The sequence below is a fragment of the Eretmochelys imbricata genome, chromosome 1, assembly GCF_965152235.1.
Source record: "Eretmochelys imbricata isolate rEreImb1 chromosome 1, rEreImb1.hap1, whole genome shotgun sequence".
Classification (NCBI taxonomy): domain Eukaryota; kingdom Metazoa; phylum Chordata; order Testudines; family Cheloniidae; genus Eretmochelys; species Eretmochelys imbricata.
In genome coordinates this window covers 264,071,434-264,648,149 of record NC_135572.1, presented here as the reverse complement: position 1 = coordinate 264,648,149, position 576,716 = coordinate 264,071,434, and the positions used below count along the sequence as shown (strand labels likewise).

At 45.4% G+C, this 576,716-nt stretch overlaps 5 protein-coding genes and 1 long non-coding RNA gene across 7 annotated transcripts; 3 read left to right on the top strand and 3 right to left on the bottom strand.

Annotated features, from left to right (window-relative positions):
* The first annotated feature begins 18,250 nt into the window (after positions 1-18,250).
* MYH9 (myosin heavy chain 9) lies at positions 18,251-116,088 on the top strand. The gene is made up of 41 exons (XM_077829301.1): positions 18,251-18,398; positions 37,195-37,547; positions 45,108-45,264; positions 59,655-59,682; positions 60,558-60,651; positions 66,960-67,052; positions 67,813-67,876; positions 68,574-68,672; positions 70,459-70,602; positions 72,631-72,726; positions 75,138-75,256; positions 76,839-76,991; positions 79,873-80,046; positions 80,655-80,828; positions 81,400-81,514; positions 84,557-84,750; positions 85,252-85,373; positions 85,869-85,938; positions 87,199-87,359; positions 88,231-88,339; positions 89,230-89,361; positions 89,978-90,184; positions 90,794-90,931; positions 92,022-92,145; positions 92,986-93,157; positions 93,745-93,957; positions 94,355-94,499; positions 95,088-95,294; positions 102,272-102,376; positions 104,315-104,467; positions 105,952-106,200; positions 106,695-106,907; positions 107,856-108,068; positions 108,456-108,617; positions 108,942-109,070; positions 109,387-109,475; positions 109,670-109,793; positions 112,655-112,863; positions 113,361-113,469; positions 114,176-114,348; positions 114,563-116,088. The coding sequence occupies exons 2-41, from the start codon at positions 37,215-37,217 to the stop codon at positions 114,678-114,680; spliced, it is 5,883 nt and encodes a 1,960-aa protein (XP_077685427.1). The 5' UTR covers positions 18,251-18,398; positions 37,195-37,214; the 3' UTR covers positions 114,681-116,088.
* Positions 116,089-152,929: 36,841 nt separating this feature from the next.
* Positions 152,930-402,417, top strand: RBFOX2 (RNA binding fox-1 homolog 2). 2 transcript variants are annotated; one of them, XM_077829280.1, is made up of 14 exons: positions 152,930-153,285; positions 199,942-199,992; positions 328,237-328,461; positions 339,410-339,556; positions 365,426-365,479; positions 375,752-375,844; positions 378,508-378,568; positions 380,966-381,019; positions 381,142-381,234; positions 382,346-382,478; positions 388,086-388,125; positions 396,110-396,198; positions 397,551-397,623; positions 400,275-402,417. In XM_077829280.1, exons 1-14 carry the CDS (start codon positions 153,109-153,111, stop codon positions 400,317-400,319), a joined length of 1,335 nt encoding a protein of 444 aa, XP_077685406.1. In that variant the 5' UTR covers positions 152,930-153,108; the 3' UTR covers positions 400,320-402,417. The 2 variants fall into 2 exon arrangements, with proteins under 2 accessions (XP_077685406.1, XP_077685415.1); XM_077829289.1 differs by lacking the exons at positions 397,551-397,623; positions 400,275-402,417 and adding an exon at positions 390,862-390,904 and having other exon boundaries at positions 396,110-396,172.
* Positions 402,418-422,320: 19,903 nt separating this feature from the next.
* LOC144259350 (uncharacterized) lies at positions 422,321-428,610 on the bottom strand. The gene is made up of 3 exons (XR_013344838.1): positions 428,509-428,610; positions 426,576-426,699; positions 422,321-423,952 (listed from the first exon to the last, which is right to left on the bottom strand). It is a non-coding gene; the product is annotated as an uncharacterized LOC144259350 (long non-coding RNA).
* A 3,125-nt stretch (positions 428,611-431,735) lies between these two features.
* LOC144259349 (apolipoprotein L6-like) lies at positions 431,736-480,145 on the bottom strand. Its single transcript, XM_077807559.1, has 6 exons — positions 480,029-480,145; positions 479,127-479,185; positions 443,095-443,167; positions 435,362-435,488; positions 435,083-435,233; positions 431,736-433,150 (listed from the first exon to the last, which is right to left on the bottom strand). The coding sequence occupies exons 4-6, from the start codon at positions 435,390-435,392 to the stop codon at positions 432,259-432,261; spliced, it is 1,074 nt and encodes a 357-aa protein (XP_077663685.1). The 5' UTR covers positions 435,393-435,488; positions 443,095-443,167; positions 479,127-479,185; positions 480,029-480,145; the 3' UTR covers positions 431,736-432,258.
* MB (myoglobin) lies at positions 458,913-469,978 on the top strand. Its single transcript, XM_077807558.1, has 5 exons — positions 458,913-459,068; positions 461,624-461,746; positions 462,850-462,956; positions 467,785-468,007; positions 468,951-469,978. The coding sequence occupies exons 3-5, from the start codon at positions 462,862-462,864 to the stop codon at positions 469,095-469,097; spliced, it is 465 nt and encodes a 154-aa protein (XP_077663684.1). The 5' UTR covers positions 458,913-459,068; positions 461,624-461,746; positions 462,850-462,861; the 3' UTR covers positions 469,098-469,978.
* A 28,796-nt stretch (positions 480,146-508,941) lies between the features above and the next one.
* Positions 508,942-511,822, bottom strand: RASD2 (RASD family member 2). The gene is made up of 2 exons (XM_077807557.1): positions 511,552-511,822; positions 508,942-509,825 (listed from the first exon to the last, which is right to left on the bottom strand). The coding sequence occupies exons 1-2, from the start codon at positions 511,820-511,822 to the stop codon at positions 509,296-509,298; spliced, it is 801 nt and encodes a 266-aa protein (XP_077663683.1). The 3' UTR covers positions 508,942-509,295.
* Positions 511,823-576,716: the final 64,894 nt, after the last annotated feature.

The window sequence follows — 576,716 nt, the reverse complement described above, 5'->3', positions numbered from 1 at the left end:
AGACATGGGACAGCGTGGGCGTTTGGAGCTAGGAATTCCTTCTATGCCCACACTGTTGCTAGTTAAAGGGTTCTTGGTGTGGGGCATATGGCCACTGTGCCAGGGTTCAGGTTTGGCGTTTCACACCTGAACTGTGTTGTTACCCCCTCCCTCTCCACCCAAGCTGAGCTGCCAAAAATTCAGCGGCCAGTGTTTCTAACATGTCCGGATCAGACTAGAATGAAGCTGTTTGCCTGCACCCTGAAGAACTTCCCTGTGTCACTTGTAAAACCAGTGCCATGTGACTTTGCTTTATTGCACTATTGTTTTTCTTCTATAGAAGCTTCCTATCAGTTCTTTTCAGTCTTTTCCCTGGTCTGAAATGGCCAAGAGCCTGACATGCCCTGCCTTGCGCTTCCTAGAACTGTGTCCCTGCATCCTTACAGAGGCCAGTTTAACCTTGTTCTCATTTTTAAACAGTCTCCAGCTTCTGCTTGGCTCTGAGCTCCAGGTAACCTCTCTACCCCAGGACCCTCTATTCCTACAATCCCCCAGCCCTTTGGTATGAGTTTGCTCTGATTCCGAACTCCACATATTCTGAGACCTATAAGTCCCTGTAGTCTCCCTGCCGCTGTCCAGTCTCTCCCAACCTGGAGGGACGATCTGTGGCATCTGTCTAGTTCTATGCCACATCCATCCCCATAGTATCTAACAACCTACAATCCCCACTCTGCATTCCCTTTGTCCTTCTCACCCTGTGCTTCCCTTGCCCTGAGTTCCAGCTCTGAGCTCTTCTCAGCCTTCCCAGTTCCTCACTTTGTCCTCTCTTGCCCAGAACCTTGACCCCAAGCCTTTCTTCACTGAACCCACAACCTTTCCCTCCCCCTGAGCTCTTTTCACTAACCCCACGTCCCTCCCATTTTTAGCTTCCCTGGGGTCAAATTGCCTAGGATTCTGCTAGAGAAATGAGAGAAAAATCTTTATGATGACTTTGTAAGTGTTTGCTTTTCAGACAGTGATCAGTAGTAGTTCATTCTCTGTGCTGCTGGGACCAGGACATCACAGGAAACACAACTGCTTTGCATTTATTTAACCCACAGCCTCCCCGCCCCGTGAGTTAGAACCTGGGACAAGTTTTGGATTCTTTCTTTTAAAATAATGGCATTGAAATTATTAGTTACTCCATGAATCATTTGTGTGTCCTCTATGACATCACAGCAGTGATGTGTCACTCTCTGGTGACGCCATGCAGGGAAGACTGTTCTCCCGTGGCCCCCCCCAGCCACAGTATGGCATGCGCTGTCTCTCTGAGCTTCAGGGTTGTTGGAACATAGTAATAACTGGCAGGTGAGTAATTGAGAAGTTACTTGACTAGATTTGAACCTGCATGGAAACATGTCCACAGGTAACAAAAGAAAACCGGATCTCTGTGTGTTCAGCTGCAGAACAGCCTGAAAAGAGAGAACATGCACAGACATTCATATATGCACATACTGAAATACCGAATGCATTCACAGCATCCATAGGGTCAACGCCTCAGATGGTATAAACAGGCACACCTCCACCGACTTCAATGGAGCTGTGCCCTTTTTACAGCTGCTGAAGATCTGGCCCGAGATTTACAGTGTATCCACAAGCACAGACTCCTACTATATCAAGACAGACGCCTGTGTAATGTATACACATAAAGAAACACATGTACATACACACATACAAATACCGTGTGTGCACACACTCAAACATATTCACAAAGCCACTCTCGTGCACATATACAGACACATATGTTGTTAGGCGAGAGGAGATGTATACCAAAAATTATTTACGCCACTTCTCTCATTTTCTCTTCTCTCAGAATGGTCCTTATATTTATCTAGCCCTATCTGTCTGGCATTAGGCTTTCCTTAATTCAGATATGGGTCTCAAACACTTTTCCACTCCAGAGTCACAGCCGTGTTAGTCTGTATTCGCAAAAAGAACAGGAGGACTTGTGGCACCTTAGAGACTAACCAATTGATTTGAGCATAGGCTTTCGTGAGCTACAGCTCACTTCATCGGATGCATTCAGTGGAAAAATCTCCTCACTGTATTTTCCACTGAATGCATCTGATGAAGTGAGCTGTAGCTCACAAAAGCTTATGCTCAAATAAATTGGTTAGTCTCTAAGGTGCCACAAGTCCTCCTTTTCTTTTTCCACTCCAGTGCTTCCATGAACTGCTGTGTGGAGCTACAATCCACATTTCCACCTACAGAATTTGACTCTGTCTATCATCATTAGTGACAGCACTGTTTGAAGGAATTTACACATGATGCCTCTGGAAGGCATGCTACCGTAGTGTACCCACTGCTGGTGCCTCTTAGCCTTTATTTGTTAGCCTACGCAGGAGAACATTTGAAGCGCAGATTTATTGGTTTAAATTTAAACCAATCCAGGCTCTCTGCAACCATGGTGTGTAAACCTGGGTATCCATTAAAGGCTACAGCCTGTATCATAAGAGCAAGTCCTGGACAGCTGTAGTGTTGTAGTAGCTAGAAGAGAAGTCTATGATAGCACTTTTATAATACGCTTCTTCTACTCTGTGCTTCTGCAACATGGGTGCTGAGGATCAATGAATATTTGTAAAGCACTTTGGCTGGACCTGTAACTCCGTCCTCCTGCTGGCCCTCCCCTACCCCCTTTACCAAACTATCCTCACCAAACATACTAGATCGCCCTCAGGCTCCCCTTTTGCACAAGCTTTCCACCACTTCCTACACATTTTGTTGCGGGTGTTTGGTATACTAGTGTGTTCTGCTGGGAGAGGGTTGTTTGGTACAGGAAGTGCTAGGGGGCTGAGTTAATGCTGCAGTGTGTGGTTTATAGCATACACTAGTTATGGTAGGTGTGTGCCTGTGGGTGTAGGAGTAGAGAGTATGTACCGTTGAGGTGGTTTAACTTTTCAGTCTTTGCTTTTATGGGTTTGTGCCAGGTATAGGGTTGCCAACATTGTATTTCAAAAATAAGGGACTGTTTCTATAGTACCCCCACCCCACACCGCCTCCTGATATTATATTATATTATTATTATTTTATGATTGATAATAATAATGGACAGTGTGTAATGGAGGTGCGGGGTAGCTAAGCCTCTGCAAACCTCGCACCGCTGTGGGCAGGGCCATGGCAGATTATCACACGGGCCCGGTCAATGTGGGGGTCCCAGAAAAATCTCCTCCCACCACAGCCCTGGGGCTGGAGGAACTCTCACACTGAGCTTTTCCAATCTCAGGGCCGCAGCGAGGAGGGCCCTCAAGGGAGTGCGGGGGCGGAGGGGCGGTGGAATGGGGGCAGGGCCACAGGGGAAGGGGTGGAACAGGGCAGGGCCATGGGCAGAACTAGGGCTGAGCCGCAGGGAAGGGGCAGAACGGGGGGAGGGGCCCCAAGCTTGAAGCTCCGCTGCTGCGGCCCCCTGGCCTGGGTGAAGGGCTCCGCCACCCATAATAATAATGATTAATTAATTAATTAATAAGCAGCACTCACCTATATTTGTCTTGCTGATTTTTGTAGCACTGAGCAACTGCAGACTTGGAGTTCTGGCCGGGGTTGAGAGCTCCACTGTGATCCTGGCTGGGGCTCAGAGCTTGATCCCAGCCAGGGCAGAGCTCTCAGCCCCCCCGCCTCTGTGGCCCCGACCCCCCCAGCCAGGGCCTGCCAGTGTGCGGGGGGGGGGGGGAACGACTCTCAGCCCTTCCCCACATGGCCTTGATCAAAGAGGCAGGTCAGGGGGCTAATCTCCCCAAAGGAAGCTTCACCCGCCACCCATGATAATAATAATAATTAATAAGCAGTACTCACCTACATTTGCAGGGGTATGTCTTTCTGCAGCACTCAGCAACTCCTGATCTTGTTGGACCGAGATTAAAAAATAAAGGACGTCCCTTGTAATGGGGGACTGCTGGCAACCCTAGTCAGGCATGTTCTGTGTGTAGCAACAGTACCTGCTTCACTATGACTGTTAAAAGAAAAGGAGGACTTGTGGCACCTTAGAGACTAACATTTATTTGAGCATAAGCTTTCGTGAGCTACAGCTCACTTCATCGGATGCATTCAGTGGAAAATACAGTGGGGAGATTTATATACATAGAGAACATGAAACAATGGGTGTTACCATACACACTGTAACCAGAGTGATCACTTAAGGTGAGCTATTACCAGCAGGAGGGTGGGGAGACCTTCTGTAGTGATAATCAAGGTGGGCCATTTCCAGCAGTTGACAAGAATGTCTGAGGAACAGTGGGGGATAAATATGGGGAAATAGTTTTACTTTGTGTAATGACCCATCCACTCCCAGTCTCTATTCAAGCCTAAGTTAATTGTATCCAGTTTGAAAATTAATTCCAATTCAGCAGTCTCTAGTTGGAGTCTGTTTCTGAAGTTTTTTTGTTGAACTATTGCCACTTTTAGGTCTGTAATCAAGTGACCAGAGAGATTGAAGTGTTCTCCAACTGGTTTTTGAATGTTATAATTCTTGACGTCTGATTTGTGTCCATTTATTCTTTTATGGAGAGACTGTCCAGTTTGACCAATGTACATGGCAGAGGGGCATTGCTGGCACATGATGGCATATCTCACATTGGTAAATGTGCAGGTGAACGAGCCTCTGATATTGTGGCTGATGTGATTAGGCCCTATGATGGTGTCCCCTGAATAGATATGTGGACACAGTTGGCAACAGGCTTTGTTGCAAGGATAGGTTCCTGGGTTAGTGGTTCTGTTGTATGGTGTGTGGTTGCTACTCTGAAAACTATGACTGTTGTCTTTGTATTTATTTGTAACTCGTCTCTAGCACAGTTTGGTCGGCCAGCAGGAACAGGGTCAAAGTGTGCATAATGGCAGATGTGCCCAGGGAGATCAGGAGGACTCTGCAGGCATGTGCCAGGAGGGGTGGATCAGCTAGGATGTGGGTGTGTGTGTCAGCTTGCCAGCTGTAGCCCTGCACTGGGTCGCAAGTGTCTGAAGAGAAAAGTTTTCCTTGTGATTGTTAACCCAGGATCACGACCAGATGAGAATTGGTTTCCGATCTCTGATGCTGGGTGCTCTCCAGCCCACTTCCCCAGATACTGTGGAGGTCACAGATGAGGTCGTTTTGCTGCGATGTAGCTGCAGTCTGCCGGAGGTATGCGGGGGAAGAAGTGGGGGAAGTAGGGGTGGGTGGTTTCTTTGTACTTTCAGAGATTTGAACAGCTGGATTCAGTGAGGGTTCCCAGGGATTTTCCCAGGAAAGAGGTCAGTGGGCTTCTCAAACATGTAGCATGGGAGCAACATGTTCAAATAGTGGCCCTTGAGGCTCCGCCTCTGCTGAGCTCTGTGAAAGTCTCCCTTGCCCATATAAGGCTACAGTTGTCACAAAGAACCATAAATAGTTGTAAGAAAAGGAGTACTTGTGGCACCTTAGAGACTAACGAATTTATTTGAGCATGAGCTTTCGTGAGCTACAGCTCACTTCATCAGATGCATACCGTGGAAACTGCAGCAGACTCTATAGAGTCTGCTGCAGTTTCCACGGTATGCATCTGATGAAGTGAGCTGTAGCTCACGAAAGCTCATGCTCAAATAAATTCGTTAGTCTCTAAGGTGCCACAAGTACTCCTTTTCTTTCTGCGAATACAGACTAACACGGCTGTTACTCTGAAACCTGTCATAAATAGTTGTGTTGTCATTACCTGCCTCCTCATGAGTATGAACTAACTAGGGCACCTTTCCAAGTGCGGTCCTGCTTCCTGTCTGGAGTGACCTACTCTCCTCTCCCCACCCATGCTCCATGAAGACAGTATTTTCCAAAATAGCATGTCTATATGTGCATGTACACACACAGAGCCTGATTCTCTGTGCCCTTTGCCTTGTGCAATCATTACACACACACACACACACACACACACACACAGAGCCTGATTCTCTGTGCCCTTTGCCTTGTGCAATCATTACACACACACACACACACACACACACACACAGAGCCTGATTCTCTGTGCCCTTTGCCTTGTGTAATCATTACACACACACACACACACACACACACACACAGAGCCTGATTCTCTGTGCCCTTTGCCTTGTGCAATCATTACACACACACACACACACACACACACACACACACACAGAGCCTGATTCTCTGTGCCCTTTGCCTTGTGCAATCATTACACACACACACACACACACACACACACACACACAGAGCCTGATTCTCTGTGCCCTTTGCCTTGTGCAATCATTACACACACACACACACACACACACACACACACAGAGCCTGATTCTCTGTGCCCTTTGCCTTGTGTAATCATTACACACACACACACACACACACACACACAGAGCCTGATTCTCTGTGCCCTTTGCCTTGTGCAATCATTACACACACACACACACACACACACACACACAGAGCCTGATTCTCTGTGCCCTTTGCCTTGTGCAATCATTACACACACACACACACACACACACACACAGCCTGATTCTCTGTGCCCTTTGCCTTGTGTAATCATTACACACACACACACACACACACACACACACACAGAGCCTGATTCTCTGTGCCCTTTGCCTTGTGCAATCATTTCACACACACACACACACACACACACACACACACAGAGCCTGATTCTCTGTGCCCTTTGCCTTGTGCAATCATTACACACACACACACACACACACAGAGCCTGATTCTCTGTGCCCTTTGCCTTGTGCAATCATTTCACACACACACACACACACAGAGCCTGATTCTCTGTGCCCTTTGCCTTGTGTAATCATTACACACACACAGCCTTATTCTCTGTTCTTTTTGCCTTGTGCAATCATTTCACACACACACACACACACAGAGCCTGATTCTCTGTGCCGTTTGCCTTGTGCAATCATTACACACACACACATATCCTGATTCTCTGTTCTCTTTGCTGGGGTCAATACCTCAACAATAGTAACTCTCTCACATGGTTACTGTGTTTTTATTCAGCGGCTGTGGTGCCTGTTGCCCTTTCGCCACTGGCAAGGATGGCGCTTTTGTTCTTTAAGTGAGCTGTTTTACTTGTGGGGGAGGGGACAGGAAGAGAAAGGAAAAAGCTCAGCAGGCACAAAATTGGACAGCAGAGAAGAGAGAGAGAGAGAGAGAGAGAGAGAGAGAGAGAGAGAAAGAGAATAACAAGTCCTTAAGTCCTGCAAAGGAAAATATGCTCCCCAAAGGCTTATCCCTCTTTTGAAGATGCAGTGTGTTCCTGGTAGGGGTGACCAAGTATAGAGGAGACCTCCTGTATGCATGGAAGGACACACTCCAATAAAGAAGGATGGTCCAGTGATTAATGCAGTAGCCTTGGGCCTGGGAAACTGTCCAAATCCCTGCTGTACCACAGATGTCGTGTGTAACCTTGGGCAAGTCACTTATCCTCAGTTGTCCATTTATAAAATGGGCTAATAGCACTGCCCTACCTCCCCAGGGTGTTGTGAGGAGACAGGCACTAAAGATTGTGAGGCACTTGGATGCTATGGTAGCAGTGGCCAGATAAGTGCCAGATGCAGATAACAAAAAGGCAGTGTAGTCTGAGAACAATGTGGTTTAGTGGACAGGGCACTGGACTGGGAGTCAGGAGACCTGGTGGGCCAACTCACTGGCCAATATGTCAAATATAGTTCCCAAGAGCACCAGAACTTCTGTCCTCTTCTTTGGGGTTTCTTTCTGTAACAAAACAGTGTCAGCACATCTCAAAACAAATCTTTCCTAGACTCTCTAATTTCTCCTTGATAGTCAGGGCCCGCTGCCTGATCTTCCCAAAAGTCTCTTCCGGATCCTTACCCCAGCCCTGCATCTCCCTGCCACCAAGCTGTCATGTGACCCCTGGTTACCTCACTCAGCCAGTCAGTCAGAGCATTGACCAGGCCGCTGGGTCACATGCATGTGTCCCAGGACCAGGGCACTGTTACACCTGGGTGGTATTCCCAGCTCCACTTGTACCTTGCTGTGTGACCGAAGGCAAGTCACTTCCACTCTTTGTGCCTCTGTTTCTCCTCACACCCTTTATCTGTCTTGTCTATTTAGACTGTAGATTCGTTGGGGAAGGACTGTTCCCTTATTTATGTTTGTACAGCACCAAGCATAATGTGGCCCTGAACTTTGCTGGAGGGTCTCCAGATGCTAGTGTAATACATATAATCATACAAGCAGGGACAGAAGTGCTCATGTCATAGGTGCCCTAATACAAGGAGGAATGGGAATGCTCCTGATAGGGGGAGGCAGTGGGTCGACCTTCTGCTCAGGGAAAGGCAGGGGTGTTTACAATGGGACACACCCTAACTAGAGGGAAGAATAAGAATGCTCCTACTTGGGAGTTCTGATGTTGTGAATAATGGGTTTGCCCTAAGCTTAAATAATAATCCTTTCCATATCCTCTTGCAGTCCAGAAGCCATAGATCCTATTATGACCCAGTGGCCTTAACCAGGCTGAAGGCCCTATTGTGCTGAATGTTGTGTACACACACTTTCTCTCTCTCTCTCTCACTCACTCCTCCCCTGCTTTTTGGGCAGCTGAATGGATGCAAAGGGAACTTTTTGAGCCCAAAAGCTCAGATGTGGGCGCGTTGCATCTACTTGTGCTGTTTGGGGCACCCACATACAGGAGTCTTTGGAAACGTGTCCTTAGAGAAGTTGGGAACCAGGGTGTGGTGCTACACATCCTCTCTTCCTGACTGAATCATGAAGCGGCTCCCTCATGATCCTGGGTCAAAGGGCATCGCTCCGCCTTTTCCCATAAACCAAGGTTGGAATACACCTAGCATTAGGACCTGGCAGCTTTCATCCAGGTTTCCTGGCTTTGGAGTCACTGCAGCAGGGCACTGCTTTCAGGTGAGGGGAGGAAAAATCCCCTTTGAGCCCACAGGTAGCCCCACCCTCTGCACCACTGTGAGCCCAGTTCCTCGCTTGGAGGGAGGGGGGTGCTAATGTGCATGTGCCTGGCCCCTCGCTCCTTAGACGGTCTGGTGCCAAACGGTGAGGTAATCGTTCGTTATCAGGATTAAGCTTAGTTTGCAGGGGGAAGGCAGAGGCCGCGCCTTTCCCTGCTGGAGCTCTGTGCTGCTGTGTGCCTGAAGGCATGCTGAGCAGCCACTCAGGGAGCAGGGAAGATGAAAGGAATACACTGGGCGCCAAGCAGGGCACTCTGCCTTAAAAGCCCAATTAATGGAGAGTGATGGGAGGGGTCACAGCTCTCAGCCACCCTTAGTTTTCTGCCTCTCCTCCCAGGGGGCTGCACCCAGAGTCCATCCCAGGCGCACAGAAATCTAGTGCAGGTTCTTCCCTTCCTCACAGAGTCCATCCCAGGAAACACAAAATCAGGATTCTCTTTTGAAAGGAGACTTTTAAAGGTGGCCTGCAAAGATCCTGAATCCTTTTGTGCATCTTTATGTTGTAAAAGGGAATTTTGAAATTTTCCTGTCCTTTCTTTTTCTGCTTGATTTTTACATTACACGTCCCTGTCTTGTCTGCCTTTGGAGACTCTATGGTGCATGGAGGACTAGTAGCATAATGACATCACAAGAAAGTGAAAGTTAAGCTATTAAGAGGAGAAAGGATACTCTTTAAGAGTCTATGTCTATTTGTTAATTCCAGTGCCTAATGAACACGCCACAAGGAAGTCTTTGTTAGAGGTTCCACACCCCACCTGAACATGCTCTGAAATATCCAAGAGATCATCTAGCACAATGGTTTTCAATCTGTGGGCCACAGACCATTGGGGGGCCACAGACTATGTCTAAGGTTTCAAAAGGGGTCTGCACCTCCATTTGATATTTTAAGGAGTCCGCAAATGAAAAAAGGTTGAAAACCACTGCTCTAACAAAACCAGATCACAGCCTCGGCATTCCTAATATACCTAAGGTAAAAAAATAAGTGGAACCCACACACCATTTTTGTTTGGTTGGTTGGTTGGTTTGGTTTGTTTTTTTTGCAGGGGAGGAAGAATCCTTTTAGACCTTTGTTTTCTTAAGCACAAAATAGCACAACCCCAATGTTTGAAATGTCTCTTGCGGGGCCCGTTTAACACTAGGCTCATTCTCTGTGATGTGTAGGACCTCACACAGTGGTTGTGGTGTGGGGGGTGCTGTAGATGGTTTTCTGGATTGTGGTATTTGGTAGGAGACTCTTTGTGGGAAAGTTGAATCCCTTGTTTTAATCTTTCTACTTCTTCCCTCCCACATCTAAAGGAGTAGTTTTTTGAAATTCAGAAGCTGTGCAGCAAGACAATAGGTCTTTATACATCTACATTTATTTATAAAGACTCAAAGAGCAGTATAGGCCTTTGTGAAACTAACAAACCATGCAGGTACTTAGACTTCATGGTTGTCAAACTGCATCTATAGGAAGCAGAGCAGCAGAATAACAAGTGGTTTCAGCATGCATTACATACGTGTAAGTTATGAATAAACAGACAATGGAAAAAGGGAGTGGACAAGAATATTTCCTGACTTAGGTTTATTGATTCACTGGGTGGAGGGGAATTGGCTTATCTTTTTATTTCATGTTTTGCATTTTCACCACATTTTCCTTAGCTCCAAGAATAATCTCCCCAAACACCTTTATCATTCTAACAAACCAGAGTAGAAAGTAGCAGACCTTGGTCCCGGCAGGAGTCCATTCACCTGCTTCCCCCACTTCAAGTTGTGGAATGTCCCAAGCCCAACAAAAGGCCCCGACTCCATCTTGTCTGTGGCCTTGGTTCATCCAACACTCTCATACTTCCTGATATCTGAGAAATACACGTGGAATTGGTGCCAGCCCAGGGGCCAATGGGTTCCTCACTACTCTTTACTGGGGCTGTGTGTTTATTAAAACACTCAGGATGCTTTCTTCATTCTAGGCTTATCGCTGGAAATGGAAGCCACAGGTGCTTTGATGAATGGAATTAAAAGATCAGGTGGTTTAATGGGAGCTTCTGTCAGCCGCTCTGCTGAAAGATAACTTCCTGCAGGGGAAGACACCTCTGTGTATCTCCATCAATATCACCCACCTCCTAAAGTGATAACTCCTTCGTGGGTCTCCAGAGCTACCTTTCCACCTCGCACAGTGCTAATGCCTCTGCCTCGGATGGGAATACTGTCAGTTCAACCACCTGTTGTCCCCAGGCTGCCTCTGCCCATCTGACAGCACACATGAGTTAAAGAGAACAAGGAACAGGGGCCGCAGCTCAGCTGTACTCAGCTCTCCACTCTGGCCATGTGTTTCAGAAGGAAGGCAGGGCGAGGAATAGATGGCTGGGCAGTACAGAATGGTCCAAGCTGATAGTGGGAGTCAGGAGAAGCTGGCAATGTAGTAGGAGATTCGAGGAGGCTTGCTAGAGAGCAGAAGAAAAGTCCCAAATGTGGGAGGGAATCTTGGCAGAGAAGCAGGTGGGATACTTGAACAAAGCATGTAGTGACTCCAAATGCATAAAGCTTGCAATGTGTGATATCAAGGGTTGGTGGGTGTGTTTATAAGACCTGCAGCATAAGCAGTTGAGCTGCATGCATAAAGTATGTAGCATCCCTGATAAACAAAGAATGCAGCTTAAATAATTCCCATAGATGAGGGTGAATACTTACTGGGAAGGGATATTGAACCACCTCTCCACACACCAACACTCATTGGTTACCAGAGCTGTAGCTCCACCTTTGGTACTATATCCAAAGCCAAAAAGAATGGCTTTGATTGGACCAATTTGATCGCTGGCAGCCAGACGCAGTCTCTTTAATTGAGGATAGCTATAAGCTAGCAAGGTTGTGATCCGCAGCATGACAGCAAAGTCATGATAAGACTCAAAATGACTCCTACAGTATTGGAAAATTCCTCACTCCTGGGACCTTTGGGAAACAATAGAATATTTCAGGCTAGTGTCATTTTGTCCCCAGTCAATAGGGTAGAATGAAAACCACAGAGCCATTTTAATGTGAGCAAATATTTGGTCTTAATTACCACTGAAGGTTAAGCCCAAGGCAAACACCAAACCTAATGTTAACTGGGAAGGCAGTGTCAACAGAACAAATGGTCATATGGCAACCTAAGAAAGGAGAGGTGCCATACCAAATCTGGGGGCACCCTTCCTTCCACTCCACTGAATCCCAGGACTAACTTCTTTTCCTCTGCTCCCACTGTTTGAACCTTGGGAAGAAAGAAAAGAGATTTAAAAAAAAACCAACAGTCTCCAATTAGATTCCTTACTTAGCCTTTCAGTCAGAGGCCCATAGAAAATAACTGAGACTTAAAAGCACCAAAACAATGTAAGAAATAGTTAAACACCATTCATGTTACTGGGTTGTTGGACTAGAAAGAGCACAGTTATATCTGCCAAATGGCACCACTTTAACCAATTCTCTGAGTCTCCCAGTCTAGTGACTGGACTCATTCTGCTGCATTTTACCTCACCCAAGACTCAGCCTGGATCCCTAGAAAGGAAGGTAGTGTCTCTGACAGAAATCTCCACATAGCTCAACAAGGCAGAAGCGAGAGAAGCAGCACTTAGCTGGATCTTACAATTACTTTAAGAGTCTGTCATTTTTCTCAGTGTCCTGTGTAGGCAGGCAAGTTTGTTTGCCATCCCAGTTCCATGAACATGATGGCTGGGTGGCAGGAGGGTTGGGGGTTGGGAAGGATATTATTCTGCTCTTCTCAGCTTTATCCCTTTGCTGAGTAAGAAGAATGCCCCCACGTCCTTCTAAACTCAGGAATCTGAAGCATTTCTTACTTCCTCCAAGAAAGGGGAGGAGGAAGAGGAGGTGTCTGAGATGCTGAGAAAGGTCCTGAAACAATTGTAAAGCCACAGAAGCGTGAGACAGCAGTGGTGAGATGAGGATATGACGTATAGGCCTAAGATTAGAGTGTTTCTCACTGGCCAATTTGCTATTAAAATAAGTATTAAGAAGTAAAGAGTCACTATTCTTGTCTTTTCAGAGTAGCAGCCGTGTTAGTCTGTATTCGCAAAAAGAAAAGGAGTACTAGTGGCACCATAGAGACTAACCAAATAAATTGTATAGTCTCTAAGGTGCCACTAGTACTCCTTTTATTCTTGTCTTATGTAGGCAACAGGATGTGTTCTAGAGATGTTCTGGTGAGGTCTGGGTGAACCGGAGAGAGGTAGACAGCTCACAGGTCTAGTCTTTGGCGCATAGATACCTTTGCGGAGTGATCCTCACCTCTGTTGGCCCTTTTGTGCAGTTTCACTGGATGACAGCCTTGCACGAGATTGAAAGCCAGGTAGCAAATGCTGAACAGGAAGAAAATGGGGCAAGAGGAGCTGGAAATGAGAAGGAGGGGGACAAACTGAGGTAAAAAACAAGCACTGTGCATGCTCTTAAAAATTACAATAATGGGCACATTAGAAATTTGTAGAGTAGTTCAGATTGTAAGCATGCTCTGAGACATCCTTGTGAGTGTATTAGGTCAGGAATGTGGTCTCTCCAGCTTCACATCATGCAGTTATAATCCCAACACAGCATTTGGAGGAAATCATAAACTCCAAGAACAGAGCTCAGGTCATCAGACCTGACAAGATTGTCCTCTGCCTGAGATGGGAATACAGCCTTCATTTAGATACATTTCTGGAGAAGATAAAACTATGTTTCAGTTGTGTCAAGGTACAACTGTGCTGTAACATTATCCCCCAAAATGGTAGTTTCTACACTGCAGTATCTGTGTCATTTGCTGGGGAGGACTGCTGGGGTGCAAGGGAAACACTCTAGACATGTAACAACGAGGTTCTCCTGTTAATTGCATCCCACTCAACTGAGAGCAGAGATGTTGCCTGCATGTGATATTCTGCTGTGGATTTTGCCACGAATGTGTTAAGAAAATGACCACAGTTTTCTTCTTTGTTAAAGCAGAAGCAGGAACTGTGGTGATGGGGTAGGAGTTTAGCAGGTTATGAAGAATCTTTCTATTCATTCACTTAGTGCAAGAGTGAGTGGATTGCGGGGGCACGTTTGATAGGATTTTACCATAGACTGGCATGAAGCAGCTGTATTTTATAGGCAGTATACTGCATTAAAACTGCAGCGCATCATGCACATTCCCTCTGGCCTCAAGAGTGACACACTAGGACAAGCCATTGAGCCCACAACTTCTGCACAGCTTTGCAGAGTGCTCTTGGGCCCCTGCCATAACTCAAGTGAGCAGAACCAAAACTCAAGCTCAGGTGACCTAGGTCATCTAAAGCTCTAACCTCTAGGACATGGAACCAGTCTTGTTTCTTGTTTTTAAGTTCATGGTTCTCCTCCGCCAATGATCAAAGAGCTGAAATCTGGTTCTTGTACTGAAGAGGAGTGGAGAGGCATGGGCATATATAGGAAAGGGAAGTTTTGTGCTCTCTAACAAGTGATGACTATTTCCCAAAAAGATTTGGCACTGAATAGATACAGTTCAGGGCACAGAGGGAAAGAGGGAGTAAACGAAGAAGTCCATAATGCATGTTGTTCCATTCTCCCAGGCATCTGCCTCCAAACTGCTGTCTCCTTTTGTTATGGTGTGTGAACTCAAGCTATAAGCTGCACCAATAGCAGCCACCAGCACTTGCTACAGCTTTATAAAGCCAATACTGAGCATTCTTGAGGGACCTTAATTTTGGACTTTCAGTGAAGCTCCCTTTGTTGGTATTTCAGATGCCACAGAGCTCTTACCAATACTACGTTGTGACATTCTGTAGTTCTGTGCACATGTGGTTTCTTAACAAAGTCCCTGTGGTTAGCATTTAGCAATACGCCTTCTCTGAGGTAAACAACTTTACTCCCTTGTCTCTCTTCTTCTTTTATTCTATTAAATTTTGGCTAGAAACACGGCAAAATACAAGCAGAGATTTTATCTGCAAAACATTAGGAAAGTGTTTTCATTATTAAAGTGTACTTAGTTGCTGGCCAAAGATGCTGGCCTATTTGACAGGTGTGGAGACTGATTCCCCTGTTTATCTCAGGAATGGTACAGCTTGGGCAAGAGAAGTGCAAGTTTACACACACATGAGTGCCTTGCCAATGAGCCTCAAACCTGAGCTATCCTAGATTAGCCTAAGAAAAACTGTTGCACTTAAAATATTGGGCCCAGTGCCTTACATGCCTGTCACAGCACATTAAAGCCATCGAGATATCTGACCTGGTGCAGGATATGCACAGAGCATGTCTGGTGGCCTGCCTCATTACATGCACTGAGCACACCTGGTCTAGAGCATAGTCACCGACTTCCAGAGAACAATCAAGTGATTGCCGAGCAAAACACCCCCAGAACAGTGTGCTTCTAGAGCTGGATCAGTCACCATGGTGCCAAATCCATTAAAGCAAAATGAAGGGCAAGCTTAAAGAGAAATCAGAGTTGGGCAGGATTTGTGTCTGTAAGGGAAGGAAAAAGGGTATTTCCATTTTCTATGCAGAGCAATACTTCAGTTGAAAAAAGAATGACCATGGAGTACCCCCTGACAGTCAATATGTATGGAAGATTACATTCACCACATTAGACAGGAAATCTTGCATAGATGATGTGATTGCATTTCAAAATGTACAGGGTTGGCACTATGTGGGAGACCTGGGTTTGATTCCTGAACACAGGTGAGAGGAGACAATGTTTTGAACAATTCACAATCCCTGATAGTTTGGAATGCCCTGGAAGCTGATTGGTTGGTGAGGAGACAATTGTAACTCTGGGTGCTAATTGCCTAGGAGAAGATGTGCTTCCGAATTCTAGAACCTGGAATTCTAGAACCTCTTTCTTGACTAGGAAAGAGGTGTTTCCTGACACTGGGTAATTCTAGATACTACTGGTTAGTTGTTGAGGAGGTGAGGACTTAGAATTCAGATAAAGACAGTGGCAGATTTGTTCTTCCAAATGGAAGCTGTTTGCACATATTGTCCATCAATAAACGTTATAATTGGAACTGGTCAGAAGGATCAAATAAAACTCTCATGAGCTTTTAGGACATAACAGGTGCACCTCAACCTTCATGGCTTCACAGGAAAACTTTCTGATTACACTTTCATATGTATGCCTCCTTTTCAGGGTGACTGCTGCCACCACAAAACAAACGCCTCTGTACAGTGTAACTGGCATCTGGTGCAAACAAATAATCAAGCAAAGGAAACTAGCCATTTCAAATCTGAATCACCTTACACACAGAAATATTAGCATTAGAGAACAATTAAGAGTGTTCTAAAGAATTTAGACATTTTTCCAGGAGGGAAAAGAGGGCGCAAAAGTGCAGTAACTGTGGTCCTAACTACCCTCCCCTCTCTAATCTTTTCCTTTCTCAGCCAAGTGGCTGAGAAGGCAGCTTCCTCTCATTCTTTAATAGCCTATTGCACATTAGTATCTTTGACCATTTTCAATCTCAGTTTCACTCCAGCCACAAAATTTAAACTACTCTCCAGAAGTAAACAGCCTTTTTTATGCTGCTACTGATGGCTCTTTCTCTTTCCTACATGTATCCTTGGACATAATGGACATCATCTTGGGCCACATGAATACTGTTGATTATGGATATGTCCCTGGTTCCCTCTTGTCCTACCTCTCTTGCATTCTCTGTCTCTGCTGGTAGCTCTTTTTCTGCACCAATACCTGTCCTGTATGAGGTCCCACAGAGTTAAATTTTCAGCCCTCCTATTCTTTTCCACCAGCATTCTTCTCTCTCATTCTGTATCTTTAACAATACCACTTTTATATCTGTTACTTAGCTGTACATATCTTTCACCACCTTTACTGACTTCTCCCACTCCACCTTTTGTGTCTTGATCAAGTAAACTTGTAGCTTTGTTCCAACTTCCTTCAGATAAATCTAAGAGAGAAGTGCTTCTCTTGGGCAAGAAATGCTTGCTCAAACACATCTTCATTTCTTCTACTTCTTTTTTCAGTTGAAGCCTCTCTCATTTGCCTCTTCTGTAGATAAGCTTAGATGACCCTTGACCTTTCTTTATTTTGCATTGCCTATGCCTGTGAATCTTCCTACCACACAGGGCTGTTGTGACAAGCTCCGTATGGGTGGTACCTTGTATTTGTATTTACCTATAAAGTGCCTGACACATATATAGTAACCCCAACCCTAATAATTAATAGCTAAGTATTCCTATCAATACTTCTGCAATATTGTTCTTGGTTCACTGCTACTGTCTTCTGAAAGCCTTAGCCATTCTTTCTCGCCTCTCATCTTGGCTATTACATCCCCCTCTTCTGTGGCCTCCCTGTATCCCAGCTCTCTACATTTCAGCAAGTGAAGGGTGTTGTTGTCTATGTTCTTGCATGCACAAGAAAGCACAGTCACATCACCGCCATCCTTCCAGAGCTCTGTTTCCCCATTCATTTCTTAATCCCTTTCAAGGTTCCTTATTTTTAAAGACTTAATTGTAAAACAAAAAACATATATCTGTGCCCTTTCCTGCTCCTTAATAATGGGTAAAAAATATCTGATATATAAAGCCAGTTATTTTCACATTAGAAGTATTAGGTTCTGCTTTCTATCTTTTTCCTAGACAACTTTGGAGGATCAGGAATATACCCCATCAGAGGAGGCTGAAACCTGGGCTGTAATTCTCTCAGCCCCCAAGTGACAAAGAAGGAAGGAGATATTGAGGCATACACAGCATAAGAAAGGGAAGGCACTGGAAACCACCCAGTGAAAGAAAGGGTCTGTTTCGGCTGGCACTGGCCAGTGGGTCGTAGTTTTTAAAGCGACTGGCAGAGAGCTGTGATTTATACAGATGAAGAATTCCAGGATGGGCCCAGTAGCACCTGGCCCGGGGATCTCCCAGGTGGCCCTGGTGGAGGAGATGCCAGAGGGAAGGCAGGTGGAGTGAAGGGCCATGGGAGGGGCCTGGCACTGCCCACCAAGGGGTTGTGTGGGATGGTGAAGGGGATTGTGGGAGTGTGGCTGTGGTAACTGTGGGCACGGATGGGAGGTTACTCTCTGCCCCTCCCGCCCCGTACAGTTGCCCCGCCTAACAGCTCCTCTGATCTTCCCCGAGCCAACAGGACACTCTCGGCTGGCCTACTCTTGTTCTCATTGGCTGGACTAGTTGTCAATCTGCGCTCCTCCTTGACTGAGCGCCCACTGGCTGGGCCCTTCACTCTCGAGCGTTAGCGAAGAACGCTACGCCCTCTTCCTAGAGGCGCCGCTCTCCTCCTCGACCGCTGTTGGTTATGGTCGGAGTCAATCAGGAGCAGCCCGTGTTTCTATTGGTGGGCTGTATGGAAAAGGGGAGGAGCTGCTCCTTGGCCGCGGCCGCTCCGCCCGGCTTGAAACCTCGCAGTGCCGGGGAGTTAGAGGTGTTAAAGCCGGAGTAGCGCGGTGGGTGAGCGCTGAGTCTGTGCAAGGAACCGGCCCTGAGGACCAGTCTCTCACCGCAAGGAGTAGGCGCCGCCGCCGCGGCTCTTCCCAGGCTTTGGCCGGACTCAGGTGAGGTGCGGGCGGGGACGAGGAACGCAGCGCTCGCGCTTGGTTCTTAGGGTGGCGCTGGCGGCTTTGAGAGTGGGCTGGGTCGGGCGGGTCTGCTCCGGTGCCTGGCAGCCGCTTGCGTCGCCCGCGGACTGGGGCCCGGGCCATGGGTTTGCCCGGCCTGGCAACAGAGCCGTTACCTGCCGCCTCTTCCCGTCGGCCGGGGAGCGGATAGGGGGCATCCGTGGGGGCACGGAGGTCGCCCCCGCCCCGTGCAGGGCAACCGCGGCGGCAGCCCTGCCCACAGGGCCAGCCCTGGCCCGGGGCAGCGAAGCACGTGCCCGCGCGCCTCTCGGCGGGGGTGGCGGAGGGGTGGCGCTGGGCCGCCCCTGCCCGGCGGTGGGGGAGTGCCGCTCGCGCGGGGTAACTTTTCTCTCCCCCCCCCCCCCCCGCCCTTGCCCCCTAGCCCGCCCGCCCGCCAGCCAGCGCGAGTAACGGGCGGGCGAAGGGAGCGTTTGGCAGCTGTCAGGGCTCCCGCCTGAGTCACGGGCTGACAGTCCCGCTGCAGACATTGCAATGGGCTTGGCTTCCGCCCTCCGAGCCAGACTTCCTCATTCGCCTCGCTCCGGCTGCTCCCGCCGCGGAGAGGGAGGGACAGGGGCAAGATGAAGCTTGCAGCCTGCAAAGGCTTGGAGAGCGCGGCGCTTTCCTAGCTCATTCCAGCGCACCGGGGGGGAACCCTCCCGCATTGTCACCCACCTGCCTCCGCTAGGCGTAGAAAGAAATCAGCTCCCCAGCCCTTGTGGGTGAAACCTATACGTACCCAGTGGGTTTAATCAGGAGTGCTCCTGTCCTGATCTGCCTCGACGCGGTGTGAAATGAGCCTTGCAGCGGTATCTTGTTCTGCCGAATACACAGTGTAGTTTCGTGGTAACAAGGTGCGCTGGTCAGGTTAAGGAGGCTGTTCTCACAATGGCTATTGGTACCCTCTTCCAGCCCCGTCCTCCCGCTGAATCACCTTGGTGCTTATCTGCATTGCTTTCTTCTTGTTTGTCTTTCTGGCCTTGCCGCACCCAGAGTGGGCTAAGAATCTAGTTTTTTGTGGGAGAGACTCTTTATCAGAAAAAAAAGGAGTACTTGTGGCACCTTGGAGACTAACCAATTTATTTGAGCAGACTAACACGGCTGTTACTCTGAAAACTGTTTATCAGGTCTCTCTTATCTAAACTGATGTGCTAAGTAACGCATGATAGGTTTGAACTTCGAAGCTGAACGGATGTTATCCTAGAAAAAGTCCAAACCAGCAAGCCCTGGTGCCCTGCCCTTCTCTGTAAAGAAGGTGCAGAGTAATTTGCATTGAGGTGTGGAGCTTGAGGAACCATGGTGTTCTAAGATTAAAACACACATCCGTAATTCTTAAAATACAATTTCTTCCTTATGCATAGGTGTGATGCTGTTTGAGTTACTTTTAAGTTAAAAGTAAAAGCCCTGTAATCAGTTTCTGCCTGTGTAAAGATACTTTCTAACTTAGTCTCCAGGGAACAATGTGACTAAGTTAATTTATCTGTGGCACTCCATTGAAAGCTGCAAACCTTGATGCAGCATTGTATTGATTCATATACTCACTTTCTGGAGTTGTAGCACTCAAAATCTTATGCTTCGCTGAGATGAGATAAACAGATGTTTCTGCTACATGGGGTATTGAGAGGTAATATTTGGAGGAAAAGACACTTAATAAAAGTAAGTGGGGCTACTTTGGTTATTAAGTACTTCGAAGTTGTGCAGGATAATGCTAACAGTCGTAGATAGGCACATGATACTACTGGGCTGGATATTCTGGCCATGTGAAATTGCCTCTGAAGCTACAAGTTTACTACAGAAGTCATGGAAGCTTCACATCAAGAGAGGCTAGTTAGAGTGGATTGTTTCTCCTGAGCAGCTTGGGTTATTTCAACAGATATGTATAGTCTGCAGGCAGACACTACCAAAAAATCAGTTGTCTAAGATTTTCAGTAGTTTTGTTGGAATCAGTGTAGACTCATGAATGGTACCAGATAAATAGCTGTGAAATGTCTGGACCTTTTAAACTGGATATGACTAACAAGGTTGAATTTTTTGTGTAGTGTCCTCTCTCTCAATGTTTAACTTGTCTTGCCAAGAAATGATATTGTAAGTTTTCAGGAGAAGGTACTGACCTTGTCCTCAGGCTTGCATGGCCATATAGTGCACATCTGTTCCTATATAAATAATAGGATGACTGATACTTGTATTAGGTTTTTTTGCTGATTACTCTTATTCCAGAGGAAACTTTCCAGGTCATTGATACTAGGAGTATGGTTCTGCTTACCTCATGTTTGGTTCAAGTTAAACCTTCAGTAAAGTAGTTAGACCCTTGTCAGCTTGACATCTTTATCCTAGGAGAGGCGGGGGTTGTGGCTGTTGAGAATACATAATTTTTCTCATCCTTTCTAGATGTATTCTGATTGGCTGCCTTAGAATGGGCTAAGGAAAACAAGTCGATGTATTGTCACAACTAAGCCTACATTGTAAAGCAGTTCGTAAATAATGAGAAGGCCAGGAAACTGTTTATCTACTATGTAGCATTAGGGAAGGCACTGTACATATACCTTCAATTTGGAGACATCAGTCATCTATGGGTATGTCCACACTGCAATTAAAAACCTGAGCTGTCATAAATATAAAGGGAAGGGTAAACACCTTTAAATCCCTCCTGGCCAGAGGAAAAACCCTATCCCCTGTAAAGGGTTAAGAAGCTAGGATAACCTCGCTGGCACCTGACCAAAATGACCAATGAGGAGACAAGATACTTTCAAAGCTGGAGGGGGGGGAGAAACAAAGGTTCTCTCTTTCTGTGTGTTGTTTTTTTTTTTTTTTTTTTTTTTTTTTTTTTTGAAGCAGAAAAGGAATGGAATCTTAGAACTTAGTAAGTAATCTAGATAGATATGTGTTAGATTCTGTTTTGTTTAAATGACTGATAAAATAAGTTGTGCTGAAAGGAATGTATATTCCTGTTTTTGTGCCTTTTTTGTAACTTAAGGTTTTAAGGGATTCTCTATGTTTTGAATCTGATTACCCTGTAAGGTATTTACCATCCTGATGTTACAGAGGGGATTCTTTTACTTTTTCTTCAATTAAAATTCTTCTTTTAAGAACCTGATTGCTTTTTCATTGTTCTTAAGATCCAAGGGTTTTGGGTCTGTGTTCACCTATGCAAATTGGTGAGGATTTTTATCAAGCCTTACCGAGGAAAGGGGGTGTAAGGTTTGGGGAGGATTTTGGGGGGGAAAGACTTTTTTCCAAAGGGCTCTTTCCCTGTTATATATTTGTTAGACGCTTGGTGGTGGCAGCAATAAAGTCCAAGGGCAAAAGGTAAAATAGTTGGTACCTTGGGGAAGTTTTAACCTAAGTTGGTAAAAATAAGCTTAGGGTTTTTTTCATGCAGGTCCACACATCTGTACCATAGAGTTCAGAGTGGGGAAGGAACCTTGACATGAACTCTAGGACCTTGCAAGGTGGGAGGGTTCCAGAGCCTGTACTGCAGCCCAGTGTCTGCACTGCACTTAAACAGCCCCTTAGCCTGAGTCCTGTGACCCCATACCTGTGAGGCATGAGTTTTTAATTGCAGTGTAAACCTATCCCATATGTCCTCCTAAGCATTTGTTTCCCTGGTATGAAAAATGCCAGGGGACTGAAGGTCTGGTGTTAAAACTCTGTAGTAAATGGTAACTAGTACTTCTCTTAAGTTGTAAGTTTTTCTGGTGTTCTCTGTGTAGTCAAAAGCTGCAGGTGTTCAAAGCAGTCAAGCGTACTGATAATGCAAATGCTCCTAGTCTGACTGCTGAGGCCTAGTATTAGTACTGTAACAGGCAGTATGAAAGCACAAAGCATTATTTTATTGGTCTTGCTTTAAAAATGCCATATTAAATGATGCAATAAATCCCATTTCATAGGATAATTCTCTTCCAAACTGTCTCCATGAAGGTGAGAACATGAGTGTACATGCCTGCATGGCTTGCTGTTTGAAAATGTGAGAGAGAAAGCTGCTATAGTGTCTAAAATATTTCAGACACTGATTGGACACCAGTCTGTGGGAGGTGTCAGTCTCATGACCTTCTCAATATACTAAATTGCTGGGAGATGAACGGTGTGACTAGTTTCTTCTGAGTTTTGCTACCTCTAACCTTCTAATTAGGCTGGAATGACTTTAAGACTCTTGAGTATGAGTAGCCTTCTGAATCTTTCTCTTGCCCAGGATTATGTAACTTTTAGGAATCTGTATGACTTTACCATGGTGAGATCATAAAATGGACCTGCTGGAGGTACAGGAACACTCCTATGGTTAATCTAGGACTTAATGCCTCTTTAAATAAGAGTTATGGTGCAAAAATCTTTCTATAGTAGGTCTACATTCTTACAGGCAGCTTAAGGTTGTCTTAGAGGAGAGGCTCTCTAACAGCTAAACTTCAAGGTCCAGAAACTGATGTGAACCTCTTCTGAAAGATGTCTGAATCCTCCAGACTGAATGTAAAATTGAACATGGTCTTGTTCATTGTAAGTGCAGTGCTTAATCTGAAGGGTGCTAGATGGCACTGAGGGTTCCTCCTGACTTCTAATGTGGATATCTTGTTAACCCACTTGCCTGATGTTTATTTGCAATTTAAAGCATATATGCAAACAGCAGCATAAACTTGGATTTAAACTTGGAGAGTGGTCAGTTTGGATGAGCTATTGCCAGCAGGAGAGTGTGTGTGTGTGTGTGTGTTCCCAGGGGGTGAGAGAGCCTGGATTTGTGCTGGAAATGGCCCACCTTGATTACCATGCACATTGTAGGGAGAGTGGTCACTTTGGATGAGCTATTACCAGCAGGAGAGTGAGTTTGTGTGTGTGGTTTTTGGAGGGGGATGAGGGAGTGAGAGAACCTGGATTTATGCAGGAAATGGCCCACCTTGATTATCATACACATTGTGAAGAGAGTGGTCACTTTGGATGGGCTATTACCAGCAGGAGAGTGAGTTTGTGTGTGTGTGTGGGGGGGGGGGGGGGGTGAGAACCTGGATTTGTGCTGGAAATGGCCCAACTTGATGATCACTTTAGATAAGCTATTACCAGCAGGACGGTGGGGTGGGAGGAGGTATTGTTTCATGGTCTCTGGGTGTATATAATGTCTTCTGCAGTTTCCACGGTATGCATCCGATGAAGTGAGCTGTAGCTCACGAAAGCTCATGCTCAAATAAATTGGTTAGTCTCTAAGGTGCCACAAGTACTCCTTTTCTTTTTGCATAATAAGTGTTAGAGAATTTTTCCTTGTGTTCATTTTCAGTAATTCCTGTGGGCTGGGATAAAGCTGTAATAGTATTGCATTGCCTGCAGCAGCATTGTTTTTGCTGGCAATCAATCTAGTTGTGTGCTGGCTTGAGGTGACCTTGCATCCTCAGTTTCTTTTTGGTCTGAGCACGCTGTCCGGTAGGACTAATTCAGTCTTCTGGTGCAAAAGGATGTGGAAACTAACAACCTATCTTGGAGTGGTATCCAATAACACCAACTATATGTAGTCACCTGCAAATGCAATGTCTACCCTGGAAGTTATTACTGATGGGTGTGTCCTAGTAAATTAGGAGTACGTTAACACAAACCTGTAGTTAATCTCTATGCCCACATTTAATTATGGTTTATCTTTCATGCACACTTTCCCTTTTAAGTCACTTTTAGTGGCTGTAGGAAGTTGTACTGAGTTCCCAAAATGTTCATCTTCTCAACACTGATTTCTGTTATCCAAGAGTACTGCAGTGGCATAGCAACCTCTGATCTGATACCAAACCAGATTCCCTCCACAGCATACACCATATACCTGCTTTCAGTCATTGCCTCTTGACTCTTACTGTCCCAGGCAGCATGCTTCTTTTTCCCTGAGCTTCCTAAAGAAGACCAAAGAGGTAGTGGAGTTTGCAATTTTCCATTAATGAAACTCTGAACAATTTCATTGCCAGTTACTTTAGAAACTAGTTCTTTTGCTCTTGCATTATGTATTGCTTATGTCAATGTCACCTGTGTGTCTAAGCACAACAAAATTGTAACTATAGAACTCCCTGGCATATGTATCTGAAATAAGTTTCCCATATGTGAGGAATAGCTTTGTATCGTTCAAAAGCTTGTACCTTCCACAAACCAGTGTTGGTCCAATAAAAGATGTTACCTCACTACCTTGTCTCTCTCGTACCCTGGGACCAACATGGTTACAACAACACTGCATACAGTAGCAGGAAACACAGGCAATAGATATGCATTATGTTGGATGAGGAAAGGTGGTATGAGCAGGGTATGCAAAGGCATATTTCATAACTCCTATGGGGTTTGTGTTGCTGGAGCTCTGTGCTCGGGGTTGAGGTTTCATCTTCCTTCAAAAAGAAAACTAGTATCTAGTTAAAATGTACACAAGCAGCTTATTTAGGCACTTTAGTAAAGACTAGACTCTAGAGCCAGGTGGATGGGTGACCAGCAACAATCCGTAACAAATGAATAGTAGTATATGTTGAGAGAAATTTAACAGTTTAGAAACGTTTGTCACGATCAAGATCGGAATGAATCTGTTGCTCATCAAAAGCTACAGTTTTACTGATCAATCTCAGCAAGAAATCCATATGATCTAGGTTAAGACACAAGAACTACAATTCTCATTTGAATGCATGCAAAGCGGATGTAAGGCAGATTCTATTTTTGATAGAAAAATCTTTGGTGTAGGCAAAGCTTACAACTTTGGTTTCTTGTATTCAGATAGGAACTGCTTTTTTTGTCAGATAGTCAAGATTGCAATTTCCTGTTTATTCTTAAGTAAAACATATTCTTGTAGTTTACTTCTCTGTAATTGGGTTTAGTGATACAACACAATTTAAGACAATAACTTCCTTAAATGTGCCTTGAGTTTTCACCTGTTTACTTGAGTTTATGCTATCTCTTGACCAACCTGGATGTCTAGGATATGCAGGTGGCTTTACTGTTAGAATGCTGGCTCTTTTCCTCTTAAGAGGATGGCTGCTCTTGCGTCTGAGTGGTTTTAGTGGCATACTTGGTGCTGCTTTGAGTAGAAGTGAACTGGAGTCACTGATCTGATATTACAGCAACACTGTAATAGTCATGGTGATGGTTTAATCTTGTACTCTGAAATGTAACAAAAACAGTTATTTAATCCCCCCTTCCCCAAAATGTAGCTGGTAACTGACTATAAAATGGTATGGTTTCCCAAGTGAACTTTAGGATGAAATAGTGAGGGCTTTTTGGCTGTAAACTCTGTTGGGCAGGGACTGTCATGCTGTATCTGTAGAATGCCTTGCAAAATGGGGTGCCAAACTGGTTATTGCCTTAGGTGCTATTGCAGTATGAATGTTAATACTAGAACATCATAAAAGTTTAAACTTTCTATTGCATGCTAAAATGTTCTTTATCTGCTTTATTTTAACTTCCTGACACAAGTCTTGTACAGAAGAATTTGAGCTTGCAGTTTAAGACATTGTATGGCAGGCAACGTGAAATGCGTGTACACACACGTAATATTGACACTTGTGTGTGGTTATGATTCAGCCACCTAAAAGTGGAATTCGCAAATAACTTCATTAAGACTTAATATGTGATTTTTAATAACGTTACATTGATATATGGAGATATGTATTGCATTGTAAATATTAAATCTGGAAATATGTAGTTGTATCAACCATCTCTCTCCTCCCCCCCCCCGCCCCCACTGGTAATTGCCATGTAAAATACTTCACATTTTCCTTTATGGACCTCTGATTATGACAGTATGGACTATGATTCTTCGATATAGGCCAAAAAGGCAGTATCTGAAACTGATATTGGTAGAATATGGTGGGGTGATGTCTCTACTCTGTATTTGTAAGGTAGATGCAGTAATTGTCAGTCTCTTGCTTGTTTGGGTACTGGGAGTATTAATCGTGTAGACTTTAGCCTCTCCACCATAAGCATTGTGGATGGGGTAAGTTTATTGTGGCCCATGTGGGAAGGCTATTACTCCTTGATTATGAGGAGTGAGAATGCTCTCATACTTGTCACTGAAACTTGGTCTGGTACATTATATTTTCCAAATTATTGCCCCTACAGGAAGGGGAACATGTTTCCTGTAAGCATGAGTTAGCTACTTCCTGGTGCTGGAGTTGAATCCCTCCCCATGTTGTTGTACTTGGAGACCATTACTTATGAGCAGCACTAGCACTTCAGACTAGTAAAAACAAGTTTCCTGCTCTGAGTTTCCAGAGTAAAGGAGACATAAGAGGGGTGACAAAGTGGGAAAAGCACTCAAATATTTACAGTGATAAGTGCCCTAGAGCAGTGGTTCTCAACTTTTCCAGACTATTGTACCCCTTTCAGGGGGTCTGATTTGTCTTGTGTACCCCAAGTTTCATCTCACTTAAACTACTTGCTTACAAAATCGGACATAAAAGTAAAAGGGGCACAGCACACTATTACTGAAAGTGCTTGCTTTCTCATTTTCATCATATGATTACAATATTTATATTCCAATCGATTTATTTTATGCTTACATTTCAGCATGATACTTGTGAGCCTTGTCTGAAGTCAGAGCCCTGGGCGGTGGGGTTGAAGCCTGAGACCTGCCACCACCCAGAACTGAAGCATGAAACTTAGCTTTGCAGGGCCCCCTCTGGCATGGGCCCCCTGGGCAATTGCTCTGCTTACCACCACGATACCACATGGACTGCACTTGCGACACCTTCCCCCCCCCCCAAAATACGTCCCATGACCCCCGTGGGGATTGCAACTCCCATGGTTGAGAAACACTGATCTAGATACATTGAGTACCCTCTGGAAGACCTGTGTACCACCAGGGATATGTGCACCCCTGGTTGAGAGCCACTGCTCTAAAACATTTAAGAGGAGGGTTTGGGAGGACAGGTTCTAAACCAGTAAAAGATCAAGAGGCTTATTGTATGCACAGCTAGGCTCCTTATTAAAATTGAATACTTTCCTCTTTGGAAGGAGGGAAAAGGTAAAGGTCAGGGCTGGAAGACTAACCAGAAGAAGCAAGTTAGCTTAAGGTCATGGCAGGGGAAAGCTCAATATAGCAGAAACAAGTGGAAATAGCGAAGTGTGGGGTGCACACAGGGTTCAGCTAGATAAATATGCAGGGGTGGAGCAGTGCAAAGCCTTGCAGGTGTTAGATATGTCTTCAGAGTGTGAGGGCAAGTCTATATTACAAAATTAAGTTGACCTAAATTACATGGACATACAGCCACTGCAGTAACTGAACGGGTTCTAAACCTCCACACTACACGCCTTGTGTCAGCCCCACCAGGATTTAACTGCCAGTGACGGGCATTGTGGGACTGTTTCTGAAAGGGAGCAACAGTCGATGTAAGCAGTGCAGTATCTATGCTGACACTGTGTGTTGACCTGACTACATCAACCTAAGAACTACACCTCTCATGGAGGTGGAGTTAAGTTGGTGTAGTGGGCGAGTTATGTCAGTGGGAGCTATATTTTAGTGTAGACTCTTACAGAGCTGGTTGACCTAATATGCCTTACATCAGCCTAACTCTGTAGTGTAGACCAGGCCTCAGTATTTATAGGTGCTGAAGTTGTTTTCACTTGGCCCCTACATACCTGTTGAGCCTCAAGGCTGCTTGGTATTTTCTATTAAAGTATCTTGGCTGTTTTCCTGGCCAGAAGATACTTAATGAGTCCTTTTTGGAGCTCACCTCTGCTTCCAAGGGAGGGTCTCCCAATCCCTGCCTGAATGGGGAGTGATGTTGAGAATCAAACTTGGATCTTGTAAGCCTGAGCTATGTTAGGCTTTTCTGTCCAACATTTCCACAGTCGCTATCAATGGTGGAGCTGAGCCATTTGAAACAGAGGTGGGCAACTTTTGGTACAAAGGTCCAGTATATAGACTGTCATAGTGTAGTAGAACCAACTAGCAAGCTGGCCATAGTGTTTCTGGTGAGACGTAGACTCTGTTTCCATTGTAGAAATCACATTTGAACATGGCTGCCAAACAACTTCAAGTTTTCATTCTATATGGATAGGGAAAAATTAAAATATTTATTTGAAATATTATTGGTATGGATGGTAAAAACAAGTTCTCTGACATGCTGTTGCATTCAATTTCTGTACCTACAGGCCAGGATGATAAGGCTGTACCAATATTTTCATTGGTAAGACCTTGTGCCCTATAGCTTCACAAAAAGTAGCCAACCTTATTTTTCTTCACTGTCTTCAAACTAGATGTAATTAACTTAATCCCTGCCGCCCGCCCTGCCCTGTGACAAGCAAATGTGTGTATTTACTACGATAATGTGAGCAGCTGGAGGGTTCTCAGGCTTAAAGCATCTGACTAAACTTTTTTGAGCACCAAAGACTCTCATTAGGCCTAATGCAAAGTATTAGAGAAGGGAGAAAAGTGACCCAGAGATAACAAGGGGCTAAAACTGTCTGAAAGTCCTTACACCCTCTAATGCAGTATTCCTGAGGAATTCTACACGTCTGGTCAAAGTTCTTGCTGTTTGTTCTGACTTTCGAGGCAACAATCCCACAGCAAAACCATTTGAACAGCAGGGATGGGCTGCAGTTTTCTAAACTACTGCTGTCTCTGTAAGTGGGATTACTCTGTCCAGTGGTCATGAAGTATGTGTTCTCCTTCTGGAATGTTTTTTTCCTTGTGGGTATTCTGTCTCTGGGAGTGGGATTCTGTCCTTTGCTGAGAAGGCATGTACAGTATATCACTAATAAGAAACAGTTGCAGAAAGCACATCATGCACGATAGTGATCTTGGAATATTTATTTCAAGTGAACAGTGTTGGGTGGCAGCCAGCCTAGATTTGCTGGATTTAGGACTGATCTTGAAGTTAAGACAAGGCCACTCCCTATGAGCAGCAGTTGGTATTCAAACCCCAGCGTGTGCTTTGTAAGCCCTATTTAGCTTTGACTCAACCATAAAGTGTAATATGACTTAGTTTGAACTGTGTTGCGTGGGGTGGGAAATGTGACTGACCATTGCCATCACCCAGATAAGTTGTGATGGTAGTGTCTTACTATTATATGACTTGTGTATTTTGGGAATTCCTACTTAAAACCTTTGTCCCAAAGCAACCCTCCTGTGACAAGGACTATTCTAGAGTGAGGAAATGCTGCTTGATGCACTTACCAGATAGTGCTTGAGATCAAATTAAGAGAATTCTAAAGGTGGTCATCCAAAAGCATGTATCCCATAGTCATCATTCTGAAAATACCTGCTGGAGACCTTTCAAGTGAACCTGTAAGACACACACTAATTCTTGTCTTTCTATCTCATGATTGACCTTGACAATCAACTAGTTCAGATTTACATATCCGAGAAATTCCTTGTTGTGTGGTAGAGAGAAGGTAGAAAGAAGTCTCTTTTCTGGACATGACTATTCACTTCCAGAATCCAGTTTGCCATTCACTACCTAAACATTGTATAAATCAGGTAGTGCACATATGAAATGAACTAATTTTCCAGCTGGGTAGGAGTGGTTCAGTGTCTTGAAGTTGCCATATTTGGACCCAAGAACTTAAAATTTCTCATCGGTGTTTAACCCTCTCCTCCAGTTAATCCAACTCCTTTTAACCTGTTGTCACTAAGATTCTTGATACCTCACATATTTATTGCCCCATCCTCCCATACTCTATCCAGCTGAATATGTGATGCCAAAATGCCCTCAAAGTTTCTGGATTATTTTTTCTCATGGGCAGAGGGGAACATATTAATGCTGTGCCTTGCACTTAATGTGCAGTAGTACAAATAACATAATGAAGAACCTCTTAAATTCTAAGGAGGCTGTGTAGTAGAGGCAAGATGGAGTTCCTGCCCCCACCCCCACTGTGGTCTACAGCATTAGACAGTTGACTGAGTGCACTGTGATTTTTGGCTTTATCTGTAGCATCAGGCTATATATGTTATCGAGCATACTGGATTTGATGGGCTAGTAGTTGGATCCAGAAAATTGTTCTCCTAGGAACAGACATGAAATACTAAATGTAGCTTCTTCAGTGATAACTGAGGTTTCAAGCTAAAATCCTACCTACAAACTTGGGTATAACCTTGTTTTTGCTCTTCCCTTGTTCATCTTTCCACTCACTTAGCCATTGGGTCCTCTGTGCCTTTACTAATCAGTCCTAAGGATCTGAGGCCAAACAGTTCCTCAGCAAATTCAGAGGAACATTCACAATGAATAGTAGACGCTGCAGTCTTGCAAGAAGCTGCTTTCAGTTCATAGTCACATGATGCATTTTAACACTCTCACCACTTGCTTAACCTACATACTGCACTTTCCAGTTCGGCACCATCTGGTATATAATTAGATCTCTTAAATATGGTTATCTTTTAGTGATTGGTTTTGACAAACTATGCTCAGATGGCTGGGGACGGAGAAATAGTTCTATCAGCAGAACCGAGGCAAGAACAGACTGCTCAGATCATGCATTTGAATGGGACTCCTATCATGTCTATTGATGAATGTTTCAGATCAGCCAGGCTATTCAAGGTCAGATTCTTTAAACATTCTACATTAGGAAAGAGTATCCAAGTTCTCCCATTGGGAAGAGATTTTTAGCTGTGGTTGAATTGATCTTCATCAGCCGGTAAAACTAGTTCTCTAATGACAGAGTCTTGTCATGCCAACAAGACATGGAGTTTTGCCCTTCTTGATAGAAGGTCCTAAGCTGATGTATTTAGTGGGTTGTAACTACAGAGTAGTTTGTAGGCCAATTCAACTAAGAACTGATGACTTGCATTTGTGAACTTTGTTCAAATATATGAACAACTTAAAAATGTGAACTGCATACACAAAGGGAGTCTGTTTATCAGACAGTGACACTTACCTAAAACAAGCTAATCTTTGTTTTCCCCTCTTTCTAATCTTGTCTCTACAATGCTGGCATAAAGGTCACTAAACACACCTGTCAGGATAATTTCCCATTAAATTTTGAGTCATCTAGTAAGACACTATTAAATTTATCAAAAGGTAAGCTTCCAGACAAATCATTCCTCCATGTAGAAAGGGAAGTACAAGCTCCAATCATGAGCATGTACATTGATGATCTGTTACAGTGAGCTGTTTCAGACACTACACTACTTCTACCTAGGTATTCTGTGGCCCCATACCAGCGCACCTCACAAACATCAATGAAGTTATCCTGATAAGGCTCTAAAGTAGGAAAGTAGTATTCCCATTTTACAGATAAAGAGCTGATGTACATGTGACCTTCCTAAGGCCACACAGGAGATCTGTGACAAATCCAGGAACTGGTCCCAGTCCAAGACTTACACTGCAAGACCAACCTCTTTCCCTTTATTTGCTATTCTCCAATAAGAAAGGAGACAAATCTGCCTCACCATGGTAAATCCTTTTCCCTAGAAATTCTGTTTTAGCACCTGTGGGGCTGGTCTGGAAATCTCCAGTTAGTGAAAGCTTTGGAAGACTCAAACCAGAAGTCTCCTGGTTTAATACTAGCTGTTTAACCAGCACTCCAAGTACTACAGTAAATCTGATGCAAAACTCCTGTTAGTGCTCTTTGATTATTTTCAGTCTAATTTACTTCTGCTTTTACCTAGATAGTTCAGTGTAGTCCAAGCCCATCTTGGTGAGCAATAGCTCAATCCCAAAAATAACAATTCTGTGGCTGCTGACAAAGTAAACACTGGGGGAGTGGGGGTAATGCAAATAGTTCTGGAAGATTAAATTACAAACAGATAATGCTGGCTTCTTTGAAAGGTCTCGAAACAGTTCTTAGTTCTGAAACTTAGAGGCAATGGCTTTCAGCAAGGGGGCAACTTTTAGATTTTTTTTCAGGTTGGCCAAGGTGAGTTTCAATTTGTAGAATTGCTTTATTGGCACCTGATAGTCCTACTGGAGTAAAGGGCTGTGGGGAAGAGAACCTCCTTAACTCTCAAACCCTAAAGCTGCAAATCCATGGGAAGACTAAACCTATGGCAACACTACAGAGCTTACTGCACCGCTGTAGCACCACTAGTGCAGATGCACTAAGCCAGTGGGGGAGAGCTCTCCTGTCAGCTTAATTACTTTAGCCCCCGTGGGTAGCAATAGCTCTCCTGCCAAGCGCTGGTGTGGACAACATTGTTAGGTCAGTGCAACTTACTTTGCTCCAGGGGTGGCTTGTTCACACCCCAAGCCATGTAAGTTGTACCACGGTAAGTGGTAATGTGTATAGAGCCTAAAGCAAACTTCAGTATGTGTGATTCCCGTGTAGACCAAAGTGTTTAAGAGACAAATGCGTTTCCTCCTAGTTCCTAAGGGGGACAGATAGCGTCTTAACTAAAAAGCAATGTTTGGTTCAGTCAGCTCAGAACAGGATAACCAGATGTCCCGATTTTATAGGGACAGTCCCTATTTTGGGGTCTTTTTCTTATAGGCTGCTGTTACGCCCTGCCCCCATAGCAATTTTTCACATTTGCTGTCTAGTCACCCTAGCTCAAAAGAATCTGGACGGAAGTACATAAATACAGGGTTCTCATACTTTTGTTTCATAGTATGGACTACCCTCATATCTTGTGGGCATCTCCCCTCCCTTCATGACTGTGGAGACCACTTCTCCTCCGCTTGAAATTGCACCATATCCTCGTGGTGATCACACAACTACTTACATGACAAGAATGTGTTTGTAACTTTCTTTCAATGTGATTTGGCACCTGGATAAAAGAAAGCAAACAACACTTGACTAACCTGCTCTCCAGACTACTATGGACCACTGTTTGGGAACTACTGTGTTAATAGAGCTGTACTATTTCTGAAAACACTAGGAAGGAGAATTTTAAACTCCAAAAAAATAAAAAAATCTTGATCATGACACTTTGTGCTGTTGTCTATAGGCTGTATTGCAACAAACAATAATCCCCTCTATCGCCCAATATACATGTATAGATAAATGTCAATGCCTCACACAATCATGTCAACACCCAAAACAAATTACTGAGCAAACAAACCACTTGCAGAGCAACACTACTAGCTGGTGTCTTTCCCACAACCATTAATTGTTTGGCTCTTAAACCTGACTGCCTGTGTTGATGCTCTAGCTCTAATTACTAGATCAGCTTCTGTTGCAAAGAGGATTCAGAACGTGGAAATCAGCCTATAGTCACAGCAGAGTGTTGTGATAGCCATGCTCATGAATATATAAAGTTTCTTATGTCATACTCAGCCATGTATAGGATTTCTTAGTATTGAAGTTCATTGGGTACTTGTACATAGCTGGCCTCAATAATTACATCCCTCTCTGAACTAGGATCTTCTGCTGGTGTCAGACTTGCAGACACTTGGGTAACTATGAATTTTTTTGGCCAATGGCCTCACCACTGCAAAGAATTTGGGAGCTTAAGGCTCCCAGGGAATAACCACTTGCCCAGGGGACCTCTGCATTATCACAGGCTATGTCTACACTACAGCAGGGATTGATGCTCTGAGATCAATCCACCTATGGTCAATTTAGCAGGTCTATTGAAGACCTGCCAAATTGACAGCAGATCACTCTCCAGTTGACCCCTATACTCTACCCCCGATGGGAAGAGTAAGGTAAGTCGACCCCATGGTAACTCAACCTAAGGTGTGTCGACTCCCAACTACATTATTCACATAGCTGGAGTTGCGTCGCATAGGTCGACTTACCGCGGTAGTGTAGACGTAGTCACAGAGGTCCCAGGTGCAGGAGATACTGTGGTGCTTGTCAGAAGCCGGCTGGAGCTGTGAAGGATTGGATGGGGGCAGTAGGTGATGTGACTCGGGCAGTCCTTTGTCTAGGCAATTCCCTCCTCCTGTGAGCCCCATAGTTGTGGTAGGAAGCACAAGGTAGGGCAGTGCTAAGGGTTGCCCTGGAATTAGAGGTGTAAACAGCCTCCTCTTAGTCCTGGCGTTAGTGTTAACACCAGCACAGGAATGGATTTGCTCCTAGTTTGGCCATCAGATTAATTTCTGTATTGTGTGAGTAATATGGCTATTCCAGGAGGCCTAATTTTTCTACATGCCCCTCCTGCACAATGCACAATCTGGAATGACTGATGGAGGCAGAAGTGTACTGTACATGCTGAAGCCATGGGCTAGGAGGGCTAGTTATCAAATGGTATTGTACACTCTAACCATCTCTCACTGCTGAAGAGTGTAGTCTTACTGTGTGTGGGATGGAGGAGGAGAAACCCTGAAATAAGGATTTTGACCAGTCTCCTTAATGTGGCTATCCTCTTCATTGGGTGTGAAAGGGTCCATACCTGGGTGAGGTGTCTTTTGACCTGTGGTCCTATTTCCTAGCCAAAAGGTGTTAATCTCTACCTCAAAATGTGAGGCAGAAAAATCTCCAGACTGTAGCAATTGTATCTTCTGCGTGAAAAGGGAGTCAGGAATATGTATTTTAGGCTGAATGTAGAGCTCTTCAGATAGTTTAATTACATTCAGTTTAATCATTTCCTGGGGAATCCTAATTTAGCTGAAGCACTCAGCCTCTGGTGTCCTGCTTGATTATAGCCAAAAAAGGAAACTGGTTAAATTCTTGGGAGTTACATTTGCAGGAAGCTGTGTAATGGAGGTTAGAATACATCTGTTGCCTTGCCAAACCTGATACGATCATGAACACAATGAACGTTTTAGTTCCTTTTTTCTCTCTTTAACCCTTTGGCTGGCCTACAGTCTGTAGCAAGTATCCAAGGTCACCTGAGATTTGCAAGATCTCATGCTGAATCACCAACCCATTCTTCAAAGATCCTGGACTTCCTTTCCCCTTCCTGTGTATTCGCTCAGGCCAGATGTCCTGGAGTGTGGTGTAGTTCTAGAATGGAATGACAACTTGCTCTCATTTTAGTGGTGGCCTCATTTACAGGTGTGCACTGTCCAAGCACTGTAGGATTGCAAACACTGTTACTCTACCTTTGCTCCTGCTGCTATCTAGCCAACAGTGGATGTAATGGGATGTCTCTTTGGTGCACCTACTGCAGGTTGTACCTGTCTTGCTGCAGAAATAAACCTAAAATACTATCAAATCACAAGGGCCCTGCTTGTGTCTTAGTCTTCTAGACTCAAGTGTATTCCTTGCATTCATGGTCTAAGATGTAGATTTTAAATCAGAGTTCAAGTGATATTGCTATATGTGGACTACTTGAACCTTGTTGATGGCTACAAAACTTGCAGAGCAGGAACAAGTACAGCATTCAGTACAAAGCAAGAGTGCAGTTATCCATTTGATAAAAGGAATTTCCCTGCATGCATGCACATTGCTGGATTGGGTCTCAGTGCCGATCTGTACCATAGTTGGCATTTTTCCAGACTTTTCTTGCTGTTACATGTGCTTAATGCTGGGATGCTATGCTTTAAGCTGATCCCAATGCATGTTGGGGCCAGATTGCTCCTGCAGTGAAGCTCTTAATTCCTGTTGTCTTTTTGGGAAACTCTTGCTGTGCCGGAATGCTGCCTAGTTGGCTTTGCAAGCTTTGTTTATATACTTGAAGAGGAACTGTTGTAACAGTATTTGACAGCCTCCTATTGCATGCACAGACCATCCTGCCTCTTCTCCTTTTTGTCTTCTCTTTTCTGGCTAACTGAAAATTTCTGACAAAGTTGCATAAAATCAGAGTGAGTTAAGTGACTGACAAGTTGGTGAGCACCGATTCTAGGGGGTAAGGCTTTTGGTGTTTTTGTGAAGTGTCTGGCTTTCTTTGGTTTAATGAGCCCTGGTGCATGAAGTGCACCAGCATCTTGATTCACCAACCAAATGGTGCCTTACATAAATCCCATTTTAGGAACCGAAAACCTCTTGGCAGAAGCATTTCTGATAGTTCTGATGAAAGATTAAATCCCAATTACTTTGTTTTATACACACTCCTAGAAATCCCCAACGTTCTCCCTGATGCAATGTCAGTGATCTCTCCATCACTAGGCCTCAGTTATGTCACTGCTACAAAAACACGATCTTTAAACAAAGTAGTGACCATAATGTTTCTTAACCCAGAAAGGTTCTGTACCCTGATAACTAACATCTTCAACAGTTTCCTGTAAGGATGACCTACAGAGCACAGATAAACTGAGTTAAGCCCAGATTTGTGTTGGGTATGTACCATAATCTGGCTATGGGGAGTACTTGGTGTATTCTTAATCCGCCTTTTAAATTCTCTTCTTCTTAAAATGTATCTTGGGACACTTAGGGATATCTTCAGGGAATAAAGGGTAACTGACAGCTCAACCCAGGCAATCCATGGCATTTGTAAATGCTGAAGTACATCAAATATCACGTTTTCAGTGAACCAGGAAATACCAAAAAGACTTCACTCCCCCTCCATTTTGAGGAGAGAGCTAAAAAGTTTGGTTAAAACTATTCTGCAGTGAATTGTCAACAGCCTAGATAGTGGTGATATTAGTCAAGAAATCTGATCTTAACTGCAATGCGAAACAAGTAGTTATCTAGGTGTTAGTCAGTAAGTTACTATAGGGATTGTTGCTTCCGAATTGTCTAACATGTTTACAAGCTTAATTTCAGTTTAACTTGTTTTTTGCTAGGGAATAGAAAATACATATTTTCCAAATGCTAAATACTCACAATGTTTGAACAGTCTGTTCTTTTCCTGTCATTTTAGGAAGAGAAACCCTGACCTTGTGTGTAATTCCCGCAAACCACCTGTGATTACTGAAATAAACTTAAGGTGGGGGAGGCCCTGATAGCCAGGGACCTAAGCCAGCGTAGAGTCCATTTGCCTCTAAGAGTTCATAATGCTGCTTAAATTCTAAAAACTTGAGTTCTTTTTTTGTTCCGGCAGGTCCCTCGTTATAAATCACCATGGCTCAAAAAGACGTTGATAAGTACCTTTACGTGGACAAAAACCTCATCAACAACCCTCTGGCTCAGGCTGACTGGGCAGCCAAGAAACTGGTGTGGGTCCCATCGGAGAAGAATGGATTTGAGGCGGCCAGTCTGAAGGAGGAAGTGGGAGATGAGGCCATTGTGGAGCTGGCAGAAAATGGAAAGAAAGTGAGAATAAACAAAGATGACATCCAGAAGATGAATCCACCCAAATTCTCTAAAGTGGAAGATATGGCAGAGCTGACCTGCCTGAATGAGGCTTCTGTGCTGCACAACTTGAAGGAGAGATACTACTCAGGGCTCATCTATGTAAGTAACAATCTTCTGTATTTGGGAGGAGGGCGGGGAAGGCTTTTATGGGGATTCCATGTAAACTTGCTGCAACCAACTTCTCCCAGACATTTATAGTTAACCTTACACTGCCCCGTATGAAAGTCTTATGTGACACCGCTGCTTCTTCAGCCCCACAACTCTCCCCTGGGTAGAATGGATCTCAGGGAATGCTGTGGTGAAATGGTTGGACTTTGGCATTTGAGTGTCGTTGTTTGGAGTATGTTTTGAATATCATTAACTTGTTTTTGGCTAGAAAAAAGAGACTTTGGAAAGCAGGAAGCCTGATTAAAACAGTACTAAATAATAACAAACCCCATTTTGGATGTATACCTAACATCTGGCTTGCTTTTCCCACATCTGGAACCTCAATGGAAGGGAATGCTAATGCCAAGCTGGCTCTAATCTCCCTCCGAGATTCAGGTTTTTAGCACATGTGCCCTCTCCAGTAACAAACAGACACTGTTCTGGGGTACAGGATATCTGAACTACCAGGTTCTAGTCTCTTCCCTCCCACCAAAATTTACAAGAACAGCATAATTCTTTTACTGGGTTGTTGCCATGGAAATGACAGTCATGCACAATCATAAGGAATAAGGTACAAGAGCCCAAAGGGGGCATGCTAGAGGATAAGGATTTGGAATCTGCATTGGTTCTGTAGTTCCTGTTCAAATGTCACTGTTAACGTGACTTGCATCAAACAGCACACAAGTCTATTCCTTAAGTCCCTGTTAAAGCAGAGGCTGTCAAGGGGCACAGGATGAACTAGGCTCAGTGGTAATGTACTTTTTAATTCACTGGCTGATTACCTCTGGAGAAATTTTGTTCCTATTTTGTTTGGTCCTAGTCTAGTCCTTATTTGACAATACAGAATGATAGCAGAATGGTCAGAGCTGGAGATGGAGATATTAAGTCCTGATGTTCAGTGTCTCTAGGCAATGTGAAGTAGATTCTTTAGTGTGTTATGTCTGCTGCCCGATGACCTATTGAGGATGCTAATGTTACTGTAGTTCTAAGGAAAATCTAGATTACTGTTTTTTTCTGAACACTAGTAACATTCATACCTCTTATGTACTTTGTCTGATCTCTCCAAATGTCAGAGCATGTTTCTAACAATAAGTCTCCCATAGTCTCTCTCAGATACCTGCTACTTAGTCATCCAAAGAGGCCTAGTCCTCTTCCTCGCCTCTTCTGTGGCAAGACAAAGAGGGTCTCTGTAGCCATTAGCAGAGATAAGCAATCTAATCTAGGGCAGCAAATGGTGCATCTTCATTCCCACCATGTACCTCTGTAAGAACTCCTTTGAACTGCCAACTTCGAGGTCAGTGGTTTTCAGCCTGTGGTCCTCAGACCCCAGGGCATCCACAGACTGTCTCAGATTTCCACAGGAGTCTGCACCTCCATTTGAAATTGTTTAGAGATCCGCAAATTGAGAGTCTGAAAACCACTGATCTAGGTAATACGATCCTAACCTAGAGTCTTTGGTTCCACTTCTGGCTGATGTTGTGGCCACTTCACAGGGGACATAGGCAGCTGCTACAGAATACCATTTTTGGAGTGGGGGTTCTTCAAGGTATAGAACTGGTGTAAAAGCTCCATGCCAGCCTTCTCCCTGCCTGATGTCAGGGGGCATGATGAGGAGGTGTTGGCTGGAGCTCAGTACATTTCGTTATTCTAGGTTGCTGAATAGCTGATTGGTAATTGTGTGTAACCACAGCTGCCTCGACCTCCCGAGGCTGTGACTTCTGAGCCATGCAGCTCAGAATCAAAGCGGTACTTGTGCCTTGTACTGTTGAGAAATGGGTATATTTTCCCTTCCTAATAAAGCTATTAAATTTTAAAATAAAGTGTAAATGGATCATATGTATCCTAGGTAATATTTCCCTCCTAAATTAAATTAACAAATCTTAAAACTAGTGGTAGGTAGTCAAGTGAGTTAAATATTTCACTTGCCTTGCAATAGGCTGCCATTTCACAGGTGTTGAGATTTCCCCTCAGTGATGCGTCAGACAGGTGGTCACATGATCCATAGGTGTAACAAATTGAAATATAACCAGTTTCATAAAGGATATTTGTGGAAGTGAGATTTTCTTCTTAAACCTAACTAGTAATGCGTTATGCAAGAGCGAAACTTGGTCCTACCAATCTATCCAAAAACATGAGTCTGCCCATTAGTGAAGTGAGCTGATCAGATTGGCCAGCAGCTCTCCCCAGTGAGTCAGGAGATTAAGGTGAAGAGCTAAAATCTTTCCACTGGACAGCAGCTGGGCACTAATCTTCTTGACGGGAAGAGAGCAAACACAAACTATCTCTGGTATAAAGATCTCTGGAAAGGTCATAAACATAACAGTGTTGTTCTTGGCTTCTGCCTCTTCCTGCAGGTGGGGGCTCTGTTTCTGAGAAGTTGTCGGGGGGAGGGGGTGTTTCCCCTATCCTTCCTCTGAAGGGGGATGGGAAAGCTTGAGACTAAGTTTACAGTGGGGACTCTGAGGCTGTGTCTGCATTGCCACTTTCAGCGCTAAAACTTTAGTTGTTCAGGGGTGTGAAAAAACACACCCCAGCGACAAAAGTTTTAGTGCTGAAAAGTGCCAGTATAGACGACGCTTTAACACTGGGAGCCACACTCCTGGCGATAAAGCTATTAAATTTTAAAATTATTTAAACCCCTCATTTGTTTTTTTTTTCTTAATCGCTGCGGTCGCGCTGTAACGTGGGCAGCGTAGGTATATCCTAAGATGTTTGTTCAGGGAGTGGCAGACCTTTCAGGAACTTGGAAACAGCAAATCAGTGTCACAGACTGAAGAGATTTGTTTCTACAATGATGATTGGTTTTAGATGACTTTGCTGATGGTTGTGATTATCTGCTTTCATTCTCTGAACTGAGCTTGACTTTAACCCTTTCTGACTAAGCATGTTCTCTGGCTCATCTTGGTAACTCACTGCTCACCTTAAGTGTGTGTCCTGGATCCAGAGCAGAATGTAAATCCAGAACCTTACAAGTATTCCAGTCCAGCAACCACATCAGCAGAGGCTAGAACCTGGGAAAAACTTTTTTCCTTCCTAAACTCTTCTTGTCTTCTGAGTCAAACATGCTTACACTATCTCTGCAAGGCTGACAGGAGTAGATTAACTGCTAAAGAGTAAACCTGATTCTAGTCTGCCCTGTGCATCAACCAAAACACCAGTGAGGTTTAAGTCCAAAACTATAATATTGGGCAGTGATGTCTGAAGCAAAGCAGAGCTGCAGTGGAGACAACTTGTTAGGTGTCACCTTTGTGCATTAGCCTTTAATCTCTGGAAACTTGGGTTCAGTTCCTAGACTGGGGCACAAATGAAAATTTAAATTGACATTCCCAAAACGACTAAGATGACTTTTGAACTCCTTGGTAAGGCTGGCAGACTCAGAGTGGAGTAGCAAAGTGAGTGAGATCACTGTGTTGGGGCTGCAGATTAGGAGGGGTGTGCATTGGTAGAGCTGTGTAATAAGTATCTCTCTTCCATGAACCTCAGATACTTAAAAGGATAAATTTCAGAGTAACAGCCGTGTTAGTCTGTATTCGCAAAAAGAAAAGGAGGACTTGTGGCACCTTAGAGACTAACCAATTGATTTGAGCATGAGCTTTCGTGAGCTACAGCTCACTTCATCGGATGCATACCGTGGAAACTGCAGCCGACTTTATATATACACAGAGAATATGAAACAATACCTCCTCCCACCCCACTGTCCTGCTGGTAATAGCTTATCTAAAGTGATCATCAGGTTAGGCCATTTCCAGCACAAATCCAGGTTTTCTCACCCTCCACCCCCCCGCACAAATTCACTCTCCTGCTGGTGATAGGGAGAGTGAATTTGTGCAGGGGGGTGGAGGGTGAGAAAACCTGGATTTGTGCTGGAAATGGCCTAACCTGATGATCACTTTAGATAAGCTATTACCAGCAGGACAGTGGGGTGGGAGGAGGTATTGTTTCATATTCTCTGTGTATATATAAAGTCTGCTGCAGTTTCCACGGTATGCATCCGATGAAGTGAGCTGTAGCTCACGAAAGCTCATGCTCAAATCAATTGGTTAGTCTCTAAGGTGCCACAAGTCCTCCTTTTCTTTTTGTGAATACAGACTAACACTGCTGTTACTCTGAAACCTGCTCTGCAAAAGACTGCCCTTAGGTGTGTCTCTCTCCTCCCCCCCACCCCCAATCCCAGTTGGTAGTGGTGATGGAAGGAGAAGACGACAAGCTTCTCCTTGCTGCATGGCTTTATTGGTCTGATAGCGTTAATGTTCTTTTTGTTGCTAACTGCTGCTCTTCCTGTGCTGCAGACTGCTTCCATCCAGCTTCAGACCTCCAGGCTATTCTTGCTTGGAATATGGGCAGTCCTACTTCACCAGCTTACACTCCTCCGTAGGAAGCTGTACTCATACAGACACAAGCAGACTCTAAATCCATAGCTGAATCTTTCAGCATTACTTGCTGCCACTTATTCACATTTTTTCTTTACCCCTTTCCGCAATAAAACAAAACAAACTATTAAATCGCTGCCTCCCTAACTTATTAGTACCTCTTCCAAACAGTCTGGAAAGTTTGTCTCCAGAAGTATGTTGTTTCCTTATTGGGGGAGACTAACAGGCATATTCTCTTCTAATCTATTTCTGTTCACAATAGCCATATAGTGGCTATAAGCAACAATGAATGTTCACAAGAAAAGCAGCAGCATAGTTTACAATATAACATCTCTTTGAACTCCAGCAAAACAACTGTGCAAGTTCCAGTTAGACTATAACTTGTCCCTTAACAGCATGGTTGCTTGCTGCATCAGCCACACCTGGTATTAGGGGAAAAGAAAAGGTGTGCCGGGGGGCATTCTGTGGGCAGGTGTGGTGGAACAGAGCTTCACTGCGTCTGATCCACCATTGGTGTAAGGTATGCAACAGACCTTACACCACTGGAGGAAATTAGAGCATAATGGGGCCTATTATCTTCCACTTGCACCTGGGAGCCATGCCAGCTCTCTATAGTCTCTGTCCAAACGCTATATTGGACATCGCAGAGAATCAGCACCAATGTCTGCTGGTATTACTGTGGCAGAGCAACCCACTTAGCTAAGTCAGCTCACTAAAATTCAGTGAACCTATCTAAGCATGGAAATGATTGCCCATTTGTCAGTTTTCTCTTGGTCTCGCTTATATACCTGTTAACATTGAGCTACTAACCCATCAGGTAGCTAAATTTATCTAACTCCTTTGGTAGGATCCCATCTTGGAGAGATGCTTCAATAATATTGGTCTTCTCTTGCACACTATTTAAAGAATAGTTTCCAAAAGTTGTCTAGTGTCCTCCAATGCAAGACTAATTCTGAAACCACCTCCATACACACAGGAGAACTTGGTTGGCATACTTTCCTTGGGTGCGGGGCAGGGTGTCTAATTGGTGCACAGACTTCCATTATAGCCATGTGAAAATGGATGTGGATGCCCATTGATGGGGTGTGGGATTAAAATCACATGCCTGAACACCTTTGTCCTGAGTCTGACACACAGGTAGGGCTAATTATTAAAAATGAAAGCAACATCCAGTAAATCAGGATTATGACCATAAACTGTGTAACCGATGCTATCTCCACCCTTCTAATTGCCAGTAGTCTAATCTTTACTGTGATCCATCTGAAGAGACTAAATCTGATCAAATGCCTCTTGTGCTTAGAGTAAAGGACTCTTTACTACACCAAAACAGTTTTCTTTGAGAAAGTGGGGGAAGTGTAAGATGTAGAATGTGCCAGATGCGCCCTATTCTTGTAGCATTTAAGATAGGATGAGAGTGTGGCCTTATGAATCAAACACATGCCAATAAAATCTATATGCTCTTTGAGCAACTACAAACCTCAGGAGAAAAGTTTGGATTCTTAAAATATCTAAGAAGACATTCTTCCTTCTGTCCAAAATACCCTTTCCAATTAAAAAGGGCATTCTGAGACGTGGGTACTAACAAACCTATAACACTTTCTCTCTTCCTCTTGTCTTGACACCTGTCTTTCTCAGGTAGGTCTCTTAAAATTGCAGTAAAAGTGTCTGGACATTTGTCTTGCCTCAGAACTCTGCAGGATTAAAGCCAGTTGAAACTAAATTCCAAAATTTGGGTTTGGTGTGATGGATGCTAGTGAAGGTGGCAAGTATTTCCTTATTGTTAAAATGGGAGACTCCAAAACAGTTTTACATGTTGATCAATTCCAAGCTACATTGGACTTGTGATTCTCTTGTTTTAAATGCAGCCCCAGACAAGTTTGTGTCTTATATGTGAATGAACTAAAGTGGCTCCTCAAAATATTTCCTCTCAGAAACCAATTTTGCCTCGACCTCTGAATCAAAGTCTCTTGTTTTGAATGAAGGGGTCAGGAGGAAGTATCAGCTGTCCACCAAATAATCCAAAGAATAGTTTACTGGGCACTCCTTCAAGGATTTAGTGTGGAGGGCCTCTCCCCATCTCCTACCCCTTCCCTTTCTCCTATCTAGGGAAGTGTACTGCCTGTCAATTTTTTACAGCAACTTTAATAGGGAGAAACTGCTGAAAGTAAATCCTTGGTGACTCCCATACTGGGAATTCTTCTGGAAATGAGCAACTTTGTAGGATCCTAACCAAGCAGTGGCAATAGATTCTAAAGCCAGAAAGGACCATTATGATAGTCTAGTCTGACCTCTTGTATAATATAGGTCATAGAACATCCTCAAAATTCCTAGAACAGATCTCTTTTTAAAAAAAAAAAATATCTAATCTTGATTTAAAATTGTCAATGATGGAGAATTTACCATGATCCTGGGTAAATTGTTTCAATGATTAATTACTCAATGTTAAAAATGTATGCCTTCTTTCCAGCTGAACATCAGTTTGATAGCATGACTTCTGTACTTCACGCTTCTTGGCAAAGGATAGCTCTACTTAAGAACTGATGCATATGAACAGGGGGGATCATATGCATTTTAATGGGTGTCCTGTGATATATTAAGAAAAATGCTTACCTCCCTGCCCATGGTGCTTAATGCAACACATTACTTCTTGTCCCTACATCAGCTTATGTTCCCTTGTGTAGCTGATCACAGGGGTCTCAGTTATACTCTGGACAACTATAGTAAGCAGGCTTTACAAATATGAGCTAGCGCACAATAAAATGTGCTCCCAGGCTTCTGGGAGAAGTTTTCTACAGTCAAGTGTAGACTTGGTTTAAACTTCAGATCTCTGAAAGCCAGGGAAACTAGTTTTGATGGACCCTGCAGTTAACTGGAATGAGCTAGCCAGTATAGATCAGTTGCTGCCCAACAGCATCCTGATAGCATGGAGTATCTAGTAGGGTAGTTTGAAGGAGGTAATGTGCCATACTGGTAAACTTGGTATTAGCTGTTGCCCAGTTTCCAGTATTGACTTGTGCCTACCTGTCTCTCTTCACTGCCCCAGTAGAACCTCTCAAAGGGGGACTGCCTCCAAGCAAGAAACCTTAAACGAACAAAGATTTGTCTGACTCTAACTACTATTAACTGATGTCTTTTCTCGCAGACCTACTCAGGCCTTTTCTGTGTGGTTATAAATCCCTACAAGAACCTGCCCATATATTCCGAGGAGATTGTGGAGATGTATAAAGGCAAAAAGAGGCATGAGATGCCTCCTCACATATATGCAATCACGGACACTGCCTACAGGAGTATGATGCAAGGTGAGTGCTAACTATGGGACAGTGACTTTCTTAGTGAGATCTTGAAGTCAAAATGGTATTCAAGACCTAGTGGAAGGAATTACTGTAAAAGACCGCAAACCTCTCTGAGGATGTGTTGTGTAGAGGAGTCACTAGGCAGTGTAACTTCCTGTCCCCCTTCTAAGAAGGGGCAGGTGTATGTGTACACTTATAATAAAACTATTGAAATTCACTGAGGACAAACCTAGAGCTATTTTTGGTGCTGGGAGCAGAGTGTGGTCTGAAACCTTGATGTAGAGTACTGATCAACACTGGTTTTTCATTGCATGAAAGCTCAATCAAGTTCTATCCTGTCAAGGAGGATAAACACGTATTTGCTAGTACTACACAGTGTATTGGCTGGTCATAAATTTAAAAATAAATACATTGACCAGAATAGTTTCCTGATTATATTTAGCAGAATGCCTACATAGTGTCATCAGATATAAAGAATTTAATGCAAAACCAGGTGTGGTTTATGGGTTCCTGGTAAACTGCCAGTGGATTTCTTGGTGTCACTTGGGGATCCTTTATGTAAAGCTCTGAAGATCCTGTATGCATCCCACCTCTCAGTAAGGTGATCTCCTTTTAGAGAATCAAAGCTTACAGTTGGGGGATCCTGTAAAATGCCCAGATGTATATAGAGTTAGCTCTATTCTGTCTCTTCCTGTCTTGGTATCTGGATTATGGATGCAGAAGTAGCAAAGCTACAAGAAGTGCCTAAGGCAGATGGTGGACAGTCTGAAATAATGACACTTTGGGACAAGACAGCATGGTAGGGTTGAGACTGAAACTCCCCTATCTCATAAGCAACTGTTCACTATTAAAAATCTGGAATTCTGTCACTTCCCCTAGAGGGGCAGAACTTATATCTCCTTCTGTTTTTGAAGAAAATTCTGTTTGGTCAGTTTCCAGTTATCTGGCCTTATGTATAGGGCCCTCCCAAATTCTCAGTCCATTTTGATCAATTTCACGATCAGAGGATTTTAAAAATTGTAAATTTAATTATTTCAGACATTTAAATCTGAAATTTCATGGTTTTGTAACTGTAGGGGTCCTGACCCAGAAGCGAGTTGTGACGGGGTGGGGGGGGAAGTCATAAGGTTGTTGGGGTGGGGGTGGGGGGTCGAAGTATTGCCTCCCTTACTTGTGCACTGCTGCCGGAGGCAGCGCTTGCCTTCAGAGATGGGCAGCCAAAAAGTGGTGGCTGCTGGCCGGGAGCCCAGCTGTGAAGGCAGCGCCGCCTCCAGCAGCAGGGCAGAAGGATGGTCTAATATGGTATCGCCACCCTGACTTCTGTGCTGCTGCTGGAGGGGCACTGCCTTCTTAGCTGGGTGCCCGGGAAACAGCTGCTACTCTCCAGCCATTCACCTCTGTAGGCAGCGCAGGAGTAAGGCTGGCAATACCATGACCCCCCCCAATAACCTTGTGACCCCCATTTGGGTTGGGACCCCCAGTTTGAGAAACTCTGTTCTCCCCTGTGAAATCTGTATAGTATGTGGTAAAGGTATACAAAAGACCAGATTTCATGGTCCGTGACATGGTTTTCACGACTGTGAATTTGGTAGGGCCTTACTTGCGTAGCTTGACAGTTAATGACCTCCATTTCTCAAACTCTCCAGCATAGTGGAGCTATAACAGTGGGATAGTGTGGGGGGGGGAAAGGGAACAGGAAGAAACTGCTTCCTTGTGCCCAGATCAGTGACTCAACAAAACTTATAGGTGGAGGGAGGAATGCCAACAAAGGCTGCTGGAGTACAGCCCCACAGGAGATTTGGCATGACAGATAACTCAAGGTGAAGTGGAAAACTGCTTTCTGGAAGAGTGTAGGCAGGTCATAGAGTAGTGGAAGCAGGGTGGCAATGACTTCCAGGAGTTAGGAAAGCAGTGCTTCTTGTTAAAGAGCATGATTCCCTGCTGAGAAATACAAATACCTTTCCTAGCTGTCACTCTAAAATGGCTTTGCTGCATCCAGAGAACACTGCCTGGAACATGTCCTTTAAGGAACCTCATTTCCTCTTTTAAACAAAGGAATTTCTAAACTCTTTGCACAAATAACAGGACAAATGTGCCTTCTGTTCACTACATAGTAGCATGACTGCCCATAAACTTCTTATCTCCAGTTCACTTCCTCTATTGCTTCCTTCTCTTCCCTGCCTACTTCTTGTCAGCAACAGTGCCAACAACTGTTTTCTTTAAACAAGCTACTGACTTGTCCTAGCAGAGTTTCCAGTTTGTGGGAAGCACCTCCACTTCTATGCAACAATGGAGGCAATTCCTTTGATGCTATTGTAACATGATTCTGGAAGACAAGAGGCTTCCTCTGATAACTAACAGCGAAACCACTTGAAGGATGTAGAGCAAGCATCCTGTATGGAATCTCTGCCAGTTACACAAGTTAGTTCTGTGGAGAGCCGCACAGTTGTGGCTTAGAAGTGATAAGTGAAGTTCCCTTGCATGTGGTGGTTTGTAACCAAAGGTCACTAGTATTTCTCCTCATCTTTCTTCCTGACTTTGATAGAGCGTTAACTGTCTGAAACCCAGAAATCTCAGACTTGCATTGTTGATTCACTGCACAAAGCTAAAGGATGATCATCTGTCTATTTTCTTAGCACTGGGAGGGGGGTGTTGAGTTCTGCTTAAGTATTTACCTTGCCTGGCTGTAAGGGAAGAGGTAACAGGTGGAGGAAAGAGGGTTACGGTCCTGCCCTGAGGCAAAGAGCTCTCAGCTGTTGCCCCTTTCCCACAATAAATCTAACATGATGAATATGGCAGTCTTGTCCAACCAGCTGATTGCTCCAGGTCCTCTTTATCTAGTCCAGAATAACTGTGGCCTATAACCACCTTCCTCTATGCACTTACTGGGCTTGGAAATCATTCCCAACTGATGGGCTAGCTGGCTGTGACCACACTATCTATTTAACAAGGTTTTAGTGGGCTCTGAGTGTGGGTTTCGGTGTCTTGTAAAGTGTATGTATTGGCAGCAAAGTAACTCTAAAGCAACAGTCTCCTTCAGATATCCCAAATGGCAGAAACACTAAATTGTAGGGATGACACTGGGGTTTTGCTATTGGGGGTGAGGATGGAGGGCTGTTGTAAAGTTTCTGGTCCCAGCCAGCCTCCTGGGCAATGGAAAACATTCCTGTTTGGCTTTCTCCCATTTTGATTAGCTTGTGGGGGAGGTTTGATGCAGCAGCCAGTGGTATGGGAGGAATCTGCACTGAGAACAGAAGATGAAAGAGCCCAGTGCTCTGCAAGGACTGGAGGCATTTAGAATTAATGGTTGTGCCCCTTTCTCCTTTCAGAGCCCAATATGCAGGGAATCCTTCATGGTATGAATGCTTTTAGAGAAAGATAGCAAGCTGTTAACTCTCAAGAGGTAACTGTACTCCATTCAGCTGATAAAGCAGAAATGCCTACGTGTAAATTTGTTTGGATTCTGGATTTTTTTGGTTTCATTGAGTTTATGGTATCTTAATAAGCAGCCTGTTCAGATTTAGGGGTTGGGATAGGATTGCTTTTATTCTGATTTAAACTAATCCAGAAATTGTTTAACCCTTTGTTTTGTGTTCAAGCTGATGCACTACCTTTCAGAACTGGGCATTCTGGCAGGCTGCTGTCGAGGCCCCCTTACCAAAGGTGCACCAGTGCCTATATGTTCAATAAGTTTCCCACAAGCAACTTAATCCTAATCCAGGGCACTGCTGTGACCTAGAGGCATTGTGGAAAATTTGCCATATTTAAAGTAGTGCTGTTTTTATCTCCAATCTGCTCTGTTATGGGGCCTAGAGGGGACCTCAGAATTCTGCTCTTGTGGACAAACTTTGGAAATCCTCTGTAATAGTTACCATATTTGTGTGTGGGAGTGAAATACCCAGGGTGCCTAAGTGCTGTAATTCTCCTGGTGTCTGGCACCTTGAGTACCTAAGGGTCTGAATTTTTTCAGAGGGGTAGCTGTGTTAGTCTGGATCTGAAAGAGCGGCAAAGAGTCCTATGGCACCTTATAGACTAAACAGACATATTAGAGCATAAGCTTTCGTGGGTGAATGCCCACTTCATCTGATGCATCCGACGAAGTGGGCATTCACCCACGAAAGCTTATGCTCTAATATGTCTGTTTAGTCTATAAGGTGCCATAGGACTCTTTGCCGCTCTTTCAGAGAAAGTGGCTTTATTGCAGTGAAGAGCTGAAGGATAATGGTTTTATATGGAGAGGTCGTAAGCATGCATAGCATTACTCTAATGCAGCAGATGTGCATAAAAGGGAGTGTATGTGTGTGTGTGTAGAAATTTAAGGCAGATAAAAGAATTTATAAACAATTGAGTGTAGCATCTGCAGTAGATCTATTTGGAAAAGGCATTTCAGAGCTGTTGGAATGGAGTCTGTTCAAGCTAGTGGAAAGCATTGTTCACCTGCTCAAGATGCTGGTGAAGAATCTTCTCTGTGAAATACTGACATAGGGCCAGACTGTCCAGACATGACACCAATGTCTAAAGAACCACACAAAATGGCTGTTGAAATGTCACACTAAACCTTGGCAACATTTGGGCTCAACAGGGAGTACAATTAGTCCCTAATAGCTTCTTCAAAACTTCTCCCTAGAAGAGTGTTGCTGCTTTTTGCTCCTAATGCACCTCTCAGGTCTGGATCTGTCTATTCCCTCCCTGCCAGCTTGTCTCACTTCAGCAGGCAGAACAAGTAGCAGGGAGAGACAGTTTCCCACACGTCTCAGCGGTCATTTGGGTTTTTAGCAGTGGATTGGACAAGAGTCTTAAAAATATGGGGCATATTAAACACTCCTTGATTTCCATAGATTAGCCCCCAGTGATTTTTAAATAGCCAGTTTACTGCTGGTAGTCACTTGGGAGCTAGCCAATCTAAGGGCTAAAGGGACTGGAATATCCAAGGGTACATCTGCACTGCATTAAAAAACCAAACCCACAGCAATGAGTATTAGAGCCTGGGTCAACTGATTCAGGCTTTTGCAATGGGGCTAAAAATAGCAATGTAGATGTTCCTGCTTGGGCTCTGAGAGCCATCCCCTTCCCTGGGTCTCAGAGCCCAAATGGGAACATCTACATTGCTATTTATTTATTTTTTATTTTGCCCGGTAGTATGAACAAGAGTCAGTTGATGTTCACTGTCGTGGACATGTTTTGCAGTGTAAATGTTCCCTGAAGTACTGAAGCTTCGGATACAAATAATGAAATTTTACCTTAAGGGGAGGAATTCCCCTAGATAGTCTAAACTAGAACCTAAAGTTGTCCTAGTGCAGAAGTATATGTAACCTCTTTAGATTCTATAGGGAGTCTTATCAGAGCTGTGCAGAAGCTTCCTTTTAAAGAGGACACTGTTGCATGTGGCTCACTAAGAGGCACAAAGTGGGTGGGAAAAATAGCCTGTCAAACTGGATTGTAGGAGAGCTAAACTGATCAAGTAATAAGAAAAGGAGTACTTGTGGCACCTTAGAGACTAACCAATTTATTTGAGCATGAGCTTTCGTGAGCCACAGCTCACTTCATCAGATGCATACTGTGGAAACTGCAGCAGACTTTATATATACACAGAGAATATGAAACAATACCTCCTCCCACCCCACTGTCCTGCTGGTAATAGCTTATCTAAAGTAATCGTCAGGTTAGGCCATTTCCAGCACAAATCCAGGTTTTCTCACCCTCCACCCCCCCACACAAATTCACTCTCCTGCTGGTGATAGCCCATCCAAAGTGACAACTCTTTACACAATGTGCATGATAATGAAGTTAGGCCATTTCCTGCACAAATCCAGGTTCTCTCACTCCCTCACCCCCCTCCAAAAACCACCCCCATACACACACAGACTCACTCTCCTGCTGGTAATAGCTCATCCAAACTGACCACTCTCCAAGTTTAAATCCAAGTTAAACCAGAACATCGGGGGGAGGGGGGGGAGGGGTAGGAAAAAACAAGAGGAAATAGGCTACCTTGCATAATGACTTAGCCATTCCCAGTCTCTATTTAAGCCTAAATTAATAGTATCCAATTTGCAAATGAATTCCAATTCAGCAGTTTCTCGCTGGAGTCTGGATTTGAAGTTTTTTTGTTTTAAGATAGCGACCTTCATGTCTGTGATTGCGTGACCAGAGAGATTGAAGTGTTCTCCGACTGGTTTATGAACGTTATAATTCTTGACATCTGATTTGTGTCCATTTATTCTTTTACGTAGAGACTGTCCAGTTTGACCAATGTACATGGCAGAGGGGCATTGCTGGCACATGATGGCATAAATCACATTGGTGGATGTGCAGGTGAACGAGCCTCTGATAGTGTGGCTGATGTTATTAGGCCCTGTGATGGTGTCCCCTGAATAGATATGTGGGCACAATTGGCAACGGGCTTTGTTGCAAGGATAAGTTCCTGGTTTAGTGGTTCTGTTGTGTGGTATGTGGTTGTTGGTGAGTATTTGCTTCAGGTTGCGGGGCTGTCTGTAGGATCAAGTAATGTCACTCTTACGTTACATGTGGCACTTCTAGAGTTTAAGACCAAGAAAATACTGTAGTGGCCGTTCCACGGATTTGAATAAATGGATGATTAATTGAATCACAAGTGTTTAAACTCAATACACCGGACCCTCGCTAGAACGCATGTCTGTATAGCGTGAATTTGCATATAATGCGGTCGCGGCCATGGATCCCAAATTTTAATTAGTTTAATTTCAATTCATTTTAATGCGGTCCCCATGTTAATGCAGTACCACACATGGATCACAAATCCCGTGTTCTAGTGAGGGTCCGGTGTATTAACACCCTTATCGCCCTCTGGGAAGGGAGATGGATGCTCTTCAGAGGCCCTTCCCCAGTTGCCACATTTCATAGGAAATATCAAGTCCCCTTGGTCTGATACTGTAGAGTTTGAGCATGAATTACAGACTCCAACGAGAGACTGCTGAATTGGAATTAATTTGCAAACTGGACACCATTAAATTAGGCTTGAATAGAGACTGGGAGTGGATGGGTCATTACACAAAGTAAAATTATTTCCCCATGCTTCCCCCCCCCCCCCCCCCGCACTGTTACTCACATCTTCTTATCAACTGTTGGAAATGGGCCATCCTGATTTTCACTACAAAAGGTTTTTTCCTCCTGCTGATAATAGCTCACCTCTCTGATCTCACCTGGTTTCAGAGTAACAGCCCTGTTAGTCTGTATTTGCAAAAAGAAAGAGTACTTGTGACACCTTAGATTAACCAATTTATTTGTTTTTATTTTTTTTTATTTTTTATTTTATTATTTTTATTTATTTATTCGTTATAGTGTGTATGGCAACATCCGTTTTTTCATGTTCTGTGTGTGTAATCTTCTTACTTAATTTCCACTGCATGCATCCGATGAAGTGGGTTTTAGCCCACAAAAGCTTATGCTCAAATTTGTTAGCCTCTAAGGTGCCACAAGTACTCCTGTTCTTTTTACTTAGTTTATAACTCTCAGGTGTTTTCATATTTCCTAAATTTTGAGTAAACAGGACACTTCTGGCTTTGCTTAGTTTGACTGGACTGACCCAACCAGCATTTCATCTTCTTGTCAAACTTGTATGTGTGGAACTGTCTGCTCCCCTAAGAGAGCTCTTCCCCCTGTATGTCCCTGGATGCTTAACGCTTGGCGACTGCTATGCAGTAAATATCTGAACTGGTTCTCCACCAGCTACATAGCCGTTCAGTTGCTAGAGGTGGCAGCAGAACTGTGGGTTATGGGAGACTGAGTGTGGGTTTTAGTTGTTGTTGTGTGTGGGTTTGGTTTTTTAACAGCATGGAAGGGTCCAGTTAAATTCCCACTAAAATGGAAGGAAAACTACTAGTGATTTCTTTAGCAATTTGTGCATGGCTCTACAATAATCCAAAGCAAGAGGCATGGTTAAGTTTTTGCTTGCTTGTCATACAGAATGTTTCTTTTCAGTGGTGTCTACATGTGAATTGGGTGATAAGGCTAATGTAGCTTTTGATTTCCATAGTTTAATGTTTTTTTTTTATAGGGGGTTGTCTTCTCTCAGATTGCACTCAGGAGTCATAACCAATTTGGAAGTGTCTTTTTTTGCTTTGAAACACCATTTCTATTCAAGCAAAGAACATAGAAAATTCTTTACCCATTTGCTTTGTGCTGCTTACTACGCACCTTTTGGTTGGTTCTTATAAACCAAAGCTGAAGTATTTTAGCCAGTTTATCTGGCACTTTAGCCCAGACTGTCAGCCCCTCTGCTAAATATGGTATTGGCACCATGAGCACAGGAGCATGCATACAATTTTTTTCCTTTCAGAACTCCCCAAACATTTGTGTAACCTAAAATTTCAGGTAGACACCTTTTTATTTTCCCATTTTGCTGTTTCCAGATTCAGGTCTGGAATGCTGGAGGAGGGGATCTGGGATCTGGCCCAAGAATGTCTTGGGGAAATAAGCTTAGATGTTTCCATCAATATATAGAACAACTTGTGTATATTTAACTTTTTCGTACAAATCTTTCAGCTTCAGATAGCATGAAGCTGAGACTTAACTTCAGCTGATTCTTCCCTTGTCCATTCTTCCCTAGAAGTTCTGTTGCAATCCCTGTCCAGGGTCACCTTCGTATTAATTCTGGTTTTGGATCTTGGATTTTGACTTTGTCTACACGAACATTTTACTTCCAAATTTTTTTCCCAGTTGGAGTGATAAGAGAGACTGTCTGCTGGCTTTTTAATCACAGTGCTTCTAACCCTGCTTGCAACATGGCTAGATGGCATGCTTGTTCAAATACCACTGGTCGGGCTTTGCTACACTCACACCAATGGAGTGGCTGTGGGGAGAAACTTGAAATAAAATGCAAGTGTAGATAAGGCCACTGGGAAGAGCCTAAAGGAGCCTGCTCTGTGTGTGTGTGGGGGGGGGTAGGCTGTAATAAGATTACATGGTAAAATCAGGTGTGTGTGAAGAGGGTGCAGGACTGAAGTGCTTCATGGATCAAACCTTTTCATTTAAGGCTAAATCAGTCTTGCACTCTCACTTCAGCTCAATCCCCTCATTTGGTCAGCCTGTCAGTTGCTTAAATTGGACTGCATGCACTAGCAGCAGTGTCAGAGGAGCATTTAGTAACGGAAACGAAGACGACTAGGCATTTTCTCTGGCCTGTCTTCTGCCAGACGTTATGTTCAGTGGTTAGGAGGTGGGTGGTACCATCTAGCAATGGTTAAGCTTTTTGCCTTAATGAGTCAGCTATAGGCTGGGGATTGCAAGCCAAGCCATTGCCTTTCAGATACACTTCCTCTTAGCTGGAAAGATGATGTCACCATTGTGTGAAAGCTATATTACTTCTCCTTTTATGGAGATGTACAGGCTCAAAATCGGAGTTGCTCATGCAGAGGAAGTGGGTGATAAAGGCCTTTTAGGATGTTCTGTAACTAAAATGTTTAGCATAAACTGAATGTTCTGTTCTAGCCTTCTAATTTCTCTTCCTCCACACCCCCAAATCCTCCAAAACAAAACCACCTGAGCAGAGGTTAACAAATTTATTTGAGCATAAGCTTTCGTGAGCTACAGCTCACTTCATCGGATGAAGCTGAGTGTAGCTCACGAAAGCTTATGCTCAGATAAATTTGTTAGTCTCTAAGGTGCCACAAGTACCCCTTTTCTTTTTGCGAATACAGACTAACATGGCTGCTGCTCTGAGAGCTGAGGTTGTAGCCACTTGCCCATTGTACTAGCATATGCAAAAGCAGTCCCAGAACTCACAGTCCATTTGCTATCTCACAGTACAATGTTTCATTGAGGATTTTTACATACATCTCTTGTAAAAATCAACTTTTGGCTTAATGATATATTTTTGTGCGAATGCTTTCAGATCCTGGAACCAACCTAAACGCACTCTGATATCTGGGGACTACAGAGGTTAAGAATGGTTCTTTTTTTGCATAGGCAAAAAAAGAAATGTATGTAATATGCACTTAGAGTATTACTGTACACCTTGAATTTGAAGACTGTACTTTCTGGATCCTTGAGATTACTTTGTAAGTACTCTGATACTGTGGTAATAAGAACTAAATAAAGCTTAGATAGAAATATTTCTTTGCCAGCTGGTCTAAAGTACAGAATTGTTGCTGCAATTAGACTAATGGTTTACTTATTAAATATGTAATTCAGAGGAGTGACTTTGAAAAGAATCTGCTTTTCAGGCAATTACCCTATAGTAAGCAATGGAAGTTGTTACCCAGTATGAGTAACTTGCATGTGCCACCAGTTTTGGAGATGTGGGAGGTGGGCCTCCAAGAAAATGGATGCTTCTAGTTCTGGCAACTGAAGTTTGACTTTGGCCGTGGTTATGCAAGAAAAATGAGAGGGTTGTATGGAATATGTAACATCCTGGAATTTAGAGTAAGTGCCTCTTAAAGTGGAAAAACTTCTAAGAGCTGCTGCTTTTGTAGCAATTTAACAACTCTTTTTGGCCTTCTGCTGGGGTCCTACTTTTTGTGGTTCAGCACAGCATTTGAGTCTTCTGTCCGTACACAATTAGAAGAATTCCAGCTATCCCAGTGATGGCTGTTTTGCAGTGCTGGGAAGGAATTTCTCCTTAGATTCCAAACTGGAATGTTTCCTTTTATGGTAGTGTCTGCATACTGCTGTGACTTGCCTGCACTCGCAGGTACATTCCTAGTGGCTTAAAGCGGAGGTGACTCACAGCTGCTGCTGGTCATGGGGAAAGCAAATGGGAGGGGGTAACATAGCACTGAAAGGGTTCACCCTTACTGTCTAGGGTTTTTCCTGGATGGTCACCAACTGGTATGTCTATTTCTATAGTAAGGTGTGAAAAGGAGAAACTCTAGTTAACATCCACCTGTGGAGGATATTAACTAGACTGCTGCTGTGTCACCACCGCCCTCCCTCATATGAGATTCTAAAACATTCTTCTAGACCAGCAGTTTTCAAACTTCATTGCACCACAACCCCTTTCTGACAACAAAAATTACTACATGACCCCGGGGCGGGGGGAGAGTCTGAGCCCCACTGCCCAGAGCTAAAGCACTCGGGCTTCGGCTTCAGCCCTGGGTCCCAGTGAGTCTAATGCTGGCCTTGGCAACCCCATTAAAATGGGGTCATGACCTACTTTGGGGTCCCAACCCACAGTCTGAGAACAGCTGCTCCAGACAAAGTGTCTGCCAGGGCATTTGGTTTGTGTAAGTTTGATTCTAGTGTCCATCAACTCTGTTCTATTTGACATCTGGCTTATGTGGCTGTTTGCCACTGTTTTATCATGAAGGATATGGATATTACCTTTTTGTCTCAAACAGGCTTCCTACATGAGCCCCCGAATAAGCTCTTCCAGCAAATGAGCTGCTCATCACTTAATCAAGTTTTCAAAAGGCCATAGCTACATATGAATGTGCTGCAAAACCAGCCAGGTGTCTGTCCTACTGAATACAACACCTGGGGCTATGTGCAGATTAGTCATTAGTTATTCACCGATGAACCCTCCAAGTGCCCAGTCATGCAGAATCCTGGTGCATACCTTGGTGATCCATTGACCGCCTGGAGACCTTAATGGGTGTGGCCTTCTGAACTGCTTAGAGGTCTGTCCTTATACCTGTCATTCAGCTGTGGCTTTCTTAAAGAAGTACATTGAACATACCTTAAGTCTTCAGTGACTGAAGTCTGCCACTTCGTTATAGGTTTCAGAATAGCAGCTGTGTTAGTCAGTATTCGCAAAAAGCAAAGGAGTACTTGTGGCACCTTAGAGACTAACAAATTTATTTGAGCATAAGCTTTTGTGTAGCTCACGAAAGCTTATGCTCAAATAAATTAGTTAGTCTCTAAGGTGCCACAAGTACTCCTTTTCTTTTCACTTCATTATAAGTAGTTATACCTATAGTTAAGGTTGCCAGATGCTTAATTTCAAGACCCTATTTTCTTTTTTGTTATGATTTTGCCAGACTTAAACCCTTTAGGCTGAGACTTTCCATGCCCAATGTCTGCCTTGCACTAAATATTTTTGGCAAGTTTCAGTAAAATGGTTCAGTCACGTCTGAAGACAAAATCGGGGAAAATACATTTTTTTGACTAGTTTAAAAAACAAAAACCCCTCTTGCCACAGTTTTAATTAAGAAGTCCTACCATGTCCATGTTTTAAAGCAGGGACCTGAAATTTGCCTGGGGTGAGTGTCCTGGTGTCTGATATGCCTTTTGCCGTTGGGTGACTTTTTACAGGAAGGGGCTAGATCCTTGGATATATAAACAGGAGTAGGAAGGTGATTTTTTTGTTCTTTGGTTTTGTTTTTAAACCTCTGTGTATGGCATTGGTGAGACTGGTACTGGAATACAGACCAGAGTGCTGGTGTCAGAATTTTTAAAAGGATATTGAAAAACTGGAGAGGGTGCAGTAAAGAGCTACAAACTAACTATTTGAAGGCTGGAGAAAATGCCTTACAGTGAAACTTAGAGCTCAGTCTGTTTATCTTGCAAAACGAAAATTGAGAGATGACTTGATTACAGTGTACAAGGGGAGAAAATACTAGGTACTGCAGAGCACTTTAGTTTGCTTGAGGAAAGGCATAACAAGAACAAATGTCTGGAAGCCGAAGCCAGACAAATTAGAAATAAAGGCACAAATTTAACAGGTTGTTTAACCATTGGAACATATATCAGACTCCACAAATTTCCCTCCATTTCTTGATATCTTCAAATCAAGACTGGATGTCTTTCTGGAAGTTTTAGTCAAAAAGTTATTGGGCTAAATATATGGGTAACAGGGTGAAACAGAATGGCCTGTAATACAAAGGTAAGACTAGATCTAATAATCCCTTCTGCTTTTGACCTCTGTGAACTCTGATAAATTCAGAGCATCTGAAAGTCTCAGCACATCCTGCTCAGACTTGGTTGGCAGCTAAATTTTTGAAGATTCTGTCTGCACAGAGCATACTACATCCCCATAGCTCCCATGCGAAACCAGACTTCACAGTAGCAGTGCTGTCCCCACAGTAACTGAGCATCTTCCATTCCTGGGTTAGGACTCTCCCTGCAATTGCTGCTGCTGGCTACTAGGAGCCAGCATAGCACTGGACTCCAACTGAGCATGGAAACCCTCTGTCCTGTGCTCTGTCTCCCCCTACTGATACCCAGCCAGCATGGAGGAGGAAGCTACCTAAATGAGGAACAGGGGAGGGGAAGTGATTAAATACTGGGTAGTGGAGGGGAAAAAGAAAGCATAGGAGCTGGGGGAGGGGGGGAGGGAGAGGGGGCAGGGTGGGTGGAGACAGGAATGGGGGTGGAGAGGGAAGATAATAATAGGAAGTGGATATGGGGACAAGAATGGTAGGAGCCATGTAAGGGGAGGATAGGACTGGTAGGGATGCAGGGGGAACCTTGAACAGGAGCCAGGGAAGGAAGGTGGAAACTGGGGGTGGGGGAGAGGAAAGGGAAGAGGCTGGGACATAGGGGTGTTTGTGAAGATAAATTCACTAATGTTCTTAAAAATCTAAGATGTTATGACAACACCATAGTAAAGCCTATGCAGAAACTAATAGTTGTGTATTCGATGCAGGGTTTGGATGGTGCGCAGTAAATTATACATGCGGCCACATATTGAAGTGTTAAATAGTTACCCATTCAGTGAGCACCATCCATTCTGCACTGAATGAGGGTTTGTGTGTGTGTTGGTGGGATGGAGAGGGAGAGATGGGAGGATGGTGTTTGTTCATGTAATTGAATACTCCCAGTACATATACACAAGGGATCCAAATTTGGGTTTATGGTCAACCTTAATTCTGGTACTTCCTGTATTTGACATTGCAACCTTAATGTTCTTTTAATGCAGTGGGTTTTTGTGTAAGTACAGTGCCTCAGTCCTGAACTTGCCACATAAGAAATGGCTAAAGCAAAAACCTTGAGCCACATTTTTTTCACCCTAGCATCCCCATCACAGCTAAAGCTGTAGTCAATGCTTAGGCCTCCCTTGCTTTAAAGGATAGGTCAATGTCCGTAATCGCCTTGTGGCAGGATTGGAGTTGCAGGGCCTATTCTGCATTTGGAAGCAAATAGTTCAGGAGGCACAGGAACAAATCAGGAGTAGGGGTTCTTTTCACACCCTGGAAAAAGCAAAATAACAATTACCTTGTTTTGTGCTGAACTACAGATACATCTGGACAGGTAAAACTAAAATGATGGTGCTACCTTTAGGACTTTAGGGAGAGGGGAGGAACTATGCCAAGATTTAGAGGTGACTGGTCATACTTCTGAAGATGCTTGCATGAGGATGCTTAGTGGCTTCTGCTCTCCATGTTTTGGGGAGTGCCAGCATACCCTCTGAATTTAATAGCTTTTGTAGTGGAGGCAGAAGTGAGTTTTGGCCTCTCTGATTCTGTGTGTTTCTTTTATTTCAGATCGAGAGGATCAGTCCATTCTGTGCACGTGAGTATTTACATTCTTCAGCTTGTCTTGCTGTCAGCTCTTGTTAAAATCCTGCTGGAGGGCTTAATTGGGGGTTTACTGGAGTCAGTATGTCACATGATACTGTAGAGGCTAGGGAACATTTTGCCTGTTTAAATCCTACCATTAGCATCCCTTCCCTGCCCACATCTCACCTCTTTCTGCACAAGGATTGTCTCTGGCATGAAGGAGCAGGAAACAGGTGATCTTAAGGTGACTGCTTAGTGGAGATGTTACTTTATTGATGCTTGGAAAGGACTTTGGAAGAACTGGGGTAGCAGTGGTGTATATACAGTCAACAGCCATGTGCTCTCATTCATGCTATCTAGGCTGAGGTTGTAGGGAATAATGTGCCTATTTAACACTGCAGTTTCCTCTGTTGAGCCTAAAAGTAAGACTGATCCCCCAAACCCTGTTAATTTCTGGTTCTGAAGGAGTTAACTACAGCTCTTTTGCTTAGGGAAATTCCTTTTAAGTAATTCACTTAATTGCCTTTGTGTCCTGTCCCGTGGTTCTCTTCTCCCCCCTCCTCCCCTGCCCCCATTATTCCTCAACCACTTGCATGTGAAGGCTGCCAAGTGACTGGAAAATTACCTTTATTCTTTCCTTCCCCGCCCCTCCTACCCCCAAAGTCACGAGAAACTGGCTGAGCAATAGGACTAGAGCACAATACTGGTTGCTCTACTCTTCACTTAATGTGTTCAGGTTCTCTGTTAGGGCAGGTATCTCAAAGCAATGTTTAATGGCAAGAATGCAACTAAAAGCACTGATCAGCTGACAAGCATTTTAGGTTTAAAAAGGTGAATGCATTTTTCCCCATCTTGTTCTTGAATAAATCCCAGGCTCTGTCTTTGCAGAGGTGAATCAGGAGCTGGTAAGACAGAGAACACCAAGAAGGTCATTCAGTATTTGGCTCATGTTGCTTCCTCACACAAGAGTAAAAAAGACCAGGTAAGTGCCTGTGTTCCCTACAAGGATGCTGCACTGTCATGCCGAGCACCTACAAGCTATGGTACGCTAGGAGATACCTTGGTTAATACTGGCTGAATAAAACACTAGGTACCAACTTGTGCATAGGGGAGTGAGGAGACCATGAACTATGGAGCCATGACAATTTTGTGTGTAGCTTTAAAAACCTCACAAGTCAGGGGCCGCCATTCTCCCTCATAATTCCATTGACTTCAGTGGAGATACAGCAGTTTTTTTCAGAGCGTTTTGGTTTCATAGGTGGTTGTGTTTAGGGGCACAGTTTACAAACCATCACGTATTGGTCTTCTGACTCGTTCATATAATTTGTGACCAATCCAAGCAACTTAAGTGACCCACTCCCTGGAGATGTGGTCTCCTTTATTCTACTCCCCTGTATCTTGGGGCTGGTTGTGAAATCTGTTCTATAAGCAGTCTCTCCAATTTGGAGAGGTTCATAGATATGAGCTGAAGACTTGACTGAAACTATAACAACTTTTAAATGGGTGAAAAGTATCTAAATACATTAGAACAAGGGGTCTTTGCAGTTGTCTCACTTATATTTTTTTCCCCTCCCTCTCCCCTTGATGGATTATGACCGAACTCATCAGTTGTATCCTCTTAGGTGAGCTGCACGTTTACTGCACGTTCTGCACCAGGAATGCATTTTGTCCCATTGTGTGACTTGAGCACCTTTTCACTTCACACCAGTGTCACTTTCTGCAGCTAGAACAGTCCCATAGACAACTCACAGTTCTGATTTTATGATGCACAATAACCTTTTGTGAGATGCTGTCAATTAGAGATTGCAGTTATGTCAAGTTCACTCATCTAGTCTGCACTCAAGGTCTCTTGTAGAACTTCCCAAGTACACTGTAGAGAAACTGTTCCTGTATAGTGAAGGGGAGTTGAACTGAACCTGGCTTTCCTAGAACTGCATATAGAGCCTCTGGTGTGCATGGTGTTCCTAACCAGATGGAGTTGACTGGCTGTCTAGCCTTTCACCACAGCAAGTTAGCTGTGGGTGCAGTTGCTGGGAAAGGTCAGGAAGCTGCTGCCCTGAGTGTACTGGATGTTCCAACACAATGAGCTTGTTAGCCAGAGTTACACACATGGGAAATGCAGTTAACTTCTGAGCTTTATAACAAAACCCAGATGCCAAGTGCATCTTCAATATCTTTATGTAGAAACCTCTTCTTAGAAACTTAACAATAGCCAATGCTGTGTCTGTATATAGGGTATATGAAAAGGATACTCTCTGCATGCAGATGTGTATGTTTGTGTAAGCACACTGTTCTAATGAGTGGCTTCTGGAATCAAAACAAAAACATAGCTTCCATGTGCCAGACTTTGAGATATACAAAAGCTTTTGCCATGGCCTGTCAGTAGCTGTATTTAGAAACATTTTGCTTTTATATTTTTTTCTTGGAATGTGTATGTTTGCGGGGGGAGGGGGGGGGGAGTGAAGTGAAAGGATCATGGGACTGGGAGTTGAGCATTCTTCTGCTGCTTATTCTCAAGTGAAACTTCAGTCATCTAAGCAGACCAAGGATCTGGTTACGGTATAAACCAGCCTTTAGCTGGGCTTAACACATGAGTTCTCTGAGTTCAAGCTCCATTTGGAAGATTCTCTTAAGGAATCCTGCAGCTCACTTTTAACTCTGGTGGCTCCATGTTGGTTACCAGCCTTACCAATGAGGATTAGAACTATTCAGGTTCCTTAATGTTAGATGGTAATGAGACCTCTCTGCAGCCCTGCTGACCTTCACACTCCCTAGGCCTGACTCCAGATTCCAACTCAGTTTGTCTACAGATTAGTATAGTAACTTTTGAGACATCTGTTCACCTATCACGGGGTGGGCAAATTTTTGGCCTGAGGGCCACATCTGGGTAGGGAAATTGTATGGTGGGCCATGCATGCTCACAAAATTGGGGTTGAGGGCTTTGGTTGGGGAGGGGTGATCTCTGGGGTGGGGCCAGAAATGTGGAGTTCAGGGTGCAGGAGGGGACTCCGGGCTGGGGCAGGGGGTTGGGGTGAGGGCTCGGGTTGGGGGTGCAGGCTTTGGAGTGGGGCTGGGGATGAGGGGATTGGGGTGTAGGAGGGTGTTATGGACTGGGATCAAGGGGGTGGGAGGGGGATCAGGACTGGGGCAGGGGCTTGGGGCGCAGGCTCTAGGCAGCGCTTACCTGAAGCAGCCGCATGTACCTCCTCTGGCTTCTACATGGCAGTGCGGCCAGGTGCCTCTGCACGCTGCCCCATTTGCTGTTGCCACCCCTGCAGGTCCCATTGGCCGCAGTTCCCAGCCAGTGGGAGCTGCGGGGGCAGCGCTTGGCCTGGGGGCCGTGCGTGGAGCCCCCTGGCTGCCCCTAAATGTAGGAGCCAGAAGGGGGACGTGCCACTGCTTCTGGGAACTGTGTGGTGCGACGCTACACACGTGCCAAGTGGCCCCCAGTCCCGCTCCTCAACTGGAACATCAGAGTGGGGCAAGCCCCAGACTCCACTCTCCAGCAGGAGCTTGAGGGATCGATTAAATCTGCTGGCAGTCTGGATGTGGGCCGTAGTTTGCCCACCCTGACGTATCACTACCCAAGGGAACAAGTCTACAGCCTCTGCTTGTGCTAGCCCCCAAGGCTACTAGATTAGGCCCTGCTGCTGGCACCATTAGATTGAGGATGTAGCATGAATCTTTATCTCCTGCATGGGCAGTGCAATACAATAATGGGGTGACATTTGGTAGCCTAGAGCCTTTTGCATTTAGTATCTTTTGGTCAAGAGATTAAATTTACAACTCAAGTCTCTGCTTTCCTACTTTTTCAAACAAAAACAGCTTTTCTGAAGCCCTTCTCTCAGCTGCAGTGGTGGGGACGGACCCTTTCCTCCAATTTCTATTGAGCTGCAAAGATTCTAAAGCAATGATTAATGTTTTAGGTGATTCCCCCCCCGCCTTAAAAAAAAAAAAAAAAAAAGAAAAGAAAAAGAAAATCACTGCATTTATGGTGGTAAGTACTACTAGGCAGGGTGATGCTGCATTTAGGGCATACAGCATTCCATTAAAATCCCTGTTTTCACTTACTCAAATTGTGTATTGGGGAATGGGGCAGTTGAGTTGTGGTTGAAGCATTCCATGTTTGCTGTCTACCTTGCTTCACCTGTTTCAAATCATAGGAGAGGAGAGTACTATTTTCAAAAGTAAAGTTTATAACTTCTTTGCAATCAGAAATGCAAATGCCATGTTGCAACTCTGGCAGTTTTTTATCATGAGTGATGTGGTGCCTGGTGCTTTAAAGCTCCAGCTGCTGGAATCATGTTTCTTGAGAATCCTTTTTTTCCCCCTATTTTTAAAGGAAGCTTGTAGCTCTCATGGCTGTAGAGAAAAGCTTGCCGTTGTGAGCCGTAAAGGCTCAAAAACCAGAAAGAAAATAAGAAACCAAAACTTTTTTAAATTGAATGATTTTTAAGTTAATCTCCTGACTTTCTGGGTCTTTCCTCATGACTTTTATTTTTAAACAGGGGGCTGGCAAGGTTCCTATTTTTTGCATATGGCTCCTCCTCTGGAAAGAATCTCTTTGACGTTGGGAGCATATGAGGAGGAATTCTGAGTTTTCAGTGGGCATCAAAGACATAAACTGATATGCAGTCATGGAGAGAGGGGGTGCTAAGGACCCAGCTGCACATTCCCACTGTGAGCTAGCAGACCTAGAAGCTGGTACTGCAACAGTTTGCATGGGAGGAAGGGGGATGTTGTATCCATCTCAAATGCACACAGAATCTTTTTTTAAAATTCTTTAAAAATCAGCTCAGGACCTGCAGCTGTAGGTACAGAAAGGTTGGCAGTGTCTTAACTACAGGATCTCAGCAGTTCCTGCTGAATTCTGCACATTGTAAGGTTTCGTAGTTTAGAAAAGTTTATTTTCGTATTGGAAAGATAGTCCTAAGTATGCGGCTGCTTCTACCTTGCTAATGAGCCATGCAAAAAGTCTTCAGTCAAACAATGGCTGCAGAGGTGTGAATGCTCCCTCCTATGAGGTATGACCTGAAACCCTACATGGGCTACTTAAATACCAACATCACAAGCATGCTTTTTTCTGCTTAAAACTAATGCTAAGTCAATGTTCAGGTTACATATTTAAACGTCAGTGAGGAAAGGAGCTAATGCTTTCTTGGTAACATTAACCTTGTAATCAGATGCGGCATTATAGTAGCATACTGAGACTGTGCTTCTGCAAAGGATTTGGTATTCCTTCTGCACTGCAACACTCTACTGAGCTGGTTCCCATGATCCATCTCTGATTTGATTAACTTTAGCCTTTCCCCTCTTCCTCTCACCCTGTGCACCCCCCCAACCCCCACTTACCATTGTGACCTTCTACATGCCTTCTACTACTGTGGGTCTTCTTACCCACTAGATCATGCTATCCTAACCCTCCCCTTCTACTTGCTTCTGGCTCCACCAACTTCCATGTGTCACTAATTGCACCCTTCATTCCTGAGGTTAAAAAACATGAAGGAATTAACTTGCCCACAATACACATGTTGCTGTGAGACTCTTAACTGTCACTTTCCAGTTCTTGTGTAGCTAAATTTGGCCTTGCCAGTTTGATATTTTTATCTGAATAATTAAATATATTTAATGCCAAAGTCTAAGTGCTGTTTTTCTTCTAAATAGTCTTTTGATCTTTCCTTAGTCCTGCAGTGAAGTTGTAATGTTAAAATTGTGACATCATTCATTTCCATAGCAACAGATTGCAGTCTTAAACAGGATTAGGACTGCACTGCAGGATCACTCAGACAGGATGGGAACTGTTGGAGAGTAGGCGTGGGTGTTGCAGCTCACACATGTCAGAATAGCAGGAGAAATGCAAAATTACTGACAGACTTTTTATAGCAAGTTTGAGGTTTTCTTGTCCGCACAGCCAAGTGTGACCTTATGGGACGGATGGCTGCTATCCCAGCCTGTTCCTTCCTGAAATTAAAAATCATCTTATATGCACTTGTGACAAAGTGAATAAAAACTTAGTTGTGGCTGTGTCTTCTGTGTGTAACTCTGCAGACTAATAGAAATGGTTGACTCCGTACTTTAGGCTTGTAAAGGAGTGTTGTAACCTGAACGCAGCAATAAGAAGTAGAAATGCCAGGGTTCTAATTCCAGGTTTTAACCTTGGGCAAGTCACTTCATAGCTCTGCCTCATTTTTACCATCATTAATGGGGCTAATATTTATTTTATCCACTGCTAGAGGCAACATGAGGCTTGACTAATGTTTGTAAATGCACTTTGAGAATTAAAGGAGCTGTAAAAGTACTTTGTCATGTAAACACACCCTCTGCAATCTGATTTCTGGGATTGGCATTCATGGGCAAAAATGTTGGGCTCTATTCCCATGCATCAGGAAGTCCTGAAGACTTAGTCTCCACTACTAAAAGGAGAAACCTTAACCCAGTTGTCAATTTTGATATCTGGGATGGAGAGTTTTTTGCCTATGGCTAATTTTGAAATACCTAGGACTCCCTACTTCCAGCACAGAGAAGGGACAGTCAGTTCAAGTAACCACCTACAGACTTTTGGAAAATGTGTGTATGCTCCAGAGATTGAGTACTTAGTAGGGACAGCAATTCTGGCTGGTCTCTCCACCCCAAAACTCTGTTGCCTATGGAGAGGAGGAGTGTGTGGAAGTGGAAGACAGTGGATAAAACAGTTTGACTCAAATACCAGTAGTTGCCTTTTGTTGCATCCCCACAGAGAAGGCTTTTGCTGGTCTGTGTAGAGATGAGAGCCCCAGTGCAAGCAGAGATTATTGTCCCCAAAATGATTTGTGATTCTGATCATCTATTACTGGTGAGCTCATCCTGTGCAGAATCCAGGGCTCCCTCCCAACTGAAAGCCAGGTTTGTTTTATTCTTCCACCTGGGAAGTAGGATGCTGCTGGGATGTGGATGTGATCTGGGGGAAGAACTTTCCATTCTCATTGCTCCCAGAAAGCCTGTGGGATGTGCCTTAGGCAAGACACTTAAACAGGACTGCCTACTGGTAACTGAAATCCAGCACCAGAAGCGGGGAATATTGCACTGATGCTGACTGGCTGGGGAGGAGAAAATATTTCTACATACTGAAATGAACTCAGTCTTGCCAAAAGAAGAATCCGTGGCACCCTAAAATGTTTGTTTAGGGGAATATCGCCAAAGATCTAATGTGGCTTCTTTACATAGATGCTAAGCTGATGAGATGAAACGTGGACCCTCTAGGTGAAGGTGTTAAAAGCTGCTGTCTTCATCCACTTTTGGTTTTCTGTCTAGGGAGAGCTTGAGAGGCAGTTGCTTCAGGCTAACCCTATCCTGGAGGCTTTTGGAAATGCCAAGACAGTGAAGAATGACAACTCCTCGAGATTTGTGAGTATTATCCTGCATGAGTTCTGGTGTCCCCAGTGTTCCAGAGGGAGAAGCCACTAGTTGAATGAGTTGTGGGAGTCTTGCTTTACTTTCGTGCCTGATATGCAGTCTTGGGATGTACTTTTCTGTAACTGGCTTCCCTTGAGTGAAACTGGGACACAGTTTTCACTTGTCAGTGAATTATCCATAAAGTACTGATGGGATTGAGTACCTGGTCTGCAAGATATTGAACCTTTGCCAGGACTCCCTGTGCCATTGTCTGTCTGTCAAATTCATTTTTCTCCCAAGGAGAGATTAGTGTCCCGTCTTGGATTAATTCTGGAGGGCAGCAGAAAGCTTCTAAGGGCCAGGGAAGCTACACTAGAAACCAAATTGAAGTGTAAATGGTTGAAGAGGGGCTGAGCTGTGGTGGTGGTCAATCTAGAATGCAGTCTCTGCTTATGGCACCTGGAACTGAGGTGGAGGGGATCCACTTCAGAATGAAACTTAACATGTTTCCTGATGCCTAGGCAATCTGAAATTCGATCTAATTTGATGGCCCTTTGACTCTCATAAGAGTAATTTATGGTGTCAAGGATGTTAAACTGCTCCATGATCAGTGAGTGTTTTGAGCTGGCTGGGCTTGTGGTCTGTTTAAAACTTGTCTTAGCTGGTAATTATGTTGTTTGGAGCAGAAAGGCCTATACTGGGACCTTTACCATTTTGCTCTAGCTGTGATAGCATAAGATAACACTAATATTTCTGCTAACCTCTTTCTCAGGGCAAGTTCATAAGAATCAACTTTGATGTCAATGGCTACATTGTTGGAGCCAATATTGAGACTTGTATCCTTTCCACGGAGCCACTTAATGGAAATAAATTATGGGGAGTGGTAACATGCATACCTAACTATCTACCTATATACAGCCAAATAGTGTCTGCTACCTTACAGCAATGAAGTCAGAGGGATCCATAGACTTCTGTCAACACCTGTCATCTTAGGCTAAAGAGATCCATGTTAAGATCTCTAGTTTCGTCTGCAAGTAAAAAGGGAATCTTATTTAAATGGTACAGCATTTCAGAACCTATGCTGGGGTTATAGCAAGAATCCCTTCTGGATGAAATAATTCTAATGTTATGGGATAGAAGTGGCGTTTTAAGCTGTGATACGCTGAGTAGACTTGGGAATCCATGACCCTTTCATCTTTTAACCAGGGGAAATGAGGACTGTGGCAAGTGTCTTTCCCCCCTATTTATTCACAACTCAATCTTGCATACTGGTCCTACCCTTGGAATGAGGATTAACTCAGGAGTCCAGAAGTACATCTTAAACTTAATCAGCCACTGAGGTTGTTGAAGGGTGGGTTGCTGTCAGCCTATGGCACTACCCAAAACTTTGAAAGGGCAATGCAGAGCACTAAGCTGCCTGTCACGCCAACCAATTTAAAGGGCACTGACACCAAATAGAACCTCCTTTCCTCAGATGAGAGTGGAATGGGAAGTTACTTGTTAGTCTCTCTGTTGTTCCTTTACTCTGTAAAGATCTCTTGGAGAAATCACGTGCAATCCGTCAAGCCAAAGACGAGCGAACCTTCCATATCTTCTACTATCTATTGTCTGGAGCAGGGGAGCACCTGAAAAGTGAGTACCTTGTGCTGTAACTAGAGTCCCTTTCCCCTAACTGCCAGATTGTTCCACACACTTGCAGTCTAGGCCCTATTATTTCCCCTCTTCCAAAGCCTGGAACTGCCTCCCACTGTTTTCTGACCAGGACCTCTCTTTTCAATCATCTCCTTAAAACTTTTTTTTCCTTCCTGAATTGGTACCCCTGCCAGTGATGTCTCCACACCCTTCCTTATCTGAACTATTGTCCCATGTTTAGTCTGCTCTAATAGAGTGCAGGTTCTTCAGGGCAGGAACAATCTTCTTATAAACTTGGCAATTAACAAAATACAGAATAACATTTGGCACCTATGCAGCACTAGGTGTGCCTGTGCTCTGTTAGCATAACACCTCAAGATCTCAATCTAACCTTCCTGTTAAGAAAGCAGTTTAAACTCACACCGTGGGAGAGGGCAGACAGACTGGAGAGGTGGGGGGCAGGGAGAGAACTCACTCCATAACCATCTGCACAGCGTTAATGGCAGAACATACTGTTCCCAGAGCTGGGTGGTGAACTCCATAACTGATTTGAAACAACAGGATACCTGAAAGTGGATGCACTTGCAGGACAGTCTCTTCTTCTAATGGAAGCAGGATCCAAGAACTGCTGGGGCTGCTTTGGCAGTGTGCCAGGGCGGGGGGGTGGGATGGAGGAAAGAGAAAAGTCTGGGCAGAAGAGCGTTCTGAGCTGTAACTACAGAAATGCTGCTACAAGAAAAACGTAAGACAACTGATCTAAACCTAAACCCTGGTTCACTCAGCAAGACTGTTTTCACTTGCTGGGGACAGGAAAAGAACTGAGGGACAGATCTTTAAAGGTAATCAGGCACCTAACCTGCTTAGGTGCTTTTGAAAAATCTCACTAGGCATCTATATGCATCTTTAGGCTCCTGAATACCTCTGAAAATCTGACCCTGAGGCTTTAGTGCAGAGGTCCCCAAAGTATAGGGTGTGCCCCCCTAGAGGGGCATGGAGGAACATTATGGGGGCGGGGATACAGTGAGGCCCAGGCCAGCCCTGCCCCCCACCAGGGTGGGGAGGGAATGCCACCCATCCCCTCCCTGCCCCAACTCTGCTCCGGTCCTGCCTGCAGTGACATCCCCGGCTCCCAGCCCTGCACCTGGCTCCATCCCCAGCCTCAGCACTGCTTCGTTCCTGGCCCTGCGCCAGCCCTGGCCACTGACTATGGCTACATTCCTGGACTTGGGCCAAGGCTGGGGGAAAGGCCCCCAGCTGCTGGCCCTTCCACCCCAGTCTTGACCCCTGGCCATGGCCCCCTTCTTGGCCCCAGACCCACCCCCAGATGCAGCTCCAGCCTCAGCCCCCTTACCCCTGCCTGTTCCCCTCTCTTCCGTCTCCTCCCCCAAGCCACGGCCCAGTGGCAGGAGGGGCATGCACATGGGTAAGGGGGGCATGGCCCGCCAAAGTTTGGGGACTGCTGCTTTAGTGAAAGAGGCCAGAAAAACAAAAGCTGTCTTGTCTTTGTCTCTGCTGGATATTTTTGACTTCCATGCTGATGGTTTGGCGGGGGTGGGAGGGGAGATGTTTGGGAGTGTTTTTTAAAGAAGCTGAAACTGGCAAATGTCGTCGTGAAAATCAAGACGGCAGGTGGTTATAACTGACTTTCTTAGAAGCGTGTACAAAGGAGGTAATTCATTTTTTGGTAGATTTGGGAAAGCATACATTCTTAACTGCCTAAAATAATGCTAGCTTGTTCTCTATAATGAAGGCTACAATCATTCCTTGTCTGTTCCTCCCCCTTAAGCTGATCTGCTGTTGGAGCCTTACAACAAGTACAGATTCCTTTCAAATGGGCATGTTACGATCCCGGGTCAGCAAGACAAGGATATGTTTCAGGAGACCCTGGAGGCAATGAAAATCATGAGCATCCCAGATGAGGAGCAGATAGGTATGGATCCGGTGAAGGGCTTGGAAATGCATGGGAAAGGGTTAAAAAGAATGGAACAGTCTGGTCCTATTCAAAACACATGAGGGGAAGGCAGCCTCTAGTATACCAATTACACAAGTCAATTAGTGATATCTGAGAAGCAAGCTGGCTGCTGGTGGTATGGGAGTGGTCCATCTCAAAATTCACGAGCATAACTTCAGCTAGTGCAGAATGCAGCAGGTCACTACACAAACTGCCATGTCCCATGCTTGTCCCAATCTGTTGGAGTGCTATACATAGTGCTTATCTGTAAAACCCTCATTGAGTTATCAAATGGGTGCCTATCATGGTGTTATCTCTAGCATTTGCTCTTCTCTGCGGTCTGCCAGAGGCAAGACTTGGCCTTCTATGGGATGTACTGCAAGATGTTCATTCACTCTAGATTTCTCAATATGTGACTTGGGCCCATCACCATAGGGGTATCTACTCCACCAATGGTTGGAGTCACTTAGTTGTGAACAGTGGCACAAAGCAGTGTACCTCTCTCCAGCTTACTGCATAGCTTGCTAACCAGAAAGTAATATTGTCCAACATCTAGATACCATAGTGATTGCCTTTTCTAAGGCACTTTCTGAAAGTGTTTTTTCCTCCATCTACTTTCTAAAGACTGGCCAAATCTCCGTTATTTTGTCTTCTCTCTAGAGTTTCAAACGTCTCAATTTAGTATCCTTTGTTCATCTTAGACTAAGTCCTCCTCCAGTTCCTAAATCTGTCAAGGAGGCTGGAACCAATGTGTGGGTGAAAAGACAACTCTGCACTGAGGTCTAGTTAGGGATTTGGCTACCTAATGTATGGCCAAAGAGATCTGATGTCCACTTCATAAGTTATGCTGTAGGGCACATCTTTACTGGCAAATGAAAGTGGTTCCATTAGCTCATTTGCAGAGGTGCATGGAATGCCATTTCCTCTCTGTTCCGGGTGTGAGATATGCTAAATGTTCTTTTAGGCTTATGAGAAACATACATATGGCAGCTGGTTGAACAGTACATTTGGTTTGAATGCAAAGTCTAAACACACTAACCATATTTTTAGTTGAGACAATATAAAAATAAGCTTTCTCTTTGAGTGCCAGGTCTCCAGATTCAGTCACTGGGCTGTCAGATTTCATGTCATGTCAATGGGAGCATGTGTGCTACTTTACAGATATTATTTCAGGACTGGCAGGAGAGGCTTTAGAGTAGCAGCCGTGTTAGTCTGTATTCGCAAAAAGAAAAGGTGTGTTTGTGGCACCTTTAGAGACTAACCAATTTATTTGAGCATAAGCTTTCGTGAGCTACATGCATCCGATGAAGTGAGCTGTAGCTCACGAAAGCTTATGTTCAAATACATTTGTTAGTCTAAGGTGCCACAAGTACTCCTTTTCTTTTTGTAGAGGCTTTGTTCACTGTGGATGTGTTTACAGACATGCTGTAAACTACCTAGTGCTATAGTAGGTAGAGAGGGAGACCACTTGAAGAGGAAGTAGTGACCAGTTAGTAGCTAACTATTTAGTACCACTAACAAACTTACTGTCAGTGAGTCTTGAGATGAAGATGGCATCAGATCAACACTTTTCTCAGTATTCCGTATTGAAAATTCTCCCTCTGTTCTAGCATCTGACGCTGATTCTTTGAAGGGCTAAGGGGGTGCTTCAGTATGTTGTCCACAGTGGTACAGGTACTTCAGTGGACATCAGGATACCTGCAGTCTGCCACGCTATGTATGTTCCAACAAATGGAGACGTTATAGCACTTGGGCTAGGGAGGTGAAAGTGTGCTGGATGAAAAGAACAAAGACCTGCCCAACCTTAACTGGCTCACACCCTAATATAGGCATGGCTTTGCCCTTTCAATGATTACTGTTACACAGTGGAAATTTTCATCCTCTTAATCTGATGCCTGAGGTGATCAGGGAAAAAGTCAGTGCATGCTGCTCATACCTGCCTTACACGTGTTGCTAATATGCAATTTTAATTCTTTCTAAATTTGACCTTTCTTTGCTCTATAAAAGGTCTGCTGAGAGTGATCTCGGGTGTTCTTCAGCTTGGCAACATAGTCTTCAAGAAAGAGCGCAACACAGACCAAGCCTCTATGCCAGACAATACAGGTAACCACACCCACAAAAACCACCAATACTTCTCCCTACAAGAGCTTCTTATCACACATGTAGGGGATAAGGGATCACCTTTGGAAAGTACAGAACTTTATAAAATGAGCCCAAGTTCTTTAACAAAACATAAATGTACAAATCATTTTATTCAGTGCCTAACTGCAGCCACCTTTGGGCAGGAATGTGGCAGTGTTCTTGTGCTGTTGGACAGGAAGTGAACATGGCAACTAGTTGAAACTGTGTTATGCTATTGCCATGTGATCTGAGTATTCACCTGTGGTCAGATGTATCAGAACACCTATAAAACCTATTCTCCACCAAAATTATGCCCCTTGCTCAAAGGATTTAAGGAAATATCCCTTCACAGTCTGTTTCAGTTAAAATTCTGCTTGATAAGGCTTGAATGGGCAGATTGGTGATGGGTAAATAATACATGTACCTTAGCTACAGGGTTCTCTCTGTAAATAGCTGTAATTAGCACCTTGTTAGTGCATGCTTGGGAGACTTCTCTCCATTGCTCCATTTAAAAAGGGTAAATGGGATGAGGGATGACCTGGGTAATTATAGGCCTCTCAGCCTGACATCAGTCCTGGGCAAGATCATGGAGCAATTTGATTAATATGTGACTCTATTAATAAAGAATTAAAAGAGGGTAATATAATTAATGCCAATCATCATGGGTTTATGGAAAATAGATCCTGTCAAACTAACTTGATATCTTTTTGTGATGAGACTACAAGTTTTGGTAATGGTGTTGATGTAATATTGTTAGATTTCTGTAAGGCATTTGACTTGGTACTGCATGACATTTTGATTAAAAAAATTAGAACTATATAAAATTGACATGGCGCACATTAAATGGATGAAAACCTGGTAGGTCTGAATGTAATTGTAAAAAGAGAATCATCAAGTGGGTGTGTTTTCTAGTGGTGCCCCACAGGGATCTGTTCTTGACTCTACAGTAATTGACACCTTTTGTCAATGACTTAGAAAAAAACACAAAATCATCACTGATAGTTTGCATGTGTCCCAAAAATTAAGGGAGTGGTAAATAATGCAGACATTTCACTGATAGAGCAATCTGGATTGTTTGGTAAACTGGGCATGAGCAAACAATTTGCACTGTAGTATGGCTACATGTAAACATATACATTTAGGAACAAAGAATACAGGATGGTGGGGGCTCTATCCTGGGGAAACGGTGACTTTGAACAAGTTTTGGGGCTCGTAGTGGATAATCAGCTGAACATGAGTTCCCAGTGTGATGCCACTGCCAAAAGGGCTTATGTGATCCTAGGATGCATAAATGGGAATCTAGAGTAGAAGGGAGGTTATTTTACCTCTGTGTTTGCAACCACTCCTGGAATACTCTGTCCATTTCTGATCCTTACAGTTCAAGAAGGATGTTGATAAATTGGAGAGGGTTCAGAGAAGAGCCAGGAGAATTATTAAAGGATTAGAAAACATGCATTAGAGCGATAGATTCAAGGAGCTCAATCTATTTAGCTTAACAAAGAGAAGGTTAAGGGGTGACTTGATTAGTCTATAAGTAACTACATGGTGAATAAATATTTAATAATGGGCTCTTCTAGCTAGCAAGAATGGTACAATATAATCCAATGGCTGAAGGCTGAAGCTAGACAAATTCAGACTTGAAATAAGGCATAAATGTAATAGAGTAATTAACCATTTGAACAATTTAACAAGGGTTATGGTGGATTCTCCATCACTGACTACTTTTAAATCAAGATGGGATGTTTCTTTAATAAAAAGAGTAGGAATTATTTGGGGAAGTTCTATGGCCTATGTTATGTAGAATGTCAGACTAGATGATCATAGTTCTGGACTTGGAATCGATGAATTATAGTAAGAGGCCAGTACACAGGAGGCTGCTGAGGACCTTTAAAATATAGACTTTGGATTATACCTTCAACCATTCTGTCATAATTTAGCAAATTCACTTCAAATGGTTTCCCTCCAGAGAGGAGAGAGGACCTTCTCACACCAGATGAAACATTCTTACACTGATTACAGTTGCCTGAAGAGGCCATTCAGCCGGTGTAGATAGGCTTATTAGCTGGGATTCCTTTTATATATTTCAGCTACTTGAATGCATCCTCAAAGTGGGTGCAGGCAGTTAACTTGATGGTGCCACTAGGCCAGTGGTCCTGTAATATCACCTAAAATTTACCCTTGTGTTTCCTGAAGCAATTTAACACGCTCCAGTGTTTTTAGGTCTCTTCTTTGATTGTCTCGTTAACCTGTTCAGTTAAGAGCTATTCCATGCTGGTATTTGACTCTCTCTAAGGGATAAATTGCTAGGAATATCTTTCTCCTTTTGTCATTTCCCTGTGAAGCAAAAGGAGCATTAAGGTGAACATCTCTTTGCTTCCTCTTCTCCTTTCTAGCTGCTCAGAAAGTATCCCACCTTTTGGGTATCAATGTGACAGACTTCACCAGGGGAATCTTAAGCCCTCGTATCAAGGTGGGACGAGACTATGTCCAGAAAGCTCAGACTAAAGAGCAGGTATGTGTTCTGCAGAAGTAAGTGAGCCCTTGTAATAACATGGTACTAAGATTATTGTATGCACTAAAGACTTCCATAGCCTCAGATAGCATCTTAATTGACTCAGATATGTAAGCAATTGAGTGTGGAAACTGCTTTAGTTTTTGCTCCTGTGATCTACAATATATAGAAGGTTGTGGTGGTGGTGCAGCAGAGTGAGGTAGCTCTTATTTCCCATGTATATTGACTGTGCGGCCTGTGATAAGGAAATATGAAAATGGCTCCCTGTCTCTAGGGAGTGAATTCCCTTTGGGGCTCTCAACGTCTTATCCAAAGCTGGCACATGGCAGTCAGCCTCTGTGGTAACTCCTTGTGGCCTGCCATGGCACTGTTCGCTCTGCCCCAGTTTCCCCGGGAAACTCCCTGGCAGTTGTCTCTCTGCATCACCTGGCAAGGCACCGGTAACCCATTTAGGTGATAGTCCCAAGTGCAACATAAACAAAAAGGGTCTTGTCTTGTGCCCTCCTGGGCTCGGTTCTTTCCCATTCTCCTGCAGAGCTCTGGTGCTCAGGGCTTGCTCCCTCTTCCAGGGCCAGTTACAAGAGCAAGCCAGCTTTCCTGTTGCAACTATCCCCAGTCCCCCCTCTAGGCTGTCTGTTTGAGAGTTATCCTTTTCTAGAGCCTACTAGAGAAGTCAGCTACCCTTCTGCACCTTGTCTCTCCCAGATGAGTTCTCTCGGGCCTTCATAGAAGCACCTAGCTGGGATGGGGCCAATGGGTAACAATTAAATGGAGCCATCTGTTCCCTAGCCCAGTAAAGGGCCAGTCAGCTTGTAACATGGCATTTCCTACACATTAGGTGCAAAGATAGTGATACTCATACTCACCCTCAGTGTTGACAATTGCCCTGTGGCTTCTCTGAGTACAGAAATTTAGTTGTAAAATGGAGCAGACCATGCTAGGCCTTTACCTTGGCTATATGTGGCAATTGACCTAGAAACTGGCTGCCTCTGCCGAAGGGCTATCAGGCCTGCACTCTGTGTAGTATCACTTCTCAACTTGCCCTGTGATGAACACTTCAGTGTGGTCTCTGTGTGCTATAAAAATGTCCTCTTTAGAAGTGAGGTGATGGGAAGGAAGGATACCAATCAGATTCTATAAATCATCTTTGAGGTGCCCTCCCATTTCAATATACAACTCTCTGCCTCTGATGTGGGAATTTGACCTTCCAGGAAGAGGGGCATTGAGAAAACAAGCTCCAGACTCAACAAATACCTATGGTTCCCTTATGGAACCCTGAAAAGTCACCATGGTAGTCATTGACCTTTATGAGAGGACTAGACAGAATTTCCCCTTTGGAGTACCTGGTATTGGCTCCTGCCAGAGGCAAGATGTTGGAATTGGGATTTGGACTCTGATCCAGTATGGCAAGTCCTCCATTCATTATTGAGTCCCTCCTGTTCATCTGGAAGAGTCTGCAAAATGACTGACTCATTCACTAAGCCAGTCAGGTCACTGACTTCAACCTGAGTCTCCAGTGTGCCAGATTACTGAGCTATTCAGTTTTGGATTACAATATAACTCTTGTTTCCTTCCTACTCAGGCTGACTTTGCCATCGAGGCACTGGCCAAAGCCACTTATGAGCGTATGTTCCGTTGGCTGGTGATGCGCATCAACAAGGCCCTGGATAAGACCAAAAGGCAGGGAGCATCCTTCATAGGAATCCTTGACATTGCCGGCTTTGAGATTTTTGAAGTAAGGAGGTATTCTATTCCTGCATACAGTGCAACATGTTCCTGTGCCCTTGCTCCTTGGCAGAATATCACTGAGGTCTGGGGAAAACAAGTCCAGTTCAGTCTTGAAAAGGGTCTAATCTTTCTTAGTGGGGAACCTCACTGCCCCACTAATTGGCTAGTTTCTAGGTGTTATTTCAAAAGGTTAAATTCTTTAGTATTTCAAATTTGTTGCAAATATTTAAATTACCTATAATATGTTCTGAGGCTCTCCTCGTTTCTGGATTGGGCATTGTGGATACCACGGTAACCATCTGTATGGTTCTGTATCTCTTGATTTCCTCCTATAGATCAGAGTCCAAATGTATGTTAGCTTTAGGCTGAAGTTTAATGACTTTTGGTGTCTCTTGCAATGTGGAATTTAAGGGCCACTGTCAACTTGAATGTTTTGAAATTGACTAAAAATGTTTCAGAACACTAAAGGATGATCTGTTGAAGTTTTTCCAAAAGATGTGCTTTAGGAATTTTAGGAAAGTTCTATGGTCTGTTATGCAGGAGGTCAGACTGGATGATTACAATGATGGAATGAGAATAATCAGTTGGACACAGTAGTACCAGGATACAAAATGTATCGGAAGCACAGAACAGGTTATGCTGGTGTGGAAGTGGCACTATGTGAAAGAAAGCGTAGAATCAAATGGAGTAAAAATCTTAAATGAACCAAACTGTGCCATAGAATCTCTATTGATAATTCCATGCTTGACTGCTAAAAATATAGCAATAGGGATATACTATCAACCACCTGACTAGGATGGTGATAGTGACTGAAATGCTCAGGGAGTTTAGAGAGGCTATAAAAATAAACTCAATAATAATGAGGGATTTCAACTATCCCCATGTTGACTGCGTACGTGGCACCTCAGGATGGGATACAGAGAGAGTTTCTTGACACCTTAAATGACTGCTTCTTGGAGAAGCTAATGCTGGAACCCATAAGAGGAGAGGCAATTCTTGATTTAGTCTCAAGTAGAGCACAGGATCTGGTCCAAGAGGTGAATATAGCTGAATCGCTTGGTTATCAGTTAGTGACCAAAACAAAATTTAACATCCCGGGGCGGGGGACACCAAAGCAGGTCACCATGGTAGCATTTAATTTCAGAAAGGGAACTACACAAAAATGAGGAAGTTAGTTAAATAGAAATTAAAAGGTACAGTGTCAAAAGTGAAATCCCTGCAAGCTGCATGGGAACTTTTTCAAGACACCATAATAGCTGCTCAATTTAAATGTACACCCCACATTAAAAAACACAGTAAGAGGACCAATGGCAAAATTGCAGACGATACAAAACTCCTCAAGATAAGTCCAAAGCAGACTGTGAAGAGTTACAAAGCTGGGTGACTGGGCAACAAAATGGCAGATGAAATTCAGTGTTGATAAATGTAAAGTAATGCATGTTGGAAAACATAATCCCTACTATACATATAAAATGATGGTGTCTAAATTGGCTATTACCACCCAAGAGAGGGATCTTGGAGTCATTGGGGATAGCTCTCTGAAAACATCATCTCAGTGTGCAGTGGCAGTCAAAAAAGCAAACAATGTTGGGAATCATTAGTAAAGGGATAGATAAGACAGAAAATATCATACTGCCTCTATATAAATCCATGGTATGCCCACATCTTGCATGCTGCATGCAGATCTAGTCACCCCATCGCAAAGAGGATATGTTGGAATTGGAAAAGGTACAGAAAAGGGCAACAAAAATAATTAGGGGTATGGAACAGCTTCCTTATGAAGAGAGATTAATAAGACTTGGATTTTTCAGCATGGAAAAGAGATGATGGGGTTTTGGGGGGGAATATGATAGGTCTATAAAATCATGACTGGTGTAGAGAAGGTAAATAAGGACATGTTTTACTTCTCATAACACAAGAACTAGTGGTCATCAAATGAAATGAATAGGCAGTGGGTTTAAATCAAACAAAAGGAAGTATTTCTTCACATAATGCGCAATCAACCTGTGGAACTCTACCAGAGGATGTTGTGAAGGCCAAGATTATAACAGGGCTCAAGAAAACTAGATAAGTTCATGAAAGATAGGTCCATCAGTGGCTCTTAGCCAGCATGGGCAGGGATGGTGTCTCTGGCTTCTGTGTGCCAGAAGCTGGGAATGGGCAACAGAGGATGGATGGTTTGATTGCCTGTTCTATCCGTTCCCTCTGAAACGCCTGGCATTGGGCACTGTCAGAAGACAGGATACTGGGTTAGATGGTCTGACCCAGTATTGCCATTCTTATGTCACTTCTGGTCTTGGATTCTATGAAGTGCTGCTAAAAATATTCTTAGAAGCAAGGGAGAGTGGATCAGATGCAAACATCAGACATTTTGTAGCCTATGTGCATTCCTGCCTGTCAGCCTGTTCAGCAACATGCGGGTAAGGCATCCCAGCTCCAGAACTCCTTCCTAGGACCTGCAGAAGTCTCTAGAGAGTGAAGAATACCCTCTCCCATGTGACCCCAGGTTCCCATTGCTCCGTGAGCAAAAACTTGGTGGGGAGGGTCAGGAGAAGAGGGAAGGGTCTAGGTTCCCATTGCTCCCCAGATCTATTAAGGGAGCTCCCAACTTTGAGGTTGTGGGAAAAGGGGAGACCTTGCTGGTCCCAGATTGCTGCAGTTTCTCAACTCTTCTGCTGTATTGTAGAGTGTATAAGTGATGCTCTTGTATAACTGAGCTATTGACATGGTGCTACCGGATGTACAGCGTACACAGAACATTTTTTGTCAAATTAATTTCTTATAGAAGTGATCCTAAATGGTAATAGAAAAATAGTAAGTAAATCTTCTAACAAAGGTGACCATTCAAGTGGTGTCCCTCTAACTTCTCCCCTTTTTCTCCCTGTTAGCTGAACTCATTTGAACAGCTGTGTATTAACTACACAAATGAGAAGTTGCAGCAACTCTTCAATCATACCATGTTCATTCTGGAACAAGAGGAGTACCAGCGGGAGGGCATAGAATGGAACTTCATTGACTTTGGCCTGGACCTACAGCCCTGCATCGAGCTCATAGAGAAGCCGGTAAAAATACAATGTGCACACCCTTTCTGAGCAGCAAGGAGAGGCTGCATTACATGCTTTTTTTGCCTTCTGTGCTATCATGCATACAGCCTCTTGGACAGTTTGGGGACTGGCCTTCCAGTTCCTGCAATCCTTTAAGTGATTTTACTTAGATGTGAACATGGGCACTTATTTCCATCTTACTTCCAAATAATATACTGCTGATCAGATATACCAGTACCCATTCCTAAATTAATGTGCTTTGTGCAATCTCCTGCAATGACCTTCTGTATTTTAATGCCCTTTGTCTACACTTGTAAGGAGAGTGGCCAAGTAGCTTTTCTCCTTCCATTACAAAAGCATTCTGTCACCTAAGGCTCCCTAGACAATCCTAGTCTTGTATGGGGGCCTTACTAGTGAAAGGGACACTCCAGAATCCAGGGGAAATAACAGAATCTGGGGAGTTACAGGTGATATTCTGTGATTAGCCATTTCTGTATTATTGGGGATCTGGTTTTAATACAGCTGCTTTTGGTGGCTGGGTATTTTTTTCTGAAGTGTTTTAATGTTGGCAGTAGGGCTGATTTGTGTCTTTTTTTTGAGATGTTCTGGTATATCCCTTGTGTTAGGCGGGGCCCCCTGGTATATTGGCTTTGCTGGATGAAGAGTGCTGGTTCCCAAAAGCGACTGACAGAAGCTTTGTGGAAAAGGTGGTGCAGGAACAAGGCAACCACCCCAAATTCCAGAAGCCAAAACAGCTGAAAGACAAAGCTGACTTCTGCATTATTCACTATGCTGGCAAGGTAAGACTCATGGAGGCTGCTGTGTGGAGTGAATCCAGAACATACTGCTGGACTCTTCCACAAATCTAACTAGAATTCTGATGCTTCACACACCAATGAAAGAAGTTTCTATAATTTCTCAGGTATCTGACCAAGGTGACCCTACCAAATGCATCCTCCTTGTGGGCTAGGAGGACTTGCCTACAAAATAGTAGGTGTAAACATTGCTAGACTCAAACTCCAAACTGAGACTAGGATGACCTACCTCGAATATTTGTTCACCAAGAGTCAACAAGTTGAGTGATGCTCCACTTCTGTTGAGTGACGCTCCCAAGGTGGTGCATACTGGTATTGCAGCCTCACTCCTAGCTCTTAACAGCACATACTATAGCAATTCAACTGGATTCTGCAGATGTGCTCACTAGGTACCTCAGAGCAGGCAGAGTGGGGGGTAGAGGGTCAGACCCACAAACACTGTCTATTAACCACATCCTTAATGTTGGGTTTTAGACTTGTGCAGGATCCTACTAGATCCTGCATTCTTAGAAACCCTCAGTCAATTTCTTGGTGACTGACATGATTCTTTCCTTAGGTGGATTACAAAGCAGATGAGTGGCTGATGAAGAACATGGATCCTCTGAATGATAACGTTGCTACTCTTCTCCACCAGTCCTCGGACAAGTTTGTGTCTGAGCTGTGGAAAGATGGTATGTGATTAAACCTCTTTCCTGTTAGCAGTTTTTACTAGAAGAATTGACCTTTAACATCATTTGATATCTGATAAAACTCTACAACAAGATGTGCTGCTTTTCCCCCTTAGAATGAGAACAGAGATCAGCATGATCTGGAATTGAGCCCTGCGTGGGACTATTTTTTTTAATTCTGACGCGCAAAACTCACTCCCATCTGCTCCTGCAGTGTTTCTTGCATTTTTATCCTGTTCCTACCTGCAAAAACCTTAGATCCTGCAAGAGAGACAGATTTCCCCCATGCTACTAAAAACAAAACAAGAAATTGGTTGTTATAGATAATAGAATTCAGAGTTTTTAACCACTAAGAGTAAAACTTCTTGCTTAAACCCCGTAAAAATACTTTTAACTCCTTTTATAATTGACATCAAATCTTTCTATCCATTGCTTAAAAAACATTTTAATACTTAAACTTTAAAAAAAGAAACTTGCTGTACATTGCTGAAATTCTATTTGACACACTGACTAGAGATTTAGTATTTACTGTAATCTTGTAGTTTTTGTTTTTGGGGTGGGAGTATATTTTTGTCCCATCCAATCCCGCCTACAACAAAGTATGTTTTACTTGCTCCCACTGTTATGGCAGCGGGACCCAAGGGATCTCAGTCCCACTGCAGGGCTCTAATCTGGAACTTGCTATCTGCTTGCTTTGCTTAGGCAACAATACTGCACAAGAGAAATATCCCCTCCAGCTGAAATGAGGGGTTGCCATTCATTGGCGTATAGTCTGGTGCATGCACTGCAGCTACTTCTCTAACCAAGGAATCCCAGGCTAAAATCTGAATCTGCCAACATGTAGCCGGTAGCTACAACCTTCAAAGATGACATCTCAGAGGGTGAAACAATATAGTTAATTCTGTCACTAGTGTGTTCTTGCTGCAGTGTCATTAGGTATTTTACTCTTTCCTCTTTGGATGTGTTTGTTGCTTTTGACTCTTACTGTTACTATCGCTTTTTTTTCCCTTGGGTTTTCTTTGACGTCTCTGTCTGTTGCAGAGATGCAGAACGTTCAGAGAGCCTATTTCTATCAACACTTTCCTATTCTTCATCTAGAACCAGGTGACTGAGAAACCCGGCTGTCGTGTCGTGTGTAACGCATCCTAGAGCCATGCAAGAAATGCTTCCGTTAATTCTTCTGTCCCTTTGCCACTCCTGCTTCTCTCTTTGTTCAGTTCCTTTGCTTCATGCTAGTAACCCCTCTTGGGCTTGAAAAACAAAAGCAAAGCTCATCTTGCAGTGAGATACTTGAAAATGCAGGCACATCCATGTGCTATCCATGCACTCCTCAGACCTGCATAGGAACAGTTAGAAAGGAAACCTAGGAATAGCCAAAAAGCAAACATTTCCATCACCTGTTTGAATACAGACACAGTGATGCAGCATTTCAGTGCAGGATTTTGAGGGATGGTTTCTGAGATGGTACCTATAAAAACAGAACTTCAGCTGAATAGTACTCTGGCGGAATGATTTGACTTCAGCTGCTAACCATTTGAGAATTACTTCGAGACCAAGTCTCATGTGACTTGTTCTGCATGGAAAATGGCCTGTCTAGTGAATGCTGTACTGCATCAGGCTTGCAGAATTCATTAAATGACAGAATGCAGCTGAGCAGTCCCCATGTACTGTTCCTAGCTGAAGCTTCTGTCTTAAATGATTGTCATTTTTACTGTTTTCATGTAGACTGTAGGGATCAAGAGTTTAAGAGGATTGTTCCAGCTAGAATCTGGGATACTGTAGGGATCAAGAGTTTAAGAGGATTGTTCCAGCTAGAATCTGGGATACTGTTATGATGTCATCCAGAAACATAGCCTTTTTCTCCCTAATTAGAAATACTTGACCCTATTTTTAGCAGCTGTTGTAGGGGTGGCAGATTGTAACGTTGCCTTTGCTGAATAGCAGAGCCTGCCTCTTTGTGGGGTGTCTCATCTTACCAACAAGTTTTTTTTTACCCCAAAGCAAGGTTGTACTCAAATTAAATATATCTTCTTGGAGTGATTTTTCCCTGCCCATTGACATGGTAATAGCTGTTACCTGGCATCTAAACTTGGGATTCTAAGATCAGAGAAGCAATGATGCTACCAAGCCACTGTGATTAGGAGCTTAGGGAATTTGTTTGTCTTAGTTTTGCAGGCTAGTAGAAATTGGGTAGGAAAGTTGGGAAGATAAGTGCTATAGCTTCTCCTGGCCTCTTCCCCCAAAGTTTGGCCAGTGTCTATTGATAAAATAACCCAGTTCAAAAATGGAGAAACTCTGTTAATCTGTGTCTAATGTCTTCTTCAATTCCTTGGAGCACAGTGTTTGTGGTACAAAAGGGAGCTGTTAAGATCTCTAACAACTTTTTCCCCCAAGGCTGTTGGAAGTGTAGCGCACTCTCGTATCTAATGTACAGTATACTTGTCCTCTGAAAAGTGACTCAAATAATGGTATTTTGGGGCTCCAGGTATGTGGTGATTCCATTCCAGGTTTGCCCAGTTTACCGTTTAAGAATGTGGCTTTTCTAACTGCCAGCCCTGCAAGGTCAAGCAGAGTTCTTGCTGTGCAAGTAACTGGCTGAACTTGTAGCTCCATTTGTGTCAGGGTTGCTGGTCTTTGTGTAGGAAGGAAAGACCTCAGGCTGAATCTGTTAGAAGTGTCATCTTTTTACTTGGAAACTAACCAAGCCTGGTGTGGAATCTGAGGTAGTAAACACAAAATCCATTATGCCACTTTTTGTTTGCTCTTCAGAATACAACTGCTCTTTTAAACTGCCAGTTGGGTCCATCTCACACAACAATTCATCACTCTGAGACCCAGTAGTGAGCTGCTGCTTTCTTTCCTTCCTGCCCCATTCCTGCACAAGTCTTGGACAGGACTTCTACGTCTGTGTAGAGAAGAAGCAAAAAGGATCCTGCAGCTCCTCTCTTATCCTGCTCTGCCCAAATGTTCTTTGCACACATTCACCTCATTCACGCATACCAGACTCTAGTGGAAGTTCTAACTCTCTCCCTGTGTTTTGTTTAGTTGATCGTATAGTTGGGCTGGATCAGGTGGCTGGTATGTCAGATACAGCATTGCCAGGAGCCTTTAAAACCAGGAAGGGTATGTTCCGAACAGTGGGACAGCTCTACAAAGAACAGCTATCCAAGCTGATGGCTACCCTGAGGAACACCAACCCCAACTTTGTCCGCTGCATCATCCCCAATCATGAGAAGAAGGTGAAGGACGATCTCTGGCTGGGCTAGCAAAATAATGGCAGTGTCTTGAGAGTGAGGGGATGACTGGTAAACGTGCTTGTTGCAAGGGACACAACTATGGGCTTCAGTCACTTGCAAGGCTTTGTAGAGGGGTATGAAGAGTTTCCTTCCCTGGTGACTGCATTTGTTGCACAGCAAAGTAACAGAGTAACCTCTCTCTGTTACCCTTAGATCTCTGATGTCATTTTAGTTATAGTCCACTTCTAACACCTCCCTGAAGCTCACAGATATATGATTTTTAATTAAATAGTAGCCAGTCTGTTTTAGAGCACTAAGAATGAATCCTATAACTCCCTTAACTTTGGAGGTGGATCTCTGTTTGCCTCTAAAGTAAGAAGGCATAAGGGCCTTCCTTATGACTTCCCCTGAAAAGGGTACTTTGAGCTCAGTGAGCAGAGTAGGAGTCTCTCTTTACAGCTCTTGTAAAGTTCTTTAACATTGCTAAATACCTTCCCTCATTAGGCTGGCAAACTGGACCCCCATTTAGTCCTGGATCAGCTCCGCTGTAATGGAGTGCTGGAGGGAATCCGTATCTGCCGACAGGGCTTTCCCAATAGAGTCGTCTTCCAGGAGTTCAGACAAAGGTAAAGTTCTGATCAGAGCATAAAAGCAGCCTCTTAATCATACCAGTTTAAATGCATGGTCAGTACATAAGAGCTGCTTTGTTTTAATCATAATTTGATTGCCCCTGCTTCTAAATGGCAGGGGACTTAAATAGCAAAGGCAGTGATGTAGGAGTTCGCCACTTGTTGTTATGGCAGCAAGGTCTCTAGAGGTTGTAGTAATCTGTTGGATCTGGGCTGCTTTGCTTCTCTCACAACAGCAGCTGTGACTTACGTGGTAAACCTGTAGTTGACATGATGGGTAGAAGACCTCAGCCAAGACTGGCTTTATCATCTAATACCAAAGGGCATAAACACTGTATTCTGTAATCCACTAGAGGTACAAACTATACAAATTCATAGTTCCATAGGAATATGTTACAGGTGGTATTCTCTCCCAGATTTCTTCATTGGAGTGTCTAGTGCAACTTGTATGAGATCTGTCAAACTGGTCTAACACACAGATTGTCCCTACAGATATGAGATCCTGACTCCAAATTCAATTCCCAAAGGATTCATGGATGGAAAGCAGGCCTGTGTGCTGATGGTAAGCCACATCCTAAACCTTACATGTGTGCATTAAGGCTGGAGAGGAGATGAGGAAGGTCTAAATCAGACCGACCTTCCTTTTCTAGGTGTATTACAAAATACATCCATTGTGCTCACGGACCTGAATTCTCCAACTGGAATGTGTGGTCCATTATGAGGGAGAGTAGCAGAGGACTATAGAAAGTAAAAGCCCCTATGACTAATGCTTCTGGACCTTCTGCTAACCAAATGATATATTGGGATTTTTCATGCTGGTGAGCTGAGACTCAAACACATGGCACCGTGTAAGATGGCAGTGGTTCTGGTCTGCGTGGATTGTTCACTGGCCGTAAAATTGTTCTTGATGCATAGTTGAACATGTACTTCAAGACAAATTTCTTTGAATGGCCTGTAGCGATAGTAGTGCAGGGTCCAAGTGGCTAGTGCAGGAATGTCTGTCGCAAAGTGGCTATTGAGCATTCAGACTGAAACTGAACTAGTGTGTAATGGATGCCATATCCACTCTGTCACATGCAGAATGTGGCTGATTTTTTTCCCCAGCTGTTAAATGCTTAATGCTAAGCAGTTCCTAGGGGAAGAGGAAACTAGGTGGAGCACTTCTTCTGGCAAGGGTAAAGAAGCTGAAAGAGTTGTATCATTTATGGGAGGGTTCAACAAGTCTGTGCTGTTTAGGAAGGGAAGAGGAAGGTTAAGCACAGTATATATTTAAATATACTGGGTTAATCTCAAATCCGACTACAACCTCTAGCAGGGGGTGGGAGCACAATATTATCATTGTAGCTTCTTAAACTGGCTAGTAAGATGTCTTTTTTATGCACAAGTGGTCAGGCCTGGACATGTTCCCTAAAGCACTCTTGTAGACTTAAATGCTCTAGTGTGGTGTACTGAACCTGACTGCATGTTTCCTCTCTGCTCCTCCATCCCATCCTGTGCATCCAGCTGAGGATAAGACTTCCTCTAGAGCTGTGGTTTTCAACCTTTTTTCATTTGTGGACTCCTAGAAAATTTCAGATGGAAGTGTGTGGGCCCCTTTGGAGATCTTAGACCTAGTCTGTGGACCCCCAGTGCTCCGCAGACCAGAGGTTATAAACCACTGCTCTAGAGCCAGCTGTCAACTGGCCAGATGATCTCAGTGCAGGGGAGGAATGTCTTCTAGCATTGTAAATGGTCATTTCTTGTGACAATCACTCAGAGCAGTCCCAGTGCAGCTCCAATAAGATGTTTTCCTATTTCTAACGGGTGCATCTTCCCTCTTTAGATCAAAGCATTGGAGCTGGATCCAAACCTGTACCGAATTGGACAGAGTAAAGTTTTTTTCAGAGCTGGAGTCCTCGCTCACCTTGAGGAGGAAAGAGACCTGAAGATCACAGATGTCATTATTGAGTTCCAAGCATGCTGCAGAGGATACCTAGCCAGAAAGTAAGGACCATGCTCCATGATGTACATGTGTCAAATGCATACTCATCCTTGCTGGGTCAAGCTTATATTCTACGAAGCCAGCTAAAAATGATTCCCTTCAGAAAGGACTAACTCTTATCTGATGATTCAGTCTCAAAACACAACAGCTTATGTTTAAGGCATTTATAAAACTCAAGTACAGCTTGTATAAACTTGACCCAGAGTGAAATTGCAATGCATTGGCTAAATCCTGGTAAAGACTTCTGCAACGAAGTGTTTGAGCTAGTATCCTACATCCTCCTTGGTTTTTATAGGCTGTAAGGCGTACTCTTGTCTATAGGTACTTCAGGCAATGGGGAAGCCTCTTGCTAGAGCAGTTGCAACTACAAACGGCAGATGTGAGAATTTGAAAAGGGTTTCTGCCATCAACATGGAGACCGTGTAGTGCAATACAAATGTTTTGTGTGTATCTGCCTCTCAAAACTCTAGAGTTGTGACTGTGGAGAGAACTGTGTAAACTACAGCACACTTCTGTAAGCATACAAATGGTATGGTGAGCAAACAGACATCAAACCAATAGTGAAGGGAGACGTGGGAAAGGGAACAAAGATCTCTTGATGGTGAGTAATGAGTCACTGAGGCAGGGAGGATTGTTCCTCATGGCAGAAGTTGGAGAGAAGGTGCTTCCTCACTGGTGAGGAAAATGAATGAAGGGACAGACAGCCCATGTATACTCAACAGCATAGTCAAGGTCTGAAATAAAGAAAGCTCATGAAAGGTTTAAAAAGGACAATCTGGAAATGAAAGTTGGAAGTGGCTGAGGATTGACTTGATGTAGATGTCTGTGTGGCACCTGTGGCTTGTTGGTTGTCTGACCACTCTTATTTTTCAGGGCCTTTGCCAAACGTCAACAGCAACTAACTGCAATGAAGGTGCTTCAGAGGAATTGTGCTGCGTACTTGAAGCTGCGTAATTGGCAGTGGTGGAGGCTGTTCACCAAGGTACATCTTCTCACCTGGCTATTTGGCAAAGGGTTAATAGCTGAAACTGGAGCTTTCCATGCTCAGCAAGACAAAAACTTCTCCGTACAGAGTCTCTGCTCCATGTTGCAGCTGGATAATGCCAGCTGAGCTGTCCCCAGTGTAGTTATGCAGGATATCTGCATGCCTCAGGTGCACTGTTGCATAGGAATCTAGTAACACTGTGGAAAAGGCAAAAGTAATCTTCCAAGTCCTCCAAACCCAGAAGAGTCTTGTCCTTTGCACCCTTCCAAGAGGCGGGCCGTTCGTTGTATAGCTGATCTGTGCTGTTGCTGGAGTTGTTTAGAGTTGAGGGGTTCCCCATCCCTCCCCAGAGCAGTAGAAGAAGAGGGGGCGTGCCTGAGGTTCTGATCTTCTACCAATAGACTCCATCATTTTCTGGCCTATAACTGAATCATCAGCAGGAACGAGGCTCTTGAGCTGAGTAAATCTTCAATTTTCCCTACTGTGAAATGAGATTTCTGATTGACCTTTCTGTGAATTATCCCTCACCAACATGCAGAGGGATTTGCACTCTTGCTCTTCTCTCCTGCTGTCTTTCCTGGCTCAGCACCAGGTTCTCCATTCACCTAGATGTTACTTACCTCTTCCTGCTGTATCCTGGCCTGAAGAAAGGGGTGGATAGGTATTGAGAGTTAGTGGCAGGATAGATTATACGGAGTCTCCAGTGATTCTGCCTCCCAGCAGCACCTCTCCTACCATGGCATTCTCTAGTGTCCCCAACAAAACCCTGGCAATTGACCAGTCCTTTAGACTTAAAAGAAACCTTATCCAAGCTTGTGTTGGGACTGGCCTGTTGTTTTTCTTGCTGTTGACTCTCTCTCTACGTTCCATTAATTTTCTCCTTGCAGGTGAAACCCCTGCTGCAGGTAAGCAGGCAGGAAGAGGAGATGATGGCCAAGGAAGAAGAGCTGGTGAAGGTCAAGGAGAGGCAGTTGGCTGCAGAAAACAGACTGACTGAGATGGAGACCCTCCAAACACAGGTGAATCTCCCTCACAGAACTCCAGTTAGTCAAACTACTATATGGCTGTTCTTTCACATAGCTGGTCCATGATCTACAAGCTGCAGGATTCCTGCTTAAGTGTATAGATTAGTTCTCTCTGGCTTAAGCACCCCAGCACTCTTCTCTTAGTTCTGCAACAGTGAACAGCTGTTGCTCCGCTACAGCCATCATTTGGATTAAAATCTCCATTGACTGAGTATTGTGGAGAGTCACAGAAACAGGATGAGGTCACTAATGGTCTCTGGCTTGGAGTAGAGAAGGATTTTTTTTTTTGTTTAGGGATAACGTGTGTGTTCTTTATGAGGGAGGAGGAAATCTCACTCACTCAAGAAAGGCAGTCCCCAGACATCTCAAGGGTTGATGTAACATGATTGCACTATACAAGCTTATGCAAAAGGATAAAACTTAAAACGTGACATGACTACTTTGGCTTGTGACTAGCATCAGGAGACTCCTGGTCCTGCACTGAGAAGAGTCCATGTAAAAGGAAGAGCATATCTGCAAAATCTAAGGAAGAGGTTTAAACCTGGGGTTTAGCACAAAAGTAAAGTCAGTGATTTGGAACTTAAAGATCCTGGGTTTCTCTCTTGTGTAGCTAATAGCAGAGAAACTGCAGCTTCAGGAGCAGCTGCAGGCAGAGACTGAGCTCTGTGCTGAGGCTGAGGAGATAAGGGCCCGTCTAACAGCGAAGAAACAAGAGTTGGAGGAAATCTGTCATGACCTGGAGGCCAGGGTGGAGGAAGAGGAGGAACGGTGTCAACACCTGCAGGTTGAGAAGAAGAAAATGCAGCAGAACATTCAGGTAACATCCTGGGAATGGCACCAGTGTGTGTGTGAATGAGGTGGCAAGTGAGTATCAGAGTAGTGGTACTCTCTCAGTGGGAAAGATAACAGAACAGGAGGCAAAAAATAATGGTATGGAAGAGGGGGTCTGAACTACACTTTAAATTGTTAGGGTCTGTTATCTCACTCGTGCCTTCAGGAAGTTGGCACAGACTGTTGACTGAGGAGACCGCAATAGGACTGTTCTAGTTCTGGGGTCAGCTAGGCCTAATAAGCATATAGTTATCTGAGATAATTTCCCCAGTTCTTAGGTGATGGTTGAATCTGAGGTTGCTCTTAGGTGGTTGGGTGGATCCTTGGTTAAAGTGGTAGTCCGGAGACTACATATCCGCTCTAGCAGAAGCAGCAGTGCCACTTTGCATATGAGTTTATGTACTTGATTATATGTATAGCTGGGAATGCAGTGTGCTACATCCAACTAGTGGCTACAGAATTCTGATATATTGGGGATTGCTTGGAGGATGGGGAGACCCTCATTTTGAGGGTCAGTTTGTAATTTGAGAGTTGTATTAATACTATAGTGATGACACGTGAGCAGTATGAATAACATGTCATGGGCCTTATTCAGGAACTAGAGGAGCAGCTGGAGGAAGAAGAAAGTGCAAGGCAGAAGCTGCAGCTGGAGAAGGTGACCACAGAGGCCAAGCTGAAGAAGCTGGAGGAAGATCTGATAGTTCTGGAAGACCAGAATCTCAAACTGGGCAAGGTAAAGTGCACAGAACAGCATTGGGGTGCCCAGCTGGTCTGGTGGGTACAGGAAGTCAGCTGTAGCCACTCCTGGTATGTTGTCGGGGGGGGGCTAAACTGGGTCTTCAGTGACTTTGCTGACTTCCTGAACTGAACACATTCCTGAAATTAGCTGCCAGTTAACAGGTCAATATGCAGAGACTGGTACTGTGCTCAAGCAGTCTTGAGTGGCCTGATCTGTCTGATTATATTGCCTACGATGAGCAGCACGTAGCCTAAAGAGGTCTCTTCACTTTTGAAGGGCTATCAAATACTAATCAGCTATTTTAAAAATAGCTAGTATTTGGAATCTACACTGAATCCTGAAGTCTCCATTATCACCAACTTTTATCTCTCTTTGGTCAGTGTAAAATTCCTTCCAGGGAATGGTCCTGTAAACCTGGAGATCAGTCTCCACTCCCACTCTGTCAGTGAACTTCCCTCTGAAGCCAGTGAGCACCCATTCCTTGTGTCCTGCAGAAGTATGGTTGCTAGAGAGCCCAGAGGACTCCTGCCCCCACCCATGCTTGGATTCCAAGAAAAGAGTGCTTCAAGTCCAAGAAGCTGGGAAAACGAACTGGGGTTATATGACTAGTTCCAGGTGTGGTGGGGGGGATGGGGGCAGGAGGGTGTCAGACTTCCTTTACTTCTAATCAGGTATACATGAAACAGTTGGACTTGATACAGTCATTTAAGCATTGTCAACCTAGAATGAGTTGTGCAGCCCAGTGAAAAAGCCATGGAACATTCTTGGCCTAAATTTAAACAGTATCCTAATTCTTAATCCAGGAAACTAAAGTGTAAGGGTTACACTGTCCCCATATCCAACCCCTTGTGCTGTAGCCTCAGAAGATCGTTGGTCATAGGATGATGCTATATATAGGATTTGGGAAACCCAGGAAGTGTGGGTCAGCCACCACTTTCTCTAGCCAGATCCAAGATTGGGGTTTGGGGTTTGTTTCTGTGGCAGGAGTTGGCACATATGAACAGATTATAGCCTATTCAATCTATACAAATGAGTTCATCCAAATTCTAGCACCAGATTTGACACTGGCTTTTAAATCCTGCAGGAGAAGAAACTGTTGGAAGACAGAATATCTGAGTTCACAACCAATCTAACTGAGGAAGAGGAGAAGTCAAAGAGTCTGGCTAAACTCAAGAACAAACATGAGGCCATGATTACAGATCTGGAAGGTAGAGAGGGGGCGTAGGAAGAACTTGCTTATTTAGTATTAATCTTCCTGTCAGTCAGGATTCCCTGAATCTCAGACTGATTCTAGGTCTATGGCCTCATTGGGATTCCAGTTACCAAAGGGTTAATATTCTGGGGCAGTAGCGGGGATGCTATTGATCAGTCTGATGGAACCATTCAGCGGCTGGCTGGCTGAAGGTTATATGCCTTGTCAGCTGAGCTTTGGTCTAAATAAAATCCTCTAAACCAGCAGACTAATGGCAAAGAAAGACTGGTTTGATTTCTTTTCATGCTGTGGAAGTGTCTCTGCTCTTCTGCTTCCAGTGGTACCTGTACACGGGGGTTAGTGCTGCTGCTGATCCAGAGTGTCTCCTTGTTAGTGCCGTTCAGGGTGCAGATTTAAAGATTTTACTCACCTCTGACTGGTCTCTGTGGAAAAACTGCTGGGAGAAACACATCCTGGAGCAGCCCATTCCCTTTCTGTGCAGGGAGGGGAGCCATTGCTAAGCATCACTTTGTAGCTACATGTGCAGTGAGATGTAGGTTGGGAGGAGCATGGCACCGTCTTCCCTGGCAAAGGTATCCTCTTGATGGAGGAGAATAAGGGAAGCTGGCTGTAAAGTAAGAACCTGAAACATCTTCCAGATCTCACTCCTAATAGGAGTGCAAGATTGGGGGCGGACGCTACAGGTCATTGGAAGAACATACAGTATCCAGCAGGGTGGTGATTAGATGCCATGTTAGAAAAGATTCAGTCACTCAGTTTTTGCTCTCTTGCTGATACATCATGCAGTGTCCTAAGAATAAATATCTTCATTTATGCTATTGTCTGTCTCCTTCAGAACGTCTGCGTCGCGAAGAGAAGCAGCGGCAGGAGTTGGAGAAGACTCGCAGGAAGCTTGAGGGAGACTCCACTGATCTGCATGACCAGATTGCTGAGCTGCAGGCTCAGATTGCAGAACTCAAAATGCAGCTGGCCAAGAAGGAAGAAGAACTACAAGCAGCCTTGGCTAGGTGAGGCCTCACCACCTGATCACAGACAAAAAATTTCTTGTCTTGTGTTGCTTATTGGAGTAGGAACTGAATGGAACAGGCAGCTCTTGTAAACTAGCTTATTTGACTGTAAAATCAATGCATTTAACACTGTAGCTTTTTGACTGCTGATTCCTGCCACAGACTCGTGTGCAGCAGTAGAATATGAACATGCTGTGAAATGCCCATGCTTCCCAGGGACAGCAATACATCAAAGGGGGCTGACATGGGCAGCAGCAGGGGCAGCTTAGTTTACTGAACAGGTACAAAAATCAACCTTGAAAAGTCAACGTTTAAGTTGCGTTCTATATTACAAATTAACATACAGTACGTGGCCCCTTCTCTTCTGTCTTCTCCCACCATGTCAACATTCCTCTGTCCTCCAGTTTGAACTAGATAATCTCCTCTAAATCAGTGGCAGATGGAACTGGAACCTTAACTGGAGGGAATAAGACCAGAAACTGGGACCTTGGCCTCACAGACCAATGCAGAGCACTAACCTTTCTCTTGGTCACAATTTTGTTACGACTTTTCACGTGGCTAGAACTGTATTGCTGTGTCTTATGCAGGATGGAGGAGGAGGCAGCCCAGAAGAACATGGCTTTGAAAAAGATCCGGGAGCTGGAATCTCAGATCACTGAACTGCAGGAAGACCTGGAGTCTGAGCGGGCAGCTAGGAACAAAGCAGAAAAACAGAAGCGGGATCTGGGAGAGGAGCTGGAGGCACTGAAAACTGAGCTAGAGGATACGCTAGATTCAACTGCTGCACAGCAGGAACTCAGGTAACTGCAATACTCAAAAACAGTGGTGCTTGGTGAGGTAAACCAGGTGCTAGCATCCTCACCATGGGAGGAGAAGACTGAGTACTTCAGCAGCTGCAGAGACTTAGAGGCTAGAGTGAAATGTCTGGTTAAGACTGCAGTCTCTCACAAGATTTGTGAAAGCTGATATTTTCCTGCAGCCAATGGGCAAAACAGACTCTCCATGCTTTGTTCTGAGCTTAGATTCACAAAATTTAGAGGTGGGTAAGGCTGGACTCTGATAACTCAAGGATTGTTTTATCTTTTCATAGCTTGAGTCTCTTAACCAGTACCTGGTTATTTCTGTCAAAGATGCCAAGCTACAGGGGAATGCATGTTCCTTGGTCTTGTCCATTAAAAACGTCTGTGGTTTTTGCAGGTCAAAACGGGAACAGGAAGTGACTCTTCTGAAGAAGACCCTAGATGATGAAGCAAAGACCCATGAGGCACAAATCCAGGAGATAAGGCAGAAACATTCACAGGCATTGGAGGAGCTGGCAGAGCAGCTGGAACAAACCAAGCGGGTATGTAAGAGAACGGGAGTCATAGTGCCGCGTCAGACAATCTCTCTGGAACAGTAGCTGGTGTACAACAGGGGCCAATATTTAAAGCTTCAGAGGACTACGGAAATACACCTGGTCAGTTATAGAATGGTAACTAATTTGTCTCCTGTTTTTCTCTCTCCCCCCTCTTGCTGGTGCCCTTCACCCCCAGTAGATCAGCATATACCCTGAAGCATTATAGTTACCCTTAATATGTTGCACTCAGTGCTCCCTCCCTCCCCCAATATAACTGTACTGTACAGCTGTGACACTCTCTAGTTCCTTTCAGTGATGGTACTTGCTGATCTCTGGTCCCTGCTCTTACTGTGGTAATCTGAACTACAAGACTGTCCTCAGTTTTAGCTTCTCCCCATGACTGTTACTACTTTGAGTAGGTAAATGTCTGCAGCTTTTCAGTGACTGGGTGCTGAATTCTAACTATGGGATCTGCTTATTTGAAAAAGCAGACAGGGCCTAACTGTGAAACACTTACTATTTGTTGGCTATCAGAATAAACACCTCAGTGAAACTAAAGTCCACTACATCTAAAATTTGCTCTTTCTCCTTCAGGTGAAAACAAATCTTGAGAAGGCAAAGCAGTCTCTGGAGAGTGAGCGTGCTGAGCTGTCCAATGAGGTGAAGGTGCTTCTGCAAGGCAAAGGGGACTCTGAGAACAAGCGAAAGAAAGTAGAGGCCCAGCTCCAAGAACTACAGGTGAAATTTACAGATGGTGAGAGAGTGCGGACAGAGCTGGCCGAGAAAGTCACCAAACTCCAGGTAAGGGTCCGTGAGTTTTCCTTCGCTTCTGTGTCTGCACAGAGCTGGGGGCAGGTAGGAGGCTAGTGGAACTTCTGTCTGTATGGGGCAGTGGGTTGCCACATCTGCTTTTCCTAGCTGATGGCCAGATAGTAAATATTGTCCTACAGGAGCCATACCTCCTCCTGGGCAGTGCAAACTCCACAACTATTGGAAGGAGGGTTACAAGGAGCAGACGTACATCCATTTGGGGTGAAGTGACTCAATAATTGAATAATCATTTCTGAGGGTCTGAAAACTCTGGATTCTTCAAGTGCTTCCTCACGTCCTTCCATATTAGGTGTGTGTGCTTGCCACATGCACCAGTGCTGGAAGTTTTTCCCTCAGCAATATCCGTAAGGGACTGGCTCTGGCACCCTCTAGAGTGGCGCCTGCATGGCACTGTATAAGGAGCGCCGCCGGCTCCCCACCACCCTCTGTTCCTCCTTGCTGCCGGTGATGGTGCTGGAACATCTGCTGCTTTGGCTAGTGTGATTTCGTTCTCTGTTCTTGCAAACTTTGAAAACCTGTAATATAGTCACCCTTAGTAGTAGTTCTTGAACTCTTCATTAGTCCCGAATGGGACTCAGCTGGGGGATCAGGCATGCCCCAGTCTCTAGGCTTTAAGCCCTGTGGTCACTGCAAACAGCCTATGCCCATCAGTAATCCACATGCCAGCTGCCTAAGGTGCTTAGGAAAAGGGCACATAAGTGACAAGTGCCGTATCTGCGAGTTCTTCAAACCTAGGATGAAGAAAGAGCGCAATATCCGTCTGAGTGCGCCTAATGGAGTCGTCACTCACTCTGGCACTGGAGCAGTGGTCCGACTCTGCACTGAGCACCGTGGCCTCCGTGCGCAGGGCTATGCCAGCCCTGTCCATGAACTGGCACCGGCCTCCCTGCACGGCTCCGGTCAAGAAGCCGAAAAAGACTGAGGGGAAGATCCCCTACCTCCTGTAAGGGAAAGGAGAGGGCTTGGGGGGGAACCAAGACCTGTGTCGGGCAGCTTAATGTCTCCTTCGGGAAGTCAGGCCCCAGCTCAAGTCAAGCAGTGCAGCCCATCCCATCCTTTGCCTGTGACTCCGGATGATGGTGTAGGCCCCATCCAGTGTCGGGTGCTGTCAATACCTGAAGCCTTTCAAGCAGCTCAGGAGATCCTTTGGCTCCCAGTGGCACCCTCGCTGGCTCTGGCAGTACCCTGGTCTTGGGGAAAACCCACGTTGGAACTTCTGCATGTATCCCCACCTCAGCAGTATCGAGCATCGAGAGGGACTTTGCTCCAGCATTCACCTGTGTGGAGCCCTCTTCGGTCCCTGCATCAGGGGCACCAATCAAAGGACTCGAGGCGTACTTCGGTGGTAGATTGGCACAGACCCTCTGAGGCACACGCCACCCAGCAAGAATTCTGGGACCGGCCCCAGCCGTCTTCAAGGGCCTGATACTGATCAGACACCACAGAATACCGATCACCGGGCTGTCATCGCCCGTCTCCAAAAGGAAGGTTGCCCTAATCAGGACGATCCTCCTGGCAACCGGCCCATAGTAGCTCCTGGTCCCATTCGATGTCCCAGTACTGGTTGAGTAGCATGAGGCACGGATTGCCGGGTATCCAACGCAGATCTGCCGAATGCCTTTGGTCCCCAAGAGCATGACCAAGACAGTCTCACTCAGACCGGTAGGCTTCGGGACGCAGTGACTGGCACCAGTCGGACGAGAGCCACCGCTCAGCCTGATCCTGGTCACCCAGTACCAACTGCTCTTCTGGTAGCTCCGGTATGGAGCGAGGTTCCCTAACTGTGGGACAAGCCCCAGTACCAGCGGTGCTGACGACATTATCTGCACTGAAACCTGTCCCATGGCCCCAAGCACAGTGGCCGGCACCATGGTACCTGTGGAATCCCGGGGGTTCACCCAACCTTCCCAGGTTGGCCAATCGGTGTCTGGAGCCTCAGAGGCCAGCAGCCTCAGTGGCCAGCAGCCTCAGTATCCCGTCCCCCTCCGGTGCTGGAGACTTTGGGGGATAAGACCCCGCAGGTCCAGGAGGACCCAGAGGAGCAAGCTGCTGGACCACCAATGGACGTGGATGTTCCCGTGGCACTGGCATCATCCTAGTCGCCAGACGAAGCTATCATGGGGTCCCCTCACCCAGTTCCTCAGGATGACGCCAAGGTGCACCAGAAACTTTTGAAGAGTTGCTTCTAGCTTCAGGGAGAGGAATTGGAGGAGCCCTCTGACTCTGACGTCGTCTGCTCCTCAGCTTCTACCCTTCATGAAGGGGTTTCCAAGATCACTAATGCCCTGTGGCAGACCCCCTCTTCTCTGGCCCCTATCTCTGAAAGGGCCGAATGCAAGTACTTCATGCCAGCCAAAGGGCATGAGTACTTATATTCCAACCCAGCCCCTAGTTCCCTTGTGGTTGAGGTGGTTAACCACAAGTAGAGGCAGGGACAACGCAGGGCCACCCCCAAAAGTAGACTCCAGGAGGCTGGATCTTTTCGGGCGTAAGGTTATTCATCTTCCAGCCTTCAGCTGAGAGTAGCTAACCACCAAGCCCTCCTTGGCCGGTATGACTTCAACATGTGGCAAGCCAGGGCCAAATTTGAAGGGTCGCTCCCTGCAGCTTCCAAGAAACAGTTCCGAGCGATCCTCAATAAGGGCACGACTGCGGCCAGGGTGGCCTTCCAGGCGGCGTCACACTGGTGATGCTCCTGCCTGCACCATGGCATCCGCTATCTCCATGTGGTGAGCCTCATGGCTGCTCCTGGGTTGTTCACTGAGGCCCAGCAGTCATTGCAGGACCTGCCCTTGAACAAACAGGCCCTATTTGCAGAGCAAACAGACAGCAAATTGTATGGTCTCAAGGACTCCCACACCACCTTGAAGACCCTGGGTCTCTACGTGCCAGCCTTGGCACATAAGTGTTTCAAACCCAGCAGCAGCCGCAGAGCCAGCCTTGGCAGGAGCAGCCCCATAAACGAGCCAATGGCTACAAGCTCCATCCAAGCCACCCACCTTCATCCTCTGCCCAGGAAACTTTTTTGCCAGACAAGACATTATATGCATATACAGTAAAAGTTTTAAACAATTGATTATTATACTCACCAAAGATGATTGTGAAGTTTGGTTGAGGTGGTGGGGTAAGAGGGTAGGCTATTTCCCAGCGAATGCCTTGCTGCTAAATGATGAACTAGCACTCGGCTGAGCCTTCAAGGGTTAACATGTTGTTGTTGTAGCCTCATGCTCTACAAGGCAGCACCGAGGGAGGCAGGAGGGAGGAAACACAATAGACATAGGGCAGTGGCTGCAAACACTTCCCTGTGGAAACTGAACATGATGATGAACTCTCACTATCCCGCTGGAGCTCACCACTCCCTCCTCCGGACAGCCCATGCATGGCTGCACAGGCGCTGACTTTCCAAAGTGCCGGGGTGCATATGTGTGTGTGTGTGTGTGTGTGTGTGTGACAGACACACATATTGCCCCTTTAAGTATGCTGCCCTTTGAAGTAGATCAGCAAGTTCAGACACAGCAGCAGCTTCCAGCAAGCTCCCTCTGTCCTGAGACCTGTGTTTCTGAGCCTTGTTGTTTCCCCTCCCTTCCCCCCCGTGGAGATGGGATACAGGAGCGGGGGGAGGGGGGACCCCCTGACATCAGCACCGCTCTCCTCCTCCTTCTCCTGTGTGTCGTGTCCTGTCGTGAGTCTGTCCGTCCCCCTGCCCCGGCCACACGGCAAGCAGGAGGCTCCTAGGAGCAGCTCCAAGGCTTAGGTCAGGAGCAGCACACGGCAGTGGGGGGAGGGACACCTGAACTGTGGCAATTGATAGCCTGCTGGTTGGCAGCCCAGCCCCACACCTACTTACAGGGAGCTGAGAGGAGGGCTGCTGGCCAACCCTGGTTCCAAGCCCCCATGAGGATGGGCTGCTCTTCCAGAGAATCCTGCAAGCAGTGGACAAAGCAGGCGGCCAAATAACGTTATAAGGGAGCATTGCACAACTTTAAATGAGCTTGTTCTCTAATAGATCAGCGATGTGACAACGTTAACCAGGATGATGTTAAGTGAGGAGTTACTGTACTTACCTCACTGCTGCGGTGGGCCGACTGCAGAAGTCCTTGAAGGGGTTCCATTCGACAATCCTTCATACTCTATCGAATTGGTGTAAGACGCCTCGGACTTTGGCTGGGGGCACATATCGGCATCCTCCGGACTCGGAGGATGTGGTTCCTGGATGAAGCGTGCTTGCACATGAACGTCAGAGAGCTCCAAGCAGTCTGGCGTGGCGTGCGGAGGACTGTTTGGGCAAGGTGGTACAAGTCCTGACGGACAACACAGCCTTGATGATCCATATCAACAGGCAAGGGGAAGCACACTCGTTGGCTCTGTCAGGAGGCGCTCTGTCTATGGGACTTCTGAATCAGCAATGAGATCCACCTGGAAGCTTGTCACCTTCCTGGTGTCAGGAATATGCTGGCGGACCAGCTCACCAGGAACTTCTCACCACGAGTGGTCACTCAATCCAGAGGTAGACTGCATGATCTTCCAAAGGTGGGGAATTCCCGTGGGGACCTGTTCACTACCAGACAGAAAAGGAAATGCCACTGGTTTTGCTCTCAGCAAGGTCTGAGCAAAGGCTCCCTCTCTGATGCCTTCCTCCTGTTGTGGTCAGGGAGCCTGATGTATGCACTCCCTCATTCCGTTAATCAGCAGGGTCCTGGCAAAGGTCAAGAGCGACAAGGTGCAGGTCGTCATGATCGCCCAGACATGGCCTCACTAGCACTGGTTCAGCACACTCATGAAACGGTCAGCGGCCTCTCTCTGGCCCTTGCCCAACCGACCGGACCTGCTGTCACAGGACCACGGTCGACTCTTACACCTCAACCTCAGGTCCCTCCACCTTTTGGACAGTGAAGGGGTGTCCAACAGGTCCTCCTGGAAAGCAGGAAGCCCTCAACTAGACTGATTTAACTGGCCAAGTGGATGAGGTTTTCCTGCTGGGGATCTGAACGGGGCATCTCTCCCTCGTGTTCCTCCATACAGGCTGTCCTGGACTACCTGCTCCATTTGAGGAACCAGGGCCTGGCACACTCTTCCATTAGAGTGCCTCTCACGGCCATCTCCACTTTTTACCCACCGATCCAAGGACAGTGTTTTCCCATGACATGACGGTCAGATTACTGAGGGGGCTCGAGAGAGATTTCCCACAGGTACAGGCCCCTGTCCCATAGTAGGATCTTAACTTGGTCCTCTCTAGGCCCACCAGCCCGCCCTTTGAGCTGCTGGGTTCCTGCTCCCTTTCCCACCTGTCATGGAAGGTCACGTTCCTGGTGGCAGTGATGTCAGCGAGATGGATCTCTGAAATTAAAGCCTTGACCTCAAAAGCTCCATACACAGTCTTCTACAAAGACATGGTTCAGCTGCGGCCCCACCTGGCCTTCCTGCCGAAGGTGGTCTCCACCTTCCATATGAATCAGGACATCTTCCTCCCGGTTTTTTTGTCCCAAACCGCACAAGACCAGTGAAGAGAGGCGTCTTCATGCCCTAGACATTCGGAGGGCCTTGGCTTTCTATTTAGAACGTACCAAGCCTTTCCATAAATTGACTCAACTCTTCATTGCTACAGCCGATAGGATGAAGGGTCAGCCGGTTCCATCTCAGAGGGTTTCCAATTGGATTACCTCGTGCATAAGCACCTGCTACAACCTGGCGGAGGTTCCACCGCCCCCGATTGTCAGAGCCCACTCAACGAGAGTGCAGGCATCTTCGGTGGCCTTCCTGGCGCACATCTCTATCCAGGACATCTGTAGAGCTGTAATGTGGTCCTCTGTTCACACGTTTACCACTCCTCATGCCATCACTCAACAGGCCAGGGATGGCGCTGGATTCAGCAGAGCTGTGTTGCAATCAACATGTCCGTGAACTCCTACCCGCCTCCAGGGGTACTGCTTTGGAGTCGCCTAATATGGAATGGACATGAGCAAGCGCTCGAAAAGACAGTTACCTTTTCTGTAACTGGTGTTCTTTGAGAGGTTGCTCGTGTCCATTCCATGACCGGCCCTCCTTCCCCACTGTCGGAATTTCCGGCAGGAAGGAACTGAGGGTGGGGGGAGCCAGCGGCACCCCTTGTATCGTGCCATGTGGGCACCAGAGCCAGTCCCGTATGGACACTGCTGAGTGAAAAATTTTCGGTGCGTGTGGTGAGTGCACACGCCTCATATGGAACAGACATGAGCAACACATCTCAAAGAACACCAGTTATGGAAAAGGTAACTGTTTTTTGTGTGTCCTTGTTAATTCCACTCCTAACATGAAGCTTTTTTACGCTGGGGTTCCATTACTTACGGCTCTGAATGTGGGCGTTGTGGGGGTGGTGGTGTCACAACTCCCTTTCTATGTGGCGAATTAGGAGATGGCGGGCCCAAAAAGTTTATAATATGGGGGTATATTATGGGAAAGGTGGAAAATGACTGCTTAAACTATTGCTGCTGACTCCATAAGGGAGAGGTAAACCTTTCCCTCCCTCCCACTCAAAGTGGACACTGCCTCATGGTGCCTTCATCATGTAGGGATACCTAGTGAAAATATGAGTGCAATGGGTGGAAGGCATACTGTGATTCAAGAAAGAGCAGAGACGTGGTGCTGAGGAACTGGCATCTCTAGTCTTGGGGCAGGTGGGTGTAAGAAAGCAAAATATCAACAATTCCTTTCTGTAACCTTGAGTAATTGTGTAAAATCTCCCATGGGCTGCAGCAGAATGGATAGCCAGTGCAGGCCTTCACAGATGGGGAGATTTGAATTGAGGTTCCATTAGTGTAGTCTTCATCCTTGGCGCTCTTAGATATCGAACACATCCTGTTTGCAGCAAAGAAGGTGGCTTTTTCGCAAGTCAAAAGCTGCGCATCTACTCCTAGTTTGTTCGTTTGTGGTTCTATTTGATAACTGGCATGCTCTAACTTCTCTTGCAGGTCGAGCTGGACAACATCACAGGCCTTCTGAATCAGTCTGACAGCAAGTCAATCAAATTAGCGAAAGACTTCTCTGCTCTGGAGTCACAGCTTCAGGATACCCAGGTGAGGAGTGGGAGTTGCAGCATCCTTATGTACTGTATTCATCATACTTGCCACAGTAGTAGAGCACAGAGCAGATCTCGGCACTAAATGCCCATGGACTTCTGCTCATCAGGTGTTTCTGGCTGATGTGATATGCTGAGTGGGTCCCCTCAGGAATGATCCCTCTGTCTTCTACCTGCTCCACCAGTAGATGGAACAAACTTAACTTCCCTTACCCCAGGATTAGAACCATTCCCATCACTTTTCCACTTGAGTGCTGTGTGCTGCCAATGCAATGTTCTCACTTTAACATCATGGTGCATACTTGGTGCATACTTCGTTTTTCAACTACTTTCCATTTGTAGTTTCCTGTGAACTCCATAGTGACTGGCACAAAGTAGACTTATTTGGAAGTGAAGATAAAAGCAGTACATCAAATACACTTGAATGTTTCAGAAAATCTTACTCTGTTAAAATGGGCTTGGATATAAGTGCCATTTTAAGTATATGGGCCTGCAGCCAAAGGGTTGAGTTCTGGGGATACCCTACAGAATGATGAAGGTGGTCAGACTGGATCCAGTATTCATCTGGCAGAGTAAACAGTGTGTAGATGAAATATAAGTATACTAAACTGGAAGGCACTGAACAACAGGGAGGATGCATCATAATCCAGAAAGGATTAATTGGGAAGGGGCAAATTAGAAAATAGTCTTAGTACTTGTTGCTTCTGGCCTTAGACTATAAATTCTTCACAACAGGGATTCTCTTATTTGTACAGCACCTTGCACAATGGTTCCAATCTTGCTTGTGACTTAGGTGCTACTATAATACAGATAGCTTATCCAAAGTTACTGTTGAAAAGGTTGATATGGACCTCTGATTAGAACAGAATGAATGGCAGCAAAAGGCCAGTGTAGTTTGGGGCTTTGTATGCAGATGCAGCATATCTCTGTCACCTCCCTGTTCTGTGATATGCTTCTGATGCAGCCATGCTTAGACTATTGCATTCGGCTCTGGGCATCTCTTTACCAGAAAGATTGACCAATTAAAGACTGCTCAGAAGAGTAACTGATTAAGGGGCTGGATGGGATGTCTTATGCAGAACTTGCCTAAGTGGGGAGTGTGATGAGCCTACAAATTTGGGGGTGTAAATGCTAAGGAGAGGAGAAGAATTATTTAGTGGTCAATGGTCTGATGACATTGAGGGGAAAAGCTTAAGTTGAATATTTGGGGGCTGGCTGTAAGACCCGTCAGTTTTTGAAATAAGCTCCATCTGTTGTTGACACCTGTGTTCTTGGAACACGTAAAAGTAAAGTAGACCCAATATTAATACACCACAGAACAATTGTGCATTGGCAGGGAGATTGAAGAGATCAATATCTTTAGGTCAACTAGTCCAAGTAGTGGCAGCATGATTTTGTCAATGTGGGTACTACCCTAGGACAGTTTGTAGATCACAATCACTTCTCTGAGCAGGCGTGTGAAAGGCACCAGCTGCTTAAGAGTGAATTAACATAGTTAACCTGTTCTGATTTTCAGTATTAAAGTCCATCATGAAACGGGGATGGCAGAATACAGCTAACTGCCCAGCATGAACTGTTGAAGGCGTTGAAAAGCTTTGTGTGCTGTTTGCAGAGAACCCTGGGGAAAGGATTATGGGGTGGCTGAGCTGGGAGGCAGATGCTAGCACTTGTGCATCTCAGCTGTACATAGTAAAAGAGTGCCCTTCGATGTTTTAGAGTAGGACTGGAAATAGGAGTTGTGGGTGTTCTCCCTGGCTGTACACTGACTTGCTGAATGACATTAAGCAGTTATTTAAACCCTATTGTTTTCTCTTTGAAAGTAGGATTCTTCAGCTGAATCTCCTGAGTTGACATCTGTGTTGGGTGGTTGGGGCTTGTAAAGTTCCTTGGCTTCCTTAAACGAAAGGCTCTACATTTCAATGTCTTTGCTGTGTAGGAGCTTCTGCAGGAGGAGACTCGCCAGAAGCTGAGCCTCAGCACCAAACTGAAGAAGGTGGAGGATGAGAAGAACAGCTTCAAAGAGCAGCTGGAGGAAGAAGAGGAGGCAAAGAGGAACCTGGAGAAACAGATCTCTGCCCTTCAGCTGCAGGTACAGAACCTGCATCTCCTAGAACAGGGGTCGGCAACCTTTCAGAAGTGGTGTGCAGAGTCTTCATTTATTCACTTTAATTTAAGGTTTCGCATGCCAGTAATACATTTTAATGTTTTTTAGAAGGTCTCGCTCTATAAGTCTATATATTATATAACTAAACTATTGTCATATGTAAACAAGGTTTTCAAAATGTTTAAGAAGCTTCATTTCAAATTAAATTTAAAATGCTGATCTTACGCCGCTGGCCTGCTCAGCCCGTTGCTGGCCTGGGGTTCCGTTCACCTAAGCCGGCACCGGGCTGAGCGGGGCCTGCGGCCAGGACCCCAGACTGGCAGTGGGCTGAGCGGGGCCAGTGGCTGGGACCCCAGACTGGCAGTGGGCTGAGCGGCTCAGCCTGCTGCCGGTCTGGAGTCCTGGCCCTGTCCACATAGAGTAGGTACTTACCTATTTCCCTGGTTCTAGCCATTCTGTTCCTCTCTGCACTGAGATGAGGCTGGTAGTGTGCTGAAACAGGGCTGGGGGTGAAGGAGCAGGTTGGGGTACAGGGTCTGGCCAGGAGCTAGAATGAGGGAGGGGGCAGGAGGTTTGGCTGTGGAGTGCTTACCTGGGCAGCTCACATATGGTGCGAGGGGTGCAGGTGGAAATGGGGGTGGGTGTGTGTGCAGGAGCTCCTGTTTGGTGCTCAGGGTGGGGGTGGGGATGTGGGGGGTGCAGGAGTCAGGGCAGGGGGCTGGGGGTGTGTGAGGAGGGGTCGTGGGGGTGTTCCCATCCCCCTGCCCTGAGCGGCTCACGGCAGGGGGCTGGAGGGGATATGCCCTGATTCCACCCCCTTCCCCAAGGTCCCTGCGGTTCCACTTTTCCCTCTCCTCCTCCGTGGCAGGGAGGGAGAGAAGGAGGGGCAGGAACCCTGCATGCTGGGGGAAGAGGCCGGGGGGGAGGGAGAAGCTTGCCTGCCCTGCAAGGAGAGAGCAGTGGGCGGGGAAAAAAGCAGGCCGGGCAGGATTTTTAGTGGCACGCTGCTGTCTGCCTGGGTCCGGCAGACAGCAGTGTGCCACTAAAAATTTGCTTGTGTGCCATGTTTGGCATGCGTGCCATAGATTGCTGACCCCTGTCCTAGAACAAACCTTCGTACTGGGGGGCGGGAGGGGAATAACGAGCACAAAGCTGATTCCTAGGAAATCTAGTTCAGATGGAGAATGCTGGTGCAATCTGGATTTGTTAGCAAAGGAAACTATCCTAAGGAAGCAGTGACCTTGCAGGGGTCAGGCAACTGAAACATTTAGTAATGAATCAGAGAGAATCGTCCCTAGAAACATCTCTTTAGCTATTTGAGGAGAAGGGGGACTCTTCATCCCACACACCTCGTAAGTCTGACTAACACGATCACTTCAATTCTAAGGGAACAATTTCTTACCTCCCCCCACCCACACTAGAGGTCTCTGTGGTTTGGCTTAATCTCTGTTCTCTTCCCCCTCCCCCAGGTAGCAGACACGAAGAAAAAAATGGATGATGGCCTGGGCTGCCTGGAGGCAGTGGAGGAAGCCAAGAAGAAGCTGCAGAAGGACTTGGAGGCCATGAGCCAGCGTTATGAGGAGAAGGCAGCTGCTTATGACAAGTTGGAAAAAACAAAGACTCGGCTGCAGCAAGAATTGGATGACCTCATTGTGGACCTTGATCACCAGCGGCAGATAGTCTCCAACCTGGAGAAGAAGCAGAAGAAGTTTGATCAGGTAGTGTCAATCATGGGATATACAATGGGAGGATCTTCCTTCCCAATACTGCCTGCCACAATGTAGACATCTGTTTAGGGAATGCATATTCCTTTCTGAACCATAATGGGGGTGGGGAGGAGGAAGCTGGCACTGGTGAAAATTCATGTTCCTTGCATGTGAATTCTAGTGTCACCTCTTGTCCAGGGGGACTGAAATTTTGAGCCTCATCTAACTTGTATAAGTGTTTGGGAGCAGACCCAGGTCATGGGCAATGGCAGCTGTCTCTTTTTGGACTTGCATATAAGTAGTGACTGTGACTACTATAGAAGTCTATAGTCAGTAGGGTTCTAGTCCCAGCCCTGCCAGTCAACTTGGGAGCCAAATGCTTGGCTCTCAAGACCCGTGTTCTCTGCATTGCCCTTTCCGCCCAAATCTGAGACACTGTCTGGAATGGCACTTAGAGATAAGCCTAGCTCAGGAAACCTCATAGCAGTCATTCTCTCTTCCTTCAGCTGTTGGCAGAGGAGAAGAACATCTCCGCCAAGTATGCAGAGGAGAGGGACCGAGCTGAGGCAGAAGCCCGCGAGAAGGAGACCAAATCCCTGTCCATGGCCAGAGCCCTGGAAGAAGCCATGGAGCAGAAGGCAGAGCTGGAGCGGCTCAATAAGCAGTTCCGCACAGAGATGGAGGACCTGATGAGTTCCAAGGATGATGTTGGCAAGAGTGTAAATATACAGTTAAAACATCTCCCTGTCAGTGTGACACCTGCATGCCAGCCTGTTAAGCAGATTCGTTGAGAAACTTGCAATATAGGAGCTTCTGTAAAGGAATGCAACTGGGAAAACTGAACACATGTCGTGGGTTTAGGAGTAGGAATAGATTGTTTTGTTTTTATTGAGTGTGAGTGAAAGGCAGGAAGGAGAGATTAAAGGCGCAAGCTGGGCATTGGCTAAGAGAAGCCCACTACCCATTGTGGAGAGACGAGAGGGTGCCAGGTGAGCCTGGCATTTGAAATATAGGGAGCTAGCCAGAGAATGGGAGATTGACCCAGATCTGAAGATGCTAAAGATTCGTGCTAACGCAGGGGGAGGCTTGAAAGGGAGTTTGAAGCACTTCCACATCTCCGGCAACATGACACGAGGGTGTTTCATGCTGCAGTGAGATCAGGACTGGCCTAACACATGCTTCTCCTTTAAATTTTCCCAGGATGCCTGATCAGAGGGAACAGGAACATGCAATAGAATCATAAAATATCAGGGTTGGAAGGGACCTCAGGAGATCATCTAGTCCAACCCCCTGCTCAAAGCAGGACCAATCCCCAATTTTTGCCCCAGATCCCTAAATGGCCCCCTCAAGGATTGAACTCACAACCCTGGGTTTAGCAGGCCAATGCTCAAACCACTGAGCTATCCCTCCCCCTGAGCTGAGGTCAAGGTTCAGATTAAAGGCTCTCAAGTATGCGAGCAACTTTCTTTAGCCTTAATAAGGGGGCATCATGGTGCTAGTACAAGGAAACTGAGGGTGATGTGGCAGGAAGGGCAGCAGGGTCTTTGCATCGTTTCCTCAGTGAGCTGCTGCCCTATTGATGCATCTGGATGCCTCTCTGCTTTTGGGGTGGGTGAAGTTGGTGGCTGTGTTATTTGGGTGATCTGATGTATGTGTTCATGCTACAGGTTCATGAGCTGGAGAAATCTAAGCGAGCTCTGGAGCAGCAGGTGGAGGAGATGAAGACCCAGCTGGAAGAGTTAGAGGATGAGTTGCAGGCCACAGAGGATGCCAAGCTGCGGCTGGAAGTGAACCAGCAAGCCATGAAGGCACAGTTTGAGCGTGACCTCCAGGGCCGGGATGAGCAGAATGAGGAGAAGAGGAAACAACTGATCAGACAGGTCAGCATCACTCCACAAATCCTGGAAGTTGTCTGCTCAAAGGGAACTGCTTCTCCATCTGCCCTAGGACAGCTGGACAGTGCCTTTCCAGATCTAGCCAGTGCCATTCCAGGAATTCCTGTTATCATTGGGAGGCATTGCTAGAGCTCCAAATCACTCCCTGGTGTGTGCCCCTCATGTACCATTGTCACAGCACTTGCACTGTCTGTCAATCCAAGAAACCAGAATAGTGCTTTCTTGCTGAGGGAACACTGTCTTAACTCTCTCTCCCTTGTTTCCTTCCGTCCCCACCAGGAGAGAGAATGACCTCTGGTTATCTTTTTGTGGGAGATGAAAGGTTCATGCTGGCTTGTTTGGTTTCCATTGATGCCTTGTTTGTCCCACCAGGTACGAGAGATGGAGGTGGAGCTGGAAGATGAGAGGAAGCAGCGCTCCATGGCTGTGGCTGCCAGAAAGAAGTTGGAGATGGACCTGAAGGATCTGGAAGTCCAGATAGACTCTGCCAACAAGAATCGTGATGAAGCCATCAAACAGCTCCGCAAACTGCAGGTGGGGGATTTCAGTCCTGTGCCTGCTGCCTATGTGGGGGGCATGGGGTGGAGACTTGGTTTTCCCTGTCAGATTCATGCATTTTCATCACCCAAGCGGTGTGGCACAGCATTAGAAGCTTGATGTATGCAACAGTTCAGTTGGAAAGGTTCAGCAGCAATTCAGATGTCTCTCTAACCCCGATCTGTGTCAGTCCATTAATTTATTCCCCTATTGGTGTTGCAAAACCAGAGCAAATTTTCCTTACTTTTTACCACTGCTTGTGTAATGTAATGGGAGGAATGAAGGATGTTCTCTGAAGTCACCGTTTTGTTATCTCTGCAGGCCCAAATGAAGGATTATATGCGGGAGCTGGATGATGCACGCACCTCCAGAGAAGAGATTTTGGTCCAAGCCAAAGAGAATGAGAAAAAGATGAAGAACATGGAGGCTGAGATGATGCAAATGCAGGAGGTAATGGAGCCTGCATTCAGGCAGGAGGGCCTATTCACTTACTTTAGCCAAGGAGTAGGCCACTGTGCAGCTCCACAAGCCATCTCTGAGCACAGCAGTAACCCTCCACAGTACTAGGCTCAGTTTCCTCCACATGCTCGGCCCTTTCTTGTTAGTTGAATAAGAGTGACTCAAACACAGGAAGTCCATGTGGAAGTACAGAACACTAGTCCTCTTACTTCTTGGAATTTGCTCACTACTAGTAGCTGTTTGTCCTCTGAGCTGCATTAATTGCTAATTTCACATTGCATCACTGACCGTCTCATTTTCATTCCAGGAACTTGCAGCTGCTGAACGTGCCAAGCGCCAGGCCCAGCAAGAGAGGGATGAGTTGGCTGATGAGATAGCCAACAGCAGTGGCAAAGGGTGAGTAATAGCTCCCTTTGCTGGGGAGGAGAAGCTGATTTGGGGAGGTGCCCTACATAAGCATATACTCTAGCCTGTATTGTAATAATCTGTTAGATGCTTACTATTTTGAAAGGCTATAACTGGTAAGCTTTCTCTAGGGAGTGCACTGCATCACCACCGCCCAGAGACTTAATTCTTATTGTCCTCATTAGAGCCCTGGCCTTGGAGGAAAAGCGACGTCTAGAGGCCCGGATAGCTCAGCTGGAGGAGGAGTTAGAGGAGGAGCAGAGCAACACAGAGATGGTCAATGACCGGCTCAAGAAAGCAAACCTTCAGGTACCTGCTTAGTCTTCCCACCAGCTGGCTCTGGAAACTCCCAAACTGAGTTCTGGATGAACTTCCTCCCGTCTTCCAAACAGTACAGATTCCCAAAGTGCTTTACACAGCAGTGTCTGTGCACTGCTGAAGATAAAATGGGATAGTCATTCAGTGCTCACTGATGGCTCATACTGACCCTGGGATGTTAAAACCTCTTTGTAAGAGAAGGAAAGTAGCTGGGAGTGTCCCCCAAACTCTTAAGAGTCCTGTCCGGTCACCCTTTGTAATAAGGGGTGACTGATAGTTCCCTATCAACATTAAATATTTTGCTTCTTATCCATCTCTGTAATATATTGGAACAGTCCCACTCTATAGAAAATCACTTTTCACTGCATGCTCCAAAATGATTAACCTTACCAAGTGCATCAGTCCATTGTAGTGTCTTTAAATCAAGACCTTAATCTGAATATTCTTGGCATATATTTGATTGTAAGATTTTTGGGGCAGGGACTATTGTTCTGTTTGTACAATGTCTAGCACAATGGGGCCCTGGTCCATGACTAGGACTCCTGGTTGCTACTGCAATACAAATGATATATATTGTCCACCTTACCTAGAGGGTTAAAATAACCTGCCTGATTGCAAAAGTGAGTGAGATTAGTAGTTTCGCTAGAGGCAGATCTGCAGGTTCATTCCTAAATGGGAGCGGGGAGAGAGGCACACCGGTGAGAAGGGAGAACATGACCAGTCATAGGAGGAAGGGAGATGACAAGGGAGTGGATGCTAGGGCATGCTCAGAACCTAAAAAAGGAGCAGTTGAGCTGGCCATTACACAGCTACTGTGGGAAGAGGGCAGCCACACTTCCCTGGTCAGCTTCCAGTACATGTCGAGGGGGCAAAGAAGCGGGGGGAGGAAGTGGGGGTACAGAAGCCAAATCCTAGAATTCTGAAGCACTTAGAGGAGAGGAAAGTGATAAGGAACAGTCAGCATGGATTCACCAAGGGCAAGTTATGCCTGACTAATCTAATTGCCTTCTATGACGAGATAACTGGCTCTGTGGATGAAGGGAAAGCGGTGGACATGTTGTTCCTTGACTTTAGCAAAGCTTTTGACAGTCTCCCACAGTATTCTTGCCAGCAAGTTAAAGAAGTATGGGCTGGATGAATGGACTATAAGATGGATAGAAAGCAGGGTAGTGATCAATGGCTCCATGTCTAGTTGGCAGCCAGTATCAAGTGGAGTGCCCCAAGGGTCGGTCCTGGGGCCGGTTTTGTTCAATATCTTCATAAATGATCCGGAGGATGGTGTGGATTGCACCCTCAGCAAGTTTGCAGATGACACTAAACTGTGAGGAGAGGTAGATACGCTGGAGGGTAGGGATAGGATACAGAGGGACCTAGACAAATTGGAGGATTGGGCCAAAAGAAATCTGATGAGGTTCAACAAGGACAAGTGCAGAGTCCTGCACTTGGGACGGAAGAATCCCATGCACCGCTACAGACTAGCGACCGAATGGCTTGGCAGCAGTTCTGCAGAAAAGGACCTATGGGTTACAGTGGAAGAGAAGCTGGATATGAGTCAACAGTGTGCCCTCGTTGCCAAGAAGGCCAATGGCATTTTGGGATGTATAAGTAGGGGCATTGCCAGCAGATCGAGGGACGTGATCGTTCCCCTCTATTTGACATTGGTGAGGCCTCATCTGGAGTACTGTATCCAGTTTTGGGTCCCACACTACAAGAAGGATGTGGAAAAACTGGAAAGAGTCCAGCGGAGGGCAACAAAAATGATTAGGAGACTGGAACACATGGGTTATGAGGGGAGGCTGAGGAAACTGGGGGTGTTTAGTCTACGGAAGAGAAGAATGAGGGGGGATTTGATAGCTGCTTTCAACTACCTGAAAGGGCGTTCCAAAGAGGGTGGCTCTAGACTGTTCTCAGTGGTAGCAGATGACAGAACAAGGAGTAATGGTCTCAAGTCGCAGTGGGGGAGGTTTAGGTTGGATATTAGGAAAAACTTTTTCACTAGGAGGGTGGTGGAAACACTGGAATGAGTTACCTAGGGAGGTGGTGGAATCTCCTTCCTTAGAAGTTTTTAAGGTCAAGCTTGACAAAGCCCTGGCTGGGATGATTTAATTGGGGATCGGCCCTGCTTTGAGCAGGGGGTTGGACTAGATGACCTCCTGAGGTCCCTTCCCACCCTGATATTCTATGATTAATTCTGTCTGGTTCTTGGCCCAGTAGCTAGTGAAAGCTGAATTTTGGTATATCTTTCACTTCAGTGGACTGATGATGTAAAGGAGTGTCTGATCTTCAGAGGCAGTCCCCACTATGCCATGCAGTCAGCACTGACTATATATCAGGCAGAGGTCTGGGCTGGAGGTGGCTTCAGTTTCTGTTACTGTTCCCTTGAAAACAAAATGTCTCCAGGGTGCTCCTGGGTAGCTGAAATGTGAGTCTGTCCTAAGCATGTGGCTCTGGCACTTGATTTCTGGCAGACCTTTCTTATGGGGGCAGCTGGATGCTACATTGCAGGGCAGACCATCACTGCTGTGGCACATGGCCTATGGCTGAGTTTGGCTAGCAAAACCAGCCCCAGAGAAGGGGACCTAGCAGACTTAACTCTCAATCCGTTCAGCCCTGGGCTTTTCTTGGATGAAAACTTGAGCAAACCAAAACAGGCTTCTGGGAGAGTTTGTCCTTTTGTGACCATGGAGAGCGTTGTGCTACATGGTGCAGAGTTAGTCAAGCTTGACTTGTACAATGTAAGCTTTTCTGCTCACGCTAGAGGTCCTTCCTGACAAGCGTCCATTGGCGAGTAGAAATAAATCAGTCTTCCAGCCCAGAACCCTCTTGGCATGCTGAGTCTCTTCTCTCCCCAGATCGATCAGATAAATACTGACTTGAATGCCGAGCGCAGCAATGCCCAGAAGAACGAAAATGCTCGCCAGCAGATGGAGCGTCAGAACAAGGAGCTTAAGGCCAAGCTGCAGGAGATGGAGAGTGCAGTGAAGTCCAAGTACAAGGCTTCTATCACTGCCTTGGAGGCAAAGATAGCACAGCTGGAAGAGCAGCTGGACTCAGAGACCAAGTAGGTTCTAGCAGAACCTCCTGTCATGTTAAAGGCCACTGGCCCCTCTGATGTACTGGCACAGAGCAAAATCCTACTCTTGAGTGCTGTGTGCCAGCCTCTTGCAATGAGTGCTCCATCTGGTTATCAGGAAAGAGTAGCTCCACTGACCTCCCCTGTTCTCGCAGCAAACACCCCTAATTCCTAGCCTACCAAGCTTTGCCATTCCAGGAACTGTAGCTCTAATTCAGTGACCCCTTAGCATCCCCCTCAAACTCTGGCAAAGAGATCAGACTGACTAGCTAGTGCCCCCTGGGCATCTCCAGGAAACCTGACTTCTGTCCCTTTTGCTTTGCCAACATCCTGAGTGGAGCTCTGTCTCCTTTCATTCCCCTGAGGTGCAATGACTAGTGAAGTCTTGTTCCTAACCCACATACATGAGTACTTTCTGTCGGGGATGGTGCCCAGAGGGTCACCAGAGATAATCTGCTACCTGAGCTGACTCTGTTTCTGCACAGGGAGCGCCAGGCTGCAGGCAAACAGGTGCGCCGTGCTGAGAAGAAGCTGAAGGATGTCTTGCTGCAGGTGGATGATGAGAGACGTAATACTGAGCAGTACAAAGATCAGGTATGCGCAAATTACACAGCGTAGCGGTCTGTAGTTTTGGCTTGTAGCTGGTGGATTTCTCCTACCTAAAGACACATCTGCTTCATCAGTTACAGAATAGTGGCGTTATTTTCTCTGTAGACTTTCCACTCGCTGTTACACTGAGGATATGGCTGCCCATGGTCTTAGCTCTGTCCCATTTAATGGCCGGTACAGCTGAAAGGGTGATGCTTTAAGAACAGCCTCTCCCCTTCAGTAACTTCTACAGTTCATCTGTGTAGCATAAGTTGGAACGATGTTCTGTAACTGAGTCAGCTCAGCCTGGCATCTTAAAAATCCAAATTCTGTTCCTCCGCTTCAAATCCCAGAGGCAGATTCCTGTGTGGTCTCCTCTGTATGGTGGAAGGAGAGTGGTGGCAGGTGGTGCCGGCTGTTGGCCTACTGAGTGAGCCCAAGCTGAAACATCTGACCCTGTTGTATGAAAGAGGCAGTGTGTGGAACACTTCCTGCACTACAAGCTGAAGAACAAGAAGAAGCAGAAGGAAAAGCTTAAAACTAAAATAAATCCCAAGTCCAGGCATCTAACCTCAGGGAGCAAAGAGTAAGAGTAGGTGCCATTAAGGACTCGGCTTCCTTCTGGTGTAACTCCCTGCTGCAGCGCTAGAGCCCCCACGAAGGGCTAGGAGTGAGCTTTCTGAAAGGCTGACTTCTCCTTTCTGCTCGGCAGGTAGATAAGGCGAACGTGCGCTTGAAGCAGCTGAAGCGCCAGCTTGAGGAAGCAGAGGAAGAGGCCCAGCGAGCCAATGCATCCCGCAGAAAGCTGCAGCGTGAGCTAGAGGATGCCACTGAAACAGCTGATGCAATGAATAGAGAGGTCAGCTCCCTCAAGAGCAAACTCAGGTAAGGGAAATCAATCATGCTTGAGAAATGGGCTCCCACCCCAGCAAGCTTCTGTCTTAGCCAAAAGCAGAGACTTCAGTGACCAGATGTGCATCTTCTCCAAGGAAGCAGTGCGGCAGGTCCTTCTTTGCCCCCCCTCCCTCCCCCAGAGCATAATGTCTGACAGACAGTAAATGAATTCTGTTGCCTTGATGTGCTGTTCATCCCTCTCTAGGCGTGGGGACCTGCCATTTGTCGTGCCGCGCCGGATCGCCAGAAAGGGCACAGGAGAATGCTCCGATGAGGAAGCAGACAGCAAGGCAGATGCTGGTGATGCCAAAGCTACTGAATAAGTCTTCTCATCTGACCCAGGTTACACCTGACGGAGTGACCTACCCACCCCTCCTCCAGTGGTCTTCCTGCAAACCACCTCCTGGGGAACACAGAGCCCATCCAACAAGTGTGTTGTGTATCTGGAGCCATTGGGCAGCTGTGTTCCTCATTTCCTCCTCTTCCCAGCTTCCAAGTTCTCTTTGTATTTAATGCCAAAGAGTTGGGACTCTAAAATCTGACCAGCAGAGTTTCATGACGACATGCACCTGTAGAACTGTCCATGCCATGGCTGCTGGTGAATCTTTACACTTGGAAGGAGAGGGGTTAGGGAAAGATTTTTATTTTATTTTATTTTTTGCTGTAAATCTACTTTTTCTTCAGATCCTAGTTTGATAGATGCAGAGAGAGCCCCTTCCTCTACTCTTTTCCCCCACCCCTCCCTCTTTGTTTGCTTTTTGGCAATCATGTTCAGTGACCTCAGACTTCTGCCTCTTTAATCTGCCCACCCAGATGGTTTGGAAGCAGTTTCAGGAATAACGGGGTGCTTTGGCCATGGCAATTCACCCTTTCTTCTTTCTAGAGCCCACAGTTCACAGGCAGGGGTGAAGGAGGGAAGCATCTTTCAGGATCACCCACCTGCGGGACTTGCCAAAGACTTTTTCTTTCTTGTTCTTACTGTCTGGCCAGATCTCGGAAGTGCAATGATGTCCTGGTAGTGTCTCTGCTTCTGTCTGATTGGCTTTTTAGCTAAGGTAGCGTGGACCAGTAGCTGGTGACAGGGACAGAGAAAGCAGAAGAATCTCTGTGTGCTTGTCTGAGAATCTCTTGAGGACCAAATATATTGAATGGTAATAGACAGAATCTAGTGGAATTTAATGGGTGTCGGTGGGAGGGGAGGAGAATCCCTCTTTTTATTGACATGTCCAAGCCTCTTGTGTATCTGCTCTGTAACCAGGGGATGGGGTTAGTTATTCTGCACCATTGACTAAGAGTATATTAAAAACCCTTTAATCTGCACAGATATACGTAAAGGGCCTTTGTGTCTCTTGTAATAAGTAATTAAGAAAAAAATAAAGGTCTTTATCACTGCCTTTCTATTGGGACCTTGGTTATATAGAGATGGTCTTTACTTTTCTACATCGTACACTGGTTGCTGGATTTACCTGTATTCTTAACCATATTGTATATGCTGCATTTAGACTTACTTATGAGCAAAGAAAAATAATTAAAAATATGAAGCTCCGATACTGTATGCCTGAAAGCGCTCCAAATTCAGGCACCACATCCCCATCGCGGTCACACCGGATTTAAAACCTTTTTTATATAAAAGTGCCTTAGCATGTGCCTCAGCTGTGTCCCCACTACAGTCAGTGATGGTTTACTGGTGCTCCACTGATGTTACCAATAAAGATGATCCATGCGCTGCAATCCGTGTGCTTGTGTTGCTGTTCCACCTTTCCTGAACGCAGTGGAGGAAGCCTGTGGAGCTGCCAAAGGAAGCAGCCCTATGGAATCAAATCGTCGGTCTATCCTGTCAGTATCACCTCAGGAGCACGTAGGCACCAGGTGACTCTTCTTAGCCCACCTTCCTATCAAGTACGAATTGGCATTACGGTACCCCAAGAGACTTCTGGGCTGGGAGCCTTTCTCCAGCAGTGGCCGGAGGAGGACATAACACCTTAACTATGCAAGACTAGATCCAGGTGGGGGAATGTGTGAAATTCTACCTGACCCAACTGGCTGTGTTCATGGCCTGCAGAATGAGGATGTAATTGTAGAAATGCTATGTCCAAGCTTTGAAATAATGTATGTATGTTACCTACCTCCCCACTTCTCCTACAGGGTTGCGGGGTGATAGGAAGGTCAATTCAGCAGAGGAGTAATGGAGAGGGATAGAAAAACCTTACTAGTGTGACGAGTGTGCTCTGTAGAGTCCCCACTTTCCTTTAACTTTCTCTTTCCTCCCCTTCCCATCCACCCTGCCTCCCAAAGAACCTATTCCGAACAGCAGCTCCAAAGGAGATACACCTTTACACCCCTTCCCCAGGGAAGGGCTTCAGCACTTGTGGCTACTGTTTTTTCTCCTCCCACACCCTTCCAGTTGCCCTGGCTGTTCAGATATGGATGGATGGATGTGATACAAGAACCTGGAGGATGGAGTCAGTGTCCAGGCTACAATGAGCTGCCTTCTCCTTTTGGGTTGTATTGAACGTTGAATATTTCTGCAGGTTGGGTGGGGGTGTGTGTGTGTGTCTTTACTGATGGACATGGTACATCCAGGTGTGCAAAGGGAAAAGCTACCCTACAGCGGGGCACAGGGACAGAAAATAACATCGAGGACGACGGGTCTCCATGCGCCTAGGTACTAGGTATGCATGATGTCTGGAGGAGTGACTCTAAAGTCACTGTTAGTACAACTGGCACTTCAGAATTCTGATCATACTAATCACTGCTGTGTTGTCCTATTAAATGCCAAAGGGTTCAGCCTAGATAAAAAAAAAAAACCTGCAGCTGGATGCTGCTCTTAAAAGGTGGGCTTACATCCTGAACTGAAATGTACAGTGGTGGCTGCAAGATCCAGGGGACATGCCTTATGTTAACCAGCAGATGGCGTTTTGAAATTGCCAGCTGCTGCTGCAAAGAGGGGGAAGTGAGTGACCAAAGTGTGGCTAGGACAAACAGGAGGGAGGAAGCAGCTGTAGCTCAGTGGAGCACAGGAGACTAGAGCCCAAGGGCAGGAGGGGGGATTCTTGTCGACACAAGTAGTGAAAAGTAGGGGGTTGATCCTCCTGGAAAGAGCAGAGGCAACCACTGGAAGAGGTGATAGGTTTAAAGCAGGGGCAGGCAAATTTTTGGTCTGAGGGCTACATCGGGTTTCTGAAATTGTATGGAGGGCTGGTTAGGGGAGGCTGTGCCTCCCCAAACAGCCAGGTATGGCCTGCCCCGGCCCCCTATCGGACCCCTGCTGCTTCTTGCCCCCATGCAGCCCCCCTGACTGCCCCTGGAATCCCTGCCCCTGACTGCCCCCTGCTGCCCCACCCAACCCCTCCTCTCATTCCTGACTGCCCTACGGGACCCCTGCCCCATCCAATCACCCTTCTCCCTGACTGCCCCCAGAACCCTTGCCTCTTGCTGCCCCATCCAACCCCCTCTCCTTCCTGACTGCCCCCCTGGGATCCCTGCCCTCTGACAGCCCTGACCCCTACCCACACCCCTGTGCCCTGACCACCTCGAACTCCCCTGCCCTTTATCCAGCCCCCTTGCTCCCTGCTCCCTTACTGTGCTGTCTGGAGCACCAGTGGCTGGTAGCGTTACAGCCGCGCTGCCCAGAGCACCAGGACAGGCAGCCATGCCACCCAGCTGGAGCCAGCCACGCCACCGTGCAGCGCAGAGCACCAGGTCAGGCCCTGGCTGTGCAGCTGCGCTGCCCGGCAAGAGCTCACAGCCCTGCTGCCCAGAGCATTGCGCTGGCAGTGCAGTGAGCTGAGGCTGCGGGGGAGGGGGAACAGTGGGGGAGGAGCTGGAGGCAAGCCTCCTGGGCCAGGAGTTCAGGGGCTGGGCAGGACGGTCCTGTGGGCTGGATGTGGCCTATGGACTGTAGTTTGCCCACCTCTGTTCTAAAGCAACACATCTGCCACTACAGAAGTGGGGCCCAATCCCACAAATCAATACTGATTGTAAACTAGATTCTATACAATTTAATGGGGGTTGCAAACTTAAACTTGAAAGCATTACATGTAATGCTTGTATTTTGGATGAGAAGTTCCTTTGTTTGTGAAAACCAGTTAAAAGCATCCTTCATGCTTGTATTATTGGAGCCTCGTATGAGAGAAGACAAGTCACGTAGGAGACCACTCTTTAGCAATGCGCTTACTGCCACTGCATTGCTCAAACACATGGCTGATCAGATTTTACAAATACAATGAATACTTACTAAGCATGAGCAGGAATTCCCCATGAGAGTGCCTAGAGCAAAGGGGGCACAACAGTGCAAACGCTGCATGAAATACAAGCTTTGCTGTCTGTGAAAGACTTGCCCAGGAGACATTAGCAAATCAGCATTAAAACCAAGACTTCACTCACTTTGCATAATACAATCAGGGAATTTACTGGTTCAAATATGTAGCTGTTGCCTTCACCAAACTTAAACTGCTCACTGCCAAACCAGATATGTTCATAGCTGTGTATCAATGCTTCGACTGGGAAGAACTAGGGCAGCAGCCAGCTGTACTCCGAGGCACTGACTCTGTGGGTGCTCTGGGGCTGGAGCATCCACAGGGGAAAATTTAGTGGGTGCTCTGCACCTACCAGCAGTCAAGCTCCCCTCCCCACTCCACCTCCGCCTCCTCCCCTGACTGTGCGTGTCCCCGCTTCTCCGCCTACCTCCCAGCGCTTGCTGCCACAAAACAGCTGTTTTGTGGTATAACAAGCTCTGGGAGGGAGAGGGGAGGAATGGGAATGCGGCATGCTCAGCTGAGGAGGCAGGGAAGAGGCGAGGCCAGGGCAGGGATTTGGAGAAGGGGTTGGAATGGGGGCAGGGCAAGGGTGGAGTCAGGGCGGGGGCAGAGGTGGGTCGAGCACCCATCGGCACCAGCAGAAGTCAGCACCTATGGCTCTAATCAAGGAAAGCTGATGCAGTGGGGATAGTGACATGCTCCTAGCTTTCAGAGTAGCAGCCATGTTAGTCTGTATTCGCAAAAAGATAAGGTGTACTTGTGGCACCTTAGCGACTAACCAATTTATTTGAGCATAAGCTTTCATGGGCTACAGCCCACTTCATTGGTGCATAGAATGGAACATATAGTAAGAAGAAATATATATACATACAGATAAGTTGGAAGTTGCCATACAAACTGTGAGAGGCTAATTAGTTAAGGTGAGCTATTATCAGCCGGAGGAAAAAAAACTTTTGCAGTGATAATCAAGATGGCCCCTTTAGACAGTTGACAAGAAGGTGTGAGGATACTTAACACAGGGAAATAGATTCAATATGTGTAATGTCCCAGCCACTCCCAGTCTCTGTTCAAACCCACAGTTATGGTATCTAGTTCGCATATTAATTCAAACTCAGCAGTTTCTCATTGGAGTCTCAGAGTAGCAGCCGTGTTAGTCTGTATTCGCAAAAAGAAAAGGAGGACTTGTGGCACCTTAGAGACTAACAGATTTATTTGAGCATAAGCTTTTGTGAGCTACAGCTCACTTCATCAGATGCATTCGATGAAGTGAGCTGTAGCTCACGAAAGCTTATGCTCAAATAAATTTGTTAGTTTAAGGTGCCACAAGTTCTCCTTTTCTCATTGGAGTCTGTTTTTGAAGCTTTTCTGTTGCAAAATTGCCACCCTTAAATATTTTACTGAGTGGCTAAATAGGTTGAAGTGTTCTCCTACTGGTTTTTGAATGTTATGATTCCTGATATCAGATTTGTGTCCATTTATTCTTTTGTGTAGAGACTGTCTGCTTTGGCTAATGTACATGGCAGAGGGGCATTGCTGGCATATGATGGCATATCTCACAGTGGTAGATGTGCAGCATGACTGTACAGGCTGGCTTCGGGTAGGCTACCTGACTGGGAACATGGAGAGTCGCTGTCAGCCAGTACTGGCTGCTGCCAGCAATATATGTGCATGCAAGCCAGGCTGGAGCCTATCCACCTCCTCCAGGTGCTCTTGTGTAGCACAAGCTGCCTGCCCTGGCAACACAACTGCCTCCTACACCTTTTCCCCTATTTGTACACAAGCCCACAGAGGGGTGGGGTTTAACCCTTAGCATGCAATTTTCCTATCCTGGCTATTGAATCTTGTAGAGTGCAACCTTGATCTACCAAACTCCCCCTTTGCTGCTGGTTGGTCACAGTCCCTCAGCCTGCACATGCTGGAGTTCACTACCCTGTGGATCTCCTGGAACCCTTTGACAGCCCATCAGTCCAGCTTTCCCAGGGCTCGGCGTGTTTGTGTTTGAAGGGAGGATCTCTTTGCTCTTCCCTGTGGAAAATACATTGAACAGTCCCTAACGGCCTATGTGATAGACCCAGGTCAGTTGGGTACAGCAGAGTAGCCCCACTGCTAAAGGATCCCCTCCCAGCCTAAGGGCGGGGGGGGGTCCACAGGACCTGGAAAACCAAGTAATTACAGGGGACAACTAATGAACAACAGGGACAGGAGTCAGACAAAGGGTCAAACCAAGGGAACCGGACGGGGACACTGAGCAGAGGACCCCAGACAGCGCCCACTGCTCCTCAAAGGTGTCAAGGGAGTCAGTGGACGCTGCCCAGAGGAACTGTGCCCGGAGGCGTGAACGGACAGAGGATCGGAAATAGGCCTCACAGTCGCAGGAGACCCCATCAGCTAACCTCCTCACCCTGGTTTTATAGATGGCCACTTTAGCCAGAGCCAGGGCCAGGAGGAGGCTGACGAGGAGGTCCCACGGCTTAGCAGGGCCACGGACAGGGAGGGTATAGATAATGAGGTGAGGGAAAAAGTGAAACCAAAATAATAAAATATTCGTGAGGAGCCGGAATAGGGGCTCCAGCCTGGCGCACTCCAGGTATATGTGCGCCAGGGTTTCCCTCACGCCGCAAAAGGGGCAGGTGTCCGGGATTGGGGTGAACCACGCCAAGTACATGCCTGTGCTCACGGCCCCATGAAGGAACCGCCAACTGATATCCCTGGCAGGCCTTGGGATTAAGGTGGAATATAGGCTGGCCCACCAGGGCTCCTCACCCTCTAGAGGTGGCAGGAGGTCCCGCCACTTTGTGTCAGGGCGGGACGCGAGGGTGAGGACATGAAGGGTGTGGAGCATGAGCATGTAGAGATGTTTCCTTGGCGCGGTCTGGAACCGGACCGGCTGCAGTTCGCGTAGCCGGCTCACGGTGAAGGGGTGGGGCGGAGGGGGTGTCGGTCGGGTCCACGGGAAAGGGGTCCGATGAAAAGGTCTGGAGGGCCTGGGGTGGAGGGTGGGTGGGGCGCGCCCTCTCGCAGGACCCGGTCGAGGTAAATCCGAGCAGCGGGCAGCAAAGCGGCCCTCACCTCCTGAAGTACGCGCAGGGGAGTACGAGGTCTGGAGAGCCCCATGTGCTGAGCGAGCGTCAGGGGATTTAGCCAGTCTCCCCGGTTGTAGTCCAGGAGGTCTCTGACTCTGGTAACTTCTGCCAGGACCAACCTCTGGTGCACCGAGGGGGACTCCGCCACCTGCACACAGAGCTGGGGGTTGTGTAGCCGGGGCTCCGCGAGGAGATCTTCCCCCACGGAGGCTACCACGGACCTGATCGCTGTGAACAGTTTCCAGGTCCGGAGGAGGTCCTGGAAGAAGACCGGCAGCCCGGAGAGGTCTCGCGGAAGACCCCTTGGATGGGGATAAAGGAGCTGCCGGTCGTATTGGAGCCCTCGGAAGCGGCGCAGGAAGGCGTGCGCCAGTATGCTCCACGCCGGACTACCTGCACCATAAAGGAGCCTCTGCAGGGCCTGGAGGCGGAAGACATGGACCTGAGTGCGGAGACACTTCAGGCCCTGCCCTCCCTCCTCCAGGGGTAGATGGAGAACCCCTGCAGAGACCCAGTGCAGTCCTGACCAGAAGAACTCCAGAATCAATGTCCGGAGGTTGGCCAGGAAATCCGGGGCCGGAACCAGGGTGTTGAGCCAGTACCAGAGCATGGACAGGACTAGTTGGTTGAGCACCAGTGCCCGCCCTCGAAGGGACAGACACCGGAATAGTCCTGTCCATCTCCGGAGCCGCTCTACCACCCTGCCCTCTAAACCCTGCCAGTTCTCTGGCGGAGATGGATGCGTGGCAGAAAGGTAAACGCCAAGATAGAACAACGGACCCGTGCTCCACCGGATGGCTTGCAGCACGGGTGGGAGGGAGCTCGTCTGCTTCCAGTCCCCTACCACCAAGCCAGAGCTCTTGACCCAGTTGACCCGGGCGGAGGAGACTGCCAAGTAAACGGCCTGGCAAGCCTCCATCCGTGCCAAATCGCCTGGGTCCTGGACCACGAGGAGCACATTGTTGGCGTATGCTGAAAGGACCAGCCGCAGCTCCGGCTCCCGTAGCGCCAACCCCATCAACCTCCTGCGGAGGAGACAGAGGAAGGGCTCGATCACCAGAGCGTACAGCTGGCCCGAGAGGGGGCACCTCTGCCTTACTCCTCACCTGAAGCTGACTGGTTTGGTTAGGGTCCAGTTGAGCCTGACCAGAAACTCTGTGGAGGCGTACAGCACGTGGAGAAAACCCACAAACCGGGGTCCGAAGCCAAACGCTCGCAGAGCGCTCAGGAGATACCCGTGATCTACCCTGTCGAACACCTTCGACTGACCCAGGGACAGGAGGGCGAACGACAGACCATCCCTACACCCAAGTTCCAAGAGGTCCCGGACCAGATACAGGTTGTTGAAGATGGTGCGGCCCGGGACGGTGTAGGTCTGGTCTGGGTGGATCATGTCCACCAGCACGGACCCTAGCCGCAGCGAGATGGCTTTTGATATGACCTTGTAGTCCGTACTGAGGAGCGAGACGGGATGCCAATTTCGTAAATTGCAGAGGTCCCCCTTCTTTGGCAATAAGGCGAGCATGGTTCGCCTGCACGAAAGAGGGAGGACCCTGCTCTGCAAAGACTCGGCCCAGACGGTGACTAGGTCTGGGCCGAGGACGTCACAGAACACGCGGTGGAACTCCACGGTCAGCCCGTCCATGCCCGGAAATTTATTGGTGGGCATGCGACGGAGGGCTTCCGAGAACTCTGCCAGAGTGAGAGGCAGCTCAAGCCAGTCTCGGTCGCCCGTGCTGACCGTTGGGAGTTCGTCCCAGAGCACTCTGCAAGCGTTAGGATCGGTCGGATCTGGGGAGAAAAGGCCTGCGTAGAAGGCCCTGGCCCTCCCGCACATCTCCACTGGATCCGTGAGGGGGGTGCCATCCTCTGCGAGGAGGCAGGTGATGTGCTTCTTGGCCCCCCTCTTTTTCTCCAGGGCATAGAAGAAGCGGGAGCCGCGATCCATCTCCCAAAGGATGCGGATGCGGGATCGAACAAAGGCACCCCGGGGCCCGATGGTCCTCGAGGGCCCGGAGCTCCTCCCGCTTCTCCTGGCACGCCCCGCAGAGGGATGGATCCTCGGGGCTGGTGGCCAGACGCCTCTCCGGCTCCAAGACCTCCCATTCCAACTGCCCTATCGCCGCATCCCTCCGTCGGCTGGTGCCCCGGCTGTAGTCACGGCAGAAGAGCTGGGCATGCACCTTCCCCAGGTCCCACCACTGCCGTGACGAGGGAAAGGCACGCCGCTGCCCTCGCCAGGCCAGCCAGAACTCCCGGAAGGACGCCACGAAGCCCACCTCCTCCAACAAGCTGTTGTTAAAATGCCAATAGGCTGGCCCCGGCCTCTCTGCGCAGAGAGAGACCGTCACGGTGGCCAAGTGATGATCGGAGAATGGTGCCAGCTGGATGCTGGAGGAGTGGGCCTGTGAAAGATGGAAGTGTGATAAATAGATGCAGTCCAACCGGGAGTGGCGCAACCAATGGGCCTCCACCCAGACAAAAGTGAACGTCGAGACGTCGTCCGGGTGGTGGTTGCGCCAGACGTCCACCAGGGCGTGATGGTCAACTATCTCCTGGAGGATGTCCGCGGCGGCCAGGCACTGCTCGGTCCCCGAGCGGTCCCGCTCCTCGAGGGTAGTATTAAAGTCCCTGCCCAAGACGAGGCACTCGCGAGGATCCAAGGTGCCGAGGAAGGTGGACGCCTGCTGAAAGAAACGCAGCCGCTCCGGGCCCCATGTCGGGGCATAAACGTTAACAAGATTGACCATGAGCCCCTCCATACAGACCCGGAGGTGCAGCAGGCGGCCTGGCACAGCCTCGGCGACCCTCAGCACCTCAGGCTGTAGTTCGGGGGAGAACAGGGTCGCCACTCCAGCCATACGAACTGTGAGATGGCTAAAGTAGACCCTGTCCCCCCATTCCAGCCACCAGCTATCTTCGGCCGCCGGATCCGTATGGGTCTCCTGCAGGAAAACCACAGAGTATCCCCCTCCCGAAGGAAGGAGAGCACCTGGTACCTGCGGAGACCCATCCTACAGCCCTGGGTGTTTAATGTTGTGATGGTGAGAGGTGCCATGAGGAGGGCTGGGGGGGATCCTCGCCGGCAGGGAGGCTCACAGTTCCCAACGGGCCACGCAGCAATCCGTGACCTACCCCGTAGGTAAGTAGGGAGTCAGGGAAGAGGTGGACCTGCTGGTAGGCCGCGGCGGCCTGCTTCCCGGTCCTTTTACCCTCCCCCATGAGGGCCCTCAAGGCCCGGAGGATTTGACGGAAGTCCCCCCCTCGCTGCAGGGCGAGCTGCACCTTGTTACGGGAGCCCCGAACGTCCTCAAGGAACTCCCGCAGCTCCTCTCGCAGTGTATCGGGGGCCAGGATCAGTAGCCCCCGGCTTTCCTCTGGAGGGACCACTGACACAGCCCCATGGCCCACCGAAACAGGCAGGCAAGGACCCCCGACGTGGCGCCCGGTGGGCTGGCGCCACACACTCCCCCTCAAACCCCAGCTTGATTGGGGGCGGCGGAGGGAAGATAGCAGCCCCTGGTGAGTCGGGACTGGGAATAACAGAGGTCGCTCCCTGGGGGTTATCCTCTAGGAGCGAGGAGATGACAGCCCCAGGGGGCGGCAATGATATGGCGGGAGATGGAGGGGACAGGGACGAGGTTGACATCAGGGGCAGGGTAGGGATCCAGAGTAGGGGCAAGGCAGGGGTCGGGTGCAGAGTCAGGGAGAGGGGCAAAAGCAGGATCCTGGGCCCCAGTAGCCAGGCCGTTGGGAAATGGCCCCTCTCAGTCAGGCTCTGGGAGCGGGGCAGGGGGCCCTCCGTGATGCTGGGCTCCGGAACCACGGCCGGCATAGTAGCCACAGCACCTTCAGTGGGGTCCCCGCCCAGGAAAGAGGTCGATCGCCCTACGCCCACAAGGGACAGCCCATGGGGCTCGGGTCCCAGCCGCACAGCACCGGCGGTCGCCTCAGTGGGCTCGGCGGCCAACGGGAGGGTGCCACCTGTGGCCGGGCAGATGGAGGAGCCCGGGGAACACTCGGAGGCGGGAGCAGAAACAGCGGTTGGGGCAGGGAACATGGAGAAGGCAGCGCCGGGGTGAGGTCGCTCAGATCGAGGCCCGCTAGCAGAGGGTTGTCCTCCCCCTGCGTGACTGGGGTCAGACCCAGGGCCTCGATCTCCTTATAAATGGAGGGGAGCTCTCCTTCCACCACCCTGGAGGTCTCCCCGCCAGTTCCCGAAGCGACGCTCGCCCCGGGGCTCACGGGGGTTCCAGATGGTAAGGGGGCAGGTGGGGCTCCATCAGGGGCCTTGGGAAGGGACTCCAATGGAGGGACGGTACTGCCTTCCCGTGCTGCCACGTTTTCCCCAGCCGGCACCAGGGGATGGCACGTGCCCGCGGGCAAGGCAGAGGGCTTGGCATCGGCGCCCCCCTTTCTGGTCTTCTGGGGGGCTTCTGCATCGGTGGAAAGGAGTGGAGCTCGAGCCCTCCGCTTGCCCTGGACTAGGGCCCAGCCCTCCATGGCATCATCGGGGGGCTGGCTAACAGGGGTCAGGTCGGGGGGCAAGGACGATGGCTCAGGAACCGTGGGAGGCAGCGGTGGGGCAGAATGAGAGAGGGAAGATTCCCCCTGGGCCCGGCCCTCTCCCATGTTCAGCGGTATCCCTGCTGCACCCTCCTCTAGGGGCCCTGCCAGATCGTAGGCAGCAGAGGCGGGGCTCTCCTGCTCGTCTGGGCGTGCTGTGGGGAGCGCCCCTTGGGCCCGAGCGGGAGCAGTGATGGACTGAGTAGGAGGAGGGGCGGCTTCGGCCACCGGGCAGCCAGGGGCGCCGGCGATGATGGGGCCGGTGCCCCGCCGGGGCTTGGAGGTCCCGGATGCCTCTCCATGCCGGGCCAAGGGGCAGTCCCTCCGGACGTGCCCCATCGCCCGGCAGAGGTAGCACCGGGCCTCCCCCGTGGAATAATGCACCCGGTAATGGGCCCCCTGGTAGGGGATCCAAAAGGACCCCTCAAGCGCCTCTCTGTCACGCGCCGCCGGCGGCAGTTGCAGCTGCACTTGCCGGCAGAACGAGAGGACGTGACGGAGGGCGGGGTCCTTGCAGCCCAGTGACAGAGGGCTCAGAACAGAGATGGGCTTCCCCAGGGTAGAGAGGGCAGGTAACAGGGCGGCATTGGGAAGGAAGGGAGGGACGGAAGTCAGGACCACGTGGACGCCCAGGTCGTCCAGCGGCTCCAGGGGGACGAACACGCCCCCCCACCGCCAGGCCCTTCTCCACCGCCTCCTGGGCAGCGGCCTCCGATGCCAGGAAGAAGACCACCTTCCCGTACATTCTAGAGGCCACCACAATGGCCGTGGGCCCCAACGCCCGCACGTACGTCTCCCCGTGGGGCAAGGCGGGCACCAGGAGGCAACGGACGCCATGCTTCCTGATCATGGTGGGGAAGGGGCCCCGGCCGCTATAGCTGGTAGCAGAAGCAGTGGGCGGGAGAGATGACGTAGTGCAGGCGGGGGGGCTGCCGCTACCTGGGCGTACGCCCTGGGGGCCGGGGGAGGGACACAGAGTCTACAGAGTCCCTGTGCGCTCCCCCAGCAGCAGATGGCCTCGTCCCCTCCGCCTTCGGGGTCCAGCAGCTCTCAGGCAGCAAAGGCAGCAGCGGCAGCAGCAGCCCCAGGCAGCAGCCCGGTGGCCAGGTAGGCAGAGAGGACCCCTCACAGATGGTGGTGGTGTCGTCATCCACAGCAGCAGTAGCAAGGACAGGGGGTAGGGGTCCCTCACTCCCCCCCTCTCGTGAGCAGGCCAGCAGCCCCCCTGCAAAGGGGCTGTAGTTGGAGCAGTAACAGCAGCACCCAAGGGTGGGTGGGTGGGGGAGTCCAGCAGCTAGCCAGCAACCAGGTAGCAGAGAAGGGGGGTGGGTGATGTCCGGCCCAGCCAGGGGAGCAGCAGGGGCAGTGGCAGCAAGGGCCCAAGGCCCAGTAGCAGTAATCTCCCTCCTCCCTCCAGGCCAGTTGGGTACAGTAGAGGAGCAGAAAGCCGATCTACTGGCCACTGAATTAACAGTTTTCTGTTCCCTGACTGACCAGGGCAGGGGTGGCTCCAGGCAGATGAGAACACCTGACTCCAATTAACCTGCAAAGAGTCAGGTGAGGCCATTAAGCTAATGTGACCGCCTGACTCTACTTAAGGCCCCTCTGATCATATAAAAGAGGAAAGGAAGTGCGGCTGAAGGGCTGGTTAACAAAGACACCTTCAAGTCATTAGTAAGGGAGCCCTAAGGTAAGGGCGAAGAAGAGAAGCAGAACTGTGGGGAAGTAGCCCAGGGAAATGTAGCAACTCTACCAGTAAAAGGTTAGCTGCCAACAGCTGCTACCATTAGGGTCCCTGGGCCGCAACCCAGAGTAGAGGGCGGGCCCGGGTTCCCCCCAGTCCACCACTACAGAAACCCCTCCTGGGAGGAGAAAACAGGCCCCTGTCAGGACAGGAGGCTAAACTGTTTTGGCATGAGGCCATAGGAGCAACAGAGACACTGGGAATTCTTTCACCAACCTCCACTGCTGGCTTATGATGAAAAGAGATCGGTAGACTGAGTCCCTGGCCCTAGAGAGAAGGGCTCCGTGAAGCTAGCATAAACCGCCTGGAAGTGTGGGATCTACGGGGTCAAGGAGCTCTGCCACACCTATTTCACCCATTGGTTGATATCCCTCTTGGGTAGTGCAGTGGTGGCTTCTTGCTGACAGGAGAAGTGTGGAGGGGTGATGTTCAGTGCCACACCCCTGCCCAAACTCTTTCCTACTAAGTGAAGCTCTGATCTTATCAAGGTAAAGGGGCCCTTTGGGGCTCAGAAGAAGCCTTAACATTCCTACCCTTAGACTAGCTGGGCCTATAAGAGCAGGGCTCTGGAGTGGGGCATAGTTCACCCCTCCTTGGATTCTGAAGGAAAGCAGTCAACGTAAGTAGCCCTTGGTACCCTTAACTCCATTAAGAACATGACTAGGGTTGTCTCAGCAGTGTGGCGGGTCTCCCAACAGCAGGCCCAGAGGCAGGGGTGCCGGAACAATTTGTAGAGTGGGGGGGTGCTGAGAGCCACTGAACCAAACTGTAAACCCTGGATAGGATGGAAACCACTTCAAGCCTGGGGTATGGCTGCACCCCTAGTTACAGAGGGAGTTTTGCATGTATTTAGGGGTGACTTTTTCTTTAAATGTGTCCAGCCTGGGATACATTCTGGTGGTTATATGGGGAATAATGGTAACCTGGTTCACTAAAGCCCCAAAAATACAGCCCCAGGGGCCTGTCTCTCTCCTCCCTCAGGCCTGCAGGGCTCAAGTGATGGGGCTGTTTCAGTGCTGTGCAGACTTCTGGGATGGGCTGGGCATCTACACAGCAGTGAAACAGCCCGGCCCCAGGAGCCCAAGTTGCCTGGTATAGGCCAGCTGCAGGTGTCTAGACCTGTGCAGACATATGCTAAAGCTGCCATTCATCTTCAACGGATGAATGGTTACCAGTGACTTCATTGCTTTATTACAGCACTAAGCAGGAGTTGCAGCACAATGAAATGCACGAGACTTGGCTCAGCTATTGTAGAAGGACTAGCCCTCGAAACAGCAGGACACTCTCCATGATGAGTGGCTTAGCCTACTTCTCTGTCTGCACTGGGAAATATTAGAGAAAGTTCCTGCCATTGCAACCACCAGCTCAACTGCATTGGTAGGAGGCCCAGCCCAGACAAGGCTCTGCCATTGTGCTACCCTATAAGGCTGAACTTGAGACTATCAGAGCCTCATCTGTGCTAGGGCTTCCGGGGGGGCAGTTTAACTGGGGGTAGCACTAGGGGTTTAAGGTCCTTAGACAACCTTAATGAGTTGGTAAAGGGATTTAGGTGAGGAATTTGAACAACCTCCATCCCCCCCCACCCCCCATTGATTCAAAAGGCGATATTGCTTTGGGATGTACTAGGTTACAAATGGTTCCCCTTTGCCTGAACTATAAATATAGATGAAGTGGCTCCAGTCTGTCTGACTTCTGGCTGCCATGTATAATGGGGAGGGGGAAGGAGAATGGGTGATATTTGACTGAAAACCTCAACACAAGATACTACGTGTCGGAGGGGAGGGGAGGGCTGAGCCAAAGTGGGGTCTAGACGTGAGCTGTGAAGCAGAGCTCCTGGTTGGACTCAAACACACGCTGCTACTCAGCTCAAGTTCTGTAAGTGACGTTGCCGGGGCATGTTAGAATTGATAAGCTGTTTGCTTTTGCCAGCTAACAGTGCTGTTCAGGCATCTGCTTTCTCTCAGGCAGGCTCACTGCACCTACCACTGGGTTTTCCCTTCTCTCTGTGGTTGTCCAACCCTGTTGAACCCATCCCAGTTCAATTTGTCTCCTAGCCACGGGAATAGCTGTATTCCACCCATCCTTCTCTCCCTGAGCTCTGTTTGTTTTGTAGGTGTGGCCAGGGGCACCCCCAGTCCAGATTGGGGCCCCACTGGGGTGGGCGCTGTACGGCATGGTTGACAAAGCATAGGGAATCAGCCAGAAGTGCTGAATGATACTTGTCCTAGAGGCAAATTTCTGAGCTCTTCTCAGATTAAAGGGAGTTTGCTGCATGGTGGGCAGCAGCTGCTCTTCCCCCATCTCCAGCACAGGATGAGAACTGACAGTCTCACGTGCAGCTCCTTGCAGCTTTGCTAGCCAGAGGAATAAGGTAACTTTTGCCCTCAGGAGCAGTCTCTCTGCACTCCAGCTTCCAGCCTCTCACTTACTGCACTTTGGCATTGAGCCTTGCCAGGGTCAAGCTCTGGCCCTGCTTCAGCTTCGCTTATGCTGCTGCTAGGGCTACCAGAAGTGGACGGAGGTACCAGGGGCCTAGAAGGGAACCCTTGGCTACAGCTTTGCAGACAGCATCCCAACTTCTGAGCCGTGGGAGGGCCACACAGCTCTATTGACTCTAGCTCTGGTAGGACCACAGCATCAGAGAGAGAGATACCAACAAGGCTGTACCCTACAGGCCGTGGACCAATGCCACGGCCCCTTATGGAAGATTAATGGGCCTTTTCCTGCCTCTGTGGCCTTCATCTCAGCAGCTGCACGAGCCACCTCCACTAGCCACCAGTGCTGCTTAGCAGCTGGGAGTAAGTTCTCCCCCCAGCATGCATTGCAGTGGTCTCTAGGCAGCAGCGGGTGGTCCTTTTTCTCAGCTTCCCTAGCGACCACCCTCTCTCCTCACTGGGGAGCCGCTCAGAAACTATGCTTGAGCCAGGCTGCCCTAGCAAACAGGGCCTGAAGCCCAGGTGAGGCTCTCACGCCAGGAGTCCAAGGTGGCTCAGAAGTGGGGCCTGTCCTGCCCCGTTCCACAAGGAGTGCTAATGTTGTCATTATCAACTGCCTCAGGCTTTGAAGCAGACCAGCCAAAAAGGGTGGAAACAAGAGAAACCAATTAGCTGGGTGGGTTTGGATCCTTTCTGCTAGGGCTCTAAGTGTATGCTATCAGAAGCATTGTGCACCTTGCTGTGGAAGTCAGACTGTTTCCCTGTGTGTGAGGGACGTGATCGGCCATTTAACCACGTTGTACTTGGAAGAGTAGCTCACTGTTTCTCCTGTAGCCGGGAATCTGGGGAATTTCTGGGGACCTGATTAAAGAATATTCCCTATGCCCGTAGTGGTCTGTGCTCGTAAATTCTGCAGTGGGACTCCATATCAGAGTAGAAGGAGACCTACAGGGCGGCTATCGCAACAGGATTAACAAATGTATGTCCTGCTGAGCCAAATGCCCCCAGGGTTCAATTATGCCCTATATATCTGATGTAGGAGTTAAAGCAGCCATGGACCCTTCATCGGTGAGTTGCCTGACCTTGGTGCATTGACTCGCTCTTGCTGGTGGGCTTATGTGAGTTTCTTACATCGAAGTTCCTTTGTAAGAGAGATGTGCAGCCTTCCAGGAGGGGTGAGTGGTTGTCTCCAGGAAGGACAGGCGAGTCAGAGCAGCTGTTCCTGAGAGGGGGATGGCACATTCACATCACATTTTGCCCACCTCTGATTTCAGTAACACTTTCACAAAACCACACCCTTGGTGTGGAGGTGGGAAAACGGGGGATGGTTCAAGAGCAAGATTGCCACAACTGGTGGGGCCCTTTTCAGATCCAGCATGCGAGTCCTAATCTGAGGTCAGGTACTACAGACCCAACTAGCTAGGCACATTCACACTGAGCTCTGGCTGACAAAATCACCATCAAAACAGTAGAACACTAAACCAACATAGGCTTCCACAATGGCAAATGGTGCAGCCTCTTCTCATTTACTGTGTGCGCCTAGGGTGACCACCTGTCCCAAATAGGGTGGGACAGTCCCAAAATGCAGAGTTCAAGATACGGTCCCAGGCTGAATGACTCTGGGACAGCATTTGTCCCAGATTCCCTGTGGTGCTGCTCCGTGCCTGCCTGAGGCTCAGGGGCAGCACCAGCCTCTTCCTGGTGGTGGAGGCTGAGGTGAGCCTTAGTCCTTCCTCCCCACGAGGCCCCAACCCCTTTCCAGGCTAGAAGCCGGAGCTGGGCAGAGAGCTTGGGCCGCTGTGGGGAGCCCCAGACCCTCCATCTGCCCTGGGGGCTGGGGCCTTGGGATGAAGAGGAGCAGGGATGGGAGGCTTGGGGGAACAAGAGGGGCAGGGCCATAGAGAGTGGCGGGGCTCCTGCATGTGTCCTGCTTTGCCTTTTAAAAAGTTGGTCATCCTATGTGCACCCCATCTCACATATGATAGTGCAGAATTACAGGGGGTTCAAAGAATGATCAAGGGCTTGGAACCGCTCTCATAGGAAGAGAAGAGTTGTATAAGAGGGACACATGATAGGAATATATCAAATAATGACTAGCCAGACAAGGTAGATCAGGAGCTTCTGTTCTCCCTGGCTCAGCACCCAAGAAAAAGGGGCCATTAAATTAAATTAAAGGTGGGAAATTCAAAATGAATCAAAGGAAATGCTTTTTAATACAGCATGTAACTAGACTGTGGAATTCTCTGCCACAGGATGTCACTGAATCCAGGACTTTAATGACAGTCAAAAAGGGATCGGCCATGTATATAGAAGATAATATCCAGAGCTGTTATAATTTGATGATAAAAATGTTGGCAGAGGTATAAAACCTCCTGCTTCAGGGCTTAAACCACTCTCTAACTATTAGCACTCAGAATATGACCTAATGTAGGTAGAAGATTATCCCAAATCTGCCTACTGCAGGGTACTTACACCTTCCTTTGAAGCATCTGGTCCTGGCCGCTGTCAGAGACATGATAATGGGCTAGATGGGCCTTGTGTCTAATTCAGCAGTTCTCAAACCGTGGGTCGGGACCCCAAAGTGGGTTGCAACCCTGTTTTAATGGGGTTGCCAGGGTTGGCTTACATTTGCTGAGTCTTGAGGCTGAAGCTGAAGCCCGAGCCCTACCATCTGGGCTCATAGCCGAAGCCTGAGCCCCACCAGCTGGGGCCGAAGCCTGAGGGCTTCAGCGCTGGGTGGCGGGACTCAGATTTACAGGCTCCCTGCCTGAGACTGAAGCTCTGGGGCTTCTGCTTTGGCTCCCTGGCTGCGGGGCTCAGGCTTCAGTCCCCTCTCCTGGGGTCGTGTAGTAATTTTTGTTGTCAGAAGGGGGTCTCGGTGCAATGAAGTTTGAAAATCCCTGGGCTAATCCAGTGTGCTACTTCCTGTGTTCCTAGAACCATCCCTGGCCATGTTTCTGTGGGAAAAACAATCTGTGACTTAGCCCTGGTCTACACTATGAGTTTAGGTCAAATTTAGCAGCGTTAGGTTGATTTAACCCTGCACCCATCCACACGACCAAGCCAGTTTTGTCAACTTAAAGGGCTCTTAAAATCGATTTCTGTACTTCTCCCCGGCGAGGGGTTTAGCGCTAAAAATTGACCTTGCTGGGTCGAATTTGGGGTAGTGTGGATACAATTCGACAGTATCGGTCTCCGGGAGCTATCCCAGAGTGCTCCATTGTGACCGCTCTGGACAGCACTCTCAACTCAGATGCACTGGCCAGGTAGACAGGAAAAGCCCCAGGAACTTTTGAATTTCATTTCCTGTTTGGCCAGCGTGGAGAGCTGATCAGCAGAGGTGACCATGCAATCCCAGAATAGCAAAAGAGCTCCAGCATGGACCAAACAGGAGGTATTGGATCTGTCTGCTGTATGGGGAGATGAATCCGTGCAGGCAGAACTCCGTTCCAAAAGACGAAATGCCAGTATATTTGCCAAAATCTCCAAGGGCATGATGGACAGAGGCTACAACAGGGACACATAGCAGTGCCGTGTGAAAATTAAGGAGCTCAGGCAAGCCTATCAAAAAACAAAGGAGACAATCGGCTGCTCCGGGTCAGAGCCCCAGACATGCTGCTTCTATGATGAGCTGCATGCAATTCTAGGGAGCGCCCCTACCACTACCCCACCACTGTCCGTGGACACCTGCAAGGGGAGAGTCTCACGCAACAGGGATGAGGATTTTGTGGATGAGGAAGATGAGGAGGTTGAGGATAGTGCACAGCAGGCAAGCAGAGAATCCCTTCTCCCCGGCAGCCAGGAACTGTTCATCACCCTGGAGCCAATACCCTCCCAAGGCGGGCTCCCGGACCATGAAGCCAGAGAAGGCACCTCTGGTGAGTGTACCTTTGTAAATATAATACAGAGTTTAAAAGCAAGCATGTTTAATGAGTAATTTGCCCTGAAGACTTGGGATGCATTCGTGGCCAGTATAGCTATTGGAAAAGTCTGTTAACGTGTCTGGGGATGGAGTGGAAATCCTCCAGGGACATCCCCATGAAGCTCTCCTGGAGGTACTCTAAAAGCCTTTGCAGAAGGCTTCTGGGGAGGGCAGCCTTATTCCATCCTCCATGGTAGAACATTTTACCACACCAAGGGGATATTCAGAGGTGCCCATTCCTGCTGGGCTGTTTGCCTTTGGCTGAAAAGAAATAATTCCTGCTGTTAGCCATGCGGTGTGGGGAAGCCGATTCATGCTGAGCTGTTCGTGTTTGGCTGACAGGGATCTTTCCTGATACTAGCCATGGGGGGGGGGGGGCGGGGGTGAAGCGATCATCCCAAAGAATTGGGGGTGGGGGTTGGGTTGTGCTGCACATTCACCCTAAAACCACAGCCCCTCCTTTGAAATGGCCAACGCAACGGGCTTTGCTTGGTATGGGAAAGGAGGGCACTGCTGTTTGAAACCAGTCCCACATGTTATGAAGTTTGAAGAAGCCAAAACCCTTTGCCTTACTATGGCTGCCTGCAAGCCGAATTCTGTTGCCCAGCCGAGCATGTGTGATGTCTCACAACAAACCGGCAGGCACTCAATATAAGAGACAAAATGTAATGTGAATCGCTTGATTCAGTGTGAAATAGTCTTCCCTTTGTTCTCTAAAATGTATCTTTTTAAATACTACTCTCCCTTTTTTTTCCTCCCGCAGCTGCAAATGTTTCTACGCCCCCCACTATCATCTCCATCCCAGAGGCTAGTGCAGATTAGAAGGCGAAAAAAACGCACTTGCGATGACATGTTCTCAGAGCTCATGCAGTCCTCCTGCACTGAAAGAGCTCAGCAGAATGCGTGGAGGCAAACAATGGCAGAGTCCAGGAAAGTGTTAAATGAACACAATGAGAGGAGGGAGGATGCAATGCTGAGGCTAATGGGGGAGCAAACTGACATGCTCAGGCATCTAGTGGAGCTGCAGGAAAGGCAGCAGGAGCACAGACCGCCACTGCAGCCCCTGTATAACCACTTGCCCTCCTCCCCAAGTTCCATATCCTCCTCACTCACCCCTCCTGGGCTACCTAGTGAGTTTTCTCGCTATTTGTGTGATGAATTAATAAAGAACGCATGATTCTGAAACAATAATGACTTTATTGCCTCTGAAAGCAGTGATCGAAGGTGGAGGTCGGTTGGCTTACAGGGAAGTAGAGTCAACCAAAGGGGCAGGTTTTCATGAAGGAGAAACCCACAGAACTGTCACAACGTAGCCTGGCCAGTCATGAAACTGGTTTTCAAAGCTTCTCTGATGTGCAGGGCGTCCAGCTGTGCTCTTCTAATTTCCCTGGTGTCTGGCTGTGCGTAATCGGCCACCAGGAGATTTGCCTCAACCTCCCATCCCACCATAAATGTCTCCCCCTTATTCTCACAGATATTATAGAGCACACAGCAAGCAGCAATAACAATGGGAATATTGGTTTCGCTGAGGTCTGACCGAGTCAGTAAACTGCGCCAGCGAGCTTTTAAACGTCCAAATGCACATTCTACCACCATTCTGCACTTGCTCAGTCTATAGTTGAACTGCTCCTTTCTACTGTCCAGGGTGCCTGTGTATGGCTTCATGAGCAATGGCATTAAGGGGTAGTCTGGGTCCCCAAGGATAACTATGGACATTTCAACATCCCCAACAGTTATTTTCTGGTCTGGGAAGTAAGTTCCCTCCTGCAGCTTTTCAAACAGACCAGAGTTCCTGAAGATGCGAGGGTCATGTACCTTTTCCAGCCATCCCACGTTGACGTCGGTGAAATGTCCCTTGTGATCCACCAATGCTTGCAGCACCACTGAAAAGTACCCCTTGCAGTTTATGTACTGGCTGCCAAGGTGGTCTGGTCCCAAGATAGGGATATGCATTCTGTCTATCGCTCCACAACAGTTAGGGAACCCCATTGCAGCAAAGCCATCCACTATGACCTGCACATTTCCCAGAGTCACTACCCTTGATAGCAGCAGCTCAGTGATTGTGTTGGCTACTTGGCTTATGTTGGCTTACCCACTCCAAATTGATTCCTGACTGACTGGTAGCTGTCTGGCATTGCAAGCTTCCAGAGGGCTATCGCCACTCACTTCTCAACTGCGAGGGCTGCTCTCATCTTGGTATTCTAGTGCTTCAGGGCAGGGGAAAGCAAGTCACAAAGTTCCATGAAAGTGCCCTTACGCATGCGAAAGTTTCGCAGCCACTGGGAATCATCCCAGACCTGCAACACTATGCAGTCCCACCAGTCTGTGCTCGTTTCCCAGGCCCAGAATCAGCGTTCCATGGCAGGAACCTGCCCCATTGCCACCATGATGTCCAAATTGCCAGGGCCCATGCTTTGAGAGAAGTCTGCGTCCATGTCCTCATCACTATCGCGATCGTGCTGTCGTCACCTCCTCGCCTGCTTTTGCAGGTTCTGCACATACTGCAGAATAATGCGTGAGGTGTTTACAATGCTCACAATAGCAGCGGTGAGCTGAGTGAGCTCCATGCTTGCCATGGTATGGCATCTGCAGGAGAGCAGGAAAGCAGAGTTGCAGCGGAAGCGGTGGATGACAATGGATGCCACAAGAATAAATATTTATACAGAACGATGAGAGGACCTGTGGGGTGGATTCATGGCAGCAGGAGAGCAGAGTTGCAGCGGATGATGACGGTTAGCAGTCCTACTGCACCGTCTGCTGACAGAAGCACCCAGGACACAACAGCAGCAGTGACGGTGAGCTGAGCTGAGCGGGCTCCATGCTTGCCGTGGTATGGTGTCTCCATGGAAAAAAGGCATGAAACAATTGTCTGCAGTTGCTTTCATGGAGGGAGGGGCTACTGACGACATGTACCCAAAACCACCCGCGACAATGTTTTTGCCCCATCAGGCATTGGAAGCTTAACCCAGAATTCCAGTGGGCGGTGGAGACTGCAGGAACTGTGGGATAGCTACCCACAGTGCACCGCTCCGTAAGTCGACGCTAGCCACGGTAGTGAGGATGCAGTCAGCCAACTTAATGCGCTTAGTGGGGACATACGCAATTGACTGTATAAAATCCATTTCTAAAAATCGACCTCTATGAAATTGAGGTAATTTCATAGTGTAGACATACCCTTAGATGTGCACAAAACCAGAAAGAGACAGAGCACCTTCCTAGCACTGAGGATAAACAAATTGGGGCCAGCAGCACCAGCATGTGCTCAGATTCCGGCACCTATGGAACAGGGAGCAAACCTGCTTGAATGCCTGACTTTCACGACAATGGAGGTTCCTTGTTTGCTTGGAGCTTAAGGCCAGAAGGGACCTTTAGATCCGTGGTTCTCAACCTTTCCGGACTACTGTACCCCTGAAGCCTGAGCCCTGCCGCCCAGGTCTGAAGCATGTAATTTAGCTTCGCGGGGCCCTCTGTGGCATGGGGACCAGGCAATTGTCCTGTTTGCAACCCCTAATGCCAGCCCTGCATGTGGAACCCCCACTAAACCTGTTCTGTGACACCCCCCCCGGAGGGTCGCAACCCCCAGATTGAGAAACTGATCTAGATGAGTTGAAGACCCCTGGAAGACCTCTGTGTACCACCAGGGATACATGTATCCCTAGTTGAGAACCACCGCAGTAGATCGTCTAATCTGACCTCCTGTATAACACAGGCCCTAGACCCACACCCAGCAACTGCTTGCCCCTTGCCCAATAACTTGTGGGTGGAACTTAGAGAATATCTTTCAGAAAGCCACCCAGTCTTGTTGTAAAGGCTTTAAGCCAGGAGCATCCACCGCATGGCTAGACAAGCTGCGCTAATGACTATGGCTGGTGGGAAAAACGTTGACGAATCATTCTTTCATCAGAATTTGCCGATTCATCAAAATCAAAAGAGACCGTGGAACCAATCAAAATCAAAATGTTCTGTGGGACCAAACTGCAACAAAACCAAATCTGGCATCTCTATTAATCCTCCACAGAACAGAATTACCATTTTCCACCCACTTCTACTAATGACAGATGACTCCACTTTCCACAAACTATCACTTCACAAAGCGAACGAACCTCTTCTAAATCTTAATGACCCCGCATACTCACCCATCCACCCTGTGGCACATGTACCAAGCTTACATCTGTGAGTTTAGAACAGCCCAGACTTCTGAAATTAAGAGGGATTCCCTTCAAAATCAGCTAGTGAAAGAATAGCAAGAAAACTGTATTTACTTAAATTGCCATTTCTTTGGTCTTTTTGGTCTGTTTTTGTATGACACCTAGCACAATGGGGTCCTAGTCTGGGACGAGCGCTTCTAGCATTACGGTCATACAAATAAATAACAATCATATATTTGATCTCTGACCCTAAAATCTTACAATGGGAAACTCCTGCTAACACTATGTGGACTTTCTAGCTTCTAAAACAGCTAATAAATATTTGTACAAAAGAGAAGTGCTTTGGAGTTGGGAACAAACAGACCAATTTTAACAAGAGGTTCCCCAAACCAGGTCCCTTTTTGCCAGTGGCAAGCTCTGTGTACCAGCAGTATGGCTACTGTGGGGAGGGACTGAGGAAGGGACTCATATTTTCCCCATTTACACTGAAAATCTCTCATTACAATAGGTAGGGAGGAGCAAATAGCCCTTGGCAAGCACATATACATTAAGTGCCTTTGCTGGAAATGCTTATGCTTTGTTCCTGAAAAAAATGACAGTGTTAGAGCTGACTGCCCTGCTTGTGTTATTTGAATGGAGAGGGGGATGAAGAGAGATGTTTAGAAAATCTCTTCCATTTGGTGCAATCTAGGCCATTCCGAAGACCAGAAACTGCTCTCTTCTTTAGCAGTCTCCTCATGGGATGCATGCAAATCAGAAGCACAGAAGTCACCATAAGAACGGCCATAGTGGGTCAGACTAAAGGTCCATTTGGCCCGGTATCCTGGCTTCTGACAGTGGCCAGTGCCAGGTGCCCCACAGGGAATAAACTGAGCAGGGCAATTATTGAGTAATCCATCCCCTGTAGTCAACATCCCTGCCCTCCTGCGCGCAGTTTGGTGGTGAACTGCCCTTCTAACCCCTGTGAAGGCAGCTTCCAGGAGCCTTTAGAATCCTTCCAGGTTCCAGCACATCACTGGCTACCTCAACAGCTGCAGCTATTTAAAGCACCTGATGCTTGCAAATGTCATGTATAAATCATTAAATAATTGTGGTAACCACTGCCCTCTTGAGACCTCTTGTTGTAACTGCATACAAGGGATGGAAAAATGCACAAGTCTTACCCTCCCAAACAAAGGCATTAGGCCTGGTCTGTACTTGGAGTGAGCCTCGATTAAAGCCACCTGGGTAGTCCACCAGTGCAAATTACTGCTTCCCTTGTCTGCACTTGGGGTTTGCACTGGTGCAGCTGTGCCAATGGCTGAAATTGGGGCTAATTCCAAGTGCAAAGAGGGCCTAACAGCACTTAAATATCCAGTTGTGGCTGAAACAGGCAGCAGGGCTGAGCAATGTTATAAGCAGATTCAACCAACAAAATCATGCATTAACTGAGGCCTTTCTTCAGCCTGGTTGTCATTAATGTGCTCTCTTCTTTTTGTTCTAGTTATAACAGGTTTAGGCCCTGTCCCCACAGGTTGTACCAGGCTGAGTTATGATCTAGTTTGGTCACAAGGAAGGTTAACAACCATTGTTTTGGCTGAGAGGTGAGTATATAAATGGCTAGTCATTTTTATTGTGTTACCAACATCTAAACATATCAGGGAGGTACATAAGAATGGCCATACTGGGTCACATCTCGCCCAGCAGGCCAGGGCCATAATCAGGTTGGGGCGATCAGGGCAGAGGTCCAGGATGTAAAGCTGCAGGGGTGGAAAAATGGTGTGGTGTGAAGGGGACATATGGGGTCATGTACCTCCCCCAGATTTCTGCCTTCCATTTAGCACAGAGGTTTTCGAACTGTGAGGCGCCCCACAGTTTGAAAACCATTGCCTCCTACCAGGAGCTGGTGCATTGGAAGCTGGTGGGAGCCACTCTGCCTGCTTGGGCCCCTGACTCTCTGTGCTGTGGGAGCCCTCTGCACGGCCAGGCGCTCCATAGGCAGGGCGGATGGCAGAGCTCTGAGCTGTGCCCCTGATGTGTTCTTGCCTCTCCCCTCCAAGAACCAGGTGCAGTTTGAAAACCTCTGTGCTAAATGGAAGTCAGAAATCTGGGGGGAGGGGGAGAGGGCACGTGACCTCACATGCCCCCCATGCATTGCCTCTGGGGGCACAAATATGCTTACTCGCCCCTGGCACTAAAATGCCTACTTATGGCTCTGCGGTAGCTTGTCTCCCAACAGCTGCTGATGCCATATGCTTCAGAGGGAATGAAGAGAAGAGGGCAATTATTGACTGATTCATCCTCTGTCATTCAGTCCCAGATTCTGGAAGTCAGAGGTTTAGGGAAATGCAGAGCATGGGGTTGCACCCTTGACTATCTTGGCTAATAGCCCTTGATGGACCTATTCTCCATGAATTTATCTAGTTCTTTTTTTAACCCAGTAATACTTTTGGCCCCACCTTCATAATATCCCATGGCAGTTCCACAAGTTGGCTGTGTGTTGTGTGAAGAAATACTTCCTTATGTTTGTTTTAAACCTGCTGCCCATTCATTTCATTGGTTGACCTCCTAGTTCTTGTGTTCTTTGAGGGGTAAATAACACTTCCTTAGTCACTTTTTCCACACTATTCAGGATTTTATAGACCTCTATCATATCCCCCCTTAGCCTTCTCTTTTCTAACCTGAACAGTCCCAATTCTTTTGTGCTCTCTTCATATGGAAACTGTTCCATACCCCTAATCATTTTTGTTGCCTTTCTCTGTACTTTTTCCAATTCTAATATATCTTTTTCGAGATGGGGGGGATGACCAGAAATGCACGCAGTCAGTATTCAAGGTGTGGGCGTACCATGGCTTTGTACAAGGGCATTATGATATTTTCTGTCTTATTTTCTATCCCTTTCCTAATGGGTCCTAACATTCTGTTCACTTTTTTGACTGCCACTGCATATTGAGCGGATGTTTTCAGAGAACTCTCCACAATGACTCTAAGATCTTTCTTGAGTGGTAACCGCTTATTTAGACCCCATCATTTTATATGTATAGCTGGGATTATATTTTCCAATGTGCATTACTTTGCATTGATCAACGTTGACTTTCAACTGTAATTTTGGTGCCTGTTAACCAGTCTTGTGAGATCCCTTTGTAATGCTTTGCCCCATAATTCTAACTTCTGTCCCATATAAAATAATGGAATAAATATTAGGAGGAAAAACTACACTAAATATGAAAGAGAACACCATTACCTCTGTCTGGCTTAGGTTTATAAAACTTGTCACAGGGGCGTAGACACCTTTTTTATTTGGAGAGGCTAGAGTTAAAAATAATACAGTAGTAGCTGTTGAATATCACTTTGAGTAGTTTTGTACCATGACTAAATGTGTCCACGTTTAACGAAGTGAGAAATGCATTTCAGTCCCAAATTTAGTGTTTCCATTAGTTATTAAGGAAATCCCTATAAAATCTTTGGGGGAGGGGATACAGCCCCTCCCTGTTCCCAGCTGTCTACGCCCAAGTGTCAGACAATGTTTTTGGTGAGCTTTGTTTGCTAAATTACAATTTTCGAGGACAAAGAGAAAGTTATAGATGGAATATTTGGATCTAAGTGAAGAATCTTAGTGTTGTTCAAAAACTTTTAAATTAATTACAGTTGGTTCTAACGGCAACAATGTCCTGTGGAATGAAAACTGGCAGAAGGGGATAACTGTCTACTGATAAATAACTATGTATCAAGATGGGAGGGGCCATGTGGTCTAGTAGAGTATCACATTTTCTGGGTCACACCCAAGTAAGGCACAGCCTTACCTCTGACCATGGCTAGATTATGATGTATTCTCTTGAAACATGTGCACTGATAATGCGAATGTATTAGCTGCATGGGGAAAGCTAGGAGGTTGGAGTTAAGGCTGTGTGATTGCCTCTGATGAAGAGGAATAGGATTATACATTATATGTTGGAAGTGCAAGGGAGCTTGTTGTGGATGTGAGAAGCCTGTGTGTGTGCTTGGGCAAGGATTGTTAAGGTGTGTCAATGAAGATTGCCTTAGCTGGTGATTTCCTTGCTTTTCAGTGATTGTTGTGTGGGATTTGCATTCTACCTACCTTATATCCAAGCTAACTAACTTCTTTGTTTTGCGGGGACTAGACTGTGAAGAGAGAGCCTCTTAAATCTGGAGTCTACTTTAGAGCATTTGATCAGGAAAGATGGCACGTGTGCGCCTCTTTTTCTGGCAGTGTGCTCAGCCCCAGGAAGCGTGCCCTGAAATAGGTTGAAAACTCCTTGCAGCAAGAAATGCTCAAGTCAAATGACATTGCAGTAGCCTCACTTCATGGTTCATCGTTTCTAATGTATTTCAGAGCACTGAAAGAGCCAGCCCTCAGGATCTGTGTGGGCTGGAGGCATGCAGGGCTAAAATGAGAGACGTTTCTCCCATTGAGAGGGAAGTAGGGGCCAGGGTGTGTGTTTATGAACAGCCTGACTTGCTGCCAGAGATCACGAGTGAGTCAGTAGTAGTAACGTGAGCTGGCAGGGGAAGGCGGGAGAGTTTGTGCTTTGTAATAATCCCTTTTGTGGAAGGTGAGGGTCAATTGTAGAATCCTTGAAAGGGCAGAACCCGGGCAGGGAGCCCCAGGTGGCTCCTGATGGTTCTGGGAGATTCTAAAAGGCACTGGCAGTTGAGGAGTAAATCGGTGCCCAGGTGGCTCTTACTGCTGTGAGCACCTGTGACTGGCCTCTTATTTCTCCTCGTCCTAAGGGGCCTTGCAGTGGCTCCCCTGGAAACACCGATTGTAATATCAATAGGGACGGGGAGGAAACAAAGATAAAGCGATGGCAAGCTAAATGCAGCAGGAGGAGCCATGCCTGGGAGGAACCAGGCTGCCAAGAAGCCGAGGCTGAGGGAGGGGCTCCCTGGGCAGAGGAGACCCCATGTGACAGGTCAGGGAGCCAGAGACTGGTGATGACATGGAGAAGAGGAGGGATTTTGCCAGCGAAGAGTCTGCCAGGCTAACCACAAAACCACAGAGGACCTCACAGCAACCAGTCTCTGACAAGCCCCTTAGGAGCAGGGAGAGGCCCTCGGTCATGGATGGCAGCTCAGGGAGAAGGCCAAGGAGCCCCTCTCTTGGCAGAGGTGCCTATAGACTGGGAAGGGGACTCTGCCATTGCTATGGGGATGAGGAACAGGCCCCAAGTGGGCCGTAGGGCAGTTGGCCCCATCCAGAGAGAAGAGTCTCTGGGAGAGGGGAGCAGCAAGAAACCACCAGGTGCCAGGAGCAGAGATGAGCCACAGTGAGTGAAGTGAGCAGGTCTCCAGGGTTTTTTTTGTATCTCTTCGTATTTGTATGGGTTTATGTTATACGTGAAATTGGCACAATTTAGGGGGAAATACATTGTAGAGCTGTTGTCATTATGCCCTGAACCATGCATTACAAACCCAGGAAATTCAGTGTTAAGGTTCAACTTAAACCTAACCCCATTAAAGTAAGAAATACACTATTAAGTGCTCAAACAACCTTAACTCTGACCTGTAGTGACAACACAATGGGAGGACATTTGAAAATTGATTGTGCTTTTAAAAATCAGTTTAGCTGAATCCTGAGAACACAAACACTAAAATGCCTCAGTCTCAATCACATGGTTATTCTATCTGATCACTCCAGGGCAGAGTTATTTTTATCACTAAATCACATATTTAAATTTCTTACAAGTTTACCCTGCATGGTGAATTTCCTGGGTTTATAATGCTTGTTTGAGGGATTATTGCAACATCCCCATAATGTATTTTACCTTAAATTACTGATATGTCGACTTCATCTTAACTCCACTTGAGCATAGTTTTTGTTTTGGAATAAAAGAAATAACAATGTGTGAGGCAAGTCCCTGGCTGGACTCGGGTGTACATAGCAGTAATAATCATGAGTCAGAGAAAAGATATCTGGTACACTTGGCCCATAACCTCAGAAGGCATGTGTCCCAATTCCATGTCAGTCAGAGATTCCACTACAGTTTTGTCAGCAGCTCCACAGACCTGAGATATCTTCTTTTGATTTCTGATAACGTTTTGATTTTGGTTTGGATATGGAGCTGTGATCTGCTTCCAGATGGCTGTTCAGCATGAAGAAATGAGAGGAGAAGGGGCTGGAAAACATGACTAAATATGACTGGGTTTCCGATTGCTACAGACTGTTAGTTTAGCTGCCCCTCCCTGCCAGCAGCCACAGCTGGAGATCCCAAGGTTTGAAGAGAACCATGAAGAGCTGCAGGCAGGTCCCGCCTCCCCCACTTTTTTTTTTTCTGTGGGGAAATCTGCAACACATTATTGGGGCTAGAAAGCCTGGCATGTTTGAAGTGTCTTTAAAATTTCATTAGCCTTTCATATTTCCTACAGGGGATTATGTAGTGTCTGGAGTTTCAATAAATTCAGGGAGAACGGTAGTTACAGACTTTTGTGGTGGGGATTGTAAATTGCATTTGAAATAATCTCATTCTGTTGGAGATAAGAGAGCACTGATGATCAGCAGAGACGACCACATATTCCAAGACAGATGCGTGCAATTTTGCATGCCTGCCATCTGTGTACAAACACTATGACTGCGCACACAAATCACGGACCTGATTCAGCAAAGTATTCAAGCACATGCCTAACTTTAAGCATGTGAATAATCCCATTGACTTCAGTTCAACTACTTATGTGCTTAAAGTTAGGCAAATGCTTAAGTACCTTGCTGAATTGGCAGCCAAAGGATTTCTGCATACACTTTGCCAGCTACATCCCTAGCTCGCTGTGTGTTCATGCAAACATCCAATTTTCATGTGCATTCATAGTATTTATGTAAATAAATTAGGCATGTGTGATTGTGTACATAGAATGGAGTTTTCTCATCTTTGAAAACCTTGCCCAGAATATCTTTGACTTGTACATGAATTGTTGTTGGGGGTTTTGCTCCTGTTCTTCAGCATATGTTTGGGTGAGGGGCGGGTGTGACTGTGTATAGAGTGGAGAGAGCTGTTTAAAAATGTGTGTAATTATTTAAAACTTGCAAATAGCTTGAAATACGTTTTGTACAAGCGACCTATCAACTTGTGAATGGATAAGATCGCATCTCTAGTACTTCTTGGTGCCTTCCATCCCCGGCTTCTAATAACATTTCTTCTGCAGCATTATAAATGCACAGGGCACTTTCAGTGTAAACGATGACTGATATCCTGCCACAGAGAGCCTACAATCTAAGGGCCCGATCTTGCAAACAGGTAGACACAGGAGTCAAGTTTCTCATGTGAGTAGTTGCATTGAGTGATTGCTGGACTGCTAAATAGCCAACAGGTGAAATCATTATAATGCATACAGCATGGTCTGGAATGTTGAATAGGTTTCAGAGGAGTATGTGAAGAGTAAATGGAAATGTGTGAGAGTGTGGAGCAGATTAAGACTCAGAACCTCTCAGGCAGCTGAGGAGGGTTTAGCATAGCTGAGGAGGGGCATGGAAAGATGGCTTTAAGCTGCTTTTGCACTGCCCCGCTACCGGGGCTACTTCATGCTAATCTGATCCCCAGGCACAAATTGTATGCCTGTAACCTGCAACGGTTGCCTACCACCTGAAGGGGCTTTTGTGGCAGCTAGAATCCTCAGGCTGCAGGGATGCCCCAGCCAGACCACCTCCCTTGGTCATGTTCCTGCACTGGCCGCAGAGAGGGAAGGAACTGCTGAGGACAACCCCGTCAAGAGAAATTTGGGGACCTGGTACATAATGGTTGTTGAGGCCTCATCCCCTTTCATTTCACTTTATTTACACAAACTTTACAGTTTGTTTGGTTTTTTTTTTTGCGGGGGGGGCCCAGAACAACTGTCCCCTCTTTCCTCCCTTCTTGTCAGCTCTGGCTGTGGCAGCTCTACACCACCCAAGGAAATCCATGCTGTTCTGTAGCTAGTTAAGTCAGCTTTAGGACAGAGAGATCTGAACAACATTGTATGTATATTGGTGCACTTTAAGACCCTGTTCAGTAAACCAAATGGTAAAAACATACTAGTTCAAGAAATAGGCCAATTAATAATAGAGGCGAGGTTGATTTGCAATTAGCGAGTGTGTGGAGGTCTTAAATCATACAAAAATTATATGATCAAATACGTTCTGTTATAACTTGGCCGACCATCATCTTGACCATCTTACTTGTATATTGTACCCTTCCTTTTGCTTGATTGTTGGATCATAGCGTGTAAGCTCTGCACATACCTGCCTTTATTTATGCAGTGCCTACCGCATTGTGGGCATTATTGGAAACAGACAATAACTAATACGGATCAGTGTTTGGTTTGTGTATTCCTGGAAGTCCATGTAAACAGAAGCTCTGCACACTGCAACAAACCAGCCACTATAAACTTTGGAATGTCAGGCAAAAGGTGTTTCATCTTAAAGGCACTGCAGAGAAATAAGAATGTAAACATAATTGGTTTACATATTTAGGCAGAGGAAGTGGGTTGGACCAAACTAGAAAAGTATTGCCTCAATATTGGTAACTACCAACCCCTCAAAACAGACCCCAAACCCCAGGACCTTCCGTTACAGGTTTGACAAGCTGTTGTGAGGAAAAATCAGGTAGTCTATTGTGCACTGTTCCCTGGCACCCTGAATGGGAAAGGGTTCAATTTATGCCAACTAGTGCACCAGTTGTGGCATCTACATGGCTAGCTACCACAGTCTTTCCTGATACCTTTTGCTTTGAACTCAAGTGCATGCGATCTGGTCAACTCCATTTCCTCTAGCCTGAGGATCTTTCATTTCCCAGGAGTGGTCTACGCACGCTTTTTGTACTGGTATAACTATTTTGGGTGTGTATGTATGTGAGATGGATTACTAAGACAGTTATACCGATACAGCCCCTAGCGTGGATGCAGTCAGTATAAAGGTCCCTTACGCAAGTATAGCTTATTCCCCTTCCATTACAGAAATAAGCAATACTGGTGCAAGGAACCATTGTACTGATATAACTGCATCTACACTGTGGGGGGAGGAGTTATAATGAAAGAGGGATAGCTCAGTGGTTTGAGCATTGGCCAGCTAAACCCAAGATTGTGAGTTCAATCCCTGAGGGGGCCATTCAAGGGGTTCTGGGGCAAAATTGGGGATTGGTCCTGCTTTGAGCAGGGGGTTGGACTAGATGACCTCCTGAGGTCCCTTCCAACTCTGATATTCTATGAATCTATGAAAGCAGTACACCAGTATAGTTGAAGTGGTACAATTTATAAGCCTCCAGGGATGTCCAGGCCAATCAGCAATCAAATGCCAAGTATGGGTGCATTTAACCAACAGGTAAGAAAGATGTAAGAATCATAGTTAAAGTAAGAAAGAAAAAGCATTTATTCATATGCTTAGCTAAGGGAAGCTGCACTGGCACAGATTGGGATATTTCAGTTACAAAGGTCAAAGCATGGGTATAAAGTGCACCTCAGCTGGCCCAGCATTGCTTGAGAACCCTGTAGCAGTTACTGCTGCCACAGGGAGAGACATCAGGCTCCAAACCCCCAGATCCTCAAAGTTATTTAGGTCTCCATTGAATTCAACGGGAGTTAGGTGCCAAAATAACTTTTGAGGATCTGGGCCCAAGAGCTGTCCATCCTCCACTTTCTAATTGACCTGCAGGATAGAAATTGCAGCAACAAGCAGGGTGGTTCAAAGCACTACTTCCCTACCGGTCTTCTGAGGAGAGCGACAGAACCACTAAGAACTTGGGAATGAGGAGAGAGACAATGCCACCAGGGACTGAGATAGGAGATTGAGGAAAGGGTGGGCTGAATTAGGAGACACATCTTGTGTGGTGACAAAAGTAGCACAGGAAAAAGGACATTTCAGTGTTGTGGTGGTGGAGGGGAAAGGCTCGCTTTGAACTATTGCCTGATGATCTCCACACTTGGGATCAAAGACTGATCACTGAATTTGCATTTGCTATTAGCAGCGTCTCAGTTCAGGACTGTTTCTTAGAGCTCCCAAAAGTCAGTGTCCCCACTCCCATCCTCCAAGCAGTGTATGGTGGAGTTCAGGTTTTTGTCCTTTCCACAGATTGTGCTCCCCTCCCCCGCCACTCCCCACTGGTGTCTTGGTGCTGTCTAATCTCTGATACATGTCTGGTAGAATCCCAGAATTTATTCCTTCTAGCCCTTTCTTGTGGAGCCTTCCAGCATAGAAAAGCTACATGATAGCAAACCTATACAAGGTACTGGATATGTTCAGGCAGAGGAGTTTTTTCACACCAGCCTGCCATGAGCCCTTTGCAGGTGTAATGATTTACTTACAAGTGACCTGCTCATTTCTTGAAGGCAAAGTTGTGGTGATTGAGCATTTTACATGTTGGACAGGGGCATTTCTGTTGTCTCCTATGATGCAAGTGCAGTAGTGAAAGTACTGGGGGAAGAGGAAGTATTGGTAAGTCTCACATGTTACCTACAATAAATAGGAGATTGAATTGTGTGACAGAGAGTCAACCGATCTGGGTTATGGTCTTAGCTCTGCCACAGACTTCCTGAGTGACTTGGGGGAATGTCACTTAACTGAAGGAGAAATTGAAGCACCATGGGGTTAAGTGGCAATGGTACCTTCCCCACAGGCACGCTGTGATGGTTAATTCATGGGTTTTGAAATTATGGGATGGAAAGTGCTATAGAAATATTATTAACAGCAGAGGGTGTCCTTTAGTGGTAGCTCTGTGGCAGTTTTTTAGATAGAGCACAGTAACTTGCCTTAGCTCTGCATGTGCTCATTAACTGAGGGCACTTTGGAAAGTTCCCCTCAGTGCCATCCAGTGGCTGATAGGCTGTTCAATTAAGTCCTGCAGCTGCTGCTACTTCAGAGCTCCCTGGTGGAACGTCCTTACATGGATTCTTCATCGGGAAGATCTCTTTAAAATTGGTTGTGAATGGTGCATAAAAGTAGGATGAAGGTAGAGTTTGTGTGTTTTTCTCTGAATGGGGTAGTGGGCCACTGATTAGAGTCTCCATTCCTGGCCTATATCAGAAGGCTTTTATCGAACACTTTAGTTGAATCTTCCTCGACATGCCTTTTCATGTGGAATCTAATCAAGACCACTGGGCCAAGCAGTTACCCTTGGCATGCTGGCAGCCAGAAACTGCATCTAAGATTCCTTTGGGTACACGCTATTCCATGTAGGTTTACTGCTATTGAATACAGAGACTACCATGTCCTCACAAACTGGGACATCACAACAAAAATATATTAGTTGAAATTATTGTTTAACTTGACCTTGAAAACAATTTCTGGATCAGGGAAAGTGTTGCGCATGGGAGGGCTGGAGTCAAGTGTTGGAATTCAGAAGCCAATGGCTGGATAATTTCATGAAGATCAATAGTAACAGTTGTAGAGAGATGCTGAGATAGGATAATCAATTCTCAGGCTTCAGGGCATAAACTGATATCTGGGGAGTCAAGAAAGACTTCTTCTCAAACCCACGTGCACTCTTGGCTAGGTCCATTATAGGGTTTTTTTTTTTCCCCCTTCCTCTGAAGCATCAGTGAGTGGTCACTGTCAGAGGTGGGATGCCCAGCCAGATGAACCAATGACCTATTCCAGTACCAAAACTATACATTCCTCTGCAACAAATTCAGATACTGAAACAAAAGAAAGGGTAAATAATTCCATGGTTTCCACTGGTATCAATCTGACAATTTATCAAATAGCATATAGAATGGGTGGGAAGCTCTGGCCTCACCCAGTTTTTAAAAAAACAACCCACTCTCATGTAGACAAGGCCTATGGACTAATCCACACTGGAAAGTTATACGGGTAAACGCTAAAATGAGATTTAAAACCAATACACAAAAAAGAAAAGGAGGACTTGTGGCACCTTAGAGACAAACCAATGTATCTGAGCATAAGCTTTCATGAGCTACAGCTCACTTCATCGGATGCATGTAGCTCACGAAAGCTTATGCTCAGATACATTGGTTAGTCTCTAAGGTGCCACAAGTCCTCCTTTTCTTTTTGCGAATACAGACTAACATGGCTGCTACTCTAAAACCAATACAGTTATTCTAGTATAAATCCCTGTATGGACACGCTTATTCCAGTGTAAGGATATGCCTATAGTATAGATGTAGTTAATGTATATAGTACATTAAGGAGTAGTATAGTATAGATGTATAGTAGTATAGATGTAGTTAATGCATCTCTCTGGGAGTTGGGAGCTACGTTGACGGAAGAATTCAAGCTGCATCTACAATGAACATTTGGTTGTCCTGACTACATTGCACGGGGCATGAAATTTGTCACAGTCCTGAGCTATGTACTGTAGCTAGATTGATAGAAGTTTTAAGTGTAGACCAGGCCTAACAGTGCCTTTTTTCCAATTTAGCTTATGTCATTTTAGAAAGGGTTTTAAGATAAACCAGAAAAAGCCACTCTCAAACTGGAATAAGAGTGTCCACACATGGAGTTGTGCTGGTATAATTATACTGATATAAGTGTACTGGTAAAATTATACCAATATAACTGATAAAACTTTCCTGTGTCAACAAGCCTGAAGCAACAGCTAACAGAGTAGAAAAAAATGGTCAGTTTTCAAGATGACGAATGATTAACACTGGTACACGTTTAGATTTCTTTCTAGGTTCAATGTTTGTTAATTATCTGGAAAAGGAGATGAACAGTGAGGTGGCAAATGTTGCACCTGATTGTAAAATTATTTATTCAGGACTACCTAGTCAAGACTAGATAAGAATAACAAACTCCAGATGTACCTAACAAAGACAGGTGAGTGGGAGCCCAGTGGTAAATGAAATTAAATGTTAAGAAATGCCAGGAGAAGCAAATTTGAAGGAATGATTTGAATTACTCATACACGTTGCTGGGTTTTAAGTCAACTGTTAAATCACATGGGAAGATGATCTGGTCATTATGAATAGTCAGCAAAAACCTCTTCATAATGTGTTGCAGTGGACAGAAAAACAAGTAAAGTCGTATCATATAAAGAACAGGCCTGAAAATATTTCAATTAGGGCTGTCAAACAATTAAAAGAATAATCACAATTAATTGTGAGGTTAAAAAAGTCACTATTGATCACAGTTTTAATTACACAGTTAAACAATAATATCAAATTTAATTTGATATTCTTTTTGATTTTTTTTTTTACATTTTCAAATATATTGATTTGATTTCAGGTGATAATGGTGTCTGCTTCTTATTTACAATATCTGCCGTAAATGTAAACAAACTTGTTTGGCTTAGTGATTGGCTGAACAAGAAGTAGGACTGAGTGGACTTGTAAGCGCTAAAGTTTTACACTGTTTTGTTTCTGAGTGCAGTTATGTAAAAAATATTTCTACATTTGTAAATTGCACTTTCACGATAGAGATTGCACTCCTTCCAGTACCTGTATGAGGTGAATTGAAATACAATTTTTTCTTTTTTACAGTGTAAATATTTATAATAAAACTATAAATATAAGGAGCACTGTACACTTTTATCCTGTGTTGTAACTGAAATCAGTAGATATAAGAAGGTAGAAAAACCTGAAATATTTATAATAAATGCAAATTGGTATTCTATTATTGTTTAACAGTGCAATTAAAACTGTGATTAATTGCAACTTTTAAAAATCTAGTTAATTTGTTTCACTTCAGATAACGGTGGTTAATTTACAGCCCCAATTTTCATGCTATTATGTAAATTGAGAGTTTGCCCTCACCTAAGGTGCTGTGTTCACTTTTGGTCATCCTACTTCAAACAGATGTAGCAGAAAGGGAGATATTTCCGAGCCAGGCAGTGAAAATGAGTAGAGACCTGGACAGATTTATGTATGAAGAGAGACTGAAAAGATGGGGACTCTGTAGTCCAGCCAGGAGACAAACAATGGGGGATACACATATGAGTGAATAATAAGCTAGGCCCATGTGGGGGGCTCCTGTTTCTCATAACCTGAGAGCATGCACACATGCCAGGAGGTTAAAAGGCAACACACCTTGAAAACTACCCCCAGGCAGGCAGGCACGGACCCCCCTCCGCCCTCCCGGGCCCAAGAGCTGAGTGGGGTGCAGGGAGCATGACACAAAGCAGCGGCGGAGCGCGCCGGTGCTGGACTGGAGCCAGGCAACCTAATGGGGCAGAGAAGACCCCGCCCCTGGGGCCACAGAGCTGGCCCAGGTTCCCACTGCCCCGCCCCGCCCTCTAGGCAGCCGGGCTCGAAGTACCCCCTGCCCCGTGTGTGGCCCCGCCCCCATTCCCGAAGGTTGCCGAGGCCCCGCCCCTCCCTTCCCGAAGGTTGCCGAGCGGGGGTCGTGTCGCCTCGGCTCCCGAGCCGGCGTTTCCGGAGAGAGCCGAGGGGCTCCGGCCCCTCCCCTCCCCGGCTGCTGCTCCCGCCGCCGCCGCCGCCGCCCCCGCCCCCTCCCCAGTGGCTGGCCCGAGTCAGTGCCTGAGTAGCTCGGCAGAGCGGCTGCCGCGGGACGGACCCCGCTGCTCCTGAGCGCCCGGAGCCCGTTGCCTGACCCTTGCCCCGGCTGCGCCGGGCCCGCAGCGCCACCGGGCTAGCGCGACAAGCGGGGACCCTATCGCCCGTGCGCGGCTGCGGCGGCTCCCGCAGGGGACGCGGGGCGGCCGGGGGGTCCGGCTCGGATGGCGGAGGGGACCCAGGCCCAGCAGCAGCAGCAGCTTCTCCCCGGCGGCGGAGCCCCCCGGGGCGTGAAGCGGGAGCCGGAGCTGGAGCAGCCCATGCCCGGAGGGGACGGCGCCGAGACCGGCCTCTGCAAGCGGCTGAGGACAGAGGCGGAGGCGGGCGGCGGCGGCATGCAGGTAGCGGGGCCCGGGCAGGCTGCGCTGGGGGGCCGGCAGGCGGAGCCGGAGCGGGAGGAGGGTTGGTGCAGGCTCCGGGGGGCGCCCGCCAGCTCGGGGACCCGTAACTGGGTTGTGTGGGTCAGCGAGACCCTTGCATCGGAGGAGTGGCGGGATCGGGACCAGATCCTGTGGGGGCAGCCGGCCAGGCCGATGGCCGCGGGGAGCGGCTCGGGAGAGCTGGGGGAAAGCAGCCAGCCAGGTAGGCTGCGGGAAGGAGGAAGCCGGTGCTGGAGGAGCAGGGCGCCGGCCTGGGCAGGGATGGGACGCTCTCCGGAGCAGGGGGCCATGGGGTGGCCCTGGGCAGGTAGGGGAATGAGATTGACGGGGGATGTGGGATTGATTTGGGTCGTGGGATTGATTTGGGTCGTGGGTCAATTCCCCACCCGCAGCTTCATGGCCCCTACAGCAGAAATGAAGCCAGTTTTCCGAGAGGGGTTTTCGCCCTTCCTTGTCCCAGTGCCGAACAGAATCCAAAAAGTTACTGTTTCTAATGGAGAATAATACAGTGCTGGTTCTGGAGTGTGGCCCTAAGGATTTCAGTGTTTCGATTAAAGGGACACTTACTTTTCAAACTGTTGTTTTTGCTAGTGCTCTCTTAAATAAATGGACTTATTTTTTTTAAATTCCTTTTAAAAACAAATTATACAGTTTTTTGTTTGGTTGGTTGTTTCCCCCGGTTCCGTTGATGTTTGTAAGGGTCTCCTCAACAATGAAGAAACTGAGGGGGCTATACAAGAGAAATTGTGAAACTGACTAGATGCAAAGTGATTTCAAATGCACAATGTAAACAAAATAGATACATATTTTTGTTAATCTATTTATTAAATAATACCTCAGATTATTATTATAACAAGAGAATGTATAGGGTTTTCAGACCTGATATTTTCAAGTTGATCTCTTTTACTGTTCCAGATGCCTATTTATTAAAAAAATAACACAACCTTAAAAATATGCCATTCCGTCCCATAGTTTGATTTTTAAGTACTGACTTTTCCTATGTTAAAGGTGTAGTAATATCTAAAACTGCAAAGAACGTTGTAGAATTGTTGGCATCCAGTGTGGGGGCTGCCCTCCTTTAACATATTTTCTTTTGCCAAATCACTATGTTTGTTGCACTGAGTCACTGGATGCTTGTTTCTATCTTGGGTGCCTCAGATTGGTGACAGCTGCTGATTGTGGACTTCATTTACTACTTTTGTTGTTGTTGCTGTTTGTTCTGCTTTTTCCAGTTTTTAATGAATGGGAGAATATAGAAAATAAGAGTTCAGTGCTAGTTTACAGGATTGGAAGAGGGATTTTGGGGTTGGAGTATTCAGTGTATGGTGCAGAGGTGTCTTGGATAACATGAAGGAACAAGGAGGATCTGGTCTGTAATCTTAGAGCCTGTTCTCCATAGATATAGGTGGGCATGAGTTTATGAATTCACATGGGCACGTCATCACAATGAACTATTTTAATTTATCAAGGGTACATTTCTCCTGGGGACAGTCTTGTTGCTGTTTGTTCTTCACTGGACCTTTCGTTCCCACATGGCTGGATATCTCCCTCTGACTGTAGCTTCTGTATACTGTGTAATGGCAGCGCTGCCCTGGGAGATGCTACAGACAGGAGTGGCAAAGGCAAATGGTTCTGCCATCGTGCATGTGTATTTCTAATAATCAATGACACTTAGTCATATCTTGCTCTTATGTGTTTGTAAATAATGACTAATTGGAGGTGCAGCTGATAAACAAAAGACCATCCTATGTGGGTTGTTCCCAAGATTGGCAAAAGGAGCGCTACCTCTTATTATTAGAGTTTGAAGGCAGACATGTCAGCACATGAAAGATTCTTCTATCTTCTTGCCCCTTTTTGTTTTGATTATCATTAATGAAATGTTCTCTCCTTTTTCAGATGTATTTGTTTGGAGTTTCAGAGTAACAGCCATGTTAGTCTGTATTCGCAAAAAGAAAAGTAGTACTTGTGGTACCTTAGAGACTAACCAATTTATTTGAGTATAAGCTTTGGTTAGTCTCTAAGGTGCCACAAGTACTCCTTTTCTTTTTGTTTGGAGTGTTTTTATTTTCTCTCTGGAGATATTTTACACAATGCGTTTCTGCTAGAGAAGTAAGCGGGTGGTCTCAGTGCTTCTTGCTGCTGTTTCTTGCACTGGATGTGTTGGAGCTCTTTGAAAACAACCTGATTTATTCATCATATTTTTTTCTGCTCTCATTCCTGCTTGGGTTTGTGGTTTTTGTTAATAGTCTCTGAAGGGAGATAACATGTTTCTCTCCTGAGCACTTCCCAAGTGCCAATACAGGTTTTTCTTCACTTTTATTTTATGGTTATTTCCAGATTGGATGCTGGAGGCTTTTTTTTTTTTTTTTTTAAACTACCTTGCAGCAGGAAGTATTTGTTTGGAGATCTCCTGTGTGTCTGGCCCTACCCTCGTTATCTCTCTCTGTCTCGTCATTCACACCCCCTGTTTTCCCTCATATCCCTCCTTTCTTACACCATTATATCAACTGAACTTGATTTGGAACATCACACATTCAATTTGAAATGCCCCCTGCTCCTCCAGGGGCTGCCAGGAAGCACACACTTACCTCTTTCTCCCTGGTTGCAATGATATTTTACCTGGTATAGAGGTCTTGAAGGGTGAACACTATGCGTGAGTGCACTAGAAAAGCTGCTCAGAATAGAAGGGAACCTTGTATGTTGCATGTAGCTTGGTAATTATGAATGAATACGTGAACAGTCTGATATGAACTTCTTCTAGCTTTTAGGAGTTGAAAGCCAGGGCATATGTCATTGGTCTCGTGTACATATATGAGATGCACTGGTTTGGTTAAATAATGGTGGCTAATTTGGTTTACAGTTAGTTTACCAATATGTTTGTTCACACAGGAGTTTGCTCTGATTAACTAAATTAAATAAACTCAGGTTTTAAATTGAACTGGTGCAACTTTTGTGTAGAAAAAGACCCACTTAAATTTGTGCAGGGAATGTATTTTTGTTGTGTGTGTACAGTGCCTATTGTAATAGGACCTTATTCCCTTATTGAGGCCTTTAAGTGCTACCACAATAAAAATATTAAATAATAATAGATATGAATGTTTTCCATACTGGTAATGTAGGCAGACATACAATTCTAGCAACACAGGAAAAAAATTACAGTTAAAGTCCCCTTGGTCTGAAGTTTCACATGGTTATTTTTAGGCCAGAGGAGAGTGGTTTGTTTATTTTTTGGAAGGTTTTTTTGGTAGTTGGGACTGGGCCAGTAGAAAGTTTGAGGCTAATCAGACAAGTAAGTTTTGCGTTATTGTTTTTAGAAAAATTGATGGTTCTTAATGTTTTGGAAATTTATCCTTATAACTACAATGCCTTAATATAAAAACTTAATACTTGATTTTCCATCATGAGAAAGAGTGCCCAGACACTTTTAATCTTTGAAATCACTAATTTTTTAGCAAATCCTCCATGTATAAATTAGGTATGATGCTTGCAGAAATTATGAATTGTGAATTGCACATATATCGGATCTGTAAGTATCAGAGGTTTTATGGAAGCTATAATCTGAAGCCAGTGACCTTATGTTGTGGCTCCTGCGGGTCTTTTACATTCTCTAGTTAATATTCGAGAGGTACTAAGCTTAGCAGCTGCTGTCTTCAAAACGTTGAGACTCTGTGCCTGTAGAGCTTGTGAAGGTTGTGAAGGAGTCCTGAACTGTCATATCTATCAGTTTCCTTTATGCTAGAGCATTATGTATTAATGTCACCATTAGGTAGACAGTGAATAAGGAAGAAGAACGTAATGTTGTAATAAATCAACTCCCAATTACTGAAAAATCTTAACTCTTCCATAAACTTAACGATGCTTTTTTGTCTGTGTATATAGAATTGAAAAACTAGGTCACAAAGAGAGACTCAAGATAGTAACTGGATATTGAGAGGCTAATACTGGGGACAAAGTGTGCATTAGGTGCTAATGTAACCCCTAAGTATGTTGAGTTTCTTATTCTTCACTCTCTTTCAACCCTGGCACTAGCAGACCGCTTATACAGTTAGGGTTTCATTATCTAATCCATCTCTGATCAGCCTGGATAAGCCCTGTTTGGCCGGTGCTGATCTTGTTAGTAGGGTGGTGTAAAGCTGCTTGAGCTGGGATTGGGACAAATCGGATCATAGCTGGTATCTGAATCTGGGACATATTTCTGTTAATCAGGCTGTGGGAGGGGGAAAGAATTAGCCACAGCAGAAGGTCCAACATAAGCTACTTCTGTCAAACTCCCTGTGGCCTGTAAGTGGCAAATCTGCTATACTGGACCAGTAATGTGTTCTGGGAGGGCTTGGATGCGTTTGCAAACTTTTTAAACAGAGTCCCAAGTGCATTGTTGCATCGTCTATTAACCATTTAAATACTGTGGTATAAGAATGTAACTCTTTTTCTGGGGCTTTTGCCGTTCTGAAGAAGTGATTCATTGATTCACTTGAGTACCAGTCCCTCTGAAGTTGCCTTTGAAACACCTTGGTCCACTACTTTTCCAAGAGGTTGCCTGTTGTTCTGATGGAAGGAAGAGTGCCACTGAGACAAGCACATCTTTTACTTTTGTGCTGGGGTGGAGGAGAGAAATGGGGCATTGAACTGGGAAGTGTGCACTCTTTCTCCTTCTCTAGGAGAAAATGTGGGGAGAAGAATGGAATTGAAAAACATCATTAGCATGGAAAACATTGGGTTGGACATGTCCTCCATGCCCTCTTCATTGTGGCATTAAAGGGATGCCAGCTGAGTGGGATGCATAGGTTCTTGGCCACCGCTGGAGAAAATGTCCAAGTGCTTCTCTTCTGATTGGCCTGTGAAGGGGCTGAATTACTCACCCATGCCACCCTTTTGTGTTTTCCAATTAATCTGGGGGAAACTTTCTATCTGGACATGCCTTGTTTTGTGAATTAAAATATTTTTGCTTCTGTGGGTGAGGAACCTGGTACCGGTGGGGGTACTATGAATCTGTTACTAAAGTCTGGCTGGAGACTTTATTTTACAGCACATTTCTTTTGGAAACGACCCATATGTCACGTGCATTCTGTATCTCTCTGCGGCACGTGAAAGGAATTGCCTCTTGTCAGCTATAAATCTAACTGGGCGTTAATGGATCTTTAAGTAAGGTGTGTGCTAAGCAGGCCACTGATATTTTCAATGCTAATGATGCTTTTTCTCCTTCTTGCCATTCTTGCATCTCTGGTAACAAATTTCCAAAGACTGGGTTGGATTCTGAAGGAGAAAAGTTGACTGGGACTGTAATAGGTAGGAAGAGTCAGGTTGATCCACCCTTTTATGGTATGGGTTCATTCCTGGGAAACTGGCTGGTTACCAGGTCCTCTTAACTCCTACAAAGAGGAGCAGATGGTTTAAGGAGATGCTATAGAAGGTGCACACTGGGGTTGGACTTTCCTCCTTTTTGTCACTTAGTCAGTGGCCATCTCTGTATGAGGAATACCAGGAATGTAGAATATTCTACGATAGAACTGAGTTTCATTTTCTGTAAAAAGAAAAGGAGTACTTGTGGCACCTTAGAGACTAACCAGTTTATTTGAGCATGAGCTTTCGTGAGCTACAGCTCAATTCATCAGATACATCTGATGAAGTGAGCTGTAGCTCACGAAAGCTCATGCTCAAATAAACTGGTTAGTCTCTAAGGTGCCACAAGTACTCCTTTTCTTTTTGCGAATACAGACTAACACGGCTGTTACTCTGAAACCTGTCATTTTCTGTAATAACCCCTGTCTGAGATTCAATGAGGGATGTCGAGGGAGTTTAACTGGGAGACTGTGGGTTTGCAGAAGGTTTTGGATGTGGACAGTCATATTCATGCTGATGTGGAGGTGCATAATAATTCCTCTGGTTCATAATTATTTCTCTGTTGACTTTTGTTCTCTGGGTTTTTTTAGAATCTCTGTATGGATGTTACAGTTTCATAGATTCATAGATATTAAGGTCAGAAGGGATCATTATGATCATCTAGTCTGACCTCCTGCACAATGCAGGCCACAGAATCTCTACCCACCCACTTCTGCAATCAACCTCTCACCTATGTCTGAGCTATTGAAGTCCTCAAATCATGGTTTAAAGACTTCAAGGTGCAGAGAATCCTCCAGCAAGTTACCCGTGCCCCATGCTACAGAGGAAGGCGAAAAACCCCCAGGGCTTCTTCCAATCTGCCCTGGAGGAAAATTTCTTTCCGACCCCAAATATGGTGATCAGCTGAACTCTGAGCATATGGGCAAGATTCACCAGCCAGATACCAAGGAAAGAATTCTCTGTAGTAACTCGGATCCCACCCCATCTAACATCCTATTACAGGTCATTGGGCCTATTTCCCATGAATAGTTAAAGATCAATTAATTGCCAAAATCATGTTATCCCATCATACCATCTCCTCCATAAACTTATCGAGTTTAATCTTGAAGCCAGATAGGTCTTTTTCTCCCACTGCTTTCCTTGGAAGGCTGTTCTAGAACTTCACTCCTCTGATGGTTAGAAATCTTCTAATTTCAAGTCTGAACTTCCCGATGGCTGGTTTATATCCATTTGTTCTTGTGTCCACTTTGGTATGAGCTTAAATAGTTGCCTCATAGGTGAAACCTGGGACGGTTTTATATATTCTTCCCCAAGTTTAAAGGGAACCTTTGGGAATAGACTGAAGGCTGTGACCAGTAGAGAAGCCGGGAGCTCTTTATAGCTGGCTCTTTCCCTCCTCATTCAGGAAGATAGGAAATTCCCACCCCCACAAATCAGATTGATGCAGTAGAACACCAAGAGAGTATGTCATTATTTATCTGGATTTTAGAGGTGTATGTTTAAAGGTGATAGCTGGAATTGCAAGTCTAGAAGCTAAATCAAGGTCTGGTTCTTCTGGGGGCTGTTTTCTTTCCATATATGGTTGGGTGCTCTATGAACAATTAGTTTATAATATTTCCAATTAGAAACAGCTGGATGTTTGCATTTTATAGAAATCCTGGGATCACTGTGGTCATTTTGAAAACTTTATTGCCCACTTAGCCAATGAGGTTCATAACCAGGGTAGCACAATGCGACCAGGATGCTGGCCTTCCAGGCTTCCCCTGTGAGTGCTACTCTGTTATTTCCAGTGGTTTCATTTGCAGAATCTCCATTTCACAATATACTTGAGTTCACAGTTTTTATAGTTGTTGTTGAGAAGGAGGCACTAGTCTAGGGGTTGGCAAACTTTTTGGCCCGAGGGCCACATCTGGGAATAGAAATTATATGGTGGGCCATGAATGCTCACAGAATTGGGGTTGGGGTGTGGGAGGGTATGAGGGCTCTGGTTGGGGGTGTGGGCTCTGGGGTGGGGCCAGAAATGAGTTCAGGGTGTGATGGGGGGGGCCCTCCGGTGCTGGGGGAGGGGAGGGAGGGCTCTGGCTGGAGGTGCGGGGTCTGTGGTGGGACTGGGTATGAGGGGTTCGGAGAGCGGGAGGGAAATCAGGGCTGGGGCAGGGAGTTGGGGCGTGGGGAGAGGCTCAGGGGTGCAGGCTTCAGACAGCGTTTACCTCAAGTGGCTCCCAGAAGCAGCAGCATGTCCCTTCTCCATTGGAGCGTCAGAGTGGGCCACTGGAGTGCATAGGAGCCAGAGGGTGGCCATGCCATGGCTTCCAGGAGCCGCATGGAGCGGCCCCTGACCCTGCTCCCCAGCTGGAGTGCCGGAGGGGGGCCATGCTGCAGCTTCTGGGAACCGTGTAGAGCGGCCACCGAACCTGCTCCCTGGCTGGAGCGCCAGAGCAGGGCAAGTCCCAGATCCTGCCCAGCGGGAGCTCGAGGGCCAGCTTAAAATGGCTGGCAGGCCGAATCTGGCCCGTGGGCTGTAGTTTGTCCACCCCTGCGCTAGTCACTTGAGGATTGTAAGAAGCCAGAGTGACATGCTGGCTTCCTGCCTTACTCCAATCTCTATCTGTGGCTGTATTTACATGGAGGATTTTCCCATTGTTGGTCTAGCATTATAGTGAAAACATTAGTGTACATGTGGTGCAGATGACACAGCTGAAAAAATGCAAATGCCTAGTATACACTAGTGATTCCACTGTTGCTAGTACTGCTGGGATCAAACTGGGGCTGGACTAACGGTGGGAGAAGTGCTGAAAATTCTCAGTATAGGCAAGACTTTGTCATTCAGTCAACTGGTGAGTCTGATAAAGTTTGAGCTGTCCTGTATAACTGGGTGTAAAAGTAAGAGAGCAAAAGGTCTGGGAGGAGATTAGCAAGTACTTTGGGTGGCATGGCAACCTAATATTTAATTTCCCCATATGAAATATTAATTGACTGCATTTATGTGTGTGTAAAAAGCCTCTTCTGAGATATTTCAGCTAAGGGATTAAAAGAGCATCCCAAAGTAAAGTGAGAGAGGCAATTAGAGCTAACCAGTTCCAGTTCAGTGAAGCATTCTGTTGATCTACATTTTGCAGTGGTATTGAGGTGACTCTGGAGTGTAGCTGTCATGAGATAATCCCACAGTTTAGGGATTAAAGCCGTTTGGCTGAGTTTTGGGCATTAACGCCCTCTGCTCTCCAGTGAATTTCATTTTGACCACAGTCACTTCTGAATTCAAGAAAAATGCTCTGTTGAAAGATGTGCATCAGCTGTATGTGTGTATGCATTTTCTCAAAACACTTCCCCCCCACTCTTTGTATCAGTTTTGCAGATACACACACATTTCTATACTTATGGCTATGTTGACTCAACCTATCGCAACCCTTGTATGCACTAGGCTTTACTTAAAAAGAGTCTGTCTGATCATTTTGTAATGTGGATTCTCACTTGTGGGCTGTCTCCATATTTTTAGGCAGAAGCTTGTGAACGATCCCAGTACCATCGTCATCTGCCTTGTCGTGCAGACCTATGGTACCTAGTGAACGCTACCAGAGTGGCTCTGTTGTTGGACTGGACTGGAATGGGAGAGTAGCTGTATGGGAAAGATATGATATGCTCAAGTGGCTTAACATTGTGTTAAGGCAGCAGGAGTTGCGGAAGATGCTCCTAGTTTATTTTGTGAGGAATGGTATCCAGATTTGAAGGTGGGCCTCCTATAGGGCAGTGCAAAGAAAGCTCTTGAAGCTTCTGCTGGCTCAGTCACTGAGAGACTGGGACCCTATCAAGTTTACTAGCACCTCCTGGTAATCTGGGGTATGTGGGAACAGGATGTTTCCAGTCTGTGTGACTTAGGAAGTGTGGGACTCAGACTTCTGCTTGGATGAGTCTCCTCTACAGCAGACTAACCACCCCACCCCCGCCCCTTGCTTACCAGTGTGATTGATTGTGTGTGTCCCTGTTGCCTCTGCCAAGGGAGAATTCTTTGCACAGGATAATTGGGATGCTTTTTTCCAGGGACATAGGTTAGACGAGTACTGTTTATTTTCCTTTATGGCTTTGTTGGTTTGCCTGATCATAATTGCCTCAACTGGAATAAAAATACTGTTTAGTGCAAAGATGGGACAAACCCATACTACTAAAAAGCAGAGGAGGGGGATGGTTTTGAAACCTCTCCCTTCCCTCTATTTTTGGCTAAAATCCTAACAGAAAAGCTAAAGAAATGATCTTATATCGCATTTCTGTGTTGTGAATATCAAATTATCCCCCCTAGAGGCGCTTGAGATTCTGGGATCTGGATCTAGATCAGGCTCCTCCCAGGGCCTGGAATGCATTCTGTTAGCTGAGGCTTTCTGCAAGGCTTTTCCTGTTCTGTTATTTTAGAAGAATTTTGCAGACATCTGGGGTAATTGCCACCATCAGGGGTGATGCCCAGGAGTGAAGTTCCACCAAGGCCTCACTTAAGTCTTAATTTAGTATTGAGTATAATAGCAAAAGGCAGTAACTGGGACCACAGGTACATAATTTGTCTGTGGTTGCAGTTTCCTCTCTGAGGGGGGTGGGAATGGAGCTTTAATCTAGAATATGCTGCATCTACCATACAAAAGCAAAACCAAACTCAAGATTTATCAGAGCTGTGTACTTTCAACATTACTTTAGAGTGCAGAATGCGGGGGAATGACAAAGTATGACATGTCCAAACTATCTTCATTCCATACAACCTGTCTCAGAAAAATCCTCCGTATCTTTTGGCCCAGAACAATCTGAAACCAAGATCTATTGACACAGTGCAGTCAAGAGAATATGAGCACCATCATTGCCAGGAGGCGCTGGAGACGGATTGGCCATGTGCTTCGGATGGAAACTGATTCCAACGCCAGAGTAGCAATAAGATGGACACCTAAAGGCAAGCGAAAATGAGGCCGACCGAAAACAACATGGTGAAGAGCTGTGGAAGCCGAGCTGAAAAACCTGGGGCGCAGCTGGGGAACCATTGAACGACTTGCCAGAAACAGACAGGAGTGGAGGAGCTTCGTCGCCGCCCTAAACATCAGAGGCGTAATGGGAACATGATGATGAAGATGATGACCATAGACTACTGAGGGTTCAGTACTGCCCTCTAGATCAGTGGCTCTCAACCTTTCCAGACTACTGTATCCCTGCCAGGAGTTTGATTTGTCTTGTGTACCTTCAGGTTACACCTCACTTTAAAAACTGCTTGTTTACAAAATCAGACATAAAAATACAAAAGTGTCACAACCACTATTACTGAAAAATTGCTTATGTTCTCGTTTACCATATAATTGTAAAATCAATTGGAATATAAATATTGTACTTACATTTCAGTGTGTGTGTATGTAGTACGTAGAGCAGTATAATCAAGTTGTATGAAATTTTAGTTTGTACTGACTTTGCTAGTGATTGTTATGTAGCCTGTTGTAAAACTAGGCAAATACCTAGATGAATTCATGTATCTCCTGGAAGACCTCTGTGTACCTCCAGGGGGTACGCCTACCCCTGGTTGAGAACCAGTGCTCTAGATCAGTCTTATCCCAGAAAAGGTACTGGTGATGAGGTCTCCCCCTCCCAAGTCAGCCTGTGTATGGATTCTCCAATTTCCTCTGCTGCCTTTTTACTTCTGAGTGAAAGCCTCATGCTCATTGGCATGGAGGATGTTGCATAGGCACCTTTCCGTTCTTGTGAGTATTGGGGGATTCTCAGGAAACTGTCTCTTTCTGTGGCACTCCCCCAGGATTCTGGGCTCAGAGTGAAGACTTGCTTGTTAACTTTCACAACAAGCACTTGCAGCTTCTGCTAGTCTAGTCAGTGAGGGGCTGGGATTCTAACATGAGTGCTCAAACCCTTGGGTGATCTGGGATGTTTGAGAACACTCTATTTCCAGTCCATGTTGGTCCAGGAAATGTGGAACTGGAGCTTGAACTTGGGTCTCCTATATAGAATGCCAGAACTCCCACTAGTCCAGACCTGAAAACTTGTAGGAACTTGAGGAAATCTCCGTTATCATAACACACTGGCTCCAGCAGTGAGAGATTGTGTGAAGTAAGTAGCAAGATGATGCATTTGTTTTGAAACTATTGTAATGGAGCACAGATGCATACACACATGTGTTTATGGCTTGGCTGCTAACTGAATCCCATGAATGTCTTACTAAAGAAAAGCATGATTTTGGAACTCTGCCATTGTAACATAGTGTTTTTGTATGCAATATGTGAACAAAAGTTAAAATTGCAAAGTCAAGCACTAAGAAGTTAGGAAATGCAAGAATGGAGGTTGCCTTTGCAATCTTAATTCCGCTCCCTTGTGTGTATGCATTATGGTACACTTTTAATTACATGATCACATATTATTTGGACAGTGTTCACTGGGGCCACTGAAATCAGTGGGAGATGTGACACTGACTAAAATGGGTGCAGGATCAGATCTTGAAGGGGTAGCTATTCAATATTGCTTTTTATTGTCATCATCCATTGTGTGGCCCTATGTATTATTTATTGCACACCATCCAAACCCTGCACTGAATACAAAATTTATTTCCTCATGGGCTTTTCTATAGAAGTATTCACCATAGTGTCTAAATATTTCACAGATATTAATGATCTTATCTTCACAGCAACTCCTGTGCCATAGGGAGGTATTATCCCTACTTTACAGATGGCGAATTGAGGCACAAAGAGATTGTCAAAAGTGTGAACTAAATTTGGGTGTCTGCTTCGGGACATCTAAGGCCTGATTTTTTCAGAGTACTTAGAATTTTTTATGTTCAATGCACAGCTCTAATCAGCTTCACTTGCAGTTGTGTTCTGCGCTTCTGCAAATCAGATCCTCTGTCTCAAATTGGTCACCTAAAAAATGAGGAACACACAATTAGTGACCACCTGTGAAAAGTTTGGTTTGAGTGACTTGCTCAGCATTACACAGAAACTTTGTGTCATAGGCAGGGATAGAATCTATTTCTCCAGGGCAGTATTTGCATACCTAAACCACAAAGTCATCTTTTCTTTTCCTGCAATCCCCTGCCTCATTCACCACTTGCCTTCCAACTTCTGCAACAAACTAGAGTCTTATGGATGCTGGCCTCATATACGTACACAGCCATGATTCATTGTCAAAGCACCGTCCATCGTGTGCACTGAATGAGGCAGGGATATTGTGCAAAAAGTAGTATGTGATCATGTAATTAACGATTTTATCATACATATGCATAAGGGGGCTCCTGAATTGAGGTTGCATGGACCACATTAATTCTGGCATTTTCTTAACTTCTGAATTCTTGACTTTGCAACTTAAGATTTTGCTAATGCAGCATTTTTGGATGTAATTTCATAACTTTTTTTTAAAAAAAGAAGATTGGAAAAACAATTTCTGTCATGTGGAATCATACTGGACTTTCCCTATCTCCAATGCTGGGAGCTTTAGATCAGCAGCAAAGACCTCTGCCACTTGAGCTAACAGAGTAAGTAACTGGTAGCCTCTGTGTGGACCAGAGCCACTAGAGGGGAAGAAGAGAGACAGGTTGCCAGTAGGTTTTACGATTATTTGCTCACAATAGAAGAATGTTGACACTCAGGAATCCTGGATCTTGTTTCAGGTTCTGGAACGGGTGGTCTCTGGTCGTTACAGACTCTTCTGTCCCTGTCCCCAGCATGTACCAATTACAGCCTGAGTGTCACTATCTCCTTTCTGCTTCTCACCCCCTGCAATTACTGCCAAGTTACTTCCTCTTTCTCCTCCTCACTGCCTAGGCGCAACACTGAGAGAACAGGAGAGAGAGACTCCTTGGTCTCATTCCTTGGGCCCAGCACCAGAAGCAGTTGCAGGGAGAGTTTTGCTTAGCCCCTACACCCCTGGGCTGCATGCTTAATACAGATGGAGTCTTTGGAGAAGTTAGTTGCCAAAAGCTACCAAGTATCTACTGAACTCAGATTTTCTGGAGGCTTGTAATTTAGCCAAATTTAGGTGGATTTTTATGAGATGGCAAAATACACATCCCTGAAACAAGGGCAAGCCCCTGCCAAATTTCAAGACTGCTCCAAAGCATGGAGGCTTTACTGCTTTTCAAAAAAAGTCTATGGATTTTTTTAACATGGACAAAACTACATATTTTCCTCAAATTTAATCCTAGAAAATGATTGAACCATTTTTGCTGAAATTTAAAAATTCTGAAGCAGACATCTAGCATGGAAAATTTCAGTCTGAACAGTTACATTTTGAGAAAGCCATAAACAACTGAAAATAGGATCTTATAATTAGGTTTGGCAGAATTTGATTTTTTTGGGTAATTTTTCTGGATAATATCAATGTTTGTTTCTAAGCATTTTATTTTTTTGTTGATTTTAAATTTTCACAGTTGTGGGAAATTGTGGTGGTGAGAGATAATAAAGGGGTCAGACAATAATTATTTAATGACAGTAGATGTTGCGATTCAAAATGGTAAAGCTTTATATCGATTAACACAAATTGGCAACATCACGTGTCAAAATATACAAAGTAAATATCTTTAAATCAAACTCTGAGTTCTCAAGCAACATTTTTCTTGTTTTGTCAATCTGTAAATTTCAAGTATAATTGATGGGAAATATTTTTCGTTGGGGGGTGGGTGTGTGTACAGTGAAATCAATTTTTACTGACCTTTACTGATACAAATCTAATCCTTCCAAGTCTAATTATAATGGAATGTGTTACGCAACCTTAACTATAGGCATCCCTATCAACTCTGCCTACAATAATAAACACACACATGAGTGTATAAACTGAATGTTTTCCTAACGTGTATTCTGCACTCATCCTTTGTCCTCTGGATTAGTTTAAAATAGTCATTATCCTACATCAGTTCCCCCTTTCCACTTATTTTGAGAAGACTATTTCTGGATTCCTGTGTTTCTTGAATTCCTGAGCAGAGTTCAGAGGTTCAGAGTGTTACTTGGTTTGTCTTTCTATTAGAATATTTTACTTGCACTGTGAGGCAGGATTTTAAGGCCCAGGCCTAAATTCCTGGTTTCTTCCTTTCAGCAAGAGTGGCTAGGGGCATTGCTGCTGTTGGGGGGCAGTGTGTGAATTCAGACCTTGGTAAGGTTTTCTGCATAAGTGGGCACACAGGGTGTGGTTTTGGTGAGCTTTGCAGTTGAACTGTAAATCAACGAACTTGCTGAAGGGATGTGTTTTAGATCTATGGACGATTCTTAGTTAGGAATCCTTCCCTCTTGCCTGGGTTCTCTTCTAATGCAGGGGCTAGTCTATCTTGGGGCTAGGGACCTCAGTCTTTTTGCAGGCTCTGTTGTGTAAAGCTTTACAGCATAGTATGTTATATAGTTTGTCATTTAATCACGGAGGCAACTATCACTGTCAAGATACTGCAAAAGAATACAATTGATTGTGAATAGCCTGGATGAGAACTGCTGGTTTATGGGACTGGAGAGCTCACAGGATTACGAATAAGATATGGCACCTTTCATCTCTTGGTTGCTACTTTCCAATTGAACGCCAGGTCAGGTAGTGCAGCTTGCTCAGGGGATAGAACTCAGAGTCCAGAGACTTTCACCTCGAGGTGCCAATTAAGATTAGGCCTAGATTAGTAGTCATTGAAAGTCATCATTGTCTGATGGCAGTTCAGTCCACTATGTGAAATTACTTGGTAGGGCTTAAAAATTGACTTGCATCCTTAAATCCCTCAGAATTTAAACTTGAATGAAAAAGGAAGTCTCTAGCTACTATGTTTGTGAAGATAACCCACAAAATATGAATCTATACAGTATGGTCTTGTTAAGTCTGCTGCTAGACACCTCCATTGCTTCTGTTCTTGTTTACAGCTTGCCCATGTAGCAGAATTAAATTAACAAAACTGGTCAATTCATTGCTGCAGTTGAGAACCCTCTGGGCAGCAGTGAATCTGACAATAATTGCATGACACTCATACTGCTGTGGGTAAAGCAGAGGGACAGCAGTAAAGGGAGGCCCTTGTGTAACCATTCAAGAGAGAGGATGATAATCCAAAAATGGATGCAGGGGGAACAGTAAAGTAGAGGAGGTCCTCTGAATTCCTTTTCCTTTATCAGCTTCTAAAGGAGTTGAGGCTTTGGGGCAGGAGACAGTTCTCTCCTCTGTCAGGTACCTACTAGCCAGAGGTTGAAGGAGCCTTTGAGCATGGTTAAGGGACAGCCGCACAGTAGGAATCCCAGTACCGTCCCTTTTCCTTGCAGGCTTCTTTCTTCTTCTTAGTAGGATTAATCCTCTATTTAGTAAAATTTTCAACCCCAGTGAGTTGGTTGTTCTGGTCCACTTTTTGGTTAGCCATTGTCCATATTACAAAAACTGTAACACTTTAGATCCCTCTAATCCAGGGGTGGCCAAACCACGGCTTGTGAGCCACATGCAGCTCTTTTACAGTTAAAGTGCAGCTCACGGACCGCTTCCCTCCAAGGCTCCCCTCCCACCCCCCACCAATTCTCCATCTACCAGACTTGGGGAGGGGGAGAGGAGAAGAGCTCAGAGCTTCTGCCTTGCAGCGGGCTGGTGGGGCTAGGGGCTTCTGCCAGAGACAACTGGTGCTTGCTTGGGGGGGCCCCAATTTAAAGGTTTATGCTCCCCCCAATAGCTTGTGTGATGCCCCAACAGGCACGCTCCCCCTCTTACCCTCAGTGGCACCTCCCTGCAACTCCCAGGTATTAGTTCTGGGGGGAGAGGCAGCAACAAAAGCAGCAGCTATCCTTGCAGCTCCTAGCTGTTTGCCCCTGCCTCTCCCCATGGCCACAGTTCCCAGCTTGCCGGCTCCAGCAGCTGCCCTGCAGGGAGGGGGCCTGGCGACACCATGTGACTGAGTGGGGCCAGCAAATCCTGGCAAAAATGTGTGTGTGTGGGGGCACATGACCCCACATGTCTCTCTCTCCCCCCTCCCCCGTGTCACCTCTGGCTTCTGCCCAGTGGGGAGGGAGGGCTTGGGACTTCAGCCCCATAGGGCATGTCTGTTGGGGCTTCAGCGGGAGCAGGACTGAAGCCGGGAGCCTGGGCAGGCACCTCCCATGGGGCTGAAGCCCTGAGACCTGCCTCCCTGCAGGGCTAAAGCCCTGAGCCCTGGCAGGCACACCCCAGCTCTTGAACTTCTGAAGTTTGTTGTATGCGACTTGGAGGCTGAGTAAGTTTGGCTACCCCCTGCTCTAATCCATGGTAGTTGCCTGGTCCCCATTACCGTAGTATCTAGCAGCTCACAGTCTTGATGTATTTATCCTTACAATGCCCTTGTGAGGTAGGGAGGTACTGTTGTCCCTGTTTTATGGATGGGGAAGAGAAGCACAGAGCGTCTAAGTGATTTACCTAACTCCATTCACGCATCTGGGCAGAGTTCCTCTGGGTGGCATCCACTGGCTCCCTTGATGCCTTTGAGGAGCAGTGGGCGCTGTCCAGGGTTCTCTGCTCAGTGTCCGCATCAGGTTCCCTTCGTTTGACCCTTTGACCGCGCTCCTGTCTCTGTTATTTCATTAGTCCCCTGGAATTATTTGGTTTCCAGGTCCTGTGGATCCTCCCCTTAGGCCGAGTGGGGGTCCTTTAGCAGTGGGCGGGCTCTGCCCGTCCACTTCCTGGATCGCAATAGAATCACCTAGGAAGTCAGTGATGGAGCACGGAATTGAAGCCAGGTCTCCAGAGTCCTAGGCTGGATCTTAAACACTGGGCCAGCCTTTCTTCTTAACGTGCGCTAATGACGCCTTTGACTGTCTGCAGAAACGGAAAGGTGAGTAGCCCCTTTTGCTCTTAGAGGTGATTTTTCAGTGATGGATGACACAGTGGAGGAGGATGCTGTGTGCTTGCACTGTTGCTGCCTGTGTTGTACCTGTCCAGGGCATAAATAGCAGACTCTTTTCTCCAGGGGCTACAAATCCAGCAACTCTTGCCAGCACCAAATTCACTTAAAACTAAATACATATAATGGAACTGCTCCCTATCCCTAGAGATTGCTTGTTTCATCTCTCTAACCTGGTAACTAATTAAAAGAATGCAGTGTGTATAGACTTTCTCCATTTCTCTTCCAAGTGAAAAATGGATGGTGAGATGGAGAAGGTTGTACCATTTCCTCCTTGCTCTCTGCCAGAGTATTCTGCATAGGAAAGCTGTTCAGGTTGTAAGAGATTGGAGCAATTGCCCAACCCCATGGCTGATTTACAGGTGTACTTTCCCCACTTTATTCCAGTTCCATGTTTACTCCTCTTCCATTTCTAGCCCCTAGACTTTCAGACATTAGTGGCAACTTGAACAGCAGAAAATGGCCCTCTATAGCAGCTGACAGATGGGCTGGCAAAAGCTCCAGAAGGCTCTATCTTTCAAAAATGTCTCCCCATAGTTAATGTCATATCAACACATGGGCATTAGCAATGTCAAGGTTTCTAGTGTAGGACGGTCTACTGGCTGCTGATGACATTTTCAGGATTGATAATGTGGCTAATATGGTGGTGGCAGTCAGTGGGCTGTCTACACTAGCGCTCCTAACATTGCTGATGCTGTTTTGGAAAACATCCCTAGTGTAGACCAAGCTTTAATGGAGGCTTGTCCTTGAGCATTCACACACTAGTGCTAGGAACACTGACCACAGAAGCCGTGCTATGTCTCTGAGGCTGAAGCAAGCTGAAAGAACTCAGTCTGGAGTACCTAAAGTGATGGTCAACAAAGAGTAAATATGTGTGTGTGTCCTGTCTCTCCCCCGTCCTCCCGCCCCCCAAGTGAACTGGCTGTAGCAGAGGATTGGATGGAAGGAGAGGGTGCAGCATACCTGTATTTTTGAAAGGCAACATGAGCCAACGGGTGGGGGGATGGGGCAGGAGGTAGAGAGGCGGCAGCAATATATTTCAGGCCTGTGCAGTGACAGTCTGCCCTTGCCTCTGTGATCTTAACAAGTAAGTGCATGTTGGACTTCAGAAACCCAGCAGTATTGGGGAGTGAAAGGAGAGACTCTCTTGTAGTGTTACGTAAGGAGAGGCCATTGAAGAATTTGTATCTCTACTACCCAGGTGGCCGCTGCTGTTCCTCACAAAGAGAGGCTGTTCTGCCAAAAGTGCTTAAAGTTCCTGTTTCTTGGTGGTGTTTGGAGAACCGGTATCTACACTTACTCTGTGGGTGTGGGTGTGTGTGTACACTCAGCACAGCTGAATACTGGTTTTAGCCTCAGTGCAGAACAATGGAGGTGGGGCATCGCTCTTGTAGGCAGAGGCTCCTCGCTCACTCGGCATTGGTATTCCTCTGCTCACCTTTATATTTAAAAAAAAATGTTATTTGGACTCTCTTCTTCCCTCTGTGGAAAAAGAGGAGAAAATATTTGTTTTGGTGGCTGCCCTGATTGCCTTTGAGTTTTAAACTCTGACCTTCCAGCTGATGACAGGCTCCCCTCCCCCTCAGCGCATGTCTGCAATGCTCTTGTCCGCCGGCACGCGCGTGCTGCCCTTGAAAACAGACTGGACTTATTAAAATCACTGCTAGTTGCCATGGCAGCCGTTGTCGCTGTGGGCTAATAGGAAAGGCAATTACTGCTGCATGTCGGAGGAGCATACTGATGGGGGAGGGAGAGAGAGTATCCCATACTGATTAGCTGTGTGACTGATAGACTGGCTGTCATAGAGAACAAGCCATGTGGGGGAGAGAGGCTGGCGATATCTTCTAATAAGGTTTGGCTAAGTGTGTTATATTTTCCAGCTCAAGCGCTAATCCAAATGGAAAGATTCACACCCCTCTCATTAAGAGGGGACATCTCTCATTTTAGATTCAGATTTACTTCCGTCCAGTGCAGATCTGCTCATCTGACTCTGTTACTAAACCATCATCAAAAACTGAGTCTTGAAAACTTTGTACATGTTGAAGAAATGAACCTGGCCTCTTTCCAGCCATCTCCTCTTCTCCATAAATATCCCTCTTCTCTTCTTTTGCTGTGCCCAACAGGCTGAAGGTTATAATGAAAATTAATTCCTATTTTCTTATTATGGAAACAGTGGCGTGTGAGAACTGGGAATAGAAGAGTGTTTCAGGCAGCTCGCCTTGTCCCCAGTAGCAGCCTGTTCTAGCCCTGTTAGACTTTTGATATGGTATCGTGTGTGTGAAGGCTGAAACACCTTCACTGCTGACTGTAGTCCTCTGTCTCTCCACAGATCACATGTGGTCATAAAGGCAACCAATATCTATTTTTTCCTGATGCTTTTGATAGTAAACTCTCCTTCTTTCTGACTTTAAGAGAATATACAGAAGCAGAATCGGAGCCATGTGCTGGACAGCTTTAAACTATAAAGAATCAATAGTTCCCTAAAATGTGAGTGTGTGTGTGTGTGTGTGTGTGTGTGTGTGTGGAAACTCAGCTTCCTATCCCAGAATTGTAATATACAGGAAGTAGTTTATTCACACTTGTCAAAGCCCTGCTCCTCAAGATATCAAAACACTGGCTTTCCCTCACCTCTCTGAAGGTTATTCCTTCCTTCTCTTCTGGGAAACTGATGCCATTTCATGACTCGGAGACACTTGGAGGAGGTCTCCTCTGATTGGCAGAAGGCCCATCGTGTGAGAGTTTCTTTTGGGATCAGAAATTCATCATGGTGTCAGCTCTGATGGTTTTGTTCCACTTGACGGTTTTGTTCCGCTTGGATGAGGAAACAATCCTGGGGATTGTGGAAGGGATATCTTTCTGCCAAAGCAAGAAAATAATACAGCCCTCTCAGAATGGGCAAAATTGGACCTTAAATTCATGTTTCTGTTTCAGATATCTCCCTTTTTCTCCACTCCCCATTTCAGTTGTTCTCACAACAGCTGTTTCCAGCTGCCCTCTGGATCTTACCCTTCTGGGATGGCTGTAATGACTCACTCAGTTGGGATGACTTCCACAGTAGGTCTAATTCTTGCTTCTTAGAGATGAGTACATCAGGAAGAGGAGGAAGATTTTTGGTGTCCTGTTTTAAATCTCTTAGTTAGGATTGCTCTAACTTTTTGAAAAAGTACTTTCCTCTCTACGTTTAGGTTTTTATCTCCCGGATCTGATCTGGTAGCAAATATGGATGATGAGCTTAGTGAATAATAATTCAGGAGGCAGTGGTGCAAAGGTCAGGGGTGGGGATAGTTCCATATGAGTAAGCTTCCTTGTTTCCCTCAGCAAGTCTGTTCTTTCTTTTCTTTAGGAACATTCAACATGCCATTTGAGAAACTGCTGGATGTAGTGATGCAGTAATTCCTGTTAATTAAAAGGGGGGTGTGGGTGTGTTCCAAAGTAGAAGTTAGCTTTGTGTTCCTCTCCCATTCCTTTCTCTTCCCCCTCCTTTACAATTCAAGAGTTAACGTAATAGGCTGGCTGCTGTTCTTGCAGTAGAATCTAAATTTTCAAACTGTTTGATCTAAATGTGCAAATTATCAATTTTATGTTCAGTTTTTACAAAGGTAATTTTAGTGCTTTCAGTCTTACATGGACTTGGCTGTTTCCCAAAGATCCTGTGAAGATCTATACAACTCTTCATGGGCCATAGCCCTGGAAAACTAGAATAACAATCAACAGAGGGAATACTTAGGATTCCAGAGAGAGCTTCCTTATCTTTCTTATTTTAGAGAGAGTTATTTGTGGATTCGAGATCAGGTTGGGATTTCTTTTGTCCAGTGAACTGCAACCCAGCTCCTTTCAGGCCCCAGAGGAATCTTCACAACCGGATGGACATCTGTGCTCAAACTGCAGTGCATTGTCAGTCTGCTGTTTGTGGAGGGATGAAGGTGGAGAATGAGCTTTTCTCTAGAGCTTCCAGCAAGTACAATGGACCCCATCCACTTTCACCTGCCCGTTCAGCAGCACTTCTCTGGTACCAATTCACTTTCCGGACAGAGGCTAGAGTAGGAGTCTGTGTTTGTGTATACAGAAGAGTGATTGTTCCTGTACTGTGTCAGGGATGGAAATGGAGAAGTATAGGTCACTGACACAAGCCTGGTGCCACCGTGGTTTAAACTACTCATTCACAAACAATTTAATAGAAGAGTCATTGTGGGCATAAGATATGTAAACAATTATTTCCAGCCAAGACCAACTTGAGGCTATCGGTTCAGCACCTGGTGAGGAGGCACTACCTTTTGCCTTTAGCTGCTATAACTGCTACTTGTGCGCATCGTCTCACCAAATGAGGGTTGCTGGTTCATGTTGCTGTAGTAACGTGGGATATGTAAAAGCATGGCAACCAGAGTGGGCTAAGAAGGACTTAGCTCATGAAATCCTTGAGGCACTTTTGTTATGTAGCCAGGGGTGAAAGTAACTTAAAGGACTTACTGGTATGCTGGAGTCCTGAGCAGGGGGGCGGGGCCTCAACCGGAAAGGGGCGGGGCTTCAACGCGAAGAAGCGGGGCCGTTAAATCCTCTGGCCCTTTAAATTGAGATTTAAAGGGCCTGGGGCTCTGGCTGTGGTAGCGGCAGCTGGGAGCCCCAGGCCCTTTAAATCACCTCCGGAGCTACCAGCTGCGGAGGTGGCCTGGAGCCCCAGGGCTCGGTTGGCGATTTAAAGGGCCTGGGGCTCCGGCCACTGCTGGGAGCCCCAGACCCTTTAAATTGCCGGCCTGGGGAAGCCGGTATGGTCAGCGGTGTACTGGACCGCACTGGCTTGCTTTCACCTCTGCAAGTAGCAGATGTGGCAGGGTGTGCTGAGTTGAATAGACACTAAAGGTGGGAGTGCCTGGAAACTTGGAACTGTCTAAACTTTTCTGGGTTTAAGAATCCAGACCTTTGGGAATATTTCCAGATGTGGGTCCATTGCAGAGGGGAGAGGGAGAGAAGAAGAGAGTTCTAGAGACATCATAACATTTGCTGACCACTTCTGAATGTCCTCGCATCCTTACCAGTGAGGCAGAATTACAACTAATTCCATTAGTTAAGGTATCTGGGATGTGCTGGGGTCTGGGCAGTCACCCTCTTTAAGCCTGACTACCTGAGTGGAGAGGGCAGAGTACCCAGGCTGGAGTCTCTTGCATCCCAAACTTGTATGCAGTCATGTTCACTTAGATATAACTGCTCCACAACTGGGGGGCCATTCTGAATCTTGCCCTCTGGTGTCACACCATAGTTCTGCAGGTGTTCTCCCCTTGGCTTTCTCAGGGTTCATGTGCCAGAATACTTAAAGTAGGATCCCCCTTGTGGAGTCTTATTTATTAAGTCTTATTAGAATATAGACCCTTTGGCTCCTTAGTCCCTAACCTTGTTCCTTCTTAAGTGAGGAATCCCACAGCCCTCCTTGGGGCCTGTGCTATGATCAAGGCAAAGGTTCTCTTCCTTGGGTCAAGAGTCTTACAGCTCCCCTTCTGGGGCCTGTGTCGGCAACTCCGGCTGGCTGCAGCCCTTGATCAGTTTCTTTGAGCTGGCCCCGCTGACATCTGTCCTTTCCTCCTAGGCAGGCAGGCTTCTGTTTGTCTGCTCATTCTTTCCTCCTTTGGCTCTCTGGAAACTTCTCTTTTATCCCTAGGCCTGGGACTGATTTAGCCACAGGGCCTACTAGTCATGTGACTGCGATGCGATAACTTTCCACAGAACCGCATAAAAGGGCCAGTCCCCCTGTGACTGCCCAATGTGGTGATTGTGCCTCTTTTCTAGAAACTCAATTCCCTTTGCAGGATAGTGCCATATTCAGGTAATAACTATATCTGAGGTTGAAATTTGGAAACTGTTTTCCCCTTTCTCTGTCCTTTGAACCTTTCCCTCCCTCACCTTCTCCCTTCCAGTCACAGTTTTTTTTTTCTGATTTTCCCATATTTACTGGAGCGGCAGAGTAGCTGTGTTTTCCACATGGAAGGGCTGTAGGTTGCAGAGGGAGAATGACTAGGAATAGTCTGTTTTCTGTGTAAAGCTCTAGAGACTGGGCTGTACAGGAACACGTGATTTAGTCTCTTTCCCCTTGCAGTAAGCCCCAGGAAGCTATGTGCAGAGGGAACAACCAGCTGTATGTAATTAGCAGGGACTCTGATGCTGTTATAGTAGAGTAGGCAGTCGGGGTTGCTGGTTTCTGTAAGTGCATTGGTTCAGAACACATTGGCTGGCAGGACTGTCACGCTTAGTTCCTCTCCTGGAAAGTGGAGTGTTTCTTTGGCTTGTTGGGCTCCCTGCAGTGAAATGAAACAAGTACTCCATTTGAAATTTGTGTCCCCACACTTCAGGTTTCAACCCCTACCTGCAAATTATTATGGGGTAGCTGACATTAATTTACGTTGGTTTTATCTTGCCTTGACAGCCTCTTGTAAGTGCATCGGGATGTCTGAATAATTCACTCCTTTTTGTCCTGCTGTTCATATTGAATTCCCGCTGTGGCTCTGGGGCGTCTTGCCAGGCCCTAGGGTGATTGATTCCATTGCTTTGTGTGCTGTGTAGGCACAGTGCTCTGTGTATATGAGCTTTGGGGAGGGGGAGAATGATGGTGGGTCATTTGATTGTACATGTGAGTATGCAACTTGAGGTTCAACTATACGTCAAAAAAGATCTGATATCCTTTTAATCTCTTGATCTGTGTAAAGAGGCTGGTGGATAAAGGTGCACTTTCCTCTTTAGCAAGGACCACATGTCTGGTTTTTGTTCTGAAGGCCAACTGGATTCCTGAGGCATGCTCTTCACTCCTTCCTACCATAATTCCCCACTTTCTGTACTCTCACTCGACACGACACCCTATGTTGCAGGTATTTTATCCTTGAAGCAAAGTCTATCCTGTAAAGCCTATCCTTGTCATTCCTTAATTGCAACTTGAGATGATGCATCTCTTGCACATATCCCCTGTTTTCAAGGGCCAGTGTGCTACAAAGCAGCCTCGGTCGTTACCCATCTCTGATCTGGTGGGAGAGTTTCCCCTGCTGGTGAAATGGAAACAGTTTCCCATCAGTTGTAATGCTGGTTTTAGCAGTCTGAAAAAATTTACTGTTAAATGTTTCCTCTTTAAAGTTCTTATTCTGTCCGCTAATTGTCCGGTGATCACAGCACAAAAGGGCTATAGCGTTCCCAGCTACTTTCACAGGGGTGCAGTTTATAGTTTGTGATGAGTATCACTTTTCTTGCTGGGAACTTCCAGACTGATGCACTTAGCCATTGGGGAAACAAAGAGAAAAGGATTCAGAGTAGCAGCCGTGTTAGGAGTCATCTTTGTCACTCAGTGGTCCCTATTTTGCCTTGTCCCTCTGACTGTTATCAATAATGTTCAGATGGCTGCAAAATATTCCTGGAGAAGCCATCTGTGACCTGAATTTGTTCTCAGATGTTGGCTAATGCTAGCAGAGGGAGAGGGAACTCCAGGCCCCTCCCTCTGCTCAGATAAAGTAGTGCGTAATGTAACTCAACCCTTCCTTTGTGTATGCCTCATCCTCTTTGTCCAGAGCCTCCCTTTAGCTGTGCTGTTAGAGGGCTCATCATGTAGACATTGAATTGATATATTATCAGTCTTGCCAGTGTGGAATTTAGAGTCTATGGTATTTCTGACAAGAATAAAACAGGAATAACCCCCAGGGTTACAGCCAATATTCCCTCTCAGTAAAACAGATTCTAATATTTGAGATGATGTGTGAATGATCTCTGAGCACAGAACGGCTGATGCATTAGTCTGTGCAGCTGCTGCACTGCTGAGCTCTTACTCAGTGATTTGTAAAGTGCTTTGGGGACCCCAGGGTATGAAAAGTGCTAGAGAAAATGGAAGTCTATCCTAGAGAGGAATCCAAACCGTTCACATCAAAGCAAATACAGAATGGAAATTAAACAAACTTTTTTGGGAGTAAGTTGGCCATTCTTGATAAGCGTACTCTTCTGCTGGTTGGTGAGAGGTTTCCTGGTGCATGGGGCCCCGTTGGCAACGATAAAATTGATCAGAATTGTAAACAGGGGCGACAGAGACTAGATTCAGTCTCCTGCTGCTATTTGGAATCCAGAGGGAGGTGGTGGGGAAAGAGATATTTCTCCTTTTTCTTCCTTCCCCACTCCTGTCCCTAGACCACTGGAGGATGCTGTTGCTTTTGAAAAAATCATGTTAGTGTCACTTTGCTATGATAGTCTGTAGCAAACAGCAGAGGAGGCTAGATATGATTCTGTGTGAAGGGTAACAAAGCACAAGCCAGAAAAAGGAGTGGAAGGTAAGATATATCTACAGAGAAGAGACTGCTGAAGAAAGAGCCAAATAAGCAGGAGAATGGGGAGTGGTTCTCCCTGTACGCTTTCTAACAACCAGGAGTTGAGAGGAGGGTGGAGAGAAACATCATTTCTTTTCCAACTATATAGAGGGAAGGGGGACCTCCAAACACAGGAAAACTACTGCTCTCTGAGACCAGTTAAGCACAACCCTTCCCTCCCACCCAACAGAAAAAAGTTGGGAGAGTGGAAAGGGGCACAGCAGGTTGTAGAAACAGTATTCTGGGAAATCCACAATGCTGCCATCCTCACAACAGCCAAGAGAAATGGGTGGGGATCTGGTTGCCTATTATCTATCAGGACTTAACAGATGTATTAGACACTTAACATATAAAAGTACTAGTCCTAGCCAAAAGTAAATGCAAAAGATGGTGGGGGGAAAGGGCCGTGCACTAGCAAGGTCTAGGTGCAATACCCTGGTGAGAAGCTTAGTCTCTTTATCATTCAGGTTCTAGGAAGTAGGAGAGTGCTGGGACTGCTACTAGGATGCTGTCCCTGGACTTTACTTGCTCCGTTTTTTGTACATGTTCTAGCTGTAGGTGTCTGATTAAATTTTGACAGGTTTCAGAGTAGCAGCCGTGTTAGTCTGTATTCTCAAAAAGAAAAGGAGTACTTGTGACACCTTAGAGACTAACCAATTTATTTGAGCATAAGCTTTCGTGCGCTACAGCTCACTTCATCGGATGCATTTGATGAAGTGAGCTGTAGCTCACGAAAACTTATGCTCAGATAAATTTGTTAGTCTCCAAGGTGCCACAAGTACTCCTTTTCTTTTTGATTAAATTTTGAAGCTCCTCCCTCCCTCCCCGCTTTAACTGGAAGAAAGGAAGAACTTGTTCTTCCTCCTTCCCTCCTCTGTCTCCATGAGTTTCCTGACTAAAGCCAGGAAGGAGCAGATCTCCTACTCCCTCCCCCCCCACATACTTCTAGATGCTTCAAGGGTGATGGGAATGAGGAGCAGTCTGCCTCAGTCTGTATTTTGCATGGGTTGAGTCCCTTTTCATCCTGAATAATTCCAGTCTTTCTCAGCAGTAGCATCAGTGTAAAATGTATTTGATTCATGGCAGTTTTATTGCTACCCATAGAATTCTGAACAGCTGTAATAAAATTGTCAGCTGACTAGCATCTTTTAAATTTCACTCTGTTGCTGCTGTGCAAAGTGTGACCATCCTGCCAGGGACTGGAGCTGTCTTTCAGTAGATTCAATCTGATGCAGTGCTCTCTTTCTATTTGGTTGGTGTTTGGGAGATTTTTTTCAATCTGAAGGACTAGAACCTTACTTTTTAATGTGAACCTTTAAATGCTGCGAATGCAGGAGTTGATAGCTTAAGCCGTGACCATTTACTAGGGGGAAAAAAAACTCTCTCTCCATGAGTTAGTGGATTTTCTGAACCGTTCCCATCAAATCAGTGCTACCGATCCCTGCTCAAGCTTGGGGAGCCATTTATCCTGTTAGCTGCTGGCTAGAAACTTCAGTGCTTTGGCTAGTACTCTAGGTGCTTGGTAAACAAGCCATAATACTATCATAATCATGAAGAAGCAAAAGGCAGGAAATCTGTGTGTATGTGTGAAATCCAGTGCAGAACTGGCAGCCTCAGTTTCCCCTGGACCCTTGCTGATTGGTGAGCTGGAAATAAACTCCCAAGTGTCGATGGATTTAATTGATAGAAATGCCCATTTCCTCCTGATGCTCAAGGCTCTGTCAATAATTGAGCACAACAGAGCTTGGTTCCTGGCACCCAGCTGAGGTCAGAGATACTGCTGACATCATTCCCTTCCATTCATGAGAGTTCACTCAGTTTGAGCACCTCCACTCCTTGATAGAGCTGCATTATATTGTATCCAGCTGTCCCCTGCTTATGGTGAGGGGGGAAGGAGCAGTATGAGCAGATATGTTTCTCACATGGTGGTTCTGTACAGTACGGGTTGGATTGGGAGTGTCTTGGCACAGGGAGGGAAGCCAAGAAATGTGACTGGAGGGAAGTAGATTCCTTTTTTTCTTTGCCTGAGATGAAAGATGATGTCACATGGAATGAATGAATTGCAGAAGAGCACAGAGTCCTTGATCTTAACCTGAAGCAGTTTTAGGGGCCCAGTGGAAATTGTTCTGAAATGCATGGTAAGGGTAGATAGATTCCTCCAAGAAGGAGGTTTAGTGGTTGGTACTCCACACCACCAGGTGGCTGACCTAACATTGAGTCCCAGTATCTTGCTCCCTGGGCTGAACATCTTTTACCAGCCATGCAGAAGAAAGAGCAAGTAAGCTGAATGTACATGACTGCAACTGTCTAGGGCTTTGAATAAAAACCTTGGCTATGTTTACAAAACTGTTTTTTAAAAAGCAATGATGCTCTGTTGTGGCCTGAAGTTTAGATTGGCTCCATCAACTGCTATTTGCCATGGTGCCTTGTGGCTGCTCCAGTTCTGGAGTCTGCTGTCCTGCCAAATTCTCTGTACCTAATTTAAGATGTTTGTGTATGTATCAAGAGGGCCAGCTCCCTTTTCTGTCTCCTCCAGATAAACTTGCCACATTCTAGGAGGAAATACGATGCTTTAATTTCAGGAGCCTAGTGTATTCAGAACTCTTCTCTCTTGTGTTTCATCTGTATGTTCAGGGAGGGGATTTAACCTCTTGATGCAAATAAATCTCCAGGGATTTTAGAAGATTTTTTTTTTTTGCCTTCTCCCGGAGGGAGATGCAAAATAATATTGAAGCTTTTCTGCAGTACAGTACTTGCAGGAATTTGGAGTCTGGGGTTTTTAAATCTCTTCTCTTTTCTGGTGTGTTTAAAGTTAGGCGAGTGGAACTTGGACCAAGTATGGAAATCCATTTATTAATGAGGAGATTAGTCAAATCTTAGGGCTAGTAAAAAAAGAACGCTTGATAGTACTGACATGTGATGCAAGCAGGAACCGTACAAAATTTGTCTGCTGGTTGCACCTCAGTCCTGACCTATGGCACTCCTTACTACTTCTGTTCTGAGCCTTCACGCAGTTCTGTCGGTGCAGCTGCTTGGCATTCCAGTCCTGGGTTAACCGTGGAGGTCCTCTTAATGCCTATCTGGCCATCACTACCCTTTGCTTTTCCCATCCTGATATGTTCCAAAGACCAGAATTTGTGCCAAACAGCATAATTTTGTGAAGAATTCTCTAACTAGGTTTAGTTTTGCCTTTTTTTTTTTTTTTAATTCTTGCAGTCTACAGGGTTTGAACTAGAGGTGTGAGGAGAGTACACTACCTCCCCTGTGCCACTGGTAGTCTCTTATCTCCTTCTCCAGTCTCTTTGTCACCTCTGAATCAAACTCTTGGGCTTTCTCCTGGGAATTTCTAGCAGCAGCTGTTCTTCCCTTAAAAGCAAGACTAGCACTCCTGTGCAGATCAAACATGAGAAAAGTCCTGCTTTGGTTGGCTGGATAGTTACCTGGTGGATACTTTTCTCCACTTGTAATATAGTTTCTCTTAGGGCTTGTCTACACTGCTAAAAAGCTTGGTGTTTTTACCTTGTGGTAACTAATGTGCATGAGCTATCCCAAGGTGTAAAAACAGTGAAAACCAGGCACTTTAGTTTTACTGCAAAGTAAATTCTCTAAGGGCAACAGCAGGCAGGGGTATAGGGTTGATGAGTTTACCTCACAGTAAAACTGAAGTGCCTTTTTTGTTAACCTTGAGAGAGCTCATGCATGTAGTTATCACAAGGCTTAAACCTCCCCGCCCCCCCCCCCTTTTTTTTTTTTAAAGCAGTGAAGACAAGATTCTAGGTCTCAGGCTGTTGGCACCCTGCAAACTCTCCTTATAGTGGCCTGTCTTGCTTCCTTGAGGCACTTCTTCCCTGTAGCAGGCTTTATTCGAATTCTTCCCTGCTCCCAGCACTCCCTTTCTGCTTTGCGTGCAGTCTCCCGTGAATGAAGCTTTGGTCTTGTTTTCCTCCTTTGAATTTTATGCTTTGTTCTTCAGTTTGATTGAAACAATTCTGGGGAGGTGGTGTTTTTCCTATGGGAGTGGGGGAGACAGCCATAATATTGTTGGTGGCTTTTCCTGCTTTTAACTCTGTAGTGGCTGCAGCTGTCATATGCTCTGTGGTGACTCAGTCCTGCCCTTTGCATAAAGACCTAGTTAGTCTCAGCGAGGGGCAATTACTAGATTTAATGGGTTATTGACTATAACCTGCCATAATGGACAATCTATTTATGGCTGGTGTTTTTCATTCATGACCTATTCAGTGGGGACATGCCCCCCCCCTCCCCCCCCCCCCCCCCCGCTCTTCCAGTATAGGGATCTAAGGGCAGAGGAGCTAATTGTGTTTAGCAGCAGCCAGTCTTGTAAAGGAGGAAGAGGTCGGAAAGACAGAAGTGTGCCCAAAAGAATTCTGGGGGCGTGTTTGAAAACGTTTTTACATAGCACAGTTGGTATATATGGCCTGGTGCCTTTATAAAAACAGTAAGACGTGGGGTCTGGCACAAGCCACTTACAATCCAGATGGCACCAAATCTGAGGCTGGACATAAGGGGAAGGCAAAGATTACTCTGTAGAATGTTGTGATGTTAGTTATGTTAGTTTCTGTTTGCAGTTGGTTTGGTATCTAAACAGGTGGTAGGTTTTGTTTTTTGCTTTATTTTTGTTTAGCTATGTTTTTGAAAAAAATTCTTACATTAAACTAGCAATTTAGCAATAAGGGTCAGCTCTGGAAAGTTAATTGAAAAAAGTTGATCTGGAGGAGGGAGTTGAATGAAAATGGGGCAGATTGCAAGGCATGTGTTTCTTTGTTCTGGAACTAGTAAACTGTTACAAACTTGTAAGACGGAATTACCTCTCTGAGTATATCAATGCATAACAGCTTGTTGGCTGGGTAAAATGCCACAGTCACTAGCTATTCCTCTACATGTTACAAATTAATACATGTGAATGTAGTATTAGTGAAAGGTGCAATATTAACAGTCCTGGAGATTGAAGTCATCTGTTTATCCACAGAGCGGATATAAAAGGATTAGCAGTTACAAGCAGCTTTGCACCCACACCACTTCCTGCCAGCATATCCCAGCCCTGATTGGGAGGAACCTTTCGAAGGGTAAGAAGGGGTAGTTCACTCTCCATGGACCCTTTCAGTCCTTGGTACTGCTGTTGAGACTGCCAGTTTAGTGCTAATTGTAATGGGTGGGTGCGTGTGTGTGTCTGCGGTTTTATATGATCATCCATTCCATAAAGAACTGAACTGAGACTCTGTTTTATGCAGATACTGCAGAATATTCCTTTATGTTCAGCTAAGTGGATTTTCTCATATCTGCATGCCAATTTGGCACTGGCCCGGAGCTTTCAAAAGAGCAAGTAGCAGTGTGAGAGGTCTTCTGGGTGTTTCATTCCTTTTTAGGGCTGCTGTATCCACTGACAGACAGTTGGGATTGGCGTCCAAGTTCTCTCTTTATCTTTTTATAAGTGATTAGTGCACTGGACACTTTGTTACTAATGTTACTTTTGAAGAAGTGATTCTTACAGATGACTGATGGTTGATCTGAGAAATAACCCATTCTGCCTTAATGATTTGTCTATCTTTGCTCCTTCCCCTTGTGTTGCAATCTCGTGATGACTCCTGTGAGCTGAGAGGGCCCTTGCACTGTGTGAGCCTCACTTGAGGGGTTTCATTCTCTCATATAGATGCCCTTTTGTTTGCTGCAGCCACAGGGAGAGGAGGTTTCCAGGAGGGGAATGAAGAGGGCCAGGCTCAGTGGTTTTAAAAGAGGGAATGATTTTTTTAGGGCGAGCCTGGGAGCTGCTTGGTTCTGACTGATTCCAGATGGTGCTGCTGGAACACAAAGATTTCCAGTGTGTTTGGGGTGGTGCTGACTGAGGGCCCCCTGAGCGCTTCCTGTGTGGCTCCACGATCATACGAGCTTAATCAGAACCAGCCTTGCCGCTGGAACTCACATAAGCCTCTCTTTTCTTTATCCAACCTTCTGAGCTCCATGTTTTCTCCCACCCCTTTTAGCCCTTTACCATTTCAATTCTGGCCTTGCGGCCCTCCTCAGATCTAACCTGTTAACTGTAGCTGGTTAGGTATCCAACAGATGAAATTCAGGTTGTATAGAGCAGAGGTTCTCAACCTTTTTTTTTTTCTGAGTGCTCCCTCACAGCCCTCCAACATGCTATAAGAACTCCACGCCCCACCTGTGCCACAATAATAGGTTTTCTGCTTATAAAAGCCCGGGCTGGTGTTATTGCCTAGCGCCCCACAAAGCTAAGTTGCTCAGGCTTCGGCTTCAGCCCCAGGTGGCTGAAGCCTAGGGTTCAGCCTCATGCGGCGGGGCTTCGGCTTTCTGCCCTGGGCCCCAGCAAGTTGAACACTGGCCCTGCTCGGCGGACCCCTTGAAACCTGCTCGCGGCCCCATTGTGGGCCCTGGACCCCTGGTTGCGAACCACTGGTATAGAGTATTTGGAAAGGAGATCGCTGTTTCTGGGGGAGAAGTTAGTGTGTAAAATGAAGCGGTGAAAATGACACCCCAGTTATTTATGGCAATCTAATTCCGTCAGCTCAGAATATCCTGGGCTTGGAAAATTCCCTGACACCTAGATAAGTTCATGAAGGATAGGTCCATCAGTGGCTATTAGCCAGGATAGGCAGGGATGCAAAACCATGCTCTGAAGTGCCCCTAGCCACTGTTTACTAGAAGCTGGGAATGGGAGATGGGATGATGATTGCCTGTTCTGTTCATTCCCTCTGAAGCACCTGGCATTGGCCACTGTCGGAAGACAGGATGCTGGGCTAGATGGACGTTTGGTCTGACCCAGTCTGGCCGTTCTTATGACAAACCTACTAGTCTTGTTGAAAAAAGTCTGTGCTACGTCTCTCCCCCACCCCCCAAAAGAAAACCCACTCTAAAACAAAGCCTTGCTTGCTTAATTTATATTGTCCCATCTTCATTTCCCACCAATAAATCAATTCATCTCTCTCACACACAGCACACTATGAATTAATTCTGCCCTGCTTCTTTGTAGGACTGCCACTCTCCTGATCATGCAGGAAGTCCTTGTGCTCCTGGCCACCCCCCTGCAAGTAGGGCTTCTGTTCCCCATTCCCCTTTTCCTCTCCCCTCAATCTTCTGAGAAAATGAACAGTAACGCTTGATCTGTTCTGCTGCCTTTCCACCTTCTTCCTCCCCACATTCTCCAAGGAAGGAGTTAGTAGTTCCCTGGTCTTGCTTGCTAGGCCAAAATTTCTAGTTGCTGTGGATGAGCAAGCACATGGAGTTTTGAAACCCAGCGAGTGTCACTGCAGCTGGGGGATGTAATTCCCAGTTCGAGCTAGTGCACTAAAAATAGCAGTGTGGTTGCAGCGTCATGGGCAGCAGCTCAGGCTTGGTGCCTCAGTGCAATCCCATCCTAGGTACGTGTGTTGGGCCACTGCGGCCACACTGCTGTACTGTTGCACACTAGATTGAGCAGACCTAGTGCGTAGTATGTCTACCCGAGCTGGGAATTACACCTCCTAGCTGCAGTGTAGGTGTATCCACTCTGACAGGTAGATTACAGTGCAAATAAAATGCAAGATGCTTCATCATCAACCCTATGTGATCTTGGTATCAAAAGGTGATTTCAACATTGGATTTTAAAGTCTGTGTAGGACCCTTAGATGTTTCCTGATGAGTAGAAATAAAAGTGAAGAAAAGACGTACTTCTAAAACGCCATTGTCTACCAAAAATTCAAAATTCGGTGCTGCTAACTTTTGTGCCTACATCATGTCCTTGTATCTGCTGGTATATAGCTGTCACATTGCACATAGTAGTCTCAGGGGCTTGATAATGCAAACGTAGTTCATGTAGGACCAGAAGCAGGCCATAGGCCCTTGAGGTCTGAAATACATTGAAAATACTGCCATCTCTAGCCTATATAACTTCTAACAAAATTCAGATTTAAAGTTGCTTTAAATAAATTGAATTTTTTTTAGTCTCTTTGTTCCAGAAGGCCAAAATGTCCTAAAGCAAAAATCTCCATAGCCGAACTGGGGAGAGAAAAGCACAATTAGCAGAAGATTCCTTCCTGACCTCCAGAAAACATAGATGGCTACTTCTCAAGCACAAAACTGACTAATACACCTTTTAATGTATTAGAGTCCATATAGCCATCTAGATTTTGTTTAAATACATTGGCTCATTCCACTGACAGATTCTCACCATCTGTCTAATAAGACAAACATACTTTCAAAGTGGATGCATATATAATGGATGTCATACATCCTTTCCTGTCTGAGCAAGTTGTACTGACCATGGGGCTCTAAGCCAATTAGCTGTTTAAATATTGTGCATAAGTAAGATGGCTATCCCGTGTGTTTGAGAGCAATGATCTTTATCTTTACATTTTATGATGGTAATTGAACGCAAGTATTTCAGCTAAAGATGAGCTGTGGCCAATCTTATAAAGAAATTCTGCTTTCAATGGTTTTTTTACTATATAAATTTAAACCCCTTACACTTTCTAAATTGAAAAAAATATTCCGCAGAAATGTACGTTTCTTTAACAATTCTAAAAATACGTTGAAAAAGAAACAGATTAAATCCATTTAGTTGAATTTTATTTTTTTTTATAAAATCTATTTAGAGAGGTTTTTGTAATAGAAGCATTTATATTGGGTGATGTTTTCACTTTGACACGTATGAATCATGATCTGCTCAATGTCTTGCCTCCAAAAAAAAAAAAAAAAATTCTGATGTTCCTTTGGTTGTGGTTTTCTTTTCTGGCAAAAATTTTCCAATCTTGTGAACAAGATCTGTGATAGCAGCATAATGACTGCTTAAGAAACACATCTTAAACTGAATAAAAACTTTTTAAAAGGAAAAAAAACAACAAAAAACGATTCTAGGGTGTCACTCTGAAGCCTAGAATGTCTACAAGCTAGAGCCCTGCAGTGGGACTGGGGTCCCATGGGTCCCACAGGACCCGCTGCCATAATAGCAAGAGTGGGTAAAATGTACTTTGTTGTGTGGGCGGGATTTAGTGGGGAAAAAAATACAGACTGTGGTAATTTGTGGGGAAACACTAAATTAGTTTACCAAGAATATCTTATTTGAATATCTTATTTGAGAAATTGCTAATTACTTTGTCTAAGCTTCTTTTTCCTATACATGTTTATCTTCCTTGCTCCGAATCTGGTGTAGTACACTGGCTCAAGTCAGGTCAGAGAATCTCACTAATTGATTTTATTGTTCTGTGATGTCACATATGCGCAGACTGTCACTGTTGTATCAGCTTGCTGTCAGTGCCGCGAGCAGTTTTCTGGTAAATGTTTTTCAAAAAGCAATAATTCTGACATATAAATAATTTGAATGGTATGTTTGAAAGTTCCGAAAATGGTGCTTAAGCAGTTTAAAAAATTCCTGGTTTTTTAAACAACTTCCTTTTTATAATCATTAAAAAAATCTGCACCTTTTAAGGCAAAATTGTGGTGCAGTTTGTTTTGACAACTGTGATATACACGACAGCAGTTTGTTTCAATGTTTCAAATTCAAAGTTTCAGCAATGTAAAGCAAATTTTTCTTTTTTTTAAATAATGGTATTAATACTTAAATTTAAGTGAGGGATAGAATTATTTGCTATCTATTATAACAGGACTTAAAATATTTTTTTTACCCGGTTTAAGAAAGATTTGTTATGATTTTTACCATTAAATAAATAAATAAATTAAATAAATAAATTATATATATAACTGACCGTTTTTGTTTTAGTAGCATGGGGGAATCAGTCTCTTTTGCATGATCTAAGGTTTTTGTGGGTGGGATCAGGATTCAAAAAAATAGTTTTATGCAGGGCTCTACTACAAGGATTGCTGAGAGCTCTTTGTTTAGAATGTCAAGCAGTTCTATCCTCACTGCAATCTGACGTCTTTTACCATCCGGTTTTTACATTCTCATCCATTTTTTTTTTTTTTTTTTTTACACTTTATGAATTACAACCATATGACGGCATGGCTTTCACATGGTTCTCTCTGTAAAGTTATATTTCTCATTCTTTTTCCATGTATGTTTATTTTAAAGGGACACTTTCAGTTTAAAACCTGTGCTTATGTTTAAAACTTTACCTTCTGTTACTATTAACACTTGAGATTACTAGTAGAATTGAAAGATTAGAGATGTTCTTTTTTGGTCTTTTTTTCTGTTTGTTTACGTAGTGTATTTGGTGGCACTGTAGTCAGTGTCACTGTTTCTGCTGTACAGTCAATTAATTCCCTTCTAGTTTGTGAGATTTTCCACAGTGGCCAGGGAATAGGGATTGGAGTTGAAGATAAATATTGAGATAAACACTTTTTAAAAATAGAAAAACGTGATTGTAAAACCATACAAAATTCAGAGGGACTAAGGGGCAAGTTAAGTGCCTCAAACCACTTTTAATTCTTCTAAAACTTAGATTTCAAGATGATGATCTCCATTTGATAAACTTTCTTCCTTTATTTGTGATCTATTTGTGGTAGATATCAGCATGACAAACTGGGAGTTAAGGGAACACATCAAGGAATGTGCAGGTAGGGCAGGGAATTGTGAAGATGTGACACCTGTTCTTTCGGGCCAGGAAACCACACCAAAAAGTTTGGGGCCAATGAACTCCAGCTAGCTTTGTCTGATTTCAGTACTGCTTTACCTGACAGTAGTAAAGCTCCCTATGGATGCTTGCATGCCTTGTTTTATGGCTGCCTTGTTTAATGGCTCCTGGCTGCCTTGCATGTTTTGTCTGGCTAACTGCTCCAGATTATTGACATTCTGATTAGGGCTGAAGGCTATTTTGATTAATCTTACATCACTTCCACTTCTTGTCTTTTGCAGCCTTTCCTATCTCCCTGGATAGTAAAACATACTTGAACTGGGACTCTGCCCTGCATACTGAAAATATATCTCTCTGGGGTGTGTCTGTCTTTAGTGTACTCTTTCTGTTCTGTAAGGCTCTGACCAGTTCGGGGGCATTTCTTACTTGGTTATAATTGGTGCCTTGTCCATTAATGGTAGCATAGAACAGAACCACTTGACTGAGTAGTGAGTAACAGGTTGTATTGGGCTATAGAATATTGCATTATTACTATAAAGATGCACGTTTTGCTTATGACAGGGAAATAAATGACTGCACTGAAAGTCAGGGTCCATAGTGTGGGCTGGCGTTTGAGGGAGGAGGGGAACGTGGCAGTCTCACTGTTGTAGTTTTACCAGGCAATATGTATATGTGTCTCCAACACTTTATATGAACTGCTTCTCAGTAGGTAGATATATTTCCTTGCTCCCTGGGAACTAAATAAAACTCTAATCTCATTGTACTACTCAAGGAAATCTGTATTTCTGGGTGGGGAAGTGCAGGACATAATTCCTTACGAAATTTAAAAAATACTACTTTCCTCCATATGTTCAAGTAAGCCCTGAAGCGTGCTGGGAATTAGGTGACATTCAGAATTCAGGTGGCCAGTGTCCTGGTGTTGTGTTTTTTTGTTTTTTTTTTTTTGTCCCATGCAATTATTTATCTTATTCAAGAAAGGATGAGGTGAATTTTCCATTTTGTGTTCAGGGCTGATATTTATGGCAATCCCAGTTGTTTACATTCCATAGACACTGCCCATTTCGTCTGAATTCTGAGGGGAGGAGGGAAATATGGAGCTGTTTCCTTAATTTCAAGACTCCATATCCCAAATGTCTAAATTTAGCTCTGCTTCTTGTTGAAAGCATCATTTTTTTTGAGGTGAACGGGAAACCTTGTATCCTGCTCTGTGAGGCCACTAAAGAAGCAGGAGGAGGTGAGGGTTACCATGGAGATGATAGTTGTGTGCAAGGGGAGAACAGCATGGTTTAGAATTCCAGGAAGGAAGAGGAAGTGATGTCATCATATTTCATGCACCAGCCCAGGCACCACTGTGGTGATTGTGGGTGTGCGTATTTTTTTCAGGAACATCAAGGATGTGCAGTCGGTCATGCAGAAAGGCCCCAGATGTTTCATTTGGAAACATCACCTTGAATTTGTTTATAAATGCTTGTCAGGTCAATACCCTGAGTGCTTTTGAATGTGTATTGTGTGTGTGTATATACACTGTATTTTATAAAAAGAAAAGGAGTACATGTGGTACCGTAGAGACTAACCAATTTATTTGAGCATAAGCTTTCGTGAGCTACAGCCCACTTCATCGGATGCATACTGTGGAAAATACAGAAGATGTTTTTATACACACAAACCATGAAAAAATGGGTGTTTATCACTACAAAAGGAGAGTGATCACTTTAGATAAGCTATTACCAGCAGGAGAGTAGGGTGTGGGGAGAGAAAACCTTTTGTAGTGATAAATACCCATTTTTTCATGGTTTGTGTGTATAAAAACATCTTCTGTATTTTCCACAGTATGCATCCGATGAAGTGAGCTGTAGCTCACAAAAGCTTATGGTCAAATAAATTGGTTAGTCTCTAAGGTGCCACAAGTACTCCTTTTCTTTTGCGAATACAGACTAACACGGCTGTTACTCTGAAACCTGTATTTTATAAAGCATTATCTTCTGGTTAAAAAGAAAAAAAGGGTGATGTAACAATCCATGACTGTATCTATTCACGGAAAATGTGATTGTCAGCTCACCACGTATTCATGCCTCTGTGGAATAGAATATATGGCCTTTGACTGCATTTCTGGACATCTCTTCCTGGTGAACTAAAGAAACAGCTCCACTAACTTAACCAAATGGGAAAACTTATATACATATGGGCAGGAGTATATATCGTGGGCAATAGAGGACAGTGGTGCACAGTATAGTTAATATCAAAGAGTGATACCTCTGACCAAAATTACCTTTTTACATTCAAAATACGGCCTGTAAAAATAATGATGGGATTGGGAGGAAGTGGTGTAATTCTCAATAGCCTACAACTCTGTATGTAGAGATGTTCATGCTAGTGCACTAATGAGGCGGCAATTAAATGGAAAGTCTTCTAGTAAACAAATGATGTTTGTAGGATTGTTGATGGGCCAAAGCCCAGAACCAAATGAAACTGGAAGAGGGAAGACAGCCAGAGGGAGGCTTACTGCTCTATACATGATGTTATTGGAGCTTAATAGCAGGAGGTTATAAAGAGCCATACATCAAATTGGGGTAAGTATCCAGTTGAGGTGCCATAGAGATCAGTTTCAAAACCAGTTTAATTCAGTTTTTCATGAGTAATCTGGTAGTTGAGCCTTAGACACTACTTTTACATTAGTTGTATTCACAGGCGATTCTAGATCAGGAGGTGTTGCAAACAGCAGTGAAGACAGACCTAATGTATTGGGTGCATCCACGCTAGGAAAAAACGGGTTTTCTTACCATGTTAGCTAATACATGGTAACTAAGACGAAATAAAATTCTAGGGAAGACAAGGCAGTTTGTAGTTTCCAAATGTGTTCAACCTGCTAATTGGTGGTAAAACTAAAACTGTCTTGTCTTAGTGTTTTACTTCAGTTAGCTAACATGGTAAGAAAATACCTTTTCCTCATCCAGCATATTACATCTCTATCTTCAGGACAGTTTTGCCTTTTTTCCTGCTGAAGACAGGGCCACTAATATGAAAGATTGGAGGTTAAAACAGTGGGAGAGGTGCAACAGTGAGGTAAAAGGACAGTGCATCCGCCAGCTTCTGGTAAGGAGGATGATATTGGGATTCTTACCGAGTTAAGTACCCATGATGTATTTGCAGTCCCCAAGCTGCAGGCTGAAGGTCAAGAAACAGTTGCTACAGAAGTCTGTTAGACCATTGAACAGTCAAAAGGGAAATGGTTGGCCACCCCATCACTTGCTTCCTTTTACAACTAAACTGCCAGGGAACTATCCTGTGTTGACCATAGTGGTGGACAAAGGAAAACTAAGATCTTTTCAATCTCCAATTTCTTTGTTTTATAGAGAAAAATTAAGGGAACTATGGGCCTTTCAGTATGTGTGAGGACTACGGTATTTCCTATCTTGGATGCTGATTGTATGTTTGTGCAGAGAGCGGAAAGCGGGCGGCAGCTTGCCCTGAGCTGAGTCCTTCTTCTATGTGGCTCCCACACATGGACGTTGTTTACTGTATCAAACGTATGAGTAAATTGACTTCATTAGAGGAGCTGATGTAGAGTTTGTTCCCTCAGTTATGTTTAAATCTTGTCTTGTCTAGAGACCTCTCTTTAAAATTTCCATCATTGCTAACTCAGGTTCACCTTCATCAGTGTTAGTAAGGTTCAGTTCCACAGTGTGGGTGGTCTGACCGCCAACATCATTTTCAGCACCGTCTCAATTAGACTTGCTCCCAGTTGGGTTAGATGACGTGGATGCTGGAAATGGCGTTGGGAGTTTGTGAGCTGTCTGCACCAGAGCTCTTAGTTTGCTAATGTTGGTGGAAGTGAACTTGTTCTAGCAAGACTGGGAAATATAAACAAAACCAAAAAACAACAAAACCAAAACCCTCTGATGTAAGCAGGGTGTAAAAGTCTAGCATGGACTTCATGGGAGCAGTTGTGGGGGTAAGTCACAGGGCTGGCATATGTATTGTAACTATTACTTCTGTGCTGTAGTTGCAAACACTGTGGGAGTGAGGGAGTCATGGGTGAGAGATTAGTAGACAGTCAAAAAAAAGTGAGATGCCTGTGACAATCAGAAATCTAATGCCCGTGTGCTCCCCTCTCTTCACCTTGTTCTCCCCACTTTAAAGCAGTTCTTGAGCACCCAGGAAGTGCCTTTCAGCAGTAAACAAAATGATGAAATGCCCCATGGCAGTTTGATTTGATTTCACTGGCTAGCACATCCTAACTAAATCTCTCTGGAAATGGGGAGAGAAAACTAATTTGGTGTTGGTAGGAGGGAGTCGTTAGGGAACTGGAATAAGCTGGGGTTGTCCGGTCTCACTAGGCTGTGTTGCTCTTACTGGAAGGCAGACGCTTTCTTCTTCCTCCCTGAGGAGGGGTGTATGTGAGGTTTTTTTAATTAAACCTCCCTTTCTCCACAGTCTTTTTTGGAATGAGTTTTGTTGGGTGTAGGCAGTACGGCATATTTTGCTCTGCATTTAGTCTTTGCTTCCCCTTCTCCTTTGGATCTGCTATTGGGATTTTCTCTCCACTTGGTTTAACTGGATTGTTCTGTTCCAATCATAGGAGTTTAACCCATTCTAACCTTTTCACTCCCTGCTCCTTATCGTCTTCAACGATAGCAAACTCTGTACAGAATAATCATGCAGCAAGGCCCTTCCTAGATTCACAATTAGTGACCTGTAAAATTGGCAGCACCAGTGACTATTGGCAGGAGCCAGCTTTCCCCAGGCGCTTCCCCACTCCCCCTGGAGAGTTAAGTTCAATTAGAGCTACAACATGCACAGCAGGGAATTTGCAAACAGTACAGTGCCACATGGCACCATTTCTGCATGGAAGTCAGAAAGGTATCTTTGACCCTTCTGTGACCTTGATGCTCTAGCTGCTGCCCACTCTCTAACCTCCTTTTTCAGCAGATTGCTTAAGAAAGTAGCTTTTTCTCATTTCTTCAGTCACTTCTTGTACAACAATATCCTTGACTGTGTTCAGTCTGTGTGGGTTCCCCCACTTCGGACATAGAGTGGAAACTTCCCACCATATAGTTAACCTTTTTGTTGCATGGGTTTCCTTGACTTCAGTGCAGTCTTGAATCCTGGACCAGCCGCATAACTCTCAAGCCATCTCTGACTGACTTCCTTCTCTCTTGATGTAGCTCCTACTGTCCAACCACTCTGTTTCTGGAGATGACTCTTCTGCATCAAAATCCTTTCACTTACAAGTCCCAAAAAGCTTAATTTTGGCTCTCTTCCGTGTCCCTGCCAAACGAATCTATGTTCACTTTGGGTTACTTTCTCTCAAACGCTTTTTTATTTTGGTCATATGCAGTGCATACCAAGCTCTCATTTTCTATAACAAGTGGTCTCTGTTTACCCTTTCTGCCTCTTGTCCAAGTAATTCCTCTAGTTAATGTCTGATGTGAACAAGTGCATCCTTCAAATGACTTTGTCCCCCTCTTTCCTTGATTTGTGCATCCCATTTGCCTCCACTGCCTATCACATTGGAGTTGTCTATGATCCTGCCCTTTCCTTCCTTCCCACATCTTCTGTCTGCCAATCTTTCTACTTTCAAGGGTGCTTTGAGAATGTAGTCAATATTTCTAACACCCTTTGAAGATGAAGAGCTATAAAAATGCAACACATCTGCAACATTGACTCTACTGCTGCATTCATGTCTCTTGCCTTGACAGCAGCAAATATCTTCTCTCTGGCTTCCACAAGTGTCATGATGATATTCTGAATGTCCTCAGCTATTGATATGACTCTGCCTATAACCATAACAATTAAATACAGCAATCCTTGATCATTTTGTTTAGTTGCACCTACTTTCTTCAAAAGCAGCCTCTTCATGAGTTTTTACTAATATTTAATAATATGGGGAGTTCGAAGAGTCTATTATTCCATTATTAATCATAGCATACTAGAATTGTAGAGCTGGAAGGAACTTTGAGAGGTCATCTAGTCCAGTGTTCCTCAACGACCAATCTGTCAGCTGGTGCTGGTCCCAGAGATCTCCCTGGCACAGTTTAGGAAGGCAGCAAGTCAGTCGCTGGTACCAAAGGTTAGAAATACTGACCTAGTCCGCCTCCCTCATGCTGAGGCAAGGCCAAATAAACTGAGACCATCTCTCATAGGTGTTTGTCTTATCTGTTCTTGCATTCCTCCAGTAATGGAGATTCTACAACCTGCCTTGGTAACCAATTCCAGTACTTAACTATCCTTTTAGTTAGAAAATTTTTCTAATATCTCACCTAAATCTCCCTGGCAGCAATTAAACCAATAATTTCTTGCCCAACCTGCTGTGGGCATGGAGAACAATTCATCGTTGTCTTCTTTCTATAACAGTCCTTAACGTATTTGAAGACTGTTAGCAGGTGTCTCTGTCTTCTTTTCTCAAGACTAAACATGCACAGCTTTTGTAATCTTTCTTCATGGGTCAGGTTTTCTAAATCTTTTATCATTTTTTGTTGCTCTCCTCTGGACTCTCTCCAATTTGTCCACATCTTTCCTAAAGTGTGGCACCCAGAAGTGGACACAGTACTCCAGCTGAGGCCTCACCAGTGCCCAGTAGAGTGGGACATTTACCTCCCGTGTATTACATACACCCCAGATTGGTATTTGCTGTTTTCACAACTACATCACATGTTGACTCGAGTGTAGGCTCGGCAGGATTCAATTTGAATGGTAAATGTCGATTTCAGCTGACACATTGAAACTGATGAAAAAAGTAGCCAGCTGTAACAGCGGGAGTGCAGCCCCCACCCCATTGTGCCTGCAGGGATCTAGTGTTACTGGCCCTGTCGCAGTGCAGGGAGCCCTCTGCAGCCTGTTTTCGTGGACCTGCTCCCTCATTCCTGTGATAGTAGGGCTGCAGAGGGCTCCGTGTACTGTCACAGGGCTGGTGACACCCAACCCCTGCAGGTGCACGGGTTGGGGAAGGCTGTGGCCAGGGCCAGCAGGAGAAGGACAAGCCCCCAGCTGTGAGGGGAGGCCACCTAGCTCCTGAATGGCTCGTCGTTGTCCTTTTGACAGCCCTGCCAGTGGGTCTCTGCTCTGTCCTATCAGGACTGCAGTCTTCCCCATACCTTGCACCTGCAGGGATGAGGTGCTACTGGCCCCACAGCTGTGCAAGGAACCCTCTACAGCTCTGCTGTCACAGCCCTGCTCACCAGCTGGGAGTGTGGGAGCTGTCCCTGGCCAGGAACTATTGAACCCCTGGCCACAGAGTACTGCTGGTCCTCCTCCTTGCAGTCCTGGCTTAAGGCGGGGCGTTCTTTACTCTTCTGGGCTAGGACCGCATCCTTCCCTGCACCTTGCACCCCTATGTCTTGGGCCCTTCAGTTGTGCAGAGAGCCTCCCAGAGCCCTCTGCAGTCCTGCTGTCAGTGCTGTTCTAACCCAACTCCTGCTCCTTAATTTCCAGCAACTGTAAAAATAAAAATCAGTAAACATTGAAGAAAATTCTCAAATAAAATTAGGGCTGTCAATTAATTACAGTTAACTCATGCGATTAACTCAAAAAATTAACTGTGATTAAAAAAATTAATCGCGATTAATTGCACTTATAACTATAGAATACCAATTGAAATTTTATTAAATATTTTTGGATGTTTTTCTACATTTTCAATATTGATTTCAATTACAACACCGAATACAAAGTGCACAGTGCTCACTTTATTTTATTATTTTTGATTACAAATATATGCACTGTAAAAATGATAAGGGAAATAGTATTTTTCAGTTCACCTCATACAAATACTGAAGTGCAATCTCTTTATCATGAAAGTGTAACTTATGAATGGAGATTTTTTTTTTGGTTACATAACTGCACTCAAAAACAAAACCATGTAAAACTTGAGAGCCTACAAGTCCACTCAGTCCTACTTCTTATTTTGCCAATCGCTAAGACAAACAAGTTTGTTTATGTTGACGGGAGATACTGCTGCCTTATTCTTATTTACAATGTCACCTGAAAGTGAGAATGGACATTCACATGGTGCTTTTGTAGCCAGCATTGCAAGGTATTTACATGCCAGATATGCTAAACGATCGTATGCCCCTTCATGCTTCGGCCACCATTCCAGAGGACATGCTTCATTGCTGATGATGCTCGTTAAAAAATAATGCGTTAATTAAATTTGTGACTGTATTCCTTGGGGGGAGAATTGTATGTCTCCTGCTCTGTTTTACCCGCATTCTGTATATATTTCATGTTATAGTAGTCTCGGATGATGATCCAGCACATGTTTGTTTTTAAGAACACTTTCACAGCAGATTTGACAAAACGCAAAGAAGGTACCGATATGAGATTTCTAAAAATAGCTACAGCACTCGATCCAAGGTTTAAGAATCTGAAGTGCTATCCAAAATGTGAGAGGGACGAGGTGTGGAGCATGCTTTTAGAAGTCTTAAAAGAGCAACACTCTGATGCGGAAACTACAGAACCCAAACCACCAAGAAAGAAAATCAACCTTCTGCCAGTGACATCTGACTCAGATGATGAAAATGAACATGCATCAGTCCGCACTGCTTTGGATCATTATCAAGCAGAACCCATTGTCAACATGGATGCATGTCCTCTGGAATGGTGGTTGAAGCATGAAGGGACATAAGAATCTTTAGCGCATCTGGCATGTAAATATCTTGCAACGACAGATACAACAGTGCCATGCGAATGCCTGTTCTCGCTTTCAGATGACATTTATAAACGAGAAGCAGGCTGAATTATCTCCTGCAAGTTGTAACCAACCTTGTTTGAGTGATTGGCTGACCAAGAAGTAGGACTGAGTGGACTTGTAGGCTCTAAAGTTTTATATTGTTTTGTTTTTGATTGCAGTTTTTTTGTACATAATTCTACATTTGTAAGTTCAACTTTCATGATAAAGAGATTGCACTACGGTACTTGTATGAGGTGAATTGAAAATCGCAGTTTTGTTTTTTACAGTGCAAATATTTGTAATCAAAAATAAGTATAAAGTGAGCACTGTACACTTCGTATTCTGTGTTGTAATTAAAATTAAAATATTTGAAAATGTAGTAAACATCCAAAAATATTTAAAATAAATGGTATTCTATTGTCGTTTAAGAGCGTGATTATTTATTTAAAATAGTAATGATAGTCATGATGTGTGATGGAAGTAATCGAGCACCTTTTGCCACGAAGCATTTGTCTTAACAAGCACTGTGGTCCTGGAGTTCAGTCTCTGGACAGAGACTATATAATCTTTTTGACTCCAAGAGATCATTGTGAGAACATAGCCTCAACCTCATGCTCTCTGTAGGACAGAGGCCAGTTTGCGCTGAATACTCCAGCATCAGTCAAGGTCTACAAAGTCTCTCTATCTAACTTCCAGCTGTTTCCCACAATGCAACTACTGGCAGAAACAGCAGTCCTGGCATAGGTTTGCTTTTAACAAATTTGGTCTGGTCAGCTTTGCCTAGTTTTTCCTCTAGGAACAAACAGCTGGGATAACATGCAGGGCTTGTTAAGACTCCAGAACACCCCCTTGCCAAACAATACCTACTGCTGTGTGTAGCAACAGTTTAAAAACAAACTCTATGCAGGAGTGTGGGATTGCTACTTTCTTTATGGCCAGCATTTTATAACTTTTGCATACAACTACTTCCCCCGTCTGCCCTGGAGGGAGCAGCAGGAGCAGCAGCAGCAGAATGAAACTGAAGCAATCCTATTCACTTTTACTCACTCCCTACCCTAACCTTGTCAAAGAAAAGAGGTGTGTGTAAGGTGAAACTGCCTAATTTCTCCCCCAATTTGAATTTGCAAGTGTAGGAGAGATTCTCTTCCTATCTCCAGGAAGAGTAAAAATAAAGTATTGATATGTTCACCGCATCTCTGCTGTAGTTGCTAGAATAGGGGAGAGGCTGGGAAATTATAAGAAATTCCAAGGATGAATAGGACGTAGAAAACTCACATATCCTTCCAGTCAAGGCAGTGTGACAGAATTGCTGATGTAGGAAATAGGATGAGCAATTTGGGGGTGAGAGAAGAGAAGCTAGAACATTGGTTCTTTTTGGGAGTGTGTGTGATATTTCGCCCAAGTTTAGTAAGGTTATAATTTAAACTGTAACTAACATTATGTTCACATGTCACAGTGTAGCACGGTTTTCAGGAAAGAGTTCACACCTTTGCTGCCATTGTTTAGATGGAGAGAGTTTTCTCCAAGACTGGGTTAACTGGGCAGCAGCACATAGACGTTTACACTATAATTGTTCTATCTCCACAATGGAAAAAGAGACGTTTTAAAAAAAAAATCCTGTGAAAAATAGCAAAAACTATAGACACTTCTCACAGGAAATGGAGTAGGAATAGTTTGATTATTTCATGCCTGTATTTTCTTCTTCCATGCACTCTGGAATATGTAGTTTCAAACTAGTCTGTATTTAGATGCATTGACTCACACAGAAAATAGGACATCAGTAGGAAATTTTAATGTTACCATCCTCTTTCCCCAAATCATTGCAGCTTCTTGTGTCCACCTGGACTCAGGTAGACTTATAACCCCTTGTTTCTATTCCTTACAGTCGTTGCATTCACCTTTTCTGTTCTCTTGTAGAATGAGCCTCTGACCTCAGGTTATCATGGATACCCTGCGAGGGATAATCAAGTAAGAGTCCGATTACAGTAAACTGTGTGTGTGTCTGTCTGCTTGTGGATGTTCTGGCAGATGGCTTCCTGACACTGTTTGTTTTGGAATGGGGACTGTTTTATTTCACTGGTTGAACGCTTACGGAGGTATACAGTAAATTAAATACATTTTTTGGCCATGCCACATGTGGAATGTGGCTGCATGCATGATGGGTTAAATGTGATCCCTCTGGTTCTCATTAAAGAATTTCCTGACCCTTGGCTATTCTTAAAACCGGACTTCAGATCTACATCCCAAATACCTATTCGGTCTCCTCAGTTTTGCTCAGTATAGACGTTCAGTCCGTGAACTCTTCGCTCTGTTTTGTTCTTACTGCTGTAACTCTAGCAGCTGAGGATAGATGAGAAACAGTTTTTGTCTGAGAAGTCTCTTCCCTTGCAGTGCTGCTGGAGCAGAGAACAGCGTGGCCCAGGATGGGTTGCTTCTAGCTCTTGTGAATTTGCCTTGGTGCTTTTTGAGTCCTGCAGGGTCCATGCCCCATCCACCAGTTGAGGATGTTTTAATTTTATAGTAGTAAAGATGGTACGGTTTGGTCCATTGCAGCCATCTCAACATCCTCTTCCCACTCCACAGAAGGTGGGAAACGCCAGCTGATGAGTCTGTGTAGAGCAGGGAAGGAGAGGGCCATCATAAATTCTTTCTACCTTTCCATTGTGAGGATATTTGTCACCCTTTGTCCCTTGTAAGCTGCAAGTCAACATTGTCCAGGAAGAAGTCCTGAAGCTTGTCTGAAACCTTTATTCTAACTCTGGAATTGAATTTTATGGAGATTTTTGAAGGTCCTAAGCAAGGAGTATGGGCACATGCACAGTAGAAGTACAGCTATGTTTTATGTATTCAGTGTGTCACATGCTCTGATTTTGTTTCAACAAACACAGTTGTGTTGCACTGAACCTCCCCCGCACGCACCCAAACAAACAGAAAAACACCACATTCATGTGTTAGCTGAGTTTGTATCCATGCTTGCCATGCTGCTGAACTGTTTGTATCTATGCATTCCCGGGGAATTTGGTAAATTATCCTACAGTGGTTCCATGGGAGTGTGGGGATTGGGTTGGGTGACCAGAGCAAGTGCATATAGAGTGGCACACCAGAGCCTGTGGTGTAGCGTAGTCTGTGATCTCCTACTGCACAAAGTTCTGGAAAAAACATGTGGACCAGTCATACCAGCTAAGGGATTCCCAGCTACATCGCAAAAAGAAAAGCCTTGTCTGTGCTACAGTATTTTGGCATTGCAGCCACCTGTATGCCTTATTTTAACTCTCAAGACCCTTGCTGAGAGAAAGTACAATTACAAGTCTTGCCACCATTGAATCCTACACTGGGTTTCTCTACATTGTTGTAGAGAAATAAACAGAAAATATAAGTGTTATAGCTACAGTGGTTGAGTTAGTTCTGCCAGTGCAGTGTTACAATGCTCCTGGCCCCATCATTCAGTAGTAGATTTGACCGTTCAGAATACTGGCTCTGTCCTCTCTCGTGCAACTCTTCTTTTGGCTGCATGTGGGTCTGAGAACACATGCATAGGTACTCATCCGCTCTCAGCTATGCTCCGTCCTGTCTTCCAACTCCTGCCATTCAGGGCCATCCTGACAGCACCTGGGACGCTATATGAACAGTCTTGAATGTTCTCTCTCAGTCTGCACCCAAACTCTGCACTCTGCACCCTGGGACAGCAATGGGAGACACACAAAATAAAACACTAAACTACATCTTTTGTAACCTGAACATGTTTAAACCTCATGAGGATTTGCCTGAAAAACAAAGGACAAAAATCAATTGCTGTTCAGCAGCCAATCTAGGCATGCACATGCCCTATTGTACGTACTTTCCTGATGGCAATCAAATCCATCTCTTAACTGCATTATTCTTTTATTTATGAGACAGTAGCTCCCAGATGCCCCAGTCAAGATGGAGATCCAGTGTGCTAGGCACTGTACGAATGTAGAATGAATGCTTCTGCTCCAACATGCTTACAATCTAAATAAGGTCAAGGTGTGAAGGTGGGTATTGAATGCAAGGGAGGGGGGGAAAGGGAGAAGACAAGGGTAATAGCTAAATGTAGTAGGTTTCATGGTGGCTGGGTTTTTTCTTTTAAGGTGAGTGACACACCAACCAAACAAGAACAGAAAATCAATCATGCAACAAATTAAAATGAGTTATTGAATAAATAATCAGACTCAAATCAAAGAACTTCCTCAAGAACGGTTACCGAAAGGAGGTAGTGTTTATCGTAGCTTGGGCCCAGAGTAAATCTGGCAGCAGCTTGGGGGAGAGGTTGGTGAGACTATACCATGAGCTTGGCAACTGTGAAACTAATCCTTGGCCCTCATGAGGCATGTGCAAATCCCCATACGGGACAGAATTATTCAGAGGATCCATTGGGACAAACAAAAAATGTGAACCAGGTGCAAATACCATATAGCCTGTGAGGCCATGGACACTGGTCACAATTTCAGCTTGTACATAAACAGCATCAGTTAATCATAGGGCCTGCTATGGCAGCTGTACCCTGATAGATCACGAGGACACTGCAGGTGGGCACAGGAGCCAATGGATCAGCCAGTGTGTGTGCTGGCAACTCTACACAGTCCAGTCATGGCCTCTCCATGAAGGTGCGCACAGGTGTCAACATATTAGCCAAAACGTGTATAGGCATTTCAGATGGCAATTTACTTCATGGAGGTTTCCTGGCAAGCCAGGCAACCTCACTTTTTAACGGTCACGTTTTCACTTTAGTAAATCTCTCTGTAAAATGATTTTCCTTCCATATTTGCTCCTCGTTATTTCTTGATCTATTAGGGTTTTTTCCTAGTCTCGCTTTTGGCTCTGAGGCAGATGAAATTCAGACCTGGCTTTCAAACTAATGAGATTTCAAGCTTTTAGCTAATCTGATTGGGAGCCTCTAATCTGATAGCAGTAGAAAGCAAAGTCCTCTGTAGCCACAGGCTGGGTCTGGTGTTGTAGAGACGGCGGTGTGCAACCTATCACCTGGTTCTTTGCAGCGCAGGGCAAAGGAGGTTAGGTTTAGTAATTCAGGCTCCATGCTAAAGTAATTGAAATGCAGAAGCAGCAATTTGGTCTGTTGAATGAGATTTCTCCCCGCACTCTGACTGGGAGCTGGATTTGAATTGGTGGTTTCGGTTCAGAGCCACAGAGGGATTTAGGTATTGCAATGCTGAACTTTTACTTCAAAAATGTAGGTGCAAAAGAGTTTAGGTGCCTACAAAAACAACGAGGAGTCCGGTGGCACCTTAAAGATGAACAGATTTATTTGGGCATAAGCTTTCGTGGTACAGGGTTCAGTGACAGCCAGGCAGGAGTTTTGTAGATCGTAGTGGAGCATAAGTCTCGGAGTTAGGTGCCTAAATACCTTTATGTATCCGGGCCTTAGTGTTTAAAAGCTGCATAGCTAACTCTTTTCTGAGATGTCACATTTATTTCTCTTTAAGAACTGTGCTGATTTCTTACCAAGTCATTTTTTATCAGAAATGGCAAAACTGAATTTTACTTTCTGGATAAAAGTGCTCAGGGATAACTCAACCTTTCTTCCATTTCTTCCTGTATGCCTTTTTTACACCTTTGAACTGTAAGTGCCATTAATTGACATCTGTAAACCTTTCACTGTGTTGTCCTTACACCATCTAGTGGATAAACCTTATCCATACATTCTTGACTGTTTCAGTTTTGTCACTTTCCTTCTTCCTCCCTTCCAGGTAACTGTTCAAGGCCAGGGGATTAGGGTTCAGGAGGGGGTGCGGGGTCTGGGAGGGAGTTTGGTGCAGGAGGGGGATTGTGATCTGGGGCAGGTGGTTGGGGTGGAGGAGGGGGTGCGAGGTGCAGGCTCTGGCTGGGAGGCACTTACCACAGGCAGCTCCCGGCCAGCGGTGCAGCAGGGCTCAGGCAGGCTGCCTTCATGCCGTGGCCACATGCCGCTCCCGGAAGCGGCTGGCTACTGGCACATTTCTGCGGCCCCCAGCTGGAATGGGACAGCATGTATCTGTGCGCTGCCTGCGCCTGCAAGCACTGCCCCCGTAGCTCCTATTGGCTGGGAATCGGCCAATGAGAACTGCGGGGACAGTGCTGGGGGTGGGGGTAGTTCACAGACCTGCCTCCTCCCCACACCAGGAGTCAGAGAAACATGCCAGCAGCCAGCCACTTCTGGGAGCGGCATGGGGCCACGGCATGCAGGCACCCTGCCTGAGCACCCTTTTTAGTGGCCCAGAGATCGTTGCCTGTGATTTATTTTTGCAGGGGCCCCCTTGAGCTGGGGCCCTGGGCTGCAGCTCCTAAAGCCCCTGCCCTAATCAGTCTCTGCCTTAATCCGGCCCTGCTCGCGGACCCCAGTTTGAGAACTGCTGCTCTCTGTGCTGTTCAGCCCTTGCCCCTCTGCTGAGTCTGCCAACAAAGGGACCAATTGTGGTGGTTTCTGTGATATAAATACTTGCCCCTTAGGCACTGAACTGAAACTTCCAGAGCGCATTTCATGTTTCCTGCTAAATGTCTCTTAGATACTATAGGCATGTCAACACAAGGAAATTGACCTTCATTGCTATAGTGGAATAACTCCCCCATGTGGACACTCTGTTCTGGAATAAATGTGACTTTATTCCAGAATAATTACTCCAAATTACTCCACTTACTTCCAAATAGTTATTCTGTTGTGACTCTGCCAGTCAGTTTCCCTGCTTTGTATTTTTCTAGTGCTTTTCATGCCAAAGTGCTTTGTAAACAATATCTAGAATTTGCGTCAGCCACTTCTGGGGCGAAGTATGCCCTTTCCCCAGTGTCAATTGAATATGGTACTCTTCCTCATTTTGTTCCAGACTGCTGAGTAGCATAGCTATGTGCCATATTCTACAGGCAGAATGTAATTGCACAAATTGGAACTGGGCCACAAAAGTGATCTTCAGCTACCATAAAGAGCTAGGGTTTAGAATGTTAGTTTGAAGCCTCATTTAAAAGATTGCACCTCCAGGAATACAGAGTTGTAACATCATACTAATTTGGAGGGGAAAGTGCCATCTATCTTATCACAACGGCTACTTCATGCAGTAGAACAATTTCCCTTGCTGGTTTCCCGTCCAAGTACTTGCCAGGGCTGACCTTACTCTTCTTATGAGTACAGATGAGAATATAGTCCAAGGTAGTATGGCTGCATATGGTAACTGCTAGAAACAACTTTCAGTCACTGCCCCTTTGAGCTGGCTTCAACCTCGGGGTAAAATTTATCTAACCCAGGGGTTCCCAAACATTTTTCATCCTTTTTTCTCTTTGGTATCTGACTAAATGTCTCTCGTTTCTGGTATTACTGGAAAGCCACCGCCAGAGTGGGAGTACCGTTGCCAGCTTGACCTCTCGTGCTTGGAATGTGCAAGGTCACGCTGTGCAGAGGACGTTATTTTGAGAACAAAATGGTGCCCTCCAGACAGCAAAAGTTCTTGAACAGTGTTTCGACACGTTTCAGCCTTGTTTCAAGGGACAGACCCTGCATGATCCATGACAGGGGTCCAGGAACCACTGATCTAATCCATTTCCAACTGAGCCACTGACCTCTTGCATTCTTATTCACTTATTGTTTTAAAATGTATATTCAGTTTCCTGAGCAACTTAGCCAAAAAGATTTGTGTGTTCGCTCCTACTAATGGTTATGAACTGGTTTGGATGAGACATGCATCACTGGCAGAAGCGTTGAAAACAGGCAGTCTTTTGTGCTGCTTGATCCCTTTCTGGCAACTGGAAAATTCACAGATCTGTGCCTGGTTCTTATAGGCTCAGCACAGCCCTTCCGCCTCCTCCCATTCCCTTGTGATGTGTGGAATTCGGCAAGAAGGCTCTTAGTGAGGAAATCGAGTGAGTTTGCTGCCTCTCCCAGGGGAAGTGCACTGCAGAGCAGCCAAGCTTCCTGGTGTAATCTCCTCACAGATACTTTACCTGTCGAGGGGAGTGGGGGAGTCTCTGCTGTGTACAGCATCTTCATGCCTTCTTCATTTGGGAGATGGGGCAGCTAGCATGGTCTCCCCATTGCTCTCTGACTGGTTTGGTGTGGGTCTGTTTCCTGTACCTTGGTTGTCCTGTTCACTTTTGGGAAGGGGGGAAGTGTAGCAATATGAGTTGGGATTCCACATTGGGTGTTAGCCTTTTTTAAGACAATACTGGGGCAGGAAAATATCTGAGATTCAAAGGGAGTGGGGGAATAGTTCAGCCTTATCTGTCTTGTCTATCATGGTAGTGCCTAGGAGCCCCAGTCATAGTTTAGGACCCTATTGTGCTAGGCTCTGTACAAACACAGAGCAAAGAGGTTACATTCTTAGGGCTTGTCTACACAGGGAGTTATTCTGGGATAGCTATTCCTGACTAACTCCATGTGTGCATGTAGTTATTCTGCAATAAAATCCTCCCCTGCACATAAGATCAGATGTGTTGAGGTTAGAGTTGTTAAACCTTCTACTTCACTACTTTTCCAGCTTTTTGTCAGCAAAGAGTAAAATGTTCGTACTCTGTACTAGACAGGCCCGGTAACGTGGTCTGTTGTTGACCTAACGTGCAACTTCTTGCAGAAAATAGAGATTCCGTTTAGAAAACGGCAAGATAAATATGTGGGCAAAAATAATCTGAAAGAGAAATTTAAAGGAAGGGAGAAATCTGGGAAGCAGTGGTGGTGAAAGATATTGAGGAGTGATATTGACTGATGTGGTAGACATGAGATTAAAATGTAGCATGGTCGTAACAACAAACCAGTGTAACTTAAGAGTGCGTACATAAAGCCTTTTAACAGAGTCGGAAGGGAAGAGACCTTCTTGAGACATCTCTCATACACAAACGCGGCTTAATATGTCCAGGTCTGTGCACCTCCGTGTCGGAAAGATAGTGACAGATTGGAAGGCGTTAAAAGCAACGTAAATTATGAAGCTATGGAAGAAGAGTAAGAGTCAAATATTCCTTAAGGAAAGAATTTATAGGGGAGAGCCAGGAGGAGGCTGAAGCTGGTATAGCACATGCTGAGGCACTTTAAGCAGGTGCAGCCGCCTGGGTGAGGGCAGAAGGGGAAGAGGAAAGATGGGACCCACCTGGGCCTACCTCTTCGCCTCCAGTGCCACCTACTCTCAGACCCAGAACTGTGCAGAGGAGATCCCTCTGGGGATACTAGGAGGACCCATGTAAAATCCAAACCCTTACTCCAGCCGTTGGACCATCCAGCCCATTTCCCTGCCAACGCAGGAGTGTTCCCTCCAGTGCTAGTGCTCTGAGTCTAGCCTTTCATGTCCCAAACAATGGGACAACCACGATTTCTATTGAGAAACTAGACGAATAGAGCTCACTGTCAGAAAGCGAGTATTCAGCCTAGATTTCCCTGTTCTCAGTCTGAGCTCATGCTCCTAGTTAGACCCCCTTGTAAACACCAAGGAAGGTGAGGAACAGGGGGGTCTGACTAGGAGTACTGAGCTCAAATTGAGAACAGGGAAATCTAGGCTGACAGAAGGTGATCAGTCTGAGGCTCATGGGGTCAGAACTAAAAATGTGCAAACTTAATGTCTGTCTTGTGTAGGGATATTTTTTCTTAAGAATATTTAGAGTGATAGTGCGGGGAGCAAAACCCCATGGGAGATGGGAAGTTGTCAGCTCCCTGTGTATCTGTAGTTATCCTATCATTTGATATCTTTTGAACTGGAAAGAAAATCACTTAAATACCTTACATTTATTTAACATTTTTGATTCTGAAAGATCCCAAGACACTTTACAGACTTCCTCTCTGGATCTCTATAAATATCTGCACACATCACAGCAACAACCACATAGCTGACTGCAACGTTTTTTTAAACTGGATGCTGCAACACCACACAGCAGTAGATCATTTGTTTTTAGTTCTGAAGTCCCAGTTCTGACGTGAGCCGCACAGCAGTCGGCACAAAGAAAAGGAGTTTTCGGGAGGAGGCACCTCTGGCTGTATATGGGATTGATGTCATTACATTATTAGGAAAACTGTTACTGAACAGAACCAATAAAGGGCCTGCTGTGTGCCACGTGGGAGGAGATAGCTGATCCGTGTGGCTGTATCTGTGTTTTGCCAGAAGAGGGCACCCAGTGCACAGTAAGTGCCAAATGTAAAAGTGGAAACAATTCAAGACTCCAGAGCTGGATCTGTCTACAGAATGGATGTATAGAAAAGCCAAGAGTAGGAGCGCAAAGATTCCTCCTTCCTCTCCTGAAAGCCATTCTCATTTTCTAAGTGAGTCTTTTAGACTCTTCTGTCACTACAAATTTGTTGTGTGCAGTATTGTTGTAGTGTGTCAGTCCCAGGATATTAGAGACACAGTATGAGTAGGTAATCTCTTTAATTGGACCAATTTCTGTTGGTGAAAGAGACAAGCTCTCGAGCTTACATGGAACTCTTCTTCAGGTCTGGGAAATGTACTCAGAGTGTCAACAAAAATTTGTAACTACTGCTGTGGAACAGGAATGTTGTAAGATTTGGGGAGAAGATGGAAAGTAGAGGGTAGAAGCTGACTGGTTGTGTGAAGGAGTTAGTGACTAGGAAGTGGGAAAAGGCATGATAAAGTAAGTGTACTAACATCTAGTAAGCATTTAGTTACTGCTTCTCTCTGTGGATGTGTAGGAGGCAAATCTTGACAAGATAAATCTTATTTTTGGAGGTGGGAAGAAAATGCTATGACCAATTCCGCACAGAGCCAGGAGAACCCAATGCAGGCTTCTGCGTGTGCATTGGTTGATAATGGGTCTGTTATCCCCAAATACAATCTGCTTTGGAATAGGACAGAGACTTAATCTGAGGAGCTGTGAGCGCTTTTGCTGGCAAGGTATGTAAGAAAAGGTTTTAATCATGGAACAGTCTCTATCTGGTTGCCGAATACCTATATGTCCAAGGTGGTGGACAAAGGGGAAAATACAAGAGGATCTTGCTGAGAAATGTTGGGAATAGACAACTGACCCTTTTGTGGGAAAGAGGCTGGTTGGGCACCAGGGCTGTTCTGAACTTACCATGCTGTTGGTTTTGAGCCTGCATTATCATTATGAACATTTGAGCGTGCTGTCAAGCATCATTCCTACTCAGTGTTTTATATATAATGAGAGAGTCACTGATCTGATCTAGGTACATCCCCCTTCAGGCCCCTAACCGCCCTAGTTTCCCTAGAGACCACTCTGTAGGGAACACCTACTTTCTCCACTGCAATCAGCCTACCATAATCTATAACACCATTTATAGGAATAGAAGAGGGAACAGGACTCCCACTCCTCAACCCCTTCTCCAGTGGTATGAAAACAGGTGTCTCCATCTATATCATAACAGCCATGACAGATTGAAGGCTAAGGCCCTTCTGTCTGGGTTATTAATTGTAATACTGGAGGTCTCCTGTGGCTGACATATGATGTGTCCATCCAGGTGCCAGGCAGCTGGGTGGGTCGTTTCTTTGAGACCTCTGTCCCACAGCTTTCTGTGTTTTCCTTGCCTGACTTAATACCTGAGGGCTGAAGGAAGCTCTGGACTCCATTTACAGGCCTTTCTTCTGCCTGGCATGGATAAGCTGGGCCAGGCTGTGAACCCCAGAAACCAGCTCAGTTGTACGACTCCCCCATACGGTTCAGTGGCCAGAATTTAATCTCTTTAGCTCACTTGAAGAGGGATTCCTCCCTCTCACCATATGTAGTCTTGCCCCCATCTCCTGTTACACAAATCAAATTGGACCAACAACCTTCAGCATCAGTATTTCCTCACTCCAGGGAGGTCTGTTGCTTGCTTTTACCCATGTGCTATTGGGAACTGCCAGAGGTGGACACCATGTTACCCCCAGTATAGTTATTGCTCTATGCCTGTTCCTTTCCCTCTTGCACCTCATGCTGCTGTACTACCCTGAGAATGAAATGAATGGGAATTTCCTAACTACAGCTATTCTGCTTACTTTTCCTGCTTGGTAAACAAGCAACTCTGCATTTGCTGGTGCAAGATGGTGCATTTAAGAATCCGGTCTCCTGTCACTAAACAGATGCTTCTTAAGAAAGAACAGTGGATGGAGGATATTCATGCCCTTTCTAAAAGAGAGGGTTGCTCTCAGCATAGAGTTAGGGTCTAGGATAACACTGCTTGGAGCAGGCATTTACCAGATGGATTCTGCTCCCCAGAGACTTCTGGATGTACAGGAACTCCTCACTTAGTCGTCCCGGTTGACATTGTTTCGTTGTGACCTTGCGGATCAAGTAGGGAACATGCTCGTTTAAAGTTGCACAACGCTCCCTTATAACGTCGTTTGGCAGCCGCCTGCTTTGTCCGCTGCTTGCAGGAAGAGCAGCCGGTTGCAGCTAGCAGGTGGGGGCTTGGAACCAGGGTGGACTTGCAGCTCCCGTATCAGCTCCCTGCTCCCCTAAGTTCTCTGTGCGGCAGCCGCCCAGCGGGCTACCAATTGCCGGCAGTTCAGCTGTCCCTCCCCCCACTGCCATGTGCTGCTCCTGCCCTCTGCCTTGGAGCTGCTCCGTGAGCCTCCTGCTTGCTGTGCAGGGGAGGGGGGAAGAGGGGGGCTAATGTCAGGGTGTCCCCCTCCCCCCTACTCCTGCCCCCCCCTTACCCCTTCTCCATATAGAGCAGGATGGGGACAGGACAGGGCTCCTGAGAGCTTGCTGGCCCTAGCTGCTGTCTCAACTTCTTGATTTTTTTTAAAGGCAATGTACTTAAAATGGGATCAGCGTACTTAAAGGGGCAATGCACATCTCTCTCTCTCCCCAACACACAGGGTGTGTGTGTGTGTCTCTGTCTGCCATGCTGCTTCCCCTCCCTCCATTCATGCTGCCTTGTAAAGTGTGAGGCTACATTAACAACAATGTGTTAACCCTTGAGGGCTCAGCTGAATGCTAGTTCATCGTTTGGCAGTAAGGCATTCCCTGGGAAATATCCCACCCTCTTCCACTCTCTAACTTCACCACCTCAACCAAGCTTCACAATCATCATTGCGGTGTACGGTATTACATTGTTGGTTTAAAACTTATATGCGCGCTGTGTGTGTGTGTGTGTATATAAATAGTTTTTTGTCTGGTGAAAAAAATTTCCCTGGAACTTAGTCCCCCCTATTTACATTAATTCTTATGGGGAAATTGGATTTGCTTAAAGTCGCATTTTTCAGGAACATAACTACAATGTTAAGCAAGGAGTTACTCTGTGTGTGTGTGTGTGTGTGTGTGTGTGGTGGGGGAAGTGCTGTAGACACTATTTTGATTCATTCCATTAGTGGATTAATCGGCAATGTCCTGGCTTAACTCTCCTACATTTCCCAATGGATCTCAGGAGGTGCTGGCACAAGCAACAATGTCTTTGTGGGATGGCAGGCGGGAGGAAAGAAGTTGAAAGGCAACGTCTTTGAAAACAGTCCAGTTAAGTGTTGTCAGTAGGAGTGACGTGGCAGGTGAAAGTGTGCTTTGATTCTGCTGCCATTTTGCTGGGGTGTGTGTGTACATTTAATGTCCTTGGAGTGTGGTCTGCTGTGCTAATTTGATATAGAAAAAAACTATTTCTCTATTTTGCATTAATTGCCGGCTGGATTATGTTTTTCAAGAAGTCTGTAATTAGAGGACAAGGGTTCTCTTTCTAACAAAGGTCAGAGGCTGCTATCTCCTGAGACTTGCGGTAAAATGAACAGAACTGTCTGGCAGATTTTAGCTGAAAATTTGAGCAGATGCCATGTAGTTGTTTACTGGGCGGGGGGACCCATCTCTTCTTCCACCCCCCCTTTTTACTAGGCCAGCCAATCATTGGGGAGTGGATTTAGCTGCTGCTGCCACCACCCACACAGGAGCCGGGCTTGTAGCTCTTGGCGGTTTTAGCAGGAATTTGACTTTTTAACTCTTCGGTGGCTTTGAATGGTGATGAGCTGCACTGTTGATTGTGTGGGGCTGAGCTGCATTTGCTCTCTGTCTAATGCAGATTTTCTGAATGATTTGTTGCTGATGAGTCCAGTTGAAAATCCCACAAGGATGATAATGAGGAGAAGCTTAAGTAACTGCTCTGTAATACGTCCTAACCTCTTGGGCTTCATCATCACTCCCCTGTTACAGCCTGGATGCCTGGGTTACACATTTTTACATGTCAACAAAGCAGCCATGGGAAACGCCTATTACTTTTCATGATTGTCATCTGTATTTACGAGGCACCTAACACCCTGGCACCTAAGCATACTTGATATAGGTTTAAAATAGTACTAAACAATTTCACGTGATAGGGGAACGTGTCTTTTCCAACCCTGTGTAGCAACCAACTCTGATCCTTTGCAAGGATCTGAGAAGATGGCTAGCAGCCAGAAGAGTAAATGTCATGGGATTCAAAAGCTTTCTGTTGAAAGCTTGGATGAAGGAGATGTCTTATATGTTGTGGTGTATGGGGCCAGGTTTGGGCTGTCGTGTTTCCTGCTGATTGGCATTTCAGAGCTGACTGCTGTGAGCTTCATCCTAAGGACAAATAGCTGATGCACTCTCTCTGAGAGCGGTGGTTGTGGTTGGGCACAGAAGGAGTGCTGGTCTCTGAGATACAGTCCAAATTATTTTGGGCTCTGTAGATAGTAGCCAACACTTTGATTTTTCACTCAAAAGTTAATCTAATTACTTCACAATACGCAACACAGGTGTAATGTATTCTTAGTGGTCAATGCTACATAAAGGGCAAACAACTGCATTTAGCATAATTTGGAGCTTTTAACTGTCCTTCAGATTTAGCATTAGGGCAGACCTAATGTTCTCATCTTTCTTGCCACTTTCCTGTTTGGGGTTGGTGGCTTTTTATAGCCGCCTTCTAAAACTCATCATTGTGCACCAGGCTGTTGTGCCGATTGGTGTCTCTGAGCTATGCTGATACATGTACCGAGTCTTTGGTCTCCCCCTTGGTCATCTGTCCCCTTGAGTCAACCTATCTGTGCATGTGTCTGCCTTCAAATTTGCCCCCACCCAGTGTAAGCAACCCACTACAGCAACACAGTAAAATCACCTCCCTGAATGGTGTAGAGCAATGGCCAACCTATTTAAGTCATTGCAGTGCTAGTGTAGACATTGAATGACCTGAGTTGACCCTAACAGTCCTCCAGCAGCTGGCCCACTTCCTGCGACAGCGATTGCTCTGGTCACAATTTTAAACTCCACTGCACAGGGGTCATGAGACTGGAAGCCCCATTTTCTCCCCCCCACAGTGTTTTGGAAATGCCTTTTCCTGATTGCCCTCCTTGGCAAGCCCACCTAGAAGCTCACCCTTGTTGTGTGCAACTATCCATGCTGGCTTCTTTCACAGAGAGGGGTACTAAATGCACTCCTGCCTGGAGTAGAAGGGGAAGTACTGGGGATCCTGGGCCTGTTGAGGGGGAGGAGGCTGTGCAAGCCTGTGACATTCCCCTCGTACAATGTGAACAGATGAGCAGCTGTGTCCCCTCAAATCTCCAGCCTCAGGTGCCTTTTAAACTGCTTCACTGTGAGAACAACCATTCCTGGCCTGCTCACACACAGCCTCCAGCATGTAAATTGCTCCCAGTTATATTGTATGAGCTTTCTAGCTAACCACTCATGAATTACATTACATGGCAACACCAGCAAATCCCCAGTCCCAGACCTTCCCCCGGAATTGTGCATCTTGTACTGCTCAGCTCTCTCCTTCTGGACAATACAAGCTCATAGAAAGTCCGTCATTTCATTAATAGAAAATGATATGCACAAGCAGTTACCTCAAGTGGAGGTTCCCAAACACTTTAATCAAAACATACTGGCTTAGATAAAACAATAAAACAAGTTTATTAACTACAGAAAGAAAGATTTTAAGTAATTACAAGTAATGAACCATAAAAGTAAGAATTAGTTACAAAGAAAATAAAAGGTAAAACACAAACTAATCCAAAATTTAGCAAATTAAATGAATTCAGAGCACAGGTTTTTCTCACCACAAGCTTTTTGCAATCTTACTGGCTGGAGATTGCATTCCATCCCAACCAGGACCACTCTCCCAGTTTAATGTTCCTTTAGGCGTAGTTGCTGCCATGAGGAGAGAGGAATGGAAGAGAGAGGTAATTTATATTGTGTCCTCTATTCTTAATCCTCCAAGAGGAGAGAAAGCTATATCTCCAGCTGGGGTACAGGTGACAGCCAGTCTGTTACACGGGAACTCCCAGCTGTTCCATTGCCAAAAGGTAAATTTCTCGCTCACACCTTTCTTTCTGCCAATGAATGGCCATTTACTCAGGAGATCTGATTATGCTGACACATCGCTGAGGTGCTGACTCACTTTTTGTCTCCGAGAAACTGGTTTGGGCTGTTTCCCTAGATATGGAATATGCTTTGCTAAAATCATACAGTAAAACCGTATACATTTACATACTGTATTGCCACACATTTTACTAATACGATAATGTTCAGCAGATTATGAGTTTTCAAATGGTACCTCACAAGGCATACTTTGTACAAAATGTATCATAGTCTTGTAAAAGTGGTGAACATTGGGTACTGTCTGTGTCACAAAGCCCAGCAACGGACCAGCTATAGAAATGTGGACATCTTCAAGCAGATTGCATGAGGGAATGCAGGCAAAGGATTACGACAGGGATCAGCAGCAATTCCACGTGAAAGCGAAGGAACTCTGTCAGGGATACCACAAGGCCAGAGAATGCAACAATAGATCGGATGCTGCACCTGCAGACCTGTTGTTTTTATAAGAAACTGCTTGCCTTACTTGGCAGAGACACTGCTAGCACCCCACAGACTACTCGGAGGAGCCTGAGACAGAGGTCCCTGCTGTGAACAACGAGGAGGAGGAGGAGGGAGACATGGCAGGAGACCCTAGCCATGCTGCAAGCCAGGTCCTGTTTGAGACTCTGTCACAATCTAGCCAATTTTCCTGAGCAAGCATAGATGATCCTGAAAAAGCGGACGGGAACTCTGGTAAGTGTGTGTGTGTTTTCCCTTACAGTGTTTAATTTTAAAGATGATGCCAGCCCATCCTCCAGTTAACAAGACAAAGGTACTGAATTTTCATTGTTTTACTTGTAGGAGAAGAGGTATTGGTACAACAGACAGAATGAAAGTTGGCGTCTGCTTTCATTCACCTGTTGGGTTAGGTGGGAGGGGATACATGGAGCAGTTTGTTTATGTGCATAGGGATGTCGCTTTTATTCTCCTGAGAGATCTCAATGAAACGTTCAAGGAGATAGCAGAGGACTGCAGACTGAAGGTTTCTAGGGATGGCTGCCTTATTTCCTTCTCCACAGTAGGCCACTTCCACACGCTGCTCTGCGATGAGTTTGGCTGGCACCATTGCAGTAAACGGGCTAGCAGCATCTGGGCCTGGGGGTCTTCTGGGTGCCAGTAGCAGCTGTGCTCTCTGTGGGTCTGCAGCCCTCAGGAGTGAGATATCTGCTAAACTAGTGCCAGTGTTCAATGCCATTGCCCTGTGCTCCTACCCATGGAATAGGGAACAGAATTTTATATCGTCATGCAACAGAAAATCCTCCCCCCCCACACCCTTGCCATACTTACCACAGGTAGATCTGGAGAGCAGTGTTGTGCTGAGGTACTCCAAAGCTCCGGCGTGTCAATAAGCATTTCTTAAGTGTTTATGGGAATCGGGGAAGGGAATTTTGAAACTTATCTTTCCCTGTCCCCTTGTGACTGTAAATCCAGAGGCACATCTGTTTTTATCAGGAGCTTCTAGTGTGGTAGCCTTTTGGGGGGGGTCCCCCTCCCCACCAACAGAACACCTGACCCTGATGAAGATGAGAAAGAAGAGGACTAGGGAGGACATGTTCTGTGAGATCCTTCAAGCCCTTTCTGGATCAGACCATAAACAAAGGGCTTGGGTGGGGAATATGACCAAAAGCATGGAAAAAGACAGAGAACAGGACATAGGCCCAGGAGTTCCATCAGGGACAAGGAGTGGGAAGTGCACTAGGAAGTAATGGGTCTTCTCAGGTAGCAAATCCAAATGCTCCAGACCCTGGTTGATCTACAGGACAGGTCCAAAAATCCTGGACTCTCCGCCCTTTGCAGTCCTCTGAGAACTCCATCGTCACTGCTCCCTACACCTCCATCAGAACATGTGGCATCCCAGGGTGGTCATTACCCCAACCACTTCACACTGGGGGGCAGCAAGGAAAACCGCCACTTCACATGCGCTGACTAGTGAGAACCACGGCTGGTGTATGTATAGCCCTAAAGGACAACATTTGTGCATTCAAATGGATGTAAATGTTTATTTCCTTTCTAATTTTAATTTTTCGCATTGTTAATTTGTTAAAATTTGTATATCATTGCCTGTGGTTTTATTAGCATGTTGGTTTTTCTGACCTGTTTTTTCCTACTCAATAAAGTTCTATTTTTCAAGACTCAAATTGTTTATTAGTGTACAAGAAATCCTGTAGAATGCATAGTGCTAGGCAAAGGAAACAGTACTTGTAAATGCACACTAAGCACCACAGAACCAGCTTCAGGAAAATACCCAGTCATATTTCTAAATGTATAGCAAGCACTACATGGTCTCAGCAGCACTCAAAGCTCCAGGCCAGGGGACACTCGAGCACAGAACGCCACTATGGCTGACCACTAAAGTACTCTTTCAAAGCCGTCCTCAACTGCATAGCTCCATGCTGTGCTCTAGTAATAGCCCTTGTGTTCACAGTCAGCAGACAACTGCTCCCCCTCCACCCAGGTGGCTGCTTTCCCCCTTTGCCTCACAAACATTATACAGGACCCATCAGGCAGTTATAATCACTGGGATATTTTTCTTACTGAGATGCAACATTGTAAGTAAACACCACCAGTATCCCTTCAAACTACCAAAAACACATTCAGCAGTCATTTTGTACCTGCTGAGCTGGTAATCGAATCTTTCCTTGGTGCTCTTGAGGTAGCCAGCATATGACATCAGGAGCAAGAGGTAGGTTGGGTCACCTAGAATCGTTATTGCCCTTTCGGTATTGGCAGTGGTAATGCACCAGCTGGGAAAGAATGTCCCTGCCTGCAGCTTTCGGAACAGTCCTGTGTTCTTAAAGATGTGAATTCGTACACCACCTCTGACCAGCTCACACTGAATATCAGTGATGTGTCCCTGGTGATCCACCAATGCTTGCATAGCTGTAGAAAAGTAGCCCTTTCTGTTGATGTATTCTGTGGCAAGGTGGAGTGGTGCCAGTGTAAGGATCTGTATTGGCCCACCACAATTCAGGAACCCCATTGCTGCAAATCCATTCACTGTTTCCTGCATTTTGCTGAGAGTCACAGTCCTGCATAGCAGGAGACGATTAATGGCCCTGCATACTTGGATGACAGTGGCCTGCACTATGGATTTTCTAACCCCAACTTATGGTCCACTGACCAATGGCAATCCAGTATGGAAAGCTTCCAGAGTGCAATTGACATTCTCTTCTCTGTCAGTGAAGCTCTCGTTCTGGCATTTGTGTGTTGGAGTACTGGGGTGAGTTCGATATACAGATGCAGGAATGTGGCCTGGTGCAGCCGAAAGTTGGCAGCAAATGCGCATCGTTCCAAACCTGCGTTACAATGAGACACTCCCCCCCACGCGCCCAGTCCGTGCTCGTTTCTCAGGCCCAGAAGTGGTGCTCCACTGTGTTCCCACCAACAACCTTGAGTTGTTTTTCCGGTGTCCCACAGCAAACTATCCTCAAAGAAAGCATCATGTCCCCTGTGAGTCTGCAAATACAGAAGAACTGTGCATCCTGTATTTGCCATGCGCATGAGACCCATGCAGAGTGGTGTGTGCTTCTGTCAGAGATGCGGGTTTGTGGGATTTTTAAAAAGAGATGCAAAAATTGATGAGATATGGATGGCATTATGGGATGGAGAAAGTTGTATGCTGGGAATTTGACCCCTAGCACACAAGAATCCCCGGGTGAGTCATTTCTATCCCACAACACACTATGAAAATTTCCCAAAAGGCACTATGCTGGACGGTGACATGGGGCACACTGGGAGACCAACCCTAGTGCTCTGTATTTTGCATCAACACACGCACTCCTGGTGAGTATGCACAGTGCTGACGCAAGTAGCCAAGTATGTACACACCCCAGCGGTATACCAACTTTGGCTGCTGTACACCAACATAGCTTGTGTCGACTACAGTTTGTAGTGTAGGTATGGTTTGGGACATATCCCACTTTGGTCCTTCTGTATGTGGTTTGAGAGCTGTGGATACACATGTCACAAACTTTTAGTTCTATAAATGGCAGGCTCCCCTTGATTTTTCTCTACTCCAATGCTCTACAGGTATCAGCTTTCCCTTAAATCTGTATATGGTTTTCTTCCTCCTTCCCCTACTTACAATATAATTGTTACTAAGCTTCACAGAAGTCTTTTAGCAATTGTTTTAATTTCAGCCTTCCTTCTGGGGATTCCCTTCAGACCCCACTAGTGTTGCCCCTTAATTAACTGGAGGAGTCATAGAATCATAGAATATCAGGGTTTGAAAGGACCTCAGGAGGTCATCTAGTCCAACCCCCTGCTCAAAGCAGGACCAATCCCCAGCTAAATCATCCCAGCCAGGGCTTTGTCAAGCCTGACCTTAAAAACCTCAAAGGAAGGAGATTCCACCACCTCCCTAAGTAACGCATTCCAGTGCTTCACCACCCTCCTATTGAAAAAGTTTTTCCTAATATCCAACCTAAACCTCTCCCAGTGCAACTTGAGACCATTAGTCCTTGTTCTGTCATCTGCTACCACTGAGAACAGTCTAGATCCATCCTCTTTGGAACCCCCTTTCAGGTAGTTGAAAGCAGCTACCAAATCCCCCCTCATTCTTCTCTTCCACAGACTAAACAATCCCAGTTTTCTCAGCCTCTCCTCATAACTCATGTGGTCCAGTCCCCTAATCATTTTTGTTGCCCTCCGCTGGATGCTTTCCAATTTTTTCACATCCTTCTTGTAGTGTGGGGCCCAAAACTGGACACACTACTCCAGATGAGGCCTCACCAATGTCGAATAGAGGGGAACGATCACGTCCCTCGATCTGCTGGCAATGCCCCTACTTATACATCCTAAAATGCCGTTGGCCTTCTTGGCAACAAGGGCACACTGTTGACTCATATCCAGCTTCTCGTCCACTGTAACCCCTAAGTCCTTTTCTGCAGAACTGCTGCCTAGCCATTCAGTCCCTAGTCTGTAGCGGTGCATGGGATTCTTCCGTCCTAAGTGCAGGAGTCTGCACTTGTCCTTGTCGAACCCCATCAGATCTCTTTTGGCCCAGTCCTCTAATTTGTCTAGGTCCCTCTGTATCTTATCCCTACCCTCCAGCGTATCTACCACACCTCCCAGTTTAGTGTCATTTGCAGACTTGCTGAGGGTGCAGTCCACGCCATCCTCCAGATCATTAATGAAGATATTGAACAAAACCGGCCCCAGGACCGACCCTTGGGGCACTCCGCTTGATACCGGCTGCCAACTAGACATGGAGCCATTGATCACTACCCGTTGAACCCAACGATCTAGCCAGCTTTCTGTCCACCTTCTAGTCCATTCATCCAGCCCATACTTCTTTAACTTGATGTCAAGAATACTATGGGTAACCGTATCAAAAGCTTTGCTTAAGTCGAGGAATAACACGGCCACTGCTTTCCCCTCATCCCCAGAGCCAGTTATCTCGTCATAGAAGGCAATTAGATTAGTCAGGCATGACTTGCCCTTGGTGAATCCATGCTGACTGTTCCTGATCACATTCCTCTCCTACCTGTGAATTATGTACTCGTGTATTGGTCTCTCCAGGATCCCTTCTCACACCAAAACCATGTAACTGGCATGCTGTTGGCAAAAACGAGCTGACAATCCAGACAACTTGTCTTGCTTTAGGTACATAAAGTGTTTGTATAACCTTATTGAATTTTTTCTTTTATAGGGGATCACCACAAAGAAGATAATTAGTTTATAAGAAAAGAACACAGAGAAAAATTAAAGGAACCATGACATAGGATGCAGCTAGCCAATCATGAGTCTGTATAATGCAGAATTTGAAAAATAGTTGGGCTTCTGTGCTGTTTTAGGTGTATTTTTAAATTTACTCAATGTGATTTATTAATCTTTGGATCTTCTTGGAAGAGAGAAATCATTGCACACTGTTAAAGGGAGTGTTCAGAATCTGTTCAGCTGCTCAAGGGGCTCTTATAATTACAGAATAAAATTCTTGTCTCCAGTTACATCCATATCCCAGGGCTTGTAAACTGCTTTACATAATATTGAATTAGATCTCAGCAGTATGGGGCTGGCACAGGTAAACGTAATAGCTAACAAGCGTCAGTACTGTCATATTGCCTGGAAAATTAGGATCTCTTTTATTGAAAAAGAATTTGGCCTGGACAAGAGAGCATCTCCTACTTTTTGATTAATGCCCTAGTATCTTTAGGTTTCTCCCACAGAGGAGAAGAAAGAAATTCCTTTAGCTTCTGTAAAGGACGGCATTTTCCCTAGGTTCTGTCCTGAGGTGTCAACATGGGGTATAAGCCAAAATTCTGTAGTGGAATTTTAACATGACTTCCTGGAGCAGAGGGGAGAACTCGGCTGCCCTCTTTCCCACACATACTGCTGTAATATCGCTCCACATACAGCTGATCTGAATTCAGTGGATGGTCTGTGTGTGCACGCTCATGAGTTGCTAATGTTAAGATAGCCTGCAGTAGTGGGAGATGGAGGCAAAAAAATTGATTCCTGATTCAAAACCAATGAAAAAAACCTCAGCTGTTAGTGGTTCAGAACAGCAGCAGCTTCCCTTCTTCCTCACCCAAACCACCTATGCCTCAAGCAAGGCAACACCCCTGACATTGCCTGTCTGACCTGCATGTGGCCACAGTTATGCAACACTGGTGACCATTCTGTCATTGAGGTTGCCCCTGAGTTTCCATTTTATAAGCCCTATTTGTGCCCTGTCTAAAATCCACAAACAAATGTGTACCAGCCTCAGCACTGATACATTAAATCGGGGGGAGGGGTAATTTTTCTACCCATTTTCATTTAAATCTGATATGGGGTTCCTGATTTGACACACTAAAAATAGAACAGCATTTGAACTCTGGAGAACGTTTAATGCTTTTTGCTGCTTTATAGGGACAACGGGGGAAAGAATTCCAACTTAATTTTCTGGACTCCCCCAGTCAAAATAATGAGCATAGGATTAAAGTTTAGTTGATTAAACTCTAACTTCAAAAATTATGAAAATTTTGAAATATCCGTGCCTCATGCCAGTCCTAGCAACCCCCTCCCGTGCAGCTCCAAATGTACTAACTTTTTGTGGCCCTTAGTAGGTCTTCCAGTTATGGCATGATGGTGGGGAGGGAATGGATCTTGGGTTGAAGCAGTGAAAAGGAGAATTTAGGGATGATGGTGGTGGGGAGATTCCACCTATACTCCAGACCCTAGGCTTGGTTGGCTCTTCATTCTCCCCTAAAACTTTGTTAGCACCCCCTCGCCCCACTACAAGACTTAATAGGTTCATTGGGGTTCTTGCAACCATCCCACATTCCCTGGAAGCCTAATTAGGTCTGCAGGTGCTGAGAAGTCTTTGTAGGTCCATTGGGAGCTACAGAGGTTTGTCGCGGAACTGACAATCCTATTTAGGGTCATTATGGACAGTTGAATTTCCTAAGGGTTACGAGGGAAGTATCAGGACTTGGGTCTGAAGTATGTGTTAATGTTTGCAATGAGGGTGGATGTTTGTGGGATTCCTACTGCTCTTCTACATCTCCTAACACTCATGGGGGTGGGGATTTTCCACTGAGCCTCCTAAGCCTTGGGCAATGAGGGGGACTAGAGCCGCAAAAGTGTTTCAGAATTTGGGGGGCAGTGGATTCATACTGACTTCCTAAGGCTCCTGATAGTGAGTGCGAGCCTCCTATAGCCTTCGTGTGGGAGTGGAATAGCGTGGCCTGGGGCAGCTCTCATTGAAAATGCCAAGGTCAGGGCAGGCTGCAAAAAGGAGAGCAGATTTTCCCAAAACTGGTGGTTAACACTGAAGTTAAACTCACCAATCAGTCAAAAATTGTGCTCCTGATTCCCCACAGTGGTTATCAAGAAACTAAAAAAGAAATCATATATCCCCCTTATTGCATTCCAGTTTTCTGGCTCCCAATCAGCACACAGGTCCACTATAGTGAGAAGTTATTTAAAATTCTGCTCACTATACAAAATGTTCTTCTGACCCCAAAGGGCCAGCTGCTTTGTCAAGTCAATATTAGTTTGGATCTTACCCAAAATACTATGCTGCTAGCCAATTCTTTAGTATCTAAAACTAAAGGTTTAGTATAAAGAAAAAAGAACAACGAGAGTGTTAAATGGTAAAGTAATCAGATACATACAGAGACTTCAGAGTCCATATATCAGGTTCTTAGCAGTATTGGTGAATTTGCTGGCTTGAAAGGCCTTATGGAACACATCCACAGCTTGGATGGGTCATTCAGTCCTTTTTTCAGATCTTCAGTTTATAGAGAAGTTACTGCCTTTTAAATTCTTTTGCCATGTGGCTTGTACTTCCTGTGTCTCAAATACAAGCTTCACAGAACATGGCATGGAAAAGCCTCAGAGTTCTCTGTTCACTGGCCTGCCCCTACAAGTCTTGCTGACTCATAAGGTGTATCCCCTGGCACCTTTCTATGGGTTCATTGTACCGCTGACGACCATTGATGGGCCACTGAACAGGCTAGGCAGTGCTGATGCCAATCTGTCTAGGGGTGTCACCCAGAAACACAGCACACATTTGGAAATACAGATATACCCTACATATCTGTAACTCATAATACAAAGGTGGTACAAACATATAATCAGGATGATTTGCCAAGTATAAAACATTTTCACAGATACCTTTCATGGCATATCTAGCACGATTCATTGCAATTTTATAATACTGGTATTAATAATAATATAAAGTGTGTCTCGATTCCATACAGTGTCACAAATAGGGTGAGGTTTTTTTTTTTAACAAATCCCAAGGCCTTTCAGGAAGTGGGTTTTGGGGGTGTCTCTGACAAACCTCATAAGGCTCACCAGAAGGTTGATGCACTCAGGTAAAGTCCTACTTCCGTGAGCCTCTTAAATTAAAAGCATGGAGATTCACAGTTAAGGCACCCAGACTAATTTACCTGTGTCCTGGCAGGACACCATCCTTGGCAGATTGAATACCAAAAAAGCATCACAGAACATTAGCTATCTGGTGTGTGACTGTATTTCAAAATGTTTGCATTTCTTGCAACATTATCCTTAACTCTGAATTTCTTGAGTTTTAAATTTTGGTTTTGCTAACACTATGTGCTCTCTCAATCTTAACCTCACTTTAACAAATAACTTTGGGAATAACTACGAAGACTGCCTTGCTGGCTTTATATTCACCCTTCTTAAACTACTAATTTGTGAGTGACAGCTAAAAAATGACAGGTTTCAGAGTAACAGCTGTGTTAGTCTGTATTCGCAAAAAGAAAAGGAGTACTTGTGGCACCTTAGAAACTAACCAATTTATTTGAGCATAAGCTTTCGTGAGCTACAGCTCACTTCATCGGATGCTGTGGATGTACTTTCCACAGCTAAAAGATATTTCTCAATACTTGGTTCCTTTGTCCTTGCTATGGACTTCACTTTCCTTGGCTGCAGGTTTGGACAGTAAGGCTGTGAGCTGAGATCTTTTGAAGTATTTATTACCATTGTACAAGGTACTGGTGAAACCTCATCTGGAATACTGTGTGCCGTTCTGGTTTCCCATGTTTAAGAAAGATGAATTTAAATTGGAACAGGTGCAGAGAAGGGCTACTAGGATGATCAGAGGAATGGAGAACCTGGTTTACGAGAGGAGATTTAAGAAGCTTGGCTTGTTTAGCCTAACCAAATGAAGGCTGAAAGGAAATATGATTGCTCTTTATAAATACATCAGAGGGATAAATACCAGGGAGGGAGAGGAGTTATTTAAGTTAAGGACCAATGTGGTCACAAGAACAAATGGATAGAAGCTGGCCATCAACTAGTTTAGGCTTGAAATTAGATGAAGGTTTCTAACCATCAGAGGAGTGAAGTTCTGAAACAGCCTTCCAGGGGGAGCGGTGGGGGCAAAAACCCTAACTGGTTTCACAGGTGAGCTTGATAAGTTTATGGAGGGGTTGGTATGCTGAGATTGCCTACAATGGCATGTGGCCCATCTGTGATTGCTAGTAGCAGATATCCCCAACAGCCAGAGATGGGACACTATATGGGGAGGGCTCTGAGTACTACAGTGATTTCTTTCCGAGGTGTCTGGCTGGTGGGTCTGACTGACATGTTCAGGGTCTAACTGATTGCCATATTTGGGATCAGGAAGGAATTTTCTCCTAGGTCAGACTGGCAAAGACCCTAGAGGGTTTTTGCCTTCCCCTGCAGTGTGAGTCATGGGTCACTTGTTGGTTTGAACTAGAGTAAATGGTGGATTCTCTGTAACTTGAAATCTTTTTAAATCATAGTTTGAGGACTTCAGTAACTCAGCCAGAGGTTATGGGTCTATTACAGGAGTGGGTGGGTGAGGTTCTGTGGCCTGCAATGTGCGGGAGGTCAGATTTGATTATCACGATGGTCCTTTCTGGCCTGAATCTACATGAAGTATATTTTAAGGCCAGAAAATTAATTCCTGTGTGGCCAGTGGTGGACATCTCCAGCAATGTTCCTGGAAATAGTTTGTTCCATCCACATGTTGGGATATCCTTGCTGTTTGGATTGACGCATTCCCTTTATCAGGAGGTACTCTCATCCTAAGCAAAAAGAAAAGGAGTACTTGTGGCACCTTAGAGACTAACAAATTTATTTGAGCATAAGCTTTCGTGAGCTGCAGCTCACTTCATCGGTTGCATTCCTGCATCCAGTGAAGTGAGCTGGAGCTCACGAAAGCTTATGCTCAAATAAATTGGTTAGTCTCTAAGGTGCCACAAGTACTCCTTTTCTTTTTGCGAATACAGACTAACATGACTGCTACTCTAAAACCTGTCATCCTAAGCAGTTTGCCTCCACAGAGTAATCCCTTTCAGAAGCCTGCTTCATGTGGTAATGTATAGCTGAGCTGTACCTACCAGAGGAAGAACAGGCAATCCTGTTTTCCAGTGTCTCCTTTGCACTGTAACAAAATGGGTTTTCTCTTGAAACATGCCAGTGTTTTGCTTACTTGTTTGATAAGACATTCTAAAGGACCCTTGGGACCTTTCTGGGAGGCTTAGAACACTTTGTATTCTCCTAACTTTTTCCACAAGCAGGCTGGTGCAGAAAGAAACATTTCCAGGTGCCTTGGACACTGAGATGAGACTTACCTTGTGACTTCAGACATTCTGATACCTGTAGATAATGCAGGACTCCTGGGAAGAGAGGTTCAGAGTGAATATGTACTCTTTTTTATAAGGTTAGAGTCTCTAGCAGCACCCAAAGGAGTAAACCAGCCTCAAAGAAGATCAGCGTACCTTCACAGGAACTGCAGGTGTGCCCAGAGACTTTTGTGTCCCTCCCCAGATAGTTCCCATCCCATTAATCAATCTTTCTTTCTTTCTTTCTTTATTTATTTACTTTTTAAAAAAAAAGAAGCAAAACTGAGAGACTCTGATTTACAAATTCTCTTGCTGGGACGTTCTGACAGAGTCAGATAAGCCCCAGAACACAGCCATTTAGTCATAGAAATTTCCCTTTGACAATTGCAAAGCACGTTTCCCTTCCCATCTCCACTCAGACCTTTGTAGATAGTCCTTGAAGTATTTATCGTGGTGGGACAATGAACGAGTCTCCATCCTTGATCAGTATACTGTTTCTGCATAAATTGTGGCATCCTGTGTCGGACTTTTGGCTTAGAAAATAGTCAGTTTCCCCAGTTTGAAATGAAATTCTCCCTTTCCTTACCCCTCAAAGACATACACACCTTTCCTCCCACTTCTTGGCCCTAGGAATACAACACAGTGTAGGAACACCAGTACATTTAGTAACATTTACTAACCATAATAGGACATGGTCATCCTTATTTAATTTTTAATCCTATCTTACAGGAGAGGGTTCAGACAAGTCTTATTTGCTAACAAAAGCAGATACATCCCTGACCAGAATTTTCCATCCCAAGAATGATTGTGCATTAGCAGCATCTCTCTGGGACAGCAATTTATTTTTGTTTCCCTCCCTTATGCCTTCCACTGCATCTTTGTTCCCTTTACCTTCTTTCATCTGATTGGCCCACCTTCATTTCTTCTCTCCTTTGGCCTGCAACGTTAGAGCGTTGGGCTGGGTTACGTTCCTAGGTGCTGTAGAAAGTGGTATTGGTGATTGTCAATGGTAGTATTTTCCTCACTCAGTTCTGAACCAGTGCCCTGAGGTGTCCCTATGGGGCTGCTGATGGAGATGTCTTAATTTGGCAAAGACTTAGCCCCTGTCCGAGATACAAAAAAAATAACCGCATCAGGGAGCCTGGCTACAACATGGTGGAACTTTTTGACCTGGCTATGTTATAGTTAAAATTTTGTAGTGTAGATAGGGATTATGGTTGTTGTAAACAGGTCATGTAATTCGGCTAAAACCTTAGACGTGTCCATGGGCCTCCACCTGGATGTAGTCAAATCTTTAACGTGATTAAATAATCTGTGTATATACATTGTGGTTAGGTCCCTTCTATTCTACAGATTTTACCTAGATTAGAGGACAACAATATTGTATCTTGGCACCCTGATGTGGTTATGTTTGTTGCGCAAACAGGGCCTTTCAACACAAAGGCTGACTGCTTCTCCTGATTAAGTATCCCATAACATTTTTTACAAGAATAAGGGTGGCAACTCTGTCCACTTCCTGGCCATATTCCCATTTGGGTCATTACATTCTGCCAACCTAAATATCAAATAAAATATGATCTGCTTTGTGTCCTGTTGTAAAATGTTGAGTGGGGTTCATGTGTGGTGTTAAAACAGCTGCTGGGATTCAGAGGCAATGGAAGCTCCCTAAAAGGGGGGGAGGGGCGCACTGGTGCCAGAACTGTGGCCCTTTCCCTAGCACTTCCTCTCCCTTTCTTTCCGAGGCTCTGCCCTTGTGCCACCCATTCCCCTGAGGCCCCACCTCTGCACTTCTCCCTCCCCCCAGATCCTGCCTCCTGTTTGCTCCCCTCCGCCGTGCCTCCCCCACCTTTGCTTGCCCTTATGACCAGTAAAAAGTGATAAGGCCATGGCCCTCCCTGCTGGAATTTACCCCAAGGATGGCTGCATTTCACAGCCAGAGAATGTGAAACTTTGGCTTTGAAATCCTTTGGAATCCTTCAGGACAGAAGATGCTATACGAATATAAAATATTTATTTGTTTAATCCTCTTTATATTCTTCCCTCATTTTTCTTATTAATCTTTCAATTTCTCTCTTGTATTGGGGTGGGAGAGGCTGTCAAATAATTAGGTAGTGTGGTTTAGTGAGTAGAGCCTGGGACTGGGAATAGACCTTGGATTCTCTTCCTTACTGTCGCTGTCTTGTTGTGTGATCTTCGGTAAGTCACTTATTTCTCATATGTACTGCAAATATAACCATGTTAGGGGGTCTGTGAGGGAAACATCTTTGAGGCAGGCAGTGGAAACTGTCGGGTCTTGCGTCTAGCGAGCAGTGGTATAGCTTAGTTTCTGGCCAGTGAAGTCATAAATGCAATCACAGCCATTTAGACACAATCCTATCAGTCACAGCATTGTAAAAGAAAATGGGGTGGAGACACCATGCCTACAGATTTTGAGACACATAGGAGTTTAGCTGTAAGGAATAAAATTCTCACATTAGGAGGGAGTGACGTGCCCTGGTAAACTGTGATGATCCAACACCATACTTAAGAGCCATCCATCATACAGGAGCCTGATTCCACTGTGGATGACCCTTGTTAACCTGGCATACTCAGTGCCATGAGTAGATGAGTAACGTGAGTGGCACAGAGAAACCTCAAGTATCCCACCACTTGAGTAAGTTTTGATCCCATGACTCCCTGATCCAGAGACCATTCATGAGTATTTGTAATGGGGCAACTCCGTCAATCTGCAGTCACTCTCCCTCCCTCCCTGGTAGGTACTTCGTAATCAAGAATATCGTGTGGAACATGCACACGCCGCCATTGTAGGCAGGCCACAATGACAGCCAACCTTTTTGTGACAACATGGAGTGCTGCCACCACCCCAAAAGGCAAAACAGGAAACGGTAGTGGTGTTGTGCTGTGGAAAATCTGACACACTTCTGTTGCTTAAGAATTATCTTTGTGCGCATGGTCCAGAGCACGTAATAATTGGTCATCTTCTTCTAAAAGAAGCATATCTCCCAGGGTGATGGTCTTGAATTGTCCTTGAGTAAATAGTGATTTAGGTACCTGAGATCCACGATGGGCTGGAGCCCTCCTGTTTGTTTGGCTACCAGGAAGTATCCCTCTTGGGTCTAGTTCCAGGGGTGTCTTTGTTGCCAGGAGGGTCTGGATTTCTTACATCATCTTTTCCTGATAAGGTGTCAGATAGTATTCATGGAAAGTGGGTAGTGAAACCTGATTTTGTAGCCCCACTAAACAATGGTGAGGCCCTACGAGGCCTTGGTGACAAGGGGCCAACTGGCCATAAAAAAACCTCCCAGTTTGCCTCCAGTGGAGAGGTTCTGACTGAGTACTGCTGGTGGCAGGATGATTCTTTATTTGATAGTTGTGGAAAAAGGGGTTTAAGACGAGTTCCAGATGTTGCTTTGGAAGCTGAATGTGCTCTGTGCAGCAGTGGAGTTATGGAGCTGCCTTGAAACCAGCCATCAAATTGAAATCCAGCTTTCAAGGCACAGGCTTTCCCTTACCTTCCCTGTCTTGTGAAACGGACCTAAGGGGTGAGACAGGCTGAGAAAATGCAGGGTAGCTTTTTGCCTTAGAGAGCTATTGGGTATTCAGGACTTTTGAAAATCAGGTCACCTATTTAGGAGTTTAATTTTAGGCACTCGTCTTTTAAAATCTCTCCTAAAAATACATTTTTGTATGGAGCTTGAATTTCCCTGGGTTGTGCTGGGTCAGTGAACTGCTTTGTGTTTTTTGAGGCTGTGCTATTGTATTCCAGAATCTCCAGCTTTCATTTAAAAAAATTGTAAGTCTCTAGCCGTCATGGTTGTGAATAAAATCTTGAAAATGTGACCCACGTGCAAACCAGTGGAGGGATGCCCTCCTGAATCTGCAGACAGCCTGAATAATATCTCCCAGAGGTGTAAATGTGTCCCATTCATGTCAGTGAAATGTTAACTGAGATGCCCAGTGATGTTAATATGAGCATTTTTAACTATTTCACTGCTATTCAGTGCATACAAGAAAGAAGCAGAAGGGTCATAGTGCAGATTATAATATCTTCTTCTGAGAGTGACAGCTCAGTTTGGTGCCATGACTGGGTGGTGATTGGAGGGGGGAAAAAGGTGGTATTCTCCCATCTGATCTATGGAGTCACAAGGCCCAAGGGATTATTTTAGCCACACCAATGGGGAGCCAACTGTGCACAGCCCAGTGGGGCATACAAGCCTACCTGGGCCAACCCTGTGCACCTTCTCCACAAAGTGTGTTCCAGTAGTGAGTATTGGGCCAGGTGGCTTCCTCCCTGGCTTTAGTGGCTGCTGAGAAATCATTGCATTTGTTCCATCCCGGTCACACTGTCGGGCTTTTCTTTGCAGCCATGAGGGTCAGAAACAAAATGCTCTACTCCTCTGAGGTTTTGATATTATTTTTTATCTCTGTCTGTCTGTCTATGATTTTGGGAGAAAGGGCCCTAGGCACGTGCCTGTTGTGCCTTTACCTTAATCCAGCCTAGTCCGTGGTGTATCTCAACCCTGTTGAGGGGGAGTCAAGTGTGAGGAGCCCAGGAGAGCATATGTGAGCATACTTTGAACATTTTCACAAATTGCTCTGGTGACATCTCATTTTGTCACCCTAGATAGGTGGCTCTTGTGGGAGTGGAGTTGGGAGAGTACCGCTGCTGTTTCCACTTTGAGCCCTATTTATGTATATAATTTATATGTAAGGATAAGGAGCAGAGGTGGTGTGAGATTTCTATTCCTTCTGCTGAGACAAAAATATTTGTTCCAAACACACATTTCCAAGGAGAACATTGCCTCTGCCTCTTGACCTCATTCAGTTAAAATACAGGCTCTCGCATTAGAAGAGAGGCCAAGTAAGGTTTATCATTTGTGGCCTAGTGAATCGAGGAAATTTTGCATCCTGAGACGGGGAGGTAAACCCATTTTCCTAGTTTGGAACAGCAGTTTTAACAGGTTAGCTAGATGAGAAGTGACACTTGTCCTATGAGCATGGGGGATGGGATGGAGGTATTGTGTGGAGGGGAAGGACTTGTTGGCTCATGTCTTTTCAGACCTGTGCTGGGAGCTCAAGAAGAGGGTCTTTTGTGCCATGCACCTCTGCCGGGGCTGGCTGCTGATTGATGGGGTTTGTAAAACTGAAATTGAGGATGGGGGATCTGAATGCAGTAAGCAAGAGGATGCTCACCTCAGCTAATCTCAGCTCACCCTCACTTCAGCAGGGCCCCTAGGTAGTGGGAACTCATAGTCTCCATGAATCAGGAGCCAAGCCAGCTGCTTTTTTCCCTTTAGTGATATCAGAGATTGTAAAATATTCATGTAGAAAGCCACCTGCAAAAGATTTTTAAACCCTTTTATCTTTTGATTCTCTCCCCTTCTGATCCCACCCTGATCTTCTCTCTCTCTCTCTCTCTCTCTCTCTCTCTGTTGATAACTTTGGGGTGCCCGGTACACTGTATACACCATCTTCTGAGCTTCAGGGTTCCCAAGATTTGTTCTCTGCCTTGGTCCCTGCAAGTGGCATACTATAAATACATATAGCTACTGAATTATGACTAAGCTTTGTACGTTGACTAACGTTGGCTAATGGTTGCAGACGAAGATGTTGCAGGAATAGGGCTCTGCACAGTTTCTAGGTTTATGGATGACTTCTGGAGCGGGAACTAAGGGAAGGGAGTTGTAGAGAGGGGAGGACTTGCTCTCACCCTCCTTGACCTTGAAGAGTAGTTCTCTGCTTCATTCATGTTTAAAGAACCCATTTCTAAAGTAAGCACACTCTGGTATTAGGAGTTGGTCTGCATTTATTACTAACCCCACCCATCCCTGCCTTTTGCAAGAATCTTGTGAGGCCCTGATTGTGTTTTTAGAAGCGGAATGACAGAGAGAAATTCCCTGGAGGCAAATGCAGAGTGTGTGCTCTGCACGCCAGTACAGACACACAAGGCTGGGAACTCCCAGAGAGATTGAGTGAGAGAGAGAGAGAGAGAAAGCACAGAACAGCCAAACAGTGTTGGAGGAGGAGGGGGGAGGAAGAGGCGAGACACTTTTTAATCCTTAAACTGAGCAATTTGGATTTTTTTTTTAAACCCTTTGTCTCTACTTTTTATTGAGGAGCCTTTTGCGTTCCCGGATCACCTCCCTGCTGGGTTTGAACAGCTCAGGCTGACATGATGTACCTCTGGGTGAGTAGAGGGCTGTGTGTGAGGGCTTACACGCTTTGCACATATAAGGAGTGGAAAGCTGAGGGATTCTGTACTAGCATGAGCGGCCTTCCCCTTAGGGCTCAGCTCTCTGCAGCCCCTACACACAGTAGGCTTTAGCTTCCATTTAAAAAATTCTTAAAAAAATTATATTGGTAACTGAATTTTAAACAGACTTTTCCTGCAGCAAGATCCCTTTGAGCTTGCATGTTTTTCAGCAGGTGCCTCAGAGAGAGAATTCTTTGTGGAATTATCCTCATTTTCTAGCACCTGTAGGACCTGTGCTGTTCCTGGACTTCTTCCTATGCTTTGTGGAATTTTGGTATGACTGAGGGGCAACCTGGCGATGTACGGGGTAGAAATAAGTTTGATCCTCAAATGCCAGGAGTAGAGAATATGATCAGGGAGAATTAGCATTGTAATTGGGGAGTATGTGGCCAGATGCAAGGATGCTTTTATCAGAGGTGCCAGGATTACAGGAATTTCTAGTGGATTATGGGATATAGTGACAGGAGAAATGCATGTGAGATGATAAATATCTAGCTAGCTTTATAAAATACACATAAATTTTCATCCTCTGAACAAATTCTTAAATTTTCTCTGGAGTAGTCCGCTGTTAGGCTGCTCGGCTAGGATGTGTAATTCTCTCTGCTCCTTGGTACCCTTGAAATCTGTCGTTTTGTCCTTGGATCTGTTACCCATATGCCCAAGATTGCAGGCTCCTGCATTTGATTTAAGGATAATCAGGTCAAAAGTTTAATATATTCATTACTGGGGAAGTTGTGGGATTCTGTCACTGTCATTTTTTAACTCCCATCCCCCCTTCCCCAGCCCTTCCCTCCAGTTTATTTAGAAAACAAAGGAAGCCTTGGAACACAGAGGCGTTTTGCTGCTTTTTACTTTTTTCCATTGTGCACACACTCTAGCTTTGTAATCATAGGGTAACTTACATATGCTGGGCAATGCACACTTGCTTGTTTTTATAGGATTGGCCCTGTTAGCAGATGGATTTCAACTTTTAAATCCCCTTTCTTCTCCAACCACATATTCTGGGCCTTGAATATGGCCACCATTTTTGCCAAGGAGGGCTAGATAGGCCTTCTCTTGCGGATCAGATAAGACTGCTGCTAAATCTGCTGGATGTGGTGAAGTGAGAAGCTATTCATTGGTGCTAGTACTGATTTTAGCTAAGAAGTGACAATGGTGTGATAGTTCCCCACTGACTATGGGTGTTCCTACACTGGACCTGTAATTTCCAGCTCAGGTAGATGTATAGTACCCATGCTAGCTTTGATCAACTGAGTGTGCTAAAAGTACCAGCATAGCCCCAGTGGTGCAGGCAGCAGGATAGCTAGCCAGCTCCAGTACAATTGTTTCCAGCACCCTGGATTGGTACTTGGATGGCTAGCCCCTTCTGCAGCTCATGCTGCTGCAGCTACACTGCTGTTTTTAGCACGTTAGCTGGATCAAAACTAGTACATGTGTATCTGGAAATTACACCTCCAGCTCCAGTGTAAATTGGCTAAAGTGTGGGAGCGGACATCAGTAGCCCTGCTCTCCTTCCTGTGTGTGTGTGTGTGTGTGTGTGTGTGTGTAACAGTTCTAGGTGTAAGGGATATGGCCTGCCAATGTGTCAGCCAAGAGAGACTCATACTAGCGGTGTGCTTCATTTTTTAACAGGAGTGATTGTGAATTGCCGCTCTTGTGGATCCTGGGAGAAGGTTTAGTTTTGGCCAGTTTCCCAGCAGACTGAAGAACAGTATCCTCCTTTATGCTGTATGTACTACTCTTCCTCCCAATTCCACCCCAAACTCCCAGATCCACTGTTGCTTTAGTAGGATTATAGTTAAACTGAGGTGTTGAAAGGGTTTTAACTGCTGTTAACCAGTGCTAAGGGCTCCTTCCAGCACCAAGTATGTTAATTCAAAAATGGGTAACTGGTAACATTCTTTTCTCTTTCCGGCACAAAATGTGGGGAATTTTCTGCGACCCTGGTTCTTTGGGGAAGGTGTCTCTCTCTCCCACTCCCCAGAAGCCTTTGCCTCCCAGTGCATCCTACGTTCCCTCTTATGCTTTTGTCTCTCACTGACTTACCGTGTAGCCTTCAGTGGCAAAAACTAGGAACCCAGAGTTGCCTGTCTGCTTTGACTCTGGGTCGGCTGTGCCACATCCATACTGTAATTGGGCTCTGGTTTCTTGCTTCAGTGCTTGTGGTCACAGCTCTTTCTGTTCCCTGTGCTGTATTTTCTCTGTTCAGTGTTTTTTGTCCATAGAACATTGGAACTGCTGTAGATCCATGGAGTTTTGTACTGAGTCATTCCTTAATTTAGTGTATAAAGCTACATTAATACAATGTTAAATTTGAGGTTTTAAATGTGCAAGCCAGGAAATCCAGAGTTATGGTTGCTGCGGGAACCTTAACATTGTCCCTTGTGCGTGCACATTACAGTATGATCTTTTCTTAAGTGATCCTGCAACACTGGATATTGCCACATACTATTTGGTAAATAATGCAATGAAATAAAATACAAAGGAACTGCACTTTTCTCTAACTGTGGGTGCAGAGAAGAATCCAGCCCAGAATGGTACAGTAGCCAGAACGCAATAGCTTGGGGGTTATAACTGCCGCCTCCTTTGAATGAGCCATCATATTCCACATTCAAATTAAATTTCCTGCTTGCTGATCTGTACTCTCTAGCGTGTAATGTGTCACAGGATATTTTAAATAAAGCCTTTGTAAGATACAGTGCATTCTGGGCTGTAAGAGATCCAGAGAGTGGGAAATTTAAAATCTGATGTGATGACCTAATCTGTGGGGAACAGCTGGCTATGGTGTCGGAAGCTGAGAAGGCAGGCTAACAGTGGAACTGCACAGTTATAGTAGTAAGAAATACCGTTTACCTTAGCAGTGTTACAGTGTGGGGTATGCAGTTGTACGAAGTCTGCTGTGAGGCTCCGGCAGTAGGGGCAGGCTACTGCCCGGATCAAAATACAGGAAAAGATGCCTACTGTCGTTTTCAGTATTTGAACTGAAAATCTTTTAACTTTAATGTTCCTAAACACGTAATGGTCAAACTCAGAAAGGACTAGCCATGGGTGAAGTCTGATGGGAGCCCCTGCGGCTGCAGTCCACAGGAGGTTTGTGGTGGGGGAGGGGAAAGACGTGCTGGTGGCCCCGACATCTCAGCCTTTTCCTTCTGCGCCCTTGAGCCGAAATAAGAAGCGGTGTGAATTAAACCAGACTTAGTTTGGTGTGAGTCCCTGTCTGGATACTTGGGTATTTTAGAACAAAAATGGCTAGGGTCAATCTAGCTAAGGCTGCTTTGTGCTACTGACTGTAGCATTGGGGCTCAGATCCACCTGTTGTGTGCCAGAATACCACACCAGCCCCTATGTCTTGCTGCTGCCTTCTTTGCCTGAATTTAAGCTTTCACTTGAAGTGCAACTAAGAGCTTCTCTGCCCTTGAAAATTTACCAAAATAGCTATTCTGGAATAGTTATTTTAGTATAAGCCGCTGTATGGACACTCATTCTGGAATAAGTGTGACCACACGGGGCTTATAATGAAATAACTATTCTGGAATCGCTATTTTGTTAAATTTCCAAGTGTAGACAAGTCCCAAGTGTCTAGCTGTTATGGTTATTGAGGTATACTTGGCTCAGATTTTTGAGGCTAACTAATGCAGTGATGTCTACCTGTATTTTCGATCTGAAATGATAACTCTGAAAGCCATTAACTGCCCCATTCATCTCAGTGGGGGCTAACTGAGGTACCCAGTGATATTTTGCCATTGAAAGTGTTAACTACTGAACTGCTCATCAAAGCAAGTAAGAAAGGAAAGGGAAGATCATATTAACAAGATCTGCGAGTGACAGCTCATGTTTGAACCATGAACATGTCAGTTTGGAGACAGCACACTTTGTCCTACACACTGATTGAGAGTGAGCTAAACCCAAGGAGCAGGACATCTGAGGCCTTCCAAAGTGTGTGGGAGGGTCCAGTACAAAAAGCCCAATGGGTGTGTCCTTACCAATGGGAAGTCAAGCCCAAGGAGCACAGCAAAGTCCATGGGTTTCTTTGTACCCAAAGGAGCACAAAGAACATGCAAAATCATATTCTGAATTTCTGTACAGTCTATTTTGAGCAGTCTCTCACGTGGAGGTAGCTTATTCTGTGGGCTGAGTTTGGAAGAGTGTATCATATTTTTTTCTCAATCTGACCCATGTTTAGTTCAATCAAATTTTATTCCACAATAAGTGTCAACACAGGCTTGCACCAAAACAAAGAGATTTTTGGAAATTAACGTAGTTAAACCAATACAAGTTTATGTGTAGACCAGCCCTTAGTTGCCTTTTAAATAGAAAAGCCTTACCCTCGCATTAGATGTCAGAGGTATGGCCCCTAACCCTTTGTATACAATGAATCACGTGGTACAAATGTAGGCTCACTTTATTTTGAGGAGTGCTTTATAAATTGCAGGATGTAGACTCAAGAGTTACACAGATGCTGCCTTGCTGAATGTATGTTGGAATATGAAAGGTTAGAAGAAGGAGCAGCAACCCCAGCAAGCAATTTGATCAATCTACCCTTCCTTCCATTCTCTGAGAGGGCTGAAGCCATCAAAGACAGGAGGGACTAATGGAGCGAAGGTCCATGTTGTTGCTAGGCTCCTGATAGGAAAGCACTGGATTCAAAGCTCTGATCTCTAAGGGATTATAGTGTCTCTAGATAATTTCCTCGGTTCTCCCAGCTGTGCACAGGGTACATGCTGAGTGTTTGTGAGAGGACTGGCTTCCCAGTGCAGTTAGAATGATTTCTTTCACCCGAGCTTTGTGGAAATGAATCCCTTCCTCAGACCTCTAATGACTATTTGCTTTACAAGCAGGAATGGTGCCAGGTAGCTTACCAAGTTATTTGTAATATTTCTGCCTTTGTCTCCTTTTTCTTTTTGATTTGCCTTTCATTTGCCTTGCCTTCACTGCAAGGGGAGCTTGCTGTAGAGTCTCTCTTTGGATTGCATAGAATCATTTTTCTTTTCCCTCTCTCTAGGCGTTGAGCTCATCAGCTTTACCACCCTAGGGACTAGAAACCCAACTCTGCTGCCAGCTCTGGGCCTTAGCAACATACTCCTGCTCATGCCATGTCTTTCTTTCATTTCAACCTCTTGCATGAGGTTGGTTAGAGCCAGTGCATACTATGATCAGCACAGGATGTTTTTCACAGGACGCAATATATATACAGTCACATAGCAAGTGACCATCCCTGCTTCTGAACTTTTCACATACTGTGCTAGGGGCTGGATCTCTGTAAATATTGGAACTTCATGAGGCTTTGTTAAATGTGTAAATGCTGATCTATAAAACACATTGTATTATAGTTCTATTTATTCTCTTTGAGTAGTGAACTAAGGGCAGAAGAAGTGTTTCTCAAAATAACCAATTAAATGAGATCTTTGAAAGTGGGGCATAGATCAGATATTTCTTAGACCTTGTCTTCTCTAATGTAAACTCTGTATGCGTGCGCATAAATATTTTACAGAAAGCTACATTAATAGAACTTTGTTGTGAAGTTGGGTACCCCAAAGTTAGGAAATTCCAGAATTTGAACCTTAATTTGAGCCATATGCATTATGATAGTCTTTAATTACATGATCACATTTAATTACATGATCACATGATCCACAGAACCCCATTCTCATTCAGTTTCTGAGCAGCTATTCAATATTTTGTTTTATCCTCATTGTTCATTAATTTCCTTATGGGCTTTTTTGTGGTGTTCCTTAATGTAGTATCTGAGTGCATCACAGTCATTCGATTTTTCACTACACCCTTGTGAAGTGCAGGAGGTATTATTATTTCCATTACTTAGTATTATGTAGCACTTAATATGTTCAAAGCACAGCTCTTATTGATTTCAGTTACAGCTCAGCACTTCTACAAATCAGACCCTAGGGTGTCAGTTTGGGCACCCAGAAAATGAGGAACCCACAATCCGTTATCACCTGTGAAAAGTTTGGTTAAAGTGACTTGTCCAACATCACACAGAAACTGTGTGTCAGATGCAGGGATAGAATCCAGTTCTCCAGGGCAGCATTGAACTGCCTTGACCATGAGACCCTTCTTTCTCTTCCTGCAGTCCCATGCCTTATTCACTACACACCTTCCAGCTTCTGCAACAAATGAGCTAAGGGTTCTACAGGCAACAGCTTCCTTTGCTACACAGACCTGATTCATCTCCAGAGCAGGTCCATCTTGTGCATAGGCGCTGACTCTGTGGGTACTCCCACCAGTGGGCCCCGCTGATCAGCTCCTCCTCCTGTTCAGCAGTGGGCAGGAGGCCTGGGGGGGGGGGGAGGAGGAGCAGGGGCAGAAAGAGGCGGGGCGCGTTTGGGGGAGGGGTCAGAATGAGGCGGGAAGAGGCAGGGAGGGGGCGGAGCAGGGGCGGGAAGAGGCGTGGTGGGGTGGAGTCTTCGGGGAAGGGGTGGGGTAGGGGTGCTTGGGGCGGAGCGGGGGTTGAGCACCCCTGGGGAAATCAGAAAGTCTGCCTGTGATTTTGTGTGCTGAACGAGACAAAGGTCCTCTGGGGAAAAAACTCTGTGATCATGTACTGTATCATAATGCATGTGCACAAGGGGGCTGAATTAGGGTTGCACAGGCAGCCTGCATTCTGATATTTCCTGACTTTCGAGTCCTTGACATTGCAACACCTCAGTAACTTTTTAACATCATTTTTATATGTAATTTCCTAGGTTTTTTTCTTCTTTTTTTTAAAAAGAAAACTTTAAAAAAAAAGTTCCATCCTGTAGAATCTTATTGACACCCATGTGGTTCATCGGCAGGGTTGGAATCTATAGAGCCAGAGCACAGACCTCTGCCACTTGAGCTACTCTGCCACTTGGTGTAACTGATAGCAGAACACGATTGTGACAAGCACTAGAAAGGGGATGAGACGTATGCTTGGCCAGATGATTTCACGGATCTATGCTGACAATAAAGGAATGGTGAGACTTTAGGCTCCTTTCCAGGCTTAAGAGATGAGTGTGCCCTAGTGCAGGGGTTCTCAACCTTTTTCTTTCTGAGGCCCCCCCAACATGCTATAAAAACTCCACAGCCCACCTGTTCCACAATAACAGGTTTAGTGCATATAAAAGACAGGGCTGGCTTTAGGTGGTATCAAACAGGCCAATTGTCTGGGGAGCCTCATGCCACAGGAGCCCCTGCAAAGCTACATTACTCAGGCTTCGGTTTCGGCCTCGGGTGGCAGGGCTCAGGGCCTGGGCTTCAACCCCATGCGGCAGGGTTTTGGCTTTCTGCCCTGGGCCCCAGTGAGTCTAATGCTGGCCCTGCTTGGTGGTCCCCCTGAAACCTGCTCAAGGCCTCTTAGGGGGCCTCTGACCCCTGGTTGAGAACCACTGCCCTAGTGGGCACAGACTCTGGTGCCTGTACCTCCCAAACTTGACCCCTTCTGTCCCAGCCCTTTGTCCCCAGCCCAGTCTCTTCCTACTCCAGTTCCTTATGCCAGGCTCATTCTCCTTCTGTCTACCTAGTCTCAGTCTCTCCTCACCAGACTTCTTATAGCAGTGTCTTTTCCCAATCCTAGTCTCCCCTTCCGGATTCATTGTCGGAGTCCCAATTTCCTCCTCACCACTCCGTATCCTTGCTCAGTTAGTTTCAATTCCCTCTTTCCCATCCCGGCTCTTTGTCCCAGTCCCAGTTCTGTTCCCCCATGGCCCCGGCGCTTCAATTCCTTGTCAGCTCGATCTGCCCTCTCCTTGCCACATTCCCCTCACATATAGGTTCCTAGTCCCAGCCTCCTTGTACAGCCAAGCTAAGTTTCCCCCCAAGTCCCAACTTCTTGTCTGATCTCTGCATGTGTCCCTCCCCCCAACTGGCTCCCAGTCCCCACACTTCCATCACCAGCCTCCTCTCCCTCCACCTCCCAGTCCCAGCCACCTTGTCCAGCCAGTCGCAGTCTGTTTCTCTTTCCCCCAGACTCCCACTCGAGTCTTAGTCTCACCAGACTTCTTGTCCCACACCTCCTCCTTTCTCTGTCCACTTGTCTGACTTCTGTTCCCTGTGCATTCAGATCAGGCACTCTCCTTCTGCATGCTGCCAGGGTGCCAGCAGAGGAATAGCTGAGAGTGCAGCTGAGCCAGATTCCGTGCTTTCAGTTTGGGTGGCCAGTCCTACCCCAGCCTGGAACAGCTATTACAGGGAAAGTCCAGCTTTGCCCTTGTGGCACTGGGCTGGAGCATGCTCCGCTATTCTGTGTGGATGGCATGTGCAAGGCCTGGTCATCCCTAGTTGCTGAGAGTGGCTGTAACATGCTCAGTGAGAACAGAATCATTGGAGGTTTTAGCTGGTAAGAAGTCTCTGCTGAGCATGTGGGAACTATGGTTCTTCAAAAGCCTATAACGTTGTCAAATTTGGGTGAATTTTCACAAGGATGACAAAAGGTATAGGCCTGACACATAGTCCACCCCCTGCCAAATTTCTAGGCCCTGCTCCAAAGCATGAGGGTGCTATTCCATTTCAAAGAAAAAGTAGCCAATGTTTTAACATGGGCAAATCAGCACATTTTTCTCTAGGCTCTTCCTCAGAAACAGTGGAACAGTTTGACCTGAAGTGGTGTCGTGTCCCCCCCCCCAACATAATAAAAATAAAGAAAAGTCAGCCTGAGGCAGACACCCGACATGGAAAATTTGAGCCCAAACAATAGCTTGGCGAAGCTGTAAGCAACTGACAAGGTGTTATAATGGGAGGTGTTGGGCAACCTTAATAATAGGTGATAGTACCAGCCCCATTTATAAAATAATAATAAAAATATCCACAGTACCATGCTCCTCCCGTAGGGAGAGGATGAGAGAACAAACATGTAACTGATGTTAGGCATGTTGTTTAATGCACTGCTGGAAGGCATTCAGATACTATGGTGATGAACGCAGTATAAGAACGTATATAGAACTGAGTGTTAGGGAGTACTGTGTCTTAAGAGATAAGAAGTGCCTTGTCTCATCTGAGCCTACATGTATGAAACCATGAAGGGGAAAACTCTAATTCTGGGGTTTACATTGTGATGAGTCACAATGCTCACCCAGTCAGTGTTCCTCTGTTCCCCTCCCCCAGCATGGTCTTGTGCCATTTTCTGAAGATATATTTGTTGAACCTCTTCTCTCTCCCTAGCTCCTTAACCCCCCAAGCAAATTGCAGGAACAAAAAACTATATTTTTCCATTGTGCCATTGGCCAGGAAGTGTACTGCTGTTAATAATTATTGCAGCAGCTGTTAGGAGTGGGGCTATATAGTCTAACAATTTGCATTATTTGATGTCCAAAATATACAACGTTTTAATAAACATTGCCTGTTTTTGCTGGTTTTAAATGGCTTCTGCTTGTTCCTTTTTAAAGGATCCCGTCCTGTTTCTGTTTTATTCCTTAAAGTGGCAAGAGAAGAATAGCTTTACAATAGTTGAGAGGGGAAATTTGAACACTTATTGGTTGGTGGTAAGCTAGTTATTTGGGAACTGTGATAGGGAGAGGTGGGAAAGAAATCTGCTAGCCAAGTTCAGGTGGGAGCATTTCAATTCTAGGAGATTACTTTTGAATGGTTTTGGTTGAAGGTCAGTTTAGTAAATGTCATCGTGTCATCCTCCTGTTCAACGTATGTGTAAAGCCACTTGGAAGAGAGAGGATGAGATGTTTCGTATCATTATCATCTTCTTGTGAAATCCCAAAGGGACATAGTCTTCTTGGAGATCGAGCACCACCCGGATCAATCCCTAGCTAGGTCCGTAAGGCAGTCTTTGATGAGCTTATCAGGCCACCAAAGCTTTTGGCGCCCACCCTTTGGCACCATCCCTTGGTAAATGCAGAGTGGTTACCATGCTGATGCTACTCATTTGTCATCTTTTCATTGAACCCAGATTTTGTTTATTTGTTGTTGACGTCTTGAAATCCCAATCAAGGATCAGGGCCCCATTGTGCTAGACACTATTAAGATATATAACAAAAAGACAGCGCTGTCCCCAAAGGGATCTGGTCTTATTACATTACTAGTATATGATAGAAGTTGGGATCTGAAGGAAAACAACACGGCTGTGATTTAACTTGGGTAAAATAGAAGTGGTGGTGTTACCAGGACAAGAAGTGTTGAGAGAGATGGAAGGAGGAGGTATCTGTATCAAAATAAACATGTTTTCAGGGTGTTTGTACACCTTTTGCTCAGTTAGTTCACAACCTCGAAGTCCAACTGGCTTCATTGCTGTTCTGGGATTTTCAGAAAACAGCAGTGCCTGACACGTTTTGTTGTTTTTTAAATCTGCTACTAGCCAAGAATTTACATCTTACCATAGTAACCCACATTTTTTTTCTTTGATATTCTGTGCCAGTCCAGACACATGGGTATAGTTCTTCCCAGCCAACAGATGGCGACAGAACTGGGTCTTTTGATATAGTTCCCCTCTCCATGTAGGTGCTTTACTGGCTTTCAGACCTTGGTGGTTTCTGTTTCCAACAAGTAGAGCACATCATTGAGGCCTGAACAAAGGTGAGACTAGCCTAGGTTTCAGAGCCTAATAGGAGCTTTGTCAAGGTTCCTTCCCCACTCTGAACGCTTGGGTACAGATGTGGGGACCTGCATGAAAAACCTCCTAAGCTTATCTTTACCAGCTTAGGTCAAAACTTCCCCAAGGTACAAAATATTCCACCCTTTGTCCTTGGATTGGCCGCTACCACCACCAAACAAATACTGGTTACTGGGGAAGAGCTGTTTGGAAACGTCTTTCCCCCCAAAATACTTCCCAAAACCTTGCACCCCACTTCCTGGACAAGGTTTGGTAAAAAGCCTCACCAATTTGTCTAGGTGACTACAGACCCAGACCCTTGGATCTTAAGAACAATGAACAATCCTCCCAACACTTGCACCCCCCCTTTCCTGGGAAATGTTGGATAAAAAGCCTCACCAATTTGCATAGGTGACCACAGATCTAAACCCTTGGATCTGAGAACAATGAAAAAAGCATTCAGTTTTCTTACAAGAAGACTTTTAATAGAAATAGAAGTAAATAGAAGTAAAGAAATCACCTCCGTAAAATCAGGATGGTAGATACCTTAGAGGGTAATTAGATTCAAAACATAGAGAATCCCTCTAGGCAAAAACTTAAATTACAAAAAAGATACACAGACAGAAATAGTTATTCTATTCAGCACAATTCTTTTCTCAGCCATTTAAAGAAATCATAATCTAACACGTACCTAGCTAGATTACCTACTAAAAGTTCTAAGACTCCATTCCTGGTCTATCCCCGGCAGAAACAGCATATAGACAGACAGAGACCCTTTGTTTCTCTCCCTCCTCCCAGCTTTTGAAAGTATCTTGTCTCCTCATTGGTCATTTTGGTCAGGTGCCAGCGAGGTTACCTTTAGCTTCTTAACCCTTTACAGGTGAGAGGAGCTTTCCCCTGGCCAGGAGGGATTTCAAGGTGGTTTACCCTTCCCTTTATATTTATGACAAGCTTTATCTACATATTGGTGTGAATCTGCCTTTTTTGGGCTCATGATCCTTTAGGTCAATTCATCAACTCTCTCGGTATAGCTTGGCTGATTTGTGCAGTTACAGTTCCAGGAAAGTGTCAGAGGACAGGAAGATGGAAGCTTTCTGAGGAGAGCAGCTTCAAGACTTTCTGTGTAAGCTTCACTCTATAAACTGGTTCATTAGCAGCCATTAGCAGGCTCCAGAAACTGAGGAAATCTCCTGTGCCAGAGATGAAGTAAGACCTGGTCAAGACTTTGCCCTACCTTGATTTGACCTTATCTACATTGTGATGTCATGTGGCTCTATGGCTTTGTCAGTCATCACTGTGGCCAAAGCAGTGATCCACTGGCCACTCCTTAAAAGATAATTTATCTCTCTTCTTTCACAGCATATTCCTGGTGGGGGAGGAGCTTGAAAAGTTTCAGTAGTTGCTAGTGCATATGAAGACTCAGTGTTTCTCTCCTTAGAGGGCCTTACATGATTCCTAAAGTAAGGCTCTAACTCGTCCAGGAACAGACTCAGAGAAACCAAAGTTATTACCCAGAGACCACAATCCCAGTTCAATAGGAGAGGTCATTTCAAATGAAGCAACACTGTGTTCAAAGAAGCAGGGGATTGGGGATCAGGGTGATCCCTCATATGGAGGCCAGTGCACAGAATACCATTGTAGTCAGAAGAAATAAAGATTCTTCTTCGAGTGCTGTCCCTATGGGTGCTCCACTTCAGGTATTGGTGCATCCCGGCGCCATCGATCAGAGATTTACGGTAGCAGTGTCTGCTCCGTAGGTGTCTCGCGGTGCTGTTGGTGCCGCATTTAGCATGTGCACGACCCAAGTCCTCCAGTTCCTTCTCAACTGTCCTCTGGCGAAGATGGAGCTCTGGGGCAGTGTTCGTCACTCTTGCCAAATCTTTAGAAATAGCAGTAAGTAGCTAGTTAGTCATTTGAAAGTTATAATTAGTTTTAGTAATAGTAATAGTTTTAGTTTAGTTTAAAAAAAAAAGTTTATTTTTCTCAGTTTTACCCTCCCTGTAGTTTTCCTGCACCGGGGTCTATTAACTGTTTGGATGCCTGGCTCTCCAGGTTTTAAGGAATGCAGCTCTTGCTGCGAAGCAATGCCCATTTTGGATGGGCACTCTTTGTGTGTCTGATGTCTCAGTGAGGTGCATATCCCACAAAAATACGCCCACTGTAGTAATTTGAAAGTGAGAGCCCGGCGTGACCAGGATCTCTGCTTGAAAATGATACTAATGGAGAAATCTCTTCAACCAGAGCCTGACCAATAGACCTCCTTTCCGGGCACCCGCCCCCTTCAGGGACCGGAGACATGCCTTCCTCTAAAAGACTGAGGAAGAGGGTGCAGACGTCTCCGCAAAGAGCACCGCAGAAACATAGGCGGTCTTCTGCCAGGTCGCTACCCCTGATGCCGACACATGCTCAGGTGAACACCTTTGATGCTCCAGGCACCTCCGGCACCGCCGAGTCCTGAGTGAAGGAGACGGAGTCAAGGCACAGACACAGACATGCCTTCTCCATGGCACTAAATTCACCTGTAAGGGACTCCGGTGTTGAGTGTCTCCTCAGGCACCTTGCCTCCGCCCCCAGCACCGACATTGCGGTTGGTACCGGTTGAGAAAACTAAGTTGACACAGACCGCGCCGACTGAACCGCCCCAACATCTGATGGCACCGGCATTGTCACCGATGAGAGCGCCCCCATTAGAACCAATTGTACCGACATCAGAACTGATACAGACTGTGTTGTAACAGTCCCCACTACTTGCTGCAGAGGGCACTCCTGTATGTTATAGAGGAGATCCCCATACCTCTCATGACACTGTACACTCATCCAGTGAAGACGATGATGATGCGCAGGAACCATCCATTTTCTCGCTACACCACTCATCACCAAAAGGATGCCAATCAAATACCCTTACAACCAGACAGCTCAACCATGTTATGGACTGCCATGGATGTATCCACCAGTGGCCTTCCCAATTCAATGGGCACATTGGGAACCCTGGGCAACTTATCGGGGCCCCCACTCCAGGCCACCCATGGCTCATAAAGGCGAGTTGAGGTCTAATCCCACATCCCCCACCCTGCAGCCAACGGAAGCTCAGGATGCTGGGGATGACACAGAAACAGGCACAGATCAGGAAGCTGCATCTCCTGCTCACAATTCTTCCTCTTCCACAGATGAGGCAATCGTGTCACTGCTGTCCACCTCAGCGGATGACTTCAAGCAGTTCCAGGAACTGTTTAAGCGGGTCGCCCAAAGCCAGGACATCCCGTTGGAGGAAGTGCAGACAAACCAGCACGAGTTGGTACAAATTCTTCAACCTTCATCTACTTCCAAAATCACTCTGCCCATCAGCGATGCCATTTTGGAACCAGCAGACAGAGTCTGGCAGACACCGGCCTCAATTTTGTCGACATGCAAAAAGGCGGATAGGAAGTATTACGTCCCTGCCAAAGGGGTAGACTTCCTCTTCTCACCCCCGCCTCCCAACTCTTCGGTGGTCAACGCTGCTAATAAGCATGGCAAACAACAACAGTTTAGATCGACCCCACAAAATAAGGAACACAAGAGGCTTGACATCTTTGATGAAAAATTTACTCCTCAGCGACATTACAATTCCGCGTCGCCAACCGTTCAACCTTGTTGGTTAAATACGGTTATGATTCTTATGGGAAACTTAGCTTGTTCACAGTGGAGCTTCCCAAGGAAAAAAATCACAATTTCAGATGATTGTAAATGACGGTCAACTCATCGCTAAAACAACCCTCCAAGCGTCTTTGGACGTCACGGACACAGCTGCCAGAACACGGCCATGACCACAGTGATGCACCGGGCATCCTGGTTGCAGTCCTTAGGCATCCCTAAAGAACTTCAAATGAAAGTCGAAGACCTACCTTTTGACCGAGAAAAGCTGTTCTTGAATAAGACAGATGAAGTGCTCCACTCGATGAAAGACTCTCGAGCCACTTCTGTGGATTTACATCCCACCTGCAAAGAGACAGGTGGGATGTAACCTTATCAGAGATCCAGAGATTCCTCTTCTAACTGACAACAGCAACGACCATACGAGAACCAAAGACAGCGTCAATGTTCGCAGCGATGGAGAGCACCTCAATCTCAACCGTTGAGTTCTCAATCGGCTCCGCCCAAGACACAATTTTGAAGTTTTGGTCGAGGGTCTGGACAACCTCCCTCACCAGGCAGCGTTTACACCCGATCCATCCCCATGCTTTGGTCATCGTCTTCACCCATTCTATTTTATCTGAGTGTCAATAACCATGGACCAATGGGTGTTAGAGATCGTACGATCGGGATATACCATCCCCTTTACCTCCCAACCACCGACCCTACTTCCCTCCCTTCCCTCTTCAGGGATCCTTCCCACGAGCACCTGTTACAACAAGAAATCAATCATCTTCTACAGCTAGGTGCCATGGAACAAGTGCCTTTGCAATACAGAGGCAAGGGGTTTTACTCCCACTACTTCTTGACGCAGAAGAAGAATGGGGGATGGAGACTTATCTCAGGAAGCTCAACAAGTTCGTATGCTCTCAAAAGTTCAAGATGGGCACACTGGGCATGATACTTCTAGCGCTGCAAAAGGGGGACTGGTTTTTAGCCCTCAACCTCCAAGATGCTTATTTTCATATTACCATATACCTTGCCCACAGGAAATTCCTGCGATTCACAATAGGACATGAATACTTCCAGTAGAGAGTACTACCATTTTGCCTATCCACTGAACCAAGAGTTTTCTCCAAAACCCTAGCGGTAGTAGCGGCACATCTACGCAAACAGGGAATAATGATCTTCCCTTACCTGGACGATTGCCTTCTCAAAGGCCCTACTCAACGAGAAGCACGGGACACTGTCCAGATGGCGATCACACTGATATCAAGGGCTACAGATAAATGAACAAAAATCCACTTTAGTCCCTGTTCAACAACTGGACTTCATCAGGGCACATCTTGATTCCATAGAAGCCAAGGCATCCCTGTCCCTGAATAAAGTCACAATGCTGACAAACCTCGTCTCAGAGGAAAGAGTCAGCCCCCAAATACTGGCTCATACTGTCTTGCAACTGTTAGGACACATGGCAGCCACAACATGGCAGACACGCAAGACTACATATGCACTGCCTACAGGGTTGGTTGAGCTTAGTATACATACCTAGCAAACACGGCCTGCACAAACAACTTACAGTACCACCCCGCGTCCTGGACTCTCTATACTGGTGGACAAGACCAGAAAATGTATGCTTGGGTATTCCAGTCCAACAGGATCCCCCATCAATAGTAATCACAACAGACTTGTCACTGATAGGCTGGGGCGCCCACATGTATCAGCACACAGTCTCTTGCAGAGACTCAGTTACACATCCATCTACTAGAGATACGCGCAGTCCGCAACACTAACAGACACTTCCTATGTCACATAAAGAACAAATCAATTTGCATATTGACCGACAACATTGCTTGCATGTTTTACACCAGTCGCCAAGGGGGCGCTCGATCTCACTTGCTATGCACCAAAGCCATGCAACTGTGGAACTGGTGTATACACCTCAATGTAAAAATTTCAGCTGTCGGAATGTGACGGTGGACATGCTAAGCAGATACTTCTCTCGAGACCACAAATGGGAAATGAACAAGGGAGTACTGCTATCGACATTCTGCCAGTGGGGCACTCCCCTCATTGCTCGCTTCCCCAATGAACCACAAATGCACCATGTTCTGCTTGAGAGTGGGAATAGGACCGCGATCATTGGGGGATGCCTTTCTCATGGGATGCACAACTCATGCACACGTTCCTTCTGATTCCCTGATATCACAAATGATACACAAGATATGACTAGACAAAGCCAAGGTCATCCTCATAGTCCTGACATAGCCCAGGCAAGCATGGTACGCTTACCTGATGCGCATGGCAATATATTCCCCTCAAGTTCTCCCTCGCCGTCCGGACCTGCTGTCTCGGAACAATGGTTGCTCTGTTCACCCCAGTCCGGAGAAACTCCATATTCAAGCGTGGCTTCTGCATGGTTCCATTATGGTGAACTAGCCTGCTTGGAACAAGTTAAACACCTGTTACTAAACAGCAGGAAAGTGACCACGCATGATACTTACCTTTAAAAATGGAAGAGATTCTCCTCATGGTGTCATTAAAAACATGTGATGGACTCCCCATCACTGCTATCATTAGTGTTGGAATACCTACCGGAACTGAAACATTCCAGGGTTTTGCAATGAGCTCGATCAAAGTCCATCTCGCGGCCATTACTGCATTCCATCATGAAATTGACAGGACCTTGATCTTTGCGCACCCCATTACTAAACGGTTCCTCGCGTGCCTCCAGAACATTTACCCAGAGGTTCGCCAACCTACTCCGGCCTGGGACCTCATTCTGATATTGAAATACCTCACCAGACCGCCATTTGAACCCCTACCCACCTGTTCCCTCCTACATTTATCCATAAAAGTGGCCTTTTTGGTCACTATTACTTCCGCCAGACGGGTGAGTGAGATAGGGGCTCTCATGGCCGATCTTCCCTACACTGTATTCTTCAAGGACAAGGGCACGCTACGTCTGCACCCAAAATTTCAACTGAAGGTGACATCATCCTTTCATATTAACCAGCCAATCCATCTTCCTATGTTCTATTCCAAGCCTCGTGGGTCTCCAACAGAGACTGTCTTGCATACATTGGATGTCAAGTATGCGCTAGCATTTTACCTAGAAAGGACCAAACCTTTCCAGAAATCTCCTAGACTTTTCATTTCTACTACTGAGCATTTGAAAGGCTGTGCAATATCCACTCAGAGACTGACTAAATGGATCTTCACATGCATTCAACATTGCTATAGTATTCGGAACACGGATCCTCCTATGCACATCAGAGTGTATTCCACACGATCTGTTTCTATCTCGATAGTGTTCCTTAACAATGTTCCGATATTAGAGATTTGTAGGGCAGCCACTTGGGCCTCTGCCCACATATTCACTGAGCACTATGCAATAACTGAAGACTCCAGGGCTGACGCCATAGTTGGCCTAACCATACTTACCTCTATGATTCAAATGAACCTGAAGTCCCTGCTGCCTTCTGAGGGGCACTGCTCTACAGTCGCCTGAAATGGACCTCCCATAGGGACAGGACTCGAAGAAGAAGAAAAGGTTACTCACCTTGTGCAGTAACTGAGGTTCTTTGAGATGTGTGTCCCTGTGGGTGCTCCACTACCCACCCTCCTCCCCTCTACTTTGGAGTTTGCAGTAAGGATTCTGCGGTAGAGAAGGAATGGGAGGGCTCAGGTCGTGCACGCGCTAGACACGGCACCAATGGCACCGCAAGATGCCTACTGTGCATGCGTGATCCGCGCAAACACTGCTACCGTAAATCTCTGATTGTTGGTGCCAGGATGTATCAACACCTGAAGTGGAGCACCCACAGGGACACGCATCTCAAAGAACCTCAGTTACACTGCTACCGTAAATCTCTTATTGTTGGTGCCAGGATGTACCAACCCCTGAAGTGGAGCACCCACAGGGACACGCATCTCAAAGAACCTCAGTTACTGCACAAGTTGAGTAACGTTCTCATTTGTTTCCTGAATGAGCCTAAATAAAAGAATACCAGGGTCCTGGATGGTAGATTCTAGCTACTGAACATACTATAGAGTTCAGTGTGAGTTCTTCCTGCAACTCTTCTGCTGAGTTGCTCTGCATCAACTTGTCGAGAAGGCAGGGAGTGCAGGAAACCTTTAATCTATTGTAAACAGAAACTGTTCTTCCAGTCTTGGAGGACGAGAGAGGACCAAGGGCCCACTCAACTTTAGTTTGTGCAGAACAGCAGGCAGCCCAGTCACAGACTTGGAATTGAAGAGAGTAAACTTTTGTTAGGGTTCACAGAATCTCTGAAGTAGATTATAGAGTTGAGAGATTAGTGCAGGCAGCTGGTGAATCACAGTGAAAGTCAAGATCTCCCTTTTTTGCTGGCAGAAAAGAAATAAACCAACAAAGGATGCCCTCTAGAGCCCACAGATTGGAGGATCCTAACAAACGCTAACATTGCTATGGCCATCGATCAAGTGTGTCCAAGTTTCTCAAATCTGCGAAGAAACTAAAACTGGTAATTAGGCCGCCTCCTGTCCCTCCCTTAAATCTGGTTTTCATTGTTCTCTCACAGCCCTTTAGGAAAATCTTCATTTGTATACCTTCTGTATCCTATTTCTGATGGCTAAGGTTCTGTCTGCAAGATATGATTTTCCACCAGGTTGATGTTATTCTTGGGCCTTTAGTTGAATTCAGGCCAAAGACAGTTTCCATGTTTCATATGAGCTAGGAGGCAGCCTGTCCCCTACCCCTTTGTCCTAATTCATGCCTAGACATCAAGACAATTATTTGAATTTGTCCTGACCAAATGATGAACTTCAGCTACTCTGTAAGAGATTAATCATCTTGCTGTAAGGCTCTACTGTAGGATGATGCTAAAGGCGGTTTTCTGATGCATGATGGACAACAGTGAGATTCTTCTGAACATTTTCACAACTTCGGAAGTACCAAGAGTACAAACAAATTTAAATGCAGGAAAACAATGTAAAAATTTAAATTACTGCATATGTCTTGAAATTGACAAATGAGCATGCTCTGGTCTATTATATTTCTTTTTTTCTCTCATTTCTGTTGCAGTAGCCTCCCCTTCCAGGAGAACCATGTCAGCTTGAGCCTTCCTGGAAATTTCATGGGTGAAGTGGCCTGTTAAGGATGGTCTCAGCCTCCTTCAGGAAGGAGAGATTTCACTGCAATATTTGAGGCAGCAGGAGTTAGCTGAGTTTCTGCCTTCTGTATACCCACAGAACGAGGATTTTGGGGGTGTTTGATTCCAGTAGCCCTGTCTCCTAATAGCACTCAGGGGTGTCTGCTGTAACAGTCCCAGCGCTCCAGTGATATATGTGATTCCAAACTCTCGGAGCTGTTTGAGATTGGGAGATTGACTGACTGTTCAGTGCAGAGGTGTGGCAAAGGGGAGGGATAACTAGGATTAGTCCTTGCTTTGTCCATTTCAGCTAGTGGGACAGATGGTGCAGGGTAGGTGAGATTGGTGATGGTGGCACCTTGTGAGAAATGGCAGGTAACTGAATTGTGAAATTGGGTGTTTTGCTGGAGCATGATGCCTTGAAGGAACTGGAGAAGAGAATGGGGTTGGGTAAATGTTATTAACTGCACTTGAATGCTTTAATGTAGTGTTGTTTTTGTGTCTATAAATATAGAGTGTTTGTATAATTTCTGTTTTTAAAGTTGTTTGGGATTTTTCAGGATAAAAAGTGCAGTAGAAAATGCAAGATGATATAATGCCTTCTTCTGGTGTCTCAGGTGTAGATCCCCTGTGCAGCTGCTTAGTTGTTGTGAATAGCTGTGCTCTGTGACAGTTGAGCAGGGTAGGTGTGACAGTTTAAAATTTTTTTTTCAGCTTGTGCAAAAAAAAAAAAAAGGCTTTAAAAATTCTGGGTATGTTATATGAATGTCTAGAGAGAACTGGGTGCCTTGTCTTCTTTCCCTCTCCACAATATCCATTCAAATTACCAGCACAAGTGCTGGAAACTTTAAAGACCATTGGAATGGAGGAGCAGCTGGCCTGCATGTGCTACCCCACAGTAATGCCAGTGACATGTTTTTGAGACAGGCTTTTCTTTCTTTTGTGATTCTTGGGTTCTGTTGTACAATGGGGATATGCAACAATTTTTCTTAAATGTGTGTTTGCTGATATGTCCCTTCTAGTATACTGCTCTCTTTGTTCCTGATGGTCAATGGACACCTTCAAAAGCTGACTGCCGATCTGCAGCATGTCTGGGTACAGCTGAGGCATTTCCACTTTAGCCTTTCTCTTTCATCAGTCATGGGGCAACCCAATCAAATTCACTATAGCAAGATTTATGGCTGGCCCCAGGACACTGCTTTGGTAAACTTCAGAGTGTCTTCCGTGCTCAGGCAGCTTATTATGTCGTCCCTTTGCTTTCTGTGAAGAGCAATGTCTGTTCTGTGGTTTTTCTACAGTTACAGGATTGAACTTGGTAGTGCTCTGTCATCCTTCCCACAAATCCTGTAGTGGTATTGCAACCTCTCTGCTATTTAATTGGAGTGGCGGCAGTAAAGGCGCTGTGGTTTAGATATAAAAATAAAAGCTGCTATTGATTTAATCCCATTACGTAGTGTTGATCTCACGACCACTGGACTATTAGTAGGATTCCAGTTTTAATCCTGCAAGGATCAATCTAGCCTGTTGCTCTCTCTGTCCTGATCCTAAATCCCCCTTTAATCTTGTTAATTACACCAGGCCTTTTTCCTGTGGACCAGCATAGCCACATTATGCCTTCATGCTGCGTTCTTTGACCTGGGATTTTCCCTTTATTTTTGGAGAGCTGAATTACTATTTGTTCCTGAAGACTGATTTCACCAGTACAGTAGCACTGTATCAACCCACCATGGCCTCAGATTCACTTTCTCAGATGCTTGTGCTACAGGTGGTATCTGTGCTAGAACTATGTCAGGGTGCTCTGCTTCATCCCTCCTAGCTTCTTCCTGGAAAGTTTTTTTCCCCCTCTGTCATATGATAGGGTATCCTCTGAAGGAAGAAGTGCTTCCAGAACACCTGGGCCCTCTGAGAGGGAAATAGGAATCTGATGGGAAGAGGCTCTTCTAAAATGGCTAGGAATGGGGAATGCCAGAGATGGGATCAAGGATTTCTGTGGGGGAAGGGAATCTCATGGGATACAGGAGGATTCTCTGGGTGTAGTGATGTCTCCTGCTGAGGCTCTGACTACAGGGATCCCTGGACCGGAGATAGGCACTCCCATGGTAAAAAGATCCCAGGATGACATATTCCAAAGGCCAGGCAGAAATCCAATTGCTTAAATCAGCTTTTTTATCTTGACATATATTCTGTGGCTTAAGGTAACCCCGGGAGAAGAGAGAAATAACGTGCATTCAGACTTAAGGCTCTTTATCTTCAAGTTGCACAGTCTGTAGGCTGCAAACTCCTGTGCTGCTTTTTCTGTATAATGCACAAAGCGAGTTTCTCTCTGTGACAATCTGCTCTTAGCACTTGCAATAATAGAAACTAGCTGGGTTTAATGTATTCATTTTTAGTATATTTTATACTGTAAAGAAAAAAAGCAAACCAGAAAATCCCCCTTTGTTCTAATTTCATGAAGAACTGACAGATTTTTTTTTTTTCTAGAACAGGTCTGTACAGGGATTCTGGTAGCTGTTCCATATCCAACTCCTTCATCTGGCTGGAGCCCTGCTAGTCCAGTCTTCCCCTCCCCTTTCTTTCTCTTTTGTCAGTGCTCCTCCCTCCTGACAAACAATCTCCTGCTATTCCAGTCCAACAACCAGGCCCCCATCTCCCAGAATTTTGCCAGTACACCTCAGTCTTGATATACTTCCTCACCAAGAATAAAGTCTGCAATGACAGCCTGCAAAACCAAATAAAGGGAAAACCCTTTTGGCTCATGGAGGATGGGTTTTCTGGCTGCCTCTCTCTCTCCTAATTAAAGGGTCCCTGATACTTAGTTTTTTGGGAGGAAGGATTTAAAGCTGTGATAAAAGGCGATCGTTTTAAGCAAATGCTGACATGATCCCAGCACTTCTAGGGTTAAAGAAATCACACTGAGGGGTGATATGGTGACTGTGTTCCATATTTTTTGTGTGTTGCCAGTAGTGAGAAGGGGGAAACTTTGATTTCTAATCCGCTTTGGAGGAAACTCTGTATCAGGGCTGCACAGAAACATCCAGTCAAGCAGTTCCTTTATCATAAAGGGGATTTTAATTAAAACTGTTCTTGCATCATGAGCGGAATGAGCGTCAGCGCCAGCCAGCCCCGTACCAGGCATTTATCTCCTTCAAACCACATTACCAGTAATTGCTACATTAAATCAAAGTCGGGGGAGATTACAGGTCTGAATTGGGCAGGCGACTGGTGCCAATGCAGGGAGCTCTATGCTGCTGAGTGGCTGATATGGGGACCCCTCCTTCTTCCAAGTGAGGGTCAAGGGTTGAAGGACGGCTGGTTTCCAACGATCCTTCCCTGTTGATAGGGCAGGATTCTTCCTCATAATCTAGGAGGAGTGGCAGGCTGCATGCTTCAAACAACCCAAGCTACTGGTGTGTTCTCTTATTATTTTCCTTTTTCTTAATTTCCATATGTAGCAGGAATCCTCCCCTTTCCCCGTATCACACCGCGAGATACGTTAGAGACACTCCATCCCTTTCATCCAGTAATCCTTGCCCCACTCCTTGAATGCAAGAAGAAAGCTCTCCCCTTCTCTCTTGATTTGTGCCGTCTCTCCCTGCCCAGAACCATGAATGAAACAGGGAACTTCTAGCTTGGTCAATCTTTCTGCCTTCCCCTGGGTGCAGGAGAGAATCTTTCCTTCCATCTGTGACTTCCCTGCCTATGCTTCCCCTTCTGCCAAGTGCAGCTCATTAACTCTGTGCATTATTTCTAAACATTAACCACACAACTATTTTTAATTATAGACCTGGATGTTCCCCTTTTTGTTCCTTTGTCTTGACCCTGTCTACAAGCCTCCCAGACCATCTGATCTTCATACTGTAAGTTCTAACATTGGAAGTATCGCCTGGTGAGATTTAGGAGTGCCTCATCCCCCTGAGACCTTTGGTCTGGAGACTGACTGGGGGCTTAAAAGTACTTGCAGGCAATTGGAGAACTACTGAAATGTGACAGCTGGGTTTGCAAGGTCACCATTAGAACTGTCTCTTAGTACTAACAAGGATGGGTGAGTCGCAGTCTTTGCAGAAAGCTCCCTTTCCATTTTAGTTTTCATTCTCTCTGCTTTCATCTTGATGTGAACTGCACTTCTGAGAACTTCAGTTTCATTGCAGCTAGTTAGGGGCAGTCTGGTGGCAACCCCTCTTCTCTTCCTCTCCCCCAATATATCCCTTTGGCAGTGTGTCACTTCCAGAGGTACACTTCCCAAGGAGTTTCTCGGTCTGCCACTTCCCTCATCCCCAGCAGAAGGTCTCATTGTCAAATCTGTACATAGGACCTGGGTAATTGGTATGTGAGAACAATACAGCCAGGTCTGTCTGCTGAAGAAATTAATAGACATCTAGCAATTTAAATTCTCAAGGCTCAAATGAGCTTCCTGGAAGTGGTGTAATGCGGAGGCATCACAACATGTGTGCAAGTTAGGCTCTTTAAAATGGGGAGCTATAGCGTTTGCTTCACTGAAGTGTTAGCTTGAGGTATGACTCAAGTGTTGCCCCATACCGGACTCCCATCCCCACACACACACACATTTCTAGTTTGAGTTAGGTGGTGCTTTAAACTCCAGCTTGCTGGTCTATCAGGGGTGTGGGTCGAAGCTTGAGTGCTGCATCTCAAGCTGCTAATGCAGTGGGAACACAGCTACTCTGTACTGCTAATACAGTCAGTCTACAGCTCAAGTATTGTTTTGCAGTGTGGCCATTATTAACTTGAGCCAGGCTAACTCAAGAGGTATGTTCTAGGAATTGTTTTGGGGAAGTTCTCTGGCCTGCATTATGCAGGAGGTCAGGCTAGATGATCACAAGGGTCCCTTCTGGCCTTGGAATCTTTGAATCTACGAGAGGGGGTAACTCAAGCTAACTGCAGTGAAGACACATCCATCGTCATAGAGCACATCAGCATGTGACCTACAGAAAACCAGGTATAAGGCTGTATGAAAGTTCAGTCGATGAAAGTTACGTCTGTGCACAGCCGCTGACTTTTGTATATAGCTCGGGCATGTGCACACTTGGGTACTTGCATCGTTTTAAAATGTGGTGTAGCACAGGTAGGTAGCCCAGTGTGCCCCTCACTGCCTGATGAGTCGGTGCCTTGTAGGACATTTGCACTTTTGTGGGATACAAGTGATTCTAGTATCACCCAGGGTTTTCTAGGAGCTAGGGGTCAAGTTCCTGCTATGCCACTTTCCCCATCCCATAACTCTTTCCCCACCCCATAAATTTTGTGCTGTTTTTTAAAACTCCCACAGTCCCACACACTGCTTTTTGTCCTCTGCCATCTCTCTGATAGAAGCATGGACCCTACTCTGCACAGCTCAGCATAGTTCTTATGAGCATTGCTAATAGAGGACGCATGATTCTCCTGTGTTTGCAGGACTTGAATGAGTACTACTGCAACCAGGAGTATGATATGGAAGAGATGGAGATGTTCAAGCACAATAACTGGATGCTGATGGATGCAATGAAAAAAAAAAAGCCAGGTTGCTGTTAGCATTCATGGAGCTGCTCCACTTGGTAGATTGCCTCTTCTGGGCCTGAGAGACAAGCACTGATGGGTGGGATTGCATCCTAATACAGTCTGACATCATGAGCAGTGGCTGCAGAACTTTTGGATGCAAAAAGCCACATTCCTGGATTTTGTGCCCAAGCTCACCCCAGACCTCCAGTGTACTGAAATCAGAGCTGTATTGACAGTGGAGAAGTGAGTGGCAGTCGTGCTCTGAAAGCTTGCAATGTTGGATTGCTGTCCATCAGTGGGCAGTCAATGTGGAGTTGGAAAAGCCACAGTGGTGGGCATTGTCATCCAAGTGCGTAAGACCATTAAGAGTCTCCTGCTACAAAGGACTGTCTCTCTCAGTAATGTGCAGGAAATAGTGGATTGATTTGCAGCAATGGGGTTCCCGAATTGCGGTGGAGCGATAGAGGGCATCTCTATTGCGGCACTAACCCACCTTGCCAGTGAGTACGCCAACAGAAAGGGCTACTTTTCCATGGTTACGTGAGCACTTGTGAATCATCAGGGATGCTTCACCTTTGTCAGTGTGGGCTCGACAGGGAAGGTGCATGATGCTCGCATCTTTAAGAGCACAGGACTGTTCAAAAAGCTGCAGTCAGGGGTATTCTTCCCCAACTGGCGCATTACCACTGGTGATGTTGAATGCCAGTAGTGATTCTGAGTGACCCAGCCTATCCCTTGCTCTCTGGCTCATGAAGCTGTATGTTGGCCGCCTCGACAGCACCAAAGAAAAATTCGACTACCGGTCCAGCAGGTGCAGAAGTTGAATGTGCTTTTGGTAGATTGAAGGGACACTGGCACTGTTTTCTTGCTCACTTGAATCTCAGGGAGGCAAACATCCCCATTATTATAAGTGCATGTCATATACTGCATAATATGTGAGGCAAAGGGGGAAAAACTACTGGCAGGGAGGCAGAGTGAGGTGGACCAGCTGTCTGCTGATTTTCAACAGCCAGATACAAGGGCTATTGGAAGAGCCAACCATGGAGCTATATGGCTTAAGGAGGCCGTAAAAGTCCATTTTAACAGTCAGTCACAATGATGTCTGATGCTTTTATTAATTAATGTCTGTGGTGTGTATGGAGATCAAATATGGATGGGTTATTGCCTCTCGCTATGAATTCTGTAATGCTTGGTGTAAAGATACTTTGAGTTTCCAAAAATAGAACTTCATTGTGTGCAAAGCAGCAGGGAACAAAATTAAAGTGCAGACACAATGCAAAAACTGTTTAGCAACACTGTAACAGGGTGAACCATACTTTAAAATACCAAGTGAAAATGGAGATAAACAGTGAATATTTGGGTTCATGTATGTAAAACTTGACTACAGAGTATTGTGTCAGATCCTGTGGTTTTCACGTGGGTGGATGTGTAGCTGTTTTTCAAAGATTGGAAAGGTAGATGAGTCTGGGGTCTTTAGGCATGTGGGTCAGTAATGCTCTGCAATATCTGAGTTTGTTGCCTGAGCAAACTGATGATGTCCTTGCACATTTTCTGATGAGTCTCTAAGTTCTTTTTCCTCTCTTGCATCAATCGCTCCCTCCATTGCTGATCCTTCTCTAGGGTCGAGGTCATATGACCCCTCTGTGCTCACGGTCTGGTGCTATAAAGAATTCAAGGCTCTCACAGAACATATCCTCCCTAGTCTGCTTCTTTCTTCTGATCCTGGTCAGATGTTCAGCAGGCATGAAGGGGCCACCTCTCAAGGCCACCATCCCAGAGGCTGGTGATTAAAAAGACAGCTACATCATTAAATTTACAGTCATAACAGAAAAGGAACGATAAGTCTCAACTCCCTTTAAACATTATTCCCATAAATACCATGAGAAATGCTAATTGACACTTCTGCTTTGGAAAACCTCGCTACAGCACCACTTTGCAGGTCAAACCATAGTATGTCTGCTCTAGCAGGAAGGAAGGGGATTGTTCTGCAGAGTGGGTACCCCAGAGTTTGGGTATAGGGCAAGTGCATTTAATATTGGCAGTATTTTCTCAGGCAATGGTGCTCTTGGCTGATACCTCACTCCTGAGGGTGACAAAGTCAGAGACTCCAGCTGTTACTGGTGTCCCAAAGCCGCCTGAGCCCGCATGCTGCTAGCATGTTTGCATTCAGTTCCTCTGGCAGCACTGCAGTAGAGTGGTGTAGGAAAGTCTCCTATCTTCGGGAAAGAAACAAGGTTGCCTTTCCTTGAAATGTCGGGACAGGATTGCAGAGGATCTACATGAAAGTTTCATACATATTTCTCGGTAGGATAAAAGGGACATCCCTATTAAGATAGGCAAAGTACTCCACAAGTGCCCCACCGCCAGTGCAACAAATCAAAGAATTTAAAGTGGATTCCAACTCTACCCATGTTTGTTCTACCTCTACTCAAGCACAGGACCCTGATCTTGGTGTGGTTTATGTAATCAAACTGTCATACTACTTTTTTTTTTAAATTTATTATCGAACATTCGATTTTTTCAAACATTATACTAGTAAAGTAAGCAATTGGAAGTCAATGCCTTTGTTCCCTATACATGCAGATAGGACGGGTGCCATTTTTCAGCGGGGAAGAAAGGCAAAAGGGAGGAGAGAGATGAGGTTTCAGGAAACAAAAAGGAAAAAAATGATTATAAGGAATAATGTGCATACAGACTTACCTGAGCTCCCTTCCCCTTCATCACCTGTGCTTGCCCAGTGGGACTGGGTAGACTGCAGTGGAGTTTCAAACAGCTCCTGGTTCATGGCATGGTCTGAGTCCCCTGCTCCCCCCTCTATGCCTGATCATGACAGGAGTGGCTCCTGCAAAGTGTCCACAGTCAAATGGAGGGTGTTGGCGAGATGACTGCTAATATGGTATACACTTTGTGGTAAAAGCAGCAGGTCTTCACAGCAGCACCAGATTTCTTGTTGCCCTCCCTTGCTTGCTGTTATCCCGGAAAAGTCCCTTTGCTTTCATGTGGCACTGCTGCTCATCCCGGTTGTGTCCCAGTTTCAGCATCGCCTGTGCAATTTGCGCATAGACGTCAATTTTTGTATAGGTGTTCCTTAGCTGTGCTTGGGCAGCCTCTTCTTTGCACAGGCCAAGGAGATCCAAGACTTCTTGCCTGCTCCAGGCATGAGCATGTCTAGTTGTGCTCTGTGCATGTGGAACGAGCATGGACAGATGCATGCAACAAAGGTGAGCTGGAGGTGTGCTTGCCAAGGTGGACAATCAGGAAAAGGCATATAAAAACACACAAGTGGTTTTAGAGGGGGGACAGGCTTCCAGGTCTCTGTGACCTCTAGCTGAGTTCAGAATTGTGACCAGAGAGGCTTCTGTTGTGGGGACAGGGGCATTGTGGGACAGCTACTGGAGGACTGTTAGGGCTGACACATAAGAACGGCCATACTGGGTCAGACCAATATTCCATCTAGCCCAATATCCTGTCTTCCACTAGTGACCAGTGCCAGATGCTTCAGAGAGAATGAGCAAAACGGGGCAACTATCAAGTGATCCATCCCTTGTTGTCCAGTCCCAGCTTCTGGCAGTCAGAGGTTTGGAGACACTCAGAGCATGGTGTTGTGTCCCTGTCTGTCTTGGCTATTAGCCATTGATGGACCTATCCTCCATGAATGTATTTAATTATTTTTTAACCCATTTATACCTTTTGGCCTTCACAACATCCCCTGGCAACGAGTTCTAGAGGATGACTATGCACTGTGAAGTACTTCCTTATGTTTGCTTTAAACTTGCTGCCTCTTAATTCATTGGGTGACCCCTGGTTCCTGTGTTCTGAGAAGCAGTAAATAACACTTCCCTATTCACTTTCTCTACACCAGTCATGATTTTATAGACCTCTATCATAACCCCACTTAGTCGTCTCTTTTCCAAGCTGAAAAATCCCAGTCTTTTCAATATCTCCTCATATGAAGGCTATTCTATATCCCTAATAATTTTTGTTGCCTTTCTCTGTACTTTTTCCAATGCTAGTCTTTTTTTGAGATGGGTGGGGTGGGGGAAAACCAGAACTGCACGCAGTGTTCAAAGTGTGGGCATACCGTGGATTTATATAGTGGTATTATGATACTTTTTCTTCTTTTCTATCCCTTTGCTAATGGTTCCTAACATGCTGTTAACTTTTTTCACTGCTGGCTCACATTGAGCAGATGTTTTCAGAGAACTATCCATGATGACTCCAAGTTCTTTCTTGAGTGGTAACAGCCAATTTAGGCTCCATCATTTTTTATGTATAATTGGATTGTTTACCAATGTGCATTACTTTGCATTTATCAACTGAATTTCATCTGCCATTTTGTAGCCCAGTCACCCAGTTTTGTGAAATCTTTGCAACCTTTCATAGTCAACTTTGGACTTAACTATTTTGGATAATTTAGTATCTTCTGCAGACTTTGCTGCCTCACTGTTTACCCCTTTTTCCAGATCATTTATGAATATGCTGAACAACACTGGTCCCAGTACAGAACCTTGGGGGACACCACTATTTACCTCTCTCCACTGTGAAAACTGACCATTTATTTCTATCCTTTATTTCCTATCTTTTAACCAGTTACTGATCCATGAGAGACCTTCTCTCTTATACCATGACAGCTTACTTTAAGAGCCTTTGGTGAGGAACCTTGTAAAAGGCTTTCTGAAAGTTCAGGTACACTATATCCACTGGATTACCCTTGTCCACATGCTTGTTAATTCCCTCAAAGATTTCTAATAGATTGGTGAGGCACAGGTAATACAGTGGCTACGCTTGCACTGCGTCAACCTAAGTAGGTCAGCCGTGGCTCTGTGTTGCTCAAGGAGGTAGTGTTATTGTGTCATCATAACTGGGCACTTCATAGATTCCAAGACCAGAAGGGACCATTGTGATCGTGTAGTCTGATCTTCTGTGTAACACAGGCCACAGAACGCCCCCAAAATAATTCCTAGACCATGTCTTTTAGAAAAACATCCAATCTTGATTTAAAAATGATCAGTGATGGAGAATCCATCACGACCCTTGTTAAATTGTCCAAATCGTCAATTATAGAGTGATTGGATTGTGTTGTACCTTTTTCCACTAGACTGAAGTGACCATTATTAAATATTTGTTCCCCATGTAGATACATATAGACTGTAATCAAGTCACCTATTAATCTTTCTTAAACTAAATAGATTGTGCTCCTTAAATCTTTCACTACAAGGCATGTTTTCTAATCCTTTTAATCATTCTCGTGTCTCTTCTCCAAACCCTCTCCAATTTATCAACATCCTTCCTGAATTGTGGGCACCAGAACTGGACACAGTATTCCATCAGCAGTCACATCTGCGTCAAATATAGAGGTAAAATAACCTCCCTATTCCCACTTGAGATTCCCCTGTTTATGCTGCCCAGGATTGCATTAGCCTTTTTTGGCCACAGCATCACACTGGGAGCTCATGTTCAGCTGATTATCCAGCATGACCCCCAAATCTTTTTCAGAATCACTGCTTCCCAAGATAGAGTCCCTCATCCTGTAAGTATGACCTGCATTCTTTGTTCCTAGATGTATACATTTACATTTAAATGTATTAAAACACACATTGTTTGCTTGTGCCCAGTTTACCAAGTGATCCAGATTGCTGTGAATCAGTGATCTGTCCTCTTCATTACTTAATACTCCCCCAATTTGGGTCATCTGCAAACTTTATCAGTGATGATTTTGTGTTTTCCTCTAGGTCACTAATAAAAATATTAACTAGTGTAGGGCCAAGAACTGATCCCAGCAGGACACCTCTGAAGACACATCCGCTCGATGATGATTCCCTGTTTACAGTTACATTTGAGGCAGTTTTTAATCCATTTAATGTGTGCCATGTTTATTTTATATTGTTTTAGTTTTTTAATCAGAATGATGTGTTGTACCAAGTCAAATGCCTTACAGAAGTCTAACTATGTTACAGCAATGCTATTCTCTTTATCCATCAAATTTTGTAATTTAATCCAAAAAAGCATCAGGTTAGTTTGACAGGATCTGTTTTCCATAAACTAATGTTAATTTACATTAATCCCATTACCCTCCTTTAATTCTTTATTAATAGAGTCCCATATCATCTACTCTCTTATCTTACACTGGATTGATGTCAGGCTGACAGGCCTATAATTACCCAGGCCATCCTGTTTACCCTTTTTCAGTATTGGCACATTAGCTTCTTCCAGTCTTCTGGAACTACCCCAGTGCTCCAAGATTTAGTGACCTGTTGATTTAAAAATGTCTAACTTAGTAGCTTCTGTTTAACACCTTCCAGAGATACTAGTGGAATGGAAAGTGTTATCATCACCATAGGATGAGCCTATATTCTGTTTTTTCCCCAAATACAGAACAGAAATATTTATTGAACACTTTTGCCTTTTCTTCATTATTATTGATAACTCTACCATTCCCATCTAGTAATGGATCAATACCATTGTCAGGATTCTTTTTGTTCCTAATATATTTTAAAAACTCCATATTGTCTTTAACTCTGGCCATAGAGATCTCCTTGTGTTCTTTTGTTTCCCTTATCAATTTTCCACAATTCCTAAACAATACTCATGTCAGTGGGAGACAAATTTTGGTGTAGATGCATCACAACCAGGTTGACACATGTTCACTTAGGTTGATCTAACTCAGAGGTTCTCAAACTTTTGTACTGGTGACGCTTTTCACATAACAAGCCTCTGAGTGCGACTCCCCTTATAAATTAAAAACACTTTTTAATATATTTAACACCATTATAAATGCTGGATTCAAAGCGAGGTTTCAGGTGGAGGCTGACAGCTCACGACCCCCCCCCCCCATGTAATAAACTTGCAACCCCCTGAGGGGTCCCTACCCCCAGTTTGAGAACCCCGACCTAACTTTATAGTCTAGACCAGGCCTAATGCTTTCTGCCTCTGGCGCAGGGACAGCAGATAGGGGAGACTCAGGGTCAGGGAAGCTGTAGTGTGAGTCTCTTCATAGTGGCCAAGGAGGCTGCTAAAGGGGTAGAGTGTGGTCCTTTCACCTCCCAGCTTGTGGAAGCTGGGAAAACGTTGGGTGGTTAATATCCAGTGTTTTGATTTTATTTGCTCTTGTTTTAAAACTGTTACTTGAAAATAAAGCTAGCCCTGCGGGAAGGGTCTTGGACTGAACAGTTGTTGGGAGCTTTATTCTACCTTCTCTGGCCTGTCTGTTTGCCCACCAGCCTTGAGTCAGTAGAGGAATGTTGTGCCATTTTGTGCCCTATTTCATGGGGTTTTGTGAAAATGCAAATATTTCAGTTTCTTGGTTTGCTGATAGTGGATCCCTGCACCTGTCTGCCTCAGGGTGAGAGCAATCCCCTTCTTCCACACACACACACCCTCTCCGAATACACATGCTGCATTTATTTGTAGGTCTCACTGACTTTTTCTGGCTGTTTTCATCTGCTCCCTTTTCCCCTTTCTCTTAGTATGAGGCAGAAACTGACCTGAAGACTACTTTTGGTGGGTTGGCAAACTGACTGTACAGTCTGGATGAAGCTCCTCTAATCTACACAGGCACACCCTATGTCCGAGAAAAACGCAAGAACGTGTGCAGAACATCCACAGCAATAACTAGTGTATTCCCCCCTCATCCCCCCAAGAAAAGTAGTCCCTGGGGTCACGCCCTGCATTAAAGCATGACTTGCTGCTGTCACCATTCATTTAGCAAGTCTGACTTTCTTCTTTCAGGGTAAACCTTTTCATTCTTGCCAAACATTTCTGCAATCTATTTCTGAATCCTTTCCACACAACTAAGCAAATTCACCTCATTCTTAACATGCAGCACTTCTGGTATTCTGCTCCTGAGCCTCTCCTTAGTAGACTAGCAGGCTGAGTTTGTTTTGTTTGTTTTATGGGTATAGAGTGAAACAAGATTGATGGTCTGAAGTTTAGAACCTAAGTCAAATTTAAACCTGGATCTCTAGAGATTTAAGGACATGTATAGCTTTCCCTCCTGAAATTGCCTCTGCTGATTTTGACTTTACCTGTCACATGCTATATTTTGCAGACCAAGAACCATTGCAAAAGCAATCTAAGTATTGTGAGGTGTGCACCAATATATTTCAGCTGTAGTTATAAAGGTCCCCCTTGTACAACATTCCCTGGTTTCTCTATTTCCATTGTCAGTGTAGTGTCAGAACCAGTTCCCTCACTTTGACTGTGCTGTTTATTTAGCTTAAATTTCCAGTTAAGAGGTTAGTTTATGTAACATGTGTTTGCTCGCCTACTTATAACCTGCAGTTCTTTTTTGAGTCATTGTGCATGTGCTTTGCACTCTTGGTGTTGGTGTGCCCTGTGCAAAGCCATCAGAAACTTTTTCCCTCAGCGATACCTGCTAGGTAGCTGGAGCTCCCCTTGCTGCTGTGTGCCACTGCACAGAGGTATAAAGGGCACCCTCAGTTCCTTCTTACCTGCCACGATGATCGTTGGAACTCTGTTCAATACCAAACAGGTCTTTCTCTCAGCCGTTGTACATAGGTTGTGGAGTGTAGGTAATCTAGTCTTCAGTGTAGTTAGTAAGTTTTAGTTGTGCTGTTTTAATAAATAAATAAATAAATAAAGGTCTACGTCAGTGAGTGCCCTGCACAATAGCTGTCTGAAGTGCTTGGGGGGAAGAACACATAAAGGACCAGCGCCAGATTTGCAGGGGGTTCAAAGCTAAGACAAAGAAGGATAGGGAGGCTAGGCTGACATTCCTGCTGAGGGAGGTGGAGTTCAGGCCACCGTTGGAGCCATCCTGGTCTGACTCAATGCTGAGTGCTGCAGATTCAGTGAGAAGCATGCCTGCAGCTTTCACGGAATCCAGGCTCTCTTCTCTTTCACCCGTACTATGGAAGAAATACAAAACTTCTAGAGAAGCCCTGGCCAGGGGAAAGTCTCCATCCTCTCAAGTCTGGTAAAAGGAGCAAGAAGGAGTTCAGTAGAGTGCACTTAAAACCTAAGCACTCTTCCTCCAAACTTGAGTCTAAGTTGGCTCCGGAGCTGCAAGGAGCACCATCAAGCCCAGTGCCAGAAGTGGCACAGTGATCCACAGCAGCTAATGAGAGAGTGCGACAGGGCACTGGGCTGCCACCCCAAATCAAAAGATGTTAAGAGACTAGACTTATTCATCACAAAGATTTATTCGACCGCATATTTGCAACTGCATATTGCTAACCAGCAGGCTCTGTTGGGGCTGTATGATTTTTATTGTGGTGCTCCATGGAAAAGTTCAGAGAATTACTCCTTGAGAACTCTTGTTCTGCCCTGGTCAATGAGGGCAGACTAGTCACAAGAACTTTGCTGCAGGCGGAGCTGGATGCAGCAGACTCAGCAGCTAGAACCGTGGCTTCCACCGTTGCAATGCATAGATCATCCTGGTTGTAGTCTTCTGGTCTTCCCTATGAAATACTGAGCACTATCCAGGACTTGCCATTTGAGGGTCCTTCTCTGTTCTTGGTCCAGATGGACAGCAAACTCCATGGACTTAAGAACTCTAGAGCCACCTTGAAGTCTTTAGGTCTGTACACAGCTGGCCCGGTCGGGAAGCACTATCAGCCCCAGCAAATGCATTGATCATAGGATCATAGAATCATAGAATATCAGGGTTGGAAGGGACCTCAGGAGGTCATCTAGTCCAACCCCCTGCTCAAAGCAGGACCAATCCCCATTTTTTGCCCCAGGTCCCTAAATGGCCCCCTCAAGGATTGAACTCACAACCCTGGGTTTAGCAGGCCAATGCTCAAACCACTGAGTTATCCCTCCCCCTATTCCGCTCCTCAATAGAGCTTGTCAAAAAAAAGAGTTCCTGGGGTTATAGACCTATGCCTCCCCCTCCTGCAGGTTCAGCTCCGCTTCCACACTCTTCAAGACATCCAGGAAGTGCAAAGCCATCATTTTGATGGGTCGGTCAAGGTCAACTTACCAGTCTCCATCTTTTCAGACCCAAACTCCCTCACCTTTGTAAAACATGTGTCCCTCTTCCACAGTGCTTGGTCCCGTGTTACTTCAGACCAATTGGTCTTGAGCATTGTGGAAGTGGGATATACTCTCAAGTTTGCTTTTACCCCTTCCTCCTCATCCCTCTTCAGGGACCACTCTCACAACAAACTCCTTATCCAGGAAGTACAACCACTCCTTTGCTTGGGAGCCATAGAGGAGGTTCCAAATGGTCTGAGAGGGGAAGGGGTTTTATTCCTGATATTTCCAAATCCCAAAAGTGAAGGGGGGGCGTGGGGGTGGCCAATTTTAGACTTCTCAATTCAACAAATTCTTTAAAAAGATAGGTTTCAGAGTGGTAGCCTGTATCAGCAAAAACGAGGAGTCCTTATGGCACCTTAGAGACTGCCCAAATAAATTTGTTAGTTTCTAAGGTGCCACAAGGACTCATGTTTTTTTTTAAAGAATTTTGCATGGTCACCCTAGCTTCTGTTGTTCCTTTCCTGGATGCTGGGGACTGGTATGCTGCCCTTGACTGAAAAGATGCCTACTTCCATGTGATGATCAGGCTCACAGGAAGTACCTTTGATTTCTGGTAAAATGATTACCAGTTCATTGTACAGCCCTTGGCCTCTCAGCAGCTCCCAGGTCTTTACAATAGTCATGGTAGTAGTAGTAGCTAAATTCCTCTGAAGATCAGGAGTTCTGGTTTATCCCTATGTGGATGACTGGCTGTTCAGGGGTTGGTCCAAATTGCAAGTACAGAACAGTGTTGCCCCTGATCCAGTCAATATTCAATGCTCTGGGACCGTTAAGCAACACAGAAAAAATCTCTCCTCTCCTTGGTTCAGAGGATAGAGCTTATAGGGGCTATACTGGACTCATCTCAAGCCAGGGCCTTTCTTCTGGACTCCAGGTTCCAGGCAATTTGATCAATTGTTACCGGTTTGAAGGCTTACCCGGTCACAACAGCACAAAACTGTGTGAGTTTTTTGGGTCACATGCCCTCTTGCACATACATAGTTCAATATGTCAGCCTGCATCTCAGAACTCTGTAGGGCTGCTGGTATCCGTTTACTCACCAAGGTACCATCAGTTAGATGTAGTGGTGAGGGTGTCTTCCCATGTCCTCACCTCCCTAGACAAATCTAGCCAATGTATGTGTCAGTGTTCTGTTTGCCTGCCCACAGCTGACTCTCATGCTAGTGACAGATGCTTCTGCTCACCTGGCTTCTCTACAGACACAGAGTTTTTGGTCCTCAGAGGACTTAGCTTTACACATCACTGTCAAAGAACTGAAAGCAGTCAGATTGGCATGCCAAGTATTTCTGTTGCAGATCCAGGGAAGCGGCCTGTTAGTTCTCACAGACAACACAGCAGCAATGTTCTACCTCATAATCTGAGGTAGCCTACTCTTCTCCACTCTGTCAAGAAGTGACTCTATTCTGGGAGCTCTGTATTGACAATTTGATAGATATAGAAGCATCTTACCTGCCAGGAGGACAGAATGACCTAGTAGATCACTTGAGCAGATTGTTTACAAGTCACAACGAGTGATTTCTTCCCCCAGATGTGGCCCGATACATCTTCCAGCAGTGGAGATTTCCCCACATAGATCTATCTGTGACAAAGTCCATCAGAAAGTGCTAGCAGCTCTGTTTCCTAAAATGTCACAGATCAGGTTCCGTAACAGATACCTTTTTACTGACATCAGGCAGGCATCTTTGTGTGTTTCTACCAGTCCTGTTCATTCACAGGGTATTACTAAAGATAAGAGTGGCCAGAGTCATACTTATAGCTCCAGTATGGGCCCGTCAGCTCTGGTTCTGTGCTCTCCTGGCACTGGGTCAGTGAAACCTCCAATTTAATTTCCATTACACTTGGACCTAATCTCTCAGGATTATGGTTACCTACTCTACTCGAGCCTACAATCCTATCACCTAACTGCATGGATGCTCCATGGTTAGACACTAGAGACAGACATTCTAGAGATCCTGCTAAATAGTAGAAAGCCATCTACAAGAGCTACTTACCTCTCTAAATGGAAGCATTTTTCTGTCTGGTCTTGCCAGTTTTGAGTGTCACTGACCAATTCTTCAGTTCTACATATTCTGGAGTACTACTTATACTGGAAACACCAAGGTTTGGTGGTTAATTCAGTTAATATCTGGCAACTGTCTCCATGTTCTACCCTAAAGTGGACAATTGCTCTGTTTTCTCCAGTGACATGTCCGTACGGTTTTTAAAAGGCTTCCTCAAATTATACTCTCAGGTACAAAACCTAGTTCCCTTGTGGGAGCTAAACTCAGTGTTGTCAAGACTTATGGGTTCCCTGTTTGAGCTGTTGGCTCCCTGCTCTCTGCTGCTTCTGTCAATGAAGTTGTCATTATAGGTGGTCGTTACCTTGGCCAGAAAAGTAGGGGAGCTATGGGCATTAATGTCAGGGCTTCCATATATGATCTTTTTAAGGACAAGGTTTACCTGCGTCCTTATCCAAAGTTCATCCCAAAGGTGGTTTCTTCTTCCCATATCAACCAACTCACTTATTTGTCCATTTTAACCCAAAGCCACATATAAGCAGGGAGGAACAGCATTTGCATACCTTAGATGTAAGGAGAGCCTTAGTGTTTTACCTGGACAAACACTTTCGTAAAGCCTCCTAGGTGTTAATAGCTGTGGTGTACAGAATAAGAGATCAATCAGTCTCCACCCAGAGAATTTCTCCCTGGATCATGTCCTGTATATGCCTGTGCTGTGACTTGGCTAATGTTGCTCCACCTGACAGAGTCAGAACTCATTCAACAAGGTCACAATTGGCCTTGACAACCTTTTTAGCACAAGTTCCAATTGCACACAGCTGTAGAGTGGTAGCGTAGTACTAGTTCCACCTGTTTGCCTTCCACTATGCTGTGGCTCAAGACTCCAGAGATGACGCTCGATTTGGATGAGTTGTTCTCCAGTCTTTATTGAAATAGACTCTGATTTCACCTCCTGTTCCTACAGCTTGTGAGTTACCACAGGAGGAATGTGCATGTGCAATCACCTGAAGAAAAAAAGGTTACTAGCCTGTTCCATAACTGTTGCTCTTCAAGAGGTGTTGTGCATGTCCATTCCATGACCCGTCCTCCTACCCCTCTACTTTGGAGTTGTGGCAAGAAGGACCTGAAGGAGCTTGGGGGAGTTCTGCTCTTTATCCCTGCACACAGTGGGAACTTGAGCCAACCAATGGGTACAGCTGAGGGAAAAAGTTTCCGACAGCTGGGCGTACTGACACCAGGAGTGGAATGGACATGTGCAACACAGCTCTAAGAACAACAGTTACCAAACAGGTTAGTAACCATTTTACAGCTGCTCTGAACCGAAGAAATTTTTCCAGTCCAAGAAGTTGAAGCAATAAATAGCTTTACTCCTGTATAAAAAGAACTACATCACAGCTAACACAGTATTTCTCTGAAGCTCTAAGGGGTTGTCTACACAGGAAAGTTATACCAATATAAAGTAGGGTATGAATTTAAACCAATGTAGTTGCATTGGTACATCTCCCAATGGGGGTGCGCTTAGTCCAGTACAAGAGTGCCTTTTTCTGGTTTAGCACATGTCATTTGGAAGAGACTTAAAATAAGCCTCCCCCATCAACCAAAAGGAGCCACTTTTCTTCCCAAATAAGAGTCTCCAGATAGAGACGTTAAATTGGTATAAGTATAGTGGTTAACTATGCTGGTATAACTGGAAAAATCTCCCATGTAGACAAGCCCTACTTTACTATTCATTCAATTAAAAAGATTTTGTTAGAGTATCTCTGATAGTGCCGCCTGGTGACTTCCAGTAATATTACAATGTATTCTTAGGTAGTTATTTAAATAAGGATTTAAGATTAGTTTTAATAGGATTAGCGTGGAATCCAGTTCAGGTGGATTTGGAGAAATGCACAGGCTTCAGGTTCTGTATTTCATGTGAGAATAATGTTCCTGTCTTGAAACTGAACGTTAGGAGCTCAAAACACCTTTGAGAGAGTCACTCCCCTTGAGGATACTCACGTTGTGCAGCCGTTAGTCTCAGAGTGAGAATGAAATGGGAGTACAGAGTTACGAACACCAGAGTTGCGAACTGATGGATCAACTACACGCTTCATTTAGAACCGGAAGTACACAATCAGGCAGCAGCAGAAACGAGAAGAAAAGCAAATACAGTACAGTACCGTGTTAAATGTAAACTACTAAAAAAAAAAAAAGGGAGGGGGGGAGTTAAAAAAATAAAATAAAAAGATTTGACAATGTAAGGAAATTGTTTCTGTGCTTGTTTCATTTAAATTAAGATGGTTAAAAGCAGCATGTTTCTTGTGCAGAGTAAAGTTTCAAAGCTATATTGTCAGAGTTCAGTTGTAAACATTTGAAAGAACAACCATAGCATTTTGTTCAGAGTTACAAACATTTCAGAGTTATGAACAACCTCCATTCCTGAGGTGTACGTAACTCTGAGGTTCTACTATATTGGAGGAAGACATGCCCACTTTGCCTTCTGTATTTAAGGGTCCACAGAAGTGTGAAAGGAAGCTGCTAGATCTATCACAAACAAAGGGAAAAAATCTTTTGGTCTATTTCAGAGCCGTTGTTGCTGCTGTCATATTCTCTTAAAAAGAAATGCTAAAAGGCAACATGGCTATCATGAATGTCTAAACCAATGATACTCGAGACTGAGGCTCACGAGCTACAAGTGGCTCTTTAATGTGTCTCTCTGCAGCACATGATATTAAAACACTGTGATTTAATTGGTTAATAACTTAGGTTGGTTAATCAAGTTGTTTTTACTTTATTAACCAGTGGTAGTTGATAAAATAATATTTGATCAGTCATTTTGTGTGTGTGTGTGTATTTCCCCTGTCATATTGTTTAATATTTAGTACTATGGTAAATGAAACAATGAATTGACACTACTGTGGCTCTTCTGGGTAATGTTCATCACTAATTTGGCTCCTGAACCACTGAGGTATGACTATCATTGGTCTAAACCATGAAAAAGGAAGTTCATTCTTTTCTCCTCTGTAGTGATCTGGTGAAATAATGTAGCCAGAAGGCTCCTTTTGCTCTTCACATGGCAGGCCAGCCGAATTCTGTATGGACAGCTAGAACTGCCAAGATCAAATCAAACACCAGTGCTATGTTATGAACACATTTGTCCCCAAGTGGTGTAACCCAAAAGGCTTGTTTTCTTTCTGAGGCAATGCCAAGTGCTCAAAATTTTGTTTTGAGGAGATCCAGCTCACTTGGAGAAGAAAAGTTCTCCTTCACTGGAGTCTGGAGCTTCTGTGTACATTTTTCTCCCTTTCCTATTGATATCTTGTATCTTATGGAAAATAAAACAGGACAGAGCTGCTGTGGAATTGGAAGTTCCGAAAGGTTGGCCAGATTATGGTACTCAGGTATGCTGGCATTATCTCAAGATAACTTAATTAAAGATGGTATCATAATATGTACACAAGTGGAGAAGAGTTAGTTATGTGTGCAACATACACCCTGGCATTTCCTGACTTATGCTTCATTTTGCAACTTTAACCTTTTAAATGAATTTTAAAATTTTTTCCATTAAAATTGTCTTCCTGGGAGTTATCTGTTTAGGTAGGACGATGAGTAGAATCCAAGCTTTGGTAGCAGATTCTCCTGATGCAGTATTTCACAAAGTTAAGATAATGCAGTGTGTCCATCTGAAATTTCTCCTCATGGCAATGTCTGAATTTCACCTGAACCAAACCTATATCCCAGTCCTTCAGCTGACTCTGTTCGAGCAGACCACGTGCTGTGAGGAGTTCCATTTACTTTAGCTGAGGTCTGTCTTCACTGATCTCATTGCAGAATCAGGACTCCCTGTTCTTCCACTTTTTTTCTCCCAAAGTCTCACAATGTGCCTGGGAAAGCTAGACTGCATAGATGGGGTGGGCAAAGAGCTTTGTTGTTGTTTGGAAAGGATCCAAGCCCTTTCAGATTTATTGGTGCGTTTAAGGAATTAATTTCTGCCCACCTTGATAAATACATACCAAACCTACTATAGGCAGGAGTTCCCAGTCCATTGGTATCTGCTCCATTGGAGGAAGATTACTATTATCATTTATGGTAGAGCCCTGGGTTTGGAGGCACAGTCCATAATCTAAAAAGAAAGTCTCCTCCTAGGTCTTCTATGTTACATGCATATTGATGACTTATAAGGCCACAACTTGGAGTTCAATTCACACTTTTTCTTAGAAGTACTCTCTCTACTTTAGAGCCTATTTACAGTTTAATTATTCTTTTTATACTACCCAAAGTGGGCTAGGTGCTTTCCTAATAATTAAATAAAACACTAGGTCCCTGTGTTGAAGAACTTGCAATGCCCTTAACCAAACTGGATGCTTATGCTCAGAGATCAGTCCTTCAACCATTAGTTAAAACTCCCATTAACTTTCCTACCTGATTGCTGTTGTCTGCCAGTTTCCTATGGTACAGAGGCAATTCCATGTGATAGCGAAGGTTGCTCTCCAGTGACCTGAGTGTCTTGGAACGTATTGCCTTTGCACATCCACACTGATTCTCCCTCCTCCCACCTCTTCTATTAAAATTTGTCGAGAGTAGGAAAATATGTCGTTTGAGACTTATCCATTTTAAACCCAACTTGGACTGCCTACCTTACCTTCATAGTTGTGTTTTAAAATTGTGGTGTTGTACACACTTTCACACACCATTTATTTTCCTAGTTTAGACAAATCACTGGTGTATTATAATTAAGTGTAGATGAAACAGTGAGGAACTGTGGACAGTAATGGGAGCAGGGTATCCTGTAACTACAGTTTAAGCCTAGCGGTTAAGCCACATTACATTGGTTCCAGCATTACTCAGTTTGGCTTAGAATTCTTTAGAGTGGCAGAGGCAGCATATGGGAAGAGCTCCATTCATTGTAAGCACCCTTTGACGGGCCTCCATGCCTAGACCCTGCATTTGACCAGTAGTCGTTTGTAACAAGGACATTGAAATCTCCTGAGCTGTCTGACCTGTGTGCTGATGCCCAGACAAGAGAGATGCTTACTGGTCGTGGGCGCAGAAGTGCACGTATTTTTTCTCATGTGCCAGGATAGAAATGAGTGCATCTCTGAGCAATTTTGAAGATGATTTACAGAGCTAGGTGACAGTAACATTTCATACATCTCAGAAATGGCTTCATTCCCATTAGTCCCAAAAGCTGCCTCATCACTTCTTTCCCGGTAAAGCAGTGATCCCCAGGGAGTCTGCCATAGCTGTGCTGGGAAGACCTGAGCTCGCTACTGGTCACTGGCTGAGTGCAGAACTTTTTTTTTGGAGATGACAGCAGAAAGTGGTTACCTATTGAGGGCGCTAGAGCTTAGTGTCACTGCCTGTTACTGGTGCCCATTCACTTGTGTCAGCGATGTCACTTCTTGTGGGGATGCACACTTGGATGCTTCTCTCATTTGCAATATGTCTACACTGCAATCATGGGGTGTGATTACAGCTCTCACAGACATATCTGAGCTAGCTTAAATCTAGCTACCTTGAATGCTGGAGAAGAGAAGCCATGGGAGCATGGGCTAGCCACTCTAGTCATTAACCAGGAGTCTGGTTGGGCTTATACAGATATCTCTGTGTTGCCACAACTTCACTGCTCTAGTACCAGAGCTAGCTAGATTAAAGCTAGTACAGGCATGTTTCCGTGAGCTGCAATCATACTGCCTGATTGCAGTATAGACATACCCTTGCTGTCACCAATTCTTACAATATTTGTCTCTAAATTTCAGAATTGCTCTTTGAATATTTCTGTCTTGTGCTTTTAAAATCTGGTTTGAGGTTCGAGTGATGTGGAATGCTAATGTGCTTAACAAACCCAGAAGTAGGTATTAGACTGTAAAGACTTACTGTTAAAGAGATGAGTATATGGCAAGTTGAACATAATAGTTTTACAGTCATTGTCTTGGAAACCCAGATAAACTGAGCAAAATGGCAGAAGAAGATCAAATAGGAGGAATCTCCAGCCTCTTCTGAGAAGGAAAGGGAATATATAGTAACAATTTTTGAGTTTCCATTTCTTTAAATAATTCTGTTTCAATATCAAACCCATTAACATCCTCCTGATATCTTGGATCACATCCATGAAAGCCAGGATGGATAACAACTGAGGTCCCTTATTAGTGTTGTTTCAGGGACTCTAGCCCTAATAACTTTTCAAATGTCTTGAGTGTATTAAGGCTTGTGAACATTGAGGTATCAGTAGCATTGGCTAGTCAGTCATAGCTCAGGCCAGGTAGGTACTATGCAAGCTTCTCCCTTATAGTTCTGCTAGTATACCTGATTCCTGACATGCTCATCATGCCAAATTATGTGGTGGTTTTGTGCAACAGATAAACTGTCCACTATGCGCTTTGTTGAGACTGCCAAATCTTCTTGCTCTTGTGACCAAAGGAGATATCTAACATTTCTAGATCTCTAGAGGTGAAAAAAAGCTTATACCCTAATACACTTTATTCCCTCATAGAGCACTCAGCATTGAGCTCTGTGCCCTGCACTGTACTACAGAGCACCTCCTGATGTATGCTGTAATTCAGTTGATATCCTCTCCACTTTAGTGTATGATGATCCCAAGGGCCAGATACAGTCAGGCTTACCTTAATTGCTCCAGTTTTTAGTGGATACTAAAGCTGGCTAGGAGATTTTCATCAAAAAGAGTTTTTGACAAAATTGGGAGGAGAAAAATTCATAACAATTTTTGAGAAAATGTTTTTCCTTTTCCCACCCAGCAGTCTAGTGAGTATGTTGCTAGCCCAGGAGATGGAGCCCTGCACTACAAATGAGGTGTAGTCCTGGTATGAGTTCACTAAGTCACCTTCTGGCCTAGCAAAAGCCACCTTCATGCACAGGCCATATAATTTGCATTGATACGGAATGGCACGTACAATGTCTAAATAAGGTGCTATCTGGAAATGTTATTCCCAGTCAGTTTGTCTAACACTTGTAAGAGCTGACTAGGCCCCTTGGTCTATTTAGCTGCTGTGGAAATGGGTACATACCACACCAGAAAATGCATCCCTGCTTGCTAGCTTGTTTCTTACCTTGCCCTAGTCTTTAAAAAGCATAAACATATCCCGAGCTCCTCACTGGAGCTCTCATGACCCAGTTTAGCAGGTGCAGCAATTGTGTAGTTATTAAAGATGCCAGTTTGGGTGGGTGTGAGCAAGTGCACCAGCCAGTCCTCCTGGGATGAAGGGAACATGAACATAGTTAGAATATGTGGAGGGGAGAGTGTCAGTAGTGGGAATACAAGATGAGCCTAAGGATTATTCTGCTCTCTCCAGAGGAAAGAATTTAGCATAAGACATAAGATTAAATTCTGTTTACTGTGAAACAGTTGGTGTGTTGATGTAATTTACTAAGTAAAGATCAGTACGGAGTGATCATTGTGCAACACAGAAAAAACCCCAGATGCTGTATGCAGTCTGTCTCTCTGGCCATGTCTATGCAGTGTTAGGAAGCTGTTTTAAAAACTTCTGTAGGAAATGATTTCAGCTACTATGATTGTGCCAGAAGCGTTGATACAGTAATAACTAACTTATACTGGTTTGTACTTTTGAGTTAGCATGCTTTCCGTAGCCAGTGCTGAAAACAGTTTGGCCATGCTGACTCCAGCAGCCCAGTTTTGGGGAAGGGGAGAGATCTGATTTGACTGTGTATCAGAAAATGACCTATTGTTGACCAGTGTAGAGAGGGCCCTGGTCTCACAGTTTCTAAAAATAGTCTGCAGTCCTGAAAGCACTTACACCTGTGAGTAACCCATAGGAAGTACTCATCATCTTAGTTACTCCCTTACAAAGAGTTTGCAGGATCAGGGCCAGGGTAGTTACTACCCACACCAGTGTCATGAATCATGTTAACGGAATTTTTAAAACTTTCTCTCTCTCTCTCTCATTTCCTAGCGTGTCACATGGTAATGTAGTTGGAGCCTCTGTCTCTTCTCAAAGTGTAATTTTTGGTATTAGGAGGGACAACATTTAACAAACTCCCTGTGCCATCTCCCCCAGTAAAGGTCTGTGCAACTGGCCCAGTGCTCACAAGCAACTCTACAATAACAAGCCAGCCATGAAGAATAGCCCTATAATAACAGCATTTTCTAGAATGGGAGTCCATGTAGCTTGATACTGGTCAATAAACAGTGCATATTTTTACTTTTTTGTGCATGAGAATAGTGGCTTGGTGCAGTGATCTGAAAATAGGTTTGTAATTTAACTGTACTTTTCTGAGGGTGGAGGGGAACCGCTTCATCACTGAAGTGAATTAATGCTAGCAAGCTTACGTGCATAAAAAGATATCAACTTTAAAACATTGCACTTCTGTCTGGAGTTATTTACCTATTATAGTTCAAGTAATACTGAAGATTAGAGAAAAAAATGTTTCCTCTATTTTTTCATTTTTGTTTTCTTTCTCCATTTCACAGCATTTCATGGATAGTAAGTTTCACTGTTTCCCCGTGTAAAACCAGCTGGTTTCTCTGTTGTTATGTAGGTCTTTTCACACAGCAATTATGGGGATAGAAACATTTTTTAAAAGTAGGAAAATGTGATCATATAACCACCAGAATTTGTGGAGTGGGGCACTCGGGGGCAGGTGTAATACCTGAAACTGCTTTTAACTCATTTTAAAAATGGATTTTTATTTTATTTTATTGTGGGTTCTGTTCCTTTTCCTGACCCATGTCGTAAGTTTCTGGGGGCAAGGATGGTCTCTTACGCTGTATGATGCCTAGCACAATGGGGCCTCTATAGGCTAATGGAATATAAATAATGATGATAATGTCGATGTCATCCCTTCAGCACTAAAATACTTTAAGGTTATGCTTTTGGTGAAATTCTTAAATGTAGTGTAGCCTAGGTCTTTTTTTAGTTTAAAAAAAAAAATGACCCACTATTGCTACCACTAGTTCAGCTCCATTGGTGGTAGCAGCAGTGGGAGCACAAGTGTAGAAGAGGCTGCCACTATTTTAAGCGCTGTGTCGTGTAGAAGTTCTGTGTGTGGTTTAGGCAACATGAGGCTTAAAATGCCAGTAGCTGCAGAAGCTGTGTCAGCCCCAGCACCACCATCAGGGGAGCTGCACTTGCGGTAGCAACAGTGGGAAACTGACAAAAAGATATAGTGTAAATAAGTCCCCTGTGCTTTAAAGCTGAAGCACTTCTCAAATGTGTGAGGGCACCCATCGTTCTATGGCACTTTCAGATTAAGGTGCACTTAAATACTGAATGAAAAATGTTTTTCTGCATAGATATGTTCAAAGTATCCAGTTTATAAAGCACCATGCACATAAATTGTGCTGTATAAATCAGGTATTTTAAACCTTCATAACTTTCAAAGTAATAAGTCAATTTTCTTCAAACTTAGCTTGATTTTTGCTTTGCAAGAAGGGTTATTGATATGCTAGATACAAAGTTTATAGCTTCATCTGTTGAATTGAGTTTTTTGCGGGTAAATTAAGATACTTGAAACACAGGGTAGGACGGGGGATAAAGCGATGGATTCTAATCCTTAACTATAGTGGTCACTACTTTGAATACTATCATGCAGAAATCGTTTCACTGATCACGGAAATGCAGCCACCTTAGAGGTAGGACATAGCAGTTATTTAACAGTGCACAGAAACACTTCATAAAAGTTCAAGATCAGAAGTGTAGAAAAAAATCCATAGCCAGTTAAAACAGTAGGGGGAATTGAGATAGACACTGCTTTTGATCACCACAGCTTTCTCATTTTTTTGAAACTCCAAGGTGAGGGATACTGTTACTGGCCTCTCAGGCTGAGGGTTCATGGTGTCAAAGAGGAGTTTGGAATTGTTCACTAATTTCTAAGTGTTAAACAAATGTTTGAACCATTGGGTTCATGTGTGAAATTGAGATTAGTTGCTTTGGAGTAGAACCCAGTGACATTTCATGTGTTTTGTTGCTGGAGTTGTACCCTTCTCTCTCTCTCTCTCGCCCTCCCCACTCCCTTTCAGGCCATGTTCTGTCTTCTAAATCACTGGTCAGTTCTCCGGTTACAGATAACACATATGGCATCCAGGGCTCTAAAAGGAACTTCTGAACCTGCTGGCCTTTGTCAGATTAACTCCGCATCTGTCCATGTCAGTTACACATCCAGTATCCTTTTGTAGGAATGTGTGCGCGTTTGGAAAAAGTACAAGGGAGTTTCCTAAAACGGGAAGAGCAACTGGGTTTCCAGACCTAGCTGCCTTCCCCACCCCTCACTATCCCCTTTGCTGACAGCCAGAGTTAATCCTCCTAAGTTTGATTGGAACAGCTGAGAGCGTGCATCCGGCATGTTTCAAGGCCTCTCAGTGGATTCATGTTGCCCCAGAGCTGGGGCCCCATTCCCTTCACACACGCCCCACCCCAGTGCTGGTTCCGGCAGCTGTCTCTGCCTGGGTTAATGCAGAGAGAGAGGTGTTAAACGATACAAGCATGTATTCTGCCATGAAAGAAATCCCTTCACTGCAGATATCAATGTGGCTTCTCTCTTCTACCCCCTTCTGCATCACCAAAGAGTTTTTCTGTGCTAATCCCAGCACCTGTCCCTGCCTAGGACACTAAGAAGGATCTCTGAATAGGGGGAGAAACAGTCCCATATGCTTTTCCCTGTCCTGGATTGGGAGTTTTCCTTCTGACGCACCTAAAGCCCAGAACTTATGCCCTTTCCTAAATACTGCTTGCTTCCTCCCATCTCTGTCTGTTGCTGCGAAGTGCCTATGTTCCCCTCTTGAGTTGCAGGAGAGGTGTCAGCTGAGGATTCAGTTTTCAGTTCAGGAATCCCAATTTAGTAGCCTCCTCTCTACCCCGTGCACTTTGGCTCTGCAGTGCTGGATACCACTGGAGAGGGGAGAAGGGGGGCTGATCTGAACTGAATCAGGCAGCTCCTTTTCATTTTCAGCTGAGCCAGTATCAACCTGAGTAGACCCAGAGTCCTGAGCCAGGCATTGCACAGTGCTGCCAGAGTCCTTTGCATAAGACTGTAAGACGGAGACGCAGATTTGGAGCTTCCAGTTCTCTGCCTAGCTGGTCTTTAATTGGAGAATCTTTGGCTATGTATGGTGTGTATTGTATGGATTATCAATACCCAGTTGTCCAGGTAAGCAAAGGAACAGTTGCAAATTAATAGCCTCGTCGTCATTTCCATTTATTCCTAAAATATGCTTAGGTGTATGTTTTATGGAAGGGTGATAGCCTTCTAAGCTCTGCTCCTTCACGTGATGCTGATCAGGCCTCAGCTTTCCAGGGACTCTACACTGAGCTTTGCTGTAGCAGGAACTGTGAGCTTTACTGCTTGGGGGCCCTGTTGAGGGGTTTAGCATTAAACTTTGGAGATTCAGTTGTTCCAGATGCAGTTTCCTGGATTATTATTTTTTCAAGAAGGGTGGGAAATGGTTTTGAATTGATAAAACCTTCATGCTCTGTGAACTGAATCTCTTTCTTATTGGGTGACTCATTGCATCATCTGGGGGCAGTCCATTTCAGAGATGGCAAGCAGCGGAGGGAGCTGCTTCTCCCGCCCCTCACTTGTAACTAACTAGATTTTGTTAGGTTTTGTGGAGCATTTGCCTTTCACTTCTGAAGATCTGTCTTAAAGTCTGCATTAGGCTGTAGGTGTGATGACTTGATGGCTTCAGGCTAGTAGTTAGTGGACATTTGTCCACTTTAAAACAGGCTTGCTGGCCTGTGTTCAGAGGAGAGCCTGGGCCCGGAATATCAATGAGTACTCATACCTGTGGTGTGCCTGAAGAGGTCTGAAGCAACAGGTCAGAACTGAGGTGCTTCTGGCACAGCTATGTGGAGAATGGTATACTCTGCACCATGCCTATCTAGCCAGCTCCAGCAGCCCTTCATTTTCACAAGCACTAAACTCGTCCACAAAATTTAACAAACAAACAAAATAAAGAAACATTGGGTGAAGATTCTGTGCCCTGAGAATGCCCAAATGGCCACTGAATAGTCAGTGTTTTGTTAGGTTATTTTGCATTGGGGTTCTTATTACGCTACGTGAAAAGAATCCGCCACCAGAAGTGTGTCTCTTGGTTGTTAAGATTTGTCCCTGATAAATGTGGTTCTTTGCACTTGAAACTTTTTATCTGGCTCTGGTCCAGCTGGCAGGTTTGTTCCATCTCAGTTTGAGCCAGCACAGAAATGTACATAATGGGATGTTAAAATCGAAGAGTGTGCTCTCTTTCCACTCCACCAAGGGAGAATTACAGGGATAGCAAAGCAAAATTAAAACTAACCCTGGGGGCACTTGAAGTAAAGAAATGGGGAGTGAAAGGAGAGCAGCAGTTGATTCTATCTGCCCATGGTGTATTAGCCTTTCAACCACGGTGGCTAATTTAACTGCAAACCAGTTATCCAAACCAAAGGTTAGCCCTTGCTTTATTTGTTCAATGTTAATATTGTAATTTCAATGCCCGCCTTCACCTTTGTCACCTGCAGTTGAATCATTCTCCTCCCAGCCTCTCTTTCCCTTGGAATTGAATGACATGGGCTGATGGAAGTCATCAAGTGCATTGAGGTTATAAAGGAATTTAAGGATGGGCGGAAATGCCCAGGTGTGATGCGGGGCCCTGTAGGACAACAAAGCATGTCTGTTTAGCCACTCTGTGAGACAGACAGGTTAAATTTCCCCATGGTTACTTTAGAATGCTGTTTATCCAACACCAAAATGAAATTCTGCATGCATACTTGCACCAAGATGCACACAAGATGATGAGAACTTGTAAGTACCGGTATCCAGTTATGTTTTGTTTCGGTTTTTAAATTTTTAATAAATTTGGTGACTAGGAAAAAAGGACCTGATCATACAGAGCTGGGTGTAGGGTAGGGAAGTGCTATGTAAGGTTCCCACACAGCTCTGCTTGTGCACCTCTATCACATCTAGCAGCATCCCCAGTAGTTTCAACCTGGGGCTTTTCCTAAGTAGAGATGACTGCCAATTATGCTAAATTATGTTGTCTTTCTGTGGTGTGCTCAAATGAGATGCTAGGTGGAGGCCCAACAATCTTACTTCACTTGACTACAAGGCAGTATTTGAACCTAGGCCCCCAGAGTGAATGGACGAAACCGACTTATCCCATGGATCTTGTTCATCTTACACAAAGTTCTCCCTTGCTGGTTCCAGAAGAGCACAATGAAGAAATGACTTATGTTAGCATGCCTGATCCTCACCTCCACGGCTTTCTCGAAGCTTTTGAAATTCTATACTAGATTCTTATTTGACATGTTGTTTTTGTTTGTATTGGTCAAAACCCCTAAAGAGAACCTTCCTTTCTTGCCACACCAGAGAGTGCATTGGCCCTTGGGTGGCATTCCTCTTCGGTCAGAGCGGAGCAGAGATGGTGGATAAGGTGGGATGTATGCCAAACAAGGGAATTAGAGTTTCTATCTTGTGAAGAGTTCATTTGGGTAAGAGGTGAAGGCAGCAGTTGGGCACCACTATGGGTGTGCCCCTTGTTCTGGCGCATGTGTAAAGCGGTTGTACCAAGGAAGTGACAGGATGCAGAGTGCTTGAACAGCATGGTTATGAGCAGTTGCTTTGTTTTCAGAGGTTGGTTTTGTTAGCGAACATCTCTAGGAATTTGTAAGGTGAAAATCTAAATGGATCAAAGGCATGACACTGCCCCAGTGATTGGGGCTGTCACCCCTTTGTGTTAATGGCTCCACAACATGAACGTTTGTCTCTGAGTTGACTGTAAAAATGACCATCACCTTACTTGTTCGATACATGTGATTTATCTATTGCAGTGTACTACAAGATATCATGGGTTTATGAGTTACAGCAGGGTAAATGCATGAGTCAAGCTGGCTATTGGGCTTGGGAGGCTGACTATACTTTGTGGGGCAGGGTTTGTTCTCTAGGTTTTCTGGGTAGTATTCTGGACTGATGTATGGTGAATTGTGATACACACAGGACTGTACACAGGAAACCAAGTACTCTTAATATTTGTAGGAGGTCGATTTGGATTCGTTTCTATTCCTGTCAGGGGTGTCTGCCCCTATTCCCTTTGTAGAATTTGCGGTGGCAGTGATTCTCTGGAAATGTCCTTATCTCTAGCATGTTGAATGTAACAGTTTCTCTCAGACATGGCTGTGGCTGAATAATCCATGTTTTTGTGACCTCCAGTTTGCAATATGGTTCATGGGACTACTGTTCAGAAGCACTTTGAAACTGTAGCTTGTGCTGAATATGCCTTTTTGCTTATTTAGCAGATATTGCCATAGGCAGCATATTATATCAGTGCTCCACAGACTGCATTGGCTTCTTATTCACTTCTAGGTTCAATTCAGTGTGTTGATACTGACCCTTAAATCCCTATGTGTTTCGAGGCCTGGTTAACCAAGAAATCACCTTACTCTCTCTGTCCCTTCACAATATTTTAAATCAGCTAAGTGCCTAGGTTAACATTTTTTAAATGTTGGGGGCTGACAGCAAGGTGCTTTCAGTAGAGGACTTTTGATTTTGGAGTATACTTTTTTTATTGATTCAGTAGAGCCCATTTTAAGCCAATCTGTTCTCTCAAGCTTCTGCCTGAGGTGGAGAACTTGGGGAATATTTGAATACTGAAATGTTAAATTCTGAGGCTGAGTTTCTAATTTTAGTTAAAATTGTCTGGTTAGAGATAACTGCCAAAGTTGTGCTTCACAATCTGAGCTTTCTTTTAAAGAAAGTCTGTTTCTAGCCTTTACAGTTTCAGAGAGAACTTTGGAAATCCAAACAAAATAGAAACCAGTGTAATGTGCTATGCTTGAGTCTGCAGACATCCTGAAACAATAGCTTTGAGAGGCGTGAATTGCCCTATTCACCTCAGTCAGGGCCCTGAGACTCAAGAGTTCCGCAGCCATGGAGTTTGGCTCTTTTCCAAGATGTCATAGAATTCACCATTTTCCTGCAACTACCCCACCTGACATTTTGTTTTCTGCCTCCCTGCCCTGCCAGGATGTGCCTGCCAACAACTGCCTCTTGCTCTCCAACTTTATTTCTGAGAGGGAGGTAATTGGATTACAGTGCATGCTTCAGGCACTGTTCCACTCAAGCAAGCAGTAGATGGTGAGGAAGCCAGAGCACCCAGAAGTAGTGTAGGCTGGTGAGCTAGGCAGCTTGAAGAACAGTGCAGCAGCAGCAACCTAGAAAGCCAAGGAGACAGGTCAGTTTACAGATATTCTCCCCCCTCTCCCTCCCCCCCCCGTGCCCGCTTTCACTGGTAAACTTGAAGATGGTTCTGAATTTGGGCTCCAGGATAGCATTGTATGAGCCAAGGTCAGGGGAATGGAGCCAGGCCACATATAGGAAATAACAGTGACAAAAGCAAAATCCCCTCAAATAATTATAGATGACATTTACTCCAATAAGTATTTCCCATGATAAACATGATATGGTAGTGACTATCTATGGGTGATTTTTCTGCAAAGGCTGGAAGCAACAATGATGGGTTGAATAAAGTTATGGGCAAGTGCAGCAGGGGTTTGGACATGAACCAAAATGGTGAACGATTAATGGAAATCTACAGTGTGAATAACTAGTGGTAGATGGAACAATATTTCCTCATGAAGAAATCCGTGGAGTGACATGGAACTCCCCAGATGGTACTACAAAGAACCAGATAGATCATTTCTGCATTTTAGGAAAGTTTTGCAGCTCTTTGGTCAATGTAGTTACTTTATATTGCTAAATTGAAGATCAATTTAGAGGATGAAGAAAGTTAAAAGAAGACCATGCATCAACAGTGCACAGTTAAAAGATTCAAATGCAACAAGTGCCTTTAAGCTTGAGGTGAAGAACAGGTTCAGTGTTCTAATGGAATCAACTGATGAAAACGAAGTAATTGATACTCTGTGGGAAAACTTCAGTTTGTGCTATCTAGAAAGTGCAAAGATAACTCTAGTGACAATGAAATCTAAAGGTGAAGAATGGATTAGCAATGCTACATGGGCAGCAGTGGAAAAGAAAAGTAATACAAAGCAAAAACACACGCATGCTAAGATATGTGAAGAGACAAGGAAATAGTGCTCCCGGGGGAATTCTGTGCTACTGCGTGTGTGCATAATTAATAAGCTGTACATATCTTTAATTTTTTGTGCAGAAAAAAGCTTCTGCTGAAATGTTGCTGTAGGTCCATCTTGTGACCACCGGAGGGCGCTGTGGCACAAGAACAGCAGCAGCTCCCAGCAGAAAATAACTTCTGCAGTTCCGCCTTTTGCCTACCAGAAGGTGCTGTGGTGATAGAACAAAGCAGCAACTCCCGGCCAGCTAGGGAAGAGAGAGAGTCAGTCTTCTTCGCAGCACCTGTCAGGTCAGGTCGGGAGACAGGGGCTGTGGGGAGGCAGACAGCGTGCGGTGCTGGGGATGACGGTCAGACAGGGGCTCATAAGGGCTAGTGGGAGAGGACAGACTGGGGCAGGGCCTGAATGGGAGTGGAGGCACAGGGCCACAGAGGGGAGGGAGGTACAGGGCCACATGGTGATGGGGGAGAGGGTGCAGAGCTAATAGGGATGGGGTGGCTAAGTGGGGGTACAGAGACACATGGGGACAGGGGAGTGGCTGAGTGGGGACACAGACGTGGGGATGGGGGGAGTGGGTGTCTGAGTGGAGGAGGAGGGACACATGTGAACAGGGGGTCCAAGGACACATGGGGGTGCAGGAATACATGGGAACAGGGGCAGATGTGCCTGACTGAATGGGAGAGGCTAGGAGTCAGCCAGGATCTGCATGGGGGAAGCTCCCTAATAATCCCTCCCCACCACCAAAATTCTGTTCCATACTTTTCCCCACCCATACCTAACATCTCTCCAAGTTCACACCCAGGCTCCTTCCCAGCAATTTACTTCCCTCTCCTTCAGCTCCTCCATTACCCCTGACTCCCCCAAGCCTTTGCACTGCTTCTGAGGGGTGTGGGAAATATGGTTCTATATTGTAGTTTAAATGAATTATTACTCAGAGTTCTGTATTAATACACGTAAGGAATCTATTTGTCAATAAACAGTTCCTGAATCTTTTTTTGTTGTCTGTATTGTTACAGATATTTGCTGACAGGTATTTTGAAATAAATGACCAAAAATAATTGAAACTGGTGTGATTATATTGTGTTGTTTTTGACACAATATGCAGAATTTTAAAATATTGTGCACAGAATTTTTAATTTTTTGTTGCAGAATTCCCCCAGGAGTAAAATAGCAAGAATACAGAATTCTAGATGAGAGACAGAAAGGAGAGCCAGGAGGGATACAGGGCATGTACTGATAGAAAATATTGAGAGGCTGAAGATACTAGCCAAAGAGGTGGCCGTATTACCTTGTATAAGACAATCAAACAGCTAACAGGAAAATTTAGCAATACTGGAGGCCCTATGAAAGACGCAAATAGGTAGACTCTTAGTACAGAAGAACAACAAAGGAAAAGATAGTCACAATATTTTCAGGTTGTTTTAAACAGACGAAGACCAAGCGAACTACTAGAAATATGTGATGAAGATTTACCACTGGAGCTTGATATTGATTTAGGTGATATTAAAATGGAAGACATTAGAAAAGTCATAAGTAAACTCAAAAATGGGAAAGCAGCTGGAGAAGACACATAACAATACTGGAAGAGAGATGTTTAAAGCAAGTGATGAAACAACCCTCCAGACTTGTGGTTTTGGCTAGAATATGGAATGAAGAAAAGACCCCAATTCAGGGGAAGAGAGGCCTCAGAGTAAAATTGCCATAGAAGGGTGATCTACCTAATGGCAATATCTGGACAGGAATCACATTACTTTCAATGCCTGGGAAAAATCACATGCCACATCATCCTTCAATGTTTCAAGGAACAAATAGATCTCCAATTTATAGAGGAACAAGCAGGTTTTAGACCATTGAGATCATGTACAGACCATATTGTTTTCAGGCATATTATAAAACTAAGTGTGGAGCAGCAAGCATCTCTTAAGATCAATTTTATAGATTTCCAGAAGGCCTTTGACAGTGTACACTTCAATTCTTCAGTGTCTGAAGAATTATGGCATATTAGGGAACACCAGCAAAAATAATTGGAATAATCAGTTATCTATATGATGATGCCGAATGTACAGTCAGAGATGGTAACATTAGTCAGTGGTTTGCAGTGACACCTGGAATAAAGCAAGGGTGTATTTTGTTAACGCTGTTTGCACTAGTCATTGACTATGTCATGAGGAAAGTAACAACAGAAGGCAAATGAAGAACTTTATAGACAAGTGATAAAGCACAATTGGATTACCTCATTTTGCTGATGATAGTGTCCTGCTTAGTTCAACACATTGCTTAATGGAAGAGAAGACCCAGCTTTTGGTAGGCATAGCAAAACAGGTTGGTTTGTTTATCAACTGGAAGATTGTGTGTATGTACACACAATATATATAATAGCTATTAGTGTCCCAAAAGCAGCCCTCAGAATAGACTGAGAGACACTAGAAGAGGTAAAATGACTGCCTTATCTAGGGAGTGAGATGTACAATGATGGTGACCCAAAGTTATATATCAACATATCTCAAAAGCAGCAAACAACTTTCATAAACTTGAAAAGATTTGGAAAAGTAGCATAATGGGCGCTGATACGAATTTTAAATACTGGCATCATGTCTGTCCTCCATATGGAGCAGAGTCATGGAAATCTACAACAGAGAGAAGATAAGATGATCAACTCATTCTAAGTAAATGCCTGCAGAAGATCTTCAGAGGACAATGGAAAAGAATTTCTGATGTTGCAAGCAACTCAAGTAGATCAAACCAACCTAAAGCATCAAACTTGGTAATAAGATGATGATAGACATATTTAGGACATGATTTATGGATGCCACTGAGATGACTTCCACATCAAGTGATGATTTAGGTACTGCCTGGAAGGAGGAAAAAAGTGATCTAAAGAAACATGCAGAACAATAGAGAGAGAAGCCAAATGCATCACCATGACACTCAGAAGTCCAAACAGACCAGCAGAAGACCAAAATAAATGGCGGAAGCTGGTGGATGCCCTATACACCTGAGAGTGTAGGAGGATAAAGAAAGAAGTATTTTCCAACCGTAAGCCATAATTGTGTGTGTTAGCATGAACGTGAATGGATGGGGATGAAAGAATGAACAAATGTTGTTGCAGGATTTAGACGTTGTTTCGGTGGAATTTGCTCCCATTTTACCACAGAGTGCATGGGGTCTTGGGTATAAGATATTTTGTTTGAAGGAGTGGCTTGCACAAGCACTGACTTTCCACCCCCATGCCACCCCTTCCCCCAAGGCCCCACCCCTGCCCTGCGTCTTCCCACTCCGCCCCTCCCCCAAGCACGCTGTGTCCTTGCTCCTCCCCTCTCCCTCCCAGCCTCCCTCCATGCTGCCAAACAGCTGTTTGCGGCGGGTGGGAGGAAGGGGGGAGGTGCTGATCTGTGGGGCCCACCAGCTGGTGGGAGGCACTGGAGGTGTGGAAGGGAGCTGATGGGGAGGCTGCTGGTGTGTGCTCAGCACCCACCATTTTTTCCACATGGGTGCTCCAGGGCTGGAGCACCCGTGGAGTCGGTGCCTGTGGTGGCTTGGAAGGGATTTGGTGCCCTGTTGGTTTTATTCTTGAGGAGAGGTGAAAGTGGTACAATGATAAGGAAGGATGGTTCAGTGGTTGACACTAATCTGGGATTTGGGAGACCTAGGTTCAATTCTTGGTTTGCTGCAGACTCCCTATGTGACTTGGGCAAATCAATTGCTCTCTGCCTCTGGTCCCTTTCTGTAAAATGAGGATTATGGTATCTCACATGAGGTGTTGGAAGGATTAATATGTTAAAAATTATGGGGCACTCAGCTACTGTGGCTAAGGGGGCCAAATAAACACCTAAGATAGATGACGAAGCCTGGGAAATAATTCAGTGATGTCCATAGTATGAAGGAAATACTATTAATGCAGACTTTTTCTTTGGCATTGCATCCAGTTTCATGTGTAATCTCTAATCCAGTCACTTTAATTTCTGTGATGGGAGGTCTGTGTAAAAGTATCAGACTGTCAAACAATAGCTTTTCAGACGTGATCTCACGTTGCCAAGCTGTGTTTGATCCAGGACTCAGGTTGGCTTGGTAAAATAGAAGTGGTAGTTCCCTGGCCTAACATGGAACTGTTTGAAATCATGGGTACAAGTGATTTAGTTGGGGATTTGTCCTGCTTTGAGCAGGGGGTTGGACTAGATGACCTCCTGAGGTCCCTTCCTACCCTGATATTCTATGATTCTATGATATACAATATTTTAGTTTCACTTTCATGGGTCACATTTTGTCATATTGGAAAAAAAGATTTGTTTTGTTCTGTACGATACTGTTTGTTTCCATACTGCTAGATTTTTCTCTCTTCTTCCAGATGTGCCCATTGTTTAAGGATCAGATAGTTTTCAGTGCCACCTCTACCCTATTTGTTTATGGGGATTCTGCAGGCCTTACAGGGGACACACCTCAGGAAGTGTGTGTATTGGCAGTTGTGCCTTGGTTATTGTGGGGAATCCTTGCCACTTAAATACCAACTTCTAGGCACATTAGAAATATGAGACAACATTGTAGGCCTGTGCTTACTGTAAATAAATATTTCATATGGCCAGCTGCAACATTTGTAACCTTCAGGGCAGTGGGCTCTTCACTGTGAGAGAAATTGTACTTGAGGGGAAAACCACCCTGTGCAGTTCTCAGGCTCGTTCTGTTTCAGTGATTAGCCTACCTTCCTGGTGCATCTCCGCTTGCCTACATGGGCACCCGCCCAATAGCTGAGCGCACACATGCCCATATACACCCCCCCCCTTTCCCCCAGCCCCACACACAGAGCGCGCACACTAGCTTCCAGAGGCGCAGCCTCCAAAAGGCCTCTCTGTGTCTCTGAGTTGGATGTGTCAGCAGGCCAGGCGGGGATGGAGGAGGAGGCGGGACCCTGCTCTGATTAATTACCTTAGGCATTCGGGGGTGGGGCTTCCATCAGCCATCTGGCTGAGATATGGGAGGGAGCTTGGGGGGGGGGGGGGAGAGAGAGAGAGGGAGAGGCAGCCAGAGAGGAAGAGAAAAGAAAGGAAGAAACACCAGAGAAGAAAGGGAGGAAAACGGGCGAAAGGGAAAACCCCACAAGCTCGTAAGAGCCACACGAGGGCAGGGTGAAAAGCAAAGAGCCAAGGAGGTTCTACCGCATCCGGCTCGAACGTTTTTTTCCTCCCACTTGTCTCTACTCCGGTTTGGTTTATGGAGAAAAAGAAAATGGTAACTCAGGTAAGGTTTGTGTTCCCTGCTGCTGTCTACTCTGTCTCCCCCTGCAACTCTGAATAGCGGGGAATTAAGAGTCTTCCTGCAGAGCTCTCGCCTGCTGGAAAAAGCAGCTTTTAGTGTGCTGAGCTGCAGGACGATTGAGCTGCATGTGTGTGTGTAGCTACCCCCTCAACCCCTGCTCCATAGCAGATTCCTGTTTCCTGTGCTGTGCAGCTGCAGCTCAGGAAAGACCCTGTGGGGATTTGTCTACCTCTTTGTCTTGATGTTGAGAGGGAGGGAGAGGGACTGCAGAGGTACGGAGGGATTCTCACAGAACTGCCATGGAACGAGGGGTTTCGCTTTCCAGGTTCACAGGAGATTTTGCATGAGTAGGTTACTAGGAGGCTGGACCTCACTCCCTTTTACCGCTCCTATTTTGGCTTGGGAGCTGGAATTTAACTCCTTCACTAAATGGCTGGGGTGTCTTGTGGAGAGCAATTCATTTTTTGGCTCTGTTGGCAGCACAGGCCCCAGCAGATGGGGGTCCTCTGCATATTTACGGGGCAGGGGATTTGAAGCCCCTTGTCTTCAACAACTAATTTAGCTTTTTAGTGCCCTCTAGAGAGCAGAGTGCATGGGGAGGGGGGGCATATGTATATCTTCTTTCAAGCTAGGCTAAACCTGCATTTTAATGGCTTGTTTCTGACAAGCAGAAAGGTAAACATCCCCCTCCCACCATGTCGTCAGGTGGCTCTGCTGGTTACCCTCCAAGCGATGGACCCTTCTTTAAGGGATGTAAAAATGGGAATGGGACGGATTACAGTTTAGGAAGGAGAACGTGCTTGTGTTGAGGGCAACTGACATTTGTGAGGGAATTTACCCAGGGTCTGGAGCCATCATCTTTCTCCCACCCTGTGAGGGGATTTAATCAGACAGTGCCCACCTTTTAAGGCCGCTACTTGTTTTAGGATTTTTTGGCATGGAATCACCAAGTCGCCGCCGTAGGGAGAGGGTAAGGAGAAGAGGAGGGAGGGAGGAAGTGGCATCGCAGGAGCTGGAATCCTTTACCGTTTGACATTATATAATGCCCTGCAGTGCCATGCAGAGCCGGAAACCTTTGGGGGATATTCCCAACGGGAGTGGGGGTGGAGGAGAGGTCTAGCGGAGGGAACTTTTCATCAGATCTGGGGTTGGTGAATACCGTTTTTCTTTGGAGCTTTGCATTATTTGGAAAACATTCCAATTTCACATATACACATCCATTCTTTGCTCCCCTTAGCTCTAACTGGATACATGTTTGTTATGAACATTGCTGAGACTGTGTCTGTCCCAACGCAAGGGGACATTTCATAGATATTTGGCTTAGTATGGGACAGCCACAAGAAGTGGTGATACCAGCTTTGACCCCTTCATTCTCTCTCGCCTTGCATTGACTGTCAATGGCTAAAAGATAGGAAGGTCTCTGTCCACTCTAAGGCATTTTTGAAGGCTCCCAGTCCTCTCTTCTGCTTTCACTGTCATAGTCTGCATCTCCATCAGTGTGCCCTTTCATTCAGACCAGGGTTTCCAGTGATCTCCTGAGACTTTCTGCCTCGGTATAGTTACTGAATGGTCCTAAAACCGTGCCTCAACAGTCAGTGTCCAGTTGTGTGTAGCTGTGGTGTGCCTGTAGAATGTGCAGTTATTGTACAGTTGTATGTACATAGCCTGTGTTCCTCCGTGTATGTGTGGGGAGAGGGGATACCATGTTTGTGTGTATGTGATGTGTCCTTATTATGTGTAGTTATTGTGCACATAGTCTGTGTCTATATTGTGTGTGTGTATGTACAGTTGTGCATGTGTGCCCCCAATTACAAGTGTGTACAGTAAGTGTGTGCATATGACCAGAAAACCGGAGACGGAACGTAGGCATAGAGATATGCAGAAGCTTGGAAGGATAGGATTCTTGTTATACAATGTTAAACAGAAAAATTATAAACCTATCAACGGGTTCTGGGGACACCCTAATAAACCAGATGAGGGAAGTCTGGCCTATTGCTTTTCCCAAAGAACCATTAATTCACAGGCGTGTGGGAGAAGATGTCAAACTCATGAATTACTAGTCTTGGTTGACCTTGAATTACAATGTCTTAAGTGTGTGTAATTTCAAGGATACATTTGCTGGGTGTAAGTTGCATGTTTACATTCTGATATGAGAGAAATCCAAATTAAAATAACCAGAAGGGTCTGAAAGCTCAGGCTTCATCTTTCTCTGAGGGTCTCTGAATGATTGGTATCGATTTACTGAAATGTAGGAACAGTGGGGTAAGTTTGTCCATTAAGTACTGCCATATTTTAGGGAGACTGCATGGGTTGCTTAAAATCTGGCCCTATATGTTACTTTGCTGCAGGTTTGGGGAGTTACATGGTCTAGAATGACAGGTTTCAGAGTAGCAGCCGTGTTAGTCTGTATCTGCAAAAAGAAAAGGAGTACTTGTGGCACCTTAGAGACTAACAAATTTATTTGAGCATAAGCTTTCGTGAGCTGCAGCTCACTGAGTCCGATGAAGTGAGCTGTAGCTCACGAAAGCTTATGCTCAAATAAATTTATTAGTCTCTAAGGTGCCACAAGTACTCCTTTTCTTTTTATGGTCTAGAATAACCTGGCATACAGAACAACATCCTCGCCCACATTATTCTTACTGGGTTGTCAGGTTCTGTGTATTGCAGTGACCCTGTTCAAAGCCTGTGAGTGAAAGCCCTGTTTATTCCAGTGGGACTTTGAACCTTTATGTATGAAAAGCAAGTGATTTGTGTTAAACTTATAGCAGTCTCTTTGTGTAGAGCTGTCATATTCACACACACTATCTGCTGCACACCCGCTTTTTGGAACATCTCAAAACAGTGTAGTGTGGTTTGCTATATTTTAGGGAACAAGCTCCCCAATCTCCCTGGAAGTGCGAGAATGAGATTTGATGTATGAAGGGCCATTTAAAAAAACAAAAATGGGAGGAGATCAGGGCTAGAAATAGTGATGGGTAGAAACAGGAGATTCTAGTATGCTTTTAAAATAGGAAATCAAGATTGCTAATGAGAATTTAAGCTCCAGTTCATTAGCAGAATGTGCCCTGATTCCCTTAATCCTTAATCAGTGAAAATGAGTATAAACCAGGCCCAGTATGTCATGTGCTAATTGCAGATGAAAGGGAAAGTCTTGGGTGGAGAGGAAAAGATTATATGTTAAAGGGCTTTTCTCTCTGCAGTGCATGGTAAGATTGCTAGCTTCTGTGAAACACAAAGCCCTCCCTTTCTTGGACAGCCCTGTGCCGTGCTGGCGTTTTCCTTAGAATCTGTTTCCCATCAGGGCTGAGAGAGGGGGAAGGTGTTGAACATCTGGGAAAAGAGTAAAGGGGGCTGCTGTCCCTTTAAGGAGTTCGGCAAGCCCATGTGGCAGCAGGCAATTCTGGAGTGTATTCCTTTGTAATGAATCACCCGTTCCATTGTTTGCTCCCCCCCCCTCCCCTGTAGCTTGGAGGGATGGAGCCTTTCACCTGGGCTGCTGCTTGCTCACGGTTTGTGTTCCTAGGTGGGGGGAGGGGATGTTTGCTGTAATTAAAGCCAGACACAAGAGAGCTGCTTTCTTCGAACTTCAGTGCCCCCTTTTCTCTCTCAACATGTCATGGGGTAGGGGGTGGCAGCTCTGCATTTTGTGGCGAGCATAGGCAGTAGCATCTGAGGGTCTGGCATTCTTTTTCGTGTGAGTCCTGGATCTCCTTGTAGGATTACTAGTCTCCATTTTGTGACACCATCAGAAGTGACTTCACTCCATTCTCTGCCAGCATGCCCCCTCCCCCCCCCAGCACCCCTCTGAGACTCCAGCTAGCACCGTTTATCTTGGCACGGGCTTGACTTACTGCGCTCTGTCCAGGACTCAGAGAGATGGTGGGGTTTGTGGGTTTGAGACTAATTTATGTTCCTGTTAAAACGGACTAGCAGCGGCCTCATTTTTTCCAGAGATTGTTCCTTCCCTTCCCCCTTCTATAACCCTTTCCTGTCCAGGCCCGCGCCACGCCAGTCTGAGACACAGCCCTCTGCAGCCAGAAGTTGCTCACCCAGTCTCTGCTTTTTTTGAAAACAATTCCAGAGCTCCTTAAATGGATATCGTATTTGAATCTGAGCAGCTTTCTGACTCATTAAAGGCCTCTCTCTGTGTGCCCATCTCATTCCTTTGCCTCAATCTCTCTTCCTATCTTTCCCAACCCACCCTTACAGTAATGACCAGATAAAATGGACCTCCTTTGTCTGAACTGTCGTAAGGAAGACTCAGCCCTAGGACAACTCTACTTTCTCTTACACTGTGTGGTGAGATCCCCCCCCGCCCCCAGTTGTAAGCTGCCAAATCCCTCTTTCCCCCCTTTAAACACCTCTTCTCCCCCCTCTTGTATGGTGAATGGCTTTAAATTCTCCCTGTTCCTTCACAAGCGCCCCTCCCTAGATGATATTACTGCTCTCCTCTAGCCTACCCGCACCCTTTTTGCTGTATGGCGTGGGCGTCTCCATCTCCCCTGGGCAAGCTCTCTTCTCTGCTGTTCAGTTTGGGGTCTCTTTCACCATGTGCACAGACTATCTGAAAGCCTTTGTACTTCTCTTGTCTCTAGGGCTCACGTTCATGGTTTTCTTTCTGTCCTGAAAACGGTCCCCGTTGAAATATACACTGCTTTTGTGCCTGTGGCATTTCCTTGTCTCTCCTCATTTTCCCTGGTTTGTCCTAGGACTTTTTTCAAATGCTGCAGAGACAATGTTGGCAGTGGAGGGATGTGTATGTGCGCGCCCCGCGCACACGTGTGAGTGAGAATAGGAGTTCTAGCAGGTCATTTTTCCAACAGAACGTCCCAAAGAGGAATCTAGTAATGAGTCTTCAGCTCACTTTCCTGGTGTAGGGTCCGACTTGCTGGGTATATGGACCTTTGGTTTGTTTCCTTAGGTGTAGGAATATTTTATAGAGTGTTTATTGCATTTAGAGGAAGAACTTAAAAATCAGTGGGGCCTATAGGAACCTAGAGAGTGCATTGAAAGACCTATTCTCTGCACCACCCAGTTGAGGACTTTCAGGCACATTTGAGCAGAGTGCAAACTGCTCCAGGCACTCACTTAGCAGCCTCAGGATGGCAGACGCTGCATTTAATCATCCCTAAGCAGTGAGGTGGTGGGAAGAGGAATTTGATACAGCCATACCATTTGCTCAATTCCTGGTCTCAGGAATTAACTATTTCATTTAGCACGTTTCTACTTTGGAAGACAAAGGTGACTTAGTGGTTGGTGCCCAGGATAGCGAATTAGGAGAGTGGGGTTCTTAGGCTCATGGTGAAACACATTGTTATCAGATTAAAAGTGCTATGTAAATGCAAAGTATTGTTTTTTGTTATTACTTCAAGAAGTGGTCCCAACATGAAAGATCCAAATGTATTGCTTATTGGGCTGTGGTGAGTTAGCAAGAGCCATTTGAGGATAGGGACCCTTTGGTGCCTTCTGTATGTCTTTTGGCCATGTGAACAAAACATGAGCTCTTTGTGACGAGTGGAATTTCAGTGAATTAGTATTGGACATCTACTTACTGCAAAGCAGGACCTACTGCTGCCAGAGGGAAATAATGAGAAGGCAGAATGTCCTGGCTAACAGACATTTGTGTGAGGATGAACTCCATTTTCAAACTAGCTTTTACAGGTAAAGTGATAGAGCTCATGCGTCAGATTCTGGAGACAATTTCAGTGGGAGATGCATCTGTTCATTTGTGGATTTGTAGAACAAAGTAGTATACTCTATTCTCCTTTCTTTCCTCTTACCCTCACTGTTACCATTTACTAGTTGGCTTCTTAGGTCACAGAATTCAGGTTTCAGTACAGGGAGTAGAAGCAATCAAATGGCTTCATGATGGGGCACACAGATGGAAGAAGTTTGCTTGTTAAAAAAACCTCATAGATTTAAAAGGAATGTAGTCAGGTGCTCTCCCTATCTCATTTTTTCTGGAACCTGAAAACAAATCTTACCTTCGTACTACATCTGTTTTCCATCTACATTATGTGAAACTGCTCTGATTTGTTGTTGTAGGGTTATCTATGATCTCTGTGCTGTGCAGATTTTTTTTTTTTTTTTGGCTTGCTAGTGAATGTTGGTTTGTGGTTTGTGAGAGCGGGAGTTGCATATATTGTTTCTGTAGGGTTGTTCTCAGATACGAGAGCTACTAATGCTGACTTGTTTTCTTCTAGAAAAAAGAGCATTGAAACTTTTTGAAAAATAAAGAATTGAATGGACTTTGCAAATAAATGGAAAAGAAATCAGTTGGGACAATATCAGGCCTGTTCAGTGACAGTATGCTTTTTCAAAATGTCTGATTTCTTTTCGCCTTACCAAATTCAGTCTGTTTATGTAATTCATATTAATATTTCACTCAAAAACAATGTTAAAAGAGCAATATTAAGGTTGCAAAGTCAAGCACTCAAAAATCACGACATACCAGAGTTAAGTTTGTTTGTGCAAACTTAATTTGGCCCCCTTGTACAGTATGCATTATGAAACAGTCTTTAGCTACGTGATCTCATACAATTTTTTCCACAGAAAAGAGAAAGAAGGTTTTAAAAAGACCAACAAAATTCCATCATGTGGGATCATATTGATGCAAAAATGGATCACATTGGAACCTTTAGATCTACCATCCAGACCTCTGCCACTTGAGCTAAGGGAGTAACTGATACCAGTAGTAGGTGGACCCATCCTAGAGGGAAATGAGACACAGGCTTTGCCAGTGGGTTTCATAGCTATTTGCTGACAGCACAGGAATGGTGGACTCAGGAATCTTGGATTCTGTTTCACGCTCTGGAGGGGTGGGGGCTCTAGCGGGCGCAGATTCTACTGCTTATTTCCTCAACCATGACCCCTTCTACCTTGTCCCCTCCAGCCTGTCCACATCCAAGTCCTGTCTCTGCCCCACCCTTGGCTACTAATCCCAATCCCTGCTGCCCAGCCAGTCCCAGTTCCCCTCCTCCTGGCTCCTTGATCCAATCTCTCTCTCCTCCACCCCGCTTCCAGTCACCAGGGGCTCTCTTCCCCACCAGCCCACATTCCCCATTCCCACTGGTTTCCAGTCCCATTCTCCTTCTCTGGGTCCCTTGTCCAATTTCAGAATGTCTCCCCTCTTCTCCGGCTCCTAGTCTCCTTGGCTGACTCCCAGCCCCAGTCTCTCATTGTGACTCCTGTCCTAGTCTGTTTGCTCAGCCAGTTTCGGTCTTCCCCCGCAACTCTGTCTGCCATCCCCCGGTTCCTTGTACCAATCTACTCTCACTCCCTTGTTCTCCCCCAGCAGATCTGGCTCTTGCCCCCTCTGCATTCTAATCAGGCAGCTTCCTTCTCCACTCTGCCTGGGCCCAGTAGAAGGGTCAAGGAGAACACAGGAACGAGGGTCTCCCCTGCTATCTCTTCAGGTGCCGAGAGCTGGACTCAGACCCAGCATATGGCCTGCAACAGTTGAGAGCTGCAATCGCAGTGAAGGTCCTGCTCTGCTCCAGGCTGGAGCATGCCTATTGCAGATGGAATCTTCCTGGAATTTAGTTGCTAAAATCTAAGAATTCTCAAACCAGCATGTGCCAACTGTGATTCCTCCCCCCGGACTATAATTTGGCCAAGATTGGATGGATTTTCAAAGGAATGGAATAGACTTTCAAAAATATTCAGCCTGAGGCAGACATGTGGCATGGAAAACTTCAAATAGTTAATTTGGCAAAGTTATAAGTAACTGAAGACAGGGCCTGATAATGGGAAGTGCTGGGCAGCCTTAATGATAGGCACTAGTACTAGCCTTGCCTATAATTGGCTTGGCAAAATTCAATTTTTATTTTTTAAATAATTTTGATGGATAATAGTTTACTTTTAATTTTTTTTTCCTATTTTTATCTTTTTACATTTTCAGTTGTGCAAAAATATGTGTGTTAAGCATTTCCCCAAGTTGATCCATATAAATGTTCACAGTTGTGGGAAATTTTGGGGGGTGTCAAACAGTAATTATTTAGTGACAGTAGGCATGGATTCAAAAAGTTAAAGCTTTAGAACTGTTAAAAACACAAATTATCAACATCACATGTCAAAACAAACACAAATATCCTTAAAGAAAACTCTAAGTTCTCAAGCAGATTTTTCTTACTTTGCCTATTTGTAAATTTTGATTATTGATGGAAATATATTTTCATTGGTTTGTGTGTACAGGGAAATTGACATTTATCAACATTTACCAATACAAATCTAATGTTTTCAAGACCGTCTATAATTACTTTTACCTCAAATGCAGTAGAACCTCAGAGTTTCAAACACCTCAGGAATGGAGGTTGTACATAACTCTGAAACGTTTGTAATGCTGAACAAAACGTTATGTTCTTTGTAAAGTTTACAACTGAACATTGACTTAATACAGCTTTGAAACTTTACTATGCAGAAGAAAAATGCTGCTTTCCCTTAATTGTTTTAGTACTTTGTTTAACACAGTACTGTACTGTATTTGCTTTTTGTGAGGGGTGTGTCTACTGCTGCCTGATTGTGTACTTCTGGTTCTAAATGAGGTGTGTGGTTGACTGGTCAGTTTTAACTCTGAGGTCCTACTATAGTCCCAGAGTACTGTATATAGCCTGTAAAGTACAATACAGTTATCTGAGAGTGCAAGGGGACACTACAACTTTAGGGCAATTGGGAGGGCAGCCTAGCTAGCAACCTTTAAGGACTACACTTAGGTTGAGGAACCCTGAGTGCAGTTAGAGCCATTCTGCTTCCTTAAGGTTCATAGATTTTGAAGTTCTGGTCCTGCAGACTTTAGAAGTTGTGCATGGTGAGGCCCTGGTCCCACAAAGCTTCCAAATTTTGGAGAGCAAATTTGACTTCCAGATAACTGTTTTTGATTGATCGAGTTTTAGACATCAGAGTTTGACTTAAGCAGTACATACAATACCACTCAGATTCACCTTTGAGTTTATCTTCTCCTTGTATAAAAGCCTATCTCACCCTCCAATCCCTAAATCGTTGCTAGGCTTAAAATATTTGCAAGAAGTATGAGAGGCTCACCTAAGACTGGGCTCACGTTTTTTTGGACAGCATCAATCCTCTATGGTGCACATATCCCTAAAATTTATGTTGTCTTTAATTTGTTTTGTTGTCCTTCTCTGGATCTTTTCTTGTTTTTGTTGTGTCCTATGTAACATTTGAAGTGCGATGACCAAAACAGAACACACTACTCAAAGTGAGCACAGTTAAGGAGAGTGGGAAAGGCATTTGTTTTTCAACCAGCCCCCTTTTTGAGAAAGATCTGTCTCTGTAGCGCTAATTTGGAAAGTGTAGTACAGACAGGAACAAAAGTCAGCCATTTAAATAGGCTGAATTTGATATCCATAGTTTCCTACAAGGAACTTCTTCCAGACTGACTAGATTAGACAATAGAAGAGGGGAAGGTGGCTCTTGAGGGATCCAGGAACTTGTTGACTCCCTGTGAACTGGTGAGATTTTGTGGAACATTAGCTTTGTTTAGTGTTTAACTGTCCGTATTTAATTCACACTATGTTGGTGTAAGTTTTCCTCGTTTTTCTTTCTGTGGGTCTTTAAACACCATCTTTCGCCTTGCTGTATTTACCAAATGCAACTTTGTGAGGCTCATTTTCTGTTAAGCTGAAGCCCCTCAATGTCATCATGGTAGTGTAAAGGGACAGAACTTTACTCTGGGGAATTCCCTCCATGTAAGGGGGCTACACAAGTGTATTCCCTAGAGTAGAGGACAGGGAGAAAAGGGGGCTGATCAGAGTTGAGGAGGGGGCATGGTGGGAAGCACACTATGCTTTGGCTGTTCTCTGCTTCCCATGTAGGGCTGTCAACTTTCTAAAACTGAACACCATAGCCCTGCCCCTTCCCAGAGGCCTGGCCCACTGCCCCACCCCTTCCTTGGGGTCCCGCTCCCACTCACTATATTTGCCCTCCCTCTTCCCCACCCTCACTCACTTTCACTGGGCTGGGGCAGGGGGTTGGGGTGTGGGAGGGGGTGAGGGCTCTAACTGGGGGCGGGGGCTCCGGGCCAGAAATGAGGGGTTCAGAGTGTGGGAGGGGGCTCCGGATTTGGGGGGGGCCTCAGGCCTGGGGCAGGGGGTTGGGGCGCGGGCTTACCTCAGGTGGCTCCCGGTTAGCGGCTCAGCAGGGCTAAGGCACGCTCCCTGCTTGTCCTGGCTCTGCGCTGCGCCGCGGAAGTGGCCAGCGGGTCCGGCTCCTAGGCGGGGGGCCAGGAGGCTCCGTGCAATGCTCTTGCAGGCATGGCATTGCCCCCACAGCTCCTATTGGGAGCTTGGGGGTTGGTGCCTGCAGGCGGGGACAGTGCGCAGAGCCCTGTGGCCCTCCCACCGCCTAGGAGCCAGGTCTGCTGGCTGTTTCTGGGACGCAGTGTGGTGCCAGGACAGGTAGGGGCTTTCATGCCTTAGACCCTCAGCACCACTGACCAGACTTTTGATGGCCAGGTCGGCAGTGTTGACCGGAGCCGCCAGGGTCCCTTTTCGACCAGGCATTCCAATAGAAAACCGAACACCTGGCAACCCTATCCCCATGGCCTTTATGAGGACATGGGAAATGGAGTGTAAGTTAGAGCAGCAATAAAGATACCCTCATGCCAGGGCCCAGTCAGTTTCTCAAATGGCTCAAGAATATAGTGAGTGCAAAGGTAGTTTAAAGCTATTTTTCAATCCCATGCCCTGCCCAGTATTCACTGTGTCACTGTGCTCAGAATTGACCCCTGTGTGTGGAACAGTTTAGATCCCCATTTTCTGTAGTAACCCCAGAACTTCCAAGATATTGCAGGTTGGCGTGCCATAAGTGTTGAGAGGGCAGGATTACCCAATAGGAAGCATATTAGATAGACAAATGCAGACCAAACTACAGAGGTCTTAGGCGTTCTGAAGGCCTGGTTTTACCAAATTAAGCTAAATCTAAATAAACTAGGTTTAAAGATGAGATCTGAGAAGGAGACTCTTAATTAGCTTGGAAATTGAGCGGCCTCTTGCAATGGTTATTGAAGGTCTGAGAAAGGAAGCAGGGAGAAAGATGAACCAGAAGTTTGAGACTCCAGATTCATTGTCAGGAATTTAGGCAGTCCATTGGCCCCAAAAAAACTGTTTGATGTGAGGCCAGAAGTCCTCTCCAGCAACTGAATCCCATCAGGAATTCTGTATCCCTCAGCCAAACCTCTGACCAAAGCTGAAGTAGCCAAAGAAGCCTAGTGAGTGAATGTGTGTGTGTGTGTGTGTGTGTGTTGGGGGGGGAGGGAACTCTGGGAAATTAACAAAGGAAAAGAAATATCTAATGATTAAATAAGTAATGGAGAACTTCAAATATTTGTGGGGGCTGTAAAGGGAGATGGCTTTTATTGATTCAGACAGATCATAGAAGGCAGCAGTGACTTCAAAATTTGAAATGTTCCCCAAGGTTAGCCAGGAGGATACTGTACATTGCCATACAACTGTGCCAAGTTACTATCTGGCAGAAGCCTGGGGGGAAAGAGTCTGATGGCAGAGAAAGCTGGTTTAGGGTAACATAGTAAATGCATAACTGTGATAGTCTCCATGCTAACATTTTGGTAATTTTGGCAGATGAGTGATAGTATACAAGGAATCATGAGACAAGGCAGGTGGTTTGCCATGATTCCTGAAAATGCTTAAACTCGCTGGCAATGAACTAGAGGAAGATATAAAAGCAGTGTATTATGTCATTCCATCTTATCTTAAGTGTATTTGGAGAATCACACATTTAAATAAATGTCAATATTTAATTCCTGGATTGAAAGTAGATCTTCCACAAGCAGGGTGGATTGATTTAAATAATCAATTTTAGTCTTGTTTTACATTTGTACTTTTAAATTATTTTCCTAAATAGAGGTTGATTTCTCGTTACTTGATAACCATTAAAACATGTTGATTTGTAATTAAATATAGCTTTACAACAAAATTGATACTACTTTTTGCTAACCAGGAGGATCTAGTGTATCTAGCAATACACATTTATTTAAGCAGCTGTATGGCTTACTGTACATTTATTCAGATTCTGAATTTTTACACATTTATTATGTTAGAAAATGGTGAAAGATGCATTTCTTATTTAGATTAATTTTTAGTCATTTGTGTTAATGCTTTATTTGGATTGAAATTGGAATTCAATTAAAATGCCCAAAAACAGCATTTTAAATTTTTTTTATTACTTAAATGAAAGTACCTTAAATACACTGAATACATTTAAAAAAAAAAAAAGTTTATCAATGCATGTTTTGCTTTTAAAATTAACTGATTATTTTAAAAAAAGGATTCTGGCCATGATTAAGGCTCCTAGGTGCTACAATAATACAAAACAATAATAATAATAATAAATATAATCTGTAGTTAATGAACTCAATAGCTTGTTTCTGGTTGTCCTGTCCTTTAAGATTTTAGAACTAATAGATCTCATCCTCTTGCACCTCGTTTTTATTCAGACTGGAAGAGGAAAACAAGCTTTCCTTCTTTTTCACTCTCAATGAGTTCTTAACGTGGAATGAACTATGCATTGAACTGAACTAGCTGAATAAACTGAAATGAAGAAAATATTCTCTCTGAACTTGCAGAAAAGCCTATTGCTGTCAAATGCAGGTTTTAGCACTTCAACAAATTGTGGTTCCAGTTGTGTAGCCAGAGACTTCCACCAATTCAATGGTTTGACTTTCTTTAAAACTTTGGCAGCAAACATATATATTCTGTTTAATAGTATTTTTAATTAAATGATTGTAATAGATGATAGTAAGTTTAGACCTTAACATAGGTTGTCATAATTTTAAATTTAATTTAAAAGTTTTATATTTCAAAAGAAAAAAGTATTTAATTTAAATTTAAATTGTTTTTAACTAAAAAAAAAAAATTGATTTTTTTTATCCACCATGACCACAAGTACTTACCTTCTTGTAAGCCTCTTCTTCTTGTAAGCCTGCTATTCTACATTGGCCTCTGGAAAGGATTGGAATAGCAAGGGTATGGCAGGTTAGACTAAGGTATGCTGGCAGAGCTGTACTTTTAACAATCTGCGGCCATTTTGGGAGTATTAAAATTCAGTAAACTCATCCCACAATTTTGGGGAAAGAAAGTAAAGCTTAGTTCCTCAAAAGTGCCACCAGTCTGGATGCATGGAGTTGGAAGGAACTACACACAGTAGAAAATGGATTTTGCAGGACTAATGCAATCTTGTTCTAGCACCTGGCCAGAATTCAAGCAAAGAGAAGCAGTCCAGCCCAAATCCCTTTATTCTAAAAAAAATAAGTTAAAACAAACTGCCCAGGGCTCTGTACTGTGGAAGGTTTCTGGAGTTTGACAATGATAAAGTGTGTCTTGTGAGCTGTGCTGGCCCATCTGGGGGAGGCTTGTATGGAACCTATCCAGCAATCTGGGGCTTCTGCTTCTAAAGCAATGAATGTGTTCAGTTGCAAAGTGCCATCTGCTTCAAAGGAACATGTCTGTAGGATGGAGAAAACTATCTTTCTCTGTGTTCTGTATGGGACTTTCAGTGAGCGAAGAGTAAATTGCATTTTCCAGTGTCCCCACTATATGTCAGAAAAATTTTGGTGCTAGCACTGAGACAGTCTCACCTTTGCTTCCCTTTGTGCTTCTGGCTCCTTTAACATTCTGTGAAATTCTGTTCCTCCTACAATACTTACTTGAACACATGTGCTCACACACGACAGTATCTCTGCTCTCCTTTCCTGTCTTCCATTAGTATTTAATTTGCTTTTTCGTATCCCATCTTTCAAGCATCTTTCAAATCTTCTTGTTCAAGATGCTCATGACAGGTTCTGCTGCAATCATGTGGATTTTGGGATGAATTGGTAGTGAAATTAGTATACTCCATGAGGAATATCACCAGTATTGGCTGCAGCATGACCTTCCTGCCACTAGGGCTGCAGTTATCCAAAATTAAAGTTTGTCATCCGCTTATCTCCATTAATTGGAAATAAATCTATCCTTAGAAAATACAGAATAAAATTTTCTTTTATTTCTTTATTGTATTTCTCCTTTTCCATTTGGTAAACATTTAACTTCTAATTTGGTTTTCTGTCATCCTGGATCAGATTAATATGACCCTCCCCCCACCACTGCCTTTTTTGTGCACTAGTGTACATATGCACAGTTCCAGGAATAGTATTAAACTACTACCTAGCAAGCAGAGGGAGCTCTCACTAGTTTTGATGTGTCCTGCAAAATGGTGGCAACTACTTTAAATTTCTCAATGAAGGGGTAGATATATTTTTTTTAATTGTGGACTCATGATCCCCACTGAGTCTCCATAAGCCTCCTTTATATATCTTTGAGTGTTCGCAAGGCCTGTTAGGAGGACTGAAAGGTGCAAGTCATTCTTCTTCGTCAGATCAGGTGTTTGATTTTTTAATGGGGTTCCCCAGATCCTTTCGCCCTCCTTAGTGAGGGGTCTGTCAATACTAAAGGTGACTGCAGTGAGAGATGGGAGTGGGAATGTAAAATCCAAGCTCTCAACAAGGGTAAAATAAATTGCTGCTGCCCTTGGAACCACTTTGCTATAGTACTTACAATGTTGATGTAAACAGGATCTCTTCCCTTGCCCCCTGGCCATAGTCAAAAGTAGTGGCTGCTGCAAACCCTCCTGGAGCCTCAGTTCTGCAGGGACAGAGGGAGGCAGCAAGTGATCGATCTAACAATTCAATACACAGCTTCACTTCCCTGAAATTCTATATGGGGAGAGAGGTTTTGCCATTTGACAGCTCAATATTTCATATGGGAGCCAATTCATGCCATGGAGTGGGAGGGAAGGAGAGGATGTTTCATTAATATGGAACTGGCCATCCAGAGCAGACCAAGTAGCATTCAGACATTTTAGTCAAGAAAAAAAAAGAGCTAATGGCATATTGTAAAGCCCCACTTGCATTAAAAGGGTTCCTGGGAGATATAAGTCCCCTTGTCTGTGGAAACTTCGACCTTTCATTTTCTGTTGTTGCTGATTTGTTTGATAAGATTAGGCTTTCAGAGGGATAGCTTCAAGTTGCACCTTCTCTTTGGTTCTTATCCTCCAGGAAGCAAAAGACCAAGACCCAACACGTTCTTCTCTCCCCCAGGATCAGTTATCCTGGCATTTAGGGAAAAAAACACTAAACAGGGGGCAAAAATAAGGAATAGGAAGCAAAATTTATCCTTTAGATTTCTGAAACTTGTCAGGACAGTCGTACCAGCTGGAACTACTCTATTCCTGTGTGAGTGTGACTTGTAACATAGAATTCTCCCATATACCTGAAAATACTGTTGAGGAGTAGAAAGATGCATTTCTGCAGTAAGATTGGGGTATCCCCTTTGATTTAATCAGCAGGAGACTAATCAAATCCGTGCTTGTGCAGAGTGGGTATGGGGATGAGATAGGGGAAGCCTATGACCATCCTGCTGCAAGGCAGTTGGTGGAGTAAATTTCTGTCACTAGTGTTGTCAGCGAGATGGCTCAAAGAACCACTCACTCCAATGGGCTTCAAATTCCCTCTTCCTAAAATCCCCTCTGAAAGCATTGTTTCTTTTCTCCCCTCACCCTCTAACAGAGGGCAGGTGTCTACACTCCATCACTTTTGTTTTATCTTTAGTCTGCAGTCATGATGGCTCATCCTGTATTTTAGATCATTTGGAGATGGGAATCATACTGCTTTTCTCAGACTTTTTATTTATTAAATTGGTAACATTCAGGCAGGCCTCCAGAAGGAGGGTTTGTTTTAATCTAACTGGTATTCCGCTGATTTCCTTTCACTCAATGTAAGACTAAATGGCATCCTGAATGGCTTTTCCTAATATTGTATACCTGTTTAGAATTTTAAATGGGATCTTTCATGACCTGGTGAATAAGTGGTGGTCGCTGATATATGACCCCTTCTGTAAGGAGACCATGAATTCCACATCCTCTTCCTGTAATCTAAGCATATGAAAGTCAATGATGATGTAAATGCAGGTATGCCCCATCCCCAAAATATGCCTTCTGCTTTCTTAGCATTCTCAGAGGAGCTTCGGGTTATCCATCTTGAATTTTAGAAGCAGCCAACGTTTTGTGGGAAACCTATCAGGCCCAAGGCTGATATCTATGGCCGTGAATATGGCCCTTAGCTGGTGTTCTATACATTTGCTTCAGAATTTACTGAGGACTGTAGCCTCCAGTACAGGAAAACCCCTTTAAAAAGGAACTTGGTCTCCAAGGAACCAAACCCTGGAAGTATAATCAAGGCCTTGGACAGGAAAGACTTCTAGTTCTGAAAATTAAAATCCAGTACATGAAGAAGGTATGCAGAAGATGAACTCATTAAACAAATGTATTTTCTGTAGTATTCTAAAATTTGTTTTCTATCCATTCTTATTCATGTTTCATGTTTTATCAGAAATTGCAAAGTTCTGTGCAACTGTTACATCCCACAGAGGGCTAAGAGCAGGGAGAGGAGTTGCTAGCAATAGAAAAAGCACCAGAGTAAACTCAACAGTTAAACTAAGGAGAGGGGTTGCAGCTGAACCTGGCTGACCTGGCACTGAGCTTGGCCCTCAACATGTCTTACTGTTTCAGGATGTACTGTGGAAGAGTAGAGTCTAAGAAAGCTTTGAGGGGACTTAAAGCAATTATTTTCCCCCAGAACAAGATAATATCACCTAAAGTTTGCATCTCTCCAGAAGCTGGTGATGATTTTGAGGTCCCATCCTCCTGGGATATGGGACACACCTCTCTTTCCTCCTTTGTGGTGGCTTTTGCTGTTTGGAAAGTAACTGAAACTATGCTCATTAATCTTTGAAGTTCTCAGGTGCCTAGTGGAGGCTTCGGGAAGGAGGGGGGAACAGGACAAGGAGTGGCCATGGCCCTGCAGTATTTATGTCTTCTCTTTTATCCTAATAGACTTCTCGTCAGGATGAATGTGTTCTGAAATATTTATTGCCCTGTTTAAATATTCATTGCTCCAAAGGCAGTACAGCATCATGGCAGCACTGGTGCCTTAGGAGACGGGTAGGCTACAATGCTCCTTGGCAATTCCTTTCAGAAATAAGATAAAAATGGAGTAAATTTAAGGCATTCCCCAACTGCAAGATTCATACTAGCATTCGGGCTTACATCTTGGTGTTTCCTCTGAGTACCAGAGGCTTGCATTTGTTCTTAGGTGCATATCCTAGAGTCTCTCTCTCTTGGCTGCCCGATGCTCATTCCTACTGCCAGGCCTATATCCTAGGGTGTGTTGCCTTGTTTAGCCTGGCATTTATATGTAGGACCCGTTGGCAGAAATGGTTTGAGTTTGATGTGACTCAGCCTCTTGTATTTCTGGTATGGTGGCAGACTAATGGAAAGAGGAAAAATTGTATCTGTTCATCCCTTAGTACACTGCTGTGGGTGGCAGAAATCTGTTGGGATTCACTGAGGTGCAATCTTTGGGAGTCTGAAGATACTCACAGAAGCCCTGACATCAGTTTAGCTGACAGAAGGATTTAAACCAGTTAAAAGTAGGTCTGCAAATTAGGAGTTTGCACCAGTTTAACAAGATCAGTTTTTAAATTGGTCTCTTTAAACTGGTGCACTTTTCTAGTATAGACAAGACTTTAGTGGGGTGAGAATAGGAATGAGCATCTTGCCTTTGGAAAGCTTGGGGGGCTGTTCCATCTGAAGGCATCAAGGCCGAAGTTTACTGAGACCTCACTGAGAGAGTGGAAGTGTAGAGAAGATGTCGCTAGATGGGCTGCATCTCTGAGCAATATCTGTGGGTGATATAGAGCAGAATTTAGTGCAGACTTGTGGGTTACAAACTGGTATATGATAAATTGAGGTTTCTCCTCCCCCAGGTCTACAAAGAGATTCCGCAATAAGGTAGAAATTTCTTACAAGTATGTCAGACATTCATAGAGGTTTAAGCCCAGAAGGAACCGTTAGATCATCTAGTCTGACCACCTGTATATTACAAGCCATTAATCTTCACCTAGTTACCCCTGTACTGGGCCCAGTAACTTGTATCTGTCTAAAGCATAATTTATGTTTAACTAAAGCATGTATTCTAGAAAGGCATCCACTCTTGAGCTGAAGATCTCAAGAGGTGAAGAATCCACCATTTCCCTTAGGAGCTTGTGGCAGTGACTAATCCCTCTCATTGTTAAAAATTTGTGCCTAATTTCTAATTTGAATTTGTCTGGCTTCAGCTTTCAGCCATTGGTTCTTTTTATGCTTTTCTCTGCTAGATTAAAGAGCCTTTAATACCTGATATTGTCTCCCCATGAAGGAATTTATACACTGTAATCAAATCACCTCTCAATCTTTTTGATAAATTAAGTAGATAGAGCACTTGAGGTTTCTCACTGTATAGCATTTTCTCCAGCTCCAAAATCATTTTTGTGGATCTTTTCTGTAACCCCTCCAGTTTTTCAACATCCTTTTAAAAACTATACTTGGTATTCCAGTATCAGTCGCAGCAATGCTGTGTAAAGAGGTAAAATCATCTCACTACTTCCCTGCTTGCACATCCAAGGATCACATTAGCCCTTTTTACCACAGTATTGCACTGAGAGCTTATGTTGAGTTGCTTTTTCACTGAGCCCTAAATCCTTTGCACAGTCAGTGCTTTCCAGAATACAGAATGAAACCTTCCTTTAGGATGGAAATTTGGTCTTGGAAAAAATGAATAACAAGGCAAGAGGAAACTATATTAGCTAGAGGAGCCAATGTGGGAGCCAATCTGGATTCCTGAGCCACCAAACTCCTTAAAAATAACATGCCAAGTCAATCACAGATCTCCTTTGCCACTTCTCTCCTCCATCCACACCCCCATGGCAGATTGTTACAGTATTGTTGCTTTGCTATTGAGACCTGGCATTTAAAACACAGAGGAGTCTGGTTTGCCTTGGCTAGGATTGTGCGCATCTGAGCCAGTCTGGTTGCTGTTGAATTCTCTCCATGCACAGGACGAATTCATATGGACCCGTGGTATGTGTAGTCTGCAGTGAAAGTGGTATGAGCCTGACAACTTTAGCTGCTTATATAATGAAGAATCTCAAGAGGAGTTGTGCTTTATATATAAATACTCTCTATGCATTCCCCCACATCTCATCTCCAAAGTCGTGTCTGTACATTCAGCTCGTAACTGTGTTTTCTGCCAGCTCTGCAGTTCCTTCCAAGGCATTCAAAACCCTACCAATTGATTCCAGATGTTTTTCCCTTTCCCAGCATTCCCTCCTTTCCCCTCCCCCTCCCCATCCGGCTGGCACACTGCTGCTCTGTCCTTGGTTTTCATCCTGAGGTGCTGGATTTGAGGAAAGGAGGTGCAGGCAAGGGGGTAGATTTTGCTAGCCACTGGAACAGGGGAATCAGAGTGGATTTTGTTATGTAAGTGAAATTAGATGTTTGACTGGGCTGTGACGTAGTCCTTAATGTTTATGTGCATCCTTCTACCATCAAAATCATGATGTAGGCAGTTACTTTGCACAGTTCGGTACCACCCTACTTTCCTCTTTCAACTGTGGAGAAAGAGAAAAGGAAGCCTGGCTTCTGGTTGCAAAGGGATCTCCACAATTCTTTCCAGAGAAGCACCAGTTTGAGAGAGCTGCATGTGACTCCCATTGCAGGCAGACACATGCAATAGGCAAGGCTTTGAAAAATCCACTTGCCTACAATGAGTAGGAATTTTTCTGGGTGCGGGGCATCAGCTTCTCTAGGATTTAAGCTGTAATTTAAAAAAAAAAATTCTAGTTTTTATTGTGATGTCTTCCTAAATCTGCAGAACTAGCTCCAGTGCCATTTTTGGGGATTCTGGTTACTACCACTGTGAAGTAGCTGGGATGGAGTGCCCCAGTCACTATTTGTAGGAGTATGGTGCCCTGTGTAGGGCTGTCATCCTCCCTACCCCTTGGAGCAGAGGCATCTGGAATGGGTGGCACTTCTTAGAGCAGGAGATCCAGCTTGTGTGGGCAGTGGCCCCTGCCAGCACTATCATATCATTCAACCAAAGATTTTGCTTTCCCCACTCCATTCCCCCACACAGAAAACTTTGTTTTGTGGTGTGATATTGGGGAAACAGTGGACTGAGGGTCAGGAAGTCAGTCTGAAAGCCACTGATGGCATGCCCTCTATCTGCCTCTCTAGTAGTGGGCTCATGTATAGGAACCCCTTATCCTGAGTCTGCTGCTCCCTTGTGTTGGGTGATTTAGGTTCTAATCCGGAAGCGAAGCCTCAGCTTCCAACCATCCCAGCAGAGGACTCTGCTTCTGTATGGGGACCCTCCTACCACTTCAGCAGAGGCCAACATAGAATGATTGGAGATCACTAACCAGCATTAATTTATTTCTAGGGTGTGTCAATGACGATAGATTTTTATGGTGAGGCAGTTGATGCAGAGTTCAGCAGCAGCAGACCCAGTGTTTTGGAGTCCAGCAGTGGAGAGTACCAATCCACTGGGAGACTGGGCAGAAGGTGGTATGGCTCAGAGCAAGGGTGTATTTTCAGCCAGGTGATTAGGCTTAATTCTTGGCTAAGTTGTTGTCCATTTCAGCACAGAGAGCTTGAATTTGTGCACAGGAATAGAGTGAAGGTTAACTGGTGTTAGGAACAATGATTGTCAGGGGGTGTATGCTGTCTTTCAGGTGCTTGAAAGTAAAGATCTCTCTTTTCTTCCTTTCCCACAGCAGCGGGGTTTGGCTTCCTTCTATATGATGTGTTTAAAAAGAAGTCCGGGGGTAAATTTCGTGTCTCAGATTTCTTTTTCCTGTCTCCATTAGAATTTTTCAGACCTATAATTCTCATGGTGTTCTGAAAAACCAGTGCTAGAACCAGTGGATTCTGTGGGCTAGACAAGGCTCAGGTGAGCTCAAGCACTTTCACCACATTGTTATTCACCATTTGATGATAGTGATAAAAATGCTTGAATACATAGGAGGCTTCTGAGAAATACAGCTTCCATGAATGCTCTCATGAGTGGAACTGCACCTACTGTGAATTACAGGCCTGAAAAATTCCACCGTAAACAAAGCTGCCATGATGGGAAGAATAAATGTCCGCGCCTTCAGACAAAAGAATCTATAATATTACAGTGGTAGTAATACCTACCTGTTGCACAGTGCTTTACAAAGGAGGTCAGTATATCCACATTTTACATATTGGGAAACTGAGGCACAGAGGTGAAGTGACTTGCCCAAGATCACCCAGTAGGCCAGTGGCAGAGCCAAGAATAGAACCCACATCTCCTGTGTACTAGGTCAGTACTCTGTCCTGTCTCTTTTTATCCACTGCAGTTTTAGTGCTGGTGAAAGGTGCTAGAGGGACAGCCTTGGGTGCTGAAGACCTCTGTTTATGGAACAGATATGGTAGCAATGCAAGCTTTCCATACCCTCCATCTAACTCTCACTGGTGTTCAGTCTCCATGTTTTATTCAGTGCTTGCCCTGTGTTGGCAGTGTTAGCAAGGAAGCAGTTGTGGTTGCATTTTTGTGTTGTGGATACCAGCCAACTAAGAACAGAACTGAAAGTTAATTTTGGCAACACTTGTATACATTGTCATTCCAGCTGCGTTATTAAAAGCTGATTTCAGGCCCCTTGCGTGCCCCCATCCCTTTGCACCTACCCCACTGAATAGCTGTTGGATGGTGATAGATTTTGATCGCTTCCAACAAGAGCCATTTGGAAATAGTGAAATAGAGACAAAAGGCTTTGTATCTCATTTCCAGTCCTTTGAACCCATCCAGTTTCCCCAATATGGGGCTGTGGTATGTATGTCGAATTCCACTCTTCAGGGCAACTAGGATATGAGGCTGGCTCCAGGTGGGGCTGGAGTTATGCTCTCACTATGTACATGTAAATGGTCAATACTGCTTCTTGACTTTGAATCCTATATTAGTGAGATATTTGAAAGGCCTCTCTTTGGAGTTTCAAATGTGGGTAGGTGATGCTGCTTGAATTACCTTTTTCCATCATGACATCTGAAACCTACTCAGAAGAGACTTCCATTTCTCTGTGAAGTACTGAAGGCTGGAGTCTCCTGTCCAAAGCAGTTTCATCAGTTTGTCTTATGGGTTTCTTGAGAACAGTGTTAGAGCTACATAAGAACTTCCTGTATATACAGAGACAAGTTCCCATTTCTGCTCACTGTCTCATTTCCCAGTTGGCCACCAAGCTGCTTTCTAGATCTTGGGAGATCAACAGTGTTTGAGCAATACTGTAACACCTTGGATTTTGAGTGGTAGGGCTGCAGGCAGCCATGGGATTTCTTTGTTTGTTAGTTCCTGTCATTTCCACAGAGAAGAGGAGAAGGAAACAGGACACAGTCCCCAGAAAGGAGAAGTGTCTGATCCTGAGCTGATATGATGGATATTTGAGGACTTATCCTGGGGAGAAGGGAGATACATAATTCAGGCTAGATCTCCTGTGTTATTTTATCAGATACCAGAGACCTATAAAAGCACTGCTAAATAAGGCATTCTTTCACAATTATCATGACGGTGTTCTTGTTCAAGTGCAAAATACCTTTGTCAATGAGGATGATGGGAAAGTGAAATTTTATTTTCCTTACCCATCCAAAAAAAAATGGCTTATCTGAGGCAAATGGGAAAGTAGAATATTGCAAGACTGAAATAATGTGTAAGAATATGCAAGTGATTCTTTATGCTCCTTTTCCTTGACTTCTCTATTCTTGTGAGCTTCCCTGAACCTTGGAGTCCATGCAAAAATTCACAGGCTCACGCTTGTATTATGGTTGAGTTTGAATAGTACAGTATTTATAGGAAGGTATATTGCATTTTGAATGTGAATCCCTGTTTTACATATCTGGCATTAGGAGGCAGTGCCAAATCTTCTCTCTATATAGATTTGCACTAGATTAACTAAAGGTGTGTTTTTAAACAGATTTAGTTAAACGAGTAAATAAGTTTGTGCATAGATGCTTTCTTTTTTTCATTTTAAGAGTGTCTTATTTTGGTTTAGCTTAATCCAAATTTAAAAATGAACCGGATAAACTAGCCTCAAACCGAAACAAGAATGTCTACACACAAATTGTACCCATTTAACTAAATTGGTTCAAACCCACACCTTTAGTTAAACTTCTGCAAGACTGTGTATAGACAAGGCCAGGGGTAGTCAATAATTTTTTGTCAAGGCCCAAATTTCTTGGTCAAGATAAAGTCAAGGTCTGGATGCCAGAGAAACATTTTTCACACCACAAGTGCCCTGGTTCAGTGAACACATACAATGCTGTGCAATATACCCAGGGCCTATATTGCATATATTTTTACTGCATTAAATGAAAAATAAAATCAAACCACTGTATAACCTAAAAATAACCTCCAAGAAAGAAGTAATTTATCTGAGACTTTGAGAATTACTTGGATAAAATGTCAAACAGATGCAAATATTTGTGGTCAAAATCCATGTGCTTCATTGTTTGATGTTCCCATTTTTAACAACAGCCACAGTCTCTGTCCAAATTAAACATACTGGTTGACCCTTTGGGTGTTGTGGCAAAATAAAACAATCAGCATCGGTCCACTCGTCTTTAAATGAATGGTTTTCAGTGTTGATTTTCTTCCTTGTTTTTTTTCCCTGACATTTTTAAACACATGCCATTAAATGTCGAAAGCACTGGAGGTGGGACTACCTTGGCTCACCTTTGCTCTTCCTGCAGTTCTTGGGGCTCTTCACTGCTCTGAAGCTCTGAGTACTGGCATGATTCCCGGTGGGGCTGAAGGGGTGCGGGGGGAAGAGGAGAAGAGGGAGAGGCACAAGAGCCCTCTCCTTGTCCCAAAAGTAGACGGAAGGGAAGAACAGAGCCACCACAAGCCATTGAACTCTTTCCTCTTTCTTGTAAAAATGGCTCCTGCTGAGGGGCAGGGGCAAAGACCACTGCCTTCTTCGAGTGCTGTCCCTGTGGGTGCTCCACTCTAGGTGTCGGTGTGTCCCAGCACTGTTGATCGGAGATTTTCGATAGCAGAGCCTGGTCAGGACACAGGTGTTCAGTTGGTATCTCTCGCCTTGTTGGAATCTTCCTGAGCGCCTGTGTCCTGCATCCCCCTCAGTTCCTTCTCAACCGACCCTGGCTGAAGACGGGACTCGGGGCAGTGCTACTTCTCTTCCCTGGTCTCAGTAGGAAAAAAAGTATCAAAGACTATAGAAATAGTTATTAGTTACATCCCAGTTGTTTCCCTTCCTTTAGTGTAGTTACATAGTTAGTTACTTAGTTTAAAAAAAAAAACAAAAACACCTTTTCGCTTCAGGCTTGTCTCCTGCAGAGACACTCTCCCCTGCCATTTCTAGTTCAGAATGCCAGGGGCTTCAGGATTCAAAAAGTGTGTTTCCTGTCAGGACTCCATGCCACAGTCTGATGGGCACTCACATTGTGTGAAGTGCCTCAGGGAAACCCACATTCCCGCAAAGTGCCTCCACTGTACAAGCCTCAAGTCAAGGGCTCGGCGCGACAGGGACCTGCGACTTAAAATGCGTCTGATGGAAAAATCCCTGCAGCCGCTTTCGGAGATGGGGAAAGTTAAACCGGCTCCTACATGCTCCCCGGCCGGATCTGAACCAGTGGGGAGCGTTGCGTCACCCTCTTTGGAGCAGAGGCAAGAAGCACAGCAGTCTCCTGGGAGAGACTCCGACAAGGGTAAAGGGTCTCCCGCAAGATCCTTACCCTCTGTGCTGACAGCGCCTCAGCCCTTTCTAAAGCCTCAGCCGTGGCTCCCGCAGAGGCAGGAACCCTACTTCCCGTACCGGGAAGGTTTCCGTGGCACCGAGCGCCTCAGCACTAAAAATATCCATGGTGCCTACTGAACGCTCTGCCCCGGTGCCTGGAAGAATGTCGGCACCAAGCCTGCGTCCTGTTCCAGCACCTGCAGCAGACCCCCTTCAGGGCACCTCCAACAGACCCGCGGCACTGCTGACACTTCCTCTTTCAGTTGCTAATGCGCTAGAGCACAGTCCAGGCTCAGGGCGGAGCAGGAGTAGCAGTTCCTCACTGAATGTGACCTATCAGTGCCACCTAAGCCTAACTCCCCGCTCCTGGATACAAAGGGCTCACTCTTCGAACAGCCACTCTCACCACCTGAACTGGCTACCTTCACTGACAGCGAACCCGATCTACAGCAGCAGACGGAGTTCCCCCCACCTACCTCTCCTCCTCCACTGGACCCTCTTCCACTTCAGGCTATAGTCCTCAGCCACCAGCCTCAGTTTCCCTATTTTGCCTCCCCATGGATGGCACCTGGGTTCTCCTACCCTATGCCTGGGCCCCAGTGGTACCCTTGGCCACATCCTCCCACCACTCATCCTCAGACCTCTTCCACGAAACCATTACTTGCTTCTGTTCCTCGATCTGCAGCTCTGTCCACTTCTAGAGTACCTGAACCCCCTCCTGAGAACGTGAGCTACGAACCATATCCTGACTCACCGACCCCTAATTCCATCTGTTCCAGACAGAGCCCTCTCCCCCCCCGCTTCCACAGAACGTGGTCAACTGTAAACAATTTCAAGAGCTTTTCAAGAGGGTGGCACTCAGTCAAGACATCCCCCTAGAAGAGGTTAAGGAGACACAACACAAACTGCTCAGGATCCTTCAACCCTCTGCACCCTCAAAGATCGCGCTCCCTATAAATGAAGCTCTCCTGGAACCAGCTGACACTCTGGCAAACTCCAGCTTCTTTATTACCTACCTGCAGAATGGCCGAACATAAATACTATGTTCCTGCTAAGGATGCTGACTTCCTATTTTCTCACCCACAAATGAACTCTCTCGTCATGGATGCGGTCGCACAAAGCACGAAACAGCCACAATATCGGCCCACCCGGGAAGACAAGGACCTTAAACGCTTTGACGTCTTCGGACACAGGTTTACACATCTTCCACTCTTCAATTCAGGATTGCAAACTACTCTGCACTACTCTCCAGCTACGACTTTGATAACTACAATAAACTTTTTGAATTTGCCTCCTACATTCCAGAGGATAGGAGAGCGGACTTTAAATCAATTCTGAGCGAGGGCCAATTGATTTCCAGAACGGCCCTACAAGCCTCTTTAGACATGGCAGACACAGCGGTCCGTACTATTGCAACTGCTGTGGTTATGCGCAGATCTTCATGGCTTTCTGCATCTGGCATCCCTAAAGATCTGCAGACCAAAGTGGAGGACCTCCCCTTTGACAAAGACAAACTGTTTTAAAAAAAAAACGGATGAACTACTTCACACTATGAAAGATTCTAGAGCGACACTGTGCACCCTGGGTATTCACCCATCTCTTCCCAGGAGACAATGATACCAACCTTACCAAAGACCATGCACACAACAATATTATTGGCCTCAACCCAAACCATATGACATAAATAGGAATCGCTCTAGACCCCTAAGTGCAGACAAAATGAAGCTCAAGCAACCACCTCCCACCCATCCGGGAATAAACAACAATTTTGAAACGTTGGTCGAGGGTCTGCACAACCACCCCTTGATTCCACAGCCTACTTGCCCATTTGGCCACCACCTCCAGAGTTTCCAACATGCCTGGCAGTGTATTACACAGGATCGCTGGGTCCTCGAAATAGTTCAGTCCGGTTACTCTATCCCATTCATATCCTATTCTCCTACCCTTCCCCGTCCCTCTTCAGGGACCCCTCCCATGAGCACCTACTTCGCGTAGAAGTGGCTCACGTTCTCCAGCTAGGCGCAGTGGAACTTGTGCCGACACAACATCAAAGGGAAAGGATTCTACTCCCATTACTTCCTGACCCAGAAAAGGACCGGGGGATGGAGGCCTATACTAGATCTACGTCGACTGAACAAATTCGTGAGGATGCAAAAATTCAAGATGGTCACACTGGATCAAGGGGACTGGTTCACAGCCCTCGACCTACAGGATGCTTATTTTCATATATCAATTCATCCAGCTCACAGTTGCTTCCTACAATTCACAATCAGTTACGACCATTTTCAATATAGAGTTCTTCCTTTTGGCCTCTCCACAGCGCCGAGAGTCTTTTCCAAAACTCTAGCCATGGTCGTGGCTCACCTCCACAAACATGGGATCACGCTTTTCCTCTACCTGGACGATTGCCTCATCAAAGGCAACTCCTATGGCGAGACACTTCAAGCTATCTGTCTTGCCATCTCCCTCTTTCACAGCCTAGGCCTCCAAATAAACATCCAAAAATCCACCCTGACATCTACACAACAGATCGAGTTCATCGGAGCTCATCTTGATTCAATCCAGAGCAGAGCCTTGCTCCCATATCATAGATTCCTCGCTATCACACAGCTCGTACGCACACTCTATTTGTTCCAGGACACAGGCAAGAATCTGTCTACAACTCCTTGGTCATGTGGAGCCACCACCTTCGTGGTCCAGTATGCCAGGCTACACATGAGATGTCTTCAGGGCTGGCTCAATTCCAATTTCAAACCCAACAGACACACCGTAGGGTCGCTGCTAACTCTTCCTCTCAATGTTTTAGCTTCCGTACACTGGTGGACAAGACCGGAAAATCTCTGCATGGGGGTTTCCTTCCAGCAACGATCCCCAGTGCTCATGCTCACCAGATGCTTCCTTAATCGGTTGGTGAGCACATCTCGGGGGTTACAGGACACAAGGCCGGTGATCCGCCTTAGAGACGCACCTACACATAACTCTCTTAGAGCTCAGAGCAGTGAGGTGAGCATGCCTTCACTTTCTTCCCCTCATAAAGAACAAATCTATTTGGGTCTTGACAACATAGCATGTATGTACTACATCAACAGACAAGGGGGAGCCCAATCACATTCCCTTTGCATGGAAGCCATCTGACTATGGAATTGGTGCATACAACATTAAATACAAATCCATCGCTTCCTACCTACCAGGCTGCCACAACACTACTGCCGACGCACTCAGCAGACCCTTCTCAACAGAACACGAATGGGAACTGCAATACTTCAACAGCTCTTCTTCCTCTGGGGCACCCCGTCAATAGACCTGTTTGCCACACCCCAGAATCAAAAATGTCAGCTGTTTTGCTCCAGGGTGGGACTCGGGACTGCATCCCTAGAAGACGCATTCCTCATCCTGTGGAACAACTCTTTCCTCTACGCCTTCCCACCAATCCCTCTGCTACACAGTTCTTCGGAAGATCGTAGACAACAAGGCCCAGGTCATCCTGATTGCCCCGGCTTGGCCGAGACAGACGTGGTATCCTTACCTCCTGTCATCCACGGGCTCTCCCAATAGGCCAGATCTCCTTTCCCAGGACAACGGATGGGTTCTTCACTCCCAGCTCCAAAAGCTCCACCTGACAGCCTGGTTCCTTCATGGTTCCAAACCCATGAACTAGCCTTAGCCTGTTCCAAGCAAATCCGATACGTCCTTCTGCACAGTAGAAAAGACTCCACTTGTAAAACTTACCTGCAGAAGTGGAAGCGTTTCACCCTCTGGTGCTCACGTAATCACTTAACGCCCAATATGGTGACCCTCCCTAACATTCTAGACTACCTCCTGAGACCAAAACAGGATGGACTTTCGCTCAGCTCCATCAAAGTACACCTGGTGGTGCTTACCACCTTCCACGACCTGTTAGAAGGTTATTCACTCTTTACCCACCCCACCATAAAACAATTTCTCACAGGCCTGCAAAATCTCTGCCCTGAAATTTAGCCAATGGCAGCTACATGGAATCTTAACCTCATTCTTCACGCTCTCATGAAACCTCCATTAGAGCCTTTGGCTACCTCCTCTCTTCTCCATATGTCCATGAAGGTAGCTTTCTTAGTTGCAATAACATCAGAAAGGAGAGTAGGTGAAATAAGCATCCTGATGGCCCATCCTCCCTACACAATCTTCTCCAAAGACACAGTCACTCTGAGACCACGTCCTAAATTTCTCCCTAAGGTGGTATCCACCTTCCACCTTAACAGACCGATATACTTGCCTACTTTTTATCCCAAACCTCACAAGACTCCACACAGAGCATCCCTACATACTCTCGATGTCAGGCGAGCAATCGCCTTTTACTTGGACAGGACTAAGCCGTTTCGTAAATCTCCATGTCTCTTTGTCTCCATCATCAAAAGATCGAAAGGTACGGCTATCTCTAAACAACGTCTGTCCAAGTGGATCTCTGACTGCATCAGATCCTCTTACCGTATTCAAAATATTCAACCGTCCGAAGGCATTAGAACTCATTCCACTCGAACGTTCCATTCCAATGTCCGTTGCCTTCCTACATAACGTACCCATTTCTGACATCTGTAGGGCGGCTACATGGTCACCTGAACACACGTTTGCCAAACACTGTGCTATCACACAAGATACCATGGCAGACACCATAGTAGGCCATACAGTACTCTCTACAGTACTCACTGCTGCATCTCCAAAGTCCCACCGACCATAGTGGGTACTGCTACACATTCACCTAGAGTGGAGCACCCACAGGAGCAGCACTTGAAGAAGAAAGGGAAGTTACTCACCTTGCAGTAACTGAAGTTCTTCGAGATGTGTGTCCCTGTGGGTGCTCCACTCCCCACCCAGCTCCCCTCTACTTTGGAGTACTAGTATAATCACTCCACGGTAGAGAAGGAACTGAGGGGGGTGCGGGACACAGGTGCTCAGGAAGATTCCAATGAGACGGGAGATACCAACTGAGCGCCTGTGTCCCAACCAGGCACGGCTACTGAAAATCTCTGATCAACGGCGCTGGGACGCATCGACACCTAGAGTGGAGCACCCACAGGGACACACATCTCGAACTTCAGTTACTGCAATATGAATAACTTCCCTTTCTTCCTCCATCAGCCCTGTTTGGCAGCAAGGGAAAAAACAGTCAACCAGAAGAGGTTTTTCCAAGACAGGAAATATGCAGCCTCAGCAGCTTGGGTGGAATTGTGGACAGTTTAATTGCAGGGTCTGTGCCCAGGTGTACTATTTTAGATTTTGATTGGGGTGGTGGGTAGCATTCCAGGGGCTACATAGCTGTCAGCCCTGGGCAGGCTCCCACTGTCATGGTTTAAATTCAGGTGCACAAGATTAGAGCTGGATAAATGTTCGAGAATGCCCCCCTGTGTCTACTGCTAGGCTGAAGCCCCAAGTCCCCACGTGCCTGGACTTGGATCTTCAGCCCCACCAGAAATCCTAGGGTCATCCCTGTGGGAAGCACCTCGGGACTGAAACACCCTCCTGCAGGGCTGAAGCCCTGAGCCCCCGGGACCCCTGCGGTCTGGTGAAAAGACTTTCGCGGTCTGGATGTGGACCGCAGGCTGCCTATTGACTACCCCCAGACAAGGCCCCAATTTCAGGAAGAGACTGCGAGAGTTGCTGCCACCCCTGTAGTGACAGACATCAGAATCTCTGGTCTCCCTTGCTATCATGTAGCTGTTCTTCAGCTGGCTCATACCACAAGTACTAGGTGTGCTTTCTTTGGCTTCTTTTCTTTGACAAGAGGTGAAATTCAAAAGTCTTGATTTTATTATTGGACTCCCCTGCTATGATATTTTACTTCTGAACTCATACTAAAATGAAAGAAGGCTTTGACAGGGCAGTGTCCTGCTCCTGTCTCTTTTCAAGAAGAAACTGTTTGGAGACCTTCTTCTGGTCAACACTTCATGGCTTATTTCACCAAGGGAATTGTGTGGTCAGGTTCTGAATTAGTTTTACCCAGCTTTACTTGACCCGTAAGACCATAGTTCTGGCATTGGGCTTTGAAGGGAGAGGGCACGACAGTTCCTTGATCCCTATCTCATGTTTCCATTCATTCAAACCGTTCAGCAGACAACATCAGTAGGTTGGAAAGCTGTCATGTGCTTGGTGCCTTCCTCTGTGGGCTTGTCTTACTAGATACATACTCTTTAGATCCAGGCTATAAATGTTTGTTCTTTACTTCTAGTCTATTCTCCCGGATAAAGAATAAAGAACAAACAATTATAGCCTGGATCATACTAGCCTTTACAAACATGTTAATTACCTCAAGTTAACAGGTAATCAGTTGCCACAAGTTTGAGTGTAGACATTACAACTGAGAAGAGTGCATTGGCTTTTGCTTGGTGGCTTGTTTTTGTTTTTTTGTTTTGTTTTGCTTGGTTTGTTGTTTTTAAATGAGGGATATAAACCCTAGTACTTCAGGACGTACGTCAACCAACCACAACTTGACAGGAGAAGGAAACTTCCTCCAAGGGCAAGTTATTCACAGAGTTTCTTGCACCTTCCTAAAGCATATGATGCTCGCTACTTTCATACAGGGTATTGGATTAGATAGACAACTGATCTGATCCAGTAGGACAATTTTTATGGGCTTCTCTACACACACAAGTTGTACTTCTTTAATTATACTGATATAGTTAAAGTGGTACAACCTCCCTAGGGTAGTCGCAGTTCAGTAGGTGTACATGTGCTTAGATCAGGATAGCTTATTCCTATACAGGAAGGGTAATGAACTGTCCTGGTGTATGGCATGGTTATACCAGTATAAATGTATTCCCCCGACGGCTTTTACTGGTATAACTATTTAAAAAAAAAAAATTCACACAACTGACCAAAATGGTTGTATTGGTTTAAAAAAAGTGTGTAGACCAGGCCAGTGTTTCTCTAGTAGCCGTGCTCCATTTCAGTGTCATGATCTTGGTTCACCACCTACTGACTGCCAAAGGAATTTATCTAATTAACATGGCAATGAAGAGTAAAGTAGTTTAGTAAATATTCAGAGGAATGTCCCCAGCTCCACATCTTTATAAGCTATTACATTTCTATAAAGGCTGATCTATATGCAGTTTTTCGCACCAATTTAACCAAATTTCCTGATGTACCAGTGTGAGCTGGTATAAGTTTCCACAAAAGGGGTTTGAGCAATTAAACTAAATCAAATTTTTAAACAGTTTTAGATAAATTGGTTAAGTGCGTGTACAAGATCTAAGTTGGGAAGGAGGTCTCTGTCTTTAGTGTTCTACTTGGCTTCCACAGAGCCACGCACTACTCTGGATCACACCTTACAAGCCAAGGGGACTGGGTTCAAGCTGCATTTAGTTACATTAATCCCATATCCTTTTTGTGCTCTGACCACTGTTTCAGTTATGTTTCTGAACAGAGCCTTAGTTTTCTTATGAGCAATGGAGGTGTTCCCTGTATCTTTATGGGAGTGGGGTCTGACATGTGGACATGTGTCAATGAATCAGATGCAGGAATCTATTCATCTGTTTTGAGAGGGGAATTGGTTTGAGTCCCTGGTTGTGGATGAATTAGTGGAAGAGAGCAGAATTTTTTTCTTGGGCTGAACTGCAGGTTAAAAAGTACTGTACACTGTGTTTGTTTACTGTTTGCCAAGCTACCACTGCACTTGGAGGGCTTGTTGCTATTCGTGAACAACCCTTCCCTGTTCGGCTAGTCTGGGATGGATGTCATCTGCAGAAGAGAGTTTGAAACACACTATTGCTGACAAGACTCTCAAGACAGTTTGTAGAGAGGATGGGTAGGCAATGCAGTTTCAGTCCATCCATTCACACCTCTCCTCCTGCTTGTGATTGTTAGGACTCTTGCATTTCTTCATGTCGTTCATACCTGGGAAGTGGGAGAATCAGTTTGCTTAAATACTGCTGTTAGAATTGTATTTACATTTTAGGAGGGAGGGAGGGCAAGGAGCCCAATCCTGGCAATTTCTATATTTGAATTGTAATTTCAGGTCTTGTTGGTGTTTCCTGTACTATGTGCAGTACTTAAAAGATTTAAAGTGTTCTGTACATGCTAAGAATTAGTAGTAGTAAAATAATGGAACAAGTATTAAGAGGTGAAACTCGCTGAACATCTAGATAACAGGACAATAATAAAACTTACAGATAGCGTAATAGGAGGTATTACGAGCACTAGTGAGGACAGAGAAATAATACAAAGGGATCCACGAAGGTTAGAAATATGGGCAGAGAATGATGAGATCAGGCAGGAAATGTGCAAGTGAATACATCTGGAGAAAAATAATCTGAAATACAAATATTCAGTGGGAGGGAGAAACCTGGATAAGAAAACTGGTGAAAGATAGTAGGAAACATCAAATTTAAAATGCGTTGGCAATAGTATGGCAGCAAATATGGTTTTGAACTGAATTACTTGGACGTGAAGTCAAAAAGCAGGGTGGTGATAGTCCCCTCTAAATTGCTCTGGGACAACTTCATCTGGTGTACTGTATTCAGCACCAGAAATTGATTGAAAAATTTGGGAAGTTCAGAGAGGATGATAATGATCATAGTTGGATTTATGAGGCAAGATTAAGAGCTAAATATATATGTGTTGTCTAAGCATCCACTAAGAGGCTAGAAGGAACATACTATTTTCACCCTTAAAATGTTTGTAAGTGACTAAAAGTGGGAAGCGTATTTATTTAGGATGGTACAAGTGGATGAACTTGTAAGATAGGAAGAAAGGAATAAAATGAAATTAAAAGGGAAACAACTTCTGAAAATGAGATTGTTAGGTTTGCAGGATAGTCTTTTTGGGTCATTTTAAAACAAGATTAAATAAAACAATAGAATATGTCCTGCAGGGAACAATCCTGCATTATCAAGAGGATAGACTGTGTGACCTAATAGGTCTTATTCATAGAATCCTAGAAATGAAGGGCTGGAAGGGAACTTGAGAAGTCATCAAGTCTGGGTCCCTGCGCAGTGGCAGGACCAAGTTAACCTAGACCATCCCTGACGGATGTTTGTCCAACTTGTTTTTAAAAGCTTTCTAATTAGCATTTTGTTCTCAGTGTTAGAGATATTGTCAACTTGAAAGCTAGTCAGTTAAAAATAAATAAGTTAGTAGTTTTAGATCAGTGATTCCCAAACTGGGGTTTGTGAACCCTTGGGGGTTGGCGAAATGTTACAGGGGGTTCTCGGGAAAGAATTCCCTAATGACGGACAGAGCTGTCCTAGGGACCCTGGGCAGCATGGGGCCAGCAGCCTGGAGCCCCTGGACTTCCAAGAGCTAAGCAGATCAAAACAAGCATATCTATCACACTGAGGAGATTTAAACTTCAAGACTCCTTATAAGAAATGGAAAGGGAGGTAGATATTTTTTGCTGTTTTTAAATTAAATAGGCAGCTAGTATTGTTTTTAAAATTATTATGAAGAACAAGTTTAAGCTTTGTTGTAATGCTGTGCGTTGTTTGCCTGGACTGCTCAAGACCTGAATGCTTGTGTAGGAGGAACTCTTTAAGTTGGCTTCTTAAATACCTTCATGCTGTTTCACATCAGATACTCCTTGATGAAACACAGGAGCTTTGTCTTATAACAGGCTTCTTCATAGTGATAAAAGCTACGAAAGTGAGATCTTGGAAGAGTGTTGCCGTTTTCATAATGTAATAGAATACTGTAATGATAAATCATAATTAATAAATAGTATGTAATAAGCATGTCATAAAAACAAATTTTATATTTCCAAGGTCCCTGCTTTTATAATTTATACTCGGGTAAAGGAGAAAATCCCTGGAAATATTCATTTTTAGGAGGGGCTTTGCGAGACACAACATTTTAGTGAAAGGGGTTCACAGGTTGTTAAAGTTTGGGAACGACTGTTTTAGATACTGCGCCTTCCCCGGAGTCCTGCTGCCAGTTTTTGTAGTTTTACAATCACAGTTTCCTATTTTGTTCCTATTTTAAAAATGGAAAAACCTAGACAGTCATGGGGAACTGACTTACATTAAAACTAACTATAGACAAACAGCTGTCAAACGGACAAGGAAAATAAACTGAAAAAATATTAAAATGATTTTTCTCTAAACTTTCAGTTATAATAATCAGAGATGTCTCTCTCAATGATAGGTTTAAAAAATTCTAGACAGAAACATAATTAAGTTGATGGTGTTTCTTTAAAATCTTCATTTAAAAATAAAGTCTTCAGGCCTGTCCTTCCTTCAAAAAACTAAACTTATTTATTGTATTAGTTTAGATTCACTTAAAGGTTCAAAGACAGGGAACTTGTCAGGGTAAAGGAAGCAATTGGATAGAAATTAAAGCATGGTGGGGCTACCACTCTTCTGGGCTTTTTGGGGAAACCTTGCATTGCACAGATGATGCATTGAGTGAGTCTACACTGGAAATAATTGCAGCTACAGTAACTCCTCGCTTAACATTGTAGTTATGTTCCTGAAAAATGCACTTTAAGCGAAAAGATGTTCAGCGAATCCAATTTCCCCCATAAGAATTAATGTAAATAGGGGCGGGGTTAGGTTCCAAAGAAATTTTTTTTCACCAGACCAAAAACTCTTTTATTTTTGTATAAAAATAAAATATACTTTTTGTCTGGTGAAAAAAATTTCCCTGAAACCTCCCCCCCATTTACATTAATATAATATATATACACACACACAGAGTATAAGTTTTAAACAAACAATTTAATACTGTACATCACAATGATGATTGTGAAGCTTGGTTAAGGTGGTGAAGTTAGAGGGTGGAAGAGGGTGGGATATTTCCCAGGGAATGTCTTACTGCTAAATGATGAACTAGCACTCGGCTGAGCCCTCAAGGGTTAACATGTTGTTAATGTAGCCTCACACTCTACAAGGCAGCACGAATGGAGGGAGGGGAGACAGCATGGCAGACAGAGACACACACACACACACCCTGTGTGTGGGGGAGAGAGAGAGAGAGATGTGCCTTGCCCCTTTAAGTACACTGACCCCATTCTAAGTACATTGCCTTTAAAAAAAAAATCAGGAAGTTGAGACAGCAGCTGGGGGCAGCAAGCTCTCTCGGTCGGGAGCCCTGTCCTGTCCCCACCCTGCTCTATATGGAGAAGGGGTAAGGGGGGGGCAGGAGTAGGTGGGAGGGGGACACCCTGACATTAGCCCTCCTCTTCCCCCTCCCCTGCACAGCAAGCAGGAGGCTCCCAGGAGCAGTACATGGCAGTGTGGGGAGGGACAGCTGAACTGCCAGCAATTGGTAGCCTGCTGGGCTGCTGCTGCACAGGGAACTTAGGGGAGCAGGGAGCTGATAGGGGGGCTGCCGGCCCACCCTGGTTCCAAGCCCCCACCAGCTAGCTCCAACCGGCCGCTCTTCCTGCAAGCAGCGGGCAAAGCAGGCGGCTGCCAAACAACGTTATAAGGGAGCGTTGCGCAACTTTAAATGAGCATGTTCCCTACTTGATCCGCAAGGTCACAACGAAAGGGATGTGAGGAGTGACTGTATATTCCAGTAGCTGCCAGCGGTGGTGCAGCCATTTTCATGACATGGTGGTAAAAATGTCTGCGTCTGTGAATTTAACAGTGCTGCTGACAGTTGCTGAAACACGACTACTGATTTTTCTTTCTTTGATAAGGGTTCCAAGTTCTGTTTCTGCAAGCAGCAGTGTTTAATATGCAGCTTTGTGTAGGGACTGGACTTCAGTAAGTGAAACGGGCGGTGTGGTTTCATAGGGTCCGTGGCTGCAGCTCTGCACCGCTGAATGGTGTTGAATTCCCTTTCCTCACCTTCTTGCCAGCTACAGGCGTGCGTGATCATCTGGTCCGCAGGGGACACAGGCCAGATATACTGGTGTCAGAACAAGTTTGAGAGTCAGCCGATGTCGGAATGACCCGTGTTGGCTGGAGTTGCACTGAATTTCCTTGTTTCATTCGCTCTGAAAGGGAGCTGCAGGCACTTTGATAACTGGATTGAAAGATTTGTCCAGTGTCAGCGGAGCTCCCTTCAGTGTCTCTGTGTTCGCGAAAAGAAAAGGAGTCCTTGTGGCACCTTAGAGACTAACCAATTTATTTGAGCATGAGCTTTCGTGAGCCACAGCTCACTTCATCAGATGCATACCGTGGAAACTGCAGCAGACTTTATATATACACAGAGAATATGAAACAATACCTCCTCCCACCCCACTGTCCTGCTGGTAATAGCTTATCTAAAGTGAGCATCAGGTTAGGCCATTTCCAGCACAAATCCAGGTTAACCTGGATTTGTGCCATTGGATTTGTGCTGGAAATGGCCTAACCTGATGCTCACTTTAGATGAGCTATAACCAGCAGGACAGTGGGGTGGGAGGAGGAGAAAACCTGGATTTGTGCTGGAAATGGCCTAACCTGATGCTCACTTTAGATAAGCTATTACCAGCAGGACAGTGGGGTGGGAGGAGGTATTGTTTCATATTCTCTGTGTATATATAAAGTCTGCTGCAGTTTCCACGGTATGCATCTGATGAAGTGAGCTGTAGCTCACGAAAGCTCATGCTCAGATAAATTGGTTAGTCTCTAAGGTGCCACAAGGACTCCTTTTCTTTTTGCGAATACAGACTAACACGGCTGTTACTCTGAAATCTGTATTCTCTGCTGAACGACTACGATGTAATTTCCTGCAGCAATTACCCCTTGGTGAATCCCATCCCAGCAGAGATCCCTTTGCCTCATTTGGGGACAAGACTGTTTTCCCTTTTGTCCATTGATTTAAGCACACCAATATTACAACAGGCTCCACTACCTCAGGGTGTTGTGGGAGGAGGGCCCATGTCTGGAGTAGCAGGTGAAACTTAAAATTGGGATTACAGTACAGTGGTGAGCAACCTCCTAGCCTGAGAATATTCCTCGGCTTTCTCTGGTGGGGTGATGGGTGCAATAGAAACAGAGCAATAGTCCAGTCTTCTAAGGTCAGAGAGACTTGAATGTCATGGGCCATTCTTCCTTTACCCCAGGTGACTGAATTCTTCCAGCCATGCTTCCCTCTCTTCCCTGAGGGCATATAGATGGGCCCTGACAGTTGGGCAGAGTGGCTATAACGATGATTTTGGAAGTGCTAGGACCCTCTGGAGGCATGGCAGTGTGGGATTTTTACCCTCTTTGAGATACCTTTCGTCTGGTGGAGTATCTGTTTAATAGACAACCAGTTGGCATCAAATGGCGCCAAAAGCTGCTAAAAAGCCAATTGTCCTAGCACAGTAATCTCTGTGGGATGCCCTGAGTTGAGGGAGGAGTATAATTAACGTCTTGTTTGAAGGTAGTGATGCTAATGCTTGGGAGAGAGCAAGTGCTGCAAGCCTGTATTCTCAATTCTCAGTTCCCCATGGCTCCTGTCTGTCTTCTGAGGAGTATGCAAGAAGCATGAATTCCAGTAATTGGGTATCTGGGTAATCTGTTTTGCACAGATCTGTCCTGGAAAACAGATCTCTGCTCTCTTTTGCTAGAGTATAATAGCAAGGAATACTGCCCTAAGCAGAGGTACTTGGGGGCAGTGCCATGAGGATGCTGTTTATCACAAGAAATATCTTAATGGTTAGAGGACTGGGAGAAGTGGGATGTGCCAGCCAAGTACACTAGCATTTTATAGGGGTGTTAGGACCAATGTCACCCGCACTGGAATGCTGGGAGCACTCAGGAAAAGTCAGAAAGAGAATTCTATTCTGTAATTTGGGCCTGAGGAGGAGATGCAAGCCAGTCAGGCCCCGGAGATACACCTTACATGACTTAGGGGATCCTGTGATATTTCAAGGGTGTGTAGGTCCTGAGCCGCAAATATGGCCCCTTCATTCTGTCCAGTATCCTCAAAGCTGCCAAAGCAAACTTAAAAAAATGAGAATCTGTGCTCTCTGGGGAGGAGTGTTCCTTCTGTATAAAATGCAATAGAGGACTTGTTTGGGTGGTAGTGTAGTGACAATGAATGAGATACTGAGCTGGGCTGGATTGGACCCCTGTTTGCTCTTCTTAGATTGGACTGCTGGTCCATCGTTTGTAGCATATTAAATCCATTTTCTCCTTTCCCCTTCTCCAGGGTAACCAGGAGCCAACAGCCACTCCTGATGCAATGGTCCAGCCATTCACCACAATCCCGTTCCCACCACCCCCACAGAATGGGATCCCCACAGAGTATGGGGTGCCACACACTCAGGACTATGCAGGCCAGACCAGCGAGCACAATCTGACACTCTACGGAAGTACGCAGGCGCATGGAGAGCAGAGCACGAATACGCCCAGCACGCAGAATGGATCTCTTACGGTATGCACAGCCAGTTGCAGAGTGGGAAAACCAATACAGTGCCATTCGTACAGTTCGTTTCCTGAAACTGTTTTAGGTTAGATTACCTGATAGCTCTCTTCCATTCCTAATGTCTCATAAGTGCGTAGGTAATGTTGCTCTTGTATCAGAGGTAGGCCACTTGTATCCCAAAAGTGAGAGAATTATGAAAGCCCCGTGGCTTTCACATCCCAGTGCAATGCTCCTACCTTCTTTCCCCCTTGGATATATTCGCTTGATAAATATGTGTTTGTGAAGAGAGAAATATCCCCTCTGTCGCAACAAGGAGTAGCGATAGTTTATGGTGGCGTTCTTAAATGTTGTGACTGAACTGTAGACTAGAACAGTGATTTAGGGATGTCCAGCTTTTACAAAGATGTTAACTACTTTGAGTTAATCTGCAATCAAATTATAAAAAAAAAAAAACCGGAGTGAAAACAAGCCTTAAAAAGCTGAAATTATAGATAGGATTATAATTAGTAGATACAAATGAATTATCCCAGTTCAGGGAGGTGGTAGAGTGGGGAGACGTTTTGGCTTTTTGAAGATGACCGTGTGCATGGGGGGTGCAGGGGGGCAGACCTAGGCAGGAGACAACCTTTGGCTGCTATGCAGCCATTTACTGAACAAAGACTTTCACAGTCTTCTTTGTTCACTTTCATCTTCCCATAGCCTGCAACTGGAACTGGACAACATGCTGGCAGATTATCCCAGGGAAAGCTTTATCCATCCCTTAAGCCACTTGTTAAGATTTAACTTCCTAATAAAGAGCCTTATGGTTAGAGCCTACAGTGCAAAGGGATGGATTTAATCTGCTAATGCTTTCAGTTTTCCTTGTAGTTAGGTGCTTGGCTGCTAGAGATTATTTTTTCTCCCTATAAGTACGGAGTGAATTTAGTCTCAGTGATTGGAAGGGCTGATATAGTGCCAGCTCAAGTGTGTCCGGATGCGCAGCGTGTAGCACCCTTCTCTCTGGGATGGGCCATGACTGCACTGTTCACAGCACTGGTCTTGACCTTGGGAGATGCTTCGAGCTATGGTGTTCACAAGATGAATGGATTGTCTTTCACAACTATACAGAAGGAAAGGGTATAAGCCTGGTAAAGTACATTGACCATGCTTTCAATTCACTTCAGACACCTTACTAAGTCACAGGGCAATGCAATCCTAGTCCATGACGGATCATGACTGGAAGTGGAACCCAAGGCTGATGCAAGCAAGTGCAGAGCCATATAAGTAACATTATGACACTGAGCTGTCTTTCCCATGTCCCACCCATCCAGTGAACACAACACAGGAACTGGAATTTTAGTTTCCTGCCTGGCAATGCAGAGCAATACTAAGCACTACCAGCTCAGTGATGGAGTTGGATGTTGGGAATACAACCTAGATCTCCTGCATGGCAGTGCAGAGTGCTTCCTTGTTTGTCTGCTTTTTCCATGTGTTTATGTAGTTCCTATCTTTGTCCAGACATTAAGAATGTTTTTTTAAAATGGAAATGAATAATGTGAGCCTTGACCCTGGACGTAAGCTGCTGCCAACCCTCCTGTTCCTATTCCATATTAGGAACCATCTCCACTGCATTGCGGGGAAGAGCTCTGCGTTTCATTGACTAATACAAGCTCCAGAGAGCCAAAAGAACAAGAATAGGAGTCCACATATGTGCTCTGGCAGGGTGAGACAGTGGTACTTAGTAGCCTATGAGGAGAGAATAGAAGCTCGTGTGGGAAGGAGTGTGTTGCTGGGTGCCTGCTGTGAGTGGGAGAATTGTTGTCAGGAGTCTGTGGAGAGGTTAGATAATAGGTTGGCTAGCATGTAAGTTTTCTACCAACTACTGGGAACAGTAGGCATGTCTGCTCTAACTATTTAACATAGTTAAAGGTGTGCAAGTGAACACTGTGAAGTAGTAGAGTGCACAGAACTGGAGCGGGCCAGGAACGGGTAAAGGTAAATTCCTTCAAGAAAACACATGAACACATTAGTGGTGGCAGTTTTGGCCAGGATTATTTAACCTGAAAGGATTCCAGTTGGTGGTAAGCCACTGTGTGTGTTTCATGGAAATCCAAAGGGAGTGAACAAAGTAGCTGAGGGCTTTCCTAGCCTGTCTTACATGCTTTGGGCCTTGAATCTTTCTGCACTTATCCCTTTCTATCCCTCTAGTGGAATCTTAGTGTATGAAGCTCTTTTGATTCCATGGAATATAGGCCTTGGGGTATATTTGCTTTTAGCTTTACTCTTTATTCAACACACTGAGCAGTCATGTGGGAACCAAGGAAAACTCTCTGTATTGTGTTGTAAGTAGGAGGCTTAGTTACTCAGGCCGAAGGTGGGTGTTAGAATACAACACACCAGGTAGATGATACTACCTTTCCGAATACACCCATAACTCACAGGCACTGTCCATCACATGTGCCAGTTATTACATACATACTTGTGTGTGTATGTTGCATGTGTGCACTCATTTGTCACACACAGGTTCTCCCTCTTTCTAATCCTGTCTTCTGGCCCACGGGACTCTACTAACCTAATACTGTGTAAAGTTGTCTTAGGGCCTCTAATGCTCTCCTCTTGCTACAGCAGTCAACAAGAGCAGCTGCCCTCACGTGTGTGCAAGTGAGATCCCAAACCCAACAGGCCTGCAGATTCCCATGCTGTTGTGATCTTAAGCCTGGAATCCCAGGGGCATTTCAGGAATTCCTTTAACCAGAGAAAAGAGACCTTTCCCTACTTTTAAGATCAGAGTTTATGCTGATGTCCATTTGGTGCAGTACACAGTCAGTTAGCAAAAAGGGGATGGGAGGAAGAGCTTAGAATTCCTGCTTTTCAGCCTGGCAGATGCTGAGGTTTTTGCAGAAATGTTAAACTGAGAAGACAGAGTGTCATTTCTGAATTGGTTTTGGGTGGGTTACATCTGACTGATAACAAGCCTGTGCGACAGTGTAATGAGTTCATCCAGTTTCTTCTCTTATGAGCTAGTCAGGCTCTGGCACACAAGCCAGACAGGCTGATGTGAGGATGCTGACAGTGGCAAAGTGAGTTAATTTAACACAGTCTGGACACCTGAGTTCAAATGTCAGCTCTGGTTGCAAATGAAATAAACTTCATGAGTCAAGGTCCGCTCCAGACTGGACATTTCTCTACATCGGGGTAATCAGTTATTTTTTGTCAAGGTCCAGATTTCTTGGTCCGGGTATAGTCAAGGTCCGGACTCCAGAGAAAAGAATAAGTAAACTAAAAATATTTTGGGGTTCTTTTAAAAGTGTCTGGCGGTTCGGGTTTGGCCTGTGGTCTTCCTATTGACTACTCCTGCTCTACGTTATAAAAACAACGCACATTCTGGCATGATTGTTTTGTCAGCCAAGGAGAAACCTGGGACTTAAATAATATTTATGGCTATAGGTCAGGATTGAGAAGCACAGAAATAGAACTGTGGATGGAGGAACTTGCACATTAATTGCTCATATTATGCTTGAGTTTAATTTGTGGTATTGGCCCCTCACTTATTGAGGATCAGACCTCATGTGCTGGGCTGTGTTTCTTGCCCGGTACTTGGGGTTATGAGTCTATTTCCAAAGCATCTGGCCTTTCTTCCCAAACTATGCCCAAAGCAGAGTTGAGAGAGCTGGATCAAAAACTGACAGGGACATCAGTTCAAACGTGGCTTAGCAAAACAACCTGCAGCAGAAGAGTCTTTTTCCCTGACTGATACCTTGCATCTCAGTTTGTCAGTGGTATGACTCTTGAGTTTTTATCAGTTTACAGAGGTAGACATAAAACAACCTGAGGACTCTCAATCTGAGACAGCCCAAGGTGGAGAGACTTATTTAGAGGAATGATTGACCATCTAGTGAACTAAAATGGCTTTCTTGACAGTAGAAAACAAGAGGATTTCCCTATAAGGTGAATAAAACTGATGAAAGAAGCCAGCTGAATAGTGGGAAGAAGGGGTGTGGGTGTGTGTCTGTGTGTAAAACTCTATATCTAGAGGTATAGCTGTACAGACATAGATATATGTAAATCACTTTATATGAATGTTCCTGATGCAGCCTCATAAATGGCAGGTGTTGAGAGCTTGCCTTTTGCATTATATCATGAACCTGTACAATACAAAATCTCATTGCAGAGAGCAGTGTCTGAGGTAAGTCTCTGACGTACTGTCACTTAAACACATTTAGTAAATGCAGCACATCCTCCAAAGGAATACAGATGTCCTTTTTTTATTGGCGAATGAGGAATCACATTCACAGTGGGATCCATGTACACTAGTCAGTGTGAATGGTGAGATAGGGACTATACTTTCAAATTTCTGGGTGTATTATATGCATCTAAATGCAACATATGTTTTTGAATGTGCAATGTTTTCCTAGGACAGGGTGTTCCCAAACTTTTTTTTTATAGCATGAACTGCATCTTAACAGAAGGATTGTCCCAGGGATGTCTCCTCTCCGATTTGCTGTTGTATAGATTGCCCCCTCTCCCTCAAATAATAATGGAAAATCCCTATGGTAACTACAGCAAATGTGTACCTAGGAAATTTAATATTAAGGAAGTATGTAATGTTTACTTTTAGGGGTGTCTTAATGCAGTTTAACAGGTGGAGGAGAAGCCATCACTATGTGACCGAACAGCTCTCTGTGGACCACTCCATGGTCCACAGTTTGGAAACCATTGGGCAACTAAATATGAAATTTTGAATTTGAGAGCATGGTCTGACCATGAAACAGATTAATTCAGTTTTCCACACTTACAAACCACTGTTTAATGTCTAAGCATGGCAGCTGTTCGCCACCACCTTCTCTGGCTTGTGGCCAAAACCTCCCTATTTGATAAAAGATGCATTTGGTCCCAAGAGACTTTCATGAAGGTTCTGGCTTGGTGGCCATCAAAACAATCCTGTCTGGACGCTGCATGTCATCGTTGCATAGAAAAACATTTAATACATTCAGAGATTCCAAGGCCAGAAAGGACCCTTTGTAATCAGCTGGTCTGGCCTCCGGTATAACACAGGCCACAGAATTTCCCAAAATAATTCCTTTCTTATTATATTCCTAGCATGTTCTGAGTTGCATTTAGACATCCATATTGCCATCTCTGGAAATTGGGCTCCCTATTTTTAAGGTAAAGAATACAAATGGAAATGGATTTGTTAATTTTAAAAATGAAATTTAGTGCTGTTGAAAAGTGCCAATTGGCACTGGAAGTCCTCTGTCTTCAGAACAGGTACAGCATGGGCAATGACCATTCAAGTTCCCACATCCACTGCCCATGACTGTGTATTCAACCTTAACTCGGAGGAACAAACTATAGGAGTGAGGGGGATTCAGTGTCCATGGCCCTTTTAAGTCCTTAACCCGTACCTCTACTTAAACTGCTTCCTAGGGTGTCTGTTATAATGGTAGCTTTTGTGATGTGAACCTATTGGAAGCTGGACTGAAACCCCTCCATCCTCACCCCACCCCCCAAAAATCTCAACAAGCAACTTTCCATTTCTGTAGGCACATAGCCATCAAATAGTAGTGAATTTCAGTCACCGCCTTCAGTCATTCCGCAAGCTGTTTCCTGATCTGTGGCCAGACTATAACTAGTGGAGTCAAAAAATGCTATAGCTCAACTCCAAAGCTCATAAGCCAATCTAGTTCCCCTCTGAATACAGGCATTAATAGTTTACATTTTTCTGTCTGTTTTGTAAATAGACTGTACCCACAGTCTACCCTTGTTCTTGGGCTACACAGCATTCTGGATCTTCTATTTCCAAACGTTTTAATTTTCCACAACTTGCATCTGAAGAAGCAAGCGAGGGAGAGAAACAAACTGTACTTCGTATTTATAGTTTCTGTGCTGGCTGATCTCTTTGCTGTTGTCAAAAGAACAGGAGTACTTGTGGCACCTTAGAGACTAACAAATTTATTAGAGCATAAGCTTTCGTGGGCTACACCCCACTTCATCGGATGCATAGAATGGAATATATAGTAAGAAGATAGATAGATATAGATAGATACACATACAGAAAAGGTGGAAGTTGCCATACAAACTGTAAGAGGCTAATTAATTAAGATGAGCTATTATCAGCAGGAGAGAAAATTTTTTGTAGTGATAATCAAGATGGCCCATTTAGACAGTTAACAAGACGATGTGAGGAGGATACTTAACATAGGGAAATAGATTCAATATGTGTAATGACCCAGCCACTCCTAGTTTCTATTCAAACCCAAGTTAATGGTATCTAGTTTGCATATTAATTCAAGCTTAGCAGTTTCTCGTTAGTCTGTTTTTGAAGCTTTTCTGTTGCAAAATTGCCACCCTTAAATCTTTTACTGAGTGGCCAGAGAGGTTGAAGTGTTCTCCTACTGGTTTTTGAATGTTATGATTCCTGATGTCAGATTTTTGTCCATTTATTCTTTTGTGGAGAGACTGTCTGCTTTGGCCAATGTACATGGCAGAGGGGCATTGCTGGCACATGATGGCATATATCACATTGGTAGATGTGCAGGTGAACGAGCACTTGATGGCGTGGCTAATGTGATTAGGTCCTATGATGGTGTCACTTGAATAAATATGTGGACAGAGTTAGCATCAGGCTTTGTTGCAAGGATAGGTTTCTGGGTTAGTGTTTTTGTTGTATAGTGTGTAGTTGCTGGAGAGTATTTGCTTCAGATTGGGGGGCTGTCTGTAAGCGAGGACTGGGTCTGTCTCCCAAGATCTGTGAGAGTGAGGGATCATTTTTCAGGATAGGTTGTAGCTCTTTGATGATGCGCTGGAGAGGTTTTATTTGGGGGCTGAAGGTGACAGCTAGTGGTGTTCTGTTATTTTTTTTGTTGGGCCTGTCCTGTAGTAGATGACTTCTGGGTACTCTTCTGGCTCTGTCAATCCGTGTTTTCACTTCAGCAGGTGGATTTTGTAGACTGTTGTCAGTCTCACTTTGTCTATCCACCCTATGTCTGCTCACCCAGTCAGATAAATATTCACTGTTGGCTCAAGCAGTATAGATCCCCTGCTTCGCCAAAATCTTAACTGAGACCCTAACTTGGGCATGCAGTCTGTGGAACTGGCTGCTTCAGAACAGTTTGGGACCATAAGCATAGTGCCAGGTGACTTTACCATCAATGTATGCAGTGTTGTTGTACCTGTGGTGGTCCCAGAATATTAGAGAGACAAGGGGAGTGAGATAATATTTTTTTATTGGACCAACTTTTGTTGGTGAGAGAGTCAAGCTTACACAGAGCTCAGACCTGAAGAGTCAAAAAAGGGTCACCACCTTCTCACTCTAATTACCATCAATGTAAATTACACAGACTAATGTGAGAGTGTAGGATGGGACTAAAAGCATTTTAAATTCCAGAATTTCTGCAACAGCGTAAGTCTCCTTGTTACTGCCTCCTTGCTGGCAGTTGAGATTTAAGGAACATGAAGAGACTCTGCACCCCACTGTTCTGAACTGACAACAGGATGTAGTACGTATCTCGGACTTGAGGAGGGAGAAGTGCAGTTTCCCACTGTCAGATGTTGCTATCAGTCTAGAATGAAGTAAATGAGAGTTAGTGCGGGGAGGAGAGATTTGGTTTGTGAAGAGTGTTTTTTATTATGTGACTCAGGGTAACTTTCTGCCATGAGTCTCTATTAAATGCTGCCTCTAAACAAGCTCCAGGTCTTTCCCTTTCATCTCCTGATGAATTAAGTCAAGGAATGACCAAAAAAAGAAAAACAAGACCTTAGGAAGCCATTTCTTCCATTTGTATTTGTGGCTGAATATATGGCAATACACAAATGTATCCAGCCAGTCCGATGCTGGCTGAAAGACTGAACCTCACTTTAGGGTCACAGATGTTAGAAATGGGAAAGAACCATTAGATTGATGAACCCATCCCCTTGCAAGTGTAGTTTATAGCTTTCAGAGAGGGAACATATCTGACATTAGCAGGAAACTGTTGAATTCATGTAGAAGAATGTACCCTTCCACATTGGTGTTACCTGTCTCTGAGCTTGGGAGTCTTATCATAGTCGAGGTGAGGTTTGACAGAAGACCTCTTGTCTTCCCTGTTTGAAGCCTTATCTCACTGTACAAAGCTAGCATGCTGTAAATATTGTCTCTTGTATGGCAGCAGCACGCTGCCATATGCAGGCACAGCTGTGAGGGATTTCTGAACAGGCCGCTGTATGGCATAGTACAGGCTTAGTAAGACATGAGTTCCTGCCTCTGAGTGTTTATATTCTCCTCGGTCCACTAGTTCACAGCCTCATGGTTTCCATGCCTATTGAAGCAATAGACCTATTCCTTGGCAGATTACATCAGAAACTGTTCAGAGTCCTTAAACTTGTGCTGACATACCTCACTTTGTAGAGTCTACACTTGTCATGCTTGGGAGGGATGGACAGAGGGTGCATGCCTATCTGGTGGGGCATGTGTCTACCTGCAACTTTTACCATCTGTTGCGGGAAGCACAGGGCTTGGAAATTTACATTAGTGGGACTCCAGAGTATGCATAAAACCTGACTGAAGAGAGATTCCCTTCGAAACTCAGTAGCACTGGGGGAGTTAATGATTTCTGGGGGTGGTTTTGGAACGCTAATCTCTAGGCACTGTTTGCACTGGTGATGGATGAGCTGCCATGTATTCTGTCCTTTTCCTTGGACAGATTTGCCCCGGGGAGCAGAGGACTCTGATGGAGTCATAAAAATAAAACTGCCAAATAGCATGGTGTGATTTAATCACAAGCTGACTGCATTGATTCTTCCCCTAGGGTGCACCACACGTGTTTCGAGATGCATTTTGTCATGGGGTGAGGGAAGGGAAAGGCATGTGGAAGTGGTACATTTTAGATATGATATCTGTCAGGATGTTGTCTATCTGATATTTGGGGGTGGGTAAACCATGGCTGATTGTAAATGGTGTACTTTGTCCAGTCTGTGGTGGGCTCATGTCGCTCTGCTGTCCCCTTCACTGCAACTTGTGAACAGAGATGCTTGCATAGCCATGCCATTCCACTCTCCCCATCACGGCTAGTTTATACCAAATGGATCACATTCATTTGTACTGCCTGCATTGCTTAAGTGAAGTGAAATGGAAAGCTGCTGTTGCTTTGATCAGCATGCCGCAGCCACAGTGTTCACTGTTAACATGCTATTGTCAGTCCCGTATAACTCGAATGTGTGTCCGAGAGAGAGAGACTTCTGGCTGAGAGAATTTCAGTGCTACTGCTGCTCATTTTGTATAGCAATGGAGAGATGCCCCTTTTCAGGTCTTTGGGACTACGTCTACCCAGCAAAGAAGAAGCCATGGCTGGCCCATACCAGCCGACTGGGGCTGCGGGGATGTTTCATTTCTGTGTAGGCTTCTTGGCCCAGGGTCTGGGATCCTCCCACCTTTCAGGGTTCTAGAACCTGGGCTCCAGCCCAAGCCTGGAAGTCTACACACCAATGAAAGAGCCCCACAGCCTGAGCCCCATAAACCCAAGTCAGCTGGCGTGGGCCAGCCATGGGTTTTTCTTTGCTGTGTAGATATACCCTGGGAGGCTCTCAAGGCTTTGCTGCATAATGTGCAGGACGCTCTGGGTAAGTCCAGCCAGCGATGGAGGAGCACAGTCTTTGGTTAAGTCTCCTGGGAGAATTTCTTTGCACATTTGATAGACAAAATGGATGTCCAGCATCAGTAAAACACTTGGTTGTTTTAAGCTGTTAGGGCCTGGATATGTCATTGCAAGTGTTTAAAACAGGCTGAATAGAGTCTTTGCTAGCCCTTTGAGTTCCCATGCAATAGGTTTTCACTATTGCTGTGGGTGAAGGGGTGAAGTAAGCCCACACCATGTGAGAGAGAGTGAAGCTGGGCTTAAGAAATTTACTAGACATCCAGCCAAAGCATTAAACCTTCATCTGAGACAGGTGACAAAAGAAGGGGTGAATAAGCGCTCTGGTGATTATCCTGGCATACCATTCACAGCTGCTGGAAAGGGACACAGCAATAAAACTGATCAGATTATTATCAATTTTGCTGTTCTGCTGGCAAGCGTGAGTCAGTGAGTACATTTTTCATGTCTCAGAGTAAGGGATGGGTTCCCCCATGCTGGGGTTAACAAAGTCATGACACAGCTTGTGGAGTCTCCTGGAGGAGAGATTCAAATGGAGATTAAATAAATCTGGCTATTTCAATTTCAATGTTAAAACCTCCTACCAAGACATCTTCATTTGTGCCTCAATCTCATCTATGATGCAAAACACGTTTGGGGCAGCACGTATATTTTGACTGCAAAGCCAAAAAAGGAGTGTGGCTCTTTGAGTTTTAGTAGAACCTAAAAATGGTGATATTTATTTATTCAAGAAATTAAAGTAGATTTTAAATTAACTAAAATAAATTAAACATAAGAATGCATAGCCATTGCCTGTGGGCTGAACCATTTTAGTATAGGTCATATTTAGAGGTGGTACTTCTCTGAATGGAACACAGCAGAACAGATGCAGTTTTGCCTGGGGGTGCAGTGCTGACATCAGTCTGTTGGAAAGCTGCACCTCAGTCATGGGATTTTGATTATTGCATCAACATGCTGCTATAAGAGATTAGAATAATAATATTACTTGCCAGCATCAGGACAAAAAAGAAGACCCCACCTCTTCACTGTAGCTTTCCCATGGTAACAAGGGGGAAGAAAAGCCAAGGGAAAGAGAGGAGAAACTACTTTAAAAAAACAAAACAAAACACTACTAAGCTAAAATATTATATTGGTGGAGAAGGGGAGAGAAAGAAGTCTAAGATCCTCTTACTATTTGCTCATGGAAAGGAGGGAGAAATAAAAGATCAGTTGTTTGCTGGGATTATCAAACTTACTGTGTCACGGTTACAAGTATAGTGTAAATACATAGGCAGAGACTACCTCATAAGGGTTGGTTGGAATTGGTATGATTTCTCTTCACTTCTCTTTTTGTCACTGTTTGATTTCAGCAAACAGAAGGAGGGGCACAGACAGATGGACAGCAGTCACAGACACAAAGCAGTGAGAATACTGAGAGCAAGTCCACTCCAAAGCGGCTTCATGTCTCTAACATTCCCTTCCGTTTCCGGGATCCAGACCTCCGACAGATGTTTGGGGTAAGTTACTGAAGCCTTTAAGGAACAATGGACTCTACTTCACTATAAGTACAGTACATGGTGACACTGATCGCGTGTCTATGTTAGGAAAAAAGGTGTTTTTACTACATGTTCGTTAATATGGTAAAATCCCAGTGTGAACAGGGTAATTTGTAGTTTTCACATATTAGCAGGGCGAGGTAAGCACTAGGTAGGGTTTACCTCTACTTGCTATCACTTGCCCTTTCTGCAGTAAGATTTTATCATGTGTTAGCAAACAATGGATAAAATTCTGCCTTGTTGCCTAGTGAAAATAAGGCTTCATAGCTAAGGTTGATTTAGTGTTTCCATTCTAAAGCGTTATTTTTCAGTTGGTTACAAACTTTCTGAAACATTTAAGGGCCTCCTTATGATCCACTTCTGGGACCTTATGAAGACATTCCTGTGAAGAAATTGGCCAAATAATATTTGAGGGGCCATTGGTGAGGGGATAGTATTTTTAAAAGTATATAACATACACATTGTGTGTAGTTTGACTGTATCTTTTAGCCTGCTCCCCCATCCTTCCAGCCTTTGTACATTACCTGTCGTCTTAGATTGTAAACTCTGTGGGGCAGAGTTTGGCCCAGGGACTAGTTCACCATGGACACACACGAATTCAAAGGATGATACAAGGCTTTGCAAGAGCTATGCTTCAAGTGAAGTGTCTATACGATCCACAGGAACCTTTGGCTTGTTGGCTGCTCATCCTGTGTGGTTGACAATGTACTAGTGTTGTCTGCAAATAGTTCCATGTAATTAAGTGTTTTGTTTTTCTTTTAACAAAATCTAGGGAATTCTATTTAATAAAACAAAACAAAACTTTGTTGCATGCTAAGGCTGCAGACTGAAGAGCTCAAGACAGGAAATACAATGTTAAGGTTGCTCATGAAATCTTGATAGTTGTTCCCTGAGTGTATGTGTAAATCATTTCTAAGTGCACCGTCACCTACAACTGGTTCTGCAGGACTCTTGCTTCAGTCATTGTACAGCTTGAACAGTATTCACTGAATGAGGCAGGTGTCCTATGAAACCATACCTAATTCACATCAGCAAACTATCCCGATGCAAGGGAAAGATAAGAATAGTAAGAGGTCAATTTGGCTCTATCAGGAGTTCTTTAATGACCTGAAAATCAAAAATGAATTCTACAAAAAGTGGAAATATGGACAAATTGCTAAGGAGAAGTATAAAAGAATGGCATGAGCATGTCGGCATAAAACAGAAAGGCGAAGGCATTTAGCCTTTGAGTTACACCCAGCAAGGGACATAAAAGGCAACAAGGAGTTTTTTGAATACATTGGGAGCAAGAGAAAGACAAAGGAAAATGTAGGCTCGCTATTTAGTGGGGAAGTAACACTAATAACTTATGACATCAAGAAAACTGAGGTATTTAATGCCTAATTGGGTTCAGTCTTCACTAAAACAATAATGGTGATCAGATACTCAACACAATTAATATTAACAAGGGGGAAGGAGAAGGAATGTTAGCCAAAATAGGAAAAGAACAGGTTGAAGACTAGTTAGATAAATTTGATGTATTCAAGTTGGAAGGTCCTGCTGAAATTGATCCTAGGGTGCTTAAGAAACTAGATGAAGCAATCTTGGAACTATTAACAATTATCTTTGAGAACTCTTGGAGGACAGGTGAAGTCCCAGAAGACTGGAGAAGGGCAAATATTGTATCTCTTTTTAAAAAGGGGAACAAAGAGTACCCAAGGTCTTATAGACGAGTCAACCTAACTTTGATACCTGGAAAGATACTGGAACCAAATTATTAAACAATCAATTTGTAAGCATCTGGAGGATAATAGGGTAGTTCTTCGAGTAGATGTGGCCTTGTTTTCCATGTAGGCATGTGCATGCATCAGTGCACTGAAGCCGGAGAACATTGCCTAGCAGTACCTGCAGGGACGGTGCTTGTGCCCTGTGGTCCTAGCATCTACCCTGGCTATATAAGGGTGGCACTGCCCCAGCCCACCTCAGTTCCTTCTCTGCACCCATGGCTAGAGTCAGAGCTATGTGTGGTGTTTCACCTTACATTTTCAGTGTCAGTTTTTCTGAGTTTTTCTTCTAGAATAGTAGTTATTAGTCCTTTAGGTTTTGTTTAGTGTTAGTAAAGCATTAGAGTAGTTAGTTACCCTGTGTGTTGCCCTCACCAGGTTCAAGCATTGTCCATCTCCTTAATAGTGATCCCCACATGAGATGCTTGTTGTATCTCGGTGAGGGACACACTGAGGAATGGTACTCCATCTGTAAATCATTCAAAAAGAGGATTCAGGTAGCAAGAGACTTACAGCCAAAGCAGCACCTTCTGGAGCAGACCATCAGATCGCTTCAGCACCCAGGCCCTTGTCTTGTCGGTAGTTGCCTTCAGAACCAGCAAACAATGCCTTTCCATGTTTGGACTCTGGTGTTTCCTCCAAGAGAAAGAGGAGTTGTTATTCCTTCATTGCAACAAGAAAGACATCTGATAAGACTAATCGGAACCATTTCAGGCTCGGGAGACTGTTCTGCTGCTTCTAAGAGGAGTGCTGACCAGCATCACACTCCTTCCGGCATGTGGGATGGAGCAGGTCGTCTAATCAGTCCTTGGTACTGCACTGAGATCAGCAAGAGCCGGTACTGTTGACTCCCTGATTCCAGCCACGGGGTGTCTGCTGAATCTGGTACTGATGATGTTGGCACCAGTGTTAACTGTCTCCACACCAGTGGCATATCAGCAGACATCAGACCTGCTTTGCCGCTCAGTCCCTAACTCTTCACTACTTCAGGAGTTTTCAAGTGCCATAGCTTCTACCACTTTGTCCTCTATTATGTCTTCGGCACATTCTGGCAATGTTGCAAAGGTGCTGGGTTCGTTAGCATGGCAGCATGCATTGCCCATGTCCCAAACTGTGGAGTTGAGGCTGATGCTGGGCCCAGTGTCAAAGGCCCCCTCACTGCTGGTGTGTCCTGTGACACCGTCATTGCACTTTTAGGAAGTCCCATTGTCGAGTTTGGTACTACCCTGGGCCTTGGTACTGGTGCCTCTCCCAGTACTGAGTGGGAGTGTGTCTTGCTCAATACCGTCGATTCCCCATTCCTCTTCAGCAGCAATGCTGGCCCCCGTGTTGGGCTTCGGATGAGTCCAATTGTTTGATCGCCCCATTGGGGCTGGCTCTCTGTTCTCACTGCAGAATCTTCGGAACTCCTCGATATCCAGATTGGGGTTGTCCTCCTCTTTCTTGTTGTCTGATAGAATGTAAGATTTGTGAGATTCTGTATGGTCACCCTTGCAATCATTCTCCCTGTGTTAAATCACAATGACTGGCTTGCTGCCCTGGACCTTCAGGATGTTTATTTCCATGTAGCAATTCTTTCGAGCCACAGAAGGTTTCTCAGGTTTGTCATGGTAGACCAGCACTGTCAGTACACCGTGCTTCCTTTCATCTGTCTTCTGCTTCCTGGGTTTTTACCAAGTGCATGATTGTGGTGACAGTGTACTTCAGGAAGAGGGGAGTTTCTAGCTTCTTGTATCTGTACGATTTGATACTGAAGGGCAAGTCCAGAGACGAAATCCTGTCACCTTCAGTTCATGCTATGCTTACTTGGTCATCTAGGTCTCATCCTAAACAGTGGGAAGTCAACATTGGTTCAAACTTTAAAAGAATTGAGTTCTTTGGGGTCCCGCTAGACTCTGAGTTTGAGACTGTTTCTACCAACTGATTGGTTCCACATGATTCACCATCTTTGTCTGGAATTGCAGTCTCAACCCTCAACCACAGCTTGAGTATGCCTGAGGTTTCTAGGCCATATGCTGCATGCACATAGGTAGTCCAATATGCCAGGTTGTGCCTTCATCCTTTTTAGATGTGGCTGAAGTTGGTGTATCATCCAAACGATCATCTCTTGGACAGACTGGTTCAACTTCCTCTGCCAATCCTGGACTCTTTACGGTGGTGTATGGCAGGGGTTCTCAACCTTTTTCTTTCTGAGCCCTCCGCAACGTGCTATAAAAACTCCACGGCCCACCTGTGCCACAATAACTGGTTTTCTCCATATAAAAGCCCGGGCCGGCATTAGGGGGTAGCAAGCAGGGCAACTGCCTGGGGCCTTATGCCACAGGGGCCCCCGCAAAGCTAAGTTGTTCAATTTCTTTGGCATCATCCCCAGGTGGTGGGGCTCAGGGCATGGACTTCAGCCCCATGCGGTGGGGCTTTGGCTTTCTGCCCTGGGTCCCAGCGAGTCTAACACTGACCCTGCTTGGGTGACCTCCTGAAACCGCCCCAGTCCCCTGGTTGAGAACCACTGCTGTATGGTTCGGGACAAAGTGTGCCAGGGTGTTCCTTTCTCTCTGTCCTCACCAACCAGGCCTCTTGTCATTGTTGCCTCCTTAATAGATTGGGGAGCACATCTGGGGTCGCTGAAAGTTCAAGGACTGTGGTCGGAGGAGGAAGCTTCTCTGCATATCAATGTCCTGGAGCTTCATGCCATCTACAATGGCTGTCAGGTACTTCAAGATCACATCAGGGACTCAGCAGTGCACATCCTTACCAACAATACCACCACAATGTATTACTGTTTGTGAACAGACATGGGGGAGCACACTCCAACATGATGTGTCAAGAGGCGATCAGGCTCTGAGAGTTTTGCATCAGGGAAAACTTTACCCCTGTGGCCGATCACTTTCGTGGGATCCAGAATCATCTGACGGATCATCTCAACAGAAAATGGTCCCTAAAGCCCAGAGTTCTATGGTCAATCTTTGCATTTTAGGGCATCCCAACTGTCGCCCTGTTCTCTATGAAAGACAACAAGAAATGCCAGCTGTTTTGCCCATGAGGGGGTTTCTGTCCAGGCTCCTTGACCTTTCTGCCTGAGCTGGGAATTGTCATCCCTGTGTGGTTTCCCTTCAATTCCAGTCATCTCGCAGGCCATTCTCAAGCTGAAATTGGACACTGCCAAGCTTATTTTTATTGCTCCAGCATGGCCAAGACAGTGTTGTTTCTCCAACCTCCTCGCATCATTGTTACGGCTTCCCATATTCTTTCCATTTCATCTTGATATCCTGACTCAGCATCATGGTCAGGTTTTGCATCCAGCACTCAGCTCATCTCAGAGCATGGATGCTGCAACTAGGTGAGAAGGAGGAAGGATGTTCGCAGATGGTCCAACAAGTTTAGTAGTAGAAAGCCCTCCACCAAAGTGGCCTATTTGGCCAAGTCGAAGTGGATTTCAGTGTGGTTGTTAACCTGAGGAGTTCAGTCAATGATGGCTTGTATCCAGGACCTGTTGTTACACCTTCAGTCTTCTGGTCTTGGACTTAGTTCTTTGAAAGTGTCTCTGGCAGCAATTTCAGCATTCCATCCTGTTAGAGAGCTTATTCCTTCACTCTCCCACTTCCCTAGTCCTTCTCGCATGAACAGAGAGCAACAATACCCGAAGTCCGAAGGTGCAAAGAATTCGATGTTTATTGGGGTGAACTTCCAGCAAACTTAAATACAAGTTCCTTTTTCCTTATTTTCGAATCCCAACTTACTTCCTGTTTGCCCCTAATTTATATAGTATTATTCTTAGCTATACCTTAACCAATCATTCTACTGAAATTTAACTAACCAATCCTAACATATTGTAACATGATTAGCTAACCAATTATATCCCACCACCTTAATTAGTTTACACCCAGCAAAATTAATTCTACAGCAGACAGAAACAATCACAGAACCAGACAGAGATTATACAGACAAACAATAGCAAAGTGGGAACTATAATGACAAAACAATACAGAAGTGAGGATTTCACATCCCAGCTATTGATAAGTGAGTTCTTGCCAGACAGGATGCTATCAAACCAAGTTTCCTTTTACATTTTCTAGGCACTTCCCTTTCTCTGGAGGTGATAGGAATACAATCCTGTCCTGATAGTGCCTGACAGCCCAATAGCACCTTATTTCAATGTGACTGGTTTGGAATGTGAGGAGGTGACCGTTCGCTTCCTAGCTTATGGCTGCCTCTGCTGCTTAGCCAAAGGCCTTAGCCTAAGAACAGGGCCTCAGACTGTCACAGTAAGAGAAGGCCCTTACACCAGCAGACAGTGATTTTGATTCTTTCTTTTATACCTCTAGAACTAGCCAAGTGATAAGAATACCCCTAAATTCTTAAAGTATAGGCCTTTGCAGACAGGCCTGAATATCTATATCCTAACACATCCATCCATCCGTCCATCCATCCTTCGGAAGTTGTTGTTTTCAAACTCCATGGTGTTGAGGTTCTTGAAAAAGTGTCACTCATCTCCACCCACCAGGTAAAGAACTGATTCCTTTGTGGAATCTTAATGCTCTCTTAGTGGTTCTTTTGGGACTTCCATTTGAGCCTCTGGCAACTTCTTTCTCCTTTCTGTGTCAAAAAATCACTTTTCTTGAAGCAATAACATCTGCAAGGAGAGAGTTGCAAGCTTTGATGGCAGAGCCTGCTTACACACAATTTTCCGAAGATAAAGTGACCTGTGATTGTACCCTAAGTTTTTTCCTAATGTGGTTTCTCAGTCTCATTTGAACTAAGTTATAGATCTGCTCGTATTCTTCCCTAAGCTGCATTCACCCCAGAGGAGCAGCGTCGTCACACATTGGAAATCAGGTGACGTTTTGTTTTTTACTTGGATAGGATTAAACTTTTCCATTCTTCACCTCATCTGTTTGTTTCAGATGCGGTCTGAATGAAGGGACAAGCAGACTCTTGACAGACAATCTCCTGGTGGTACTTCCTGTGTCATGCCAGTATACGAAATAGCTCAGACTATGCCTCCTGAAAAGGTGCAAGCTCATTTCACAAGGGCCAAGCAATGTTGATAGCATTTCTAAGTGACATTCCTATATTGGACATTGGCAGGGCTGCCACTTGATTCTCTGTACGTACTCTTACAAGCCATTATGCCATTTCAGCTGCATCTAGATCAGATGCAAGTTTTGGGAAGGCATTCCTGGAGTCCTTGTTAAATAGACTCTGAACTCTGTCTCCCACGAGTACTGCTTGTGAGTCACCTGCCTGGAATACATGGCTGCATCTACTCGAAGAATTAAAAACGGTTACTTATCTGCACAGCAGTTTGTTGAGATGTGATACAGACCTGTACTCTACAACCCACCCTCTGCATCAGAGTCTGTACTCTTGTTATTTGGTGTGAAAGAACTGAAGGGGGTTGGGGAAGCACCGCCCTTGTTTAGCCAGGAGAGGGGCTAGGGCCACAGGCTAGGCAAAGTTCTTTGGCTTCAGTGCACACACCTACATGGAATGCATGTCTGCATCAAATCACAAAGAACAATAGTTACAGTACAGAGTGAGTAGCTGCTTTTTATGAGGAATAGCCAGCATGGATTTGTCTAGAACAAATCATGTCAAACCAACCTAATTTCCTTCTTTGGCAGGGTTACTGGTGTAGTGGATGTGGGGGAATCAGTAGATGTGCTATATCTTGATTTTAGTAAGGCTTTTGACATAGTCCTGCATGGCATTCTCATAGGCAAACTAAGGAAATGTGGTCTAGATGAAATTACTATAAGGTGAGTGGACAATTGGTTGAAAGACCATACTTAATAATAATCAGTGGTTCACTGTGAAACTGGGAGGGCATATCTAATGGGATCCCACAGGGGTCATTCCAGGGTTAGGCACTCATCAGTATTTACATTAATGGCTTTGATAATGGAGTGGAGCGTTTGCTTATAAAATTTGCAGATGACCCCAAGCTGGGAGGGGTTTCAAGCCCTTTGGAGGAGAGGATTAGAATTCAAAAGGACCCTGGCAATTTGAAGAATTGGTCAGAATTCAACAAGATGAAATTCAATAAAGACAAGTGCAAATTACTTCTTTTGGAAGGAACAATCAAATGCACAACTACAAAATGGAGACTTAAGTGGCTAGGTGATGGTACTGCAGAAAAGAATGTGGGGGTTACAGTAGATCACAAATTGCATTAGTCATCAATGTGATGCACCTGCCAAAAAGGCTAATAACATTCTGGGGTGTATTAACAGGAGTGTTTTGTATGAGACATGGAAGGTACTTGTCTTGCTCCATTCTGCACTGGGGAGGCCTCAGCTGGAGTACTGGGTCGAATTCTGGGTGCCACACTTTAGGAAAAATGAGGACAAATTGGAGAGGGTCCAGAGAAGAATGACAAAAATGATAAAAGGTTTAGGAAACCTGACCTGTGAGGAAAGGGTAAAAAACACGGGCACGTTTAGTCTTGAGAAAAGAAGACGGAGGGGAGGGGCCTGATAACAGTCTTCAAATATGTTAAAGGCTGCTAGAAAAAGTACTGCGATCAATTGTTCCCCATGTCCACGGAAGGTAGGACAAGAAGTAACGGGCTTAATCTTCAGCAAAGGAGATTTAGGTTAGATATTAGGAAAAGCTTTCTAACTAGAAGGACAGTTAAGTTCTGGAACAAGCTTACAGGGGAGGTTGTGGAATCACCATCACTAGATTTTTAAAAACAGGCTGGACAAATACTTGTCAGGGATGGTCTAAGTTTACTTAGTCCTGCCACTTCTCAAGGTCCCTTCCAGCCCTACATTTCTATGATTCTGGTTTGTGTGTCATTAGCAATTACAATATTGTTAATCTCCAAAATTCATGGATTTTTAATTAACAGTGGTTTAAATGAGAGCAAAAATGGGCTCTCAGTTCACATGTTGGCCAGGGTGAAGTGAATGAAATGTGCCAAAATGTTAAAACAACCAGCACTGGTCTTCAACTCTGCTGACCAGTAGGAGCTGGGAGTGCTGTGTACTGTGGAAGATAAGGGTTAGTCCTGGTTTCTTGCAGTGGGGTGGGAGTAGGCACTGTGAGAGACCTGGTTTTGAGTTCCAGGCAGTTAATGTAGTAGATGGCAGCACAATCTACTGCTGTGCAGATAACCTGGGTTTATTTCTAGTGCAGGGGTCAGCAACCTTTTAGAAGTGACAGGTTTCAGAGTAACAGCCGTGTTAGTCTGTATTCGCAAAAAGAAAAGGAGTACTTGTGGCACCTTAGAGACTAACCAATTTATTTGAGCATAAGCTTTCGTGAGCTACAGCTCACTTCATCGGATGCATCACGAAAGCTTATGCTCAAATAAATTGGTTAGTCTCTAAGGTGCCACAAGTACTCCTTTTCTTTTAGAAGCGGTGTGCCGAGTCTTCATTTAATCACTTTAATTTAAGGTTTCACATGCCAATAATACATTTTAACGTTTTTTAGAAGGTCTCGCTCTATTTATTATATAACTAAACTATTGTCGTATGTAAACAGGGTTTTCAAAACGTTCAAGAAGCTTCATTTAAAATTAAATTAAAATGCTGATCTTACACCGCCAGCCTGCTCAGCCAGTTGCCGGCCTGGGGTTCCATTCAACTAGGTCAGCAGCCAGGACCCCGGCTGGTAAGGGGCTGGCAGCCAGAACCCCGGGCTGGCAGTGGGCTGAATGGGGCTGGCGGCCGAGACCCCAGACCAGCAGTGGGCTGAGTGGCTCTGCCCGCTGCCACTCAGTCTGCTGCTGGGCTGGGGTTCCGTCTGCCGGCTCCTGCCACCCAGAGTCCCGGCTGCCGGTCTCTCTTAGCCCACTGCCGGCGTGGGGTCCCGGCCCTGTCCACATAGAGTAGGTACCTACCTTCTCCCTGGTTCTAGCCATTCTCTTCCTCTCTCTGCACTGAGATGATGCTGGGAGTGCACGGAGACCAGGGCTGGGGGTGAAGGAGCAGGTTGGGGTGCAGAGTCTGGCTAGGAGCTAGAATGAGGGAGGGGGCTCAGGGTTGGGGCAGGAGGTTTGGGTGTGGAGTGCTTACCTGGGCAGCTCCCATTTGGTGTGAGGGGTGCAGGTGGGAATGTGAGGTGTGTGTGTGTGCAGGAGCTCCCATTTGGTGCTCAGGGCAGGGGGCTTGGGGTGTGTGAGCAGGGTGCAGGTGTCAGGCCAGGGGGCTGGGTATGTGTGGGGGGTTCCGGAGTCAGGGCTGGGGTTGTGTGCAGGGGTGCAGGAGTCAGGGCACGGGGTTGGGGTGTGTGGCGGGTGTGGGAGTGAGGGCAGAGGGCTGGGTGTGTGTGAGGAGGGTTCAGGGCAGAGGGCTGAGGGTGTTTGAGGGGGGTGGGTGCAGGGGTCAGGGCAGAGGGCTGGGGGTTGTTGGGGGGTTCAGGGGTCAGGGCAGGGGGCTGGGGTGTGTGTGAGGGGATGCAGGAGTCAGGGCAGAGGGCATGGGGTGTGGGCTGGGGTCATGGGAGTGCTCCCAGCCCCCTGCCCTGAGCAGCTCACGGCAGGGGCCTGGAGGGGATATGCCCTGATTCCACCCCCCTTCCCCAAGGTCCCCGGAGAAGAGAGCGCTGCTGCGGCTCCACTTTTCCCTCTCCCCCTCCGTAACCAGGCCATCTGCGGATTGGCTGCAGGGAGGGAGAGAAGGAGGGGCAGGAACCCAGCACTTTGGGGGAAGAAGCTGGGGGAGGGGGAAGCTTGCCTGTCCTGCAAGGAGAGAGCAGTGGGCGGGGGACGGAAAAGAGCGGGCCGGGCTGGGCAGGAATTTAAATGGCACGCTGCTGTCTGCCGGGGTCCGGCAGACAGCAGCGTGCCATTAAAAATTGGCTTTTGTGCCATCAGTTGCTGACCCCTGTTCTAGTGTGACACACACAGCCCTGGGAGTTCAGGAGCCTCTATCCTCTGAATCACCTATTCAGGCTCATCACATTTGTGTCTGAGCACCTAGCATCATCTGCGTTTTACTAATGGGGAAACTGAGGCACATTGAATAACTACACTTCTATCTTATGAAGTTTCTTCCAGAAAGCACATTGTAACTGCTGGGTACTTGCAGTAAGGATTTCCTGTCCTTCACTGAGGCCCAGCTAATGCCATGTTATGTTACACAGAGGAAAAACAAATGTTTTACTTGTTAATTTTCATTCTCCACCAAGTGATTTTTGTGCTTTAAAGTTACTTGACTTAGGGTACGTCTACAGTACAAAATTATTCTGAAATTATTCTATTTGAATTTTCGGAAGCTATTTTATACATTCGGTCTTGTGTCTCCCCACTAAAGTGCGTGAATTCAGCAGAGTGCATCCACAGTACCAAGGCTAGCATCGAATGTCAGAGTGGTGCACTGTGGGTAGCTATCCCACAGTTCCCACAGTCCCCGCTGCCCATTGGAATTCTGGGTTTAGCTCCCAGTGCATGATGGGGCAGAAACATTCGCGCAGGTGTTTCTGGGTGTGTGTCGTCAGTCGCTCCTCCCTCCATGAAAGCTACTACGGCAGACAATCGTTTCATGCCTTTTTGGCGTGCAGACGGCATACTGCTTTCAGCAGACGGTGCAGTATGGTGCACCGTTTCTCTCCTGGTACTATGAATCCACCTCGCATTTCCTCTCATCTTTCTATGTAACCTCGATAAGTATCTACTCTTTCTCTTCCTCATCTCTTCCGATTCCGCTGCCAACTCTGGTCGGCCATCGTGAACAGAGCAGCACAGCTTCCGCTGCCAACTCTGCTCTCCCGCTCTTGCTGCACTACCGAGCTTCTCCATGTTGTCTGTCCTGGGCTCCCACCTCTGTGAAAGCCACAGAAGACATCCATTTCCCGCCTTTTTTCAGCTATCATGAACCGAACAGCATCTCTTGTGCTGCCACTCTGCTCTTCTATGTTTTGCGTCCTTTTTCCAGGATTACCCTTGCAGGCACCATAGCGCGGCAAGCATGGAGTCCACTCAGATCTCCACTGCAATTTTGACCATAGTAAATACCTTGCGCATTATCCAGCAGTATGTGCAGTACCTGCAAAACCGGGTGAGGAAGCGACGACAGCGCGATTACTATACTGATGAGGACATGGACACAGACGTTCCTAGAAGCACGGCATGTGGCGATTGGGAGATAATGGTGGCGATGGGCCAGGTTCATGCTGTGGAACACCAATTCTGGGCCCGGGAAACAACAGACTGGTGGGACTGCATAGTGTTGCAGGTATGGGATGATTCCCAGTGGCGGCGAAACTTTCGTATGCATAGGGCCACTTCCATGGAACTTTGTGACTTGCTGTCCCCTGCCCTGAAGAGCAAAGACACCAAAATGAGAGCAGCCTTCACAGCTGAGAAATGAGTGGCCATAGCCCTGTGGAAGCTTGCAACACCCAACAGCTACCAGTCACTTGGGAATCAGTTTGGAGTGGGCAAATCTACTGTGGGGGCTGCTGTGCTGCAAGTAGCCAACGCAATCGTTGACCAGCTGCTATCAAGGGTAATGACTTTGGGAAATGTGCAGACCATTGTGGATGGCTTTAATGCATTGGGGTTCCCTAACTGCGGTGGGGCAATAGATGGAACGCATATCCCTATCTTGGCCCCCAGAACACTGGGGCGGCCAATACGTAAACCGCAAGGGGCACTTTTCCATGGTGCTGCAAGCACTGGTGGATCACAAGGGATGTTTCACCAACATCAACGTGGGATGGTCGGGAAAGGTGCGTGACGCTCGCGTCTTCAGGAACTGTGGTCTGTTTGAACAGCTGCAGGAAGGGACTTACTTCCCAGACCAGAAAATTACTGTTGGGGATGATGAAATGCCTATAGTTATCCTCGGGGACCCAGCCTACCCCTTAATGCCATGGCTCATGAATCTGTACACAGGCACCCTGGACAGTAGTAAGGAGCAGTTCAACTATAGGCTGAGCAAGTGCAGAAAGGTGGTAGAATGTGCTTTGGACATTTGAAAGCACGCTGGTGCAGTTTACTGACTCGGTTAGATCTCAGCACAACCAATATTCCAACTGTAATTGCTGCTTGTTGTGTGCTCCACAATATCTGTGAGAGTAAGGGGGAGACGTTTATGGCAGGGTGGGAGGTTGAGGCAACTCGCCTGATTGCCAATTTCGCACAGCCAGATAACAGGGCGATTAGAAGAGCGCATTAGGGTGCGCTGCACATGAGAGAAGCCTTGAAAGCCAGTTTAATGACTGGCCAGGGTACAGTGTGACAGTTGTGTTTTTCTCTCTTGAAGTTACCCATCCCCTATATATATGAAAGGAAATAAAGTCACAATTGTTTAAAAACTGTTCTTTATTATTTGTTGCACAACACAACACATACTTTCCACTGAATGCATCCGATGAAATGAGCTGTAGCTCACGAAAGCTTATGCTCAGATATATTGGTTAGTCTCTAAGGAGTACTTGTGGCACCTTTTCTTTTTGCGAATACAGACTAACACGGCTGTTACTCTGAAACACATTGAGAGAAATCAGAAGGTAGACCGGGGCGGGGAGGGTACTGGGTTAGGGGGGTGGAGGAGGAGGGAAGGACAAGTCCAGAAACCAAATCAAAGTTTCAGATATGCCAGCTTTCTGCTGCTTGTGCAATCCTCTGGGATTGAGTGTGTGGGTCCCTGTAGCCTCCCCCTCCCCCGCCCCATGTTCTTGGGCGTCTGGGTGAGGAGGCTATGGAACTTGGGGAGGAGGGACGGCGGTTATACAGGGGCTGCAGCAGCAGTCTGTGGTCTTGCTGCCTTTCCCGCATTAGATCCACCATACAGCGAAGCATGTCAGTTTGCTCCCCCATGAGCTTGACAATAGCATCCTACCTGCTCTCATTGCGAGCGTCCCTTCTCTCTTCGTGTTCATTTAACGCTTTATGGGACTCCGCAATTGTTTGCCTCCATGCATTCAGCTGGGCCCTGTCAGTGCAGGAGGACTGCATGATCTCAGCAAACATGTCGTCCCAACTTCGTTTTTTCCGCCTTCTAATCTGGACCAGCCTCTGGGACAGAGTAGATAGGGGCCACATTGAAACATTTGCACCTGTGGGAGGAGAAAAAGGGAGGGTAGTATTTTAAAAGATACATTTTAGAGAACAAAGGGGACACTCTTTCTTAGTGAAACAGGCAATTCATAGTACACAGCACATGTTCTTTCTGTACAAGGTCACATTTTGCGTCTTATACTGAAGTACCTGCCACTTTGGTGTGAGTAAGCCATCACACGCAGCCAGGCAACAGAATTCAGCTTGCAGGCAGCCATGGTAAGCCCTAGAGACACGCGGGGTTCTGCTTCTTCCGCATTCATTTCAATGCTTTCAAACTGCCGGGCCCCATTTCCCATAGCAAGCAATGCCTGGTGGGTTTGCCATATAAAAGGAGGGCTTGCAGGCTTTCTGGGATGATAGCTTCACACAGCACCTCCTCCCACCCACCACGTGGCTCCGATGAGGCTCTGAGCAGGGATGAGCCCTTTAAACTAAACGCGAACAGCCCAGCGCGGCTGGGTGTCCCCCCACCCCGGACAGTGTGGCTCCGATCAGGCTCCACTCACCAGAAGTGCCTTCTCCGGAGTCATGGTCTGGGAGCCCGCCTTGGGAGTGAGGGGAGGCTATTGTCTCCAGCGTTAAGACTAGTTCCTGGCTAAGGGGGGAAACGGATTCCCCACTTGCTGCCTGTGCACTGTCATCCTCCTCCTCTTCGTCCTCCAATAACTCATCCTCCTCGCTCCATGCAACTGCCCCCTTGCAGCCGTCCACGGACAGTGGTGGGGTAGTGGTGATGTCATCCCCCCATAATTGCATGCAGCTCACGGTAGAAGCGGCATGTATGGGACTGTGACCCAGAGCGCTTATTAGCCTCCGTGGCTTTTTGGTACACTTGCCTGAGCTCCTTGATTTTTGTACAACACTGCTCTGTGTCCCTGGAGTAGCTTCTTTCCGTCATGGCTCCAGAGATTTTAGCGTACATATTTGCGTTTCTTTTTTCGGAACATAGTTCTGCCATAACCGATTCGTCTCCCCAACCTGCGATGAGATCCAGTACCTCCCATTTGGGCGATGCTGGAGCTTGTCTGCGAATCCGGGACTGTGTGGTCTCTTGTGATGGTGGACTCTGCATGGTTACCTGTGATAGTGGACTGTGCTGATGGTGACCAAACAGGAAATGAAATTCAAAAGTTCCCAGGGCTTTTACTGCCTACCTGGCCAGTGCATCGGAGTTGAAAGTGTTGTCCAGAGCGGTCACAAGGTAGCATTCTGGGATAGCTCCCGGAGGCCAATAACATCGAATTGCATCCACAGTACCTGTAACCCAGAACTGCGATCTCGATTTTAGCCCTACTCCACTTGCCGAGGTGGAGTACAGAAATCAGATTAAAGAGCCCTTTAAATCGAAAAAAACGGTTTGGTCGTGTGGACGGAATTAGTTTTATTTCGAATTAACTTGGCTAATTCTGAAATAACTGCATACTGTAGACCAGGCCTTAGATCAGCAGTAACAACAGCTAGAGAGCCAGCTCAGTGGCATTGATTTAAGGGAGAATTGTGACTGGTAAATCTCAGTGCCAGTGTGCTCAGCATATCTGTATGTCCAGTGAGAAAGGTATGAGCTTTTCAGGAGTGGTCTATCAGAACTGTATCTTTTGAGCACAAATTCAGTTACATGCCATTTTTCAGCACTGAGAAACTCTGCAGCTTTGCCAGAGAAACAATCAATGACTCTCCTCTGCTCCCTTTTTCCCTGTCAGTGCTGCTTCTCTTAACACATTCACAGCCTGGAGCAGTAATGTGGGGCTTCAGTTCCACCCATCACAGGAAGCAGGAGGCTTTTCCTTAGGTGACTCATATTGAAACAAACCTTCTGTCTCCTTCAGGGGACTCATGATTGTTTGAGTCTTCAGCTGTGGGTGGTTGCAAGCCGCCTCCTCCTCCCTCCCCTTTTTGTGTGTCAGGTCTGATCGCCTCAACATAATCTCTGAGAGACTCAAAGCCCTTGCCTCGAGTGGTTTTCCAAAAATACTGTGCAAAGAGTGAAATTGGGTAGACAGCATTGAATGGGGGGGAAGGAGTGAATGTGATGCTGGGGAAGAAGTCCCTCAAGGATAGAATGGCAACCCAGAGGTCAGCTCTGTCCCCAGGCATGAAGCATCAGCTAATGTTTTCGTGCAGTCTGGAGCAGACATAGAAATGAACCTCAATGAAGTATGGGTGGGGAAAACCATTTAACCCTTTCCAAACCACTGTTATTAATGAAAGCTAGGGATTGAAGGATTTCCTGTCAGATTCAGCCTCCAGAGTATCTCATTGTAAAGTGCCAGCATGTACTGGAAATGGAGAGCCAGTCCTCTTGTGGGACCTGAACACATTTCTAGCAGCTCCGTTCGAGCCCCTCGCTTCCTGCCCACTGTCCCTCCTGTCTCAGAAAACTGCATTCTTGATAGTCATTAACTCTGCCAGGAGGGGGTGTGAGTTGCAGACCCTGACGGCTGGGCCTCCTTACACACAGTTCTCCAGGGACAAGGTTATGCTTTGGCCATACCCAAAGTTTGTATCCAAGATGGTCTCTCAGTTTCATTTGAACCAGGTGGTATATTTGCCTGTATTTTCCCCTAAGCTACATTCCTCCCTGGAAGAGCAATGCCTCCATCTGCTAGACGTCAGACGCTCTCTAGCTTTCTATCTGAACAGGACAGAAGTTTCGTGCTTTGCCTCGCCTGTTTCATATCGTATGTGGACCGCATGAAGGGACAAGTGGTCACTGTGGAGACCATCTCTTGATGGATAAACATCTTGCATCAAAACTGCATACAAGAGAGTGTCAGCTTCACCTCCTGACCAGATACGGGTGTATTCCACAACAGCACAGGCAACGTCGTGACGTTCCTCCCTGACATGTCCATACTGGACATTGGTAGGGCGACCACGGGGTCGTTCATGCGTACTTTTACAGACCATTATGCGATCATTGCTTCCTCCAGAGTGGGTACTAATGTCAGAAGAGCGGTCCTGCAATCTTTGTTCAGGTAGACTCCAAGCTGAGCCTCCGGTTGGGTGTACTGCTCACTAGTCACCTTCTTGGAATACACAACCGCATCTACTTGAAGAAGAAGAAACGGTTGCTTACTATTACTGATTCTTCAAGGTGCAATGCAGATGTGTATTCCACAACCCTCATGCCATCCCCTCTGCATCAGAATCTTTCCCTGGACATTGGATAAGAAAGGACTGAGATGGTTCGGGGCGTGTGCACGGCCGCTCTACAGGTACTGCTAGGCAAAAGTCTCTGGCTCCAATGTGCTCATACACCTACTTGGAATACACATCTGCATCACATCTTGAAGAACCACAGTTGCAGTAAGGTAACCATTCTTCTTCTTTTCCACTAAATGACCCTAAGTCCACACCTAGTATGATGAAGGTTTTTGCGTTCACAACTGGTGAAGATAGAAGTGTTACTCCTGCTGAGTGCGGTTCAGTGGGGAAACAATGGGATAGAGAAAACTAAATTATAGGTCTTGATTCAGTCAGGAGTGCGGGAGCTGAAAACAAAGAAAAGTACAGATGCTGTCCAAGGGCCTTCCAACTTCTTGCTCTGCATCCATTAGACATCCTTATGGAGGGGCCCCTAACCTTTAGGATGTCAAGACACTGGTATCTTTCCCCACCCTGGACATGCTCCTTGTACTTGACTCTGTTTCCACAGTCTCGGATATAGGTGCAAGGAGGTATAATAAAAGCTGTGGCGCAGTAGTACTGGTAGGGACTGCTCTTTATTTCCTGGCCCTAAGGGTCGGGGTTGCAAAAGGTCATACTCCTCCCTGTCATGTGGCGGGAAGGGGGCGGTCAGTATCTGCTGATTCTCGTGGCTACTGTTACAGGAGGCACTGGCATTATCTTGCATCTTGCATCAATAATATACTTTCTAGAGTGACCTTGAACTGGGAACTGTATGTTCAGTGCTGTTTGAGCAACAGACTTTGTCCAAATGGATACCCTAGAACTAAAACTCTAGGACTAGAAGCATCTGTCCTAAGCCAATGGTAGCAGTACATCTGTCAACAACTATTGGGCTGCCTTTCTTGCTTGGGGACATTTGTTTGTGCTGCACAAAAATTGTGTCTGCACATTGGAATGCATAGGGTCTTGTGTGGTTCATTCTAGTGGAAGGCAGTGGTGAGTGTCAGTTGTCTGGCTGAGACATCTTTGAAGCTTTTATTTAAGTTGCAGGGAAAGTCTACACTAAGGTCTATATGAAACTAGGTGAACCTGTAACTTTTAAAATCCAGTTACATATGGATTCTATCCACAGGTGCCAGTCCAATCAAACTGAGATTCTACTTACCCTGGTTCTAATCAATCGTCTGTGTAACTCACTGTCTTGTAGTCCAAGAGCTTTTTACCTCGCTGGCAGGTTTCAGACTGCTGAGGTTACCAAGAAACAGTATTTTTATATGAAGTTTCCTATCGCTCTGGTTTCTAAGACAGTTGTGGTCTGCATACCCTACTGTCTATGTGGCTTCCTTATTTGGATCTAGCCTATTAGAAAACTTCCAGGTTCTGTTGAGCAAGAGGTTTGTCCGAGCATGACTAGTTGAAGGTAACCTACTGTCTCTTCAGTTGATAATGAGTTGCAGCCCTGCAAGTATTTAATCCCTTTCAGGTCTGTCATCCTGTTTTTAAAATGTGGTATTCTATTTTGACTGAGTGTGGGAGATTCCAACTGAGTCACTTCAAGCCTGGGAACTCCTATTATTTCACAGGTAGTAAGTCAGTTTATCAGTTGTTTTGATTGTGTGTGTCAGAGTGTAGGGGCTTTGGTCTCTAATGGCTACTCCACCTTTTGCTGGATTAAGTAGAGAGAGGGGGTGATGTGAATTATATGGATTCCTTTTGTGAGTGCTGATGGGGCAGGCCCTACACAGTGTTCTCCAAGGGGAGGGGGAGTTTTGTTCTGTGGTGGTGGAAGGTTGTCGAGCCTTACATTATTTCTCCCTTTTGTTGTCATCTGGCCAATTCTGGAGAACTCACATTTATGATTTTTATGGTTTTCATTTTTAGGGGAGCTGTCTCTTTTTTTTTCCTGCACGTTTTGAAATGGACAGTGACTGCTCTAGAGAATGAGCCAAGACAGTGCCAGTTGGAACAGAATACAAGGGAGGGGCCATACTAAACTGCCAGTGTGTCAAAAGGCAATCTCAGATTTATCACAAATAATGCAGTTTTGGCCTCTGCCACAAGAACTCTCACAAAAAGCTCCTGTCTTCATGCCTTCTGGGTGGGAAACAAAATGAGAGGCACAAAGACACACCCACCCTTCCCCACAGGTGCATAAGCTGCAAGCCAAAAGAAGAACCCATGTGGCAGTGAAAGACTCTGGCAGTGGGGAAAGGCTCCTGCAGCTCTCCATTGCTGGACCATTTCCCTGCTGCGTCACCCATGCCAGAGCCTTTCACTGCCGCATGCAGCTATTTGTACCCTACATGCCACTGCAAGTGTAGGCCAGGCCTAAGAAAGAGGATTCACTGTACCACCTCAGAGCACTGGCTCACCCCATCTGATATCCCATCTTCAGCTCTGGCCCATCTCTGATGTTTCAGAGAAAAGCTAAATAACCCCCAGCTAGTTAGGTTAGTTAGGCTAGTTGTGCATCGTCAGGAAAAATGTCCTTCCTGACCCTTGCAGGTGACCAGCTGAAGCCCTGAAACATGAGATTTGATTACAGTCATTGTTGTAGTACAGAGCTGAAAGTGTTGAACATGTTGAGGGCAATGCAGGCAATCCTGTTCTTCCTGTGGCCCAGGAAGGGAGGGAATGAACAGGGGAATTTATAGATTCCACGGCCAAAAAGGACCACCACCAGCTCTCCCTCCACCACTCATGTTAACCATGCTTTATTACCGCAGTGCCTATCGTCCAACCAGTATCAGAACCCCATTATGGCAGGCATGGCACAAACAGGGAGAAGCAGACAGTTCCTGCCCTAGTGAACGTACAGCCTCGGTTATTGTATGGATGTGCCCATTCACTTTGGAATGGGTGTGTTTATAAATCATAGGGAAAGGGATCAATACAATAAAATGGGCCAACTCCTCAGTTACCTCTATTCGGCATTGGTGAGACCTCATCTGGAGTACTGTGTCCAGTTTTGGGCCCCACACTACAAGAAGGATGTGGAAAAATTGGAAAGAGTCCAGCGGAGGGCAACAAAAATGATTAGGGGGCTGGAGAACATGATTTATGAGGAGAGGCTGAGGGAACTGGGATTATTTAGTCTGCAGAAGAGAAGAGTGAGGGGGGATTTGATAGCTGCTTTCAACTGCCTGAAAGGGGGTTCCAAAGAGGATGGATCTAGACTGTTCTCAGTGGTAGCAGATGACAGAACAAGGAGTAATGGTCTCAAGTTGCAGTGTGGGAGGTCTAGGTTGGATATTAGGAAAAACTTTTTCACTAGGAGGGTGGTGAAGCACTGGAATAGGTTACATAGGGAGGTGGTGGAATCTCCTTCCTTAGAGGTTTTTAAGGCCCGGCTTGACAACGCTCTGGCTGGAATGATTTAGTTGGGGATTGGTCCTGCTTTGAGCAGGGGGTTGGACTAGATGACCTCCTGAGGTCCCTTCCAACCCTGATATTCTATGATTCTATGAAGAATAGATGTTGTAGTCCCAGCTGACTGCTGTTAATATGGCTGTGCTTTGGTACAGGCCTTATTATTAACCAAAGCATCATTGTGCTACCATAGGGTGGCTTACACCTTAAGGGCTAGAGGCCTGGGGGTCAGCCAACCCTGATTACTAAGGAAGCATACCTGAGGCGGAATCACTTGATTTCCCTATAAGAGCAGGAGGAAACTGCAGAGAGAGTTCTCAGGGGGAAGAGAGACTGCTGGGAGCGATTAGGCTCCAGCAGAGAAACCTGAAACTTGGAAAGGCCTTGGAGAATGGATGGACTTGAAAACTTTATTATGAATGTTTAAGGTAATAAAGCAGAACCTGATAAGGGATGGGAATGGATGGAAGTGTTTGAATTATTGAGGAAGTCCCCTGAAGAGGGAAAGTGAGGCAAGGGACTCCATGTAGGCCATTCTGAGGCGGTGAGTGAGCACCCAGGAGAAGGTCACATGTTTACAACTTAAAAAAAAAACACGATGGGGGAGTTGGTAACACCCCCTATAGTTAAATTGCCTAATATTTTCCATTATAAAAAAAACTCACTCACTCTTCCATTGTTTACAGAAAGCTGTTGATATTTGGCAGGGGGAACACTCTCCAGCTACAGAAATGTCTTTTCTATATCCTGTAAGGTTCTATTCAACCTTTTGCTGAGATATAAACTGTTAAAATTCACCATTTCACTTCTCTGCTTTTCATTCCTCAGGATAATTTTGACAGTATGAAAAAATAATGAAACACCTGAACACCCTAAGGCTGGGCTCACAGCTCATGGCCCCAGTGGCTCATACCCTTCTCTGGGGGCACCACATGAGGCAGGAACTAGCTAGGCTCATTTCTCCTCTCCCTCCACTAGCCCTGCACCTGGCCCCAGGTACGAAATGGGGCTGGAGCTCCTCCAACTTCCCACAGGGGAAGGAGAGAAAGACAGGCCAGGTTCCCTCCAGTTCAGCAGCCAATCCCCCCGCACCTCTGGAGATACAGTGAGTAGGCATTCCCCACCATTTCCCAGTGGGAAAGACAGGAGTGGGCCAGGCTTGGATACCCAGCACTTGACCTAGCAGTCTATCATACTCCCTCTAGGAGAACAGCCTTCTGCTGCTGACAACTTATGTAGTTAGGCCTGTAGCTCAAGTGCTAGCAGTCTGCGCTGTACTGCTGAATGTTCAACCTGCTGATGAGGCATGGTTACAGTTGCACAGAATGTTGTTTGCTTTTATTTTTCTGTTTAAAAAATGTAGAACATTAGTATATTTAAAAAAAAATCTTGAGAAAGTTATTTAGGTTGCAAAATGAAGCACTTAAAAATTAGGAAATCCCAGATTTGTGGCTGTTCACACAACCTTAATTCTGCTTCCTTCTGTTATGCATTATGCCAATCTTTAATTACATGATCACATATCTTTTCCCTACAGGACACCTGCCCCATTCAGTGCACAGGATGGATGCACAGGGGGACAGAATTAAGTTTGAGTGGGCAACCATAAATCTGGCATTTCCTGTCAAGTGCTTGACTCTGCAACCTAAATAATGTTCTTTTGTGTGTGTTTTATGTACACGTATATTACGGGCAACCTTAATAATAGGTGTCACTACCATCTTCACCTAACACTTCCAGTATAAGACCCTATTTTCAGTTGCTTATAACTTTGCAAAACTTTTACTGTGTAGGCTGGATGACTGCCTGAATTTTTGTGAAAGTTTCAGCTAAAATGGTGTAGTTGTTTCCAAAAATGAGATTCAGGAAAAATATGTTGTATTGCCCATGTTACAAAATTCGTACAACCATTTTGTGGTATATCTGGAGCAGGGACTTGAAATTTGGCAGGGGGTGTTGTGCAAGTGTCAGAGATGTCTTTTGACAATCTCATGAAAATCCTCCCAACCTGGGCCAAGTTATAGGCCTCTGGAAACTGCAGTTTATGCAAGCTCAGTAAGCACTTGTCAGCTGCTGGCAGATAAATTTTTCTGAAGATTCCATCTATTCTGCAATCCATCCCAGGATTGCAGCACCTGAGCTGCAATTCTCTTTCAATGGCGCCTCCTAGTTCCCAGGAGCCAGTGGTGCTGTTCTTTGTCCTCCCTCCTGCACCAGCATCCGGGCAGTGTGGAGGAGGAAGAAACAGCCTGACTGGAATGCAGAGGGCTGAGGAGCAGGAGTTTGGGGAGAGTGAAGGGGGCAAGGAACCATAGGGTGAGGGTGTATAGGTAAAGGCATGGAAGAGGGTAGGACGGGGGACGTGGATGGGTGCAGAAGCTAGGGGTGAAGGTGGGGGCAGAAGTGTTTATAACTATTTAGTGTATGCATCCCTCCAGAATTTGTAATTTGAACCCTGGATACCTGAGTCACTACATTTCTATGCCATCAATAAATAGCTGTGAAACCCTCTGGCAAAGCATATATCTCATCTTTCTCCTGATTAATTATAGGGTGTTCGACTGAAACACCTGGTTGAAAAGGGACCCTGGCAGCTCCGGTCAACACTGCTGACCGGGCCGTTAAAAATCTGGTCAGAGGTGCTGCAGCGCGAGAGCAGGCTAGTCCCTATCTATCCTGGCTGTCACCACGCTGTGCCCCAGAACTGGCCAGTAGAGCCGGCTCCTAGGCGGTGGGCATGGGGTTCCATGTGCTGCCTCTGCCCCGAGCACTGTTGGTTCCTGGCCAATGGGAGCTGGGGGGCGCAGTGCCTGCGGGTGAGAGCTGCGCGTGGAGTCTCCTGGCCCCTCCGCCTAGGAGCTGGACCTGCTGGCTGCTTCTGGGGGTCGCACAGCACAGTGACAGGGCAGGTTGGTAGCCTGCCTTAGCGCCCGCCCCCCCCCCCCCCCCCCCGCACTGTGCCGCTGTCTGGGAGCCGCTGGAGGTAAGCCCACGCCCCAGCCCCTGAGACCCCCTAAACCCAGAGGCCCCTCCTGCACCCCAGTCCAGAGTCCTCACCCCGCCCCCCCACCCCAGCCCAGAGCCCCCTCCCACACCCTGAACCCCTCATCCATGGCCCCGCCCCAGAGTCCTCACCCCTTCCTACACCCCAACCCTCTGCTTCAACCCGCAGCCCCATCCCATACTCTAGCTCTATTGCACTCCAGCTCTCTTGGCCTCACCCCCCAGCCTGGAGCCCCCTCCTGCACCCCAAACTTCTCATCTCCAGTCCTACCCCAGAGCCTGCACCCCCTCCCACACCCCAAGTCCTTGCCCCCACCCAGAGCCCCCACCTTGGAGCCTGCACCCCCAGTTAGAGCCCTCATCCCCTCCTGCACCCCAACCCCCTGCCCCAGTCCAGTGAAAGTGGGTGAGGGTGGGGGAGAGCGAGACACTGAGGGAGGGGGAATGTAGTGTGGGGGGGCGGGGCCTCGGAGAAGGGGTAGGGCTAGGGTGTTCTGTTTTGTGAGACTAGAAAGTTGGCAACCCTAATTAATTACACATTTTTCCAAAGCACCCCTGCCTTATTCAGTGCTCAAAATGGTGGACATTGCCCAATGAATGGGGAGTTGTTAAATATTTTTGTCTTCCTCCTTCAGTGTATAGCCCAAGCCTTATTTAACACACACCCAAACTTTGCAGTGAATACAAAATTAATTTCCTCATGCCCATTCCTATTGTGAATTCACCACGCTATCTATGTGTTTCACAAACATTAATGAATTTATCTTCACAACACCCTTGTAGAGTGAAGTTGTGTTATCATCCCCATTTTACAGATGGGAAACTGGCACACAGAGAGAAAGGTCTAAAATTGTCAGAAATATCCACTAATTTTGTGTGCACAAGTTGAGACACCTAAGGCCTGATTTTTAAGGGTACCTGGCATTTTTACATCACTTTATATGTTCAAAGCACAGCTCCAATCACCTTCTCTTGCTGTTGTGAGTTCTCAACACTTCTGCAAATCTGTCCCCAGGTCTCTCAAATTGGGTACCAAGAAAATTCACTAGATACCTTCTAACTCTGCAACAAATGAGATGGGTCATATAGACAACAGCCTCATTAACTACCAGGTTGAATGAGGCAAGGGTCCTGTGGAAAAAACAGTAAGAGATCACATAATTAGACTGAATCATAATGTATATGCACAAGGGGGCTGAATTAAAGTTATACAGGCCAACTTAGTTCTGGCATTTCCTAACTTTTGAGTGACTGATTTTGCAACAGTAACTTTTTTTTGACATTTTTGGAATGTAAGGTTATTCAGGAGAATTTTTCAATACAATATATAGTTAATGTAAGGACCCTGGAATGACTGTAATTGTGAGAATTACTTAATATGCCAAAACATTATATTCAGAAGTGAGTTTGGATGTTTGTTTGTTTTTATTGCATTTTTGGTGTTTGTGTTTTGGTTGATTTGAGCTGTCCCTTAAAGGACGAGATGGGGAGAGCACTTTTACTGTCGTGTGTGTTTGAGAGCATTGTGTAAGAGATATTGCCTGTATCCACACAGTGGAAGACCCAGCCTTTGTATGTTCCTGGGAGGTCAGATATTGATTTAATAAACTTTTCAGAAAGCAAGCCTCATTCTAGAAGTGTAACATTAGTATTTCTGGAGGACTGGATGCCTTAGGGCTTTGCTAATGAGCTACAGTGCCTTTCCCCTGGAAGTAATCAGAGTGTGTGTAAATATAATTTAGTGCATCCCAGTTCCAACTCCCACATTGCACTTATCGTTATCATTTGTACTAGTTAGCAAGTGAATTTGTACAGCACCGCCCTGATCTCAGGTGAGCCCTCTGGAGAGAGTTCCTGCCGCAGGGGTCAAAATCGTGTTACTCGTGATAAATGTGCGAGCGTTAGCAACACTGATGGTCTCTCACACATGCCTCGAGGGTGGGCGGGGGAGTTAAAAACATGATTTAATCTTTTAAAAAATTTTCAAGCTCATTATTTCCTACAGTCTTACTCATGACTATTGAACATTTTATGGTTGCCAAATCTGAAAATAGCTAAGAGTTTAGGGAAGTTCCTATCTGTCTTATGCAGGGAGATGATTCCCAAGTATAGGAGTCCTGTGTGATTATCCTCTTCAGAGAAGTAGGATTACAATTCACTTTCTCTTTGTTGCAGCCCTTTCAGGAGGAGGCAGATGGCAAGATGTGACTACATTTGGGAGGTGTTGCTAGTCTGAGGGGAAACAGTAGAATGGGAGAGGAGGGAGATTGTTGAAAATATGAGTGAGGACAAGACCATAAAACTGTTCTGGAAATACAGTCTGAGAGAAGAAAAAAGTCAAGAGAAACCAATGGGCCTGTGACCGAGAAAGAGTCTGAGGGCCCCAGAGAATTGGGGCAGCCCTAGGGTTGTCCCTGGGATTTAGTGCTCTCACTTCTGAGTCAGAAATGGAAGGATTCCCACCTCCCTTCTTTCATGTGTAAAGAGGACAAAAATAGAGAGGGGGAAAGTGGCTAGCAAGGAATAAATCTTTCTTCTCTTGTCTCTCTGCAGCAGTTCGGCAAAATCCTTGATGTAGAGATAATCTTTAATGAACGTGGCTCCAAGGTAAGTCCTGTTTCTATATCCAGTTTCTCTTGTTGTTTTGCTTGCACAGAGAAATAGGCAGTTCATTGGCCAAATAACATGCTCTGCGGAGATCAGGAGGACCTGGTATGATGGGGGGGAATGGAGAAGCTATTTCTGGGACTCTCTCCTGCTTCTTCTAACTCCAGAATCTGAGCATGGCCAATTCTGGGCAGCACATCCAAATGCTCCCAAACATTCCTCTCTATAATGAGAGATCAGGTTCCCCAACCCTGTGAGGAAGGAGGGAGTCATTTGAACCCTCTTCACTGCAGAGCAATGTGGTGTTCTCTGGGGAAGGCAAGACAAGATGACACTACGTGTTATGTATTGATATCCATAAAATGGTTTTTATTACATAAAAAAGTGCTTATTGAGAGTAACTGGAATATCTCACATATGCAAGGAATTTTTTCCTCGCCTTTGAAAACTTAATAGGCTGTTGTGAGAAATACTGACCTTTCTTGACAGAGACATCTAATGCTTAAATTAAGTACCCACAATTTCCCCCAATATGAACCCTTCCCCATTGAATTTCTATTTGCGCAACTATTTTCACCTTTAAGATGCATCAAAAGGGAGGTTTTGTTCAGCATTGATGCTAATTTACCTCTCTGGAGTCCAGGCTTCAAATGCTGCTCAGGTCAAATGTAGTGAATTTCAGGGCTCTTTGTCCTAACTGGCAGTTGGGTCTCATCTCATAACCAAGATCATCACAATGACAAATTGATGTGATTCTCTCTCTGCCCAGGAGGTCCAGCACTGGAATAGCAGGGAGTGTTGCAGGTCAGGATCAAGGTGCATTGGCAGAGCTCTGTGGGGGAAGCTTGCACAGTGCATGTCTATACTATGCTTGACTTAATCAGTGCTACGATTCCCATTTTCAATTAAAAATGAAAATTTCCTCTCTCACATGAGATTTTGGAGATGCAAGCCAGCTAAGCAGTTCATATTTTTAAATCCCTGCCTTTCCCTTGGGTTTGAAGTTCACAGCACTATGCGGCCTCACTGCTCCTTCAGCAATATACTGATATACAAGGTTCTCTACAAATTCTCACATGTGTTCCCTAAATTGCATTTTAAAATTCCTTAATCTCTCCATGTATTCTCTGGAATCCAGGCAAGGGGTTGTTTTATATCTAAAAGAACCAAGATTCACTCCCCACTCCCAACAGCGCATCACTCCACCCATTTTTGCCCATTCTGTGTGTTTTATAATCCAGTCTAGGTAAATAGGTTTCTGGATAGTTTAGTTTGGGAGTTTTCTTTCTCTTTATAGATACAGTAAATCCTACATGCTTTTACCAGAAACATTCAGCTATGGCTGAATCTGTAAATATTTATTCTGCTCTGCATAGTTCTTCTGTTTGTAGGCCAGAGCTGTCTGTGAATTATCCTTGATTTTAGTCATTTCTCTTGGGTGTTGTGAACAGCCTTTAGCAAAATCTCTGCTTTTTTTGAATGTAATCTCTTAAAAAAAAAAAAAAACCCAACTGACCTGTCAAAAAAACTGTGGAGCTATATACCTCTTCCCCCACAGTATTTGTGCTTTACAGTTCTATATGCCTTTCCACCTCCATACACACCCCATCTCCTCCCCCAGCCCTGTATTAAACACCCACACTTGCCCTTTCCCATTTCAACAATATTAACATAGGGGATTTTCTGTGAATCCTTGAATTCTGATTATGAACACTAGCTGTGCAAGAAGATAAATGAGCCCAAGGCTTCTGATTTTCAGTTAAAACAAAACCCATGTTTTGCTGAAGAGTTTTTTGCAGAATTTTGCCCTGGATTCTTAGTAAATATTTTAAAAATTAAAACAACCCAAAGACATAATATTCTGGATATCCAGTTTCCTATTGCTGTTTGTCAACTTCATAGCAATGAGTAGTTGCAAAACTGATGCTTGCTGTTTCAGAGATGGGACCCAGAATACACCCAAAGAATATTTGTTCATGAGAGTTTGCATCCTGCTCTACCCAAAGTAATTATTACTGTTTTTTAAAAATGCCAAACTTATTCCTACTTAGTGTGAAAATGGGAAGCCCAAGTGTTACTGAGTGGGGTATAGATGCACGAACCACCTGGTATTCACGCTATAATGTAAAAACAACAATTTGGTGACCTGATGGTGAAGCAAAGGAAATGGATCTTTCTGGAGGCCCCTTACTCACTCTTGGGTCTCCCCCCCCCTTCCCCCCCAAAATAAAATTTGAAATAAATTAAAAATCTGAATGCATTTCTCCTGCCCTGTGGTTTCCTTTGTAATCTAATTATATGAAACCTCTCTCTTCTCCTCCTCCTCCTCTCTCTTGGGAATCTGAAAGCAGATGCTCCTGCTGCCTGCCTTGTGCTGTGTTCTCAGTGCTCCCCTCCCCTTCCCAGAGTTCCTAAAGGGTGTAGCTTGTATGTGTGTTTGGTAAATATTTAAGGTATAAAGGTAAATCCCAAATATCCCTGGTTTTGCCCGCACCCAGTGTGTGATGGGAAACTCTTCCATGGTCTGAGCAGCTCTTGTCCCTGTCTAATGATGGCAGAGGTCTCTGCCAGAAATTGCTCCAAGATTGGTAAATGTAGGGATTTGAGAAAATGTGCAACTTATATCCTTCCTTTTGGATCCACCTGAGATGAACTGATAACTTTTCTTTCTGCATCATTAATTCACTTAGATGGGTGATCTTTTTATACATTTTGAGAGGAATTGTACTCAACAGGGCAAGTGATTGTGGCCCCTGAACACCTGAGAAATACACTAACTGAGTCCTGAACAATACAGTTACAGCACAACAACTGGATTGTGTTACTTATCTTAAAAAATTGCATTGTTGACTTTCTGAAGTGTGGGGTGGGATGAATTAGTTCCAAGTCACCTGGTGGTTTCCTCTAGTCACATGATTTGGATTCCAAACTAATCTGAGTGCTCCTCTGATTGGGACTATATAAAATGACACTGTTGCCTCTGGTGGTCTTTACACTGATGCTGTGCTGGTACCCATTCGAAAGCATAAATGAATGTTATAAGGCCTCTTGTGGCACCTTAGAGACTAACAGATTTGTTTATTTATTTAGTCTCTAAGGTGCCACAAGTACTCCTTTTCTTTTTGCGGATACAGACTAACACGGCTGTTACTCTGAAACCTGTCATAAGGCCTCTTGGTTTTCTTGTGGTTTTCAGCTTGCCAAACAGAATGACTTCAGATTTCCCTTAAATGGGATTTTTTTGTTCCCAAGGAAACTAGCTGTTTGTTTTTGATTCCCCACAGTTTACCATTAAAGTTCTAGTTCATGTAAATGGTACAACACTCCCATCCCCAATTCACCATGCATTTTAGTGAACCAAGAATAGAATATATCCAGAGTAGGTGAGGGTATACGATGCTCCACCTGTTGGAGGAGGCACCTCTTCTAGTAGATGTCCCAACATTAGTATACCAGCTGAACAGCTGTGTGTGTGTTTGCAGAGTTAATCCATCTGCATATTAGTTTAACCATAGAATTTTAATTGAGACTTGCTCCCCCCATTTCCTGTTCCCAAAAGTTATAACGGAACATTACACCAGAAGGAAACTTAGTGCTTTTCTCTTCATCAGCCATTCAAGATGCAGCATTCAGAGCTGTGCACATGATGATAACAAAATAAGACTGCTTCTGAACGAGGAATCCTGGCTGCTGATTGGCTGATGAGGGAATCATTTACAAAAAATAGTAAAGTGTTCAGTTTTAGTACAGATCTCACATGCCATTGATTTTAGAATTATGTAAATGATGTTGTCCCCCGCTGCCTTTTATGAGGGAAACGCAGACCCATCAAAAAGGAGTTAGCCCTGTGTCCTGAAGAGTGTTCTGAACTTCTTATGGGAGAGAAGGTAGTATCCACAGGAGCAAATCCAATGGGGCTTAACCCCAAAAGGGATTGTGGCTTGTTGGAGAAATACACATTGATCACATCTATAGAGTTCCACTTTTAGCTGCTAGCTGTCCTTAGTGCACACTACTACTATGGTGACCTAGGCTACTGGCCAAGTATTCGATTACAGGGTTCTGGTTCACAGAGCGATTTAATTCACACTGGGCTCTGCTCAGCACCACTCAAGCCCCCCGTGTAGTTGTATGTTTCATTTTAACATTTTGCAAAATATCATACACGTTCTGTAAATTTTGTTCTGGCCTATGGCAATTCATGCAGAAAACAGGCAGAGGTAGTTAGCAGGCACACTGATACATCCACCCACCCTTTATGGACTTCCAGTACTGAGGGTTGCCATGGCAGTCTCTGCTGCAGCAACAGCATCTCCTACATTCCTGAGATCTAAACCAGAGAAACCAGAAAGGGATGATTACTTAAAGGACACTCATGTGCAAATCTCTCTCTCATTTCCTCTGTTATCCTCAAGTAAATCCTCTTACTTTCACACACTGCTCCAGCACCCAGTCATCACCTCTTCTTTCCCCAAGGACTGAAACACATCTCCTGGAGCCTCACTGCTAGAGGTGAGGATGGGTGACATCACCTCTTCAGACCTTTTACTGGACCACATCCAAGCCCTGAATCTTAAGAGGGACACCCAAGTGAAGAAACAATTAGTGCACCTACAAAACAAACTAAGAAAAGAAAATCAAGCTCCTTACCTCTTGAAGCACCACACCAGAATTCATATATTCAAAATCATAATATTGCCCATACTTCAGGCTCAGAATTGGTCTGTCAGCATCAGCAGCCCAAGTGGAGGCTATCTCACCCTTATGATAAAAGACAAGGAACAGCTTCAAAACACTGGTAGAGCAGACACCCATCTCTACTGCTTGCTATGCCCTTGAAAGCTGGGGGCGGGGGTAGGAGAATCTCACGCTGTTCATACAACTTATATAGCACAGCATAGTTGCAGAAAGCACACTCCTGTTTTTTAAAAATATGGTTGCACACTAGCTTAGGGCTTGCCTAAACAAGAAAGTTGCACCCATTTAACTAAAGCTGTAATTTTAAACCCATTTAGTTAAACCAGTGCAAAAGGTGTGTGGACACTCTTATGTTGGTTTAAGTCAATTTAAACTAAATCAAAATAAGTCACTAAGGCTATGTCTACACTGCAGACCTCACAGCAGTACTGCTACAGTTGCGCCACTGTAAGGTCTCCTGTGTAGCTGCTCTATGCTGGCAGGAGAGAGCTCTCCTGCTTGCATAATTAAACCACCCCTAACAAATGGTGGTAGTGATGTTGGTGGGAGAGCGTCTCTCACCAACATAGCGCTGTCCACACAGCGCTTTTGTCGGTGAAACCTTTGTCAGTCAAGGGTGTGTTTTTTTCTGACTGACAAAGGTTTCACCGACCAAGTGCCAGCGTAGACATAGTGCATTATTATTTTCTTACTAAACTGAAATAAGTGTGTCCACACAGGTTTGTATTGATTGAACTAAATTGGTTTAAAAACAGACAAGTTAAATCATTGCCACTTTCTTTTGTCAGCAAGGTCCTTAGTAATTACTTAGAATGAAAGAGATGTAGCCAAGATCTTTCCCCCGAGTTGTCTAGCTACAATTTTAGGCCTTGTCCACGCACAGTCTTGAACCCGGACAAACCCTGGTGTGCACACTTTTATTTCTGCTTACCAGTAACTAATTTCAGCTTAGTTTAAACCAATTCATAATCAGTTTGAGAGAAACTGAGCAAAGTCTGGCGTAAAACAAAATAAGAGAGTTCACACAGCCATTTGTGTACTGGTTTAACTAAATCCATTTAAAATCACACCTAAGTGCAATTCTGCTTGTAGACAAGCCCTTAGTTTGATTTTCCTTACTGATCAGAAGTTCTACCGTTCTCCTCCTGCAGGGTTTGGGGAATGTGCGTACACTCTTTAAACAGTGTGTGCTTGTTTCTGAATCTCCTGCTCTGTTGCTGTTGGTGCATTCCAATCACTCATCTCAGGTGGATTATGGAGGAAGGTGAAAGGTCCCCTAATCTTTCCTAAAGCCTTGGAAGCAGACAGCCCATACTGCTGGACTTTCCTGGCCATGTCTCTATGCTTCTGTGTCTTGACTGTATCTATAAAGAGGGTTTATTTTCAGAAAAACAACTTATTTTTGGTAAAAAATTAATTTTTGAATGTAGCAGCAAATTAAGGAAATGCCCTTCAGAGGCTTTGTGTTCTAGCAACACAAGACAAAATTACTGCTGCTCAGGTGAATGTTCTAAGCACAGTGGAAAACAAAGAGTTAACAATGCATGGATTTCAAGGGACTGGTTTAGTTTCCTTTGGTTTTTATTTTCTGTTTTTTGTTGTTTTATTTTTTGTTTTGTTTTAATTTCTGTGTTCTGGCCACACCCAGGAGAACCGTCTGCTTTTGATTTCTCCCTTTACGGTCACATGGTAAATTTTCTTTCTCATTCTTCAGAGATGGAAACATTCAAAGACTATATATCTCTACCTATCTATTTTTTTACACCGCTCATCCTGTTGCTTGTTATTTATTGCAGAATCTGAGGCCAGACTAAAAGGGTGACAGTTACTCGGTCTCTTCAGGGCCCACAAACAAGCCTTTGGGGAAAAAGAGAGGGATACTGTTGGGCTGCAGATTGCTCAAATGTTGCAGAGAGGTTTCTTTGGGGGTACCCAGTACTGTCTAAGCTTGATCTTATTTCCTACTGGTGGTTGAGCTACTGGCAAGGTTGACTTTGGGGTGGAAAGCCATAACAGTCCTATTAAACTTAGTCTGCTTGTAATATTTAGAAAACCCTAGATCTCTCTTGACCCAGCCCTGTATCCTCCCTGGATCTGGCCCTCTGCCTGCTGAGGTAAGGAGAGCCTTTGCCCATTGTGGATCCAGGTTAGCAAATATTTTTTGCTTGAAACAAGTATTGTTTTGTAAAGCAGACAGTCTTGTGTGTGAGCAGAAATTACCAGGGAGGGAAAAAGAAGACTGTTATAAATGCATTTAGGTACAAAATAATCTCCATTCTTTTGTAGGTCACCTTTTTTAAAAAGGATTTTTAAAAATCAGTTTTGTGCTTTTTTTTCCTCCCACATGGAAATTTTTAAAACAAATGAAGAAAATAAAAGTTCTGCAAGTTTTTTTTTTTAAACCTTAGAAATAGTAGTAATGTCAGGTACGTCTGGTCTAGTTTTACTGGACTAGTAGTTGTAGGCAGTGTTGTTGTAGCTGTGTTGGTCCCAGGGTATTAGAGAGACAAGGTGGGCGAGATAATATTTTTTATTGGACCAACAGAAGTTGCCTCTGGAGTACTAGTTGGAAGGCTCAGATGTGCTTCATGTGGTCTCACGCTTTAATGGAGGGTGCATAGGTGTTGAATCTTTAACACCATCCATACTCCAAAGAGTTAATTGGGTATTGAAATTAAATAGGTGTCAACAGAGGGATACAGTCTGAGGGCTTGTCTGTACATAAACTGGAACCAAAATAACTAAATCCGTTTTAATTCATACCTTTGGTTATTTTGGTGTAAGTCTGTTTGTGGGCATTCATTTTAGAATGAATGCCCCAGTTTGATATTAGTTGTTGGTTTCAAATTTGTTTTTACTTAAGTTCATTTGAAATAGGGTACTCTTATTCCAAAATAAGTGTCCCCATGCAGATTTACACTGTCTAGAAGTAAAACCAGTGTAGTTATTTTGGTTCCAGTTTGTGTATAGACAAGCCATAAAAATCCCTTTTCCCTGTTGATCAGTTTTATGTAATTTATGATGTCATAATTTCTTCAATTCTCTTCTCTTCATAAACTCCAGGACAGTTAATTACAGATGTTTTTAATGAAAAAGCAAGTTTTTATTTTTAACTTTTTTACAACAAATTTTCAGGCTGCCTTTATACACCATAAAGGAGCAAAGAGGGGCACAACCATAACTTTCCCACCTTCACAAGTTGCCTTTAAAGGCAACCTATGGTCTAGCCTCCCTTGGCAGCCAGCTCAGCTCCAGCATGTCTGAGCCAAGGTTCAAGAGGGTTTTATCAATTCAGACTAATTTGTCATCCCTGATTCTGCCCCCCATGTGGTCTAAATTTGACTCATTTCAGCAACACACTTTCAAACTGCTTTGAAAAGGGAGACGCTTGTTAGTCATATAGTTTGTTATTTTTTTAGTAACCAGGAAAATGTAATTGGCTGGAAGTTTAGATTCCTGGGGTAAGAGGAGACATGAGATTCTCTTACAGAAGCTAGCGTAACAATTTAATCATTAACTATGATTTTTTTTCTTGATCTTAAAACAAAAGAACAACCAACACTGCCAAAAAAACCCTGCTTTACAAATGTACTGGAAATCCAGTTGTGAAGGATAAGGGCTACTATGCACAAGGCTACTGGAATGGCAAATAGCTCAAACCTTAGAAGGTTCTCATTATAAAACCTTAAAAAGCTCTTGTAAAATGATGGCCCACTAGCCTCTTGCCATTAAGCCTGTTTAGAAATCAAGATGCTGCTACTCCACTTCAGCCCATGTGTTGAGGAAGGGGGCTGCAGAGCCGAGATGCCTTTTCCCTGCAGAGACATAGTCTTACATCACTCACATTACCTGGGTCTCTATTTAATATAATTTTTTCCATTAAATCAAACACAAGCTTTGTTCTCCCTGCTCCCCAGGGTGGTTCCAGCACAGATTACTGTCTGTGCACAACTGGTGTTCATTTTATACCAAGCCACAGAAACTATGTACCCCTCTCCTGTTCATAAAAGATCTTAAAAGCCATCTGAGGTGAAATTTTCACCTTGGTCCCTGACCACTAGACTTTTATATTAAAAATGTCCAAATCATCAGAGCTGTTTGTTAGAATGTATCATTTGCTGCTAGTTAAATTCCTAGTTCATTTAGTCATGTTAGTCCATCCATGTGACAGTGCAGTTCATCCCCATAGGATTCAGTGTGATGTCGTACATTGTACTGTTTTATGATTGAATGAGTGGAGACTTCTTAGGAAAGAGATTCTGTATGTGTGTTCAGGGTGGCCTGGGCTAAGTAGACCAAGGGCTTTGCATGTAAGGAGATGTTATAATAGCCCTTGGGCCACCATAGTTACCCTAATAGGCATAGGTGCTGGCTTGAAGTGGTTTCCATCATCTACAGAGTTTACAGTTTGGTTCAGTGACCCTCAGCCCCCCCACTATATAAATTGTTCCGGTGCCCCTGCCAACAGGCCAATGTAAAACCATTCTTCTCCAGCTTCAGCGTTCAAGCCCACCTAGTGGTCCCACTTGTCTCTACACACAGTTGAGAAGAAACCGGGATACCCCTTTGAAGTAGGAATTGTTAAAATAGTAGTCTAGGTATGTAAATGAGTTAGGAGGGAAGCAGCTGTTAGATAGGGGATGTCAGCTAAATCCTGTCTTGGCCTATGACATTAATGCACATAGAAATCTCGTTCATACTTATTATGCTATATAGATTTGATATGGCAGTCACAGAGGGAAAATTTTACACTGCTTTTTTCTGACAATAATATATAGTGCTTTACATGTTTATATTTTGGTACTGCCTAGAAGTCTGAGTTAGCATTAGGGGCCTGTCCTAGACACTGTACAGGCATAGAGGTAGACATGATCTCTGCCCTGGAGACCTTACACTGGGCTTTACAAACATCTAATCCTCACAACAATTATCTGAGGTAGGTAAATATTATTATTGTACCAATTTTACGGATGAGAAAAGTGAAGCAGAGAGGGTGACTTGCCCATAGCTACAGTGGTGTCAATGTAGGAGCCAGGATCAGAACACAGGAATTCCTGGTGCCCAATCCTTAACTCAACCCACACCTCTCTCTTGCAAGAGACTGTTGAAACTAGCAGGTGCCTTTCAATACCAAATAAAGGTCCACAAAGTAGCACAGGCATTAATTGGCAATGGCATGAAATGTCCAGCTTGGGCTTCACCAGCTTCTCTACATCAGAATAGAGTAGGGCCTAGGATTTACCTTTAAGAAAATTTGTCTCGAGTAACTTTGTACTTCTTTTTTGGTCTGGCCTCAATTGCTTTTACATTTTCTTTTCATTATTATTATTATTATTATTTATTATTATTATTTATTATTATTTAATATTCTGATTAAAATTCCTTTATTTTATTGAATTGAATTTCTTTTATTTATGAAACATGCATGAACCAACTATGTGACTCTAGGAGAGTATTGCTGAGTTGTGCTGATGTCAATTTCATACTGTGATATTTTTTCTCTATTTACCTAGAGATCAGTATTTCAATATATAACGATGTGCATGTTTTCCCCCCTTCTCCCGCTGCATGCAGGGATTCGGGTTCGTAACTTTCGAGAATAGTGCTGATGCAGACAGGGCCAGGGAGAAATTACACGGCACCGTGGTAGAGGGCCGTAAAATCGAGGTGCATGTCTTCAGTAATTCAATTTCTTCTTTATATTTATTCTTTTTATTTCTTTTTTGTGTCTTGCCTCACTTATTTCACATTTGGATCCCTGTCTTGTGTGTGCGTGTGTTTGTGTCTCTGTGTCCTTCACCCCACTGCACTGAAGTGTACAAAAGTGACATCCCCTCCCAAAAAAATCTTTGATTTTGAGTATTTTTCTTTTTCTTTCTTTTTTTTTTTAAGTTTGTTTCCCACCCACTCCAAATTTTTGCCCTTCTGCTGTCTTGATTTTCCTTTGCTTCAGTTTGTGAGGCTCCGATTTCCTGTTTGTTATCAGGCCTGAACAAAAGTAACTAAAAAAGTACTGTCTGATTTCTAACTCTGTGTCTGACAATAAAGCAGGGGGCCAGCAAGTATCCTTTTTCCTCAGAGGCCAGTTCTCCTTCATATGAGTGTGAGCTGATGTTGAGGGCAGGGTAGAGGGGAAGAGGCACTAATTGGGCTGCTATTGCTGCCTTCTTGATCTGTCTGCAGTCAATTAAAGTTAACTCTTAAAACTTCCTGTAAGGAGAGCTCTCAATAGAAGGGTTAAGTGGCTGGCCAAAGTAGCTACATATGGGGCCATTGCATGGTGCTCACCAATTTTCTGTTCCACCTTGTTGAAGGCTAACTGGCCCCTTCCCCTTCTCCCTCTTTCTTTACAACAACAACAACAAAAAAGTACTAAATATTAAAAAATATTAAACATAAAAGCCGCCGTTTTGAGTAAGATGTCTGCATATTTTGCTTTTTTTTTGTTTTTGTTTTTTTTATTTCCCTTTTCGATGGTTTAGCGTTTAGGGCCCTTCACTTGACTCACTCTTTCCATGGTAACTATACACAATGCTGGCGATGGTACGAGTTGGCGGTAAGTGAAACAAAAGCACTGGAGAAGAAGCTTGTATTTTTAAATTTTTTCTTAAAGTTACAAAAACAAAATTAAATAAGAAAGAAAAAAATCCATCTGCCATCTCACATTAACACTACAAAATGTGATTTGACTTGTTGTCCCCACCCGCCTCCTTTCCCTTTTCCCCTCTTTTATTTTCAATGCTGTTGAGTAATGCCGCCTGGACTTTGGATGTACGTATCGTTTTGTAGCAGTCTGAGCTGTTTGATTACTGACTTCATGGTGATTTCCCCTTGCACATCTTACTCAGAGTTACTGAACTCCAGTTTGGCTGGTTTTATTAATGCACCCATCCCCTCCTCTTTCTCTCCTGCCCCTTCTTTCTCTTGCTCTGTCTTTCCCAGACCTATTTGTAGCTGTGATTGTTTGTTCTCTCTTTCTCTCTCTACGCGCCCCTCCACCACATGCCCTCCCTCCCCAGTTTATTTCTTTACTCGGTTAAATGCAGCTGTTGGTCTCTCTTTGCTGACTGGTGGTTTCTGATTGGTTCTGGCAATTTTTCCTTTAAGTGCTTGTGTTGCACTTTGCTGTAGCAGCTGATTTCAGGCACTGGCTCCATCTTAATGATTGTCTGTGAGACCCTCTCTTCTCCTCCCTTCCCCCCCAATCAATTGTTTTTTTTCCCTTTCTTTTATCTGTGTGTGTTTAACTGCATGCTCTCAGTCTCATCATTGTTGTTTCCCATTCTTTCTTTTTTAAATGTGTAATGTTTATATTGTTTTTGGGCCAAAACTAGAGTAAATGTGGTTCCAGGCTCCCCTCGCCTGCACAGGCTCACCACTCCATAAATTCCAAAGGGTTCGTTAAGGCAGGCTTCTTTCATTCCTCTGGCCTCTCAGTTCCATTCTGGCCTGAGATTTTGACAGATCATTGATTCCTGCTAAGAAGCTTCACCCTCCTTGCAAGAACTCTGAGGCTGTGTCTGACACAGGGCTGCAGTAACTTGGCTTTCAAACCCCATCCATCCTTTCTTTAGCAGCACCACCTCTGCTGTAACACCCACTTGCTGTAGCACTCAGAATGCTTGGAACTATACGGAGCTCTGTAAAGAGGGTGGAGGGTACAGGGAAACCAGGAGACCCATCTACACCCCTGCATTTTATTTTAGGAGGTTTTTGTGAGAATTTTAAAATTGGAGATAAACAAAGTAGTAACCCAAGGGCATCTTGAAACTAGGTTGAAGGCCAATGTCTCATAGGATTCCAAAAGTCTCTCTTGGCCTAGAGAGATTAAATCCAAGACAACTGGAATCCAGATTACTCTTCTTCGTGAAGACCTGTTTGTCTATGATGTTTGTGGTCTAGCACATTTAATGGTGGGCTTCTAAAAGAAGCTAGTTTATTCATCACCTGCTTTGTTTGTCCTCTGCCTCAGCTGCAGAGATCACCGTCCTTACCACTCCAGTGGGACTGAGATTAGATTTTTGCCCATCCAACTGGTGAGCTGCAGATACCCAGTGTGCTTTAATGGTGGCAGGATGTCTGAGAATCCCAACTTTACTCTCGTTGGCCTTTTGTTTAAATGCATAAAGTGCCACAATTAGCTGTAATGTTTACAATTAAATGACAACTTCTAATAGTAATTTAAATTATCTTACATTTTTATAAAAGTAGCTGTTTGATTTCTTTGCTCAAAGATGTATAGGGTATGTGATATTGGAGAGGAAGTTATAATTTTCCCTAACGTCTTGTGCTTCCTTCCCTCTCCTCCCCCACCCCTTTCTTACTTTTAGGTGAATAACGCAACAGCGCGAGTGATGACCAATAAGAAGATGGTCACGCCATATGCAAATGGTAAGAGAGAATGTTTGCGCTAATCCTAACCTGAAAGGTTTCAGGTGTGATGACAAACTCTACAGCCTCAAATTCAAGACCTTATTACAAGGTCTCATTGTTCCTTGACTACAGCGGGATCTCTGGCTGCTCAGCACCTTTGAAACTCAGGTCACTTATTTAGATGCTTAATTGTGGATTTAGGAGCCCACCTTTAGGAGCTCATTTTTAAAATAATCTGGGCCTTACTTTTAGCTGTAAATATAACTCTCTCCTTGCAGCCAGGAAAGCTGGGGCACCAAACAGTTTGTCTTTCACAGAACTTGCCTATTGTCAACAGTTTTCCAAGGAACTTGAATAAGGAATGACTCAGCTGTTTTGTGGAGTGAAGAACTCTGTCTTGATTAGAAGTCTTGGGTCTGTTGTCTACCAATCTCTCTGCAGCAACTCTATGTAGCATAGTATAGAAACAGCAATATTCTTATTATACAGTGCACATGTTGCGTTATGAGAACTGAGCACCATTATACTGGAAGCTGTATATTTTAAATCTCACCCCCCAGTGAAATTAAATGTGGAGTTTACAAAGTTGTCCTGGGACAGACTGAGGTACACAAAGTTGTCCTGGAACATAGTGAATGGTCCCCAGTTGCACTGAAAAGGTTCCCAAACAGCTTCTGTGCAGTTTCAAGTTAAACATACAGTAGATAGTGAGAGAGCATGGGTTGGTGGTTAAAACAGAAGATTGGAAATCAGAAGATCTGGGTCCTATTCTTGCCTCGTCTACAGATTTACTATGTACCCTTGGGCAAGTCACTTAATTTGTGTGTGTGTCAGTTTCCCAAGTGTGGTGAGGCTCAATAAATGTTTGTAAAGAGCTTTGAAATCCTGTGGTGGGAAGTCACTATGGAAGTGCAAAGTGGTTGTGCTGTGTTACTCAGTGAATAGGGACAGAGAATGTATAGGGTTACATGGTAATGACATGTAGACCAGGGTGACTGGCAAGAGCATCCTTTTGGTTTGTCAACCCATAAAGTCTACGTTAAAATAATGTAAAGGTGTATGGTATTTGGGCAGTTTATGAGTGTACTAGTTAGTGCTTTTCACTGCCATGTGAGAGAGACTAGGTTTGGGAATTAAAATCCATGTCTGTCTATCCAGGTTCTTATCTTAGCACCCATCATCTTAATCTCTTGCTCACAAAGTTGGCAGTGCACAGGTAATACGCCCAGTGCTGCAAAGAGGGTGTGCATTACATCATTCAGCATTACACCCCAGCATATTAAGTAGTGACATTGGTGGGCTGTGATCAAATCACACCAGAAAGGTGATTTGTAAGACCTCAAAGATGGGGCTGAGTAGTTAAAGTGTGGTAAGTTTCATAGGACTCCTGTGGAGGAAGGATATGTGATATTTATTAGTAAAACCTGCATGATAACTAAGTAAATAGATGAGGCCTGCCCTAAAAAGTAAAGACTTTTCTGTGGAAATCAGACCTGATCATTTTAAAGGGCCCACTCTAATCCCAGTTCTCTTCCCTTTTTGGTTTGTATGGGTGGAGACAAACAGGTTTTCCAGCTCTGCTCACTTGGGAAAAGTGCCTCAGTTCATGTCCATTCTACAATGGCAGGCTTTTCACCGGGTTCATTATTAGCTTATTTAACCATTGCTCTCTTGTGTATTTGTGTTGATGATTTTCAATACTTGCCCATTGTACAGATTATATTAAATGATTCTCTGGGAAAGATTGCATCTGGGGGATGCAACATGGAGAAAGCAGCAAAATATAAATAAAACTGAGAAGAGAAAACGTGGAATGAACAAACTTGTTTCTTTGAAATACTTTTGTGCAACATATTCTGTGTGATTCAGTTACCTGGGAAATCGCCATTCAATTGCCATGCTGTCTTTAGTGACACTCCAGTAAATATCATAGCTAGTGTATTTGAGACATTGGGATGTAAAGTGACTTGCCTGAGATCACTGATTGAGCCAGTGGTTTAGACATAGTTAGAATCTTCAAGATTCCCAATGAACATATAGAATAATAAGAACTGACAGGAAGATTCACAGAGAGAATGCGACTTGTGGGCCAACTATGGGGATTGTAGTGAATATATGTATAAGGCAGTTGGCTTTCTGCTCAGTTTTGTTTCTTATAGCTTACACCAGAGGTTACTATGCAGTGGATCAGCTAGTGTTCTGCTTATACCTCCCATATAACAGTCTATATCTGGACACTGGCATTAGGAAAGGTAGTTTGCCTCTGTTCAAAAGCACAGGGACCTCGGTGGAAGCAGTAATGGGAGAAGTGCCTAAAGCTGAGTTTCACATGCAAGGCTCATTTTCCTCCCACACCCTTTCCACTGTTTTTCCTGGTATGGACTTCAGCACTCATTGCCATCTTTGCTCTTTCAGGTTGGAAATTGAGCCCTGTGGTTGGAGCAGTGTACGGCCCCGAGTTATACGCAGGTAGAACTTAAGTAGACACTTCCATTTCTGCCATTTAACTGCAGTGGTGTTTGTTTGTGTTCACAGTCTGCTGTTTCTTTATAACCTTTTTACATTTTTTATTCTTTTTAAAACTAAATTAGCATCCAGCTTTCAAGCAGATGTCTCGCTGGGCAATGACGCCGCAGTGCCCCTGTCAGGAAGGGGGGGTATTAACACTTACATTCCTTTAATCAGTAAGTAGCCCCAATTGGCCCCTGTATTGTTACTGTGCTTGAGTAAACAATGATCTGTTAGCCCTCTTCTCTCCAGCCTGTATGATATATACTTGAAAGGATGGGTTTTGTTGGGGACAGATTTGCCACCAGCCAGAGCCCCCACGCTGGGCAGTGGCCATGACCGTTTCATCTTGCAGTGCATTTCCATGCTTGCTTTTGACAGGGGCTTCTGAAATGATAAGGAAGGTGCAGAGCAGGAGGGAGGGGAGTGTGAAGAGAGTGCCACTGCTTGTACTTCAAAACCAAAGAAACCAAACAGACAAATCCCCAAAGTACATATTATACAAGCTGCTAAACTGTGAGTCGACTGCAAGCCCCCTAGGGCATGCGCCTGGAAGCACCTTGGGTTGAATTTGTGCCTTGCGACTGGCTCCTTCTGGGTATCGGTTATTGCATTGTTTGTAGCTGCCTCTGAGATTCTGACCTAATTTGCCCCGAGCCAGTTTACTCCAGCATGAAGTGTAATAAAACAGGGCCCAATACACATGGAACCGGTTACTGGTCACATTTGCTAGAAGATGATGGGCTCTTGGTAAACTGGCACTTAATGGGGAATTTCTGCTGCCTTACATGGGGGTTATCCTGTCTTTCTGGCTTTAAATTGAACATGGGGAGGGAGGGGATGGCAAAGGGGGGAAGGGAAGAGGACAATTGACTGATTTAAGGGGCTCATGCTGAATTATTTCAAAGAGCCACATCCAAATGTAGAAGAGTCGCCTGCTATATTGGTAGCAACTCTCTGTGCTTCTCGGGCTCTTTCTAACCAGACTGCATGGCAGTGTCAAAAATGGGGGTGGAGGGAAATTGTACCACTTTGCAATGAGCAAGGCATGACACAACATTAACCCCTTGCATGCCAGGCCACTCTGCAGCCACCCTCTCCTTCTGGGTCGTGATGTAGCAGGAGGTACATTCTTTCTATGGGGCTGTAAGTATGCCCCTTTGCCGGACAGATGCGGAACATCCCATAACTCTGGGGCCTATTGTATTATTTTTGTTCAAAACAGATAGTTTTGAATTGGGCAGGAGTTCTGATCTCTCTCATCTTTCTCCTTATCTGTCTTTACAGTTCCAGGCTTCCCCTACCCAACTGCAGCCACCACAGCAGCTGCGTTCCGGGGAGCACACCTGAGGGGCCGAGGACGGACAGTATACGGTGCAGTCCGAGCAGTACCCCCCACGGCCATCCCTGCCTACCCAGGGTAAGCACTGGACACCAAAACAGTGTGATCTACACCATGTTGAGAGGCAGCTGATTGGCCAAGGATAAAAATCAGAGCTCTGTTGGATGGTGAGAGTCAGGATGCACCAACACCAGAGTATTCTGCACCCAATGACACCAAAAAAAGGCAGATCTAAAATCTTTTGTGTTAGATACTTTACACTTCATTTCAGTATCCTGACACACTAGTAACTAATGGCAACTGCGTAAGGTACCAGCAGGTTCCTTCTCTTATGCATTAGCAGTTTGTCCATGTGGAATTCATCTAGCATTGACACTACGAAAAAGGACAAAGAAGGGGTCTCAAGTCTGTGGAGTGAGGCAGGTTCTGTTTTCTTCACTCCTTTGTATTTTGTTATCCAGGAGTGGGGAGTATTATCCGCTACCTTCATGCCTCCCCATCTGGGAGTAGGGCACAGGAGAGCCAGTTACCCACAATGGATTTGCTTTCTTTGTTGGAGACAGTTTAAAAAGGTTTAAAACAAAGATCAATCAAGTCCATTTAAATTAAGGTGGGGAGAGAGGGAGTATAGGGAAAATGAAACGGCAGCATGCTTCAAATAATAAGAATGGTATAAAGTACTGATGGATGTGTGATCTAGCATCCTTCACCATGTGATTTTCATTAGTCGTGTAGTGGAATGAATTCCGTAGCAACAAATTATTCTGTTGTTTGAAAGGTGTAAATTGCTGGATTTATTTGGGTTGTTTGAATCTGAGGATGCCTCATTCACATCACTTACCCCTATAGCCTGTTTGCCCGGTTCTCAAGGCAACATCCTCACATTTTCACAGAGGGAATCTGAGTGAGAGAGAATCCTCCCAGAGAGCAAGAAAGTTGGACACTAACTCCCATTTCTCCTCATTAGGTCAGCTCTGGAGGGGGAGAGCATAGACCATAAGTCTCCTAATACCACAGTACATTTGGACCTTGCCCTTGGATGCACTGATCAGTGTGGGGGACCTTGTGTAATAGATTAAGATGGGGGTTACTGTGCCCATTCTTTGCAGAGTCCAATCTGGCATTTAAAATAGAGCTCAATGAAGCAAGTTGGAGTGGCTAGACATCCATCGACCCTACAGCAATAACATATAGCAATAATTTGAACTGCTTTGCATCCTACATTATGCAAATAAATATTTTGGACTTAGTACGTCCAGTGACCTGGGGTGGGGAACCTGTTGCCTGAGCACATGGGGGTTCACAATGGTGTTCTTTTCACTGAGTTTTCAGATGATCATCCCTCTTACACAGATCCGTCTCTTTCCATTGCCATTACAAGTTTATATCCTATGTTCTCTAACCCTGGCCTCTGACCTACAACCTCTGTCCATCTTTGTTACTGTAATAATGACCCAGTCCTGTTTTATCAGGAAGTGCTCCAGAGTGAAGCACACAAGCAAAACTGATCTAAGTGCTACTGTCTAGAAGGACTTTTATCCTGTTTTAGAAAGGACTTTTATTCTTTATCCCTGATAGTAACGGCTGGAGCATTCCTAGCAAGAGGCTGTCATCAGTGGTACACTGGGAGAACACTCCTTATAGCTTTTCTGCACTTATGACTGACTGGTTAAGTCCAACCCGATCTTTGTACAAAGGAGTTATTTACATTTGGAATACAGGCCATGCACCAGTGACCATCCCTTCTAAATAATATCTCATGACTGTATGTACTTGCAATTCATTCAGTTTGTCTGACGCCACAGATTGATCTCATATGTCTTCATGTGCAGTGAATTGTCCAGCAAACAACTGGAAGACAGCAGTAAACAAGCTGCACTCTCAAATGATCCTGAATTGTGTTAGACACAAACATGAGGTTTCAATTAATACATTTGTTGTTTTCACAGACTGGGTCTCCAACATTGCATGTCTTACAGAGGAAGGTGGTTCCTCATTGTAGAGTTTAAAATGTGTGGAGCAGTTTATGTTGTAAAAAACAGTAGGAGAGAAACAGTATTACAACTGAAGTTACATCAGGCCACTTTTGACCGTGAATGCTTAGTGTCATGCATACATTCCTGGCACCAAATCATGCATCAGTTACTTCCCCCTACCCTTTTAATGGAAAGATGAGACCATGAAACCAAGAACCAAGCCTTGAGTAACTAAAATAAAATGGATACTTAGGAAGAGGACATTCAATAAAATTGAAAGGTGGAAAATTCAAAACTGATAGTAGAAAATACTTTTTCACAAAACACAATTATTTTGTGGAAATAATTGCCACAAGATATCATTCAGGCGTAGAGCTTAGCAGGATTCAAAAAGGTAAGACGTTTATACAGATAACAAGAATAGGAATTGCCAGACTGAATCACGATCAAGGGCCATTTATCCCAGTATCCTGTCTCTGATAGTAGTCAGATCCAGATGCTTCAGAGGAAGGGGCAAGAAACCTCCTAATCCCTAGTAATTACAGATTTGGTTTAAGACCTAAAGCATAAGGTTTAATAAAATTTGCATGAACATGCATTTTAATACTGCTAATTGCAGGTCATACATGTAGGGACTAGAAACAGGTTACACATACAGTTCCTCATCCTACATCTTGGAAGGCTGTGAACCAGAAAAACATTTAGGGGTCATGATGGATAACCAATTGAACATGAACTCACTGTATAACGTAGGGACTAAGAGAGCAAATGGAATCCTTGAGTGTACAAGCACAAGAATATTGAGAAGTAGTAGGGAGGTGATATTACCTTTGTATAAAATGGTAGTAAGACCATTATTGGTATACCGTGTCCCTATCTAGTGGCCATGCCTTTAAAAGAACGTTGGGAAATTAGAGAGGGCCCAGAAAAAAGCTGCTACAAGAATTGAAAAACACATCTTACTAAAAAAGCTCAATCTGTTTAGGTTAACAGAAAGAAGGTTAAGAAGTGACTTGATCACAGCCTATTAGTACCTATGTGGAGAAATAATTTATGATAGTACAGGGCTCTTTAATATCAGCAGACAAAGGCATAACAAGATCCAGTGTCTGGAAGCTGAAACTAGACAAATCCAAACTAGAAATAAGGCACTTTTCTTTTCTTTTTTTTTGGGGGGGGGGGTGGGGGGGAGTGCAGATAATTAACCACTGGAATAATTTACCTAGGAATGTGACGGAGTCTCCATCTTCTTCTGTGCTGGGCCCAATGTGTATTCCACATGTGGGTACGCATGTGCACTATGCGGCTGAATCTGCAAATTTTTCCAAGCAGTGTCGGTTGACCTGCACATGCGTAGTATCGTCCTTTGTGCTCCTGACCAAAGAAGTGATGGTGCAGGTCGAAGTGGAAGTCTTTCTAAAAGATATGCTATGACTCAAATGGAAGTTATAGGCTTGAAGCAGAAACCACTTGGTGAAATTCTGTGGTATGTGTAATGCAGGAAGTCAGAGTAGATAAACATAGTGGACCATCCGGCCTTAAAATATATGAATATCTCTTCAAAAATTTGTTTGCATTAATGAATTAATAAATCTGGATATTTTTGTTAGCTATATAAATGTCCAGTCCCTTTTCGAATCTTGCTAAGTTTTTAGCCTCAATAACCAGAGTTGTTATAGTAAATACTAAGGGAGGAAAAAAATACCAAGAGTTTTGGAAGGGATTTAAACCCTCAAACTTCAGGTTATAAACCAATCTCAATTTATTAGGGATTACGGAGGAGAACTTTCTCTAGTGACAAGTTATCCCACAACATGGATTCTTGTACCTTTTTCTGAAGCAGCCAGTGCTGGCAACTGTCAGTGACAAGATCCTAGACTAGATGGACCATTGATATAATCCAGTATGGCAATTCCTATGAACTCCAAAATATTTTTACTAAAATGGTAACCTATTCATAAAACAGTCACTGTCTCTGTCAAGTGTTTATCCTTCATGCAGGAGTGGGGACCTGCTTAATAAAACACATTTGACAACAGAAAATCTAACAATTTAAGTCACAGCCCCAGAAGCCAAACTTTTGTGGTTTTAGAGTTTGGTTCCTACAAACACCATATGACCCACTTCTTCCTGCTGAGGTATATCATCTTGTCTCTTCATCTCCACATCTAGTGCACTTAGAGACCAATGCAACTCTGTCCATGGGGAATGGATTGCACCTATCTTGGAGGAGACAAAATTTTACCAAAAGACTTCACTTGTAGCTAACGCTGCTCCATTATTTTTAATGATAACTTAGTCTGCTTGCAAGATATCCTGACCTCTTTCTCTGTACTTTACAATAGATGGGTGTTTTAATCAGGGTGTCAGGATTTTGGCAGCATTTTACACTCCAGCTGATACTATGAAAAAAATTACAGCTAATGTTCCCTACCTCTTTCTAGCTTGTGGTAATGCTATTGGTAAGTTATACACATGCCCCCAGCAGTCTCAAAGATGGTGGAGATAATGCTTTTTAAAGTGTGGGTGGCTTAGGACTGAACTGTCCAGAGGACAAAACAGGAGAAAGTTGTATAATATGAAAGCGTGTGTTTATATCAAGGAGTGGAGGGGGCGGCGGGGCGGCCTGGAGTATACCCTTTTTCCTTCTTTGTCCTTCCCCAATTTTCATCCCCAAAGCAAGCTACATTACAACCTTACACTGCCAAATATTCTGGTAAGAGTGGCTCTTTGGGAACCACAGACCCTGGTCTGACATTTTTGCGGCTTGAAGTTCTGAGAGAAACTAATAGTTACCAATAAAGCCAAAGAGAGCACCACTCCATCCTTCCAGTTGCTCCTCTCTGCTGTGGAATGTGTCGTTACTATCAGGGATGATCCCACTGCACCTTTCAATTCTTGAACCTTGGACCAATCACTTAACCTTTTTAGCTCATTATCTCTGCTTGTGAAAGCAATGCATTGTGGGTATTGTTGGTTTTTTCTTTTGAATTATATTTCTCTGTGTTTACTTTGATCAGAATTGATTGACTTGTTTTCCTGAGGTGTTGCATCGGTTCTTTAAGATGCTGAATAATAATACTTTGCATGCTTGTGTGATCAGCCAAATCTTATCGCATGTCTAATGTGCAGGGTAAAAACAGGTGATGTATGGATATCAGAAACAGTCATGCAGCCCTGTAAAACTTAACATACAGAATTATACACAGCTTTCTCCAATGTGCTTCTGACTTAGGTGGATTCTAGCCCTTGTGGGACTGCTTCTAAAGGGCTTCTTTAGTCCATGTGAAACCCATTCCATGAAGCCAGTCTTTCCATGTGTTTAGGGAGTAACTAAAGTAATTCCAGGATCATAACCAGGGTGGAGGCTCCTAAACCCATGTTTCATCTCTTCAGGGCATCAGGTCTTTCTGAGTCTATTTTTATTATACAATATGAAGGCTGTTTCCCTCCCACCCTATGCATACTGCCCCATCCCCCCACCCTCCCCGCCTGCATGCCATGGAGGATGACATGGGGCCGCATGGGTACGTGCGCACACACATTCTCTTGCTGATTCGCTCCTGCCAGAAAGCCCAGGTTGTGGATTCATACATCACCTGCCTGTGTAAAACGCATGTGCATGCTGCCGTCCTCAATAACCGGAATGTGTTTTCTGTTCTTTTTGTTTTTGTTTTTGTTTTTTTGTTTTTGTGTGGATTTTCTGCAGTGTGGTTTACCAGGACGGATTTTACGGTGCTGACCTCTATGTAAGTACACACACCGGAGCCTTCTCATCCCCAACCTTCAACAAGCCAGCCTTTTTTGTTCTTGTTGTTGTTTGTTTATTTGGTTGGTTTGATTTGTTGTTTTTTTTTTTAAATATCATTTACTTTGATTTTCTTCTTCCTTGTGGATATATATATTATATATTTAAGAATGCAAGCATGCTTCTCTGTCACTGCGCTTGCCCCTGGGTGCAAGACCTAAGCCTATGGGTTTCCTGATCATTGCCAGGGTCAGTTTACTGGGTGTCCTCTCCCCACATGCACACTGCTACTAATCAACCTGAGAGATGATTAGCAAATTAAAATTTCTCTCAATACTTCTCTCATTTGCATAATTTGGATATAAAAATAACAGGACTGGTTTAGCCTCAGATGTTCCCTTTCCCTCTCCCCTCCCCCTTCTTCTCCCCTCTTGGGGCCCTTTCAGGCTTGATTTGTGCACCATGCACTAAGCTAACTGAGCTCTGTGTTTACAAAAGCTCGTGTACCATTGGGATGTGGATGTCACTCCTCTGGAGAAGACGTGGGGCTGATTAAAAATGGAGTCTGAGATACTGGAGTGAAGGTTGGCATCTCATTTTACTAGTTGAAATGGTACCTAAATAGAATAAGGGTTCTCTTTCTTCTCCCCAGGGGAGTTGTAGAGCACGTATATGTGAGGATGTTTAGATGGAAGAGTCAGCAGCCTCCTGCTTCCTGGTAAATTTCTCAAGCACCGCAAAAGGCTTTGCCCTATCATGTGACTTCAGCAGCATATCTGTATCCAGAATTCTTAGCGCACTGATGTTTGAACTGATTGAGGGTGGTGTTCCTACACCATGGGGGGTGGTGGTGGGGGGGTTGTTCTTATTGGTAGGTAAGGAGAGCAGTTTTCCTTTGGATGGAAAGTTCCATTATAACAATCACACTATAGGAGTGTGCTCTCCAGACCAAAGAACTTTACATTCACTGTCCCCACCATCATCCTGCTCAAACTGTCGGGCTCCAGCAAAGCTCTTCCTTCAATAGGTGGAGATGTATCTTTGGAGTTACCAAGAATTTTGTCTTGTTTGTGGGTAGAGTTGCCAGAATAGCTGAACTTGGTTTCCATACTGCTTAGGAGATGGTGCCCCTAACATCCAAAGATATACATCTAGAGGTTGGTTCCTGGGTAATGGATAGGGTTGCCTTTGGGCTTCTCTGGTCTATATGGAGCTTCAGACCTTGTAAAGACACTTTTCCCAACCCAACCGTTAGAAAACATTCTATCTAAACACTGAGGAACTTAGTGTTATGTATATACTTTGCCTGTCTGCAAATAAACTCTCACACACATGCTCTCACATGTACATGCCTGCGCACACACATGCATTTCCTGATTCACATGTGCTCTTGCACATATGCTCACCTAGGAACTGACCTGCCTGGTCAAGTGTTCCATTATAATACTTCTTCAGGATGTAGGAAAGAGTTCTGTTTTTTCTCTGTCACTCCTAAAGCCTTACTCTAATCTATATAGATCAATGAGTTTGGGGCTGACCTTGCAGTGACTAAGCAGGTAAATGGGCAGCTATTCTGTGCTTGGTGGCTTCTCTTGCACAGGCTGGCACATTAAAGCCTTGTTGAGAGGGAAATGTTGACTGGGGTTATCTCCCGATTCTTTTCAGAAAGTTCCTTCAGATCTTTAACTTGCACCTTTTATGCATAAAAGGGGCTCATTTAACACCTTGACAGCAACTTTAATAGTGCAGAGAATCCCCACGCCCACCTCATGTTACACTCCGCTTTCAGCATTTAATGTGTCTAAGCGCTAAAAAAGGGACTAGAACCCTCAGATAAAACCATTTATTTGGCATCTTGCTATAAATAGTTCAGGTCCCATTAATACGGAAAACAGGGACTTCAGTATAGGGCCTCTCTGAAGATGGGTCGGCCAGGTTTATCCCTTTCCTTTTTATTGCTAGAGTTCTCAAGAGAGATGCATCTCGGCCTGAACTTCTGAGTTACCCCACTTTCCACTCTGGATTGGCACAAATTGAATGGGTGCTGGTGCCTCATCTCCCACTGGATTGTATTCGTTTAGTTGCTGTATGAGGGCTGTCCTAAGCTTTCAGATGAAGGAACAGGGTTCTTCCGCCACTGATTGCTGATTTGGGAAGAGGGTTCCCTAGTTGTTGAGATGGCGGAAGTTAAGGTGAAGAGCCCTCACACCTGCTGAACTGATAGGGGTGGGCTGAGGGAAAAGCAGGGGGGAGAAGGACCTGCAGCTGGCAGGATGGGGTGAGTAGGGGGAGAAGAGGGTTGTTCCAGGCTTTGGCTGCTTTTCCTTCCCACACAGGTATCATACACTTTGATTTGGTCTTCCTCTTCCTCCTCCCTCCTCTTCTTTTCTGGGGCAACCATCCTGCTAGCCACTTTCTTCTGTTAAAAGGGCTGTTCCATCTCTTGTTGGACTCATTCCTGTCTGGCAAAATAACTGAATTTATAAAGTAACCTTCCCCAGGGTCAGTGTTGGGGGATAATAGCTCCATTTTGGCCATGAGGAAAGACCGTGCTTCTCCTACAATGGGGTCAGTCTGGGATAACAAACCACCCATAAAGACCACTCCCATCTATGAAAAGCGTGCTTGCATCCACTGGAAAGAAAAGGCTGGTGAGCCCCTCGGTGGGCTGTGTCTGTATGATTGTTTCTTTCCACAGCTGTGTTTTTTGAACTGCTCTTCCTGTGTTCTGTTATAGAATAGTCTTACAGGAACCAATCATTAGCGCTAAAATACCTCAGGTAGGAGAGCCAGTGTGACCTGCCAACCAATCAGATTGTGGATTGCAGTGGAAAAAAACTGAATTATACTAACCATTCCAGCGCCACGTTAGAGATGGGAACAGAGGCTTTTTTTTAGGACAGTGCAGACTTGTGAGCGTGTGATCAAAGCTCCTGCTACCTCTGGGCTGCACATGTTCAGGTTTCACACCAAGTGGCTTTTCATTCCAAAAATTAAGTGGAAGGGTTAATACAGGTCATGCTTGTCCCATTACTATGTAGATTCTCCTGGTGCAGTGAATGCTGTTGTCCTGTCACCTCTTTCACCTGCCGATCCACAGTGCTTACCTGCCAGCTTTCTAATACTGAAATCCTAGAAATTAATTCCAGCCCCTTTTGCTTTTTAACCTTCAATTATAGAGGCATTGGGGAATGGAGAAAAGACGCGCCAGGCCTAGAAAACAAAGGGTTCCTAAAATTGGACTTGCAACCCCAAAACTGATAGGGTAGTGAGTATATAGACACACTCATCAGCATGGACTGTCCTTTTCTTCATGTTTCTGGAAATACCTCTGACACCTAGAGGTATGCAGGTACTCCATAGTACTGAACCTCAGCAACACGCTTCTCTGCTCACTCCCTCGTGTCCTCTGCCACTCCAGAGAAAGGGCATCTGCTAATATGCCTGAATAATAAGGCACTGAAAGAGGAGAGAGGAAGCTTGTTGTAAGGTGTAATTGGATTTCCTTATGGTCTGTTTAGTTTGATTGCCCCATATGGCTCTTTTGCGTGGAAGAGAGAGTGTGTTTTTTTGTGCTGACAAGCAGTGTAGGCAACTGAAAACACTTGCTATCTGCCTTTAGAATCTTCAGTGGACAGCTGAAATGTTGTTTCAGTTCAAACAGCAGCTTCATACTTACATCAGTTATCAAATAATTTTCAGATACTTGCAGCAGCAAACGAATACTGAAAAAAATCCACATTTTAATTTTGGCAAAGGAATCCAAAGGGAATGTTTTGACTTATCCTTCTGTTGCTGGGCCATGGCTGGTATCTGCTTATCTTGGTCCTCTGGCCCTCAGAAAAGCAGTTTGAGGTCAGGGGATTTCTGCCACAAACCTAGGAAAATCCAGTCAGATTGACAAATGAGGACAATGGAATCAGCCTGTAGGGCCCTCCATATAGCCACAGAAGAGGAGAGGTTCATTAAAGACAACTTCTCTCAGCATTTGAGACATACTGGGAGTAAAAGAACTCAAATGAAGCTAATCTGCACTTTGCCGAAGCAGTGCTTAGACTGTCCTCATCAGTCTTCACACATCTCCCTCAACCCAGCCAAAATAGTATGCACTCTAAAGACCCATACCTGCTGTAGAAGAGCCTTCTCCTTGCAATTGAATGCTCACTAAATACATACAGCCCTTCTCCTTGCCCCTCCTCCCTTCTTGTGGCAGAGCTGTGTTACTGCCTTGCTGGTAGGGAGGTGTCTGGCATCACATTCTCACAAGTCCAGACCCATTCATTTGTTTTGAGACACAGTTTGGATGGTTTTTTTAAAAAAGGCTAACTAGGTTGGTGGAGATTGCACAGCTGCCTTGGGTATTTAGGGACTATGCCATTGAAGGGTAGGCTCCATTAGGGTCCCTCTGCAGCACTGGAGAAGTATGGAGCAGCTATTCAGGAGGTGTCTTTTTCATAGGGTAACGTGAACATGCAAGGTTTCAGAGTAGCAGCCGTGTTAGTCTGTATTCGCAAAAAGAAAAGGAGTCCTTGTGGCACCTTAGAGACTAAAAAATTTATTTGAGCATAAGCTTTTGTGAGCTACAGTGGATGCATCCAATGAAGTGAGCTGTAGCTCACGAATGCTTATGCTCAAATAAATTTGTTAGTCTCTAAGGTGCCACAAGTACTCCTTTTCTTTTTATGAACATGCAAGTTCAGTGAAAATATCCTGTAGTGACGCAATTTAAATAAGCTACAATACCTAATGAGAGTGGCATCAGAAATCATAGGGGCTACGTCCCTATGAGTAGGTTAATAGATTCGCTTTTTTCTTCAGGCAAAGTTGTGTGTGGGCAGGAATAGCAGGATGGAGACATTGTATGTGCTTTGGACAAGCTGTGTGGGGTCTGAGATGCACTGATGGAGCTATGTGTGGGTCCTGGGTTTGGAAAAGCAGGGACTGCTGCTGAAGAAGGAAACTCCCACAGAGCTTCCCCTTGTTTTTTACAAGTCCTAAAACTCACCAGAAATTATTAAGGAATGAAAAGGAGTGAGAAATGGGACCTTTTATTTTTCCCCTGTTTTGGTGTATTCGGACCTGCTTAGGTAATGCTAGATATATCCAGATGTCTGAATCCCCAGAAGTGGTCCATGCTCATTGCTCCTAGATCAGGAACATATCATAGTGAGGTTAGTCCTCGTTTTTTGTTTTATTTATTGTACACACACATAGAATATGTAAACGGCTCCAGATCACAGGTCTGATTATGTGTGTATATACATATAGCCTTTAATTTTTTTTTAATTAATAGTAGCTTCCGTTTTGCATCAGTGCATGGTTAAAACCAGTACACATGTCAGCTGTTTCTTAACTTCATTTCTCCAATGAAATATTTCTCCTGTTTTTTGTTTGTTGTGCAGTCGGAGAAGAAATGTTAACATCTCGCTCTAAATCTCAGTGGAGTCTCTGTTCCCTTCTCTGATATAACAGATGGGTTATTGCTTGTTATAATTATTAACATTGTGGCGTGGGCTAGGGCTAGGGTGGGAGACGTTTTTATTTTGGGGCGGGGTGCGGGTATTGTTAAGGTTTGGAATGTTAACTCCAGTGGTGACTGACTGTTTCCGTAATAGCAGGTCGTTGTGGCTGCACGCTCTAGTAATTGAGGCTGTGTACTTCACCGAGCTTGTGGTAGAGCCTAGGACAAACCGCTGTCCCAAGAGAATGCTGGGATAGATAGAACTAGCCAATATGAGTCTGAACGTGGTGATTTTGCTGGTTGTTTTAGCTCCAGTTGTCAGCATGCTTAGTTTTTAATTTGATTAATAGATGTTACGCCATTACCTTTCCCACACCTGATTCCAGTCCCTCTGTCCCTTTTCCCATTATATGACATGTAAGTTAAAAGAGAATAAATGAAAACCTTTTTTGGTTTCAAACTGCATCTTGCTGTTATGTTCACAATAACCTCCACTCATATTAAACATGGCTACCGATCTCCAATGTGGCTAGTAAATGTTCGGGAGAGTGAGAATCTGGGCACATTCTGATGCAGGCTGCCCTGCATGTGATACTAACATGTGGAACTGGGTAAATTTTACATCTGCCTGAACATCAGACATACCAAGAATTCAGGAATCTCATAAACTAGGAGAGTACAGTGGTGGTGTCAATTTGAAGTTTTGCTTGCATTTGTTGGCGAAGGTTAATATGGATGAACTGGGTCTCACTGTGCCTCGTGCACCCTCTCTCTTTTGTGTTTGGGGATTAGCAGTAAAGTATAAAAACCTAGCAAATTTAAGTAGAGGGAATAAAAACAGCCAGGTAAGAGTGGGAGAGTAAAAGCAGTGACATCACACCATTTTAAAAAGATGATGTAAGGTTTAATGGGTGATGATTTGCAATATGCTATATCTCATTAACAGGAAGATCCTAACTTAACCCTAGACATTATATCTTCATCTCCTCCAGAGTAAGAAAGCATCTGCAAACTTGTCTTCCAGTCAGCTCCCCACCCTTCATTCCGAGTAGCTCCACTAAGGCAGTGGAAACTAAACAAAAGCCATTGCCTCTTTTTAAAAAGAAAACTTTGAGACAAACTTCACAAGGAGAAGGATCATGTATTTTCCCTCAGATTGAATATGAGCTTGAGTTTTTGCTTTTGCCCTCCTCTTGCCAAAAGTTTGTCAGCTAATGATGGCAAAGTTGTCATTAACCCAATCCAGAGATGAAGGATGTAAGGCCAGCATTTGGTCCTATACAACTGCGTAAACGTTGAAAACTGTCTCTGAGGTTTTCTGGCTTTAGTAATAGCTCAAGCTGGAGTCACTGGCCATATTATTCCCATATGGTTAACAAAAGCCATGTTCAAAGTTATACAGTAAATGCAGATCGAATCCCCATTTCACCAAGTTCATTATCCTGGTTTCTGACACTAGAAGCCTCTTTGGACGGGTCTTTGTCTCCATTCTGATTGGGAATATACCTTTCCGTCCATAGCTTACCTTTAATTGCCCCATGAAAGATATAGAAAGCCGCTTGCCTGACTACTCAGGTCCCCCTCAGCCCCGAGAAGGGGGAAAAGGAAGGAACTGCTTGTGTCTGTACTTTTCCGGAATTCCACTCAGAGACCCACAAATCTTTCTTTGGCTCAGAATTTAGGATGAATTTTGCCTATTCCTTGGGAGCTGTAACTAACTCTCTGAACAACCTCCCATGATCTGTAGCATCTCAGCGTCTTTTAAAAGGCTTCTGTGTATTCTCAGAGCAACTATAGCATGGACCACAGCAACAACACACGCTTCCCTGACATAATGCCCAGATGTCCCCCACATGCCTCAGCCTTACTTTAAGGGGCCAACCCAAGGTGGCAAAAGGCCTGTTCAGTCTCTGTAAACGTTTAATCCTTGCTGCCTCTGCTGAGAATGCCAGCTAGTGGCACCTGCTTCAGTTTCTGGGCATTTCGCTAACTCATCATTCTTTTGTGTATCTGGGCCAGGTGAATATCTAAACTTCTTGTTCCTCTCACAGCAAAGAAACAAAAGCAGGAGTTTCCCTGGGTGATTTTCTTTCTGAAGTGCATATTGGTGGAAAAGAGAACACCTTGTTATGTTCCTTTGCCCACAGCCCACACCTCCCTTCTTAAGCAGCTTCCCCCAACTTTGGCAGAGGGGCATATAGGGGTACAACAGCCAAATTTAGCTCTTTTCTGTCCTGGTTTTCCCCTCCTCAACACCAGCTGTAATTTCCCACACGAATGACCGTATGAGATTTCCTTCGGCCTATGCCTTTCACTAAACTGCCTACTGAGGCTTTGATTCAAGGCTCTCCCCAACCCTACTGAGGGGTAGAACATAGATGGGTTAGAGGGTGAACTCTGTTGTGATGGATGTAACATGGGAGCTGATGCAGTTTGAAACCCTTCCTCTCCTTGTGGTGTGTGTGAGTTTTGCTTTCTGTTGGTGGACAGGTATCTGTAAAGTCAGTTCTCCTTTCTCCTGCAGGGTGGATATGCCGCCTACAGATATGCACAGCCTGCTACTGCAACAGCAGCCACGGCCGCTGCGGCCGCTGCAGCAGCTTACAGCGATGGGTATGTAAGGAGGCATGGGGTGAACTGGATGTGCTCAGGGGTTCGTGGAGCACTGCTACTCCTTTTAAATACTCCTCTATCTCATTACTCTGGCTCATTCCCCCTCCCCCACCCCCAAAGACGCCCCCCCATCCACCCACACTTTAGAGGAAAATGTCCAGTTGGCCCATTCCAGGCTTGGGCTCTGTAGTTGTCAGATATATGGAATAGGGCACTAAACCTGGTTTCTCCCTTACCCCTTTGATCCTCTGCCAAAAGAGACAACATGGTTTTATGGTTAGGGCCAGGTACTGGGAGTCACAAGACATGGTTTATATTCCAATTTCTTTGTTCTGTGACTGTGGGGTAAGTCACTGAATCACTCAGTGCCTCAGTTTCCCCATCTGTAAAATGGTAAAAATGACCTTGTAAAGTAGTTTGAGATCCTTTCATGAAAACTTCTATATAAGTGCAAGGAATTATTTGGATTATTATCAGAGTAATTGCCATAAGGTCTTTTACCTCCCTGTACAGTGAAAATTGCATAATAATTCAAATGCATGGTGGGACTTTTCAGTCTTACTAGAGCTGGGGGAAAATTTTCAACCAAAACTTTTGGGGGGGGAGGGGAAGCAGGGGCAGGGGAGGTGTCAAAAATGCAAATTCAGTAACACCAAAACATTTCATGAATTTATGTTGGTTTTGCCAAATTGTTCTGGCCAACTCTCCTCCCCCGCATCCCTCCCAAAAATCTGAAAAAATCTAAATGTTTTGTTTTGACATTTCAAACTGAAATGTTTCAATTTTGAGTTCAAAACCACTTTTTATTTTGAAAATTTCCTTCAGTTTTGAAAATGCAAAAACTTTAAGAAAAACACTTAAAGTCAAAACAAAAGGTTTTGTTTGACCTGAAACTAATTTTTTAAATTTTTTTGGAATTGTCAGTGAACTGAAAAATCCCTAATTCATCCAGCTCTAAAGCTTGCACTCCTGTCTTCGTATTCTGGACAATTCCCCTCTCCCTTCCATTTAGTTGCTATAATCATGGCAGCTGCCCTAATACCAGTAGTTGCCCTCCTCCAAAATAGCACCACTAGAGCTAGGAGGGGCACTAAATGTGATGCCAGCTGTTCTCACCACGCTCCTGCTAATTGAGAATATGGCTTTTGTATGTCTCCTCCTTGCAGGCCTTTCTTTCATCCCATCTCATACAACGTATCCATAGATGCTCTCTGGAGTGGGGCTGCCTCAAGCAGGTGTGGGCGGGGGCACAACATTTCCCCCCCCCCCCGACCCTTCCACTTCCTCTCGTCAAAGAGTAATATCTAAATCCCTCTGTGGAGTGACATTTTTTCTTTTCCCCCTTTCCTCAGGTATGGCAGGGTGTACACAGCAGACCCTTATCACGCTCTTGCCCCTGCCGCTAGCTACGGAGTTGGCGCTGTGGTAAGTATGATTTTCTTTCTATCTTCCTGCCATTTCTCTCATTCCTGCTATGGTGAATAGCTGCCCAGGGCACAGGAGCTGCTATGAGTCTCCGTCGACCACCTTTTCTCTTCAGTCAAGAGGCCTCTCACTGCAAGGAAGCTCTCCAGCTACTCCATGCCCTCTTGTCTATATTGCCTGACAGATCTGTTACTGCAGTTGGAGATGAGCAGTGTCTTGTTGTTCTGGTGCTTAGGAGAGGGATGGGGAGAGCAATAGGGTGATATCTGATAGTGTGGCTTTATTATTATTATTTGTATGACCATAGCGCCTAAGAGCCCGAGTCATGGACCAGGATCCCATTGTACTTGGTGTTGTACAAACACAGAATTAAAAGATGGTCCCTGCCCTGAGGAGCTTACAGGCTAACTAGACAACACAGAAACAGGGTGGGGGAAGGGGTCTCTCACACAATCAGAGTGAACAATGTATTGGTGGCAAACAGCATGTTAGTGCTGTGACTTTTTTCCTTATTTTGGTGGGTGCAGTTAGGATGGGATAATTAAAAGGAAGGGCGAGGGGGACATTGAAGGGAAGGGAAATGAGGGGAATAGGGAAGGGAGGGGTGAAGAGGAGAACAGGGGTGATGCTGAGGCAGAGAGACTGTGAGGGAGGAGGAAGGGTTGGAGCCAGCAGCCAATCAGCACAGGGTGGAAAAAGTCCACTCAAAAACCTGTAGAAAGTTCTCCCAGGATACGTCTACAATGCAGTGAAAAACCCGCGGCACTGAGTCTCAGCCCAGGTCAGCTGACTTGGGTTGAAGGGCTATAAAATTGCAGTGTAGACGTTCAGGCTCTGGCTGGAACCTGGACTCTGAGATCCTCCCCCCTTGCAGGGTCTCAGAGCCTGGGCTCCAGCCCAAACCTGAATGTCTACACTGCAGTTTTATAGCCCTGCAACCCAAATCCCATGAGCCCAAGTCAGCAGACCTGGGCCAGCCACGAATCTTTTATTGCAGTGTAGACATAACCTATGGACCAAAGATCTCTGATTTGGCTGTTTCGGCCCCTAACCAGCCCTGCTCTGTAGCTTTCTTCCAAGCCCACGTGGGGGGAAGGGCAGAAGGACACACCTAGGTCCTAGTGCCCCCAGAGTGTGTGGACAATCTCCCCTGCACAATTCTGAGGACAGGAGTACCCCCAGTTGGGCCCATTTTACCCCCTCGCCCTCGCTTTGGTTGCTTCTGCTTCTACTGGATGGAGTCTCTGGAAACTGTTGTGGCAAAGCTTGAAAGCACAAGGCATCCTTTCACCACCACTTCCCTTAACTTTAAAAACTGTGTTAAATGTCAAGAATACGAATTCTTGGTAGGGGAGGTAGAATAAGGTCTTGTCTCTCATGGGCCTCAAGAGAGCTGCCAATGGAGTTGTTGTACCTGGTTCCCCTGGGCACTAGAATGAGGTTGCTGAGGAGCAACACAATGATTGGCAAAGTGCAACCTGTCAGCTATGGCAGAAAGAAAGTCAGTAAACAATTAGGCCCTCAGGGCCATTGCACCCATTGCCTTCCGTGGGTTTCCACAGGTGTCACTGCTTGGGACTTAGTATACCATTGTTTTGTACAAGAAGGAAGAGATTCCAGTTCCATCGCTCAGCTCTGTAGGGCTCAGAGGAATAAAAAGTAGCAAAAGTTTATTTTGTTACTGAAGTCAGATCTGACTCTGATACATACACAGAGCAGGTTAGCTGAGGTAGAAGGAGCCATTTTTCTGCCCCTGCATTGCTCTGTAAAGCAAAGCAGAACTATATAGGAAAGATGGTAGGTGAATGGATCAAGGACTCGTTGCAGAGAACAGACCTAGATGGCTTGCTTGGCTCTCCTTTATCCTCAGTGCTTCTTGCATTTCTAAATCCCAAGTTCTATATGTTTAAGGGCTCAGAATGGGAGGAAACCCCCTACAGAAAGGAGCATGAGGGCCTTCGAGCATTGGAAGCATTGCAGACCAACACTGAGGTGCCTGGGGGTGTGGAATTCCTGGGATTGGAACAGCAAGGGGTGTTCCAGGTCAGGAGTGAGTAAGGAGACCACATAGAAAGTGTGAAAAATCAGGACAGGGGGTAGGGAGATGAGATAATAGGTGCTTATCTAAGAAAAAGCCCCGAATATCAGGACTGTCCCTATAAAATCGAGACATCTGGTCACTCTAGGAGTGAGATGCTGGGGAAGAGCTGTGGTGGGGGACATGACCTGGTCTAACCTGTCTTTCCAGTCAGGAATGAGGTGAGTGGAGCAGCTTGCACAGAACTCACCCTCACCATCTCTGCTTCCAGTCAATACTGTATCTCTGCTCTTATGAAAATTGAAATGCAAGCGGGTTCATCCAAAAAGGAAACATAGAATTGTACTCTGAGATCCTTGGAGCTGTTTGGATTAGGAGATTTGCTCAACTCTACTTTCAACTAACTGGTTGTCTGTGAGGCTGTCCCACCTGAGCCTGGTGTCTGTTTTTTCTGACTTTCCCATCTCATCTGCCAGTGGGAGTCTCCAAAGATGGTAGATCAACACCCGGGCGCACTCACTCCAATCCCTTTCATGGAGTTTTTGTCATTGCTTTGAATGTTTCTCTCCCCAAGCTCCTAATCATCTTTTCTTTTATCCTTTAACTTCTGCAGGCGAGTTTATACCGAGGTGGCTACAGCCGATTCGCCCCCTACTGAAGTGACGTGAGCCCCTGCAAGTGGGACAGCCCCCCCAGTTCATGAGGCCTGGCTATTGCAATATTTACTAGTAGAGGAACTCTATAGCAAGATGAGGAGGAAAAACAAAAAAAGAAAAGAGAAAATACTTTTTTATACCTCACTATGTTCTTTGAATATGTATTTTTCCTTTAAATTTCTGCCTTTAATTCTTTTGTTCCAAAGATTGTGCTTTTTTTGTTTGTTTTTTGTTTTTTAACTGTGGTAAAAAATAATGCATTTCCGTGTCTGTATGTTGGTGCATAGCTTATCCTACCAATCACGGAAGAGGCAATTAATGATAAGGAAAGATGTTAGGAACCAATATCATGCAATTAATCGTGGACAAAGTTACTTACCTGGGTCTGGTGCTTGGCACCTGTGAGATAGGAGGATGTGAGGGAGAGCCTCTTCCTGCTGTGTTTCTGCCCTTTGGAGGGACACATTGATTGGCTGTGGCTGGAACCCACATGCTGGTGAGAAGTAGTTCTTTGTATTTGAAAAGAAGGGAGATGCAGAGACTTCCAGCATTTTATCACCATCTGGCATGCACACACTTGGAACAGTTTCAGGGGTGTCAGGACTGTATAGTTGGCGAGAGAAGATTCCCCAAACTTGCCCAAAGACTTGGGCGATTAACTGCAGTAGGGGACAAGACTTTGAAATGAATTCTTGATCTCTCTCTCCCCACACACACCTTGATTGTTGTCCACTACTGGACTGTAATTGTCTGTCCTTCCTCTGCTTTCTAGGGTCTTTCTCCTTTACTGCCCCTCTTTTTCCCTTCTTTCCTTGAGGATTGGTTGGTGTGATGCTGAAAACGTGGGCCAGTAAGGACAGAGCTTGAGGCAATGGTTGAGAGTGCTTGTGTCTCGGACATCAAGGAGTGGTTAGATTTACCGAGCATTTGCAGCTTTATGGGGAAGGAAGCTGGCTGAAGAACCCTGCATCGGTGCCACACTGAGCTGCTCTGAGGTTCAGCATTCAAGGTCCCTCTCCCTATTCACCATGAGCCACTTCGGCATTGCTGCAAATAAATCATTAAAGTAGTGTGAAGACAAAAAATGAGTCATGGAGCAGCTGCAGAGGGACAGGGGAGTGTGTGTGAGGGGAAGAGAGTGTGTTTTATTTCAGAACGCTGTTCCTGAAGTGATTTTGGATAGCTCAGATGTCTGGAGGTAGGCAGAAGCCGTTTGTACAAGCTCTGAAGTCATAGGAACCTCCCATCTGCTAGATCTATTTGAGGCCCTTAAATATTTAATCTAGAGCCCCAGTGGCCATTTGCCCAGCCTCTCAGTATCCTGCAAAGAGCACCTGGACTGCTCAGTCCACATTTACACTACAGACTATTTAGAAGGGCTCCATGGCTCCCAAGGCCATCTTCCTTCTGCTCTTTTAACTGGAGTGATTCTTCTATTTTAAAAAGCAGGCATTTTTTAGGTTGCTGCAAGGAGTAACACTGTGGCAAGGAGTCGTTGCTGTCAACATCTGAGCTTGATTTTAGAACTCAGAGGAATAGTCTCCCCTCCAGTTGTTAGTTATTGCTATGCTCCCAGCAACTCTTGCAATCAAAGGCAGATTCTCTGAAGCTTTATCTAACCCTAGACACTAGAGAAACAGAGAGAGAAGCACAATTCCATTTGGCTCCCTTGTCTAGCTGAACTGGTACAGGGGTGACTTTTCAATCCCAGAAGGGCTGTGTGGGGTGTGGATTTGTAGCTAGAGCCTTTCAACTCCTGCCACCATACACTTGCTTCTCTGTCAACAATTGATATCAGAATAGGAAAGCAGATGCGCTGAACTTTAAGCATTGTAAGTGGGCAGGGCTGTCTGGGAGGTGCACTGACCCACCATGCACAACACACATCTTTGCTCTTCCCCTCAGCACACGTCCTCCCTGTGCCTGGCAGGGAGGAGGTGCCTGAAATGGGAAGGATTGAGGAGACATTAGTTAAGCTAGAGACCCTAAGGCTATTGATTCTATGGAGGAATAGCTAGAACAAGGGGACACCAAACTGCCAGCCTGTTGGCCACTTTTCTCGTTGTTGTTTTTTTTTCTCCCCCAAGCCAAAGTTTGGTTTGTTGCAGTTATGACAATTTTTGTTGTTTGTATATAAATATTTTAGTTAGATTGAAAATGGGGTGGGGGAGTGGGGTGTTGGGCTTTCACAAAATCAAGGAAATGAGGGGACGGTGGGATTTTTGGCTTTTACTGGTTGAGTGGGAAATTCTTTTTCCAGTAGAACGTCTAGTGTCATATTGAAGGGAAGCCAGTTTCCATCATGTGGCAGATGGGAGTGGGAGACTCCTTTCTGGAGCTGAGACGCAGCAAAAGCCTCACATGGAGTTCATCATAGCCACACCTAGGGTGGCGGGGGGAGTGAAAACAGGATGCCTCTTTCCTTACTCTCAGGAAGGAGAAATTGCTGATGCTGTAGGGCCAGAGAATGGGAGAGGGTGAGGGGCCACAGCTTGCTTAGCGCTGTAGTGGCAGGAGCTTGAGCTTCGGCCGCTTTCATGTGTCTCAGTTCAGCTGGTTCTGACTGTAGCTTCTGAAAGGTCAAGCTCCACTTTCTCAAGAGCCCTCCTGCACCATGGCAGCGCAGCATGTGGTTGGTTGCCCCTTTGCTTCTCCATCTGTAGGAAGGCTGAACATATTTCTGCTGTTAAGTAGGGTCTGTGCTTGACAGCTATAACCCCGCTTAGTGCTGAGAATCTGGGTTCTCGTCACATAAGTGCCTGGGTTCAGCAGGGGGTGGGTCACCTAATGCTTTAGCACCTACTGTCACCAACTTCTGATCCACAAAGGCCAGTCCCCTAATGCATCAGTGGGGGCTGCCCTGATCTATTAATCACTGTTCTAGGCCCCTCAGTGTATTAGCACCTGGGTTTCCCTAATTCCTACTCCATGGTGACCGGGCTGGGGGAAAGCTAATCCCTTTGTCCTGCTGATTACAGGAGTTGGTTCTATAATTTTAGACATTTACCATCCATACAGTCCAGGTGATACTTTCCAAAACCAAGACCTCCCAGACAGCTTTTACCACAGCTGGATTTTTGCAGCATGGTTGCTCCTATGAATTCTGTGCCATGGCAAGCAAGAGCCTTTCATCCCTCCCTCCATCCCTCTTGGCAAACACAATGACTCTGATTCCACAGATGACATTTAATGAATTGGCTCATGATACGAAGGACCTATTTCCATTCAGATTAGCCAAGCCTTGGCTGGTTTGAAGTATCCATTGCTCCAGAGATTGAGGAAGGCCCATATCTTCCTATGCAGAATTAATTATATTCAGGCTTTTTATTACAGGGATGAGGGGAATGGGGGTACAAAAGTGGAGCAGGCTTTTGTCACTGAGAACATCTAGTACTTTTGTCCTGTAATGATCAGTGTTCAAGAGTTTCTGTCACACAGGACTTGGCTCAGGTCCTTAACCACTTAGGTCTGGTCTGCCCCCCAGTGTTCGTACCAGTATAACTAGTTTGGTTAGAGGGGTGATTTTAATTATATTGTTATACTGGTACAATCCAAATGTGGGTGCTGTTATACTGGTATAAAGGTGCATTATACCAGTATAGCTTATTCCCCTTTCCACATGGGAATAAGCTATATCGGTATAAGGCACATATATATAATTGTGTCCGCGGTAGAGGTGTTGTGTGACTTTAACTACACTGGCGTAGGTAAAGCAATACAACTTTTGTGTGTAGACAAGCCCTTAGTGTTCCAGTTACCCATTTCTTATAACCAGGCATTCACAGGGCAGGCAGTCATGGAGGTCCTGTCTACAGTAGCGTTCAACCATGTTAGCCAAAGCCATGCTTTTAAATTATATTCTTGCTTAGACAGCCCACTGCTATGAGGACAGTAGTGTGGTCCAGTGGGATAGAGCACTAGGCTGGGAGTGGAAGACCTGGGTTCTAGACTGGTTCTACCGATGATCCTGCCATGTGACCTTGGGCAGGTCTGTTCATCTCCCTGTGCATCAGTTTTCCCCATCCACAAAGCAGGGATTGTGATACTTTATCCTCCTTTTGTGAAGCCCTTTGACACCTATGGATGAAAAGTTCTATATGAGATCTAAGTAATGTCTCAAATCCCAGTATAGGTAGGGCCTAACTGATATAAAATGGTTTATAAAACAATTTCATAGCCTAGCAGCTTTCTGGTGAGAATCATTCTTAAATGAGGTCCTGGCTGTTGTGGTTTTTTGAGCTCTGCTATGTGGGCACCTGGGGGCTTTGCAAATCTTCATATATCCCCCTTCAACCCCAATCCCCAAGGAAAAGACAAGTAGAGAATAGGTGTGGGGAGCACTTAGGAATTCAAGAAGAGAAAGAAATATTGGCTCTGGGGAACTCTTCTTTTGCTGAGTCCAGCTCCAAAGGGAAACCACACAAGCAGCTTGGAGAATAACTTGCTGCTTGCGCCCCTCTAGTATGGTCACATCTAAGGAGTCCATGCCTTGGCGGAGGGGGAAGTGGTTTTTAAAGAGTGTGTTACTTGTTTGCACTGTTTTAAAATAGGAGAAAAAAACAAACTAGTGAACAAGGTGAACATCCAATGTAAACTTCGGTGTGTTTTTATTTTGTCATGCTCTTGAAAATGTCAAACATTTTGTAGTATACACGAGTGAGACTTGATTCTTTGTTGCATAAAACACTATTTTTTGGTGATGTTACTGTCTGAAAAGCTCCTCCCTCCTTGCCCCCACCCCACTGATCTCCTCCCCACCCCAACTTATTTTATTCTATAATGAAATCACCAGTCGACAAGGCATGCAGGAATGTAATAGCCAGAGTGTGAAATGGGGTCCTTTCCAAGTAGGCTTTGGGTGTCCTCCAGGGTGGAGTCCTTCCTGTAGCTTGCAGTATGCAATATAACGCCCCTCCCAGAACACACACCGGTTACAAAGCAAATTGAACTAAGACGTCCAATGCCAGAATCGGTTGCCACCACGAACAGTGGAGGGGGACATTCCAGAAGTGGTGTAACCACTTGCAGTTGTTGTCCTACCCATGTTTCTGGCAGCAACCAGTGAAAGCTTACACAGGAAGATGACAAATACGGTCAGTGCCAGTGCAGCCAGTCGGCAAAGATTGGTAGCAGAGTAAGAATACATCAGCCAAAACCTTGCCTTTAGGGAAATTGATGATGTATAAAGCCGTCCACCTGAGTATTCATTTGGCTGGCAATCTGCAAAGTGCCAGTGATCTAAGGATTGATTCTAAAGCTGGTCAATAAGTCTTTCTTTTGCCAGATATTTTGGGGGTGGGGGGGGTGGGAGGGGTCTGTTTGTTGCTTCCCTGAGGAGTGATCTCGTAAAGGGAATCTGGCCTCCCACATAAATAATCTCAGCTTCAGTCACTTTCTTCTGTTTTTCTCTTGACAGTATTTTTTGTGCGCGCGTGTTGTAGTTTTGGCAGCTCGGTTTGGCTGCATTCTCAAGTGACGAAGTAATCCTCTTTTACCCCAGGGGATAGGATTTGTTTTTCTTTTTATGTTATCAATTCTGCTTGTAAATAGCTGGAGCAAAAAAAAAAACCTGGGGCCGATAGCAAACGAGAACCAGGGCTGTAGAGCGATATGGAGCTGGTGGAGAGTTTACTGACCTCACGGGCTCATCTGCCTGAGACTTGGAGCTTTTCAATGCAAGGCTAAAATTCCACGGAACCTCCAGTGGCAATGACTGACTTTGCCCCTTCATGCAGTCTCCCCACCACCTTCCCATTGCCAGGTACCCTTGGGGCATAGGATGCATCAAAATTAGATGCTTTCCTCTCCCCTGGATCATTTCCTAGGACGCCCAAGCTGCTTGTTCAGGGTCCCATTTCTCTGCTGACTCTGGAGAAGCAGTACCTGCATCCCAGGGCTTTGTGACCGTCTCTAACTTCCTTCCCCCTCTCATTAAGTATCATATTGTATAGTAGCTTTCAGACCATACAGTATTCATTGGGTTACTCCTATTATTATCAAGTAGCTGGAATTGTGAAGGTCGGAGTAGTTAGATCTTTAGCTTTTATTCCTTTTTTTGTATTACTATCCATGTGTATAAATTATTGATCATGTTGCTGGCTTTTATAAACTCTAAGCAAGGGAGGAGCCCTTCCTCACCCTTTGCAAATGGTAATGAAGCACTGTTTTTAAATAAAAGAGAAACACCAGTTGGATGTGTCCTGAGTGTTTGTTTACGGGTTCTCTGTTGTGAGCATTGTTGGTTTTCGTGCCCATTCCCCTTTGCAGAAGAATTTCACTGTTCTCACTTTGGAGGGCAGAGAGGCTTTTTTAAAAAATGATCAATGTAAAGCTCAGGAAAGTCAAGCCAAGAATACTGCCAGGATGCAGGAGAGGCGCTCTCACAGCTCTGCTGATGCACCTCAGTCGTGACCTACCATGTTAATTAATTGGGCCCCCAAAGCTGTCTGTATCTCCCAGTCCTGTTCTACCGCACTCCCTGCTATCCATATCCTGCGTTTTCTTAAAAGCAGAAAAACCCACTCACTGGGGACATGATTTGAGACTTTATTTCACCTATAAGCAATCCACAGCTGAACCCAGTTTTAGGGGGTGAAAGGCTAATATTTCAGCCCAGAGCGTCTTTAGGGCCATTGGCCTTAAACCTGTGTACCCAGCCACCCTGCCATTTGTGTTCACATGGCCTCAGCACATGACTCAGAGTCAGCAGTTCTAGGTTCTAATCTTGGCTCTGCATAGATTTCCTGTGGGAGACTGGACAAGTAATTTTAAACTCTCTGATCCTCTTTGCCCGTAAAATGAGGATACTATTATTGCACACAAGTGTTGAGGTTTGAATTCATTCATATTTTATAAAGTGCTTTGAAATACTGAAATGAAAGACATCATGCAAGTGTATTATTATTAGCCCTTGAAATAGATGTGTTTTCCAGGCTAATGATCCTAAGAATGAGGGAGAAATAATAAATCATAGTGCTGGCAGAATTACGCGTAATTGTAAAAGCTGACAAGGGGAGCAGAAGAATACAAGGAGAAATCTGTGGCCAGCAGCATTAAGGAAAAGAAGGAGAATTCTGGAGTACATCAGGAACAAAAGGAACGCTACCAAAGGTATTAGTCCATTTCTAAATGGAAATAGTAGAATTGTCAATAATAATGAAGAAAGTCAGAAATGTCCAATAAGTATTTGTTCTATGTTTGAGCAAAAGCAAGATGACGTATTCATATCCAATATTTTCCATTCCACCAGTAACTAAGGAGAATGTTAAACAGCAGCTACTAAAGTTAGACTTCTTTAAATCAGGAGATCCAGATAACTTGTTTCCAAATAGCTGGGCAAAGAGCATTCTGGCCCATTAATGTTGATTTTTAGTAGGTCTTGGAACACAGGAATTTCCAGAGGACTGGAAATTAAGCCAGTGATGTGCCAGTATTTAAAAAGGGATGACCCAAGTAAGTGTCAGCTTAATTTTGATTCCAGGTAAGATAATGGAACAGCTGATACTGGACTTGATTAATGAAGAAATAAGAGGGTAAAACAATTCATACCAGTCAACATGGGTTTATGTCAGAGGTGGGCAAACTATGGCCCGCAGGCCCCTCCTGCTCGGCTCATGAGCTCCCGGCTGGGGAGGCTAGCCCCTGGCCCCTCCCCTGCTGTCCCCCCGCAACCTTAGCTCGCTGCGCCGCCAGCGTGGGAGGGGGCTGCAGTGCAGGGGCAGGGGAGAGCAGGAAGGGAGGCTCACCTGCAGCCACAGGGGAACAGGCAGGCGGGTGGCGAGAGCACAGCGGACGCAGACAGAGGACTCAGGAGGAGCACCGCGCAGCCTGCTGGAGAGAGGCAGCACTTTGAAGGGGAAACCACGGCTCCTCCTGAGTCCTCCACCCATGTTCGCAGGGCCGCATTCTGAAAGAAGCTTTAGAGGGGGGCCTATTGGGGCGGGGTTGTGGATAAGGGTTGGGGCAGTCAGGGAGCAGGGGGGGTTGGATAGGGAGTGGGGTCCCGGGGGGGGGTGCGGTTAGGGGTAGGGGGTCCCAGGATGGAGTGGTCAGGGGACAAGGAGTGGGGGGGGTTGCATGGGTCAGGAGTTCTGAGGGGGGAGCAGTCAGGGGGCGGAAAGTGGGATGGGGCAGATAGGGTTAGGGGAGGCACAGCCTTCCCTACTTGGCCCTCCGTACAGTTTTGGAACCCCAATGTGGCCCTCAGGCCAAAAAGTTTGCCCACCCCTAGTTTATGTTGATACCATTTTTCATTATATTGCAAATTTGATTGATGAAGGCAGTAGTGTTGGTGTAATACGCTTGGACTTTTGTATGGCATTTGACTAGTACCCAACTACATTTTGATTAAGAAACTAGAACAATACAAAATCAATATGATACATAATAGATTAAAAACTGGCTAACTGATAGGTCTCAAACAGAAAATCATTACTGAGAAGGTGTGTGTCTATTGATGTCTGCAGGGCTGGTTCTTGGCCCTATGCTATTCAACAATTTCATCCTGGAAAAAACACACAGAAACAACACTGATAAAGTTTGCAGATGCACCAAAGATTGAGAGTCAAATAATGAAGAGAACAGGTCACTGATACAGAGTATTCTGGATTGCTTAGTAAGCTGGGTGCAAGTGAACAATGTATGTTTCAAATATGGCCAAGTGTAAGGTCATCAAGGAATAAAGAATGTAGGCCATACACGATGGAGGACTCTATATTGGAAAGCAGTGACTTTGGAAAAGACCTAGGGGTGATCAAATACTCTGGCTACAAGGGCTAACACTATCCTTGGCTATGTAAACAGGAATCTCGAGTGGGAGTAGGGAAGTTATATCACCTCTGTATTTGGCACTGGTGTGACCGTTACTGGAATACTGTGTCTAGTTCTGGTGCCCACACTTCACTTGAAAAATTAGAAAAGGTTCATTGAAGAACCACAAAAACAATAAAAGGATTAGAAAACACTCCTTATAGAGATAGACTCAAGGAGCTAAATCTGTCTAGGGTATCCGAGAGAAGGTTAAGGGCTGAGTTGATCACAGTCTATAAGTACCTATATGGGAAACAAATCTGACAAAAAAGAGGGCTCGTCAGTCTAGCAGATAAAGGTATAACAAGCTCCAATGGATGGAAGCTGAAGCTAGACAAATTCAATATTGAAATAAGGCACACTGTTAAAAAAAAAAATGTGGGAAATTAATCTGTGGAACAACTTACCCTTGAGTTGTGGTGGATTCTCCATCACTGAAATTTTTTAAATTAAGATTGGTGCTTTTCTAAAAGATCTGCTCTAGTTCAACCCCAGCTATTGGACTCGATGAAGGAATTAGTTTAGGGAAGTCCTATGGCCTGTGTTAGGTAGGAGGTCGGACTGGATGATTACCATGATCCCTTTTGGCCTTTCACATCTATGACTCTACTGCACTGTGATGCCAACTCTTTAATAATCGGTGATGGGCTTGCTTTCACAGCACTTTGGTGCTGCCAGTCTGTCCTCTAGTGGCTGGCTGAGGAAAATTGCAGTTATTCCAGATAACAGTGATGGCTCTGAAACATTCTGGGACCCAGTGGGGAGCACCCTTTTCTTTTTTCTTTTCACAAACAGTGTTTCCGTTTGGGGAGCCCCTTTTTGAGATTCAAAAAGCACTGACTTTGGAGCACTGGCCGAGAGGTTACTACTTTGCCCTCTTGGGTTTATTTCCCATGGCAAGTCTCTCTCCGGACTGGTGCAGAGAGACTGGGTGCATTCTGCACTTTGGGGCCACATGTTCCAGGTTCACTCTCCAGTCCTATTGTCTCAACCTCTGGCCTCACGCTGGCTATCAACAACATTGGGTTGTATTGTTTGCATCTCATTAGCCGCGAGGGGCCCCCGTTAAAACGTGGGCTCCATTGTGCTAGATTCTATCCAGACAGAAATGGATTCTACCCCAAAGAGCTCACAACCCGCACGAGAGAGCAGAAGTGCACTCGCAAAGACATACTGGGAATTCATGTCTAGATGAGCAGGTTGGAGGATCACACCATCCGACAGCTGGCGTTTGGAAAGGCCTGTTCAAGAGTGAGTCTGCAAAGGCCTGGGATAGACCTGAGGAGAGCTTGGTTTCTAACCATGCGCACTCTGCTTCTGTTACTCTTTGGTGAAAGTGGAGGCAGAAGCATTTTCTTGACACCCAAAGTGCAGTGGCCAATATCCCAAGATGGCTGCCAGAAGGCAGGAATTGACCTTTTGTGTTGAGAAATCATGTGACAGTTGGCTCCTGCTTTGCTGTGAGCTGATCACCCTTGGAATGGTCTCGAGATTTTGGGCACACATGGGAGAGAGAGGATATTCAGTGCCTGCACGGAGAGCAGCTGTCCCAGTCTGTGGGTACTTTGTCTTTTTAAGGACATGCTGAGTGCTGCACTCTAACTTTAGCACAACGGTACGGATTGACTCGGCTTGTTTTATTAATGGAAGGATATAAATACATCTGTTTTGCATCTGCCTTGTTCCTCCATGTGCAAATGGCAGGCTTTGTCCTGACTCCCTTTGGTGATTAAACTCGCCATCTTTTCAATCACAAATCACATTTCCATGTGTCAGTAGGAAATGTAAAGCTACAAAGTCACTTTGCTTTGTATGGAAAGTGCGGCCCTTCAGCCTAACTCAGCTGAGAAGCCACTGATTTTGTGGAGCTCTTTAAAAATATCTTCACTTAATCTTTGTTTCTATCAAATGATCTTTTCCATGATTGGCAGGTCTAGCACTGCCGATGCACTATACCCCTTACCCACTCCACACTATTCCACCCCGTCCCCTCTGCCTCGGCTCTAAAAACCCTAGATCTCTGAGTTAAAAGCAGCAGTGCTCTTTAAAATTTTTACTACTACTTGGTTCTCCTCTGTCCACATGGAAGGAATTCAGACTCCATAAATATCTCACGAAATTGATCAAGTACATTTCACATGTGCAATTGACAGTTGTCTCAGAGGCCCCGGTTCTACAGAGCACAAAGTCAGTCACATACTCAACAGCTGCAGGGGCCGCAGCATTCTCATCATTTGAGGGGAGACGGCACCCTCCCATGACTCAGGAACAACATTGACCAGCTGTGGAATTATGCTCAAATAAATTGGTTAGTCTCTAAGGTGCCACAAGTCCTCCTTTTCTTTTTGCGAATACAGACTAACACGGCTGCTACTCTGAATCCTTGAACTCTGTGACTGTTCAGATACAGGGCTTTTTGGGGGAGGGTAATGTGGCAGAGCTCCGACTTTGTACCCGTGGGTCCCACGCTTCTAGGCAGTTTATGCTAGCCTCAGAGGCTCACTGTGACCCTCCACATAGCCCTTCTCTCTCTAGGGCCAGGGTTACAGTCTACTGAGCCCTTTTCATCATAAGCCAGCAAGGAGGTTGATGAGAGATCTCCCACAGTCTCTGTTGTCCCTATGGGTTCATACCCGAACAGTTTAGCCTCCTGTCCTGATGGGACCTGTCTTCCCCTCCCAGGAGGTATTTCTGTAGTGGCAGGTTGTGGGGAACCCAGGCCCGCCCTCTACCCCGGGTTCCGGCCCAGGGACCCTAATGGTAGCAGCTGTTGGCAGCTGACCTTTCACTGCCAGAGTTGCTACATTTCCCTGGGCCAGTTCCCCACAGCTCTCCTGCTTCTCTTCTTCACCCTTACCTTAGGGCTCCCTTACCGATGGCTTGAGGGTGTCTTCATTAACCAGCCCTTCAACCGTGCTTCCTTTCCTCTGGCTCTCCTCGGCCTGACTGGAGTGAGCCCTTTTATAGTATCAGAGGGGCCTTAATTAGAGTCAGGTGTTCACATTACCTTAATGGCCTCACCTGATTCTTTGCAGGTTAATTGGAGTCAGGTGTTCTCATTAGCCTGGAGCCCCTGCTCTGGTCACTCAGGGAACAGAAAACTGCTAATCCAGTGGCCAGTATATCTGCCTTCTACTACTTTGTTCTACCCAACTGGCCTGGGTCTATCACAGTAGAAAGAAAAGGGGCGGGGAGGGGGGGAAGGGGCAACCCACTCAAAGCTTACAAAAAATGTTGGTAAATATGGCACGAGACTCCACATTTATGGATTTTACATATTTGTGTCTCAATGACTCAATTCAATTAACTCATTTTATATTTAGGAAGGAAGCAGGGGGAGGGGTTCTAGCTGCCAACCTTGCAAACTCATCGTGGGCTCTGGCCGTCAAGCAGAGTTCTTTGTGGCTGTGATAAAGGCAATTAATATTCTAGTTTATTATAATTTAGTTAAGAATACTGTCAATGATGTGTGAACCAGAGTCAAATCCAGCTTGCTGTCCCATAGTGTGTTGGCTCTGCAGGAGGAGCAGCAATAGAAAGATGTGAAAGCTCGATGGAGAGAGAAAAAGGTCTCTGAAGACACAGAGAGGGTCAAATCCATCACTGATGTAATTCCAATAACTACTGCTGACTCTAGTGATGAAGGCTATGTCTGTGCTACAGATTACGTCACTCAGGGGTGTGAATAATCCACACCTTGAGTGACATAAGTTATACCGACCTAAGCGCTTGTGTAGACAGTGTTATGTCAGCGGGAGAGCTTCTCCCATCAGCTTAGAGCGTCTTCACCAGAAGAGCTGCACCGGTGCAGGGCCCTCCCCATCAAGTAGTTGTTGCTGGCTATTACTGGACAGCTATGGGCAATATGAAATTATCCATTGCAGCTACCTATTGTCAATACCCTCAAGTCCCAAACTGGACACAAACTAATGCTCTAAGCAATTGATACGTTTTCGCACTCAATGGAAATGCTGCTGTAACACTGAGTGCTCCAAGACACAACGCTAAATGCCCTGAAAGCACAATAGTGCCTTGGGAGCCAAATGCAAGGTTTTCCCCTCCTTCTCACCCCTCCTCCACACACACCTTTTCAGGCCCCATGCATCTGTGTATCCTAGTCTTGAAGTCCCAGAGCTGTCCAGGCCCTAAGCTCCCCAGAACCTCATGAACACCCTGGGTGAAATCCTAGCCTCATTGAATGCAATGACAAAACTCACATTGACATCACTGGGGCCAGGATTTCACATGCTGTGCTTTCCCTACCAGGACCTTGAGCGTTTACAGCCCCTGTTCGTGGTTGTGTGCTCTCATGGGCACAGGCACTGTGCTCATAGGTCCTGTCCCTGTTTAGACCCCAACCTGGGATGGTACCTCATATCTCCCCTGCCAGCCAGGGCCCATACCTCCATGCCTCCACTAGCTGTAGGCCTGTGCTCCCATGCACGATGCCCACAATCCACATTCTGCATTCCCAGGGCAGTAATTCCCTACCCAGGAACAAACCTTCTATTTTCTGTATTGTGCGTGTTTGCACACGGGCTCCTTGCTGATGAAGAACTGTAAGTTTTTTCACCCTATTTCTTTGGAAAGTTAATTCACCTGAGACATGTGATCTTGGATTTGGCCTAGGTACTGGACATAATGGCATAGCCATTTTGAAACCTGAGGGATCCAGACTGATCCCTTGAGCCAGTAGGCAATTCAAGGAAATTTTAACTACCACAAGCCATCAGGAAATTTCCCCTGCGTTTGCCAAAAAGTTACAGATTTGCCATGTAACCTCAGGATCCAAATAATGTGGGTGTGCACAATAGACTGACTGGGTACAGTACTTCCCAGAGCTTTTGTCCCAAGTTGATACAATGTTGTCGTTTTCCTTCCAGTGATTGTGCAAATACGCATTCCACTGTAGGGTCATGGAACGTATGTGTGCACAATACGTCTTGCAGAACGACAATTATTGTACATATCTGGTGAGTAACAGATTCTTGGCTTTTGCAATAGTAGTACTGGGTTTTCACATGGCGTGATAAGTGGTGTTGTCATGTGGGTGTGTACCTCTGAGTGGTGACTCTTTGTTCCTCAGTCTAGCACCTGCCTTCCTTTACCAAAGCGCCACCCTTTGGAAAAATCTTTAACTTAGTCTATTTTTAAAATACCCCCGTTCTTTTAATCCAAGAATTTTGCAGCATAGTCAGTGGAAAATGGTGCCCTAGAGAGAGAAAGGAATTAGAGGCTGAATTTAGAGCTACTGCAAGCAGGTGAAACTATACTGTCTTTGCTGGAGCTACACCTAATTCTAACAGTTGGAGTTGTGACCACAGCTGCTGAAATTCTAGCAGTGCTATACATTTCCAGTACACAGGGCTGACAGCAGGAGCCCAGCATGCTCAGCAGTGGAAGGTATCAAGTAAGCTCCTGCTCTGTTTACCCAAGTTGGTTAACAGGTGTGATATCCTGATACCAACATAAGGTCTGCTCAACATGAAGGGTGCATATTATGTATCGTCACTGGGCGGGGAAGCATAAAGTTTCCCTTAGAGTAAGTGAGGTACCATTTAGCAGCAGAGTTTGGCCCCTTGGCCTTCTTCCTGTACAAAAAAGCTCAACTAGCTTGTTAATTTCAGTAAACTAGTTGAGGAAGATCGAACAGGGAATGAACTGAGGCCAGTATGTAAAGTTAAGACCATGCATAAGTCTGTGCCGGATTGGAGCCTTGGGGCATAAAGCAGACAGGGAAGAATGTTTCTTTTCAGACTATTTACAAGACTGCAGAGGGAAGGGTCAGGACCTGTCACCTTCTTAAGTCAGAAATAATTGTTCCTTACAGAGCATTCAAGTTTACATGTCCTTGCCTCTGAAAGCAGGGTTGATGTCCAAATCATTAGGTATTTAAGACACTGACATTCCAGTGCTCACCAGGTTATTTTTGAACAACACTGTAAGGGAAGCAGCAGCTCTGATTTTTGTCCATTTTATTATAAATTTATCAAAAGTCTCAATAAGTGGCAGTAGAGGAGGGGACTGATACTTTTGGTGGAGAAATAAAAGGAGGAGACTCACCTGCATGTAACATTACTACTGTATTTCTAGACTTAGTACCTTGGATACCCTGATTCTGTCAAATAGTGACTGCCATGGATCCAAAAACTTGTCAACCTGGAGCAGAGAGAGGGCATCCTTGTCATGACTCACAACCTGGATTAAAGGGGCTGGGGAAAAAATCCATTACTGCCTATACAGCCAAGGCCTCAGTTCAGCGCTAATGAAAGCAAGAGCAAAATGTAGCTCTCCAAATCCACATTTACAGGACCAGGTTCTACTCTCAGCTACGCTGTATAACTCCAGTACTTTCCGTGGAGATACTCTGGCTCCACACCTTGCAGCTAAGAGAAGAATCTGGCCTGTCAAGTTAAAAGTAGTGGCGGCAACCCCATTCCACCCTGTTAAAAGCTTTGTCAGGCATGAGAAGAGACTCCACCTTTTGTGAAATTAGACACTGGCAAAAAGTTTCAAACTAGTGATTACAATGATACTAGTGATACAATGAATCACAGAAATCCATATTTAGGCACCTAAATAGAAATGGCCTGATATTCAGAGGTACTGAGAGATCCAAATTTCCGTTGAAGTCTGTGGGAGCAACAAACAATTTTGGACTGGGAAATCCACATTCAGAGTATTTCTCAACCTCAAGTTTTGCTTCCCCAATCGGTGTCCTGCCGCCTGACTTTTAACAACCTATGCACCTGTACCAGTTTTTCTCTTTTTTTTCCTTCTCCCTTCACAGCTTCTGAGCTATCTAATCCACTGGTATTTATAAAACGTCACCACAATACCTGATCAGAGTACATATGTTTGAGCAGTGAAAACTGCCCGATATAGGGATTATAGGGTGGTGGAAGAATTAGTATTCTGTCCTACTCCGGGTGTAATCAGACTCTTAAATTGACCACATTATCCTTCATTTCTCTGGCCTCCTCTTTGGATCTAGTTACTTGGGGAATAATATGGCCAAGAGATGAATCCCTCTCCGTGATAAGACCAGTGTCTCTGCCCTCTGACACTCCGTGCATGTCCATTTGAGGGAAATAACTTTTTCAAATAATTATTTAATTATTCTAGTGTACTGAAAATGTATAAGACATTAATCAGAACACATGGTAATGGATGAATAAGAATGATAAAAATGTAGAAAAAGCCATTTTTTCCTGATTGTTAGAGTCTGAGATTATAACATTTGGATGCAGATAAAATCAAAGCAAACACCAAGGGCCGTATGCCAAGATACAACCTATTTACCAGAACAAGAATATAGATAACAAGAATCACATTGACCATAAAAATAAAGAGAACAAGTTTTCCAGTCAAATCAACCTTTTCCTATGAGAAAGAAGGGTAGAAAGAAAAAGAGAAAAGTATATATCCAAGGCTCAAACATCTTCTTGCGTACCTATATTATTTATAATGATTTTAAATCCTACATGATAACCCAATATATTAGAAGAGAAAAAATAGTTCCTTTGGGAACAGCTGCCACACCGAATCCTTTAAAATCAGAGTCTCTGGTCTTTTTCCTCCTCTTGGGTATCTTCTCCACTCTTCTTAAAAATCAGAAAACTAATTTTTATCCATAAATGGCCTTTTTTCCCTTAATAAAAAAGTGTTTCATTTCGTGTGTCTTCAATCACTAAGTGAGTGAAGCATCCATACCCCTGACATAATGTATCTGTTTGTTTGTGACAAGCCAGCTCAGAGTGAGACATATGGCATCATCTGGGGAAGAATCAGGAATTAATCATCAATATATTACTTTGTAATAATAGAAGAGGAGGAACAATGCAACGTGATGGCCAACTCATTAGAGTGTCAAAGTTTGTCCCAGAAGATGGAGATACTTAGGTAGGCCTATTAGTAATGAGATTAGTTGGCTGGATTTCCTCCATATTTTAAGAGACAGTGAATCAGCTGCAATCACAAATTGACTTCTAAGAGCTGAAGTCATATACAATTTATGAAGACTGTTGTACTAGATTTTATGGACCTAATCAAGAGAGCCAAGACATTCTAGATTATGTTCTTTTGTTTTTGTATTCACAGTTGCCTTTGCAGATAACCTCCAAGGCTTTCCGTGCTCTATTACTGATAAATGTTTTAGAGAGACAAGGTAGGCGAGGTAATAGCTTTTATTGGACCAACTGCTGCTTCACAGTAAAAGCTATTACCTCACCCACCTAGTCTCTCTAATATCCGGGGACCAACATGGCTACAACACTGGAAGCAACAAGTGGTTTGGATTTATTCAACGTTTTGTAGACTTGAAGTTAGACCTTTGCAAAGGCCAGTAGATTGGATAATTGATTCAAATGGGGAAAGAGAATAACATTAGTTCCACACGTGTTTTTTCAAGCCATGCCTTAGTTGAAAGTAAGCAAAAAAATTTGGAATGAAGATGACATCAACATAAAAAGCACATCTTAAGGGACCCTAGCACATCAGCATAGAAAATGCCAGCCAGTCATCAGATAAACCTTGACAAACTGCATGGAACTAGGCTAGGTTGAAATATTTTTATTTTTGTGACTGGAGCATAGAGGGGAAAGGGATGGAGTTTCACAAACAAATCCATGTTTGTGGTTGGGGGGAACAGTTTACAATGGCTTCGCTGATTGATGGACAAAAGCTATCTCCCCAATCTGTGTAGAGGCTCAATTTTATAAAGAGCACGTTGAATATGATGTAAAGCATTCCATACCTCCCAGGTGATCCTCCACAAATCTTAATGGGAAAGCATTGTTCTATACCAGTAGTTCTCAACCAGGAGTACGTGTACCCTGGGGGTAATTAGAGGTCTTCCAGGGGGTACATTAACTCATCTAGATAGTTGCCTACTTTTACAACAGGCTACATAAAACGCACTGGCAAAGTCAGTACAAACTAAAATTTCATACGGATAATGACTTGTTTATACTGCTCTATCTACTATACACTGAAATGTAAGTACAACATTTATATTCCAATTGATTTATTTTATAATTATATGGTAAAAATGAGAAAGCGAGCAATTTTTCATTAACAGCATGCTGTGACACGTTTGTATTTTTAGGTCTGATTTTGTAAGCAAGCAGTTTTTAAGTGAGGTGAAACTTGGGGGTACACCAGACAAATCAGGCTCCTGAAGGGGGTACAGTAGTCTGGAAAGGCTGAAAGCCACTGATCTATACCATGGTTTATATTTAGGAAGGTCAGGTGCCTCTCCCGCCTTGGAGCACTTCAGATATTTCATGTGCATTTGGAGATATCTAACTGCTACCGTAATACATATAAATCTGCATAAAATGCCATCTTGGTTGAAAATGGAGATGCCTTTGATCATATAAAACCACTGCTCACCTCAGCCAGCAGTTCTACTGCATGAATAAACTGAAGGGGATATTTCAGTGTATGATTCTTCATTTGTGGTGTATTGAAACTCTGTTAAAATTGTAGGCGGTGACTTTAAATTTCAGGTTTTTATTCCTGGTCCTGCTTGCAAGCTAGGGGACTGTGAAAGTAGAATGAATTATATTGAAATTATAATTCATTAAAGAAATGCTGCTTGAAGAGTTTGTTGAAATATAGTTGTCAGGAAGAGAAACATTCAGGAGTGTGAGACAATGGGTCCTCAAACTAATTAACTTAGAGCTCCTACTGAGCTAGGAGATTGGTAAACATTAGTATGCAAATAAGATATGTATGTATATTTGTCAGTTTCTGCTTCCTTTTGTCTCCTATGTTAAATTGGCTTTGGCTTATCTGTATAAATAAGTTATCTTGAGCTTTTGCAGAAGGCTCACATATATCTGGGTGCATTGGCAAAGCGCTTTGCTAATGAACAGAGTGGTCTGACAAATTCAGTGAGTCTTGAATCTGACTTTGACAGGACGCTGTAGGAAAGCATGTGATCAGTCAGTCTGCAGACAGTCTGTCCAGACTCTAGAGTATAGTGGGTGAGTTGTGCCTCTCTGTTTTTAGGGAGCAGCCTGCTTTGTCTCTCTCTGTTTTGTGGCTTTTGTTATTGTGTGGATATGGGTTACTTGCAGGATTCTCTGGGTATATCTCATTTAATCATTTCCCTGCCGTTGCTGGGGCCTCCAGCACCAGGGCACCTCAGTCCCTCTTGTTCACTGCCTGTGGCACATAATAGTCTAGTCTCCTGTGGGCTGCAATACTCTGGTATCATTTCAGTTGTTGGGTTTAGAGTGCAGGTGCTGGTTGATGCTGGTGGCCTGTGCTATACAGAAGCCCCTTTGTTTTCAGTTTAATCTGATTTTTACCAAAAAATTCCTGGGTTTTACAAAAAGTAGTATTCATTTTTTTTTACAGATTTTCACCTTACTTTTCTATCATTCAAATATATAAAAAAAAATTCTTTTATTAGGAAAATACAATACGTTGCATGAGATATATGTATTACCATAGTACATTAGTCTGTGTGTATATGCAAAGCTGCTTGTTGAAGTAAAGCTATGTATTAGTCTAGAACAGGGGTCTCCAAACTTTGAGACAAGGGCCATATTAGATTTCTGAAGGGCCTTCGTGGGATGAAGTGACTGTGAAAAAATTAAACATATGCAAAATCGTTAAAAAAAAGAAACATTATTTTAGGATTAGCGAGAAGTATGGTACTGATGTTTTTCTGAAAAAACTGCATTTAGCTGTGATTCAAAGTTAGTGTTCCCGATCATCAAAATTGATTGTACATGTTCATCAGACAAGGTCGATCTGTAGTTGGATTTCACATATTTCATCATCTCAAATGTTTTTTCACACACATAAGTAGTGCCAAACACTGACATTAATCCACAGACAAGGTTTTTTACATGAGCATATTGATCACTTGGCCGGCATTTATAGAACTCTACCAGATTTCCTTCCTTATATTTGTCCTTCAACAAATCATTGGATTGCAGGTCAATCACTTCCATTTGAAGTTCAGGTGGCAGTTTTTCGAGATCGCAATGAAATGGGTTTTGGAAGATCCATATTTCTCCTGCATTCACATCAAGGTCAGAGAAACACTCCTGAAACTGTAGTTTCAGATCAGAAATGATTTCTTGTGCAAACATAGTTGGGAATCGTGATTCAGTTGAACTTGGTTGAACTTTTCACAACATGTAAAATGAGCAAAGCAGTCCCTCATCAGCTGGGACTCGAAAAGAACTAGTTTTTGCCTGAATGCTTTCACCTGGGTGTACATGTCACAGATGAGCCCATTTTCTCCTTGTAGTCTAAGATTGAAGTCATTCATGTGCTTGGTTAAGTCTACGAAAAAAAGCTAATTTCCAAACCCATTCACTGTTTGTGAGTAAAGGTAGAGGTCATTTTTTTAAATTTAAGAACATTTCAATTTCAGTTCTAAGCTAAAAAAATCACGATAAAACCTTTCCACAGCTAAGCCATCGAACTGAAGTGTGGTAGGGCAACTCGTGATATTCTGATTCTATTTCCACCAGAAATGCTTGGAACTGACGATGGTTAAGTCCATGCGAGCGAATGAAATTCACGGTTGAAACTACGGGTTCCATAACACATGACAAATCCAAATATTTCCCGCACAATGCTTGCTGATGAAGAATGCAATGAAGAATCATAGGCTTGGGTTTCATAGGCCCGCACTTTCACAAGCTTTGTAGATTTGTCCAATCAAACCTTTTTTGGAACTGCACGTATTTCTACCTCCATCAACTGTAACGTATTTCAGTTGTTTCCATTGCAGGTTGTATTGAGAAAGTGACTTTTCAACTTCTTTGAAAATCTTTTCACCTGTGGTTGTTCCATGCATACTATGCACAGAGGCTAGTTCTTCCATAACTTCAAAATTACTGCCGACCCCGTGAATAAACAACAGCAGCTGCGAAGTATCGGAAACATCAGTTGACTCGTCAAGTGCGAGGGAAAACCACTCAAACTTCTTAGCCTTTTCATTCATCTGGAAAATTATATTACTGCCAATGTCCTCGATTCTGCGACCAACTGTGTTTGCCGAAAGACTAATTGTCTTAAATAAATCTACTTTTTCTGGGCATATTTCTTCGGCTGCTTGAATCATACATATTTTAACTAGCTCGCCATCAGTAAATGGTTTTCTTCATTTTGTTAATAGGTGTGCCACTCGGAAGGTGGCTCTTGTTGCAGCTTTGTTCTTGGTTTTCTTCTTCTTAAATATAAACTGTTGTGACGATAAGCCACGTTTCATGGATTCTAATTTATCTGAACGTAGCTTTTCCGTAAATTGAGAGTAGTTCGACCAGTGCTTGGTTCCATAATGTCTACAAACGTTGTATTCTTTTAGCACTGCGATAGTTTCGTTACATATTAAACACAATGCTTTAGTACCTGATTCAATAATGAAATAGTCCACACTCCATTGTTCTTTAAACATGCGACATTCAGAATCAACCTTTCTCTTCTGTCCTTTTACCAACATAATGGCCCCAGTAGCAACAGACTTAAACACAACGAATATACATTTCTCAATAGTCTGACACGCGCTAAGACAAAAACTGAGGGAAACAACAACTCATCACGCATCCAGTTCCTTCTGCCGCTACTAACCTACCTACTGCGTGCTCATCGGCTCTGCGACCCTGGCAGGAATGCAGTGACGTAATGAAGTTCTGCTGCGGCTCTGGGGTTTCTGCTGCTGGCCCCTTGCCAGCCGGGGTCCCGCCGCTGCCTGCACCCAGCACCCGCTGCTGGCCTGGGTAAAGGAACCCAGGCTGGCAGTGGGCTGAGACCCCGGCTGACAGGAGCCCGCGGCGGGAACCTCAGAGCGGTGGCGGGCTGAGCTGCTCAGCCCACTGCTGCTCTGGGATTCCCGCCACGGGCTCCTGCCAGCCGGGGTCCGGCCGCCCGATGCGATGTTGGTTGGGGGGCTGGACAAATCGAAGCCACTGGCCGTAGTTTGGAGATCCCTGGTCTAGAAGATGCACACAACAAACAGGCATGCACACAAGCTCTGAAGCGCATGCGGGTCTGAACGTACCGATGAATTTCACGTCGACCATGTACATGTTTCAAGCTGTTAGCAGATAACAGTTTAAAGATTTGATACACTAAAATGGGAAGAAATCAAAAATCTGTATCAGACTATGTTTCAGAACACAAGGAAGTATTCGAAAGTTTTAAAAAAAACAAAAACGGGAGAAAAGGATGAAGTTGAGTGTATGCGCTGCAAATGGTATAGCCCAATTATTAAATGTAAATATTTGTAGGCTAATAGTTCTAAGTCTACAGCAGTCCATTGTTTATTCAAATGAAAAGTTTTATTTGGGGATTAGAGATATATCGTTTTCTTAAACTCAGAGGTAGCATTATGTTTTGAGTTCTGTTTTAGTTCTGCAGCAAACGCACATTGATTAATGGAATTCAAAGCATTAATCTACTAAATACTTCCCCCCCACCGTCTTTCCATCCACCAAAATAAACCCCGATATTTACCCAGTAAAATGATGAATAGTCTTTTGCACTGATTTTCACCAGTTTTTGTTGTTATGGTAATAAACACTGTTAAATTCCTGGGAGAATAAACACTGAAAACGAAGGGCCCTAGCTATACAGGAGGTCAGACTAGATGATCTAGGGTGCCTTCTGGCCTTAAATGCCATGATTCTAAGGATAAGCCTACACTTAAACCGCTACCGCAGCACAGTTGAACAGATTCACTGTAGACACTCACGAGAGTCATAGGAGGGATTCTCCCGTTGCTGCAGTTAATCCACCTCCCCAAGAGGCAGTGGCTGGGTCGATGGAAGTATTCTCCATTGACCTAGCCATCAGCTCCACTGGGGGTGATGTTGGCTTAACTCTGTCTCTTGGGGGTGTGGATTTTTCCAACCCCTGAGGGATGTAGCTATGCTCATGTAACTTTTCAGTGTAAACATTCCCTAAGGAAAGTCGTGTTATGTTGCAACCTTCTAGCAAGAGTATTTGTTTTTTATCTAACTTCTCCATGTGTATGCCGTGAATGGTATATTTATACATAAAAGTTTGCTAATTTGCCATATCTGTCAATTCCAAATACGCTGTATACAGCAAACTGATCGCCTCAAGTTTCATTTTCAGCTTCTCAGCTATTTTTCTTATTTCAGCTCCAGTCCCTCCCTTACCTCCCTCAGCTAAATGTGTGACGTCTGTCTTAATCACACAGGCTTTGTTTATGATGGCTGGTGTTGCTATTACAGCATCCAGCCAGTTTCCTTTGGACGCAGCAGGAGGTGTTTCAGCTGAACCGCGTCCCATTGCCTTAGACTGTCTAGTTCTGCTAGGGATACTGCTTTCTTCTGACCTTGAACTAGGGTTAGCTTTTTGTTGAGTTGATTTGTTTAACTTTGTAATGTTTCTATATAATCCCTGAGCTGAACCAGCAGCAGACAAGAAATCATTCAAGTAGTTGCATGAGGCCTCCGTCTTCTGAAAAGCTTCTAATTCACAATCCTCTTCATTGGACATTTTCAGATAATTCAGGGTGTTTTCATATTGCTGTAGCAACTTCTTAACTTTATCCTCTATCTTGAAGTTGTTATGATTTTTGTATACAAGTCTGGAAATATTTGCAACATCACCTAATATCTCCCAACCAAGACCGAGACGGCCCCCATGTTTTACTAGATTAAAAATGCTTGAAATAAAACCCATGGTGTTTGCTGCAGTACGTATTGTGGCACATTTTTTATGGACTTCATCCATGGTGTCTACCATTTCCTCAAGGCATCGTATGAAGCTTTCCACCTTCTTTCTTTGCTCGGGAAACTGCTTCAGGAAGTCACCGATACTTTCTTTATTCCTGTTGGATGACAAAGTCATGTGTTTATAGTTGGTGCCATGGGGTCAGTCAACACATGAGAGCTGCTAAAAGGTAAAGGCTTGACTGGAATAACCAAATACACAAATGCAGAAGAGTTGAATACTGGCTACTCATGGACAGTAAGTGCCCCAGTGAAACTCTGTTCTATTCAGGTTCTTATGCCACACCCCTCACCTTGTATGAAGATGTTGGAATGACAGGAGGTAATACACTGCAGAGACGTCGCTCTTGGGGGAGGGTGGGATTCTCTGAAGCTTCTCCTCCTGGCAGGGGCGCTGGAATGATTTGTAGAGTGGGGCTGCTGAGAGCCATTGAACCAAACTGTAAACCCTGGATATGGTGGAAACCACTTCAAGCATAAGGGTGCGGCAGCACCCCTAGTTCCAGCACCTATGCCTCCCAGTGAGTCCCCTCTAAAACCGACCTCAGACGGAGTGCCTACAGAACAGTCAATGATGGTTAAATGGTGGGTGTGCAGTGACTGCTGCTGAACATGCTCGTTGCAGTGTTACCTTCCCCTTCCCCCTCTCTCTTTGCTGTATCCACTTGTTCTCCCTCTACGCTGAAGTTGTAAGCTCTTTGGGACAGGGGTTACCTTGTTATTTATATATATGTGCTTCATCTAGCGCACTGGGAAACCCAAACCCTGCCCGAGCCATCTAGATACTACCCCAATAGCAATAATTGTAGCTCTCTTGTCATTTGGGAGGGTTGAGACAAGAGCTCCCCCAGGCAGACAGTGGCACAGAATCAGCAGCGAGCGGTAGGATGAACAAGAACTTGAAGCTACCTGCTACCCGTGTGCTTGAGACCTAGACAGCCACTGGGGTGTTAGTGCAGAGGAGTTGTTGATAGCCCAGAAGTTTGACGGAGATGCCCGGACAACCAGACTCTGTGCACAGGACAATCTATGCCTGGACACCCAGCCCACGCAGGCTCCTTGTTTGGAGGGGGAAGTAAGGTGTCAACTTCTAGAATCAGGACATGTTGCCCCTCAGTTGCTGTCTGCAGGATGGGGGAAGGGAGGAGGGGACACTCCATTTGCTTCTCAGCAGGAGCCCAGCTGAGCAAAAGCACCCAGCCCCTTGTCAGCTAGTGGTCCCAAAATAGCTCGGCTCCTTGAGGCATTGGCAAAGGAGAGAGAATTTTAAAAAGTGAGTGACCTTATTTTAGCCACTGCAATATATCGGACTAGGGTCGTATCCCTTTTAACAGTCCGCGAGCCCTCTAGTGGCACTCCCTGCGTTCTGTGTTTTAGAAGCCCCCGGACACCAGCCGGAGCAGCAGCGTGTACGTGACTAGGCTGCCTGCCATGTTTGTATATGTTAGTAAACATGGTTACTTAGGGCCCAACTGTGCCCATGCGGTTTCTTTGTGTCATTATTGGCTGAGGAGCAAAAGACGCAGTGCCTACATTTACTGAGATGGAAAGTATAGTTTGATATTGGGGAGGGGGAAGCACTGTTGGGATGTATTCTGAAGCACTTTGAAAAGTCACTGGAGGCAGAAGTCAGCAGCACTCTCCCTTGACTTGGAAAACCTGCAAAGCTGTTGACCCACAGGATGCTCTAGCCACTTCCCCAGCTTGGGATTCACTTCACGCCTAACAAACAGGATACGAGCCAGCCATGCAGCACTGCTCTCAGATACCACCCTGAACGGTGTAAATCAGTGTGTCACATGCACCAAAGGAGGAAGTAAGTTGCTCTGCTTTACTGGTTAAATCTCTCTTAGGGTGAGTCTGCACTCAACGTTTTCTTAAGATTTCCCATCATTGCCCTACATCCCACCTCAATGATCTGTTTGTTTTAAACAGTGAACAGAGAAAGGGCCAGAATCTTAACTGTTAAAATGAAAGCTGAATTCAGGCTGAATGTGTAACAGCTGCGAGATATAGGAATTGCCAGGTTGGATCATACCCTACATGTCCATCTACAGTAGTTCAGTATCCTGTCCCTAACAGTAGCCAGCACCAGATGCTTCAGAGGAAAGGGTAAAAAAACTCCTGCAGCAGGCAGCTCTGGTATAACCTGCCTCCAGGGAAAGTTTCCCCCTAAACCACAATAGTTAGAGGTTGTCCTATGCCCTAAAGCTTGAGAAGGGGACTTCTTTCTATCATAACTGGCACCTGGAGACTGTGTCACTCCCCAGCTAAGGAACCTGGACTTTGATGGACTTTGAGTGCAAAGGATAGCCTTAAAAATGCTAACCCTCGTCACTAATTCTCAGAAGCCCTGTTTATGGTCGAGAAATTTTCGAAAAAAATTCCCACTCTGTCCATTGTCAATTCAGCTTCACAGACATTAGTAACATGGAGAGCCCCAGCTCAGGACTCATGCTGCTGGTTTTAATGTTGTGTCCTGTAACCCTGCTCAAGGCAGATCGAATACATTTTCAGTTAAAAAAAACAAAAACAAAACAACAAACATCAGAAACGTTTCACAGACACTGCACCTATGCCTAGAACTGGAATATCACAGCCTGCATTTTTCACATAACACGGAACATTGTGTCGTACTAAAGGGGAAGGAAATTAAAGCAGATCAACTGGTTAACTTCTGTGCGCAAGAATTCTTAACTGGCCAAAATTGCCGTGCATTACCTCTCAAGATATATCAAGGCCTGCTTGACCATCATCAAATCTTCAGCATTCAAGTCAGTGACAATCTTGTCTACCAGTGTCCTCTTTAGATGCTTTGATATTTCAAGGTTGTCATCAAGATTTTCTAAATCAAATTTAAAATAATTAAACCAAGTATTCCCTTGTGTTTTGCATGCGAGTCAAACGAAGAAGGGGCAGGAAGCTACGCGCAGTGGTTCATGCACTGTGCTGAGCTACAGGAGATTAGAACTCAGTTCCAAGTCCTGATCCTTCATTCTCTGGACTCTCAAGTCCTGGAAATGCTCCTCATAATCATGTAGAAGACCCAGATTTGGGTCCCAGGCTCTCTCGTCGCAGGTCAAGTGTAACTGGGAGTGTTCTACAGGTTACCTGGGTGACCCTGATTAGGGTGACTCTCACAGCCAACAGGATGATGAGAGAGGAAAGCAGGAACCCCTGGCCCTGAAAGGGTGTTTTAAGTGTGATGCACTAGTTCTGAACAGTGAAAAATAGAGATTGAGAAGCAGCCTGAGCTGCAGCAGATATTCAGGTACCTTCAGAAATACTGGATGCTCCTGAAGATATCCTGGAGGAAAATACTCTCTGCATCTTCTCTGTTGAACCCTTCAGGGGTATCTTATTAAAGGTGACTCAAGAGGAGACTGATGTGGCTTGTGGAATGACTGAGAATCTAGTCCCTAGTGGGAACAGGTGCCCATATTATAAAACTATCGGTGGAGTCAAAATTGGCATGAGCTGACCCTTTGTTGGTAGCCTCAGGGATTCCATGGGCAACATTCCCACCCCTGAGAGGTGTAGCTATACTGAAGCCCTGGTGTAGACAGCACTTCTGTCAACCTAGCTACTGCTCTTGGGAAGGTGGATTAACTACGCCAATGGGAGAACCCTTCCCGTCAGTGTAGGTGGTGTCTACACTGAAGCACTATGGCGGCGCAGCTGGTGGGGCGGCCTCTGGGGTCATGTGCCGCCCCCACCGCCCGATTTGCTGCTTTGCTTGTACTGAGCATGCTCACAGACTGAACATGCTCAGTAACATCTGCTGAAGCTGCTGCCCTCACTCTGCCCTGCCCCCCAAAGGGCAGGTCTCTGAGTGTAAACATACCCTGAATACCTTTCCAAGACCTGAGGAAGAACTGTCTGTAGCTCAAAAGCTTGTCTTTTTCACCAAGAGAAGTTGATCCAATAAAAGATATTACCTTGTCTTTCAGTTAGTTAGTTATTTTGCCTTAATCTGGCAAATGTCAGTTTGAAATGCCATTTGACTGAAACATAAGGCTTTTCTCAGTGTGTAGAAGGAAGAACACTAATAAATCTTCAGTGCTCTGCAGAATCTTCTTTGCAGTAGAAATAAAACCGATCACATTTCTGACGTGGACTCTTATCTGTAAATGCTAGATGAAGCACTAGAAAATATATTATGAGGAACAATCTTGTGCTAGCAGGCCACGAGAGAGGAGTGGACTCAATTACCTTGGTAGATCTTTTTCATCTGTAATTTCTTTGCTCCCTTAATTTAAAAACTGGTCATTTAAAGTGCTCTGGGCGGCTAGTTGGCTTGGACTCAGTAATTTAATTTAACAGCTCGTGTTCAGAGCCTTGTAAGTGTGTCCTCGCTCTGGTAACTATGTGGGTTGGGTTCAAGAGCACATCACAGTAAGGAAGGTAAAGTTAATATTAACAACAGCACTGCATTAGGACAACCATTTAAGAGAAGGAAAGCAAAGTGAATCTGGTTGCTGTGACCATCAGAAACAGTCTGCTGTATGTTTTCTTTAGTAAACAGTTCACGTTTTACTAAGAATTCCAACTACAGTGTGTTATGTTTGCCAGCAGGAGACAAAACAATAGCACCTTGCTTGATAAATACAGAAGATCTAAATCAATAATTCAAATGAAATCCTATCGCACTTACCTCTCGGGCTGCCACTTCTTTGTCTGTGTCATGATTTGCATGGCTTTCCCTCTCCACTGATGGCCTGGCTGTGCTGTGGGAGGACAAAGAGCAAAGCTTTCAAAAGAAAGTGGAACCAGGAAACCGGTGAGATAGAAACCGAAAGCAGATCCGATGGGGATTTAGTGCGTGTTTTGCAAGGTTAAATTAAGGTCTTGGGGCTCTGGTTAACAACTCTGCATTGAATTGCCTTTCATCATATGCAGATAGCCTGTCTGTGGAGAAAAAGTTCATGTAGGGTTGAGCATGAAACTCCTGGGCACCTCTTACCACCCAGTTCAACATTCAGCCAGCAGACGGCTCTCTAATCCTTCTAGAGTCCAGCACAGGAGTGGGAAGGAGGAGGTCACTGGGGGACCTGGCTCAGAAGAGAGCTGAGGGCCCTGTGGGAGGAACTGACTGTTGAAAGAAGTCCAGGCAGCTGGAGAGCTGAGGCTGGAAGGCGGGATCAAATCACAGCCTGTCGCTGGCAAGGGACAAGCACGAGCTGCTGCCAGGGGTACATCAGGTAGAGAGGTTACACCAAGACTCTTTCCTTCATCACCTCGTATTGGGTTGTTCTTGGCCTTGGGGACTCTGAGTTAGGAGCTGCTGAGCTGATCATTTATCATCTCTTTTGCCTGTGACTAAAGCAACTGTGCTGAGTGTCTTTGCACCTTACCTCTTCAGCCCTAGTTATCCTCCATGTTATCACAGTGAATGGGCGCTCACCCCGAGGGCTAGAGCTGAAAGAACTCAGTGCTTGGAGCATCCAAACCATTCACCTCCAGGGGTGTGGTTCATCCAGTGTGATACCAGATCCCTACAAGTCAGTGATCCACAGTGACGCCCTGCACTAGGGTTGGATACAGTGTCCCGTGGCTTGCAAAGTACAGCTCTCACGTGTGGGGGCTGCCATTTTCTAATCCTCAGCTCTGTTTACAGAGCTGTGGAAGATCTGCCTTGCTCCCCGAGGGACAGTGCAGTGTGGACATGTGCTGAATTGGAGGAAGATTCAGCTACAAAGGGTCCTGGCACAGTGGAACCTGCTGTCGTTGCTGGGTTTTTTGAGCCTCACATTTGCACCAGCATGTGAATCCCTTGTGCTGTTACCAGGACCCATCTTTAACATCCCTGGCTTTGTCACTGCACAGAACTGTCTGTGTTGCAGAGATTATCTTGGTCGGTTTTAGCATGAAATGAATCTGCACTTAAAGCATTTTTTCAAGCATAGCCACCAGATGGCTTCAGATCATGCCAGTGGCTAGAAATCTGGACTACAACAGAGATACCAGCAGGAACATAACATTTGAATATGCAGAAAGAGCTTCAATGTCTGCCAGTTCAGTTCAGTACGATAGTTGTTAGGGTCAGATACACACAACTGGGGAAATGTTAGACACATGATGTGAAAACTTCTAATGTGAAGCCTTGCGAGAGACCGGAGTCTATTCTGGGCAGCCTAATGAGACTAAAGGGAGATGACAGGAGACATGGTTATTTGGAGGTGGGGGACTTGGACGGTCGGACTGTGGAATGTATGAGAGCGACACAAGAGCCCAGTGCTGTTACGGGCCTGAGGCACGACGTTCTGGGAGTTTGGATCCAGGGTTTTAATTCAGCTCATTAAAGAGCTGGAGGCCTCCCCAAACTGCAGACTTGGAGCTGGCCTTCCGGAGTTTGTGGACGGTTGGGTCTAGGATTTTGGCTTGGGCCTATTACTAGTTCCTGTGTGTGGGAAGCTGCCTAAGCAGGGAAAGCGGGACATGCTGTGTTTGAAATTAAATATTTTAGTAGAATGTGCTGACTCTGGTTCGATTTGTCTGTGAATGTTCAGAAACGAGCTCCCATCACGTGTTGGTGGAAAGGTTATTCTCCCTTTCTTTGCAACCTGGCTTTCACCTATGATTTGATGTCACAATAACTTAGCTATTCTGAATGTACCAACAGTCTGACTAGTTCCCTCCTCGGCCTGCTAGGAGTTGAAGGTCAGGCCATGGGTCACCCTCCCCAACTCTCCCCTCTCCTGCTCCCCCAGTTTGCAGTAAAATCTTGGATTTGGCATGTGATCTCAATGTCACAACCATCTGGGCAATCTGTTCTGGGAATGGGCATCATATGAATTGTGTGTGTTTTGCCATATTGATCCTAGCTAGTACAGTGGGGGCCTGAACCTGTTCTGGAGCCTCTGGGCTCTACTGCAGTACAAATAATAAATCATATTTTCTAGGATGCGCTTTCTGAATGGCAGGGCTGGTTTTGGGGGTTTATGTGTAGGTTTTTGCCACTGCAACGTGTATTTTTAAATGGGAAACAAAGTGCACGCGATGCCCTCAGTGCTCCTCCATTTATATTATCAGTAATTTTGAAAGAACGTTTTTTAATTTCCATGTCTGCACCTTTCAGACTACAGCTTTATTTTCCAGTTGGATTAATTTTTTTCAGACACATTTTTAAATCATTCATAATGAGTCAGGAATTAAACTGCATGTGTCTAATGGGAAATACATGTGCACAGCTAGGGTTTCATATGGCTGCCAAGCTAGCTCTGCTTGGTCTTAACTCTTCACGGCATAAAATACCAATAAACCCCTCTTTTGCCAGGCCCGGTCTGTTGGTCTCAAAGGCAGGACATGGGAGCAATGTCACAGCTGCTGTACAGGGTACATTCTGTAGGGCACTGGCTTTCTCTTGTTTTCCCTTCAAGGGCTCATACAGCCTTCCTTTTTCTCTAAGTTACTGTCTGTACATCCTCTCAGCTCCCTCTTGGTACCCTGGTCCTGAGGGTATGGATGCACGTATATTGGTTCTTGGTTAGTGCTGGCTGAGCCCGAAAGAACTCATTAGCCTCTTCTCTTCTAGAGTGAGGGTGTGCCCCTCCCCTGAAATGTAAAAGTTTTGACCCTCCACCTTCCAGAAATACTGCTTTGCTACTCTCCATGCTAGTTCATGGCTGTGTGGTTGGTTAACCTAGAACTGCTAGGACTGCACAGCATGGCTTTCATTTCCAGTGAAGGGAGTTGGGGGAATCTCCCCTTCTCCGGATGCTCTTGCAGATGGGGGTGAGTTTCAGAACTCTGGAGAAATTTCTCTCTCCCTCATGCCTTCTCTTCACACCCAGCCCCAGTTTCCACTGAGTCTGTACAACACCTACCGTTGAGGCAAGTAGGTGATACTCTAATATAAAAATAATGGTGGCCAGGCACAAATATCTCAGGTGTATTTATCTATTTGCTGAGGTGAATTAAAATGCTTCAGTGAGTATTACAGATGTGGGCAAGGCAGCTAATACACTCAAAACAGAAAGGAAGAAGAAGTTTAATGCTTTACAAGTTCATCTGAAAAGCAGGTACTGCTCTTGTAATTTTACTCCTGAGCAGATCTCTCACACATGCGTACAGGATATTGTTACTTTCTCTTAAGCACAGGCAAAACAGGGTAAACTCCTAGCAGGGTGATTCACGGTGTCCCAGGTCCTGTACAAACAAAATGCACGACATCTCCCGATCCTTTCACTGAATTCCAAACACAGGAGGGACTGAATTACCGTATCAGTCTCTTTGAACTGTTCAGATTGTTTGATGCTTTTGGTCAAAGTGGAGCTGGGATCTCCTTATTAGTTGGCATCATGTGTCGCTTTTGGGGGCTTTGACGTCCTACCATGATCTCCCTTCCCCTTGTGGCTCGGTTCCTCTCCTGGCCCAGTGCTGGAAATGGGAACTTGAGTCTCATCTATTGGTACACCATGCCTTTCAGCTCCTCATACAGCTCGCTGAGATTCTGAAGGTCCTTTTCAAGGTAGCTAGCTTTTTCTCTTATATCTGCTGCAGCCTCCGCCTTTGCCCCCTCAGTTAAATGGATGGAGTCTTTCACGAGACTGTAGGCATCAAACAAGACAAAAACTCCTGCTGCTGTGGCACCGAACACCCTCGCACCTTTGGACATGGCAAGGGTGGTCCCACCTAACGCTTTTTGCACTTGCTTGGTCCCCTTTGCTGAGTTTCGGGCTGCACTCCCAGCCGCGGTGAGCCGTTTTGCTAAGGCCTTCAAACCAGGGTTAGCTTTCACCACTTTGAATGGTCTTACGTTGGTTCTTATCCCCTTAACGCTTTTGTATACTACCCCTGGAATTTTACTAGCGGTGGAAAGGACGGGTTTCAGGTGTTCGACCATGGCCTCGCTCTTTGGAGAGAATTTGGGTCTGAAATCCACTTCGTCGGGGAGGGACAGTGTTTTCAGGTTGCTTTGGCATTCCACCAGCAGGTCGTTGGCTTTGCTCCTTTCCTTCAAATTGCTGACGTTCTCATATATGCTTACAGAAATGCTGGTAGCTGCTGCTGCCGCCCCTAGGCCAATCCCAGTTGCCGTAAGAGCCAAACTCCCCCCTGCCGTCAGTGGTGCTAAGGTCAGCCCAAGGATGGTCAAGATGCCGGACGCCAGGCTCGTGGATTTCGCGGCCATGTTGGCAATGGTGCAGTTCTTATGGGTCTCATCAATGCTGTCTGCCATAGCCTTAAGGCACTGGATACACTTCTCTATCTCCTTTCTCTGGTCAGGGAACTGCTTCAGAAAGACCATGATATCTTCACTGGCACTCTCTTCCCAGGGGATGATTCCTTCAGACCTATTAGAAGCCAAAGGTATATTTTGGTCACTGCAAGAGACCTTATAGTTGTGCGGTGAAAAGTGACTGTTAAAAATGGCCCCTTCTTCCTCAGCAGATCTGTTCCCTTGTATGTATCAGAGTCATAGCCATTCATGGCAATGAAAATATTTTCTGACTTGTGAAGAGACTGTGTGTTCTAATGGCTAAGGTACTGCACTGGAACTTGGGAGATACCTGATGCTTATTTTGGCTCTGCCACTCACCAGCTGGGTGACCTTGGACAAGTCACTTTACCTCTGGGTCTCTGTTTCCCCACCACCCGTTGCCTTGACTGTAATCTCTTTGGGGCAGGGACTGTCTGCTAACTTGTGTGATACAGTGCCCAGCACAATGGAGTTTCAGTCTTGGCTGGAATCTCTAGGCGCTATTAGAATTCAAATAATAACGATACTGCCCGTCTTGTAAACTGAGCAAGTATCCCTGGGCTAGTCTACACTAGAAAATTAGATCAACCCAGCTGAAAAATCCATCTCCCAGAGTAATGGAGTTAAGCCGACCTAAGTCCATGTGTAGGCTGTGCTAGGTTGATGGAAGAATTCTTCTGTCCACCAAATTACCACCTCTCAAGGAGGTGGATTAACTACAGCAACAGGAGAGCCTCTCCCTTACTGTAGTAAGTGTCCACACTGAAACCTTACAGCGGTGCAACTGCAACATTGTAAGTTTAGACATAGACGCTATCCCTTACATACTTATCTGGCCTCCACTGCCATAGCACTGAGTGCCTCCTATTCTTAATGTATTTATCCTCCCTACACCACACCCTTCAGGGTGACTTGGGGGAACCCTCATCATTTTGGGGTTTTTTGTTCCCGCTTTTGTTTGGCTGGACAGAGGAGCCTGGCACAAGTGGGGAAGAGGGGAGAAAGCCACACACAGTTTCATTGTCTCTGGGGGAGGAGGGAGTTCTGCTCCCCAGATCCCTTGTTGGTGAGATTTTGCCTCCGTAATACCCCAACAGGGATCTCTTCCTTCCCAAACCCCACGGCCCTCGGATCACTGATCTGTCCTGCCTGCCAAATGTTGAAACTGCTGCAGCCTTAGTCCCTCTGAGGTAGATTTTCTCAGCCTGTGGGTTGGAACCCAAAATTGGGTCACTAGAATGTTTCAAAAGGTCACGTGGCAGCTCCTGTGGCTTCTGTCTCATGGGGCTGGCTGGGCTCGCCTCCCTGCTCCCGGCCCTGCAGCCTCCAGGGGAGCCGCACCACGGAGGTTTGGCCCAGCCGTCATGACGATGGGAGTCCGGGTAGGCCAAATTTGAGTGAATGGCACTACAACCCCATGAAGCAGGTCACAAATCCATTCAGACAAATTTGGTCTAGTCAGAGGTGCGGGGCCAAACCTGAGAGGTGCTGCAACCCCAGAGGTCGCAATGCCTGGAGCGGAGACCCAAGCCCAGCCAGCCCCACAGCACAGGAGGTGCAGGAGCTGCCATTGTGGGGTGAGTGCTGGGCAGGACCCAACCCCCTGGGGCGCAGGACCTGACCAAAACCACCCCAGGCCCCAGACTATTTACTGGGTCACGACTGGGCATAAACATTTACAAATGGGTCCTGAGCCCAAAAAAGTTGAGAATCACTACTCTGAGGCATTGGGTTGTTCTCTCTGGCACCCTCTGTTCCTCTCTCTTGCTCTGCATACCGATTAAGGTTATCCTTTCCCTGAACTGAGCCTGCTGGCAGAGAACCGTTTCTGCTTTATACATCCTCACTGGTGCTAATAAATCTGAAATTGTTCACCGATAACAAATAAAATGGAGGCAACACCCGGGGCTGTCATGGATGAAGGGACCTTGGTGCCATTCAATTGGGGGGTGAGGTGTTATCAGGAGACAGCTGACCAGCCTCTGCGTGTGAGAATTCTTTTTTGACCAACATTTCTCTTGCTTACCTCTCAAGGTCCATCACATCCCGCAACATTTCCTCATGGTTGTACCCCTCAGGAAACAAGCTCTGCAGCTCCTCACTATATATTTTCTCCTGCAAAAGCTCTGAGATCCCCAGGCTGCCATCATATTGAAAATCGTGGTCATCAGTGTTTTCTAAGATTAAAAACAACATCAGACTGGAGTGTCTTCAGACCTACTTTTAAAAGGATGCATGCATTTCCCATTCTGAATCATGAAAACAGAAGGAAAGAGAAATAGCGCAGTGGCAGGAGCAGGGATACCTTCGTAAGTCCTGAATGTTTCCGAGGCCATCTTATTGGGTGAAAATACCAGGTGCAATCTCTGTGACTTTGTTTACATTGCAGTCCTTCAGCACCTCTCATGCAGAGAAAAAGAGTGGCTTCCACCCTGGTAAAGGGAAGAGTAGGAGGGAAACATGGTTCAGAGTGAATCAACAGAAGGAACAAGTGTTGCATGTGGAATGAGTTTAGTGGGAAGGCAGGGTCCCATTTTAGTTTGCTATTGGAACATGCCCAGCCATCACAAAATCACCATCATAACTGGCACAAATTCTCCCTTTTGTTGGCAGCCGCAGGTATGTTGTAGGAAATCTAGCTGTTGATGTTGCTAACAGCTTGAAACCTGTAACGCTTTTATTGGTAACTTGCGATCAATTGGTTATGCAGGGGATTGATACTGCTCTTAATAACCTCTATGTTAAATATCCCTGTGAATTTAAAATGACTCTTCCTGGCTTGAAGAGAGGCTAATCCAGGGATCAGCAAACTTTGGCATGCGGCCCATCAGGGAAATCCGCTGGCAGGCTGGGTCGGTTTGTTTACCTGCAGCGTCTGCAGGTTCAGCTGATTGCAGCTCCCACTGGCCATGGTTTGCCATTCCAGGCCAATGGGGGCTGCAGGAATTGGCGCGGGCCAAGAGATGTGCTGGTCACCCTTTATAGTAGGTACATCTAGAAGTAGTTAGGTCAGGGGTGGCCAAATTGTGCCTCCGGAGCTGCATACGGCTCTTCAGAAGTTAATATGCGCCTCCTTGCATAGGTGCTGACTCTGGGGCTGGAGCTACAGGTGCTAACTTTCCTCAGCTCAACCCCAAGGCCCCCCGCCCTTTCCTGCCCCCTCCCCTGAGCCTGCTGCACCCTTGCGCCTCCTCTCTCCATCCCAGAGCCTCCTGTACACTGCAAAACAGCTGATCACGGCAGGCAGGAGGCACGGGGAGGGAGGAGGAAGTGCTGGGGGTGGCGATTGGGGGTGGGGGAGCTGATGGGGGGGCTGCTGATGTATTACTGTGGCTCTTTGGCAATGTACATTGGTAAATTCTGATGCCTTCTCAGGCTCAGGTTAACCCCTGAGTTAGGTTAATTAGAATTAGTCAGAAATAAAGGGTAAATAAATTATTACATTTAAATGTACAATGTAAAATTGGGTCACTAAGAAGACAGGATCGTGAATTTTGAAAGCATGAAATCTGGTTTACCTTTGTTGTAAAAGCCAGAACCAAGATGCAATTTGAATGGATGCAAAGGCCCTTAGCCCTGGTCTACACTATGGGGTTAGGTTGAATTTAGCTGCGTTAGGTCGATTTTAAAATGAATGCATCTACACAACTAACCCCGTTCCATCGACCTATAGGGCTCTTAAAATCGACTTCCATACTCCTCCCCAGCGAGGGGAGTAGCACTAAAATCGACCTTGCTGGATCAAATTTGGGGTAGTGCGGACACAAATTGACGTTATTGGCCTCCGGGAGCTATCCCAGAGTGCTCCATTGTGACTGCTCTGGACAGCACTTTCATCTCCGATGCACTAGTCAGGTACACAGGAAAAGCCCCGGGAAATTTTGAATTTCATTTCCTGTTTGGTCAGCGTGACAAGCTCAGCAGCACAGATGACCATGCAGTCCTCCCAGAATCGCAAACTAGTTCCAGCATGGACCGAAAGGGTGACACTGGATCTGATTGCTGTATGGGGAGAAGAATCTGTGCAGGCAGAACTCCAATCAAAAAGAAGAAATGCAAATATATATGCCAAAATCGCACAGGGCATGATGGACAGAGGCTACACCAGAGGGACACAGCAGTGCTGCGTGAAAGTTAAGGAGCTCAGGCAAGCCTACCAAAAGACAAAGGAGGCAAACAGTCACTCTGGGTCAGAGCCCCATACATGCCGCTTCTATGATCAGCTGCATGGCATTCTAGGGGGGGACCAACACTGTCCGTGGACACCTGCAAGGGGGAAGTCTCAGGCAACAGGGAGGAGGATTTTGTGGATGAGGAGGAGGAGGAGAATGCGCAGCAGGCAAAGCGGTGAATCCGTTCTCCCCGGCAGCCAGGACCTTTTCATCACCCTGGAGCCAGGACCCTCCCAAGGCGGGATACCCAGCCCTGAAGCTGGAGAAGGCAGCTCTGGTGAGTGCACATTTGTAACTACAGTACAGGGTTTAAAAGCAACAGTGTTTAATGTCTGATTAGCCCTGAAGAATTGGGATGCATTCGTGGCCAGTACAGCTACTGGAAAAGTCTGTTAACATGTCTGGGGATGGTACGGAAATCCTCCAGGGACATCTCCATGAAGCTCTCCTGGAGGTACTCTGAAAGCCTTTGTAGAAGGTTTCTGGGGAAGGCTGCCTTATGTCGTCCTCCACGGTAGGACACCTTATCACGCCAAGCCAGTAGCAAGTAGTCTGGAATCCTTGTAGCACAACGCATGGCAGTGAATGGTCCTGGGTTTTGGTCGCATTCAAGCAACATTCTGTGTTAGCCTCAGGAAAGTGATATCATTCATGGTCACCTGGTTGAATGCATGAGGTGTTTACAATGCTCACAACAGCAGCGGTGAGCTCAGCGGGCTCCATGCTTGCCATGGTATGGCATCTGCACGGGTAATCCAGGAAAAAAGGCGCAAAACGATTGTCTGCCGTTGCTTTCATGGAGGGAGGGAAGGAGGGAGGGAGGGAGGGGCGACTGACGACATATACTCAAACCACCCGCAGCAATGTTTTTGCCCCATCAGGCATTGGGAGCTTAACACAGAATTCCAATGGGCAGCAGAGACTGCGGGAACTGTGGGGTAGCTACCCATAGTGCACCGATCCATAAGTCGATGCTAGCCATGGTATTGAGGATGCACTCCACTGACTTAATGCGCTTAGTGGGGACATACACAATCGACTGTATAAATTGATTTCTAAAAATCAACTTCTATAAAATTGACCTAATTTTGTAGTGTAGACATTAGTGTTGAGTCTGCAGCTGATGTTTGAAGCAATAGTTGTTTCCTGATAGAAAAATGGATTTTGTTAATAGTTGGTATTTTCCATACAGTAGATTCTGACCTGTTCAAACTGCATTTCATTAAAGTCTAAAATCTAGAGAGACATTTTAATCTAGATCAAGATGAGGCGAACTACATATACACGGACTGAGTCTCCTCTCACATATACCAGGTTTAAACAGGTCTAATTCTGCTGGTGGGGTGGAAGCATGCTCTTGTGAAGTGTTTTCCAACTATTTCAGGTTGGCAACCCCTTATTCAAATGCAAATTTTTTCCTGACCACCACCCCCCTTACATTTTTTTACTCTTACTTTTATACTAGCTATATTGATGATGATAATACCAAGCCTACATCATGTATCCATATGTGTGTTTCAGGATGTTTAATATTTGACCTTGAAGGGTAAGCGTGGGGGTGGGGTGGGGGGACTGGAGGAGCTTTAAGTTTTTAGTGCTTCACATCGTACCTTGATTGCCTTTTGTGATTCCCCTGAAGGTCATTGATCCCTCAGCAGAAAAATTCTAGTCTAGTAGATGAGGATCTGGATTGGGAGTCAGGAGACTGAGGTGCTATTCCTACCTCTGCCACTGTTGTGCTGGGCGACCTTGGGCAAGTCACACCCCCGTGCCTCAGTTTCCCCTTTGACTAACTTGTCTATATAGTTAGCGGATTATAAACTCTCACTATGCATTTATGCAGTGACTAGCACAGCATGGTCTTGATCTCATTTGAGCTGTTAGGCTGTACCGTAATACAAATAATAATCTATAATGGAATGTAGGAAACGGAGGATTTAAAATCTCACCTCAGTGCTAGTCTCTTTGGGCAAAGAATTTCAGTAGTGATTTTGGGGGCCCAACATGAGATGCCTTAAGGGGGCTGATTTTCAGAAAGCACTGAGCATCCTCCTGTGAAAATCCAGCCCCTTTAAGGGACTGCAAGTTGCACTCACAAAATCACCAGATGCTTTAGAAGCTCTTGGCCAAGGACAGCAGCGCTAGTCTGAGATGTTTTAAATCTTGGTCCTTGTGTTTTGTCAAGCGCCGTGCACATCTACTGGGCTCTGTTTAAAATTTTTTTTAAAACGGTTATTTTTAGAGCTGATTAAAATTCTGTGTACATGAATATGGAAATTAGGTATAGCACTGGGGCTCCTGGCTAGCAGCGAGCATGGCTCTTTGCACTGCAAAGGTCGGGCAGCTCTGCTGGTCAAATGAGCAGAGCTCAAATTACAGGTAAGAAAATTCCCTGTTGAGGTGTCCAAGTGCCTCACTGTAATTAGCATCTGTCACACTGCAAATCAAATGAGTGCCTAGAAGGATGCGGGGAGGGGCAGCAACCCAGCCATGGGAAAGAAATGGGGATGACGGATCTACTGGATGCTGGAGAGGCAGCACGAGAAAGGGACTTAGGAGTTGTATGACCCGGGTCCTGATTGTGATTCCACTCTGGCCATCCTGCGTGCGTTTCGGCTAGTCACTTAACTGCTCTGCGCCTCGTTTTCTCCATCTGCAAAAATAGGGGTGATCCCTGTGCCTCCTTTTGATGAGCTTTGAGCTCTTCAGATGAAATGTGCGATATGAGCCCAAAGCGCTGGGTTATTGTTACTACATCTGTTGTCTCCAAAGAGCAGCTAAAATGAAAATAGAAGAATTTTAATTTCAGTTTCATCAACTGCATTGCTGCAGCATTGGAGCAGTGTACAAACTCCTCCCCAAAGATGTTAGAAATTCAGCGACACAGAAAGGGTGTTTGTTTACACTGTGACGCAGCCTTGTTCTCCTTGCACTAGCAGCTCTGACCTGCTGGAATCACAATGAGGAATAGTTCTGGATGCCTTGTCCTGGGAGGTACCTTGTGCTTCCTGCTGGAGGCTGGGTACTCTCATCTGCCACTGAACTCAAGGGGAGCTGAGCTGTTCAGCACCAGTCAGGATCAGGCCCTGAGGAAGCAAGAGCCCTAATTTCCTGCTTGGCAAACAAAAGCAACCTGTTCTGCAGTTTCAGTCCAACTGACAGTACCTGGGTCGGGGCCTCAGGCTCGTGTTTTGACACTGTATTTATACCGGGCATGGGTGTTAGCTGGGAAATGTGACTACTGACCACATGCTGTTCAGCTGATGTTGGCCCAGGCACCTTGGTAGGACAATCTCCCCTCCCTGCCTATCTCCCCTTCCCCACCACAAGTGGCCTTCAGCTGAATCCTGCCATTTTGCTGGTGTCATTGGGAGGCACTCGAGTCAGAGTACTGATCTGGTAACTAGGCAGGGTGGGCGTTCCAAGGGAGTGAAACTGTTTTCTTCTTGTTGTATTGTTTCAGTACAGAACAGAAAGCTCCTGGGGGGAACTGTGGCAGCTGTGCAGCACAATTTAACCTGCCTGGGGGTACAGCCACATGCCACAGTCATTGGACTAACTGCACCTTTGACTCCCACCTGTTTTCTTCGCGTGCACCCTGCTCTGGTCTTGGGCCTGATGCCATTGCCTTTCTCAGGGTGGAATCCTGTGATTCTATCACTCTCAGAACAGGCCCTGGCTGCAGTCCCCTGTGATCAGCCATGATTAAGGCTGTGGGTCTGTCACGGAAGTCATGGACACGGCTGGCCTTACTATGAGGCAAACTGAGGCGACCGCCTCAGGTGCCAGCCTGTGGGGGGAGGGAGCCACTAGGACCCAGAGTTTCAAAGTTTTGGCCCAAGCAAGGGGGCATGGGGACATCATTTGAGCTCCCTGCCTCAGGTACCAAAATGTTGTGGGCCAGCCCTGGTCGTGGATTCTGTGACTTTTCGGGACCTCCATGACTTCTGCAGTGGCCGATGAGGCTGGCTCGGGGGCTGCCACACAGGCTGCTGCTGCGGTAGTCTCGGGCCACTGAGCCCCTCCCCCTCAGCATCAGCAGGAGTTTGGATGTGGGAGGGGGCTCAGGGCTGAGGCAGGGGGTTGGAGCGTGGGAGGGAGTGAGGGCTCTGGGTGGCACTTACCTTGGGGGGGGGCCTCTCTGGAAGCAGACAGCATGTCCGACTCCTAGGCGGAGGCGTGGCCAGGAGGCTCTGCGCTTCCCCCGCAGCTCTCATTGGCTGCAGTTCCCAGCCAATGGGAGCTGCAGATTGGGCACTCGGGGCGGGGGCAGCGCACGGAGCCCAACTGGCTGCGCCTCCACCTAGGGGCTGCCGGTTCAGACCGGCTGCTTCTGGGAACTGTGTGGAGCCAGGTAGGGAGCCTGCCAGCCCCCCCTCACCCCTGCAACAGTGGGAGTCCTGGGCTGCGAGCCCCCAGACCACTCCCCCCCAGAGCACCTGCTGCACCCATGGGCCACATAACCCCCAAAAAGCACCCAAGTTTTAATCAGGGGTATATAGTACGAGCCATGGACAGGACACTGGCCATGAATTTTTGTTTACTGCCCATGACCTGACCATGACTTTTACTAAAAATACCCATGACTAAAATGTAGCCTTAGCCATGATTACCTCAGCGGGCTGACTTATTTTCAGTGCCTGCATTTCTGTCCCCTGTGTGACCAATGACAATGGTATTCGCTACCCAGTAACAGAACAGGCTTTCTAAAGCAGAGTGTTATTTATTTAGAACCAAAGCTTTTCAGATGAAACAAATCTTAAAACAATAAACAGACTAATGCATGTCTAGCTTACCAGGTATCTAACACTCTTCCACATTAGGACCTTGGTAGATAGGTCTAAGCTTCCTGTAGAAACCCTGAAACCTCTAAGGTCTGGCCTGAATAATCTGTTGCTTTAGCTCACAAACCATTTCTCCCCCTGCTTCAGAGAGCGTCACCTTTAAAGACTGCGTAGTGTTTTGATCACTCCCCTATTTATAGACCTTTAGATCACTAGTCTCCTAGCCTGGCAGAATAAGTCTTGCATCTTTGTTAGAGACAAGATATAAGCTCTGTTCTTATGTGGGACCATTATGTTTCTTTCCTGCTTGTTTTTCCTCAGTCCTCATTGAATTTGAGCATTATACGATTATAATAAACATTCCACTACCACAGTGTAAGTTACACAGTCTATCTCAATAACCAATAACCTCAGTAATACAGTGTACAGAGAATTATTACATACCGGTGATCTTAGATTATTACACAGCAGCTTTGTGCCCATCACACCATGTCTCAACACTGACTTGTGCACTCTCCAAAAGAAGGCAATCAGGTTATATAATTTTTTAGCTAGCTGTCTTTGAAAGCCTCAGACTGTGACCACTGAAGTCAATGGCAAAGCTCCCTTTGATTTTAGTGGCCCTTAGAACAGTTCACACAAGCGTACTGATGAGTAAAGTGCACTACACTGGTCTCTACACAGGTGAATGACCCAACATTTTGCACAGATGCTTCTCTCTCCCCGCCACACACCCCTCTTCCAGCTATATTCTTGCCATGATATTCTTGATATTGATATGTGCCTCTTCCAGCCCCCTTTCAGCAGGCAGCCCAGCCCCACCTCCCTGCTGCTGGAATCTGTCGGTGTCAAGAGATGAGGTAGTAAACCTAGCATTTAAGAGGAAGGGAAGATTTAAGCATAAGCGCAAAGGGGATCTGCACAATCCCTACCGGACCACCTCACGTTTCAATAGTAAATAGTTTACATTTTACAGGGAATTTCTGGTTTGCCCACAGGCCAGCAGGAGGCAAAACAATATCCCCTTCCTCGATATAAGGTCTGCAAGATCGAAAGCCCTGATGAAACGCTATGACCCTTACCTCTCTGGCTGCCCTTCGCTAGTCGGCCTGAGAAATCATAGGGCGGTGTGTGTGAAGACTGAAGCACAGTTTCCTGTAAGGAAGTGGAGAGGAGTTTCTCAGAAGTGGATTTAAAAAATATGTCCTATAGAAGCCAAATATACTCACCAAGGCCCTTAGTGTGTGTTTACCAAGGGTGGAGTAACTCAGTATAACCTGTTATGAAGGAAAGTGGGAGGAGTGAAACAAAGGGCATTTTTTTGTCAAAGAGCAAGCTTGTCTGCTGGCTACACTCTCCTGTTGTAGGCAGTGTTGTTGTAGCCATGTCAGTCCCAGGATATTAAAGAGACAAGGTGGGTGAGGTAATAGCTTGGGCCAACTTCTGTTTGTGAGAAAGGCGAGCTTTTGAGTGACACAGAGCTCTTCTTCAGGTCTGGGAAAGGTACTTAGAGTGTCAGAGCTAAATAGAAGATTGAACAGATAGTTTAGCAGTCTAGAGTCATGGTCTTACTAAGGACACTGTATTTATGGCTTATTACAACAATCTGTAACCCGCTAACTTCCTTTCTGTCCTATGACTGCAGGGGTGTTAATAAGCCACTTCACCTTGAATAGTCCCTTAGAATATGTGCTACTTATGCTAAACTATCTGTTTGATCTTATATTTAGCTGGGACACTCTCAGTCTACACTACAAAATTATGTTGATCTAAGTTACGTTGGCATACAGCTGCAGCAGTTATTGTTTGTGCTCGTCCAAACTGCGCTCCGTGTGCTGGCGGTGCGTGTCCTCACCAGGAGTGCTTGTGTTGATGCAGGGTGCAGTGCACCATGGCAGCTATCCCACAGTGCACCTCGCCCCCATCCAGTGCAGGGTGTTGTGGTAAGTTTTCATAATGTTGCATTGGGATGAAACCAGTCATGCAGGGGTGACTGGGAGCGTGGATTCAACTTCCCAGAATGCAGTATTCTCCATCCCATAAACCCGTGCTTCCCTCCTCGCTGTCTACCATCTCTGACAGAAGCATGGAGCCTGCACAGCTCTGCACTACTGCGATGAGCACGGGCCACCTGATCCTGCAGTAACTGCAGAGCTGCAAGAGGTGCCACAGGGAACATGATGATTCCTTGGAGGCTAGATGGCTGTGGGACATAGAAACAATTCAAAGTTGTTGGCAGCATTCACAGAGCAGCTTCAGACAGTGGAGAGCTGGTTCTGGGCCCAAGAAACAAGCACTGGCTGGTGGGATCGCATTGTCACGGGGGTTTGGGGTGATGAGTAGTGGCTGCAGGACTTTTGGATGTGCAAGACCACATTCCAAGATCTGTGTGCAGAGCTCGACCCAGCCCTGCAACTCAGAGACACCAAAATGAGATCTGCATTGACAGTGGAGAAGGGAGTGGCAATTGCACAGTGAAAATTTGCAACGCCAGATTGCTACTGATCAGTTGGGAATCAATTTGGAGTTGGGAATTCCACCATGGGGGCTGTTGTGATGCAAGTGTGCAGGGCCATTAATCGCCTCCTGCTGGGAAGGACTGTGACTCTTGGCAATGTGCAAGACATAGTGGATGGCACTGCAGCAATGCGGTTCCCAAACTGCAGTTGAGCAATAGATGGCACGCATATCCCAATTTTAGCACCAGACTGCCTTGCCACAGAGTACATTAACAGAGAAAACTAGTTTTCTATGGTAATGCAAGCTCTGGTGAATCACCAGGGATGCTTTACCGACATCAGTGTGGGCTGGTCAGGAAAGGTTCATGACACATATTTAAGAACACAGGGCTGTTCAGAAAGCTGCAAGCAGGGACTTTCTTCCCCGACTGGTGGATTACCATTGCGGATGTTGAAATACCAGTGGTCATCCCGGGTGACCCAGCCCTACCCCTTGCTCCAATGGCTCAAGAAGCTGTACACTGGGCACCTCAACAGCACCAAGGAGTGCTTCAGCTGCAGGCTGAGCAGGTGCAGAATGACTGTTGAATGTGCCTTTGGATATTGGAAGGGTCACTGGCGCTCTCTACTCATGAGATTGGACCTCAATGAAAAAATATCCCAATGGTTATAGCTGCCTGCTGTGTCCTGCATAATATCTGTGAAGCAAAGGGGGCAAAGTTTCCAAGGAGTGAAGAGTAGAGGTGGAGCAGCTGTCCGGTGATTCTGAGCAGCTGGAGACCAGGTCTTCAAGAAGAACACAGTGCGGAGCTATTAGGCTCAGGGAAGCTTTGTAAGACCATTTTAATAGTGAGCCAGAGTAGTGTGTTGCTGTAGTGCGCTCTACCTGGCCTTGCTCTCCTGTAGCTCTGTTATGAACCCTTTGGTGAGTGCTGTGTGTGTAGTAAAATAACACGGCCAGTGCACCCATACTGTCTGTGAAGGATGGCAGCACCACCCAGCATATGTTGTGATCAAATAAAAATGCATTTGTTTCCCAAAATAGATTTTTACTCCATAACAATGCAAATAGAAAAACATTTATAACTTAATAGAACATAACACATTAAGGGAAAAGGAGGTATGAAGGGGAAAGAACAGTCATTTCCATCTCAGCTGCACATACACCAATCGTGTCTTTCACAGGTCAGTGTATGTGCGGCTGTGAATGTCTTTAATGTCCCCAAGGGGTGGAATGGTAGGGGTAGAGCAGCGGCCCCTTGTGCTGTGTGGAACATTTTTTTTGGGGGGGGGGGCAGGGGGGCTGTAGGGAGATCCTGATATGCAGTTCTCTATGGAATGCAGAGGGAGGCGAGCATGGGATTGTTGAACCTGTAGGTCCACCAGAGTCTGCAGCATGTCTGTTTGCTGCCTGATAAGCGCTAGCATCTCCTGCAGCATGTCCCTCTCCTTTTCCTGCACCTCTCTCTGCACTCCCTGACTGTCTGGCCAGACTGTTTACAAGGGTGATCCTCCAAGCCCTATACTTGTTATCTGAAGCAGCGGAGGCTTGCAGGATTTTTTGGAACATGTCATCCTGAGTCCTCTTTCTCTTTGTCCTTATCTGGCTCAGCCGTTCTGCTGGTGTGGATGGAGTGACCCCGAAGGCCACGTTTGCAGCTGCTGAAGATACAGTACACAGAGGTACCATTGTCAATGTATTCACGAGATAAACTGAAACTTAGGATACTGAACTCACTCCCCTTGATCCAGACAAGTTTTAAGCACTCCATTATCGCTTCTCCTTGGGGTTTATACAGCATGATGGCAGTCACAGCACCAGCCATGGTGAGTATGGCCCTGGGGTGGGGGACAAATTGGGGAAATTAGGGGAGATAGCTCACAGGCATGAGTATATGTGCATAGGGCAACTGAACTGAATACGGGCACCATTTTCCATAGGTGGAGCTGGATTTTAGCCGATATTTCAGTCCTGAGGGTAATGGAGGCTGAAAGGGAACAACTCCTGCAGATGTCCAGCTGCAGACCAAGGCAGTACGCTGCTAGCCTGTGTCCTGCAATGGTGCCTGCTGAAGTAATTGCTGAGCCGTGTGGGAAACTGTCCTACCGCAGTAGAAGAAATAAGGCAGTCTTCCCCAGAAACCTTCAGCAGAGGATTGCAGATTATCTGCAGGAAAGTTTCATCGAGATATCTACGGAGGATTTACGGGATATCCCAGTGCACATAAACAAATTGTTCTGCGGGGGCCCCCTCTGCCTAACTCTAGAGGGGGATGAGAAGTGGATAGCAGCTCTGACTCTGTTGGGTGTTTCACTACCTCTTCTAGCATAAGTAAAAAAGAGTAAATCAATGGATGTGTCCTGCCACTTTGGGGGTTCCATCTCTGTAATTTCTAAGCAAACCATATACTTACCAGAGGTTCCTTCCCCTGCATCAGGCTCACCCGTACTCAACTGTTAGGACTGGTTGGACTGCGCTGGAGTCAAAAACAGGTCCTGGGTCGCTGCGCTGCTGGATCCCCTGGTCATCTGTCTCCTGTATTCCACGTTCCTTCTCCCTGTTCATGGCGGGGGCCTCTGCCTTGGGGTCCTACAAAATATACACGGGGGCCCTTGGGGATGGTGGTGGGGTCTCGTCCAAGGACGGTGTGCAGCTCTTTGTAAAAGCGGCAGGTCTGTGGTTCCACAGCCAGTGCTTAATTTGTAATGAAAGAGGTGCCGGGGCTCAAGCAATTTTTTTACGTTCATAACTGATGCAGCAAGCCCAGAAGTGCTGGGGCTATGAACTGCCACGCCCAGAGGTGCCAGGGGCTCAGGTCTGGCACAAATTAAGTATTGTCCACACCAGAGTGATTGTTAGCCTCCCTTGCCTTCTGGTACGCCTGCCGCAGCTCCTTGGCTTTCACGCATCACTGCTGCTGGTCCCTGTCGTACCCCTTCTCCTCCATGCCTCAAGCGACCTGCTCGTAGATGTTGATATTTCTGTGGCTGGATCAGAGCTGTGCCTGCACGGCCTCTTCTCCTGACAGACCCATGAGATCCGACCCCCCCGTCCCCCATGTACTCCAGGCAGGAGCACGTCTGTAGCATGTAGCCAGCATGGTCAGTTGCCTGGTGAGCTCTCCAAGCCAGGCAAACAGGAAATGGAATTTCAAAAATTCACGGGGCTTTAAAGGGGAGGGGTGGCTTCCTGTGTACCTGGCTGCTGGACAGTGGAGTTCACAATGGTGACCAGAGCAGTCAAGGAGCGGCATTGTGGGGATACCTCCTGGAGGCCACCAACAGCCGAGGTAAGTAACACAGTGTCTACACTGTCACTGCTTCAACCGAACTACATTGACCTAAACTCTCTGCTGATCATGGAGATGGAGTTAGTAAGTTACGTTGGCGGGAGCTAAATTTAGTGTAGACACCTCCAGAGTTAGGTCGACGTATGCTGCCTTGCGCCGACTTAACTCTATAGAGTAGACCAGGCCTTAGTACTGTTCCCAGCCCTGACGAAGAGCTCTGTGTGGCTCGAATGCTTCTCTCTCTCACCAACAGACATTGGTCCCATAAAAGAGATTACCTGAGCCACCTTGATACTCTGCTGTTGATAGGCTTGTAATGTGACCCTGCAATGCTATCCATAATACAAAGGTGTAATAGCCAGGATGGCCTGAAGCTGGTCACAGAATCATTTTATTTTAATAAAAAATTTCAATGTAAATGATTTTTTTTGTTTTTGCCCAAACATTTTGGGGTTTTGCTGAAAAGCTGAACATGAAAAATATTTCCCTTTTCGGCATCTGCAAGCGAAGACACAACAAAACGAAATTAATTTTCTGGTTTTCATTTTTTTAATGAAAATTCAAAACAACTTGAGGTAAATGAACATTTTCCATGGAAATGTTTGTTTCTATGAAGAAAAAAATCTCAGACGAAAAATTTCAGCCAGCTCTACTAGCAATTCTGTCCTGAGTGTGGCCTTTACTGCATGCGTTCAGGAAGCCTGGATGTAGAGAAAAGACTCAAAAGGATGAGCATTGTGGATTCAGGGAATAAATCGAGAGGCAAAAGTGAGGTGCCAAGAACTATAGTGACCTCAGAAGAGTGAAGCTTTTGATGTCACCAGACCCAGAGATGACTTTATAGATTACAGATGAGTCTCTCTTCACAGTAACATCATCACAAGAAAAGTCTGGACTGGGTGCAAATCACTTGGAATTAGTTCCCGCTGGCCCCTGTCCAAATACAATCGTATGGCTCACTGGTCCAGAATTCTTAGGGGATCTCATGGCTCCTTTTTTACAGATAGGTCCCGTCTTAGTAACTAAGGAACAGCTGTAGTTTCTAGAGCTAAATCTATGTCTTTGTTGTATCTTTGGAAGGATCCTGAGGTTAGAGCAGTGGACTGGGAGAACTGGGTTCTCTTCCTGGCTCTGCTAATGACCTTGTGCATGGCCTTGAGCAAGTCATATAACCTCTCTGTGTGGCTCAGTTTCCATCTGTAAAATGGAGATGATAATGCAGTAATTGCCTTTCATAAGTGAAGTTTAATTCCTTAACGCTTGTAAAGTGCTTTGACATCCTCACAGAGAAGACGCCAGAAAGATGAAAAATATTACATGGTCATATCCCCCATTTATTGCCAACAGAACCTTCCGACGCTGAGTACTGCCAATGAATTGCATTTGAGTTTCTCTAGTTGCTCTGTAATTTCCTTAAGGAGGCCAGTCCCTATCAAGTGTGGGTGATCCAGGAACGCTGCATCCTGTACCTTGCAGTAGAGCCCTGTGTGGGACTATTTTTTTAATCCCGCTGCCACTCCCACCTGCTCCCACATTATTTCTTGCATTTTTATCTCGCTCCCACCTGCAAAAACCTTCGATCTGGCAAATCCCGCAAGAGAGACAGGTTTTCCCTATGCTACTAAAAAACAAAACAAAACTCAGTCAGTTAACATATTATATATATAAACGTAATTCAGACACAATTTTTACCACTGAAATTATAAAACAAATCTTGCTTAAATCATGTAAAAATATTTTAACTCCTGTTAGAAAAGATACCAAATCTCTTTCAAGCCCTTGTTTAAATTTAAACATTAAAACCTTTATTTAAAAAAAAGAAAAACTTGCTTTACATCACTGAAAGTGTTTTCCTGCAAATTACCGTAGTCTGTTTTTTTTTTTTTCTTGGCCCACCCAATCCTGCCCACAACGAAGCACATTTTACCCACTCCTGCTTTTATGACAGTGGATCCTGTGGGACCCACGAGATTCCCCGTCCCGCTGCAGGGCTCTTACCTTGCAGTGTCCCAGACATGTTTCTTGGAGTTGCCATTTTTGAGTTCCTGCCTCTCCCTTTTATAAAATGCCCAGCTACACACTGGAATGTTGCAGAAGTGAGAATCCAAAATGGCAGCTACTATCTGATAGCTCCTTTTGCTCTTGTGACGATCTTGTAACTTGTCCCCATCAGAGCACGATAGCTAATGCTGAATTGGAGAAGCAGCCATCTATATTTAAAGTCCTGCTAGCATGGGGCTCTTCCTACAGACATTGGTCATGCTTTAGTTAGCAATGGACCACAATCTGCACTCTTCTTCCCCACTGCCACACGGAGAATTCTTTAAAATCCCTGGCTCCTGCCATTGGGATTATCCTACTGTGATCTTGCTATGAATAAAGAAAAGGAGTACTTGTGGCACCTTAGAGACTAACCAATTTATTTGAGCATGAGCTTTCGTGAGCTACAGCTCACTTCATCAGATGTATACCGTGGAAACTGCAGCAGACTTTATATATACACAGAGAATATTCTCTGTGTATATATAAAGTCTGCTGCAGTTTCCACGGTATACATCTGATGAAGTGAGCTGTAGCTCACGAAAGCTCATGCTCAAATAAATTGGTTAGTCTCTAAGGTGCCACAAGTACTCCTTTTCTTTTTGCGAATACAGACTAACACGGCTGTTACTCTGAAACTTGCTATGAATGAGGCTGCACTTATTGCATTACTCATCCAGAGCCACTAGGTGGCAGCAGGTCATGCCCAATAGGTTCAAGTTTGGGCTGAGCTCTAGGAACTTGTAGGATGTATGTATGAGCATGCAGCAGGCTCCTGTCATATAGATGATGGCATTATCTCTCTGTGTCTCTCACTTGCACCTCCCTCCTCCCCACTTGCCTAACATACAGGGTTGACTCTGAGGGAGAGTCCCAGTCAGAAGAACACTGATGATGACTTGGAGGCACAAGAGGAAAATAGAGGGACTCCTTAGGACTTTAAAGGGGAGAAGGGAAGGGAAGGGCTGGGGGGAGGGGTCACCAGTATTCTGCTTTGAACCTCAGAGCATCTGTTTGGTCCCAGCTAGTCAATGACCCATTGAGTCATGTATCCTGCCTCAGGGCTTGTCTACACTTAAAACGCTACAGCTGCAGCGCTTCAGTTTAGATGCTACCTATGCCGACAGGAAGGGTTCTTCCTTTGGCGCAGGTATTCCACCTCCCGGAGAGGCAGTAGCTAGGTCAATGGGAGAATTTTTTGTTGACCCAGCGCAGTCTACACCGGGGGTTAGGTTGGTACAGTAACTCCTCACTTAACGTTGTAGTTATGTTCCTGAAAAATGCAACTTTTAAGTAAAACGACGAATCCAATTTTCCCATAAGATTTAACGTAAATGCAGGGAGTTAGTTTCCAAGGAAAAAATTTGGGGGCAGACAAAAGGCATTATATACTGTACTGTACTGTGGTTGGGAGGTACCCCTGGCTTACCCTACACAGGCACAGCCCGCTGCCGACAATGAGGTAGGCAAGGACACCAGGAAGCACCTTGCGCAACAGCAGCGGCAGCTTCCCCCCCGGAAGAACAGGTGCCGACTTTGCCAGGGGATGCTCCAGGCCCGCCTCTTCCCCTCCCTGCTCCATTCCAGGCCCTCCTCTTCCCACCTCCATTCCACTTCCTCCCCAGAGCATGTCGCGTCCCCGCTCCTCACGCTTCCTCCCAGCGCTTCCCTGATGCCAAACAGCTGTTTGGCAATGCTTAGGACTTTCTGGGGGGTGGGGGGGAGGGGGAGGAGTGGAGACACAGTGCTGTTTGGCGGTGGGGGAAGCACTGGGAGGGAGAGGGAGGAGGCGGAGAAGAGGGACTTGTGCAATGCTCCCTTGTAAAGTTGCTGTTCTTCCACAGCATCCTACAAGCAATGGACAGAGCAGGCAGCCAAACAACATTAGAAGGGAGCATTGCACAACTTTAAACGAGCATGTTCCCTAATGGAGCAGTGACGTAACTTCAAAACAACATTAAGCGGGAGGATGTTAAGTGAGGAGTTACTGTACAGATACGTTTCTCGGGGGTGGATTTTTCATATTCATCAGCACACTCTGTTATACAGCGTTATAATCATTAGCACTTATATACTGTGATTTACAAAGATGATCTAATCAGGTAGAATGTTTTTCCTGAGGGCTAGAAGCTATTTGGAATGATTTATGTCATGTCTCTTTAATTAGCCTAATGGATCTATCTAGATGCGTATGGTCCTCACAAACATTAATGGATTTTAGCCTTGTGAGATGGTCAAGTATTATCTCCATTTCACAGGAGGGGACCTGAGCCACAGAGAGATCAATGTGATAGAAAGGTTTTACTGGGTTTTTTAGGGTTTTACTTAGATTGTAAGCTCATTGGGCCAGAGAGTGTCTTTTTGTTTGGTGTTCATATAGTGCCTTGCACAATGGGGTCCATGTCTCTGACTGGGGTTCCTAGATGCTACCACAATACTAATAATTATTAATAATAGGCTGAGTTTGGGATGGAATCTTTACTCCGAGCAGAATGAAGCCTTTTTACCCATGAGTTATGTGGTTATCTCAGATGAGTGCTAATAAGACCTTTTATACCATATCACATGATCATGTATCTGTAATTGCCCCATATTTTTCAGGAAAACTTTGTTTTAAACAAGTTTAGAGTTATATAAAATGTTAATAGTTCTATATTCCTTTACTTGTCAAACCAGACTCCCTTTCATACCATGAGACCAACTTTTTGGACCTCAGAAGAAGAGGAAAATTAGAACAAATAGATTTTGGAAAAGTGTTTTATCTTATTGAAAAGGAGGCTTTTCTGGCTTGCTTACACTATAACTCTTATTTTTAGCCCCAGTGGATCATGAGTTATCGGAGCTTTAAATCTCTCACTGTTCTAAAACAGAATATTGACCTGTCCCTGGCCTAGTGTCTGTGTAATTTGGGTGGAGGCGAGTGGGGGGGAGGAGGACCTTTTGTGCCAGGTTGTTTTTTTAAAAAAAAGTAGAGTAGCCTGGAGTGTTGTTAGATGTCCCAGCAAGATGGTTTAGTGAGCTGAGTGCAGGTGAGGTGGTCAAAAGTACATGATAAATTATACCAATCAGACAGCTGTCACCTAACACTCTATACTCCCCACCCTTAACCTAAATGTCCCCTTCCATATAGAAACTCTGAAATGAAACTGAGTCTTTGATTAGATCCAAAGTCTGGGTGGATGTTTACTGGCAGAAAATTGATGGCCAAAATTTAGTATGAGGTTATCATGGTGAATCATACAGTTCAACCTGGTTTATATTACAGAAAGTCAGTACAAAATTATATGCACATTTTACACCACACTTCTCCAGAGCAATTTTGTACCTGGGATTGACTCATGATGTCTGAAATGTGATATGTGGTGTAATAAGCTAGGCACAAGATAGGAAGCAAACTGTAATTTAGGGGACAGAAAGGATAATCGGAGAAAGGTAACAGAAGGGTTACAAATATGAGTTTGTCTTGACCAACGTACTAGCTAAGCCCAACTGAAACTTGTCCTTTCCCCTAGGCTAGCTGGAGGGTAACACCTTTAGCCTCAGTTTTAGGTGGTCAAGTTGTAGCTTAGGCTCCTGCCACTTTTCCTAGTCAAGACAAACCCTCTATGGCTATGAATTATTCAGAGATGTCATACACACCTCTTGAAGATACTTAGCTTGCCCTCCTCACTGTAGTATCTGTAACCCTCTCTGGAATTGTTTGTTCCTAACATATTACACTAAGCCTTTAGGGAGATTACCCCTGGACTACAGCAGCAATGGCTACAGAAGCTCAGGACTCTTTGCCTAGATTCCAGGGTGGAGATAAAACAAGCCCAGAACCAATCTTAAGCCAAAACTTGGAGAGAAAGGGTTTGGTTACACTTTTGGGTTTTGGCTGTGTTTGGAGTATGGCAGGGAGAGAAGCATCACAGCCAGGGAGGACCCTTTTATCCTCCATGTTCCTAACCAAGGGAAGACTTTTGCTAGTCTACTTAGATGACCTCATCATCTTCGGAAAGCCCTTAAAGGACCATGAAACACATTTGCTAAAGGTCCTGGATTGTCTGCAGGAATGTGGCCTGAAATTATCACTGCACAAATGTGTTTTCTGCCAGACCACCATCAAATATGGGGGACACGTCATGTCTGAACCAGGAATATCTCCCAGGCCTGACAAAATAAGTGCTTTGGCTACTTGGTCTCAGCCATGCAATTTACGAAGCCTACTATTCTTTTTAGAATTATGTGGATACTGCTGCAGGTTCGTCAAGAGCTATTCATTAGTTGTGAGACCCCTGCGTGAACGAACACAGGGATATGCCCCTACCAGATCTGAGGGGACTGGCAAGAAAACATTTAAAGAAAAACCCTATTTTAAGGAGTCTCAACCTTTCAGAGCCCGATGAGACCCTAAATGTGAGGAGACATTACAGCAGATCATCCAGTGCCTGACACGGGTCCTGGCTGGTACTCGCCTAGGGGTGGGCAAACTTTTTGGCCTGAGGGCCACATCGGGGTTCCGAAACTGTATGGAGGGCCGGGTAGGGAAGGCTGTACCCCCGCCCCCTATCCTCCCCCTCCCACTTCCCGATCCTGACTTCCCCCCTCAGAACCTCCGACCCATCCAAACCCTCTGCTCCTTGTCTCCTGACCGCCCCCACTCGGGACCCCCTGCCTGGGACCCCACCCCCTATTCAACCCCCCTGCTCTCTGTCCCCTGACTGCCCCAACCCCTGTCCAAACTTCCACCCCCTGACAGGCCCCCCCGGGATTCCCACGCCTATCCAATTGCCCCTGTTCCCCGTCCCCTGACTGCCCCCCCCAAACCTCCGCCCCATCCAACTGCTTCTTGTCCCCTGACTGCCCCCCCGGGACCCACTGCCCCTTATCCAACCCCCCCCCTTATCCAACTAGCTGTAGTGGTCTGGAAGCAGTTCTTTATCAAGGAAATGATAAAGAGTTAAAACCCATTGCCTTTGCCAGCAGAAGTTTGAAAGTAGAGGAAAAAAAACTATTCTGCTCACAAGTTGAAGTTTCTGGCATTGAAGTGGGCAGCAGTGAAAAAGTTTCATGACTAATTTTATGCAGCCAAGTTTCTGGTATGTACGAACAGCAACCTGTTATCCTATGTGCTAACATCAGCTAAGCTTCATGCTACTGGACACCGATGGCTTTCAGCATTGTCCCTTTATGACTTCAGCACCGGCTCAGTTTGAATGACACTAATGATGGTGCTGTGTCTTAGCACCTTCACACAGAACAGAACACACCAGATTTCTGGAGGACTATTCTTGACCTTGGTGTAAAGGCTATATGCCATATGCTAGTCTCTACAGACAAAACGACCACCAACCTGAAGAGGGCTGCCAACCAGCTGGGAGCCCCTCCAGAAGCTATCTCTATGGGTTAAGCCCATTTCACCCATTTGGATACAACTTCTTTACTGCAAGTCTGCCTAGAGAAAAGCTCAGAAAACCGACTTGAGTTTAAAAGACTTTATTCATACTCTGCAAAAGGGATTGTGAGAGTTATCAGTCAAGTCTCCTCACCAAGATGCACCCTTATTTTTTTTTAAAAATGGAGTAAGCTTACTCTAATAAATGGCCTATTATTTCGCATAAGCCAAGGTTAAATGGCCCCAAAGAAACAACTAGTGCTTCCTTTTAAACTGTGGAGTATTGTCCTACATTTCCTCCATTACGAAAATGAGCACTTGCGAGTAAACAAAACTCTTAACCTAGTAAAGTTCAGGTTCTGTTGGCCATGTATGGCTCATGAAGTGGAAAAACATTGCAAGGCTTGCTTTAGATGTACATGTAACCAGGATCTGAATGAATGCTTCCCTGACAGCTAGCTGGGAGAGGGAGAGACTTTGGGTGTGTTTATGTAAATACAGTTTGCTCCTGCATTGCTTATATATTCAGCAGATGGAGTGGTGTCAAAGTAATCAACTTTGGCTGGTGTTGGGTTACAAATCACTTACCAGCCACCAATAGTACCAGGAGGTGTGAGTCGGTATGACATTGTGCATCGACTATGAGAAAGAGACCGAGAGACTTTTTCCATTGGACCATATGAACCGGAACCATAAACTCACTGAACATTAAATCTCACCAAATGAGGGTAAATCCATCCTCATCATCGTATCCACGCATTATACTCCACACCTGCATACAGCCATTATATGAACAACATACTCCCATATCTCAGTGTCTGTACTTTGACCCATTAACCTTTTACCCCCAATCGGGGAGACTGCAGATTATGTATTTCTTATGCCATCTGTTCCTAAACCGAACTTTGCACCCCTTGATAATCTGTACCTTATTCCCTAATAACCAGAAACTTCTATGCTTAAACTCTGTACTGTTTTCTTTTTATTTCAACATCATCTTAATAAAATTATTAAATCTGAATTCAGGAGTGGTGAAATATGCTTACCAATGTTGTAATTCTAGTAGGAATACAGGAAAGCGGGACTCTGCTTAACCTGTCCCAAAATAAGAGGGTCATCCTCAGTTGAAAGAACCTCGTTAAGCCAGGGGCTCAAATGCCAGAGCTCTGTTAAAGAAAGAGGGGTGGGGCTAGGTGTCTTAGTCAAGAGGCTGAGAACCCTCCCCAAAAGTCCTTCCTGGACGGTTAAACCTGTTTCTCCCCACTGTTCAGAGAAAGAGCTAAATAGGCTTTATTAGGAGTTTCTTTGTTATTTTAAATGCTCAGTCAGAGCTGAAATCAGTTGTGGTAGGACTGTGTTTCTGCCCTGCCTGTAAGAGCTAAAAATCATTGAGAGACTGATGTGCAGAGGTCACAGCAGAGAAGCAGGTGGCAGCAGTAGGTGATTGACAGTTGGCTGGTGAACGAGTGGCTGGTGAACGAGTGGCTGGTGAGGCAGAGAGGCACAGCGAGCAGTCAGCAGGGAGGCTGGCAGAGAGTGCCACAGCAGAGCCTTGCAGAGATGGGTGGTGAGCGAGTGCTCGAGTACTAACGTGCCTCTTTACCCTCCCATCACCCTGGGTGTGGTGGGGTGAACTCTGCAGATGCACCTCTGAACTCTGGGTCTGCACTGACCAAGTACAGCAACTGTGAGTGGGGTGCAGAGAAGGGTCAGGCACGTGAAAGGGACTTTTGGGTTCCTGGCCTTAAGAACCTGAGGGGAAAGGACACTGCCCAACTTATTTGGGGGTGGGTCTTTTGCTCATGGTTTTTGTTTATGAACCCTGTTTGCGGAGTTTTTCCAAATTAACACCCAGTTACTTCCCTCCTTTTATTAAAAGTTTCTTTTCTACACAGACTCTGTGCTTGCGAGTGGGGAAGTATTGCCTCTCAGAGGTGCCCAGGGGTGATGTGTCATTTTCCCAGGTTACTGGGTGGGGGCTCAAACCGGTTTTGTGTTGTATCGATGGAAAGGAACCCCTAGTTATTGAACCCGGCCCTGGTTGCTGCTGGCTCCAACTGTCAGAAGGGTTACATTCACAAAGAAAAACACTGCCAAAGATATCTTCCCCTTTAGTTAATATTACCAGCTGCAGACCCCTTGATCTCGTACACATGGACTTTTTAAGTTTGGAAAGTAATACTAAGAACATTGAAAACATACTCCTGGTAAAGGACCATTTCACCCAATACTTGCAGGCCTTCCCCACTGAGGACTAGAAAGCTGCCACCGTTGCAGAGGTGCTGTGGGAAAAGTTCTTTGTGCATTATTGATTGCCCTGTAGAATCCATTCAGATCCAGGAAAAGATTTCAGAAGTCAGCTTATTAAAGAACTATTGCAAATGACAGGAATGAGGAAATCCAAAACAACTCCTGCCATCCCCAAGAAGACCCTCAGCCAGAGAGATTTAATAGGACCTTGTTAAACATGTTAGGCACCCTGAACCCTAATCAAAAGTTCAAATGGAGTCAGCATGACAGCTTCTTAGTACCTGCCTAAAATCGCACAGGTAAAAACTCACTGGGTATTCCCCATGCCACCTAACATTTGGGAGAGAGGCAGACTGCCAGTGAACTTAGCCTTTGGAGTGTCTGCTGATGGAGCTTACTCTGAAATCTACCTCCAGTGTGTCATCCAACTAAGAAAGCATTAAAAAAGGCCTATAAAATAGCCACAGAAGCAGAAAAGAAAAAGGCAGAGAGTCCAACAAAAGCAAATAAAATGACTGTGTGAGGGATCAAACCCGCAAACCAGAGAGCAGATCCTGACACAAAATCTTGGGCTCCAGGAAAGACATAAGATTGCTGACCATTGCCAGGCTAAACCTACATCACAGAAGAGAAGGTGCCAGGCCTTCTTGTCTACAAAGTTTGGCCTGAGGAGGGGAGAGAACGTAGCAAGATTCTCCACGGAAACCAACTGTTGCCCATTGGACAGCTAGACTCCAGTACTAACACGGCAGTACCAGCACCTGTCCAAAGACCTCCTGTTACTTGGAGCAGGAAGACAGCAAGTTAATCTCAGTCTCCAGTGCCATCTCTCAATATAGCTCATTCAGCGACAGCCAAGGGGAAACCTGTTGCTTCTAATGACGATAATAAGTATAGTTTCCCATGTGGGGAAATGGTTTATGAGCACATCAATCTGATGATGTTTGGAAGGAACAAGACTCGTAATGAAATGAAAACCCTAGTTTCAACAAAACCTTACTGCTATAGGTAAGTTAAACCCTTTGGCTGAACATTTCATTTCACCACAAAATCAAGACGATATGGCCATGGTTATGGAGAAAAATCCTACTGCGGGAGAAGTTGCAGACCCAAGTGTGGAGCCTGAGGTGAGAAGTGCATGCCCTACTGCTGCCAAGGATACAGCTGTACCCGGACAGTCTGGTCAAGAGGTGAAACCTGTCATAAAGTTAATCTATGACTCCCCTGGTGTCTCCTTCAGTGTACTTCTCCCTGTGCTGTATAGGTGGGTGTCAGGAGCATGCTGTCCAATATTAAAACCCACTGTGTAGCGAGGGGGTGTGGCCTCCCTCCCAGACGGTTGGAGAGACAACTGTGACAGCCCCATGGTGGGCAGAGCCAGGACACCCACGCCCACCTCGCCAGAAACAGAGGGATGGGACAGGAACTGGAAATCTAAAAGGCAGGCCCTTCAGCTTAGTTGGGGAGGAGCCGCCAGAGGAGAAGATGTCTCCCACCAGTTGCTGGAGCTGGGACCTGACAGCAAACATTACAGCGCCCGAGACCCGGAGTGACTATCAGAGCTGCTGGTCGCTGGAGACACCGAGAAGTTGCCATTAGCTGTTTATCCTAGCGAGGCGAACGACGACACTGGGACCCAGGTACACCCCCCTGAACAGGAGTGTAGGAATTAGTCCAGGGGAGCCGAATATAGTTCGGCTGTGTTGCTGACTGACATCCGACCAACGTTTTGTGGCTGAATTTCCCTGCTGACCCAGCGGTGGACCACTTCACCACTGCTAGGGCCCTGAATTGGGACCCAGTGTAGTCAGGCAGGCCCAGGTCCTCCTGCCACCCCACTCCTGGGGTGGCAGGCTCCTCACTCTAGGCCAAGAGACCTGTGTTTGTTTGGTGGTCTGCCAGAGCCAGGAACCCCAACTGTGTGCTGCCCCACCTGGGGCTTATAGACATTACTGCTCTACCCCGCCGACTGGCAGAGACCCCAGGTCTAATTCCCCCCTGGAACTGCACCCTCCCAGAGGCCTTGTAGCGAGGGGGCATGGCCTCCCTCCCAAATGGGTGGAGGGACAACTGCGACTGCCTTACACCATTAATGTTGTCCTCAGGTTGTAGTAGGACAGCGTATTTGTGTACATTAATGAAATTGAATTTACGTATCATTTTAAATGTCTATTGAAATTCTTGATGGGAACATCAAGTTTTCCCAGGTGAGGGAGTGTGTAACCCCCTCTTGAATGGATTGTTCCGAACATGTTACACTGAGCGCCTAGGGCAGTGGTCTCCAAAGTGGAGTGCGCAAGACCATCCCTGAGGGTGTGCGGCAGGAGGAGCGCTGCCGGCACGCCTGCGGCAGCTCCTCTACCTTTGGTTCTGCGGCGGCAGGAGGCGCACGCCTGCGGCAGCTCTTCTATGTAGCAGCTCCTCCCTTCTTTTTTCTTCGGTGGCACGCCTGCGTCAATTCTTTTTTTCTCCTGGGGGTGCGCAATCAAAAAAGTTTGGAGACCACTGGTCTAGGGGACTTGCCTCTACACTACAGCAGCAGTGGCAACAGAGGATCAGGATCCTATTCCCCAGACTGCCTAGAGTCCAGGGCAGAGATCGAACAAGCTGGAAGGTACTACCAGAACCAATCAAAAGCCAAAACTCAGAGGCAAAGGGTTTGGTTATACTTCTGGCTTTTTGCTTGTGTTTGGAGCGTAGCAGGGAGAGTAGCATCACAGCCAGGAAGGACCCTTCTACCCTTCACATTCCCACCCATGGGAAGATTTGAAGACCTTTTGGAATTTCTAGGACAATGTCATCTCAGCAGAAATCAAAAACTCAGAAGACTTCAAGTTGCAGTCAGGCTACTGAAAGTCAGCCTAACTGCACACTTAAATCCAGATCAGAGAGGCACAATGACAATCTCCTTGGTGCGAATACAATAGTCTGTAAAAACACCCTTGTTTATTTATTCTGATATTGTGTTTTAAGCGAGCCACTGATTCAGTGCTGCACCATCCATCAAAGACTGAGCCTGAACTCAGTTTTTGCCTCAGCAGATGCTAGCTGCTGGGAGAGGAAGTAGGGTGGTTTGCACTGGCTGTAAATGTTGGGTGGGCGGTAGAATTTATATATGACTAATTTTGTGTTTTGTTGGTTATTGTTTTATTACTCTGGGAACTGATATAGCTATTTTATTTTTGTGTATTCTGACTAATGCTCCTCTGTATGAGTTTGGGTGGTAAATATTTTCCCAAGGAACAGGCCCTCTGTGTTATATTGGAATTGGAAAAGGTTCAGAAAAGGACAACAAAAATTATGAGGAGTAAGGAACGGCTGCCATATGAGGAGAGATTCATAAGACCGGGACATTTCAGCTTGGAAAAGAGACAAACAAGGGGGGATATGTTTGAGGTCTATAAAATCATGACTGGAGTGGAGAAAGTAAATAAGGAAGTGTTATTTACTCCTTTCAGTAACACAATAACTAGGGGTTGCCAAATGAAATTAATAGGCAGCAGGTTTAAAACAAACAAAAGGAAGTATTTTTTCACACAACACGCAGTCAACCTGTGGAACTCCTTGCCAGAGGATGTTGTGAAGGCCAAGACTATAACAGGGTTAAAAAAGGAACTAGATAGATTCATGGAGGATAGGTCCATCAATGGCTACTAGCCAGGATGGTTTCCCTAGCCTCTGTTTGTCAAAAGCTGGGAATGGGCGACAAGGAATGGATCACTTGATGATTACCTGTTCTGTTCATTCCCTCTGGGACACCTGGCATTGGCCACTGTCGGAAGACAGGATACTGGGCTAGATGGACCTTTGGTCTGACCCAGTATGGCCGTTCTTATGTTCTCTGCACTAGGAGGGGTTTCCTTGGGTGGAGGCACAAGGTGCCTTTGTTGCTGAACCCAGGACCCATACCCACACCTCAGGGCTGGGTTACACTCACAACACCACCGTGAAGTAGGCCACTGCTATTACCCCCATTTTACTATGGGAAACTGAAGCACTGAGAGACTTACTGACTTTGCTAAGGTCACATAGGAAGTTTGTGGCAGGGAACTGAACCCAGATCTCCCAAGTCCTAGGCTGGTGCCAATTTTCATCTCCTAACAAGAGTTCCCTTTCTCTGTGCATATACACTTCTGCTTAGCCATAGATACGGGTGCATATTAAACAGTAATTGTTGATTGAATTTTATTATCAGGACATGTTCTGACCATGTCAATAAGGATTCCTTGAACCTGGGAGGGAATAAATCACCACTTCAGTGTGCCTGCCAGTTGTCTGTCCTTCCCTGGCCAGCTCCCTCTATGGAGCTATAAAGAAGGTTGGTAAGTCTCCCAAACTGTAAACACAGCGCTGTCCTTCCCTCTCCCCCTCCCCCCGGATTTCTCCAAACACACAGTTATTTGAATGTAGGGATACAGACAGTTAGTTAATGATTAGGGGAGGGAACATTATCAGACAGGATCAGACCCTGGGTCTATCTAGACCAGAGTCCTGTCTCAGACACTTCAGAGCCCTGAAATATGCAGATGTGGGATAATCTGCCCCTGACAGTAGGTCTCACCCTGGCCTCTCATACTTAGAAATTGTTTTGAGCCCTGAAGCATCAGGTTTTGTATTATTTGACAAATGGTTACCTGGGGGCTATGTGACACATTCTGGGTACCACCTTGCAACATTCAAGCAGTTCAGTGCTATAATGTTATATCCCCCTTGGTTTTTTCCTGGTTCTGGAGAGTGAGGAGGGGAACACATGGCATTTGGACCCAGAGGAACTAAAAGCTCTTGAGGAGACTTCTCCATGAGACGGTGTGATTTTCTAAAAGAGAATCACCTGCTTTTATCAGAGAAGAAAATAAGAATATTAAAAAAGAAATATAAAATCTCATCCCAGATCCGCAGTGGAAAGGAAATACTTTTGTAATCAGTAACCAGTTCTACAGGACAGCTGGGACTTCCCCTGTTGCCCATCCTGGGGGGATGAATAGAGGTGCAGAGAATGGGTCACTACAGACAGACGTGGTCCATCTCGGCGCCACCAAGAGTGTGGTTCTGAAATCTACAGCTTGAAATTTTGACTCTGCCTCTCGGGTCCTTGGGACAGCAGCTCTGTGACAGGCTCCTGGCACTGCACTCCAGCAGTGTCCTTTCTGCCACAATGGGATATGTGCCAACCCAATAGGAAAAGCAGAAATTATTCCATCAGTGGCAGCCACAATAGCACCTGACCCAAAATAGCTTCCCAGAAAGAGAGAGGCAGATTAGGTTAAACTAGCCTGAAAGAGAGCGAAACTCCAGCTGACAATTGACAGGTGTCCGTCTGTGAGGAGGGATTATAAACCGCAGGAGTGAGCTCGCTAGCAGCACTCTGAGGCAGGGCATTCGGCTGCTAACAACCTCATCTCCGCTTTTTTTTGTTTCAAGCACCAACAAATTATGGGGCTCAGTGATGACGAATGGAACCATGTCCTGGGCATCTGGGCGAAGGTGGAACCAGACCTCTCGGCCCATGGACAGGAAGTTATAATCAGGTAGGCATGAAACTGGTGATGGAAGCGTGCCAGAGAGCATGGCTCAAGCGCTTGGTGCATTGGACTTTAGGAATAATATGCTTTTGAGCATCCTTTAGAGGTGTACAGGTGAGAAAGTAAAGAGGGTGTTGTGACTCATTAGCCCTGGGGCTTTAGTTTTCTCTAGCATTTGTATGAACTGACTTCTTTCTTTATTGATCATTTCTAGGGCAGTGGGTTTCCCGTCACTATGGTTTCTGGGTCAAAAGCGTTAACTTTTTAAGGTTCCCCTGCCCCCGGCTCCCCTCCCCAAAAAAGGTCTTGGGTTTTGTTACTCCCTTTGCCCTGATCAGCTAGCCCACTAATGAAGTTGAACTCCAGGTCCCCACTGTCAGAAGCAAAATGTTGGAGTGAGGTGGGTGTCCCTCCCGGGCCTTCCAATTCTCTGCAGTTAGTCCCTCCGGAGGTAGGGAGGAGAAACAGCATGGGAGGATACAAAAAAAGGGGTCGGGGGAAGAGATGAGAGAAAAATTGCATGTGACCAATTTTTATGGAATCTGTGATTTCATCAAATTTGCTGTGATTACCTGTGATTTCCCCCCACCAAATTTCCCCCCGCCTAATCATTTCTTTCTGTTTCCTCTTCGGTAGTCCTCATCCAGCCTGCCACAACCTCAGGACAAACCATCTAGAAAGGTGGGAGGTAGGACCCAAGCTCTTTTTCCAAAGCCCAGCTTAAGTCTGGTCTGAGATGGGGCACTTTCCCACCCCACCCTCCTCCACTGGAATGTGTGATTCTGAGGTTAGGGTGGGAATTCTCCCCAGGCCAAGCTCTAGGGAGGCCCCACAACACTGAGTTTTTGAGCATCTGGGGATGGAGCAGTGAGTAGCATTTCAATGACCTTGAGGTCCCCCTCCAGTGGGATGGACATGTTGGGTTTTGATTCCCCTGGGTGCCATGTTTCAAGTCACATACACCATGAGCTTTAACAGTAAATTGAGATCCCCTTTACGTATCAGTTCTGCCTGTCCAGTTCCAGAGGTTACCAATCCCCATAGGAACATGCTAAAAAATGATGCACATAAACATGTTCTTGGTTAAGTTGCTTTGAGTGCTTTACTTGTGTTATGGTAAGGTCATCTTAACTAAAAGTGGCGCCAATGACGTTGTCGATATTTTAAGAAGGGACTGCTACCAGATTTCTCCCTTAGCCGGTGCTAAATCCCATATACCAGCGGTATGGCGTATACTTGCAAGGGGAGGACGTGGGGCAGATGACTGGAGAATCTATCAGTCTGCTTCCCCTCTTTGAATGAGAATGTTTTCTTTTAAGCATAGCTAAGGAGGGGAGCAACATTGCTTGGCAAATCCATACTCAGCGCCCTTCACTGGAAAGGTCTATACTCTGCTCTTGAAAAATATCCTGAGTGTAGTATTCTTGTATGACAATTTTTGGTTCTGGTAGCAGCCACAGTATGTTAGACGCTTTCCAAACAGAAAAGAAGGAATTGTCCTTGCTCCAAAGAGCTCACAACCGAAAAGACAGACAGAGAGAGGATAGGGGAAATGAATACAGCATAAACAATAAGAAAAGCCAGCCATGGTGGTGTATAGCCACATCTTGGCAATACAGTGTTTTAATAACATAATGGGGAAGAAGTGCAAGGGGTGTTTGTTTTTTGCATAACATACATAGATTATCCCTCACTACCCCAAGACCTAATCAGCCAGCTGGTTTCTTGTAGGAATCAAGAGGGATTTGAATACAGGGAGGCCTTGCAGACGTCTGTTGGCATAGTAGTGTGTTCAGCCTGTGCTAAGGGAAAGAGCTTGTAGGTAGATATCATCCCCTGGGAATATTTTTGGAAAATACTTGACACTTGATGCAGCTGGATGCATTTCAAGCAAAACAAAAATTGCTCGTCAGAGGTATTTTTAGGAGTCCAAAAGATATATCATCTTCGGCAGGCATAATTTAGCCATAGCCAGGCAGAGGGTGAAGGGAGATCCATCAGAAGCATAGAACAATCATAACTTTTCTTCCAATTTAGCAGTGGCATTTTAACAAGGCTAATTGGTCCTGATAGGCTCCTTACATTGCACTGGGTGGAGAGTGTCTGCAACAAATTGCTTCGCTTATAAACTACAATAGCATATAGTTCAAATGATACTAAACGAAGCAATTTCTTGCATGTCCTTCCCTAAGAGATACCTCTGTGCCAGTCATTTCTTTCTGAAACCAACCAGGTCGTGAGGAGGAAACAAACAAGAAGGAAAAGACCCATCTTGATACATGTAGTACCTGATAAAGGACAAAATTGACACAGAAATCCTTTGTTCTGGTAACACTGGTGCCATCTTAAATGAAAGCCCTTTAAAGAATGGTCACCCACATAAAGAATCTTTTTGCTACAAGGCTGTTCCTATTATCCATATACTCGGGGTGTCTGTCAATTTAATCTAACTAATATAATGATGTCGTAAGACTGAGAATCTGGCACGAGACTGAATGGCCCATAGAAGCAGAATTCCCTTCTTACTGCCCTCTAAGGGGTCTCTAGTTAAAGGTGGAGGGACTGACATACCTGCTACTGGCCAATAGCATCATTCCACATGGCAGTGAAACCTGGTGGCCATCACGTTGTGAAAGATGGTTTGGTGGTGAAGGCACTGGACTCAAGAGATGTGGGTTCAATTTCTGGCTGTACCACAGACTCTTCGGGCAAGTCATGTAACCTCTCTGTGCCTCTTTTCCCCATGTGTAAAATAAGGATACCAATAATTTTTTGCCTTTTCTTTATTTGCCTTGTTTATTTGGAGTGTATGATCTTCAGACCAGGGACGGCCTCTTTGCCTGTGTCTGTACAGTACCTAGCTCAATGGAGCCTGATCTTGGTGCTACTGTGACACAAATGATACATACTTATTACGTACGATATGAATAAATAATAGTAATGTGAGCCAGTATTCCCCTTTCATTGTCACTGTAGAGCGTGGGGCAAAAGTGACGTTTCCTTCAGGACTGGCTGCCTGCGGTATCTGTCTCCAACCCCCAGTAAATTCAGCAGGGGAGGAATGGTGACAGGTCTGGTTTTTAACCACCTTCCCACCGTCTCCATTTCAGGAAACAGAGCTCCTGTTTGTAGCTTTGGATGGTGTGGGAAACTTGCCGGCCCTGGGATGGCTGCAGACCTTGTGCTCCTCCAGCTCTTGTTACCCAGTTGCTCCCCATTCTCTAACAGTGCACAGTGGCAGAACCGTGCTGTCAGGTATCAGGCTTAGCTGATGGATGAGTGAGAGAAGCGGTAGGAATTAACACACACTCTCTGCCATGGTGTTGGGAGTGCTGACTGCTGTCTGCACACACACAGGACTCTGGCACAGCATCTACACCTCTCTGTCGAAAGGCTTCTGGTAGCACCTTTGACCATTCTATTTAAGTGCTGTACATGGCTCCCCTGGCTGGGAGGGAGGGGAGAGAGAGATGTCTAATATTGTTCCCTCCTGGTCAATTTAAGAGCAGCGCTGATGGGCTCAGATGGGAACTCAGAATTTAATGGCTGTAATGCCTCATGAAGCAGAGCTTGAAGAAGCAGCCAAGGCATTAAATTGTGTGAATCCTCAGAGCTCCATGGCAGGTGAGGGAAGAAGGGTTTTCTCAGACAAATGTCAGTCACTCCTTCGTGTCCTGGCTGGCCCTGTACTCCTACCCTGATCCTAATATGCTGGTACAATCCCAGGTGACTGGTGCCAAAGGGCTAAACAGCTGTGAAAAACAAGTAAGATGGGCACCTGCTCTGTGACATCATTTGAAAATGTTAAGTGCACTGCCTGCCTGCCTGCCTCTCATGAAGAGAGATGGAGAAGGCTGGGATCGGTCATCTTAGAAAGGAGACAAATATGAGGGCACAGGATTAAATGTTAAAAAATGATGCTTGGTCCAGGGGAGGAGCTTCTGTTCTCCCTGTCTCATAACACAAGAACAAGGGGATGTGCAATGAAATGTAAAACCATCAAATTCAAAGTGGATAGAAGGAAATACTTTTCCACACAATGTGTAATTAGACTGTGGAACTCACTGCCACAGGATGTTGTTGAGGCTAAGAACTTAGCAAAATTCCAAAAAGGATTACGTATTTATGTGGACAACAAGAATAGCCTGAGTTGTCATAGTTATTCCTGAAAACTTGGAAAGGATCTAAAACTTCTTACTTCAAGGCATAGGTGCTGGAATTAGGAGTACCGGGGTGCTGCCGCACTCACTGGCTTGAAGTGGTTTCCATCATATCAGGGTTTACAGTTTGGTTCAATGGCTCTCAGTGCCCCCACTATACAAACTGTTCCAGTGCCCCTGCTTCAAGTGTCAGACTAATCTCAAACAATTGAAGGCCAGGATGAGACTTTCATGGGAGGCAAATCCCACATCTGCTTTCTTATGAGGTTCTTATACCTTCCTGTGAAGTATCTGGTTCTGGCCACTGTCTAAGGGTATGCCTACACTGCAATCGGCGGTGTGATTGCAGTGTGCATAGGGATACCCGATCTCTAGCTAGCTTGGATACCAGAGCAGCAAAGCCACAGTTGCAAGCCTACCAAGAACCCTGGTTAATTACTTGGATGGCTAGCCCATGCTGATGTCTGTTCTGCCTCAGCTTCACTGCTCCAGTAAACAGTCCAGCTAGATTAAAGCTAGCCTGTGTTTGTCTACTAGAGCTGCAATCATACTGCAGTGTAGAGATCGGTTTGATGCTGAAGTAGATGGACATTGGGTTTGATCAAGTCTGGCAATTCCTGTTTTTTTCCTCATCCCACCTTTGCACCTCATGGGTTCCCTGCCTCTGTTCACAGACTCTTTCAGCTTCACCCCGAGACCCAGGAACGCTTTGCCAAGTTCAAAAACCTGACGACGATCGATGCGCTGAAGAGCTCAGAAGAAGTGAAGAAGCACGGTACCACTGTCCTTACCGCCCTGGGCAGGATCCTGAAGCAGAAGAACAATCATGAACAGGAGCTGAAGCCACTGGCAGAGAGCCATGCCACCAAGCATAAAATCCCTGTCAAGTACTTGGAGGTATGGGAATTGGAGAGGGTTTCTTGGGTGAGAGGGGTTCAGTGTGTGTAGAGAATGTGGGCTTGAGTGGGAGGACGGGTTGCACCTCTGCTCACTGATATCTAGTTGGACCTGTATGAGCTCTGTGTGATGTAGGAGGCCACTGTAATATTGGAAGGCTCAGCTCCTGGGGTGTGAGTCCCCATGTTTACATTGCTCACACGCAACCCTTAACAATAACAAACCAGTGGGTGCAGCGCCAGCACCCGTGGAAACCAGATCCTATTAAAACAGAGAGTGACAGCACCCAAGATACTTCTTTGTATTACAGCAGCATCTGGAGGCCACAGTGAAGATCGGAGATCTATTGTGCTAGGCACTATACAAACACAGAGGGAGAGTTTACAGTGTAAATGGACAAGGCAGACAAAGGATGGGAGGGGAAGTGACTTTCCCAGGATCACGAAACAGGTCACTGACAGATCCAGGGCTAGAACCCAGGTGTCTCCGAAGTCCCAGCCTAGTGCTTTATAGGCCACGATGCCTCTCAAATGGCTGAGGGAAGGACTACTGAATTCAGTCCTAGGACTTGCCTATGCAAACACTTAATTTGTGGCCAGCTGGAGTGTAAATCTATCTTGCAGTAGCTTACCACGCACTAAGTGCCTGTATGCACCCTGCTGCCATGCACCAAAAGCTCCCTGATGCACTTTGATCTACTCCCATTTCAAAGCGGGGTAGATCAAAGCGCACTAAAAAACTTTTAGTGTGCGGCACCTGGGTCCACATGGACACTCAGTGCACAGCAGGATTGTGCGGGGTAGATTTACACCCCTGCTTGCTGCGAGCTAAGTGTTTGTGTAGACAACCCCTATCTGCAAATAATTATTTACTGAAAGGTCCCTACTGTGAGTGATGCTTACCTGTCCCTTTTCCTTTCCCTCCCCCCTCTCCTTCTTGACAGTTCATTTGTGAAATCATTGTCAAGGTCATTGCTGAGAAGCATCCCTCGGACTTTGGGGCCGATTCCCAGGCTGCAATGAAGAAGGCCTTGGAGCTGTTCCGAAATGATATGGCCAGCAAGTACAAGGAGTTCGGTTTCCATGGCTAGCGTGCACATCAGGCGACACCTCCATGGAGGCCCAGCAGTGCATCTTAGAATAGCTTCCTAAGCCCCGGTTTGGGTGCCTCTTAAGTGACCATCCAAAGAGTGAGGGGGCGCTTTTGATTAGAGCAGTGTTCAGTCTCTCACCAAAGAGAGGCGCTCACGGTGATATCTGGCTTCACCTAGAGGAGAAATCTGTTTTCTTAGCAAAATAATGTATTTGTTCATTACGGAATGACCTGAGACCTTCTCCCCTGAGCTCGGCCCCAAAGACCCCATCTCATAGCAGAGCCAGAGAGTAGGAGAATGTTCAAGAATAGATGTCTGAGAATGTGTGTGGGAAGGAGAAACTGGGCTTGAACTAAGAACTCTCCTGCCCGCTGCTAGAATTGACACCACAGCTGGCACTGAGGGACAGCCTTGGCCAAGGTCTCCAAAAGGAACTAGGAGTTTTAGGTGCCCAACCAGAGACGCCATAAATGGGCCTGATTGTCAGGAAGTGCTGAGCTCCTGCCCTCTGAAAATCAGGCCTCCATAAGGTCTCACAGTCACCAGTTTGGAAGAACTTAGCAGCCTCACATGAGCCACCAAAGGAGTGAATGGGCTGTGGGGAGTGTCCCACCTCCCCCTAAGAGGGGGTGACAGTCTCTCAAGAGCAGGGATGAGACATGTTAGCAGGTTAGAGGGGAGCTTGTATTGCTACCAATGGTATTATGCCAATTCTGGGGATAAGCACAGCCCTTCAGCTTCTGGGGGCTGGCAAGTGTGTCACTAGTTGCTAAACTCTCATTAGCAAAAGCTCTCAAGAGAAAGTGTAGGACTCCCTTGATCCCCAGCAGCTGCTGCTACGCATTTGAATTTCCATCGCACTGGGTTGTGAATAGTGTGTTTCACAGTAAATAAATATGCTTGCTGTACCGGAGTCTGTGTCTGCTTCTTACGTTTGAGAAGTGCCTAGGTGAGAAGCAGGGGAGGTGGGAAAAAGAGAGAGTAGCAAACACCCAACATTTCCTCTCTGTGACAATCACAGGCCATTGCCCCTGTGGTACCAGTCTACATCTTGAGATGCACTTGGAGTCTGTATGCTTTAGTGGAAATCAAGCTGCCCTGTGGAGGAATAAAAGCCCCTTATATTTGTGTATGGGGGAGACACCCTCAGCTTTGTCATTGCTCAAATACCAGCACAGATTCACAGGCTTATCGGCCTTTAAAACTCCACCTCAGCTGAATTCTGGGTCCCTGACTGCGCTGTGTGGTTTCCTTGACCAAACTCTGTGGCCACTGCTGGGCTGGAGATTCTCCTTGGCCCAGCACGGGTTCTTCCTTTCACAGATGCTCAGCTGGTGCTACTTCTGCAGAGAACTGAAGGTGACACTGTACTCTACTTTCTAGCGGCAGCACATTTCTTATGTAAACTGAAACATGGCAACAAAAGAAATGCAACTTCTAGCTCAAGAGGGTAATAGGGGGCTGCAGCTGGCAGGCAAGTGGTTAAAACTTGCAATGGAAGAAGGACAGGCCAGTGGTTAGCCTAAGACTTGGAAGATCCGAGTGCAATTCCCTACTCTGCCAGACTTCCTGTGTGTCCTTGGGCAAGTCGCTTAGTTTCGCTGTGTCTCGAGATAGTAGTATTTCCCTACCTCAGAGCTGTTCAAATATGCTGAAGATAGCGAGGGGCTCAGTATGATAGTAATAGGGGCTCTAAATACTTCAGAGCGCATTCCCTACTTCAGTGTGAGTGAAATCAGCAGTGACTAAGCCCCCAGTTTCCTTAAAATACAGAAGACTAGCTGAGGTGGTCCTGCTCCTTCTCCATTCAGCTCAGAGGTCCAAAAACCCTCTGCCACTCAGAGGAGAATAGGGGTAAAGTCCTTGATGGAACAGGGAGTATTTCTTACTTTGCTCCCTTTATAAATCCCCACCACTCCAGTTTTGGGTCATGATCAGCATTCTCTGGGAACTCAACCTTTCAGAATCTGGCATTGTTAACTAGCTGGAAGGATCACTGAACTCCCTCTTGCCACCTAGATGAGGTTACAGTCTACTTGGCCCTTGTCTCAGTCAGACCACTAGCAGCTTGCGCATTCTGGCTCGGGGTATAGCAGCCGCTGCAGGAAGAGCAGCATATTAAATATGGGCCTAGGATTGTCAGCTGAACACAACAGGATTCCCTGCCAGCGACAACAGCCGCTGCTTTTGGCTATAAAGCTAGGCTTGGTGGGGAGCTAAATTCTGCAGCTATGGCAGCTGCTTATGTCAGTCCAAGTGGGCCAGCAGCCATCTATGGCTATGTTCATTTAGGGCAGTGTAATGGAGGAGTGGGGCTTGCTGCTGGCTGTGTTGTGTCTGACTACTTGCTGCATACTCAGCATAAGCTGCAGTTCTATTGGGTGAGGTGAGTCTCTACCCTCCCCAGCCAAGCTAGTAGGGAACAATGCTAAGCTCACCTCAGTCGTGTCCTATTGGTTTGGCAGAAAGCCAGTCACCCATTTGTCTGTAGTATGGTAGCATGGAAGCACCCCCAGCTGGTGAGCAGGGCTGTGTTGGGCTGGGCACTGTACAGATAAGACAGTCCCAGCCCCACAGTGTTCACTACCTAGGATTTTGGACAGGCTAAGGTGGTAGCTTTCGCTTTAAATCCTATCCAGCATGCCGATTGCTGGGCCTCACTCACCTACCACATGGCCAGTCCTCTTGCTTCGTGGATTTCCCCCTCCAGTAACTGGTAGCACTGGCGTGCACGTTAGTAACTAAATGCTGCGATGTTGATCACTGGCTCGTTGCAGGCGAGGATGGAGATGGTTAATTATGTTATAGGGCGAGAACAATAAAACACCTCTCGTGGGCACTGTACCCGGCTTTGTCCCACCAGGTGCAGCTGATGTGAGGAACAGTGCCTAGAACATCAGTCATTTCTTCAGCCCAAACACCTAAACCCTCATCCATTTGAGGATATTTGAACATGCTGAGACTGCTTGGGGTCTGGGCAATGTCCCAAGAGCACAGAGTCTGCACCATGGTTGTTGCTAGACTAAAGGGTGCTGCCCCAGTGCTCTGTACCCAGTGCAAAGTGATGTAAAACGCTGCCAGCTCAGCATAGTTACAGGTTATGGTCACTTGCCTTGGACGTGGAGAATCCAGCCAGAGGCTATAGGGGACTGGCAGAGGGGTGCATGTGTCCGTCCTAGAAGTGACAAAGTAAATGGAAAGAGAAGTCCAGGTCAGACTTGTCTCACAAAGGCTTATAAGTTTCAGAGTAACAGCCGTGTTAGTCTGTATTCGCAAAAAGAAATGGAGTACTTGTGGCACCTTAGAGACTAACCAATTATAAATGTGTCTAGCTGAGCATGTGTGAGAAGAGAGAGCCATGGAGGCCCGTTTGTTAGCACATAAATTCACTCCCTGCCTCTGTGACCCTAATCATGGCAGGGTCTATCTCTCAGTCCTGTGACTTGCATATAATCCCTTTGCAAATGTCAGCAAAGGTGACTTTGTGGCTTTTTAAAGAGCTGTTTTATAGACGCTTGGCTGAGTTGCACCAAGGTCCTTCCCCAGCTTGGCTGCTCTCACTCCATAAAGATACAAGCAAAACAAGCATCTTCTGCCACCCCAGGAAGCACTGAAGCTGCCTTTTATGGCAAACAGTAGCAAACAGAGGCACCTCCCTGGTATGTCGTGCAGTCCAGGCTCTTGCATGTGTCCACAAGCACTACGGTGATTTCCAGCTCAATAGCCATGCATTCAAACTACGGTGCATGTTCGGGTCATGGTGATCAGCCATAGCTGTGCCTCATCTCCCTCATCCAAACGATCCTGCTGCCTCAGCTCTTGCTGGGGCAAATGGAGATTTAGTAGCACCAAGTGTTGCACTAGTTGGTGATGGATTGTTTCCGAGACTGTTTGTTTTCCCCGGGAAGCGCAGTACAAATATAGCATGCGGGGGCCCTGCTCTAATATTACAGCCTTGTTGTGGCCCGGTCACACACTGAATCAATTGAATAGTCTGGGCTGGAAGACCTCTTAGCTTCTAGTTCTGGTGTTTTCTCTATGCCTCCTTGTTTATCTGAACAGCAGCTCCGTGGGCTGACAGTGGTATTTGTTTGGAACTCCTAGTGCGAGAACGGGAACCTCATTTACTCTGTCCCTTTCTCATCTGCTCCATCCCCCGCCCCCTTCCAAATTCCACAGTAGATTCTCCCACAATCCCACCGTAGGCATGGAAAATTACTGGTGTTGACATCATGCTAACGCAGTGGGGGGGGCTCTGCCTTGGGCCTACGTGAGAGCAGTCCCGTCCTGCAGGCTCTTGGTGAGCTCTTGGGTTATCGAGAGAGTAGCTGATATGTCAGAATGGTTCTGTCTCTTCTCACTCACCCCCTCCGCTGGATGAACATATACAGGAATAGTCAAGCTACTCAGAGGAAACCCTTTGGGGGATGCAGGATGTCACGTATTTACTGGGAGCGGGCAGAGAAGGGGGAAAACTAAACGGGACAGAAAGAGTGAAGGTAAAGCACAGCTGGAAAGAAAAGAAAACTGCAGAAATTGCTACCAATGGGCTATCAAGCCAGGTCTCTTCCCTTGGACAATAGCTAGTTCCATGAGCTTCAAAAAGTTGCTCATAATTTTTCACTGCTTTACAGTGGGCAGGAGGGGAGGAACATGTCCTGATCCCACTGATGATTCATTTATGATCTGTTGCAGGGAGATATTGAGACCGTTTAGTATGGCTACTCTCACTTCAGCAGCTAGTCTTCTTATTACCCTTGTAAAAAAAATCTTATATGCTTTTTGTCTCTATATTGTCATGTGTCAGTAAGTTCCACAGGTTAATCATAGCACATCAAGTTTAAACTGCTCATCCTCACTTTTCTGCTCTTACATAATTCTTCTGTGTCCAACATCTCAGACCTACTCAACTTATTGTAAGCTCTTCTCCCGGCCCTTCCCTGGTCTATCAAAAAAGGCAGGCTTGACACCGGCTTGGTCTCCTTCCATTCTTGTCCCTATGACTTTTTCTATGCTCCCTCTGTAAATGAAATGACCTCCTAGTCCCAGTTCATGAAGCCACCAGATGCACATTCATAGATTAAAAAAATCCTTAACATGGTTCCTCCTGTGGTTTTCCAGCACATTCTTCCTAGGTCTCTTTTAGATTGGAAGCTCTTCAGAGCAGAGGCTGTCTGTCTGTGCATCTTGTCTGGGATGGAGCACGTTATGAGTATTTAATTAATGATAAGGTATTCTGGTTTATTATCTATTTTGAATCCATTGTTTTTTAAATCGGAGTACCCATCTGTTATTGAAGCATGACTTAGTAAATGGGCACACCTGCTTAGCCTTCTTCCTGCTATTCATTATATTATTGCTGTCTCATTTAGATCTAGGACGCTTCACTTCCCGCAGAGAACGACTTGGGCAGTAGTCCCATGTGCTCTTAAACAATTCCATCCCCGAGGTGGTCACCTTTAATTGGTAGATGAGACGATTCCTGTACCCAGCTGTGCAGCTACTCCAGTGATCCGGTATAGCTAACCAGACAGATTACAGATGCTGTCTGTAGGTATATCTACACTTCAAGTTGTGTAATTTCCAGCTCAAGGAGATCGATTCATGCTAACTCTGATTGAGCTAGTGCATTAAAAATTAGTGAGGGGCTAGAGGCCCCAAAATCTGTAGGTGGCACATTCGCAACGCTAGCTATGTAATCAGGTGGCTGCCGTTACAGCGACATACTGAAAATAGTGTTAGCTCATCAGAGCTAGTGCAGGGATAACTCCTGGAGCTGGAAATGACACCTCCAGCTTGAAGTTTAGATTAGATGACAGAGTGTGGTTAAGAGCTTTGGGTTTAGTTTGGAAGAAAAGGCTCTGGAGACATACGCACTATTATCCTTAGAACTCTGTATAGTGGCTTAGTCTTCTCCTTCCCAAAGAAAAAGCCCTGGTCTGCAAAGAAAATGGCCACAGGTGCTGTGAACATCAGTGGCAGGCCAAAGCAGAACGCTCCAAGCCCCTGGAGTCACTAAGCTAGATATTTATATATACAAACAGAAAGAAGGGAGCAGCCTGTCTTTTGAGGGCACAGCGGGTGCCAGCCATCTGGGGTACAATTAGGAATCACCTTTTCACTCAGATCCATTTGCTCTGCATTTAGCCTCCGCATAAGGTGCTATGGATTCTAGTGGGAGCTTTTAGGCTACCATCAGCCATGTCCCGAGCTATTAGTGCACAGCGTTCCTGCTGTCAGACTGAACTATACCTGCTGTGATTTGGACAAAAAGCCACTGGCTTGAGACGACTCAACATACTCCACTTGCAATGTAACAGAAAATGGAAACCAGGCCTTTGTGTGTTAACTTACTGAACCCCGAGTCCCCAGTAGTGGTCCCTTTTGTGGCAACGGCTGTGATCTCTTTAAAGCACCAACACTTCAAATCACAGTTCCCAGCAGCAGGGGTAGAGAGTAAGGTATCAATGGAAGCAAGTAAAAAAAAAAAAAATTGACATCCCTCCCCCACCCCCATGCTGGTATCCATCCTGGTTGGCAGTGGTTAGTAGACCCTGCCACTTGAGGGCATGACTTGGTTTCTGGCTTTAGTGTGTTATGGCTATGGGGAAGGGAGGCTGGATTTCCTGGAGAAATTGTGCTGTGATTTGTATGCCTGCGTCATTCTCCTTTATTTATCCCCAGGGAGAGGGAGATGGTCCTATCCCACTGACTAGATCTACATTCACAAAGACATCATGACTAAATCCACATGGCATGACTGCCAGACTGAACTCTGATTTAACAGCAGTGCACTCATTTTCAGATCAGCAGTTTGGCCTTACAGGTGAGCTTTAAACAGCATGGGGAGGGTGCATACATATGGTGGGGAACAGAAGGGTCTTGGACAGCCTGATTTATAGAAGAACTAGCTTCAATTTTCACAACCTCTTATCTAACTCTGTATAGTGCTGTAGCAATATTATTAGTGTGAGCTATGCACGAGTGTAAGGAGTCCAGTAAAGGCAACAAAAGCAAGCTGCTCTCTCTCCTGGCACAATATATGTAACAACCAGGATATCATGGAGGCCCCGTAGGAGCTCTATAGATAAGGTTGTGTAGAGATTTCTGTTTAAAGCAGGACTAAAGTCCATTTGTTTTGAATTTCAGCTTAGGTGCTGATGCTCAGTTACTCAGTTCCTGCGGGTACAGAGGATAGGGCAGGAATGGGGGTAGGGAAGGAGAAAAGGGGCTTTGAGTTAGGTTTGTGCTCCCTGTGTTGTGGGACAGCCAATGGCCTGCCTGCCTCCAATGCAAGCTAGAGCAGCCGCAGGGCTGCTCTTACATATGTGCTGTTTCCCCTGGAAGCAGTGACTAGCTGGAGTGTGATGGATTCTGGCCACCTCTCCTCTTGGCTCTGCCTTGCACAAAAAGCCACTGGCTTGAGACCATTCAACATGTTCCACTTGCAATGTAACAGAAAGGGGAAACCAGGCCTCTGTATATTAACCTACTGCACCCCGAGTCCTTGATGGCAATGACTGTGATCTCTTTAAGTGCTCAGACTCCAAATCACCATTCTCAGCAACGAGTATAGAGAGTACGATATCTGGAAGCAAGTCAAACAAATAACCCCATCTAATGCTACTGCCTCATCCAGTCCACCTATATGTTTGCTGAGAGAAGATTCTCAGAGTGCTGTTTCCACTCTACCAATCGTTGTGTAACTGAGAATCAGTCCCTTAAGTCTCCAAATTATGCACTGCTAAGCAGGAGACAACTGAGTTTTTTGGGTAAGCTGCCATTGCCTTCCGTGCTAGCTTCTGCCTTCGGCTTTTGATTGGTTCAGAGGAGCGCTGGCTGACCTTTCCCAGCTTCCTTTCTGAAGAAGTTGGCTCTCTGTTGCTTTCATAACTGGATAGGAAGGCTGAGGTCATGTGACTTTGCCCCTTAAACTACAGACAATTGTCTATATGAAATTGCCTTTTTACTGAGTAATGTGACTTCCAGCACAGCCAGGACTTATTGTAATTACATCACTAGTTTCTTTAGGGAGCCATTCTGAACCATTTCTTCTTAGCTTGAGGTAGAACCACGGCTGGGGGAAACAGACACCCACCCTTCCAGCCTGAGAGGAGGCTTAAGTGCTCAATGCTAAAATGATCAGAGAATAGTTCTCTCACAGAGCCTGAGTTTGTGGTCACATATGGGTATCCCAGAGCATGGAATTCTAGCAAGAGTGCCTGGAAGAGATGTGTGGTGGAAACAAGCAGTTGGTAAGAAAACAGAGGATTAAATAGTGCTTTCCCCTTGGTTGCTCTTAGCGGCTTGACAGCTGCACCATCTGGAGGGAGCGATGTTAAACAGACTTCCCTTCAGAATGTGTCCCAGTACAGAACTAAGGATTAGAGGAGTTGTCCTGCACACAAGACCTTAAAATGCCTAGGGTACTTTCAAACTGTTATATGCACGCTAGAGGTCCTGGCCATGACTGGTATCCTAATCAAACAGATTTTGTTGTCTATCAGGCTACATGAGCAATGGCTGGACCACATAATAGTTGCCTGCACAGTTAGTATCTATGCATAGCTGTGTGTCATAATGACAACAGTGCTTTGAGATCTCCAGAGTCATTCTTTCCCCACCCTCCATTTTTTGATCCTTTTCTTTGGAAGCAGCTATTGGTATGAAATTCTCCATTTCACCTCATGGGGATCACTGTGTCTGGTCTCATATTTTCCATTAGACAGACTCTTTCATAACCTCCCATGAGACACCATCCTACTACGCAAATGAGAACTGCCCTCCCTTATCTCGCAAGGAGCAGCTTCTGTCAGAGGCCTTGTCATAGCTATAATTTGTTAAGCACAGACCATGTACTTGGGCACTGTACAAGACAAGAGATGACAAGTTTTCTGCTCCAAGTAGCTCATCTGCTGACCGAGTGGAACTGAGAGAGACCCATGCCTTGCCACCAGACCACTAAGCTAGAGGTGCTGAGACTGTAATCTCAGAGACTCCTCTTCACAGACGTCAGCACAGCCAAGGACATCACAGAGGCTTATGCTAATGACATCAGACCAACACAGTGGAAGTGCTGAGCAAGTGTTAGCTCAGAGGCTAGTCCATCAAACTTGAGATGCTGAGCCAAGAACTTCAAACTTTGCCTCAACAATAGCCCCGCAAGATAGCCTGACATAGTCAATAACCTTACAGATGTCCAGGCCTTCATGTAAGGCCAGAAAAGCTGACAATGTTGATCCAATGACCCTACAGAGGGCTGTCCCTTAACATCAGGCCAGCAAGTTAGAGGTACTGAACCAGTGAGCTCAGAGGCCTATGCCATGATGTTAATCCAATAAGGTATAGATGCTTAACTGGTAAATAACTCCACAGAGGCCTGTGTCTTCAAATAAGCCAGCAGTTCAGCAGAGGCACAAGAGTGCCTTTGCAGAGGTCTGTGTTTTGACATCAGCCCCTCAAGGTAGGGAGCCAAGTGGCAGTGTAAGTAAGCAGCAGTGCCTTGGAAAGCAGCTTTCTCAGAGCATCTCCCTTTCTTCGCCCAGGGAAGGGAGAATTCATCAGGTGAGGGACTCTGAAGTGGGAGCCCAGGAGCAGAACTGACTGAAATTTTTTAAATGAAAAGTTTCCTTCACCTTGAAAACTGGCCTTTTTTGAAAAAAGGGCATTTTAATGAAAAACTGTCACCATTTTCCACATTCTTTTTTTGTTTTTCACCAATCATGACTTTATCAGAATTGATTAAAAAAAAAAACAAACCCCAAACATTCCTGACATTTTTTGTTTAAACAAAAAATTACTTCAAGAACCATTTTGATAGTATGTGGATTTAAATGTTTCATTAAAAGCTTTCAGGATTTTTTTTAAAAATAAGGTTGTGCAGAGCCCTGCCAAAGGAACACAGCTTCAGCATTTCCCACAAAACTGCATGTGCACTTTTCAGCCAGCTCTAGCGGGGAGATTCGGGGGCTCCACGCATTCCTGCTGCTAGATGTGCCAGCACTGGCATCTGAGAGGATTACTCACACTGGGAATTCCTTATGTGTTTCCTCTCTCCTGCAGGAAGATCTGGTTTCCTCCTCAGTCTAGAGGGGCAAAGAGAAAGGAAACCACTTTCAGCTGTCCCTTCTTCCCAGGAGTAAAGGGACAGATCTTACCACTGGCAGAGTCCATGGGAAACCAAATGGCCCTATAAGTGCCTGCTCCCTTCCTGGTACTGCATGGTGCGGAGGGCAGCTGGGAAAACAATTCACAGCTCCACCCACTGCCTAGGAACGGGCAGGCAAACACCGCAGGTGTTTTGCTGGCTGTCACCCGCTTTGGGGACAGGCAGTGGTGCAAGTAGAATTCCTTTTTTACCAGTACTCTGCACCAGCTAAAGGGGGGGGGGCGGGGAATCTCCGCACATGACTTCTCATGTGACCCTGCCCCAGCCCAGGGCCCTGTGCTCTCCCCATCCCCTCCCCATGATCCCTCCCGTGTTAGCTGGGGGGGCTCTGTCCTCTTCCCGCTGGGCTGGAAACTTCTGAACCGCAGGGTTCTCCAGAAATGCAGCGGGGAAAGGAGCAGAACGTGGGGCCAGCAGGCGGCCCTGCGCCGGCACCTCCTCCAGCTGTACCGCCCCCAGGCCCTTTCATGTAGCTGTGTCTCCTGAGTCCAGGGAGGCAAGGCTAGGGGCGGTACAGCCGCGCCAGAGGAGCTGCCGGCATGAGGTTCTGCTCCTTTTGCTGCTGCAGTTCCCGGGAGAGCCCTGAATCGCAGAGCTCTCCTGGGAACCACAGCGGCGAAAGGAGCAGAACGTCTGGCGGCCCCCACCGTGCAGACCCCAGACAGGAGACGCAGCGTCAATTCAGGGCTCTCCCGGGAACTGCAGCAGCACCCCACGCCGGCAGCACGATGTCCAGCCAATGCAATGGACTAGCTCTTACTTTAGTCTGCTTTAACCACTCAGTCAGAAGAAAGCCCACCAATCAGACAGAGCACACCCAAGCTCCAGCCTCTTGGTGTTCACGTAGTTCCTGGGTTTGAGAGGCAGTGGGTTCAGCATTCTTACTGGTGTCTGTCTATGGTGGCAGGCTCCTGAGAGGCGAACGGTTGATGCCTGGTGAACTCTGATAAGAAGGGAGTTCCAGGGCTAGGGGCAGCATCACGGTAGTCAGATTAGGGGAAGGATATGAACACAGTGGTGAGGTGGAATTCAATGGCAGCTAAAGAATATGGGACATACTGAGCTGACGGTAAGTTACGGGGCTCAGTACAGGAACTGTTGGATGAACTGCAATGGCCTGTGCTATGCAAGAAGACAGACTAGATGAGCTAATGGACCTGTCTGGCCTTAAACTCTGTTCATTTTGCACAAAAGAGGAGGCCTCGCAGCCCAGTTCTGATGGCTGTCACCCCACATCTTCATTTGGTGTGGTGAACAGATGTTGCATTATCTTGTGGTGACAGCATACAGCAGGAGGACACTAGATACTATGGCCCCGCTCCACAAAGGTACTTAGGTGCCCCAAGCCCAAATTTAGGCATCTAAGTGCCAGGTTTAGGTTCCACTTCGATCCACAAAACTTTTGCCAAACACTCAGCGGGTAAGTTTTGAAAGTAAAAATTCCCTCAACACCCAAGTTTCTGCCTCTGGTCATGCATCCTGCTGCCTCACTCTAGGCACCCAGATGGGTGCTCTAACCATTGGACTACAGAATCTCTCTCTCACTGGACCAATGATTGTTCGACTGTGGATAATTCTAAATAGTCATTGGGCCAGACACCAAGAGAATGACTCTTGTCCAGCGGTCAGGGCACCCATCTGGGAGATGGGGGGCCCCCCGGACCAGTCCCCCCTGCTCCAGCTACTCTTATTATTTATCCACAGGGGAACAGCTTCAACAGGCAAAACTGAGGGAGTCTTACATGAAAAGATCCCAGAGCTCAGTGGTTAGATACTCTCCTGAGAGGTGGGAGATCCCTGTTCAAATTCTTTCCTGTCCTCTGACGGGGTGCGGGGATTGAATCTTAGGCTCTCACCTCCCAGGCAAATGCTCTAACTACTGGCTAAAAGTTATAAGGTGGGCACTGGCACTGCTCCTAGTCCCACCAACCTCAATTTTGTGTGGAGCCATGTAGGTGTCTAACCACAGGTGAGAGGGAAGGGTCTTACAACACATTGGTGGTCAGCATTTCCCATGGGCTAGCTTAGGCAGCTCCCTGCCTAACATGTTAACTTTTGTGGATCATCACAAGGCACCTCTCTCTCCCCATTCATTGTATGGGCAGCCCAGGTGCCTAACTCACTCTTTGTGGAGCGCAGTGGTATTCCTGGTGCCTAAAAAGGTTAGATGCCTTGAGTCTGAGTGTTGCATAGGGTTGCCAGGTGTCCTGTTTTCGACTGGAATGCCCAGTCAAAAAGGGACCCTGGCAGCTCTGGTCAGCACTGCTGACCGGGCTCTTAAAAATCCAGTCAGCGGCACAGCACGGCTCAGACAGGCTCCCTGCCTGCCATGGCTCTGTGCAGCTCCTGGAAGCAGCGGCATGTCCCCGCTTTGGCTCCTATGCTAGGGGGGCTGTGCATGCTGCCCCACACCTCAAGCGCCAGCTTCGCAGCTCCCACTGGCTGGGAACCTCCTTCAGCAGAGGCCCATTCCCTCCTCTCTCCACTTCCTCCAGCTAAGTCTTCTGTTTCTGGGAATGAAAAGGCTTTCTTGGTTTAGAGAGTTACCCCACTGGGCCAGGTGCTCAAGCAGAGAAGCTGAAGTTCTCCCAGTCATCTGCTTAGACCAGGGGATTGCAGCCCTCCCTTCCCCCCCAGAAAGGTTTCTGGGAAGAGAGTCTATTCAAAGTCAGTGACCTTACTGGCAGACAGCCCAGTGTCCCAGCAGGGGAGAGTCATACAGTTGTTGGCTCTGTCAGCGTCAGCTTTCTAGGAGGTGCCCCCATGCCCTCTGCAGGAGCACAGTGTGTCCAACGCCACCTTTATGTCTTAACCCAAGATGGAGGATACAATGTAAAAGGACTTTCACAAAACAAAATGGCATTTACAAGTTGACACGGACGTATTCCCTCAGACTGTCACGGTGCTGGTTAGCGATTCATGGGGTGGGAGGAGGGACATACTCCTAGGAACCAAAAGCCAAGGTCAGGTTTGGAAATAGACAGTCAGTCCCCATGCTCAAATAGACTGACAGGGCAGTAAAGTCTGCCTCATGAGCTCTGCATTTGTACAGCAATTGCCTATTGGGTCAGAAAGAGTCTCATAAAAATAACTCACACATAGGCTAGGGTTGCCAGGTGTCCAGTTTTTGACTGGGCGTTCTGGTTGAAAAGGGACCCTGGTGGCTCTGGTCAACACCACTGATCGGGTCGTTAAAAGTCTGGTCAGCAGCACAGCGGGGCTGAGGTAGGCTCTCTGCACGGCTCCTGGAAGCAGTGACATGTCCCCCTCTGGTTCCTATGTGTAGGGGGATCCAGGGGGCTCCCCGTGCTGCCCCAAGCACTGGCTCTACAGCACCCATTGGCCAGGAATCTTTTTTTTAAACTAAGTAAGTAAACAAACATTTTGCCCCCTCCATCCCAAAAAAGAAATTTAGTTCCAGTTTGTTGAAAGGCACCCACTTCAAATTCTTTCCGTCCTCATGGGGCTGGATTCAAAGTACAGATGAACTGACATGACTCTGGGAGCCACAAATTCCTGGAATGTACTTGCAATCCTGCCTCCATCACTGTGTGCCTCAGTTTCCCCAACTGTAAAATGGGAATAATTGCTTATCAGACTGAGGGCTTGTGAGGGTTAAAGTAATGTGCGTACACATGTGAAGACGTATAGTATTTATTATGCCAGCCAGGTGGCACATACAGCATCTGGTGTCATGTCTGTAGGGACTCAAGACCTGGCACTTTTTGTAACTGGCCACAAGATGGCATCATTGTGCCTCACATCCCACCAGCTGGGCACTTATCAGGAAGAGTAGGGTGCATGTAGGTGGCTACGCTACAGTCATACCATCCCCATCACAACAGATCTTCCAGGAGATCTCCCCAGCTGATCGGCTGTAGAGCATTCACATTTAAATTCTTCAAGACAGCCTACGGCTCTCACATATATGGATGTAAATCCAGAGTGACTGCAGTGAGGTCAACGGTGGCATGAGTCTGCCTTTACACAATGCAAACAAGATCAGAATCTTCCCTCTCATTCTTACCTCTGAAGCTCTGCCTTTCCTAACATCTCAAACGGGTCTCCGCCTGCTTCCCCTGCATTCCCTATACTCTACCCCCACTTGTCTTTACTTGATGCCCCCTTGGTGTCTTTCTCCCAGGCACACCTTTGATGCCATGCCCTATGCCTGGAAAAGCCTCAATCCCCTTGAGCACTGAATACCTTCCCTCTCTAAATCCCTTCTTGGCTCTCTTTCACTCCCTGACAGCAGCACTGGCATCATGAGCAACCTTACTCCCACCTGACCACATCATTAATTGAAACAAATAACCTGTCGCTGATCTGGTCAGACTCCCTCTTGCAGGCCGCCCACCTGCAGGCTGTGGAGAAGTCCAAACCTTTTGATCCCTAGGTGTTTTAAGGCTCCCGAGTCTGAACAGAATGCTACTCCCTCCTGACAGCGGTGACCTTGCTGTCCCCTGCCCAGCCCTATTACCAGACCTGACGCCGCAGGCTCCCCCAAGCTTCAATACACCTTTCTCCAGAAATCCACCAAAAGGTGTGAGCCATCTGGGTTACTACTTTACTCTCTCAGGGTTGCACATGGTAGATGCAGCATACAATACGCACGCATTTTGCCTGGAGTTCTACAACGCTGCTGTTCTTTAATAGTGTGAGAATTACACAGCGCTTAACAAAATGAAAACCCCACACACAATTCTCCTCACTCTAGCCAACCCTTCCCGTTGGAGTCCTATCTGTTTCCAGATACACGGAGGTCCCAGCCACAGCAGCGTCCCTGATCTTACGCTCATGAAAAATTGTCAAAGAGAGAGACAATAGACTGAGCAACTCCTGCACTTTAGAGTATTCCAGTCCCTCTGTCAAGTGACTCATTGATCAGCCTACTCAGGTGATCCACAGGTCCTTACCAAGGTGACTTCATTGCCAGGTGACCTCTCCCCTGATAAACCATTTCTCCTGCTTGGGAGCCAGGCTATTGTATACAGTTATTCCATTTCAGTGGTCAGCCAATCGTATTTACCATCCTGCTATTGTCAGCCTTGTATCACTGCCTTGTTGGAATTTCAGTCCAACTTGGCGGTACAGAGGTAACAGAGTAGGTAAAAAACCCCACAGCCAAGATGAAGTCAGCAGGTTGACACAGATACAGATGAACAGTTCATAATCTCACACAGAGCTCATAAATCATACAGATTCCCCAAATCACCACACCAACATTAAAATCAAACAAAAATAGAAAAGAAACATGGAACCAAAACATACAGAACAATCTCAGTTCTTCATAGTTCACTCTCCCCAAACCATTTTTCCTTTTCTCATTTTCTGTTATCTCCCCTCTTGCCCGCCTATACTTCTCCATAGGTCTATTTATTATTCTTGAGGAAGGGATTGTGCCTTCCTGTCTGTACAGTGCAATTCATATTTATTGGGCTAATGCCATAGGATGGGAGGAAGGATCTTGGTTGCCAGCCATCAACAAGAGATATGTACTAACTCCAGCATGGATTATTGGCTTGATGCAGGAGTGGTGGAAATTCCCTAAAAGTAAGTGAGACAGAGAGAGAGAGAGAGTGTGTGTGTGTGTGGTGCGGGGGTGTCACCAGCCCCTGAACGGTGGCTCTGCCCCTGTGCCCACACTATCCGTTAGCCCTGAAGCCACACCCCCACACTGCCCCTTCTCCCTGAGCCCCAGCCCTCATGCCACCTGTTCCCCTGCATGGCACCTCTCCCCCCTGCTTGCTCGCCCTTAGGGCTGGTAAAAAGTGGGAGGGCATATCCCTCCCACTTTTAAAAGTGATGGGGCCATGGCCCTGCTGCTCTCCCCATTCTGGCACCCCTAGCCTGATGCATGAATTACTGAATGAAATTCTAAGGCCTGTGTTATCACAGAGGTCAGGCTAGATGAACACAATGGTCACATCTCACCTTGAACTCTCTAAGTGTATCATGCTTGTTAGCATATGAAAGCTAACTAAAAGAGAGGGTCTAACTCACTAAACTTCCATTAAAGACAGGTTTTAAATGCCATTGAATTGCACTGGCCTGGGAGAAGTTTTGGGGATGGACAGAGATAGAAAAAGGATAGTTTTTTGCTATGAAAAAAGCAGGGACTAGTCCTACTAAGCACGGGCAGTCAGTGTGTATGAGTTTACTGAGTCAAATAAACCATAAAAAATTGACTGACATTAAAGTCAGTGCAAGAGACAAGAGTTGGAAACATTTCCCCCTTAATTGGGCATATGCTTCTAAATAGATTCTTTTTTTATATATGTAATCCAGATTTATGGCTTGAACTGGATAGCTGAAATGTTTTTTCAAATGTTACCATGCATGATCATCAACAAAGAGAGTCTTAAGATTGCTTTGAATTGGACCCAATCCTACTCTGCAGGAGTTTTTGTAATTGTTATCAGGGGAGCAGAAATGAGCCCTGTTGATAATATATCATCTGATATTAGCCTTCCAAGAGGGCAGGTCATCTCATGGTTCAGTAACTGGTTAAAAGATAGTAAACAAAGGGTAGAAATAAAATGGTCAGTTTTCACAATGGAAACAATTGAATAGCGAGGTCCCCCAAGGATCTGTATGGTGACCTAGGCTGTTCTACATATTCATAAACAATCTGGAAAAGGGGCTGGACAGTGAGGAGGCAACATTTGCAGACAAAATGAGACTACTCTAGATAGTTAAGTCCAAAGCTGACTGTGAAGTTACAAAGGGACCTCACTAAAGTGGGAAACTGGGCAACAAAATTGGCAAATGAAAATGAGTGTTGATAAGTCCAAAGTAATGTGCACTGGAAAAAATGATCCCCAACTCTACATCCAAAATGATGGGGTCTAAATTAGTTGTTAACACTCAAGAAAGAGATCTTGGAGTCATTGTGGACAGTCCTCTGAAAACATCCACTCAATGTGCAGTGGCAGTCAAAAAACAAACAGACTGCTAGGAACAAGTAGGAAAGGGATAGATAATAAAACAGAAAAGATCATAATGCTGCTATATAAGTCCATGATACACCCACACCTTGAATATTGTGTGCAATTCTGGTCACCCTATCTCCAAAAAGATATTAGAACTGGAAAAGGTACAGAGAAAGGCAACAAAAATGATTAGTGGTATGGAACAGATTCCATCTGAGGAGAGAGTGAAAAGACTGGGATCGTTCATTGTAGAAAAGACATGACTAAGGGGTCATATGACAGAGGTCTATAAAATCATGAAAGGTGTTACTTTCCCCTTCACATGACACAAGAACCAGGGGTCACACAATGAAATTAATAGGCAGCAGATTTAAAACAAACAAAAGGAAGTACTTACTCAACCTGGGACACTCGTTGCCAGGGGATGCTGGGAAGCCCAAAAGTATAACTGGGTTAAAAAAAGAATTAGATAAATTCATGGAGGATAGGTCCATCAATGGCTATTAGCCAAGGTGGTCAGGGATGCAACTCCATGCTCTAGGTGTCCTTAAACTCCTGATTGCCAGAAGCGGGGACTGGATGACAGGGGAAGGATCACTTGATAATTGCCCTGTTCTGTTAATTCCCTCTGAAGAATCTGACACTAGTCACTGTCAAAAGACAGAATACTGGGCTAGAAGAACCACTGGTCTAACCCAGTGTGGCTGTTCTCATATTTATTATTAGTATTAATTATTTGTATTACCATAGCACCTAGCATCCCTAGTCATGGACCGAGACCCCACTGTGCTAGGTGCTGTACAAACACAGCACTAAAAGGCAGTCCTTCCCCCAAGGAGCTGACAATCTAAGTATCATACAAGGGATAAGAGGTGGGTACAGCGCAAGAAGGGTGAGCACATGGAAACAATGATACAATAGTGGTCAGGATAATGAGCAGCTGCCTAACCATTGTCAAGGGTTATTTTTTGTAGGTATCATGGCACAGGAGAGTTTTAAGAAGGGATTTGAAGGAGGAGGATGGGGTGGCTTTTTGTTGTACATTTTTTCAGTGAAAAGGGTAGAATGTCAGTGTCATCAAACAAGCATATTATATATTTGCTGTATCCTGGGACTGTTAGCCCCTTCACTTTTCCTAAAAGGAATCAGTCCCAGATTTAGACGGGGGACTAGGAGAGAGATGGGGAGTTCAGGTGTGAGTGGAGCTCTGAACAAGACTGAAGTGACAGGCTTTGCCTCTCTCTTAAGGACCTGATCTTACACAGTGGGGAACTTCCTCAACTCCAGTCCCAGTCAGTGGGGATGGTGAGGAGCTCAGCACCGAGCAGGACGAAGCCCCAAATGCTTTGAAATCAGAGGAGAGTTGGTGTCACAAAGATCAAATGCAGCCTCTTCTTTTCCATGGGTGAAGCCCCAGTCCATGCAGGGGGAGATTGTCCACAGGCACACACAACACCTAACTCCCACTGAAATTACACGCATTGGGGATCTGGATACTTCTTTCCCCTCACAGACCTTTCCTCTGGAGTCCTCAATTTCCAGTGTCACTGTTCGGTCACTACAACAGTTATTTAGTACTATACCTGTACCATGAGAGAGAACCACAACGCTTTGCCCTTCATCTGAGGATCTCAAAGCACTTTGTGAACATTTCTAGGTCTCATAACACCTCTCCGGGATAGATACAGTATTTATACCCTAATTTTGCAGATGCGGAAGCTGAAGCAGAGTCATTTGCCCAAATTCAGACAGAGAGTCAGTGGCAGACCTGGGAATAGAACCAAGAAGAGCTGCCTCCAAGTCCACTGAGCTAACCAATAAGCAATGGTGCTGATTCTGTCTCACCCAGATTTTAACTAGAAACTTTGGATCTTCCCACTCAGAGTTTTCAATTTTCCACCAGATTTCAACTGGGAACCAAAAACAGAGGGCCCAAACCAAACCCCTGGATCTAGTCACTCCCAAACTTCGAAGAGGTCCAGATCTGAGGTTTGCCGCTCAGAATCACCTCTAGTGGACTAGACGTCACATCTCCCCAGGACCAGCCCTTGCCCCAGGAGCGATTGCCTCTAAAAGCCCAGTGCAGAAGATGCTGCTGTCAACCCGCAGCCATGACAAGACTACCCCTTCCCGCCCCATATTGTACTGCAAAACCTCTTCCATCTCCTGGCATGTGGGACTGATCCCACAGGATACCTTCATTTAATGGGGCAGAGGGATCTCACAGGTACTACTTTGGCCCCCTGCCTCACAAATGCCCCCAAGGTGCACAGTTGTCCAGTGCAACCTCCGTACAATTGCTTAGACATTATACAACATTTCCAAAAACTCAGCCATCTTTCTCCCCTGGCTCTGTAAACTACACCTGTTACAAGCAATAAAAAGGAGCCACACAATCATCTAGTGGAAAATATTTTCCCCCTCCCCCTCTTTCTTCCACCTACGAGGTATGATTCTCAGGCTGCACTGTATGGATTAGATTTTCAGCGAGTCACTTATTTCTGGCAGAACCTGCCTCCGCTCTCTCTCCCTGCTCACTGGATGAGTGACACTAATCAATGGTGTGGGAGGTAAGGAGGAGATTAGCATTGCTGTGATTGACAAGCCTCACTCAGTATAGCAGTGGATACCTGAAGACCCACTGGATAGATCTAACCCATTGATACCACGCCCATCGCTGAAACAAAGGGCTCACTTTGTGAACAGAAACAAACAGGGCAAGTTACCGCAAAAAAGGCCTAACTCAGTGACATTTTTAATCAAGAAATTTCCCTATATTAATCACAATATGTAATCAACAGGAAAATTGGTCCCTGCTGTGGAAGGAAAGATCCCTTGAATTATCTCAGCAGGGAAGCTGGCACTAATTTATCGCTGTTTCGTGCCAAGTCTTTTTGATGCGACAGATGAATGAAGCTGATGTTTTGGACCTTGACTCTCTCATTTACCCTAAGGTCTTTTACACCGGGCTGGCAGGGCTATGTAAGAGGGAATCAGGCCCTTAGTCTTTTGAAGCATGGCTAAGGTCAAGAAAGCTGGTGCTGTTAAAACTGCTCTCTCTCTTTTCCTTTCTTTTGCCCACCCCCATCCCTGCACACCTCCAAAGTCTTGGCTGGATAGGACTCTCCTCCTCCTCCCTTCATCCCCGAAGAGCTGATATCACTTCAGAAGAGCAAGCATTGAAGCCCATTCTGCCTCATCTCAGTAAACTCGTGGGCTGAGTGCCTGTCACATTGTCGCTGGTGATATTGCTGTAGAAAGCAGCAAGGGCACAGTTTGCCTATCAGAAACATTTGCTTCCTCATTTTAAGAAAATGTCTCCCTTTAAAATATGTCATCAAATCAAAATGTATTCCCCCTCTCTCACACACCTTTTCTCCTGAATTCTGGCTAGGGGAGGGGAGGCCTGTGACACAGTTTCCTTTAGCCCTAAAGAGGAGGGAGAGCTGGAAGCACCACGCTCTGGCTCTTTCCCTCTCTGTCCCCCTAGAGGAGATGGGGAACCAGCAGGGGAATAGATCCTCCTCTATGAAAAAGGGGGCAGGTAGGGAACTACCAGCCTGGACAATTCTTCTCTGCCCATCAGAGCCCAGTGCTGCTCCACCTACTGGCAGAAAGCCATGGAGGCCCAGAAATACTCCAGGCAGAGAACAGCTCCTGCTGTTACTCCCACTTCTGATTCTCCTGCCTGATGAGTCCTTATTGCACCTGCCTGTGAAGAGGCAGGAGGTGGGGGAGCTGAGAGCTCCCAGGGCCAGGAGAAGAGGAGAGCCGTATTCCCACATGCTCCTCTTTACTTTAACCACTGCGCAGCACCTCTATTGTGAGCTCACTGGCTTAGCACTTAGCTTGCTGGTTAACACTTAAGGCCCAGACTTTTGTGAGGCCACGGGCTCAGCAGCTGAGCTGATGTGAGGTCTTTGAGAGTGGTGCAAAGTAGCCTCCCAGCAGTCTGTCAGTGCTGATGAAAAGAGGAACTCTAGCCTAGCCCACCACACCCTCTGGAATTCAGGGTCCGGGCTCTGGACTCGAGGCATTGGTCTGGGTTTGCTACCCAAACACCCCTGCTTTCCAAGACTGCTTCCAATCACGTCTTTGCTCTATCTCCATGGGACAAAGGGAGTAAAGCCTTCCGATGGCCTGAAAACACACACAGACTTTGGACCCTGGTCCTCTTCAGAGCACAGAGAGAAATTAAAGCTTTTAAAAGAAGCTCAAACAAATACCATTTAAAAGCAAAACAGACTTACTCTGAAGTTGGTGGTGCTGCCTCTGTGATGAGCAGACAGTCTCCAGTGATTGCTCCACTTGCCCCAGCTCCTAGTACTAAAACTCAGTGGGGGTGTTTTGGTTGGCTAGCTCCCAGTACCAAGGGGAAATCAGGACCCTGAGACTGACAGTTCCCAGGAACAATGGGGAGAGGCCAATGCTCCACGTCACCCTGATTGACAGGGTGGGCAGGCTAATCAGGGAGTCAGGAGGCCAGGGGGTCCTGTCCTCTGTGTGAGCTGCAATTGCCTGGGTCAGGCAGAGTGGGGCCAAGCTAAGGAGAAAGCAGGGGCCTGGAGCTGAGCTGGGGAGCAGAGCTGTGCCAGATCCAGAGGGGCCAGAGAAGCAGCACAGGAAGCAGGTCAGTGCTGGGAGCAGAGTCACAGTAGAGGCCACAGAGCAGACCTGTGCTGGGAGCAGAGCTGCAGCAACCAGAGCCAGAGGGGCCAGAGAAGCAGCCCAGGGAGCTGGAGGCAGAGCAGCAGCTGTGCTGAGGCAGAGTGGAGCTGGAGCAGTCCAGAGCCGGGTGCTGTGAGCAGCTGGGGAGAGTGAGGGGGGACCCTGGGCAGCAGGCCCAGCACAGGGAGATGCCCCCAGCCAAGAGGCCCTGCAGGCTAGACTTGGAGGGGGATCATATCCCCAGTGGGACAGAGGCGACACTGGGAAGGGTCCTGCCACCTAGAGCCTGAGAGTGTGTGGCCACCACCAGAGTAAGTGTCCAACCCACAGCATCTCTGCAGCACAGCCAGGGCCTGAGAAGGAGACCTGGGATGTGTGAGGAACAGACTGAACTGCCCTGACATTCCAGAGACGCTGGTTGTGGCGTCCCCATGCCACAGAGTGGGGTGACACGTTTTCCTTTAACCTTTCCCCTTTTTCCTTATTTTTTTAAATTGATTGTTTAATAAATTGTATTTGCTTTGAACTGTATGTAATGATCAGTGGGTCAGGGAAGCATCTAGTGCAGAGAGAGCACCCAGGAGTGGGGACACCCTAGCCCCTGCCCTAAGTGACCACAACAAGGTTGGGGGTTGAGCCCCCCAGGAATCCTGGGCCCAGCCTTGTTGGGGTTATGAGGACTCTGCCACACGGGGGAGAGTGGAAGGGGAGCCCTTGAGGTCAGGCGGAGACTGAGGACTCAGATCCTTTCACTAGCCCACTTCACCGGAGTAGTGTATAAGCCAGGAAAGTTTCCCCACAACAGCGGGACCATTCCCCCGCTTACACTAGCTTGTACTTCCTCTTAGGTGTCTCAGGCTGGTTTCCTGAGAGCCAAATGAACTTTAGCTGTTTTGTGAGCCTGCCGGTTAACCCTTGCTTTCCTGACTGGATCCACAAAGCTTTCTAAATAGGTCACTCCCTATCCCTCTTGGGACCCAGGTATGTAATATATCCCATCACAGCAAGGTTACTGACTAAGTACCTCTACAATGCTGGAATGATAGATATCAAGGCATAGGCCTCTTTTAAGTTGCTGTCGCTTGCTTGCTTATCTGATGTCAAGGAACAGGTCCCTGTAAACTCACTGACCAAACATCCCTGGTTTGCTGGTCACTAGCTCAGCAGCATTAGCCAGTTGGTATGATGTCATAGCCTCTGTGAGGTCACTGGCTTCACTCATCTAGCAAGCTGGGCTGCTGTCTAAACAGAAGAGTCTCTGAGGTTACCTCTTCAGCACTTCTACCTTGTTTGGATGATGCCAATGCACAGGTCTCTCTGAGACTACCGATTCAAACTGCTGGTCCTTCCGTGTCTAAAAAAGATCAAAGTAGGAGGAGAACCTCCCCCATTCTGGTGGATCCATGTTATTGTGCAAGTTGACATCATGTAGTGAAGTGATACTTCAATATCCTGTCAGATGGGACATGACATGTTGAAGAAAACAGAGCTAAGGGAATAAATGTACTGTGCATGTGTGCACATGCAGAGTGTGCAGTTGTGTAGGGGAACAAACTTTGTCTACCCACAACCCCACAGTGGAGTACCAGGAGGGGACACGGTATTGACAGTCATTTTGTTTTCCTTCATTCTGGTGAGGGGAAGGGGCAGGCTTTTCCCCAGAAGAGAAGGGAGGCCTAGAAGTGGGAAACTCTCCTTTTTCCCTCTCTGCCCCCTTATAAGGGAGGAGGAACCAGCAGGGGGACAGATCATCCTGTAGAAGAAAGAAAGCTGATCAGAGACTCCTAGTTTGGATAATTCTCCTAGCAGGTGCTAGTGCTGCTCCACCTACTGACAGGAAGGCTTGGAGCCCCAGAAATGCCCCCAGCCGGACACCAACCAGCCCCACACCAACCAGCCCCTCCTGCTGCCCCTGCTTCAGATTCTCTTCACCAGCCCATGAAGAGCCAGGAGGAAGTGGAGGGCTGGATAGCTGAGCTCTCCATGTCCAAAAGAGGGTGAACCAACCTGTGAGCCCCTGAGATCCTTCTTACTTTAATCCCTGATTAATGAAAAGATGTTAACTGGGAAAATAACAAACAACCTTTGTCCTTGAAAGAAAAGGAGGACTTGTGGCACCTTAGAGACTAACAAATTTATTTGAGCATAAGCTTTCGTGAGCTACAGCTCACTTCATCGGATGCATTCAGTGGAAAATACAGTGTGGAGATTTATATACATAGAAAACATGAAACAATGGGTGTTACCATACACACTGTAACGAGAGTAATCACTTAAAGTGAGCTATTACCAGCAGGAGAGCAGGGGTGCGGGGTGGAACCTTTTGAAGTGATAATCAGGGTGGACCATTTCCAACAGTTGACAAGAACATCTGAGAACCACTAACCCAGGAACCTATCCCTGCAACAAAGCCCGTTGCCAACTGTGTCCACATATCTATTCAGGGGACACCATCACAGGGCCTAATCACATCAGTCACACTATCAGAGGCTCGTTCACCTGCACATCTACCAATGTGAGATATGCCATCATGTGCTAGCAATGCCCCTCTCCCATGTACATTGGTCGAACTGGACAGTCTCTACGTAAAAGAATAAATGGACACAAATCAGACGTCAAGAATTATAACATTCAAAAACCAGTTGGAGAACACTTCAATCTCTTTGGTCACTCGATTACAGACCTAAAAGTGGCAATTCTTCAACAAAAAAAACTTCAGAAACAGACTCCAACGAGAGACTGCTGAATTGGAATTAATTTGCAAACTGGATACAATTAACTTAGGCTTGAATAGAGACTGGGAGTGGGTGGGTCATTACACAAAGTAAAACTATTTCCCCTTGTTTATTTCCCCACCCCCACCATTCCTCAGACGTTCTTGTCAACTGCTGGAAATGGCCCACCTTGATTATCACTACAAAAGTCCCCGTCCGTCCCCCCCTGCTGGTAATAGCTCACCTTAAGTGATCACTCTCCTTACAGTGTGTATGGTAACACCCATTGTTTCATGTTCTCTATGTATATAAATCTCCCCACTGTATTTTCCACTGAATGCATCCGATGAAGTGAGCTGTAGCTCACGAAAGCTTTTATGCTCAAATACATTTGTTAGTCTCTAAGGTGCCACAAGTACTCCTTTTCTTTTGCGAATACAGACTAACACGACTGCTACTCTGAAACCTTTGTCCTTGAGTCAATGCAGTCCCCGGGAATGCATTCCTTTGCCCAACTGTTTGAACAGATATCAAGCGTCCCTATTTTCTAAATGTAATCAAATGAAAATAAAGACCTCTGTCAGCCATTTGACCGAGGAAATGTTCTCAGCTTAAACCCCTCTCCTGGAAAGCCACTTATTGTTCCTTTGAATGGGAACCCCGTTCAAAACAACATTGCTCTTTAATAAACATCAGACCTCAAACTCCCTCTCTACACTTAGACAATTGAGGGAACATTTTCAAAAGGAGCCAAGTGATCTGGGAGCCTGAGCCTCATGGAAAGTCAGTGGGATTGAAGGCTTCGCTGTCAATTAGGTGCTTTTGAAAATTTCACCCTTTGGCAGAACGCTGAGAAACGAGCCAGGGTGAGAATTCGCCCAGCCCGGGGAGAAGGAGCTAAGAAGTCTTTAAGCCTTAAGGAGGTTTTAGTACCATTATACAAGGCACTGGTGAGACCTCACCTGGAATACTGTGTGCAGTTCTAGTCTCCCACGTTTAAGAAGGATGAATTCAAACTGGAACAGGTACAGAGAACGGCTACTAGGATGATCAGAGGAATGGAAAACTTGTCTTATGAAAGGAGACTCAGGGAGTTTGGCTGGGTTAGCCTAACTAAAAGAAGGTTGAGGGGAGATATGATTGCTCTCTATAAATATATCAGAGGGATAAATACCAGAGAGGGGGAGGAATTATTTAAGCTCAGTACCAATGTGGACACAAGAACAAATGGATATAAACTGGCCACTAGGAAATTTAGACTAGAAATTAGACGAAGGTTTTTAACTATCAGAGGAGTGAAGTTTTGGAATAGCCTTCCAAGGGAAGCAGTGGGGGCAAAAGGTCTATCTGACTTTAAGATTAAACTCAATAAGTTTATGGAGGAGATGGTATGATGGGATAACATGGTTTTGGTAATTAAATATTCATGGTAAATAGGCCCAGTGGCCTGTGATGGGCTATTAGATGGGGTGAGATCCGAGTTACCCAGGAAAGAATTTTCTGTAGTATCTGGCTGATGAATCTTGCCCATATGCTCGGGGTTTAGCTGATCGCCATATTTGGGGTCGGAAAGGAATTTTCCTCCAGGGCAGATTGGAAGAAGCCCTGGAGGTTTTTCGCCTTCCTCTGTAGCATGGGGCACGGGTCACTTGCTGGAGGATTCTCTGCTCCTGGAAGTCTTTAAACTACGATTTGAGGACTTCAATAGCACAGATATAGGTGTGAGGGTTTTTTTTGTAGGAGTGGTGGGTGAAATTCTGTGGCCTGCGTTGTGCAGGAGGTCAGACTAGATGATCATAATGGTCCCTTCTGACCTAAATATCTATGAATCTATAAGCCACTTTTGCGCCCTCCTGATTCCAGGCTGCTGTAGAAACCAGTGCGCTCCCAGAGAGCGGCTGTAGAAGCCAGTGAGACCCCTTCCTGCCCCCAACGCTCACCCAACAGAAGGGCTTGCAGCAGGGCCTTTTAGGACAATGTAAACTGCCTTGCCCAAGCCTGTGCGGGGGATAGGGGGAGGAGGAGAATTCTCTCCTGTCTGGAAGCAGGGCTCTGCTACACTCTGCAGCAGTACAAGGGAGCCGTAGAGAAGAGAATCCCTCCCCCTGCTGCCCACACTCCTCACTACTTCGCCTTCAGTGATGGGACACAAACATCTCCTCTCCCACACTCAGCACCCAATTGGCTACATCTTACAGAATCACTCATGAGTCAGCTAAGGAGCAAAGTGATCTAGCAATCCCTAGAACAGCCCTCCATGAGAGTATTGCAGGAGTGACGTAGGCCAATATGTTCGACAGTGGCTGCTGATTTTTGGATGCCCAACTTGAGACACCTGTTGATTTTCGGAGGTGCTGAGCACCCGCAGCTCTCTCTGATTTCAGTTGGAATTGTAGGGGCTCAGCACCTTTGAAAATCAACAAGCTGGGCACCCAAAACATGGGGCCCCCAGGACTGAGAGGACAATATTTCTAATTTTGGCTTTCCTGTCTTGCCCTAGAATCAACTAGGGCCCTACGACTTCTGGGCAGGACTGTATGGGAGCTCTGTCCTCTCCAGCTGTGTCTTAGCAAGTCCAGCTGAAGAAACATTGTCCCTAAAATTACACAAATTATCAGTGCTGCTACCTATTAGAATATAATAGTTACTAGGTCTTCACAGACATACTGATCACTTATTTATAATGTTAACCAGGGCAGTGGCTGACTTCTAATGCATACAACCATACCCATTTCAGCTTACCACACAGGGAGAATGTCTGAGAGACAAGGGTTATGCAGATGACAAGTCAGCATGAATAAAGCATAGGACAGACATCATGATGATGCCAAGTATCAGAGGAGTAGCTGTGTTAGTCTGTATCCAGAAAAACAATGAGGAGTCCAGTGGCACCTTAAAGACTAATCTTTTAGTCTTTAAGGCGCCACTGGACTCCTCATTATTATTGTGATGGGCACAGTATGGCTATTGTACAGTTGGCTACTGTCAGCCAAATTCTGCCCTGGCCTTTATTTAGATTGTAAGCTTTCTGAAGCAGGGATCATCTCTTTGTTGTGTGTTTATACTACCACAATGGGATCCTGGCCCAGTGACTGGGGCTCCTAGGCACTACTGCCACACAAGTAATTAATACAGAAAATAATAATAGTCTGTATAAGATTCCAGGATTGTCACTCTGAAGCCTAGAATGCCTGTTGAGTCAGTGTGATGTGATAGACACCACTACAAGCATGGCTGAGAGCTTTTTTGTTCCAAATATCACCAGGTTAAGTTATCACTGGGCTTCACGGTCTATTACCATCCAGTGTTTAAGTTCTCAGCCATTTTGAATGTATGAAGTACACCCGTACAGTGAACAGCTACAGTAAGGCCTGTATCTATGCCATGCCAAGAGTCCTAGACCACTGTGATATCAGAGGTAACTCAACCAAACATCATCCTCACTCTACAGGTAATTTACTTGCAACAGTTTCATTCGTTGTATTAGGGAGTGTGGACGGATGGTGGATTACTTGGCCCAACTCCCATACCTATGCAACACCAGGGCTTTCAGTTCCTGGTAATAATAATAATACTGGCCCTTGTGTAACTGCACTGAAGTCTAGGGAGTTGCACAGCCTGTGAGTCATTGTGTTTGTGTAAGGGGAGAATGTTCATCTTGCCAGAGGTGTGCCTGGCTAGAATTGTTCTCTTCTATAACTGCCAAAATGTAGGTTTCTCCCAGCTGGCAGCAGCTCATAAAAAGTGTCTGAAAACTGCTGCTGAGCTCTGGCTATGAAGGCTCCAAGGAGAACTGTTCATCCCCATCATGCATTTCCCAGGCAAACCTCCTGTCACTTGGCAGAACACTTTTCCACGCTGTGTTTATTTCCCTTTTTATTTTATTTCTTTTTAGAAACCTGTATTTCTTTGGTTGGCAGCCTGCCACCAGGACTGGAACAAACTGTTCCCTTGCGTGTGGGGCACTCGCCTGTATCAGCCAGTCAGAGAGCCACCTGCCATGTCACCACTCCCTAGCCAGTGCCACTTTATCAAAACACACACTATTTTGTAATCAACTCTTGTTTGCATTAGGGGTTTAGGTTCCAAAACAACTAGGAGATAGATGAGTAATTTATACTCCATGCCAGTGTAGGGTGACCAGACAGCAAATGTGAAAAATCGGGACAGAGGGTGGAGGGTAATAGGAGGCTATATAAGAAAAAGACCCCAAAATTGGGACTGTCCCTATAAAATCGGGACATCTGGTCACCCTCTGCCAGTGCAACAGGCTCTTGGGCTCCCACCTGTCTGCAATCCACTCCCGGTTCACACACCACAGTGCACTGATCTGGGGGTGGAGGGATTTTAATCCTTAAACTGATAGGATTTTCTAGGCTGCCAGGAGGACATGCATAGTCTGCGTACCTCAGTTTAAAAGTGGTATATAGCTCCTAGGAAATGCAATTCCTTTCCCCCACTGTTGGCCTTGCAGTAGTTCAGCTACTAGATGAGGCGATAGCTTATTTTTGGTATTTCTTTGGAACTCTGCCACCATAGTATCTGAGCACCCCACAATCTGTAACATAGTTCTCTTCACAACCCCCCGTATGAAGTAGGGCAGTGCTATTATCCCATTTCACAGGTGGGGAACTTAGGCACAGAAACTAAGATCCAGATCCTCAACAGCATTTAGGTGCCTAACTCCCATTGGAAATCAGCGGAGCACTTGAGTATTTCACACCCTTCATAAACGTTGTTACAAAAATTTCCTGCTTTGTTTTTTAATTTTGAAAAATATGGTGACCTTATCCCACCCCCGCCTCTCCATCTCGTCTAATCTAAATGATCCAGCCACCGTCCACCCACTGGCTGGAATACATTTGCATAAATCATTAATCAAATACTTTTGAATAATGAACACATATGTAAAAGCCAGTGTCTCTTCATGGATAATTCATTGATTGTTTGCTGCAAATAGGTCACTGAGCTCCTCTGAAGATGCTCTCAAAATGGGGTCTAGTACAAGTCATCAGGTCTACCTTGTAATATTAATCTGCCTGAAGGGGAGCAGAGAACTACCCAACCTCCAAGTGGCATAGTGAGAGTGTGTGGAAGGAAGGGGGTTGGAAGTAAAGGGAAATTTAGGGAGATTTTTCATAGATACCAGATTCAAAGGCCAGAAGGGACCACTGTGATGGTCTAGTCTGACCTCTTTGATGCAGACTTTGGGCATCTCATGTTCCATCACAGAGACACTCTTAGAGATGGAGATAACTACCTATTCTGTCATCCAGTCCATCCCACTACCAGCACAGAATGATTCTTTGCAAGCTAGTATATATTCTAGTGTTTATCCCTATCTAGTTCTAATGAGACTTCCATGACTTGAGATTATACCAATAAATACCACTGTCAGGAATTTTCCCCTTCTTAACTTAATCTTTTTGTAACCCTTCTGCCTGTCAGAGTTGGCAGCAACAAGGGCCGGGTTCAGTATCTAGAGGTTCTGTTCCAATAACAGAGTGCAAAACCGGCTCGAGCCCCCACCCAGTGACCTGGGATAACTACGTACCCGGGATAACCACCCCCGGGCACCTTCAAGAGGCAATACTTCCCCTCTCGCAAGCACAGAGGCTGAGTGTAGCAAAAGCCTTTTAACAACAGAGAGAAACAATGTGGCATTATATTGGGGAAACACCACAAACAGGAATTGTAACACAAACCATGAGCAAAACCCACCCAGCAAATTGGGCCCTGTCCTTTCCCTTTGGTCCTTGAGTCCCCAAAAATCACCCGAAGTCCCAAAAGTCCAACAACCCAAAAGTCTCTGTCCTTGGTCAGTGCATCCCCAGAGTTCAAAAGTTTATCTGCAGAGTTTTACCTCCCAGCCTGGGTGGAAATGGGGGGGAGGGGGTTAAGGGCACCTTACGTGGTCCAAAGCCAACTGCCCCGCCTCTCCGTGGGGCTCCTCTCCACCAGCCGTCCCATGAGCTGCTCTAGCCATCCCACAAACTGCTCCACTCTGTTAGCCGCTCCACTCCACCAGCCATCCCATGAGCTGCTCCGCTCCGCCAGCCGTCCTGCAATATATCTTCAGAGCCCACCCCACTACTTAACACAGCACTCAGTAATTTTAGCTCTTTAGTGATTTCAGCTTGTAGTAGGGGAGCCTCAGTACTGGTGCACCATTATTCCAAATCAAGTTCAGCTCAGCAGCCTGTAACTAGACTCCTAAGGGAATCAAAATTAGCTCTGATATTCCACAGTAGTGAGATGAAAAGGTACAATTGGTGTTTTAAGCCATCACCAAGGAGCCTATACCACCAGATATTAATACATATCCCCAACCTCTCCCAATTCACTGGGCTCTGGAGCCCATGACCCTTGCCTAGAGAGTGCTGCTTAGTTGATGGTGAGTCCCACCATCATAACAAAAGGCCAAGTATAGTTCCACTGTCCTTGATTCACATAATCAGGATAATAACAGTTTATTCTTCCTTCCCCAATAACAGAGAAACTGGGGCTCCTACAGCAGCCAAAGTAACCATCTAGGCAGGGTGGGTGTGCCTATGCAAATGAGATCAGCCCCTGAAATTCTTTTCCACAACCAGCCACAACTCACCACCAGATGTCAGGGTAGAGCTCATCCTGACTTTGCTTACATCATTATTCCCAGTTAGATTTAATAATTTATTAAGATGATGTTGAAATAAAAAGAAAATGGTACAGAGTTTAAGCATAGAAGTTTCTGGTTATCAGGGAATAAGGTACAGATTATCAAGGGGTGCGAATTCGGTTTAGGAACAAGGTGGCGTAAGGAATACATAATCTGCAATCTCCCCGATTGGGGGTAAAAGGTTAACGGGTCAAAGTACAGACATTGAGATATGGGGGTATGTTGTTCATATAATGGTTATGTTCAGGTGTGGAGTATAATGAGTGGATATGACGATGAGGATGGAGTTACCCTCATTTGGTGACATTTAATGTTCAGTGAGTTTATGGCTCCAGTTCATGTGGTCCAATGGAAAAAGTCTCTCGGTCCCTTTCTCATAGTTGATGCACGATGTCGTACCCGCTCACATCTCCTGGTACTGTCGGTGGCCGGTGATGTGTTCGATGTAGATGTCCCTGGACCATCGGATGGTGTCCGAGACCATGAGGTGCCGCATGAGCCGTGCGTAGTGTCGACCGATCCCACGGGTCCACAGCACACGCTCGTTGTAGGAGTCCCAACCGCCCAGGGCTCCAACGATCAGGGCATCCATCTGCACCTCGTAGCCCTTCGCTCTCAGGGTGTCAGCCAGGGGGAGGGGGGTGGGCGTATTTTTCCAGCTTACGAGCTCGGGCTTCGCGGATGGCTGAGGTCCTGTTCTCAAAGGAGACCATGACGTTGACGAGGATGATCTTTTTCTGGGCCTCGTCGGTGACTACCATGTCAGGTCACAACTGGCTGTCGGTACCGGGGATGGCACAGTTCACGACGACCTCCCCGAGGCACGATGCGATGGCTTTCACCAGGCGGTTCTGGATGGTATTGTGGTGCAGCTGCCAGGCTCTGGAGTGGGGCTTACAGCTGTAGAGGACGTGGGGCAGGGTCTAATTAGAGTAGCCCCATTTCCTGCAACGCTTGTCTTGGTTCCCGTGGTGGACGGCTCCGTTGAGCGGGACGCAGTTGAGCCGGGCATGGTGGATGAACCACCAGTTGGCAAAACGGGTGAAGCTGCCCCTGGCGAGGAAGTGGTTGTTGGCGTCCCACTTAATGGTCAGTTTGAAGGTTTTACCCTGGTCTAGTTTACGCTTCAGGGTTTCCATGTACAGTGAGTGAATGGCTGCCTTCAGGGTCCTCTCCAGCAGGCCCCTGGTGCTTTGGGTGATGATGGTGTTGTCAGTGGACCTGATCTGTGGCACCAGGAACTCCCAGCTCCTGGTGCTCCTCGCACCACTCCCAGAGGCAGCCGATGCGCTTCCCCAGGCGACATGTGGCATTGCGAGCGTGGGACCACAGCAAAGCGATGTCGCGCCTGTCCCGTCCAAATTCGCCATCCAGGGAACTGCTCAGGAAGATGGCGATGTCTTGGTTGGAGGGGGCTCTGCTGATCCGCTTCTTTGTTGCGTCATGGAGGGCATTTGTCGCGATGTTCCTTACCATGGCGTCGGGACACGTCAGCAGGCGGAAGGCGTGGGTGATCTCCGCGATGTCACACAGGTTGCCCATGTGGGGGACATTGGCACCACCATGCCTGTGGGTGACGTAGACCAGCTCGTTGCTGGCTCTCTAGGGAAGGAACAGCCACTTCTTCACCAGCTGCCGGACGATCTTGTCTGCCTTGTTGAGGGGTACCTTCGCCACGGCAGATCCCCTTAGGACGAATGGGATGCGCGGGATCAGGAAGGTGTTCAAAGTGTTTATCTTCTGCCACGGTGCTAGCAGGGAGACGTCAATCTTGGCAGCATCCTGCAAGATCTCCTGGATGGTGTCCTTGGGTGTCTGCCAGACATGGAAACCCGTCGGCGTGCCAAGGTCCCTCTGCCAGGGGGATGACAGGCTCGCCCAGGATCTGGAACCCCATCGTGTGCACCGAGTCCCTTTTGCTGCCGTCAATGTGGAGAGTTGCACGCTTCTTTGCATTGAAGCGGAGCCCCATCCAGTCGACAGTTCGACTGGTGGCATCTAGCATACCTTGGAGGCTCTCTGGGTCGTCCACGGTCAGGACCAGGTCATCCGCGTAAGCCAGGACGCTCACCCTCTCATCATGGAGGTTGAAGCCATCTGTGCCATTGGAGATCGTTCGCAGCAACGGCTCCCTTCCAACCATAAATAACTTCTCTTCTTGATTTGTCTACACGTTTCAACTACTTGTAGCAAGTTTTCATACCATCACCTCCCTTAGAGATTGTTTGCCTAAGATGTACATATTTAGCTCTTTCAGCCTTTCCATAATCCTTATAAAAGTCACTCTCTGTAGCAGCCCCATAATCATTTTTGTGCCCTAACTCCCAGTCTACATTGTCAATAACCGTCTAGTAAAGCAGTATCCAATAGCCATTGCATAGGCCAAATGCTGGGATCAGCCTGTGACTGTGTGTGTGGGAGGGAAATAAGGAGAGGATCTGGGCTGATGGCGTAATGATCTTTCCCCCCAGTTGCATCAAATGTTTCCTGGAGGAAGGCCTCATCCCCTGAACCCACCAGATGGCAATTCTGTAGGGAGTGAGGGAGTCTGGTGCTTGGGCCCCAAAGATGGGACAATAATGCTAAAATCCATCCACTTTGTTGGCCTGCAACATGGCTAGATCAAATATCCCTGCACCATGTCTTATAGTTATTGCATGGAAGTTGATATCTTATATAGAACAGCAGTTGCACCCTGCTTCTCGATATGTGTCTTGCTGGAAGTATCATCAGTGAAGGTATGTTATGGGGGCTGGCCCCTTGTCCTGGTTTCTGAAGGGTTGACATTACGTTCCCATGAGGACTAAGAGGCAATATATACAGGAACTGGTGTAGATCAGCCTTTGTATACCTCAACCACTGCAAACTTTTTGTTGTCACTGTGAACTGAGAGAAGAGACAGTCATTATGGAAACCAGGGGGAAAATTATATCCCACTTTAGACCTGTTTCAAGGAAACCTTTTCATCTAATTCCACAGCTAGGTGGGTTACTACAATGATTTAATTTCTAAAGCATCTCTGGCCCGTCTCCAATCCCAGAAAAGTGATGGAGGGGTGGGGCCTATGCAAGGGTTAACAGAGCTTAAAACTGAAGAAAAAAGCAAAAAGAAGCACTTTCAGATGGTTCTTATAGGTGCAGAAGGACAAACTGAGGAGGATACCAAAGGGAAAAAAGTGTCAGTTCCCAGCAGATGCCTCAGCAACACCTCTATCAGTGACCGGCCGTGGGTGTAACGGCTGAGCTCCTAGATGGCAACTAGTGTCAGATACCCATCCAGAGGCGGCCCACAGACAAGGTCTTGAAATAACCCAGGCCTGCAGCTCTTTACAAGAACCAGCTCGGAATCAATTTGTGTGACTTCATCCCATCCATGCCCTTTCACTTCTCCCTTCTCACACCCACCTCTCCCTCAGCATCTTTCCCACACCTCCCCAAACAAACCTCCCACACATACTTTGGCCTAGCAACATCGGCAACTAACAAACATTAGTAGCCCTTCATCAAGCAGGGAGAACCTACCAAAGCAGTCACATAGATTCATAGATACTAAGGTCAGAAGGGACCATTATGATCATCTAGTCTGACCTCCTGCACAACGCAGGCCAGAGAATCTCACCCACCCACTCTTGCGAAAAACCTCACCTATGTCTGACTGCTGTCACCTTACCCTCCTCCCATGCCCCTTACTATCTGGACATCTTTCCCTACATTATGTCTCCTTATCTAAGGCTGTAAGCGCCGCCAGGACAGCCCCCTCCCCTTTTACTAGTCTGTAAAGTGCCTTGCACACTATGGGCACTGGACAAATATGAAATCATAATAGCTGTGATCGGACTCACTGTTTATCAGCATCCAATGACTCCTGCCTTCCAGGTGTGATTCAGACCAATGGAGAGCAATTCCACACACACATCAGCAACATTCCTGGGAACGCCAAGGCAACAGCACAGACTCAACCACCCCGAAAGCTGCCAAGAGGCCCAGCGTGGGCAGCTGGCCCCAACCTAAATACAGCTGTAGATCGTGCCTTTGAAATTATTGAAACAAACCATTTTGATTTGTCAGGCTAGATTCACAAGGAGATTTCGGCACTAGTCACAAAATTGAGGAGGAGCAGGTGGTAGTGACTGTGGTGCATGCCTTCCTTTTAGCCAAGAGCCTGATGGTTAGAAGAAAAGGAGTACTTGTGGCACCTTAGAGACTAACCAATTTATTTGAGCATAAGCTTTCGTGAGCTACAGCGGATGCATCCAATGAAGTGAGCTGTATGCTTCGCCAGCCGCAGTTCCTCACCATCTGGCTGCTTCGCCAGCCACTTGTTGCCTCACCAGCCACTCATTCTGCTCACTGCCTCACCAGCCGCTCATTCGCTGGCTGTCAGTCACCTTCTGCTACCACCTGCCTCTCTGTTGTGACCTCTACACATTAGTCTCTTAGTGATTGCAGGCTGGACAGAAACATTGCGCCCCCCAAGTGATTTCAGCTCTCATTTGAGCTCTTTAACATAACAAAAGGCTCCTAATGAAGTCTGTTTAGCTCTACCTTTGAACAGTGGGAAGGATCAGGTTAAACCAGATTAGGGACCGTTAGGAAGAGTCCACACCTCCGGCTGGGAACACCTGTCCCCACCCCTCTGACTTTCACAGAGGTCTGGCATTTGAGCCCCTGGCTTAGCAAGTTCCTTTCAGCTGAGGATGGCCACTCAATTGGACAAGCTCAGCACAGTTCTGCTCCCCTTTAGTCATACAATGAAGATAACATTGATAACATTTCTCTACCCCTGCATTCAATACTAAAGTGATTTGTAACCCAGCATCAGACAAAGCTGATTATTTGGAGCTACACAACTCCTGTCTGCTAGATACCTACGCAGAGTGGGTGTGTTCATGTAAATACAGTTTGCTCCTGAAGTCTCTCCCTCTCCCGAGCTAGCTGTCAGGGGAGAGTACATTCAGACCCTGCTTACAAAACAAAAGGCTAAAAATACGTTCCTCCTCCCGCCCCCACGCATAAATAAATAAATAAATTAAATAAAATTAACCTGACATTTTGTTTCAGGTTGTGAAACGTTTCATTTGACCAGAAATGAAATTTCCAATTTTTTTTCAATACGCTGTAAATTCTGATTACCTTTTTTTTTGATTTTTCAGAACTGCCAGAGAACCAAACCAACCAAACAAAAAATCAGTTATTTTCACAGTTCTAATGGTGGGTCAGAGGACAATTTTCCTTCACAGAGCTCGCATCTAATCCAAGAAGGGGTGGACAGTGTTTTCAGTTCATGAGAGGAGGGAGAGAGCGGCTGGCTCCCTGCACCGTGAGCAATGTGGGGAGCATAGCTAGCTGCCTGTGCTCTGGAGGAGATACGGGCCTCCTTTCATTTGTGCTTGTAGCATAGCACCACGGCCTGTGACCCAAACAACCCAACCCCTTCTCAGGAGCTGCCAAAAATTATGGCATCCTCAGAGCTCTGTCAGGGATGGATGTATGTAGCGGGAGCCTTCTGGAGAAAATAAAATGTTCTGTTCCAAGCAGGTCAATGAAGTCTGAAAGGGCTATGAAAATCCCTTTAAATGTATGCTCCCGTCAGGAAAAGAGAATCCTTTTCTAAGACTTCAGCTGAAGCCCCCTGTTCAAAAATCACCTGACACCTTACATAAAAACCCTACTGCCTTCCTAATTACTCCTGCTAAAAGCAAAATCAGGCAGGACACTGCTAATAAATCAATCAGGTTTAATCATAAACAGTATACATATTTATAAAGAGTGAGAGAGACTTGATAATATAGGGTGTTGCCATGGTACCAGGAATCAAACACTTGTGCGTTTTACCTCTGAATACAAGGAGAGGATGGAATGACGGACAAGTGGAGACAGGATTGGGTCTCTCAGAGGCTATTTCTAGCAAATATCTGTCATTTTTTGTCACCTGTCAAGTTGCAGAATGAACTACCATTCAGCCCACAGCTCCAGCCGGGACACAGCGAGATGAATACATACAGGGGCAGTATGTGAGGGATGGGGCGGGCTGGAATATGCCAGGGCTGATATGAGGTGTATATATAAAAACCACACACTCATGAGAAGAATATATGCACTGTTAAAAGAAAAGGAGTACTTGTGGCACCTTAGAGACTAACCAATTTATTTGAGCATGAGCTTTCGTGAGCCACAGCTCACTTCATCAGATGCATACCGTGGAAACTGCAGCAGACTTTATATATACACAGAGAATATGAAACAATACCTCCTCCCACCCCACTGTCCTGCTGGTAATAGCTTATCTAAAGTAATCGTCAGGTTAGGCCATTTCCAGCACAAATCCAGGTTTTCTCACCCTCCACCCCCCCACACAAATTCACTCTCCTGCTGGTGATAGCCCATCCAAAGTGACAACTCTTTACACAATGTGCATGATAATGAAGTTAGGCCATTTCCTGCACAAATCCAGGTTCTCTCACTCCCTCACCCCCCTCCAAAAACCACCCCCATACACACACAAACTCACTCTCCTGCTGGTAATAGCTCATCCAAACTGACCACTCTCCAAGTTTAAATCCAAGTTAAACCAGAACATCTGGGGCGGGGGGGGGGGGGCGTAGGAAAAAACAAGAGGAAATAGGCTACCTTGCATAATGACTTAGCCACTCCCAGTCTCTATTTAAGCCTAAATTAATAGTATCCAATTTGCAAATGAATTCCAATTCAGCAGTTTCTCGCTGGAGTCTGGATTTGAAGTTTTTTTGTTGTAAGATAGCGACCTTCATGTCTGTGATTGCGTGACCAGAGAGATTGAAGTGTTCTCCGACTGGTTTATGAATGTTATAATTCTTGACATCCATGGACACAAATCAGATGTCAAGAATTATAACATTCATAAACCAGTCGGAGAACACTTCAATCTCTCTGGTCACGCAATCACAGACATGAAGGTCGCTATCTTACAACAAAAAAACTTCAAATCCAGACTCCAGCGAGAAACTGCTGAATTGGAATTCATTTGCAAATTGGATACTATTAATTTAGGCTTAAATAGAGACTGGGAGTGGCTAAGTCATTATGCAAGGTAGCCTATTTCCTCTTGTTTTTTCCTACGGCCCCCCCCCCCGATGTTCTGGTTTAACTTGGATTTAAACTTGGAGAGTGGTCAGTTTGGATGAGCTATTACCAGCAGGAGAATGAGTTTGTGTGTGTATGGGGGTGGTTTTTGGAGGGGGGTGAGGGAGTGAGAGAACCTGGATTTGTGCAGGAAATGGCCTAACTTCATTATCATGCACATTGTGTAAAGAGTTGTCACTTTGAATGGGCTATCACCAGCAGGAGAGTGAATTTGTGTGGGGGGGTGGAGGGTGAGAAAACCTGGATTTGTGCTGGAAATGGCCTAACCTGACGATTACTTTAGATAAGCTATTACCAGCAGGACAGTGGGGTGAGAGGAGGTATTGTTTCATATTCTCTGTGTATATATAAAGTCTGCTGCAGTTTCCACGGTATGCATCTGATGAAGTGAGCTGTGGCTCACGAAAGCTCATGCTCAAATAAATTGGTTAGTCTCTAAGGTGCCACAAGTACTCCTTTTCTTTTTGCGAATACAGACTAACACGGCTGTTACTCTGAAATATGCACTGTTGTTACTTACAGTTTAGAACTAGATTCTACCCACAGCTATGTATGCGTTTCTCCCATTTAAGTCAATGGGAGTGGCATGCTCGTATCAAAGGGAATACATCTGGCTTTCTGAGTGCACACAGGGCCCCAGCACACCAAACAAGAGATGCTGAAATAGAAAAGACGGGGAGAGAGCAGCCAGGGACCAGGGCAAGGGAGGAATGGGAAAGAGTGACTCAACTCCAAATTAATCACAGTGGCAAAATTCACACTGTGCAGAGAGCTAGCACAAGGACTGTGCTGTCAGGGACTTTAGTGGTGCTACCTATGCCCATCCTCTGTTCAGGGGCAAACCCCACCAGTAATAAGGAGAACTCTGGAATGAAGGGATGGTTCCAAGCAGAGTTGGTTCCAAATCAACTCCCCACGTCCTGTCACCCTTGAATTTCAGAGGAAGGTCCAAACCTCTTTCTATAATGGTTCAAGCCAAAATTCAAATCAGGTCCAGCTCTTGTCAAAGACATGAGGAAGGAACCATTGCTCTGATAGAGAGGTGGGGCAGAGTGAGTGAGTACCTGTAACAGATTTGTGTTTGTTTTGAGAAGCAATCACACATGAGGAGAGCTAGCAGTCAGATGTGTTGGCTTTACAGTACAACAATTTCACTTTCAATTACTGTACATATTATGTAACCTTAAAACTGAAAATACTTGGCAAGTCTAGAACACAGACACAGTTTTCATTTCAAATACACAATTGCCATCTGGTTTCACTTGAAAAAACAAAACAAAAACAAGATTAAAGCTATAATACAAAAGTGACATTTACGTCAATGGCTGTTAGAAATTGCCACTTGTACAGCAAAATTTCATCGCTCCCAGATTTTCTAAGATACAGCAAACCAGAGCTCATCTACCTGGCCAGTCAGAATTGCATTCCCATGTATCAAGTCCACCCTCAGTCCTGGGAGCCTGGGTTAATACCATTATCCGTTGGATGAAGATGGGGAAACTGGAGCATTTTTAAAGTGTGCTTGAAAAAAGACACACATTTGTTTTTCTCAGCAGAGGCTGAATGATGGGTTACTCGTTATTTACATATATGCAATGCCTTCTCTGTGTTGCTGACCTATTCTCTGGGTAGGCATGAAGCAAATCCTTCTTTACAAGTCCAAGTTCTTCAGACAGGAGAAGAACAAAAAGAAACTTAATTAAGAAATGAAGAAGCTAGTCACCTTTCAGACCTCGGATTTCCTCAACTGTTTATAAGGTGGCTTGGAAGTTTACTATTTACATTAGCGATGCTGTGGAGGTCTGAGGAAGAGCCAAGCTTACGGCCATGGTGGGCATCCTCCATCAGGTGGGTGCTATGAACCTGTTCTCAAACCTTTTACTTTAAGGCACTGCACCAACACAATGATTTCACTCAGAAAGATGGATACCCCTTCACTGGATAGTGCATTTCTCCCTCTCCCTTGCCTGGCCTTCCCTGAGAACTTTGGATTTGATGTATTTCAAGTCACTGTTGACGCTGGGTCGGCGAGCAAAGGGGGAGACCATGCCATAGGCATCCATCTCCTTGACCCGGCGCATCCTGAAGGATTTTTGGTGGAAGGCGTCACCATACTGGACAGAGATTTTCCTGTGAAGGGCAGGGCTCATCTCGTGAGGTAGCTTGGCCATGCTGAAAAGGACATAGAACATCTCATCCACATTCGTGTTCTTCTTGGCTGAGATTTCGAAGTAGGCACAGTTCTCATCGCTGGAGACAAGCTTCTCTGCTTCCTCTGAGCGCACCTTGCGGTAGATTTCACTATGATCATTTTTGTTGCCACAAATCACCATGGGGAGGTCAGCTGTCTCCTTGGTCTTGTTCTTCAGGCAGGATTTGACTTCAAGGATCTGCTTTTGGATCCTCTTGACCTCATCAAAGGAGTCTCTGTTATCCAAACTGAACACCAGGATGAAAACATCCCCTGTAATTAAAAAGAAAGCCAGAGGATTTGTTTATTAGAATCCATCTCAGAGCAGTCTACTTCCCTTCCACCAAAGAAGTTGGTCCAATAAAAGATATTACCTCACCTATCTTGACTCTCTCTATTTAAAACAATAGATTTCGTTCCCCCTACACACCCATCATTCTTCCTCTTTGCTTGTTTCTCCTTCGATCCTATACACTCTCTAAGGAGTGTTCCTGGTCACCTTCTGATTTACCTTCTCCCTTGTTCCCACAGCTGTAGAAACGTCTTATGGTCAAAGTATTTCCTCAGTCATATCCTGTTGTCTTATCCTAGACTGCATTTGACTTATTGATGTGGCCTATTTGCACCATGTGTTTTCAACAATCTTCTGACTTAATTCTTCTGTGAAGAAGAATTAAGTCAGAAGATTGTTGAAAACACATGGTTTTCACTCCCCCCCCACCCCCCAATCATTTCTCCTGAAAAACACCGCCCGTTTAGCAACTCCTAAGAGCAGAAAACAGTAGCTATGATACCTCGACCCTTTCAATATACAAGAACAGGAGCAGCACTTGACCACAAGACCCACAAGCCAGTCTGTTCAGAGCATCTGAGAAATGAGTTTGAGCTTCCAAGAATCCAGTGCTCTGCTACAATTTCACTGGCTCAAGAGAAACAGAGTACAAAAGGAAGTGCAAATGACAATTTGCACAATCTACTTACAATGCTGGGAGAATCTTTCTTGTACAAATATAAGATAAAGCAAACTAACAGCCTGTTAAGTGCAGTTTACATGGAACTGAGAAAGAGATCTTTCATGGACCCAAGCTTACCCCCACTCACATCCTGGAGTTTGGCACCTGCATCATGTAGGATGCAGATCGTGGTATCAAGCGCTACCTAATATAGACTTGGGGGTCTCACTGGATAGTAGGGCAAGTAGGACTTAACCCAGGTGGGCTATGAACTTTGGCTGTATACTCAGCCATGTACACACCCACAGTCTAATTTTCAGAAGTGATGCACGCACAGCAGCACCCACTGAAAACAGGAACTCCTAGCTTATCAACACTTTCCATATGAGGTCACCATTCTTCTAATATGTGGTTTACTTCATTCTGGGTGACTACAGGAGAAGGCAGAAATAGTAAGAGTGGAGGGAGTGACTTTAGGGAGATGCATTCCACTGGAATTTTTAATTGTCCAAAAGCAGGGAACCAGTTTAAAATTTTTTTTCAAAACCTTGTCAAGTCATTTTTAAATCCCTCAGTGTATATTTTACATTTGTATTACATTGCTTGTGCATGGTGGTGATAAACTTCCTCTTTCTCCTGGTGTTCTTTATACCTGTGAGATTTTGATTTTACCATTCACTTGTCACCGCAGTTAAAAAACACAAGTCATACGTATTATACACGGGGGGTGAGGGGAGGAGAATAAATTAGGCAAAGCAACTCAAATTTTTGAACATCTCCAAGTTGATTCCTGGGTGAGTGATGTACTCCCTGATGACATCTGGAGTGCTCCAGTCAGGGAATGTCACTGGGGAAAAGATGCATCTTTATAACAAGCTCCATCCCATTACCCATCATTCCCTCTATCTATCTCCCATAACTAGTGCTTTGTTAGGAAAGAATGGTGTCCTGGTTATTATTGTCAAGCAGAGATCCACAGTTGGGATCCTTGACCCACCATCCCTCAGTAGGACACCCTTTTCTGTCTCACACCCCACCCCTCTCACCTGTCAATATAGAAAGCCTCCTCATTGCGGGGAAAGGGTGATTCCCAGATGTGTCCAGGATGTCCAGCTGGTACATGTCTCCCCGGATGTTGTAGACCTTGCGATGAAAATCCTCAATGGTGGGAGTGTACTGGTCCTCAAAGCGGCCAGTGAGAAAGCGTGAGACGATGGCGCTCTTGCCCACTCTGGAGGCTCCCAGCACCACCATGCGGTAGGAGTTCTTGGCTGGCACGCTCAGGGTGCAGTTCCCACTGGACACAGTCTTCATCATTGCTTGGTGCTGAAAGGGTCAAAATAAAAGCAGGCAGGGGTGGAGAGAAAGGAAAGAAGAGTGAGGCTGTAGTGGAGAGACCTCTGTGTTTTCTTACAGCTAACTCAAAGAGCACTGTGGATTGCTACATGATGTAAGATACAGCGTTTGGTTCTGGTTAGCAGGTCTGCTTAGCAGATATAGGAAATCTTGATAAGGAAATTACATGAGGGAAACGGTCTCATTTTTTAGCCTGATTTAAGGAGAATTTTCTTTTCTAAGTCACATCAAAATGAAGAAATTTATATTTGAACATAAAGTTTTGAACTACAATTTGCCATTTTATTTAAACATTGAGGGCTAATTTATCAGCTTGGCTCTAGCCATGACTCCAGTTTCATACCCACAATTTAAGCCACTTAGATATTTGGGGCCTGATTTTCAAAAGAGCTCGGTTCTCGTTTAGACACCTCAATGAAGCAGCCGGGTTTCCAGAAGCACTGAGCAGCTCCCATTAAGATCTAGCCACTCCCTTTAGGTATCTAAATGGGAGCTGCTCACAGTACCTGCTTTCTAGGATCAATCAGATACTTAGAGTCCAAGTGACCTAAAGTGCTGGTACAGGTAATTGCAGGCACAGAATTGCATCATCAGACACTAGCTTCAAAGACTTGGGCCCCAAATGTTCTTTTTCAAATTCTGACACCAGATTTTTATCCAACAAATCTCTTAGGCCAGAGCTCCTCACCCCCAAACTGTTAGCATCTCAAATACTGCTGCTTTGCAGCAAGATGGCTGGTAGTGGATGGAGCTGCAGAAATGCTAGTTTTGTTTTTCATGGATGTGTCACTCTTTACATTCACATGTTAGTCCTCGGTTCTGGCAGTCCTTGGCTGTACTGAGATAAATGAGGGACTGTGGGGGAAGAGGGCAGCTTTCTGATATAACCAAAGGGCAAGGTGAATACTAAAGTGAGTCTACAGACCCCGGAGATTACATTTTGACACAGCAGAAAGATACAGGAAATCTTGATAGAAAAACATGGATTTCACAGACATTTTTTATCTTTCAGATCAAATATGTTGTGCACAGAAAAGAAAAATACAGGCACACTGTGGAAAACTAGCTGTCATAGAATAGCAGACACATTTGGACAGTTTATTTTGGTTACTAGGAGCGTATGAAAGAAATATCAAGTTCCCACTGTGCTGTTTATTAAATGTAGGTGTTGTTTACTGAATGATAGGTTTTGAGTATTTATATATACACTGAGAGATTATTTCTGGGTACAGATCTGGATTCCTATCCTTTCCCCATGTGAATTTCATCTCCCAAACCTTTATGTATCTGGTATTTATGCCAAGAAAATCACTGAAAATGTTTTACATGTGTTAAGTACCAAGCAGAAGTAACGAAATATTCTTTGTAAATAAAGAAGCCTGTAAGAAGTCCAAGCCAGTATCCCTACTGGCTTTGTGCTGTGGCTTAAGGCACTAGCAGAACATTACTACTCATCGTTATGGTTATTTACTGAGCATTGACAGCATTCTCAGGTCTGTAAGAAGCAGAAAAGAAAATGCAGTGCTTGCCCCAAAGGCAAATTATAATCTAAATTACACTCAAAGGGGATTACAGCCTAAATTACAATCAGGCAGTAAAATCAGGACGTAATATTGTGCACATGTAGCATGGGTCCAATTCTGTCGATGTGAGCGCTGTGCCAGGCTAGGCTGGCAAGATCCGGCCCTGTGTTTGGACTGTGTCTAATTTGGAACAGGTTGTACCTTCTCAGTGCAAAGTCACCAATTTTCCTCAGAAACACTGACATCCAGTGGTGTTCGCTGGCCCTTGTACTCTCCTTTGTACACTAGGATGTGCAGGTTCTAGGGTCTGTGCACCAAATGGATGGGGACTGATCTGTTTTGGGATTAGGCAGAAGTCCCCCCTCCCGCCCCCCGTGCTCTCTGAGCTTTGTTTAGTAAGGTGGGGTATTTTAAAAAGGAGAATCAGTTTTGCCAGACAATCCTTATAAAAAAGATTGACATTATCCTGCCATAATGGTCTGATGCTGTACATAGGGCCAAATCCTCAGCTGTTGTACACTGGTGTCATTGCACTGACTTCAGTGGAGTGATGCTGATTTACACCACCTGAGGATCTGGCCCAGTGTCTTGCAGCTGTGCTGCTACAGGGTGAATACTGTTAGAATACGGTAGCATTCTTCAAATACGGAACTCTATCGGTGTTATCTGATGTGTTTGGTACAGTGCCCAGAATGACAGGGCCCTGATCCTCACTGCAGCCTTGGGGTGCTACCGTAATATAAACTAATAAATAAATAAATACTGGCCAAAAGGCAACTGCGTGAACTAGCAGCAAATCACAGATATACAGTCCCATCAAGAAAGCAAGCAGGAGAGTGTCTCATTTCAATGGGTGGGAGGAGAATTCTGCATCTATCATACAGACATGCCAAGCTGCACGTGTGCATCATCTCTTCTATATTTGAGTGCGTGGAGGAAATACTCATTTGGGCTAACAGCTTTAAAGTGGTCAAAGTCTGGGGCTATCCAAATCTAATGGATCATAATATAAAGCAGCTCTGAGAGATGGCCCACCACAGGGGTTCTATGGGGTTGGGGATGAAACAGACGCTCCTCAGCTGAGCACTGAAGGAAGTGATAGAACATAGGGCCAGATTTTCAGCAAAGCTCTTTGTTGGGATCTGAGCACTGGAATATCTGGCCCCAGTTGTGCATGATGTACAGCTGAAAAGCTGGCCCCAAGTTCATACTGGCCCTATATAAACCCTATAAACCCTGAATCCTTCAGAACATGCTGAGAACAAGAAGCAAACAACTGAACTGGGGCAGAAGAGTATGATTTTAGTTTTGGGTCTGGTTGGGAGCATACACACGTTGTCAGTTTCGTTTTACACGTGCAGGCTTTTCACACTGCTCTGGATTTGTCACATCACTTTATTGATAACAAGTCACCTACAACTCTCTGTCTGTTCTCTTCCAAAAGGGGACAGCACACATTCCTCCACTGAAAATAAAAATAATCCACTTTCTGTCCATTCTGCCTAGCACAGGACTTTTAGGAATTTTTCTCTCATATTCATCCTAACAATCGGGGCAGAGAATCTGCAGAACAGTCTCTCTTGGGAACTGGTGGGAGCCTTATGGCTTGGGCCAATTAACAAGCTTGATGAAGCATGGGAGAGTGCACAGTTAGGAGCAATCCTAAAACATACGGGCCTTCTCTAATTCCCATACACACAGGCTGGGGCAGCTCCAACTTTTCTCCTTCCTCTCAAAGACGCACTGGCCATGAAAAATACAATAAATCAATACCCCTTTTGCATCTCCACAGCACCTTCAATCCAGAGATTTCAAAGCACTTTTTGTTAATTTTTCCTTCAGTGTACTCCTGAGAGAAAAGTACTATCATCCCCATTTTACCGAGAGGGAGAGAATGAGGCACAGAGCGGCTCAGTGACTTGACCAAGGTCAGACAAGTCAGTAGCAAAGTGGGGAACAGAACCCAAGTCTCCTGGCTCTCAGAGTTCCCCAAATTCCAGTCACTAGGCTACACTGCCTGCCAACCTGAGCAGGGCAAACCCTTATTGTGCATGTGCTCACACACACACCCATGTGGTCATTTTATGAGGCTTTGACTGAGGGATGTTTGTGCACAGGAGAGGTTAGGGGAAGTGACAACTGGAAACAGATCTCCCCCATCACACCCAATATTCATTTAAAATGTCACCTTATGGTGCCATTGAGAGGTTCTGTTTGTCAGATTATTCCTTTAAGGGAGCTCCCATGCTCTGCAGCCTGCCTTTGGTCTAGTGCACAGTAAATAGATCCTTTCAGCACTTCTAATTCCTGTAGCTGTTATTCATTTCATTGCCTCCCCTGTGCACCTGACTTGCAGGGTGCGGCATAACCTGGAACCTTCATTTGTCTTTCACGCTCTTCAAATCATCACAGCTTCTCTCTGACTCAAATCTTTCTCCTCTCTTACTCAGAGAAAGAGACCAAGTTCAAGCCCCTTGCGGGGTACAGGGAGCCATACACCGGAAAGATTAAAGGTAGTAAGGAGGAAACAGAAAGAGACCACATGGTTATTTACTAAATAAAGTAAAAATCAATCAGAAGAGGACAAACACACACCACCAGCTGGTTTGAATCTATGACTCTTCCTTCAAGTTTATTAAAGGTTTAAAAATAGATTTGTTCCCTGCTCTGTCTTTAACTTCCTGCACTGACTTGAGGGTAACAAAACACCTGATTTATACTATTTTGCAATTTTAGAGCACCTTCTGTCCAATGATTTTAAACTGTTTCACAAAAGGTAGGTAAATTTAAAACTATCCCTATCTCTGTGAAACCAGGGCACAGAGAGAGAAAGCGACTGGTCTAAGGTCACACCGTGAGCCAGTGACAAGGTAAGCATTAAAACCAAAGTCTCCTGACTCCAGCCCCTTGCTCTAATCATTAGACAATGCTGTTTTTGCAAATTTAAGACTACATTATAATGCATCTGCCTTTGCAAATCCACACGTGCACTGAAGAGATTATGCCAAAATTCCAGTGAGGTGGTGAAAAGTCTGATCCTATGCACCAGTTACAGAAAAAACATAATGAAGATAAAAAACCTGCTGCCTGGAGCTTTTACATGTTAGCTTTCAATACCCAAATGCTGAGTATTACTGCATCCAGTATGCTCCCTACCACTGACCATACATAAAAACATTCTGAGATGCCACTGTTTACAGTCACCAGTTACAGTATCTCTCTCTCTATACTAGTCCTAAATGATTTATTGCATCTGGCTAAAAGAGACATAGGCAGAAGCAAACCAAACTGTACATTACAGACCTGTCATTGATTAGAAAATCCTGGAGTACCTTTCATTTTCATGCACACTGATATAATTTCTGCAGGGTGTTTTTCTTCCTTTCTATTGCTTTAATTTCAAGTTCAGTGCCTCTCCCTTACCTTTCTTTGTTTGGAGGAGAAGTCCTGAATCTTAGTGCAGTAGATGAAGCTGTCTTGATGGCTTTCAGAGGCTGCTGCTCCTGCTGCTCCTTTCTGGATCCCAAGTCACTGAGCTGGGCTCTTCTCCACCACTTTGGACCTTAGCTGGACTGGGAAAGACCAGAGCGCTCCAGGGGCTGGTTCCCCATGGGTGATCTTTATTGGGTCAGAAGATTGACATGATCCAAAGTAGGCTCTGTGTACCAGAAGTAGTTTTTGCCCTCTGAAGAGGTTTGCTCTTCTCCTGGTAGTCTCAGTTCACGAGGTCTCCCACACACTTTCTTGTCTTGCAACTTGTAATTCGTAGACTCATTTGCATGGAAGTGGCCTCTGGTGCGACACCTAGCTGTCAAGGCTAGTGTGTGCATTCAGCTGACCCACAGTGCTTTTATGTAGACCCTGTGAAATAAAGAGGGGGAAGCAAATTAGGGGTTAAGAGGGGGGCCTGGGAGTTTCTTATTATAGCAGGTTTGAAAGTACACCCTCACTCTTGCACTGCAAAAAATCCTGGCAGATAAAATAGATTTCCCCACCTCATCTGAGATTTGTTTTAAAATGCTTTGCTTTTTCTTTACATTTTAGAATTTGTCTATTGATTCTTCCTCCCTGCCTCTCTCACTGTCTCTCTCCCCCAGCAGCTAGTAAGTTGCAGGTTTTCCTTCTGCAGAACTCACCGATAATTGGCTCACTCCTCCCTTTAAGTCAGAGACAGTGGAAGAAGAGTTGCCAAGGGGGTGGGATCTTATGTTTATTGAAGGGCTTTTTTTTTTTTAAACACAAAATTCTTTCACATTCCAGATTGCAAATTCTTTTTCTTTCCACAAGAGACCTGTGTGTATATCTGTGATCGTGTGTGAGAGAGACTTTTTACTCCTATTATATTTTATGCTCTGAAAACTCATGAACTTTTTAAAAGCACTATTTTCCCCTTCCAATGTTTCCTGCTAAACAGAGATGGACTGAGCGGTTAACCAAATAGAGATTTTCTGTTCCTAATTTCTATGATTCTTTTGAGATATAGCATCCCCTGCCCCAAGACACTTTGCAGTTGTTAGGAACGCTTGTTGGTTTTGATCTAGAACTACAAATCAGGCTACAAATGTTAAGTGGCTTGCAACTTCATTTTGCTCTAGATCAACCCAGAGACAGTGCTAATTTCCCCTCTAAAAGCTGTGGTCCCGCCTGCTTTCTCATGTTTGGATTCCTGACCTCTTCTTGCTGCAACAAGACCACTTTCTCCATAGACTGCATATCAGCATTACTGCTGCTGGCAGCCCTGATTTGTAACCACCTCCCTCCTTAGCCACACCCCTTAGCTCTACGAATGACTAATCGCTTCCTAGGAAGAGGACTGCTGGTCATACCCACCCACTGCTGAATGTGCATGTGGTATTCCTGATGGCATTCTGTGCCAAAAAATTTTAAAAATTGTGCCAAAAAAATTAAAATTCTGTGCACAATATTTTAAAATTCTGCAAATTTTATTTATCATATAAATGTGGAGGCTCCAGCATGGCATTGGGGAGCACTGGCCATTGGCTGCACAGAGGTGGGCCATCACTGTGCAGTTCCCCCCCCGGGACACGTATTCAGCAGTGAGGCTGCACCCAACCCTGACACAGCACAAGGACGTGGCCTGCCCCAGAAACACCCCAGGGCCCTGCCCCTCTGTGTGGGCAGGCAGACTCAGCAAGGGAGGATCCAAGTGTGCAGGGGCTTAATGTGGGGGGATCCAGGTGTGGGCTGAGAGGGTTCTGTGTGGGACAATCTGGGTGCAGGTGGCTCAGCGGTGGATCCTGGTGCGGGGGGGGGGGGAAATCTGGATGCACAGGGGCTTATTGGGGGGTTCTGGGTGCAATGGTAATGGGACTCTGCAGGGGGGTCCAGGTGAAGGTGGTTGAGGCTCAGCAGTGGGAGGGAGTCTGAGGGTGGGCTCAGTGGGGGATCCAGATGGAGAAATCTGGGGGTGGGTCTGGCCTGGCCCCAGATGCTGTGCAGGGAAAGAGGAAATCCCATCCTCCCCAGCCCAGCCGGGACTAGCAGCTGAACCCAGTGCAGGGTAGGAGCCACTAGCCGGGTCTTCCCCAGTCCTGCCTCCTGCCCTCCCCGCTCTCTGCCGGCTGCCCTGGGCACCTGAAACATACTGCTGGGGAGGGTCACATGACCTTTCTTGTGGCTTCCCTTTGCTTCCCATTTTTCTGCAGGGAAGCAAAGAATTCTGCAGGGAACATAAATGCTGTGTACATGCAGGTGCACAGAATTCCTCCAGGAGTAATGTAGCTGCACTGTGTCAAGTTTTCGGGCTCCAGCCCTGGGGCTTGGGTTCTCAGCCATCCCTCGTAACTCCTGTATGATAGAATCATAGACTCATAGGACTGGAAGGGACCGTGAGAGGTCATCAATCCAGGCCCCTGAACTCATGGCAGGACTACGTATTTTCTAGACCATTCCCAACAGGTGTTTGTCTAACCTGCTCTTAATCTCCAGTGATGGAGATTCCACAACCTCCCTAGGCAATGATGGTACCATACAATAATGGGGGATAAATAACACCCTAAGTGACACCTTTGATGTGGTGGCGGCTCAACACTATGACCAGATGCTCTGGGAATATTTCAACCAGTTTGCTGCCATCAATGGGGTGGCCGTCTCTGAAGATGCATCTCACCAGTTCCCCCCCTCTGAATTACAGGAGGAGATCCTGTACTGAGTAGAGACACATCCCCAAACTTCTTGCCTCATGAACTCCTATGACTAGCTCATACACTCCCCATGGCAGGACACCTAGGTAAGGTGAAAACCCAAAAAAGAGTGTTTCTATTGGCTCTATTCTTTTGGCTAGGGATACATAAAGAAGTAGGCGATTTCTGTGTATTGTGTCCCAATTACCAAAAAGTGACCCCAACAAGTCAGGGCTGGGCCCCTTAACTCCCTACCCAACATTGCAACCCCCTTTGAATGGGTAGGGATCAATTACTAGGCCCTCTGGAGGAGAGTGTCTGAGGTCACAAGTTTATTTTGGTACTTGTGGACTACGCCACCTGAATTCCTTTATGAAATTCCTTTGCCTCCACCCTAGCATTTTCCTCAGCTGATCTTCCTGTGGAAATCCTCACTAATTGGGGAATGAATTTCACATTCCAGGTGCTCCAAGTGTGGCCACTGTTGAAAGTAAAACCACTCCAGATCTCAGTCTACCACCCTCAAAAAGATTGACATGGAGAGTGGTCCAATAAGACCCTTAACAGTATGTTAAAATTTGTGGAACAGAAGCCAAAGACTGGGACCAACTGCCTCTCTATATTTTGTTTGCAGTGTGGGAGGTACTGCAGGCCTCCAGAGGCTTCTCCCTTTTGGAGCTCCTTTATGGGAGACAGCCTAGCAGAGCGTTAGACATAGGTTAGGGTGTGTTGGAAAGCTCACCCCTCCTGCTCTACCAATAACCTCCAATACGTTATTCAAACTAGGGAAAGGCAGACCCAACAGGCCCAGATGCAACAATAAAATAAGGGGTCTAGAGCCAGGAAATTCCAAATATTTCCCAGCTCAGAGAGCAAGCACCTGGCCAAATGGCAGGGATAATATGAAGTGCTCCATTGAGTGGGATGAGTAGACTATGAAATCTATCACCCTGACTGGAGAAAACAAAAGTAGATTTATCACATAAATCTGTTAAAACCCTGGAAGATCCAGGAATGTCTCTTCATCCGCCTGAAGGAGGGCGAAGAGGACCTGGATTCTCAGCTCCCTACACCAGCTGAAATAGGGATAGGAGAGGTGCCACTTGGGGACAGACTGTCTGATGGGCAGAGAAGGCAAAAAACCTCCTGAAAGTTTACATGGAAGTGTTCTCCCCACTATCAGAATGAACCTCCTTAGTAATTCACTGCATCGTATAGAGCCGGGGGGGGGGGGGCAAGCCCCTCCAGAAGTCACATCCCATCCCAGACAGCATAAAACCCGTTAGTTCAGGAAAAAACAGGAAATGTTAAGATTGGGATTAATCAAGGAGTCTAGTGGTCCCTGGTGTAGTCCGGTAGTTTTGGTACCAAAGCAAGCTGGGACTGCCCAATTTTGGGTAGATTTCTGTCAAAGAATTTTATGCATATCTGATGCTCCAAGTCAATGTATCGCCTTGGTCAAGCCTGCTTTATCATGGCATTAGATCAAATTAAGGGCTATTGGCAAATTCCTCTTACTCCCTTTTCTACCCCACTGGGTCTATTCCAATTCATTAGCATGGCCTTTGGATTGCATGGGGCCCCGGCTACCTTTCAAAGGCTGATGGCCCAGGAGTTTCAGCCCCATCATTGCTATGCTACAGCCTACCTTGATGATATGGTGTTCTATTGTCGGGACTGGCTCACCAAAACCTAGCAGGTGTCTTTCAAGCCCTATAGGAGGCCATCCACAGCAAATCCAAAAAAGTGCCTGGTGAGGAAATGGGAAACAAAATATCTGCGGTATCTAGTAGGGAACAGAAAGGTACAAAGTGGACAAAGTTGAGGCCCTTGCAAAACTCGCATATCAAGAACTAAAAAGCAAGTCTAGTTCTTCCTAGCTCTTGCCGGGTACTGTAGAAGATTGGTACCGAACTTTGCCCAATTGGCAGCACCACTTATGATCTTGTTTAAAAAATCAGCCCCTCGACAGGTCATGTGGTCTTCCCAGTGTGATCAAGCATTTTGGAAAAATTAAACAGCTTCTATGCAACAAGCCAATAATGCACAGCCCCAGTTTCTCTCGAGAATTCGTTCTACACCCTGACACCTTGCACCGCGTTGTGAGTGCAATGTAATCCCAAACCTTCCTTGGACAAAAACACCCTACCCTCTATATAAGTAGAGAACTCCTATTCTGGGAAACCTGATACTTGGTCCTTGAGAAGGAATGCCTGACCATACACTGGGCTGTAAAGGCACTGAGGTACAGTTTGGAAAACTCTTTGTCTTGGTCACTGACCATGCGGCTCTAAGGTGGCTCCAAACCATGAAAAACTCAAATGCCCATGTGACATACTGGTACCTACCCTTACAACCCTTTCAGTTTTGTATAGAGCATTAACCCGAGAGTGATCATCAGAATACCATCTTCCTGTCACGAACTGAAGACTACTAGGGGCCCTGTGGTGAGTGCCTGACAGGACCTCTCAAGGACAGGTGATATGTGAAAGTATAAGGGATAGTATTCCTCTGAGGACAGAGGCCTCCAGATGGCTGGCTGGCTAAGTAGCCCCACCTGCTTCACCTGGAAAAATGACCAGCAACTGAATTTGCTGATCCTTATAAAAAGAAGAGCAGGAAATGGGAGAGGGGCCAGCCATACCTGCCAGAGGCTGGAGCAACTGTTGGGAGGAGCAGCTCCAAGAAACAGAGGGAGAGAAGAGAGACTTGGAAAAGTCCTGTTAGTGCAAAGGGCTCAGAGGTAAAGAGCCAGGAACTTTGGGTTGAGCAACTCGTAAGGTGAGAGACAGACTTGGGGGGTGGAGAGAGAAGGGACTTAACCTGTACAGACCTTGTGGGGAAAGGCTATGAAACTTTGATCTTGTTTTCATTAAGAAGGCATGAAATAAAACCCACAGCAATTAATCGGAATGGAGACTACTCTGCCTGGATTCTGTGAGAGGCTCCCCCAGCAGGATTTCCCCAGGGAGGGAGCTAGCTTTGCAGCCTGGATTCAACCGGAAGGGGGCCCAATCCTTCACACTCCTTTCATACAGCAAGACCAGGGCTCCTTCAGCTACCGGTCTCCCCTGGCATCTTGACACATACTAGGGGTGGGGACTGGATAGCTCAGGGAATTTTTTTTAAAACTGGGATATAATGCCCTTTACCGCTAGGTTACCAATTCAAACTGAATACAGGCCAACAGGAACCAAAAGCTGTCACTATAGGATAGCTGTTCCGTGGTCTAAATAAGATGAGCACGAGAGCCCCACCACCCAGCTTCTAGCAGATAAGGATCAACAGCACAAAATCACCACCCCAAGAAAACGGGAAGAGCTTCGTTTGTTTAGCCAAACCAAAAGAAGGCTGAGAGCGGATATGATTGCTTTCTATAAATATATCAGAGGAATAAACACTAGGGAGGGTGAGGAGTTATTTAAACTAAAGGACAATTCTGACACAGGAACAAAAGGATATAAACTGGCCAGCAATAAATTCAGGTTGCAGATTAGAAGACGGTTTCTAACCATCAGAGGGGTGAGGTTCTGGAATGGTCTCACAATAGGAGTTGTGGGGGCAAACAACTTAATTCATTTTAAGGGATAGCTGGACAAAATTGAGTGGGTTTGTATGACGGGGTTGCTTGTGATGGGATGTCCCTTCTGGTTTATGTCTTATTTTCCTAAAGCTTATGCTTCAGGACTTCAGCCAATCACCTACAGGGGGCAGGAAGGGAATCCCCCCCGTAGTGTATTATGGTGGTTTTTTTGGTCTCTTTCCTCTGACGCATCAGAGATGGCCAAGGCTGGAGGAAATGGGATACAGAGTGGGATGGGCCAGTGCAATGAGGTGACACCAAGAAGTCTTTCTCCAAGGTGCTTGGCTGGACGGTTCTTGTTCACATGCTCAGGGTCTAAGTGATCACCATATGTAGGATTGGGAAGGAATTTTCCTCCAGGTCAGATTGGCAGTGACTTTGGGTTTTTTTGGCCTTCCTCTGCAACATGGGGTGTGGGCCACTTGCCAGGATCATCTGGGTGTCTTTCAATCAATTCTCTGCCACTGCTGGGGGCCTCAAGTGCTGGTGTAGCTCAGACGCTCCTATCTCTGCCTGTGGCACATAATAGTCTAGTCTCACGTGGGCTGTAATGCTTTGGTTTCATTTCCATTGTGTGGGTGCTGTCTGGTGTTGGTGGTCTGTGATATACAGGAGGTCACACTAGACGATCTGGCGTTCTCTTCTGGCCTTAAACTCGATGATTCTATACCTGTCACTGGCAGTATTATGGCCAAGGACTGGATGGGCTATGGAAGCTGAATTTGCCTTCCACTCACAAAGTGCATGTACCCAGAGAATATCTCTAAGAGTTTCTCTGAGCTGGTGCATCTCCACCAGTGTTATCAAAGGCAGAAGCTGTAGAGTAGACAGGGTGCAAGGCCATATCACCACCATGATGTCTAACCCTAATCAAGGTAGGTCACTCTATACCTAATGCAAGTGAAGATGAAGAAGCAGATAAACAAAAGTGAGGTTACAGCCTGAAAGACTTACCCAGCCTTCTTCACCAAAACCAAAATTGGACTTGGATATCTTTTTCTGAAAGGTGCCCAGATACCATGTTGATGGCTGCTGGATGGGAACCTAGATAAGATAAAAGATTTCCAGACTTGCAAATCAGTTCCTGCAATTATATCAAGAGATAATCTGGACAGATTTTGTCAGGTGCCCTTGGATCCATTTGATTTCACCAAATGGGTAATAAAACAATCAATTGTATTAATAAAGTAAAAATAAACTATAAATCCTCAAATTGCTTTATGAATAGCACTATGATTTTTATTTATATTTTTCTAGCATAGTCACACAGTTCATGAGAGGAAAGATGGCCCAGTGCTTCATGCGCTTGCCTGGGACTCAGGAGACCAGGAGTCAAGTCCTTGCTTTGCTACAGACTTCCTGTATGACCTTGGGCAAGTCACTTAATCTCTCTGTATGAGACCCATGAAGCAATTTAGGCACCAGAGTTAGGCTCCTAAATCCTTGTATGCAGCACCACTGTGACCCACAAAACTGCTGCTTGGCTGCTGCCTAAACTCACTTAGTGCCTAACTTTCTGCTGTCAAAGTTCCCTGGGGACCAAAATTTTAGACCCTAAGGCATGTACACTGCTGCCCTACTCTAGGCATCCAGACACCTATCTCCCACCTAAGCCCCAGAATGATGCACGAACCAGGAGCATTTGGCTACCACTCACTTCATAACTCGTATCCCGTTAGTAGGAGCACTGGGGGGCATGGATCAATGTTCACATCACACTCCCCATCAATACCCCAGCCGGGCCAGAGAAGTTAATGATCCAACCAGTGGACCAAATTCAGTGAGGAATCCTGGTCACGTGCCACCCGAAGCATGTTGTGCATACGCTAAGAAGAAGTTGGAGCACTCGCTGGGGCTAGAGGAGACCCAGATTCAATTTCCCCTCTCTGCCAGAGGGGGGGAAAGGAATTGAACAGGAGATTGAGAGCCCGTCTATAGAGTCATTCATTCTCTCTCCCCACCCTCAAATGACTGTGCCACTGTGGATAAATACTTAAAGAGCCATTGAGCCAACAAGAGAGTGAGAATGACTCCGTAGTCCACCTGCCTAGGAGATGGGAGACGAAGGGACCAGTCCTCTTGCTCCAATCACTCATTATTTATCCACAGGGCAACAGGACAGACTGAGGGAGCCCTAACTCAGAATATCCCCTAGCTCAGTGTTTAGAGCACTCTCCTGAGAGGTAGGAGACCCCTGTTCAAATATTCTCTTCCCGCTCTGGCAGAGATGGGGGAATTGAACCTGGGTCCCACCTTCCAGGTGAGCGCTCTAACCACTGGTCTAAAGTTATAAGGTGGACACCACCACCTCTGGATATTTAGTGAAGAGCAAAGCAGATGCCTAACCCATTCCCACAAGAAATGTCTTAGGTGCTTACGCTGTCTGACTCCCGATGATTGCTTCCCATTCATGGATTGCCAGCAGAGGTAAGTGCCTATCTCATAAGACTATAAGAACGGCCATATTGAGTCAGACCAAAGGTCTGTCTAGCCCAGTATCCTGTCTTCCAACAATGGCCAATGCCAGGTGCCCCAGATGGAATGAACAGAACAGGCAATTATCAAGTGATCCATCGCTGTCGCTCATTCCCAGCTTCTGGCAAACGGAGGCTAGGGACACCATCCCTGCCCATCCTGGCTAATAGCCATTGATGGACCTATCCTCCATGAACTTATCTAGTTCTTTTTTGAACCCTGTTATAGCCTTGGCCTTCACAACATTGTCTGCAAGGTGGTGCGGCTTAGTACATACCCCTCTCATCAGCATTTCCCATTGGCTAGCTTAGGTGGCTCTCCATCTAGCTTGCTGGCTTTTGTGGATCAGATTCTAAGGTGCCTCTCTCTCCCCAGTCATTATACAGGGAGCTCAGCTGTCTAACTCAGACTTTGTGGATCACTGTGTTGTTCCTGTGATATTTTTGTTGTTTTGTTTTAAGTGCCTATAAATTAAGTGCTGTGACACTCAGCATTGCAATGTGTTGTGGATCCCTCCCTTTGTGCCTCATTTCCCATCTGTAGAATGTGGATAGTAGCACTGTTCTTCCTCCCAGGAGTATTGTGAGGATAAACACCTCACAGATTGTGAGGTGCTCAGATACTATGGTAATGGGGGCCATATAAGTGCATTGTATAAGTACATAGTTGATTTGTAATCCAGAACATGAAGCCAGCTAAAGTGTGTAAGAAAACCATGTTGCATGATACTGAATGCAAGCACACTCACTATGGTACAGATCCCATAGCAGTGTAGAGCCCAAAGAAAGAAGTCTGGGTTATGGTCAAGTTAAGAGAAACCAAATTGCACATATCAAACAGCTCTCTATCTCTCTCTGGCTAATTAGCGACTAGCATCAACAGGTTCTGGAGGGAGCTCTGCCTACCCCTTGTTCATATCAGGGCTTTAGACTGTGCTCCAGCTCTGCTCCAGCTCCAGGCAAAAACCTGCAGCTCCACTGCTCCGGAGCTGCTCCATGCTCCAGCTCCGGGCTCTGCTCCAAAGCCCTGGTTCATATTGACAGTGTCTGTGACGTGGAGCACAAGTCTGGGGTTAAAGTGTAAGAGAGGTAGGGAAAAAGGAACAGTGCTTCAGATTCTTATCAATTGAACAAAAACAGTAGCCATTATTTGGTCAGGGCCCACAAAAATGTTTCTTCCTCCATATACTGGCTCTGCAGCAATGAACACATATATACACTGTCCTATGAGACCAAGATCACTCACTGATGCTGGTGTATAAATGGAAGTTGTTTCTACAGCAGAATGTGCGGTAGATGATGAACTGGTTGCTGATGGGCAAAAGTGCCATGGTCATTTCAGATCAACCGGGAAAAAAAATAGGTCAGCAGAGGAGAGAGGGAAAATTTACCAATACGGGTCAAAGGAAGGAGAGCAAACATGGTGATGGGAGAAGCTCCATGTTCCAACTTCACCAGAGGCTTTACTAATAAAGGAGGAGGGGGCATGGAGAAGTGAAAAGCCAGAGTACAGTGCAGTTCAAACTGACTGCTTCCAAATCTAAATGACAGACAGAAAGCAAAGTGACTTGCTCTGTAATATTCTGCATTTGAACCAAAGCACAAGATGGCAGCTGCAGGGAGGCTCCTCCATTTTTAAAGATGCAGTGCTCCCAAAACAGGATGGTTGCATCACCTCTCACACTGATTGCTTCAGGATCACAATGGGACCCCTCCCCATGTAACATACAGCATTGGACAATAGGCTAGGTGCAATAATTGTTATTGTTTTACTTCTGCATACTTCACTGATGAAGACTGGATGCTGACTTAATGGACTAGTGGTCTGATGAAATGAGACTCATCTGTTCTCTCTTAACCAAGGATATGAGGAAAATGACAATCGCATGCCTCTCACCTCTGATCACAATTAGTTCAAGACAAAGGATGTTCCAAGGTTTTTGTCTCCTTTTCAATGCAAACACATGAGAAATTAAATATTTAAATCAGCTTTCCTGTCTTCTCCAATTCATTTTAATCTCCTTCATTATTCAATGTACCAGACTCATTCTCCCTCCCCCACCATCTTTGTTCTTCCCTCCACCCCTCTTGTATTCACTTCAATTGCTTGTGGCCCCTCCCTGAATAATTGAAAAGTTATTATGCAGGAGACAGCAAGCTGCAGCTCTTTTCCCCAACCCCATGTAGATTGCCAGTTTTGGTTGGAAGTATTCCTGGAGCTGTTTCAGACTTAATCCTGGAGACTCCAGGACAATCCTGGAGGGTTGACAACCCTACATGTCACACTTACTATAAGCAGTACAAAGTTGGGTAGCCCTAAAAATGAGAGCCCCCTCCACCCCCCAGCTAATTCAACTTAGTGAAGGACACTCAAGGAGGGGGGAGTTTACAATCAGTCATGAACATGGGGAAATAAGCGGCTATCAACAGCGTTAACCTAGAACGGGAGGAAGGATGAGATGCAAGCCTGGGAGACAGCCGGGATTCTATTCCTAGCCTTGCCACAGACTTTGTGTGTGACCTTAGATAAGTCATTTGATTTCTCAGTGCCTTACTGGCCTTGGGTGTAAAACAGAATAATAGTTACCCTTCTCACAGGGAGACTGAATAAAGCTGATTGAAAAATGGAGGAACAATTTTGTGAAAGCTCTAAAGCTGTTTCTCATTCACGAGGTTTGAAATTGAACAATTTTTCATTCAACAAAAATGAATTTTCATTTGCCCCTGTTTCTCTCACTTGGCCACTGAGTGCATAAAATGAAGGATGCCCAGATTTTACCTCCTCCCCAAAGTGCACAGACAGTCTTTTTTTCCTTTTGCCACTCTAGCTTTTCAAAATGTTTTGTGCATCTTTGAAAAGTTACCAAGTAGCAGAGTTAGAGTTTCATTTGAGTATTCAGAAAGGTTACAGAGTGGAAAATGGGAAGAAAACAGAAAAATGAGGAAAAAACCCCCACGGAACTGGGAGAAAAAAAAAACAAATTCAAAATATGTGGTTTTGGTAAAAAAAAAAATGGAAAAAATGGAAAAACTGCTTGCAAAAGTTTTCAATTTTGAAACAAGCCATTTTTCATCAAAGAAGTTGTGACTGAAAGTATTCAGCCATCTCTAGTTGCAAGTCTACATTCCTTTATGTTTGTAAAGCTCTTTGAGGTTCTTGGATAGAAGGTGCCAGGGAAATACAAAGTATTATTCTTCCCCTATCCTAGGGAGGGCTGTACAGCTAAAGGTAAAGAAGTCAGTGTCTATACTCCCATTGGTGGACCAAGTTAATTGGTTTATAATCTCCCCTGCCCTGATGAAGGAAAACAGAGCGGTCTAAGGCATTCTCTGCTGAAGGAAAGCCCTGTTCTCCTCTGACACTGAGTACAGAGTACTGTACTGTATAAAAACCCTTCATGAACATGGAGGAGCAGGCACAAGTCATGAGTTTGGATCTCTTTCCCACACCCATTTCTTCAGGCAGACAATAGTGCATATTGGAGCAAGGAGGGGTGCACACCTCTCCCTCCTGAGTCCTGCAGGCCAGTGACAGTGGGTATGCAGCATGGTATGAGGGGTACCACAGACTCCATTCCCTAGGGGTCCTGATGGCTTCTTCCATCTAGGAGCTGCATACAGAGAGGGGAAATGGCAGCTACCTGGCCTCTTCCACAGTTCTGTTTCTACAGTATCTGGGTTCTCCTTGGCTCTCCATTTTATGACCCTACTTTCCCTCTCCCTCCCTCCCAATCACCTCCTGTCAGGGTTGGAACCTTCCAGAAAATGTTTAGTTACAACAGGAGTGTGAGGAACTGACCGAGGAGTGGGGTGAAGAGGTGAATACAGGGGACCACTTGAAAGCATCAGAACAAAAGCATAATAAAGCCTGGTAACATGGGAGGGGAGGTGGGAAAACAGAGACAAAACAAACCGCATAGAAACAAGCTGAAATACATGAAAAATGCATGAAGCATTGAGTAAAACACCACAGCCTTCTGCAGCACATGTGACGCTGTCTCTGGCAGGTAGTTCTATTTTGGTCCCCATTAAGAAACGTCTGTTATAGCCCAGGCAGCTCTGGCTGCTGCTACATAAACTGGGACAGTGTAAATACTCATATTCTGAGGCTCCATCTGCCTTGCAAACTGGATGGAGCACTACGGGGTGGGGAAGCAGCTTACAAAAAAATGCTTCTCTGGGATCTAGGTTTTTAAAATCTATTCAAAAAACCCTTTCCACGTTCACCCCCACCTGTGCCTTCAGGAGATGGTGGGAGCAGTATTTGCAGAAAATACTTTGCAGATCGTTTCTTCTAGCACGAATGCTGCCAAATCTGTGTTCTTTGTGTCTGAGAGATGGACTTTTCTCAACCCTGATTCTCTGCTTTCTGGAGCCGATACCTCACTGGTGGAAGGTGCAACTGAGGGCTAATCCCTTTGACACTTCCCTTGGTCTTTCTCCCTGAAGTCAGTGTTTCAGGACCAGATTTCCCCGTTATTAAAGATAATTAATCCCTTTGTTATCCCCCTTGGCCTCCTCCCTGAAGTTGGCTTCACCACCATGTTGCTCCAATGTTATACTATTGCAGATCCATGGATTTCACCTTGGCGCTTGGTTTCAATGGAGTCACACCAGGGTAAAAATAGATGGCAGTGAATCAGGCCCAATGCCTCAGTGATTTAGGTGAATGTCTCATTTACCCGCCCTTTCCTGTCCCGTAGAACTGCTGGACTATCTCACTGCTGTGCCATTTCTATGTAATCACAACAACTGTTCTTTCCCTACCATTTTTAACTTTTATTATGAAAATAAGGAGGCCTCTGGGATAAATAAATGCCTCCTTACTTTGACACGATATTAAATACCTCTGGGTTTTTTAATTGAAGTCTGTGACTAACTATAATTCCTGGAAAAAGAATAGCTCAGAATTAACATTTGTCCATTTTTTTGTTCTTGTTCTCCGCACCCTGTTTTTCTCTTTTTGTTCTAAGCATAGCAATAATGTACTCAAGATGCAAAATGACAGCCATACTAATAAATAATAGTAATGCTTGAACTTCTATCATCTTTTACTAATACCACAAAATGCTTTATGAACACCCATGAGTTTAGCCTCAGACGCTCCTATGAGACAACTACACAAATATTTGTCTCTTTTGACATATGGGGAAACTAAGGCATAGAGGCAAGCTATTTTGTTCAAGGTCGCACAGTGAATCAAGTGGGAGAAGTGGAAATAGAAACCTTGTTTTCCAACCACTCCAGTGCTGGGTCTGAACCATCAGACCAGGCATAATCAGCACAGAGAGAGGATACAAGGAAAACTAATTGCAAAGTCTGAACGCTTACCATGGGAGGTGAGTTATTGCATGAGTGAAAACAGTCCACGTGGTATGAAAGTTTTTTTGGGGGGGAAACTGATAACTCATATGGAACAAAGCCATTTTTGTCCAGTTGTAATAAATGCAGCATTGTCAACTACAATGCCAACCACAAGCAATCAAAAATTATGAGTCAACCTCCCCGAAAATCATGAGATAAAAAAATATTTTGGGTTCTTTTTATTGTTTGATTTTTAAGCCTTTAGGATACATTGGGGTCACATTTTAAAACTTTGCTTTGAAAATAAAAGGGCTAAAATCTTACTTTAAAAAAGCTGGGGTTTTAAGTGAAATGTCAAATATCACTAGATGTGCAATAAAATCAGCGCTGGCAGTGCTAAAACAGAGCACTGTATTGTTGAGTGGAAGATGTAGGGTACCTACCAGAAGGACTGTGTGAATTTGTTTTCCCCCAGGGTTTGATCTCAAGTTTGAACGAGCCCCAAAATTCAATGTGGAGCTCATCTGGAAGCTCTAATATTCAGGAACCAGGGCTGCTCCACTGTTTTTGAACCTGTGTGCAAGCCTGGTCTGAATTTCAAGCTTTGAATGAAATTCAGATCTGGATGAACATGGCCCAGTTTCAGGTTTCATAATGAAAGCTACAAACAGCTGTGCTGACATGGGGCCAACTTCACCATCACCTCGCTCTTTAAATGAATAGATTTCAAGGCCAGAAGGAACAATTCTGATCATGCAATTGGGCCTTCTGCATAGCACACGCTGTGCAATTACACCCAGTGATTCCTGCATCAAGCCCCAATAATTTGTGATCAAACTAGAGCCTGTATGAATGATGCAAATTGCTACCACTCTGACACAGCAGTGGTTTATGTGTGTAAGTGACCATACAAGGTGCAGGGCCATAGGGAATCAGACCCAAGGTGCTTTCTATGTGTTCTGGATCAAAGTTCACAGAACATGTGTAGTACAAAGTTATTGTTACCTTCTTTTCACTTCCATATCCTCCTGACTTTCCTCTGCTTTGAGACGCTTCTCTCCTCTCCAAATAATCCCACCATAATCCAATTAGCCACAAGCTCCCACTGGCTGTGACCACCATCTCCTTAAAAGTAGACGAGGACTGCATCTGTGAAATGAACAGCGGAAACAAATTTAATTAGTATCAAACTAACCAGCTGGAGCGCCACTCCTTGCAGTGGCAGAGCACAGGGAAAGTGAGCTGCAATTTATATGGGGATTAGAACTCTCCAACAAAACAAGGAGAGGAGAAGAAAGAGGGAAACTATGAGCATTTGTGCACTGTAGGATACTATTTTATAGCTAATTAGGCCATGAACTGTGTATATTCACCTCTGCTTAGGGTTGCCAACCCTCCCAGTTTCGCCGGGAGTCTCTCGGAATCGCGTTTTATCTCCCGGAGGCTACTGAAGCCAAACCGGGAGATTTTAGGCTGCTAAAAGTCTGGCAGCGGAGTGGGGCTAAGGCAGGCTCCATGCCTGCCCTGGCCCTGCGCTGCTTCTGGAAGTGGCCGGCACATCCCTGCGGCCCCTGGGGGTGGTGGGGGCAGGGGGTCTCCATGTGCTGCCCCTGCCCCTTGCGCCGACTCTGCAGCTCCCATTGTCCCAGCCCTGAGCCCCCTCCATCACCCAGACTCCTTCCTAGAGCTTGCATCCGCATCTTCTCCTGCACTTAACTCCCTGCCCCAGGCTCAGCCAAGAGCCTCCTCCCACACTCCGAACCCCTCAGCCCCAGCCCAAAGCCCGCAACCCCCTCCTGCACCCCAACCCTCTGCCCCGTGAACGTGAGTGAGGGTGGGGGAGAGTGAGCGATGGAAGTAGGGGGGATGGAGTGAGTGGGGCGGGGCCTCATGGAAGAGGCAGGGAAGGGGGCTGGGCAAGGGTGTTTGCGTTTGTGTAATTAGACAGTTGGCAACCCTACCTCTGCTCCACATAATACACAGCTAAACTATCCTTGAATTCTCTCTCTGCATCAAGGGTCCTACTGCCTTACCCTATGTCTCCATTTGGGCATTTGCAGTTTACTTCCCTGTCTCTGCCTTAAGAAAAGACTATAGAAAGAAAGTTGACAAAGTTAATATTGATTTTTTGGGGGAGGGGGTGGTGGTGAGGGGAGATTGTCTCTAGAAAGCTTATATAACCACCTGGAAAAAAACCTCACTGTCCTTGCTAGTTTCTTTAAAAAGCACTTTATTCTATTTTAATCCCAGAGAAAGAGACACCAAGATACAGAGAGATACATACTGCATTTCAGTTCCCCCTGGCTGGTGACAATACTTGCTCAATGAGGACTGAAAGCTAAAGACATCTGCAAAGGACATGCTACTTGGAACGTTGAGGTGAAATCGATGCTCATGAAACTGAGGTAACAAATAGCCCAGATGGAAAGACACTATACAAACTTCCCATTCACCGTGCCAGTGCACCTCTGTCCCAGCCTCCTGCTAATTCAATCCTGGGCACCCCTCCCTGTTCTACCGGTGCACCTAAATCATGACCTGCAGTTCCCCTGCTATTCTACCCCTGAGAAACGCCCCCTGCCCCAACAGCTCTGACAGTGCATTTAAATCCTCACCCGCATCACCCCCTGTTAATCCCCTTCCCAGAACCCTCCAGCTCACAAATACGGCCCTGCTAATGAACCTCAGTCCAACTTTGCAGTGCCACCTGACATTATTGTTGCCAACTCTTGCAATTTTATTGTGAGCTGCAGGATATCTGGTGCTTTGCTTAAAGCCCCAGATCCTAATTTTTATTAATGTGATGATGTGAAAGCCTCAGATTTAATTTTAAATTTTATATTTCTAGCCCTCACAGTTGCAAAGCAAAGCTTGAAAACACGATACATTTCTTTGAACAGGAAAGCGTGTTATGATTTTATTTGACATGTGACCACTTGTTGCCAACACTGGTATTCCTTATGACTTGACTCTGCTCTTTGATTATAAACTTATTCTTGTTTTCACAATAAATACATCTCAGTGCTGTGCTGCTAAGCGAAGTGCTGGTCCAGAGTTGAATCTTACAAGCTGGTGTGTATTGTTCCTTGGGGGACAGGAGGCCCGGTTATTCTGAGAGTGTTCAGTGGATGAGGGGCTGGACACTGCAAGGAATCCTCCGAGTATTCAGGGGTTGGCGTGTGCCTGTCACGACCTGTATGGAGAGTGTGAGGTCTGCAGAGGCCTGGAAGGCACTGCTTGTGCTGACAGAGGCTCTTGGTTTCAGGAAGCTGACCCACAGCAAGCACAGAGAGGACTGCTTCATGCAAAGGGCAGGTAGTGGTAAGGTGCCTCACAACTCTGGGAGCATCACAGGCCCCCCCCGCCCAAAACAAGGGAGTTATTTGTCCATCACTACAGTGTGTGCTCTCTCTCGCTCTCTCTCTCTCTCTCTCTCTCTCTCACACACACACACACACACACACACAAAGTTTTCTATCATGAGGGAGACGGAGACTCGGGGATGGAAGTTGCCATAGCAACCTCCGACTCTGCAGTTCCAGTCTTATGCAACCATAAGCAGGTTTGGAAGGTGCAGTGGGGCACTTGGCTTATGGCAGAAGATTTGCTTTAGTTAGTTACAGTTCAAAGGCATGCTGTGGGGTTAAACTGAGGCAATCTGTTTGCCAGAGCTACAGCACTTTCTTCCCGGCACAGCCTTTGCCCTCTTCACTCACATCTCGCTGCCGCTTGCATGGCGGGATTGCAAGCTTGTGTGTGCAACACCCTCTGCTAACAGATCAGCCCTGTTCTTGGAAGGGCATCCAGGCAAGCCATTTCCCACCACACCATCAGCCAAACATGAGCATCCACAGCCAAGTGTCACACCGCTTAAACAGGTGCACACAAAAAAAACAAAACCACACCACTGTGGTGAGGCTGGACTGAAATGCTGTCGGACCAGGTGGGTGTGTTACTGCCACCAGTCTCTGCGACTGCTTCATTGAAATGCAGCTCTGCAGCTCTGAGGACACAAGGCACAAGGTCTAGGAGTAAACGTGACTGTTTTTCGCTCTCCTTGCCAATTGGAAGCTTGACGATTTAGACACTAAAACAGCAAAGAAGCAGTTTTCTCTCCCCACCCCGCACAAAGGAGAAAGGCAGAGAGAGGCCAGGGACATTTCTCTCCAAGTGGATCTGCTGGAGCATGGTGGTGCCAGGGGTGTGAGCTGTGTTTTGCTTTCTTTGACCACATTTGCTCACTGCATCCTTGGGGGTGTCTGTTCTGTATTTTCAGACATGAAGAACAACCTGCATCTTTTGTTTTAGAGCAGCGATACTCAGACCTCAGTGGTTCAGGAGCCAAATTAGCGATCAGCATTACCCAGAAGAGTCACAGTAGTGTGAATTCATTGTTTCATTTACTATAGTGCTATATATTCCTATTTAAACAGTATGACAGGGTAAATATTTAGCTTCTATATGTAATTCTCACAGCAAAATGACTGACCAAGTATTATTATATCAACTGCAATTGGTTAACAGCATAGTAAAAGCCTCCTGACTGGTTAATAATTAAATCACAACGTGTTGTAATATCATGTGCTGTAAAGAGCTGCAGGAGACCCATTAAAGAGCCACTTGAGACTTGGGAGCCTCTGTCTGTATCTAGATGAATATTATTTCAGATTAAAGAAAATAAATGGAGAAGAATTCCAAAGTCACCATGACAGAGGGAATACAGTGATTCACTCTAAGGCCCTGCATCTGATCTAAGCTAAAACTAATCTCCAATATGGACAGCCTCAAAATGAAAACACAAGGTGGGTGCGGTCATATCTTTTATTGGACCAATTTCTGCTGGTGAGAAAGACAAGCTTTCAAGCTACACAGAGCTCTTTAGATCTGGGAAATGTACTGAGAGTATCACAACACTGGATATAACCTTAAAATGGACAACCAGGCTGCCTTCTTGGAGATTTAAAGGACCATACAGAGAAAACAGATTCAACATAACATTAACACAGCAATGCTGCAAACTCTTGTGATTTTACAGCAAGTCTTGCAATATCTGGTGCTTTTCATAAAGTCCCAGCCTCTAGATTCATATGATTAGAGGAAAAAAGAAAAGGAGTACTTGTGGCACCTTAGAGACTAACCAATTTATTTGAGCATAAGCTTTCGCTCACTTCATCGCATCCGATGAAGTGAGCTGTAGCTCACGAAAGCTTATGCTCAAATAAATTGGTTAGTCTCTAAGGTGCCACAAGTACTCCTTTTCTTTTTTGCGAATACAGACTAACACGGCTGTTATTCTGAAACCTGTCATGATTAGAGGAGAATCTCAGCTTTCATTTAAAAAACAAGGTGTCTAGACAGAATGGTTTCAGATAAAAGCTTAGAAATGTGACCCAAGTGTGACAGTTGGACCCCCCCACACTCTTGGTCCGGGATGCCAGCTGATGTGCTGAGGTTTCATTGAATCTGTCTGCTCAACTAGCCTGGGCTCCCTCTCCCTGTTTTGCTGAATCAGGCTTTCCGGCCTCTGGCAGCACACACAAGGGTAGGGACGCACCAGCTGTAGACTCACACAGAGTCTGCAAGCAGCTCTCTATGGGGAGATTCAGCTAGGAAGTTGCCCAGCACTCAAGTGCACACCCCCTTTTGGAGAGTAAACCCAAAATAATATTGTCTTGCGCTATATAGAAAGATCTGCACGCGCAAGCTCGTAAAAATTCACCCTCTCCCTCAATGTGGAGAGTTATGCACAACTTCTTGCCCCCCCTCCCAATAGGAATTACACAATCTGGGTTATGTTATAAACAAGAAATAAGTTTATTAACTATAAAAAGGTAAATTTTAAGTGATTATAAGGGATAGCAAACAGAACAAAGCAGATTACTGAGCACATAAAACGAAACACACATATTAGGCTTAATACACTCAAGAAATAGATAATAAAATGTAATTTCTCACCCTAAATGTTGTTTTAGGCAACTTTCAGAGTTTCTGTAGCTTAGAGTTCCAGTTATTTCTCTTTACAGACTAGACTCCTGTCTTAGTCTGGATTCAGCCCTTGCCTTTCCCACAGCTCATTTCCTTTGTCTCTTCAGGTACTTTCAGCAGTCTTTCTTCTTGGGAAGAAAGAGTCCTGTTTGCCTTACTCCCCAGCCTTAAATAGAATTTACATAAGGCGGGAAGCCTTTGTTTCCAGTGGAAAAGTACCAGCAGTGTCAAAAGTGGTACTTTTTACCAGGTGACATTATCACCTGACCTTGCCGTGAAAAAGCAACCATGAAACCAGGTTTATTTGCAATGTCCACAGGAAGGAACCCCCAGAAGACGGAGGATCCGCATCTTCAAAGACTCATTGTCTTTTTCTTATTGGTCCATTAAGGCTGATTGCTTACTGTCTGGTGGGTGTCTCCAAGTATAATCACAGATGGAATTGTTACATAGTCAATATTCCTAATGTCAGATACAGAAATGATACATGCATACAAATTGGATAATCTCGTTCAGTAAATCATAACCTTTCCAATGATATCTTACATGAGCCATCTTGCATAAAATATCTTAATTACGCCATATTCATATCATAAGCATATTTCTATAAAGAATATGGAGCGTCACCTCACACCAGGTTCACCCTAGAAGCTCAGAAACCAGGTGATAAATAGGAAGAATCCCCTTTTTTAAAACCTCATTATTGTTAAGCCAATCTCATGATCTTTGGGGACTTGACTCATGATTTTTAATCATAGAATATCAGGGTTGGAAGGGACCTCAGGAGGTCATCTAGTCCAACCCCCTGCTCAAAGCAGGACTGATCCCCAATTAAATCATCCCAGCCAGGGCTTTGTCAAGCCTGACCTTAAAAACTTCTAAGGAAGGAGATTCCACCACCTCCCTAAGTAACGCATTCCAGTGTTTCACCACCCTCCTAGTGAAAAAGATTTTCCTAATATCCAACCTAAATCTCCCCCACTGCGACTTGAGACCATTACTCCTTGTTCTGTCATCTGCTACCACTGAGAACAGTCTAGAGCCATCCTCTTTGGAACCCCCTTTCAGGTAGTTGAAAGCAGCTATCAAATCCCCCCTCATTCTTCTCTTCCGTAGACTAAACACCCCCAGTTCCCTCAGCCTCTCCTCATAACTCATGTGTTCCAGTCCCCTAATCATTTTTGTTGCCCTCCGCTGAACTCTTTCCAATTTTTCCACATCCTTCTTGTAGCGTGGGGCCCAAAACTGGACACAGTACTCCAAATGAGGCCTCACCAGTGTCGAATAGAGGGGAACGATCACGTCCCTCGATCTGCTGGCAATGCCCCTACTTATACATCCCAAAATGCCATTGGCCTTCTTGGCAACAAGGGCACACTGTTGACTCATATCCAGCTTCTCGTCCACTGTAACCCCTAGGTCCTGCAGAGCTGCTGCCGAGCCATTCGGTCGCTAGTCTGTAGCGGTGCATTGGATTCTTCCGTCCTAAGTGCAGGACACTGCACTTGTCCTTGTTGAACCTCATCAGATTTCTTTTGGCCCAATCCTCCAATTTGTCTAGGTCCCTCTGTATCCTATCCCTACCCTCCAGCGTGTCTACCTCTCCTCCCAGTTTAGTGTCGTCTGCAATCTTGCTGAGGGTGCAATCCACACCATCCTCCAGATCATTTATGAAGATATAGACAAAACCGGCCCCAGGACCGACCCTTGGGGCACTCCACTTGATACCGGCTGCCAACTAGACATGGAGCCATTGATCACTACCCGTTAAGCCCGACAATCTAGCCAACTTTCTATCCACCTTATAGTCCATTCATCCAGCCCATACTTCTTTAACTTGCTGGCAAGAATACTGTGGCAGACAGTGTCAAAAGCTTTGCTGAAGTCAAGAAACAACACGTCCACTGCTTTCCCTTCATCCACAGAATCACTTATCTCGTCATAGAAGGCAATTAGATTAGTCAGGCATGACTTGCCCTTGGTGAATCCATGCTGACTGTTCCTGATCACTTTCCTCTCCTCTAAGTGCTTCAGAATTGATTCCTTGAATGCTTGGGGTTGGCCAACCCATTGACCACTACAGGAAGGGGAGGTGTAGGACTTTATAGGCATGACATATGCATAAAGCCTTCTCTCTCCTAATTGTAATATCGTAACATCCCTCAGTGCAAAGGGCCTGCCAAAGATACCCTGCTTTCAGTTATATATTCAGTGAACATGGCCCACTTGCTGACTGGATAAGCCATCAATCCTTTAAGCAAAGGTCAGTCCTAGAGCAATATTGTGTATTTGCATGAGGAAAACCTTCTGGTCTCTCCAGTGTAAGTGGTGATTCCACCCAAAGTTTTACCTGCAAGCAGGTAAGGATCTTTTCCATTATAAAAATAATCACTAGCCCATGGGCTAGGACATTTTGTCAGCACTCAGACATGGGCATTTACCAGGGTGGTCTCTGTAGTTAAACCCTACAGCAACGCTGCACATTGCAAAGAATTTTTGGGTATTTCCAGGCCGTGGTTATACTCTGCAGGGAGAGAGCTGACAGAGAGGACTTGGCAAGCTGACATAGGCTGCTCTGGAGACGTAAGTCCACATGTTCATCTAAACAGAGCAGCATTAAACAAACTGTCAAAAGCATCCAATAACAGCTAGCAAAAATCCCCCAAGCCCATCACAAATGTCAGCTGAAGGGGGAAGTGAAATTAAATGTATGTAACACCACAACCTGACCTAGGTGCGATGGCCTGAGGAGAAGCTAATGGAAAGGGAAGGAGAGAGAGATCAGCACATGGGAAGGGGTGAGGTGTGAAAGCAAAAAAAAAAAGAGAAATGCAGCTGTTCCCCATTTCCTTGTTTGATTCCCGTCTCCGGGCCAACACAGGTGGGGACTCAAGGAGACATATCTCATTCCTTACACAAGGGGGCCAGTCTGCAATAGACCCTACTCTCCATGGGGAGCACGTCATCACCTTATAAGGGCAAAGAGGGGTGAAAACCATGGCCCTGCCTTCCTCTGCACTGCCCACTGGAACAGAGTGGGTTTACTGGGGATAGCAGGCTGCACTATCCTCCTTCTGTGCACCAAGCAGCTTAGGAAGGGTTTGTACAATCCTTAGAGCTCCCCCTAGGGCAGGGTAGCTCTGAACAACCCTTTACTGAAGGCTGCCGATTAAAGGCACAAAGTAGGCCTCTTCATTTTATGCCCTCAATAGCCAAAGACAATTAAGCTTTTGCCTTGGACAGCTGCTGAGCCTCTAATCACTTACAGATGGGAGGTTTTAGTTGTCAAGCACAGCTGCTCCTCGCGGCTAAGCATTGCTTACTTTTGCAGGGAGGCTGAAGGAATGTTGCAAATTTTTTGGCCAGCGGCTGTGGTAGCTCAGCCCGACCTGAGCTGAGGTGATCTCTGACCCAATGCCTCTTGCACCATACATTCTCCTTGAGGTGGCCTTGGTGACCAATGTTGAATTGTGACACTAATCTGAACATCCTGGGTAACCACAAGAATTAAATGCAGTGTCATGAGGGGCCATTTCATCATCATGATAGTGGCGATCACAGACTGATGACACAAGTAGCTGCTGTGATATTGCAACGTGTCACAAGTGATGACTGCATTATCACGCTAAGTTGGAAACAGTGAAGAAACATGTAAGTATCTGTCCTAACTCCTCTCTTTAGTGAGTCTGCTTCTGTGAACCATTATCTAAGTGGCACTGAAATTTTACCTTATGTCAGTATGGGGATGGAGGAATCACCGACGAATTCCTCACATGAGGAATCAAGCCCTCTTCCTCGTCAGCCATCTTTCTGCATCGAGCTCTCTTCCTCATTGGCTATCACCAATCAAGAGCCACAGTGACTTGCCGCAAACCCTGAACCAGCACACGGGCATAATAAGGAAATCAGATTGTGCGTATTTAAGAATCAGGAGGATTTGATGAGACTTTTCAAACTCTTCTTCCGCATGTTTCATTTCCATGGGAATAGAAGCGTCAAGTCCTAAAAAAACCCAAAACCCTGTGGGTGAATTTCATCATCAGATGCACTTCAGAACCAGCTGAATTGCACTCCAGCTGGGTGTCTTGCTGTGGAATTACATGGGAGCCATCAGAGTTCTTTTCATTGTTTCCCAGCCTCTCTACTGAATGCCCTGAAATCTCCCCATCCACACAGTGATTTACAAGCACTTGACACCAGCCATTTTCTTTAATTTACCTTGATTTCTAAAGCCTCCTTGAGATGGGAGGCTAGCAGGGCTGCTTTACCTCTCTGTTGTGTTCCATCGTCTGCAGCTGTCATGAGCAGTTGGGTATGTCAGCAGAGAACGTTCTCAGGAATGGGTGAGCTTCAGTGCTCCACATCCGTCACTGCAGGGAATGGCTGGTTCGTAGGCATTCCAGAGTTGACGTCCCTTAGCATGAAGCCCTGTCAGGAATGGTGTGGGAGCACTGTTTGTGCAGGAACCTACTCCAATCCCAGCTTCCCCCAGCAGCAAGTGCTGTAGAGAATGACACACAAGCACAGGCTCTGAGGCACAAACAGCTCCACCATTCCCAGCTGTCCCCAGATGTTGAGAATGGGACAGATTTTATTTGAGATGCTCCATTGCCCACCATACAGAACAGGATTCTTCAGAGACTTTGCTTCCAATAGCATTTTGGGGGCTCTTTGAATTACTTCCCCCATCTCCTTCCCCTCTGCTCCACTCCCCAAACTCTGCTCTTGCCTCCTGGTGCTGTGATGACTAGTGTTGTCCCTTGCTGCAGCCTGGCACCTTTCCCCTAGGTAAGCTGTGATGCTTCTCCTGGCTGTCTTTGAAACCAACTTGGCTGCGGTAGCTGCCAGGCTTCAAAAGGAAAGCATCATTAACAAAAAGGGATTTCTCTCACCTCAGATATGGGCAGTGAATACTTTTAAACACAAGATGTGCTAATTGGCACCACTGTAACCCTGTGATCCTTCCTCCTGGGCAAGCTAATAATATTCACGTATTCATTATGAAACCCCAGAGTGAAAGAGGGCTTAACACACCTCCAGCACTCAAAAGAAACACCATACCAACCCCAACCCTCAGTTATGAATGAACCTAACACATGTGCCAATGCATGCTTTAGGGCTCAAGTTAGGAGGAACCTAAACAGATCAGATATGTGGCTGGAGAGAAGATAACTAGCATGAGTTTAAATGTAGGAAAATACTATCTAATACACCTGCGGGAAAGCAATATGAAACACAGATGCTCAATGGGAGGGAGAACCCCAAAGCAATAGAGATGAAGGAGAAATCGTGGGTGGCAAGTCAGCAGGGCCGGCTCCAGGCACCAGTGAAGGAAGCAGGTGCCTGGGGCGGCCAATAGAAAGGGGTTGCACTCCGTGCGTTATTGGGGTGGCACTTCCGGGTCTTCGGTGGCAATTCGGCGGTGGGTCCTTCATTCCCTCTATTCCTCTTTGGCGGCAATTCAGCGGCAGCTCAGTCGGGTTTTTCTTTTTTTGTTATTCTTTTTCTTCACGACTTGAGGTGGCAAAAAAGCTGGAGCCGGCCCTGCAAGTCAGTCTTGGCTTTACAATTCAAATGTGGCAGCCAGGAAGAAAAAGGGCAATTCAGTTTTGGGTTGAATACACATTGGCGTCAAATCACATACAAAGAATTAATAAATTCCTCTCTGCATGGCTCTGGCACACTTACACTTGGAATATTGAATTCATCTGTGGTGTGGTCACTTCATTATCAGAAAGAATTTGGAGGGTGTTTAGAGAAGAACAACAGAAGTGATTTAAGGTGCTGTAAGTATTGATTAATAAGGAAAAATTAAAGCTGAGATTTTCAAAGGGGCCTAAGGAAATTAAGCAATCAATTCCCATCAAAATTCAATGGGTGTCGTGTATGTAACTCCTTTGGTCCCTTGTAAAAATCTCAGCCTAAGTGCCTGATCCAGCTCCCATTGTAGTCAGTGGGAGACTTCCCATTGATTTGCATGGGAGCTGGCCTGGATCCTAAGTGTGCTAAGTACATAGGGTGAAATCCTAGCTTATTGCAGTCAGTAGGAGTTTTGCCATTGATCTCAATGGGTCCAGAATTTCACCAACACAATTTAGCTAAAGGATTGTATGGCTAGAAATGATTAGTGTTACTATAGACCAGTGGCTCTCAACCAGGGGTGTGTGTCCTTCTGGGGGTACGCAGGGGTCTTCCAGGGGGTACATCAACTCATCTAGATATTTGCCTAGTTTTACAACAGGCTACATAAAAAGCACTAGTGACATCAGTACAAACTAAAATTTCATACAAAGACTTCAAGCTTCAGAGGGGTAGCCATGTTAGTCTGGATCTGTAAAAGCAGCAAAGAGTCCTGTGGTACCTTATAGACTAACAGACGTATTGGGGCATGAGCTTTCCATGCATCCGACGAAGTGGGTATTCATCCATGAAAGCTCATGCTCCAATACGTCTGTTAGTCTATAAGGTGCCACAGGACTCTTGGCTGCTTATACAATGACTTGTTTATACTGCTCTATGTACTATACACTGAAGTGTATGTACAATATTTATATTCCAATGGATTTATTTTATAATTAAAATGAGAAAATGAGCAATTTTTCAGTAATAGTGGCTGTGACTCTTTTGTATTTGTATGTCTGATTTTGTAAGAAGTCATTTTTAAGAACATAAGAACAGCCATACTGGGTCAGACCAAAGGTCCATCTAGCCCAGTATCCTGTCTTCCGACAGTGGCCAATGCCAGGTGCCCCAGAGGGAATGAACAGAACAGGTAATCATCGAGTGATCCATCCCCTACCACCCATTCCCAGCTTCTGGCAAACAGTGAAGTGGGTAAGTTGGAGATACTCAAGACAAATCAGACTCCTGAAAGGGGAACAGTAGTCTGGAAAGGTTGAGAGCCACTGCTATAGAGAAGGGTGTGGTATAAAATTTAGAGCTGGTCTACATGGGAAAATTATACCCCTATAAATTAGGTGTGAATTTAAACCAATTCGGTAATACTAATACAGCCCCTTGTTTGGATGCTCTTATGCAAGAGTGCCATTTTGTTTTGTTTGTTTTTTGTTCTTCACATAGGGCGCTACAGCTGCATCGGTACAGGTGCGCCCCTGTAGCTCTTTAGTGAACACGCTACTATGCCAGCGGGAAAGCTTCTCCCATCAGCATAGTTAATCCACCTCCCCAAGAGGCAGTAGCTATGTAGACGTGAGGAGCTCTCCCATCGATATAGCACTGTCTACACAGGGAGTTAGGTCAGTGTAACTACATCTCTCAGCAGTGTGGATTTTTCACACCCCCGAGCGATGTAGTTATACTGACATAAGTCTGCAGTGTAGACCTGGCCTTAGTTTATATTGCTTAATTTATGGGAAGAAGTTTAAGATGTTAAAGATCATCATTTAAGTTAAAGAGTGTCCACACAGGCAATTATATCTGTATAACAGGGCCCGTGGAGATAAGGCCCTAGGCAGATAGATCAATAGAGGCCATCACAATCTGAAAATATCTGAAGGGTGCGGAAACCCAGGACAGAGAGGAACTGTTTGGAATGAAATTAACAGAAAGTTTGGACAATCATGGAAGTCTTCCCAACGGTGACATCTGTTCAGCTGTGGAATAATCGCCCCAGCGAAATGGTGGAAGGTCCATCGCATGATTTTAAAAACTAGACAGAATAAAACAGAACATATAATGCATCCTCCACGGGCAAGCAGTTTGACTTTAAGATCAAAATGGGCTCTTGCTATCTCTAGGACATGCCACCACGAGCAACTCCAGCCCTCATGAGCCCAAAATAAGCAACGCCACACACACAGCTCTGGCCCGCATGAGCAACCCTGGAATAACAAAACCCAATCACAAGCAACCCTACAAAAACAAGCCGCAGTGTGCAGCTCAGCCTTCAAGTACAGCCCTGAAGCAACAAACTAACATGTGAGCCGGTGAGCACTTTAAATAAAACCAGATTTCGGTTCTAATCTGCCCAGCGGTTATTACAAACAACAGGGAAGGAAAGAGGAGTTTACAAATAAGGAATGCCCAGGTTCCCCTTTTAAGCTGTACAATAACTAGGACTCTTACTTTGAAGAGTTTTCTCTCTACTTCCTTCTTTGTCTGAGGTCCAGTGCCACTCTAGTTTAGGATACTGGATGAATATTCCAGGAAGCATGGAGACAATGCCTGAAGGTGGTTGGAGAAGGCTCTGCCTGGGGGCCTTACCCACTCTGTGGTCCCCTCTCAGGCTCAACCTTCTGTCTGGCTTCCCGGAGAAGTATTCCCATCTCCTGTAGCCTGTTACCACCCTTTGCCTGGGCTTCTGAGCGCCTTTTAACCTGCTCTTTTAGTCAGAGCATGCTCGGCAGGCCCGGAGCAATGGGGCTACCTGGGCCCAGTATTGTTTTTTAACACGTTTGGGCCCAGTGTGGGGTTTGTATACTTCATCACAGCATGGCTGGCTAACTGGATTTTGAAAGACACAACATTTTGTAGGTAAAGGTTTTCGGAGAAGAAGCGCTGATGACCCTATTTTTTACCTTGATCCCTTCAATTCACTACACCTAGTAGATGGGTGGCCCTCAGAGCTGGGACCCTTGCTAACATGCGCAGCGTTAACGAAAAGCACTAGCAACTTTGTTGGATAGGTTTGACCTCGATGGAGGTCTATGCAGCACTAGCTAGGACTGCCCCCAGTATGCACTGGGTCTCATGTAAAACCTGGGGAAGGTGTCTTTCTCCTTGAGCTATTCTAAAGTCCTATGGGGATGGGGGTGGGACTTTCCAGACCGTTTTGCTATGGTGGCAAGATGGGCAGCTAGAAAGAAGGCAGGACAGTATTCTGGTTCACTTCCCACATGTCCTGGCTTCAGCCCACCTGGAATTCACTAAATGGAGCTCCTTCAAACTGAACGCAGGTCCCGCTGGCCCTTCATTTATCAGACAACTTCGTCTCCTTATAAGGGCTGCAGTGCTCACCCATCCTCCTGTACAGATTATTCCTCCTGCATTTTGCTCCACTTTGCAGTTTGGCTTTTTGATCTTATTCATGCCCCACTGCCTAAATCCCAGAATGTTCCTTCCTCATCCCTTCTCCAAAATCCACAAAGTCCTGTTTTTATATTACAGCATAAGCCTCTCTCTACTTCTGGGCCCTGCTCCCTTGGCGCACAAGCTTTGTTCTCCTGTGGCTATACTTCCAGGCTCCACCCTGCTAGCCCCAGTGAGCTGGACTGGTTTCCAAAGTGAGATAAAAAAACCGCCCCGAGGAGGAAGAACTATAGGAACTCTGTAAGAGCGTAATACCAAAGAAGTGAGGAGGCCCCACTCCAGTGCCATATGCTTCAGCATTGCCAAAAAAGGGAAGAATTACCAACAGCCATGTCCCCAGATGATCACTCTTCTGTTCTCTCTCACTCGCTCACTCTCAGCATCCTGTTCTCTTTTTCCTATAGGCAGATCTGTAGCAGTACATCAGTCACTCTCTGACTCAGCTTGTCATGATGGATTCACCCTCCCCATTATTTTACCCGTTGTTGGTCTCTTTTATTCTGGTTCTTATTCCGTGCCTATCACCACATGGCAGGCATAGCACAGGCATGTGCAGACTGGGAGGGCAAGAGGGGGACAAGAATTGACTGGGGTCTGACGCAGGCTTTGTGATTGCTCTAATTTACACCAGCCTTACAGTGTTTGCCTACAGGCTGCGGTACAGCCCGGGACTTCTGTAGCAATGGGCACTACTCAGACTCCCCCCTCCTGCCCCTGGATCTGCACCCATCCCCATAGACTGAGGCTGGCAAGGGGCTTGGTATGGGGCCAATTCTTCCCCAACCACTGCAGCAGCATACAGGGGCTGGAGCAAGGGGGTGGGGAGGGAGGGCACAATTTCTCTCTAACGCCTGATTCTCAGAGGTGATGAGTTCCTGCAGCTCCCAGGGACTTTTAGACCTTAATATTTGAGTGCGGATAGACGTCACCCCCCCAACTCCACCTCCCCATTACCCACTTACTGCCATATCTCATCCAGATTTAATTCACTCACATGTACATCCACTGTAGGGTCTTGCTGAATCTTTGTTGGGACCCATAAGAGTCTGACAGCAGCAATTCAATTTAAACTTTTGGCCCTTATTAAAAAAAAACCCAGGGAACTTCCTAAACAAAAAACATAAAGGGTTCAGGTTGAAATTGTGTTTCACTGGACTCCAGCTACCACCAAAAAGCAAGGATATCTTCTTTACAAAAATGCTAAACCTTTAAAAACCACATGCCTCTCAGAAAGCCTGGAAATATTCTGGGTGAGGTGATACGTCAGCTAGAGAGAAAAAAGGAGCTGAAGGCAAAGTCCAATAGATGCCATGAACATGTCACGCCAACAGCTTTGTACTGGTATGCAAAAAGTTATATAACAGAGCATAAGGCCCTCATGAAGGTGCGGAACAATTAGTGACAGAGTTACAATTGCTGACTAACGACTGTGCATTTATGAATGTGGATGAAATTATTCAGGACAGGAAGCATTTGGAACAAATTTACCATAATAAGCAGAGAGCTGAGCTTGATTTAACTGAAGCTGTGCACACTGCTAGAATGGCACAGGCCCATCTCAAAATCAGTGTCTAAAGAAGAGATGGTGTGTGCAATAGCCAGCTAACTGAGCAGTTGCCCTCAGGATTCTTGAATGTAAACAGCGATGGTTTGCCCTGATCACAATTTTTTTCCTATTCAGATATCAGTGAAAATGATCTATAGACTTAATTACTGACAGAAGTTCCCAGCAGGGATGGTAATAATTCTTCTGTGCACAACAAAGACTTTTGCTGTAATAACCTACCACCTTTTCAAATCCTTTATGGTGTTGTGCCAACGCTGTCCCAAATCTGCAGGTTCCCCACTGCTTCGACCCACAGAATTACACTCCATGATCATAGCTAAAAAAATATAACCTTCTTTCTCAAATATTTTTACATACCAATTACGTTTTCTTTTATATCCTTTCTCAGTTTGCTAAACTTGCTGCTGCTGCTGCCTACACTTTAAAAATACCTTAATAGAGTTAATCTCTCTTAAATCATGCCTCCCTTCTCTCCTAGGTTGCTCTTCATATTCACCCCCCTTCCTCCACCTCTCTTCACTTTTGCACTCTCTTTGTTTTAGTGGTCCAGTAAAGTTTGCAGGATACTAGTACTGTGCTTCATCAACAATAAACCTGGCTGGGTGCCTTCATACCTTAACGGATCTTGTGGTCATTGGGCGGTTTGCTCAAGGTCTGCTGTGCCAACTGTCTGTGCAAAGCTGGGACAACACACAGAAAGAACACACACATGCTGCCAAACATCTAAGCACACCTACATCCCTCCTCAATATTCCATGTGGCATCAGGGGCTGCATGCCTACCCCCACCACTCCACACAGGGAAACATTAAGGGCAATCATGGCTTCACATACACTGACTAGTGAAAGCCATGGTTGCTGTATGCATAGCTAATATGGAAATGAATGTTTTCTCCTTCTTAAGTTCTGATCCATAAATGTATTAAGTTTTTAAAGTATTTGCTTTTAACTTGTACAGAAGTTTTTTGCATTATTTTGTTACTAAAATTCTGTAGTTTGGACAATAATTCATCTTTATTAGTTCCCAATATATGTTCCAGAATGCCTTGCGGTACTGAAAGCACGCACTTATTTGTTATTATACAGTGTGACACAACTCATAAGATCGGTGACAAACTGTAATAATTGTAAACGTACAGTAAGCACGTTGCATGGACAGTGTTATATTTATAGATCTACACCAGTGGTTCCCAAACTTGTTCTGCTGCTTGTGCAGGGAAAGCCCCTGGCGGGCTGGGCCGGTTTGTTTACCTGCCACGTCCGCAGGTTCGGCCGATCGCAGCTCCCAGTGGCCGCGGTTCGCTGCTCCAGGCCAATGGGAGCTGCTGGAAGTGGCAGCCAGTATGTCCCTCAGCCCACGCCGTTTCCAGCAGCTCCCATTGGCCTGGAGCAGTGAACCGTGGCCACTGGAAGCTGCGATTGGTGGACGCAGCAGGTAAACAAACCAGCCCGCCCCACCAGGGGCTTTCCCTGCACAAGCGTCGGAACAAGTTTGGGAACCACTGATCTACACCAACCACCACAGGATTCCTGAAACAGCAGGGTGAAGTAGAGCACGGGATACCACAAGGCAATACTGTGGTTTGCTGTTCAAGCACTCTTTCAAAGCCTCCCTGAGATGTATAGTTCTGCACTATAGCTCTGGTGGCTCACTATTCAAATCCAGCAAACAGCCACTCCACCTCTGTCCTCTACCCTGGCAGCAACTTCTCCTCCTTTGCCTCACAGATATTATGCAGAACACAACAGACAGCTAAAACCTCTGGGATATTTTTTTCCCTGAGATCCAATCTTTGATTAAATAACACCAGCATCCCTTCAATCTACCAAACTGTCTATTCAACTGTCATTCTGCACCTGCTGAGCTGGTAGACAAACCTTTTCTTGGTGCTATCATGGTGGCTGGTGTATGGCTTCATGAGCCAGGGGAGCAAGGTATAGGCTGGGTCTCCCAGGATCACTAGTGGCATTTCCGCATTACCAATGGTAATCCACCATGGGGGGGGGAGGGGAGAGAAGGTCTCTGCTTGTAGCTTTCTGAACTGTGTTCTTAAAGACGCGAACGTCATGCATGTTCCCTGATCGGCCAACACTGATGTTGGTGAAGAATCTCTGGTGATTCTTGCATAATTATAGAAAATAGCCCTTTCTCTTGATGTACTGTGTGGCAAGGTGGTCTGGTGCCAAAATAGGGATGTGAGTGATGTCTGTTGCCCCACTTCAGTTTGGAAACCCCATTGTTGCAAATTCATCCACTATGTCCTGTATATTACTGAAAGTCACATTCCTGCATAGCAGAAGATGATTAATGGACCTGCACACTTGAATGACAACGGCTCCCACAGTGGATTTTCCAACTCTAAAATGATTTCCTACTGACTAGTAACAACCTGGCTTTGCAAGTTTCCACAGCACAATCACCACTTGCTTCTCCATTGTCAGTGCAGCTCTCCTTCTGATGTCCCTGCGCTGGAGGGCTGGGGTGAGCACGGCACACAGATCCAGAAATGTGGCCTTGCACATCCAAAAGTTCTGTAACCACTGCACGTCACCCAAACCTGCATTATGATGTGATCCCACCAGGCAGTGCTCATTTCTCAGCCCCAGAAGTGGTGCCCCATCATCTGCAGCTGCTCTGGGAACACCACCAACAGCCTTGAACTAGTTCTCACTATGTCCCACAGCAATCTGTCCTGCACAAAATAGTCATGTTCCCCACTGATTCAGTTCTTGCAGCTCTGCAAATACTGGAGGATTTTACAGCCTGTGTTTGCAATGCTCATGACAATAGTACAGAGCTGTGCAGGCTCCACGCTTCTGTCAGAGATGGTGGACAGCGAGAAGGGCTGGGTGGGTTTGTGGGATTTTTTAAAAAGGCACAAAAATTATGGGATATAGATGACATGATGTGATGGAGAAAGGTCCATGCTGGTCCTCTTGCTCCCAATTGGCCTTGCGTGCCTCATGCATTGCCAAAACTTTGCAAAAGACAGTGTGCTGGATGGTGACAAGTTTCACACAGGGATACTTACCCATGATGCAGTGCACTCTGCATCGACACAAGCACTCCTGAAGTCTATGTGCAGCATCAATACAAGGAGCCTAGCACACATGCGCACATGGGGTTTGGAACGTGTCCCATATGAGGAGAGATTAAAGAGGCTAGGACTTTTCAGTTTGGAAAAGAGGAGACTAAGGGGGGATATGATAGAGGTATATAAAATCATGAGTAGTGTGGAGAAAGTGAATAAGGAATAGTTATTTACTTGTTCCCATAATATAAGAACTAGGGGGCCACCAAATGAAATTAATGGGTAGCAGGTTAAAACAAATAAAAGGAAGTTCTTCTTCACTCAGCGCACAGTCAACCTGTGGAACTCCTTGTCTGAGGAGGTTGTGAAGGCTAGGACTATAACAGGGTTTAAAAGAGAACTGGATACATTCATGGAGTTAGTTAAATCCATTAATGGCTATTAGCCAGGATGGGTAAGGAATGGTGTCCCTAGCCTCTGTTTGTCAGAGGGCAGAGATGGATGGCAGGAGAGAGATCACTAGATCATTACCTGTTAGGTTCACTCCCTCTGGGGCACTTGGCATTGGCCACTGTTGGCAGACAGGATACTGGGCTGGATGGACCTTTGGTCTGACCCATTACGGCTGTTTTTATGTTCTTAAGCAATATACTAATTGTGGCAGCTTTATGCTGACATAACTTGAGTCAGCAGAAGTTTGAAGACATACACATTGCCTTACACTGATAATCTTCAGGAGTAATTTGGGATAATTGATAGGTAATCTACATAATCTACCCCTCCTCCCCTGCCCCCCTACACTCAGACATACAACCCTCTGTTAATATAATCTTATATTACCATATCGTGGCCAGTCACCACCTTGATTTCTTCCCTGATCTGCTGGGCCTCTTTCTCTTAACCTTTATTTTTAGACTGTGAGCTCCTTGGGACTGAGACAGTTCTTTAATCTAGGACATCGTGGGCTGTTGCCAGAATGGAAATAATAATAAATATCTATACCAAAGATAGCGCCAATGGGAATTCCTGAACAATGGCCTACTGTTGACACAGCCCGACAGCAAGAGTTTGACATTTGGAAGGCCAAAGAGTGGAAATAAAATCCTTAGATCCTGTCTACCTTAAAGGTGGAACCATGTTGGGTGTATCAAAGACCAGGTACACCCATTTGACATGAAGCAAACTCATTTCAGTATGTTTACACAGTAAATTTTTTCTTGACACAAGTGCAGATACAATTCTTCCCTTGTTTACAAGGTACGACTCCCCACTGAAGTTAACAGATGTTGCTCTGTGCAAGTGAAGGCAGAATCAGAGCCTATGCATCAACCATGTTAAGCCCTGAAACATGACATTTAATATCTCTGAGGACAGGTTAAGACAATCTCTAATTACTGGGGATTAGGTTGTTTCTTGCACCTACGTCCGGTGTTGGCTACAGTCAGACACAGGATACTGAGCTAGATGGGCCTTGCATCTGACCCTCTTTGGCAATTCTTATGGTAGATGTGGACAAGCTGACATAGTTGTCATCCAGGCTCCAACACTGCCCTCACTTATGGATGGCAATCAATGCATTGTGGGAAATTCTGTACTCAGTGGCAAAAGATCATTGGTGTTTTTCAGACAGAGCAAAGCACTTTGGAATGTCCCCTTGTACAAGGATCCGAGAGGTAAGAGGACTAGCTAACCCAGTTGTACAGCAGAAGAACCACATTGAAGCTTTACAGCCTGACAGCTCTGCTATGGCCCCATTTATGAGCAGGGCCTGTGGCAGTATGCATGGATTAAGTAGTCCAAAAACTAGTCCAAGATCCCATTCTTCAGCATGGGACGTTCCCTCTGAGCACAAGCATGCTCCAAAGGGATACACAAATGGACATACTGAACCATCTTTAAAAGTTATCCATAAAACATTAAGAAAGGGTCTCTAAACCTCTCCCTGGAGAAAATGAATGAGAATGAAACAAACACCAGGAGAGCCCAGTCCCCTCCACAGGGCATTCAGCTAGCCTCACTAAAGCATCTCCCAGCTCAAGCCTTTCCGCACTCACTTTATAATCAGCTTTTCCAGCCAGCAGCTCTCCCAACAACTTTCAGGGAAGAAAACTGTCTCTTGCTTTTGTCTTACTCAGAGGCTTTTATAGCTACTGTCCTAAGCATAGGTACAGCTCAGACCATCCACAGGTAGGCCTAGTTTGCCCTCACCATTACAGCTCAACTAGTCTTAACAGAACCACCTGTCCCCAAGTAAATCAAACTGTTCTTTCAGGCCTCTGGCACTTATAAATGATTTCTCTAGCAGAGGGTTGAAACGCAACACTTCCACATGGTTAGAAACTACATGTTAACCAGGTGGTGTGGGCATGGACTGGAGGTCGAGTCAACCATACTACAGATATGGTAAAAACTTCCAGTACAGATGGGACCTTGGATTACCCTGACATTTTGTTTTCCACATGCACAAAACCACATATTTCTAATATAAATAAAAGTTACTCCTGTTCCTGCTTATAAGCTTGGATCCAGACTCTGATCTCTCTGGGAAACTTAGAACTGGGATTTGGCTGTTGTCAAATGAAAATAAATACAGGGGTTTGATAGATGGAACAGCTCTGTTCAATGTTGGTTTAGTTAGTCTGTTGAAGAAGGGTGAAAAACCCCAACATCAACTAAACATGGCACATTGACTTCATGCAGCAGATACTTTGGAGTTTGTAGGATTTCACATGGGAATCAGCTGTGGAGGGACAAGTGTAGTGGGGAAGCCATGAGTTAAGGGCAGCATGATGTTGCAGTCAGTACTTCTTGGAGTAATACCACAGAGCCGGCCAATCTGGACTGGCTTCTCAGCATTGGAAGAAGTACAATTAGTAACAGTTTATCCTGTGCATGCTACTGTAGGAGATCCAAAATAAGATGTTATTTTCAAGGCAGCAGCAGAGCCACCATTAGGAGTAGGCTAAACAGGTGGCAGACTATGGCACCTTATTTTTAGAAGTGGCTTTAGCCCTGCCCCCATAACACCAGCTCAGAGAGCTTGGGGACGATGGGCTGTCCCTTTAAGGCTGCCCATCCCACCACCACTTGGAGCAGAAGCAGGTCGAGGAGCTGCTGCATCAGCACGGTTCCAGTCCAGCTCCTCCTCTCCACCAGATGGGACAGCTTGTGGGGGACACAGTCTGCCCCGTTAAGGGTGCTCCCCCAACCTCAACCACCAGGTAGCAGTAGTTGAGTGTCTAGTCCCAGGCTTCGGTAGCAGAATTCTCCCCCACTCCCATTCATTATTCCTAGGCATCAACCCCTCTTCCCATTTGGAAACAGCCAAGTTTTTCCCACATCCTTCAGGTCCACCTGTTGCTCATAAAATCTGGCCTGATATTTGAGGTAACAGCTGTTGTCTGTCTGTGTCCACACAGCTCCTGAGACCTAACTGCAGTGCTGAAGTAGAATAGCCATCCCACAACTACATGCCACAGGGAACCCTAGTGAGGGGGAGATAGCATGAATTACCAGGCATTCCCTCCCTGTAGAACACTCAGGAAATCTATGTCACACTCATACTAGCCCAGAGGTGGGCAAACTCTGGTCTGCGGGACTGTCCTGTCCAGCCCCTGAGCTCCTGGCCTGGGAGGCTAGCCCCCAGCCCCTCCCCTGCTGTTCCCCCTCCCCCACAGCCATGCCGCCGTGCGGGCAGCACTCTGGGAGGTGGGGCTGTGCGCTCCTGCAAGGCAGCACGGCAGCGTGTCTGGCTCCTTCCGGGTGGCACAGTTGCCAGACATGCTGCGCTGAGTGGCATGGTAAGGGGGCCTGGGCTGGGGGGCAGTCAGGGGACAGGGAGCATGTGGGTGGTTGGACAGGGCAGAGGTTCACGAGGGTGGGTGGACAGGGGGGGTTGGACAGGGGGTGGGGTCCCGGGAGGGGGCAGTCAGGGTACAAGGAGCAGGGGAGTTGGATGGGTCAGGGGTTCTGACGGGGGCAGTCAGGGGGTGGAAAGTGGGAGGGGTCAGATAGGGGGCAGGGGCAAGGCTGTTTGGGGAGGCACAGCCTTCCCTACCCAGCCCTCCATACAGTTTTGCAACCCTGATGTGGCCCTCGGGCCAAAAAGTTTGCCCATTCCTGTACTAGCCCCTATTAACTGCTACTTTAGTACGCTGGAGAACACTTTGACTAACTTGCATCTTTGCAGACCTTTCTATATTCTCACTTCCAGCCGATTGAGATAGTTATTTTGAAGTTGCTTTCAAAAACAACCATATGGAAAAAACCCTATATTGCTTGTCTGGTTATGTATATTTGTATGCCCCAATCTCTGTAGTATCTGAGTGCCTGGCAATCTTTGATATATTTACCCTCATTATGCCCCTCTAAGGTAGAGAAGCACTATTATCCCCAGTTTACAGCCTGGGAAGTAAGGCAAAGAGACACTAAGACCCAGATTCTCAAAGGTACTTATGTGCCTAGCTCCCACTGAATTCAAGTGACTTGCCTTAGGTCACACATGAAGTCTGTGGCAGATCAGGGACTTGAACCCACATCCCCCAAATCCCATCTTATTGCCCTAATCACCAGACTATTCTTCTGTGATGCTGCCTGAGGGGGTGGGGAGGCAGGGCTTTGAGGCACATTGCTACCACCTGCCCTTAGTGTGAAGAACCCGTGTCTGAGGGCCGTGGATCTGTTCCCCAACACCAACAGTCTCTGGCAACACAAGCACTCCCCTCTAGGCCTCTGCAGGCCCTGCTCTCTCTTTACAGGTTAGCAATAAGCTCATTCCAACTCCTGAGTCCTCCAAGCATCTCCTTGGAGTGTCCAGCCCTTGGTCCACTGGACACTCACAGAATTCCCATATCCTCTCTTCCCAGAGGGACAGTACAACCCAGCTTACTGGTTCTGCTGTAGAACACAGCTCCACTTAACATCCAGCACTTAGACTTGCTTTCTCTACAATCAAATCTAAGTTTATTTAACAAAGAGCAGAGATTCAAATGACAGCAAGCAGAAATATTGGAAACAAAGGGTTACTTACAACATGAAATCATAACACACTTACACTTAACTGACAAGACATCGTCCTATCATACAGAGCAAAAGCTCATGCAAAACCCTTCCGGCATATTACAGCCAGAGGCTGTGGTCTTCCATTCACGAAACAAGCCCAGTATCCGCTTACTTCCTAGATGAAAAATGCACACTGAGTCTCTGTACCTACAGTTATACTTCCAAACATCCATCATTTCCACTTGCAAACAGGATAACTCCTACTACTTATGGGTTTTCCTGGGTCACACCTTCCACTACTGAGAGCTCTGTTTCTGAGTTAGTTAGGCTAATCATTCAGTTACCCTTTGTGTTTCATTGTCAGCCAGCCTGAGGCAGGTTTTCAGAAGCAAACTAGTCAGCCAAAGTAGGATCACATGACAATTTTTTTTCTGCATCTCTGTTTTCTGCAGTAATATAAATGTTCTTTGGGAATTTCAGATGATGGGAAAGTGATTGTCAGGAATGGCCTGCACCTGCCTTACTGAAATCCCATTGGGGGTATTACCACTTACTTCGCTGAGTCAGGATCAAACCCTATGTAAGGGACTGTTGCCTCCTTACTAACATTCAGTGGCGGTGTTTTAGTTGCTAGCTCCCAGTACTCAAAGGGGAAGGGTCGATGGGGAATCAGGACCCTGAGACTGACAGTCCCCAGGAACAATGGGGAATGGCCAATGCTCCAGGTTAGCCTGATTGACAGGGCGGGCAGGCTAATCAGGGAGTCAGGAGACTAGGGGGGTCCTGTCCTCTGTGTGAGCTGGAATTGCCTGGGTCAGACAGAGTGGGGCCGAGCTAAGGAGAAAGCAGCGGTGCAAGCTGAGCTGGGGAGCAGAGCTGTGCCAGATCCAGAGAGAGCAGACCCTGTCCTGGGAGCAGAGTTGCAGCTCCAAAGCCAGAGGCACAGCCCAGAGAGAGCAGACTTGCCTTGGGAGGAGGGCTGCAGCAACCAGAGCCAGAGGGGCCACAAAAGCAGCCCAGAAAGCAGGTCAGTGCTGGGAGCAGAGTCACAGAAGCAGCCCACAGAGCAGACCTGTCCTGGGAGCAGAACTGCAGCAACCAGAGGCAGTAGGGCCAAAGAAGCAGCCCAGGGAGCTGGAGGCAGAGCAGCAGTAGTAGTGCTGAGAAAGAGTGGTGGAGCTGGGGCTGGAGCAGTCCAGAGCTGGGGAGAGTGAGGGGGACCCTGGGCAGTGGGCCCAGCACAGGGAGACACCTCAGCCAAGAGGCTCTGCAGGCCAGGCTTGGATCGTAACCCCGACAGGGCGGGGGCGACACTGGGAAGAAGGGTCCTACCTTGTTGGCGTTACGAGGACTCTGCCAGTCAGGAGAGTGGAAGGGGAGTCCGCAAGGGCAGGGAGGCCACTGGGTAAAAGAAGTGGGAGTGAGGACTCAGATCCTTTCGCTAGCCCACTTCACCGGCATAGTGCAGAAGCCAGGAAAGTTCCTCACAATAGCAGGACTATTCCCCCGCTTAAACCTAAATCTAGTAAATAAAACAAAACAGCATTAACAGAGGATAATATCAAACCTACCCATCAGAAGCAGTCAAGGTTGAGCAGCATTTCAACTGTATGTTTTAACTCCTTTAAATTTTCCCTTTCTGAAAGGAATATAGTGGGAATTCCTTACAAAGGACAGACACAACCTACATATCTTTCCAACATAGTTCAGGTCATCAAACCTTTGTGCTGCCATTGAATTGAAAGGGAGTTGATGAGAGAGACTTTCAGTCATCTGCAGTACTTTCCTGGTATGTTTAGGATCTCATATTTTGCCTTTGTGCTGTACTCTGAGTTTTGTACCAAACAGGGCTGCAACCCCGACATTTTCCTAATGGCTGTGTGAACCTTGATCCTCCAAGTCCTGGTGTGGTACAGAGCCAGGAGTATAAGCACAGGTTATGGATGGACAGAAATACAGTTAACCTTGCTGAGCAGAAGTAAGTCTTAGTCAACCTTGCTGAGCAGAAGTAAATCTACCTTGCACACATGCTCTCTTACGCTCAAGAACACGGAGTGAAAAAGAGGGCAGGTGTCTGTGTGGTGAGGGCAAATGGGCACATCTGAGGAGACTGAGTCTAAAGGTTTGTAGTCACTGCTGTGTTAACTCAGGTGATTGGCACCCAAGTATGAGCAGCCACACTGCAAAGCCCTTCCCGAGTTACTGCATGCTCACTGTGCTGCACTGCCCTTCGGGGTGTGTCGCTAGGACTTCTGGGGGCACAGCCTATAGTTCCTTGTGCTGGAGTAAGCCGAGCAGCTCTATGAGTCTTTCCAAGTGAATTGTGGAAGAATTTGTCCGTCCTTCTGTGCACATGGAGGAACTGGCGGAAGGAATTGGAGGACTAGCAGCACTGGCATGATTTAGTCTGTGTCCTCACTGCAAAGAGGGTGGGTTACCAGCCTGAGCAAAAGTGGTACTAAGCTCTAGTTTGCATCCCCAGCTGGGCCAGCTGGCCTTGGTTTGAAAAGCACCACCGCACTCAAGGGAAAGGGTTTTGTGTGTGGACAAGAGGCAGAGTTAGGGGCAACACCTGAGTAAGAGCCTGGGTAAACTCTGCAGAGAAGACATACCCTTAAAATATGATCCTCAGCATGGCACTAAACTACACACTCCCCTATTCGGCCTCTCTCTTGTTAGAAGGCAAGAATAAACTGTTGTTTTCAGTGATACAGGATTGGGTTCCCTCACACTCCTTGGCCTGCTCATCATTTTCTACGTTGTCCATACATGTCCTACACTCTGCCCCTGTTATTAAAGCATGCCTTGTTGCTTGGATACTGGGATGCAAGACAAGAAACGTAAAAATTGTAGAGGTTTTGTACGGAGTCTTTTTGTACGGAGTTTGCTCTTTGCTGTTTTCTGGGGAGCTGTTTCTGCAAAAAAATAAGCCCAGATCTTCCTCTCCATCCTTGTTCGGTAAAGCAGAGATCTGTACGTTGTGGATTCTAAATTGGCTTTCAAGTGCAGCAGCTGCTTTATAATGTAGCATTTAGTTTTCGTTCACCCTGCAGTCAAGTAAGCTAGAAATAATTGTATTTTTGTCGTCATGTTGTTAGAGTTTTGATCTGATTTGCTAGAGCAGTGTAAAGTGACCTTAGTTACTCCTAAGGAAATTCTGAGCCAAAAAAATAAAAATTCTGCACATTTAAATATATTAAAATTCTGCATGTTTTATTTGTCAATAAATAAATGCAGAGGCTCCAGCATGGCAGTGGGAGGCACAGGCCACTAGCTGCACAGAGGTGGGAGATCACCCTGCAGCCCTCCTCCCTTCCAGGACACGGACTTGGCAGTGAGTCTGCACCCGACCCTGAATCAGCACAAAGGCTGGGCCTGCCCCAGAAACACCCAGGGGCCCTGGCCTGCCACAACAGGCATGCCAGGTGTGGGGCAGGCAGGGTCAACCACACAGGATCCAAGTGTGGAGGGGCTCAGTGTTGGGGGCGACCCAGGTGTGGGGCTGAGAGGGTTCTGTGTGGGAAAATCTGTGTGTGGGCATCTCAATTGGGGGTCTAGGTGTGTGTGGGATCTGGATGCACAGAGGCTCATTGAGGGGGCTTCCAGGTGCAGGAGCAATGGGTGAAGGTGGCTGGGGCTCAACGAGGGGGTCTGGGTGCTGGGGGAGTGGGGCTTGGTGAGGTGGGGGTCTGGGTACAGCTAGCTGGGGCTCAGTGTTGTGGGGGTCTGGGTGTGTGGGGCTCATCAGGGTCGTCCAGTTGCAGAGGGGTGGGACTCATAGGGGTGGGGGTTTGAGTGCAGAGGGCTCAGTGGGGAGTGGTCTTGGTGCAGGAGTGGGGCTCCAGTTGCAGGAGTTGAGGTTCAGCAGGGTGGGTTTAAGGATGGAGGGCTGGGGGGAGAGGGGGTCTGGGTGTACAGGTTCAGGCTTGGTGGGGGGTCTGGGTACAGGGGTCTGATTGCACCAGGGTCGGGCAGATGGGGCAGCAGCAATGGGGACAGGAAGCAGGGGAGGATGCTGAGCTTCCTGCAGACGGGGCAGGTTTTTCTGGGGGAGGATCTGACACAGCCCCATGTGCTCCTTGAAGGGGAAGAGGAAGTTTTGTCCTCCCCTGCCTCTAGCCCAGCCGGGACTAGCAGCTGACCCCAGCACAAGTAGGAGCCACTGGCTGGGGTGGCCCCAGCCCTGTGATGATTTAGAAAGCAGAAAGCAGAAGGAGACTCCGCTGGTTGGAAGGCATGAGATGCGATGTCCTGAGGTTGGGGGTTCCACGACCACCACTCCCAAGAGGAGAAGGCGGGTGGTGGTGGTCGGGGACTCTCTCCTCCGGGGGACTGAGTCATCTATCTGCCGCCCTGACCGGGAAAACCGAGAAGTCTGCTGCTTGCCGGGGGCTAAGATTCGCGATGTGACGGAGAGACTGCCGAGACTCATCAAGCCCTCGGATCGCTACCCCTTCCTGCTTCTCCACGTGGGCACCAATGATACTGCCAAGAATGACCTTGAGCGGATCACTGCGGACTACGTGGCTCTGGGAAGAAGGATAAAGGAGTTGGAGGCGCAAGTGGTGTTCTCGTCCATCCTCCCCGTGGAAGGAAAAGGCCTGGGTAGGGACTGCCGAATCGTGGAAGTCAACGAATGGCTACGCAGGTGGTGTCGGAGAGAAGGCTTTGGATTCTTTGACCATGGGATGGTGTTCCATGAAGGAGGAGTGCTGGGCAGAGAGGGGCTCCATCTTACGAAGAGAGGGAAGAGCATCTTTGCCAGCAGGCTGGCTAACCTAGTGAGGAGGGCTTTAAACTAGGTTCACTGGGGGAAGGAGACCAAAGCCCTGAGGTAAGTGGGAAAGCGGGATACCGGGAGGAAGCACAGGCAGAAATGTCTGTGAGGGGAGGGCTCCTGCCTCATACTGGGAATGAGGGGCGATCAACAGGTTATCTCAAGTGCTTATATACGAATGCACAAAGCCTTGGAAACAAGCAGGGAGAACTGGAGGTCCTGGTGATGTCAAGGAACTATGATGTGATTGGAATCACAGAGACTTGGTGGGATAACTCACATGACTGGAGTACTGTCATGGATGGTTATAAACTGTTCAGGAAGGACAGGCAGGGCAGAAAAGGTGGGGGAGTAGCACTGTATGTAAGGGAGCAGTATGACTGCTCAGAGCTCCGGTACGAAACTGTAGAAAAACCTGAGTGTCTCTGGATTAAGTTTAGAAGTGCGTGCAACAAGAGTGATGCAGTGGTGGGAGTCTGCTATAGACCACCGGACCAGGGGGATGAGGTAGATGAGGCTTTCTTCCTGCAGCTCACGGAAGCTACTAGATCGCATGCCCTGATTCTCATGGGTGACTTTAATTTTCCTGATATCTGCTGGGAGAGCAATACAGCGGTGCATAGACAATCCAGGAAGTTTTCGGAAAGCGTAGGGGACAATTTCCTGGCGCAAGTGCTAGAGGAGCCAACTAGGGGGGGCGCTTTTCTTGACCTGCTGCTCACAAACCGGGTAGAATTAGTGGGGGAAGCAAAAGTGGATGGGAATCTGGGAGGCAGTGACCATGAGTTGGTTGAGTTCAGGATCCTGACGCAGGGAAGAAAGGTAAGCAGCAGGATACGGACCCTGGACTTCAGGAAAGCAGACTTCGACTCCCTCAGGGAACGGATGGCCAGGATCCCCTGGGGGACTAACTTGAAGGGGAAAGGAGTCCAGGAGAGCTGGCTGTATTTCAAGGAATCCCTGTTGAGGTTACAGGGACAAACCATCCCAATGAGTCAAAAGAATAGTAAATATGGCAGGCGACCAGCTTGGCTTAATGGTGAAATCCTAGCGGATCTTAAACATAAAAAAGAAGCTTACAAGAAGTGGAAGGTTGGACATATGACCAGGGAAGAGTATAAAAATATTACTCGGGCATGTAGGAATGAAATCAGGAGGGCCAAATCGCACCTGGAGCTGCAGCTAGCGAGAGATGTCAAGAGTAACAAGAAGGGTTTTTTCAGGTATGTTGGCAACAAGAAGAAAGCCAAGGAAAGTGTGGGCCCCTTACTGAATGAGGGAGGCAACCTAGTGACAGAGGATGTGGAAAAAGCTAATGTACTCAATGCTTTTTTTGCCTCTGTTTTCACTGACAAGGTCAGCTCCCAGACTGCTGCGCTGGGCATCACAAAATGGGGAAGAGATGGCCAGCCCTCTGTGGAGATAGAGGTGGTTAGGGACTATTTAGAAAAGCTGGACGTGCACAAGTCCATGGGGCCGGACGAGTTGCATCCGAGAGTGCTGAAGGAATTGGCGGCTGTGATTGCAGAGCCATTGGCCATTATCTTTGAAAACTCGTGGCGAACCGGGGAAGTCCCGGATGACTGGAAAAAGGCTAATGTAGTGCCAATCTTTAAAAAAGGGAAGAAGGAGGATCCTGGGAACTACAGGCCAGTCAGCCTCACCTCAGTCCCTGGAAAAATCATGGAGCAGGTCCTCAAAGAATCAATCCTGATGCACTTGCATGAGAGGAAAGTGATCAGGAACAGCCAGCATGGATTCACCAAGGGAAGGTCATGCCTGACTTATCTAATCGCCTTTTATGATGAGATTACTGGTTCTGTGGATGAAGGGAAAGCAGTGGATGTATTGTTTCTTGACTTTAGCAAAGCTTTTGACACGGTCTCCCACAGTATTCTTGTCAGCAAGTTAAGGAAGTATGGGCTGGATGAATGCACTATAAGGTGGGTAGAAAGCTGGCTAGATTGTCGGGCTCAACGGGTAGTGATCAATGGCTCCATGTCTAGTTGGCAGCCGGTATCAAGTGGAGTGCCCCTTGGGTACTGGGGCCGGTTTTGTTCAATATCTTCATAAATGATCTGGAGGATGGTGTGGATTGCACTCTCAGCAAATTTGCGGATGATACTAAACTGGGAGGAGTGGTAGATACGCTGGAGGGGAGGGATAGGATACAGAAGGACCTAGACAAATTGGAGGATTGGGCCAAAAGAAATCTGATGAGGTTCAATAAGGATAAGTGCAGGGTCCTGCACTTAGGATGGAAGAATCCAATGCACCGCTACAGACTAGGGACCGAATGGCTAGGCAGCAGTTCTGCGGAAAAGGACCTAGGGGTGACAGTGGACGAGAAGCTGGATATGAGTCAGCAGTGTGCCCTTGTTGCCAAGAAGGCCAATGGCATTTTGGGATGTATAAGTAGGGGCATAGCGAGCAGATCGAGGGACGTGATCGTTCCCCTCTATTCGACATTGGTGAGGCCTCATCTGGAGTACTGTGTCCAGTTTTGGGCCCCACACTACAAGAAGGATGTGGATAAATTGGAGAGAGTCCAGCGAAGGGCAACAAAAATGATTAGGGGTCTAGAACACATGACTTATGAGGAGAGGCTGAGGGAGCTGGGATTGTTTAGTCTGCAGAAGAGAAGAATGAGGGGGGATTTGATAGCTGCTTTCAACTACCTGAAAGGGGGTTCCAAAGAGGATGGCTCTAGACTGTTCTCAATGGTAGCAGATGACAGAACGAGGAGTAATGGTCTCAAGTTGCAGTGGGGGAGGTTTAGATTGGATATTAGGAAAAACTTTTTCACTAAGAGGGTGGTGAAACACTGGAATGCGTTACCTAGGGAGGTGGTAGAATCTCCTTCCTTAGAGGTTTTTAAGGTCAGGCTTGACAAAGCCCTGGCTGGGATTATTTAACTGGGAATTGGTCCTGCTTCGAGCAGGGGGTTGGACTAGATGACCTTCAGGGGTCCCTTCCAACCCTGATATTCTATGATTCTATGATCTCTGCCAGCTGCTCTGGGTGCCCAAAAGGATGTACTTGCACTGCTAGGGAGGGGTGTGTGACTGCTCTTGCAGCTTCCCTTTGCTTCCCTGTCAGAAAGTCATTTTTCTGTAGGGAAGCAAAAAAAATCTGCAGAGGATATGAATTCTGTGCATGTGCAATGGCGCAGAATTCCCACAGGAGTACTTTGTGTAAATGAGAATCAAGCCCATTAATGTTTGTCAAGCATTTTAAGATCCTCAAAGGGAAAGTGCTATGGAAATGCATTCTGTATATGTCTGTCTATTACTACTATTGGAGGGGAAAGAACAGCAGCTCTGGCTTCAGGCCATTCTAGCTGGCTCAGTGCTGCTCCTTCCCTGCCATCCTTAGGAGCACCCTGGTCAGTACTACTGTGTTTTCTGCATCATTTACCTGAGACTAATGTATCAGCATCAGGCCTATTTCCTTTTCCAGCAAGGAGAGATTTCTGGATAAGCCCTAACCAAACTGGCTATAGTTTCTACAAGACCTCAGCATGGCGCTTTACCTTCTGTTAACTCATATGTCTCACTGTCCATAACAGTCTCCTCAGAATAACAGTTAAGGAGGCTTGCCTCTTTGCTGGTTATTTTGTATATCCACAGCATTTACTGGTCTCCTTGATCAGCCATTGCCATAGAGGCTGGATGCTAGTCTCATCCACCTTCCTTACAGCCACACAATATATCTTAGTATAATTATTCCATAATGATATGCCTCCCACAATGCATTTCCTCCTTCCTTGGTGCTGTCCACTGAAAATACAGCCAAATCCAAAGCTATACAGAAATGCAACAGAATAAACTTCTAAATGAATCCTTGTGAATGGACTGAATCTGGGGACTGATAAACCCTTAGACCCAGATCCTCAAAGGTATTGAGATGTCTGACTCAGGGAGTTAGGCACCTCAATACATTTGAGGATCTGGGCATTAGTCACTGCTTCAAATCCAGCCCTGGTTGGGAATAACTGGAAGTAGTTACAATCGGATGACTTTCTGGTGAGCCATGTGAATGGAGAGAGGGGGTGGGTCTCGAGCCGAATGTCAGTGAATAGGTGGCCACATCAAAAGCCACTGTAGCGCTTGGCACCCTTGTTGGTATTCTCAGCAGAGAGCCCAAGGAGTGAATGGGCCATAAGGAATGAAATCCCCTTTTCACATCGTTATATGTATTTTCTCCAAGGCAGGTTAAACCTGGAATAGTTTGCACTGCGACTGCCGCCTCAAACGTACCTCTTCTATGCATAAACAGAGGATTTCTTTCTTTGGAGCTGCCTGTCTGGTACCTTTCATAAACACTGGTGTCACATGAAACATTAAAATGAGAAAATCTTTTATGAGGTTTTTTTCATAGGGAACTGACAGAAATTTGGGATGGGGAGTATAGACTTGTCTCCCCTGTTAAACCATTTACAGATGGAATAGAATAACTTTTTAAAGGTTAAAAATGTGCCCTGATTTATTAAGATTCTTGTTTCCCGGTTAAACAAACAATCTGTGAAATGTCTTGCTGTGTACAACTTCTGGCCTTTTGTTTTAATGTTTCCCTTTTTTTAATCAACTTCCGCTCACAGCATTAATAAAAATTACTGGTTTGTTTTTTTTTAGTGCAGTGCTGATTCATGAGAGAAAAGGAGTCATGAGTTTAACGTTTCCTCAGCTGCTTAGAGCAGCTATTGAATTTAATGATTCAGATGGGAAAGTAGGAGACATTTGGGTATCTGGAAACTTCCTGAACTGCAGATCAGACATAAAACCAAGTTCCTAATCCTAACCACTTATGGTCATTTAAGACGCAAAAGCACTTTCTGAAAGAGTAGTGGCGTGAACCATGGTATCCTGGCCAAATTCCAATCTGGTTAATTATAATCTTTTTACATAGATTTTTCCCACAGTTTGGGATGTGGTATTCTCCTTCACTTCCTGTCCTAAACCACTATTCAACATTGCCACATGCTGTTAAGCAGATGACACATTTCACCCCAGAAGGTGAATGTAATGGGTGAAGTAATTCCTTCTGCATATATGGGCCTGGTCTAAAGCTCATTGAAATCAAAGGCAATACTTGTTATTGATTTTGGAACATGAGTGTATGGACTGTAAAGCTATTCGCAAGCCTTTGGGAGAAGATATGCCATGGAGACGCCGGATGTTATTGCTACCTTATAGAAAGGCATGTTGTTGTTTTTTAAGATGGAAATTTCCTGTCGGCTTTTCCTAAAATGGAAGATGTGCCTCAAACTACTTCAAGCTAGAGCTCCTGAGAAGGTACAGCTCCTGGTCTGCACTGATTTTTAGCTTGATTGATCTCTTTAGCTCGTATTTCCTCAGCGTGCATCAGGCGACAGGAAACTGACTTTTGATAAGAGACTCAGATGCTCAAAGGGAAATAAAATTCAACTTCAAACAAACAACGATCACCGCTTCCTTTGCGACTGCAGTCTAGGGGGAATGTGTCATGAGACACAAGGGGTTGTACCTTTGAGGATCCACTTCAGGAGTCAGGCTTTAAGAAATTGCCAGAGTTAATCACTTCAAATAAGGCTGCAGTAGAACACTGGGCTTGCTACAGGAAACCAGTGCTGCAGCAGACCAAAAAAAAGATCACATGTTGAATTATCTGGCAGGGATAGGAAGAGTGCCACTGTCATTGCCACCCCCTCCCCCATAGCTCCACGATGCGCTGTTTCAGGGTTTGGAGGACACAGCTAAAGAAGATCCTCTTCCGAATAAACTACACCCTGACGCAATCAGACTAGTGGCTCTCCAGGGCCTGATGAGTACAGGACTCTTAATTGGGAAGATTTTTTTTGGTTTGTGAAGCAGGTTATGATTATTGCTTAGTATTTGTATTGCTATAGCACCTAGAGGCATTGAAGTTAGTGCTCCATTGAAGTAGGCACTGTGCACACACACGGAGAGACAGTCACTGTCCCGAAGAGCTTGCAGGCTAAGACAAAGGATGAAAGGGGACACAGAGATGACGTGACTTTCCTGAGGCCACACATCAAGTCGATGGTAGAGCCAGGGTGTAACACCTAGTCTAGTGCCCCAGCTGATAGACCTTGCTGCCTCCTCCAATTGCATCCCCAAAGGTTCTACAAGTGACTCACTTTCCTGATTGTCCCACTTCGGTATCAGGAAGATTTTTATCACTGGAAAAAATGTGTGGGTAAGAAGCATATTGCATGGTTAATAACCTGCATTGCTTTCAACTTACAAAAGTCTTCCAGGACCGAGTGGGGAAATGGAGATCTAATGGAATGGGGAGCGAGTTCAAGACTATGCACAGACACCTCTTTTTCAAAAAAGAAAATCACTTCGGAGGTGTTCAAAAGAAATGTTTCCAGGATAGTGGCTGGGATTAATGCTAGTCATGACTTGCATTAGAAAAAAATTTGGATTTCAAAAGCAGAAATGTTTGCAAAACAAAATTGATTTTCTTATTGCTTCATGTTCCCAGAAGCTGCTAGTCAGTTTGTGGGCTAAGTGCGTCCTAGATATTCAGGAAGGCACTGGAGGGGTGATTAAACTCTCTATAATGCACAGCATTGATGCGGATATTAGTTATCCATGTATGCTGATTATGTCCTGTACTGTACCCTAACAATACAACTGCTTAGTAAGGTTCATTATTTATCTGTAACCATAGTGATTCAGCACTTAAATAAGATATTGTCTAACCTAAAAGACAGATATCCAGGTGTGTGAGCTAGCTGAGGTACTTTGATGGCCCATGTTACCACAGTACCTAAGCACCTTACAATCTGGAATGTATTTATCCTCACAGCACCCCTTTGAGGTAGGGCAGTGCTTCTATCCCCATTTTGCAGATGGGGGACTGAGGCACAGAAAGACTAGGGGCTAGATTCACAAGGGGGACTGCGGCATTAGAAAGCTTTAGTGGAGCAGCAACTGGAACCCAGTTCCTGTCTCTCCCAGGTAGGAGCCTGAACCACTGTGCTATAGAGTCATTCTCACATGCTCTCTGGCCCAATTAATATGTAATTATTTATACAAAGTGGAATAGCTTCAACAGAAGAGCTTGAGAGACCAAACCCAGAATGCCGTACAGGCCAAGGGCTATGGCATTCTCTGAGGAGAATGGGTTCTAGTCCCTGTTCTGCATCAGGCAGAGAAAGGATTTGAACCCAGATCTCCCACAGCCTGGGTAAAAAGGGAGGGGGCATGACCTCTTCCTCTTTTGCCCAGGGTGAGATGTGTTCTGAGTACACCTATCCGATCAGATGGGTGGGGGAAAGCACCTACTTCGTGAATCCTACCAGGGATTATGAATGAGTGAGGCACCAAGCAGCTCTGTAGCATCACAACTGAGTTGGCTGCGTGCATGCTGAAATGTGGGCACCTTGGGGACTTCACCAGTGGAAACTTGGGCACCTTAGGATTAGGTTGCAGTGGAGTAGGGGGTTGTGAATGCCAGTGCTGCCTAACTGTTGGACTTTGGCACCAAAGTCCCCCTTGGAAATAATAGAAATAAGAGGGCATGTCCTCGGTTGGTGTAAATAAGAAAAATATTTCTTAGAAGTAATTCTCTATTTCCTGTGGGGAGACAGGGATGCATTTGCTGTTCTTTAAGTAGAAGCCTCTACTCTGCTGCTGTGGCCCCCTATCTCACGTGCTGCTCCCCTAGAATTCTTAAGCTCTGCGGAGCATTTAAACTGTGTGGGCTCCCCACAGCACCCTGGCAGCTCTCTGCTGCCAAAGCCTGTTTCCCAGGGAAATACATCTACAGCTAGAACAGCACAGAAAAAAGCAAACGTGAAACAAACAGATCTACAGTCATTTATAATAAAAGCTAGTCTGATCGCTAAATAATTGGTGGGAGGAAAAGGCTCCCCTGGGCTCCTTCAATTCTTTAGCATTTGGCTTGGTGTTTTTCATTGTTAAGTTCCAACATTTTGCTCAGCGCTGTTTGATCCCATGAAGAAGACACTTGTCATTGACCTGCAGATTTTACAGCCTACACAGAAAGACAAGTTGAAAGAAAAGAATAAGGGTGGAACAAACAATGTATTTTATTTGGACTGTATTTTTTCCTGCAGCACCTTCCTGTCATTTCTGATCTTTGTGTTTCACAGCTCCCTCCCAGTGAAGCATCCCCCTTTTCCCTCTAATATCACATTCTGCTGCCATGGAAATGATTGAAACGTCATAGATCCAGCATCGTGACCTCACTGCGGGAAGGCATAAAGGCATAGGAGAAGAAGGGCTGAGATGGAACCAAGCCAGTGTCTGAACACAAAGCTTCTATCAATAAGTGGCATGTGATGAAAAGGGAATGGATGAATGTTTACATCCTATGCTTTTTTATAATGTTTGTCCTCTAACATCATAAAGGGAAGTTGGAATTTCCCAGGGCAGAGAAAAGCAAAGTTCAGCTTTTGGATCAAGGGAGGATTAGCTTTTCACAATGAAATGTATTTTAGTTGTAGGGACATGAATATGGCCTACTTGAATTGCCAGTGTGTTTTAGAGATCACTTTACAGATATGTTTCCTCATTATTCAACCAGCTCGTATCAACACAGAGCAATTTCTGTCCCCCTCCTGCTGCTGCTGGCCACCCCTCCCTCTCCTCCCGTTTCTCATTTTGATCTTGTTCATGTTCCAGTTTCTAGCAGTTTATCCAAAGGCACGACCTTAAACTGACTGAATTAAACAAGTGTAAAACTCTGTGTAGATGCTCTTAATTTGATTTAAACCTGCCTTACATCAATGTAGTTTAACTCAGCTCCTTATTGAGTTAAGCTAAATCAACATGGGCTTGTCTTCACTAGAGGACAGACTCAGTATTCCTCTTGATTGTTCCTGTTAACTTACCCCACATCCCTGTCGAGACTCAAAACCCCCACAAGTTGTGTCCTGGCTGTGGCACACAATCAGGCAGCTGCCTTGCTCTGAGGTTTAGTCCGGACTGTGATTAGCTTGGCTCAGTATTTGCTAACCTGACGTGTCCCCAGTCAGAACACTGGCCTCAGTCCCCACCCACCAGTCGATTGTTGCTGGTCCTCCAATCCTTTTCCAGAACTCCACACAGCACTTCAGCCGAGGTCCTTATCTTGCCATCTACCCAGTCTCTGTATGCTGATTGGATGTCACCTCCTTCAGATGCTGCTGCTTGAAGTCCTTGGCCCCACACAGGTTTTGCACCAATTTAAACTTTAAGTAGATTTTTAAACCAATTTAAAGTTCACCTGGTACAACTTTTAAATATGGGCAAGGCCATTGATAGCAATTCTTAGCAAGCGGTGTCTTTTCCATAAAATAACATGCATGGCTCTCTGGGGGCCCCCAAATTAAAATTCCCAGCTCGGTCACTTATTCACCATGACCCTCACTTTTCAACAAAGCCAAAGTCAGCAAAAAAATTTTTTCCAGCTGTGGAAAAAAGTAAGATTTTTCATGTATTGTTTAAAATATATTTCCATTATGCTGTAAGTTTCTTTTCATGGAAATTCTGAGAGAGCACTTGGGAGACAGCCCAGAAAAGACAGACAAATTGTGTATGTTTTATGGGAATGTGGAAGACAAGACCCCATGAATCATTATTAGGGCTGTGTGCCATAAGTCCTGGCTGATGTCAGCTCTAGTAGCCTTCTAGCTATTTAGTGCCAGAATCCCAGCTCCCGAAGGTCACATTTTCTTTTAGCAACATTTTGCATGTCATATCTTTGAAAAGCCTTTATCGCTCTTTAGATGAAATTTATCATCATCTCATAATTAACATACCAGGTGATAAAAAATGTTCTAAATGACTGAAGTTCTGTAAAAGGAGTTTCAGTTAAATCATACAACACGTGTAGTAGCTTTACAGTTCTTAGCTCTTTGTAATAACAGATACAAGTTGTACTGATATGCAATGAGCAAAATTATTATACAACATGTTCTGTCAATCAGCACCCAGAATTCTCCCAGCATTCTGAAGTACCGGGTCCCCCACCAATCAACTTCAGTGATCCCTCAAATGCCTTCTTCTAACCAATTGGCACCCAGGATTCTCTCACTATTCTGAAATACATCCTCACCCAGTCAACACTCATGAATCTCCCAGCTTTTGGAAGTCTCTCTCCCTCAGCCAATCAGAATCAACAATCTTTCAGTATGTTGAAGTGCCTCCTCCCAAACAGTCAGCACCTGGGATTCCCCTCATATTGTAAAGTTTGTATTTTGCTGTGGATGGAGATGACTGCAGCTTCCAGAAACCATGGGGAAATCCACCGGGTCCACAGTTAAAAAAAAAACCAAACACAAAAATGTCTACTATTTTTTGTAGGACCTGAGCACTGACTTATCTACCTGACTAAAAGAAAGAGGAGCACTCAAGCCACAGAAGCCGTAATAATGTAACCACACTTTCCAGAGTATAGTGCCAGCAACAGTAACGTATATAATAAGATTCCAGGATTGTCACTCCATCTGCGTGTCTCTCTGAAGCCTAGAACATCTGTGGAGTAATTGTGAAATGATGGAAACAGCTACAAGCCTAGTTGAGAGCTTTTTGTTCAGAGTATCACCAAGTTCAATCATCACTGGGTTCGCAATCTGTTACAGTCTAAATTTAAGTTCCCAGACATTTTGACTTTACCAATTACACCAGAGCGGTGTACAGCGACAGTAAGGCTTGTTTCTATGCCATGCCAAGAGTCCTAAACCACTCTGATATCAGAGGTAATGCAGCCAATCACTACCCTTATTCTACCACTAATTTGCATGCAACAGTTTCATTATTTGTATGAGGGAGCGTGCATAGATGGTGCATTGCTTGGCCCCAGCTGTGTGACACCATGGCATTCAACTATTAGTTTATTCTAAGTACATACAAAAGCTAACAGTAGGGTTTTCCTGAAAGCCCACCCAGATAGTGGCCTCATCATGCTTTCATTTTTGGCCCTTGAACATTCCCTTCTCTGAAAGCCCCTCTCCATATTTAACTCAGCTTCCATTTGTGAAACACACTGACCTACAAATAGCTACACAGATTTCTTCATATCCATGAACTATTGCTATTGATTGCACTTCTGGGCATACCTTGCTCAGATCTGAATGATCTCATGAAGACTGTTCCCTGCCCCCTCCCCCGCCCCCACAAATACACATGAATTGCAGTGGGTTTCTATCCGGGAGCAAATCAAGGTGTTGATTGTAATGGTTCAGGGCCTGGCTACCTCAGAGACCGCCTGTAGTTACACACTCTGACAACAGCTGACATTAGTTGAGATGCTGTTGCTGACAGTGTGTAGATGTACACTCTTGAGGACGGGATGCAAGATATTTTCACTGGACGTGGGAAGCCCTGGCTGTGGTGGAATTCACAGTCTCTGTTCACTGAGTTTATTGCCTGTGGCTCTGAGCCAACTTCATTAACATCAGTGGAAAGACTCCCACTTACTTCAATGGGAGTAGGATAGGGCCCCCTCAGAGAATGGTGTAAGGCATAACCTTTTGGTCAAAGCCTTTGTTGGCCTCGATGGTTTATCAATGGCAGAGTTTCCTTATGTTGGGCTGGGACAGTACAGAGATAGGATGTCTTTGCATAGGCTGTTGTGGGTAGTGTCATTTAATGCATAGGCTGCTTTTTACATATGTTTTGCCTAGATACCATGGCTGTGTACAGAAAAATCATTTAAATAAATAAATGCTTTACCATCTGTTTCTGCAGATGGCATAAGCCCATTTAATTATTTTGTAAGTTTCCATTAATTCTGGCAAAAAAAATTGTTTTCTATTGTACCAATATCTATGATGAAGCTAAAATTCAGTTTATAAAATGTAAAAAAAATAAAATAAAATTCCCTCACCTAAAAGATGTATGCAGCTTCTTTTAGCTTTTTCCTCTCTTTCCCCCTCATTTCCTTGTTCCCTTTTTTCTTTTCTTCCTATTCCTCTAACTTTCATTTTCTCTTCCTCTGTTGCCCATAGTGTTTCCCTCATTTCTGGTGTTTTTCTCCTATCTAGAGCTGGTTGAAAAAAGAAAATTTTATTTTGGTGGTAAATTTTCATCTCTTTCTAAATTTCCTGCAAACATTTTTTGTTCTTTTGATGCAAAAAGGCAAAAGCCCAAATTGAAACATTTGATTTTTGAAAAATATTTCCACTGGAGAAGGTGGGGGTGGGAAATGGAGAGAAAGGGGGGAAACTGAAAAACCGAAAACCAAACATTTTTGGGGGTTGATTTTTCATTTAAAAGAATGACAAACGAAAATTCTCAGCAAAATTCAGAGAGGCATTTTCTAGTAAAAAATAATTTTGATGGAAATGTTTCATCCAGCCCTACCCCTATCTCTGTCCTTTCTCCTCAACCTTTTAGAAATCATAATATGATCCCCTTTTTCCTAGATTGGAGCAACAGCTCCTTTCCCCTGCAGCTCTATTGCATCCCTCCCTCAGATCATATGTCTGTCCACATATCCCCCTCCACACACACACCTGACTCTCCTCCCTTGTTATGCCTATTCTGTTCCCTCTCCCACTCTGCTCTTGAAGTGTCCCCAGCGCTGTTGTCTTGCTCCATGCCACCTCAGGCCCCTGTTCGGGTATGTTTGAGAAACATGGAATTCAAGGTAAATGCCCAAAGCAGGAGGTCATCACTGGAAAGTATTGTGAGGTGAACAGAATATTATCTCAACATTACACAGATCTCTGTTTATGTGCAGCATCTTAATCCTCAGCTTCTATTTATTTAAAGTGTGTTGATGAGACAGAGCTCCGACAAAGCTAAAATTGAGTTTCCATTCCTCTGGAAATGTTTAACTCCTAGAACACCAAGAGACTCTGTAAAATGCATTGAGGAACTGAGATAAGTCTAAACATCCTCCTGACTCTTTCTTCTCCTCTGTCTCCTCCAACTTCTGACTTCTCTGTCTTACAATACACAAGAACTCGTCCTAGCTCTCCTGTCCTACAACATCCTCAATAGGAGAGCTGGTGTGGAAATTTTTGACAAGTCATTTTCCCACCAAAAAATGCTGATTTGTTGACACAGAATCTGTTCACAGGAAAGGGTCAGTTTCAACTAATTTCTTGATTTGAAAAGATGTTGGGAAAGAAGTTCTGAAATGGTCAAAACCTCCTTTTTTGACATTTTCAAATGAAAAATTTTGGTTTGTTTAGAAATCTGGGCTAAATAAAGTGAAATTAATAATAATGACTGAAAACTAAACAAAATGTTTTGAAAATGTCAAAATGAAATGTTTTGATTGACTTAAACTGAATTTTATTTTTATTTTTGGTTTGTCAGTTTGAAATTTTTTTTGAGATTTTGATTTTTTGTCCTGATTCAGAAGGAGAATTTCTTCTAAATCTCAAAATATTTTCCCAGGACAGAAAAACCATTCCTGCCCAGTTCTACTCAATATCCCTGCATTGCCAACCCCAAGTCTTCTAAAATCATGAGCCAGCCTGCTCCCCCAACCCAAATAATGATTTTTAAGCCAGATAATAAATGTTGGATTCTTTTTATTTACTGTCCGGTTTCTGAGCCTTAAAGCTGCACTCAGGTCATATTTTCAGGCTTTTCTCTGTAACCATGAGGGTTAGATATTTGCTCTTTTATAAATGAAAGCTGAGATGCTCACATAAATCACTTGCCTCCAGGAGCTGGGGCTTTAAGAAGGCACCAAATATTGCAGTATGCATGATAAAAAAATCATGAGTTGGGAACAGTGATATCCAGCATGCTTACCCCTTACCTCTGCTGCCATTCATTCATCCTCCCGTGTTGTCAACTATCTTTCTTGATCCCACCCCCACAATTTAGGCCCCAACTGTGGGACTCACCATGAGCATATATCAGTGTGAGGTGGAAGGGTTTTGGCACCAGGGAAGCGGAGCGGATCAGGACTCATTCTAGAGGAGGATCCCCCACAAGCCCCTCATCCCAGCTGCCAGAAACTTTGCTCAATATCCAGACTAGCGCCCACTACCTTATCCAGCTGCCAAACCCTAATACCCACAACTTCCAGGTGTCCTTTGCCTGATGCTGCTCAGCGTTCTAAGAGTTAAAAAGTTTCTCTCGAGTTTTATTCCCATTTTATCTGCATAGTTCCCTCCCACATTCTGATCCCCACGGGATTTTATAACCTCCATGTCCTATTTTGGCTGGTGATGTCAGAGGCAGAGCTGTTACCATGGAGAGGAGAGGGACAGACTCCACTGAGACGGACACAAACATAGCCTAAAACTAAAACAAACTTCTGATTCATCAGCCAAATTGTATCATTGTTCACGGATTGCAAAATGGTCATCAATAATTTCCCAGATGGATGTGCATGGTGGGAGAGAAGTACATTAAAGCCTTATATAAGACTCTGGATAACATTTACGTACGAAGCTCCCAGAACATGTATTACAAATTAATCTGTGGAATGAAGTCAGAGGGTCATGTCATGAGTGGCCGTGGATGAGAGCATATTGAAACCAAGCTCTTCTCAGAGAGCAAACAGGATTACTCACTGATACCAAAAAGGATGGCTCCCATACTGCAAACAAGATGATATTCAAGGACCATACGTATACACTACAGCAGGGGTGGGCAAACTTTTTGGCCTGAGGGCCACATCGGGAAATAGAAATTGCATGGCGGGCCATGAATGCTCACAAAATTGGGGTTGCGGTGCGGGAGTGGGGGAGGGCTCTGGTTGTGGGTGCAAACTCTGGGGTGGGGCTGAGGCGTTTGGGGGTATAGGAGGGTGCTCCGGGCTGGGATCGAGGGGTTTGGAGAGTGGGAGGGGGATCAGGGCTGGGGCAGGGGCACAGTGGGAGGCCAAGGGGTGCAGACTCTGAGAGGTGTTTACCTCAAGCGGCTCCCGGAAGCAGTGGCATGTCCCTTCTCTGGCTCCTGTGCAGGGAGGGGCCCCCGATCCTTGGAGCGGGATCATGCAGCTGCTTCTGGGAGCTCTGTGGTGTGGCCCCTGACCCAGTGCCCTGGCTGGAGCACCGGAGCGGGGCAAGCCCCAGGTGAGTTTGCCCACCCCTGCACTACAGCAACAATAATATGGTGCATGGAGCCATAAGCAGTAATTTATTACCAATTATTTCTGTATTGGCAGGTGAAATTCAGCAAAGTCATTCACATTGGAAAAAAACATCCCAACTGTATGTACAAAACAGTGGGGTCTAAATTAGCTATTACTACTTAAGAAAAACCTTTGAGTCATCATGGATAGTCCTCTGAAAACATCTGCTCAAAGTGTCCTAGTGGTGAAAAAAGCTAGAGAATGTGAGGGACCATTAGGAAAGGGAAAGATGAGAAGACAGAAAATATCATAACGCCACTATATCAATCCATGGTACACTCACACCTTGGATACTGTGTGCAGTTCTGGTTGCTCCATCTCAAAAAAGCTCTATTAAAATTGGTAAAGGTGCAGAGAAGGGCAATGAAAATGATTAGGGGTATAGAACAGCTTCTATATGAGGAAAGATTGCAAAGACTGGGATTGTTCATCTTAGAAAAGAGACCACTGAGTGGGGATATGATAGAGGTCAATAAAAGCATGACTGGTGTGGAGGAACGGAATAGGGAAGTGTTATTTACTCCTTCACATAACACAAGAAGCAGGGGTCACCCAATGAAATTAGTAGGCAGCAGGTTTAAAACAAACAAAAGGAAGTACTTGTCAGGAGACTGGGGTGTAGTCAATCTGGCCTAGAGGTTGGAGCAGGAATCAGGTCTAGTAATCAGAGCAAGGGTCAGAAATGGAGTCAGAATCCAAATGCCAGAGCCAAGGGTCAAGACAGAGTCAGAGTGAGGAATCAAAGCTGAGGGTCAGAACTGGATTACCTGGAGACAAGGAAGGCAGGAGCAAGGCTGGGACAGAATTAGAACAAGGCTGGGTGCAAGGCAGGATCCAGGTTGCAGAAGTGCAGGAGCAGTGAGGCCAGCACAAGAAGGCAAAGAATGCACAAGCATGTGCACTGAGCAGCTGCTTATCCACCACAGCTGATGAACTTAAGAACAAGCCACCTGACTGCCCTAGCCAATCAGGTAGTTCGGCTATGGCCCAGCTGTGCTCTTTGGCTGCTTGGTGACTGGGCAGGCACAACTGCAGATCCTCATTCCTGACAGTACTTCTTCACACAACACACAGTCAACCTGTGGAACTCATTGTCATAGGATGTTGTGAAGGCCAAAAGCATAACTGGTTCCAAAATGAATTAGGTAAGTTTATGGAGGATAGGCCCATCAGTGGCTATTAGCCAAGATGGTCAGGGACACAATCCCATGCTCCAGGTGTCCCTAAACCTCTGTCTGCCAGAAGCATCTGGCAGTGGCCTCTGTCAGAGACAGGATATTGGGCTAGATGAACCATTGGTCTGACCCTGTATGTCCATTCTTATATTTCTTTCTCCAGATATATTATCTTATCTTATAT

Coding starts and splice junctions, on each gene's coding strand:
- MYH9 (XM_077829301.1), top strand. CDS start 37,215: ATGGCTCAAAAAGACGTTGATAAGTACCTTTACGTGGACAAAAACCTC. Junction 45,265..59,654: donor CTACAGGAGTATGATGCAAG/GTGAGTGCTAAC, acceptor CTTTTATTTCAG/ATCGAGAGGATCAGTCCATT. Junction 113,470..114,175: donor CTGAGCAGTACAAAGATCAG/GTATGCGCAAAT, acceptor TCTGCTCGGCAG/GTAGATAAGGCGAACGTGCG.
- RBFOX2 (XM_077829280.1), top strand. CDS start 153,109: ATGGCGGAGGGGACCCAGGCCCAGCAGCAGCAGCAGCTTCTCCCCGGC. Junction 381,020..381,141: donor CGGCCCCGAGTTATACGCAG/GTAGAACTTAAG, acceptor AAACTAAATTAG/CATCCAGCTTTCAAGCAGAT. Junction 381,235..382,345: donor CACTTACATTCCTTTAATCA/GTAAGTAGCCCC, acceptor CTGTCTTTACAG/TTCCAGGCTTCCCCTACCCA.
- LOC144259349 (XM_077807559.1), bottom strand. CDS start 435,392: ATGGCCTCGGAAACATTCAGGACTTACGAAG. Junction 435,234..435,361: donor AACATTCAGGACTTACGAAG/GTATCCCTGCTC, acceptor TTTTAATCTTAG/AAAACACTGATGACCACGAT. Junction 433,151..435,082: donor GATGTGATGGACCTTGAGAG/GTAAGCAAGAGA, acceptor GGCTTCTAATAG/GTCTGAAGGAATCATCCCCT.
- MB (XM_077807558.1), top strand. CDS start 462,862: ATGGGGCTCAGTGATGACGAATGGAACCATGTCCTGGGCATCTGGGCG. Junction 462,957..467,784: donor GGACAGGAAGTTATAATCAG/GTAGGCATGAAA, acceptor CTCTGTTCACAG/ACTCTTTCAGCTTCACCCCG. Junction 468,008..468,950: donor TCCCTGTCAAGTACTTGGAG/GTATGGGAATTG, acceptor CCTTCTTGACAG/TTCATTTGTGAAATCATTGT.
- RASD2 (XM_077807557.1), bottom strand. CDS start 511,822: ATGATGAAGACTGTGTCCAGTGGGAACTGCACCCTGAGCGTGCCAGCC. Junction 509,826..511,551: donor GAGGCTTTCTATATTGACAG/GTGAGAGGGGTG, acceptor TTTTAATTACAG/GGGATGTTTTCATCCTGGTG.